Source organism: Ciona robusta, chromosome 6 (genome assembly GCF_009617815.1).
Source record: "Ciona robusta chromosome 6, ASM961781v2".
Classification (NCBI taxonomy): Eukaryota; Metazoa; Chordata; class Ascidiacea; order Phlebobranchia; family Cionidae; genus Ciona; species Ciona robusta.
Window position 1 is genome coordinate 4,249,120 of NC_143240.1, and position 563,323 is coordinate 4,812,442.

The 563,323-nt window shown below is 37.2% G+C and overlaps 65 protein-coding genes, 4 long non-coding RNA genes and 1 other non-coding gene across 115 annotated transcripts in view; 47 read left to right on the plus strand and 23 right to left on the minus strand.

The window, feature by feature from the left end:
* Window positions 1–656: 656 nt before the first annotated feature.
* On the plus strand, window positions 657–8,635 carry LOC149735140 (heterogeneous nuclear ribonucleoprotein A/B-like). Of its 3 annotated transcripts, none has more exons than XR_016385221.1 (11): window positions 657–879; window positions 1,163–1,203; window positions 1,513–1,640; window positions 1,932–2,084; window positions 2,677–2,811; window positions 3,165–3,204; window positions 3,602–3,679; window positions 4,105–4,239; window positions 5,015–5,116; window positions 5,703–5,834; window positions 8,553–8,635. XR_016385221.1 is itself a non-coding variant. In XM_089880357.1 (10 exons), exons 1-9 carry the CDS (start codon window positions 758–760, stop codon window positions 5,113–5,115), a joined length of 933 nt encoding a protein of 310 aa, XP_089736483.1. In that variant the 5' UTR covers window positions 657–757; the 3' UTR covers window position 5,116; window positions 8,553–8,635. The 3 variants fall into 3 exon arrangements, 1 of the variants encoding a protein (XP_089736483.1); XR_016385222.1 differs by having other exon boundaries at window positions 5,785–5,834; XM_089880357.1 differs by lacking the exon at window positions 5,703–5,834.
* A 2,942-nt stretch (window positions 8,636–11,577) lies between these two features.
* LOC149735141 (uncharacterized) lies at window positions 11,578–15,057 on the plus strand. Its single transcript, XM_089880358.1, has 3 exons — window positions 11,578–11,977; window positions 12,745–12,913; window positions 13,000–15,057. Exons 1-3 carry the CDS (start codon window positions 11,796–11,798, stop codon window positions 13,273–13,275), a joined length of 627 nt encoding a protein of 208 aa, XP_089736484.1. The 5' UTR covers window positions 11,578–11,795; the 3' UTR covers window positions 13,276–15,057.
* A 1,750-nt stretch (window positions 15,058–16,807) lies between these two features.
* LOC149735142 (vacuolar protein-sorting-associated protein 36-like) lies at window positions 16,808–22,452 on the plus strand. 2 transcript variants are annotated; one of them, XM_089880356.1, is made up of 10 exons: window positions 16,971–17,083; window positions 17,259–17,399; window positions 17,940–18,079; window positions 18,559–18,703; window positions 19,177–19,227; window positions 19,439–19,525; window positions 20,048–20,158; window positions 20,559–20,759; window positions 20,900–21,049; window positions 21,705–22,452. In XM_089880356.1, exons 2-10 carry the CDS (start codon window positions 17,304–17,306, stop codon window positions 21,876–21,878), a joined length of 1,155 nt encoding a protein of 384 aa, XP_089736482.1. In that variant the 5' UTR covers window positions 16,971–17,083; window positions 17,259–17,303; the 3' UTR covers window positions 21,879–22,452. The 2 variants fall into 2 exon arrangements, with proteins under 2 accessions (XP_089736481.1, XP_089736482.1); XM_089880355.1 differs by lacking the exon at window positions 17,259–17,399 and having other exon boundaries at window positions 16,808–17,083.
* LOC149735143 (single-minded homolog 2-like) lies at window positions 22,411–32,556 on the minus strand. 2 transcript variants are annotated; one of them, XM_089880353.1, is made up of 10 exons: window positions 32,082–32,556; window positions 31,089–31,273; window positions 27,558–27,751; window positions 27,001–27,096; window positions 26,667–26,780; window positions 25,095–25,300; window positions 24,552–24,658; window positions 23,896–24,043; window positions 23,150–23,715; window positions 22,411–22,897 (listed from the first exon to the last, which is right to left on the minus strand). In XM_089880353.1, exons 1-10 carry the CDS (start codon window positions 32,144–32,146, stop codon window positions 22,542–22,544), a joined length of 2,037 nt encoding a protein of 678 aa, XP_089736479.1. In that variant the 5' UTR covers window positions 32,147–32,556; the 3' UTR covers window positions 22,411–22,541. The 2 variants fall into 2 exon arrangements, with proteins under 2 accessions (XP_089736479.1, XP_089736480.1); XM_089880354.1 differs by lacking the exons at window positions 31,089–31,273; window positions 32,082–32,556 and adding an exon at window positions 28,047–29,170.
* A 15,208-nt stretch (window positions 32,557–47,764) lies between these two features.
* On the plus strand, window positions 47,765–51,371 carry LOC149735144 (uncharacterized). The gene is made up of 3 exons (XM_089880058.1): window positions 47,765–48,226; window positions 48,868–49,012; window positions 49,070–51,371. Exons 1-3 carry the CDS (start codon window positions 48,037–48,039, stop codon window positions 49,923–49,925), a joined length of 1,191 nt encoding a protein of 396 aa, XP_089736184.1. The 5' UTR covers window positions 47,765–48,036; the 3' UTR covers window positions 49,926–51,371.
* Window positions 51,372–51,484: 113 nt separating this feature from the next.
* On the plus strand, window positions 51,485–55,247 carry LOC149735145 (uncharacterized). Its single transcript, XM_089880059.1, has 6 exons — window positions 51,485–52,369; window positions 52,841–52,985; window positions 53,218–53,556; window positions 53,991–54,130; window positions 54,366–54,489; window positions 54,856–55,247. Exons 1-6 carry the CDS (start codon window positions 52,201–52,203, stop codon window positions 55,037–55,039), a joined length of 1,101 nt encoding a protein of 366 aa, XP_089736185.1. The 5' UTR covers window positions 51,485–52,200; the 3' UTR covers window positions 55,040–55,247.
* Window positions 55,248–55,418: 171 nt separating this feature from the next.
* On the minus strand, window positions 55,419–58,230 carry LOC149735146 (putative inactive peptidyl-prolyl cis-trans isomerase-like 6). The gene is made up of 5 exons (XM_089880064.1): window positions 57,928–58,230; window positions 57,169–57,357; window positions 56,541–56,751; window positions 55,985–56,177; window positions 55,419–55,585 (listed from the first exon to the last, which is right to left on the minus strand). Exons 1-5 carry the CDS (start codon window positions 58,105–58,107, stop codon window positions 55,468–55,470), a joined length of 891 nt encoding a protein of 296 aa, XP_089736190.1. The 5' UTR covers window positions 58,108–58,230; the 3' UTR covers window positions 55,419–55,467.
* A 632-nt stretch (window positions 58,231–58,862) lies between these two features.
* On the plus strand, window positions 58,863–68,182 carry LOC149735147 (dnaJ homolog subfamily C member 16-like). The gene is made up of 14 exons (XM_089880056.1): window positions 58,863–59,145; window positions 59,485–59,611; window positions 60,010–60,189; window positions 61,578–61,762; window positions 62,256–62,391; window positions 62,684–62,808; window positions 63,716–63,849; window positions 64,168–64,369; window positions 64,590–64,772; window positions 65,063–65,211; window positions 65,518–65,643; window positions 66,077–66,229; window positions 67,169–67,266; window positions 67,527–68,182. Exons 1-14 carry the CDS (start codon window positions 58,936–58,938, stop codon window positions 68,033–68,035), a joined length of 2,517 nt encoding a protein of 838 aa, XP_089736182.1. The 5' UTR covers window positions 58,863–58,935; the 3' UTR covers window positions 68,036–68,182.
* A 6,680-nt stretch (window positions 68,183–74,862) lies between these two features.
* Window positions 74,863–84,892, plus strand: LOC149735148 (uncharacterized). The gene is made up of 5 exons (XM_089880057.1): window positions 74,863–75,079; window positions 77,069–77,859; window positions 82,096–82,241; window positions 82,900–83,019; window positions 83,401–84,892. The coding sequence occupies exons 1-5, from the start codon at window positions 74,967–74,969 to the stop codon at window positions 84,154–84,156; spliced, it is 1,926 nt and encodes a 641-aa protein (XP_089736183.1). The 5' UTR covers window positions 74,863–74,966; the 3' UTR covers window positions 84,157–84,892.
* Window positions 84,893–93,604: 8,712 nt separating this feature from the next.
* LOC149735149 (uncharacterized) lies at window positions 93,605–118,528 on the plus strand. The gene is made up of 16 exons (XM_089880054.1): window positions 93,605–94,372; window positions 96,020–96,810; window positions 107,863–108,057; window positions 108,288–108,415; window positions 108,733–108,851; window positions 109,442–109,555; window positions 111,694–111,776; window positions 112,171–112,227; window positions 112,548–112,649; window positions 113,117–113,248; window positions 113,901–113,999; window positions 114,307–114,369; window positions 115,044–115,184; window positions 115,631–115,681; window positions 116,220–116,418; window positions 117,060–118,528. Exons 2-16 carry the CDS (start codon window positions 96,100–96,102, stop codon window positions 117,401–117,403), a joined length of 2,538 nt encoding a protein of 845 aa, XP_089736180.1. The 5' UTR covers window positions 93,605–94,372; window positions 96,020–96,099; the 3' UTR covers window positions 117,404–118,528.
* Window positions 118,529–119,338: 810 nt separating this feature from the next.
* LOC149735150 (uncharacterized) lies at window positions 119,339–123,566 on the plus strand. 4 transcript variants are annotated; one of them, XM_089880062.1, is made up of 6 exons: window positions 119,353–119,760; window positions 119,980–120,035; window positions 120,521–120,673; window positions 121,471–121,802; window positions 122,170–122,271; window positions 122,711–123,566. In XM_089880062.1, the coding sequence occupies exons 3-6, from the start codon at window positions 120,530–120,532 to the stop codon at window positions 123,216–123,218; spliced, it is 1,086 nt and encodes a 361-aa protein (XP_089736188.1). In that variant the 5' UTR covers window positions 119,353–119,760; window positions 119,980–120,035; window positions 120,521–120,529; the 3' UTR covers window positions 123,219–123,566. The 4 variants fall into 4 exon arrangements, with proteins under 4 accessions (XP_089736189.1, XP_089736188.1, XP_089736187.1 ...); XM_089880061.1 differs by having other exon boundaries at window positions 119,355–119,750; window positions 120,498–120,673; XM_089880060.1 differs by having other exon boundaries at window positions 119,356–119,760; window positions 120,498–120,673.
* A 110-nt stretch (window positions 123,567–123,676) lies between these two features.
* Window positions 123,677–137,080, plus strand: LOC149735151 (glutathione S-transferase alpha-5-like). Of its 5 annotated transcripts, none has more exons than XM_089880070.1 (8): window positions 123,679–123,836; window positions 132,791–132,909; window positions 133,325–133,399; window positions 133,514–133,623; window positions 134,013–134,148; window positions 134,215–134,346; window positions 135,338–135,393; window positions 135,465–135,695. In XM_089880070.1, the coding sequence occupies exons 2-7, from the start codon at window positions 132,826–132,828 to the stop codon at window positions 135,356–135,358; spliced, it is 558 nt and encodes a 185-aa protein (XP_089736196.1). In that variant the 5' UTR covers window positions 123,679–123,836; window positions 132,791–132,825; the 3' UTR covers window positions 135,359–135,393; window positions 135,465–135,695. The 5 variants fall into 5 exon arrangements, with proteins under 5 accessions (XP_089736192.1, XP_089736196.1, XP_089736197.1 ...); XM_089880071.1 differs by having other exon boundaries at window positions 135,338–135,385; XM_089880066.1 differs by lacking the exons at window positions 135,338–135,393; window positions 135,465–135,695 and adding an exon at window positions 136,724–137,080 and having other exon boundaries at window positions 123,677–123,836; window positions 134,215–134,412.
* Window positions 124,383–128,084, minus strand: LOC149735152 (glutathione S-transferase alpha-5-like). 2 transcript variants are annotated; one of them, XR_016385191.1, is made up of 6 exons: window positions 127,698–128,084; window positions 127,436–127,510; window positions 126,904–127,013; window positions 126,385–126,526; window positions 126,028–126,301; window positions 124,383–125,969 (listed from the first exon to the last, which is right to left on the minus strand). XR_016385191.1 is itself a non-coding variant. In XM_089880072.1 (6 exons), the coding sequence occupies exons 1-6, from the start codon at window positions 127,779–127,781 to the stop codon at window positions 125,847–125,849; spliced, it is 666 nt and encodes a 221-aa protein (XP_089736198.1). In that variant the 5' UTR covers window positions 127,782–128,084; the 3' UTR covers window positions 124,388–125,846. The 2 variants fall into 2 exon arrangements, 1 of the variants encoding a protein (XP_089736198.1); XM_089880072.1 differs by having other exon boundaries at window positions 124,388–125,969; window positions 126,170–126,301.
* Window positions 128,700–131,129, minus strand: LOC149735153 (glutathione S-transferase alpha-5-like). Its single transcript, XM_089880073.1, has 6 exons — window positions 130,984–131,129; window positions 130,655–130,729; window positions 130,380–130,489; window positions 129,731–129,866; window positions 129,533–129,664; window positions 128,700–129,120 (listed from the first exon to the last, which is right to left on the minus strand). Exons 1-6 carry the CDS (start codon window positions 131,065–131,067, stop codon window positions 128,998–129,000), a joined length of 660 nt encoding a protein of 219 aa, XP_089736199.1. The 5' UTR covers window positions 131,068–131,129; the 3' UTR covers window positions 128,700–128,997.
* LOC149735154 (uncharacterized) lies at window positions 134,574–136,725 on the minus strand. Its single transcript, XR_016385192.1, has 2 exons — window positions 135,821–136,725; window positions 134,574–135,526 (listed from the first exon to the last, which is right to left on the minus strand). It is a non-coding gene; the product is annotated as an uncharacterized LOC149735154 (long non-coding RNA).
* A 499-nt stretch (window positions 137,081–137,579) lies between the features above and the next one.
* On the plus strand, window positions 137,580–139,166 carry LOC149735155 (acyl-coenzyme A thioesterase 13-like). The gene is made up of 2 exons (XM_089880074.1): window positions 137,580–138,013; window positions 138,365–139,166. The coding sequence occupies exons 1-2, from the start codon at window positions 137,728–137,730 to the stop codon at window positions 138,502–138,504; spliced, it is 426 nt and encodes a 141-aa protein (XP_089736200.1). The 5' UTR covers window positions 137,580–137,727; the 3' UTR covers window positions 138,505–139,166.
* Window positions 139,167–139,226: 60 nt separating this feature from the next.
* On the plus strand, window positions 139,227–143,644 carry LOC149735156 (interferon-stimulated gene 20 kDa protein-like). The gene is made up of 4 exons (XM_089880065.1): window positions 139,227–139,565; window positions 140,307–140,437; window positions 142,851–143,060; window positions 143,450–143,644. The coding sequence occupies exons 1-4, from the start codon at window positions 139,229–139,231 to the stop codon at window positions 143,612–143,614; spliced, it is 843 nt and encodes a 280-aa protein (XP_089736191.1). The 5' UTR covers window positions 139,227–139,228; the 3' UTR covers window positions 143,615–143,644.
* A 2,306-nt stretch (window positions 143,645–145,950) lies between these two features.
* On the minus strand, window positions 145,951–147,527 carry LOC149735157 (cyclin-dependent kinases regulatory subunit-like). The gene is made up of 3 exons (XM_089879433.1): window positions 147,228–147,527; window positions 146,765–146,892; window positions 145,951–146,338 (listed from the first exon to the last, which is right to left on the minus strand). The coding sequence occupies exons 1-3, from the start codon at window positions 147,284–147,286 to the stop codon at window positions 146,280–146,282; spliced, it is 246 nt and encodes an 81-aa protein (XP_089735559.1). The 5' UTR covers window positions 147,287–147,527; the 3' UTR covers window positions 145,951–146,279.
* Window positions 147,528–148,523: 996 nt separating this feature from the next.
* LOC149735158 (monocarboxylate transporter 9-like) lies at window positions 148,524–157,084 on the minus strand. 2 transcript variants are annotated; one of them, XM_089879400.1, is made up of 9 exons: window positions 156,726–157,084; window positions 153,752–153,895; window positions 152,884–153,047; window positions 152,595–152,722; window positions 151,680–151,820; window positions 151,046–151,173; window positions 150,545–150,669; window positions 149,667–149,880; window positions 148,524–149,044 (listed from the first exon to the last, which is right to left on the minus strand). In XM_089879400.1, exons 1-9 carry the CDS (start codon window positions 156,946–156,948, stop codon window positions 148,893–148,895), a joined length of 1,419 nt encoding a protein of 472 aa, XP_089735526.1. In that variant the 5' UTR covers window positions 156,949–157,084; the 3' UTR covers window positions 148,524–148,892. The 2 variants fall into 2 exon arrangements, with proteins under 2 accessions (XP_089735526.1, XP_089735525.1); XM_089879399.1 differs by having other exon boundaries at window positions 151,680–151,834; window positions 152,603–152,722; window positions 156,726–157,083.
* LOC149735159 (cadherin-23-like) lies at window positions 152,602–201,116 on the plus strand. Of its 2 annotated transcripts, none has more exons than XM_089879352.1 (47): window positions 152,602–152,712; window positions 158,855–159,163; window positions 161,061–161,227; window positions 162,001–162,051; window positions 162,111–162,290; window positions 163,985–164,109; window positions 168,368–168,479; window positions 168,847–169,213; window positions 169,464–169,624; window positions 170,092–170,221; window positions 171,118–171,289; window positions 171,570–171,735; window positions 171,862–171,976; window positions 172,227–172,390; window positions 172,920–173,025; window positions 173,268–173,398; window positions 173,458–173,632; window positions 174,254–174,405; window positions 174,752–174,932; window positions 175,323–175,456; window positions 175,778–175,981; window positions 176,419–176,544; window positions 176,973–177,077; window positions 177,407–177,539; window positions 177,874–178,161; window positions 178,415–178,596; window positions 178,835–179,074; window positions 179,606–179,722; window positions 179,982–180,204; window positions 180,526–180,716; window positions 182,353–182,490; window positions 182,984–183,103; window positions 183,427–183,604; window positions 190,424–190,638; window positions 190,896–191,053; window positions 191,298–191,446; window positions 191,834–192,035; window positions 192,958–193,249; window positions 193,470–193,633; window positions 197,685–197,845; window positions 197,969–198,162; window positions 198,572–198,690; window positions 199,284–199,379; window positions 199,589–199,624; window positions 199,871–199,943; window positions 200,172–200,264; window positions 201,024–201,116. In XM_089879352.1, the coding sequence occupies exons 2-47, from the start codon at window positions 159,043–159,045 to the stop codon at window positions 201,114–201,116; spliced, it is 7,200 nt and encodes a 2,399-aa protein (XP_089735478.1). In that variant the 5' UTR covers window positions 152,602–152,712; window positions 158,855–159,042. The 2 variants fall into 2 exon arrangements, with proteins under 2 accessions (XP_089735478.1, XP_089735480.1); XM_089879354.1 differs by lacking the exon at window positions 201,024–201,116 and adding an exon at window positions 200,882–200,964.
* On the minus strand, window positions 164,285–168,012 carry LOC149735160 (uncharacterized). Of its 2 annotated transcripts, XM_089879416.1 has the most exons (8): window positions 167,845–168,010; window positions 167,574–167,672; window positions 167,322–167,459; window positions 167,190–167,249; window positions 166,501–166,670; window positions 166,109–166,162; window positions 165,903–166,046; window positions 164,285–165,363 (listed from the first exon to the last, which is right to left on the minus strand). In XM_089879416.1, exons 1-8 carry the CDS (start codon window positions 167,915–167,917, stop codon window positions 165,259–165,261), a joined length of 843 nt encoding a protein of 280 aa, XP_089735542.1. In that variant the 5' UTR covers window positions 167,918–168,010; the 3' UTR covers window positions 164,285–165,258. The 2 variants fall into 2 exon arrangements, with proteins under 2 accessions (XP_089735542.1, XP_089735541.1); XM_089879415.1 differs by lacking the exon at window positions 164,285–165,363 and having other exon boundaries at window positions 165,754–166,046; window positions 167,845–168,012.
* LOC149735161 (uncharacterized) lies at window positions 182,911–188,879 on the minus strand. Of its 2 annotated transcripts, none has more exons than XM_089879385.1 (12): window positions 188,387–188,879; window positions 188,293–188,329; window positions 187,716–187,799; window positions 186,824–187,230; window positions 186,589–186,690; window positions 186,114–186,350; window positions 185,796–185,864; window positions 185,332–185,538; window positions 185,008–185,169; window positions 184,731–184,825; window positions 184,320–184,453; window positions 182,911–183,953 (listed from the first exon to the last, which is right to left on the minus strand). In XM_089879385.1, the coding sequence occupies exons 1-12, from the start codon at window positions 188,439–188,441 to the stop codon at window positions 183,788–183,790; spliced, it is 1,755 nt and encodes a 584-aa protein (XP_089735511.1). In that variant the 5' UTR covers window positions 188,442–188,879; the 3' UTR covers window positions 182,911–183,787. The 2 variants fall into 2 exon arrangements, with proteins under 2 accessions (XP_089735511.1, XP_089735512.1); XM_089879386.1 differs by having other exon boundaries at window positions 188,293–188,317; window positions 188,387–188,876.
* On the minus strand, window positions 193,391–196,123 carry LOC149735162 (putative methylsterol monooxygenase DDB_G0270946). Its single transcript, XM_089879412.1, has 6 exons — window positions 195,771–196,123; window positions 194,910–195,072; window positions 194,549–194,682; window positions 194,217–194,328; window positions 193,884–194,053; window positions 193,391–193,703 (listed from the first exon to the last, which is right to left on the minus strand). Exons 1-6 carry the CDS (start codon window positions 196,115–196,117, stop codon window positions 193,643–193,645), a joined length of 987 nt encoding a protein of 328 aa, XP_089735538.1. The 5' UTR covers window positions 196,118–196,123; the 3' UTR covers window positions 193,391–193,642.
* Window positions 200,560–202,450, minus strand: LOC149735163 (uncharacterized). The gene is made up of 5 exons (XM_089879419.1): window positions 202,316–202,450; window positions 202,120–202,209; window positions 201,946–202,063; window positions 201,708–201,752; window positions 200,560–201,628 (listed from the first exon to the last, which is right to left on the minus strand). Exons 1-5 carry the CDS (start codon window positions 202,432–202,434, stop codon window positions 201,248–201,250), a joined length of 753 nt encoding a protein of 250 aa, XP_089735545.1. The 5' UTR covers window positions 202,435–202,450; the 3' UTR covers window positions 200,560–201,247.
* A 1,152-nt stretch (window positions 202,451–203,602) lies between these two features.
* On the plus strand, window positions 203,603–204,869 carry LOC149735164 (uncharacterized). The gene is made up of 3 exons (XM_089879428.1): window positions 203,603–203,763; window positions 203,836–203,928; window positions 204,112–204,869. Exons 1-3 carry the CDS (start codon window positions 203,603–203,605, stop codon window positions 204,272–204,274), a joined length of 417 nt encoding a protein of 138 aa, XP_089735554.1. The 3' UTR covers window positions 204,275–204,869.
* Window positions 204,870–210,474: 5,605 nt separating this feature from the next.
* LOC149735165 (uncharacterized) lies at window positions 210,475–217,853 on the plus strand. The gene is made up of 4 exons (XM_089879423.1): window positions 210,475–210,705; window positions 215,594–215,882; window positions 216,228–216,331; window positions 217,116–217,853. Exons 1-4 carry the CDS (start codon window positions 210,556–210,558, stop codon window positions 217,248–217,250), a joined length of 678 nt encoding a protein of 225 aa, XP_089735549.1. The 5' UTR covers window positions 210,475–210,555; the 3' UTR covers window positions 217,251–217,853.
* A 2,511-nt stretch (window positions 217,854–220,364) lies between these two features.
* Window positions 220,365–234,091, minus strand: LOC149735166 (uncharacterized). Its single transcript, XM_089879410.1, has 10 exons — window positions 233,924–234,091; window positions 233,008–233,156; window positions 232,049–232,111; window positions 231,310–231,443; window positions 230,699–230,831; window positions 229,538–229,670; window positions 226,687–226,837; window positions 226,245–226,381; window positions 225,715–225,866; window positions 220,365–221,519 (listed from the first exon to the last, which is right to left on the minus strand). The coding sequence occupies exons 1-10, from the start codon at window positions 234,014–234,016 to the stop codon at window positions 221,387–221,389; spliced, it is 1,278 nt and encodes a 425-aa protein (XP_089735536.1). The 5' UTR covers window positions 234,017–234,091; the 3' UTR covers window positions 220,365–221,386.
* On the plus strand, window positions 226,356–250,376 carry LOC149735167 (uncharacterized). 2 transcript variants are annotated; one of them, XM_089879364.1, is made up of 27 exons: window positions 226,356–226,394; window positions 231,319–231,418; window positions 231,690–231,758; window positions 235,404–235,540; window positions 235,831–235,918; window positions 236,352–236,545; window positions 236,916–236,972; window positions 237,466–237,891; window positions 238,143–238,215; window positions 238,616–238,768; window positions 239,377–239,535; window positions 240,502–240,637; window positions 240,988–241,158; window positions 241,575–241,751; window positions 242,245–242,457; window positions 242,837–242,949; window positions 243,232–243,337; window positions 243,587–243,697; window positions 244,066–244,139; window positions 244,654–244,794; window positions 245,275–246,824; window positions 247,157–247,288; window positions 247,908–248,052; window positions 248,834–248,928; window positions 249,241–249,339; window positions 249,659–249,729; window positions 250,162–250,376. In XM_089879364.1, exons 4-27 carry the CDS (start codon window positions 235,444–235,446, stop codon window positions 250,315–250,317), a joined length of 4,737 nt encoding a protein of 1,578 aa, XP_089735490.1. In that variant the 5' UTR covers window positions 226,356–226,394; window positions 231,319–231,418; window positions 231,690–231,758; window positions 235,404–235,443; the 3' UTR covers window positions 250,318–250,376. The 2 variants fall into 2 exon arrangements, with proteins under 2 accessions (XP_089735490.1, XP_089735489.1); XM_089879363.1 differs by lacking the exons at window positions 226,356–226,394; window positions 231,690–231,758 and having other exon boundaries at window positions 231,315–231,418.
* Window positions 250,377–251,778: 1,402 nt separating this feature from the next.
* LOC149735168 (ectopic P granules protein 5 homolog) lies at window positions 251,779–284,940 on the plus strand. Of its 2 annotated transcripts, none has more exons than XM_089879350.1 (53): window positions 251,779–252,123; window positions 252,428–252,488; window positions 253,011–253,163; window positions 253,552–253,682; window positions 254,385–254,528; window positions 254,963–255,103; window positions 255,630–255,740; window positions 256,752–256,989; window positions 257,509–257,663; window positions 258,028–258,162; window positions 259,824–260,000; window positions 260,266–260,404; window positions 260,825–260,942; window positions 261,257–261,361; window positions 261,739–261,983; window positions 262,464–262,615; window positions 262,943–263,069; window positions 263,604–263,755; window positions 264,118–264,264; window positions 264,607–264,742; window positions 265,135–265,261; window positions 265,539–265,679; window positions 266,145–266,284; window positions 266,668–266,824; window positions 267,086–267,283; window positions 267,794–267,940; window positions 268,185–268,304; window positions 268,653–268,802; window positions 269,484–269,648; window positions 270,416–270,521; window positions 270,954–271,115; window positions 271,484–271,594; window positions 271,653–271,792; window positions 272,211–272,354; window positions 272,732–272,852; window positions 273,228–273,458; window positions 274,175–274,302; window positions 274,570–274,709; window positions 275,355–275,556; window positions 275,860–276,078; window positions 277,123–277,215; window positions 277,462–277,639; window positions 277,996–278,200; window positions 278,500–278,765; window positions 279,434–279,638; window positions 280,118–280,293; window positions 280,686–280,821; window positions 281,356–281,447; window positions 281,589–281,773; window positions 282,312–282,406; window positions 283,276–283,407; window positions 283,853–283,947; window positions 284,542–284,940. In XM_089879350.1, the coding sequence occupies exons 1-53, from the start codon at window positions 252,082–252,084 to the stop codon at window positions 284,719–284,721; spliced, it is 7,896 nt and encodes a 2,631-aa protein (XP_089735476.1). In that variant the 5' UTR covers window positions 251,779–252,081; the 3' UTR covers window positions 284,722–284,940. The 2 variants fall into 2 exon arrangements, with proteins under 2 accessions (XP_089735476.1, XP_089735477.1); XM_089879351.1 differs by having other exon boundaries at window positions 275,863–276,078.
* A 410-nt stretch (window positions 284,941–285,350) lies between these two features.
* Window positions 285,351–295,256, minus strand: LOC149735169 (tetratricopeptide repeat protein 5-like). Of its 3 annotated transcripts, none has more exons than XM_089879407.1 (7): window positions 295,119–295,256; window positions 288,561–289,140; window positions 288,119–288,219; window positions 287,546–287,745; window positions 287,163–287,260; window positions 286,560–286,676; window positions 285,351–285,946 (listed from the first exon to the last, which is right to left on the minus strand). In XM_089879407.1, the coding sequence occupies exons 2-7, from the start codon at window positions 289,131–289,133 to the stop codon at window positions 285,728–285,730; spliced, it is 1,308 nt and encodes a 435-aa protein (XP_089735533.1). In that variant the 5' UTR covers window positions 289,134–289,140; window positions 295,119–295,256; the 3' UTR covers window positions 285,351–285,727. The 3 variants fall into 3 exon arrangements, with proteins under 3 accessions (XP_089735533.1, XP_089735534.1, XP_089735532.1); XM_089879408.1 differs by lacking the exon at window positions 295,119–295,256 and adding an exon at window positions 289,360–289,514; XM_089879406.1 differs by lacking the exon at window positions 295,119–295,256 and adding an exon at window positions 289,452–289,474.
* LOC149735170 (protein O-mannose kinase-like) lies at window positions 287,164–294,442 on the plus strand. Its single transcript, XM_089879411.1, has 7 exons — window positions 287,164–287,263; window positions 290,286–290,446; window positions 290,689–290,810; window positions 291,263–291,406; window positions 291,820–292,038; window positions 293,228–293,325; window positions 293,759–294,442. The coding sequence occupies exons 2-7, from the start codon at window positions 290,296–290,298 to the stop codon at window positions 294,063–294,065; spliced, it is 1,041 nt and encodes a 346-aa protein (XP_089735537.1). The 5' UTR covers window positions 287,164–287,263; window positions 290,286–290,295; the 3' UTR covers window positions 294,066–294,442.
* Window positions 295,212–296,192, minus strand: LOC149735171 (meiosis expressed gene 1 protein homolog). The gene has a single exon (XM_089879430.1). It carries the CDS (start codon window positions 296,190–296,192, stop codon window positions 295,890–295,892), a length of 303 nt encoding a protein of 100 aa, XP_089735556.1. The 3' UTR covers window positions 295,212–295,889.
* A 1,658-nt stretch (window positions 296,193–297,850) lies between these two features.
* Window positions 297,851–332,588, plus strand: LOC149735172 (5'-3' exoribonuclease 1-like). 6 transcript variants are annotated; one of them, XM_089879359.1, is made up of 45 exons: window positions 297,851–298,007; window positions 298,631–298,762; window positions 299,094–299,194; window positions 299,395–299,492; window positions 299,604–299,713; window positions 299,991–300,148; window positions 300,546–300,669; window positions 301,409–301,645; window positions 302,353–302,488; window positions 302,820–302,941; window positions 303,197–303,294; window positions 303,711–303,867; window positions 304,240–304,356; window positions 304,779–304,948; window positions 308,535–308,663; window positions 313,715–313,847; window positions 314,234–314,338; window positions 314,712–314,833; window positions 315,340–315,502; window positions 316,137–316,250; window positions 316,420–316,506; window positions 316,634–316,731; window positions 316,947–317,090; window positions 317,510–317,602; window positions 317,942–318,077; window positions 318,512–318,636; window positions 319,164–319,307; window positions 320,371–320,503; window positions 320,882–320,953; window positions 321,628–321,689; window positions 321,959–322,091; window positions 322,281–322,393; window positions 322,424–322,562; window positions 322,947–322,986; window positions 323,482–323,825; window positions 327,308–327,410; window positions 327,927–327,981; window positions 328,046–328,119; window positions 328,445–328,539; window positions 329,615–329,737; window positions 329,931–330,018; window positions 330,313–330,424; window positions 331,095–331,222; window positions 331,809–331,894; window positions 332,283–332,588. In XM_089879359.1, exons 1-45 carry the CDS (start codon window positions 297,933–297,935, stop codon window positions 332,448–332,450), a joined length of 5,496 nt encoding a protein of 1,831 aa, XP_089735485.1. In that variant the 5' UTR covers window positions 297,851–297,932; the 3' UTR covers window positions 332,451–332,588. The 6 variants fall into 6 exon arrangements, with proteins under 6 accessions (XP_089735485.1, XP_089735481.1, XP_089735483.1 ...); XM_089879355.1 differs by having other exon boundaries at window positions 322,281–322,562; XM_089879357.1 differs by having other exon boundaries at window positions 322,281–322,562; window positions 329,615–329,728.
* Window positions 309,667–313,195, minus strand: LOC149735173 (uncharacterized). Its single transcript, XM_089879371.1, has one exon. It carries the CDS (start codon window positions 312,538–312,540, stop codon window positions 309,871–309,873), a length of 2,670 nt encoding a protein of 889 aa, XP_089735497.1. The 5' UTR covers window positions 312,541–313,195; the 3' UTR covers window positions 309,667–309,870.
* Window positions 332,589–332,723: 135 nt separating the features above from the next.
* LOC149735174 (tRNA (guanine(6)-N(2))-methyltransferase THUMP3-like) lies at window positions 332,724–335,989 on the plus strand. Its single transcript, XM_089879392.1, has 2 exons — window positions 332,724–332,969; window positions 334,165–335,989. Exon 2 carries the CDS (start codon window positions 334,168–334,170, stop codon window positions 335,704–335,706), a length of 1,539 nt encoding a protein of 512 aa, XP_089735518.1. The 5' UTR covers window positions 332,724–332,969; window positions 334,165–334,167; the 3' UTR covers window positions 335,707–335,989.
* Window positions 335,990–335,998: 9 nt separating this feature from the next.
* Window positions 335,999–338,908, plus strand: LOC149735175 (uncharacterized). The gene is made up of 6 exons (XM_089879418.1): window positions 335,999–336,172; window positions 336,369–336,451; window positions 336,921–336,994; window positions 337,446–337,623; window positions 338,037–338,181; window positions 338,451–338,908. The coding sequence occupies exons 1-6, from the start codon at window positions 336,001–336,003 to the stop codon at window positions 338,612–338,614; spliced, it is 816 nt and encodes a 271-aa protein (XP_089735544.1). The 5' UTR covers window positions 335,999–336,000; the 3' UTR covers window positions 338,615–338,908.
* Window positions 338,909–339,045: 137 nt separating this feature from the next.
* LOC149735176 (general transcription and DNA repair factor IIH helicase subunit XPD-like) lies at window positions 339,046–341,997 on the plus strand. The gene has a single exon (XM_089879372.1). It carries the CDS (start codon window positions 339,343–339,345, stop codon window positions 341,623–341,625), a length of 2,283 nt encoding a protein of 760 aa, XP_089735498.1. The 5' UTR covers window positions 339,046–339,342; the 3' UTR covers window positions 341,626–341,997.
* LOC149735177 (vesicle transport through interaction with t-SNAREs homolog 1A-like) lies at window positions 341,960–347,116 on the plus strand. Of its 2 annotated transcripts, XM_089879425.1 has the most exons (8): window positions 341,960–342,111; window positions 342,470–342,528; window positions 342,874–342,984; window positions 343,269–343,349; window positions 343,749–343,904; window positions 344,028–344,089; window positions 344,350–346,582; window positions 346,815–347,116. In XM_089879425.1, exons 1-7 carry the CDS (start codon window positions 342,018–342,020, stop codon window positions 344,447–344,449), a joined length of 663 nt encoding a protein of 220 aa, XP_089735551.1. In that variant the 5' UTR covers window positions 341,960–342,017; the 3' UTR covers window positions 344,450–346,582; window positions 346,815–347,116. The 2 variants fall into 2 exon arrangements, with proteins under 2 accessions (XP_089735551.1, XP_089735552.1); XM_089879426.1 differs by lacking the exon at window positions 344,028–344,089.
* A 1,273-nt stretch (window positions 347,117–348,389) lies between these two features.
* LOC149735178 (coiled-coil and C2 domain-containing protein 2A-like) lies at window positions 348,390–364,101 on the plus strand. Of its 2 annotated transcripts, none has more exons than XM_089879361.1 (27): window positions 348,390–348,756; window positions 349,115–349,188; window positions 349,756–349,929; window positions 350,210–350,311; window positions 350,684–350,961; window positions 351,139–351,337; window positions 351,494–351,752; window positions 352,332–352,545; window positions 352,872–353,071; window positions 353,547–353,681; window positions 353,991–354,080; window positions 354,401–354,533; window positions 354,841–355,079; window positions 356,159–356,674; window positions 356,885–357,092; window positions 357,604–357,707; window positions 358,077–358,329; window positions 358,758–358,989; window positions 359,332–359,515; window positions 359,912–360,033; window positions 360,432–360,572; window positions 360,859–361,021; window positions 361,472–361,624; window positions 362,182–362,331; window positions 362,668–362,811; window positions 363,160–363,274; window positions 363,618–364,101. In XM_089879361.1, the coding sequence occupies exons 1-27, from the start codon at window positions 348,469–348,471 to the stop codon at window positions 363,869–363,871; spliced, it is 5,124 nt and encodes a 1,707-aa protein (XP_089735487.1). In that variant the 5' UTR covers window positions 348,390–348,468; the 3' UTR covers window positions 363,872–364,101. The 2 variants fall into 2 exon arrangements, with proteins under 2 accessions (XP_089735487.1, XP_089735488.1); XM_089879362.1 differs by having other exon boundaries at window positions 349,759–349,929.
* Window positions 364,102–364,216: 115 nt separating this feature from the next.
* LOC149735179 (DNA-directed primase/polymerase protein-like) lies at window positions 364,217–368,063 on the plus strand. The gene is made up of 2 exons (XM_089879391.1): window positions 364,217–364,323; window positions 365,622–368,063. The coding sequence occupies exon 2, from the start codon at window positions 365,696–365,698 to the stop codon at window positions 367,253–367,255; it is 1,560 nt and encodes a 519-aa protein (XP_089735517.1). The 5' UTR covers window positions 364,217–364,323; window positions 365,622–365,695; the 3' UTR covers window positions 367,256–368,063.
* Window positions 367,887–369,678, plus strand: LOC149735180 (protein FAM241B-like). Its single transcript, XM_089879427.1, has 2 exons — window positions 367,887–368,210; window positions 368,539–369,678. The coding sequence occupies exons 1-2, from the start codon at window positions 368,121–368,123 to the stop codon at window positions 368,896–368,898; spliced, it is 450 nt and encodes a 149-aa protein (XP_089735553.1). The 5' UTR covers window positions 367,887–368,120; the 3' UTR covers window positions 368,899–369,678.
* Trnam-cau (transfer RNA methionine (anticodon CAU)) lies at window positions 369,343–369,414 on the minus strand. The gene has a single exon. It is a non-coding gene; the product is annotated as a tRNA-Met (tRNA).
* On the plus strand, window positions 369,612–375,302 carry LOC149735182 (uncharacterized). 2 transcript variants are annotated; one of them, XM_089879403.1, is made up of 10 exons: window positions 369,612–369,753; window positions 370,067–370,145; window positions 370,588–370,753; window positions 371,122–371,271; window positions 371,490–371,678; window positions 372,015–372,109; window positions 372,463–372,608; window positions 373,420–373,683; window positions 373,784–373,929; window positions 375,011–375,302. In XM_089879403.1, exons 1-10 carry the CDS (start codon window positions 369,696–369,698, stop codon window positions 375,119–375,121), a joined length of 1,404 nt encoding a protein of 467 aa, XP_089735529.1. In that variant the 5' UTR covers window positions 369,612–369,695; the 3' UTR covers window positions 375,122–375,302. The 2 variants fall into 2 exon arrangements, with proteins under 2 accessions (XP_089735529.1, XP_089735530.1); XM_089879404.1 differs by having other exon boundaries at window positions 372,478–372,608.
* A 137-nt stretch (window positions 375,303–375,439) lies between these two features.
* Window positions 375,440–380,930, minus strand: LOC149735183 (nuclear receptor subfamily 2 group E member 1-like). The gene is made up of 11 exons (XM_089879405.1): window positions 380,790–380,930; window positions 380,145–380,278; window positions 379,617–379,724; window positions 379,217–379,385; window positions 378,049–378,186; window positions 377,754–377,877; window positions 377,440–377,584; window positions 377,141–377,264; window positions 376,942–377,076; window positions 376,512–376,614; window positions 375,440–376,079 (listed from the first exon to the last, which is right to left on the minus strand). The coding sequence occupies exons 1-11, from the start codon at window positions 380,884–380,886 to the stop codon at window positions 375,965–375,967; spliced, it is 1,392 nt and encodes a 463-aa protein (XP_089735531.1). The 5' UTR covers window positions 380,887–380,930; the 3' UTR covers window positions 375,440–375,964.
* On the plus strand, window positions 377,470–409,983 carry LOC149735184 (uncharacterized). 4 transcript variants are annotated; one of them, XM_089879393.1, is made up of 16 exons: window positions 377,470–377,629; window positions 378,044–378,132; window positions 401,433–401,480; window positions 403,709–403,805; window positions 404,185–404,238; window positions 404,622–404,650; window positions 405,163–405,304; window positions 405,736–405,894; window positions 406,197–406,336; window positions 406,567–406,701; window positions 407,079–407,214; window positions 407,710–407,807; window positions 408,188–408,367; window positions 409,007–409,153; window positions 409,425–409,500; window positions 409,848–409,983. In XM_089879393.1, the coding sequence occupies exons 2-16, from the start codon at window positions 378,106–378,108 to the stop codon at window positions 409,865–409,867; spliced, it is 1,488 nt and encodes a 495-aa protein (XP_089735519.1). In that variant the 5' UTR covers window positions 377,470–377,629; window positions 378,044–378,105; the 3' UTR covers window positions 409,868–409,983. The 4 variants fall into 4 exon arrangements, 3 of the variants coding, with proteins under 3 accessions (XP_089735519.1, XP_089735521.1, XP_089735520.1); XR_016385136.1 differs by lacking the exon at window positions 409,848–409,983 and having other exon boundaries at window positions 409,084–409,153; window positions 409,425–409,495; XM_089879395.1 differs by lacking the exon at window positions 405,736–405,894.
* LOC149735185 (aromatic-L-amino-acid decarboxylase-like) lies at window positions 383,006–387,607 on the minus strand. The gene is made up of 12 exons (XM_089879396.1): window positions 387,176–387,607; window positions 386,674–386,882; window positions 386,125–386,245; window positions 385,500–385,658; window positions 385,233–385,351; window positions 385,001–385,067; window positions 384,781–384,875; window positions 384,454–384,521; window positions 384,229–384,319; window positions 383,851–384,072; window positions 383,417–383,551; window positions 383,006–383,126 (listed from the first exon to the last, which is right to left on the minus strand). Exons 1-12 carry the CDS (start codon window positions 387,318–387,320, stop codon window positions 383,079–383,081), a joined length of 1,479 nt encoding a protein of 492 aa, XP_089735522.1. The 5' UTR covers window positions 387,321–387,607; the 3' UTR covers window positions 383,006–383,078.
* Window positions 388,633–391,857, minus strand: LOC149735186 (dehydrogenase/reductase SDR family member 6-like). 2 transcript variants are annotated; one of them, XM_089879420.1, is made up of 5 exons: window positions 391,459–391,853; window positions 390,660–390,829; window positions 389,633–389,811; window positions 389,132–389,224; window positions 388,633–388,785 (listed from the first exon to the last, which is right to left on the minus strand). In XM_089879420.1, exons 1-5 carry the CDS (start codon window positions 391,704–391,706, stop codon window positions 388,729–388,731), a joined length of 747 nt encoding a protein of 248 aa, XP_089735546.1. In that variant the 5' UTR covers window positions 391,707–391,853; the 3' UTR covers window positions 388,633–388,728. The 2 variants fall into 2 exon arrangements, with proteins under 2 accessions (XP_089735546.1, XP_089735547.1); XM_089879421.1 differs by lacking the exons at window positions 388,633–388,785; window positions 389,132–389,224 and adding an exon at window positions 389,441–389,550 and having other exon boundaries at window positions 391,459–391,857.
* LOC149735187 (uncharacterized) lies at window positions 397,608–398,801 on the plus strand. The gene is made up of 4 exons (XR_016385141.1): window positions 397,608–397,850; window positions 397,907–397,992; window positions 398,402–398,480; window positions 398,641–398,801. It is a non-coding gene; the product is annotated as an uncharacterized LOC149735187 (long non-coding RNA).
* Window positions 401,509–402,996, plus strand: LOC149735188 (uncharacterized). The gene is made up of 4 exons (XR_016385142.1): window positions 401,509–401,872; window positions 401,948–402,006; window positions 402,221–402,305; window positions 402,651–402,996. It is a non-coding gene; the product is annotated as an uncharacterized LOC149735188 (long non-coding RNA).
* Window positions 409,984–412,512: 2,529 nt separating the features above from the next.
* On the plus strand, window positions 412,513–419,393 carry LOC149735189 (uncharacterized). 2 transcript variants are annotated; one of them, XM_089879382.1, is made up of 12 exons: window positions 412,513–412,889; window positions 413,520–413,640; window positions 413,913–414,024; window positions 414,467–414,524; window positions 414,812–414,967; window positions 415,239–415,437; window positions 415,767–415,935; window positions 416,268–416,406; window positions 416,706–416,928; window positions 417,185–417,306; window positions 417,615–417,832; window positions 418,130–419,393. In XM_089879382.1, exons 1-12 carry the CDS (start codon window positions 412,739–412,741, stop codon window positions 418,358–418,360), a joined length of 1,899 nt encoding a protein of 632 aa, XP_089735508.1. In that variant the 5' UTR covers window positions 412,513–412,738; the 3' UTR covers window positions 418,361–419,393. The 2 variants fall into 2 exon arrangements, with proteins under 2 accessions (XP_089735508.1, XP_089735509.1); XM_089879383.1 differs by having other exon boundaries at window positions 412,517–412,889; window positions 415,767–415,929.
* Window positions 419,394–420,347: 954 nt separating this feature from the next.
* Window positions 420,348–433,505, plus strand: LOC149735190 (uncharacterized). Its single transcript, XM_089879370.1, has 21 exons — window positions 420,348–420,501; window positions 420,906–421,019; window positions 421,393–421,520; window positions 422,215–422,360; window positions 422,925–423,022; window positions 427,210–427,340; window positions 427,597–427,724; window positions 427,858–427,892; window positions 428,220–428,337; window positions 428,583–428,695; window positions 429,020–429,200; window positions 429,488–429,704; window positions 429,942–430,179; window positions 430,475–430,591; window positions 430,761–431,012; window positions 431,325–431,456; window positions 431,813–431,981; window positions 432,333–432,418; window positions 432,671–432,732; window positions 432,837–432,948; window positions 433,214–433,505. The coding sequence occupies exons 1-21, from the start codon at window positions 420,459–420,461 to the stop codon at window positions 433,318–433,320; spliced, it is 2,727 nt and encodes a 908-aa protein (XP_089735496.1). The 5' UTR covers window positions 420,348–420,458; the 3' UTR covers window positions 433,321–433,505.
* On the plus strand, window positions 423,046–426,782 carry LOC149735191 (uncharacterized). The gene has a single exon (XM_089879384.1). It carries the CDS (start codon window positions 424,622–424,624, stop codon window positions 426,467–426,469), a length of 1,848 nt encoding a protein of 615 aa, XP_089735510.1. The 5' UTR covers window positions 423,046–424,621; the 3' UTR covers window positions 426,470–426,782.
* A 1,124-nt stretch (window positions 433,506–434,629) lies between the features above and the next one.
* Window positions 434,630–458,846, plus strand: LOC149735192 (uncharacterized). Of its 2 annotated transcripts, none has more exons than XM_089879369.1 (30): window positions 434,630–434,791; window positions 435,317–435,393; window positions 435,626–435,671; window positions 436,006–436,056; window positions 436,459–436,530; window positions 437,100–437,280; window positions 437,720–437,838; window positions 438,137–438,249; window positions 438,554–438,668; window positions 438,931–439,013; window positions 439,324–439,539; window positions 439,841–439,911; window positions 440,237–440,340; window positions 440,716–440,902; window positions 441,747–441,926; window positions 442,125–442,304; window positions 442,678–442,796; window positions 444,551–444,647; window positions 444,809–444,922; window positions 445,065–445,187; window positions 445,618–445,711; window positions 446,032–446,134; window positions 446,595–446,667; window positions 446,910–447,037; window positions 447,281–447,349; window positions 455,530–455,629; window positions 455,748–455,890; window positions 456,235–456,389; window positions 456,756–456,931; window positions 457,709–458,846. In XM_089879369.1, the coding sequence occupies exons 2-30, from the start codon at window positions 435,344–435,346 to the stop codon at window positions 457,774–457,776; spliced, it is 3,330 nt and encodes a 1,109-aa protein (XP_089735495.1). In that variant the 5' UTR covers window positions 434,630–434,791; window positions 435,317–435,343; the 3' UTR covers window positions 457,777–458,846. The 2 variants fall into 2 exon arrangements, with proteins under 2 accessions (XP_089735495.1, XP_089735494.1); XM_089879368.1 differs by having other exon boundaries at window positions 434,631–434,791; window positions 446,595–446,670.
* A 613-nt stretch (window positions 458,847–459,459) lies between these two features.
* On the plus strand, window positions 459,460–464,341 carry LOC149735193 (deoxynucleotidyltransferase terminal-interacting protein 1-like). Its single transcript, XM_089879409.1, has 13 exons — window positions 459,460–459,644; window positions 459,957–460,133; window positions 460,392–460,481; window positions 460,825–460,915; window positions 460,981–461,060; window positions 461,175–461,234; window positions 461,286–461,381; window positions 461,624–461,682; window positions 461,804–461,864; window positions 462,113–462,237; window positions 462,533–462,648; window positions 462,835–462,889; window positions 463,030–464,341. The coding sequence occupies exons 1-13, from the start codon at window positions 459,531–459,533 to the stop codon at window positions 463,184–463,186; spliced, it is 1,281 nt and encodes a 426-aa protein (XP_089735535.1). The 5' UTR covers window positions 459,460–459,530; the 3' UTR covers window positions 463,187–464,341.
* Window positions 464,342–465,538: 1,197 nt separating this feature from the next.
* On the plus strand, window positions 465,539–467,167 carry LOC149735194 (carbonyl reductase [NADPH] 1-like). Its single transcript, XM_089879417.1, has one exon. The coding sequence runs from the start codon at window positions 465,776–465,778 to the stop codon at window positions 466,601–466,603; it is 828 nt and encodes a 275-aa protein (XP_089735543.1). The 5' UTR covers window positions 465,539–465,775; the 3' UTR covers window positions 466,604–467,167.
* On the plus strand, window positions 467,131–468,490 carry LOC149735195 (thioredoxin domain-containing protein 15-like). The gene is made up of 2 exons (XM_089879422.1): window positions 467,131–467,534; window positions 468,097–468,490. Exons 1-2 carry the CDS (start codon window positions 467,131–467,133, stop codon window positions 468,398–468,400), a joined length of 708 nt encoding a protein of 235 aa, XP_089735548.1. The 3' UTR covers window positions 468,401–468,490.
* Window positions 468,491–468,521: 31 nt separating this feature from the next.
* On the plus strand, window positions 468,522–470,746 carry LOC149735196 (CDGSH iron-sulfur domain-containing protein 2 homolog A-like). Its single transcript, XM_089879429.1, has 4 exons — window positions 468,522–468,612; window positions 469,129–469,255; window positions 469,503–469,717; window positions 470,091–470,746. The coding sequence occupies exons 2-4, from the start codon at window positions 469,159–469,161 to the stop codon at window positions 470,181–470,183; spliced, it is 405 nt and encodes a 134-aa protein (XP_089735555.1). The 5' UTR covers window positions 468,522–468,612; window positions 469,129–469,158; the 3' UTR covers window positions 470,184–470,746.
* Window positions 470,747–470,940: 194 nt separating this feature from the next.
* On the minus strand, window positions 470,941–475,429 carry LOC149735197 (uncharacterized). 2 transcript variants are annotated; one of them, XM_089879402.1, is made up of 6 exons: window positions 475,282–475,429; window positions 473,810–473,952; window positions 473,285–473,521; window positions 472,838–473,229; window positions 472,180–472,334; window positions 470,941–471,896 (listed from the first exon to the last, which is right to left on the minus strand). In XM_089879402.1, the coding sequence occupies exons 1-6, from the start codon at window positions 475,402–475,404 to the stop codon at window positions 471,540–471,542; spliced, it is 1,407 nt and encodes a 468-aa protein (XP_089735528.1). In that variant the 5' UTR covers window positions 475,405–475,429; the 3' UTR covers window positions 470,941–471,539. The 2 variants fall into 2 exon arrangements, with proteins under 2 accessions (XP_089735528.1, XP_089735527.1); XM_089879401.1 differs by having other exon boundaries at window positions 472,180–472,340.
* A 41-nt stretch (window positions 475,430–475,470) lies between these two features.
* On the minus strand, window positions 475,471–480,472 carry LOC149735198 (uncharacterized). Of its 4 annotated transcripts, none has more exons than XM_089879376.1 (12): window positions 480,100–480,469; window positions 479,708–479,914; window positions 479,301–479,494; window positions 479,047–479,188; window positions 478,803–478,971; window positions 478,498–478,667; window positions 477,463–477,690; window positions 477,271–477,402; window positions 477,039–477,217; window positions 476,838–476,939; window positions 476,274–476,455; window positions 475,471–476,220 (listed from the first exon to the last, which is right to left on the minus strand). In XM_089879376.1, exons 1-12 carry the CDS (start codon window positions 480,311–480,313, stop codon window positions 476,169–476,171), a joined length of 1,971 nt encoding a protein of 656 aa, XP_089735502.1. In that variant the 5' UTR covers window positions 480,314–480,469; the 3' UTR covers window positions 475,471–476,168. The 4 variants fall into 4 exon arrangements, with proteins under 4 accessions (XP_089735502.1, XP_089735504.1, XP_089735501.1 ...); XM_089879378.1 differs by having other exon boundaries at window positions 477,463–477,639; window positions 480,100–480,467; XM_089879375.1 differs by having other exon boundaries at window positions 475,471–476,455; window positions 480,100–480,472.
* A 3,263-nt stretch (window positions 480,473–483,735) lies between these two features.
* Window positions 483,736–487,163, plus strand: LOC149735199 (non-selective voltage-gated ion channel VDAC2-like). Its single transcript, XM_089879414.1, has 8 exons — window positions 483,736–483,912; window positions 484,079–484,128; window positions 484,435–484,640; window positions 485,170–485,280; window positions 485,635–485,751; window positions 486,178–486,328; window positions 486,596–486,653; window positions 486,925–487,163. The coding sequence occupies exons 1-8, from the start codon at window positions 483,846–483,848 to the stop codon at window positions 487,014–487,016; spliced, it is 852 nt and encodes a 283-aa protein (XP_089735540.1). The 5' UTR covers window positions 483,736–483,845; the 3' UTR covers window positions 487,017–487,163.
* A 349-nt stretch (window positions 487,164–487,512) lies between these two features.
* Window positions 487,513–497,884, plus strand: LOC149735200 (CCR4-NOT transcription complex subunit 6-like). Of its 2 annotated transcripts, none has more exons than XM_089879381.1 (13): window positions 487,513–487,675; window positions 488,606–488,722; window positions 489,528–489,714; window positions 493,026–493,195; window positions 493,412–493,536; window positions 493,767–493,868; window positions 494,122–494,276; window positions 494,526–494,680; window positions 494,993–495,071; window positions 495,316–495,479; window positions 495,764–495,885; window positions 496,099–496,197; window positions 496,459–497,884. In XM_089879381.1, exons 2-13 carry the CDS (start codon window positions 488,608–488,610, stop codon window positions 496,870–496,872), a joined length of 1,887 nt encoding a protein of 628 aa, XP_089735507.1. In that variant the 5' UTR covers window positions 487,513–487,675; window positions 488,606–488,607; the 3' UTR covers window positions 496,873–497,884. The 2 variants fall into 2 exon arrangements, with proteins under 2 accessions (XP_089735507.1, XP_089735506.1); XM_089879380.1 differs by having other exon boundaries at window positions 487,518–487,675; window positions 488,593–488,722.
* A 445-nt stretch (window positions 497,885–498,329) lies between these two features.
* On the plus strand, window positions 498,330–500,768 carry LOC149735201 (uncharacterized). The gene is made up of 2 exons (XM_089879398.1): window positions 498,330–498,759; window positions 498,918–500,768. Exon 2 carries the CDS (start codon window positions 499,290–499,292, stop codon window positions 500,715–500,717), a length of 1,428 nt encoding a protein of 475 aa, XP_089735524.1. The 5' UTR covers window positions 498,330–498,759; window positions 498,918–499,289; the 3' UTR covers window positions 500,718–500,768.
* A 374-nt stretch (window positions 500,769–501,142) lies between these two features.
* LOC149735202 (uncharacterized) lies at window positions 501,143–506,514 on the plus strand. 2 transcript variants are annotated; one of them, XM_089879365.1, is made up of 2 exons: window positions 501,143–505,292; window positions 505,451–506,514. In XM_089879365.1, the coding sequence occupies exon 1, from the start codon at window positions 501,447–501,449 to the stop codon at window positions 504,819–504,821; it is 3,375 nt and encodes a 1,124-aa protein (XP_089735491.1). In that variant the 5' UTR covers window positions 501,143–501,446; the 3' UTR covers window positions 504,822–505,292; window positions 505,451–506,514. The 2 variants fall into 2 exon arrangements, with proteins under 2 accessions (XP_089735491.1, XP_089735492.1); XM_089879366.1 differs by having other exon boundaries at window positions 501,143–501,388; window positions 501,687–505,526.
* A 1,513-nt stretch (window positions 506,515–508,027) lies between these two features.
* LOC149735203 (uncharacterized) lies at window positions 508,028–525,972 on the plus strand. 3 transcript variants are annotated; one of them, XM_089879389.1, is made up of 17 exons: window positions 508,030–508,234; window positions 508,375–508,450; window positions 509,138–509,252; window positions 515,537–515,702; window positions 516,245–516,442; window positions 517,890–517,966; window positions 518,123–518,296; window positions 519,798–519,937; window positions 521,305–521,368; window positions 521,426–521,878; window positions 522,540–522,695; window positions 522,914–522,982; window positions 523,163–523,792; window positions 524,067–524,196; window positions 524,905–525,031; window positions 525,259–525,447; window positions 525,863–525,972. In XM_089879389.1, exons 2-13 carry the CDS (start codon window positions 508,433–508,435, stop codon window positions 523,237–523,239), a joined length of 1,707 nt encoding a protein of 568 aa, XP_089735515.1. In that variant the 5' UTR covers window positions 508,030–508,234; window positions 508,375–508,432; the 3' UTR covers window positions 523,240–523,792; window positions 524,067–524,196; window positions 524,905–525,031; window positions 525,259–525,447; window positions 525,863–525,972. The 3 variants fall into 3 exon arrangements, with proteins under 3 accessions (XP_089735516.1, XP_089735515.1, XP_089735513.1); XM_089879387.1 differs by having other exon boundaries at window positions 525,259–525,302; XM_089879390.1 differs by lacking the exon at window positions 518,123–518,296 and having other exon boundaries at window positions 508,028–508,234; window positions 525,259–525,302.
* Window positions 525,973–526,416: 444 nt separating this feature from the next.
* Window positions 526,417–529,430, plus strand: LOC149735204 (uncharacterized). Of its 3 annotated transcripts, XR_016385139.1 has the most exons (6): window positions 526,417–526,724; window positions 527,004–527,345; window positions 527,464–527,593; window positions 528,303–528,423; window positions 528,618–528,667; window positions 529,321–529,430. It is a non-coding gene; the product is annotated as an uncharacterized LOC149735204 (long non-coding RNA). The 3 variants fall into 3 exon arrangements; XR_016385138.1 differs by having other exon boundaries at window positions 526,417–527,345; XR_016385140.1 differs by lacking the exon at window positions 527,004–527,345.
* Window positions 529,431–529,697: 267 nt separating this feature from the next.
* On the minus strand, window positions 529,698–536,068 carry LOC149735205 (receptor-type tyrosine-protein phosphatase epsilon-like). 2 transcript variants are annotated; one of them, XM_089879374.1, is made up of 18 exons: window positions 535,886–536,068; window positions 535,539–535,827; window positions 535,389–535,456; window positions 535,063–535,163; window positions 534,905–535,001; window positions 534,749–534,822; window positions 534,409–534,537; window positions 534,100–534,231; window positions 533,735–533,874; window positions 533,319–533,454; window positions 532,911–533,017; window positions 532,679–532,800; window positions 532,024–532,082; window positions 531,683–531,820; window positions 531,243–531,371; window positions 530,687–530,838; window positions 530,395–530,530; window positions 529,698–530,320 (listed from the first exon to the last, which is right to left on the minus strand). In XM_089879374.1, the coding sequence occupies exons 1-18, from the start codon at window positions 536,046–536,048 to the stop codon at window positions 530,267–530,269; spliced, it is 2,226 nt and encodes a 741-aa protein (XP_089735500.1). In that variant the 5' UTR covers window positions 536,049–536,068; the 3' UTR covers window positions 529,698–530,266. The 2 variants fall into 2 exon arrangements, with proteins under 2 accessions (XP_089735500.1, XP_089735499.1); XM_089879373.1 differs by having other exon boundaries at window positions 535,539–536,024.
* Window positions 536,069–541,010: 4,942 nt separating this feature from the next.
* On the minus strand, window positions 541,011–549,688 carry LOC149735206 (uncharacterized). Its single transcript, XM_089880330.1, has 32 exons — window positions 549,643–549,688; window positions 548,852–549,331; window positions 548,261–548,713; window positions 548,102–548,209; window positions 547,919–548,041; window positions 547,738–547,851; window positions 547,587–547,691; window positions 547,074–547,187; window positions 546,893–547,006; window positions 546,713–546,826; window positions 546,562–546,666; window positions 546,406–546,513; window positions 546,128–546,355; window positions 545,908–546,075; window positions 545,729–545,857; window positions 545,551–545,662; window positions 545,433–545,485; window positions 545,169–545,302; window positions 545,016–545,112; window positions 544,709–544,773; window positions 544,335–544,469; window positions 544,024–544,155; window positions 543,830–543,972; window positions 543,516–543,651; window positions 543,226–543,329; window positions 542,906–543,042; window positions 542,751–542,827; window positions 542,560–542,700; window positions 542,233–542,358; window positions 541,908–542,050; window positions 541,597–541,732; window positions 541,011–541,440 (listed from the first exon to the last, which is right to left on the minus strand). The coding sequence occupies exons 1-32, from the start codon at window positions 549,686–549,688 to the stop codon at window positions 541,363–541,365; spliced, it is 4,458 nt and encodes a 1,485-aa protein (XP_089736456.1). The 3' UTR covers window positions 541,011–541,362.
* Window positions 549,689–550,002: 314 nt separating this feature from the next.
* On the plus strand, window positions 550,003–557,667 carry LOC149735207 (uncharacterized). The gene is made up of 28 exons (XM_089880080.1): window positions 550,003–550,483; window positions 551,302–551,415; window positions 551,483–551,596; window positions 551,643–551,747; window positions 552,147–552,260; window positions 553,152–553,265; window positions 553,312–553,416; window positions 553,465–553,572; window positions 553,623–553,850; window positions 553,903–554,070; window positions 554,121–554,249; window positions 554,470–554,560; window positions 554,616–554,671; window positions 554,726–554,856; window positions 554,930–554,975; window positions 555,067–555,122; window positions 555,234–555,332; window positions 555,496–555,624; window positions 555,717–555,859; window positions 556,054–556,183; window positions 556,281–556,369; window positions 556,423–556,466; window positions 556,520–556,575; window positions 556,627–556,719; window positions 556,817–556,927; window positions 556,974–557,089; window positions 557,141–557,252; window positions 557,477–557,667. The coding sequence occupies exons 1-28, from the start codon at window positions 550,150–550,152 to the stop codon at window positions 557,546–557,548; spliced, it is 3,207 nt and encodes a 1,068-aa protein (XP_089736206.1). The 5' UTR covers window positions 550,003–550,149; the 3' UTR covers window positions 557,549–557,667.
* Window positions 557,668–557,816: 149 nt separating this feature from the next.
* Window positions 557,817–561,897, plus strand: LOC149735208 (glycosylated lysosomal membrane protein B-like). Its single transcript, XM_089880085.1, has 9 exons — window positions 557,817–558,027; window positions 558,330–558,416; window positions 558,668–558,856; window positions 559,099–559,221; window positions 559,447–559,622; window positions 559,729–559,918; window positions 560,161–560,245; window positions 560,325–560,454; window positions 561,366–561,897. Exons 1-9 carry the CDS (start codon window positions 557,965–557,967, stop codon window positions 561,544–561,546), a joined length of 1,224 nt encoding a protein of 407 aa, XP_089736211.1. The 5' UTR covers window positions 557,817–557,964; the 3' UTR covers window positions 561,547–561,897.
* A 248-nt stretch (window positions 561,898–562,145) lies between these two features.
* The window catches only part of LOC149735209 (uncharacterized), a 3,558-nt gene continuing 2,380 nt past the window's right edge, over window positions 562,146–563,323 (plus strand). Inside the window, exons 1-3 of the mRNA XM_089880084.1 lie at window positions 562,146–562,316; window positions 562,368–562,539; window positions 563,146–563,279. Of these exons, the coding sequence (XP_089736210.1) occupies window positions 562,271–562,316; window positions 562,368–562,539; window positions 563,146–563,279 (352 nt within the window). The 5' untranslated portion in view covers window positions 562,146–562,270. The remainder of the gene's footprint in view (window positions 562,317–562,367; window positions 562,540–563,145; window positions 563,280–563,323) is intronic.

Genomic DNA, 563,323 nt, shown 5'->3' on the forward strand with positions numbered 1-563,323 from the left:
GGTGTATAAGAAGACACCCATGTTATAACTTGACAGTGAGCATGAGGTGTATGAATACACCATGTTTGTCTGGTGTATAAGAAGACACCCATGTTATAACTTGACAGTGAGCATGAGGTGTATGAAAACACCATGTGTGTGTCTGGTGTATAAGAAGACACCCATGTATAACTTGATAGTGAGCATGAGGTGTATGAATACACCATGTGTGTCTGGTGTATAAGAAGACACCCATGTTATAACTTGACAGTGAGCATGAGGTGTATGAATACACCATGTGTGTCTGAATACACCATGTGTGTCTGGTGTATAAGAAGACACCTATGTTATAACTCGACAGTGAGCATGAGGTGTATGAAAACACCATGTGTGTGTCTGGTGTATAAGAAGACACCCATGTTATAACTGGTCAGTGAGCATGAGGTGTATGAATACACCATGTATGTCTGGTGCATAGCAAGACAATTATGTTATAACTTAATAGTGAGCATCATGATATGTATGAATACATATTACATATGTGTATATAGTTATATAACCATAAAAAAAATTCAACCTCATGTAATGAATGCAATCTTTTTAGTCCCCATAAAATACCCTTGAATATAATCTTTATGAAACCGCAATGCTTTATGCTCCTTTTTCTAAAATTCTCTCGTTTTACTTCTCCCCTATTTTCACGTTATCGTCGTTATAGATACATGCAAGCAATTTTTAGCGACAAATTTGAATTAAAAGTGAATTTAAATAGCTTAAAATGCATGAAAACGACAGCAACGGTGATTCTTACCACGACAGGGACAGTCATCGTCGAAACGATACGGAAGAAGCGGTTTTAGACGGCAGTCTTATCAAACAAACAAGTAACGATGAAAAAGGGTAAATTTGTGTGATTTTGACTCAATCATAAGTGTTTGAGTAATTATATATGTATTATGTGATATGGTATGGAGCTAATTGTTTTTCAAATTGAAATTCGTTTAAAAATTTGTGCAATATAGTTATATATAGTGATAAATCCACCATTAAACAAAAACTTCACCACTAACGTATTGCTTAATGTGGGTTCTTCAGTATTATTAAAAACATAAAATATGAACAATATTACCTAAGACATATATATAATAAGTAAACATTATTAATATTTATAATGAATTTACAGAAAGATGTTCGTTGGTGGTTTATCATGGGACACTGATGAATGTAAGTTATAAATGGGTAATTTTAATGTTTATTGAATGTTGCTTTGTATCGGTGAGGTCCTGCAGTGAGGCATATTGTGGGGTCTAGAATTTAATCTGGAGTTTCTACCTCAAAAAAATATTAGTTTTAAGTGTTGATTCTGTTGTAAAATAGTCACCCACAAAGTTACATGCATTTACATACTTGGTAACTTGTAAGCGGGCACAAGGTGTATGAAATAGAACACCTGTGTTTGAACGACTGTCATTGCCCCGCCATGCAAGAATAGAACACTTACATTTATTTATTCCAGTATTATTTTCATTTCAGTCAAACTAAAGGAATACTTTGAACAATTCGGTCAAGTAAGAGATTGCATTATAAAACGAGAGCTTGAAACCGGGAGATCAAGGGGTTTTGGTTTCATATTGTTCGCCGATGCTTCATCTGTTCAAAAAGTAAGTCTTGTAATTTCTTGTAATAGTTTTAATCGAGGTGTTGGGGTAGTGGACCTAGTTTCGCCTAAAGTAGAAATGCTTTAAAAATAGAAAATCTATTGTATACTTAAGGGAGAAAAAAAAAATTGTTTCATGCTATGTGAAAAATGTTAGCACTGTACCGTAAAAAGCTTTGCTTTAAATACTTAAGTGCTTTAATCTACCCTATAAAAGTTATGTTATATATTACAACAAAATGTTGTTTTATATTTTATACACTTAAAAGTAACTTTCATATACCCCTTGTTAAAGGTTGTAGACGCCAAATCCCACTTGTTAGACGGGAGAAACATCGACCCCAAGAAAGCAAAAGCTTTGCGTAAAGACTCGAAGTTGTTTGTCGGGGGTTTGAACCCGGATACCACACAAGAAACTATTCAAGCTCATTTTGAAAAGTTTGGGGAGGTAAGGGTCTGAGTGTAGTTTTGGTAGGTTTGTAGCACTCTGAGTTATTCCAAAAATTGGGTTGGTTGGGGTAAAAAAAATTGGGTTGATTGGGGTAAAATTATCTTAAAAATTGTGGTAATGGGCTAAATCTGGTCTAATAATTCCCAGGTCCAACTCAGCCAAGTTGAATGTGTGGTTTGACAGGTTTGTAACTTTTAGGTTTGTAGGGTATTTGTTTTGTGAGCCTTTAGTATGAAAGTATCTCAATTGGACAGTAAGCATGATGTGTATAAACCCCTTGTTAACACAACACGTGTGTAAGTTTTCCACCCAGAGGATAAACATTAAATTATTCTAGCTCAACAATGAGCATAAGGTGACCATTGATGTAATGGGCCAAATGTGGCTAAATCCTAGGTCCCCGACAAGGACCTTATCCATATAGAATAGAATGAAGCCGCAATGTATGCAACACCATTTATTGATCAGGTTGAGAAAATGTTTCAATTCCTACACATTCAGTTCAGTTGTTTGAACCAATTGCTATTAAATTATATTTCCTAGGTTTTAAAAATCGTTATTGTAATGAATTACATACATTATTCCCCAGGTTGACTCAATAGAGCGTCCAGTTGACAGGAACACAGGGAAACACCGAGGATTTTGTTTCATCACATTTTGCAAGGACGGCGTCATACATGATATTATTGACAACAATAGATACCAAACGATTGATGGAAGACAGGTACTTTGTTGATGAATGAATTTATCTTTACCTTTATTTATTTTATTGTAGCAAGGCAACGACAGTCGTTATAACACGGGTGTTCTGTTTCATTTACCTCGTGCCCGGTTAACAGTTACCATGTATGTAACTTTGTGGGTGATTGTTTTAATATAGCTGACAATTTAGATAACCCATTAGTAACCACTGGGTTGGAGTAATTGCCCTTGGTGTTTTGCCCAATGACACCTATGCCCACAATGGTAGCAGCACCAAGCACCCAACCCTGTATCCTCCGGTTACTATTACCACCGAGGCAGGCCTAATTGCATTTATTAGTTTAATTTTATTTAATTGTAAACTTAAATTAACAGTGTGAATGCAAGGACGGGGATCCTAAGAAACAAAATAAAGGTAAATATTGTTCATGTTGTGTCATAATGCATACGATGATGTCATAAGGATCTGATGCTACAGACGTAACTGACAACAATCAAGTCCAACCAATTGTATAATATAATAAATAGCCTATATATTTCGCCTAAATCGCATTGTCAGTATTTTATTTAAACATAATTTTATAATGTTGGATATTACCTAATGTTAATGACATCATAATGTTGATTGTTACATAATGTTGATGACATCATAATGTTAAATATTACTTAATATTGATGACATCACAATGTTAATTATTACATAACGTTGATGACATCATAATGTTGATTATTACATAATGTTGATGACATCATAATGTTAATTATTACATAATGTTCAAATGTTGATGACATCATAATGTTGATTATTCCAGGCAACCAGATGAATAATTATGGAGGATACGGGCAGCAGGGTTGGGGAGGAGGTGGATGGGGGGGTTATGGCTATGCAGGTATGACTATAATAATGTGTATAGTGTTTAGCATAAAGTGATGCAACCAATTTAGGGTTACATATAAGTTATTAAATACAATCACCCACAAAGTAACATCATGGTAACTTGTAAGCGAGCACTAGATATGAAACAGAACACCCGTGTTATAACGATTAACGACTGTCGTTACCCCGTCATGCGAGAATAAATGATTGTTATTTATAGGTTATTGCCAATATTGAAGTGTAAAGTAAAATATATGGCAGATTATATATAGGTGTTACTGTTGGAATATTTAAGTTTTCATGTTCACGAACAAGTTACACCACTGTAGTAGCTTCATACTAAACGCAAAGCTTTACATTTTTACAGGTTCTCTATAATTTCAGCTACAGATATACTATATGACAGAAATGTTTAACCCTCTGTGTTTTCACCCACAGGGGGCTACTACGACGCAGGGTCCAGTGGTTATGGGGGTTATGGAGGTTACAGCGGGGGTTACGACACAGGGTACGGGGGTTATGGGGGCTACGGAGGGTACGCACCTCAACCTTATAGCGGGGCTGGATATGGGGGTAAGTTGGTTGTGGGGTAAGACAGTATATTGATGTGTATTGAATATATGGGTGGGGTTCAATGGCAAGAAGTTCCATTCTTTACCCCAACATTGTATATGCACATTCTATTCTATATGGGTGAGGTCCTACAGTGAGGCACGCAATGGAACCAGGGATTTAGGACAGAGTTGGCCCATTACCCCAACATATATGTACATTCTATTCTATATGGGTGAGGTCCTACAGTGAGGCATGCCATGGGGCCTGGGATTTAGATCAGAGTTGGTCCACTATCCCAACATTGTATATGCACATTCTATTCTATATGGGTGAGGTCCTACAGTGAGGCATGCCATGGGACCTGGGATTTAGGTCAGAGTTGGCCCACTACCCCAACATTGTATATGCACATTCTATTCTATATGGGTGAGGTCCTACAGTGAGGCATGCCATGGGACCTGGGATTTAGGTCAGAGTTGGCCCACTATCCCAACATTGTATATGCACATTCTATTCTATATGGGTGAGGTCCTACAGTGGGGCATAAGATTTAGTGCAAAATTCCCCCAAAAATGTTTCGCTTTTGTCCAAAGGACATAATATTAAATGCACAAGTTACATTATATATCAGTTAAATTAAATATTTATCCCTGTAATATAATTAACACATAAGTTATCACATTATTCTCTTCACAGATTTAAGCCATAATAGTAAATATACAGTTTATAACTTAAAATAAATACACGTTATATGTTATATTTAATACATCAGTTATATTGTGTTGTTCAACAGATTCAAGTCAAATGCAAGGGGCTGCAGGTGTAGCTGGCATGACAGGTGGTAAAAGTAAAACAGGAGGAAGAGGTGGCCAGAATACATACAAGCCATATTAAGGTAACGGCCATATTGTGTGCTGGGGTGTATCTGTATTCGGGTGCTCTGGTAACGTAACTGTATAACGGGCGGCTGTTAATGACAGTGGAATAATTTTCTTTAATAAACGATTGTGTCAATTTTATTTCAATGTAAAAGCAGCTATATGTTATGTGTAGTTGGCTTGGTTGGGTAGGACATTCTATAGAGGTGGTCATTATACGATAAATAAAGTGTTGTGTTGTCAGTTAGAAAAGTTGTGCAATTTTATGATTTAGTTGACCCTAAAATCACATACGTGTGTAGGCCTAACTGAGTAGGCATTATAAGGTGAAGAAAAACTGTGAAAATTTTACCAGTTTCAATGTAAAACTAGCTATAAATGGTTTAAATGCATTGGAACTGTTATTTTGTTCATTAGTGTTGGGAAACAAGTTTAATTTTGATGCTATTGTGATGTATGAATGATTTGTTTTAGTTTTAATGGTGTTCACTGTAGTATTTGCAATGTAACTAGCTCTATTCTGCTACCTAGTGGTGTAACTTTTTTCTTGGATAATCCCCTAGGGGGGGCAAATGCACACAATTTAATAGGATTTTTATACAGATGTATTTTAATAAAACCCAATATGTAGTGAATAAATTATATATAAGACTCTGTTACTGCATTTATTAAACTGACTCCAAAGAAGTCACCTCTGGAAGAAGCACCGACAGGGATACTCTCTGCTAAAAATCGGTAAAATGCAGTGTAACATTGGGTAGTAGGTAGTAAATAAATGTGATTAATGTTTTTATAATGTAAAAGAAATGCTGCCATTGCATTGCTGTGTAAATTATATGGAGTTTTAATATGGAAGTCAAGGGTATGTATTGCAGTGTGGATAAGCAGACGTGACTTTTGGTTGGTTTGGTCATTTATATCCTCGTGGGGGGGGGGACTTGAGTGACTTATCCATGGTTGCCACTCCCATGCCCACAGTCGAGTTGCTGAAGCTATTGCAGTGTGTGGATAAGCAGACATAACCTTTGGTTGGTTTGGTCATTTATATCCTCGTGGGTGGGAACTTGAGTGACTTATCCATGGTTGCCACTCCCATGCTCACAGTCGAGTTGCTGAAGCTATTGCAGTGTGTGGATAAGCAGACATGACTTTTGGTTGGTTTGGTCATTTATATCCTCGTGGGTGGGAACTTGAGTGACTTATCCATGGTTGCCACTCCCATGCCCACAGTCAAGTTGCTGAAGCTATTGCAGTGTGTGGATAAGCAGACATGACTTTTGGTTGGTTTTGTCATTTATATCCTTGTGGGTGGAACTTGAGTGACTTATCCATGGTTGCCACTCCCATGCTCACAGTCGAGTTGCTGAAGCTATTGCAGTGTGTGGATAAGCAGACATAACTTTTGGTTGGTTTGGTCATTTATATCCTCGTGGGTGGGAACTTGAGTGACTTATCCATGGTTGCCACTCCCATGCCCACAGTCAAGTTGCTGAAGCTATTGCAGTGTGTGGATAAGCAGACATGACTTTTGGTTGGTTTTGTCATTTATATCCTTGTGGGTGGAACTTGAGTGACTTATCCATGGTTGCCACTCCCATGCCCACAGTCGAGTTGCTGAAGCTATTGCAGTGTGTGGATAAGCAGACATGACTTTTGGTTGGTTTTGTCATTTATATCCTCGTGGGTGGGAACTAGAGTGACTTATCCATGGTTGCCACTCCCATGCCCACAGTCAAGTTGCTGAAGCTATTGCAGTGTGTGGATAAGCAGACATGACTTTTGGTTGGTTTTGTCATTTATATCCTTGTGGGTGGGAACTTGAGTGACTTATCCATGGTTGCCACTCCCATGCTCACAGTCGAGTTGTTGAAGCTATTGCAGTGTGTGGATAAGCAGACGTGACTTTTGGTTGGTTTTGTTATTTATATCCTCGTGGGTGGGAACTTGACTGACTTATCCATGGTTGCCACTCCCATGCCCACAGTTGAGTTGCTGAAGCTATTGCAGTGTGTGGATAAGCAGACATGACTTTTGGTTGGTTTGGTCATTTATATCCTTGTGGGTGGGAACTTGAGTGACTTATCCATGGTTGCCACTCCCATGCCCACAGTCGAGTTGCTGAAGCTATTGCAGTGTGTGGATAAGCAGACATGACTTTTGGTTGGTTTTGTCATTTATATCCTCGTGGGTGGGAACTAGAGTGACTTATCAATGGTTGCCACTCCCATGCCTACAGTCGAGTTGTTGAAGCTATTGCAGTGTGTGGATAAGCAGACATGACTTTTGGTTGGTTTTGTCATTTATATCCTCGTGGGTGGGAACTAGAGTGACTTATCCATGGTTGCCACTCCCATGCCCACAGTCAAGTTGCTGAAGCTATTGCAGTGTGTGGATAAGCAGACATGACTTTTGGTTGGTTTTGTCATTTATATCCTTGTGGGTGGGAACTTGAGTGACTTATCCATGGTTGCCACTCCCATGCTCACAGTCGAGTTGTTGAAGCTATTGCAGTGTGTGGATAAGCAGACGTGACTTTTGGTTGGTTTTGTTATTTATATCCTCGTGGGTGGGAACTTGACTGACTTATCCATGGTTGCCACTCCCATGCCCACAGTTGAGTTGCTGAAGCTATTGCAGTGTGTGGATAAGCAGACATGACTTTTGGTTGGTTTGGTCATTTATATCCTTGTGGGTGGGAACTTGAGTGACTTATCCATGGTTGCCACTCCCATGCCCACAGTCGAGTTGCTTAAGCTATTGCAGTGTGTGGATAAGCAGACATGACTTTTGGTTGGTTTGGTCATTTATATCCTTGTGGGTGGGAACTTGAGTGACTTATCCATGGTTGCCACTCCCATGCCCACAGTCGAGTTGCTTAAGCTATTGCAGTGTGTGGATAAGCAGACATGACTTTTGGTTGGTTTGGTCATTTATATCCTTGTGGGTGGGAACTTGAGTGACTTATCCATGGTTGCCACTCCCATGCCCACAGTCGAGTTGCTTAAGCTATTACAGTGTGTGGATAAGCAGACATGACTTTTGGTTGGTTTTGTTATTTATATCCTCGTGGGTGGGAACTTGAGTGACTTATCCATGGTTGCCACTCCCATGCTCACAGTCGAGTTGTTGAAGCTATTGCAGTGTGTGGATAAGCAGACATAACTTTTGGTTGGTTTGGTTATTTATATCCTCGTGGGTGGGAACTTGAGTGACTTATCCATGGTTGCCACTCCCATGCCAACAGTCGAGCTGCTGAAGCTATTGCAGTGTGTGGATAAGCAGACATAAAAGAGACAATACAAAAGGCCAGGAACAGTCAGCTAAACAATGTTCTCTGCATATAATAGTTTCTAGTTTATCATGACTTCTATATTATAACTCCATCTTTTTACACTATGCAGCATGGCACGTTCATATACATTCAATATATTAAAAAACCATTTTACTTTGCAGAACACATGGCGACAGAAACAAAGTCCTTCAGTTTTTAGCTTTTGATTTTAATTTTCGACGTTCAATATTGAGTGAAATGACAACGTGTTGTTCAAATACGATTTGTATTTTTGGGGAATTGGTTTCCATTAAGTTGTTCGTAACAAGTTCTTTACAATTGTTACAAATACATTCATTGTTTCGTTAAAAAATGTGTTATTACTAATGTATCTATGTAAGTATTCTGTAGTAGTGTAGTGTATGCTGAATCAAGTTTTAACATGAATATCTTCTTATACACCGAACACACATGGTGTATTCATACACCTCATGCTCACTGTCGAGTTATAACATGGGTGTCTTCTTATACACCGAACACACATGGTGTATTCATACACCTCATGCTCACTGTCCAGTTATAACATGGGTGTCTTCTTATACACCAGACATACATGGTGTATTCATACACCTCATGCTCACTGTCAAGTTATAACCTGGGTGTTTTCTTATGCACCAAACACAAATGGTGTATTCATACACCTCATGCTTACTGTCGAGTTATAACATGGGTGTCTTCTTATACACCAGCCACACATGGTGTATTCATACACCTCATGCTCACTGTCGAGTTATAACATGGGTGTATTCTTACACACCAGACATGCATGGTGTATTCATACACCTCATGCTCACTGTCGAGTTATAACATGGGTGTCTTCTTATACACCAGACATACATGGTGTTTTCATACACCTCATGCTCACTGTCCAGTTATAACATGGGTGTATTCTTACACACCAGACACGCATGGTGTATTCATACACCTCATGCTCACTGTCGAGTTATAACATGGGTGTCTTCTTATACACCAGACACACATGGTGTATTCATACACCTCATGCTCACTGTCGAGTTATAACATGGGTGTCTTCTTATACACCAGACACACATGGTGTATTCATACACCTCATGCTCACTGTCCAGTTATAACATGGGTGTCTTCTTATACACCAGACACACATGGTGTATTCATACACCTCATGCTCACTGTCCAGTTATAACATGGGTGTCTTCTTATACACCAGACACACATGGTGTATTCATACACCTCATGCTCACTGTCCAGTAATAACATGGGTGTTTTCTTAAACACCAGACACACATGCTATACATACACCCCAATAATTATTAATATTTTAAATGAGTTCAGTATATGATATTTATGACTTAAAATGTATAAACACTGACTAACGATTTAACTTAGTGTTACGATACAATACAGTTTGTATTTAACTAGTGGCTACTGAACCCTTACAAATGAAATCTGACCAGTTCAGTAAAGTCGCCATAATATCTGGAATTGCTTTAGCTTTAGTTCTGTATGGGAGTTTTCCCCCGAAACCGCTCAAACAACAATAGTGACTGCCATAGTATACGATACATAGGAAATGGCAACATGCGTATCCTAGTATTGTGGTAAGGTCTGCAAAGTGACAGAAGCAGTTTTGTATTGTAAGGATAGTATGCGCTTAACTAGTAGACTGCAGTAGTCTGACTTTAGTTTGGTGTAGCTAAGTTTAATACGTCTTCGGTATTTTCTTGTGTGTTTTAAATATAGACACTACTAGAATGGAATTTAGCGCCACTATATATGCTAGACTGGCAGAGTATTCTTGTGTGTATTAGTCTATGTTTTCGGCATATGTGCAAAGTTTTAACAGCACTTTATGGTTCATGCGGTATAGATTTATAGTGGGGTGGGGGGGAGATGGGACACCTTTAGCACATTATATCTAAGTACCCTGATCAGGTTTTAAACAATTAACGGTGGTCTATGGGAGTCGTGAGGATATAGTTTTATAATTATTTGAATATTCTTCATTTTCTACTAAATGGGACGAGAAAATAGAGCTAAAAAGTGTCCCATCTCCCCCCACCTTACTTTTCATATAATTAAAAGGCAGGCATAAACCGCCAAGTTTTAAATGCTAGCCACATCGTAATTAAACATTAGTGAGGTGTTTTACGAGTGAGCCAAAATGTCTAAAATTTAAATAAAATGGTATTTTGTGAGGTAAAATCCGATTTGTAATTCCATTTTTCATACCGAGTTTTGTAGGGTATAAGATGGATGCCGTTAGCACATAATATTTCCCTGTTTCTAGGATACGTTATACATATGAACTTTTTTGTTTGTTTGATTACGGATTTAGAAGTTTTTTAAACAAAAAGACAGGGTATAGCGACAAAACAACAGTTGTGAAAGCACATTTATAGTTAATATATAGTAGGGTGGGAGTAGAGGGTACACCGTTAGCACGTAATATCCAAATATCCTGATCGTGTTTTAAACAACTAACAACGGCCTATAGGAGTCGTGAGGATGCGGTTTATAATTCTTTGAATGTTGTTTGTTTATACCACCAAATTGGATAAGAAAATAGAATGAAAAGGTGTCCCTTTTTCCCACCCTACTATAACACCACGTACATACTGTTGTTGAAGCAAATTCGGTTGCAATGCGGTTTTAATTCTAAAACTGATCGTGTATATTGTTGTGTAAGATGGATACGATTGTAGCACATAATATTCCATATTTCCTAATCGTGTTTTAAAGATACGTTATATCTACACTATTGTAAATTCTGTAGAGTAACATTCATGTGTCCTGCTGCGTATTCCAGCGTTACGTATGTTGGGTTCGTGTTATGCTAACGTGCGCTTCTTTCCAGGAAGGAAATCGTAGCTGTCAATGCTTTAGCTTTAAAATCTGAGTAGAATAAGCATTCGTGTCGTGCGTATGCTTAGGCTCCTATAATAAACAAGCATAGTATAGTGGGGTTATAGTGTCTTATAGTAAATCAGTTCTGCAAGATATTTAGCAAAGGATGTTTAATAAATAGTAAGGCAACCATGATTAGTTTAAATGTATTGTAATAGTTGTTTAGTAGGGTGGGGGAAGATGGGACACCTTTAGCACATAATATCAAAATATCCTGATCTTGTTTTAAACAGTTAACAACAATACGGTTTAATAATTATTTGAATGTTCTTTGTGTATTACTAAATGGGAAAAGAAAATAGAGTTAAAAGGTGTCCCATCTTCCTCCACCACAATATGGGACATTATGCGCTAACGGTATCCATCTTACCCCATAGTTCTTGTGCACTATTCTGAACCTACGTTACCGTAATCAAATAATAGTTATAACAAATGCATTATATCCCACCCGCAGGCGTAGAATGCTATAGTTTAAAAGCAAAATGGTCGCGGAAGAAAATCCCACGGGATTTCGATATTTAACTACATTCCAAGCTCTGTTTCAAATTGTAGAACTCATACTACTAATGGTGGTATGGGCCCTGGTGGCGTCGCAAAAGTTTCTTTTCATTCCCGGGTTCGCATTTTCGCTCGGTGCCTTCGTAACTATATGGCTGATAACTTTGTAAGTAAATTTTGTTTTTATACGTTTTACAGTGGCCCACTTATTGTATGGCCATTTATTCAGCCGCTATTACAGTTCAATAAGTGTTTTAGTTTAACTATATCTACGTGCGTATTAGCAACTATATACAGAACTTAAGTTATATAGTAGGGTGGGGGAAGATGGGACACCTTTAGCACATAATATCTAAATATCCTGATCGTGTTTTGAACAATTACTAACAGTCAATGGGAGTGGTGGGAATATAGATTTATAATTTCTTGAATGTTCTTTGTATACTACCAAACGGGGTGAGAAAATAGAGGTAAAAGGTGTCCCGTCTTCCCCCACCCTACTGTATGTCATATATACTCTGTTATAGGCTTTTGGTTCAATGTTATAGCTTTAAAATAATGAATATAACTCTATAGATCAAATGATAAAGTTCGCAGTAAAGTTCGCCCACATGCTATATACAGCCTGGCGAGTTGGCTTCAACCTTTATACTGCAGTTGCCCTGTTCAGTTTATTTTTAGGACTGCGTGTGTGCATATACAATGTTGGTGTAATAATGGACCAATTTAGCAAAAAAACTCCCATGGCGTGCCTCACTGTAGGACCTCACCCATATAGAATAGAATGTGCATATACAATGTTGGGGTGATAAGCCAACTCTGGTTTAAATCCCAGGTCCCATGGTGTACCTCACTGTAGGACCTCACCCATATAGAATAGAGTACAAACAAAAATTGTATAGCCTATACTTTAAATATTCTCTTTATCCCCAGGTTGTTTTTCGTCCTTTACATTTTCGGTGCGCATGTCAAGATCAACCAATCACTTGCTAAGCAGAATGCGAACACTGAGGAGCCTTCAACATCTGGTACAGCTGGTTCGCTCAAACCTCCCCCCGAAGTGAGGCTTAAGATCAAGAAAGTGGTTTGGTTCGTAACGGAGGTGATTATGTTGTAGAAGTTTATTTCTAAGAAAATGTTGGTAATTGTTTCGTTTTTCTATAGAATTAATCCCATTGTTCCTTTCAGTACGTCATTTACTTCTTCTGCATCATCTTCCTCTTCATCGCTGTATGCATTGTGACGTCAAAGGCATACACAAACCAACATTTCATCGCGGCTTACGCTATCGGGTGGATCGTGCTCGGGTTCTATATTCTACATTTCTGTTTGTTGGTTCGAAACACTGAAGGAAAATGGCCGCACCAGTGCCTAATGGAATGCTGTGGGCTAATTAGAAAAAGGAAAACAGAAGACACGTCTCAGTTATTGCCTACAGAACAAGCGCCGCCTGATAACCCTTGAAGCAAACGGCGCTAACTCGAAACCAATGCATGTCCTAAGGCACTATCCTAAGGGTGGTCGCTATATTTGTTTTGATTCAATGTTAATTTTTATCCTCGCATGGCGGGGAAACGACAGTCGTTATAACACAGGTGTTCTGTTTCATACACCTCGTGCCCACGTGTGTAACTTTGTGGGTGAGTTTAGTTTCGAAAGTTATAGGTCGCAAAAGCTTCGCAGTTAGTTTATAGTTAATGTAAGTTAAAATCTAGCGGTCATGGTTAAGTAATGTACGTGTATTTCTATGTATGACGTTTTAGAAATAACCGCATTGTTATAACTTACATCATGTAAAGGTGGCTGTACACAGTATCCGGAATTCGTCCGTTTTGTCCGGATTTCGCTGCCGCATGCGGAACTCGGTAATGGGTTTGCATACGACTTCGCAGGCGAATTCGCACGCCGGATACTGTGTACAGCCACCTTTATGCAGTTGTTTTTACGTTTATTTAGTCTGTGAACCTGCAAGTAAAAGTGAAACGTTCTTTATTGCAATATTTTTTTGTTATATGTCATTTGTACACAAAGAAAAGTTCGTGGCAGACATTTAAAATACTGTTTTGGACAATTAACGATATGTTATCTGATTTATATTAAATAATAACCACAAAAAATGTTTGTACGTTTTTATAATTTTGGTTTTTAGTATGATACCATCTTGTGCAAATACAGTTTGTTCCAGAATTTGTGGTGTGAACATCGTATGTGCAACCGCTATAGCACAGTGTAGCTTATAAACGTTGCGTTAGAAATAGTGTTTCCAAACATTTTTATGTTTTTTCGGGAAGGAAAAAGTTTGAACGCAAAAAAACATTTGGCAACACTTCAAATATTTTGAAGCAATTATCATTATTACACGTCCCCGCTTTTCGCCGTGTATAAAAGGACGTCCTTGCAACCCTGGCGCTCTTTCCACGTTGCAGTTTGGATGAAGCTTGTTCTGCACCAGATTGGGATTATATTTCAAGACTAAGTTGAGTACTATGTGTTCATTTTAGCCAGTGTAGTAGCTATTATACTAGTATGATACTATTTATTGATGTAATATTATACAATAAAACAAGTAACACACTATGAATAATATTATGTTATCAGTTTTGCACCTTACTTTTAACATTAGTTCTTAACTTTATCCTTTTATAAGATGAATTGCGAGACGCTTCTTCATTACGTCACTACACATACGTCATTCGTGATGTCACATACATACGTCACTCGCGACGTAACGTTCGATTTTCACATCGCAATGTTCGTTACGTCACAATCGAGGATTTAGTTCGTTATGTCATAGATTTTTGCCAAATCGCGTCTAATGGCGTCGCATTCAACATCGCTCGCTTTTATTACGTCACAGGTCTTGCTCGACCACGCTGCCTTCCTACGTCATAATGCGGTTTATTCCGCTTACGCGTGCGTTTTGCGAACTTTTTTCATGGGGCCCCATGTACGTTTTGGACTACACGCATATTATTTTTGAACGTATATAATAGTTCCGTTTTTAATGTAAATTAATAAAATATTAACTCGTATCTGCTGAGTAATATCTATTATATTGATAACATTATTTATATTTCCAAATATTTTAATTGTATTGGTTATGTATATTAGTTTCTAAAATTGGAAAGATATTTTCTAAAATTTAAATTTGCTTGGCTATTTGAGCGCGGAAGCTAAAAGAAGATCAAAGAATTGGTAAAGTATGAATCACAATTGGCATTGTTACGTACATCTGTTTTTGTATAGGTGACATCAGAGATGTGACGTCACGAAGTGGCGATGACGCCACAGAAGAACCCACTTCGTAAGTTGAATTTTGTTACGTCACAATTTTCATTGTTTAAAAATGTTGTTTTTTTAGACAATGGTATGTGACGTCACAGGACCAAGCGGGCCATGATATATTGCTAGAACAAAGGTAATTATGACGTAATAATATACAAGCTGAAATAGAATAATTGTATTTTTGCAGAAGCGCCGAAAGATAAAGCTACAGAAAAGAGATCAAGGTATAATACATTAATATACAACTAGTAACCACCAAGTAATGGTGGACTGTCGTTGCCCGCCATGAGAGGATAAATAAGTTACATACGTCGTAACTTGTAAGCGGACATGGTGTATGAAACAGAACACCCGTGTTATAACGACTGTCTTTGGTCCGCGCCATGTGAGGTCAAATCAAATTAATTTATTTGCCACTACGGCAAAACGAATTATAGGTATTCTGAATACAAAAATCTTAATGATATATGCATTGTGTTATAATAATTACGTTTGTTTTGCAGACGAAGAACAAAGACGAAGACGCCGATAAAGGATAAATGGTTTGAGGTTTTGAAATTTAAAAACGTAAAAATCTGCGTCAGTATATTATATGTACGAGTGTATGTGTGTGTGTGTGCGGACTATTGCACTCTTGCAGTGTTGCCCGATGTTTTTATCTGCTGGACCTAATGTTGCCAGCTTTTTTTAGTCAGTCACTACTATGGTGCATTTTACATGTCTATGAAATATATGCAATGAAACTATGGCGATTATCTTGCTGGATCAGATTTTGTTGTTTGTACACTCTATTGGGTACTTCGTCTACAAAGGTCGAACCCTTCAGCGATTCTGTATTGTCCTGATCACTTGGTAAGAACGCTATGTTGGTACACATATACTCTAGTAATATCAACACGCAGTATAATATTCGCATAACTAAAACAAGCTTAAACCAATTCCCGTCCTATATTCGTTTATATATCGTTAACGTTGCAAGTTAAAAGTCCCCACTTCGATAAAATATAAGTAATATGCAAAGTACTTATTTAATATTTAAACGTCATGTGGCGTGATTGGGACGATGGCCACGTCACAATTACGTTACGACGTCGATGCGGTGGGTCAGAGCATTGTCATGACCCTGCGTTCGGTGCGGTTACGTCAGTTTTGATTGAGTTACGTCACGGTCGGGTAGTTGCGTGGACGTCGCCGCCAGTGATGCTACGCTAGATATTTAGGTCACTACTGGCACAGTGATGCTACGCTCAGTTTTTGGTCACTGTCAATGCGGTTCGTAACAACCTGACGCAGTTTTGTAACGGTCGATGCGGTGCGTAACATCCGGACGTTATTATATTGTGTGAAGATACGACGAGAGTATCGCGGTACCAACATGGCCGCTTACCTTTTGATTGGGACATGCGGAGCTGTTGTTGGCTTCGACTCCTTGCGGTCGGACATTCAATATGGTGTACACTGCAGATGATTATCCTTCAGGATTTGAACCATATTTTGTTTGTAGATGTTTCAATGATTATGTCCGCGTTAATTACTTTTTGATAAATTCCCGTTTTTGTATGAATGCACTGTTGTTTATTGTATGTTTGGCACATGTATGTCGCTGCACTCGCTGTACCTTTTTTGTCTTTTTGTTGGTGTGTTCCTTACTATTTTTGTCTATATGGTTTGGTTTTACCTTGCCTGGGTATGGCAAGGGGTTTCTTACCAGAGTAGAAACCCACTACCATTGGCTGGGGGCTTGTCGTGCCGTAGTGGCTTTCCACCAACGCCAGCCACATAAACTATGAAGGTATTTTAATCCTGTTCTTTATTTTACAGAAGGAAATTAATTTAGACCAATTTTACAGAAGGAAATTAATTTAGACCAATAGGCAAATGTTCAAATATGTTGTATTTAATTTGTGCTGTTGTCATTATTTTACCCGTTGAAGTTATCGTCCAATTTCCAAATGTCTTCACTCTATTTAATAAACTGAAAACGAAGGTGAAATATTTTTCATGTTATGCCGTAAAACCGCCGAAAATGTTTCCGCACGTGGGCGTTAGCGAGGTTAACCTCTCTCTAAAGGAGAGAGAAAAGAGAATAAAGGAGAGAGAAAAGAGAAAAAACAACTCTTGAGCGGTGTGCTTAAAAGTTCTAATGCACATTTACTTTATAGTGACTATCGCAGCTAAATCCATGTTAAAATTCTGCATATATTAAAATGGATCGTTTTATTTGGTCTAATCGTGGAATTGAAGCTGGAGAAACGAAGTTATTTAGCCAAGTTGGCGTCCGAATTTACGATGGCGATCAAAAAGTATGTAGGAGTGTGTAATAATTCGTACAAGACAAAATCTATTGTGCTTTAAAACAAAAGTTAAAATCTCGGTGCTAGTAAAGAACCCCCCCGCTCGTTATCCAACGGCTGAACGTAACTACTTGCTCGCATATATAACCACTAATAGTGCTAGTGAAGAATCCTCCTCCCGCCTTATTTGCTAACCAGTGTAACCACTAGCCCCTAACTACTAAGTACTAACCCTTATAACCACTAACCATCAACCCCCTAACACTTTCTATCAGCCTAATCTGTCACATACCAGAGGATTCTTCAGTACTGTCAAATTCTCCGACTGTAGAGCCCATTTACTACATTTTAGCTTCATATTTGTACCCTGAGAACTCCATAATATCGTTGTTATTTTTTTTATTATTTTTAATCAGCAGAATCCGGTTTGTTGTTTAAACCAGCATTTTTTATTCTGATCTTCGCTATCGTATTCGAAAACCTAAATAATATTATTGTTACATTATTTACCCTGGTAAGGTAACTAATCTTCTAACTTTCCAAGCACAGACGAGCTATGATGACGGCAACATTAACCTCACTTCACATAAACTAACATGGATAGACAGCAGTAATTCACAAATCTGTATTTCTTTACATCTGAGTCTTGCCGTGTTCTGTGAAAGGCACGCAGGGGGGATCGGGAAAAGGTAGATTGATGACGCTTTGTGTTAAAGGCTTCTATGTTGCGACCTCACCCATATAGAATGGAATGTCCGTATACAATGTTGGGGTAATGGGCCAACTCGGACCTAAATCCCTGGGTCCCATGGCATGCCTCACTGTAGGACCTCACCCATATAGAATAGAATGTGCATATACAATGTTGGGGTAGTGGGCCAACTCTGACCTAAATCCCAGGTCCCATGTCATGCCTCACTGTAGGACCTCACCCATATAGAATAGAATGTGCATATACAATGTTGGGGTAATGATCCAACTCTTGCCTAAATCCCAGGTCTCCGGTGTGCTTCACTGAAGACCTCACCCTTATAGAATAGAATCTCTGTTAAGTGTCTACAAACTAAATAGCAGCTTAAATAGCTATGACTTAAGTAGGTTATCTTGTTGTAAGTTAATTTAAACAAGAACACAACCTGAATTTCAAATTCCCTATTTCCTCCCACAGTGCGAAAGTATCCTTACACTTGCAAGCTGTGCCCACCAACAAACCCCCCGGTCCTGTAGCTCGTAGTTCGCATGGGTTCGTAAGGTTTGCTTTCAAACATGGTGGGGACGTAGAGTTTGCTCATAAGATGCAACAAGCCATACATGTGAGTTGACTTGACAAGTCGCAATAGATACAAAAATCCTTAGTACATGAACAGGTAAATAAAAGTACATGAACAATGTAAATAATTTGAATCTTTGATGAAATAGGTCTTTGTAAGTGAAAAAAAAGTTTTTGTCTTGACATAAAATATTGGGTTAATCATCATCAAGCCATACATGTAAGTTTACTTGTACTTTGTAAATAAGTTTATTTATTATTTCATTTGTTTATTATTTTAAATGCATATATATATACTATGTAAATAGGTCTTAAGCACATAAAAAAAACAATTTTTGTACTGACATAAAATATTGGGTTAATGGGCCAATTCTGACATCAATCCAAGGTTACCTGCCTTTCTGTTCGACACTTAACATTTTTTGTGATTATGTCATTAGCCCTTGGCTATTGAATTACCATTCTAACCTAATGTTAGTGAAACAAACTAAATCATTTTCTTAAACTTCCCACTAGAACAAAGCTTGGGAAAAGACGATGGGACGAGCTACAAAGTCAACGCCAGAGGTTGGTCTACTGTTGTTTAAATAGACTTTGGGTTCTGTTCTATACACCTAGAGCCCACTGTGATTTTATGGGTGATTGTTTTATGTATGGTTGATAATTTGGACAACCCATCAGTGACCACTGGGTTGGAGCAATTACTGTTAATCAGGAATTGAACTGGTTTGGTTATTTGTATTTCCAAAGTAATTTTAATACAAAGTTATGCCAACAGATGGGTCGACTACGCGCTTCTGGCATCGTTGGAATTGAGAGGAAGATTGAAGCAGAGAAGAAACAAACCGATGCTAGCATATCAGTTGTAAGTTGATGTTGTAGTGTAGGATCTTATGTATACCATTATCGGTAAGTTCTACCTTAATGTGTTACTTGTTAAAAATGAAAGGGCAAAGAGACGTTAGCATATTATTTGTGAGTTTATGTGGTTTATATGGTCTTTAGCAACTTGATTGTTAAGTCACTCAAGTTTCCACAAGGATATCAGAAGAGAGTACCGGAAGTATGCAAACCAATAAGTAGTAAAATAAATAAAATAAAAACAAACTACTACGTTATATAGTCAATACACAACAAGGACACTACAATATAGATACATCAATAAGGTCCACAATTCCATATATAATAATACTTCAGGTATTCCATCGGTACAACTAACTCGATAATACTGTTGGGGTAAGATGGATATTGTTAGCAGAACATCCTATATTTCCTAATCACGTTTTTAAAGTTAGTGCTCACGGTTACCATCTTACCCCACTCTGTTATATGATTGATGAGCCATCTTACCCCATGATACTATATATTTAGACATGTTTGTACCCAGGCCTTCAAAGACTTGACCCAGTTAATGGAGAAAGCCAAGGAAATGGTATCTTTATCAACAACTATTGCTGCCAAGATTAAAGATAAGAAAGGAGATATTACTGATGATGAGGTATACAGTCATGGTGTGTCTATGTTGGGTATATGGTGTCTATGGTTGTGTTATAGTGTGTCTGTGGTTGTGTTATAGTGTGTCTGTGGTTGTGTTGTAGTGTGTCTATGGTTGTGTTGTAGTGTGTCTATGGTTGTGTTGTAGTGTGTCTATGGTTGTGTTGTAGTGTGTCTATATGTGGTAATTCATAAATGAGTGGTCCAAACGTGGTAACTCGTAAGGGGTGTTGGAAACAAAACACCAGTGTTATAACGACTGTCGTTACCCCGCCACGCAAGGATAAATAAGTTACATACGTGGTAACTTGTAAGCGGGCACGGGGTGTATGAAAAATAAGACCTGGATTGCCCCGCCATGCAAGATTAAACAAGTTACATCAATCTTTACTCTTTTATTCCAGACCGTAAAGTTCAAATCTTACTTATTAAGCCTTGGTATTCCCAACCCTGTGACCAAACAAACCCATGGTTCCGGTACCCACTACCACCAACAACTAGCACATGAGGTGTCCAAGTCATTAGCTCCACAGATTGATAAAGCTGGTGGGATGATCCTACTCACAGATGCTTACTGTAGGATCAATAGAGCTCGTGGTATGGAGGTAATGGGAGTTGTCTATGTGTGTGGTAGTTATTTATGTGGGTTTCTCTTTCATATGGGTGAGGTTTAACACCAAGCCACCCCATAGGAACCTTTTTCGGGCTAGAGTTAATTTATTAATTTATTACTCCCCATTTGCAGCTTCTATCACCTGAAGATCTCCTCAACGCTTGTCGTATGCTAACCCACCTCAACCTGTCAATCAAACTCCGTCAGTTCGACACAGGGGTGATGGTTCTACAATCAGACTCGCATAGTGATGAGAAAGTAACTCAACAAACCACTCAACTGGTTGGTACTTTATACTTTGGTCGTTCGTTGTGTAAAACTTTATTTAAACACAACCACATATGTAAACTGTGTACGAAACAGAACACCCGTGTTATAACGACTGTCGTTGCCCTCGCCATGCGAGGATAAATAAGTTAATATGTGGTAACTTGTAATTGGGCACGAGGTGTATAACACCTGTGTTATAACTATTATTTTCGCTAAGTTATACCATAGAACTCCAAAATTGACCCACTATTACTCCCATTTAACTATCTACCTAAACATACATTTTGGTAGAGTACAACGGAACAGTCATGCCGGAGTTTTGCATTTCTGTTTTATTCATAAGCGAGTTATGAAGACTGTCGTTACTTGATGTCTTGACGATATTGTATTTTATTCTTCTAGTCTCCAGTGGGTTGAGTAGTTTTACCAAGTTGTGTATTATTCAAACCTACTTTACAGCGACCAGAGTGCAAAATATTGTTATTTATTCACATTTCAAAACAATGTATATTATTTCATCCCAGATCTCTAATAGATTGTAAATCCCATCCATAAATGTATATATATATTTTTGTATAATTACATTAAACTTTATTCTAAATTACATTCAAGTATGTACATATGAATATATATATTGTATCATTACAACCATCACATTACACCCCAGGTAACCGACAGTACGAGCCTTAGTTCCGAGGAGCTTGCATCTATCGTAGATATCTCCGTCCTCCTCGCTAAAGAACGTCTTCTTCTCTCAGAAAAATCCGGACTCTTATGCAGAGATGATTCGGATCAAGGACTTCGATTTTTCCCTAACCTTTTCGCTTCAAAAGCTGCTTGAGGAAGTTTTCTCTTTTTTCTTTCTCCAACTTAAACTCTTTTCGAGGAAAAATTACTTATTTTCTTGCAAATCTTTTTGCTATCGTTTCTGGGAGTTCCTCTTGCTTAAAATGCTTTCTTGCAAGAAACAAAAATGCTCCTTATTCTTATCCAACTCCTAAGCATGTGCCTGCATCTCTATCTTACTTGGTGTTAAGGCTACAAATTACTTTAGCCAATTCTCTGGTTTTCGAATCAAGTCAAGTTATTAATCTAACATACAAGCTTTTGACCTGCAACTATGATGTTAATGATTGATGTTAAAAATTTGACTCAAGCTTCTGTTATCACAGATACCTAAACATATGTTTATGGTATTTATGACGCTATCTTTGTGCTTGCTGAGCAGTTTTTATGTAATACACACATATATATGTGTATATATATTGTACTATGGTAGTAGTTTTGATTGTCAGCTAAGCTAGCTAAATCTATTCTGTTGTTAACCTTATGCCCGTTGTCAATTTGAAGTGCTAACGTCATCACAAATTACGTCACGGTTTGGTTTGTTGTAATAAAGTGCAATTACGTCATAAGGAACATTCGAGAATTCGGCGCAAGGTTGATTGCAGCTGGGTTGACAACGATTCGCGCTTTTACTATTGCATATCTCGCAAGTGCTGTTTTAAGTCGTGTGAAGATAAGGAGGGTAACTTGGCCTATGTGCGATCGTTCTGTCGGCTTGTAATTGCTGTACCGCTAATTTAGCGTCGTACGTCATATTATTTGTGACGTCATAAGATGACATATACGGCGGCTTCCGGTTTGGGGCAAAACGGCACGAAGACGTCACAGAGTTTCTTCTCGCGTATCGTCGTTCGTTTGTTTTTCGTTCTGTGACGTCACATCGTTCGGATTTTCCGGTAGCGTTCGGACACTGGGTGTCGCTGCAAAGTTCGGGGCTTTCTCGCGATTTGATTGGTCGAGGTACTTGTGTGACGTCACTTGAGGGGTAATATTGCTGATATCCATTCCAAGGACCTGAAATATGGGTTGTGGTGTAAATATAAGCGCGCCTGCTACTAGCCCAGAGTTTACGCGTTTGAGTTTGAGACCTTTAGAGCAGCTGTCGAATTATATTAAAACAATCACCCACAAAGTTACATATGTGGTAATTTATAAGCGGGCACGAGGTGTATGAAACAAAACACCCGTGTTAAAACGAATGTCGTTGCCCCGCCATGCGAGGATAAATAAGTTACATACGTGGTAGCATTATCTTGTATACCTTACCTGTGTATGGGTTGTAGTGTTTCCTTTCATCTCGTGATTCGTGAAACGGTTCGTTCGTGAACCCGTGATGGTGATGATGATGGTAATGATATAACACGTGATGATGGTACGACCTGTACTGATCACTAGCCGTCAGATGACGCTCGTGAGTTCTATAATGTTCATAACTAGACTCTGTAGGATTTGCGTGTGGTACGACGGTTTTTGATGACGTAGCTCTTACGTCATACGTGTCTACTGTTTTCGATGACGTGTAATTATCATTTTCGTAATACGTGACGTCATTAGGACTGCTTCCGTTATCAGAAGTTTGGGAATTCCCGTTTGTGACGTAATTCGTTACGTCATCGTCGTTCGTAGCAACAGCAAGGTCAGGACTCGACTCGGAATAATTCGTGGGTTTTTCCCTATTACGTAATCGACCGGTGTAGACTTTTTTCTCCTCTTTGCTCTTCGTTTTTCTCTTTTTGCTCCTACTAGAACCGCTCGACTTCACATTAAAATGGTTGACTTTGGAAGGTTCTATTTGGTGTTGTGACATCACAATGTCTCGCTTCTCTACGTCACTGCAAAAAAAACATAATTTCTAAAACAAGGGAATTAGAAAAAAATATGTCAAATAAAAGCGCGTGCTAACCTTTCATTCGAAAATCACAGTCGGCACGAAATGCGCGTCATACAAAAGTCTACAACGAACAGTTTATACTGTACTAGTCTCTTTTACAAATCGCATTCAATTGGCTTACCTTATGACGTAGTTAACGCTAACAATGCAATGCGGACGGGACGATCTGCTGTTATGGACGATTGTGACGTGACTTTGCACCCACACCCATCCCCCGTGCCTGGTGAGAAACCGATAATACCTCGTCTTCACTTGCCCCTTGTTTAGCACTGTAATGTATAAGCGGGGCAAAATGGTTACCGTGTAATGTATATATGGGTATAAAATATTTTTCGTAAGTTTTTCCATGAATTTTAGTGTTAAAATGCTTTGCGGTTATAATTGATATTTGTTGTCATTTTTGTATCACAATGGCCACACACGTTGATGTGTATATAGTACTGTGGGGTAAGATGGCTATACCATAAGCACATAATATCCCATAATTTCTGATCATGTTTTGAACATGAATATTTGGACCATATTACCCCAACCTACTGTATATACGTCACCGATTACGTCATACATGACGAAGAGAACAAGATATTTTATCTTTGTATAAAGTTTTTATGAGATCCCCGGCTGTTACGTCATAATCGACGTTAATTAGAATCAGCTTTGCACATCGCAACTTTATCTATGAACAAATAGACGCCCATTCATACGTCACAGTAGAAGCGATCGCGTTACGTCGCACTTGGCATTCTATATGATGCGTTTGTTTCACGTGGTTCTTACGTTTCTGGTGGGATTCCTTTAGATGGAACAGGTCGCCTGCGTGAACGTAATGATATAATGTCTTTTCTATTAAGTCTTGCGGTTCAAAACCCAGTAGCGACGACACTCTGTGAATATATAATGGTTATTATGTTGTAGTTATGACGTATATGTTAGATCATGTTCACTGTCGAGCTGTATACAAAACTGTGGGGTAAGATGGGTATTGTTTAAACATATTATTTTATATTTTCTCGTCTTTTTTTAAATAATTAACACTCTATTACAGTCATGAGGATATGGTTATAAAACATTGTAAATACTGTTTGTTTACTACTAGGAATGAAAACGCGTCCCATCTTACTTCACCTTATTATAACATGGGTGTTTTATTGTAGACCAAACGCACATGGTCTTTGTTTATTATTAAATGTGACGAGAAAACTGAATGAAAAAGTCCCACCCTACTATAACATGGGTGCTTCGTAATACACCAGAAGCACATTATACTAAATTGTGACACTCGTATGACATGTAAAAGTCAGCCCACTTTAACACACTCACTGTTGATCCATAAATATCAGCTTGAAATCGAGGCTTGCGCGAAACATGAACATATTCGAATACAGTTTGACGTCAGTGAGTGACGTAGCAGGTAGGGACTGCCCCAACGCCAGCACCCCCACGTTATGATAGCACCCTCCTCCACTGCCATCGTATTGATCGAACATAAAGTAACGTATCTTTATGTAACCAGTGCAGTGAATCACCTGATGTTGTTGTATGGTTTGTTAGAATAAGAATTGTAGTTTGCTATAAGACGTAGTATAAACTAATTTGGCTTGGATTTACGCACATACAATGTATTTACTTTTATTGAATATTTGAATAAATGTAACTTCACTATCTTGTCGTCGCAACACGCGAAAATACAGTCGTTATAACACGGGTGTTTTGTTTTATACACCTCGTGCCCGCTTACAAGTTACTACGTATGTAACTTATTTATCCCCACATGGCGAGGCAACGACAGTCAATATAACACGGTTGTTCTGTTTCATACACCTCGTACCCGCTTACAAGTTACCACGTATGTAACTTATTTATCCTCACATGGCAAGGCAACGACAGTCGTTATAACGTGGTTGTTCTGTTTCATACACCTCGTACCCGCTTACAAGTTACCACGTATGTAACTTATTTATCCTCACATGGCAAGGCAACGACAGTCGTTATAACGTGGTTGTTCTGTTTCATACACCTCGTACCCGCTTACAAGTTACCACGTATGTAACTTATTTATCCTCACATGGCAAGGCAACGACAGTCGTTATAACGTGGTTGTTCTGTTTCATACACCTCGTGCCCGCTTATAAGTTACCACGTATGTAACTTATTTATCCTCACATGGCAAGGCAACGACAGTCGTTATAACGTGGTTGTTCTGTTTCATACACCTCGTACCCGCTTACAAGTTACCACGTATGTAACTTATTTATCCTCACATGGCAAGGCAACGACAGTCGTTATAACGTGATTGTTCTGTTTCATACACCTCGTGCCCGCTTATAAGTTAGCACGTATACGTAACTTATTTATCCTCACATGGCAAGGCAACGACAGTCGTTATAACGTGGTTGTTCTGTTTCATACACCTCGTGCCCGCTTATAAGTTACCACGTATGTAACTTATTTATCCTCACATGGCAAGGCAACGACAGTCAATATAACACGGTTGTTCTGTTTCATACACCTCGTACCCGCTTACAAGTTACCACGTATGTAACTTATTTATCCTCACATGGCAAGGCAACGACAGTCGTTATAACGTGGTTGTTCTGTTTCATACACCTCGTGTCCGCTTATAAGTTACCACGTATGTAACTTATTTATCCTCACATGGCAAGGCAACGACAGTCGTTATAACGTGGTTGTTCTGTTTCATACACCTCGTACCCGCTTACAAGTTACCACGTATGTAACTTATTTATCCTCACATGGCAAGGCAACGACAGTCGTTATAACGTGGTTGTTCTGTTTCATACACCTCGTGCCCGCTTATAAGTTACCACGTATGTAACTTTGTTCGTGAATAAGCTTTTTAATATTTAGATTCATAAGAGACAGCCATGTTACCTTGTAACCTCCACTGGTAAGACCAGCGTTTCTTTTAGCTAGCACACATTTCATGCGAGTGAAGAAACAACGCTCGGCTTCGTATTCGGGACAGACTTGTGGGTAGCTTGGGTTCTTGGGTAAAAAAACGGTGGTTATACGGTTGGTAATGTAAGTGTCTTGAATTTGTTTAAATTTCTAGTCGTGGGTGGAAACTTGAATAATGCTCACGGTCGAGCTGCTGAAGCTTTTCTAGTTTGCATATCTTTACACAGTCGTTGTATTTGCATACGGTTGAAAATTATACGTTTAAAATAAGTTTGGGGAGTTTAGCGTATCAAAAGTAACAGCTTACAATGCAGGGAGGTGGTGGGGCAGTTAGAACAGCCTTCATTTCGTCATGGTCGCCTGGATGAATGTACTCGTATATACTGTTGCCTGTCAATTCAACCTAGAACAAAATATATACAGAAAAAAAAGCTCAATTAGAGCTTTAGTATATAGGCTACATATATCAATATACATTGGCTACATACACAGAAACTACAAGATTTATTTGATACATAAGCAGCGCTATATTGGTATACGTTTGTGTTGCTTACATTCTCATATATGTTACAGTCTTCAGTGTCTTCGAGTGCGTCGGTTTACAAAATGGCGACGCAAAAGTAAACCCGGCATAAAATGAGTGTTTAACCTTATAAAAGAAGCAGTATACATTCGACCAATAGTAGTACATTTGTGTAAGCAGGACGTCCCATAATAATTACGTCAAACCTTATTTCGTCAAGACGTCACGTAAAATGTCATTGATTCGTCTACTTATATTCTATAACGTTGGTATTTATTTCTTTTCGTCATGCCATGATAAAATGACGTTTTATCATGACGTCACACACTATGACGTATTACCTGTGAAAGTCCCAAGTGTCCTGACACAGTCTCCGACATATACATAATCTTCCCATCCGCTCCCAACACGAATATGAAGCCATCCATGCACTGTAGAAGGTGCGAGGCAAGGAACGCCTTTTCTTGGGTTCGAATCCCACCGCAGTAAGCTCCACGTGGCCATGTACAGTGAGTGTACGGTGGACTAGGCGGGTCTGTAACGTTAGAATATTATTTTTATGCGGCTTTTTAAAGCATTTACGTTACGTGGGTTAGAAATGGGGATACCATAACATAAGTTTTATTATATCTCTTGTTGAATACAGTTGCGAAGAGCAAAATAATTAAAACAACGAAGAGAAGGGAATTAGCAGCAAAACGGCAGTCGTTAAAACACGCAGGGGTTATTTTGTATATGGGCGTACGTTGCGGCTTAAGCATTTAACCATAGACTCTTTAAGTCTAAGACAAAATAAGATTTCTTAAGGAGTCTATTCATTTAACACTAACCTTTGAAATTCGCTATTTTTCATGTTATCGCCGGTATACTATAGGACTAGGTTAATGGGCTAACTCCGGCTTTTAACCCAAAGTCTTGCTCTATTGCGTTACACGCTTTAGGCTTATAGGAGCTCGATCATATAGAACGGTTTATAACCCCTTCCTGATTTATTAATCCAGCTTTGAATAAGTTGTGTTTTGATTTCGGCTTGTGACGGAACAATAGCTTTTATGTCGTCATCAATGGTATTTTCTGTTGGATTAACAGCGACATCACGTGTGTGTTAAATAAAGTGGGCGTGAGAAAATCGGGGACAAAATAAATCCAGGTGTTCGAATACGACGTTGAAATAACAAAAATAAATCCCCGTGAGAGGTTGTCACAATTCGCGTGTCGCCAAGTTGTGTCGAGTGTCACTAAGTAGTTAATCCTTCTTCCGCTAAGTGGTGTATTCATATATACAAAACTAACTGTCAACTATATGTAAAAAACGCATTTTTAAGCTGGTATTCCTATTTTTTTGGCATTAACTAACCTTATCCTCACGACTTTAAAAGAGCGTTGTTAACTGTTAAAAACAAGATTAGGAAATATGGGATATTATGTGCTAACGGTATCCATCTTACCCCACAGCACTATATGTTAGTGCCTACGTTAAAACACACCTGTAAAATCTTTTGCCCAATCTGCTTAAAAATTGAGGTTTCGCGTGTCTTCACCGCTTACAGTTTGCGTTCAGTTATTTTACCGCCCGGAAAGCGTCAAAATTAATTCTTTCCTCAAACATTCGCCCGCGGTCGCTAATCCATGCTAACACAACATCATTGTAATGGACATATGCTCTTGTGACGTCACAATACGCGCTGGACGCTCTGACGCAAAGCTCAACTATGACGTAACAATTGAATCGCCGTGCTGTTCATTTGCACAGGTGCGAACGGGGTATTGTGACGTCACAATGACTAATGACGAAACAAAGGCTTGCAAAAATTTGTTAAACCAACTGAACGGGAATAAAATATGACAATTATAATATTTTATTGCTGTGGGGTAAGATGGAATACTATTAGCACAAAATATGGTTATAGGATCTAAGAAAAATAGGCAATCAAAAACCACGCGCTTACATATTTTAAAAATATAATAAAGTAAATTATTAATTTAAAAATAAGAAGTCTTTGTACAAAAATTTACCGCAGAGCACTGAAAAAAATATACAAATTTTCAGCTGTTTAAAAATTTACTCCAGAACTATTCTTTCTTTGATGTTTTTAAAAGTTCTTTGCATTTCTGGCGTTTCGACTTCAAACGGTCCCTAAAGTGCTCGGATTTAGGTTTCTGTTTGCAGATTTATTAAAAGCGACAGCCGTCAAGTTTCCGCCCGTTATCCGTCGACCAATCTGGGCAAATACATCGGGTCAATGACCGTGGCCGCCGCGGGAAAACCTGATCCGAAACCCGGCGTCTGGATCGCTATATGGCCAATGCGTTTTATACGAAAATGGAGACCCCTGTGCAAACATAGACAGTCTTAAGTTTTCGCTACGGTCTACCAACAAGTGGCCCGTGTTGTGCCTTAGCCCCCAACCAGTTTATTACGTTTTGCAAAACTATTAGGCAATAGAGTACACGACGTGACCGCGCCCTGAACGCGAAGCCAACAGCGGTCGAGCCGCATATAACGCATAAAAGTTCCTAACTCGCCGTAACAAAATATCCCGTACTTTCCCCATCAAATACCAGGATTAGAAACATTACATTGATCCCCGTAACGTAACAAAGAGTTTAAACCGCGTCACAATGAATAATTCGTGACTTCACAATCAGATTTCTGAAAACCCATTATCACATATTCTAAAATATACCATAATTCATATTCTTTGCTATAAAATCAAATTTTATGCACTTTAAGAATATCTGGTCGTTTTAAATTAATTTTTAGTTGTTTTTGTTAAATTTCAGCTAAAAAGGGGTAAAACTAGTATTTGTGTGTTTTAAATTAGGATGAAAGAGACAACTCGCTTTGAATTCTTTGTCGGTGTTTGTTCGGTAACGGTTCGATTATGAGGTCACTATCAACGTCAAGTACAACGGTCATTATGCGTCATAGAGGTCATTGTTGTGGGAGATAAAAAGCGCGATAAACGGGGGTGTTTCTAAGTGTTTATGACGTAATAATGGTAATAATGAATGGATACTAAACTCGTGATCAGCAGATGTTTCAGACAGTAACTTGGTCCACCATCAGTGTAAAAGAGGTTACTATCCACCAAGTTACTGTCCGGAAACTCTGCTGATCATGAGTTTAGTTCGCTATATACAATACAACGTATATAGGATAGTAACTCTCTTTACCCCCATCCATAATCGCCGCTCCGCTTTACACAATCGCCATTTAGTTCCAATCTAACCCATCTATCTAAGTCAGTCAATTGTACGATATAACTTGAATGGGGTATAGAGTTACTGCCAGTCTAACACGGCGCCGTATCTGTGTAAAGACCATTTCTCTGGTTTGTAGTCCGTTTGCGTGGCGTTTATTCTGCGTCTAATACTGCAGTCATTTTGCCTCTAACGTTGCGGGCATTTGATGTGTTTAGTTTAAAATCGGTATTGACTTTTTTATATGTTGTTTTTAAGATTTTGACGAATTATAACACGGAACCTTGTTTTAAACCAGACGCACATGGCGTATTTTTTATATTATACACCTCATGCTTACTGTCGAGTTATAACGTAAGTGTCTTCTAAAACACCAGACACACATGGTGTCTATTTATACACCTTATGCTCACTGTCGATTTATATCATAGGTGTCTTCTTATACACCAGACGCACATGGTGTATTCATACACCTCATGCTCATTGTCGAGCTATACAATATTTCTTAATCATGTTTTGAACAATTAAAAACGTTCTTTTAGAGTCCTGAGAATGCGGTTTTATGATTCTGTAAATATTCTTGCTTTGCTACACCAAACGGGTCAGAAAAATCAGATGAAACATGGGCCATCTTGCCCCAACCTACAATACATGTACTACCATAATACCTTCAGGCAAAACATGTCTCATCTTCAGATAACTTGCTGTTAATCGAATTATCGACGCTTTGTCTAGTTGTGTAGATATAGCCAACGGTAGAGGCAACATCTTCGCGAGTTTAGAAAACTCAGAATTCTCCTTCTCTCTGCGGCTTCGGGCGGCGGTTTTTGATTTTTCTTTCATTTTTTCTTCGCTGAGAATTTTCAAAAATTCAAAACTTAACGCTTAAGTTAAACAGGAAATATCAAAGTATCAAAATACTTATAAGCTAGAATTTAATTTCGAAAAGCTGCAACTAAAAATACTGGAAGAAAATGAAAATAAGTTTGAATATTTAATAAAACAATTCATACGCTAAAATTTTTGGTCGAAAAGCTGCGACATAAAATACTAGGTGATCATATACCCTTCATACAATTGCTATGTTCCGTTTATACCTTAAAATTTAAAGCAAATTAGTCGTGTGGCCACGTTCGCGCCTTACACTATACGGCTAACAATGTTAATTGCATTTATTACGTCACACTGCGGTCGATTTAATCCGCGCTTTTTAACAATTTCTGTCTTTTGTTGCATCTTGCTATACCTCACGTACACATGTGGAATAAAATTGCATACAGCAGAGTGGGGAATATGGGATACCTAAGAAAATGGGACAACCACATATTGTCCAATATTTCCAAAATTGAATACATGACGATTTTTGGGTGATACCACGAATTAGTACTATCATTCTTTTGATAAATAAAAACAATTCAAAAATATATATTAAAACACACCCACAAATAGGTAAAAATTTACAAATTCGAAAACACACAGGATAAGACGCCTAACTATAGGACCCAAATAATATAGATTGTGCATATACAATGTTGTGGTAATGGGCCAACTCTGGCCTAAACCCCAGGTCACACGGCGTGTGTCACTGTAGGACCTCACCCATATAGAATACATATTCACTTAAAATAAATACCAAATTATTATACAGACGTCCTAGTTACCTCTGATGTCCAATCAATGCATTTCCTTTCCGTTCGTGCATGACTTTACCCATTGCCGCCATCATATGTGTTTAAGATTAGTTTAACATGTTACTTAATCCTACCTACCAGGGTTCGACCTGTGTATAAAGTATATTGTTATGTCACAATGAACCCACCTCTGTTACGTCACAGTATAACAGTCTCTACCCCATTGTTACATCACCGCATCAATCGACACATTATTTGCGTCATAATTTGCGTTTCATTCGCGCTCATTCTGGCCCACAAACCAAATACTCGAAAAAGAAAATATTTATTTACTTTGAAGTTCTAGAATTATTTTAACAAACCCCTCTATGACGTCACGTTATGCCTAAATTGTAATTGAATCAAGCGTGTTAACGTGGCTTGAAAGAACAATCAAAGAAATTTCTACACCCAGCGTTGTTCAGTGCAGGTCGGCGTAGATATTTCTATTTTTAATTGGCGTACAGTAAAAAAAACGATAAAAAACGACACTACAGCGTAAAAAACTAAGAAATGTCTGAACTGACCTTACCTTTCTGCAGTCGTCCTTAAAACCCACTTACATATGTAAACGCTTATTAAGTAAATCTTCTTGTACAATTATACTCGTTTTATAAACGCGTACTCTATACGTCGCAAGACTGGTGACTATAGTTATAACACTGTAAGTTCTTTTAGTGCATTATATAATGCTGCAGATAAATGATATAGCAATAACACAAGTTCCTCGGTAGAATAAACTGCTAAATAAATATTCCATTAGTACACCAACTGTTGTATTATAACACTATAGCCCGTTATAGAACAGTAACGCTAGAATCGCCGCAGAAAGTCTAACACTAGTTTCTTATTGTATACATCACAATGATACAGCCGCCGCAAATGTAGCACCAACAGTATAAGGCTTATAAGCAGCAGTTGTAGGATTCCTGCTTTAGTTTTATTGTGTTCAGGTTCATCCCCGAATAAACATCCTCACGTATTGTACCGTTTCAAAACTACGTTGGCGCTCGTACGCCCCATTATGCTTGTGACGTAAATATCGCGGGTTTTCAAACGCGTTTTGGCGCGTAAACGAAACAAAATTCGTTCTCTTTACGTATTCTGTTATAATTCGTGTAGTAAACTAATTGAAGTTCCAAATTAAAATATAATTTCGTTTCTTTTTCATGCATTTTCGTGTCCAAGGGCTGTGCGGTTATAATTAATATTTGTTGTGACTTTGTATCATAATGGCCACACACGTTGATATGTATATGGTACTGCGGGGTACGATGGCTACCATTAGCACATAATATCCCATATTTCATAACCGTGTTCTTAACAATTACCGACGCTGTTTTAAAGTCGTGCTGATTTCTTAAAAAGCTCGCATCGATTTGTTATAATATAATTTTACTTTATTGGTAGTTTATTTATTTTGATTTAACAAAATACGTTTTAACGTTATACTAAAGTCGCCTTCATTGCGATTTTAAAACAAAAATCACGTGTTTTTTTGTAAAAAATAATGAATTTTAAGTAAAGTTTGCATACCCGCCCAGCACCTGTTATATGTTTGTCAAAATATCGGTATTTTCACACGAGAGGTTTAATAAGTTACACCTGTAGCTGCGATATTATCAGTTCAGTGTTTAAACATCTTGATACCGCTGTTTACCATGCACCGCGATTCGAGTTCCAACCAACAATGCATCTGCCGCTCTTTCCATTGTCAAACTGCCCGCGTGTATGACGTCATAATGACAACAATGATGGAATGCATTCGAGAAACCACCTGACCAAATATTGTCACGAATCGCGCTCACCGCTTCGCTAAATTTAGCGATTCAGTTAAAAATAATCCAGAAAACGAGCAAAATTAGTTTATACCAAATTAGCCCCAAATTTTAAAACTAATTTCACAAATCATATTTTTAGTAGTCAATTTATGCACTTTTAAACGGGTGTAATATTTTGCAGATACTCCAGTATTAAGGTAAAAAACTGTTTAAACAACCAGTTGACGCTTTAAAAGGGTTATTAAAACCCGGTATCGTTTTTTGTGTTATATTCTGTATAATTTAAGGCGTATAACTTGCATTAGAACTAGCGGTGTAACTTACGTGATAGTTTTTACGCTTTTAAGTGTGCTAAACTCTTTTTACTGAAGAGTTTAAGCCGCTTATAAGGAGCTTGCCATTCAGGTTTAGTAATTCGACACTCCTAGAACAAAATGGCCGCCGCCGTCTCAAGTGTTTAACAGTTCTTGACACTCAAAGATAAATGAGGTACCTTTGTTTTAATTTAACTTCATAATGTAAGTTGCATCGAACAAATGCTTTTGTGATGTAGGCCATTGATGAAGTTACGTCACAATGCTGATTCTCAACGTAACATTTACTTTCTGGGTTGATAACACAAGACATGGCGGTGTCTTGGTACAGCTGGGTATACCATGAGTACACCTTTGTACAATGTACATTTACACCTTTACTGATTTTAATCTCTTTTTGAGCGAGCATTGTCTTCAATTAATGGGCATTTTCCAGTTAAACCTATGTCAATTTGAACCTATGCAATATGATTTTATAGAGCATTTTTAATTACTATTTTTTCCCATACCATTTAAAAGGCAATTATTTATCCCATCCGAAAATACTTCAAGTTATTGATTACCACTCGTGATATTGACAGCATGTACTTGTAAATTTGCAGACGGGGCATCTAAGGTCATTGTGAAAACCTGTCGTCAGGTGATGTGAGGTGTTCTGTTACAATCCATACACAGTCCTGTCATTGCAATTGAATGCAAATACAAATCGGTTTACAGTCAATGGACAAAAGGATCATTAATTCAAATTCTTACTAGTTTAAATTTCTGCAAGCGTTTGCAATTGTACAATTTCGATTTTAGATAATAATCGCACACAGGTCTTAACTTCTGAAATTATTTTTTTCAAATTGCACTGTGGATCCTATGAGTCACAGGTGTAAGGCTTTACCCCAGGCAAAACATATACTAGTGTATAGGTGTGTTGTTGTTGTTTAGCATAGGACTGTAATTTGCAATTATAACGTTACTGTTACAGAATTTATAAGTATTTTGAGCTAACGGTATACCACATTGCGTGTGTACTATCAAAATAGAGTTTGAATTTTTAAAATTACGTTTTATAGCTTGCTTAGAACGTTTTACTTTAAGACTAGTTGCAATCACTAGGTTAACACGTGTTTATAGAAATTTGCGCCAAAATTCAATTAAATAATTTATACTGTGACGTAACAGTACTTACATACAGCTTTGATAATTCCAATACTTGCGCAATAATCCAGAGTGCTTTGTATGCAATTAATTAATCAAGAAGTGGTTCTATTTAACTTTTTAAACACCAGCATAACTTTAATTTGGATACAGTTTTTCCTGAATTTAAATAGTAACACATTAAAATATATATTTGTAATGCCCAACCTTTAAATTTACCTAAGATTTAACAAACTGTATAAGGCTATGCTAGCTGTTATACATTCTACTTTCTACTACATATTTAAATAATTACGCAGTTTGAAATATTCGTTATCACTCCTCCATCGTGCCCATAACTAACTGTTAATGTTCAAGTCTAATTTGTAGACCACACAGACGTTATGTACAGGTTTACAAAATGTCCGACCACTCGCCGGCTTTAACAGAAAAACGACGAGCTATGGTTCAGTTATTCACATATCATATGTCTTTAACGCTATAGAACTCCTATATCGGTGTTCTGCGATTTCTATAAACGAGAACTCCATTTTTTAATACGACAAGTGTGGTTTTAGCTCGTAAAAGATTAATTTTAGTAAAAAAATGAATTGAATTTAAAACATACAGAAAAATGTATTGAAATGCGTTTAACGCTGTCTGGAATAAGCATTAATTCAGACATTTTATGAGAAAATCCATTATTTTCGCTGTATATTATAGGTTGGAGTAAAACGGTTTATGTTTTTATTCTATTTCATATTTGGTAGTAAAGAATAATTAAAGAATTTCATAACCGTATCCTCACCACTTTAAAAGAGCGTTCTTAAATGTTTAAAACACGATAAGAAAATATGAGATATTATTTTCTAACGGTATCCATCTTACCCCACAGTACCATACATTACTGTTAAACAGTCTAGTGGCCCCTTCTATCCTTAGATAATTTATCAAGTTTTGGTGCAAATGTTTGTACAGTAAGATGCGCTCGCTTCTGCCTTGAGTTATGACTTTGCGTTGTAAACTTGATTTATTTTAGTTATACATATATACCGTATGCTCGATCGAGTAGCTTTACGCTAGCTTCCAATAGTTTGCGTTGTGGTCGAAGCTTAACTTTCGTCATTATACCGGCGGCTCTGTTCGGTCACAGGTGGTATGGTGTTTGCTCTGTGATGTCACAGACAATTAGCAAAGCAAAATCGCGGCGCTTTTGTAATCCGTATGTACATTTCGCGTCGTTTCAATACGCTGGCTCGGTGCAAACGAACGGGAAACGCAAATAAATGTAGTTTACAATAAAATGTTTAAGTACGGCGAATAATGTGTAAGAAGTATCAGTAATAACGGTGGTGAATTACTCACAAATTACGGTCGCTTACGTTTAGGTTAAATTTTAGCTGTTTCAAATCTAGTAGATATTTTTGTATTAAAAGTTAAGTTGGTCTATTTTGAACGTCCCATTTAGTATATAGTAAACACATTTTCATCTCTATGCTAATCGGTTTTAACACATTATCATATTTTAATGGAATATGAGTTAAAACAGTGAAAATGTATATATTTGGAAAACGCTATAACTGGACTGTTTGTCGTTTTTGTTTAAGATTTGAAACTCTTCACAATTCCAATGTCACCGCGATTTTTCATATAATAAAGTATAAGAGCTTTGCACAGATTCTTAACTTTTAATAGATATAAGGTATAACACATACGGTAACAGTTTCACAAAATCAATTATACTGGTATATACAGTATAGAGTGGGGAAGACGGGACACCGTTTTATTACATTTTCTAGTCCCATTTGGTAGTAAACTAATAACATTAAAATAATTGTTAAACCGCATCCTTACGACTTCCGTAGACCGTTGTTAATTGTTTAAAACACGACCAAGATATTTGGACATTATGTGCTAAAGGTGTCCCATCTTCCTCCACCCTACTATAACACACAAAGTTATAGTTTCACCAAATCTAAAACCGGTATATCCTCAGTTCTCATATTCCATCAGCACGCACCCTTTAAGCGTAAGTTGACTGTCCACTTAGTGACCTGCGTTTTACTTTTGAACTGACCGATCCATGTTTACTTTACTTAACCGACCGTACAGGGCAAAAGGTGTAAATTAACCGAGCCGGACACCTGCGGTTATTTGATGTCGCGATTTTCAAAGAAATATTGCGAATTTTTGACGCTTTGCAAAGAGATTAAACTGTCTAAGTGTGTACGCTAAACATGTTACATAGGATACAGATAGAGTTTACGTAGAAAATAGAACGAGGCCATACACTATTATGGGGCTATTTTTTTCAATTAAGATTTTATACACTTTCTATTTTATGTATGCATTGTTTGTTTTTTATTTAACATTCGTAATATACCATTGTACATAGACAGATAGTAGGCTATGTATCGCCGAATAGTAAAACTGCTCAAACTAAAATTTAGTTTATAGTAATTTAACATGTATTACGAAACTTAAGGTGTAATTTTTAAAAGCCAAGACCTGCCATACTTTAACATGGTGTATTTAGAAATATAAAAACTAATGTTAAGTTATGGTACCAATAACCACTGTATTTTAATAAATAGTTTGAGCCACCTACCAGTTACAAACTGTCAAATTTACAAATTAAATATCTGTCTTGGCATAGAAAGGAACAAATTTTAGATTCTTTACTTTTAGTTGTTGATTCTCCGCATATGGTTGACCTGATGCTTTTTAAACAATTTTGTATAAGCTTTAGTAACCTATATAATCTTGAAATCGTAGTATCCAGTTGTCCTACATAGCTATAGTACTGTGAGAAATACAATTTTAGTGATTTTTTGATCAAATCCTAAAAAGTACTAAATAAACTTAACCTGGGGTGATCGGCAACTCTGGTTTAATTTTTTTAGAATCCCTGTCATGACTTACTATACAGGACCTCATCCATGATGTAGAATAAAATCAAACTGTACTAACAACCAGGAAATCGTATAACTACCTATCCTAGAGTAACTGGTGTAATTGCTATTCCTATACACCTTAGGTTAAGCGACTCTTTTAATCGCACACCTTCTTCCTCTTTCGTTCTGGTGATTTTAACTTACAAACCCCAGTACACCTCAATCCCGTATTCTCCGCAACGCGTGGTCTTGTTTACCAATAGGTTTAACACCTTTCTGGCCATCGAAAGCTCGGACCTCTTTGATTTCTTATCAGGATTAAATGGTTCAGTCGAAAACGGTTTTCGCCAAAAATAAAACGTTTTTTTGTTAATCGCTTTCAAAAAAATGAAATGAAATACAGCAAAATTAAAATGGTTTACGTTAACAAAATAAAGACAAAAATTAAGACTTGTATAGCAAAAAATTAAAACCGATGTTTACCAACGCTTTTGAAATTAAAATTGGATTTTTTGTTTATTTACCGAGCCAATGTAGCGCCGAACACGTTTTTCAACAATTCCTGGGAATTTGTGTTTTAAAATTTTTGAATTTCCGATTAGATTTCCGCAACACGCGTGTCTCAATTTAAATTAACCACAGCGTGGTCAATTTTTAAATATTTTTGTACTTTGTAACAGATAATTTCATGTGTTACGTCACAACCAATCCGATAGTGATGCAACAATAGTCATTATTCGCGAAAATGCTCCCCAGGCCAGTTTTCTGTAGGTTTCTGATTTCCTTTCTTTAAAACTTAATAGAAGATCAGAGAAAAAAGTCGCTCGCTGGCCCACACACGTTACAGTAGAAAGTAAAACGAACGAAAAGTGTCTTTCAGCAGCGCGCAAACACTTCTCTAACCCCAACACCCTAGCGTTTTTTTCCTCGCTTAAAATGTTTTCCATTCATGGCCTGTCGGGAGATAAAACTAAATATCAGGTATCTGGTAAACTTAAAACTCGGGAAAGGGATAACTAATAAATCACTTCTGTCAGTACAAAATAATAGGCACGCTTTGAACTAATCAGCTTAAAACTTTACCTAATACAGTATACGCTTCCCATTTCCCATTATAGGTTGGGCTAAAATTCTTTAACAATTAACAGCAGCAATTGGTTTAGACGAGTGTGTGTAGGTAATACTTTTAATAAACTTTACACTACAAAATAAAGATGCCAAAAATTAGCATGAAAAAAATAAAATAGTAGGGTGGGGAAAGATGGGACCCCTTTTAATTTTATTTTCTCGTCACATTTGGTAGTAAACAAAGGTCTTTCAAAGAATTATAAAACCGTATCCTCACAACACGGTCAGGATATCTGGATATTATGGGCTAAAGGTGTCCCATCTTCCCCCACCCTACTATACTATACTTTCATCTGATATTTTCTTTGCGGCAATATAAACTTAATATTTTAACTTTTGGTCCCTTTTCTTCATCTATTTGAGCGAGTAAACGTTATATGCCTATAACCCCACACTACTATATAGATTTTGCGTCGTTTTAACTCAAATTTCAAATTCGGCGCCTTTTCTAACTCATACAAGCGAGTAATATGCGCAGTATAGTTTATCTGCTATCATTGTTTTCGGTATCTGGTGTTCACATCTCTCGTTTAAGTTGCTTGCGAAAAAGTTTGATATTTACATTTATACCACATCTGGTGTAAATTCAACCTGTGAAAATTTCGGCGTTTTTGATGACGGAATAATGGCTTTTGTCGCGTCATAATAGCCTTGTGTGTGTAGGGATTAACCGTTTCAGGGTGTTTGAACGTGGTTTAGTATTTTCACATCGTTTCGGGCAGCGTCTTGGTCGAAAATCTACATACTTTCCGCATGTTTTGTGTTCTTATGCGCCGCGCGTAAAATATTTTGTATCGAAAATAATGATATAAAAAAATCTAATTGTGTTAAACAATAAACACCTGTCACTAAAGAAGATTGCTGTTCTCTATCTAACAAAACGTGTTTTGCTTGTTTATTGCGTATATTTCTATAACAGTGCATTAAATGTCTGTATTGAGTATACATTAATTTTTAATCACTTCAGAATTAAAATGGGAAATAACAAAATTCTTCCGCGTTTTTTTAAATGATAAATTCGTTTAGAAACATATATCTACATTTTAATAGTTACATAATGTAAAGATATTTAAATTAACCTTTATAAAAGTATATTTTTAAACTGGTTTTAATTCTTAACACTCCGCGGTCACACATTCGTCCAATACACAACATAAAGGTCGCATCCACCATTTTGTTTTTACTTTCACTAAGCGCTTAACATTGCTACATTTAAATAAAAATTTATTTAAAAAAAATAACTAAAATATTTGATTTTACTTACGTACAAATACTTGACAACAATTAATCATTGCTGACCAAACAATGGAATGATTCATGACAAACAATATTGATAGAATATCAAAATGGACAAACGAACCAACAGTTCTTATCTAACTACTAACACCTGTTGCTGTACGTTGTAAAAAAATACATTTCTCATAATACCCTAGCTATACTTGAATAATACTAATGTATAACCACGTTAATTTAAAATCTTTCGCGCCTTTTTAACAGATAATACTGTGTATGACGTCATACTGGTTAAATGGTGATGTTACACTTGCCATTATTACGACAAGAATTGGTTTAAACCATTTAAATATAAAACATTTGATAATTTAGGATAAATTACTGCAAATTAAACTAATATATACAATATAGCGTAACTAACTTCTGCTGTTAAACTTTTAATTAATTAAAATACCAATTAATTAGACTTATCTTAAATCTTATCACAGATTTTTAAGTCTGGTTTAAACATTAGTTTTCCCTGCGTGTTATGTGTGTGCACCTGTTGAACACAAGAGGTTTACTTATGTACTTAACGTGTCGTGTGCGCACAGGTGGGCGTATGCAGATAAGCGCATTCATATACGAAGTAATAGTAAAGCAATGCACTGGACTTGCACTTATGTTATAAGTTTATGATATTTTTAATTTGATATTTTATATGAAATATGCCATGTGATAAGTATATTTCATAGGTGATCATACATCAAGTCTTAAAAGATTATTACATTTTTTTAAATTGTATTTTGCAAAGTAATGTTATGCCTATGTAGTATTGGTACACGCTGTTACCGCTTTGTAGTTTTAAACCTGTCAGAAACTTGGTCTATCTTGTATAATGGTAAACTGTTATAATTTGTTTTGCAATTTTTGCGAAGTAAAAACGTTATGATCAGTTTTGCTCTATGCCTTTGGTTTGCTTTAAAAGACAACAAAATCACATTTAACGACAAATGGGAAAGTAAAATAAAATAAAAACGTAAATAATATGACCAATGTATATAATATAAAGTGTTGGTCAAATAATTGATCACGATAATAAATATTATACTTCGCACCAGCGGGCTAAGATATAAAGGTGATGCTGGTAGATATATGAATATAACTTTGGCTTATAGCGTTTTATATATTTTTGTTCATTTGCAATATACTGAGTATAGTATGTTGGGAAAAGATGGTGCTTGTTTTTAATTTTTTTTTCGTCCTATTTGGTAATAAACAAATAATATTTACTAATTATATAACGGTATTCCCACGATTCCAAAGAAGATTAGTTAATTGTTAAAAACACAATGAGAAATATGGGATGTTATGTGCTAGCGGTATCCCATCTTACCCCACAGTAGTATATTTTTATTTCTACTGCAGATAAGCTTTTATGGCGCTTTAATGGTTTAATGTTATTATAGTTTAAGCTGCAATTTTCTGCCATGTATTATGTATTTAATTGATCAGTAATTGGAATTACTTTAATTTTACTCACCCTTAAAATTACAAGCCATTTTCTACCAAAAAAAAACGATTCAAATTAACTTACACATGAACTTAATTTAAAATGCTTAGGCTTCATGTGTTTAATGACGTCACGAAACAAAATGGCGTCTCACCTTTCGTACTTTCCCCGTATTTCGAAATGACGAAATTCCAATTTAGAAAACAAACAAACACCCTCTTAAGAACCTGCATTTATTTATAACAACACTTGTTATTTTTTCAACCCCAAACAAGGGGGCCTATTCACCCTTAACATAGGGCTACCTTGGGCCATTACGTTACCTCTTCATAGATTTCCGCACTTGCGACATTTTAAGGCATGTTGCCGGCGATTCGAAATTAGGTCTTCTTTACAACGCTAAGGTTCATTTGCTATTTTTAGAAAAAAAAGAAAAAAAACTTTTTTTTGCGAAATTATAAAAGACGTATTGTTTGGACAAAACGCTCCTCATGCTTTTATACTGGTGCTTATTTTACCTATACTACCTGTTATTGCAAGACCAAAGCCAAAAATAATCTTTTTATGCAACATCATTATCGTATTTAACCTCTAAGTAAAAGTATTTTTTAAATCTAAAAGACTTGCTACCGTTGTTTACAAAACACCAGCTCCTTGGCGCCGTTGTGCGGATAGATGATGTTGGTATCATAGATATATGATATAGTAGGGTGGGGAAGACGGGACACCTTTTAGCATTTAATATCCAAATATCCTAATCAACAATTAACAACAGTCTATAAGAGTCCCGAGGATACGGTTTTACAATTCTTTGAATGTTCTTTGTCTACTACCAAATGGGATGAGAAAATAGTTGATATAACGGTGTCCCATCTTCCCCTACTCTATTGTATACAAATTCGAATTATATTTTTGGGACAAACTTCTGAAAATGCTACAAAGGTTTTATTAAAAGAAAAGTGACATCGTTAAAATTTTCTTTTGGAGTTTGACAAGATGTAAATTACAGTATAAACAATAAAAACAAACTTATAAAAAAAGACTAAAAGCGGGTAGAAAGTCATTTCTATCCATATTCACATTTAGGAAGTTTTTGAATAAAAGTTTCTGACATTTTGGATATTGGTTGAAAAAGCGAGAAAAAATTAACCAATGAAAAAGTTTCACAAAAGGATTAAAGTTTTTACAGTAGTGTTGATTATATAGCTTCATGAATTTAGAAGTCCATCTCGTGTTAGCTACAACAACAACAACAGCAAGCACAAAGAGCGACACAGCAACCAACTTCCTCACAGCAAGGACAACAAGCGAAGAAGGCAGTCCCGCAACAACAACAGAAGATCTTTGCCAAGCTCTGAAAGGTAGAGTAAATCTAAATGTTGATGTTGATTTTTGGTGTTACTCTATAACTTTTTCATGGCTGCCATTTTTATGCCCACAGTCAAGTTGCTAAAGTTGTTACAGTAATCAAGACCATAATAAGGGCCACTAGAACGCAGCAGTGAGTCGTTTATCGGCGTTTTTTTAGTTTCCCATCATTTCTTAATTGACTCTAAATTTGTTTCAGCTTTTATGTTACATTCGGTGTTATTTTGTGACATGGCTCAAGTCTATGGATGATTGTAACTTATTTATCCTCGCATAGCGGTTAAAGATAGCCGTTATAACACGGGTGTTATGTTTTATACACCTCATGTCATCCCACGCGTTGCCATGTAATTTATCCTTTCATGGCGGGGCAACGACAGTCGTTATAACACGGATGTTCTGTTTCGTACACTCTATGCCCACTTATGAATTACCACGTATGTAACTTATTCATCCTCACATGGCGGGGCAATGACAGTCGTTATAACACAGGTGTTCATTGACCGATATATACTGATATACCCATGGCTGTTGTGATACAATACGTAACGCTGTGTTGCTATGGTCTTATATTGAACGTGTTCTTAAAACAATATTGAACCAAGCTTATAGAAAGCTGTGTTTTATGAGGGCATGGGTGTGTGTCTGTGTTTACAATGCCTTGGTAGTGTTGACTATAGTTAATCACGTTCTCATACTTCACGTTTGCAACCTTACGATGTCTTAAAGTATGTAAGTGTAAGATGGTCCATGTTTTATTCGTTTTTATTGACCCATTTGGTAGTAAACAAATTATTTTCAAGGAATTATAAAACCGTATTATCACATTTTGAAGATAGCGTTGTTAATTGTTAAAAACACGATTAGGAAATATGGAAACCTTGTGCTATAAGTATCCACCTTACCCCGCAGTGCTATACACATTTGGAATTCGCGTTTTGGATTATCATACATATAGTAGTATTACAGACCAGCAGGCATGTACAAACTATACATACAGACCGTTATAAACGAACCATTTGTATTTAAATGCATATAACGTATACAGCATACATGCATGGTGTATTATAACTGATTCATAACTATAAGGGGAAATATGGGATAAAGGGAATATGGGACACACGATTAGCTTGTCACAAGAAAGCAGTTTCTGCTTTGTATGCAACTGTTATGACTGTGATATACAACTTATCAAACCCATTGACTTATACCGGTCTTAATCCACTGTTATGTCGTTGTCCACTGCTAAGTAACGATGTGTTAAGTTCAAATTAATCATTAACCAATTAAGCTTTTTGTATTACAGAGCCTGGGCAGCATGTTTAAGGCATTGGTCCTAGTTTCTATAATTAGAGCTCTGACCTTTCACTTTAACAAAGAGAAATAAGGCCCAGCGCGAGACACTTGTAATTTAAAACCTTCCACCTAAACGTAAAGTAACACAAAAGCAGGTAAGATAATTCAACACCTATTGAGTTATACTGTACCTTGAAAAATCCAGTAATGCACTCGCAACAGTCACAACAGCAACACATTATGGGGATTCTATATATTTCTTGTTGCTACACTTGTAGTAATATTACGCATATAAGTCCTTTGATTTCTAGTCCTGTGTTTGAAATAAAGGGGATATTAATAGACATTAAAGCCATATATAGCTCATACATTTTAAGCTTACTAGTAACTGGTAACAAAGTCGATGATCTCGGCACATCTTATACACGTTTTGGGACTTGGGATTTAGGTCTATTACCCCAACACCTAAGGTGCTACCTTTTAGAATCTGAATTAATCTCAACAACTGATATAACTGCTAAATATGCTGCTTTATCATTAAAAGATAACCCGATACACCCAACGTCACGCCAGTAAATAGTCTCCACTAACTTTGGCTATGCCTATAAACAAATATTGCTCTCTCAATAAATGTTATGGTGTTCTTAGAAACTCAATTTCAACCGTCCGTATTACTACTATATGTCCCTATAACCCCTTTCCTTCCTCGAATCCTAGTTATGAATGTTCCTATATATCTTATGCGGCCCTTGTTCCTCCCAGCATTGATATAAGAGACAAGCATCAACATGCCGTTGAATATGAACTAAAGCTTTGTTTGGGTAACTATAGGATTCTACGTTGCTATAATAGGTTGGATAAATACAATAGGAACGACGCCAAGAGTTGGTGTGTGTTTTGTATTTGTTCCAAACTTTGGGCTTTGTGTGTGGAGGTGGTTTGTATATTGTGACACTTATATGCTCGCTGTCGAGTTATAACATGGGTGTCTTCTTACACACCAGACACACATGGTATATTCATACACCTCGTGCTCACTGTCGAGTTATAACATGGGTGTCTTGTTATACACCAGACACACATGGTGTATTCATACACCTCATGCTCACTGTCGAGTTATAACATGTGTGTCTTTTTATACACCAGACACACATGGTGTATTCAAACACCTCATGCTCACTGTCAAGTTAAAACACAGGTGTCTTCTTATACACCAGACACACATGGTGTATTCATACACCTCATGCTCACTGTCGAGTTATAACATGTGTGTCTTTTTATACACCAGACACACATGGTGTATTCAAACACCTCATGCTCACTGTCAAGTTATAACACAGGTGTCTTCTTATACACCAGAGGAATGGGACACCTTTAGCCCACAGCCGTTTAATCTTTTCTTCTCACTGCTCCCCAACGCTCGGTACCTGGTGGGTTTTTTCTCCAATGGTGAAACGCTTTGGCGAAAAAACACTTTTGCCCTTGCATTAACATTAGCATCTTTGGCCAACAAGATGCTACCCGGTAGAAACTCATTTCTATCCATATTCATTTGGAAATTTTGGATAGGAAAAACGAGAAAAAATTAACCAATGCAAAAACGCAAAAAGTTTAACAAAAAGGTTAACGTTTTTTTTTATAGTAGTGTTGATTGTAAAGCTCCATAAAAGTCCATCTCGTGTTAGCTACAAATACGACAGTCGACAGCAGCAAGCACAAAGTGCAACACAGCAACCGACTTCCTCACAGCAAGGACAACAAGCAAAGAAGGCATTCCCGCAGTAACAACAGAAGATGTTTGCCAACCTCTGAAAGGTAAAGTAGAATTAGGTGTTTATGTTATTTTTTTTACCTATTACTCAATTAAGCTTTTTGTATTACGGAGCCTGGGCAGCATGTTTAAGGCATTGGTCCTAGTTTCTATAATTAGAGCTCTGACCTTTCACTTTAACAAAGAGAAATAAGGCCCCGCCAAACACTTGTAATTTAAAACCTTCCACCTAAACGTAAAGTAACACAAAAGCAGATAAGGTAATTCAACACCTATTGAGTTGTACCTTGAAAAATCCAGTAATGCACTCAGAGCAGTCACAACAGCAACACATCATGGGGATTCTATATATTTCTTGTTGCAACACTTGTAGTAATAATACGCATAAAAGTCCTTTGATTTCTAAGCCTGTGACTAAAATAAAGGGTCGTTGGTTTATAGTAAAGGCGTATAGCCCATACTCTAGCATTGCGTTTACTACTCTTAACAGTTAACATTGTAAATGCTATTATACAAGTTTGTTCTATAAGGGTGATGTCTTCAGTGAAGCACACCTGAGACCTGGGATGTAGGTCTATTACCCCAACACCCAGGGTGCTACCATCTAGACCCATTGAGGCAGTTAATAGACACTACAATGTATTACACCTATAATCTCAATAGCTGCTAAAACAACACAGCTGCTGTAACATCGCTATATAAGATATCGCGCTACACCCAACGTCACGCCAGGAAACGCCTCTACTAACTTTAGCTTCAATAAACAAATGTTTCTGTCTCAATAAATGTTATGGTGTTCTTAGAAACTCAATTTCAACTGTCTTTATAACTCTATATAGTAGCATGTCCTTCTTCGAATCCTATTTATGAGTGTTCCTATATATCTTATGTGGCCCTTGTTTCTCCCAATATGAACTACAGCTTTGTTTGGGTAACTATAGGATTCTACGTTGCTATAATAGGTTGGATAAATACAATAGGAACGCACCGTGGTTTGGTATTCTGTGTTTTGTATTTGTTCTAAATTGTGGGCTTTGTGGGGGGTGGTTTGTATATTGTGACACTTATATGCTCGCTGTTGAGTTATAACATGGGTGTCTTCTTATACACCAGACACACATGGTGTATTCATACACCTCATGCTCACTGTCGAATTATAACATGGGTGTCTTCTTATACACCAGACACACATGGTGTACCCATGCACCTCATGCTCACTGTCGAATAATAACATGATGTCGTGACGTAACAAACATTATTTACGCGTCATAGATGTCACTGAAACAGCCATTGTTTACGCATATTGGTTATTATCAGGCATGAGATGAGACATTGATCGTGAAATGAACAACTATGTACTAATGTCATTGTACATGGTTTGCTGTATTAACGGTTTCAAAACGCGTGTTGAATTCTCGCTAAGTTTAGCGTACCTTATGCATTGACTCAACACGGGACTGTTATAATAAAGCATTAAAGGGGCATTGGCACATTATGCAAGGGTGTATAGAAGCACATATACGTAATCAGTGTTGTAAGCAATGACGTTGGTATTTCTAACTTTCTTGGTAATTTTGACATTTGATGCTGATGGCTTGACGTGTAAGAGGGGGTATGACATCACAGATACGTCATCAGAGTTCTTTTTTCCTCGGAAAGTAGATTCCCGTATTGTGACGTGTTCTGGGGGGGAAGATGCATGTATGAGGTCGGAAGTTACCGGTGGATTGGGTGAGATATGCAATGTGTGTGGCTGGGAATGCATGTAGATTGTAGAACGTAGACTTTACCTATGCGGGTTAATAATACGAATGAATGATTTTTGTTTATCTTTGCATGCTGGCAAAGTAACGACAGTCATTATAACACGAGTGTTCTGTTTCATACACCTCGTACCAGCTTACAAGTTACCACGTATGTAACTTATTTATCCTCGCATGGCGGGGTAACGACAGTCGTTATAACACTGGTGTTCTGTTTCATACACCTCGTACCAGCTTACAAGTTACCACGTATGTAACTTGTTTATCCTCGCATGGCGGGCAACGACAGTCGTTATAACATGAGTGTTCTGTTTCATATACCTCGTGCCTGTTACCACGTGTGTAACTTGTTTATCCTCGCATGGCGGGCAACGACAGTCGTTATAACATGAGTGTTCTGTTTCATACACCTCGTGCCTGTTACCACGTGTGTAACTTGTTTATCCTTGCATGGGGGGGCAACAACAGTCGTTATAACATGAGTGTTCTGTTTCATACACCTCGTGCCTGTTACCACGTATGTAACTTTATGGTTGACAATTTAATCCGACGCATCATAATCCTACATAAACATAGATGACCGAATTAACTTGAAACTTATATTTTTAGCATCTTTTATTCGTTTGCAAGCAAGCGGGGTTGGGTATACGTGTCGAAGCCGAGCGTCATGTGTTGGCATAGTCGATCGTTGTGCAAATATCGCCATTTCTTACCTTGGACGAGCAAATCAAATTCTAAAGGCGGCCGACTTAAGGTAGGGAACATGTAATCATCGATGTTGAAAGTTGATATAAATGCTGTTTTATTTCAGTCAATGCGAAATTGGATGCTGTTTCACCGACAATTGTAATGCTTATGCAATAAGTACTTGGCCAGCAACAACGACGACGACAACTACAACCACTGCTCCGACGACAACAACACAACCAACAACAACGGAAACAACAACAACAAGGGCCACCACTTCGACGACTACAACACCAACAACAACAACAACCACGCCTCCTACAACACAACCGACAACAACAGAAACTACAACACCAACAACAACAACCACGCCTCCTACAACACAACCGACAACAACAACGACCATTGCTCCGACGACTACAACAACAACAACAACAACGACCATTGCTCCGACGACTATTACAGCAACAACGACAACAACACAACCAACAACAACGACCATTGCTCCAACGACTACTACAGCAACAACGACAACAACAACAACAAAATCTACTATTGAACATGAAGCAACAGCAGTATCCACTACGTCCCAAACAACCAAAGGAACAACACTTACAACAAAACCCGAACCTGCCACAAGTTATTCAACAACAAGAACAGCAATTCCTGCTACAACACAAGCAACAACTGATACTACAACAGTTTCAACAACACCAAAAAGACCGACAGAAAGAACAAGCACATTGGATTCTACTACAACACAAAGAAAAACATCAACAACAACTACAACACTAACAACCGAAACGGAAACACGCCCAAAGAAAACGGACACATTCAAGAGAACGAACACAAAAAATACGACGAAAACCTACTTGAACCAAGAAGTGTCAGCAAATAGTTCAAACTCGGTAAACCTGCTTTGCTGGCAGACAATACTGGCTCTTATCTTTATTTGCAACTATATAGCTTATGAATATTAAGTTTAAAACAAAGGAATATCTACACCCAGCGTTGTTCAGCGCAGGTCAGCGTAGATATTTCTTTGTTTGTTCTTTTAAGCGACGTTTACACTACAGCGTAGCTCGCCTCGCTGTAAAAAGAACAAACAAAGTAATATCTACACCCAGCGTTGTTCAGCGCAGGTCAGCGTAGATATTTCTTTGTTTGTTATTTTAGCGGCGTTTACACTACAGCGCAGCTCGCCTTGGTATAAGCTGTCATGAAATTATATATGTGCATCACAGACGTTCCATTGTGTGCAAGCGAGTATTAACCGAGACATTAACAATAAAACGTAATAGGTTTGTTATACACCATGTGTCTCTGGTGTATAAGAAGACACCCATGTTATAACTTGACAGTGAGCATGAGGTGTATGAATACACCATGTGTCTCTGGTGTATAAGAAGACACCCATGTTATAACTTGACAGTGAGCATGAGGTGTATGAATACACCATGTGTCTCTGGTGTGTAAGAAGACACCCATGTTATAACTTGACAGTGAGCATGAGGTGTATGAATACACCATGTGTGTCTGGTGTATAAGAAGACACCCATGTTATAACTCGACAGTGAGCATGAGGTGTATGAATACACCTTGTGTGTCTGGTGTATAAGAAGACACCCATGTTATAACTTGACAGTGAGCATGAGGTGTATGAATACACCATGTGTCTCTGGTTTATAAGAAGACACCCATGTTATAACTTGACAGTGAGCATGAGGTGTATGAATACACCATGTGTGTCTGGTGTATAAAAAGACACCCATGTTATAACTAGACAGTGGGAATGAAGTTATGAGTATATAATGTATGTCCTGGTTCGAATCCAGGTCAGGATTAAAGAACCAGGGATTCTGGGTTCGAATCCAGGTCAGGATTGAAGAACCAAGGATTCTGGGTTCAAATCCAGGCAAGGGTAAATTACTATAGAAACCATGAATATATTATTTTACTTTGTCTTCGCATTGATTTCCCTTTACCAAATATCTCTACCATTGAGGTGCTGGGCCGGGTCTGACATAACGAATTCAAATTAGACGGTTCTACCTGTCAGTAATGGATCTGGATTGGGCAGAATGCGTTCTAACTGAAGCTGATGAAGCTTGCGTTAGGGTAACCGTCACAGCGACGATTGACGTCTTGCACGAGTGTACCTCAACCAAATCAAAGTAAAAATGAATCGGTTAGAAGAGATCGCGAAATTATAGTATGACGTCATGGAGATATGACATCATAGAAGGCATGACGTCATAGAAGGTATGACGTCATAGAGAGTAGAAACAGTGAACTTGTCGTTCTCCTGGCGCATGTGGAGACATGGCAGTGGGTATGAGTTATGACATGCTTTGTGATGTAATAAATAATTCCCCGGCTCGTTTACGTCATATACAGTTTTGTTTACTTCATAATGCCCATTATTACTCATGGCATGAACAATCAAAGTTCGTGATATGAACCTCGTGATTCGTGACGTCATCGTATCCTCCGATAGATTACTTAAGTTTTGAATTCGTTGACTAATCTTCGGGTTAGTGTTTTATGGTGCGGCAATTGAGGTTTATTCTATATGGGTGAGGTTCTATCATGTAGCATGTCAAAGGCCTTGGATTTAGGTCAGGGGTCCATATGTAAAGTGCTGTGGGGGAAGGTGGATACTGTTAGCACATAATTTTGCATATTTTAGATCGAGTTTTTAACAATTAACAACGCGCTTTTGTGGTCGCGAGCGTGCAGTTTTATAATTCAGTAAATATTTTTAGTTTACTACCAAATAGGGCGATAAAAGTGAATGAAAACATAAACCATCTTACCCCAACCTACTATAGATGCGCGAAACATGGTAAAGGGGAAATAGCCAACAAAGCGAAAGTGATAAAACAGGTTTATTTCGAAATAAACAAAATATTTTCATTCGCAAACCAGTTAAAGAAGAAACAGATCTAATAACGTGAAGCAGATTATTCCGTAATGCGTATATAAGTATATGAATATATGCGTAGTATGCTATGAATAAGTTTGCCCTATTTTATCAGGCATATTTGGTAGTAAAAATAGAACACTCAAAGAATTCTAAACCGTATCCTCACGACTCCCATAGACCGTTGTTAACTGTTTAAAACACGATCAGAATATTTGGATAATATGTCCGAAAAGTGTCCCATCTTCCCCCACCCTACTATATGTAGTAACGTTGTTTTATGTTATAAACACTACAGTTGTGTTAGCGCCCATTAGTGATACTGTTATAGAATGTTAATTTTAAAGCTCATATGTCTTGTGTTTGTTGTTGCATTTCATGTTCATGCTTTGACTTGTAAGTCGGGATATGCCGTCACTTCGTTGATAACTCAGACGTCATCACAAGTAATCACGTGTCCGGCCGGAAAAGACGCGTGCGTGAGGGTTAAGGCGACAGGGTGTAAGATATTCAATAAGAAGATAAAAAAAAACTAAAAAAAAACACTTATAAAACATACTTGGTAACTTGTAGGCGGGCACGAGGTGTATGAAACAAAACACCCGTGTTATAACGACTGTCATTTACCCCGCCATGCGAGGATAAATAAGTTACATACGTGGTAACTTGTAAGTGGGCACGAGGTGTATGAAACAAAACACCTGTGTTATAACGACTGTTGTTGCCCCGCCATGCGAGGATAAATAAGTTACATACGTGGTAACTTGTAAGTGGGCACGAGGTGTATGAAACAAAACACCTGTGTTATAACGACTGTCATTTACCCCGCCATGCGAGGATAAATAATTACATCCCTATTTTTTTCATTTACATGGATTGATGCGACCACTTTTCTAATATAAAACCTTCCATATATTAATTAATATTTCTATGGAATATTTCTATGTTATATCTTTAACCCATTATTTGCAGCTAAGTTCGGCATACGCGCGACCGGTATTGGTTACAGTTGTAGAAGTGCAGCGAATTGCAGCGAGTTACAAGCTCAATGTAAAACTTTCGCTTTGTCGATTATCAGTGGCTTTACCAGTCTGGCGTTGACTCCATCTGTCATTAAGTAAGTTTGACCATAAGAAGTTTTAAATGCAGAAAAACGGAGTTTGATTTATCTCTTCATATATATAGTAATAGTAATATCTTCGTGGGATTTAACAACTGTCGGTTTGCTGCTAACTTCTTCCCTTCGCTTTTTCAACTAAAACGATCTTCGCTATTGTAGAAGAGATAAATTACATTTACTTGGCGTTAAAATACTTTGTCGAAACAAATAATTTGTAATTTTATTTTAGTCGATGCAAAGTTGGATGCTGTTTCACCGACAACTGTAATGCTAATGCAATACGTACTTGGACAACAACAACAACAACAACAACGACTGCTCCGACTACAACACAAACAACAACAACAAATAAAACAACAACAATAACAAATGAAACAACAAACAAAACAACAACAACTACAACAGAAACAACAAACAAAACAACAACAACTCCAACAGAAGGTGTTCCTACGCCACATGCAACAGTTAAAACGCCTTCAACCGCTACGACCTTTCCTCCTGGTAAACAAACAACAACAACAACAACAACAACAACAACGACAACAACTGCCAGACCTAAATACCCAAGGTATAATATTAACCGTTAAAAAACATATAAAGTTAAACAAATATGGGTGAATGGTAAATGTTTTTTATTCTTATATGGCGGGGCAACGACATTCGTTATAACCCCGGTGTTATTGTATATTCTGCTGCTATTTCTGCCAAGCATATGATAAGGAAAACTTAGTTGTGCGTTTTAAGCGACTGTCCTTGCCAATCCTTTTCGTTGTTTCAATCATTTAAATATTTATAGTAGGTTGGGGAAAGATGGGACATCTTTTAATCCCATTTTCTCGTCCCATTTAGTAGTAAACAAAGAAAATTCAAAGAGTTATAAACTGTATTCTTACGACTCCCATAGACTGTAATTAATTGTTCAAAATACGATCAGGATATTTGGATATTATGTGCTAAAGGTGTCCCATCTTCCCCCGCCCTTCTATATCTTTATTTACTCAGATGCTGGTCGGGAATGGACATCACACGTTCCAATACTTTCCTACTGCCAGTTGGAAATATGTCTCGTTCAACGGAATGCACTCAGTTTGGAAACGAGGTGGCGTGTATAAGAGGCACTGCTACAGCGACGCTCGACACAAGTAAGATTAAGATAGATATTGCTTTATGAGTGTATGTATCCCTGGTTTAGACAGTTAACGGCAATTGATCCAACCCAGTGGTCACTAATGGGTTGTCTAAATTGTCAGCCAAAGTTACATACGTGGTAACTCGTAAGCGGGCACGAGGTGTATGAAACAGAACACGCCTGTTATATTACCCGCCATGCTTGGATAAAGCAAGTTACATTCTTCCATTTATTCCCACTTCATTCAGACGTAGTAGACGGGATAGGGTACGCTTGCATACGAAGATCGAACTGCACCGACATGCCAGCAGACTGCGTTGGAACATTGAAAACGCTGATACGAAACCCAATACTTAATTTGGCTACAATTACGTAAGTAGTGGTGACGTAACGGTTATGTCATTGTATACTAAGTTGTGATATTTGGAAGCGCGTCTGCTTCTAGCATAGAGCTTTCAGGTTCAGGGCTTGATGCTGCTAATATTAAATAAATGGATGAATGAATGTAACTTATTTAACCTTGCATGGTGGGGCTTGACAGTCGTTACAACATGAGTGTTCTGTTTCATACACCTCGTGCCCGCTTACAAGTTACCACGTATGTAACTTATTTATCCTTGCATGGTGGGGCTACGACAGTCGTTATAACACAGTGTTCTGTTTCATACAACCCTTGCCCGGTCACAAGTTACCATATGATTTAGACACAGCCGTTAACATTATACTTCTGATCCACAGTAACTGTAAGATCGCATGCTGCTATGGTGATGACTGCAACACGCAACCAATCGGGGAGTCGGTTCCAACCAGCTCGGTGGCGCCGACTAACGACGAAATGACAACAAGCAACGCTTTGCGGATAAACATAGAATTGTTCTTCGTCCTTGTTAATGTGATGTTGGCTGGTATAGTGAGATTTTAGCAGACAAGACATGTTTGCGATGTTCGTTTTAATCGGCGAAAAATGTTAATGCACTTAAAGATAATTGTTCAAACTTGCCCTTATACAAGTTACTTATTATAGCTGTCTGTATGACGTATATGTGTCACGTGCGACATGTTTTCTTTCGCTATGGGGATTTTCCCTGTTGTAGTACAATGTATAAACATTAATCAAAGGTTACAACTTGCCAGTGAGCATGAGGTGTGTGAATACAACATATGAGTTTGCTGTACAATAAAACTATGTTAATTAAACTACTTTAATAGCAAAAACTAAATGGTGCGGCACGAGGTGTATAAAACAGAACATCCGTATACTGACTGTCGTTGCCCCGCCATGCGAGGATCAATAAGTTACATTTATTTATTTGGGATTTATTACAAAACAATCAACAACAGAGAGCAAAGTTAGTTTCCAGGCACATAATGTCCACACCCAGCAACACGGCAATCTACTTTCGGTCGTTCGTTAAAAGTTGGAAGATCTTCGAGGGTTTTCAGGAGTTCAGTCCCTTCTATTAGTGTTCTGTGGATAATATGAGCATGGTATAACTAAAGATTCGTGCATAGCTATTTTTAATCCACTGCTGTGGGACACTGGTTGGTGCAGTAACCTCAATCTCAGAGGTTATGGGTTCAAGGCTCAACGCTGCTACCATTGTGGTTGTTCATGCTTTTGGGCAAGATATGTAACTGTAGTTGCCTTAAAAATCACAGACAAAGTTACATTTGTGGTAACTTGTAAGCAGGCACAAGGTGTATGAAACAGAACACCCGTGTTATTAAGTCGTTGCCCGGCTATGCAAGGATAAATAAGTTACATACGTGGTAACTTGTAAGCGGGCACGAGGTGTATAGAACAGAACACCCGTGTTATAACGACTGCCAGTTATGCGAGGATAAATAAGTCAATACACCAACTTACCCAAACGCAACATACTGGCAATCCATCCATGGGGCTGGCTGTAACGTAACGTAGAACTGCGAACCAGCTGTGTGTCTTCCTTTGTTAGCCATACCCAGCATCCCCCTTGTTTGATGCTTGATAGCAAAGTTTTCATCCTCAAATACCTCACCAAATATTGATTCTCCTCCATCACCCCGACCATGTAAGATGTCTGGAATGTTAGAGGTTATGGGGGAAGTTTGAAAGTTGTATTGTGTGTGGGTTTATATGGGTGAGGTTTTATGGCAAGGGACCAAGATTTAGACCAGCGATTGCCCTTGTTAGTAAGAATCTTTGTTAACACGCTTTATTCTATGGCAGAGAACCTGAGATTTAAAAGACCCATTACCGTAAAGCACCATGGAAGTTGATGCATTGTATTTACCAGATATGTTTAAGATTACAACAAAACTATGTACTTTTATACGTTTTATTTATATTGATTTTTTATTATTCCACAGTATTAAAATAGAAAATAAAACTTTTTTTTGTGATTTACAAATGTTTGATTTGAAACCGATTATTATCAACTTACCCCCTCCTTGTATCCAGCCATTAGGAACAATCCTATGCACAGGTGATCCACTGTAGTTCAAATGCAACCCACTTGGTAAGCTACCACATTCACCAGTACAAAGGGACTTGAAGTTCTGGCAAGTCTTCGGGCAGACTTCACTGAAGAGCTCGAAAAGCAATCGACCCGATTTCTCACCATCTACGGAGATGTCCATGAAAACGAATTCATTCTGGGAAAAAAAACAAATTGTTGGTTCGTGTATGCTGTTTACAGTCAAGTTGCTGAAGCTATTGCAGTGTGTGGATAAGCAGGCAAAGTTCTATTAAATTCAAATGAGTGAGGTCCTGCAGCATGGAGTACAGTGGAATTAGACCACAGTTGTCCAATTCAATTACCCCAACATTGTATATGCACATACTATATGGGTAAGGTCCCACAGTGAGGCATGCCATCGGTCCTGAAGTTTAGGCTAGAGTTGCCCATTACCGCCAGGTTGTTACCGCATGGACCTCACCAGGTATTGAAGTCTGTCGCTTCCACCAAGGTAGGCGACAAGGGCTTTAATGGGTATGGATGGGGGATCTTTCTTTGACACACCGGCAAAGAATAAATGCTCTTGTCTAGCAAATAGGCTGGACATACTTACTTTGCTCTGAAGGAAATAATCTTTATAGGCCTCCGTAGCCATCGCAGAGTAAAGAGTCTCCGGTCTAAAATCTTCATAACTGTAATCATCATGCGCCCATTGTAGTAACTCTTTGTGGTTCCCAATAAAGTTCCCATTCACAAAACAGATGACCGGGTCCATGTAAGACCATAACTCACCTTTTAACTCCTGTGTATGTAAAGATTGATGTATATCTTGTGGCTATTTATGTGTTTTCAGTGTACTGAGATGTTTCTGTACTTTCTGGAAGCATACAAATGCTATATTGTTCTGTTTCACATGTAACTTGTGGGGGATTGTTTTGTTTTCGATTTTAAGATTACTTCTGTTAATGTTTACTTTTACTGTAAAGTGGTTGAAAGGAAATTTTAATTTGTTTGAGTTGGAGTGTAGGCTAGCATTTAAGTGACATACTTCTGGTTATTATAGCAGTGTGCAGATAAACAAAGGTTATTATAGCAGTCTGCAGATAAACAAAGGTTATTATAGCAGTCTGCAGATAAACAAAGGTTATTATAGCAGTCTGCAGATAAACAAAGGTTGTTATAGCAGTGTGCAGATGAACAATGAATGTAACTTGTTTATTCTCGTGTTACAGAGTAACAACAATTGTTAAAGCACGGGTGTTCTGTGTGTTTCATACTCCTCGTGTGACTTAGTGGGGGATTTTTAGTCAATAAGTCAACCATACACAATTGACCTCACCAAGGTACAAATAAATAAACCGAAATAACTTACAATTTTCTTGCTTTCAACATATCGGTCCCATTCACATTCCAGCATCGATTTTATTGCTGGCCCCTCAAATTTATCCCCATACTTCAGTTTCAAGTCTTCTGCGCAACATTTCGCGATATGGAACGACTCGTTTTGCAGCAATCCAAACACCTCTATCTTGGTCGCTTGACCAACCGGCATGTTTAGCTAAATTTTGAGCGAAAAATGTAAAAATCGGTTCGTTTTTACCGTTATTTTAAATCGAAAATTGCTTTGTTTTTTCCTGTTGGCGCGTATGTTGGTGTCATGGCAACAGCATGGCTCTAGATGGCGCTCGTACTATAGTAATAGCAGGGAGTTACCGAGCATTTAAAAGGTAAAGTTAATATATTGTAAGCCTCTAAATAGTAATTTATTCATTCTGATTAAAATAATAGCATTTATTCTCAATTTTAAGCATCATTTTTAATTAATTTAGAACATACGCTGAACCGTATTTTAAAAATTATTTTTTTCGAATATTTTACGCGCCAATAACCACGTAACGGTTGAGTAACTTTACTATATCAGCTGTTTGATTGATTAGCGGGTTAGGGGTCTTTGTTTGAAGTAATTGAACCGGTTAATTAGTGTTTTCATGCGATTTTAGGTGCTTATATGCTATACGAAGTGTAAAACAGTGTGTGGTTTTTTTATATTGTGTATAATACAGTTATATGTTAGAGTTTTTATCGAAATAACAGCCACGCTTTTAACCAAATCCTTATTTATTTATTTTATCCTTAGCATGTTATAATAACGGTCGTTTTGTTTATAATTTCTATATTTTCGGTATCTTAATTAAATTAATCCTTAATTATTATTAAAATTAAACAAATAAATATAAATTCTCTTTGTTTTTTTAATTAAATAGATCTTAGTTATTGTATTTAAATAGGTAAATGAATAAATTATATAAAACTGTTTTATCTGTTTTTAGATCACTGTGACATCATAATCATCTTCCTATCTAGTAGGTCAAGGTTCACCATGCAGTTTAAATATCTTTGTTTTATCATAATTTGTTTTATCAACATTATAAATGCATTCGACCCGTATGCTATTCTAAATGTTGGAAAATCCGCTAAACTTTCCGAGATTCGAAAATCTTACAAACAATTGGTTAAGGAATGGCATCCAGATAAAAATAGCTCGCCAAATGCTCAAGAAAAGTTTATAGAAGTACAGCAAGCATATGAGGTTTTAATAGTTGTTTGACTTATTATTACCATAATAATTTTGCGATTTAAAAGCCAAACTTTTTTTTATTTAACATTTTTGCAAATCCTGATCTTCAAATGGCAGCAAAACATATAAGTTGAGTTGACGCAATAGTTTCAAAAAAGGGATTTTTTTTATTTAAAATTCATGCTATGTAAGTCGTCTGAGTCACATAGTTATATACAAATGGGTAGATGGAATGTGACTTAATTTATGTTATATTGTTTCTTTGAATGGTTATACATTATTTCTAAACTTAATAAGATTTCTATAGTTTTATGTTCTTACTTTCCTATTCTAAATTTGCCTTCTTCGCAGATTCTCTCAAATGAAGAGAAGCGACAACAATTTGACGGACACGGCCACACGAACGAGGCCACACAACAATGGACGCAACCAAGAAACACGAGGTTCAGTGATTTCTTTAGGGAAGATTTCTACTTCAGTAAGTTGGGGTAGAGTATTAGTTAATGAATATTTTTCATTTTGGTTCTGGTTTTTATAATATTGCCGTATGACTTCGCATGTAGACACAAAGATGTTTTGTTTTGTCATCATATTTTTAATAAATTCTACTCTCAACATGTTTAAAAAGTATCTTTGTAAATGCAATAGGTTTTGATTTCTGTTTTGAAAGTAAATATTTCAAATGAACGTGTGATTAGGATTTCGAGTTCTATGTTCGTTGCCTTTTAGGGCTTTAAAATTTCTCCCATTTTCTTTCTACATAACATCATATAATTATTTCTAAAAATAAACAATTCAACATTTTTTATTTAAACATTGTTTAATATGCTATTATGATATTATTAAGATTTAACAATACAGTTTATTTGGTTGTAGATTTTGAGCAAGACGGCAGCTCCACAAGATCTATATCAACTTATCAATTCTATCACAAAGTATTACCCGATAGCGACCATACACCTCAAATTATTTACGTTTATTCCACTTTCTGTGGCCAGTGTATTGTTATATTGAGAAGCTCGTGGGAAAAAGCTGCAGTTGACCTCGAAAAACTAGGTGAGTGTGATGTCATAATGGGTTATGTTATGTCAACTGTAATATATGTTTTATTCTATTTAAATAGAAAATAATAAAAGGTATTTTTATTTAAAAAAAAAGTATATATATATAATAAAAACAAAATAAAGCTATTATTATTCCAAACCTAGCGCTGTGTTTTGTTTATATATTTGAACGGTATGAGCAATAACCATAAAAATATAACAGTAGTAAGCTTGTATCTATATGTTATAATTGTAACTGTGAGTCACTGTGACAGGTGCATGGAATTATATGTTTAGTTATTCATGCGCATGAAGTGTTTTGGTTGAATATACAAGTGTGTATGGTGTATTGTAGTCATATTGTTTAATCTTATAAACATTGTGGTGTACCGTATTAACAACAACAACTTTTGTTTCTCTCTTTGATAACGAAAACAAAAATCACAAAATGGTAACGAAAAAAATAGGATATAGCGGCGGAATAAATGACCTAAAATACGCTTTCGGTTAAAAACATGTTTATATAATATAAAACAAACAACAAGCAATTTATATTAATTATTTTCAAGTTAGACTTCTAATAGGGGAAGTGTATAAACAAATGTATTAGTGTTTATATTATAAAGTGCATTGATCCATTAATGCAAAGTTATGTAAACATCCATAGTATGTTTATGGTGTTATTGTTAGTGTATTGGACTTTATATAACTTTGATTACAAACTAAACATTAGATAGTGGTCAAACATAGGGAACCTCATTGATTAATGTGGTGAATGCAATATACTTTGGCTCTGTTTGTTCGTATAGACACCTAACAGCAGGGTAAAATCTGGGGTGACATTGTTAAAATCTATTACACTCATAGTTGTCAAACATAGGGAACCTCATTGATTAATGCGGTGAATGCAATATACTTTGGCTCTGTTTGTTTGTATAGACACCTAACAGCAGGGTAAAATCTGGGGTGACATTGTTAAAATACAGTTACACTCATAGTTGTCAAACATAGGGAACCTCATTGATTAATGTGGTGAATGCAATATACTTTGGCTCTGCTTGTTTGTATAGACACCTAACAGCAGGTTAAAATCTAGGGTGACATTGTTAAAATCTATTACACTCATAGTTGTCAAACATAGGGAACCTCATTGATTAATGTGGTGAATGCAACATACTTTGGCTCTGCTTGTTTGTATAGACACCTAACAGCAGAGTAAAATATGTTGTAAGGTGTAAAACTGGCGGCTATATGATGTTACCCCTGGCCCTGTTTAAAAACATACTCCAAACATTAGATTATAAACTAAGAAAAGTTCTTTACCCACTAGGGCAGAACTGATTTAACTTTACTCTCATGAATACTTTCCTATATCATAATACTAACTATGACATCACACAGGGCTTGGTGTTGGAACAATAGACACAACATTCACCACTAGAGTAGCAGCATCATTAGGTGTATCGAGGATACCGACCACAGTTGTTATATATAATGGCAGATACGCTTATTATAAAGGAATCATATCGTACCAGAACCTTAAAAACTTTGTCAAGGACCAATTGCCAAGCCATCTTGTTAAAACTGTAAGTTTGGGTATTTGTTTTATTAGTATTATTTGTGTAAACTGTCTCGGTGGGCTCTAGATGGTCACAACCTGGGTGTTGGGGTAATAGACCTACATCCCAGGGCTCAGGCATGCCTCACTGTAGGACCTCACCCATATAGAATAGAATATGCATATTGTTGGGGTAATGGGCCAACTCTGGTCTAAATCCCAGGTCCCATGACGTGCGTCACTGTAGGACCTCACCCATATAGAATAGAATGTGCATATGCAATGTTGAAGTAATGGGCCAACTCTGGTCTAAATCCCAGGTCCCATGACGTGCGTCACTGTAGGACCTCACCCATATAGAATAGAATGTGCATATACAATGTTGGGGTAATGGACATCTCTCGTCTAAACCCCAGGTCCCATGACATGGGCTATAGGACCTAGGTCCCATAGGTACTTGACCAGCGTACAACATTTAAACTTTTAACTTTAGCTTCACTTACATTACTTTACCATTACAGCTAACCCCTGGAAATGTTGATCAATTTCTTGGTGGAGTCAAGCAAGATGATCGGCCAAGGGCTGTTCTATTCACCTCCCAACCCTCCCCAACATTGCTATACACCTTGATGGCTCTTAAGCATCAGAAGTATATTGGTAGGTTTGATTTCCTATACTCCCTCTTTTACAGCAAACAAAAATCAACTTAAAATTTTATTTAACCAAGAAATGATAGGATAAAACTAGGTAAGCGGGGGAATCTAACCTTGGCCGAGCTGTCAAGGGAAGATTTCCCATACATTTCCATTAAAGTACATATACAATGTTGGGGTAATGGGCCAACTCTGACCTAAATCCCAGGTCCCATGGTGTGCCTCACTGTATGACCTCACCCATATAGAATATATCTGACAAAATAAACTTTAAATAAGTTTATATTTATTTTTAGAGTTTGGTTTTGTTTCATTCTCTCCCACCACGAAAACAATCGCCGATAGATTTGGGGTGAAAGGTCAAGGGCCTACACTTCTTATTTTCAAAGAAAATCAAACAAAGCCTTCTGTTATGTTACAAGTAAGATTCTGATGTCATAATTTGTAAATAAACAACAAACAAAACGATTTGTTTACATAAGTAAATTGCTCTTCTGCGAAAATATTCGCAAGTTCCATCAACTTTTGTCTTGTTGTATGGTAAACCAGACCCTAACTAATGTTGTACCAATGATATATTTCATCAATAACTGGCATTATCAGTCTATTGTTCAAATATAATCTTTTAGCACTCATATTGTTGGACGATTCTCGTTGCTTCGTAACAGAATACACCAAGTGCTACTAAATAAGCAGCAAACACAAATCGAGTGTAACTAATGGTGTAGAAAAAATATGTTTCCTAATAACGAGCATATTTGTCAGTCTAATATTAAAATAGATTTAATAATATATCCACTATAAGATAATGGATTCTCCCATATACTGGTACTGTCAGGTGTAATATAGAAAATAAGTTGTCAAATTATTTATACACCAATATTTTAACGTCCATATAGGTTTTCAACCATGGTAAAATCAAAATATTGGTACGCCATAATTTGCCATAAAAACTTACTTTTATATATCTTGCGCATGTTATTCAAGGAGTTATAATATATAGACATAACAGTTTGAAGTAAAGCAATATATTTATCATGAGTAACGACATGAATGTTATGAATCACATTAACTACGTATTAAACATTTCCTTTTATAATAAGTTTGTGGTGGTTTGAGTGGAAATAACAAAGAAATTTCTGTTTAAAAAACGCTGGGTGTAGATATTTCTTTGTTTGTTCTTTTTACACCGAGGCGAGCTACGCTATAGTGTAAACGCCGTTTAAAAGAATTAAATTAAAAAATTACTTCATTAAAAAAAAACTACTCATCAAAAATGATACATTATTTTAAAAACCTAACCAAAAGTCTTCTTTATGATGTCATAGTCGTCGGAAATGCCCCGGGGAGCCGTAAATGAAATTTTGTCGAGTCATCATTTCATGACAATACCAAGAGTGACATCACAATCGATATTTGACGAGTTATGTCCGCCACCTAGTGGCCAATCTTTCCATATTCAGTAAGTTTAATATGATTTCTATTTGGATGTTAAGGGAATGCGGAAAGTTCTATCAGTGGGCGAGGTGAAGCTGCATTTGTGGATTAACTTTAAAACAAGTCAAATTAATCGCATTGACCACATTAATCAATGAGGCGCTCTATATTTGATAACTTATGATTAAAGGTACTAATACCTTACAGCTTACAGCATGTATGCAACTTATTGTGCTGGAACCATCCAATAAAATTGCCATGTTTTTATGATCTTTACTAAAGGGTGCTATATATATAATGTATATATTTAAATAGTGTGTATAAAGTACTTTATTTATCACAGCATCTGTGCCATATATTGCACCGGAGCAAATCCCGGAAAATCCGACAAAATTCTTGAAAATCTTCGTCGCTTGGTAACGGTTGCCATGGAAACGGAGGATCAACTTTCTGATTGGTTAAAGTTCGTTTATGTTCTTTCCGATAAACAACCGACGTTCGTTCGATCACTAAGTGGCGCTGATGAGGTGCCGGAAGAACCTGAGGTAAATTTATAAGATTTCTATAAAATAAAATTATAAGATTTTTATTTTGACAACATAAATAATCCGCCCCAAAAAAAACAATTTATTAATAAGCAGGTGCACGTAACACACACAGCTTTTTTTTATTAGTTTCAATCGTATTATATGTATGGGCTATACTGTGTGCAAATGATGTTTTGGTTTTGAACCTAAAATGAATTTTACTGTGACATCATAATAGATCTACCTTACATGGCGACGGTCGTCACGACGCGGCTACACCACCACGACATCAGCAAAACACTGGGATGACTTAGCAGATCTTAAGTTCCAGAAGTTACTAACATTATCGATACGAACAGCACACCAACGACAGTTTGAACGAGAAGTTACGTTCGCTCATGTGAAGGATGAACTTGCACCGGTGAGTTGTGGAACAAATCTCATGGTGTTTTTATTTGGATTGTTATTCAAATGTTTCACTTGTCATACAACGTCATTACTTACTGCAAAGTGTATTGACCAAGGACGAATATGCCCACAATTAATTATAGCATAGTTAAGCCTGGAACTCGTATTCACTGGGATATACTTTACAAACTTGTACTCTGTTCTGCATTTTTCTGTAAAGCTGGTAATAATTCTTGTTTTATTGCCACGCTTGTGCCACTACTAGTGACAGCAAGAATATAAATTTCTCATTTTCAATTTCAGTTTATCCTTGTGCGAATATTCCAATCTTCATATGAATCTGTAGTTGATTGTATCAAAGTAGTTGCACGACTTAGTGAACAAGAATTCATGTTAATGATGATCTCAACCATCTTCTGTGGGATCATGCTCTACTCACTTTGTTTCAACAAGTAATTAAAACTACTTTGGATTAATTTTAAATTAAGTATTTTGTTCATGAAAAAAATAATTGTAATAGTAAATATCATAATGACATCATAATTAAATATAACAACACACAAATAAAAAGACAAAACAGTCTTATAACTTGAAAAGGGGACTATAATGTTAATGATTTTGAATATATTAGTTTATGGGTCAACCCTGTTATAACGACTGTCGTTACGTGCAATGAAACAATAAATAAGTTTCATACCTTTTTACATACAATATTAATTACATAATTATTTGAATTATGATGTCACCAATCCCATTAGTGGGAAACCCCCTCCTCGAAGCCAACCAACCACCAAATACTCACAAGATGTCAGTAGCGAGCCAGGAGAGGAAGAAAGTTATTCTTGCGAGGAAAATTCTGACGATGATGTTGAAAGTGAAGAAAGGTAAAATAGATATCTTATATATGTCAAAACATAGATATCATATATTTACACAATGTGTCTCAACCTTAATGGCTCACAGCAGTCTATTCATGATAATAAAAAAACAATTATATTCAAGCTATTCAAGCCCACATGCCTTATGTTGCTTGCACGTCCATGCCACCCATAACATAATGTCAGTGCTGCCTGGGGTGACATGTCTCCAACTTTTGAAACAGGGTTGACATAATACGTTTTAGCAGCCAAATTTTAAGCTCCAAACAGCTTTTACCCTGCTGTTAGGTGTCTATACAAACAAGCAGAGCCAACCACCAGCACGCTATTCTATATGGGTGAGGTCCTTGTTTAATACTGAGTATTTAAGCCTGGTTTGGCCAATTACCCCTAACACTCATGAACCCCAATTAAACTAATCCCCCCCCCACCCACCCAGCCGCACCCTAACTGAACTCACCCCCCAAACTTACGAGGATCTGGTACTCCGCCAACCCCGAGGTCACATGACCCTCCTGTTCATATTAGAGGATCACCATGACGACGACAGAATGTTGGATGATTTCTTTAAAGTTATGGAAGTTCATTCAAAGTAGGGATGACTGTGTAGTGTTATAATGTGTGTATGGTGTATAGGAGACACTCATGTGTGGTGTTATAATGTGTGTATGGTGTATGGTGTATAGGAGACACCCATGTGTGGTGTTATGATGTGTGTATGGTGTATAGGAGACACCCATGTGTGGTGTTATGATGTGTGTATGGTGTATAGGAGACACCCATGTGTGGTGTTATGATGTGTGTATGGTGTATAGGAGACACCCATGTGTGGTGTTATGATGTGTGTATGGTGTATAGGAGACACCCATGTGTGGTGTTATAATGTGTGTATGGTGTATAGGAGACACCCATGTGTGGTGTTATGATGTGTGTATGGTGTATAGGAGACACCCATGTGTGGTGTTATAATGTGTGTATGGTGTATAGGAGACACCCATGTGTGGTGTTATGATGTGTGTATGGTGTATAGGAGACACCCATGTGTGGTGTTATGATGTGTGTATGCAACACCTGTGTATTTAACTGACTGGTTCATAACTTGGTGTATAAGAGACACCCATGTGTCACACTGCGCGGAACTGGATATACTAATGGTGTGTTACAATGTGCCTGGTGTTACAACTTCTATATATTATATGTTTATTAATATTGTAATTCAAAGTATGGATCCCTAAACTAGAGTTGGCCCATTACGGCCAACAGTCAGGCCATATGTGTTTTTGGTTAGATTTACCCACAAAGAATGTACAGTCAGGAGTGTTTTACTAAATGATGAAATTTTTCAGTAAAAAAATACTTACATTTCAGTACAATTTAAACTGGACTGCAGTAAATAATATATTAGTGGCTTATCTGTATAAAAACGTAGTGACCAGATGAGCCTCTATATGTCATTTATGCTATGCCTGGTAGCAGAAGTAACAGAATATGAACTACAGTAGTGACTGACCGATCACTTATATTCCCAAAGAGACCCGCGTATCCATGTAGCCTGCCTTGATTCGAATCGTTATTTAAGTTGGTACGTTGAACTGAGGAGATCCTCATCTGCACAACCTGATGATAATGGTATGAGTGTTGTTATATGTGTGTTCTATATGGTTGAGGTCCCACAGTTAAACATGCTATAGGTGATGGGGTTTAAGGGCATATCGAAAACAATCACCCACAAGTTTCCATGTGGTAACTAATAAGCAGGCACGAGGTGTATGAAAAAGAACACCCGTGTTACAACGACTGTCGTTGCCCCGAAACAAGAGGATAAAAATTCATGTGTTTAAACAATGTTCCTATACATATTTTCTACCACTAACCCCTTTTCCACCTAGGAACTTACCCAGCCAATGATGATGTATCCACCCTCCACAACAACCACGCCCCCAACACGCCCCCAACCGACCCCAACCTCATACGTCATCACGGCGTTGTCCTCGCACTGAACGGTTCAAAACATTGGTTTTGCTTATTTGTACCAAGGTCTGCCAGATCTAGAAAGAACTGGAGTCTCGCCAGCTGTAACTCGAATGATGACGTCACGAACCATGACGTCATGAACGGTGACGTCACAAACAATGATGTCACCGATAAAGATGTGACGTGCGAAGAGATAAATTTAAGCGACAGTGAAATTTCGTCGCTCGGTGTAAACAGCGAACCTAGCGGTGGGGACTGCGCGGTTTTTGCGTCGCTGGGTGGCGATAGTGCGTATGCCAAGGCATTGTTAAATTGGCGCGATCGCGTTATAGAAGGCCAAATGCCGCGATTGTATGTTCGACAATGGCCGAGTCTATATGACCGTTATGACGACATAGAAGACGACGATGACGTACGTGACTGATAATTGGAAGCAAAAATCGCGATAAAAGCGACATCTTTATTGTTTTACCTGGGAACGTAACAATGTGTGCAATATATAATGTGTCTATGTCGGGTTAATATGTTGTCTATGTTTGTGGGTTAATTAATAAATCGTCATCATGAAAAAGTCTGTTTTATGTCAGACGCCCATCCTCTCGCGTCCAAACTGTTTACTTTCAAAAAACACACTTTCCCACGGTATTGTGACGTATTTAAACGTCATAAATGGCTCCCATGGAAGCGGCGCCACACTGATTGTTACGTCATAGTTATTAATTGTTCAAATATAATTAATATTTGCGAATTTTAAACTAATTTGCACGAGATGACTTGAATAAGTTGGATGTGGGACCATTTAATTAATTTGATAAGTTCATGGTTTTGTAAAATTTTGTTAAGTTTTAGGTGTATGAAACACAGGTTTGGGGGTCAGGTTGGGTATATATACATACGGGTTTTGGACATTTCCACAGTAAAGTGGCGTTTTAAAGTAATCTTACGCGATTTTTTAAAGTTTTATTCAAGGCATATGTATATGACATCAAAGTCATTTTTAATTTTTCCAGAACTAACTTTAAATTGAGTCCTCACATTTCCAATTATGACGTCATAGATCTGTGACGTAGAATATCCAGCAGGTCTGCCGGACATCTCAGTGAAACTACCAGCAGGTCATACATAAGTGGGCCGATGGTTGCTAGCAGCCCTCTGTCATACACGGGCGCCGTGTTGTCTGGCAGCAACGACGTGTCACATAAAACACATACATCTCCATTGAGCTCCATGCCCGGCCATAGAGATCTTATAATAGTTCAAGTGTGCGCGGAAGTTGTGCCGTTTGTCATCTCGAACAAAGGAATTGTCTTTTTGTTAAAAACCGCGAGTAATACGCACTTGTGGATTCCGGAACGGGTTGGTTATTACGTCACAATAGCGAATCTGTGCATAAGAATACAGTAGCCACAGAAGAATTAATTTATTTAAATAAAAGCTATCAGTTAAAAGTAATTATTAAAATTAAAAATACGTAAAACCAAATTTACCATCGATTAACAGGTCCTAAATACTCCTGTTATGATCATGTTTCAAGTCTTGGTGACATCCCAAATAGTGACGTCAGTATTAAATGACGTCATCATCGTCTTAAAATCGTGGTGATTTAATTGTTTGTAGCGTCACGTGTGGCGTGTTTTGAATTCCCGAAATAGTGCGTGTCTTATACCAATTTTTGAACTTTTTGGGGGGTGTGGGGTTGCCGATGTTTTATGAACGGGAAACCTTTAGCATCATTAGTGTATGTAAAGGAATTATGTTGCTACCAGCCGTATAACGTGATAACAGAAATACCTCTCGGCAAAAAATATGCGGCGACATCATTAGGGTAGGTTTAATACGTTAGTTGTAACCTTTATATTGTATTACGTTAACTGTGGCCAAACTTGGTAAGACATTTTCTACAGTATAATGCTGTGGGGTAAGATGGTACATGAATTGTGATTCGCTATAGTATCATGTCTAGTACGTTGTAAGATGGGACAGGTTTTTATTTTCTTATTTCATTAGTCAGCAAATAACATTTAAAGAAATATAAAACCGTATCCTCACGACTCCCATAGACCGTTGTTAATTTTTTAAAACACGATTAGGATATTTGGATATTATGTGCTGAGGTGTCTCATTTTACCCGACAATACTGTATAATGCATTTTAATACGTCAGTTGTAACCTGTATATTATAATACGTTAGCGCACCACATATGGGACATATATAATGTGGGCATTACTAGGGTATAAAGCATATGTACATATTGGCTTGTATGTCGGCTCCGGAGTTGTCATCATGTTTTTACTGCGTTTGAGCGATGAGTCTCATGGCGTCGATGAAAGAGCATGGAGCATTGTGATTCAACAATATACCATTCTTGAGATGTACATGACGCCTGTGACGTCACATAGAGGGCTATTTCAAGCTGTAACTCTGCGAGGGCACTTAAATTCGAAAGTTTTGCATATTCAAGTCATAACGACAATATTACTTAATTACCGGCAATTAGACTAAGCTGGGGTAAAATACTGATTGTTTCATCTTACCCCACTGTATATGCTTTAAACTGTAGATATAGTAGGTTGGGGCAAGATGGTTCATGTTTTCATTCTATTTTGTTGTCTCAGTTTGTAGTAAACAAAGAATATTTACAGAATTATATAACCGCACCCCCACCGACACTAAAAGAGCGTTGTTAATTGTTGAAAAGACGATTAGGAAATATGGGATATTATTTTCTAACGCGGTATCTATCTTACCCCACAGAACTATATGTTAATTTCTACCAGAATACATTCCTATTCTAATTTAAATCGTCTGTGTAAAATGCACGGTTTAAACCCTTTGTTTGTTGGAGATAAATTATCTAAGATACATAAAAGAAAGCGTTGTAAATATGCTCTTTGTATATTTCGGTGGCCTCTATTCAAATGCCTATATGTTTGTCCGCTTTAAACCACAAGCAATTAGTTAATAATTCAAAAGCTCCCTATGTGGCCTAATTACTCATTTACAAAGCTACGGTGAGGCTCAAGTTACTGATTCGAGATCGGTGATATGTGAGCGCGATCCCGGGGATTTGAATGCCTGCGCCCCCGCCGTTCCATCATTTCGGCCCCGATCTAATTTCCAACTACGTCCCTCGCATGTGCCCGAATTATCCACGCATGAGTGCAACTGTAAGCAGGTCGGGACATCCGATACAATGTCACATTTCAGGGACCCCGGGTTTGATTCGGACACTTGTACAATTACCTCTAAGCTGAAACGCAAATAGAAAAATCCACGTCCAACTTCGCTACTGCAGTTAATATAGAACATAGAATGATGAATGCTCCCACTGGGTGGCGAAACACGCCGCTTAATTTGACTCCAGACTGTCCACGGTTTTTCTCGAAGAAAAATTTGTTCCTCTAGTTTGAGTGAAATGTGGTAATCACCCGTGGTATTATTCATTGTGCCACCGCGTTTAAGCTGTATCTTGTTATTGTTTCGATTCCAGAATTAAAAAAAAAACATCAGTTATGACGTAGTTGTAATAAACAATTACGATTATTCGAAATTTTAGAACAATGTTTGTTCTAGAACTGACTTGACCAATCACGATGTGGTTTCAGGTCACGTGGTGTCAATGGGGCGAATCGGCACGCGGGGTGACAAAGGTCGCGCGCCCCATTGTTACGTATGCATCGGTCACAGTCGCTTGTTACGTCACAGTAGTTTCACGGGGCTTACGATAGAGGTTCGCGATGCTTCGAACCGTCGTCTTGGGGGTCCCAGGGTTTATGTGAAAATCACCCACAAAGTTACATACGTTGTGATTAGTAAGCGGGCACGAAGTGTATAAAACAGAACACGTATGTACTGATGACGTCGATCGTGACGTATTTTTATACAAAGTTAAAAATTTTACGTTAAAAAAAACGCATCAATCATAATTGTTTATTTCTTTGTTGTTGTTCTTTAATTTATAATGGTCTTTGCTTTGTTGATTCAGCGTTACAAAACATTCATTTTAATCCTCTGTGTTTCACTTTGACGTAACAAACACTCATTATTCGATCACTGTCGACCTGTACATGTGCACAATCACGTGCTGTGACGTAACAGTGCTGCGAGGAAAACGCGTTTTTCGAGTTCGAGGCGCGAGAAGCGTCTTAGTTGCGGAGTGTCGCGGTGGGAGAGCGTTTGGATTAGCAGTGTAGCGTTTTGTGTGCAGGTTTATGTTTGCAATGATTCGCTTACATTTAGTCAGTATAGTGAATTATTAACGTTAGGATTGTTTTAGCGATAAGACATTTCCGCCGTCGTCAACCCTTATGAGTGGGTTAGGTATTAATCATTTTTAGAGCTTGACGCCGAATCGGTAACTATATTGTCACTTTAGTCGCTACTCACTTAACAAATATCGGTTGCTTTAATTGTTTGTCGACTTCTAGAACCAACGGCAGCGTTATAGCGGCAGGGTTGTTTGTGATGTCATAATGTATGAGGTTTTTTATTAAATTATGTTTTAAATTTAAACTTAGTGTTACGTCACAGTCGGTTGTGTCAAATTTAACCAATCAGCAAGCAAGGCGTTTAAAAATAATTCAAATCGTTTATAAATAGACTAACGGAGTAAAATCACAAAATTTATGAGAAATTAAAAATTGAGTCCTTGAAAAAATAGTTCCTGTGTGACGTAACAGGCATGATTGTTACAAAACTTCCGGGTGTTTTGTCGTGTTTGCTATTTTACGCCGATGCCCCGCGAATTCCAGCGCCTATTTAAATATTGTCCTATTTGTTCCCCATTCTTACCGAAGCCGAAGGTAAATTTTGGTGAAAAATTGAATCGTTCAGTAGTTTATTAATCGATCACAATGTCGGTAGCCATCTTTCGATTTCTTGTTTGTTATTTGTCATATTTAATTCGCTTCTGCTGTCGATAGAACTGTGGGGTAAGATGGATATTGTTAACACAATAATTTTTCATATTTTTAATCGTACTTTTAACAATTACCAACGCACTTATGAAGTCGCGAGGATACAGTTAAATAATTTTGTAAATATTCTTTGTCTACTACCAAATCCAAGATTTTGAATCGTTGTTTTTGTTGTTGTCCGTAGTTAATACTTTTTAATATATAGCGTTATTGCATTAGTTTTGCTGTTATTTTTTAGAAAATAACATTGACAAAAATGCAAAACTGTTACAACGCTTAAAGTATTTTACGAGTTTTTTTAAATATCCTTACGTTTTGTTTTCAAAATGCAAACAGTTGTAAATTTAACCAACTTCAAATAATACACCTCCTGTAATCCAAATTGTTAAAACAAACAGCGTTATGTTGACATAGATTAAACTTAACGAGACAATTGTGACGTCTCATAAAATTTATGACGTAATAAACCTGTAAGAAATCTAAATAAACCGCCAAACTGTTTAGTTAAGCTACTTTGGGTTAAATCGCTCATTTTGCCATATTTTACCCTCTGTGTGACGCCATGGATTGCAATTGTTTCGCAACAACGCGTATAATTACGAAATAATGACCTTTGTTATTTATTTGAGCGGGAAAAATCATAAAACACGTGTTTGCTGGTTTAAACTTTTTGTTTAACCAACAATTGATTTTTATTCTGTTAACATCATCGAGGCTTAATATATGCTGTACTTATACCGGTTGAGCTTATATGGGTCCTCCTGGAGGATTGTTTACATGCAAAAGTAACCGTAGGGTAAGTATTCATGTATCAATACCGTTCCTACATTGGTATCTTGTGCATGGTTGCGTAAAGTAATTTATCTCTTCAAACTGTTAAGATTAAATAATTAAAACAACGAAGAGAAGGAAATCAGCAGCAAAACGACAATCGTTAAAACACGCTAAGCATATAACTTACTTAAGTAATGTGTCGAACTAAAAGTGGATGTTATATCCATAACACAAAACTGGGTGTACGTAACCAATTTAAGGCAAAATTGTTCTGTTTTTGTGTTTTTTTGACAAAAACACTGTTTTACCTGTGCGTCATGTTTTTAAAGGGGAACCCCCACACTTTGATTGACAGTTGGCTAATCTTGGTGGATTATGACGGTTTAAACAGCTGACGCTAATTAAAAGTTTTGAAATTAAAAACTTTGGGCAAATATTGGGGACAACTCGAAAGTTTGTGGTGAAATCGAAATAGGATGGTGTTTATATGGTTTGTTTGGTAAAACAACCGATGTTGTTATGTTGGGTTTTGGGTGAAAGGGTTGTAAAAATTTATTCAATACTTGCAAAATATTGTAAAGATCACTATCGGTACTAAACTGTATATATATAGTAGGGTGGGGTAAGACGAGACACCTTTAGCACATAATATCTAAATATCCTGATCGTGTTTTAAACAATTAACAATGGTTTATGAAAGTCGTAAGGATACGGTTTTATAATTCTTTGAATGTTGTTTGTTTAATAATTTTTACCCACCCTACCATATTACGCAATATTGTGAAAAATTACGACCTCTAACGGTACAGTAGAAACTGTAAATGTTGTTTGAACTACATGAAACTTATCTATATTCGCGTGGTGCGGAAGCATTTTATTAAGAACAACACTGGGTTGTGCTTCATATATATATTGTATCAGACTTTAATGTTCAAAAGAGTAAATAACATTGAAACAATTACGTTGTGCATTAAATTTACATCGTTTTTTTCTACGTTTTATTTTTACAGCAAACTTATAAACCACATTATTATAAACTCTGTGTTAAAAATAATATTCATACCAAACAATTGTTTTAAGTCTGTACCCAGCTTCCCACATTGTAAGTTTAACATGGAGAAAGTGGCGACTGCCGTTACTAAAACACTTCGTGTTCGCTTTACCACAAACTCAAAAAGTCGTTTGGCGTTTTTCGAATCTTAGTCGCCCTCTCCCCCTGACGCGCTCTTTCAGTTTCATAATCGTTACCTCGTTGTCGCGAGCGCTACGCGTACTGCTGTCCGCCATTTTGAATTTCAGATCGAGGGTTTGAAAACCGCGGCCGGAATTTGAAATTTGCTTTCCGGCTGATGTGAATAGGAATATCATTGCGATTGTTAAGTTATATAATAGGAGGTTTAAATATGTTTAAAAAAGAGAACACAGCTAATATAAAGGGCGAAAGTTGGTTTACAAAATCGACAGGTGCAGTGTTTTAAGATAAGTTTGAAATGAATATGCGGTGTTATATATTCGTATCATATGTTTTGTAATTGTTTAGTCTTTATTCTAAATGTTACTAGCTATAATCACAACTCCTTTAAATATTTCAGAAAATTTATTTTTTGCTTAAAATTCTATTTTTCTACTTCTTGAGTTTTATCTGAAAAATAATTTTCCGAAGAATGTATATGCCTAACCCCGCTGTGGGACTTCCCACTAACCCAGGCCCCCATGGGGAATATCCAAGTTTAGGGGGTTTGAAATCCAGTGAAGAACCCGCAGAAAAATCGGCCAAGTAAGTTATCATGTGTTAGTTTGCATAATTTTCTGTTATACAACAACATTATATAGTGGGTTTGGCATGTACTGAAATGGGTTATGTTTTTATTAAATGTATACCATGTTGAAGTGATAGTCCATGTTTTTGTATAGTAAGTTGGGGTAAGATGGTTCATGTTTTCATTCTCCTTTATCGCCCCAATAACGCGACTCTAAAATAGTTTAGGCAATTGTTAAAAACACGGTTAGGAAGTATGGGACATTATGCTGTGCTAAACTAAGTATTTAATTTGACCAGTGTTTTAATACAATACTTGTACCGTTACAGATTTTTTTACACACAGTTTATAATATTGTGGTTAATAATGCGGATCCATAACGCGTTCTTACTCGCTGTTTTGGGCTTTAAACTAAAATATTTTATTCTGACACGCCATTTGATATAGTTTTTCTATAAGTTAATCGGGAGACTTGTTTGTAAATGGTGAATTTACAACATAAACGACATAACATGGGGGTATAAAATTCTCCTGAAACAAACACCGATATACTATTTTTATGCTGTTATAGTTCCTCTCTAACAGAGAAGCGAAAATTTTACAGAATTCCAGATTCCATAAAACGCAATAAATCTTGGTTTATCAAAATTTAGATCGCGCTTTTTAAAAACCAATCCCGCGGCTTGTGCGAAACGTTTATAATTCGTTCCCCGCGTATATCGAACATCCCGGGCTCGCGTCGACGCCATTTATCTTCTGCAGCAGTTCGGCTGACTGCGGTGGCCATTCAGCTTATTGTTCAGTAAAATAATATCCATTCCAAACAATTTTCTTAGGTTTTTGAGTTGTGTCTCCGGTCCAACCCCAATTTTTTTCGCGTTGTTTTAATTTGATCTGTGGTTGTTCAAGTCAAAACACTCCATACTGTAAATAAGTTATAGGCCACGGCAAAACTTTGTGGTTATCGCGTCTCTTGGTATTCTTGCAGAATAAAGTTTACGATGTTATGATTTATTTTCATAGATAAGGCATAAAATCACACCGAATTAGTTTACTATTTCGCATCGCAATATACGTGTTAACCCGACAGTGAGCATGGTATGTATAAAACCTGAAATGCACAAATTTAAACAATACCTGAAAATGTCACAAACGGTCAGATTGAGTGGTAACAAACGTACCATTCTGACGTCACAATACCCGATAATGAACTAGACAAACAACCATTGTTTAATGTTAGGATTACAATTGTAGGCCGAGTAGGGATTTGAACCTGGAATCCCTAGGTCGACACCGGACGTGATTTAGTTTGTTTTGTTTCCTAATTACCAAAGGTCGACAAAGTTCAGTTTGGATAAATAGGTTTAGAATCGGCGACTCAATGTTTTATAGCGTTTAAATTTGAATTTGTAATTGAAACTGGAGAAAGACGGAATGAATGAATGTAACTTATTTACTCTCGCGTGGGGAAACGACAGTCGTTATAATAATGTCGGGGCTTCACTTTATAAAGACGTTAGCTATATTTTAACATACGTTTCTTGCTGTTATGAGATAAGAACGAAGAGGCGAAATTTCTTGGGAAAACATCATTCGATAAACACACACTTTATTATAAGTTGGTTCAAGTAATATATATTGAAATCTAACAAATCTTGAGAGAATTTCAGAAACAAAATGGTTGTTTAACCTCATTAATATCAACAATGGTGGAAATCTCAATGAATTTCCTACACGTCATCTTTTTTGTAGAGTGTTCAAAATTTCATTTTTCCCAACGTATTATCCAATCTAAATTTTAAGAAAGAGACACACATCTTTGCAACGTGTTTTTCCTACAGTTTTTCCTGCATTTGATGAAAGTAAATAAAAAGATAGAACATGTTACCCTAACCTACTTTATATAATTCGACAACTTAAAACATGTTTATTTTTTACTTTGAGGACATTTCTAGTCTAGGATATTTTACAACGTTTTTTTTTAACCAATATCCTTTGCGTTCCAGATTCATCCCATCCAGTGAGGTTCCCTACTACTACCCCTACCGTAGCACCGATGGGGAAGTACCAACTGGTACTTACTCGCCCCCGATTTCCGATGACGTAGTGGCAGCCGGCGGAAATGACGGAAGCATGCTGTTCGGTTGTCATAACAACGGGTCACCGAGATCCGCTTGTGACGTCACACAGCAAAACTTGGGCGCCTATAACGCTGCGGCGTCACGAGAGGCCGGAAATGACGTGGAATCGAACCCGGGATCCTGCGAACGACGAACTTTCTCTTTCGAATCGAACGAAGAGGAAGCGCTGGACCGGAACGAGAAAAAGGTCACGTGTTCGACCCAATACTCCGACTACCCCAGGACACATGACAGTTATCCCTCGATTATGGGAAACACACCAAACTTCACAGCTTTACCCGTCCTACCCACCTCTAACTCAGATTACTCCCGGTCTGATTACGTCACAGCCCGACCCCCAGTGTACGTACCCTTACCAGAAAACCCAATCTATTCTACGACCCAAACCCAACCCCTTAACCCCATGAAAACGGGGTATTCATCACAAAGTTACCCCTCCAACCCCCAATACCCGTTCGGACCCACCAGCTACACCCAACACCCAGGCGACTTTGCCCCGAACGGGGGAATTCCCTCTAATTCACCCAGCTTACCCAACAGCTACAGTTACCCCACAGGCCTATGGGCCCCAGCAGAAAACCCCCTAAATTACCCCGGTGTGGGTTATGGGATGTCAATGAACCCAGCGTCTTATATGAGCGGAATGCCCCAATACGGTAAGCCAGTATTTTAACTTTATATTTAAATTTCAAGCGTTTCGGTTTAACCACCTACTAGGTCTGTATGCTTTTAGCATCATGTATTTTGTATTATTCTTATGATTGGTTAATAGGCCAACTATGAACAAAATCGCAGGTCGCATGGCGTAAGAACTAACCAATATAAAATGGAATCTTCGTAATTGAGTGTCTATAAACTGTCATAGTGATATCTAAATGGTAGCACACTGGGTGTGGGAGGAATGGGCCAAGTCTGGTCCAAATCCCAGATCCCATGGACTGCCACACTTCCCATATAGATTCGAACATTTCTACAACGGACGCCGTTAAAACTAGACACGATATCGGCTTCAGTTGTTACTTAAAGCGAGACTTTAACGACCATCTATCAACCGCAAACCCCTAAGTTATTGGGAGTTAAACCCAGCTACCACAGCTGTTGAAATGTCCGGGGTTTTAAACTCTAAGCATAGGAGTGAACAACATACACATATCATCAAGCGACATCGAAATGTAGGAGCCAATGAATGGATAATTGTTGATTCATCCGAGTTGGGAGTTAGGATTCGGTTAAGGGCTAAGGGTTATGAGAAAGTAAAGCTTCCACCGTAGTGCCTGTATTTTTAATACTTGTAGTAACTTGTACTGTCAATGTAGAGTGATGGATCGGGGAATTCTAGACGTTATATTTCAAACAGTCTCGTTTGTAAATTATTGTAAAGACTTGCTCGTCTCGGATAGGCAACCTTTTATGGGTAACTTCGGCTAGGAATGGTTCCAGAAGTCACTTTTATTTAAGTTATGTGTTATAACGACTGTTGATTAGATGTTAATTCCAAATCTCTTCGCGTATGTGAATTAATACGGCGTATACAGGTATAAAGATTATTATTAACCATTAAAAACATGTCATTTTAAAACCAACAAGAAATATTTTTTCGGTTTATAGCAATATAAATCATTTTCTAACTCCAACAATTCGAAACAATGCTCTGCCTATTTAATATTAAAACTTGATATGATCCTTTATTATTTCACCTAAGAATATAACCGCACTCAGCAACTAATGATAAACTTCAGACAGCCGGCAACAGACCTGCCAATTGCTCAACCTAACTTTAGATAAGTCCCAACTTAAGTCATACTTAACTCCTATTTGTCGATAACAACCCAGCTGTTTTGACCAAATCACAAGCCGGGTTTTAGAATGTTTTGGGTTCGAGAAATGATAACAATTAGGAAGTTGGGTTAGGGCGTTATTTTGACAACTCTTCCGCGCGGAAATACTGGCAGTTTTTACTGAAGTGGTGTCCAGATGTCAAAATGTTTAAACTTGGCGACATCTTTGTATATTTTAAAGTTGATTAAATGAAACTGCACCATCCTCAGTGTTAGATGAGACAAGAGTGAGTGTTATATAAAGACCAGCTTGGTACTTGTAACACTCACTCTTGTCTCATCTAACACTGAGGATGGTTAAAGTTGATTAACTGAAACTGAACCATCCTCAGTGTTGGATAGGACAAGAGTGAGTGTTATATAAAGACCAGCTAGAAACTTGTCTCATCTAACACTGAGGATGGTGCAGTTTCAGTTAATCAACTTTAACCATCCTCAGTGTTAGATGAGACAAGAGTGAGTGTTACAAGTACCAAGCTGGTCTTTATATAACACTCACTCTTGTCTCATTTAACACTGAGGATGGCGCAGTTTCATTTAATCAACTTTAACCATCCTCAGTGTTAGATGAGACAAAAGCGATTGTTACAATTACCAAGCTGGTCTTTATATCTGCCATTTTATAAAAAGGCGTTTATATAAAAGCGAGTTTTCAATACTTTTAACGCTCTCGTGTCTCATCTAACACTGAGGATGGTGTAGTTTCAGTTATTTAAAACTCATAGGCAACGCTACACATTATAAACGTTTTATGCGAATTACATATACTGGATTATGTTCACGAATTAGGTTACTCGTGTTGACCTATTGGCTGACACGGTGAATGGGTCTTGTTTGCAAATAAATAAGCACAACCCGTTCCTGTTACGTCACAGTGGCCTGTTGTTACACATCCTGGTTGACGTCATCGGTTTGAGTTCAAATTTAAAAGTCCTGTTTAAAAAAAATAAAATAGAAAATGGGGGGGGGGGTTGCGGCCACGCTTTAACTTCCGTAGTTTTTATTATAGCGTGTTTTAACGACTGTTGTTTTGTTGTTTATTCATTTCTCTTTGTTGTTTAATTTGGTTTCGGTATCGTATTTAAAGAGATAAATGTAGGTAAAAAGTTGCCCAATTTTCGCTAAAAAAACGTAAAACCCGCGTTTTTATATACACAAAAATATTTTTAAATAGAGCAGCCATTGTTCTGCCTGGTATTTCTCAGTTATATTTTTCCCATTTTGTATTTTTTGCTGATTTCAATTAATTTGACCTACGCTATCGTATTCCAAGAATTACTATTATAAATAAATAAGTAATGTCAAATTTATCCTAATTTTCAGTTTCCGGTTAGGTGTTTACGAATATTTCTATTTTTAATCTTGCAACACTGCTCTTTTCTTACCGGGAAACACCGCAAATTCATATTTCTTATTAAACGCTTTCAACAGGTTTAACCCACGCAGGGTGGGAGTGCAGACTTGTACATGTAAGTGGTCGTGTTTAACGTTCTCACGAGTCGAAGCTACGAGAAATAAAACGGTTAATCGGAAACAAATAATAGTTACATATTACAGCAGATATATACGATACAAATGTTTCAGTTTTGCGACAATTTCATTCTTTTTTCCCTTTTTACACTTGATTTTTTATCATCTGCGAGAGGCGAATAGATAGAGGGTTAAAATTGCGAAAATAAATAAATAGTTACATAATATAACTCGTTTATATAGGATACCTTTGTAATTATAAACAGATGAATGTATCGACTGTCGTTTTGCTACTAATTCTCTTCGTTGTTTTAATATTTATAGAAACAGTGGAACAAAGAAATGGTTAGAAATAGTGACATAAAACATGGCTTTCTTGGTTTCAATACAAACATACACCTTATATGAAGCTTATGGTTTTAGTTTTTAAACCGAAACACTTGGGATGAAACTCGTATTATGGTTTTAGAACGAATTTAAATCTGACTCTTTGCGAATAAAAAAATGCACTATTTCAAATCTGTTGAATTTTATGATAAAAAAAAGATTTTTTTTTGTTGCAACTTCATTTTTTTAACCGCACAACAATTGCGCAACACTAGCAGCGTGAAAAACTGCGGCGTGTCCGTGAAAATGTGCGGCATGTTATGGGAACAAATGGGAGTGAGTTTAGGGCGAATTTCTGTGGAATAATAATTCGTATAATCCACTCAAACCGGAACAATGAAATTACCACGTCTCCTTCGGTAACGAATTGTTGAATACCTGGCGTTAAAAGCCTGCGCGGGCTCAGCAAATTTTAAAACTATTTACAGAGCACTGAACTAAATTATTTTGTTAAATTGTTAAATACTTGAAATAAGAAAATAATTTTAAAATTGTAACACGTGTTTTAGCCATCTTTAAAACAAGAACATTGTAAAAAATTATTTTTGTTTTTTGCACTTTTTGTTTTCTATACATTTAGTTAACGCTATACACTTTACATTTAGTTAGCGAATTAAGAAATATATAGTAAGATGGGGGAAGTTGGGACACACTTTAACTCTATTTTCTCGTCCCATTTGGTAGTAAACAAAGAACATTCAAAGAAATATAAAGTCGTATCCTCAAGACTCTTATAGACTGTTGTTAATTGTTTAAAACACGATCAGGATATTCAGATATTATGCGCCAAAGGTGTCCCATCTTCCCCCATCCTACAATATGTTTAAATTAAATTAATATTCAATTTCCGTTTTTTTCTTATAAATATTTTCGGCGCCATTTACAAAGATTAAAACATGTTCGTAACACAAGTTCAAATTATAAGACAATACAATTATTTAAATTTTGGGACAACGTTCGCCAATTTTGTATTAAAGCTGAAAATAACTTTTATCTTTTATCAAAAGCAGATGTTGCATGCATATACCAATGTCCTTAAAAAATCTCTTTAATCTTGGAATATCAAACGCGATCTTCTTATGACGTTCTTGGATCTAAATATTAATCAATCAAAATTAAGCTCATTCTTATCTTCACATCTTTTGAAGTTGGAATATAAAAATCACAAGGATTATTAATGTTGTTTCTATTTCCCAGGTGAACCACGTGAGTGCGTGAACTGTGGCGCCATCTCGGCCACGTCGTGGCGCCGAGACGCCTCAGGACACTTTCTGTGCAGCACGTGTGGCGCGTGTAGGAGTGGTAGCTATATGCGGGCACCTGTCAAGTCTAAAGGAAAACTGGTACGTAATGTAACAACTGTTTAATATTGACAGTGAGCATGAGGTGTATGAATACACCATGTGTGTTTGGTGTATAAGAACACACCCATGTTATAACTCGACAGTGAACATGAGGTGTATGAGTACACCATGTGTGTCTGGTGTATAAGAAGACACCCATGTTATAACTTGACAGTGAGCATGAGGTGTATGAATACACCATGTGTTTGGTGTATAAGAACACACCCATGTTATAACTCGACAGTGAGCATGAGGTGCATGAATACACCATGTGTGTTTGGTGTATAAGAACACACCCATGTTATAACTCGACAGTGAACATGAGGTGTATGAGTACACCATGTGTGTCTGGTGTATAAGAAGACACCCATGTTATAACTTGACAGTGAGCATGAGGTGTATGAATACACCATGTGTGTCTGGTGTATAAGAAGACACCCATGTTATAACTCGACAGTGAGCATAAGGTGTATGAGTACACCATGTGTTTGGTGTATAGGAAGACACCTATTTCATAACTCGACAGCAAGCATGAGGTCCAAAACAACTATCACAACAAACCGTCCATATATAACATAAGGAACCCATAGTTCTATATACACAGCATGACCAACCTTGTATTCCAACATAGTAAATAATATCGATGATTCATCCGTAGGCAACATGTAGACGACAAGTATGTTCCAACTGTAGCACAACCGTTACAACATTGTGGCGTAGAAGTCCGGACGGAAACCCGGTGTGTAACGCGTGTGGTCTCTACCAGAAGTTACACGGGGTAAGATGGCGAACATATACTTTGTAAATATATGAGACATTTTGGCCCGGCTACTTTGCGTTAGCGTGAAATATTAGGATAACGTACGGCTAAGTTACGAAACGTTTGGTAATTATAAGCTTTTATAGGCATGGAATAAACTTGTAAGTGTCGAATGTATTTGCTAGTTTTATACATTGGGGTAATATAGGCCAAATTTGGCCCAAATCTTAGTTCCAAGGCGTGCTATACGGTATAAAAAAGACCTTTTCCAGATAGAAATGTATTCGCTCGCTTAACCGGTTGATATCTTTACACGTCTAATGGTAAACAACGCTAATATAGAATATCACTCATATAGAATAAATGTATTCGCATTCTGATCGCTTGTTACTTTAACAGGTTCCTCGACCAAGAACAATGAAGAAAGACAGTATCCAAACTCGTAAGCGAAAACCTAAAGGTCAGGGCAAAGTAAAAGGTCAGAAACAACGAAAAACTTCATCAGCGGACAGCGGCGTCTCGAACGACATCGAGACCGAAAAGCAACACTCTGCGGGAAACAATGTTCCCGAATCCCCGCAAAGATACGACTACCAGACCCAAAGTTTCGCCTCCGCCAACGACAGCGCCATCTCCGGCCACAACGTTCTATCGGCTTCGCTATTGGACAACAGCCTCGTGACGTCAGCCTCTACGTCAGAACGAAATACTACGTCACCATTCGTTGAATCACACCCCGTTATCGGAGTGGGGTCTTCCCCAGACTCGGGAATTGGGAATCCCCGCGCTAACACTACAGCCGGAAGCATCGGCCGTGGACCGGAAATGAGATCATCACCAGAATCTGGTGGTTTTAGCCCTATGGGAAGATTTGATCCTGAGAACCCGGAAGTGTTCGAGAAGAAACAAGACATATCGGGCCAATACCCTGGTAATTATGTAACAGGCGACCCCAAGTATTATAACGCGAGGTATACGTCACTTCCTGCCGAATCCTTCCCGGAAAACCAGGGTTTTGATTCTGAAAGTTTAGCTGCTTTATATTCTAACGGTTCTGCTGCGTCAGTGTCCCAGAATCGTCACTTCCGGCAATACCACCCCTACGCTCGCTACCCTTCACACCGGTCCCCCTATGTTAAACCTGAAGTGATATAATAATCCAATCGTGACGTCATTGGTTAACGGTACCCGGAAAGCTGCTAGTCACGTGAATTAACACGTGACACCTCTGCACCAATCATCTGTCTGAACGTAACTGCCAAATTTTTGTCGCAAAAACAAAACAAAACAAGTTTTCCAAAATTTACACAAAATTGAATTTTTTTTTTACAAAATCTTGACACTATACGTCATCAAATAAAATGATGACTGCGCAGGTTTCAAAATAAATGCTGCATCATGTTTTTAGGCCCATGATAACTTTTCTATTTTTTTCAATTTTTTTTTCTGAAGTTTCGCTGTTTCTTTGCTTTTGTGTCAATTGTTTTTCGTGAATTAATCTTCACACTGATTCACTCGCATTGCTTCACCCGCAAATCCTTTACGTCTTGAGTGCTTGTGAATTTCGCGTACAAAAACTTCAAAAATTCTTAGCGCACTTAAAAAAATATTTTTTTTTGATAATTTTTTTAAAAATACTTTCTCTAATTCAATCTTCCCCTATTTAGGCAATGTATATAAGATTTCTATTAAAACTATCTTGTCTCTATGTGCACGCTCATGTCTTCACTTTGTTTCTTGTTACGTCATCATACTCTCGATTTTAAAACGTTTATGACGTAATGCAGTGTTCAAGTGCGTCATAATTCTGCAATTTTTTCGTCCCCGCCCAAAGAACCGTACTACTATATTGTACATAACGCTCTATTGAAGAAATACAATCATGGTTTAATTCTGTTTCATATTTTCCGTTTTTTCGCCGTTTTCGCGCCACGCTGCTTTTTGAAACGTCATAATAGAATCGTTTTAAAACAACCGTATTTTTGAAACGTATATTCGTTTAATTATCTTCTAGAAGACATTTTTACCATCTTACCTCTTTCACAACATATTACACACTGTAGGGTAAGATGAAACATGCGCCATCTTACCCAAGCTATGTACCGTCTTCCCCTGACCGCGTACCAACTTACCCCAACCCAGTACCATCTTGCCCCAACCACGTACCAACTTGCCCCGACATTGTCCCATCTTGCCCCAAACCACACCAGTATAATCCATTTATCACCGAATTCCATCGACCGTCTCGTCGTCACTTGATTGACATCTTAATGTGAATAAGGCTTCCACAAACATTGATATTGCCCTGCTAGTTAATTAATACACCAACCCCACTCACCAACCGTCCGCAAATATTTTAAGAACCTAAACCTTCCGTAAAACAATGACGCGTTTTGATTGACAGCTGACATTTTACCGCCAAAAACAAACCGAAATTTACGAATAAAAAATATAACATCAAATTTTTAAATTCAACTTTAAACAAATTACTCATTTTTTCTCTTATGTTTAAACCAGCAAAGGTTATTCGTTTAATTAGCAATTAACACTCGTAGTTAATTATTAATTAACGCGAGGAAAACAAAATTCCAACGCCCGACGACAAAGATTTTAAGTTTCTTAATTAATTAAAGGCCGTTTATTACGTCACACACCGCCATTTTAATAAATTCTAGAATACCAGCGTAACAATTGCAACGCGAAAAAGGTTGTTCAAACCTCGATAAACAATTTTGACCAATCGAAATAACGTGCGTGTAAAGTTCATTCGACACAAGTTATATTATTAAATGTCTCTTAAAATTACTTGGCGAATCGACTAAAAATTCCCTTTTTTGAGATTTTTCTTGGTCCGCCATTTTTGTTGAAGGACCACCAGGGAAGCATTGATAAATTGTGAGCAGGAGATTAATCTTGTGGTTGCCGGGCGAGCTTTAAACGAGTGAGTGATCCCTTCCTTTAATTTTGTCTGCACTGAAGCGGTCGAAAAATTGTTGAGATTTTTCTTCATATAATACTGTGGGGTAAGATGGATACCATTAGCACATAATATTCCATATTTTTTAATCGAGTTTTAACAATTAACAACGCTCTTTCAAAGTCGTAAGGATACGATTATACATTTCGGTAAATATTATTTGTTTACTACCAAACGGAATGATAAAATAGAAAAAACACTTAAACTATCTTACCCGCCCTACTTTATGATGAAATGGTCTAACACAGTGTGTGTTAAAATCCTGATTAATACGTAGTAACCTCTCGTACCTACTAGGCCAAGATCAATGTATTAGGTTCATATGGCAGCGGTTTGAACTGATATTCGTGTGTGCCTTGGGAATTATGTCTTTCGTATATCAGCGTTTTTGATTCATTAGTTTACTTTAGAGTTAAACCGGCGTACGTATATGTTAAACAACGTATGTTTGACCGCCGCTATATCTCCCGTTTCCCATATACTCATGACTCATAAAAGAGCGTTGTTAATTGTTAAAGCACGATTTGGGGAATATGGGATATTATTATGTGCTAAAGTGCGTTATGCGGTAAGGTGGCAAATGGATCCATCTTGCCCCATGATAAACTATACCAATCAAGAACAATCAAGAATAAGAATAACGTTATTTTACATACCTTTATTCGTGTGTGTGTATGTTAATTAAAGTTTAAAACCAGTGTAAATATAAGATATAAGACGTATGAATATCCTAAACCCCAGGGCCCGGGACCGACCAAATAGAATAATTCGCCAAGAAGGCCCCAAAGTGTCTTTATTTTTGGTTAATTTTGGGTGTTATATAAATATCAAGGGTCAAGAAGAAGCTAAAACCCCAAATCGAAAAATGAGTCGAAACTTGAGATAAGCTTTTACTTTCAGTTCTTGTCAACGCACAAGCCGTCATACGGAATAAGATGTTCCCGAAGCGTAGAATTTGCGCCGAAACACGAGAATGCGCTTTTACGTTACTATTTTCTACAAAAAAAAACAAAATCGAGTAATTTGCCTAAAAAGCGTCGAAACTGGAGACACGCTTTTACTTTTCGATCCCCGTCAACACATTATCAAGTTACTTTGCCTAACTCGGATTAAAAGTAACTTAATCTTCGCCTTAACCAGTTCCACGAGACCATGTTGATTTAAGTTACACCTGATATTCAAGTTAATAGGTTTCCTTAGGAGGTGATTGATGAATAATTGAAGTTGTTTTTAAACCACAACTTTTAGCTTGGGTTACGGCTTAAGTTTGTCTGTCTGGGGTAAAAATCAATTATTAAAAAACGTTATACCTGAATCTTATTGTTTCCTTCTTTTTTAATGGTAGTTAGGCATAAATGAAATGTAACTAGGCATTACGCTAGGGATATGATGCAGTGTTAACTTGTAAGCGGGCACTAGGTGTATGAAACAGAACACCCGTGTATATAACGACTGCCGTTGTGTCGCCATGCGAGGATAAATAAGTTACATACGTGGTAACTTGTAAGCTGGCACGAGGTGTATGAAACAGAACACCCGTGTTATAACGACTGTCATCGCCCACCTAAAAACAAGATCAGAAATATGGGATATTATGTGCTAACGGTATCTTTTTTACCTCCCAATAATATGTATGTGCATTAATTTAACGTGTGATTCGCCACACACTAAGCACGAATACACTAAGCCATCTCCATGTTTGTCTTTCAATGTTAAGAACGACTGGGTTAGACTTCAGGGTTTATCAATATTTAGTTTTCCTCGGTTGTTACGTAATAATTAACCTTTCTTTTTAACAATGAATCTTCTGTTCTGCCACAGACCTCTTTATCATGACGTATCTTCATTTAATTGTACGTCATTATCCCTTTATATTCGTCACAGTGAGCCAAGAGAGTACTTGCATAGATAAGAATAAGTGCTCCCCACTTTAGCACGAATTTAATAATTAAATTTAATAAATATAAAAACTTTATGATGTTTCTATGCTGTTTGTTCACGTTTTAATTCCCATTGTCTAGAATTCCAGAACTCCATTGTTTTGTTGATTCTAGAATAGTTTCCGTCACGTGGTCTTTGTTTTCGAATAGAAACTATTATTTCGTCACAATGACGCTGTTCTAGAAAATTTAGATTTCTGTTTAATGTCAAACGCGATAAGAACAATGCATTGTCAGAAAATCGAAGCGGGGACAAACGGCCTGCTTGTGACGTCATAAATGAGCTTCTGTCAATGACACAACTGCGGTCGCGCTGATAACAGAAACAATTTAGCTTGTCACGTGGTTAGTGGTGGTAAATAAAATAGACGACGGAAAATCGAACTATTAAAACATTGTGTTTATGTAACATATAACCATAAATTGCGTCGTATGGATTTAAAAATATGGATATTGTGCAGTCTGACTGTGGTGGTTGGTTTGGTTGAACAAAATAGTCGCTTAAAAAGAGAAATTATTGGAATATTTTAGTGTATGAGATGTTTAGTACTATGGTGTAAAATTGGATACTGTTTGTACCTACTTCCCATATTTCTTGAACGTGTTATAATCAATTAACAATGCTATTTTAGAGTCGTGATGACAAATGAATGAATGTGACTTGTTTTTCCTCCCGCCGAGGCGGGAAACGGCAGTCCTTATAACATGAGTGCTCCGTTTCATGCACCTAGTGCCCGTTTAGGACTTGCAATTTTGTGGGTGATTGTTTTTCTGTATTACTGACAACTGTTAGACAAACCATCAGTGACCACTGGGCTGAAGCAATTACTGCCAAGCGTCTCGCCCAAAGACGCATGCGCCTACATTTAAAACTATAAAAATAAGTCCAATCAATGTGTCACACGCTGTAATTATTAAATATATTTCGAAGCCATTTGCATTAAAAAACTAAAACCCAACGAATAATATTGTTTTCGAGGTAGCTAGGAATTGAAACTGGTATCCTGTGCTCTTCAATCTGTTGAAAACAACACGCACACATCATTGTAAGAACCCAGCGATTACTCAATACCGCTCTCTGCTGATGGGAATGGTTTAAAATTTTAATCCACTAGGTAGCGGTAACCCATCGTTGCCGATTTAAGGGTCTAGGTTCGAATTTTATGACCGAAAAATGACACAAAGAGACGAATTGCAATTATTCTATAATACTCAAATAAAGGTGAAGTGATATAGTATGTATCAGAGTCCGTATATAAACATTATATACGGACTCTGGTATGTATATACCCGACACAATGCTTTATACGCTGCTACCATTGTGGGCATTTGTGTCCTTGGGCAAGACACTTAACGGCAATTGCTACAACCCAGTGGTCTCTAATGGGTTGTTCAAATTATCAGTCATACATAAAAAAATCTCAAAAAAATAATCACTTACAAAGTAACATACATGGTAATTCGTAAGCTGGCACGAGGTGCTAAACCCGTGTTATATCGACTGTTGTTTTCCGGCCACGCGAGGATAAAGTAAGTTACATTCATTCATTCTTTAGTTATATTATTCTACTTTACGCTATGGTACCTTTGTATTAATATATATATATATATTACTCACTAATAAATTACGTTGTTGCTTTAACAGTAAAGCTAAATCAATTTTAAACAATACACATACAAACCTGCAGCCAAAATTCCAGATAACGGCCATTATAGACGCTACAAAACGTCTCTACGTAAATGCTGTGAACTTAATTCTTCTTTTTACAGCCATAAGTGACGTAAACGGCCTTCATATAATTTATATTAGACTATATATTAGGATCATGACGTATGTCGGAGGTGTTTGGTGATGTTTTTATACATTAGATATTTGCAATAAAGGCTATAATAGCACTTGGCTTTAAATTACTGACGCTTTACGTATACTGTATAAAAGCCATAGCAAACCAAAGTGTTTTATCTGTGGTGTACTGTATGTAATAATAGAACAAGTTATACCGTTTCTTGGTAACACAGTTCGCATTAAACCCCGCTGTAGCAACATACGTATTATGGCTTAGTGCGTACTTCATATATTACCGTCATAACAACTACACCACGCAGTTTCATTCCTACTACTAGTAATACATTATACGTAGGTGTTACATTACGTACTGTTTACCAAAACTATGACGGTATAATTTTAACCTTTCGGTTCTAAAACCTACGCAAATGAGTAGTTTTAGACATTAAAGCTTGTAAACAAATACAACCCAACACCGAGACCTCTTTATTTCTTTATTTTAACAGAAAATTTAGAACAAACTTCACCTGTTTTTGTAAAAAAACTCCATTTTTAATGATTCTGCATAAAAATTGCGCCAAAAATCGTGTATTGTCATTAAATTACTTTTTAAGCTTTAAACTGGGGTGTTTATTTATCTTTCGCGTAATATTAGTTTAAATTGGGTGTCAAAATTGGAGTTTCTTTCTAATTAAATGAGCCCTAATTAAAGAAAAGTGCGTAATTAGTGCAATTATTAAATTCGCGTAACGCCCCCAGATATATTCCAATGTCGCCTAAGTCACGTGATCTCTACGTCACCAGCTATCCAAACAATATGGCGATTGTCTTGCAGAAGTGCAACAATCGCTGCAACAATCGGGGTTTCGGGAATATATTCGAATGTTTTTAGTCACCGGTAGATTGTGACGTGTGTATTCTAGAATACAACATAAAGGGAACTATACAGTAACAGTTAAGAAAGGTTTTAATAGCATTTTTTCGCAGTTGAAATGAAATCTTGTTTAGACTAGCAGAGCGAAATGATCGTAAAGCATTTTATATCTTTAATTTACTTTTATACCTTTGCTGCAGTCGCGTATACCGGCCCACTTCTGCAGCTTATTAGTACCAGTACAACATATTAAACTCGGAAAATTATTGTTGCAATGATTGTATAGTCTTTAGTGTCAAAATAAATACGCAACCGCACGAAGGAGTGACAACATTTAACTGATAGGACAATGTTACGCCGTTAACGCAAAAGGTGTAGGTTTTGATAAGCGAATGCCTAGTTACATTGTACATGGTTTGTTTATATGTTTCTAGATTGGTTAATGTGTCTATAGTAGTGTTAGCAGACATGACTGTTGGTTGTTTTTTTATCATTTATATTCTTATGACTTATCTATGGTTACCACTCTCACGCCAACAGTCGAGTTGCTGAAGCTATTACAGTGTGTGGATAAGCAGACATAACTTTTGGTTGGTTTGGTCATTTATATTCTCGTGGGTGGGAACTTGAGTGACTTATCCATGACTTTTAGTTGTGGAATACTTTACTGTACAAATGCAAATTTTAATGACACATGACTTAGTAAACTTTATACTGTGTTTTATAAATTAAAGTCAGTGCATATTTTGGTTTGGCTTGTGATTGTGTGCATTTAATAGGCTCCAAACTTTTAAAAATGCAGGGCTGTTTAGAGGGGTTTATTATGAAACAATCTAATTTTTTTTGTAAATGTTTATTTATTAATGCAGTTAACATTAGAGTAGGTGTGTCCACCCTGCCACCCCAGGTTTGGTGCCTAAGCTTTGTATACATAATACACATACTGGGATATAGTCATAACATGCATATCAAATTATATTTGTGTATATTTATTAAAGCTTACTCAAGCAAAATTGATTACCTGCCTATGTTTTGATTATTTTCTAAATGCCATAATTTAAAGGAAAACGTAAGATTTAAGCCGGGTTTTACTCTTTATTTTTGAGAATATCTTTAGCTAATATGATGTATGCACCTGGTAAAACACCTGTTTTATAATCCCATTTTTATAATCCCATTTTTATAATTCCATTTTTTCTTATGTTAAAAATAGCCAATCAATCATATAATACAGACGTTTTATTGTTTTATTGTCAATCTATACTGGTGGTTTTTAATCCCATTTTGGCCGCAGATATTAAGATCAGCCAGTATCATCTTCTTGGTTTCAAGAGGTGTAACCTCAGTGTTTGACATTCATACCAAAAAAGTAGTAAAATGTTTTTACTTTGCATTGCTAAGGCCTATACCCCAACATTTTATATTAACATTTTATTTAGGTAATTGAGGAGCCTTTTTTAGCCTTTTTGTGTTAAAAAGTAACTAAACGTTTATGTATTGGTTGTTTTTCTGAAAAATAGTTAGAAATTAAAACACACCTGCTAGTAGGAGACCAACAGCATATAATTCGCTTTATATACAGTGTTAAAAGTGGTTGTAGAGCCTAATTTAGTATATATTTATTTGGATTTAATAATATGGACTTTGCGCTAAAAATAGTTGCACAGCCAGTACATAAATAGTAGTTTTTTCGGTTTGAAAGTAAAATGGAGTTGCATGACTTTTGTGTAAAACCGGCACTTCTGAGCCTAATTAGGGGTTTATCTAATTTTATAACTTTGACTTTGCATGAAAAATGGTTGCAGAGTTGCATCTGTTGTAAAACAGCTGTTCCATGTTCATTCTATGAATAGGGAAAGCAATATAGGAAATGTATTATCCTGTTAAACATATGAAAGGAAAGGGTGTTGGCAGAAAATCTTGTCTCCAATTTGCATACGCTCTGTTAAGTGATATGCTATTGATATGCATGTATTTGCTAAATGAAAAGTCAAGTTATAGGCTACAATTTAATCTTTTTTAAGCATATTATAATATATATTGTAATCCCAGCAATTATTTATCTATTCGAATAGAAAAGATCAAACAATTAAAAACAAGAAAAGAAGGGTTATAGCAACTAAAAGACAGTGGTTAAAAAAGAATCTGTGTGATTCTATTTCCCTTTAAAGTTTATTTAAAGTGAAAGCTTTGTACAGTTAATTAGTTTTTTATTTATAGTTTAAGAATAGGTTTGTTCGTTTGTAAAATGTATGGTTTCTTGGCCTTCGGAAGTTTAATTTTAGGCAAAAGACAGTCCATTGCATTTTCTGTTTATATTGTGTTTGTTGCCTTGTGAGTATTTATTTTTTCTGGAATTGTGTTTTAAAATTAGCAGCAATCTGTACAAAATGTTTCGTTCTCTCTTTTATGCAGCGGGTACGAAATACAGGCTGCTACTGCCATGTTGTAAGTCTGATTGAGCTCTCTGGAAATTTATTTCAAAAGATCCAATATTTCTAAGATATTTTTAATTAAGTAAGCTTAACGGAGGAAAGAGATTTATATTTGACAAAATAGATCTGTAAGAAAAAAGATGAAAAACGAAATTGTTTTATTTAAATACAAGTTTTTGTACGTTATATCTTATTAATTCAGCATTGCATATAAATATAAAAAGTAAAGGGAAAAAAATGGTAATAATTTTCATTTTAATAAAATTTGTGGTCTTTTCATTGCTGTGAGGAGAGATAGTTATTGCAGAATCAATTATCTTGTACAGAAAATATGTTCCAGTGTATTATGAACCTGTTTTGCCAGTCTTTGTCATTTTGTTTAGTCTGTGGCAGTTGCTAATGCGGTTCATAACTATTTCCAAATTATAATCTGTCTATTTAATCGCAGATTTGAAACGAGATTATTGCAGTTTCTAACCAAGGGTAAAATCATTGCTATGCATGTAGATCTATGTATTCAGTATAAGTATTAATTATATAGATGTACATATGATCTTTTTAAAATTACATGAAAAAAGTTACATGTACATTGCAACTTGAACCATACAGCAAATGCAGACAAACATTATTAAGTAACACAGCAAACTAATCAACTTGCATTAAAAACCAAAACCATGAATATTTGGTTTCTTATGATTCAAATTCAACAACATGCGGAAGTTAAAGCCTGGGGGTTAAACGCCAAGTCAAGGTTTGCAGACTATATGCGTATGATTCTAGATGCTATGTTTTGTTACAAGTTATAGTTTGAATGCATGTGCAACTATTGAACTATTTTTAAGTTCGCTAATGTCTTTGTCTTGGACAATTTAAAACCAACAAAAATAAGTTTAAGTTATGGCTAGGGGTTAGGGTTTAAGCCAAGGTTCTTAAGAATATATTAGTTGTAGTGTAGTATAGAGTTTGTGACCATTTTGGTGACTTTGGAAATGGGAAGTAACTTGCATTTTTGATTAGTTTGTTGTGTTACTGTCTGTCTGCATTTGCTGTATTTTGCAAGTTTGGTATGTTAGCCTGTTATGCAAAGTGCAGACTTAGCAATTTAGTATTGAACAGGTACTTGTATAGGTTAGTTGAGCTACTGTGTCTGCATTTGTTTATATTTAGTTTTAAAATATAACTTGTGTCATCTTGCAATCACCCATGAGAATTAGATTACGTAAAAAAACAATAACATAAACAATCAATTGCTGCAAATGTAAACATTATTGCGTGAATCTGTGTCACGAATATCTCTCTGTGCAACAAATATAAACATTAAGTTAAGTTACTGTGGTTGCAAAGACTTACATTGTTCAGGTAGCAAATAATAATATAAGCATTAAATTAGGTTTCATAATGACTGCATAGACCTGTAGCAAGAGAAAATTCTGCACACTGTTCATTTGTATATCAGTGTGGGTGTGTAGCATTATTAAAGTGCTTGAATGGGTAATCGATTACATGAAAGCTCACAGTTAGGGTAATGCAAACACTTCAATGTTTGAGCAATATAGCAATAAACTATATACATACCACTTAACCACACATATGTAATACTTTCACTTTATTAATAGCTGTACTGGTTAGGGTAATATGTATTGTAATGTTGTAAAACCACACGCCAATAGAATGCTTTGTGTAATATGTGTGTCTTGTATATGCTTGTGTAAAAAAGCTTAATGTTGTAAAACCACACGCCAATAGAATGCTTTGTGTAATATGTGTGTCTTGTATATGCTTGTGTAAAAAAGCTTTGACATTAATCTAAAATATTGGCAGCTCATAAAGATACTTAACTTTAGGGGGAATTTATTTTTAAACTTTAAAGGGTAAGCATAGCACCTTGGGTGTTGGGGTAATGGGCCAACTCTGGTCTAAATCCCAGATCCCATGGCGTGCCTCACTGTAGTACCTCACCAATATAGAATAGAATGTGCATATACAATGTTGGGGTAATGGGCCAACTCTGGTCTAAATCCCAGGTCCCATGGCGTGCCTCACTGTGGGACCTCACCCATATAGAATATAATGTGCATATACAATGTTGGGGTAATGGGCCAACTCTGGTCTAAATCCCAGATCCCATGACGTGCCTCACTGTAGGACCTCACCCATATAGGATAGAATGTGCATATACAATGTTGGGGTAATGGGCCAACTCTGTTCTAAATCCCAGGTCCCATGGCATGCCTTACTGTAGGACCTCACCCATATAGAATATAATGTGCATATACAATGTTGTGGTAAAGGGTCAACTGTGGTCTTTAAATCTTGGTATGCCACACTGTAATACCTCATCCATACAGAAATAGAACAAAGGATATGAGCATTGAGGTGTGCGTTGAATTCTTTGGTAAAGTTGCGGCAATCCACCGAAACTATAGTTTCCAGTTGTGGGCGTTAAATAAAAGGTTACTCACTGTATCAGTATTACCACAGGAAGCAAATGACGCAATATTGTGATCTGTTGCATTTCCGTTTTAACCATATCATCAGTGGTGCAACTTCAGACTAGTGGGTGATTTAACATGGTGTGATCTAGTATTAAAGGTGCAATGCAAAAGGCTTTTGTTGCGTCTTATAGCAATGCTCTGCAGTAGGACTAGGTCTTTTAAATTTGCAGTTTTAAAAGCCAATTTTCTGTCTATGTGTTTTTGCTCATTTTTTAATTGGTACAGTAAAAAATAGAATTTTTGAATGCTTTTGTTGATTCTTATTTCAATTTTTGTGTCCTAAGAAATGAGGGGTTTTAGGCAGTAGTTATGCAAAGGTAAATTATATTTGTTAGATTCCTAATTATGTAGATGCACAAACGCAATATGTCAAACTTAAACCGCAGCTCTCATTGCATGCATTGTCATAGGGCCTCAGTCTTACCCATATAGAACAAAAAAAAATAATTCAGCTTGTTTCTTATTGCAGGCAGTATAGTGAAAATATTAATTTAAGTTTTCTCTTTTCCAGGCACTAGTATTTTGACCACAATAGTAACCGCAACTCCTGGGTCTTTTAATTGTTATTAGATCCGCATGTAGTTACACAACATGTCCGACTTAACAAACATAGACGCAGATTTCCAGCCTCAAGCAAGGCCAAGGTCAGGAACCTGGCCAATGAACCGACCATCGGGCCGAAGGAACGAAGACAATGATGTTGGAATGAAGTTGGAAGCAACAATTGAAGAAGCTTCTTCTCAAGAACATTTACTAATGGAGGCGCTGGCTCAACCCAGCCTTGTGCAGTCGATAAAACAAGAGATACAAGAACCAATGGGGTCAGAGTTTAGCAATGGACTTGCAGGGTCCCCATCTGCTAACCTTGTCACCGATTTCTCAAGTATTTTACTGAGTGGGCAGCAAAGTGGGGTTAACAGCAGCAATGCCAGTCCTAATCTATCCTTCACTGACTTATCGTCTCCTCAGGCGCCTTTTCCGAACACTATGTCCTCTCCCACCCAACTTGATACTAAGCCAGTTATAACAGGGGTGTCCTCCACCCTTAGTGTAGGGCTCCATACACCGGTCACCGCCACCAGTAGCGTGGATTCTTCTTTGGTCAGCAATGTGGCTTCGAAGCCTAAAACTACATCGCGCAAGAACGCTTGGGGGAATATGTCATACGCTGACCTCATCACACAAGGCATTGAAAGCTCCCCTGATAAAAGATTGACCCTCGCACAGATATATGACTGGATGGTGAAGAATGTTCCTTACTTTAAGGACAAGGGTGATAGCAACTCATCTGCTGGATGGAAGGTATGTGACTTCTTCTTTATTTGTAGAACATATATATCCGCACCCCCCAAATCCTTAACCTCTGGCTTAGAGACAGGCATGATAACCACTGTGCCTGGTGGTTCCTGGTTTAACATATAACAAGGCTTTGGTCTTCTTTATTTGTAAGACATATATATACACCAAAAATCAAATACTTAACCTCTGGCCTAGAGGCAGGCATGATAACCACTGTGCCTGGTGGTTCCTAATGAAAACCACATGGTTTACTGGGCCACAAACATATCCTGCTCATGGCCTTGTATTTTTTAAAGACTGATTCCTGCAAAGTGGTGAATACTACAATAGACGTAAATAAGTTAAAACAAATGTAAATTATTTGATGGAGCAGGGGGCTGCGGGTGGTGAGTGTCTCTGAAGGGGCCACAAACTATGAAAGGTTAAGAAATACTGGTTTTGGGTAAAAGTTGGTAGTTGGCATTTATCACTGCATTTTGTATATAAATTAATACCCCAATATAATGTATATATATTGTCTACATTTATTTTATGGTATAGCAGAAAACGTTTCTTAAAATAGTCAGTTACCATTATAGACCCACATGGCAGGTTTTTCTCCAGCATTTGAGGTAGTTTAAGCATTCAGAATCTTCTTATACTAAACCCATATTAACACATTTGCATACAATGCTTTGTGTTCAAATTTAATCTTGTTTGGTTTCTAAAATTAGCATTTCAATTGTTGCGGTCGTTAGAATTAAATTCTTCGAAATGCCCAGTGGATTACAAAGCTGTGATTGTTAAATTTAATCAACACTTGTTAATATTCAATGTAATATGCAAATGTATGTAGCTCAAGGCTATATCATGTTATATTTGTGGTTTATTAAAATATGATAAGATTTTGTAAACCTAACCACAATTAATACAAATTGTATTTAAAGCAATTGGAATTATAAAATCATTCAAATGGTTACCACATGTGGTGTAATTTAAACCAAATGCACATAGGCTATAGTTGTATAACTTGAAATACTTTTTGTGTAAGGATTTTTACTTTTAGCCAATGTAATTCTTTGTGGCTGTTAGAGTACCAGAAAAAGTTTTGCTTGCAGCCTTGCACCAATAGGCGCGAAACTTTTACAAACAAAAACAATATATATATTTATGGTTTACATATTGCAATGCAGTATAAGTTAAGAGACTGGATCCTGTGAAACACATGTCACGTCTTCTGTTATAATGTTTAGTGAGTAATGCAGACCCACCGTACCACCCCAGGTTTGGTGCCTAAGCACGCCTTTAAATGTTAAGCAACAGTTTATTAAAGTAATTGCAATATGAAACTAAAATATTCCCAAAACAGTGTAATATGCCTGGCAGCGGTTTATTTATGGAATGCATTTGTTGCTTATGTTGCAATATGAAACTAGCCCCGTTGTTTATCGGTGTGTGTGAATATTACATCCGTTGGCGTTGTTAATTATAGACAATTAAACAAATCGTATTGTGACTAATATATGCGTTTGTATTATGAAGTCACACTGTGTCTTGTTACACCGGAAGCTCTTTGTACGTCTGCGACCATTTCCTGTGTTGCTATTATGACATCATAATACAGCAAAGCGCGAATGCAACCTGGTAACCATAGCAACCGCACCAGGTTGCCGAGAACTTCCGGAACAATGCTCAGAAGAGTGTTTCCGGTTGTCAAGACGATGACGTTTTAGAATACATCGTTTGTTGTGTGATGTCATATTACTGGATTGCAGCCGTGCAACCTGATTGGTCGATATGCTTACGTGGTGTTTACATTAGAATAGGTTTATTTGAACAATGGTTCAGTAAATTTGAAGCACAAAGCTGTCTTTGTTTATTCAAATAAACCGAGTATGGGTATTCTATATGAATCAGGTCCTATAGTGTGGAATGCTATTCAGACCAGGCTTAGCCTATTACCCCTACATAGTATATGCACATTCTATTCTATATAGGTGAGGTCCTATAGTGTGGCGTGCGATCTGGGATTTAGGCCACAGTTGGACCATTCATATTGGTATTGCCCTATTGTGACTCTAAAAAGTTGTTAATTGTTAAAAACCCGATTTGGAAATATGTGATAATTTGTGCTAACAGTATCCATCTCAACCCACACTACTATATAGAAACACACAGTATTTATATTACAACTATACATGTGTGATCACAACAACTGTATAGACTCCATATCACACAATTACATTCACACACTACTAGCATAGCCTTGATGTATCTTAAAGCCCAAGGCAATACTGCAACAGCTTTTAATAGCATCGGTGTAAATGTAGTGCCTGTCAATCTTATAATTATAATGTGACCAATATAACGCATACCTATGCCCAACATGCTATGGATGAAACTATTCAAAGCTGTTACAATGTTATGAGACATCTATTGTATTTTATTCATGTTTTGCCCAGGATTTGAGCTGTGTACCTCATTTCTCTTTTTCCAAGTCTGTTTTAATGGAATTAACCAACATTTCTGCCTTTTTTTAGCATTTATTTCATGTCTGTTTGTTCTAACTTATACTAATTAATCCCCTTAGCTTATTTTATATATCCTTATACTTTTAATTAATTAATCTATGGTTTTGGACTTATTTATGTCGTTCTATTCTCTTAAGTAATACTTAGCCCAATTTTTGTTTATTTTATGACTTATACTTGGTTACTATGTCTTTAAAATATGTAAATTCTTTATGAAATGCTTCAATCTGTTGAACTAAAACTAAATTCCTCTTTTGCACAGTATGACATCACATGGGTAATCCCCTATTTGTATTTGATTGACAGTTGATGATTTATAGCATTAAGCCTCAATGTAAAGTGGGTTCAAACCATTAAACTTGCTTAAGTGTTAAGCCAGTGTTGCCAGCTATTTACACGTACAGTGTTGCCAGTTATTTTTCTTCTTTAAGAAAGAAAAGTTAAAAGAAAAATAATTGTTTTAGTTAGTTAATATTAAACATAATGACTTGCATTAGTTTTGGCTGAGTAAAATAATCTAAAACATTCTGTGCCTTGATTTGAAACATATATATATATATATATATATAATAAATGTTTTTAAATATAGTTTAACTAAAAAAAAGATTAAAATTATAACATGAATCGCCAACTAAAAAGTTTATATAAATATATATATATTCGTAGAGTAATTATGAAAAATATGGCATTGGAAAAATATGTTTAATTATGACTGATTATAAATATAATTTTTAGCAAAATTTAGTGTCCATACATATTTTAAATAGCTTATAAATTTAGCTGGCAACACTAGGAATTTCTGCAGGCAGCACTGATATCTTGGATCAGATTTATGCCTATCATGAATGGTATGAATAATTTATAAGCTGCCTTATCTTGTCAAGCCCCTGCATGCCCCTGTACTATAATAGGCATAATAATGTTCACAAAGGGGGTGTATTTATAGTGAATAGATTGGTTTAATTTATATTGTGTTGGGGGAAAATCTTTGTTAAAACAGTCATTTTAGTTATCAGCCCTAAAACCCCATATGCAAGGAAAATGTGGCTGTTTTTCTTTTGTTCTACCACACTAGAATTGGAATATTCTAGCACACTAGAACATTTTGACAATGTCACCCTAGATTTAACTAAAAGGTTCAAAATATGTGAAGCCTCACCCCCGCTTATGTTCTATATGTATGCTGTATTGTTCAATGCATGTGCTTGCAAATTATGTTGCAAGCAGGAATTGTCTTGGTGTCATTTTCCCTTGGTATCTGGGGTATTATGTTATGCTATGCATTATCACATGAGACATTGCAACACACCAGCCACCACTGGCGCAAATAGACGAGTTGAAAGGGGGGGGTTCTGACTTGCGCCGAAGGCGCAAAAAAATTTTTGCTACAACCCCCCCTTTTTACTGTAAAACCCCCCCGTTGTAAAAACTTATTTAAATTTTTAAATTACCACGTACGCTGTCATGTTATTGGGTTACGACAGCGAAGCTTATTTTCCGACGTAACAACAATTTATATGCGGTCAATTGCGTCATAATGTCCATTGACGCGTCCGTTATTAGCTACATCGTGGATGTAAAAAACACGTTAGAATTACGTTCCTTGTTCTTTGTTATTTTTTGTGATACTACCCAACTTTATCTCAGTAAACATCATTAAGTCATAATCGAGTTAAATCTACTCACCGTGTGTAGCAAAAATGGTTAAAAAGACGACCGCAGTTAAATTTTTGATATTCGATTGTATGAGATAACGTCACAATTGCTACACATGCGAAACAGTTATAGATAAATATTCAGAGCAATAGTAAACTAGCTTGCAGAAATGCTGTAGAAATGCTGTGGTTTATGGTTATGGAGTCTAATTAGAACGAAATATAACTGCGGATGGTAAATTTAAATTACTAACGCTGAGTAGATGTTTTTAAAAAATCTAATTATCACAAAATAAAGCAGTTAATTTTATCTGCTAATGTTTTGCAAATGATTTAAACAAAATATTTTATCATTTAAATGGATTATATGTGTTAAATGGGGCATTTTGTGTTAAAGGGCCTAAACACACCCCAAATGTACTTCGCTTTAATCGATAGAGTGTGTTTTTCTAATTCCAACGACACCTTACTTGTTTTAATCGGTTCTGTATAACCAAAGATATTCCAGCTTAAACACCGTGAAATTCAAAAAACTGATTTGAAAGTTGCGTGGCGAAAAAAATTGAGAAGTGTACTACCCACGTGACAAACACGTCACAAAATTGTTGAAGCGTGGCCGCTCTCATTCAGAAAGGCGAGAGGCAGTGTTTTCAGCGAAAAACGAGAGAACAAAAAAAACGCAAAAAAGCACAAAAAAAAACGCAGGTTTCGCTTTTACGAATGAATCAGTCACGTGACTAGTACGTTCCTACGTCACAATCACGGAGCTCGTAGTAAAAAAAAGATAGCGCTAGAGATCACTGTTTGAGGACGAATATCTCCGCCTATACTGGACCAATTTTAATAAGCAAAGTATTTTTGGAATCAATAAAACGGTCGCTTTATGAATTTACCATAAAAAATAAAAGTGACGTGGGGTGTGTTTAGGCCCTTTAAGAATTGTTTAATATTATATTAGTATTAAACTATCTAATGATGTTTCAAACTATGTTGATTATCAATGCTGAAGAAGACTAGATTATAGAAGAGGTTATACGACGTGTTATGTAAAATTAGAGCCCAGATATTGGATACTAAACTCACGTTGAGAAGATGTTTCAAACTATGTTCATTAACAATGCTGAAAATACCATTATTTCCCTTTGTATTGTCTTAAACACAGTAAATATTTTTCTAATCAATACAGTACGGGGCTCTACGGGGTTGTTTCGGTTTTGGTACCACTACAAAAGATTGTGTCACCAACACAAGAAACCGCATTCTGCAATTTGAATTGGTTCTTGGAACAAAATTGAATTTATTTTTCCTGCTCCTAAACCACAAAGCTTGTCTAATTGTTGTTGTTCTAGCATTTAGAAAGACAGTGGGTACTAATTTCACCCCATGTTTAAAGTACAGGGTGTTGGGTGTGAATTCCACCCCATGTTTAAAGTACAGGGTGTTGGGTGTAAATTCCACCCCATGTTTAAAGCACAGGGTGTTGGGTGTAAATTCCACCCCATGTTTAAAGTACAGGGTGTTGGGTGTGAATTCCACCCCATGTTTAAAGTACAGGGTGTTGGGTGTAAATTCCACCCCATGTTTAAAGTACAGAGTGTTGGGTGTGAATTCCACCCCATGTTTAAAGTACAGGGTGTTCACTGTTGGGTGTAAATTTCACTCTATAATTTAAGCAACATTAAAAAAAATTAATTAGCAAAAATATAATTTATTGTACTATTGCAGTATCTTTTTCATACATTGTACACAAAACACCAACTTGCACGTTATATATAGTTTTGTCTGTAAACCGTTAACATCCTTATAAATCATGCTAAAACCAAGATTTATTATTTAATATATTAATCCTAAATTTACATTAGGCATAAATTATAGCAGACTTGCCCTGCTGTCCACACAACTTTTTTTTCAAATTTTTTTTCAAATTTTTCAAATATTTTGGGTTTATGGGTTTGATTACATAGATGTAAAAGGAGAAATTGTAAAATTTACCCGGCTACGAAAGCTAGAATATGTTTTACACTGATTTGTGAACCCACTAATTATATGTATTGACACTTGAGACATGTAACATGTATGTGCTGTACAGCTGTAAGCATAAGGTGTGTTCGCAATGTTCCTTGTAGGTTTTCACATGAAAACACACTACCACAAAAAGTAGCAAATTGTATCTAAGTGCATTGTTCTGTTTTTTCAATTTTGTGAGGCAAAAAAGTTGTAGTAAAACCTACTAAGTTTTTGTATTTAGCTAAAACTTAGGACAATGTGTGCTTTGCATGACATGGTGTAGGAATTTGGTGTTTTTACAATTTACTATATGGGTTATTAATCTTTTATAAAATAAAGTTGGGGTAAGTAAAGTAATACGCCAACCCTGACCTAAATCCCAGGTCCCATGGTGTGCCTTGCTGTAAAATATAGAGTAGAAAACTACCAGTAACTAGTAAGAAACCACAAGTATCTGCACTAGTTATTTTCACTACAATCACATGACAAAACCACTCAAGCATTACGTCTGTAGACAATTGTTTCCGCCTGACCTTAAGTCTAGTTTTCCCATTGGCCAACTACGCATAACAATGACCATTATGCGGTCACAGGCTCCATACGTAGGGATTGTGACGTAAACAAGTATAGGAGAAAATCACTCCAGGCAGCATAGCAGGGTATTTAACCTTAAATAAACCCAGGCAACAATATTTGATTTGTACATTCAATACTGGGTAACAAAACACCTTTTATCATCTTGTGAAAATCCGCTACTGGATATTTGGATATTCTTAATACAGATAATATAAGTTATTTATATCTTCTAAAAATAAGACCTAAGATCAAATTTATTAAAACATTAAATTAAAAAGAATTAGCAAAAATGTTTCTTAATTACGTCATACAAAGGTTGTATGACGTAACAATATTCATATTCTCAAACTGTTTTGGTCATTTGTTTTCCACTTCATTCTAGCTTAAAATCGCGTCGGGTTACCTTTGTTGACGTCATAACGAACCATATTTTGACGTCACTATCATGGTCCCACCCCTGAGGTCATGAACTTTCGGGGTTTTCCCTTGAATGACGTAATTTCCGTGCGGAATTTTCGCTTCTACCGCGATCGACGCGGTAAACAAAGCTCCTGGTGCTTGTGACGTCATAGAGCGGTGAATCACGCACGTGGTTCGATGTTTTCGTCGCGGTAGAACGCGACCCAATTGTTAAACCCATGCCGCGAAATCGTGTCCTCACGTACTCATATCATACCACACGCAAGGTTAAAATTAATGATGTCTTTATTATTTAATTTCAAATATTAAATTTTATAGTTTTTTTTCATTTTTTATGATTTTATTGTCTAATTTGAAAGATTCGTTACATACCTAAACAAAACGCATAGTATATATGTGGTTTCTTTGCGCGCCCTACGTTATAGTTTGTCCAAATTTTAAATTAAGTTATTTAAGCTTTTTTCCGCGAAACCACAATATTTTTTCCGCAAAACACATATTTGCCGACTTTTATATTCCAATGTAATATTTAACCCGATGTAGCGTCCAAATTTTCCTAGAAGTCAATTTAATTTTATCTATTTGCCTTAAAAACGGTGAATAATCTTCCAATTAAACGCGAGCGAATGTTTAAATTGGCCCTCTGGGCTAATTCTGTGCGTCTAGAAACGAGGTTCGGTCTCATAATTATACCCTGTAGCAAATACACCAAGACTGGAGCCGATCTAGGCCGTAATTACGCTATGACCTGCATATGGACCCGTCTATCTTCTTAAGGTTTTGGTATAATTAAAATATTACGGTATTTTGAGTCAGGACCATTTTTGGTTTTTCGTAGTGACGTAATAATGCGGTAAGTTCGCCAATAATGAACTCCCCATTGAGGATTATGATGTCTTGTTTACCTCATAATAGGAGACAATGCCACACCCCTAGGGGTTAGTATGGCAGTCGAAACTACGAGAAGCGTTATTTCGTAAACGAGCGTTATAGTACTTTGTGTTTACCACCAAATGAGACGATAAATGAGAGTGAAAACACGGCCCATCTTGCCCCACCCCAATAAATTACCGTTTTAAAATGAAATTTCTATTTAAAAAAAATTGCAAAAAAATGTCATCTTTAACTTTGTTAAAACGCGCGTGTAAAATTGAACGTTTTAAATTCAATATCACATCATTCCATAGCCAATATAAACACCCGTTTAATCGCTTATTTGGCAAACAATTTACAACTTCCGGTCCAAACTAACACCGGCGCTATTCATACGTCATAATTGCTTTTATTGACGAAATAATTGCTCCCATACATTGTTAAGTGTGACGTCACAAATACGCATTGTAGCGCAGTTTATTAAATTAATTTTGACTTTTTGTTATATTAATATAATTGCAATTGTTTAAAACTGACATTAAAAAAAATACACGTCATTTATTACGTTGGGGTAAGATGGGTACCGTTAGCACATAATATCCCGTATTTCCCGATCGTATTAATGGGACGATAAAAGAGAATGAAAACATGGACCATTTTACCCCAACCTACTATAACAATCGCGGCATCGCGCCGTCGTCGACTCGTTGTTCTATTCTAGAATCGTGTCGCTGTGGCTTCTGTTAATATTTAACTTTGTTACGTCACAGTGACCTTGATATTAGAACAATGCGACTTGCCACGTCACAAACGACGCTGTGCGCAACACACGATGAGTTATAATGTAAATATTTGATACGACATAATGCGTTTATTGTTTTAATAAATGAATGAAAGAATTTATTGTCACCTATTTATCCTCGCATGCCGGAGCAACAACAGTCGTTACAACACAGGTGTTCTGTTTCATACACCTCGTGCATGCTTACAAGTTACCACGTATGTAACTTTGTGGGTAATGTTTTTGCTCTTTGCCATACGGTCTACACATGGCGTGTTTTAACGACTGTCATTTTGCTGCTAATTCCATTTCCTTCATTGTTTTAATTAATTTGATCTTCGCTATCGTATTTAAATGTCACTTTGTCTGTGATTGTTTTTCTACGTGGCTGACAATTTGAACAACCCTATAGTGACCACTTGTTTATATATATGTAAACACATATATGATATGAATTTAAGTATAAAAGAATGAACGTAACGTATTTATCTTGTAATGTTAGAAACGACAGTGGCCGCTTACAAGTTACCAATATTTGCATTGTTCATAACGAATTGCCGAACTTGGCCGATGGTTTTCGTATTCGAGAATCTTCTTAAAACGTCGCGATTTTCGCGTTACACGCTTCAGTGACTTCTTTACCGTTCGAACCCGTGTGACGTCACAGTGTGTGCAGCACGCTATTGTTCGTGTGCCGACGTCACAATAGGGTACGCGCTATGTTGATAGTTGATGGCATGATGCTTCGACGCGTGAATGGAACGTTTTTGACTTGCCTGAATAGATTATTCGGTTCGTAATATTCGTTATGATAATGTTATAATTGAAATTATTAGTTTTTATAACGTCATACACGTTTGTTATTACACCACGTGGTTTGGTCCTTTGTTTACAAACAATCACTTTTGTTTGTCAAACATAGTTGTCATGGGTCGCCTAGCAACTTAAGTAGAGGTGTCTACTGCCACATAGTGGTTGGATAATGCACCTCATGCTCACTGTCGGAGTGTCAGTTATATACACCATACAGATACAGTATATGTTGCTAATATTATGGAAACCAGGGTGCTTTTTAGGCCATATACTAAAGGTATTACACCTTTGACAATGTATTATCTTTTAATTGATGCGATATTACCAATTAACCTGTTACTATGTGTACTTAGATTAACCATTTCAATACATGCATACCCTGCATACCCATGTTAGGTGTTATATGTTTGACAGTTAGACTGTGTTTTTAATTTGACTCATTGTTGTGCCACGCCCCCTTTGTGTTGACCAATCAGAATGGTTTGATGGGAATTCCTGAGTGTTAGCCTCATTTTAACACACACATATGACTTAGTGTGTGGTAACTCAGCCATATTGTTGATAATTAATTTAATTTTAACCTATACTGTTGAAAACTCAGTTCTTTTGTATTATATTCTATATGGGTGAGGTCCTACAGCGTGGCTTGCAATGGGACCTGGAATTTAGGCCAGAGTTGCCCATTAACCCAATAAATGAAATAAAATATGTTGTAACTGTTTTTTCATGTTACATACGCCCATACGGTTTACTGTAATGTTATGTTTTATTTTATGGTTACACATATTTTTCAACCATTCATGGTTCGTGGTCCCTTTTAGAGACACTCAACACCCGTGGCCCCTACCCCATTAATAAGATAACCTACATTTTTCAAACATATTTACATCTTTTATTATATTTACCACTTGTAGCAATCGGCCTCTAAAAATACAAGGCCATGAGCAGGATATGTTTGTGGCCCAGTAAACCATGTGGTTTTCATTAAGAACCACCAGGCACAGTGGTTATCATGCCTGCCTCTAGGCCAGAGGTTACGGATTTGATTTTTGGTGTATATATATGTCTTACAAATAAAGAAGACCAAAGCCTTGTTATATGTTAAACCAGGAACCACCAGGCACAGTGGTTATCATGCCTGTCTCTAAGCCAGAGGTTAAGGATTTGAGATCATGCTTTCTAGGGCAAGACGCCTAACCACAATTGCTCATCCAGTGGTCACTAATTGGTTGTCCAAATTGTCAGCCATATAGAATTGGTTGGACTTGATTTTTTGTCTGTTGCGTCTTTGTAGCACCAGATCCTTAGTGTATGAACACTGGATCAGGGTCAGATTTTACAGTTATAATATATGATCCCTATTAGAATATGATCTATAGACCAACATATTAGGTTTACTTATATCATACTTTTTCTCCAGAACTCGATCCGACACAATCTGTCTCTTCATAGTAAGTTTAAACGCATCCAAAACGAGGGCACGGGGAAATCTTCATGGTGGATTATCAACCATGACGCTAAACCAGGGAAATCTCCCAGGAGGAGGGCAACCAGTATGGAAACAACTAATGGAAAGTACAACAGGTCAAGAAGCAAGGCTGTTGCGAAACAAAAGGTAAACATTTGAGCAGCGGTCCCAAATTTAAAAAAAATCCCGGGGACCCTATGCAATATTTTTAACACTTCTGAAACTGATGCAGTTTGTTTTAGAGATTTAAACCATAAGTTCGACTCTGTTTTTATCCAAGAACTTTATTTCATAGAAATTCTTTTATTAATTTATTCAAACATATTTACCAGCATTTTTATAATAGTGACGTAACATAACCCATTGTTACATCACAGGCTGAATTATTGAAGAAACAAAAGTCCGTAACGAAACGTGATTCACCAACTTGGGCAAGGAGTCCCACCAGTGGCGATGCTCCTGATTTTGATCATCCTGTCAATAAATCTCTTATTAATGACTTCAGGTAAATAATCTAATATTTGTGGGGTGTTTGTGGCCTAATTTTTGCATAGGCGCTGAAACTATGGATAAGACCGTAGTTGGGGTAATGACCCAACTTTGACCTAAATCCCGGCTTCTGTAGAATACTGTATTTGGTTAAATTTGTTTCATAGGATCCTGGTTCTAACTATCACTAATCATAACTATACACTTGTATGATAACATCAGGATACTAGGCCCCATGCTCGATACCTATATTTGCAGCATATGTGTCCATTAGCAAGACACTTATGACGCACACCCTTGTTAATATTTTACCGTTTAAACCTTTTCATTCAGGCCTCGCGCAAGTTCTAACGCAAGCAGCATTGGTGGCCGTACTTCGCCCAGACATTTCCTACCCCAGGATCTTGAAGATGATGGCCCTCCACCACTGTCCCCTGCTTCTTATACTAATGGTAATATATATATGTTATATATATGCTATAGAATGAGTGGTAATTGAAGGGTGCAGCACCTTTGGTGTTGGGGCCATGGACCACCTTCAAAAATATACATATATATACAGTATGCCCTTATATGCTGTAATACATGTATATATATATGTTGTTGCTGTCAGAATGTCAGATGCATATTTCATATGTCCCAATATACCTGTAACCTGTTATATTACAAGTGTAAAAAGGATCTTATGGCAGTTGTTTTTATGATGTTATATGGCCCTGTACCCTGTGGCACATAGGTAAACATGATGGTAGCCCAGAGGTAATGGGTTCAAAGCTGGGCACAGCTGCCCTTGTGCACATATGTGTCCTTAGACAAAACACTTACAGCAAACCTTGATGATGTCTCGCCATATGGCAGATGAAATACCGTCTTTTAAGATCACAAAACTAACAATTGCCAGAAGATTTCTTTCACACTTACAATACACCTGGCAGCAACAACATATACCAACAATTGCCAGAATGTGTTTTACATGTATAACCCTGATATAACACAGTAGTTAGCATCAAGTGTGAATAATATTCACCCCACTTTCCCACAGCTTCCATTAGCGATCTATTCGGACCTCGAAGTGATTCTTTCTCCTTGGTTGATGGAATCGACTTAAACAGTCCTGGGAGCGTTCTGCAGAATGACTTACTTGATAGCATAGCAGGTTAGATCAATATTAACTCCATTATAAACCATACGATCGCATTGTTAAAACAAGGTTTGGGTTTCTTTATTTTATCGCCAAGACATGGCATTTCTTGAATGTAATTTTAAAATTTAAAATTTATAAATTAAATATAAATGTATAAAATTAAATATTATATTTCTTAGTTTTGTTTATATTAAAGTGAATCATAAGTGCCAGGCCTGGTATTTCGTAAATGTAATTTTAAGGGTTTTGAGATATTATATATCTTAGTTTGTTGACATAAAGGTTGAACATGATATTTATTTTGTATCACAGGGGTATATATTAAAAATTCATTTTGTTCATGTAGTTATGTATGTTTTATTTTATAAGGAACAGTATAATGCCAAAATTACTTGTGGTTTTAGGCTGAAGTTAGCATATTGGTGCTATATCTATAGCCCTATTGCCGAATTTCATTTTTTACATTTTGCTATCTTATAAACCCAATACCTAGACATAAACATCTTACATTGGTATTTAAGTATGTTTGCCCTGGACTGGAATAGATTATAATGCCCTATTAAAAATCTGGTTTGCTAATAACTTAACTTAATATTTTAGTCTACAACCCACGCATACCCTGTGAATAATTTGGGAACATATAGTATAGTAGGGTGGGGGAAGATGGGACACCTGTTCATGCTGTTTTCCCACCCAATTTGGTAGTAAAGTAAGAAAATTCAAAGAATTATAAAACTATGCCTTCACGGCTCCCTTAGATCGTTGTTAATTGTTTAAAACACGATCAGGATATTTAGATATTATGTGCTAAAGGTGTCCCATCTTCCCCCACCCCACTATAACATGTTAATTGGTAATATCGCATCAATTAAAAGAACTTAAGCATATTGCTTGAAATCAACCCATGTTTCTATGACATAGGCTTATTATATATGAAAAAGTGGGCTTATATATGAAAAAGTGGGCTTATATATGAAAAAGTGGGCTTATATATGAAAAAGTGGGCTTATATGTGATAAAGTGGGCTTATATATTAAAAAGTGGGCTTATATATGATAAAGTGGGCTTATATGTGAAAATGTGGGCTTATATATGAAAATGTGGGCTTATATATGATAAAGTGGGCTTATATATGATAAAGTGGGCTTATATGTGAAAAAGTGGGCTTATATATGAAAATGTGGGCTTATATATGAAAAAGTGGGCTTATATATGAAAAAGTCGGCTTATATATGAAAAAGTGGGCTTATATATAATAAATATAGTGGGCTCATATATGATAAAGTGGGCTTATATATGATAAAGTGGGCTTATATATGAAAAAGTGGGCTTATATATAATAAAGTGTGCTTATATATGAAAAAGTGGGCTTATATATGAAAAAGTGGGCGTATATATGATAAAGTGGGCTTATATGTGAAAATGTGGGCTTATATATGAAAAATTGGGCTTATATATGATAAAGTGGGCTTATATATGATAAAGTGGGCTTATATATGAAAAAGTGGGCTTATATATAATAAAGTGTGCTTATATATGAAAAAGTGGGCTTATATATGAAAAAGTGGGCGTATATATGATAAAGTGGGCTTATATATGAAAAAGTGGGCTTATATATGAAAAAGTGGGCTTATATATATGAAAAAGTGGGCTTATATGTGATAAAGTGGGCTTATATATTAAAAAGTGGGCTTATATGTGATAAAGTGGGCTTATATATTAAAAAGTGGGCTTATATATGATAAAGTGGGCTTATATGTGAAAATGTGGGCTTATATATGAAAAATTGGGCTTATATATGATAAAGTGGGCTTATATATGATAAAGTGGGCTTATATATGAAAAAGTGGGCTTATATGAAAATGTATATAAAAGTTAAATATGATATTTATTTTGTATCCCAGAGTTTCATAATAGTAATTCCAAGGCAGGTAGTTATGTATGTTTTATAATTATAAGAAACAGAAAAGAAACATATAAGAAACATTTTTGAAACATAAACTTTTTATATATGATAATGTGGGCTACACATCGTACCACGTTAATTGGTAATAACAAACCAATTAAACGTAATAACATAGGTTTTCTAGTACAGTAAAGGTAATACTTATGTTTAATTTTGTTTTAAATTCACACATACCCATGTTTAGGTATGGAAGTAATGAACCCACCTTCCCCACAAACAAGTGAACGTAACAACCCCAACATTTATATTAACCCAACAGCAAACCAGGTAAAACATATGTTTTGAAATTCAATATCGAGTATCTGTGGTCATTGGTATAACATATGGGTGCTTGCCTTGTAACTAAAAGATACAGGATTCAAGGCTCAATGCTGCTACCATTGTGGGCATATGTGTCATTGGGCAAAACACTTAACGGCAATTGCTCCAACCCAGTGGTCACTAATGGGTTGTTTAAATTGTCAGCCATATAGAAAAACAATCACCCACAAAGTTACATTTGCAGCACGAGGTGTATGAAACACAACACCCCCGAAAAACAAACACGAAAGTATTCAAAATCGAAAGCCAGCATGAATGTATTAAGTCAGCACGTATGGTGTGCACACCCTTATATTATTCATGTAACACTATATGTATATCTAATAAAACCTTAACACAGGATTCTTACCAATCACCAATGTTCCCTCAGATGAAGAATATTATCAGTCCTACCCAAGTAAGATGCTGTGTTTATTAAACCTAATGTTAAAGGGGAATATATGCCTAGTTATTGTGGTTATATGTATTAAATGTAGCTTAAAGTAGCCAAAACTTTTGTCCAAATCATTACTAAACAGTTGTAGCACCCTGGGTTTTGGCCCAGGTCTGGCTCGGTAGCTGGCAAATTTTGCTATAGAACCTAACCAATATAGAAGAGTTATTCAGGGTAAAAAGGGATAAATTGTGCTTACTGTCGTTATTTAAAATCGCTGTCCATTTTTGGGGTTAATGCCTCTTAAAAAATCTTCCAAAGTAATTCCCAATCATGTATTCTAGCAACAGTTGAGCAGCAAGAATGGGACCAACCAAAGTCGTGTTATTGTGTCAAGTCCCAACCTTGCTTCATTGCTACAACAGGGAATAACCACTAATGCTAAGGTAATTGACCCCAAGCATGAGGTGTATGCGGCCACCATGTATGTTGCGCAATATGTGTTAATGTGCATCACTGCTACCATTGTGGACGCATGTGTCCTTGGGAAAGATACTTAACAGCAATTGCTTCAACTCAATGGTCACTAAAGTAATTGTTTGTCTAAGTTGTCAGCCATACAAAAAACCACAAAGTTACATGTTTATAAGCAAGCATGAGGTGTATGAAACAGAACATCTATGTTATAACGACTGTCGTGGCCCTGCCATGCGAGATAAATAAGTTACATAAGTGGTAACTTGTAAGCGGGCACGAGGGGTATGAAACAAAACACCCATGTTATAACGACTGTCGTTGCCTAACTCCCAGATTCCATGGCATGCCTCACTGTAGGGCCTCACCCATATAAAACTGAATCTATAAAAACGTGGCCAATAAACCCAATACATAACCCACCACCCCCTCCATACAGAGCCCAGTAATAACAGCCAAGAGCCGTCCGTTACCACAAGCGAGTGACATGCTCCCACCAGTAGCGCGACAACGTGCAAACACCATGCCAAGGCTACAACCTCAACCCAAGTATAATATGAACAGACAACCTGTGAGTATAGAAATCATATATAACTATATATAGAGATCATATTTCTACTATGAGTATTTGATTTGTTTGTTATTTTCAAGTCAATTGGTATATGCAACTTGTTTTTAAATATCCCAATAAAAGTTAACCCTGTTTTAGCAAAATGAAGCTTATATTACAAAATTACACCTGGGGGAACAGATAACTTACATTATATGTATAAGGGTGTTGGGGTAATGGGCCAACTCTGGCCTAAATCCCTGGGTGTTGGGGTAATGGGACAACTCTGGCCTAAACCCCTGGGTGTTGGGGTAATGGGACAACTCTGGCCTAAATCCCAGGTCCCATGGCATGCCTCACTGTAGGACCTCACCCATATAGAATAGAATGTGCATATACAATGTTGGGGTAATGGGCCAACTCTGGCCTAAATCCCAGGTTCCATGGCGTGTCTCACTGTAGGACCTCACCCATATAGAATAGAATGTGCATATACAATGTTGGGGTAATGGGCCAACTCTGGCCTAAATCCGTGGGTGTTGGGGTAATGGGACAACTCTGGCCTAAATCATAAGCCCTCTAATAGGGGTTCAGCTATATAAAATAGAATATAATTGAAACATTATTTACCGAATAAACCACATTCTTCCTTAACAAACCCTTCATTACACAGAGTGGGGAAAACTTGATGACGGAACCGATCTTGTTCACAAACTTTGCGCGCGATGCTCAATCTTTGTCCACGTCGCCGCAGAATGTTTATCAGCCTATGGTGGGTTTGTATAGTGGCCGTAGGGCTGTGTAGTATGATATGTGTGTGTACTGTGTGGGGATATTGTGGCGTAGGGGCGTGGGCCTACATCTCAGGACTTGTGCCTGTATCACCCTTATACAATAAAGTGTTCATAAACAAGGGGGTGTGGTGTTCTATATGATATGAATGGGTTGTTGTATGTGTGTATGTATGCCTGGGTCCCAAAGCTCAGTGGAGTATAGATGGTAGCACCCTGGGTGTTGGGGTAATGATGAATCGAATACACCATCATCACAAAATATTAATAAAGATATCCCATTCACAGCAAAACCAACACTATAGTTTCAATGGTCAACAACAACAACAACAAAACTCACAACAGCAACAGGTATAGATATATAATAACTATTAATGTTATAAGACTAACTTGTGATTATGGCAACGGGTATGCAGACAGTGGCGCAGCCAGGGGGAGTTTAGGGTGTCGCGACTCCCCCCCCCCCCCCTTTTAAACCAAAAAAAAATAATAATAATTGGGAAAAAAAATTTAAAAAAAACATTTTTGAAAATTTTTTTTGAATTTTTTGACTTCCCTTTTTTTCTGGCTGCGCCACTGTGGTGCATTCACTATTGTACATTGTTTTGCAAAATTCCAGCGTCACTAATGGGTTTATTTTACCAGCCATACATAAAAACGATTACGTAAATATATATTTAAAACCTTATATTTTGTTAATAGAGTTACTTCTTTAAGAGTTTTACCACCTGTACGAACCAACAACTTTCAATATTGTATTACAAATTAAGTTAGACTTGTCATTTTTTTGACCAAGTTTTAAATATTTTCCATTTTAAAATGTGATTTGAATATTGTATTCTAATTTAGAGAGCAGTTCTAGTGTGTTAAAACTACATTGTAGAAAAAATGATCAAAATTAATTTAATATTTATATATATGTTATTTTCTGTTAACTAAATTTTATCATAATCTCAAAAATGACATCATAATCTTTCATGATTATGACATCATAACCACAATTTGAAAAATTCTCTGTGTAAAAGGTGATGCTGGGTGATGCTTCCAATGCGTTGTCATCGATGGCGAACCAGAACAAGACATTGTACGAATTACTTGGACAAAGATCGTCCAATGAGATGACAGGGAAATGTCAACAGCAACAAATTCAACCAATCACAAATCAGGTGGGAGATTTTATATTTTTGAAGAAAAATGTTTGAAAATAAAAGTTTTCTTTAATGTTTTCTTTTATTACAGTTAATGTTTATGGTGTTGGTGCATGTTATAAGCTTGAAAGGGATCTATGGCATTTTTGTTTGGTTATATATGTCTATTGTACAGTTTAATGTAGACTTTTTGGCTCTTCGACTAAAAATTGTTTTATTCCAACAGTCTAGCCGTTTAGTAACGCTTAATGTTTTGCATTATGCCTGGTAGCAGGAGTAACAGATTGTTAAAGAATATATATTTGACCTATAATGAAATAATTTCAAACACATCAATAGATTGTATTTCGTTGGACTAGATTTTTGGTGTTTTACTAATTACCTATAACAACATTATGAAGGTAGCAGAAGTAAAGTAATCTTGTAGTTTCTGTACAATATTTAATCCAAGCTTTATATTATAGAGGTCACAAGATAGTGGGGTTAACTACAACATGCAGCAGCAACTATCACTGGTGAGTACTTGTTGTTGTTTAATGCTTATTAACCATTGCTGGTACAGTGGTTCAGTGGTTAGCGCCCTTGTTGGTAGCCAAGAGGTTTTCGGTTCAAGGCTTGATGCTGTTACCATTGTGGGTTTATTTGTCCTTAAGAAGCTACTTTACAGGAGCAAGACACTTAGTCATACTGAAAAACAATCACCCACAAAATTACATACGTGGTAACTCGTAAGCGGGCACGAGGTGTATGAAACAGAACACCCGTGTTATAACAACTGTTGTTGCCCACCATGCGTGGATAAATAAGTTACATACATGGAAACTCGTAAGCGAGCACGAGGTGTATGAAACTTTGGCCTAAATCCCAGGTCTAATGGCGTGACCACCTATATACAATAAAACATTTCCCCTCACACCTGATACTTATATATACAACACTCTATGCTCACTATTAAATAAACCCACACAACAACATTTAACTTGCTATACGACCTTCCCCATATAGAATAGAACAGTTAACACACAAGTATATTTTAACTCCCCTAATCTCCAGGAGAACCAGCCACAAGAGGAGCCCCGGAGCAACCTCAACTTGATGGGAAAAGAGAAGTTTCCGTCCGACATCAACTTGGATCAACATGATATATTCGACTCTGGGGTGATCGACCTTGACCAGATGTTGCAAGACATTGGACCACCAAGCTCCGATGGTTATATGGATTTCAACTCATATTGTCCACAGGAGATTCCTGGTAAATGTGGTGAATGGGATATTAAGAATATGTTATTCTCCGGTCTAAATCCCAGGCCCCATGGCGTGCCTCACTGTAGAACCTCACCCATATAGAATAGAATGTGCATATACAATGTTGGGGTAAGGGAACAACTCTGTCCTAAATCCCAGGTCCCATGGCATGCCTCACTGTAGAACCTCACCCATATAGAATAGAATGTGCATATACAATGTTGGGGTAGTGGGCCAACTCTGACCTAAATCCCAGGTCCCATGGCATGCCTCACTGTAGGACCTCACCCATATAGAATAGAATGTGCATATACAATGTTGGGGTAAGGGAACAACTCTGTCCTAAATCCCAGGTCCCATGGCATGCCTCACTGTAGAACCTCACCCATATAGAATAGAATGTGCATATACAATGTTGGGGTAGTGGGCCAACTCTGACCTAAATCCCAGGTCCCATGGCATGCCTCACTGTAGGACCTCACCCATATAGAATAGAATGTGCATATACAATGTTGGGGTAATGAACCAACTCTGGTCTAAACCCCAGGCCCCATGGCATGCCCCACTGTAGGACCTCACCCATATAGAATACAAACTCAAGTATTTTCTGTTAAAATCTACCCCGTATTAACCCAACAATACCAACAGCTTACACGACAAACGTTGACATGGAAAGCGGAATGGATACCACTATGACATCATCAATGGAACCCGAAAACAATGGATATAACTACAACATGCAGCAACAACAACAACAGCCCCAAATGCTACAACAACAACAACAACAACAACAACAACAATATCAACACTATATGACCCAAACAAACGACAATGTACCCCAGATATACCTAGGAATGGATGGGGGGATGGGTTACCCCATGCGGGGGCAAACGGGGATCGTTATGGGGTCAACTGGGACGCCCCAGCATTTCACCCACCATACAATGCGACCTCAGTCGTCAGTCGGTACAATATCTGATTACCGGTTGTGAATATATGATGTCTATGTTCCGAGGCTTAATTCAAGCTGTTTTAAATAGAAATACCATTTCATATGTCGCAAAGTATTACTACGTCGTGTAAGGTGTTGGGGGGGAAGGTGTAACACACGCACTTCTGCGCCAACGGTGGTTACAACCCTGAACACTGTATGTCATAATCGTGTGGTTATGATGTCATAATCATGTGAATGTGATGTCATAATTGTGTAAATATGATGTCATTATTATCTGATTGTGATGTCATGATTGTGTGATTAAGACAACATCTTCACGATTATGACGTCGTCATAACGATTATGACGTCATTATCGTGAGATTATGGCGGCCATCCAAAGTTCAGCATAATGTTTAATGTTGTTCTAAAGTTTCATCTCTGTTCCTTTTGTGCTCCAGTGATGTCATGATGATGTCATCAGTGATGTCATTCAGTAGAACCAAGTTAGAAAATCCCACGGTGCTCTAGACACTTGATGGCGACATGCGCGACATCTTTACCTTTCTCGGTTTAGGGGAAACTCCCCACTGGTACGAATCAGCAAATATTAACGTTTCACTTCTTGGTGCTCCTTGTATTTTATCACAGTGGCTTTTATGACGTCATAGTCATTTTTTAAAAGCCGGCCAATCACAGTTTCGCGTTTGTTTTTAAATAGACACCATTGTTGAATCATAGTTCTTTAATTGTGTCCTAACAAATGTTATTGTGATGTCATTTATCGTGTATAACAGCAACTGTTGTGTGAATTATTTTTATTGTCTTAATATTTTAAGTTCATAATGAATTGAATAACTGATCAATTGTTACATCATAATCATGAATTGTTTACAGGAGATTAAGCATTGTTACCTCACACTACTTGATCCCTAGTTAGGGGAAACCCCCACCATAAATAATTGCATGAACTTTTATCCCATCTTATCATTTATAATTAGTTTTAAACATTTTTAATGTATTTTTTCACACGTGCTTATTTTTACAGTTACTGTTCAAGGGTTGGATAACCTTTCACGGTTTGGGGGAACTCCCCATGTTGTAATGTGCTTTTTGTAATGTACAAATCCGCTGTCCCTTTATCTGCTGACAAACAATAACATGAAATTTTCCGTAGAAACTTAGTCATTTGTGTTGATTGAATAGGAGTTGGGTATTTATCCTTGCGTACAGGGAAACCTACAGTCGTTATAACACAGGTGTTCTGTTTATACACCTCGTGCCCGAACTTTGTAAGTGACTGTTTTTCTGTATGGCTGACTGTTTGGACAACCCATTAGTGACTACTGGGTTGAAGCAATTATTGGTAAGTGTCCGAAGGATACATTCCCCACAATGTTAGCAGTATTGAGCATCGTATCCGGTAACTTTTCAGTTACGATGCAAGCACCTAACCACCGATGCTGGTCATTGTGTTATGATATCATAAATGAAACTCATGGTTGAAATGTGTGTTTGATTATGATGTCATTATTGTAAGTGTCGAGTCATACAAAGTGTTGTTCAGATTAAATTAATTTGTTTTAACTTTGTATAAACTTCTTGTGTACTTAAGTGACTTATCCATGGTTGCCACTCTCATGCCCACAGTTGAGTTGCTGAAACTGTTGCAGTGTGTGGATAAACAGACATGACTTTTGGTTGGTTTTGTCTTTTATATCCTCGCGGGTGGGAACTTGAGTGAATTATCCATGGTTGCCACTCCCATGCTCACAGTTGAGTTGCTGAAGCTATTGCAGTGTGTGGATAAGCAGACATGACTTTTGGTTGGTTTTGTCATTTATATCCTCGTGGGTGGGAACTTGAGTGACTTATCCATGGTTGCCACTCCCATGCTCACAGTTGAGTTGCTGAAACTGTTGCAGTGTGTGGATAAGCAGACATGACTTTTGGTTGGTTTTGTCTTTTATATCCTCGTGGGTGGGAACTTGAGTGAATTATCCATGGTTGCCACTCCCATGCTCACAGTTGAGTTGCTGAAGCTATTGCAGTGTGTGGATAAGCAGACATGACTTTTGGTTGGTTTTGTCATTTATATCCTCGTGGGTGGGAACTTGAGTGACTTATCCATGGTTGCCACTCCCATGCTCACAGTTGAGTTGCTGAAACTGTTGCAGTGTGTGGATAGGCAGACATTCCATATAAACTAGTATAATATTTAGCATTTTTTAGCTAAATGTTAAAAGTTTGATTTATTTTACACTATTTTCGCACCCTGCGTTTTTATTTTCCCACCCTGCATAGCATTTCCTGTGTTAAGCATTACTTACTGACAGTTGTGGTGCAATGCATTATCCAGATTCATATGGTTGAATGTACAATACTAGTGACTGGCCTATTCAGCAGGTACTTAGAGGTAATAGCTTTAACTTAGATATATAGTTATGTTGTGTGTTTAAATATATTAGACTCTTTAAATGAAATAGCCTTTTTTTAATAATTTATTTATGATGTAATTGTACTAACTAGATTTTTCTTGATATAAATATATTGGACTATATATTAAGCAATATAATAAATCTACCATGTATCATGGTGTTTGTTAAACCAGCAGTAACTTGTGTTTTTACCCCAGGGCAAAATAACTTTCAATGTTGATCAAACATATCTTTTTCCTCATCTATTATAAAGGTAAGATTTCTAGTCTTATCTGACAAAAAATATTTTTCTTTAACTCTTTTCTTCTAGTAGATTATACCAGTAGCGTGTTTTTAATGGCTGTAGTTTTACTGCTAATTCCCATTTCTTTACTGTGTTAATTAATTATATTTTTGGTATTGTACTCTTTAACTAAATGGAAAACAATTGCCTTTCTAATTGTCAGTTTGTTTATTTTATTTTTTTGTTTAATCATGTTTCTAGGTGTAGCGACCACGCTTATTTTCTTCCGAAAAAATGTAAATATGTTTTTAACTGTAAGTGTGTTTTTACAACTATTGTTTTGTCGCTATATCCTGTCTTTTTGTTTAAATATTTTTAAATCTTTGCCATCGTAATCGAAGAGACAAATAAAAGTTATTATTATTATATAAACCTTTTGTTTTACTTTTCCAATTGCCAGTTTATTTGTTTAATCCCCACTTTACCCTACAGATGCGTCCACCATCTCCAATTAGGTGAATACGATGGACAGATCGCCAGAGAGGGTCGTGATTAGTGTTCGGAGACGATGCGTGCGATATTTTCATCGAGTTAAAAAGTTTCAGAAAACTAGAAGCGAAAGAAGCAAAAAAAGGAAATGGACGAATGATACACGATATGTTATAAAGGTTATTGTTATGAAATAAAAACTGCTGTATGAGGAAACAATGATAAATGAATGATGAGTCATCATATCTCACAATGGCCATTGTGATAAAACTATTGGTATAAAAAATGTGTTTCGATGCGGTATTGTACATTTTTGTTTTAAATCAATGTTTTAGCATTGTTAATCTTACTTATAGTTCTCCAACCCTAGCCTAGATTTGAACCCAGGATCCCTGGTTCTCCAACCCTGGCCTGGATTCGAACCCAGGATCCCTGGTTCTCCAACCCTGGCCTGGATTCAACCCAGGATCCCTGGTTCTCCAACCCTGGCCTGGATTCGAACCCAGGATTCCTGGTTCTCCAACTCTGGCCTGGATTCGAACCCAGGATCTCTGGTTCTCCAACCCTGGCCTGGATTCGAACCCAGGATCCCTGGTTCTCCAACCCTGGCCTGGATTCAACCCAGGATTCCTGGTTCTCCAACCCTGGCCTGGATTCAACCCAGGATCCCTGGTTCTCCAACCCTGGCCTAGATTCGAACCCAGGATTCCTGGTTCTCCAACTCTGGCCTGAATTCGAACCCAGGATTCCTGGTTCTCCAACTCTGGCCTGGATTCGAACCCAGGATCTCTGGTTCTCCAACCCTGGCCTGGATTCGAACCCAGGATCCGTGGTTCTCCAACTCTGGCCTTGATTGAAATCCAGGATTCTTGCTGTTTAATTTTTTTTAAACTTTGGTGGTACCTTTAGACCCCATTTAGGCATATCTATATTTAAGTTTGAATTTTTAATTTGTATGCTGTTTTCTCTACCATAGGTTGATGTATCTAAACCCATCTTCCCATATGAGGAACCCATACACTGTGTTAAACTAGCAGTTCATCATCAAGTTGCTGCATTCTACACAAACCATATTCTACACTGCGGAACTGCCTCATTCTGCAACGAGTTATGTGATTTTGTATGCGGTGGAAAAAACAACTTTAATAATTGCAACTCAGTGGGTAATAACTCCAAGGATGAAGGACAAAGCTTGAATCCATTTGAAGAGGATTATATTGAACAAGACCAAGTACATGACGATGCCTTTGTAAACATTGATGTTCAACATAGAAGTGTTTGGTTCTGTAGAAGTTGCCCAACAAACAGGTAGATTGTATTGCATGTTTGCTTTACTTGATTGCATATAAAGTTCAATGTTAAGTTATAATGTAAGTTATAAAGACATGTGGTGGTGTGTACCTTACGAGTTAAAACAAAGGTATCTTCTTATAAGGGTACCTTATGCTGTATTGTATGGCTGACAATTTAGAACGTCTATTTTATAACAGACCGCTGGGTTGGAGCAATTGCTGTTAAGTGTCTTGCCCAAAAACACATACACCAACAATGGTAGCTGTATCAAGCCGTACTTGTAAACTTTGGGTTAGAAACAGTTGCCCTAACCACAGTGGCAGCTTTTATACACCAAAGATATACATTGAGCAATATAATAACCACAAATGTTATATCACAGGTTAGACATCTCCGTAGTAAAGTCATCCACTGTACCAGTTGTTCATTCTGAGTCGGCCACTGAGACAGAATGTAGTGGGCCTTCAACAGAACTGTGTTTCAGGTCATTTAGTAAAATCTGGGGTGACATTTTTAAAATATAGTTACACTCATAGTTGTCAAACATAAAAAACCTCATTGATTAATGTGGTGAATGCAATATACTTTGGTTCTGCTTGTTTGTATAGGCACCTTACAGCAGGGTAAAATCTGGGGTGACATTGTTAAAATACAGTTACACTCATAGTTGTCAAACATAGGGAACCTCATTGATTAATGTGGTGAATGCAATATACTTTGGCTCTGCTTGTTTGTATAGGCACCTTACAGCAGGGTAAAAGCTGAGGTGACATTGTTAAAATACAGTCACACTCATAGTTGTTAAACATTGGGAACCTCATTGATTAATGTGGTGAATGCAATATACTTTGGCTCTGCTTGTTTGTATAGACACCTAACTGTTGAAAAACATTACTCTTTTTTTAATTTTGTGCCTATTTCAGATGGCACAAAGACCTTGAACGAAGCTTTGACGCTGTTAGGATGAGGGACAGGTCAAACAGTGACCTCTTGTGGACAGAGGTTCATAGAAAGAATATAAAACAGCCAATGACATCAACCCCAAAGAAACAGGCTTCAAATAGGTTGAAGTCTCCTTGTAGAATTGATAGAAAAACAACAAATGAGTTAGCACAGAATGTTTCCAAGTTACAACTTAACATTGAAAAGTTATCAAACCAGGATAAAAGCACTAAGCCATTTGAAACCATTGATACACATCCCTTTTATAATACATTAACCACTAAGCCACCAAAAACACATAAAGCTCTAAAACTGCCAACAAAATGCGACGCATCTTCATATAAAAGTGTGAATTCAACCAAAAATGAAAGAGGCCTACCACCCAAAAGTGAAAGACTCTGCCCTACTGCTTATAAAGCACAGAAGAAACGCCGAACAAAGCGTAGTTTGTCCCCTGTTTTCTGTATAGCTGCTGATGCAGTTGCATAACTACTTCACTTGTTTACTCAGATATTTTATTACATCAGGTACAATAGTGCATCAATGTAGTTATTATGTGAAATTGTAACTTAGAGATCCCTGGTTCAATGCTAACTCACTGCAGCAACTTAAATGTTTTGTAGTAAGCATAGGTGCCTTTAACTGAGTTTTCCGTGGTTAAACTGTTATTAGTGCAATGCCATTTTAAATCAGTTATTATTATTTTAAGTGTAATGTGCTTTTGGTCCTCATATATTATTATCTGTGCATTGACGCATATGTGGGTACTTGTATTTCGTTTATTCCCCATTTTAACAAAATCAGCACCGTGACGGAAATGACGTCATGAACACGTCACTTTGTGAGCTTACTTTGACTTTGCTGTTCTTGCTGAAAGGGCGTCTACTAACTACACAGTTTTTGGTTCTATTGCAGAATCTTTGAAATTCGGCATTACGTTTTAGGAATAAGCAAAGATTCTTCACTAGTATTCAGTTATATTGAAAACAAAGTCAAGCTTTTCCATTGCAGCGTCTACTAGTTGATCTTTGCCCAAGTTAGTCTATATAGGCGGCGTTACTGTTTTTGATACTGTCCATACTGACATACACGTATTGGAACAACAAGGTATGTAGTCTATGTGTGGTGTCAAATACTTGGTATAAGACGTATGTAGTAATGTAACGTGTACATGTTGGATTATAAGTTAGAGTAATGTGCTTGTTTATCAATTTTGTCTTTGATGTGTTAATCAGTAGATTAAAAATTGTAAATAAGCAAAATTTTTGGCAAAATGCGTTTATATACTGTCACGTGACTGAAAGAGTGCGGGATTTTTTTTAAGGAGACGTTATAGAAATATTATAAATTTTGGTGTTTCATTGGGGACGATTATATTATACTATTGTTTACATGTATAACTTTTTTGGCAGCGGGTATACATTCTAGATTTGAAGTATATAGCTGGTAATAATAATGCCTATTGAGGTATTTGACACATTTTGACTGGCAGACATCAGAAAAACTATCAGTGCCTTAATTAGTGCTTTATTTTGGCAGTTGCAAATACAGTTGACCACGGCCTACTAGAGATACGGCCTGATAATTCACATTTTACGTTTGAAATTAGAAGGCCTATTATACGTCACAACCAACATTATTTTTCCATTGTTATTCATTGTTTAGGTGTAAACATAGCAGCATATTATACAGTTTAATTTAAATATTCATTTAAAATAGAAGGTGTATGCTAGTTGCAAAGAGATTATCAGGATTATTTTGCATTAATAAAGTGTTTAAAATTAACTGTAAGATAACCTACAGGTAGTCTTTTAGGTTAGAACAGATTACGTAGTCCCGTTCGCACTCAGTCGAAGAAAATTACGAGACAGTATATTCAGTATAGTTCTCTACATCCATTTCGCTACTGAAACAACATTTGTTTCTAAACCAGTGATTGTGTCTAAACTAAACTAGCGCACATTGAGTTAGTAAACAAGATAGTTTTAGTAATCGTCGTTTGGTTTGCAGGTTCAATGATTATTTGTGTCTATGTATAGATGTTTTATTTTTAACGTGAACCACTTGCGGGTCTGAACTTACTTGATACTGATACAGTTCATTCAAATTATATTATATACATTGAACTACAGTTTACCATGGTCTACAAGTGCGCTGCATGTTTAAATTGGTCTTGTTATCAGTCCTGTCCGAAGAAACCTTCGTTTTTTTGGCTCCTGGACGAACGGACTTGACGGCAAAGTTGCTTATATACGGCAGACTGGCAGCTTGGTCTACACGGTGGAATTTACGAGAATGATTATGATGAAGCTTACTTGGTAAAGCATGGAAAGCGAAAAACCCTTAGTTCCAACTATTCCGTTAAAGCCAATTTGCTTACAACCATGTATTCTGGAAACCCCAACTTTTGTAGTTTACTTTTCAATACATGCTTTGGTGGACAGTGGTCAATCCAAAAACAAGATTCTATTCAAATCCACTTGATTCAGCCATTTTTATATAAATGATGATTAGGTGAATGATTTAACGTTATTTGCTGGTTGGTTGGACACTTATATGGTTACCAAATCAAACATCCAATGCCTTTTGAGGATAACCCTGCCCTCACAAGCAGCATTGGTTTAAGAGTTTCTCAATGAAAGCTTTGTTACTTTCTTGTTTAAGTCCGTGTTGGTGCTGTAAACTTTGTTTACGCCTTTAATATGTTTACAAGTCTTTACTTATATAATTAGTATGCTGTTTGGTCGCTTCTAACGCTGCATGTAGCTATACTTTCGTAAATAATTGACCTCATTGCTAAATTCGTATGTTTTTCAATGCGTTTTTCCCATTACTGCTACCTTTTTTTAAGCAAAATACATAACGTAACAATTGAAAATAATGGTGTTTGTGACGTACAATAGGCCTTCTAATTTCAAACGTAAAATGTGAATTATCAGGCCGTATCTCTAGTAGGCCGTGAGTTGACCAAGTTAGTAATATACAGTACACAGTTAAAATAGAATAGCACGTCCATGAAAGCAGTATATACATAAAAATAAACACTTATTGTTCTGCTGGGCCCAAGTAAAGCAATATATACAATGTACTATGTATATATAACAGCGTCAAGGAGATTTATGAAAAGAATATATCAGTAACCATGGCAACGTATTTCTCGTCTGCAAAATCCTTTCTTTTACTTCCTGGCTGAAGGAACTTCTGTACCCACGGTATTTCTTTCATAGATACCATAAACGCCTGTGAAGGGAATAACAGTGATATAGTAATAGTACTGTGGCCGGGGTAAGATGGATACCGTTATTCCATAATATCCCATATTTCCTAATCGTGTTTACTACCAAATGGGACGATAAAATAGAATGAAAACATGTTCCATCTTACCCCAACCTACTATACGTTAAAGCCCCCTGGTATAATATAACAGTAATATTACAAACCTGTAGTTTAGGATATTCATTTATTATCTCTTTTTCAATGTCCATGAAATATATGATAGATTCAAACAATAACACGTCGGCCATTGTTAGTTTGTTTCCGACAAGATGACCATTGTTCGTTGTCTGTAGTATCTGTGACGTATAACAATATATATGTATTTAACATAATAATACAGTGAAACATTCGTAAAATAGAAATTATTTTTGCCACTTACGTTTTCAAACGCGTTCAAGAACTTATTTTTCAATTCCTTTTTGATTCCCAACCAAATTTGCGGTTTCTGGTCGTTTGGTTTGAACGGAAAATACAAACCGGGTATCGTCATTTCAACCATGCCGACTGAATACATGTCTACCCTGGATATAACCCTTACGTTAAAGGCTGTGTTACGAGTTGCTGCAGTATAGGGTGGGAGTTTAAATGAATAAATTTAACCTATTTACCCTCGCGTGGCAAGGACATGGACAGGGTGACATTCTCGGCAACCGACTAAATAAACTAGTCACCGTCTAAATCGACCAAATAACTTCCGTAATAAGTAATGCACAGAAAGTTAGTCGGCCGACTAAAAAACGCGGTAATCAATAGTAACAGCGACCGACTAACTTTAGTTGGTAGCCGAGAATTCCGTTCCAGTTCTTATAACACGAATGTCCACAATTTGCATTACTTATTCAGGGTTGCCACTCCCAACTTCGCACTCATATAGCGACTAGACTGTATATAAACTTACAAAACTTGTTCTTTCTCAGTTTCACCCATGAAGTTTCCTTTACGAGCTAAATAACGCAGTATTGAGACAGTTTGTACAATCCTCATCCCGTCTATTTCTAGCATTGGGATCTGAAAAGTTTTACAATTAATATATTACTTTGAGAAAATATGAATGTTTCCTTAGCTGCATACATACGAGGTGACTTGCAAGCGGGTACGAGGTCACATATGCGTCAATGCGCAAATAAGTGTTATGCATCTATTACAAAACAGAACACTCGTGTTATAACGGTTGTCGTTGCCCCGTCATGCGAGAATAAATAAGTTACATACGTGGTAACTTGTAAGCGGGCACGAGGTGTATGAAACAGAGCACTCGTGTTGTAACAACTGTCGTTGCCCCGCCATGCGAGAATAAATAAGTTACATACGTGGTAACTTGTAAGCAGGCAAGAGGTGTATGAAACAGAACACCCGTGTTATAACGACTGTCGTTTCCCCGCTATGCGAGGATAAATAAGAGAGTTGAATAACATTTTCGCTCGGTTTACCTCTTTGAACAAGTAGAGTCCTTCAGCCTGTTGTCTTTGAAAGTCAACTTTATTTGAGATAAAACTTTCGTTGTACTAAAAATGAAGAAAAGTTTTATTAACAGGACTGTTTAATGTGTAAATTGTAGTGGCTTCAGTTTTGTGTTGTTATTGGTCATTTATATTTGCGCGGGTTAAGACTTGAGTGACTTATCCAAAATTTAGTTAGAACGATCCGTAATTAAACTAATGAAAATACATATCCGCTAGACGGCGGCCTTACGTCGATTCCGCAAGCGGCGAGCATCCATCTTATCTTCTCAGCACGCCCTCTACCGTCGGTGTAATACAAGATGGGCTTGCTCATGTTTATTCGGTTGTTTCAAAATCCTCAAAAGCCTCAGAAATCTGATGAAGCATGAAATTAGTTTTTTTACGTTTTATTTCTCTACATTATAAAGTTTGCTGTTATAAAATCACTATGGTGCATTTGCACGTTATAACGTCTTTGCAAAACAACTGAGCTTGTAAGGGGACTCATATTGAAGTAACTGCCCTACACGTTCTAAACTACTGTAAAAAAAAACTGTTTAAATTCTCGCTCTAAATTCGACTCAACTGCTATGTGTATTAAGACGTTTTACGATAGCCGAACCAAGTGTCGGTATAACTGCCTTAAACGCTTAAAAATGCCCGGAAAATTTAACATCTTGCATTGAAGTTTACTTTGTCTATACGAAGTCCGCTAAGTCTAACGCGTTGCTTTTCCACATTGAATCTACGTGTGGTTCTGTTATACATTAACTAACATATGCCGAATCAGCTTTATTAAGAAATAGAATCTTATACGTGACGCCCAAAGGCTTTATATTTGCCCACTAACCATCACATTTGACTTGCATGGACTGACATTAATCATCACTGTATATTTGAGTCAATTTGACCACATTAGTCGTAGCGGCCGTGACAGCAATTGGCATTATAATTGAGATCACTTCGTGCTACTAAACGTTCTTCAAAGTCGTGACCACTTTCATAAAATAGGAGTTTTTATAAAATCTACTATTTTACTAAACTGACTTTTAAGCTAGATAAATATTTCTTTGTTTGTTCTTTTAAGCGACGCTACGCTACAGCGTAGCTCGCCTTTGTGTAAAAAGAACAACCAAAGAAATATCTACACCTAGCTTTATGATTCGTTACTTAGCGCAGAATTAGAGTATTTGTATCCTGTATACTCGTCGTAACATTGGCGCTTCTGAGTATTGATCGTGACATCAGCAAATACTTGAAAACTTTCGTTTACTTACAGCCGGCTAAACTTAACATGTACTGTTTGAAGTAGTGTATCGATAGTTTGACAAACATTACATTTGGTGTATGGAGTATGGCTACAGCATGTTATATAGTAGGGTGGGGGAAGGTGGGACACCTTTAGCACATAATATCCAAATATCCTAAACGTGTTTTAAACAATTAACAACGGTCTATGGAAATCGTGAGGATACGGTTTTATAATTCTTTGAATGTTCTCTACCAAACTGGACGAGAAACTATACAGATAAAGTCGTGTTAATGGAAATTTATGAATGGAATATATCGTCAACTAAAGCAACGTATTTCTTGTCTGGTAAATCCTTTCTTTTACTTCCTGGCTGAAGAAACTTTTGTACCCACGGTATTTCTTTCATGGATGCCATAAATGCCTACAGGAGTGAAACAAGTGTTATGTATGTTGTATAAGTTGTTAGTAAGCATATGTGTCCTTGGGCAAGACACTTAACGGACATTGCTCCAACCCAGTGGTCACTAATGGGTTGTAGCACCTTGGGTGTTGGAACAATTGGACAACTCTGGTTTAAATCCCAGGTCCCATGGCGTGCCTCACTGTAGGACCTCACCCATATAGAATAGAATGTGCATATACAATGTTGGGATAATAGGCCGAATCTGGCCTAAATTCCAGGTCCCATGGCGTGCCTCACTGTAGGACCTTACCCATACAGAATAGAATGTCTGAATGTGCATATACAATGTTCGGGTGATGAGCAAACTCTGCCCCAAATCCCAGGTCCCATACGGCGCGCTCTAATTTGCAAAGGTACCCAAGTTTCTAACCTGTAAGTTTGGATAATTATTCAGTACGTCTTTGTCAATGTCCAAGTAATGTACAAAAGATTCAAACAATAACACGTCGGCCATTGTTTGTTTGTTGCCGACAAGATGACCATTGTTTGTTGTCTGTAGTATCTGTGACGTAACATAACAATTCAATACGCGCCTTTTGGTTTAAAATGGCCATGTTTGAAAACTTACATTTTCATAAACGGAGAAATATTTTGTGCCCAATTTTTCTTTGTTTTCCGACCAAAATTGTGCTTTGTCAGGTTTGAAAGGATAAGCTAAGCCAACGTTAGACATATCCATTATTCCTTCAGTGTACATGTCTACCCTGAAAATACAATTGATAATTTATATTCTCGTGGGTCAACTTAAGTGACTTATCCATGGTTGCCACTCCCATGCCCACAGTTGAGTTGCTGAAGCTATTGCAGTGTGTGGATAAACAGACATGACTTTTGGTTGGTTTGGTCATTTATATCCTCGTGGGTGGGAACTTGAGTGACTTATCCATGGTTGCCACTCCCATGCCCACAGTCGAGCTGCTGAAGCTATTGCAGTGTGTGGATAAGCAGACATGACTTTTGGTTGGTTTGGTCATTTATATCCTCGTGGGTGGGAACTTGAGTGACTTATCCATGGTTGCCACTTCCATGCCCACAGTTGAGCTGCTGAAGCTATTGCAGTGTGTGGATAAGCAGACATGACTTTTGGTTGGTTTGGTCATTTATAACCATTATTTCAGCTATTGTAACGACGATAAGTTTGCTAATGCGAGACCAAACCAATAGTTAATACTCGCTATACAAAATGTATCTCTTGTTACTAATGTAGAATAACTTACAAAGCTCTTTCTGTATCGTTTTCCCCCACCAAGCCCCCCTTATGTCCCAAATAACGTAATATGGACCCGGTTTGTACGATTCGTAAGCCGTCTATTTCCAGCAAAGGTACCTTAAAAGTGTGTTTCAGTTAAATACTCGTTGGGCTGACAAATTGGTTCCTTCTGTGTTTTCGGCCTTGGCTGGGCAACGGCAGTCGTTATAACGCGTGTGTTCTGTTTCAAACAACTCGTGTCCGCTTACAAGTTCCCACATAGGTTTATTTTGAGCGCCATACCTGCTTAAATAAGTACAGTCCTTCCGCTACTCGTTGTTGAAAATCCGCTTTACTTGTTACGAAGTTTTCGTCAAACTAGAAATAAACAAACGTTAATTTTGAAATCTTTTAAACAAAACTGTTATAAATAAATGAGTGCAAGTTGTTTATCCTCGCGTGGCAAGGCAACGACAGTTGTTATAACAAAGTTACATACGTGGTAACTTGTAAGCGAGCCCGAGGTGTATGAAATAAAACACCCGTGTTATAACGACTGGCGTTGCCCGCCACGCTAGAATCAATAACTTACATTTATTTATATTTATACACCCGCTAGACGGCGCCCTTACGTCGATCCCGCATGCGGCAAGCATCCATCTTATCTTCTCAGCACGCCCTCTACCGTCAAGATAATGTAGCACAGCTTTGCTCATGGTGCAAACGTCGCTTTGAATTAAACAGGCTAAGTTTTAGTAGTCTGAATTTAAAATATGATTAAAAAAATGCATTAAATTGAAAGCAGATTCTTTAAGTACAGTAAGTATCCATCTTACCCCACAGTAATATAAGCTCGAAAAAACATAAGCTACCTAATCTCAACTAACTGCACTTAATGAGTAAAATACAATGTCTTTCTATTCTTACTGCACTTTTTTGTTTGCCTAAACCTTAGTTAATCATTAACTCGCAGTTGTCGAATTAGCTTTAACATGTAACATCTTAATGTAGCGCCCAAAGGCTTTATATTCAACCACTAACCATTACACTTAGCTTCCATGGACTGACATGATTAATAGTCACTGTATACTTAACCACATACCATAGCAGCCAAGGCAGCAATTGGCATGCCACATGTGCTCTCACAATCTCCCACAAAGCAACATACATGGTAACTCAGAAGCACTAAGCAGGCACGAGGTGTATCGTGTATGGACACCCGTGTTACAACGACTGCCCTTTTGCCGCCATGCTAGGATAAATAAGTTACATTCATTCGAACTAACTATTACGGCTGTTATATCCAACCATTAACCAGTATATGTCTGTCTTGCATGAACCAACATTACAAACTACTTGTCTCTGTTTGCTTGTCCATATACTCGCTTGTAAGAACATACAATGTAGCTCGTGTCTGTGTAAAAAGAACAAACAAATAAATATCTACACCTAGCTTTATGATTCGTTACTTAGCGCAGAATTAGAGTATTTGTATCCTGTATACCCCTCGTAACATTGGCACTTCTGAGTATTGATCGTGACATCAGCAAATACTTGAAAACTTTCGTTTACTTACAGCCGGCTAAACTTAACATGTACTGTTTAATGTTGTGGTACGTAATGTTGTGGTACGGTATCGATAGTGGGTGTAGATATTTCTTTGTTCTTTTTACACAAAGGCGAGCTACGCTGTAGTGTAAACGCCGCTTAAAGGAACAAACAAAGAAATATCTACGCTGAACAACGCTGGGTGTAGATATTTCTTAGTTTGTTCTTTTTGATTGGTTTTAACTTAAGTACAGAGCAGAGTAGCACAACTAGTTTTAAACAGTAAAGCATATTTCCGCGTATCAGTGTAATACAAACAGCACGCTCAAGAAAATCGTGCAACCGATTCGCTCCGGTGCATACTAGTTAGAGCAGTTTTCAGCCGATAATTTCAGCCTGCCTAGATTACGCGTATAGTGTTTATTACTTAAGGACTTAGTATTAGTGCATCAGGTTAGACATGTGGTATAAGCAGGTATTATAGAGTTATGTCACAGAATTGAATTGGTTTATAGTAGGGTGGGGTAAGATAGGACACATTCTCATACTATTTTCTCGTCCCATTTGTTGGTAAACAAATAACATTCTAAAACTGTATCTCCACAACTCCGAACATTCAAAGAATTATAAAACCGTATGCTCAAGATTCCAATAGTCCGTTGTTAATTGTTTAAAACATGGTCAGGATATTTGGATATTAAATGCAAAAGGTGTCCCGTCTTACCCCACCCTACTATAATAAAGATTTACTGTGGTAAGACGTTATAATGCCCAATTTTACATCTCGTTTAAGTTTTAAAAGGTGGCCCAGGGTTCTTGCGGGGTAGGATGGGACATAAATTATAGATAAATTATAGACTCGACTTTAATTTATTGTATTTTACTCTTTAGCTTTAGATATTCAGCCATCTGTTTAATTTAAAACCATGAGCAAAGCTGTGTTGCATTATACCAACGGTAGAGGGCGTGCTGAGAAGATAAGATGGATGCTCGCTGCGTGTGGGATCGACGTAAGGGTTCAATTTAGCGGATACTTATTCACTAACTAACTTTTCTTTAATGTGTGTTGCTTTCATGCATGACTGGGTAATAACAGCCATTATAACACGGGTGTTCAGTTTCCTACACCCTATGCCCACTTATGAGTTACCACGTATGTAACTATTTATCCTCGCATGGCGGGGCAACGACAGTCGTTATAACACGGGTGTTCTGTTTCATACACCCTATGCCCACTTATGAGTTACCACGTATGTAACTATTTATCCTCGCATGGCGGGGTAACAACAGTCGCTATAACACGGGTGTTCTGTTCCATACACCTCGTGCCCGCTTACGAGTTACCACTTACGTTACACCTGTGTTATAACGATTGTTTCTTCCTTGTTCATCCTGTTTTGAAATTTAACTTTTTTTCATTTCTAGTTTGACGAAAGCTTCGTAACAAGCAAAGCAGATTTTCAACGGCGCGTAGCAGAAGGACTATATTTATTTAAGCAGGTATGACGCTCAAAATGGATCTTTAAAGATAACTTAATCATGTGATTTAACGCTTATATACAGAAAAAAGCAACCAGTTCTTAGTTTTTGCATTTAAGTGCAAATATACTTAAGGTTCCTTTGCTGGAAATAGACGGCTTACGAATCGTACAAACCGGATCCATATTACGTTATTTGGGACATAAGGGGGGCTTGATGGGGGAAAACGATACAGAAAGAGCTTTGTAAGTTAGTTTATAATAGCGATAAACGATACATTTGTATAGCGAGTATTACCTATTAGTTTGGTCTCGCATTAAGCAAACTTATTGTCGCTACAGTAGCTGAAATAGTGGATATAAATGACCAAACTAACCAAAAATCATGTCTGCTTATCCACACACTGCAATAGCTTCAGCAACTCGACTGTGGGCATGGGAGTGGCAACCATGGATAAGTCACTCAAGTTCCCACCCACGAGAATATAAATGACCAAACCAACCAAAAGTCATGCCTGCTTATCCACACACTGTAATAGCTTCAGCAGCTCGACTGTGGGCATGGGAGTGGCAACCATGGATAAGTCACTCAAGTTCCCACCCACGAGGATATAAATGATCAATTGTATTTTCAGGGTAGACATGTACACTGAAGGAATAATGGATATGTCTAACGTTGGCTTAGCTTATCCTTTCAAACCTGACAAAGCACAATTTTGGTCGGAAAACAAAGAAAAATTGGGCACAAAATATTTCTCCGTTTATGAAAATGTAAGTTTTCAAACATGGTCAATTTAAACCAAAAGGCGCGTATTAAATTGTTATGTTACGTCACAGATACTACAGACAACAAACAATGGTCATCTTGTCGACAACAAACAAACAATGGCCGACGTGTTATTGTTTGAATCTTTTGTACATTACTTGCACATTGACAAAGACGTACTGAATGGTTATCCAAACTTACAGGTTAGAAACTTGGCGCTTTTACGAATCAGAGTTACTATTCTAAATGTGTGTGTTGAGGTACTACAGGTAAGAATAGAACAGCACGCTTTGGACCTGGGGTTCAGGACAGAGTTGGTGAAATAAACCCATTGTGCTGCAATGTACAATTCATTAGTGACCACCAAAGTCCATAGAAATCACAAGTTAAGCAACTAACTTGTCTATTGTTTACGCGTGCATGGACGCCATTTTTGTTCGAGCAGCTGTACAGCTGATAATGGCGATACTGCGAAATATATGTAAAAATGTCTTCTTTACAGACGAATTAGGCATTTACAAAGACATTTTTACCATTTTAATAGGGCAGGAACCAAAACTATGTTATTTTATTGCCAAAATACGAATAACCCAGTAAAGTACGCTATTAAATAGGCATATAACAGTAGCATCAGATATCAGTAAAAGTGTTAGTGTATGTATATGAAGTTTTTTAATGATGTTGAATATGTGTGTACTGTTTTTACATAGATTCGCTTTGAGCGGTGACAGTTGTATATTGGCTCTGACGATTTTAAATTACTAATAATAAATAGGCAACACAAATTTAATCTTTGAACTTTAAAAGTAGTGACAGTCTGGGAAAAAAAGATCCAATAATGTTCCAGGTTTTTTAATTAATAATGCTCATTTTTAAATCTCAACCAATGGTATTTATTTTAATGGGAAGCCAAATCCATAATAACATCAAACAATAGCTTTCTATACTGTCAAGTATGTGGTAAATCATTGTTTATCCATCATCTGCATGTTGCACAACCACTACTAAACTAAAGTAACACATATGCAGCAAGCAAATTTTTAAAGCCAAACCATTATTGCCAAAACATTTTATTAAAATGTCTACAATGAAGTACAAACATCATGCTGTATTGCAAAATTGTAACATTGCCCAATAATTTGTTTTCAATAATGAAAACAACTTTTATCTTGCTTAATTTATTTGAAAATCCAGGAAAGTGAGCAAACCACTTAAAAAGTCTTGCCCAACCAAATGGAAGGTGTAAGTTAGTAAGTATTTTATTGACATTTTATTAATCCTATCGGCTTGAGTTACAAAAACTCAACCGTTCTTTTATCAGATTTTTCATAACAAGCTTTTGGACCAATCGCCATCTGTTCAGAACACTTTGTTCAGCAGCATCTGCAGCAATAACAAAGAGGAATATCTGTAAACTTTGTTCATAATATTGTTTCTTTTGTATCTACAGAACCTAACTTCAGTTGGTATCCTCACACTCGTTTGTTCAACTCTAATTGTTGTTTGTCACGTTGTTAATAAACTGCATAAATAAATCTCGTTATATACCCTTGTAGGACAATGCACTCGTTATATACCCCTTACTTAATGCATATTAAGAAGTAACAAATTTATGGCAATTAGGAGGACATTATGCATCTCCTGGGTACTCCCAAATATTTAAAATAAATATAGAACCTCCTTGCTTCACTTGAAACTTAAACTCCTGGTTGCAGTTGCCACAAGTGAAGATGATCATAATTTCCCCCAATACCGAATGTTTTGCACTTTTTGTTGCATTTAGTAAACCTTTCGCCACGCAGTGTGGTCATGGAATGTACCGGCTGTTTTAAAATAGAAACATAAAAAATTGAGTGTAGGTCAAATTAAACTTTTTCCGAATTCTTTCAAACTGACATGATGTAACCCAAAAAAGTCTAAATGTAAGCAGCTGTGCTTAACAAAAAAAAACGTTGTTTGCATAAATAAGACTAACTAAAATACTTTTAAATTATTACTTAATTCCTAAACTGTCCCATGTAAAAAAGTTGACCTCTTACGTTTGCTTATATATACATATATTTGCTTATATATACACAACAGAGGCATATAACATCCCTATACAGCTTTTTTCTTAAAAGCATACTTCGCGTAAACTACTGCCTGCTATTGGAAACCAGTTGTCTCCTTTTCTGTCGTTGACAAACCAACTTTTCCTTCTTTCCGACTTCAATGAAAAAGAAAATACGTAACATTTTCACTGCTGCTTTCAGTGCAGTTAGGAGCAAAGTATTCAACCATGCTAACAATTATTGTCGATAACATGTTACCTATACACAGACTGATGAAATACAAAGTACGCAAACACCATAAAGTGTTGTATAAGCTACAAAACATCAATATAACGCAGTTCTATATACAGCATAAACATACTAGCTTTCTCTTTCCCGCCAAATTCTTCGAACAAAAATGGCGTCCAAATTGTTACGTTTCTTAACTTGTGATTTCTATGGACTTTGGTGACCACTGGGTTGAAGAAATGTTGAATATGCCGGTTAACCCAGGCATACAGTATTATTACACATTTTTCATTTCCTACAGAAATTTATGGCTTCTCAAAAAGAAATACCGTGGGTACAGAAGTTCCTTCAGCCAGGTAGCAACAGAAAACCCTTTCCCGATGAAAAATACGTTGCTATGGTTGCGGAAATATTCTTTTCATAATTTTGCATTAACCCGTATGCAGAGAAGAGCACAATCATAATATATATATTATACATATAACGCATATCATGTTTGTAGAATGCATTACTATCGTTACATCCACACTAGTTTAAACAGTAATTGTTACGTTTAGCTCGTTTTAAACGAGACTTTTTTCAAGTGTTTTTTTTATTATGTTTCAGTCAATACTTACAAGTTCCAATGTTTGAACAAAATAAACAATCAAATGCATGATGACAGCTGTTTACAATCACAAGCGAAGTTGTCTTTTGAAAACAGTTAATAGTTTTATGTCTTTTAGCTTGTCACCCAATCAAATTGTTCACAATATTATAACATGTTACCTACTTTCGTAATTTATTGACAAAAAAACGTGTTTCTTTTCGGATGTGCATTCTATGTGTTTCATCAGGCAATAACAAGATCAACTTGAGTTTTGGGGTCTACTGTTATAACAACAGTAGCAAATTTGAAGAATGTTTATAAATCCACACATTGCAATAGCTTCAGCCGCACGACCGTAAGTCACTAAAGTTCTTAACAGGGGACGAAATAGTTACGTGGCAACGTACGCCGGTGGCCACAAAAAAGCAACAGCACCAAAAATGGCATGGGTCAGTTTTAACTTGACAGTGGGCATGGGGTAATCTATTTCACAAACCGTTTTTATATAGTATCCGATGGGGGATATAGGTTTAGCACGTTATGGCAAGCTGGACAATATTTCAATCTCTTTTATCGGCAAATTTGGTAGTAAACAAAGAATATTTACAAAAATAAGTAACCGTATTCTCGTATAGATATAAATGGACGTTCTATTATGTCATTAATATAGAATTAGTTTTAATTTAGATATTCAGTTGTAGTTTCAAGGTTTAGGTATGGCGTCTTTGCAAGCTGTGCGGCAAATAGTGAAGTCGATGAAACATACACCGATATTTGAGAAGTGTTTGCAACATATACATGTAGTATCTGCTGGTGATGGAAAAATCAAATGTACAATGCCAGTTATGGAGGAACATTTAAATATGAATAAAACCATGCACGGCGGGCTAACGGCCACTTTGGTTGATTCTGTGTCATCGTGGGCGTTTGCTACGACCAAAGAAGCAAAGTTCGGCGTTTCTATCGATATTAATGTGACTTATCTAACTGCAGCTAAACAAGGTATTTCATCGTTCATGTTTATACCATATTGCGGCGGTTCTATGGTTTAGAATTCGATTTAGGTCTAAGTTAGTCCATTACCCCAACACCCAGGGATTTAGGCCTAAGTTGACCTATTACCCCAACACCTAAGGATTTGGGCCCAAGTTGGCCCGTTCCCCCAATATCTAGGCCCCAGGGTGCTACCATATGGACTTCACCAGATATTGAAGCCTGTCGCCTCCCCTAGAGGCTTCAACATCTGTTAAAGTAAAATATGTAAGTATTCTAACTTGACAGTGGGCATGGGGTATAAAACTAAATACAGTTGGATATGTAACATGTTCAACATTATACCTGTTTTCCTCTCAGGCGAAACGATAACCATCACGTCCGAAGTTTTAAAACAAGGTCGCACAATCGGATTCGCGAACGTTGATATTCATAATGAGGCCGGCAACCTTGTCGCAACAGGACGTCACACAAAGTTTATGGCTTCTGCAGCATATTAGTGTTGCCAGATATATTTCAACATAAAGAAGTGTTTCCAGTGTTCCCAGACATTCCTTAATTGTGCCTTTATATATTTATCTCTATCTTTAGTTTCACTGGTATTTGATTGATTGCTACAAATTAGTAGTTAGTAGTTTGTCACCCAAATAGTATTTTAACCGAAATACTCAAGAAACGAATCCAAATAGTACAACTTATTGATACACACAGTACTGTTCAGTCGCACAAAAAATTACTTTAAAATTTTCCTTTATATTTCTGTTCTTTACATGTTATGCAAATTGTTAAAGTATGAATTTATGCACAATATTGCGCAATAACCATAGAAATCTTTGTTATTTTGTACCTGTTTGTTTATTTTAATGTTTATTGTCTTGAGAAAACTAGAATTTTTAGATGAATTGTAACCAAATATCAATTATCAGGCATATGTATGTGATACCAGAATACTTTTATTTAATATTTGTATACAAATTTTCAGGGTTTTTCACTCAAACAATTGTATAGTAACTTAATATTTGTTTGTGTTTTGTTATAAGTTTATTGGGGTAGTTGCTAACTTTGGCTTGAATCACTATAACACCTCACCCATATACAGTACAATTACAATTATAATCTGTCTTGTGTATGATAACTTAATATGTGTTTATTTCCATAGAAATAGAGTTGAATTAAATATCTGCCGCACAAGTTTACCTCCCAAGACATGAAGAATATTTGTTGATGAAGAGAATTTTGAACCCAAGATTTCTCTCAAGAGTCCAACTTAAGATGACAAGAACTAAAATTAACCCAAAGTCCACACTTTCTGCTGCTTCTGCTCATTTGAGCTCAGAAAATATAACGGATACTTTGAAAAGGAAAACAGAATGTACAGAAAATGAACTTGATTTTTTTAAAAGGCGAAAACAATATAATAAACAATTGGTTTGTATGCCTAAAGTAGAAGAGAATGAAAGCCCACCTTGGAGTCACATGGTGTATGCGCTTGACTGTGAAATGGTAGAATGTCTATACAGTATTAACTCCTTGGCAAGATGCTCTGTGGTTGACTATTGGGGTGAGTCTGTACTTACTTATTTATCATATTGTTTTATAAAAGGTATTTATTTATGTTTTTTTCTATTTTTAGTCAGTCGCTACAATAGTGCATTTTGCATGTCTATGAACTTGTAAAATGCTTTAAAGCTCTGTGTGTGAGTATATTGTGTCTTATGAACAGTTACTGTTACTGTGTTATAAAGTCTGCATTCATTTATGTTCATTGTTGCTGTTATAGGACTATTTATTACAAATGTGAAAGAAATCTTCTGGCAATTCACAATTGTTTGTTTTATGATTTAAATCCCGATATTGTTTCATCGCATGGCAGACAAAACATTGTTTTTTCAAGATCACAAAAGTCAGAAACTGTAAATGAGAAAATAATCCTTTTTTTTTTTAAACAATCGAATTTAAAAACTTTTTCGTCCCATACATAAATACAAGGCATTATTAAAATAAAACAAGTTTTTATATATGAAACAAAACACACATGTTACTGTCATTGCCCCACCACACAAGAATAAACAAGTTAAGAAGTTATATATATATACAATATACATACACAGTGGCGCAGCCAGAAAATATATAAGGGGGGGGGGGGTTTAATCAAAACAAATTTCTAAGGGGGGGGGGTCTCGACCCCCGAAACACCCTCTGCCTGCGCCACTGCATATACATATATATATTAAAAATCTGCCAGAAGAACGATAATTATGCTTGATAACTACAGCTTATTGAACCCTTATTTTCCCTTCAGGTTCGGTGGTTCTCGACCTTTATGTTAAACAAACATCCGAAGTAACGGATTATCGCACCAAGTACAGTGGTATTCAACCCAAACATGTTATGTCCGATGAATCAATTTCATTCAAACAAGCTCAAAGTCAGGTAAAGTTACTAAAGTATACGAATGTAACTTGTTAAAGTTAAAATGGATGCATAGAAGTGAAAACTGAAGTATATATAGTGGGGTGGGGGAAGACGGGACACCTTTAGCACATAATATACAAATATCCCGATCGTGTTTTAAACAATTAACAACGGTCTGTGGGAGTCGTGAGGATATAGTTTTATGATCCTTTAAATGTTTTTTGTTTACTACTAAACGGGACGAGAAAATGGAGTTAAAAGGTGTCCCATCTCCCCCCACCCTACTGTGTATATTTGTATAAATGTAGGTAAAGTATTTATAAATGTTAAATATTTATCCACGCATGGTTGTTTTACTCAATTTGATCATAACAACACAAGTTATGATTGGGTGCAACACACTTTGTAACTGACGTTGTGATTATTATGTAACATTCATTCTTGTGTGGTCAGGTAAGGAGTAACGACAGTTGTAACCTCGTAATAACATGGGTTATAATTACAAAAGCCGCCGTTTGTAACCAGGGGCGCAACCAGGGGGGCTGTTTTGCTGTCATGGCAGCCCCCTTTTCCGCAGACACGCACGCAGCCAGAAAGAGCTAAGACGCACACACACGCGCGTTGCATTTAATATTACATTCGTTCGCTTAAAATTGGAATAACTTTTCGTTCAATTGTTACGTCACTTGTCCTATTGTAACGTAACTATTAATTATGACGTTTCATAATATAACAATCTGGAGGAATGTGCTAACTGCACAACCAACCACGAGATCGAAACATCGTGTATGAGCGTCACATTTTTACGCTCTGCGCCGGCGTAGGAAATAAAGGAAGACGCATGTGGTAGCATACATTCAACACTTAACAAACGAAGCAATCGTTGTGAATATATTCTCGTGAAAAGTGACGTAATAAAACTCTGGTTCTCGTGCGGTGCCAACGAACACGTTTTTTGGCCTTTGTCCAAGCTCGACCGGGACGATACTTTGTAATAATATATTACAATTTGTGTTGGTTCCAATTTACTGATAGCGTCGCTCCTCGCACTTATATTTGCATCAATTAAAATGCATAATAATCGCGGTTTATCAGCATTTAAATCAGTGGTTACCAAACTTTATCTACTCGCGTACCACTTTTTGGTTCAAGCAGCGTTCTCAAACCACCTACATACTAAACTACTAAAGGCTCGTGAACAACTCATTTTAAATAGTGAAATTAAAAACCGCACGCACACCTATTTTTTCCGCGGGCATGAACTTGGCACTGCCTTTCTCGAAGTTGAAAATAAAAGTAATTTGCCTATTAAACAGGGCAACAGGCGCGGTAATAAACAACCTAAATATGTTCCAGAAGTAGCACTGCTGTATATTTACGATGTTTTCCTCAGCCAAGCAGCATAATTATTACGAAACAGTAGGGATTCACACGTGGATTCATCGCGTCATAATAGCGATTGTTTGACCTGGGAATTGATTACGTCATAATAGCAGTTCACACGTTGATTATTTGCGTCATATTAGCGATTGTCCCCTTGATTATTTAGCCTGCAGGTGCTTGAAAACAGGTTGAATATTTGCCTTTTCATGCGCATAAGTAAAGATAGGCTTGCAAAAATATTCTGTACACGCGTAAAGCAATGCCTAGGTTTAAAAAGTTAGGAACACCGGTGTAGGGAATATAGCATGGAATGTCACGCTCTACGTAATTTATGTGGATTAAAATAATGCTCACGACAATCACTAAAAGATCATTTGCGATCGTTTGGTGTGAACTTAATAAGGTGCTCGCGTACCACCTGGGAGGCCTTCGCATACCATAGTTTGGGAAGCACTGATTTAAACTAATCACCAGAAACTGATTTAAACTAACTCACCAGAACACTGATTTAAACTAATCACCAGAAACAGAAATCATACAAAAACTACAGATCGTATGGGAGCAAATAAAACACGATTGTTTACCAACAATCTCGTTTGTGATGGAACAATCGTAATGGTTTATCAAAGGTATTCTGACGTAAATAAACGTTACATTAACATGCGTAAATCTGCAACAATGTTTCCTCTGTTTATATTAATTTAGATACGTCTTTTTAATTATGTAGTGTTAGTTTTAATTTACCGCGTAAAATAGAATATATATTCGTGTGCACAACCAATAAAGGGAGTGTTTTATCGCGTCAGAGATAAACGTGGACTAGACGTAAATATGACAGCCCCCTTTTGAACGCGCTGGTTGCGCCACTGTTTGTAACAGACACTTTTTTCCGCACTTTTTATCTATATAACGTGTTTTTAACCACTGTTTTTTTTTTGCTGTCAGTTCCCCTTTCTTCAACATACCATTCGTATTCAAAGAGAAAAAAATAATGATTTCCTCCACCCCATTTTCGCATGTATCTCTAATCCCATCTCTTTTATTGCAGGTTTTAAATTTGTTAAAGAACAAAATTGTGATCGGGCACAGTTTATTCTTCGACACACGCGCGTTAAAGATAAATCTTCCCACTGAACAAACCGTTGATATTTCAAAGTTATCGCTTGTCATGGAGAAAATGAACCACTTGGGATACAGAACCGAACATACGTTTTCACTGAAGAAACTTGCGCGCCATTTGTTGAACCGGAAAATACAGGTACAATGGGTTGTGTTATTAAACAATAAAACGTATTCTCGCATGGCGGGGCAACGACAGTCATTATAACATGGGTGTTCTGTTTCATACACCACGTGCCCGCTTACAAGTTACCGCGTTTGTAACTTGGTGTGTGATTGTTTTTATGTATGGCTGATAATTTGGTTTTTATGTATGGCTGATAATTTGTACAAACCATTAGCGACCACTGGGTTGTGCTCACAATGGTAGCAGTGTCGAGCCTTGAACCTATAACCACTGGACTAGAGGCAGCTGTGCCAACCACTGTGCCAAGGAACAGACAAATATATAAAAACATATGACATAAATATATAAAAATATCATTTCATTCTTTACTTTATTATTAATTTCCTTCTTCTTTCAAACAGACACACACACACTGTTCTGTAGAAGATGCCACTGCCACCATGGATATTTTTAAGTCTGTATCTGATTCCTGGTTTACGGAAAACCAACCATTATTTAAAGATTACCTCAGTGGTGCTTATTTTGATGACCGCTACTGGCCGCCACATGTAGACAACAACCCTTAAAGTGCTTTCATAATAAATAGTTTTCAATTACTGTTTGTAGAGTTTTCAGAGGGGCTAGATATGCAGGGATAATTGGAATAATTAAGACTTAATGCATTTCGTTAGGATTTTCTGATTGGTAGCCCCTAAAAAGGACGCATACAGTTATTGGGCCACAAACAGACATCTGCTCATGGCCTTGTTTATTTTTGAGGCCAATTGCTGGAAAGTGGTGAATGAAATTTTAGTGGAAAAATGTTAAAACAAATGTAGGTTATTTTATTGATAGAGCAGAAGGTCATGGGTGTTGTTGTTGAGTGTCTCTGAATGGGGCCATGACACTGGTTTAGGCCATACAGGGTCACCAAGGTTTGGGAGTTAAGAGCCCATGTTCCCAATATATGTATTTCTATTATTTTTAGATATCCTAACTGTGATTGCAAGAGACCTTGGACAAGCTATTATAAAAGCAGAGCCAAGCATGTTTGCCAGCTGTTACACTTGTTACTGTTATACTACAGTATCATGTTCAAATTGCTTGTTGGGTTCTAGTGGAGAATCTTCCCCCCCCCCACCTTATTTGCTAACCACTAACCCCTAGGTTAGGGGGTTAGGTGTTGATGGTTAGGGGGTTAGGTGTTGATGGTTAGGGGGTTAGGTGTTGATGGTTAGGGGGTTAGGTGTTGATGGTTAGGGGGTTAGGTGTTGATGGTTAGGGGGTTAGTGGTTCTAGGGGTTAGTAGTTAGTGGTTAGCAAATAAGGTGGGGGGACGATTCTTTACTAGCACCCCTTGTTATTGCAGCTCAGTAGGTATATGGTTGACTTAGCAAAAAGATAGCAATTAAAAGCAGAATATGTTTTAAAATGACCAAAGCAGCATTCTGGTATATAGCAAAAAAAGGTTTGTGGTTTATGTAGATTAATGTTTTGTAACTTTGTGTTTGCTGCAAAACAGTGGGTGCTTTACAGTGTAATCATAATTTACTTGTTAACGAAGAATGTGTTTGGAAGTTAGTATTACCTGTCAGTACGGTAAGACTAACCTATTAATACTTTAAATATGTTTTCGATTATGATATACTGCTTAAAGGCTAATTATCTGTATGCATACATACTTGTATTTTGGCTTTTACAATATTTTAACGCCATATTTAGGTTGTTTTTATCAGATCAAATGACACTTAATGTAATAATGTGTGGTATGATGCACAGTGGGGCAATAGATACTGGTACAGTGTATCTTATGTAAGACACAATAATGCAATGGTAAGATCATCCGCGTGTATAGAATGATTGTAACACCCCATGTCTAGCTATAAACATATCTTTTTATCTGTGGGGTAAGATGGTCATTCACTCAAATAAAGACGACCTTAATAGGACGTTAAACGTCCGTCGCAAAATTTTTACCGGGAGAGCTAAAATACAAGTATAATAATATGCATGACAGCAACAGTATATACTACTTCTGCATGACAGCAACAGTATATACTACTTCTGCATGACAGCAACAGTATATACTACTTCTGCATGACAGCAACAGTATATACTACTTCTGCATGACAGCAACAGTATATACTACTTCTGCATGACAGCAACAGTATATACTACTTCTGCATGACAGCAACAGTATATACTACTTCTGCATGACAGCAACAGTATATACTACTTCTGCATGACAGCAACAGTATATACTACTTCTGCATGACAGCAACAGTATATACTACTTCTGCATGACAGCAACAGTATATACTACTTCTGCATGACAGCAACAGTATATACTACTTCTGCATGACAGCAACAGTATATACTACTTCTGCATGACAGCAACAGTATATACTACTTCTGCATGACAGCAACAGTATATACTACTTCTGCATGACAGCAACAGTATATACTACTTCTGCATGACAGCAACAGTATATACTACTTCTGCATGACAGCAACAGTATATACTACTTCTGCATGACAGCAACAGTATATACTACTTCTGCATGACAGCAACAGTATATACTACTTCTGCATGACAGCAACAGTATATACTACTTCTGCATGACAGCAACAGTATATACTACTTCTGCATGACAGCAACAGTATATACTACTTCTGCATGACAGCAACAGTATATACTACTTCTGCATGACAGCAACAGTATATACTACTTCTGCATGACAGCAACAGTATATACTACTTCTGCATGACAGCAACAGTATATACTACTTCTAACTGTATGTCGTCTTTATATTCACCGTCATGTTTGAAAGTGCTAGTGTAGACCACTCTGCTAGCAGAGTTGTGAATATAAATATTATATGAAACATGAACCTGGTAATGTCCTCTCGAAATTAAATCCAAGTTATTTTGAAATGAAAAAGTTTACTGACGCCAGAAATACTTTGTACAAAAGAAAGCGTTGAATCCTAGATTTCCAAGAAAGGCAATGAATGTGAAGAGAAGAACTTATTGGGAGATGATTGTTTAACTGGTTTGAAAGTTAGATGCAAAATTACAATCACAGAAAGCTGTATATACATACCAATACAGAAGATTAGGAAAAGGTCTGCTGTAAATATGCCATTTTATAAGTGATAATATGACAGTTTTTTGGTAAGTTTGTTTACAGTTAATCTTGCTTATTTGTAGGGACATCTTCAGTAGTACAATATGAATAGGGTTGGAAGTTTGTTATGATTTTGAGCAGATTTGATTCGGCACTTCACGTCGAAAAAGGAGTATGTGAGGTTCTGTGAGTGGAATATTGTTAACACAGTGCGTCAGTTATTTATTGCAAGAAAAGTTTGCGAATTAGAAAGTTTGGGGTGATGGATATGTATGTTCTATTCTATATGAGTGGGGTTTAATGGTGAGGCACCTTAATATTTAGGATGTAGATCTATTACCCCAACACCAAGGGTGTTACCATCTAGACCTTACCAGATGTTAAACCTAACTTATTTTTCCTTGTATGATCGTTATAACACTGGTAATCTGTTTTATACAGCTCATGCCCGCTTACAAGTTACAGCGTATGAAACTTATTTATCCTCACCATGGCGGGGCAATGACAGTCGTTATAACACAGGTGTTCGGTTTTAAACACCTCGTGCCTGCTTACAAGTTACCATGTATGTAACTTTGTGCTTAATATATACCAACAACAAAGCAATTACCAGGTTCATGTTTCATATAATGGATCCACCCCTGGCTTTGTTGAACGCCCAAGCTTCTCCATTCAGCTTCCGACATCAGGTGAGATTTGGGGACCAATTTGCTCAGTTCTCTTGGCAACATGACGTGTCTGTGACATCATAGAGGGTTAAATGAATATATATATAAATTTTTGCTGCCAGGCACTCATTTGTGGATGTAAATAATGTCACCAATGAGATGAATCAAATAATGAATTAAATTTCTGTGGGAGAAGTTTTATTTCTACACCCTGTTTAAACTGTAAAACCATAGGTTTGCTTTCAATTTTAATTAAAGTTTACAGGAGAATTACTGTTGGGCCTTTAATAAAAAAGAAGAAAAAAGTTCAATTATGTTACTGGTGAATTTCTGTCTAAAACAATCATAAAACATGTTGATGTCTCTTTAATCTTCGGTAGAATAATGTAAAGATTATATATATACCTGTATTCGTATCTGTCATCAAAGTATTTGTCCGAGTAGTAAATATCGTTGGCCGACATTTTTACTTCGTTATATTTTTACGGGAAATAAAGCAACAGGCAGCTTTTTGATCACAATGCGTGAACAACGCTCAAAAGAAAATATGCAGCAACTAATCGTTTATTTTGCCTGTAAACGTAAAGTTAAAAACGTGAACATAATATCGGCCGCGCCTTGCTTTACCCCTAACAAAATACACACTAAATGTTCGCTAAGACAACGAAAACCTGCTACTGTCTATTCTGTACTATATGTGGACACTATCTAAGTCAAAACTGACAGAAAAACTGATGTAGAAGACTGGAAAACTCGAGAAATTTCTAAAAAGTTCGATGCAAACCGCGAAAATAAGTAAGAATTCTTAAATATCCGCTCTAAATAAACTCGCGCTCTGATTGGTCGGGATGAAACACGTGACCGCGTTTTCGTTAACACAGAAATCTTAACATGGCATTTTTGGGGGCGATTTGCGACGTTTGGCGCACAAATGCAAGAATTCAAGGATTTTTTTACGAATTTCGTTGTGTTATTGAATATAATGATGTTCAAACTACATTACAGGTATACTTTTGTGACACATAGTTAATATTTTTTTGATTAAGTTTAATATTTTAGTAATTAATAAAACTGTAACAGTATGCAAACACAGTGAGTTAAATATTAACTTAACTGGCTAACCGCCAAATAGATAACAAGCTATTTCGATGGTCAATATTGTGTGATAACCAAAACCAGGTCATGTCTGCTTATCCACACACTGCAATAGCTTCAACAACTCAACTGTGGTCTGTGGGCATTTGAGTGGCAACCATGGATAAGTCACTCAAGTTCCCATCCACGAGGATATAAATCACCAAACCAACCAAAAGTCATGGCTGCTTATCCACACACTGCAATAGCTTTAGCAACTCGACCGTGGGCATTTGAGTGGCAACCATGGATAAGTCACTCAAGTTCCCACCCACGAGGATATAAATGACCAAACCAACCAAAAGTCATGTCTGCTTATCCACACACTGCAATAGCTTCAGCAGCTCGACTGTGAGCATGGGAGTGGCAACTATATCACCCTCCTCATAAATCCAATTACTAAACAAGTCTTTCCAAAACACCCACAGATTCATACTCTTTCAATGATTTGAAACATCATAAAATCAACATCAGACTTACAACGGGCCCTGCAGTAACACCACAAGTCGAAAAACAGATATTTTTCCAGGTATTTCTATTTATACAAATAACAAAACTGCGACAAAGTACTTCACAGAAGCAATCTTTATTGGAATGCATGTTTTTAAATTTTGCATATTTGGCGACATTGTGTTTTAATTTTAGCAGCAACCATATACGTATATGCATCGTATTAAAGCAATATGATCTGTATTAAGTTATGGGCTTAGATCTGAATGCTGATAAAATGAAATAATAAAAGAAATTTAATAAGTTTAACGACAGTATGAGATCTACTATAAAAATGTCTTTAAAAACAAAAATAATACCTACTTCTTTAAAGTTCAGCAAAACTGTGTTGTAGCGGTTATCTATTTAAAGTTTAATTTTGCAAAAAAATTGTTTATTTTATGATAAAACAATAGCAATTGTTATTCACTAAAGCCCCCTATGACATCATAACCATGCATTTCGAATTGAAACTTTTTTCCGTCTTCTCACACAGACTACTATTGGTTGTAGTAACAATATAACTGCAGCCAGTAATAAGCAAGTACCAGCTATATAGAATGAGGTGTCGTAAGAGTTTGAAACATCTGACATCCAACCTGCATTTATAAAAATGAGTATTTTTTTTATTTAGTGCATGGTCCACCATGTCCACTATGTGTTTTATAAAAAGTATGCATGGGATTTTACAGTTTAATATATGAATGAATGTAACTTACTTTATCCTCGCGTGGCCGGAAAACGACAGTCGTTATAACACGGGTTTAACACCTCGTGCCAGCTTACGAGTTACCATGTATGTTACTTTGTGAGTGATTATTTTTTTGGGATTTTTTATTTTATTTTTTTTTATGTATGGCTGATAATTTGGACAACCCATTAGTGACCACTGGGTTGGAGCAATTGCCGTTAAGTGTCTTGCCCAAGGACACATACGCCCACAATCGTAGCAGCGACGCGCCTTGAACCCATTACCTCTGGGTTACAGGCAGGCGCGCTAACCACTATGCCACGGTGCCGGGTAATAAAACTGTATATAAACTTGACTGATTAAAAACATTTAAATATGCTTTTTCATAAACCTGCAGAATGCACTATAGCAGTGACTGACTAAATATAACGGAACTTGTATACCAGATAAACTACTAAAGATTAATTTAAAAAAACGAATTTAAAAAGAGAGAATAATTTATTTAAATATATCTATTATCTAGTTCTCACCCACTATCGGGGGGCCTAAGTAAACCCCCAGCCCCTCCCCAGCCAACATTAACCCATAAGCAAGTGTGAAGGTTTCTTCCCCTAGTAGCTTAGATGGTATAACCATCATAAGGCCATAACTACCACTCAGGAATCCAAAGGAAATGGCAAACAAGCTGAGGGACCAGAGCTGAGTGCATAGAGGGCTAAGGAGGGTGGATATCCCGAATAGAATCTGAAATTTATATTTATTTTTAGTTATTTACAAAAAGGGGATTGCAGAAAAGAGAAAACTTAAGTTTCAGATATAACAGATAGGATTTGAAATTTGAATTTATTTTGGATGTAAGATTTAAATTGTAGATATAAGTTAAGTGAGTATTTTAAGTAAGGAGAAAAATATAACATACACTTGCGATTTTTTTGTTGACAGTCTGGCAGTGTATTTTTGAGTAAAATACAAGTAATAAACATTGTGTATTTTTTTTAATCAGTTTATATTGGTAAAGGTTTCAGGTAAAAAAAGAATAAAAGGAGTAAGGACAAAAAGCGAAACCAGAGCTCTCATTACTGGACAAAAAAAGCAAAATTATGGATAAGGTTTTATTATTTGTGTTATAATTTAGCCCTTCTCAACCCCTGGGTCACCATTTGATTTGGGTCGCCTACTACAGTGGTTCACAATCCCTTGTAATACTTTTTATAATACATTATAATACACAAGGACATAGGGCAGTTCTAACTAGTAGCATACATAGTTTCTCAGTGTGGGTGTTGGAGTAATGGGCCTAAACCCGAGGTCCTCCGACAAGGACCTCACCCATATAGAATAGAACCGAGGAAATAAATAGCCAGCAGTTCAGTTTGAAATATTGATTTGAATAAAACATAGATATCACCTGAGCAGCAACAAACACATTGAAAGTAGAAAGGTCAAACAGAGTGCATATTATCCCGAATACAGCTTTACCAACTGCATTTGAGACGCCTAACATAGAAATAAGAAAAGCCCCTTCATGAACCCCTGTGAAAATAAGTTGTGGTTAACTTTATGTAATAAGAGTGAACTAAAATTTTAATTACCCTACTAATTCAAAATTATTTTTAAAAATTCCAATTGTAATAGTTAGGTAAATTAAAATTTGATTACCCAATTAAGTCAAAATATTAAAAAAATACTTCAAAACCTAAATTTGTTTAAATAAACAAATATGAAATGGATGTCCGAAAAAAATATTTGAGTTTTATGTATTTTTAGATACAGAAAGAAGAACTAGTAAATTTTAGAAAAAAAAAAAAAATTAAAAAAAAAACAACAAAACATAAAAAAAGCAAACATATAGAATTTTTGTAAATAACCCCACTGGGCCTTGAACCCATTAACCTTAGGTTTTGCTTACCGAGCATTAGGGCTCTTTCAGGTAAATGAACATAAGGCACAAACTGTGTCAACCAGGACAAGAAATCGCTAAAAAATAGAATCCAAAATGTTGGGTCCTTCAGTAATGTTTTCGTTTTCTCTGACAATCTGGAATAACTTAATTAAGTGTGTGTTGTATTCTATATGGGTGAGGTCCTACAGCTACAACCTATTAGTGACCACTGGGTTGGAGCAATGTCCTTTTAGTGTTTTGCCCAAGGACACATGTGCCTACCAGTGTCGAGCATTGAACCCGGTATCCTTGGGTGCTTAACCAATGCACTATATAAGTGATATCCCCACAATTCTGTTCCCACAGCTAAAACAGTGAACTATATACTATATACAGATAGTTAAATTTCAGGCGTGGTGCATGAAATATCAAATATAGGCATATAGTACTGTGGGGTAAGATGGGTTACTGTAAGCACATAATATCCCATATTTCCCAATTCGGTTTGCAATAATTAACAACGCTTCTTTAGAGTCGTGGGACTACGTTTATATAATAAATGTAAATATTCTTTGTTAACTATCAAATGGGACGATAAAAGAGAATCAAAACATGTCCCATCCTACCCCACCCTACCATACGCATCAAATGACATAATTACTTCATTTTAGCCCGTATAACTTGTATCGTGCTTCGACGTCTGTCGTTACGTTTCTCTTGCGCCAACTCCAGTTCTTTATGTGGTAACACTTGTAATATTTCAGTGTCGCAGTTTTCGTTGCAATTGGTGGAGCCATTCACCCTATGTACAGTGTTCTGTAATATACCATAGTTTTATCTCTTGAAAATTAAGTTCGTTAAAACAACGAAGGTATAAAACAGCAAAACGTTCGGTGCAGCTTTAATGATATGATATTATATAACGATTATAATATTATTAGAGGGGTGAAGTGGTTGTTGGGTGGGAGAAGGTGGGACACCTATAGCACATAGTATCCAAATGTCTGATTGTGTTTTAAACAATTAACAACGGTCTATGGGAGTCGTGAGGATTTAGTTTTATAATTCATTGAATGTTCTTTGTTTACTACCAAATGGGACGCGAAAATAGATCAAAAAAGTGTCCCATCTCCCCCACCCTAATATAAGTCTTCTTTAACTTTGTACAACGCAGGTCATCCTAGATATATCTAAGTTTGTGTGTCTTACGTCATTGATGAATACGTCATAATTATTTCGACGTGTTTGTAGAATAAGCAATTATGGTTCCGACGAAGCGGCGTTTGTTACGTCACTATATACGTGTTTCAGAATTTTAAAACATTTTTTTGTTTGACAATATTGTTCGATTGTTGCTTACAATTATTGCTTCATAATTTGTACAACCCATTAGTGACCACTGAGTTGCCCAAGGACACATACGCCCACAGTGGTAACAGCGTCAAGCCTCGAACCCGAAACCTCTAGGCTAAAAGCAGACGCGATAAACAACGCGGTTATTCGTTTGTTACGTACAATTAGGCGTACCTACACCATTGTTAATCATTGTTACGTCATAACCAACTATAAGTTCTACCTGATTACCAGGTCATGTGATCGCCAATTCCATATGACGTCATAGTGACGTAATTGCTCAGGTTCCATCATGAGAAGACCGCATATGATGACGTTCAACTGCAACCCACCAATCAAAAGTAAGGAACCCTATGACGTAGTTAAATTTAATATGACGTCACACGTGTGTTTAAAAATGTAAAAAGGTCACGTGGTAAAATCGATCATGCAGAAAAAAATTATTTATTTGAGAGAACGTAAGAAAAAAGTTAAAAATGCGAGAGAACGTGAGAAAAAGTTTTGTAACCCACCTTCCACGTGTATTGCTCGACGAAAATATTTTGTAAGAATCCAAATAAAAAAGCTCCAACTCCCACCCCGCTGGAACCAACCCCCATCGCTAAGGGGCGCTGTTTGTCGAAGTATTGGCTTAGGGAAACCACCGCTGCTAAATTCGCGACTCCGCCAGCGCCACCTAACAGAAATAAAAATATGTAAATATAAAAATAAGAATGAATGTGATTTGTTTTATCCTCGCGTGGCTGGAAAACGACAGTCGTTATAACACAGGTGTTTTGTTTTATACACCTTGTGTCAGCTTACAAGTTACCATATATGTAACTTTTTGGTAATTGTTTTTATGTATGGCTGACAAGTGAGACAACCCATTAGTGACCACTGGGTCGGGGTGGCGCTGACCCAGTTACCACACACTGGGTAGGAATGTTATTTTCTTCATCACTTTTGCCCAAGGACACTTACGCCCACAATGGTAGCAGCGTCGAGCCTCGAACCCATAAACTCTGGGCTATATACATGCGCTAATGATTTACAACATAATCAACCAACTAGGTTATAATGGTCATAAATATAAACTTTCAAAGGCCTTGAAAGCAAATAACAATAAACTTGTTTAAACAACCCCCAAATTTCCGCGAGATTTACGAGTCAACTATGACTAATACTGTTGACAACGCAGTACGACACAAGTGTTCAGCATATTTAAAAAAAATAAAAACAAAAAAAAATCTTTTAAAATAAGAATAATATTTTTTTTTTGTGGAAAAATAGATTTTTTTTTAAATATTCGGCAACACTGTTCTTGTGTGTTGGCTATACACTAGTAAAAGATAAGACAACATCAGTGCGGTTTTTGCTGACTTCACAATGCGGTTTTACCTGCTACAACACCGAAGCTTACACATAAGAATGGGATCCCGGTGGCAAATGAACTTATTATTAACGCCGTTGCCAGGACAACACCACTGGCGACGATAATTTGACGACAGTTGAAACGGTCGAGAAGAGCGCTGCCAACTGGACCTAAAAATATTTTGTAATAAATTTATGAATAGATAAAAATGACAAGTTAGGCCTCGTCGTAGGACCTCCCCCTATATAGAATTGATATCAATACAAAACGTTTCAAAAGTTTATTTGTACGTGGGTGTCTAAATTATAGCAAGACTTTAGGGTACACTGAGTCAATCAACTCTGGCCTAAATCCCAGGTCATGTCGCTGTTAGACCTCGCCCATATAAGATATATCGCCTAAATTAAAGTAGGGTGGGGGAAGATGGGACACCTGTTCATTCTATTTTCTCGGTCAATTTGGTAGTAAATAAAAAACATTCAAAAAAATATAAAACCGTATTCTCACGACTCCTATTGACCGTTGTTAATTGTTTAAAACACGATCAGGATATTTAGACATTATGTGCTAAAGGTGTCCTGTCTTCATCCACCCTACTAAATATTTTATTTGACCAATACCAACGGGTTAAAGGCAAAATAAATTTGCCAAACGAGGTTTATTTAATGTCTGGCAGCCCGGCTATATTTATCGTATTGTACTTGGCGATAATGATAACAATATTTGAGCTAGGACAGATACAATAACGGTAAAACGACGGACGGTTTGGCGGTATTTGGCGCTTGTTTAAAGTATGTACTGTACAGGCCTGTATCTTACAATTTATAGCTTGATTTCCTGACTGTTTTATTGAGTACGGGCATTATAATAATACACCCCTGCTCGTGCCTTGTTTATTTTAGAGGCTGATTGCTGCAAAGTGATGCAGAAAATAAAATTCCTAAATACAGTAGGGTGGGGGGAGATGAGACATGTTTTAACTATTTTTTCTCGTCCCATTTGGTAGTAAACAAAGAAAATGCAAAGAATTATAAAACTGTTTCCTCAAGACTCCCATAGACCGTTGTTAATTGTTTAAAACACTATCAGGATATTTGGATATTATGTGCTAAAGGTGTCCCATCTTCCCCCACCCTACTATATGCAAATATGTTAAAACATATGTAGGTTATTTTATTGACGGAGCAGGGGCCCACGGGTGTTGGTGTCTGTGAAAGGGGCAACGAACCATGAAAGGTTGAGAATCCCTGGTTTAGGCAATACAGAGTAATAAAAATACGACTGGTTAAGTGAACTTGCTTTGTGACGTTTCAATATATATTTAAACCGAACAAAGGCCTGTATGACGAACAGTGCCATATTATGACGTATTGGTTCCTCATGTCCAATGATAAAGTTTTATGTTTGTTTTGTGAATGGGTCAGGCCCTGACCGTCAGGGTATTGTTACAACTGAATCTTGGGAATGATAAATGTACCGTTGCACAGAGCTTTTAGCGGCGTTTACACTACAGCCCAGCTCGCCTCGACATAAATAAAAAACAAAGAAATATCTACACCCAGCATTGTTCAGCGCAAGTCAGCGTAGATATTTCTTTGTTTGTTCCTTCAACAAATACATACAATTTTCTCTAATGCCCTTTTGAATTCTAACACATGTCTTACTAAAGCAGAGGTGTCTGTGTGTTTAATGAGCCTTGAACGGGTTTGACTTTTAATGCGGTTGTTTCAACGGCTGTAATATAACTTACGTCATACACTGAGCTCGCCGCAGACATTTAACTCTCATGGGAAACCAATGTAAAGTGAGCTTTAAGGCGTAAACAATTTGTAATGATTCGTAAATTGGGTAAGATTTAAACCTAAAACCTCTGATTCTCCAACCCTGGCCTGGATTCGAATCCAGGATCCCTGGTTCTCCAACCCTAGCCTGAATTCGAACCCAGGATCTCTGGTTCTCCAACCCTGGCCTGAATTCGAACCCAGGATCCCTGGTTCTCCAACCCTGACCTGGATTCGAACCCAGGATCCCTTGTTCATAATTTTCATAACATAAATACTCATAACCCTTGAACCATTAATTCTAACTTGACAGCGAGCATGAGGTGTGCAACTATCGCGAGGCACCAGACATGTTGTCATAATTAACATACAGCGCTAGAGCTCAAGGCATTAATTACAGACACCAGAAAACTGTAGGATTTCCGGCGTCTGTTGTTGCTTAGTCTGTTTACAAACTGCAGAATATCGAAGCGTAAACAGACAATACAATGCTGGAGTGTTATATACATATATGAGTGTGTGTGTTGGTATACCGTTATCGTGTTTCCTAATCATATTTATAACAATTAACAACGCTATTTTAGAGTCGTAAGGATACGTTTATATAAATATTCTTTGTTTACTACCAAATGAGGCGATAAAGGAGATTGAAAACATGAGCCATCTTACCCCAACATACTGTACCATTTTACCCCAACTACTATAATAGCGAATATAATTTATAAAGTTTCGATTTCAACACAACATACACGCATGATATCGCGCACGACTTCAGGTTTACTTTAAGGACCGCAAGATAGTTTTAAATACCGTCATCCCCGCTTTAGGTAATACTGCTGTAGTTGCAGAAGTGTGTAGGCGATAATAGGCCGAAATACGATACTTTGATGTAAACACGCCATAATACCTACACATAACTGTGGGGTAAGATGGGACATATGATATCCCATATTTCCTAAACGAGTTTTGAACAATTAAGAACACTATTTTGGAGTCGTGAGAATACGGTTTTTAATCTTGTAAATATTCTGTATTTGTTACCAAATGGGACGATAAAAGAAAATGAAAATCTAAACCATCTTGCCCCATCTTATTTTACTATACAAAACGAGTTAATGGGTTAATTCCATTAAAAAATACATCACATTCAAACGCACTAAAAGGCGGCTACTGTATATATAACACAAGTTAATGGATAAAACCCATTAGAAAACCTCACCCATTAACAGCGTTGTGCCTGCCGCTATAGAGCCAATCCATGCCGTCTCCCCACGGCCTGACCCGAAGTCATTAAGCCATTGTATATACAAAACACCCACAGAGAACAAAGATCCAAATACCAGCATACGAATCACGAACGAGCATGCCAACACGACCCATCTATATTTTAACCTCTCCGCTTCAGAAGGCCTAACTATGTATCTCTGCATCTGTCTTGCCATAGTTTTGTATGTAGCTGCCTATAGCTGTAGTCTTATGTTGCTTTGAATAAGTTTTAAACTTGTTTTCTTCGTCTGAGATGACATATATAATTTATGAGTTGTGGTTCGGCCCATACAGCGATACAATACAAACCCAGACCGGATTTGCGCCTTCTTCTTGCGCTCTCTCGTTTTGTGGAAAACTTCTCTTTTTTTGCAAAACGAGAGAACCACATGGACAACTGTGACCCAACAAAATATTTGCGTTCGCTCTTTACCGACCTCAACTGGTGAGAACTTCTTTATTTTGTTAGTCGTTTGGTGACGCTAAAAAGTAAAGCGACGCAAAATTTAAACGCAGTCTAAAGTAGAACAGTTCCGGGTTCAAGGCTTGTCGCGGCTACCATTGTGGGTGTATGTTTTCTTGAGACACTTAACGGCAATTGCTCCAACCCAGTGGTCACTAATGGGTTGTCCAAATTATCAGCCATACAAAAAACAATTCTAAAATAGTGTATTCTAGAATCCCATTTATCGTACCTATAAACGTAATATTTTTAATGTTCAGCCTTTTTACCAATATTCAACAAAAACAAACAAGAAATTCTGATTTTATCACTTATTCTTTGATCTTTACAACTCCGTTTGTTTTATTCAATGACGTAACAATCGATAATCTGTATTTAATTGTTACGAAACAATGAAACACGACGAATGATAAATGCCTCAAGCAAAAACTGGAACAATATCGATTGTGACATCATGATACCGAATGTTACGTCATGCCGTAAGTGCGCGATGTCGGTACACTGTTCGTCGTTTATATCTTGCGAGATAGGGGTTGTAATAGGTCAACTAAAATGACTCAGATGGTAGCACCCTGGATGTTGGGGTAATGGGGCAACTCTGGTCTAAACCCCAGGTCCCATGGGGTAGCACGATGTAGGGCCTCACATATATATATAGAATAGAATAATTTCACAAAACAGTTCTACATTATCGTCTACCTCAACTGTTTTCAAAACCGGAAGGCACCCCTAGGTTCGAACCCCGGCCTAGGTAGACAATTTGACACCAATACTCTTCAATCCACATTATAGACTGATTAGTATTCCTTTAAGCCAGTATTTGATACGGGGATTAACCGAAATCGATACTCGATATAACTTGAGCATAAATATTAATCGAAAGAGAGCGAACGACGCGGCGCACGCGAAAAAGGCGACGTCTCGAAGCCGCTGAATTATTTATAAACCTTCAAAACAGTGCAGTCGGTTATACAGAGTGTTCGCTTCAGTTAAAACCGAGCTTTCTATTCTAGAACACGAGAATAATTCCTCGTATTTTAAACAATGCATATTTGTTTGTTTATGTTATAATGCAAAAATAGTTTTGCATTTTATGTTGTTGCTGCCAGGTGTATTATAAATACGAAAGGGTATTTCAGCAATTGTAAAAATGCAGATTTTATTGTTTATTGTTTTGTATAGTGCCATAATAATTTTGCAATTTTTAGAATATTTTTGCACTTTTTATGAAAGAGCTCTTCCGGCAATTGTTTACTTTGTGATCTTAAAGGACCGACTTTTCGTCCAAAATACTGATCATGCCAAAGTCCCTTTTTATTGTTTGGGAATTTCAGCATTGATTTGCATTTTTACTCTGTTAATAAAACGGTTTAACTGACAGACGTGTTGTAATTATAAAACAGCTCTTTTGGTATAATGTAGAGATAGAAGTACCAGATTATAAAAAATATGGTTACGGTTTTAGTTATTTTTTTGCAGCTTTTTAGGGGATTTTATTTCAATGTTATTTTTTGCAGATTTTTTTTATTATTTTTGTCTTATACAATCATTTAGGAACAGTTTTAAGTTTTACTTTACCGTTTTTTGGTTTATTTTGGAAAATTTTATTTTTTTTGCAGCTTTTGATTCTCTTGGAGTCTGGAATTATAGGATCGTGACGTCACAATAAATCGCGTTCTCGTAAAATTGATTCGAATTAATCCCGGCTGGTCGACTGTTACGTCACAAAGCCTCTAACTCTGACAGATGTCAGCTCGATTTCTGACGAAACAACCATTATTGTGACGTAGACGTGACGTAACAGACGATGCTGGTCTTTGTTTGTTTCATATATTGGATCATATTTGGTATTGTGACGTCACAGAGCAACGATGCGCCATACTTCACTAATGGTTGGCATTGGCAATTTTCTGAAGGCGACGTCATTGGTAAGTGTTTATTGTTGCGTCATAATTAACCTATTGTTACGTGATTCTTGAATACATTTGAATAGAAGACAGATGCCGTTCAAGGCGAAATAGCGATTACACCAATCTTGGACTTGATTTTCGAATCTTCCAACTTCATAAGCATATAACGTAACCTAATGTTGCGTAACCAATATCATTGTGACGTTTTATCCTTCAATGGAATGGTATGTGACGTCACAGACAAATGATTCCAGAGTAATTATGAATATTGACCGATCAATTGTTGCAACGTCGCAAAATATCCCATGAATAATTGATCTAAGTATCTGTTGTAAGTCGTCGTGTTTCCCCAACGCGTAATCTTGGCGGCGTTTGGAGTTTGAAAACGAAAATTTCATGTATATAGTAGGGTGGGGTAAGGTGGGACACCTTTTTAACACATTATATCCAAATATCCTCATCGTGTTTTAAACAACTAACAACAGCCTACGGGAGTCGTGAGGATACGGTTTTATAATTTATTGAATGTTCTTTGTTTACTACCAAATGGGTCGAGAAAATAGAATGTAAAGGTGTTCCATCTTACCCCAACCTACTATAAATGAAAGGGTTTGGTATTAAAAGATAAAATAGTTCACCAAAGAGTGTGTGCCATGTACGTGGTATAAATGCCTTCCTTAGGTTTTTAAAATTAAACCCACGGTAAATTCACGCAACAGTAACAACAAACTAAGACATATTCTGGCGTTTTTTACTGTGGTCTTAAAAAGGACCAATGTTTCGTCTGCCATACGGTGTGTTCTTGTACAAGACACTTAACAAAACCCTAATGATGTTTTGGCGTATGGCATTTAAAACGTTGGTGTAATAAAAAAAAATGGAGTAAAAATATTTTTATCAGAAGAGATTTTGTTAATCTTAAAGAATTCTTGCTAATTACAAAGTTAAACAAGGTAAAAATATTAGGCAAAATTACTTTTAATTTAAATATTTTATTTTATTTTTGTTCTATTTTAAAAGTTCACCACCATAATTCAGTGACGTCATTCGTGATGTCATTTCCGCTACATTAAACCGATGCCATTAACGTCGTTTCGCGTTAAATGGGGTTCTAACAAGGGTTCACCAGGCAGGCGACTATTTGGATGGCGATAAAAACGACACTTTGTGACTTTACTTGATGAATGGGAACTTTTAAGCGGCGTTTACAGCGTAGCTCGCCTCGGTGTAAAAAGAATAAACAAAGTAATATCTACACCCAGCGTTGCTCAGCGTAGGTCAGCGTATTTTTTTTGTTCTTTTTACACCGAGGCAAGCGACACTGTAGTGTAAACGTCGCTTAAAAGAACAAACAAAGAAATATCTACGCTGACCTGCGCTGAACAACACTGGGTGTAGATATTTTATTGTTTGTTCTTTTTACACCGAGGGAGCTACGTCACAGCTAGTGACGTCATGGATAATTCCCCCCCCCCAATATTTAGACCTCCACTTTCCATTATCTTGATATCGAACGTTCAATTCAAATCATTCATCGAAACCTTTAACGTCTGTTACGTCACAACCACCTACTTGAACAACTGATATAATGGTTCCTGTGATGTCACAATGGATGTTTGCTCATATTAAAACTAGAATAAAATTAAACAAACATTTTTTTACACAAGAGTTATTTCAAATGATGTTTTAAATATACTACCACGGGGAAAGATGAATCGTGTACCATTTTTCCAACCTACTATACCTGCAGTGTTAAATACAGTACTGGGGGTAAGATGGAACATGTACCTTGTTGCCCCAACCTCTTATACAAGTTACGCCAATAACATAAGCCTATGCTTAACTTATGCATAACTTCATTATCATTATTCATGACGTCATAAGCACTATATAATTTAATTATGACGTCACATAGGTTCGCAACCTCGCTCTGCCATTTCCGGTCAAACCGTTCAACTGTTGGCTGGCGACGAAAGGTCACGACCCTTGACCTTTAGGGTCAAAGGTGACATCGGGTTGAGATATTTTACAGTGGATTCGAAAACCGGGGTTGTCAAACTGAGAAAGCAATTTGACCGCGAGGTTCGTAGTTTGTGTTTGTTTGGTGCTTATTATGTGCTATACATATAGTAGGGTGGGGTAAGATGGGACATAAACAATTAACAAACAATTAACAATAACAACGGTCTATGGGAGTCGTGGTTTTATAATTCTTTGCATGTTCTTTGTTTACTACTGAATGGGCCGAGAAAATATAAATAAAAGGTGTCCCATCTTCCCCATAAATATAAATATGCGTGTGTGTGTTTATTCACATACTGCACCAATATATTACCAATTTTATGGATTCTACCAATTTTAAACAACTTTAAAACAATTGTAGCAAAAACTAACCATTTTTAAACAATATTAGCGTAAGTTTTTAACCAAAAATACTTAACAGTTATCAAAATGTTATCATTACACTAACTTATACCTTTGGCCGTGTATTGCTTTATTTGTTACGTCATTTAGATGACGTAAATAATGTCTAATATGACGTCATTCTTGCGTAATCACCCATGACCCAAGTTTTCCATTAAGAGCTTGTCAGTTGTAACCAGATTAACATCAGATTATCGATTTAGGGGAAGTCCGGTTCATTAATCGAATATTTTGACAGAATGTTTTAAATTTTGGCTTTTTGTGACGTAGCCGTCTCAAAGCGAGCTACGCTGTAGTGTCAACGCCGCTTAAAAGAACAAACAAAGAAATATCGCTTTAAAATGTCGACGTCACAAAAATACTAAAATTTGAACAATTCGCCAAAAATAATTTTACAAATAGTTTTGATTAACCAATACTTTATACTACAGGTAGCAAGCATGTACAAAGCACAATTCAGCGTTAGTAATGGAGTCTATGAGGTAATAATTCATTTCTTTATGACGTAATATTCACCATTAATGTCTCTATTATGTCACAGTTGGACAAGATTGCGTCAATTAGCGTCACAAACATAAACGACAATGCCCCATTATTCGAACATAATCCATACATTGCTAATATACCCGAAGATTTAGAGATCGGATCCGAAGTTCTCCGAATCCAAGCTTCGGATCCCGACACTGGGTTCGGAGGAATTGTGCAATTCTCATTAGACGAGGTACGAATATTGTATGGAATATTTAATGACATTTATTTCCTTGAATTTGAAAATATTAGTTATATTTAGTTATAAAAAAATAGTTTTGTAGCAAATGGGGAAAAACCTAAAAAGATAAAATTATGTTTTAAACAAATCAATAACACTCCTAAAATACCAAAACTCTGTTTTATTTTTAAACTAATTCATGTTTTACTGAAAAATGTAACATATTTTAAATCCATTTTCGCCTTAAAATTATCAAAATTGCAAAAATAGTTTTAAAATTCCGCGAACGCTATATCGTGACGTAACAATTGGAACGCCTTGACGCAACCAATATTCTGGCATTGTTCCAAATCGCCATTATAACAATGGCGTCTGTTCAATCAGATCAATTGATCCGGCGTCTGATGCCGACTGCCATTCATACTGTATGGTGTAGCACTGCCGATGTAAAATGTAAAAGGACTGCCTATATAGTTGCACGTTTTGTAAATAGGTGGCGTTTTTTTTATTATTTTACTAAAAAATGGGGCGACATTGCTAGAATACAGTAACGTAAAAATCTTGTAATTTTTTTTTAAAAGAATCCCTTTTTCCCTTTTTAGAGATTATGGACGGTTTTTAGACATATTTTGATTACTGTACTTGGTTATTAATAAACATCGCATAAGAAATGTTTGGGAAATATGGGATATTATGTGCTAACGGTATCCCATCTTACCCCAGAGTATAAAATACCTTCCACATTTCCCATACAAATCCACCACATGTATTTACATCAAATATAATCCTCCCAGAGCGACCACTGGTCACCTTGGAAGACTTCCAACTTTACTTTCCCACGCTTGCTCTCAACTTACCTTGTATATCGGCAACGTATAACGTTCCGGTAAAACGAAACAGATACGTAAAGTAGGGGGAAGATGGGACACCTTTAACACATAATATCCAAATATCCTGATCGTGTTTTAAACAATTAACAACGATCTATGGGAATCGTGAGGATACGGTTTTACAATTCTTTGAATGTTCCTTGTTTACTACCAATCCAAAATAGCATTTTTTGGCGTTTATCTGCGTACTTATTGTTTCGAAGATATTTTAAATTTTTCATGTTAAACAAGCTACACCAAATATGTTCCAATTTTACGTCACATTTGTTCTACGTAATGTTATTTACGTAGAAATCTAAACCGTGACGTCACAAAATCTTTCCCAGACGAATAAAACTACATTGTGGCATTTGGCTACGTCATAAAAGAACAGTCGTCATTAATGACGTCATAAAAGTTAATTATTACGTCAACTTAAATTGCTTCAATAATTTTAACCCCCAAGTAAACTTTATTTAACCTCTGACATTATTTAAGGTTTTTGATTTTTTTAATTTTGAACTTTCGTTTTATTTAACCTGACTATTTTATATTTGACTTTATTTCAGGCCTTTAACTGTTTTTTTTGCACTTTGCGTGAACTTTATTTTAACCTTTAACCTTATGCAGTACTAGGTTTACCCTTATTATATTTTGTTGGACTTTTTACCGTTAACTTTATTCCTGGTCTTCAATCTTTTTTTAAAACTAATTTACCTCCTTTTTTTTCTTATCAGGCCTTTAACTTTTGTAAACTATTTAATCATTTTATTTCATTCAACCTTGTTGTTTTTTATTTAACCTTATTATTGTTTAACCTTTGACCCTTGACCCCAGGCACGTGACTTTCCCTTCCACCTTGACCCCGACACAGGGGTCATGACCTTGCAATCTGACCTCGACTACGAACGGTTGCCAAGTTACCGGTTTGACGTCACAGCACGTGACGGCGACTTAGACAAGTAAGCGGATGAATATTTTAATTTTTTTAAAAATATTGTGGGAATTTTTAATATTTTTGGTTCGGCAGTGCGCATGCTATAAGTGGCCATAACACATTAAAAATAGTTATGTTTGTTAGTAACTCGAACGAGTATATGGTTTTAATATTTTTTTTTAATTCGACAGTGAGCAGAAAACATTTAAAATGATTGTATTTTGTTGCTTGGCATAGAGCATGGGGCTTGATTCCATGGGGTGTTTTGTTGTTAACTCGACAGTGAGCATGGGGCTTGACATGGGACATGGGCTCGACGGATTGAAAATGTGTTAGTTTGGTTGTAACTCTATATTTTAAAAATAGTTTAAGCTGGACAGTGGGCATAAGGTCACAGTGAGCATAAATTGATAATTGAAATCTGACTTTAAGGAATACAGTAATATAAAGTTTAGCAAAGAATTTTATTATTGGGCACGTAGTGTTTTAAACTGTTTCTGCTTCTGTGAGTGGTGAGTGGATTTTTGGGGTAATTCGACGGCGAGCATAAGGTCTAAACGGTTCCCACGTTTTTCTTTTTTACGTCATAATCCGCCTTGTTTTCCTAAATTTCCCATCGGTTTTTGGGAATTCTGCTCGATTAGTTGAAATTGGATTAACTGGGAATGAGTCAAAATATACGGATCATGATTAATTACTGGTGTCTAGTCTCGCTGGTTTATCACTAATCTTGTAATGACTAAGTCAGTGACGTTTATTGAATAACAACATTATGTTTGGGTGGTATACGGTTAAATGGGTCCTGGGAAAAAAATGGAAAATTTATTTTTGTAGTAAAAATTAAAGTTAGCGCTACAGCGTAGCTCGCTACGATTTAAAAAATATTTAAAACCAGCGTTGTCCAGCGCAGGTCAGCGTAGATATTTCTTTGTTTGTTCTTTTAAGCGGTGTTTACACTACAGCGTAGCTCGCCTCGCTGTAAAAACAACAACAAAAATATCTACACCCAGCGTTGTTCAGCGCAGGTCAGCGTTTACACTACAGCGTAGCTCGCCTCGATGTAAAAACAATGTATCTTTGTTTTCTTTTTTTTACACGTATAACCAACCACCCCACACATAGTTATCCACACAACGATTGGTGCGTTATCAACACAACGATTGGTGCGTTATATTTAATTTCTATACTCGTCGAACTGTTGTTTCATCACCCACTCAGCTGTACTTCCCCTACTGCTGCCTGCTACTGAGAACAACATCACACGTGGCCGCTCTTCTTTCTGTGATGACGTCATTGTTGATGACGTCACGGAAAATTTAAAATGAATTAATTAATGTAACTTATATCCTCGCGTGGCAAGGCAACAACAGTCGTTATAACACAGATGTTCTGTTACATACACCTCGTGCCCGCTTACTCCAGACATATTAAACCACAAAATGGCAGTTAAACACGTCATAAACGATAGTTCTCATTTTAACTACGTCATAATGAACGTCGCGTGGCCCACGATCAACAGAAGGGTCGCGTCATAATATTTTATTACGTCATAATACGGATTGTTAGAAGTTGAATTAATTTTCATTATGCGTCATCAAACAACTTTTGGGATTTAATAATGGTCTTTATTCCGTCATAATCAGCTATTATTCACGTTTATGTGACCGAACAATACGCTTTATTGTTACCTGGGTTCGAGGCTCGACGCTGCTACCATTGTGAGCGCATGTGCTCTTCGGCAACACGACACTTATAAAAACTGTGTCTCCAAATTGTCCCGCTATGCGAGTATAAACAGTTGCATTCATTCATTGTTACCTCGTTGCCAGGCTTTGTTACGTCACGTATGACGTCGCCGCTGCTGCTGACGTTTTCGCTGATGACGTCACTGCTCATGTTGTTTATTTTTTCCTTTATTCTCTTCTTTATAATTTCCAAGCATTTCGTGGTGTCCCCGGTTACCTGCATATACGTAACAATCGTAAACAATCTATGGGTACTATGATAATATTGTGACGTCATACTTGAGATGATTGTGACGTATGTTCGTGACGCGATGGAGGCGTCGCTGATCTTTCCTGTCGAGATAAAATAGATATTTAATCCAAAATCTTCGAAAGCATATGCAGAATAGTTGCTACAGCTACTACCCATAGTATCGTTGTTATACAACGAACCAAAACTATTGCAATTATAGTTTGTTTCGTGGTTTGGAAATGTACGGGTTTTGCACGCCGTTTTTTAACTATTGTAAAGGTACTAGCAAAGGTCCAGAAATTCCTTATCGTGTTTTATCGCGAAAAAACTGAACTTTACCTCGCCCATGTAATTAAACGGTAAGTTAAGAAGAAAATATTTGTTTTTCTTTTTCTCCAAACTCAAATTATGTAACGTTGTGACGTCATAGTTGTTTTACCCCTTTTCTAGAACATAGTTCGTCCCTGAGTTTTCGTTTCAAGACTTCGCTCAAAACATTCTTCAACAACAAACTTTCATTCGAACTTAGCTTCTCGCGTTCCCTTGTTCCGCTATTATGACGTAACAATCCATGGTGTGTTTTCGGTCTTACAACTTTGTCTTTCGGATCTAAAAAATATTGATTATGACGTCATAATGTCATTTTGCCTTAGAAATTTCTCTTGTTACACGTCACAAAGTTTAAATTTAAATATAGTAGGTGGGGTAAGATGAAACATGTCCCATCTTACCCCAACCTACTTTATTACAAATCTAGTAATGCATTGTTTACGTCATAAATGATTCACGTTCTTAAATAACACGCGATGTTTATTCGTTAATAATTTATATTGTTGAAAAGTTGATTGGTTGATTGGTTAGGCGGGGTTGAGTTATTACGTTGATAAAAGTTATTGTTGCTTTTTTAACCAGAAATACATGTCTTGCCAAAAAACTTACACGTAAATAAATCTTATGCTCTAATATAGCATTTTTTGTTAGTTATGTTATATATTGGAAACTTTTCGTCTCCATTTCGTGTATCAATATACGTGTCTTGCCTTAAAAAATACATACACACACCATTAAACATAAATTCCTTACCCTAGTTACAATAAACGTAAACACTTTTATATTTTCGTCACAAACCTTTTTTTCGTTCGCTTTTCGCGCCGACAGTCACGGGTCTTTGTCCGCTTAAAGAACTTCCTGTATGACGTAATAATCAATATGACGTAATATTATGTATGACGTCATCATTACGACACAACCGCTACTCACGTTCACTTTTTATTCCGTCAACGATTTCAAAAATTCTGCTCTGTAACAGCGCCACACAGCGGCGTTCCTCACTGCTTAATCTATGACGTCGCTTCCGTTTCGTTGAGTCCTGTTTTGCTGACTCAGCAGAATTTTTAGCTGATGTAAAAATATGGGGTGGTTTTAGTTATATATAGAATGTACGTGTCTTTAGAAAAACTTCATATCGCTTTAAATAAGAAATGTTTAAAATGAATCGAATGTTTTGGTTACCCTCGTTTAACCTTCGCGGCCGCATGAGGCGATAGTGAGCGATGTTCCGTGACGTCATCGTATTCAGCCCCAGTTCTCGTGAAAGGGGATTTCCCTCGCCTATAGTTTTTATTATTTGTAACTTATTTATTATCACATGGCGGAGCAACGACAGTCGTTATAACACGGGTGTTTTGTTTCATACACCTCGTACCCGCTTATGAGTTACCACGCATGTAACTTTGTGTGTAATACTCCTGCCGAATCTTAAAGTTAACCAACAGGCACTTACCGTCGTCGACGTCACTGTTGACGTCATCAGTGACGTCACCGAAGTTTGAATACCTCACTTTCACCTCACCCATGTAATAAAGTTGAAAGTTAACAAGAAAACATTTGCTTTCATTTTTTTCTGAACTCAATTATGTAACGTTGTGACGTCATAGTCGGTTTTATTACAAGTTATAAGGGCATAAAATTATATGGAGAAAATGTCAAGAATACATGCAAGTTATAACACGCCTGTTTTATTATGTGTTGATTAGGAACACACACGCCCACAATAGTAGCAGTGTCAAGCCTCGAACCCGTAACCATCTGGGCTAGAAGCATGTGCGCTAATTACTGTTACACGGCGCTAGAATACGGACTAACTGAATGTATTTGTTGAAACCTGAACCACAATACCTCAACCTTACTATATATTTTTAAAAAAATGTATATTATTTATCCCCCAGTCCCATTTATGGGATATAATGCGCTAACAGCATCCATTTCACCCTAATCTAAAATATAAACGTATTATTTTTCCCCAGTCCGTTGTCATCATCCGTGCCCGTAGTCATAACAATCGATGACGTTCAAGACAACGAACCTAGATTCGTCCATTTACCTTATAATAGAAGAATAAACGAAGATATTGCAAAGGTGAGTACATTGGATGTTGTGTTTTCGACGACTTTCCGGGCCCTTTATAGTTGTGTCTCAGTGATTCTGGCCCTGATCTGGTGCTCATAGAGTTGAACGTTTCGTGTGTAAACAAAGTACGATTCTAAGGCTACAAAATACGTAACAGGCAAAAATCAAGTCCAACCAATTGTTATATGAAAGATATATTTCGTCTAAAAGGCATCGTCGGTCTCTTTTTTTGGGATACTGTTGGCGTTTCTTTTGTGGAAATGTGTTAAAGTTATACACATCTTTTTAAATCCCAGGTCTTCTGGCATACCATGCTGTAGGACCTTACCCATATATTAAAAAAAAAAACATTTTCCAAACTTTCGTTTTCTCCCAGGGCACCAGTGTTGTGACCATTTCCGCCATAGATGGCGACAGAGGGCAGCCTAATGACGTAGCTTACTCCATTGTTTCCGGTAACGAAGACGGGAAGTTTTCACTAGATTCCTCCGGTGACGTCAGAGTTGCGTCACGAATCGATCGTGACGTAATCGGGTTTAGCGGAAGTTACGTATTAACAATTCGCGCGACTGAAATACCAACGGGTGGATCGAGCGGCGGCGCTTTTCGTGAAGTCAGCTTTGACGTCATAGTTGATGACGTCAACGATGAACGGCCTCGATTTGAACGACGTAGTTACAGAATGAATGTTCCTGAGACCACACCTGTTGGTACTGCGCTACCCATGCTTATAAGGGTCGAAGGTATGATCTTTGTTTGTTTATTATAATTTTAGTAACTTTATTATATTATTTAGATTTTTGGTAAATTATAGAAATGTTTAGTTTGTAACTTCCTTTATAATAGTAACTTATTTTTAATTAGTTTAAGTTTCTTTGTTTGTTTTATATAATTTTGACAACTTATAAATTTGTTTGTTTATAACAATATTTTATTATTTATTTCTAATTAATATTTAAACCCTGGTTTACAACTACTTTTATGACGTCACAGATAAAGACCAAGATACAAATAGTGACGTCACAATGTCGGTTGAATGGAACATGAGCGACCACATCGCGCTTAGTCCTGTGACGTTTCGTCATCGTGGTGACGTCACAATCGTTCTAAAACAACCGCTCGACTTTGAGACGCAACGCCGTGTTCAGTTCCGGGTGAGAAATATTTATCTTTACGACTCTAAAAAGGCTGTTGTCAATACCATTAGCACATATTATCCCATTTTTAATGATTATATTTTATAGTACTGTGGGGTAAGATGGGTACCGTTAGCACATAATGTCCCATATTTCCGAATCGTGTTTTAACAACCAACAACGATCTTATACATTCGTGAGGATACAGTTGTATAAATCTTTAAAATATTCTTTCTCAACCACCAAATGGGACAAGGAATGTAAATGAAAACATGGACCATCTTGCCCCAACCTATACTATATGTAATGTATGAAAATAAAGGCCAAGAAAAATTTAAATTTGGTAAATACTCGAAAATAAATGAAGCACGTGCTCCCTCTTGATTGGTCCATCTGTTAATTACGTCACAGAGGATCACAATAAATGGGAATCTGAATATAATGACGTCATCATCGCGGTTTAAATTTTTATCGATTGTCTTCAGATATTCGCCAACGAAACAAACAATCCAGCATTGTTTACTGAGTGTGACGTCACAATCGACGTCGAGAACGAAAACGACAATGCTCCATTATTCGCGAATACAGAATATCACGTTAACGTGTCTGAAAACAGTAAGTTTTGTTTGTTTATTGTAATTTTTACAACTTTTTAGTACATTTTGCTGCTATATATATCTTTCAATTTCTTAGTGTTGGTGTAATGGCCAACTTTGGCATAAATTTCAAGCCTGCCTCAATGTAGGACCTCACCCATATACAATGAAAGAACCAACCTTTTTTGTACAAGAAATATTAACAACAATTATACGTTTTTATGCATAGCTTTTATAAATATTGAAATATCAACGTTATTTGGACGTTCTTGCTATTTTATGATCGTGTTTTATAAACCGTCCATCGCCTTACTTTTTAGATGTAAAATACGACTTTTTAAAACATTCGTATATGCTGCAAATAAAGAATCCAAGCGTGTCGTGACCTTAACGTTGCGAACCATTGCTTAATGCATGGATATAATAACACAAAGTTGCACTAAAATAACCAAGGCTTCATGCATTATGTATGAATATTAGTTTTGGCTCCTATGCCGGTAATCAATATATGCCTGTACTGAACTATAGCGGGTTTAGGTAACATGCATTATAAATACATTCTGCTATAACATATAAAAGCAACTGGCCAACTTTGTGCAGTTTATGGGTAAATGTAACTTATTTATCCTCGCATGGTGGGGCAACGACAGTCGTTAAAACAAGGGTGTTTTGTTTCATACACCTCGTGCCCACTTACAAGTTACCACGTATGTAACTTATTTATCCCCGGCGGGGCAACAACAGTCGTTATAACACGGGTGTTTTGTGTCTTTTTATTTTTGTTTCTTTCAGTAAAGCACTTAACAGCAATTGTCTCTAATGGGCTGTCTGAATTGTCAACCATTCAGAAAAACAATCACTCACATTCATTACACATATCGATATCAATTCCCGATGTTGTGTTAATTTCCACAGCTGAAGTCGGCGAGCTTATATTCCGGGCATCAGCTACCGACCACGACTCGGGAAAGTTTGGTAGAATATATTACTCGCTAGAGGACGCTCACGGTGACGTCACCATAGGTAGAAAAAGTGGAGAGATAAGGTTGTCAAGGAAACTGGATTACGAGGAGCGGCAAAGGATAAGGTGGGTGAAGTATATTGTAATGTTATTATATAAGATGGTCCATGTTTTCGTTCTATTTTCCTGTCCTATTTGGTAGTAAACAAGAACATTCAAAGAATTGTAAAAACCATGTCCTCACGACTCCCATAGACCGTTGGTTAGTGTTTAAAACACTATCAGGATATTTGGATATTATGTTCTAAAGGTGTCCCATCTTACCCCACAATACTATGTGTAATATAAGCATAACATATATGTATCTTAGTGACGTCATTAATATATGACGTAACACTGTATGTAGGTACGCGATATTAGCACGTGACCCCGGTCCCTCTTCACGAATCGCTCGAACTTTCCTCTTTATCTACGTCATAGACGAGATTGACAATATCCCGGTATTCCCCCGACCACTTACCGATGTCTACGTCATCGAAAATTCCCCCAGAACAAAACTCACAACTTTAAAGGTATTTGTTCATTACGATAATTGAAACACATTTAAAATGTTAAGTTCGGCATGTCATGTTATTGTATGTGATGAATTCAATAAATATTTATTACGTCACAACTTATTTTCATTTATGACGTCACAGGCGATAGACGCGGATGTTAATGACGTATTATCATACACACTCACCAATCCTCAATATGGCGAATACTTCTCTGTGACGCACAATGACGACAAAACAGGCGATGTGTTTCTAGAACGTAAGTACATTGTTACGTTTTATAACGTCACATACATTCTATTTTATTCTATTCTATATGAGTGAGATTCTTTTCAAAAGGCTTCATATTTAGGCCATAGTTGGCCCATTACCCCACACCCAGAATGCTACAGCCCATTAGTGACCACTGGGTTAAAGCAATTGCCGTTAAGTGTCTTATCCAAGGACACATACGTCCACAATTGTGTTGAGCCTCGAGTTTGTAGCCTATTAACGTATTTTCCTTACAGGACCCATGGATTACGAATCCGTCACTGGAGGCAGTATAGAGCTCACTGTTGACGTCACAGATTCAGGATTCCTCCGCTCCACAGCGACACTAGTGGTCAATGTAATAGACGCGAACGACAATCGACCACGGTTCGTTCGTTTTAACAACATCTCCGTGGAAGAGGTTAGATAATACTGTTTTACGTCATGATCTATGACGTCATGATGCGTGACGTCATGGATACCACCTTTACTTTAGAGTTGTGATTTGTTTTCAATAATTTACTTTAAATTGAAAAATGTAATTGTAGTTTGTTGCTAATTCTCGTTCGCTTATGTTAAGCTACTGAAAATTACTTTTATTACGTTTCTACAAAGTGTAGTATATAGAAAGGTGGGGGGAGACGAGATACAGTTAGCACGTAATATCCTGATCGTGCTTTGAGATAATAAATTAAAAAGTGTTTCATCTTCCCCCACCCTGCTATATAGTAGGGTGGGGGAAGATGGGACACCTTTTCAATTTATTTTCTCGACACATTTGGTAGTAAACAAAAAACATTCAAATAAATATAAAACTGTATCCTCACTACTTCCATAGACCGTTGTTAATTGTTTAAAACACAATCAGGATATTTAGATACTATTTGCTAAATGTGTCCCAACTTCCCCCACCCTGCTATATATGTATTTTTTATTTGTGTTCACCACAGAACATCGGGGGTGGGATCTTGGTCGGATCGATTTTGGCGGACGATGACGACAGCGGAAATAACGGGCGGGTTAATTATTACGTCACAAGCGGCCAAGAAGACTTCGGTATTTACTTTGTTTTACAATTAACGTAACTTTTTAAGCAGTTATTAATAGAACAATAATTTGATTTTGGCAAGTTCGTGACTGGGTTTGTACAATCTACAATATTTAAATAATAATTTATGTGTTATGCAATACGTGCTCATTCATTAGTGCTATGTTCTCTTGTATTTATATGAAAGAGATTTTTAAGTCCAGAACTTCTGGAACTAATTGTTTTACCAATTAATTATGACGTCACTTAGGTACCGTGTTCCGTTTGAATGAGCTCACTGGTGACATCACAACTAAACCGGGGATTTCCCCCGATTACGAAACAATATCTGTGTATGACGTCACCATCATGGCACAGGATAATGGAATCCCTTCATTGTCTGTAAGTAATTCTAATATTATGTGACAATGACGTCATAATCAAGTTTGTTACGCCATCAGACAACGCGGAAGTTACGCATCGAGATTGATGACGTCAACGACAATGCTCCATTGTTCACCAAATCCATTTATGACGTCACAGTGGACGAGAATGACCGATTACGTGACTTCGGCGTCGAAGCCACCGATGTAGATAGCGGGAAAGATGGGACGATAAGATACCGGATATCAGGGGGTAAGTTGGGTTGTGACGTCATAAGCCGCTTGATAATGATCTTTATTGTTTAAATAAGAGACTGATGATGTTGGTTATTGTGTTATAGTAGGGTGGGGGAAGATGGGACACCTTTTCATTCTATTTTCTCATCACATTTAGTAGTAAACAAAGAACATTTAAAGATTTATTAAACCGTATCCTCACGACTTCCATAGACCTTTGTTAATTGTTTAAAACACGATCAGGATATTTGGATATTATGTGCTGAAGGTGTCCCGTCTTCCCCCACCCTACTATGAGTATATTTGGTTTACTTAGGCTTGGTTGGTATTTAGATTTAGGTCCGATTTGACCCATTACCCAAATACTATTTTTAGTCAGTCACTACTATAGTGCATTTTTGCATCATAATGCACTATTGTAGTGGCTGACTAAAAATAGCTGGCAACATTATGTCCAGCAGATAAGAGACCTTAAGTGCTTATATTGTTGTAGACTAGGTTTTTGTTTGCTACGTACTTAGTAACACTTGGTGTATTCTGTTATGTTGCAACGAGAAACATCCAATAGTATTGGTGCTAGATTATGGCCAGGAATTCAATACATTTACACCCATTAACATTAATATTTATGTTTCAGGCAACGACCGTGGTGTTTTCCGTATTAATGACGTCACTGGTGACATCACTAACGTCAAAGTTCTCGATTATGAGCGGTTGGGTGACCACGTGATGCTTGACGTCATCGCACAAGATAACGGAAATGACGTCCAGCTCAGCTCTTCTGCCAAGGTGACGTCATGATCCTAATTTTTTAGTACTTAATAATTAAAGCAATTAATTAATTAATTATCCAGTTTTGCAATATATTAACAACTATCCAGAAATGGCCAGGGGTCGGCCATTACCCCAACACCCATTAGTGACCACTGGGTTGGAGCAATTGTTGTTAAGTGTCTTGAACACACATGCCTACAATGGTGGAAGCGTTGAGCATTGACCCCCATCCTTCGTTTACATCAACTATATTTTTCCAATGAATTATATACTTAGAGGTCTATTAACCCATGCAGGGTGCTATTATTTACCACGTTTAAGTGCCTAATGTTAGGTTATAATAAACAACAACGTCACACAGGTCGTCATAACGATAAATGACGTCAACGATAACGCTCCCATATTTTCCCGCTCAACCGAAACCTCGTTCCAAGTTCAGGAAAACATCCTCGGTCCCAAAATCGCTAAGTTCACCGCTTATGACGTGGACAGCGGGGACAATGGACGTGTGACCTATTCCATTGTCACTGGGAACGACGACAGTGAGTATCACGTTTATTACGTTTTGTGTTTGTAGTTTGCCGTTCATTTTATTGAGCACGTATTGTTCCTACAGCTCCCATTTCATCACACAGTTGCTCTTGTTATCTTTCAATATCATTTGAACGTGGACATTTATTAAAGCCTAACTCTCTTGTTTTGTGTTAACGTTTTGTTGCTCATTTTTTTTCTTCTTTGTTTTAAATAATCCCGTCTTCCCCATCGTATTTAAATGTAACTTTCGGGGAGGATTGTTTTTCTGTATGGCTGACAATTTTGACAACCCATTAGTGACCTGTGGTTAGTATATATATAAATATATATACTGTTTTAATTAGTCTAATCTTCGCTATTGTATTCGAAAAGATAAAATAAACATCCTTTGTTTTTAGACACCTTTACAATTTCACCACTGGATGGGGAACTACGCGTCACACATGGGGTGGAGCTCGACAGGGAGCATAAGGCCTACTATAACGTAACAATACGTGCTATGGATGGAGGGGAAATACCCAAGAATGATACTGTAAGAATTTGTGGGTTGTTTAAGATAGATAAAATGCTTTATGTACACTTTAATTTAATTTAATAGGATGTAACAGCCATGGTTTTTATACATGTTTTGTAGTTAAAATATGAAGTTTTTATATATGTTTTTACTTCTCTATGAATTTTTACTGATATTTTTTGTCTAAAAATAAAGTGTTTTTTTTTTCTGTTTTAATTTTTTTTTCCTAAGAAGAATTTTAAATTTTTGTAATTAAGAATATTAATTTGTTACCAGAACCATACAGACATTAAGTTATTCATTTGTTAAAAATGACACAAATTTTATTTTGTGATTCAGATCTTCACTCAGATTCATGTAACAGATGCAAATGATAATCCTCCCCAGTTTGTGCAGTTTCCCAACCGCATCAACCTTAGTGAAAATACCGTCATGGGGTTTTCAGTTTATCACTTGGTGGCAGAAGACATGGATTCGGGAAAGTTTGGAGAAATAGAATTTTCGATCGAAAACGAAGATAGAACATTCTCTGTAAATTCAAAGGTAACCTGGCCTGGATTTGAACCCAGGATTCCTGGTTCTCCAACCCTGGCCTGGATTTGAACCCAGGATCCCTGGTTCTCCAACCCTGACCTAGATTCGAACCCAGGATCCCTGGTTATCCAACCCCTGGCCTGGATTCGAACCCAGGATCCCTGGTTCTCCAACACCGGCCTGGATTTGAACCCAGGATCCCTGGTTCTCCAAACCTGACCTGGATTCGAACCCAGGATCCCTGGTTCTCCAAACCTGGCCTGGATTCGAACCCAGGATCCCTGGTTCTCTAATCCTGGCCTAGATTCGAACCCAGGATCACTGGTTCTCCAACCCTGGCCTGTATTTGAACCCAGGATCCCTGGTTCTCCAACCCTGGCCTGGATTCGAACCCAGGATCCCTGTTTCTCCAACCCTTAACACTAACATATAAATACAACACACAGACTGGAATCATCTACCTGATGAAATCATTAGATCGCGAAACACGAAGCGAATACAACTTACAACTGGTTGCTCGGGATAATCCTCGCGATTTAAAGAATTCTAGAACCACAAGAAGAACAATGCAGGTGATTGTTACGTAACAATTAAACAATAATGAACTATAATTTAACTGATTGTACTTGCATAACACCTGATACAAATTGAATAATATAGTAGAGTGGGGGAAGATGGGACACCTTTAACACATGATATCAAAATAGCCTGATCATGTTTTAAAGAATTTACAACGGTCTGTGGAAGTCGTGAGGATACGGTTTTATAATTCATTGAATGTTCTTTGTTTACTACCAAATGTAAAGAGAAAACTAAACTAAGGGCGTCCCATCTTCCCCCACCCTACTATATTCCACCTAATATAAAACGTGCTGATATACATAGCAAGAAATTATTGCAAAGCATAATATAACCTAAAGTTGCTCTTTAGTAAAATTTAGTTCTGTTTGAACAAGTCATTTTCACAAAAACACCCATAGTTTAACTAATTGTCTTATAGATCCTAATCGATGATGTTAACGATGAAACCCCCCGATTTGTGGGAATCCCCTACATTGCAGAAATAACCGAGAATTCCCCTCCAGGCACCGAACTACGATTTGTGGTAAAACTTATTGTTTTTTTATTTAAAATTTCATTTTTATTTATGTACCATGGTAGTGGTTTCTTTTTCACATTTTTGACTTATATTTTGTAAAAACTGTAATTTGGTTCATTTCCTTTTATTAATCAGTAATTAATGTAACATAAGGTATATATTTGGTATAACAAAAGGTATTGTTTATGGAACATTATGTTATGTTATGACTTAACAGTCAGAATCACGATGTGCAGACGTGAGTTGTATGAAACAGAATAACTGTTATAACAACACAATTTATCAAAGATAAATATTAATTACTTCAATTACCATTATTTTACAATTCTATAAAGTCCCAACCGATCGTTGCCATTGACAACGATGACGGAAGAAACGCTGACGTCACTTATTCCCTAGTAAACGATGAGTCAGGGTTTTTCGCGATCGATTCTTTGACTGGAAGTTTACGGACAATTGTCAATATAGGTTGGATTATGATGTCATAAATAAATAAAATGTAACATTTTTGTTGTTATCTATAATATGATATTTCTATGCTTTGAGTAAAATGCAAGTAATTCCTACTTTATTGGCAGGTTTTTTTTTACTAAAAAACAATAAAAATAGTTTTATCGTTTAGAGATGATAAAGAATACACAGGGTCTTTTTGTTTAAAATAGCAATTAACTATTTTTTGTCACCATTAAGTTGACTGCTACAAAAATCGAGATTTCATTCTATATTTTACTATTAAATTTGTTTAATTAACAATATACAACGTTCATACCCCATATTGTTACATCACAATCTTCTTTATTAGATCGAGAAGAGCTAATTGATGACATCATAAAGCTAACAATACAAGCCAGTGACATTGGGTTTATGACATCACAAACAACTGTGACAATCAATGTTCTCGACCTAAACGACAACACCCCTAGTTTCGGTAGCGCTCGAAGGGTTCGGACTCGTGTTCGGGAAGACTTGAGATGCTGTCATGTAATCGCACGCATGGGCGCTTCGGATCCAGACAAAGGGGACAATGGACGGTTGTTTTATTCCATTGTTAGCGGGGGTTATGACCATTTTGTCATCAATCGAGACACAGGTGAGTGGTGTTTTGTATCTTTATGGGAGTACTTTCATTTATTCCGTTGAATGGTATACACAGTCTGGGTGTTGGGGTGATGGGCCAACGCTGGCTTAAATCTTGAGTCCTTGACCAGGATCTCACCTATATAAGATAGAACGTGCCTAAATCCCAGGTCCCATAGCGTGCCGTATGACGTATAGAATATAATAAAGTTTATAAACCTAAATAACACCCAGTATTTTATACCAACCATAATTACATCACTCAGGCAGCATTACAGTCGCGCCTGGTCAATCACTGGATCGTGAAGTGATGTCACAATACCGCTTGGTTGTCATGGCAACCGATCGAGCTTCCAACCCGCTGTCAAGCACGGCGGTTGCTACGGTTACCATCGATGACGTGAACGACTCCAGGCCGAGGTTTCTGTCTCCGTTTCTCAGAATCCAGGTAATTATGAAGTTGCGTGTTTTATTCATTTATGTTTCTAACAATATGCTTACGCAGTATTTTAACCTGAAAGAACCTAATTTCATTATTACCCAATTATTTACCTTTTCTAACAGATGTTTTATTTCCCTGTAAACTGAGAACTTATCCAAACTTTGAGGTTTTGTCTCAAAAACTGAAAATTTCTGTTTGCTTTTTTTGTTTACACAAACTTTTCTTCGCTATTCTTTGATTTCAGGTTCATGAAAATTCACCTGTTGGGTCAAAGGTTACGACCCTGGTTGCCACGGATGACGACCTCAACTCTGACCTCGTGTTCTCTATGACATCAGTAACCATCTATGATGTCATAGGGAGACCCGTTGTCGTGGATACGGCTATTGATGATGTCATACAGACGGATAATGACATAATAATATCTTGGTTTCACCTCAATTCATCTAGTGGTGATGTCACACTAGCTTCTAATGACTTAACAGTAAGTATTATGATGTCATACATAACATGTATATGATATCCTATGCAGATTTGCTTTATTTTCTTTTGTTGTTAAAATAAATGACTTATTACATTATACTGTTTGTAGGGTGTAACGGTCACGCCTTTTTGATAAAGTTTTAACAGTCGTTATAACATGTTTAAAACACCCATGCCCGCTTACGAGTCACCACGTATGTAACTTAATTATCCTCGCTTGGCGGGGCAACGACAACCGTTATAACACGGGTGTTCTGTTCATACACCCCATGCCGGCTTACAAGTTACCTGTATGTAACTTATTTATCCTCGCATGGTGGGGCAACATTAGTCGTTATATACACGGGTGTTCTGTTTCGTACACCTCGTGCCCGCTTACGAGTTACAATGATTCATGACATCACACCTAACCACAATGACATCATACCTAACCACTATGACATCATACCTAACCACTATGACATCATACCTAACCACACTGACATCACACCTAACCACACTGACATCATACCTAACCACTATGACATCACAGACACATACAACAGTAGATCGTGAGGTTTGTTCATCAATCACAATAACGTTCAGTGTGAGAGACGAAGCTTCTTACACACCGGAGGTCGCCAATGCTATTCAACATATGATGTTACAGGTTGGACTCGTTTAATTGATTTATTTGTTGCTTGTGAATAATTAAAGCAGATTTAAATAAATGTTTAGATTACTGGTGTAATAAAATAAATGTTGGAAAGGCAACTTATATATATTTACTTTTTACTTATTAACACAATCTAAAAAAACACCATTTTTTAACAGCTGATATGCAATTTAAAATAACTAACCAACTAATTTGGAGTGAACAACATTTGCAGTAAAAACTATTTCAAACTAATTAATTAATGACTTTTCAGATTGACATCGTTGACCAAAATGACAATTCCCCTGTTATAACCACGGAGACTGGTGACATCATCACTGATGATGTCATCATATCCATAGACGAGGAGTGCGATGTGGGGACGATGTTGATGGGGTTTGGGGGCAGAGATGTGGACCAAGGGGTAAACGGGAGGGTTTCGTATGAAGTTGGGGGTCCGGGGAGGGGCTTGGTGGGCTTGGATGGCGGGGTTGGGGGTAAGTTGCTGTTTGGGGGTTTTTAGGGGTGAATGATGGGGTAAAATAGTATTGGACATTAGTTTTGGTATATACTGTGGGTGAATGGGGTGTAGGACAGAGTAGTTGTGGGGTTGTTTGGGATTTGGGGGTAAGTTGGTGGGGTTGGGGGTAATGACAGTATTGGGCCAACTCTAGCTTAAATATCTGTGTGTTGCAATAAATCTGCTCTGTATAAGTCTTCTACAAATACATCGCCGGTATAGGATAGAATGATTTATCATAAAATTACGATGTTTTTTTTAAAAAACTTTAATTAATTAACCTGACCTTTCTCATCAGCGAGCCTCGTTACCAAGTCTCGTCTCAATCGTGAGGTTCTATCGCCTCCCGGTGGCCCTGGTTGGGTGAACATCACGCTAACAGCGAGCGACCATGGGTTCCCATCACCCAGGTCAACGAGGGTCATCGTGAGGGTGAGGGTCGATGATGTCAACGATAATTACCCCGTGTTTACTGAGGATAACTATGATGTGAGTGGGAAGATTATACATTGTGTTTTCATTGTATTCTATGTGGGTGAGGTTCTTGTTAGACCAGAGTTGGTCCATTACCCCAACATTGTATATGCACATTCCATTCTATATAGGTGAGGTCCTACAGTGAGGCACGCCATGGTAACTGGGGTTTAGACCTGAGTTGGCTCATTACCCCAACATTGTACATGCACATTCTATTCTATATGGGTGAGGTCCTACAGTGAGGCACACCATGGGACCTGGGATTTAGACCAGAGTTGGCCTATTACCCCAACATTGTATATGCACATTCTATTCTATATGGGTGAGGTCCTACAGTGAGGCACGCCATGGGACCTGGGGTTTAGACCAGATTTGGCCCATTACCCCAACATTGTATATGCACATTCTATTCTATATGGATGAGGTCCTACAGTGAGGCACGCCATGGAACCTGGGATTTAGTTGCCCATTACTCCAACATTGTATATGCACATTCTATTCTATATGGGTGAGGTCCTACAGTGAGGCACACCATGGGACCTGGGATTTAGACCAGAGTTGGCCTATTACCCCAACATTGTATATGCACATTCTATTTATATGGGTGAGGTCCTACAGTGAGGCACGCCATGGGACCTGGGGTTTAGACCAGATTTGGCCCATTACCCCAACATTGTATATGCACATTCTATTCTATATGGATGAGGTCCTACAGTGAGGCACGCCATGGAACCTGGGATTTAGACCAGAGTTGCCCATTACTCCAACATTGTATATGCACATTCTATTCTATATGTGTGAGGCATGTCATGGGACCTGGGATTTAGACCAGAGTTGGCCCATTACCCCAACATTGTATATGCACATTCTATTCTATATGAGTGAGGTCCTACAGTGAGGCATGCCATGGGACCTGGGATTTAGGCCAGAGTTGGCCTATTACCCCAACATTGTATATGCACATTCTATTCTATATGGGTGAGGTCCCCAGAGTTGGCCTATTACCCCAACATTGTATATGCACATTCTATTCTATATGGGTGAGGTCCTACAGTGAGGCACGCCATGGTAACTGGGATTTAGACCAGAGTTGACCCATTACCTCAACACCCAGGCTGCTACAACCCATTAGTAAACCATTGGTGAAATGTTCTTTAACTTTTTTGCCCAAGAACCTTTATGTCTATCTGTATAAGGATCAAACATTCAGATACAATGTAAGCAGCAGTTATAGCACTAGACATTTGAAATTAATAAGGTCCTATCTGCTGACCCATCGTTCAACGCTTACTATAAGCTATAGCAGTGCTCTTCAACCGGTGTGCACGGTGCACCAAAATATGCCAGGGGTGCACCAGTGCAAAAAGGTATACAAGGGTGCATCACAAACTTCAACAATTTTCAGTAATAATACTCAGTTTTGAACATTTTTAACAAATTTAGCCACTTTCCTACAGTTTTTTTTATATGAATTCTATATCTTGCATCACTGGGAAATGTGAAACGTCATTATTTTTACGTTAAAGCAATCAGGGGTGCATGAGTTCGTCGCAACAACTTTATGGGTTCACCAACCCACAAAAGGTTGAAGAGCACTTGGCTATAGGACCTTATTATAATATCCCATATTTGAAACTTTTTCACCCAGATTGAAATTCCCGAAGATTTACAACCAGGCAGCATTGTGACGTCAGCAATCGCTATGGATATCGATGACTCAGCATATGGTGATGTAACATACAAGTTACATGGGGCGGTGGGGTTCTTTACCATTCATCAAATATTGGTATTAATTATTCCTTTAATCAGTAAACGTTTCAACAAATATATATTACTAATATTATATGTTGTATGGTATTATAGGCACCAAACCTGGGGTGGCAGAGGGGGCAGGCCAACCCCCAATTTTCTTCTTAACTTTAAACATTATAACCAATAAGTTAGAACAGTGATATTTATTAATATGTTGTTACTAGGCAGTAATATTCAAATAAATATTTCAAAATGTTGAATTTATTGAACTAACATTTTTGTTAACATCTTTTTTGTAGTAGGCGCTTTTACTCAAGTAGTTTTTTACCCAAAGCATGTTTTAAAAATCATTATTTTGCTCTTAATCTTCTTTTTTAAGGTTTCAATTAGGTTTCAAATTTAAGATAAAAAAATTTATATATTATATATGCTGCCAGGCATTTTTACAAAACAATTTTTTTTCTGGTAAACAAATATAAAATTTATTTGATGTTGCTATGATGTCATAAACACCCATTATGACACAGGGCAAGATACGACTCGTGAAACCACTGGACCGTGAAGTAATATCGGAACATAAACTGACGATAGTTGCTACGGATAACGTAAGAGGTTCTAGAAACAATAGAAAGAAAACAACAAAGAAGGTAATTATGATGTCATAAGGAGAGGTATATTGTAGAATGTGGTTGGTGCGCCTGCCTCTAACATGGAGGTTATGGGTTCAAGGCTTGATGCTGCTATCATTGTGGGCGGATAAGACCTTGGGCAAGACACTTATTGGGCATTAAACTGCTTTACACTGCCGCCATTAATGTTACATACGTGGTAACTCGTAAGCTGACACAAGGTGTATGAAACAGAACACCCGTGTTATAACGACTGTCGTTGCCCCGCCATGCTAGGATATATAAGTTACATATATATTGCATTATTATTGTATTATGACATCACACTATCTCATTATTAGATGACAATCACGGTGAGTGATGTCAACGACAACTCCCCAGTGTTCGACCAACCCCAACAATATAAGATCTCCGTGTTGGAGAACACGACCCCTGGTACAAGGGTTGCCATGGTTACGGCTACTGATCGTGACGAGGGGAATAACGGTCATGTGACTTACTCTTTAAGGGCTTTCGTAGGTGGGTGTGGTGTAACTGATGATGTCATAAGTGATGATGTCATAATTGACGATGTCGTATTTGTGATGTAACTACTCTTGATGTCACAATCAGAGTTTGTGTCTAATGATGTCATTATTCTTGTCGCGGTCGCTTGCATTATGTTTGATGACATCACAAGTGATGATGTCATAATTGATAATGTCACACAGCAGTTTCGAGACTAAACACTTTAACGCACTGTCTCCCCCACTCCGCTACTACCAGTTGACCGAGAGAATTAACTTTGACGAAACTCGGCATCTTTAAACCGTTCATGCGTGTGATCACATGACGTAGGAAGCGATATCGGTCGTCAAACTGACTGATTCTGTAATAATGAGCGTGATGATAACTTTATGATGTAATAATAAGCTTAATGGTGTAATTGAGCCTTACGAACAAAAATAAGAAGGTTTTGTTAAAATACGAATAATATGTGAAATTATTTCTTTATCTCTATGGGATTTAAAGCCAAACCAACTTGAAAATATTAAAATGCACAAAACAAACTTTATTAAAATGCAATAAACCTAACATGGTATAGCTTGTTCGTGTTATAATAAAACGAGAAAACAAGGTATTCATAAAAACTATTCAGTAAAAACAGGGTCATTTAAAAAAAACGTGGTCATTTAAAAAAAGCGTGGTCATTTAACTGAACACTGAGTAAGTTATGTCATAATAAGCCATTCACCTGTCATTGCCACAATCGGCCATGTATAAATAACCGGCTGCGTCGAAACAAATTCCAAACGGATTCCAAAACTCCCCATCATTTGTTCCTTTGCCACCAATTGCATGTAACGGTCGACCAGCTAGTGAATACACCTGGTGTATATATTTATATGGATGGGTGTAACTTGTTTATTTTGCGTGGTGGGCAATGACAGTCATTATAATACGAGTGTTTTGTTTCATACACCTCGTTCGTGCTTACGAGTTACCACGCATGTAACTTATTTATCCTCGCATGGCGGGGCAACGACAGTCATTATAACACAGGTGTTCTGTTTCATTCAGCTCATGCTTGCTTAAGGGTTACCACAAATGTAATTTTGTGGGTGATTGTTTTTCTGTGTGACTGACAATTTAGACCACCTGTTACCTTAATCTGATGGTTCTGACTGTCGCTCACAACGAGTTCATTACGTCGACTGATCGCTACCGCCACCGGCTGGTTGAAGTTCATAAGTTTAGACCCTGGACATAAAAATCATAAATAATAATTTTTAAAAAAAAATGAAACAGAAAAGAATCTATACGTGAACATTTTTTATAGAAATTTGATCATTTTTTTTAAACAACAAAAATTATACAATGATTAGGATAAAGTGCAATTTTATCACAAATATAGAAAAAATACAAATGACATCATCTGTTACCTTGGTAACCAAACCTTTTTCTAATATTTCCCGTTTCGTCGTAAACAGTGACCGTATGTCCAACTATGTCTGTGACGTAATAATTACCCATTGTGTCGCAACAAACGCTGTAACAATTGTTCCGGAATGTTCCTTGTCCAAAACAAAGCTTTAATCGGCCGTCTAAAATATAAAAATAACAAATTAAATGAAACAGTGTATGTATATTAGAACTTCAGTTAGAATACTATATCAATAAATTTAGGTTGCAAATTTAAAATTTAAAGTATAATTTTGAGTATTAGTTTATGATTTCTATGTAAAGTTATATTATTTCTATTTCACCTATTGTAAACACCCGAACCTCGCTCCCACAACAAACCACTATGAGGCGCTGTTGAGTTACGAAGAGACCTTTCGGTTTAAAATCGCTACCGGTGTCAAATTTTAAACGAAAATTTCCGAATCTGTCGAAAATTTGAACCCGATTGTTGTCACTGTCGCTGACTATGATGTCATCATCGATTGTGATGTCAAGGCCAGATATAACTCCTGGTGTAAAAACATGAAAATAAAAACCATAAATCATATAATATAAAATCAAAATATATAAACTATTATATTTAAAATATGGAAACTTTAAACATAAATTCAAAAAAAGATTAAATTCAAAATAAACAAAAAAAAATAAAAATTTGAATGTACAGATATAAAAGGCAGGTGTGCTAACCAGTTTTCGAGGGCGCCAAACATAGAAATGTCTTAAAATGTTGTCAAAATATTAAAAATATCGTCAAATGTGTCGTTACCTCCGAATTGACTTAGCCTGTTTCCCCTTCCTCCAAATTTAAAGAAATTAAAACTTGAATTCTTTCGACCTAGTGATCATAAGTATAAGATGTTTGTGTGAGAAATAGTAGGACGGGGGGAGGTAGGACACCTTTTCATAATATTTTATCGTCCCATTTGGTAGTAAATAAAGAACATTCAAAGAATTATAAAACCGTATTCTAACGACTCCCATGGACCATTGATAATTGGTTAAAACACGATCAGGATATTTGGATGTTATGTGCTAAAGGTGTCCCATCTTACCCCACAGTACTATATATTATTTCTATGTTTACCATTCTTTGGTTCGTCATAATGTCGTTTACTCATCCGCATAATCTGGTTTTTATATTGAATTTGAGAATCTGTCGAAAAATCTCGTTGATGCTTGATGACATCATCATTGTCGGTTGTGATGTCATCAAGTGATGATGTCATAGGCATGTATTGTAAAGTAGATTGACTCCCAGGTTTGACACATGACAGCCTAAAGTTCCGTTCATTGGAGTAACTTTTCTCAAGCGTCGTTTTACCTGTTATGTTAAAGTTAGTGTTAGTTAATATGGAGTGTTAAAGTTAATATTTGTGCAAAAAATTGGAAAGTTTTAAAATTTTAAATTCAGTTTTCAATATGTTTTAAACATAATTTGTTGCTGTTTTTCATTAAAAAAATGAATTTGGTTTCATCATTTAGTTTAAATCCCCCCTGACTTTACATTAAGATTCAATCATGTTTGCAGTTTTTCTTTAAGTATATGTAATTATACAAACTTGGGTAATGGTTTAATCTCGGCATTGTGACGTCAGAAGATAGCTCTTGTGACGTCACAAATCCCGAATCGTTCCCGCTTTTTACGTCATCATGTGTCTTATCTGAAACGAACAATTAGATTATTGCAACGTACTTGGTGGCAGCGTCGAGCCTTGAATCCGTAACCTTTGGATTAGAGGCAAACACGCTAACTACTGTATCACAGTGTCTGTCATAGAAATATAAAAAACTCACCGTGTTTACAGGCGCGTGGCAAGGTGACGTCATCGGTGACCTTTGACCTCGTTAACAAATCTCTTCTTCGTTGAATTTTCTCAAAATTATCGAACCGGTAATTCCCCTCTTTAGCTACCGACTTCTTAACCTTCGGCATTTCGTATATATCCGGTCTCGAATCGCTCAATTGTGACGTCACAAGCAGGCCTTTATACTCGTCATAACCATACCCCGCTAGTTCGAGATAAATCACTAAGTTTTGGACAGTAGCTTTCCATTTGTGACGTCGCCGCCAAGATAATAGGACGTTCGATTTCCGCTCATGCTCGCTGTCGAACGCGGTAACCATCCGCTGAACTTCTATCTCGTTAAAACCAAGCCTTCGACCCAGGTACCATGACGTTCTAGTCAGTTCTGTCGATAAACTGAACACAAATTGATCGTTAGTTTGAGGTAAAAGTAACTTTTCTCTCATGGGTAACTTTATAAGGTGCTTTAACAGTTAATCTCTATTTTATTCGTTGTGGTATTTCGGTAATAAGTCAGGTCTTATGTTTCATCATATTTTAGTCAATTTTGTTGATAAATTTTAGTAAAAATTGACGCTGCGTTGTAAGCTTGTCGGCGTTTGGGGGTAATTGGCCAACTCTGGCCCGTATGCGCTGTAGGACCTTTTTACCCATACCCCGCGAGCGTTCATGGGCCAACTCTATATTTTACAAATTACTCTGTGCTTACGGTCTTTTTATTTTTGATAAGAAACTAAGTTTTTGATACCTCGCTATAAAACCTCACCCATATAGAATAAACCAGGAATTGCATATACAGGGTTTGGTTTGTATACTGTTCGCCGTTTATCCCACGAATCAGTGCGACCAGTGTTATCAAATATTCGACTATGACGTCATACTTATATATTTGATCCTTTGTGACGCGTTGCGATCTCCGGTCACGCTTCACTTGTTTCAGGAAATTTCGTTTCTTGCTTCGTTTGCTACGATCGGAAACAAAGGATAAAAACATGTTGACCAAAGAATGTTTCGAAAATCGGACAATTTGTAACAAATGCAAAAAATATTAACGTGATAAAGCAATATGTATATTCAATATATTCAGAATATGCCAAAAACCCCGAGATTTTGTAACATAATGTGTAAAAAAAATAGAATAAAATTGAGGCAAATGAGTTAAAAACTACAAAATGTGGTAAAAATACAAATTTAACAAACAAAAGTAATAAAAAAATGTCTTAAATCGTTTAAGTAAGAACTAAAGTCCCTATGAATGCGTATTGGGTGAAATTAGCAAAATTTACTTTTCGAATTTGGAATATTAGACAAAGAATTATTAAAAACTGTTAAAAACCCATTTCTATCTCGTCAAAATGCTTAAACGTCCCCGCGGAATTTCAAATAAATTGAATCTAAATTCCTTGGATTACGTAACAATCCCATAGTGATTTAACAATGCATGTGATTATGACGTACCTGCTGTGTTTCCTACTCGTTTGTTCTGCAACAAAACCTATAATTACTTCATAAGTTAACGTGATAATGACGTAACAATAAGAATAACACTTACCATTATGACGTATTTTATTTAAATCCAACTCGTTATGAGATAATTTCCCGCCCATTTTCAAAACTTCAAATTAAAATCATTTTTCTAGAATTTTAGTTCAATTATAAATCTTAAAACAGCATTGTTACGTCACAGATACATAATAAACTAAATCTGGAACAGTGATTGTCATTTACAACTTCTGCTGTTGTTATTGTCTGTTCCAAAACTAGTGTCGTTTCGTCGCGAATGACGTTATTTTATCATTGTTTGCATCGAACTCTGGACTTGTAAACAATCGTAATACATTGTTCTTATTATATGTCTTTTGTGACGTAACTATCTTACTCCATACAAGTAAAATAAGTCTAACCCAAAATATTGTAAAGTTACATACGCGGTAACTCGTTAAGGCCCGAGATGTATAACAACACACAGGCACACACCAAATAATAAACAAACTTCATAATATGCTATGAACACAACCACCATATACATTTACATATGGGATGCTATGTTCTAACGGTATAATATAAAATGATTTCTTGACGGTATCCATCTTACCCCACGTTAATACTTAACTACAACCACCAACTACGACCACAGTATAACTATCAGATGCTTTTACATACGCAATATTATTATATGCTGATGGTGTCCATCTTATACTCCACAATAACACATAAAGTTACTTAACTAGGACTACGTTACAGTTAACCACTAGATACCTCCGCACTTTAATAAGAAACCTCAGCCTTCACCACAAAACCCACACCGATAACAATAACACCCCCCCCCTCAATCTCGTGGATTGCTCTTTTACGCTCAATCATTCGTGACGTCACAACGACACACCCTCAATTTAGCGCGATTTCGCTACGCGTTGCATCGAAGTCTATTGTGACACGACATTCCCCGCTATTATGACGTCATAAAAGTTGTTATCGCGTAATTAGCTAGTTCTAGAATACGTTCACTTTCGATTCTTTGTTCCTTCTACGATTGTTACTGTGGCGTTTCTGGACGACTTTAAAATTTGAGAATATTCAAAACATATATATATTTTTTTCAACCACAGTACAAAAATTAGACAAATTTACTAAAAGACTAAATAACCACTCATGCCAAACCTTGCATGTTTCCTCCCAATTGTACATCCGTATTGAGCATATAATGTAATGATGGTTGCCACCTTTAAAATATAAAGTATAAATTCCAGGTCCCATGGTGTGCCTTGCTATAAAACCTCCCCTATATAGAAAAACAATTCACATCGAATTCTGGCCCAACTATCCTCACAGCGCCACTAGCCTGATCTAATGCTAATTGTTGTTTAAAACACGACTAGGAAATTTGAGACATTATGTGCTAACGGTATTTATCTTACCCCACAGTACTAAATAGAAACACATGGTATAGTGGGGGGGGTAAGATGGGACACCTTTTCATTCTATTTCTCTTCCCATTTAATAGTAAACAAAAAATATTCAAAGAATTATAAAACCGTATACTCGCGATTCCCATAGACCGTTGTTAATTGTTTAAAACACGATCAGGATATTTGGATATTATGCGCTAAAGGTGTCCCACCTTACCCCACAGTATGTCCCATCTTACCCCACAATATGTCCCATTTTACCCCACAGTGTGTCCCATTTTACCCCATAGTGTGTCCCATCCTTTCCCCACATATATTATATTATACAATCATACACGCAATGACCGCCCAACCTTACAAGCCACTCACCTACCTGGTCTACCAAACCAAACCAAGATAAACAAAGAGTTTAATTATCCTCGTGTGGTTTAAATACCCAATCTAATAATCGATGTTTTATCTAAGATAACCCTAGTGATCTGTGACGTCACAAACCTACTGATCTGTGACGTCACAAACCTACTGATCTGTGACGTCACAAACTTAATGATCTATTACGTTGAACACCTTACGACGACACAAAGATTTTTCGTTTGTGACGTTTTTCGTTTGCATGACGTCTTGATAACGTGTATTCTTTCTCGTTTACGTCATAATAGCAACCATTGTTTCAATTCTAGATTTCTTCAGCATTGATCCTATAGATGGTGACGTCACAATATCTCGTCAAGTAGTCGCCTCACCGCGCCTCCCACTGGTCGGGGATGTGGTGGTGTTCGCGACGGATGGTGGCGGTAAAGAGAGCAATATGACGTTGCAAGTACGGATTGTTGACGTCAATGATCACGTGCCTAAATTTGAATCTCCCGCCTTTAACGTTATCAGGATATTAGAGGTTTGTGTTGTTTATTATTATAAAGATAATAACCCTATGTTACTCCAACCCAGTGGACCAGTGGTCACTAATGGCTTGTCTAAATTGTCAGCCATATACATAAAACGATCACCCACAAAGTTACTTACGTGGTAACTTGTAAGCGGGCACGAGGTGTATAAAACAGAACACCCGTGTTATAACGGCTGCCTTGCCCCGCCATGTGAGGATAAACAAGCTTCATTCATTGTTAAGACAATACCACTATGACATCACAGGAGCAACCAGGTGGTTTGTTTGTGACGCAAGCAATGGCAACTGATGACGACATAGGGTTGAATGCTGACGTCAGATATAGATTACACGATCCAGATCTGACCAATCAGGGAGCTTTTATGATTGATGACGTCACTGGGAGGGTTATTACGTCACGAAGGTAACATTTTATCGTTTTGTGGGACAAGAAAGACACCATTAGCATATTATATTCAAATATCCTGATCGTGTTTTAAACAATTAACAACGGTCTATGGGAGTCGTGAGGATACGTTTTTATAATTCTTTGAATGTTCTTTGTTTACTACCAAATGGGATGATAAATAAAAGTGGAAACACGACCATTTTACCCACCTACAATATATTAACGTATAGATGACGTAATTAAATTGATGACGTCACAGATTGGATCGTGAGTTACGTCACAGTTACTCTGTCGTCATCCAAGCACACGACTTGGGTGACCCTCAACTACAAAGTACACGGATACTCAACGTCATACTTGATGACGTCAACGATAATCGACCCAACTTCCCCGCTTCCGGTTCTCAAGGTGACGTCACTATGACGTAATATACGAAAAAATTTGTTGTCTGTTTAAATAATTGTTAAAATCATGTTTGTATAGAAACGAATTTGTTTATTGTTACGAGTTTTGTTTAATGTTAGTAGACGACTTTGTTATAGTATAGTAGAGTGGGGGAAGATGGGACACCTTTAGCACATAATATCAAAATATACTGATCGTGTTTTAAACAATTAACAACGGTCTATGAGAGTCGTGAGGATATAGTTTCGTAATTATTTGAATGTTCTTTGTTTACTACTAAATGGGTCAAAAAATCGAGTTAAAAGGTATCCCATCTTCCCCAACACTACTTTATATATTGATCATTTAAACGTTCACTCTCATTTGCTAACAAGCCGCATTATTACGTAGGTGCATCCCAGCGACTAAGGTTCCCAGAAGACGCTCCCATTGGCTCGATTGTGGGTCACGTGACACGAGCAGTCGACCGTGACGACAGCGCTCAGATCTTCTACCATATCTTGACACAAGATGTCAGTGGAGAGCCGATATTAGGAATGAATGGCGACAAGATTGTGTTGATGCGTGAAGTGGATCGGGAAGCTGTTGAAAGGTTCATGTTTGGTTGTTGGTATTTAACCATAAGCTCCATGGCGTGCCATGTTATAACATATCTTTACATATAGTTGGGTGGGGTAAGATGGGACACCTTTCCGGCTTTGGCACATAATATCCAAATATTTTTATCGTGTTTTAAACAATTACCAACAGTCTATAGGAGTCTACGGTTTAAAAAATCTTCTTTTATGCTTGTTAACTACCAAATGAAACGAGAAAATGGATTAAAAAGGTGTCCCATCTCCCCCCACCCTACTATACCTCACCTTCAGCCGTGTTTGCGCCAAACCCCCCTTGCTTTCTAAGTGTCCAGCCCAGTGAAACGCGTGTTTGGGTGTTTAAGAGTCGGTATGTATTGTTGAGGCTTGGCAGTGAGTATGATATATGTGGTTTACCACTTGTACCGCATTGTAGTTCAACTACTTATAAACCATAGAAGGTTAAGAAAAATTGTTTAAGGACATAGTCCTGCTGGTCAAACCTTTCCTGACTTTAAACAGTCGTTACCAAATTCCTACACGCATGAAACCCAACCAAAACACTGGTTTACTAGTTTTAAATAATCGGCACACTTCATGTCAGCTTTAACTTAGAAGCAATACCTCTCTTTAATATCCAAAACTCGTGACTCGAGTCGCCGACAAAAGCCACTGCCCAAGAAGGCTAAGAAACACTGGTTCAACCACTTCAGTTTTTATGTAACCATTACACCATTTACTTAAACACCATTTCTACCTCTTGTATTATGCAACTATCCTATTTTCCACAGCTACCAATTGTGGTAGTAGAAAACTACAACCCCAACTTTACCCTTTTTAATCCCGATCTTCAATTAATCGCCCAAATTTAACTTCAACTACATAATTACTTTAACGTTTATACAATTAAACCACTAACCCCCTTTATATTCCCCACAGCTACCAGTTAGTAATCGGAGCAACGGACAATCCCAACTTCACTCGTCCCTTCCTACTTGGTCGGTGGGACGCCACTGTTCAACAACAACCATCAGCGTTAATGGCGGATGACGTCATCGCTAATGACGTCACAAGGCCCATACACCTGATGTGGGATCCAGCTCGTGACGCGTCATTGCTGAGGTTATACGTCACTGTTGATGACGTCATTGACGAGCCGCCGAGGTTCTCACGTGACGTCTACGTCACAGCGGTCGAGGGGAATACCCGGCCGAGGACCAAAATTATTCAGGTCTGAATATTGTTTTCTATACTTTAAATGTGTGGTAGGTTGGGGTAAGATGGCGCACGTTTCATCTTGCCCCCACTACTATATTGAAAGTTTTATTTCTGCCTGAAACTTAATTCGCTTAAAATTTGAAGACACATCCCATACGATTTATGTTAGAAATTTTATTTCCTAGGATAAAATATGTAACATTGAAGAATAACACGTCACTATGACATCACAGATCAACGCAACGGATTATGACGTAAATGATGACGTCACGTATTCGATACAAAACATCAATTTTCATCGTCCGGACAATTCGACGTCATATCGACGTAATGCTTTCGTCATCAACCCGAGGAATGGCGTCATCAAAAGCGGAAGCCACGTCATCAAGGGCAAAGGGTAAAATATTCACTTTCGTTTCATCCAATCCATCAAAGCATCAATGTATGTGAAGATAGGCTGGTAGTTCCTGCGTGGAATGGTTATGACGTCATTGTGACGTTTATAAACAGCTGTTGACGGGGTATAGTGACGTAATGAAACAATAAACACATAGAAAAACGGAATTAAAACAACATACAAAACAAAGAAGCAAACTCTACTCCGACGTCATAATAAATGACGTCATACATAGTGACGTCACACTCACTTGTTGCCATTATGGTGATGTTCGCAATGTCGCCTCGACCCGCCGACCAACCCATCTGGTAATATCTTGTCATATGAATATGGGAAGTCGAAACCACAGTGATTCTCGATAAGCATGCTTATGAATACAACGATAAACACGCTTCTCGTCAGTGGGTGCGCTCCTTGGATCTGTGACGTCATCAGCGTTACGTAATTATGACGTCATCAGAAAAAAATGCGGTTCCGGGCAACTTTGCCCTAATATTATACGTCATAAATATTAGGATTCTAAAAATACGCAATACTATGACGTCATACCAAAGCATTACGTCACCGTGACGTCATCACTCACCCATAAACCAAAGTTAGCTGATAGAACGAGTAATATACGTTCGATCACGTGTAGTCGGTTCGTTACTTTCACATTAACTGATGTGTGCGTGTGATGTTTCTTGTGGAACAGTCTGCATGGATACGTGTGAAGTTAAAAATGACCGAAATTTATTATTTCTTTGTTTGTTCTTTTTACACCGAGCTACACTGTAGTGTAAACCCCGCCTAAAAGAACAAACAAAGAAATATCTACGCCGACCTGCGCTGAACAACGCTGGGTGTAGATATTTTTTAAAGATCAAATAAACACTTTTATTTTCAAGCTGGTTATAAGTACAATCGTGTACAAACCTGTACAAAGTTGGGATTTTATGAAACGTAAAATGTTGAAGAAAAAACGCGACGTCATATAGCACCAACCCAACCACTAGATGACGCACCATGTCGCCTAGCAACGGAGGGTCTTCGGGGAGTTGACGAGTTACCTAGTGATTATAAATTGTTAAACTTGCAAAAACTATTTTAAAAAAACTAGAAAAAACAGAAATTAGTAAAGTTGTAACTGTTTAATCATGCCGGAATAATTATTTCTTATGAAATAAATGTTAAACTACTTTTATAAAATACGTTTCAGTAAAAAATACACTACATTAGTATCGCATTGGCTTTTCCAAGCCCTTAGTCGGGTTTTGAACCCATAACCGTTCGTTACCTGAATCCAATCCTGTCGCCTCCTATTCAGCAACGCCCCCGACACGCCCCCATATTTCTTCACGTGGAAAGTATCCAGTATCACAAGCGGCCATGAGTATTCAAACGCTTCAAGCAAAATATCAACCACCGGCGTATTCTCGTAATTTCCAGCGTTGTTTATTCTAAAATATAAAACAATAAGAGTTAGTGCTACGAAAACGTAAAAAAATTAGCGCGCCTGACTCGAGCCCAGAGGTTTAGTGTTCACACTGCCGTGCTACCATTGTGGGCGTGTGTGTCTTTGGGCAAGACACTTAACGGTAAGCATCAGACGAAACGTCGGTCCTTTAAGATCATTAAACCACCATTTGCTTTCACAACAAAAAAAAAACGCGAAAACGTCTGTATTTGTATAACTCATATACCCAAATTATTTTAGTAGATTGGTGTAAAATGCTCCATGTTTTATTACGCCTAATGAAATATAGATTACGCATAACCGCTAAGCAGCAGTTTTGGACGTGAATAATTTATATACAGCACACAACATGTACTGTAGCAATACGTGTATTATAGTATTGTATTACAATGTTAAAGTAATAGTATGCATTATATGTTGTAACTACATACTGTTACACATGTATGGTTAATAGTATACTGTTATATAGTAGGGTGGGGAAAGACAGGGCACCTTTAGCACATAATTTCCAAATATCCTGATCGCGTTTTGAACAAATAACAACGATCTATGGGAGTCTTTAAAATAGTTTTTATAATTCTTTAAATGTTTTTTGTTTACTACCAAATGGGACGTGAAAATTGTAAGAAAAGTGTCCCATCTCCCCCCACCCTACTATACGTTGCTGCTATACGTACTTACTTGTACTTCGTTCCGATTTTGAAATAGTTCATAACACGGAAAGGCACCATAGCTACGAAGCTGTATAACTGTACTGCTATAGTTTCATTGTATACGGTCTGATACCAATACTTTGTCTTCAACCAGAACCATAATATGTCTATATACGTTTGTATTATAGCAGCGTTCCAGTATAAAACACCAACCAGTATTATAACACCAGCTCTTAACACATATAATACATTCTCTTGGTCCCGGTTTGAGCTTTTTCTAACAGCTACAAAACGTGCCAGTTTACCAGCCATGCCTATACGTCTGGTAAAGTATATAGGAAATCGTAATCGAAGATTTATTAATAGCTTACACATCCCACGTTCCTGTGCCGTAATATAGATTATATCAATAAACTTAACTTGGAAAGTTACCACTTATATTATAAACACCTATAAAAAAACGGTGCAACTGTTCAGGTTTTTGTTTTGTTAACAAACTAGCTTTTAAAAATGGTAAAATCGCTGACATAGTTACAAGCTTACAACTAAACCAAAATTAAATACAACTTTTGCAATTAGTAAAGTCAATATAATGAAAACCAGCTCTCTACACGAAAATATAACGTTGCATGGAATACGAAACCCTTCCACCGCTTACATCCGTCAATATTATCAACTGCAGTTTACAATTAGAGGCAAAAATGCTAAAGTCTAACATCTCAGTTTGCTACAAAGCCTACATACATACATTATATGGAAGACTATGCTTTTACAGCTTATTTCCGTCACTATAGTAAGCTGCGGTTAATATTTTGTTATTTATCAGCAAAATAATGAAGTCTAACGTTTTAGTTTTGTTACAAAACGTTTTATGAAAAACTAAACGCTTCTAACACTAACTTCCCTACACTATAAAATGCTAGGGTCTCTATAACTAAAGCAAGCAAACAAACTACTTTTCCAGCCGACTGTAACTTGAACCGGTCCCTTATAAACCAACAACTGCCATGACTTAGCGAATATTTTCCATATTTTCCACTCGGCTGTACTACATACATCAACAAATGAATACCCAAACCAGCATATAGCAAAAGGCCAGCCTTTTTCATTTCAAAATCGATGTTAAAGCGACGTTTCGGTGATTAAATGCAATTATTTGACTTTGTTTATATTCAAATTACCATTACATGTCATCTGTTGTGATATCATTATCCTATTTGTGCGTTAACAATGGCTAATTGATTCGTCATAATGATATTGCATTTAATTAGTTTTCCCCTCATATCATAGTAAAGCCTGTTTCGTCACAAGCCGCTCTCTGTTCACGGTCTGTTACGTCACAATAGCGACAGCGGAACAGGATAATCACCAGCTCAAGATACCGTGCGTGCCTGTACTAACATTTCGGTTCTGCTCTGCTTTTATTTAAAAAGTAATATCTGCACCCAGCGTTGTTCAGCGCAGGTCAGCGTAGATATTTCTTTGTTTGTTCTTTTAAGCGACGTTTACACTACAGCGTAGCTCGCCTCGGTGCAAAAAGAACAAACAAAGAAATACCTTTGCCAACCCAAGCGCACATTTTAGATCCAAATCCTTAAAAAGCTCAAATGGGTAAAATAGTTAATGCTTACGCCGGTATATTCATACATTAAAACTCGAAAATACTAATTTGAGCTCATCCGGTACAAAAATATTAGTTTTTTTCTAACATTACAGTTGCTATTTGGCGAGATTTTATTTGGGTTTATTAATTTTCTAACTCATTTAGGAAATATGGGAAATTATTTGCTAACGGTATCTGTTTCACCCCAGAGTTGTTATGCCGATATATGAAAATAACCTGCAAAAGTTTTATATCAAAATTTGTTTGCTAAAATTCGCCCCCAAAATTTCCCTTTTTATTATTACTGTTATGTTATATTGTTTTATTATTTCGTCACAGATACTTCCTGATGACGGTCCAAGCACGTGACTCAGCCAACCACTCAGCTACCTGCCAAGTTAAGGTTCATATTTTACAACGAAGCAAAAAAATCCAATTTGTTTTGGAAAGCCCGCCAGATGTCGTACGAGAGCAACAGGAGAAATTTTCAGAAACGCTTCGTGAGTTTTAGATTTAATTAAATATTTCACGTGGGGTAAATTTAATTTTTTAGTTACCAAATTTAAAATAGTTTTTCAGTTTTGTTTATGGCGTGACGCAAATATTCCTTTATTACGTCACAGGCAGAATGACCGGATCCATTGTTACGATCGATGACGTCAGTCCACACTTGACTACGAAACGAGAACGTGACGTCACACGGAGTGACGTCACAATACGTATATTCGACCCTCAAGCCAACATAGACAAGATTCTACAACAGTTAAAAGGGGGTTCCCCTGAGTTGAGACAACTTTTCCAAGATTATTCTTTCTATGTGAGATATTAGGTTTTTGTTGTTCTATTCCATATAGGTGAGGTCCTTGTACGAGGACTTCGGGTTTAAGCCAGAATTGTAACATTACCCCAACACCCAGACAACTTATATAATATAATATCCGAAACTTATATAGTAAACTTATATAGTAGGGTGGGGAAAGACGGTACACCTTTAGCGCATATTATCCAAATATCCTGATCGTGTTTTAACCAATTAACAACGGTCTATGAGAGTCGTGAGGAAATGGTTTTATAGTTCTTTGAATGTTCTTTGTTTACTATCAAATGGGACGAGAAAATAGAGGTAAAAGGTGTCCCATCTCCCCCCATCCTACTATATAAGTTTGAATAACAGAATTCATGTAACTTGTTTATCTTCTCACTATAACAATTTTTTGATGACGCAGGAGGTGACGTCACAAGAAAATGACGTCACAGGGCTACATATCGCGGTGTTCTTGCTCCTTTTCCTCCTCATTCTTCTCATCGTGCTCTTTGTCGTTTTCATCATCCGCATGAGACGCTCGTGAGTCGGTTTTGTTGAAATTTTACTCTTTATTGGTTAAAGTTATTGTGAAGTCAATTTTTTTTCTTAATTTTGCTACACGTTTAATCGAAATTAGTTAATTAGGGAATTACGTATACTTGACATAAGTTTTCATTTATCGCTTCGAATACGCTTGCGAAAATCAAACTATTAAACAGCGAAGAGAAAGGAATTAGCAACAAACACACAGTTGTTTAAACACGCTGGGGGTAAAAACTCCTTGAGTAAAAGTGTCAAACAAAACTTTGGCCGCCAAATTAACGCGACTTATACTAGAAGTTCAAGTATCGAACGACAATAATCTGTGTGACGTAATAATGTAGCGATTGTGGCGGGTGGGTATTAGATTCGTAACAATGAACTTTCGCGTCCAAGTTATTGTTCCAAGTTCGCAGACAATCCACCATTACTGACGTCACAATGTTATGTTTGTTATGACAAAAGGCAGCATTGTTACGTCAACAATGGTGGAATTATCGGATATTCGAACAATGGAATTCTAGAACTCGTTAAACAAACAAAACAAACGACAACCATTGTTCGATTATTGACGTAACAATGACAATTTCCAGATATCGCGAAAAAATCGAGAAATTAAAATCGAATCAAGAAAATGACGTCACAGCCAATCCTCATGACGACATAATATGGGAGGAACCATCTAGCAGGTATGACGTCACAATTTAACTTTATGCCGTAACAGAATCAACGTCACACTCATTATAGTTAGGTTTTAATTAAATAAAAAAAACGTATCCTCTCGACTGTAAAATATCGTTGTTGGTTGTAAAAAACACAATCGGGAATTATTGGATATTATGTGCTAACGGTATCCATCTTACCCCACCGTAATATTAAATATACATTTTGTTTTTAGTGATTCAAACTCCATTGCGAAGGAAAAGCAAAAAAGGTTAGTTTGATTGACAGTTGTTGAGTGCTCACTTTAAAGTTCGATTAACATTTTGTTTGTTCACCTAATTAACCAAACTATTTCAATGGTTAAGATTTTAAAACTCTTTAAAATACTTTAAGCTTATGTTGTGTTTGGTCGTGTATAGACTCATTATAATATAGCAGATGTTTCACCAAGTCTACAGTTTTTGGTGTAATAAATGCACAATATCTTAATAGTCTTAATTTTTAAACTTTTTTTTAGCATGGACAAGACGATCCGAAATGTTCCGAACAAAGCCGAACCTATCCGAAGCGTGAAACGTAGTTTTACTACGGTAAGTTTAAAGTAATATGATAACTTGTATCTGCTTTTAAATTGCTAAAGCTGCAGTGTATGGATACGCATCTGTTTGGGTGAGGTTCTACAGTAAGACACGCCATGGGACCTGGGATTTAGGCAAGAGTTGTCCAATTATCACAACACCCAGGGTCGCAGAAAAGCAAACTAGTTAAAGCAATCAATTAAAAATTAATTTCTGATTTTAACCGAAAGTTATTTCCAGGATTCTCCCACGCTTGCTAGCACCCTCCTGTGGTCGCCCTCATCCGCAAGAAGACCGACGCGCTCCGTTGACTCCGACCGTCGTACGTCAGAGGTAATGACGTCAATAAAACTAAATATGGTCTAATGAATGTAACTTATTTATCCTCACATGGCGGGGCAATGATAGTCGTTATAACATGGGTGTTCTGTTTCATACACCTCGTGCCCGCTTACAAGTTACCACGTATGTAGCTTGTTTATCCTCGCATGGCGGGGCAACGATAGTCGTTATAACACAGGTGTTCTGTTCCATACACCTCTTACGAGTTACCACGTATGTAACTTTGTGGGTGATTGTGTTTTGGGGATTTTCTATGACCTCATTATACAAACAATTGAATGTAGAATCACAGTCGAGTCACTTGTTTATTTACAAACAATAAAACAATGGAGAGGACGGGAAACGTCTAGACTTGGCGCTAAATCATCGTATTTAACGAAATTTGAACCAAAATAGAAAAAAAATATAAGTATTTTCCCCAAAAACAGTTGATTTAGAATGTTTTTGTTTCGTCACAATCACATTACAATTATAACATTACTCATCTTAAGTGATGTAACAATAAGTAAGAATAGCTACTGTGACGTCATCCCACTTGAGAATGACGAATGTGACGAAACAACGCTTGAGAACTTCTTATATGACGTCATAATGTCGATTATTTATAGCGGGAAAGTCGTGTTATCAAATAATGGCCTTAGTGAGTAATCACCCAAACATAGACATCCCATTACCGTGTTATATATTGTTTCTATGATCCATCGCATGCATGATTGCACATATTTAACATTTGTTGTTGTTACGTCACAGACGCCGCATGACGTATTCGAGTATGACATCACACTACACGGGGGGAAACCCCTCACCCCCCTGCATGGCTCCGACAGTGGATCTTCATTCTAAGGTACGTGTGATAATGGGCACGTAAGTTATCAGTAGGCATGTAGCTAATAATGGGCACGTAAGTTAGTCACGTAGACGTTTTAACAATGAATGGGCACGTAAGTTAGTCACGTCAGTTTTGGGCACGTAAGTCACGTTGTACTTTTAGCGGAAGTTGGTATTCTAATAACAATCGATCGCGTCGAATCCGGGGTTGTCCTGCTGCTATGGCAACGCTGGGTGTCGCGTCGACGCGGTTGTTGCGTCATCAGGTTGCTATAGTAACCGTTGGTAACTAGGGGGGTGGAGGTCGCTCTTTGTGGCGTCATAGTAGAACCATTGTTGGTAATATTGCCATAGTAACTGGGGATGGGGTAACGCGGGGTCACGCTGCGGGGGCGGTGACCTTTGACTTCTGCACGTGACGTAGCTCTCGTTCCGGTCAGTGCGTTTCTCACGTGGTCTTGATGCTGCAACCGGATGTTACGACCTCTCATCGTCAACCACGTGTCGTTGTGTTGAACCCACGTGTTCTGTATTGCATGTGTGACGTCATCGTTATTGTTACGTCATCGTTATTGTTACATCATCAGCATGACATCATTTACTTACCAGCATGATGGGTGGCTTGTTTTGTGTCTTCCTTGGACTTTCCTTCTGTAGTGAAAGTTTTGGTTCAAATTTTAACAAAATCTTAAAAGTCTTTTGGTTTCAATAAATTTAAAAGTTGGTTGAAAATTCAAAAAAAATCTTTTAAATCTTGAGTTCCAACTGTCGAAATTTACTTCCATACGGAAACTGGTTTCAAATTTCTATAAATCTTAAACTTTTGAAACTTTGATAGATTCACCTGCTTTCGTGAGTATGACGTCACGCGTGACGTATTATCATCTATCGTGACGTCATCATCCGCTGGTCCATCGTTCAACGAAGGTATGGGGGTGGTAGGGGGTGCCACTATGTTCGGACTGTGGACATTATGACGTTAACAAACTATATGTTTATGACGTCACACACTCGTCACCTGTTGTCTTTGTTTACGTCATCGTTGATGACGTGTCCTCCTCTCATGAGTCGGAGGAAAACTTGAAGCGATTGTTGGTTGTTGGTGTGACTGCAATATGACGTGAACTATTATTACGTTATTTAATATTACGTTATCAATATTGATGACGTAATATCATTTATGATGGATTGTATTCGTATATGACGTCACTTACCGCAATCTACGTTCGATGTCGCTTCGTATTCGATTGTATTTTGACGTCACAATGCACGGTGACGTAGTAGCGACTTTTCGAACCAACAAAGCTTCCTGTGATGTCATAATGGGTTCCATTGTCACGTCACAAGTACGCTTGAAACGGTGCTGGTATTACCGAACAATTGATGAACAATGGAATCACCGACCGCGCTTTATCTCTTCAGCGGAGTAATGTTTACAACAATATATTCAACCGCCAATATATTAAAACTTGTTTTCAATATTTTCGAATAAAAATTACAAAATTTATATCATATTGTTAAGGTTCCATTTCTTATTTAACTCCTGTTTAAATGTTAATCTATTTCCGCCATATTTATAAATTATGTCATAATTTAACGTTAACGACGTCAGTATGATGTAATCAAACAATTAATGACGTCATTTATAAAACAAAAACAACAAGCATCGTTTTATCTCAATCCATCTAAATATCCTTTTTTATATTTTCTCCCAAAACTTTGTTTATACTGAGTTTTAATTTCAGTGTTTATTATTCAAACCTTAAACACAACATTGGGGAGTCTGTTCCCCCAAAACACTAAACATTCGTCATCTCTAGCTACCATGTAAGTTACACCTCCGCAGTTTTAGTTGTAAATCACAAAATAAACAATCCCCAATATTTGCTCAACTTAACTTAACTTAAGTTTACATTACAACGTTAAGGCGACCCGCCAATACTTAAACAATAGAATTCATTCGTTTCCTTTTCTACCTAGACGGCAACAGTAAAACAACTATAAAACTAGTCATTTTGTGGCTAATTCCTTTCTCTTCGTTGTTTAATAACAGTAACAAAGAAAAAAACAACTAAAAAATGTCATTTATTTGTAGCTAATACCCTTCTCTTATTTGTTTTATTAATAGTAACAATTTAAAAACTCCAAAAAATGACGTTTTGCTGGTAATTTCGTTGTTTCATAATATGATCTTCGCTGTCGTATTTAAAAAGATAAATTAAACGTATATTACATAAAGTAACAAGGAAAAAAAGCTGCCTAAAAACTTATTTAGTATGAAAACTAACTTTCACTGTTACATCACAAACCTTGCTGTTACGTCACAACAGCACTTGTTGGCGAGTAATTATTGGAACGCCCGCATATTGTTTATTTTGTACCTCAGCCATTGTGGAGTGCCCGCGCGGTCTCATATTACGTCACAAAGCATGGATACTGATGTAACAAAGTTTGATATCTAGAATTCGATCGCGGGGTGTTCGATTACTCTATAAAACGGGATGTCGCGATTTTTTGATTATTATCGAATTATGGAACTTCTGACGAGCAACCGCGACGCGAAGACAATCCTGGATCGATTGAATATTGATTTAAACCGGAAGTTACGTTTAATCGAAATCGCGAAGATGCACGCCATGCAGATGCATGATTATAAGATCAAGTAAGTGGCACTGTGACGTCACGAAAGACGTCAAAAACGCCCCGACTTTCTAACCGGATGTAAAAATTCCAGATCGATTATCGCATTCCAAAAGTCTATGTTACGTCACAGTGGCCCTTGTTGCTCCGCTCTGCCATCTAGCGAAAGCGAAGCAAAGAAAATAAGGTAGGCTTGTGACGTAACAATGCATGTCCGCATATTTATGACGTCATATTAACCTGTTAAACGTGTATTGTCTTTCGCGCTTAAACCATCTTACCCCAACCTACCGTATGAAAACAAGAACTATTTTGCCCCAACCTACTATACAGCATTTCTAACATTTAATTAAAGTTCAAACTTTCACAGGGATACTTTCTCGTTCAGCCCCCGCATGACGTTTGGTACAACTGATTATTACGTAGGTCTGACGTCACGAGTTGCACGTCACGAGTACTGCTTAAACTACGATGCTGATTACGTCATACGACGTCATAATGCAAAGAAAAAATTGACCTGGCCTCCGGTGTAGCGCACTCGCTTAAATTTACTGCAGAACAATCATCGCGACTTCTCGAGCTCATAATCATTAAATCATTGTGACGTCACATAAAGCGGTCGCGTTGATCTTGTGTGTTCAATTATAGAACATTTCATTGTTTTGTAAACAATAGCGATAACCAACGATCGTTAAACGTCGGTGTCGCGTAAATAACAATCGAATAATTTACGTCATAATCATCATTGTTTAACAACGAAGCATTCCGCGCGCGCTGAAAGTTTTTCTGCATTCTACTATTTCAAAACAAAGATCATTATGACGTAACAATTAGCGGTTTTTTCAATCGGCCGCGACAAAAATATCTCGAACCCAAAATCGGAGCGTCAACCTCAAATAAAAGTAAATATGACCTTGGTGTCATCTTTTCTAAGGTTCCAGCCACCCGTGTTATAACAGGTGGCATCGTTTACCTCCGTGTTTTTAATGCTTACGTTTACGTTATGGCTACTTAGCATTGTGAGAATGCACTGCAGCATTGTGTGCGGTTATGTGTATATGTGCAATATAGTGGTCACTTATCGGTTGTGCGTGTTTGTTTTTATGTTAAAATATAGAATTTTTGGTGTTTTTTTTGGTGGGTACACCGTGTGTGTCTGATGTATAAGAAGACACCCATGTATAACTTAATAGTGAGCATGAGGTGTATGAATACACCATGTGTGTCTGGTGTATAAGAAGACACCCATGTATAACTTAATAGTGAGCATGAGGTGTATGAATACACCATGTGTGTCTGGTGTATAAGAAGACACCCATGTATAACTTAATAGTGAGCATGAGGTGCATGAATACACCATGTGTGTCTGGTGTATAAGAAGACACCCATGTTATAACTCGATAGTGAGCATGAGGTGTATGAAGCCACCATGTGTATCTGGTGTATAAGAAGACACCCGTGTTATAACTTAACAGTGAGCATGAGGTGTATGAAGCCACCATGTATGGTGTACAACACCCGTGTATTAAACCCCTTGGTTTCCCACCCCTTTTAGTCGCGCGGATACATTTATATAATTTTGTAAATATTAATTTCTACCAAATGGGACGATACTGAGAATGAAAATATGTCCCATCTTACCCCACCCTACTATGTACCTCGACAGTGAGCATAGGGGGAATGCATACACCATGTATGGTGTGTAACGAGACACCCAATGTAATAACTTCCCCTAGTTTTCCAATAAACATTAAAGTATCGACTTTCAGAGTTCCTCAGTCTAAAGTTTCCACATTTTGGCGTCGTTTTGGTTCGATATCACGCGACCTTGGTATTACGCAACAAACACGTGTGTGATGTCAGATTGCAGCAATCATGATGTCATAATCACGGTTTGTTATGCGGGGATTCCCAACATTTGGTTATTACGTAACAATGGAAGTACGGGGGTACATTGTTTGTCGTTTATCCTTGTCACAACTGGAGATTATGACGTAATGATGACGTCACAAGGAGGAGTCGTGATCAACAATGGAACAGAGTGTTGACGTCTCAGAAGAATTCTCATTCATAGGTAATTCGATGTCGCGATGCATTCGATTGTCATTAATTCTAGAATCATAATTGTCATTGTTTTGCAGATGCAGAGACGAGACGACCCCTCCCCACCCCCAAAAAAGCCCCACAGAACCCCAGGTACCCCTAACACGCTTACCCTTAATCGTTCTTTTAAGTCAACTTTAATTGGGCTAATCTTAGGCGTTAATCTATTGGAGTATTTTCCGCTGTACAACCGCCGGAATTTCCGCACATCGGGCTTTTAGTTGAACCTTCGCCGGGTTAATTGCTTTCATCTCCCGCCAACTCAGGAGAAAGTAGTCGGGCTTCATCTGACGCTTTATTATTGACTTTGCTCGCGCGTGTATGAGGTCATACTTGCACTTTGCAGCTCTGCATTGTTACAGCACAATAGCGGCATTGCAGCAATTGTTACCGCCCATTATGACGTAACAATTAAGTTTGTAATCCAATCAAACGGTGATAACTTACAATTTTAAGATTAAATTGAAATTCTTAATTTTTGTAAAAAGTTTTAGAATTCCCTGAATCGCGCTAATATAGCGTAACAATAGTTAAACTTGATTTTGCTTGCGTCGTGACGTCAATGACGTCATAATACGTAGAAATCGAACGTGATCATGTGATTGGCGGTTCGATTCAGATTAAAGAAATTCTTTGGCGTTCACCGCGTTTGTAGTCGTGTAGCTTGTTTGTGACGTAATAAAGTACAGGTGTGAAAAAACAATGAACAGAAGATGCGCCGCGCGGTACAAGCGATAATTCGCTAAACACATGGATTTGGTTTATGAGTTCCCACTAATAAGATAAGCTGCAAAAATTCAATTTATTTTAAACTGCATGAGCTTTTTTGGGCTTGTTTGTTTTTGCACAAATTTTGCAAAAGTTGTTTTGTCTTCTTTGCGCCTTATAAATGCAAATAGTATTTTCCCGAAGCGCCTTAGAATAACTATTTGATGGACGAAATTGTTAAATACCACAGGTGTGTTTCACAGCTAAATAGTAATAGATAACAATGACTGTCAGAATTTGTTGTTTTCCCTTCATTACGATAACAAATGCCGTGTTAGTTAACATAGCAAATTGATGGAAATTTGCAGCAAAACAACATTATATAGTACTACGGGGTAAAATGGGACACACTGCGGGGTAAGATGGGACACGCTGCGGGGGAAGATGAGACACGCTGCGGGGGAAGATGGGACACGTTGCGGGGGAAGATGGGACACATTTAGCACATAATACCCAAACATTCTGATCGTGTTTTAAACAATTAACAACGGTCTATGGGAGTCGTGAGGATACAGTTTTATAATTCTTTGAATGTTCTTTGTTTACTACCAAATGGGATGAGAAAATGAAATGAAAAGGTGTCCCATCTCCCCCCACCCTACTATAACACGCTACGGGTAAAATAAATGAAAATGCATTTGGTTAAAAAACGTGGCTGTTAAACCTTATAAGAAGCAACTCACAGTGGGTTGCAAATATTAATATCTAAGTTACCCTGTAATTGGTGGGAAAATGTGCGTAAAGACAAGAGCCGTGCAACGTATAAGACTATGTCATATTCATATCTATAAGTAGATCTACTTATTCAAGCTTGTTACCGATTACTTTGATCTTATGCACATTGTATTTGTGTATACACATTATTGACATCTAACGATTTAAACTACGTGTGTGATATTGCTAACACTGTGATGTAACAATCCCCACTATCCTGCTGTTTAATTGTAACCGCATAAAACCGCTTTGTGACGTCACACAACTGGTTTGTCACGATAGTTTTGTCATAATTGTTTGATTTAACAACGCGTAGCGACTCTCACGCCCCGGTGGGTCGCGGGTTAAAGTTTCTTTCCCGTTGTGATGTACACAAATTATATAGAGACCGCAGATTGATGGGACGTGCGCAAATACTCCAAAATAAAGTTTATTCGAGCCGAGTTAGCCTGGTCGCCTTTTATCTCAAAAACGCCGCGAAAATCCATTATTGGCACAGCTTCGAATCACAGTCAATGCCTGGCGCTTGTCACGGAAGTATGGCGCTTGTCACAGGAAACCGACAACCCCCACCGGGACTTTTATAATTAATTGACAGAAATCAAAGAAAGTCGCCGAAAAACCCGTTCGCCGCGTTAACCGCTCTTCTCATTGTTTTATCACACCTGTGTTTGTTACGTCATAAACAGCCTTTGATCAATTGTTACTAAACATGCAGCAAACAAAATCGAACCCAACTAATGGTGTACCAAAAGCAACTTTTGATTAAAAATAACTTTGCAAAACATCTGCAATGGTACGTACACTGTTATATAGTAACCCTATATGTGTAGCCTTTATATTCGTGCTTGGATATAGTAGGATCGGGAGAGATAGGGCGCCTTTAGCACATAATATCTAAATATCCTGATCGTCTTTTAAACAATTAACTACGGTTTGTGGGAGTCGTGAGGACACGGTTTTCTAATTCTTTGAATGTTCTTTGTTTTCTACCAAATGTGACGAGAAAATAGAATAAAAAGGTGTCCTATATATCTTCCCCAACCTATTATACATTTCATCAAGCTTGTATGGGCGCGAAGGTAAACGGTTCGAATCCGTGCCTTGGTAGCAATGTACTTTAATTTATATCTTTAAATACGATAGCGAAGATCAAATGAATTAAAACAACGAAGAGAAGGAAATCAGCAGCAAAACGACACTCGGTAGTTGCCTCGTGTATATAGACTATAACAGTTTAGCCTTCAACGCTGCTAAATTATTTTACACAAACAGATAGAGAGGCATTGGCGGTTACAATATGAAACTTAAAATTATAAAGTAGTAGGACATAGCAGTTTAAATAAAGTTGCTCAATAAAAACATTAAAATACTTCCCCAATAAAACAATAAAATACCTGTACCAACTGCTTGGCAGTGAGCATGCAGTGTGTGTCACGTATTTATTGTCCCATATGCTGCTAAACCGTGTTCCTAACTATATGTTATGGTTTCAATATATTTAAGATTTCAATTTAAAAGGCGCCAAAGCTGTTTTAACATTCCTTTTAAATTTAGTATCGGAAACCTTTCAAAGAGTTTAGCGAATAATACCCACTGTCACGTCATAATAAACTGCTCGCACGGGATTGGTTGGTTTTAATCACAGTCTAATTGAACACTAACTTTGAATAAACAAGAAATTAATCTTAAATTAACCTTTAATTAGTCTCCTAATTTGCACAAATCATCGCGAAAAGGTCAGGGCAATAACATTTCGACGGCGCCTTAAATTTGCTCCAAAAATAGCCGACAGTGATTGTCACTTTAGACATGGAAAGGATACAAGTCTAATCAAGTAAAACCTCATGTACCGCGAATGGCCGGTTCAAATCCACCAATCAGGACGCGCATTAAGTTTAAATGGCTCTTATCCTGGATCTTATTGGTTAGGATTAACTGGATTTATTCCCAAACAAAATCTTATTTGAAATTACAAGTGAATTATGTAAATTGGACTTTGAGATTATGTGGATCAGTTTTAGTTAATTTAGCGGTGAATGACTAATTCTAGACACCCCGTACAGCGCGCGACATAAGGACCACTTGAACTTTGGGTAAAAATAAAGTTCGCGTTTAATCTATAATCTAAAGCAACATTGCAGCTTTAGGTGCTGTAACTTGGTGGATAGTAACCTCTTTTACACTGATGATGGACCAAGTTACTGTCCGAAACATCTGCTGATCATGAGTTTAGTACCCAGACAGTAACTTGGTCCATCATCAGTGTAAAAGAGGTTACTATCCACCAAGTTACTGTCCGAAACATCTGCTGATCATGAGTTTAGTATCCAGACAGTAACTTGGTCCATCATCAGTGTAAAAGAGGTTACTATCCACCAAGTTACTGTCCGAAACATCTGCTGATCATGAATTTAGTATTCCCAAAACTTATATGTTTTACACACGATTTCTGTTTTCCGTTAAAATTTTAACGTTTTCCAGATCGTAGTTTCACTGTCGCTTACCCGACCGCGGTTGTCGGTGTTTTCTTTGTTACGTCGCTGTTTCGCGTTCCTGTTGTTTCACAAACAATGCGGAACAATGCGTCGCATTGTCACGTCACTGTATCGCGGTTCTAGAAGCCGAATAACCAGGATGTTGGTGCTGCAGTCGCGGCGAACGCGCTTTCATCGAACGCGGCGATGCGTGGGATCCTAACGGGCCACGCGCCGCTCTTTGTTCTTACCGATGAACAGAGATTTAATATCGGCTCCGATTGTTTGTTGACGCCGCAATCCGAGCCCCGACTTCCCGCCGGGCCGCTTTATAATCCCCGATCCCCGGTTGCATGGCTACAAGTCACAAATACGCTTCCCGGCATTTGGCTGTTAGAACAACAACCATATATCATGTCATAATCGGTTAATTATAACGTCACAGATCGGTTTCAGCCGGATAAAGCGTCTATCGCTGCATAGAGCGGGGTATTGTCTCGTAATAATACGGATATTCTGTAATACCCGTTAATTGGAACTACAATTAATGAAAAACAATCGAAAGCGAGAGATCTTGTCTGGATAGTTAAGCCGCTATTCCCGAAACAGGGTTCTCTATTTTGACAGGCGGGTCTAGTGAAAAAAAGATCAAACAAGAAGCGCCACGCTTTGAAGTCGAGGGAAAAAAGCGATCGCGATAAAACGCGACGGCGTTCTAACTTCGCTCAATCTTGTTCTGTAGTTGAAGCGCGATGTTGCTGTCGAAAGTGGTAGCGGTTTACGTATTATGGGTGAACTGTTGCGTTTTAGAAGCGGAATCAACCTCACATGGAAACGACTTAGCGTTGCCCAGCCATGTCAGTCAAATCAAACACGGACAAGTTTCTGGAGGATCCATTTCGGTGAGTGGCGTGCTGTTTTGTGTATTGTAATGGTTTCTGGAACCATGTGGCGTGAAACTTTTACTAAGCGGGCATTAACATCGGTTGATGGGATTTCAATTCCATATTATTTCCTGGATATTGTATATATTGCTGTATTTCTTGGTTACTTATAGACTGTTGATCACGAAATTTTGACGATTCGTAACTTGCAACGGCGGTTAATATTATTAAATTTCTCGGTTTCTAAGTGCTGGAACCAAGTTCGCAGTATTACATGTTTTGCTGTGGTTAGGGATTTCCGAAACTTTGCCAAAGTTTTACTATGTATAGCCAACAACGGTGGTTCAAGCGGTTAAAGTTGACGCCATTTCTATAATTCGAAGTTTAATTGGTTACACTGTTTATTCCTGTGTTTTTAGTATTTGCTTTTTAAACTGTATAAGTTTTCAGTAACTTTTGAAACACACCGATTACAATTTTTTTAATCAAGGTTCTGTTCAATGGCGTGTATACTGTTCTAACTTTAGCTTGATTTCCTGAACCGCTATTGAGTTATATATATGTAAGTATGTATGGGACAGGCCATAGAACGCGTTGCGTAGATTTTCATAATTTGTAACACTTTAAACAACGGTTACGGCGGTGGTTAAAAATGTTTGAATATAAATCAAATTTTATTTCCCTTTATTGGTCTAGTTCAGGGGTTTCAAACTGCGTGTCTTAAAACTATAATTTACAATAACTTGTAAAAATATTCGCCTTGTGGTGTGTAAAGTGTTAAAACTTATAGTAATTTAGTGTGCCGTAAATGGGAGAATTCAAGCGCATTGTTAGCAAAATGTTTGAACACGCTTGTTGCTGTAGCTGGCTGTATTATGTTTCGTATGCTTGTATGTTTAGCTAAGTTTTGGCGGCGTTTACCCGTGTTTGATGCTAAACTGTCAATAACAAGTTAGCCTATTACTACCATACTATAGCTGTTGATTAAACATTTTTTATAAAATATAAGTTTGTTTTTGTTTCCTATTTTTAGTATGATGCTGGTATAAAATTGATTTTAGTTTTAACAACTCGCCGTCTACGAAGTGATTTACTGTTTCAAGTTATTGAAGCCTTAGTTTGTAGTAAAACTTGAAAACATAGTTTTATTCTATATAGGTGAGATCCTATAGTGAAGGATATAGGCCATAGTTGGCCCATTACTCCTATTGTACTGAAACAGCTTCAGAAGCTTAAGTAATAGCAAAGCAGTAAATGCTCCATTCCTGCGGCTTAAGTACGGAAAGTTCCGTTAGTTAAACTTGGTGGTTTCGGCAAAAATGTTTTCTGGGTATTGTGGGAGTTGGGAACCAAGGGATGACAGAATCCGCGCGCGGTTGAGATCAGTTGTTGGATTAGTTGTTTGAATGAATGTCATTTATTTATCTTTGCGTTAGCTGGAAAACGACAGTCGTTAAACATGGGTATGCTGTTTCATACACGGTAATGAGAATTCTGCTCCATTATGGGTATTAACTAATCTACCAGAAGATCGATTCTAATATATTTTTACATTAAGCAACCATTGCTGCAGAATATACTTACTGTTGTTGTTCACATAACGCAATGACACAACCACCACTTAACCGCGCTTTTGCTTTTAAATCGATCTGCTAAATATTTGACGCTCTGCGTTCGCTATGGGATCTTCAACCCTGGATTGAAACCTAGATTCCTTGGTTCTCCAACCCTGGCCTGGATTCGAACCCAGGAATTTTGGTTCTCCGACCCTGGCCTGGATTCGAACCCAGGAACCCCGGTTGTCCGACCCTGGCCTGGATTCGAACCCAGGAACCCCGGTTGTCCGACCCTGGCCTGGATTCGTCCCAGGAATTTTGGTTCTCCGACCCTGGCCTGGATTCGAACCCAGGAACCCCGGTTGTCCGACCCTGGCCTGGATTCGAACCCAGAATCTTTGGTTCTCCAACCCTGGCCTGGATTCGAACCCAGAATCTTTGGTTCTCCGACCCTGGCCTGGATTCGAACCCAGGTCCCCCACGCCATTCACACTATCTAAACTATACTTCAATTCCTGCACCGCGTCTCCATCGATCGCGGTATCTCAAATATTCGAAGGAGATAACAGTGGCGACTATGACATCATAAGGATATTTGTAAAGCTCTTGAAAGTCGCGATACCGTAGCGCAAGATGTCGATTGAAATATTCAACTTACCCATTGTTTGAGAATAGAATTACAAATGTTTATTTTAGAATATAAATCGATAAGCGCCACTCGATTATTATTGATTGTATTTGTTCGATGTCTGACGATTATCTCGATGTTTAAACAAAAGACTTCTGTGACGTCATAATACCGCCACAACCGCATCATTGTTTCAAGTAATTGTCGAACGCGATAAAAGTTAATTTAATAGAAATATAACTTCCGCTTATTTTCATCTTTGATGACGTCACCTTAAGGTGTTCCTCTTACGTCATAGGAAAAGCTCTAAAGTATGTGACGTCAACAAAACGTGACGTATTTTTATGACGTCACAAAATTTGTCCATGTGACATCATGGCAGAAAATCGCGCCATCACGCGGGTAAGATGGAATATTCGGGGTCACGAGGTCGCGCGTTTTCTTTGTTCACGTCACAATGCCCTAACAACCCCTTTGAAGTATCGCGTTTGCATCTCGGGGGTTGGGGGTAGGGGTTAAGTAGGGAAACCAGCCCCCTAACCCCCATAGAGGGTTTGTAAACACCGCCCGCTTCTACATTCGGTTTCCATCTTCGCCATTGTTATCCTCCCGTTTCCAACCGACTGTGACGTAACAATATTCCGATAATCGCCAAACAGAAGAACAACTGTGACGTAACAATCCGACCAGAAACGCTCCAGTTTCGAAACAAAGCAAACCGCGATTTTGACAGCGAGAACCGCTTTCCCTCTTACGTCATATCCGTTGCGAATGTTTGATCGATTATGACGATAAAACGAAATTCTTTCTCGTTTATAAACACGTGTTGCAGCTAAATTGTGACGAAATAATATAAATTACACACGTCACAATGTTGATACAGCTGCGTGTGACGTCATCAAGCTGCAGAGATTTCGACACTCGGTCGGTAATTTCGGCAAAACCAAGAAATTCCTCGATCTCCGGAAAGAAGCTGTCGTCGCGTCGCGTGGCAGGTGTTCAGAAGGCTTTGTGACGTAACAGAAGCAACGCGCGAGCCGCTTTAATAAGTTTCGTTTCCAGGATGTATGTTTAGGATTGTGGAATTTCCGGCCCGCTAAAAGTGGGGGGGGGACGAACATCAGCGCGATCAGGTTTCTTGACATCACAACCGCTATCATGACGAAACAATCACTCTTCGGTATTGTGACGTAACAAATACCTGACAATCCTTGTCGATTATTTCCCGAATTTTAATCGCGTTTGTAACAATTAAGTTTAGCGTCACTGTTTGAGCGATCGTGAAAAATCGCGCCGTCGTCGATTTTGAAAGAAACCAAAATATTAACAATCACTTTTCGCGACTTGTGTAAATAAACTACGATCATGTTTTAGAATTCCGGCATTGTGACGTCATAATAATGATGGTCGGTTAATTCATGAAGACTTCGAAATTCTGGAATCTAAACAATTGATAAGCGCGACTATGTGTCGTTATGACGTGATAATGCTTCTAAAACAACAATGAAACATCGTGATGTCGAGCGTTCAAAGCGAAGTCGCGAAATTAATTTTTTATCGAATAAATTCGCTGAATTTTTAAGATAGAGGGATTTTAACAATTTTCATCAAAGTTATTTTAACCATAATCGCATTTGTAACCTGTATAACATTCGCGATATAAGGATATAGGGGTTGCATAAGGTTAATAAAACCACCGTAATATATAAGCTCTAATACGGCTTAATATAGGAACAAATTGAAACAATGTTTGCAACTATATCACATTTATTCATTTAGTTAAAACGGTACATCAAGATTCAAAAGATTCATTTTTTTGCTCTTTTTATTGTGAAATACTTACTGTTTATTTAATTGACTTTTCGCGATGGCTTATTTATATGCGCGCCCAACGCCAGGTGTTTCATTCATAGAAAACGAAACACTCCAGATATCTTCATCATCATAATCATTTATTGTCCACGTCATAAATAATTCAGGAATTCTATTTTTGGATTTATTGTTCGATCATCATTCGATTATGACGTTGCACTTCGTGTTTGTTGTTAATAAGTTTTTAAACTTAAACGACCTCGTGGGTCGTAGTTGCTTAGGAATGTCGCAAAGTGTTAACTTGAGAATGTATATCTTTGTGTAAGACCAGACATTGTTAAAAATTCATTTTTGTTGATTTTGCGAGCTGGTACACTGTTTGTCGTTTATCCCACGAACCGGTACACTGTTTGTCGTCAGTACATCAATGCCTTCTGATAGCCCGACAGCGAGCAGAAGGTACACGGTAACTACGAGCGCAAACATTACAACGTAGTTTGATACACTCATTGTACCCACGTTATCGTAAGTAAACATAACTTTATCGCGGATTCGGGAATTAGCTTCGCTTCAAAGCAATATATGTGTGCTTGCTGTCTAACACCGGAAAGGATTGACAGATAGGTTGATGACGTCATGGTTCGTGACGTCATTAATTGATTAGGTTTCAGGGAAATGTTGTTGCAGTTTTACAAAATGTTAAAACTTGTTTCTAAATTGTTGTTTTTGGTAAAAGTTTTGCAGCACAAAGTAAACATATTGTAAAATAGACATTTTCTTGTCTGTTTCTATATACAAACATTACAGGCCAAGTATGTATAATACGATTTTTATCATAAACGTTTTGTTTTAAAAATTAAAACTATCTTCAGTGATGTCAGAAGTTATAATTATCCCATTTTCTTTGCAGTATCGTTGCGCGGGAAATCGTCCTGGTCAGTGCGGACCTTATAACAGAAAACAGAGAAATCACAACAAAATAGAAAAGAGAAAAAGGCGAGCTTGTAAAAAGAGAGAAAACAAATGTAAAAGGAATAAAATCCGGAAGTGCCATCGATCACGGAAGTGTCGGTCACACGCAGTGAAGAGATGTCGAAGATTGAAGCGAAGGTGTATGAATAACCGGCCGTTGGTGGAGAACCCACCGCCCAAGAACCCAAACGACAAGCCAGCATCTACACCTACTATAATACCTAAACGTAAGTTGAGTTGTTGGTATATAGGTGTATGGATAGTGGATTCATCATTGTTTCCTTCTGTATACATATACTGAGTTATGACTAGTTCGGAATAATTTAGATTTGTTATTTTATTAACCATGACAATCGGCCTCTAAAATAAACAAGGCCATGAGCAGAGGTTTGTTTGTGCCCTACCAATAAATTCCTTGACAGTGCAGTATAAATTGATACAACTGATTCAACTATCTTAACAGTACAACTTAAAACTGAGCATGAGGTGCGGCAAGGCCCCCGTGTTATAACTCGACAGTGAGCATGAGGTGTATGAAACATATATTAACCCATACACTTACACTTACACAGGCGAAAAAGAGAAGTGCAACAACACATACGAATGCGCCGATGGTTTCTGTTGCGCACAACATGGTTTAGTTAAGAGATGCAAACCCTTTCTTAGAATTGGACACGTAAGTTACATTCTATTTATAGATCTTGTCATTGGATTAATACCTTTTATGCCTTAATACAGTAGGCTGGGGTAAAATGTTCTGTGTTTTCAATCTCTATTTCGTGGTCACATTTTGTAGTAAACAAATAATATTTACAGAATTATATAATTGTATCCTTGGGACTTTAACAGAGTGTTGTTGATTGTTAAAATACGATCAGAAAATATAGGATATTATGGAATACCGGTATCCATCTTACCCCACCCTACTGAACAAACTGCATCGTTAGGCTCTTTACTAATTCACCAGCAACAACATCGTGACCATACTCACCACACCCATAAATTTGCATCTAATTTCACCACCTTGACCAAATCAAATACAAAATCTTGCCCGAACCTCAACACATACAATTGACTCTCTGACCTGTAAAGTAATCGTTCTCAAGTGCTTAGTTAACAACTGGGTGTCTACTTTAACTGTAAATGGCCGCGGAATTTTTGGGTTACCAAAAATTTAGTAGTTCAGGCTTCATGTTTTGTCTAGCAGCCACGCTTTTTTTTGACATTTTTACTCAAGTAGTTTTAACCCATACCATGTTTAACGACTGTTATTTTGTTGCTAATTGCGCAGGCATAAAACCTTGATGTATATACTGTTACTGCCAGGCGCATTATAATCGTGTTGTAAAGCCTTGATGTTAACCTAATTGGGAATTCACAGATGTCTCTTTTTACCCAACCAGTTTTTATTTGTATTTTACGACCAAAGCCTTGATGTTAACCTATATGTTAATTTACAGATATGTCCTCGTCCAAGACAGCACCATAAACGTAGCCCTGACTCCTACGAACGTTGCGACTGCGAAGCTGGGCTGGCATGTCTTGCTTCAACAAACCGCCATCACAAGTGCCAACGTACGTCATTGATAACGTGACGTCACTATTGATTACGTCACTGTGACGTCAAGTTGCTTCGGGGTGTACAGGGGGGCGGGTCGATGACGTAGTAGTCAAGACATTGTTACAGAATACTGGCCATTGTAATTGTAAAGCAACAATACCTGAAAACTTAAAACGCTCGAAATTGCGCGAAGGTGGAAATCGCCCGATAACCGACCAGCCTTGAAATTACTCCGCGGTTCAAATTTGCTCCAATGCTAATGCGATTGCGTGGTCTCGGCTTCAGCCAAAAGGTCTTCATTATACGCTTGTGTTGGTTAAAGCAGCTGAAGGTATTTGCAAAACAACCAAAAATGCCGATGCTAAAACACATATGCCGCAAAATGAAAGCGGACACGCGATTTTTGCTCATTTCGCTCATTTTCTGTCAAACATGATGAATATGTGTCAATGGTTCATGTGTCACCACAATAAACAACAATTACAAGTAAAAACCCCATTTCCAACCACCCACCCGCTAAAATTTTGTGAAAATTTTACTTTTTTTCGCTGCTCTTTTAATAACCATGAAATAACTTTGTATTTTCTTGTTTTCTTTTAATTTTCGTTCCCCTATTCAATACAAGTTCGTTCTGGAATTCCGAAATTCTTAATCGATTATGACATCACAGTGAAACAATTGTGACTATACAGTAGTCTCAAAGCAGCATAACGACTTTGTTATATAACAGCAGTTCTAGTAATCAGATTATTTAGAGGAATTTTAGCAGTTTTTGGGTAGTTATCAAGTAGAATATATAATGTAAAGCCATAGGGATCAGTAATGTAGGTCTGGTAGTAATACTAGTCTTTTAGCTTTAATATATTAGTATATTGAGCATTTACGGTATAATTATTAAGAAAATGAGTATTATGTCGTAATATTGAGCGATTTTATTCGCACATATTAGCACTGCTGTATAATAACTTAGGATTAGGTACAAAGCTTCCAAGGCTTTGCGCATTAAGGGTAAAATGGCTTCGGTATTTTGGTATTGGCGTATTTCCAAATATGCAGCCTTTTCTGAGAATATATGCCCGCAATTATGCAAATTACCATAATTAATATAAATTATACTTTGCCACTGTAACGTTATCTGCTATAATAATACTTAACAATAGCAACTGTAACTTAAAAACAGCCGAATTCTGTATTTCAATTGTGAATTGTAGTTTTGGGTGTTACTACAAAAAGCGGGTACTTAGTTTCGAGGCATGCATCGTAATCAGCGCTTTTTGCTTGTCCGCGCGCGTTTCTTAATTGTTGGAATGTTACAATCTCTAATGCGTGTTTACTTGCAGTACAGTTTTGTAGTTAGTAGCTGAACGCGATTGCTTGTTAAGAAAAATGATGATAAGTTATAAAACAAGGTGAGTGTACGATCTATATAGAAGTATTTATTTATATATTTTATTTAATGATTCCTACGAATAAGGAATGTAAGTAATTTGTTATTTAAAGTGATTTGTGTTATTTAAATTGTCTTTAAAATTGAAAGTAGTCTGTAATTTGTTGCTGTTCTTGCATAATGCAGGTCAGCGTAGATATTTCTTTATTTGTTCTTTTAAGCGGCGTTTACACTACAGCGTAGCTCCCCTCGCTGTAAAATTAATAAAACAAAGAAATATCTACACCAAAGAACACACTATATTGTATAGTGTTCTTTGTCTACACCCAGCGTTGTTAGTCTAATGTTGCCGGCTGGGTCTAATGTTGCCGGCTATTTTTAGTCAGTCACTACTGTAGTGCATTTTGCTTAGTTATAAGCGATTAATAGATATTTTGTTATAATAATGTCTGGTGTTATTTCTCAATTCCTGGGCCTAAAATGAACCTATGATTTAGTCGCTTATAACTTTTCACCCACAAGTGTCACCTAAAACGCTTGTACTGTATCTCATAGATACTTCGTACGATATTCTGTGGTGTACATAAGATGATTTATGCAGTGTTATGAGTAATGCTTTTTGGGTGGTTGGCACCCTGTCATGATAAATAGATATTTGAGAGTATGTATTTAGGGGTGAAGCGCCGATGAAAGACGTTGTAGCGGTAATACTCGAATAACTGCGGTCCATTAAACTTGAATGCTCGTCGGCGCGTTATGGCGTTTTTAACAACTCGTTTGCGCCTACGCCTTTGAAGTATGCTAATATGGCGTGCTTCCATACCGCTCTGTTAGCTGTAAACACCATCGTAGTGGAGCAAATTTTGGAATAAGTTTTTCACGCTAGAAGTAAAGTCTGATAACTTTTGGCGCTAATCCTTTGGCGGATTTTTTTGGCTGATGCCTTGCCAGTGTTGTATAGCGCGTTGCTTTGATCTAGACCACCCTGGATTTTGTGATGTTGTAATAAACATGAAAGAATGTTTGTCCCGCTTGTTGAATTGCTACCATACGCCCCGCTCCCTTTTGCGCATATTTTGTTACACACGACCCAAAAATACCCCCAGCCCCGTTTTAAATCTTAATTACCTATGTGAGTAATAGTTTACGCTCAATGGACACGAAACTGGTTAGGTCCAGAAATCGGAGAGTTCCTATGTTTTTACTGCTAATCTATGTCCTGTAATATAACCTCTAGCTTCAACAGTTCCACTAAAGTTATGTGGTACTAATAACATGCCTACAGCAGGAACACCTGTTGCTTAAATAAGCCACACCTAAATTCAGCGTCTTATTTCATTTTTAACGTGTTTGCACAGATTGCCACCAGAAAAACACCCCTAAAACTTTTACAGTTGCTATACTTCTGAAATATTTTGTAGAAAGCATATGTATTTTTCGTTGCATCGACTGTAATTCAAAATTACTAAGTTGGCGATTACAACGTTTTTTATCTTTTTCTTTTGCTTAGACAGAGGCACAATATTGGTTTAAAACTTTTGCTTAAGCAACAAGCCGAAAGATTTACACGCAAATCTAAAGCAGTAGGATTGATATACGTTTGTGTGTAGTTGCCGCTTTGGTTTCTCAAAAGATCGGTTTAAAACACGATCAGGATATTTGGATATTATGGGCAAAATATGTCCCGTCTTCTCCCACCCTACTATATATATATTTTATGTAAAACATCTGGTTTAAATAGTAAAAAAAGCTTTGATAAAACGCTGTATTGTTGGCAGTTTATTAATTGGACGAAATCTTGGAATATTTGAAATTACAATCACAGTTGTTCTAAGGTTTCTTACATATGTTGGTTAAGTTACTAAACTATTATTGTTGTTAGTGCATGTTACGTATAAGGCGGAATACAATAATAAGTGCGGAAGTGACGGAATGTTTTGAAAGGAAATCGTTGTGATGTCATACACTCTTCTATGACGTAATAATCAATGATAAAGGATTAAAAATTGTGACGCAAATTCTCGATTATTGAATCAGAATAGAAACTGTGACGGAACAAAGGCTACTGCATGACGTCATATACAAATGAACACCGGGGAATTCCGAATAAATTTGGCGAAAATATTTACATTTTTGTAAAAGCGGTTTTGGTAAAAGGCGCATGTAGCAAAAGCATAGGTATATAGCTCGATGGGTACCGATGTGCGTCGCGTGCACTTTGGGCCGATTGTGCACGTTGTGCATTTGGTCACATGGAAGCACTTATGTATTGTGTGCGCTTTGGGCTCATGGTACAATCGTTAAACATGCGGTGTGAAATGCACACGTTGCACATAGGCACACATTTTGCACACAGACGCACATATGCACACGCCACCACATATAGGGCTTACAAAGCAATATTGGCGCTTATATACAAGCGTTATATATTATAGATCACAGCGTTCATTCCCAACCTTTACAAAACGTAGTTAAATGGCAATTCTAATCGGACAGAAAAACTTAATTGGCAGAAAAGTCACTTCGATGGTGTTTTGGTATAAATACATTTCATCATATGCTGCGGTATTTTTGAGCCGCTAATTTTTAGAACACTTTGGCTGAAAAACGCTACAAACGACGTCATAACCATTACAAGTGACGTCATAAAACTTACATCATATTTTTACAGTTTTCCTCATGTCTTTTTTTATAACTTTAAAAGTTAAAATCGTTTTAAAACTAAAAATACAGAACAGTTACACTTTCGGTGCTAATTGTGACGTCATAACCTAATTATGACGTCACAGATCATCGGATTCTGGAAGCAATGTCTGCTCTAGATATTTCATAGCTCGGGTCTGACGTGTCTGTTTGGTGACGTCATCGTCCTCTTCCCGTAGTGCGCGCATTACTTCGGATTCCTCGCTGTTTTTCCTGTGATGTAATGGTGGATAAGAAAACGGTATAAGTGCATTTGTTAAAGTAGGAAAGAGTAAAAAGTAGAAATTCTTAGTCATACAGAAAATAATCACCCATAAAGTTATATACGTTGTGATTCGTAAACGGGCACGAGGTGTATGAAACAGAAAAACCGTGTTTTAACTACTGTCGTTGCCCCGCCATGCGAGGATAAATAAGTTACATACATGGCAACTTGTAAGCAGGCATTAGGTGTATGAAACAGAACACCCGTGTTATAACGACTGTCGTTTCCCCGCTATGCGAGGATAAATAAGTTACATTTATATGAAACGTGACATCATACCTTCTTGCCACCATATTCGAAAGATTATATTTAGATAAACATAGACATAGCAATTTTAACAAAGGTCTCAGTTCCTGACAACACCTTAAACCACCGCATACAAACACAGTACAAGTTATTTTAACCCAAATATAAACCATCCATTATTATTACTAAGGTCAGAACGTCATAAACACAAATGTCACGTCACAAGTCGGAACGCGCCCAAGTTTATTATGACGTCACAATCTTAAACAGCTGTTCCCTCCACTCGCGTTATAAGCGCATGTCTCGTAAACAAACAGAAGGTTCTGTTACGTAAACAATACACGGCTTAGCGCTTTGAAGTGGCTTTTTACAACACTTGTGAGATAAAGAACAGCTTTTACTACTCCACCCCAGCACTTTACCATTATGATAAATGAAAGGGGGTTTGTTTATTGATAAATCGGTCAAATACAACCTATGTATGGTGTAGAGTACGAACACACGGGGATTATACGGTTTAGAAATCTGTTAGTGGCCTAAATTATATGCTGTGTTTTATGTGCTATATTTCATTAAAACTAAATTATACAGGTACGAGGTGAATGAACTGTTATAGTCCGCCATGCGAGGATAAATAAGTTAAATACGTGGTAACTTGTAAGCGAGCACGAGGTGTATAAAACAGAACACCTGTGTTATAACGACTGTTGTTGCCCCGCCATGCGAGGATAAATAAGTTACATATGTGGTAACTTGTAAGCAGGCACGAGGTGTATGAAACAAAACACCCGTGTTATAACGACTATCGTTGTCCCGCCACGCGAGGATAAACAGGTTACATACGTGGTAACTTGTAAGCAGGCACGAGGTGTATGAAACAGAACACCCGTGTTATAACGACTATCGTTGCCCCGCCATGCGAAGATAAACAAGTTACATACGTGGTAACTTGTAAGCAGGCACGAGGTGTATGAAACAGAACACCCGTGTTATAACGACTGTCATGCCCCGCCATGCGAGAAAAAATAAGTTTATTCAAAAAGATTTATTGCCCCATATGCGTTTTAAACTCTTGGGTTATCTAAGTTCGCAATATTTAAATTAGCTGTTATTGTGACGTAACAACGAACCATTTTGAACTCATAATACCCCCTGTGACGTCACGTGATCAACAATGTTTAAAGTTCTAGATTACAATCCACTGTTACGTCATAATGGACGAAATAATCTCGTATTCTATAATTCATGAAACTTTCCGACCGGAAGTGGCGCGGATGAATATTTAACGCGATATCGCGTTAAAGGATCTATTTTTACGTCATTATGACCTTTGTGAACTTTTTAATGCAAACCAGGGAAATCTTAATCGTATTATTATGATATCTATGCCAGGGTATTATTTTGGTTACTTACACCGCTGGCGGTATGCGGAAATACGAATGTTATGATGGGTCTATATATAGAAGTCAAGTAGTGTGGGGAAAGATGGCCTTCAGCACATAATATTCAAATATCTTGATCGGTTTTTAAACAATTAACAACGATCTATGGGAGTCGTGAGGATATGGTTTTATGATTCTTTGAATGTTCCTTGTTTACTACAGAATGAGACGAGAAAATACAAAAATGAAAAGGTGTCCCACTTTTCCTATCTATCTATCTATACACACAAACATATTACACACGTGTTTATCAACGAATATATATTTTAAACGTCGATATTTTAACGCACGTTCCTACTTAAACTGCACCGTTTTAATCCAAATTCGCACTACACTTATAATAAATAGAACATCGGGTATTTTTATCGCATATTCGTAATAGGGATAGTTGAAATAACTATTTTGGGCAATACCTGATACTATTGCGTGTTATGCAATATATGGACACTCATTATAACAACGTTTTTTATCATGGACCACGAAGTATTTTTACCGCGTATCCTCTATACGTGTTAACGTGGGTGTAATTTTAGTAGTAGAATATACGTGTTCGATGTGCTTTTCAACTTTCCCTCACGGTACTTGTTCGCTATCGGTCTCGCGACTGTATTTAGCCTTAGATGGAGTTTACCACCCGCTTTGGGCTGCATTCCCAAACAACCCGACTCCGGGAAGACGCCGAGAGCGCGCACCCGCCGCCGCCAAGGGCCTGACACCCGCTAGGGGACGAAGCCTCGATCAGAAGAACGTGGGCAGCAGGACGCGCGCGCAGAGCGGATTCCTTGCTAGCAATGATAGGCTAGCAAGGAATCCTTATTTTTTCGGTTACTTTTAAACTGTTTAAGCAGCTCTACAACGAGCATGAGGTATATTTGTAGAGGTACAGCATAAAAGTGCATATTAAATATCTCTGTTGTGCTTTTTAACCTCTTTAAACAAATTTATAAGTGTAATTGCGTATTTAACAATCAAATGTCACCCCACTGCCCGAGTTTTATATGTGGTAACTTGTAAGCGTTGTTGTCCCGCCAGCATGCGAGAATAAATAAGTTACATTCATTGATACCCCAGTCCCCAGGTTTGTGAAAAAATCCCCAAACGTGTCGCTTTTTTACTTATAACAAAAATATTTTTGGATGATGTAACTTTTAGATATTACCTGGATTTGTTTAGCACAGTAATCTCATTCATAGATATCATCTATATATTCCTATGATCTTTATGGGCTTACAGACCACACGCAGATTATAGGGTTGGAACATGACAAAACAAACACCTATATGACGTAACAACTACATTACATGAAAAGCATTTTAACTCTGTGTCGTCATAAAACCCCTTTGTTTCATAAAATTTAAACCACGCAAATAAATATTATTTATTATTGAATGACATCATTTATCTTGATAAATGATGACGTAGAATGTACGTCACATCAACACGTATGTAACATACACCCCCTAAAGAATGTTATTGATGTTATATCGTTATGAATTCCTACATAACTGTACACACGTTAGGCATACCATACGTGACTTATCTTCAATACAGTGTGTATTATACAACTTCAAACGGTTATCACTATTTAACCGGTAAGGGCGTTTTAGGTTGTTTTTATACGTGTAATACATACACTGTACATGTATATGCGATTAATGGTGTGTGTATGTTAGGTTTAACAGCCACGGTTTAATTTGATGGTTTGCTAAAGTTGTTTTTACCCCCAGCGTGTTTTAACGACTGTGATTTTGCTGCTGTATTCGATTGTGAATATTATGTATTGAAAGGTATTAGCGTATTACAAACGTAATAATTGAGATATTATTTATGAACTAAAAACTGTTTTATTTCGGCTATTTTGCGAACGGCCTTTACTTCGTTACAGATGTGGCGTTTGACGTAATTTTGACTCCGTATCGCCATATCGCCAACTAGCGGTAGTTAAATGAACGATAAAATTTAACTTATTTATCCTCGCATGGTGGACCAGTCGTTATATACGGATGTTGTGTTTCATACCTCCCGTGCCCGCTTACAAGTTACCATGTGTGTAACTTTGTGAGTGATTGTTTTTTATCTACGGCTGATAATTTAGACAACCCATTGGTAACCACTGGGTTGGAGTAATTGCCCTTAGGTATCTTGCCCATGAACACATACACCCACAATGATAGGCTAGCAAGGAATCCTTAATCTCTGAGCTAGAGGCAGGCATGCAAACCACTGTGCAATTACTTCAACATTATATAAAATATGATGTCAGTGTCGCCCAAATAATGACCCACAAAGTAACATACATGATAACTGGCACAAGGCGCACACCTGTGTTAAGTGAGTTACATTCATTTACTCATTCATTCATTCAAGGCACCTCATATCCCTTACAGTAGGCATATGATTGCAATATCAACAAAAAACAAAACTGGTGTTTATTTAAGTAAAGTTGCATTCTTACCTTTGTTGTGGCCTGTTGACTTGCCCATCATAAGATTCTTGTACATTCCTTGATGAATATAAACCAAGGGAAGTGCTTGGTATTACACGCTTGCTGTCTTGTTTAGGGGCTTGTGTTTGGTTGGGGGGGATGTAGACTGTAGGCTTGCGGTTCTGGGGATAACAGGTTGCAAGTTAGTAATGGCCCATTACCCCAACATTGTATATGCACATTCTATTGTATATGGGTGAGGTTCTACAGTGAGGCACGCCATGGGACCTAAGATTTAAGCCAGAGTTGGTCCATTACCCCAACATTGTGTAAGCATATTCTATTGTATATGGGTGAGGTCCTACAGTAAGGCACGCCATGGGACCTGGGGTTTAAACCAGAGTTGCCCATTACCCCAACATTGTATATACACATTCTATTCTATATGGGTGAGGTCCTACAGTGAGGCACGCCATTGGACCTAAGATTTAGACCACAGTTTGCTTATCACCCAAAATATATTTGTAAAGTGTAATAATATATATATATTACAAAACCACCTGAATTTTCTGCCCATCATTCTTAACAGTGACATTACAACGTGAAGATTTTGTTCCATGTTTGTTCATAATGGTGCAAGTATACATCCCAAGTGTTTCGTTCGATAGTTCCCCCAATACTAAAGTATGAACTGGCCCTATGTATAACAGGTGTGTAAATAATAATGTAATTAAGTTACTACAAGGTCCCTGGTTCAAGGCTCAGTGTTGTTACTCAGCAAAGGCAAAATTATTTTATACAAACAAGCAGAGCTAAAGTATATTGCATTCACCACATTAATCAATGAGGTTCCCTATGTTTGACAACTATGAGTCTAACTGTATTTTTACAATGTCACCCCACAGTTTTTTCCAAAATCCATAAAAACATGTTTAATACATAATTCCAACAACGTCACCCTTTGTTTAAAGGTATACGCAAAACAGCATATAGGCCACTTACCATTACATAAAAACCTGATATCTTTTTCCTTTGATTCTCGTGCTGGTTTATTATTATGATACCAATGTACAGAAGGGGTTGGTAGTATGGGTGCAATGCGTACTTCTAACACCGCTGGTTCGCCAAGGGGGGCAGAGATGTCTTGTAGGGGCTGCAATGTAGGTGTAATGTTAGAGGCGGAAGGTTCAAGGCTCACTGCTGCTACATTTATGTCTTGTAGTGGGTGTAATGTAGGTTTAATATTATAGGTGGAAGGTTCAAGGCTCACTGCTGCTACATATATGGCGTGTAGTGGGTGTAATGTAGGTTTAATGTTAGAGGTGGAGGGTTCAAGGCTCACTGCTGCTACATTTATGTCTTGTAGTGGGTGTAATGTAGGTTTAATGTTAGAGGTGGAGGGTTCAAGGCTCACTGCTGCTACATTTATGTCTTGTAGTGGGTGTAATGTAGGTTTAATGTTAGAGGTGGAAGGTTCAAGGCTAACTGCTGCCACATATATGGCTTGTAGTGGCTGTAATGTAGGTTTAATATTAGAGGTGAAGGGTTCAAGGCTAACTGCTGCCACATTTATGTCTTGTAGTGGGTGCAATGTAGGTGTAATGTTAGAGGCGGAAGGTTCAAGGCTCACTGCTGCTACATGTATGGACCCTTAACAACCTGTTTATTGTTGCTAGGCATATTGTAAATTTTAAATTGACTTCTATTGTATAGAAATACTACCTTTATTATACCAAAGTTTCAACATTATGTTACGTACATCTTTTAAACCTAAAACTATTCATTATCAATGCTTCATAACTACCAAACGCCCTGATTAAAAGAAAACATCTAGAATACCATCTATCCTATTAAAAATAACATGACTTTATTATAATAGACGAATTCAATTTATCCAATTATTTTGATCTAACCATATACCCAATAACTTGTTATTTAAGCAAACATATTTAAATGTCTGCCAAGATAATTATGTTGTTTTAGTCTCTTTCATGTCATTATTGCTAAACCAACAAATAATATTCAATCTTTAGTGACTTGACCTAACTTAATGGGGATGTGTGTGTGTGTGATACTATTTATAATATGTATATAAACCTAATAAACTTTATAAATAGTACCGTACATATCAGATGAGATATTAATAGTTTCTTGTGGGTGGGAATTTATTTAAACGATTGAATGTGGAATATAATATAGTTACATATGATACAGCCATATATATTGATGCTTAATGATGCATATATATATTTTATTCCATCTCATCTGATATTGTACTATTTATATTTATAGGCCTGTGTTACCTTGAACGCATAATAATTAAAACTAACAGCGGGCATGTCATATGTAACTTTTACAATCTTTGTTTATGTTTATACTTTTGTGTTTGTTACATTTTTTACACTATTTTAAGACCAGAAAAAGGAAATATTAAGTTGTTATGCTTGTACATATTAATATAATTGTACATCTCCATAATCAACTTTGTTTGCATAGAATTCCTAAGAATTATTTAGGTGGTCTGATAAGGTTAATTGTAAATAAGTGCCTCTGGCCTTTTGTAATGCTTGGCCTTGCTTATATTTTTAACTGCCGTGCTAAAACCTATGAAGTCACCCATGTTTTAAAGTTGGGGTGACATGACACCCCAGGCAACCCCAATGTTACGCCTATGTTTGTGACCATTGGTATCTTGTGTATTTACTTTATGGGTGTAACTTACAATGGACAATATATATCATTGCATCAATGTACATTAAATAGCATATGTGGTGTATTGGGATGATGGTTAATAAGTTACTTATATTCAATGTAATTCTATCACAACACCACACATGCTATTAAACCAAATGCTACTAATATGCAGCAAACAAAAGTCTGCAGCAATTCAGCAAGATGAAGTAGAGTACCAACTAATGGTGCACTAAAGATATATTTGATCAATAACTAATATTATCAGTCTCTTATTTGTGTATGGTGGAGAAATAGAATTAACACTAATACACCCCGAATATGATGTACCTACAACATCAATAGGTTTGTGTAGAATTATACAGTGCAGCACGCTATGCAATGAATGCAGAGATTAAATTGAAAAGCATTTTACAACCTTGTAATATTATGTACATATTTTTTATGTACACTTCAATAAAAAACAACTATGCAATAAATGCAGGGATCAACTTTTTTACACCCCTGTAATATTACTTACCTAATATATCAATTCATGCATACTCCAGTAAATAGTCTGCAGTAAGCAATGCAATTCAATTCTATGCAGAGTTTAAATTGAAAAGCATTTTGATAACTTCCGATGTATTTAACAGGAAACCTGGCTAGTTTGCATTACTCAATGACATATGCGTTTGCATGGGTTGAAGCGATGAAACCCACGCACACAAGTCATTTGTGTGCGTGGGTTTCATCGAATATTAAATGTTTATAATGTTTTCAGTTGCGTGACTACGTATATTAGTGACTTGAATGAATGTAGTTTTGTTGGTTATTTCCTTTCTCTGTGTTGTTTTAATTTATTAGGTGTTTGTTTTTATACCTTTAGGGAAGACACTTGAATGACATCGCTTCAACCCAGTGGTCAGTAATAGGTTCTTGAACCATAAGTGTCAGGGTAATTGGCTGACTCTGGCCTATATCCCAGGTCCAATGACATGCCCCACAGTAGGACCTCCTGCTACATTCCACAACCACACCCCATGGCACCAGGCCACACCACAAAACAGATACCACACCACAAAACAGATGCCATACCACAAAACAGATACCACACCACAAAACAGATACCACACCGCAAAACAGATACCACACCACAAAACAGATACCACACCACACCCACCTTAGTGAAATCAGGTTCGCCATAACTATTGGCTCCAGGTCCTTTTATAAACTTTCCAATGTTTGCAGCAGCTCTACTATGGTTGCCATTACTGGGCACTGGGGGTGGTAACGGGGATGGGGTAGGGGTCGTACTGTGGATAGGAAAAATACTTTGGTTAATAATACTGTGTCTTATAAATACTGTGGGTTAAAACTTAAATTTTTTAAACCCTTGAATTTGTTGCACCACTCCTTACAAATGTTGATATAAATTACTTTGTATTTTTAATTCATATTTTTACCAGAAAAACTATTTCATTATATATAAGTTAAGTTATTTTTTGACAGTTAGTTTTACGAAGTGTCAACAAAACAATAACCTTGAATTAGTTGCACCACTTTTTACAGGTGTTTACGTAATTTAAATTATTTGACCGACATTTTAGCATAAATTAGTTGCACCACTTTCACTCATAATGTATAAAAATGTTCCAACACCCACACAAACCTTCAACAATATCTGATGAAATCACCTAATTGTTGCGTAATAATGATTAATATTGGGAAACATAAGATGAAACATGGACAAATATACCCAGAACATGATTTAAACATTTAAGTGTTCCTACTGCTATTGTGGAATTCAAGTGGCATTATTACACAGCAATGGAATGTCATTGTTACAATACAATGACATTGTTTTCATTCCAGAACAATTGATAAAGGGCTTTATGACCTCATAGAGCCATTTACATGTTTTGATTGTTATTGTTTTGAAGCATGGGAAAATGGATGAATAATGTGTAACAAGTATGTGGTATGAGGTACAACATATGTGTAGTATGTGACTGTTTGTGCTAGTGGTGTTTTGAACATTTGTAAAACTATGTTAAAATACTGAAGTGTCGGTCAAATACAACTTAACTTACATAAACACCTGTGAAAAGTGGTGCAACCAATTCAAGGTTATTGTTTTGTTGACACTTTGTAAAACAAGCTGTTAAGATACAAGTGTCAGTGGAATATAACTAAAAAATCTAAATAGCAATTTCGGTAAATATTTAAAATAAAACATACAACGATATAACAACTAGTAAAATGTGGTGCAACCAATTTAAGGGTATTGTTTTGTTTAGAGTTCACATTATATGACATCACACTTTACATTATGACATCATACCTTCCATTCTGACTCTGCCAAGTTTTAACTTCACTAGCTTTTAAACCTGACTCAGTGGTTTTCTCATCTTCCAAAATAAGCTCCTTTATCTCAGGGGTAATTGTGAACGCAGGTGCCTCAGTTAGCAGGGGGGCTGTATGGGATATAATATATGAACATTATGTATGGGTCAAATTTCCCATGTTATGTTTTAATACATGTCAACATTATGTGTGAATGTTATGTTTTTAATGTTTAACTGAAATCTGGGGTGACATTGTTAAATTGCAGTAACATTTACACTTAAAAACGTTGGTGGGTCATGTACAAAATATATCAAAAAGTTGTTTAAAATAAAGTACAACATGCTATGTAACAAAGGGTTTACACATTTATTAAAAATTTATTAACTATTAATTAATTAATTAACTCGACTAACAAAATCTAACATACTAATTAATTAATCATTTATTCAATAATCAATAAACCAACTACCTTTATTAGATAACAGGGGGGGGGGCTGCCAAACCCACCAGGCAACAACAGTACAGTATATATATTAATTAACTAATTAATATAATCACCTTTAACAGATTTATCTTCATTTATTTAATAATTAATGAACTAAATACCTTTCACAGATTTATGATACGCTTTCTGCATCGCTGGTGATTGTGATTGGTGAGATTTCTGCCAATCAGATTCCGCGGAATATTTGTTGTATCTATGTTCACCAGGCTGGTAAGTTACTTGGGGTGTCGCTTTTCTGTGGCATAGAAATAACATTAATAAAATTAGAAATACTATAAGTAACATAAAAATATCATAAACAACATGTAAATATCAATAATACCATAAAAATATCATAAATTGCATAAAAAATTCTAAATAACATGAAAATATTATAAAAAAAAACAGAAATATCATAAACAACATGAAAATATCATAAATAACATAGAAATATCATAAATAACATAGAAATAATATTTACTACAGAAATATATCATTGCAGATACGTTATTAATAGCTTTAACTGAGTGTTGAATCCCAGGTTCTTGACCTCAGCCACATAGAACACCAAGTAAGTATTTAAACTTGTTTATATTACCAAATTTGCCGTAAACTTTATTTTATCCCAATTTAGACCCAAAGGGTTTTTTGTAATCTAAATGTAACTTTGTAAAAATTTAGGAAATAGGTACCAACAAACTTAATTGGCTCTTTGGACATTGTCTACCGATTTGAACCCTAATAAGAATTTGTGAGCCATGTGTTATAGTATCACCAAACATTTATATTTGTCACAATGTTTATTGTTGGTCAACAAACAACTTTATGAGGTCATCAAACACCCATTCATCAAATACTCACGTTTGATTGTTAGTTGGTAGTGATGTAACAGTTGGCTGGGGCGGGGGTTTTGATTTCGGTTTGCTAAAAAAAAAACAAGTTTTAGCTAAACCTAAAAAATTTGCAATTTTGATATTTTTATTTGGTGAAAAAAAAATTAAAAAAAGGAACTTTTTTTTGCAAAAATCCATAATAAAAATTTGTTTTTGGGCAACTTTTACAGTTTAAGTTTCATTTGACAACGTGCTAATCACTATTTTATTATTCATTATGATAAAACAATCACGTAACAGAACACGTTATGATGCGTTTGTTCAAATTTCTAAGTAAATAGCACAATCATGTTTTGCGGAAGTCAGGTCTATGACATCATAGAAGCATGTGTTTCCTAATAGGGGAAGTAACCAACAATAGGTTCCTGTTTATAACCAAATAAAGACCATTGTGATTTATAAGTTGGATGAATGGAACAATTCAAGCATAAATATGCAATTAATGACAAACAATGGCTACTGTTGTATTGGTTTTTCAAGTTTTTGACAATAAAATTAATGAATTAAACACAGTTTAAAACTAACATATTTTCTACTTATCTTTATGAAAACAGCAATGCAGATTTTAAAACAATCACCCACAAAGTCTATGCAAGGATAAAGCAAGTTTTTCATGTTTTTTTTGGTGTTAATTATTAATGAATTCAACACAGTTTAAGACATCTGACACAGGTGTTCTGTTTCATACACCCCGTGCCTGCTTACGAGTTACCACGTATGTAACTTGTTGGTGATATTTTTTTTGGGGGGGGAGATTTTTCATTTTTTATGTATGGCTGATAATTTGGACAACCCATTAGTGACCACTGGGTTGGAGCAAATGTCGTTAAGTGTCTTGCCCAAGGACACATACGCCCACAATGGTAGCAGCGTCGATAATAGCCACACAGCCACATATAACACAATACACATAATCACATATCCTACCATAGCTCCATAACAAGTGTAGCTCCCGCACTTTTGATTTTATTCTGTGCTTCATGATGACCAAGGTTGGTGAAGTCTTCCCCATTCACTTTCTCAATCCAATAACCTTCTACCACCCCACACTTGGATGCTTTGCCACCAGCTTTCACCTGTAGTGGTTTTAATAATGATTACTTCTCAGTTCTTATAATACAACAAGTTTTTATCTACCGTATTGGTTGTAATGTTTACTTATAGTAGGGTGGGGGGAGATAGGACACTTTTTTAAATTAATTTTCTTGTCCCATTTTGCAGTTGGAAAAATAACATTCAAAGAATTAGTCAACCGAATTCTCACGACTCCCATAGATCGTTGTCATTTGTTTAAAACACGATCAGGATATTTGGATATTAGGTGCTTAAGGTGTCCAATGTTCCCCCACAGTACTGTATTACTTAATAGATGTTAAATGCTTTAAACACACAGTGATAATTGAACACTCCTTTTAAAAACTGATATATAAGCCATTGGTTCTAATGTTAACTGATTTTCCCATATTTTACTGCTTTACTGTGTGGTTGCATTGACAGTTACTTTGTATATTAAATTGTAATAACTTGTTATATAACCTACTGGTCTTAATATTTACTGATTAATGCCGTGGCCATTCTATAATGAGAGCAAGAACCTAAATTTGTCCATTCGATTACGGCAGCAATGATTAGGAAATTGAGAAACATCTGACAATGTATAGCAATAAAATTTGAGTCACTCAAGTTCCCACCAACAAGGGTATAAACAACATTACTTACATGCTTGTATTGACCATAATAAAAATTATTGTTAATATTCTTATATTAGCTGTAACTTTGATAAAATTACGTCACAGTCCCATTCTCAACAATACCATTATGACGTCATAATCACGTAACAAACCTTCCCGATCGCCAACGGAAGTCGAAAATCTTTCCCACCCGTCATTTTAAATCCCCAGGGACTTCCCCCTGTCATCGTCACGACCATGGACATTATGACGTCACACTTCCGGTTTGTCAAACTAAAATTACGTCACACCTATTTATACTGCACGATATCATAATAGCATATTATGACGAAAATAAAACCATTAATTCGAAAAGTCGTTAAATAAAATAATTTTTTTAAAAGTTTAAATTTTACAAAATTTATTTTCATTAAAAAAATAAAAATAATCTTAAAAACTAAAATTTGTAAAAAAAATTGTCCAAAACAACTTTAAAAAGTGAATAAACAAGTAATCTGCAAAACATATACGCATTCTACGTCATACTTAACTACGCTGCGGCTTATAATTAATCTTAACAAGATTTTTCGTTGATTGCAAATTGTGACTAACGAGGTGCTGAAGCAATCGGCGCCGCGCGTTCTGTAATCATTGTTCTGTTTATAAGAAACGCTGTGACGTCATAATCTTAATGCCTTCTTTGGGCATTTTCCCCTCAGGAGCTAAGATGGGAGTTGTAACAATTCAGGTGAAGTAATCGGTGTCAGTTGTCACAAAGTTAGAATCGCGTTTTTCGTTTTATTATTTATGTAAAACATATAAAACATATTTGTGTTTTTAATTTATATTTAGTTGTGTGTAGCAAAAAGAATATCAATTTTGTAGCAAAAACTACAATTTTCGCGTGATTAGGTGTTAACAGTAACAAAATATAAAACGCGTAATTTTGCGTCTTATTTTCTTAAGTAAAAATATAAATTTGTAGCGAAATTAAAAATATTTTTCGTATAATTCGTTTTCGTATGTTATGTGTGACGTAATTGGCCACAGCTGATCGGGGAAGTCCCGCTGAGAAGCACTCATGCGTATAAGTGACGTCACTATCAGCTGTGTCGCCGAAAAAAGCGATAGTTACGTCATAGTGTTGTAACAAATGTAGGAATTAGTTTGAATCGAGTTGAGTCTTGCCAGTTTCATGGTTCATCGTGTTTAGTTTATATTCAGTTTTTACTAAGCTAATGTTGTTACTATTATGTAGTGTTTAGGGAAAAGTTGTTGTTTTGGTTACGTTTGTTGTTGCGTATTAAACATACGTATCATGTTAAGTGTTCGGTTATACTCGATAAATACCATGTCGGTATATTATGTATTGCTTTGGGAAAGCTGTTTTAGCTAGATACGTTTGTTGTATATTAGACCTATATTGTTTATATTAAGTATGACGTTTTGTTATAACGTAAAAACACTTAACGGCAATTGCTCCAACCCAGTGGTCACTAATGGGTTGTCCAAATTTTCAGCCACACATAAAAAAACCCCAAAAAAATAATAACTAACAAAGTAACATACATGGTAACTCATAAGCTGGCATGTGTTAAAACCCAATATCTTGGTTAATTTTATGTCAAAATTTAAATTCATGTTCTTTTACAGAGATTACTTACGAATAAGCTCAACATAGACACCATATATAATGGATGACATTGTAAACGTGCCGTCCAACCTTCGAGATGAAGCAATACAAAATATCGATGGACTTAACGTGTACGATGCAGCTGCACTTGAGAAAGGTGGCTAACTAAATATGTTATGGTATTGTAACATACACCATGTATGTACAAAAGCGGCCTTAGTATTTAGGTAATATGGGCCAGTTCTGGCCTAGTAAAGGGCCAGTTCTGGTCTAAATTTAAAAAATGATCCAATTTTGGGCGAAATATATCTTTGTTACATAATTGGTTGAATTTGATTTTTGTATACTGCGCAATAAGTAGCATTTTGTCTTTTGATGTGTGTTTCAACCTACCGTGAGTTGCTTATTATAAGTTTAACAGCCACGTTTTTAATCCAATTTTTCCAGGGGTCATGGATAAGTTGGACAAGGACTTGAAAGAAAAAGAAGATGCAAATATTAAAAAGAAAATCGACAAAATAATGCAGGATATCCGGTTAGTGTTTAGAAGCATGTACATGACCCCAATGCACGTTCTAATTGGAGTGGCGTACTCGGGGGGGTGTCAGGGTGTTTTAAGTTCCCCTTATTGTAAAAACACATCAAACAACCTTGCTATATTGGGACACATAGCTGTTTTTGAACACGGTGCATAAACAAATGTTAAAAATAAAAATATACTTTCTTTGTAAATTTTTGGATATACCCTGTTACTGGTGGTCTTTATTCAATTTCATTAGAATGAAGACAAAGGTTGAAAATAAGGTTTCTATACCAGATAGGCAGTTAAAGATTATTTCCTATATTTTGTTAGAAATAAAAATCGTATCGGTTAAAAATGCAACAGCTCAATCAAACTCCTTTTTTGTGTAAAGAAGGCCTTTATTACATAACCATTTTATATTTCATAACAATACCCATTATTACAGTTCAATTAAATCACTTCTGCGTCAAAACGAAAAAGCTCGTTCCATGTTGCAAGATAGTGAACACTCGATGGCTCATGTTGAGAAAGTCAAAGTTTTGCTGAGTCAGCGAAATAAATACGAGTCACAACTAAAGGCGTTGGAATCAAAGATTGGGGAAATAAGAAGAGTTCAACGACTGCAGAACTTAACTCAAGGTGAAGATGGTTTACTTGACTCATACTTTTACTTTTGTAATTTTTGGTACTTATTTTAGATGGTGTATTTATGGTGTATTTAGGTGTATTCAGAGGTTAAATCTGTTCAGTTATATTATTAATCTTTTTTATGGGGAATTTATATGTAAAATACTTCATTATTTCATCATTCAGTTAAAGTAATAATTAATGTACATTGAGATTTGTATCAGAATTTATAGATAGTTATGTGAAATATTAAGTTTGTTACCAAATTATTATTCAATTCTATTAACAGATGATGTGGTATAATTTGGTCAACAGATTTTGCTTAACCATTAGTTAGTTATGTTTATATGCTTGATTACTCACATTACCTTTGTATTCACAGATGATGAGGAGGAAGAAGACCCTGTTGTAGGGATTCCCAATGAGTTATCAAGATTAGGTGAGAAGATGGTTGTTTGTTTTCTGTTTATTTTGATAATTATGTTATGGATAGCAGGGTATTTCTGCTATAATTATATATTATTCACTGGCCCACTTTAATACAGTATAATTTAATCTATTTTATATAATTACAGCAGAACTATCCTGCTATGGTAGATTTTCTGGCACCTCTTGCTGGCACCTCAGTTCAGAAGAATTGCTAGGCCACGAGTTGTCTATTTTTATACTGTGTTGTGGGTTTAAAAGCCACGCTTTTATTTGCCACTTTTACTCAAATTATTTTTACTCATTGCTAGTTTTAACGACTTTGGTTTTCTGCTAATTCCCTTCCATTAGTTGTTAAATTGATCCACTTTAAACTTTAGGCAATATCAAAAAGACAAGCATAAGAACTTAGCATAGTTATAATAAACAAACCTTAAATATAAATCTGTATCTTGTTGTTATTTGATTGACTTGATTTTATTCTTTAATTCATTTTATTAACACAGACAAAGCCAAAGTCTCGGCAGCGAAAACTTTAAAACAACGGGCTGCACTTATAAAGCAAGGGTTAGCCACGCCGTTCTCTTTCACTCCACACACTCCCTCCATTCCATCAACCTCGACATTCCAACCAACTCCACAACCTCCCCCACATAAGAAACAAGCCCTTCGATTGGATAATTCAAGCGAAAACCCATTTTTTACGGCGATGGATTCCGCATTCAACCCGAAAACTGAACCCAAGCAAAATCGACGTAAAACTAAATCTCAAGGGCCAATTGTGAGCAATTTGCTGCAAAAACGAGCGCAAAGTGTGAGAGAAAATGAGAAAAAGTTGCAGGGAAAGTACCCTGGGGAAGTACCTGAGGGGGTTTTGGAGAAAAAAAGAAAAGTTGAGATTTTGGAATCAGAGTCTGAGGAAGAGTATTTAGGTTTGTGGGGTTGTGTATTAAGTGTAATATTTGGAGAGATATCATTTCTCTAAGTAGTGGGTCTCATTTAAACAAAAAAAATTATGGGTCCCAATTTTTACATTTTTTGAGACCCAATATCATGGGTCCCAGTTTTTTTTAAATTTTAAGACCCATAACATTGGGTCCCATTTTTTTAAAAAAATTTAGATTTAAAACAATGGTTCCCGTTTTTAACAAATTTTTGTGACCCATTTATACATTGTCGTTAGAATCTGCAGATGATGAGGAAGAAGAAGAAGAGGAAATTGGGGAGGTTGGTCGAAAGAAAGGAAAAGCCTCAATGTGAGTATGAGACGTGTAATTTACACCCCAATTTAGATGTTGTTTTTATGAAAATTGTGTGGCAATCAGAAAAGTTCCCACACAGTACAAAAGCAGCCTGGGTGTTGGGGTAACGTGACAACTCTGGGCTAAATCCCAGGTCCCATGGCGTGCTTCACTGTAGGACCTCACCCATATAGAATAGAATGTGCATTTACAATGATGGGGTAACGGGACATCTCTGGCCTAAATCACAGGTCCCATGGCGTGATTCACTGTAGGACCTCACCCATATAGAATAGAATGTGCATTTACAATGTTGGGGTAATGGGACAACTCTGGCTTAAATCCCAGGGTCTCGAGAAGGATCTCACCCATATACAATAGAATATATTGTCTTTAACCACAACACCCCCCACAGAAAATCTCGGCACCCAGACGACGCTTGCCCTCGTAACTACAAACTGCGGATCAAGAGGTACAAGGATCAAGTACTAAACGAGGAACATATTCATGATAAAATTGTCCCTGGAGGGCTTAAAATGCCTGGGAAGATATGGAACAAACTTTACAAGTTAGTGAATTCCATAATTTTGGTTCCATATCAACCTCTTCTATTTTATTTAAGACATTGCAGAAATCGTTCTATATACATTATATATACCTACATGGTCATACGTACGTTATTATATATACTAATAATACAATTATATTTATTATACATTATTATATTACTGATGTACAGTGGTTATAAAAATTTGACAATATAAACTGATGTAATACTTGTCCGGCGCCGTGGCATAGTGGTTAACGTGCCTGCCTGTAACCCAGAGGTATTGGGTTCAAGGCTCGTCACTGCTACCATTGTGGGCGTATGTGTACTTGGGCAAGACGTTTAACGACAATTGCTCCAACCCAGTGGTCACTAATGGGTTGTCCAAATTATCAGCCATACATAAAAAAAATAAAATAAATAATCCCAAAAAAATAATCACCCACAAAGTAACATACATGGTAACTCGTAAGCTGGCACGAGGTGGTAAACCCGTGTTATAACGACTGTCGTTTACCGGCCACGCGAGGATAAAGTAATTTACAAGTTACATTTCATTCAATATACATTATACCCACATATACATTATATATATATTATACATATTACATATATATACCATTATACAGGTACCAGCAAACTGGTGTGAAATGGTTATGGGAGTTACATACGCAACATGTTGGCGGTGTATTAGGTGATGAGATGGGGTTGGGGAAGACGGTGCAAATCATTAGTTTCCTCGCTGGATTGCACAACTCTAAGATTAGAGATAGAGATGCTTCATACAGGTGCGGATTGTATGTTGTGCGCAGCCGGAAAAAAAATAAGGGGTTGGGGGTTTAATCACAAAATTTTTTATTTTGTTTTTTTTTGGTTTAAAAGGGGGGTTGCGACACCCTAAACCCCCTGGCTGCGCCACTGGTTGTGAGTATTGATTATTTTAAAATATATATATTCTTGTTGTTAAGCAATGGCTTAATTACATTGGAATACAGATCATCCACATATATATATATATATATATGTGTTGCTACTCTGTTGCCGTGATATCTTTTTCAAACTTCTAATACATTATAATAGCCCAAGCATTATAATAGCCCAAGCATTATAATAGCCCAAGCATTATAATAGCCCAAGTATTATATTAGCCCAAGTATTATATTAGCCCAAGCATTATAATAGCCCAAGCATTATAATAGCCCAAGCATTATAATAGCCCAAGCATTATAATAGCCCAAGCATTATAATAGCCCAAGCATTATAATAGCCCAAGCATTAAAATAGCCCAAGCATTATAATAGCCCAAGCACCCCCTTTTACAATGGTTTGATGCATAATTTACCACCACATGGGGGAGTACAAGAGGAATAAAACATAGACATCTTACCCCAACCTTTTGAATCTTAATAACCCATGTTTTGATTCTATATCTGGTATACGTGGGGTGTGTAACCCCCAAATAACCGCCCCGCCCAAGTTACCCCCTACCTTAATACCTTGTAGCCAATGGCGTACACTTGGTCAATATTTGGGGGTGCTGACAACTAGAGGTCGGTCGAAATTTACGTTTTACCGATAATCGGTATTGGTCAAAATAGGCGGATAATACACTGATATATAAAATAGTTCGTGCGAAGCGACGTGCGACCCACTTCACCTTTACGTATGTCTTAGTTTAGCCTTCCTGTGCTTTTTGTTTAGCCTTCACGTGTTGCCCATATATTCCACCTTAATTATAACTTTTTACTACCCAGTTACGACGGATTAGGTCCCGTCCTAATCATCGCCCCGGCAACAGTGATGCAACAATGGCTTCGTGAGTTCCACACCTGGCTCCCTCTAGTGCGAGTAGCAATCCTTCATAGTTCGGGGTCACATCGAGGGTCAAAGGTTTGTGATGTCATAACTTGTGATATTGTAATTAATATGTGATAACCATTGTAGGCATATGTGTCCTTGGGCAAGACACTTAACGCCAAACCCAGTGGTCACTAATGGTTTGTCCAGATTATCAGCCATATATAAACACAATTACCCACAAAGTTACATACGTGGTAACTTGTAAGCGGGTACGAGGTGTATGAAACAGAACACCTGTGTTTTTCTGTATTTTGTATGGCTGATAATTTAGACAACCAATTAATGACCACTGGGTTGGAGCAATTGCCGTAAATTCTTGCACAAAATGTGACTTTGTGGATAATTTCCCTAAATTAACTCAATCCTCATGCTTTCCACAGAATGACTTAATAAACAACATGGTATTATCACGAGGTGTATTAATCACATCTTATGAAAGGGCCAGACTATCAATAGATATGCTTATGACGAAGGGGTGGCATTATGTAATACTGGATGAAGGACATAAGATAAGGAACCCACAAGCGGCTGTCACTCATGCCGTTAAAAGGGTGAGTTATAACTATAGTTATGTATGTATATTATACCTTATGTATATTATATCACTGTGGGCGTATCGCGTATGTGTCCTTGGGCAAGACACTTAACGGACATTGCTCCAACCCAGTGGTCACTAATAGGTTGTAGCACCCTGAGTGTTAGAGGTTATGGGCCAACTCTGGCCTAAATCTCAGGTTTCCTGGTGTGTCTCACTGTATAGACCATTTGTATTAAAGATATTCCACCAAATGTACTCTTTATATAAATTCAGTTATCAGTTGCCAACTTGCCAGTGACCTTTGTGAATTCGAAGCATTTGCCATGTGCCACCGTGAATTTCTAGTTCCTTGAGAGTAGCTCTGATAGTACCATAGTTGTAAAATATTATTATGATATATTAATCACCATTAAACCATCTCCCGTACAGTTTCCCACCCCCCACCGGATCATATTATCGGGTTCCCCAATACAAAACCACCTCCAAGAGTTATGGTCATTGTTTGACTTCATCTATCCTGGCAAGCTTGGTACATTACCTGTCTTTATGGAGCAATTCTCTGTTCCTATTGTACAAGGGGGTTATGCTAATGCTAGTGAAGTACAGGTACCTATGGTTGAAGTTAATATATATTTGTGTGAAATGTTATGTGGATATGTGCTAACGGTATTTACTTACCCCACAGTACTCTTATTAGAAAGTATATATGGTTTAACTTGTAAATACAAATAGTATATATAGTACTGTGGGGTAATTCTATAGTGTCTCGACATATAATACTTCATTTTATAAGCTTGTCACCCCTATATCTATATTTAGCTCATAATATTCTCTGGTATAAAAACCATATTTTTCCCATGTTTTCTTGCCATTCTGGCACATGTATTATTAGGACAACAAGTTATTGTTTTTACAAACAGAGCATTTCATTAAACTTTGCCTGTTAAACCTGAAGTTTCAGTTCAGCAGATTGTTAATAATTATTATAAATTAAATACAAGTCAAAAAATAAATAGTCAAATAAACTGGTTTGTTATTTTAATACCATTTACACCCTTGTTATATATGATGTAACAACCACACTTATTTCACAATACAGGTTGAAACAGCATACAAATGTGCATGTGTGTTGCGAGATACAATATCTCCCTACCTACTACGCAGAATGAAAGTAGACGTACAATCACATATTAAACTTCCCCCCAAAAGTGACCAGGTCTTGTTTTGTTCACTTACCGATGAGCAAGTTGATGTTTACAAGGAATATCTCAACTCAGATATTGTGCATTCTATTTTATGCAGAAGAGCTAAGGTAAGTGTGGGGTAAACTTTATAATATGTTTCCAGAATTGCTTGTAAACTGTTTCCTGTTCCTACACGACTATCTTACCTAAATATGGTTCCTCTTTATTCTTGCAATCAGTTATACCTGATAATATGGGTCGTGTCTCTAACCCAGAGGTAATGGGTTCAAGGCTCGTCGCTGCCACCATTGTGGGCGTATGTATCCTTGGGCACTTAATGGTAATTGCTTCAACCCAGTGGTCAATAATGGGTTGTTTAAATTGTCAGCTTTACTAAAAACAATTACCCACAAAGTTACATACGTCAAGGCTTTATAAAGTTACATGATGATGGTATCTTGCCCAAGGACACCGCCCCAATTAAATTGACTACATCACTTTCCCCAGATATTTGTTGGGTTGATCCAGCTCCGCAAAATATGCAACCACCCCGACCTATTCACTGGTGGCCACAAGTTGATGGTGGGTGAAGCCACCCCTGGGTACGGAGACAGCAGGAGGTATGTTGTCATACATGCGATGAGGTGCATGTAATATACAGTGGGGTGTGGGAGAAGATGGGATAACTTTTTCCTTTATTTTCTCCCCTCATTTAGTGATAAGCAAAGAACATCAAAGAATTATAAAACCGTATTCTTACGACTCCCATAGACCGTTGCTAATTTTTTAAAACACGATCAGGATATTTGGATATTATGTGCTAAAGGTGTCCCGTCTTCCCCCACCCTACTATATATATATACAATTAGGTGCATGTTATATATATATATATATATATTAAGGTTTGGGTATTGGAGAAGATCAGGTAAGATGGTGGTTGTGGAATCTTTGCTGAGGATTTGGAAGAAACAAGGGAAGAAGGTCCTGCTGTTCACACAGAGCAGAAAGGTGGGCAATTTGTAATGATAGTTATAGCTTTAAAATATCTGGAAATGAACACATACAATAACTTAAAAATTTCTTCGCAAACGAATTATGTGATATGTCAACTTTTTTAATAATACAGTTACAATGATGTCATTTTTGTGAAAAATATCTGCAAAATGTATTAACATTAATATGTCATTTTTTGACGACATTGTACTATAATCATGTCATTACTTGTGATGTCACAATGACTTTATTATGACATCACAGATGCTTGGAATACTAGAAGACTTTGTGAAGTCACGAAGCTATTGTTACCTCACAATGCATGGACAAACATCAGTACAAGCAAGGCAACCTTTAGTCAAGAAGTTTAATGAGGTATAACTTGTTTATCTAGCGGGATCGTGTACATATTTAGGTTTTGTTGCATTCTATTCTATATGGGTGAGGTCCTACAGTGAGGCATGCCATGGGACCTGGGATTTAGGCCAGAGTTGGCCCATTACCCCAACATTGTATATGCACATTCTATTCTATATGGATAAGGTCTTACATTGATGCATGCTAGGGTGTAGTAACCACTAGGATGGTCTTTCCCAAGGACACATACTCTGTTTATCTCCTTAGCACTGAAATGAGCCATTTGTAAGTTTTGTAGTAATTAATAAACTAGTTTTACACTAACTTTTAAATAGGCTATGCCGTTTAACATCTATATATATGTATTATAACAATGTTAATTACAGGATCCATCAATCTTTGTGTTTATTCTGACCACAAGGGTTGGAGGGTTAGGCGTCAATCTTATTGGAGCAGACAGGTGAGATAACTTGATACTGCGTATGTTCTTTATGTAACTATCCTTGCCTTCCCTGTGTTTTAAAAAAATATCTGGCTTGTACGCCTTTTGTAACTTTGTGGGTGACTGTTTTCTTTATGCTTATGTATATATATATATTATAAACACAGGGGAGGCAGGGATAGTTAGATACGCAATCCTCTGTTTAACTTATTGGTTGTAATGTTTACTGATTAATGCAGTGTAGAAAATTCCGGGGTTGGCCTGCCCACCCTGCCACCCCAGGTTTGGTGCCTATGTATATGGTTACATACAATATAAGTTATAATACTTCCCTAAAGTATAGTAGTTATAGTAGTTATAATATATATATATACAATATAAAAAATCCCATACTTTAGATAGTAGTTGTATACACAAAATAAAACCCAAATACATTACATAGTAGTCATATATATGTATATATAAAACCCCCATAATGTCATATACACATGGTAGTCATATATACATACAAGACTCACACCCATACACACAGGGTGGTTATATACGACCCGGATTGGAACCCAAGCACCGACACACAAGCCCAGGAAAGATCATGGAGGATTGGGCAAACTAAACAAGTTACAATATATAGATTGGTAACTTCTGGTACTATCGAGGAAAAGATATACCACAGGTAGGGCTGTTTAATGTATTGTGGTGGGATGTTATATATGGGTCAGGTCCTTGGTAAATGGCAATGGATTTAGGTTACAGTTGCCCATTACCCCAGCTTTGTATATGAAAATCTGGAAGAGTTTGCAATTACCGTTGGGATTTAGGCCAGAATACCCCAATTACCCCAACACCCAGGGTTCTGCACCCCATCAGTGGCCACTGGATTGAAGCAATTGCCGTTAAGTGTTTTGTCCAACGACACAACCCTACCAGTATCGAGCATGAAATTTTTACTTACTATGCATGTGCCGAACCAATTAGCCATGGCACCTTATGTTTTTTTATATAGCACTTCACTACTTTACAACACCTAACACTCCCACCCCCATAAATGTCTTGCCCACACATGCATATCAGTTAAACACCATATCCGGTGTCCTTCAGTTACGATGCAAGCTTAACATAACACTTTATATTTCAACATCAACCCCCTTTATAGACAGATCTTCAAGCAGTTCATGACAAACCGTGTCCTCAAGGATCCCAAACAACGCCGTTTCTTTAAATCAAATGATGTACACGAACTATTCACGTTGAAACATCAAGAAAAAGACAAATCGAAAACTGAAACGGAGACGGCATCAATATTTGCTGGTACTGGGTCGGAAATCCAGATCAAGAAACGTAAAACTAATAATTCAAGTCATTCATTACATCATAATGGAAGTGGTTCATTACATCACAAAGATGATTCATTACATCATAATGGAAGTGGTTCATTACATCACAAAGATGATTCATTACATCATAATGGAAGTGGTTCATTACATCATAATGGAAGTGGTTCATTACATCACAAAGATGGTTCATTACATCATAATGGAAGTGGTTCATTACATCACAAAGATGATTCATTACATCATAATGGAAGTGGTTCATTACATCACAAAGGTGATTCATTACATCATAATGGAAGTGGTTCATTACATCACAAAGGTGATTCATTACATCATAATGGAAGTGGTTCATTACATCACAAAGATGATACATTACATCACAAAGATGATACATTACATCACAAAGATGATTCATTAAATCAAAATGGACATAACAATGCAACAAACAATGCCTCTTATGATGTCACAACCAAACTACCTCATGAAAGCTGCTCACCAACAGAATCACGTGAAAACATATCACCTGAATCAATACATGACCTAAACACCTCAAATAGTTCATTAAATCATATGCAAGACGTATCATGTGAAAAAATATCACAAAAAGACGAATCTTGTGAAAAAATATCACAAAAAGACGAATCATGTGACATAATATCACGAAAAGACGAATCATGTGACATAATATCACGAAAAGATAAATCATGTGAAAAAATATCACAAAAAGACGAATCATGTGAAAAAATATCACAAAAAGATGAATCTTGTGAAATAGTATCACAAAAAGAAGCCACCCACGGAAAAATGTTGCACAATAAAACCACTGCAGCAGAAATAATACCCCAGCAAAATTTACCTACAGAAATATCACAAAAAAAAGAATTATGTGAAAAGATATTACCAAATGAAGAATCATGTGACATAATATCACGAAAAGACGAATCATGTGACATAATATCACGAAAAGATGAATCATGTGACATAATATCACGAAAAGAAGAATCAACCAATGCAACCCCGCCTGAAACATCATCTAAACAGAATTTACCTGAAGATTTATCACAAACTAAAGAATCAAATGAAAAACTATCACATATTAAAACAACTGCAGCAGAAACGTGTCTCAATATCCAGACAGAATTTAAACAGAATTCACCTGAAGAAGTATTGCAAAGTGAAAATTCATGTGAAAAAATGATATCATTAAAACAGGTATTAAATGAAGGGAAATCACATGAAATAATGCCATCAAAACACGACGCCATGGTCCCCAAATCTGTGAAATTAAAGACCTCATTGCAAAAGGCTATGGAGAAATTTAAAATGAACAAACAAACTGTTAAAAAAAGGAAAAAGAAATCTTCGAAATATGGTGAGTTAAGAATACATTTGTGGAATCTTGTATTTGGGTATCTCGCTATATTTTGGCCTGAGTACAGTCTTGTGGCTTAGTGGTTAGCATGCAGGTCTCTATACCTTGGGGTACTGGGTTCAAGGCCCGATGTTGCCACTATTATCTGCATACGAGTGTGTTCTTGGGCAAAACAATTTGTGGGTGATTGTTTTTCTGTATGGCTGACAATTTAGACACCCCTTTAGTGACCACTGGATTGAAGCAATTGTTGTTAATACCACATATGCCAACAATGATACATGATAGCAGCGTCGAGCTTTGCCCCCTTAAGTCCCATTCATTCATTACAGATGTTGACGGGGAGATGGTTGAAAACTTGGTTCGTAAATCCCACCTTTCCTCTAAGAGGAGGAGGGAGCAGGAGGAGAAAGAGGAGAGGAGGAAAGGAGACGAATATGTTTTATCAAAGTTGTTTGGAAAAGGTGGGTTATATTAGGGATATTTAGTATTCTAATTATATTATGGGGGTATAGAGGCATAGGCGCCAAACTTGGGGTGGCAAGATGGGCAGGCCTCCCCTGGAATTTTCTGCACTGCATTAATCAGTAAACATTACAACCAATAAGTTTTTGTTTCACAGGATTGTGTGTCTAACTATCCCTGCCTCCCTGTGTTTATAAAGTTCCCGTCTATGGTTATAAACTGTCCATAAGTGCCAAACCTGGCCTATCCTTGTAATTTTGGGCACTAAATATTTCTTTGTTTGTTCTTGTTAAACCATTACACGCTACTCTGCTACCATTGTGGGCAAATGTGTCCTTGGGCAAGACACTTGAAGACAATTGCTTCAACCCAGTGGTTACTAATGGGTTGTCCAAATTATTAGCCATACATAAACAAATGAAAAAATCCCGAAAAAATAATCACCCACAAAGTAACATACATGGTAACTCGTAAGCAGGCACGAGGTGTATGAACACCCGTGTGATAACGACTGTCGTTTCCCGGCCACGCGAGGATAAAGCAAGTTACATTCATACTCTATAGTCCAAACAGCAATAATTACAACCCATTATTACATCACAATGTCGATTACAACAGGTGTACACACAGCAATGAAACATAGTGTGATAATGAACAGCGCAAACCCAGATTACGCAATAATCGAGACTGAGGCCGATCGTATTGCTAAAGATGCCGTCAAGAATCTGAGGTTATCTAGACAGGAATATCAATACCCAAAGAGGTAAGATTCTATATGTTTAAGGTTTTATAAGATTCTATATGTTTAAAGTGAGGCACGCCATGGGGACTGGGATTAAGGCCAGAGTTGGCTCATTACCCCAACATTGTATATGCACATTATATTCTATATGGGTGAGGTCCTACAGTGAAGCATGCCATTGGACCTGGGGTTTAGGCCAGAGTTGGCCCATTATCCCAACATTGTATAAGCATATTCTATTCTATATGGGTGAGGTCCTACAGTGAGGCACGCCATGGGACCTGGGGTTTAGGCCAGAGTTGGCCCATTATCCCAACATTGTATATGCACATTCTATTCTATATGGGTGAGGTCATACAGTGAGGCACGCCATGGGATCTAAGATTTAGGCCAGAGTTGGCCCATTATCCCAACATTGTATATGCACATTCTATTCTATATGGGTGAGGTCATACAGTGAGGCACGCCATGGGATCTAAGATTTAGGCCAGAGTTGGCCCATTATCCCAACATTGTATATGCACATTCTATTCTATATGGGTGAGGTCATACAGTGAGGCACGCCATGGGATCTAAGATTTAGGCCAGAGTTGGCCCATTACCCCAACATTGTATATTCGCATTATCTCAACACCCAGGATGCTCCAACCTATTAGTGACCACTGGGTTGGAGCAATGTCCTTTCAGTGTTTTGCCCAAGGACACATACGCTTATCGGTATCGAGCATTGAACCCGGTATCCTTCAGTTACAGTCACAAAATTTATTATGACATAACAAATAAGACAATGCTCATTATTTAGTATGAGGAGGTTTGGGAGAAAGGAGGAGAAAGTGAGAGAGAAGCAAGAGGAGGAGGAGGAATCCTCTGATGATGAACAATCACCATTGTTTAAGAGTAAGTAGGGATTGTTCTTTTATTTTAGTGTGAACATTTTGTGCTTATGTAACTATATATAAGTAAGACATATGTTATGTTGGAAAAAAATTACTTAGTTTTACAAATGTGACTCATTTGGGTTAAACATTTTAGAATTTGTTTTACAAATGTCATTTCCCAGTAGAAATATGCAACAAAAATATGATTTGGGTTATTGCAAAACTTTCTAATAACATCTGGTGTGCCAGAAAACGTTCCTATGCATTTTTTAGATTTTTTTTCATCAAAAATGAATGTATATGTTATGACTAATCATCTGTGTCACAACAGGGAAAACCCCCTTTGGAAAAGCCCCTACATCATCCAAATCACTACTGCAACAAATCAATGAGAGACATAAAGGTGAAAACGTGGATGATGAGCAACTTGGTGAGTTGTTGTTATACCATGTGTGGATGTCACCATTGTGGACGTGTGTGTATTGAGCAAGACACTTAATGGCAATTGCTCAAACCCAGTGGTCACTAATGGCTTGTCCAAATTTTCATTCTTAAATAAAATTATATAACGACTGGTCTAATCACATGAGGATATTCAAGCTACATTCATTCTTTTAACTTATTCATCCTGTTGAATATAATCAAGAAGACACAAATGTAGAGACACAAATCTACTTTACCTCGTGTTTTTCAAACACAATACAGAAAAAGAAACTTTCATTTTGTTTTAATGTTATTTCTATAATTAGATGAAGGTTTCAAAGCATCAGCTGATGACAAAATGTTGCAACAATTGGTTGACTATCTTAAGAACCATCAGGTTAGTATGATTTGTTGGTAACATTATTGCTGCTGTTATGGGTTGGATACTGCTGGGATGGTAAGGGTTGCCACTAACGTGTTTGTAAATCTGGGTTTGATAATTAGGGGGGGTCTAGCTGATACCGAAATTTTTAAGTCTTCACAAACATTAATAAAATTAGCTCTTTTTGTTACTGTTTGGCAATTACAACTGTGGAGATTTTCTCACAATGTATAATATATAAACTACTGGAATTATTATTTGTTAACTTAGAAAAAAAGTTTATTTAACATTTTAACGAATGAAAATTAAACAAATTGAAATTGTAACATGACTTTATGAACCACCATTAATTATTATTTGTTAACTTTGAATTTGCAACTTTTGCATAGAAAAACCAATCACTTAGAATTAAAGTTACTTGAAATTGAAACATTTGTATTTTCCCAGGGTTCGGCAACCACAGATGAGATAATGTTGGAGTTCAAAGGTCAAGTGAGCGATGATAAAGCTCCTCGTTTCAAATCGATGTTACACCATGTTTGTGATGTCACAAGGGGAGCAGGGTTCACTACGTGGTCGCTTAAGCAGGATATCCTATCATAGATATCTTATAAAGCAACATAATTTTTCCGTAAATCGTGAAGTACATGTTTTATACTGTGTTTATGTTTAATAGTATGGTTTCTATGTTTTGAAAAAGTTTATGGAAAAAGTTTTATAAGTCGGGGTTATTTATGTATTGCCTTTTTCTTACATTCTCACCTAAAAAGAGATGTCTTATTCAATAAAAGAAAAAAGGATAGGGAATATAAGAATAGGGCAATATAGTAAGGTGGGGGAAGATGGGACACTTTTAGCACATACTATCCAGATACCCTGATCGTGTTTTAAACAATTAACAACGGTCTATCAAAGTCATAGTTTTATATTTCTTTGAATGTTTTTTGTTTACTGCTAAATGGGACAAGAAAATATAGTTAAAAAGTGTCCCATCTTCTCCCATCCTACTGTATATGTATAGAGATATGTTTTAGTAAGAAATTGAAAAATATTTTAAGACAATCAAATGAGATTTATTCAGGCTAAATATAACATCAATTTTATTTATCTCCTAGAATACGATAGCGAAGAACGAATACCTTGTGTATCGAAAACAAATGAAGAGAAAGGAACAGCAAATCGACAAGGGTGATAGTTGAGTAGAATTATTCTCAGAAAGTTCAAGTTTGATCATTGTTAACTATTCAATGATCATGTCAGATTGGCTGGTAAACCCACAGTACATGTGGTGGAAGGCAGTTACATTTGGTTTAGGCGTTGCATGGCAGCATAGTATATAATATAGATTATGTGTGAGGCCTTGCATCCCATATCTTAGCATTACTATTAACACCATTGTCTGGTTAGACAGCTTGTAGGTTCAAGTCCTTATATTTGGTTCAGTAAAGCAGATAGCTATACAAAAGATAATAAGTTGGGAAAGTTAGTGGCAATGGAACATAATATGTTACATTTTCTCTTCGAAAACGACAAAAGATCAAAAAAGTTATCAGAACAAGGAAGAGAAGGGAATATAGTCTGTAATATAAGTTGATAAATCTTTGTATCACATTTCAAAGAAATTCTAGAAAGGCTATTATTTTGCGTAGAGACAGGAAATGATGTAATAATCAAGTCTCGCAGGTTAAAGGTGAATAGTGTTTATATTGATCAGCAAAGTAAATGTAGGAAGTTTTTTCGCGCTTGCGTAAAGTCCAGTGGTTACGGATTCGAGGCTCATCGCTGCTGCCATGCGAGGATAAATAGGTTACATACGTGGTAACTTGTAAAGGGGCACGAGGTGTATGAAAGTGAACACCCGTGTTATAACGACTGTCGTTGCCCCGCCGTGCGAGGATAAATAAGTTACATATGTGGTAACTTGTAAGCAGACATGAGGTGTATGAAAGTGAACACCCGTGTTATAAAGATTGTCGATGCCCCGCCGTGCGAGGATAAGTAAGTTACATATGTGGTAACTTGTAAGCGGGCACGAGGTGTATGAAACAGAACGACTGTCGTTGCCCCGCCATGCGAGGATAATAAGTTACATTTATTAAAGTTTTGCTTACTCCCTATAAAGTTTCGGTTTATAAGATTTTCATGTTAAGTGTTTACCACCGAACCCAGTGAAGCGTGTCGGTCACGGATGAGCGGTCACAGGTCTCGTGACAAAGATACTGTTAAACTTGGTTTGTTTTAATTAATAATTAAATCTACTTTATTAACACATTTTTTAATTAGAGTAGATTTAATCACCCAGATAGCATAACAGACAAAGTTATTATAGTAAAACAAAATTGCATTTTTCGTTGTTTTTTCCTCTAAATGGAACAACCAAAGCCGAGAAGCAAAACAAAGGTCAAAAAGGTAAAAATTACTTTAATTTTAACTAAATTCTAACGATTTACACAAAATTAGGTAATGATTTAGGTAAAAAATAGATAAAACACTAAATTGTGCATCGTTTCTGACTTGGTTATGGTTCCTATAGGTTAAAAAGTAGTTTAAAGCGTTTGTTAAAACTACAGTCTCTGTATATATTACTTATTCTTTTTTTCATAATTTTACTTTTTAATTCTTTTTTAATTATATCACCAACAGCAATGTCTTGGTTTAAACCAAGAAGACGTGTCTTTTGTTATTTTATTGATTTTTTTTGATGATTCTTTAGAAAAACAAAGAAACAAAACTCAATGATTCGGATGATGGCCACCAGGTTGAAGATATGTTAGGTGTGTTGTGAGATGCATTCAAGTTACATTATGCTTTCTAAAGTATAAAAAAGTAGATTTTTTTGCTGCTAATATTTGTCAAACGTTCCTAATCTGGTGTTGTATTGCCGCTATTGAATTGCATCCTTTGCATTATAACATTTAGCAGTATGCGGCTAATAGGTATCTTAAGATATTAATGCTGCTTTGTATAAAGTGTAAAAAAATAGTTTCTTTCCTGAAGTATAAGTTTATGGTGAAGAATCCAGCAGTATATTTTATACGCTTCACCACTGCTACTAACCAGTAACGAATTGCCGCTGTTAAATTTACATTATAACATTTAATAGACAAGTGTGGGTAATATGACCTAACATACAATCTGCTTAGGCCTAGGCACTTATAGGTAAATGTATGATCAAAAATATTACTTCTTAGACGAAACTGACCCACCAAATAGGAAAACACGCACCAATTACACTTTCACACCTAACAGTATTAACTTAAGTGTAAATAAACAAACCAATAAATTTCATTTCATAGAGGAAACTCCCCCAGCAGAAACCACCACGCCCCCTAATGGCGAAACATGCAGTCCTGTCGTACCTGGACAATTCTATCAACTATGGGCGGGCAAGCGTAACGTGTCACATGATGATAATGAACCCATTGTGACTCACACACAAGATTATGAAGGTAATAATGGGCAATGCCTTTTTATGCAACTAACAATTATTGGTAAAGAATTTTATGGTTTAGGCCAGAGTTGCAAATAACTACACAGCATAGGCGGCAAACCTAGGGTGACAGGGTGGGCAGGCCATTAGGCCAACCCTAGAATTTATTGCATTAATAACAAAGCATTACAAATAATAAGTTAAATTTTACAAGAATCTCATTGTATAGGGATATCAATATATAGTAGTCCTTTAACCCTTCTAACAGACCCAGCTACAAGAATCTCAATAAACAGTTATATAACTATATGTTAACCCTATTAAACCACAATTCATACCCGAATACAATTATCTCAATACATTATCTTAAAATGCAGTTTTTTCACCCTATATTACCCCCCTCATAGACCCCTCAGCCCCACCACCCCCTCTCACCTTTGACCCCGTAACCCCTGACACAGTTGGACCCACAGCCCCGTTATTCCTCAATGAAACAAACCAAGATGTTCAACTTAATCTACTGGATAATGATGATGAGGTAATAATGACATCACAAAGTTTTTTTAGCGGCTTATCTAATATAAAATAGTGTATTTCCGACGTTTTATCCGCCATTCATGGCGCCATTCATTTATCCGCCATTCGCTGCTGTCTTTTGATCTGAATTTCGTGGGTTGCATTATGCTGCTAACAGATGTAACAAATTTATTACTACACCGAAAACCTATTTTATTGGTCTGCCCACTCTACCATCCCATGTGTGCAGATATACCGGTTATGGTTGTAAATCACTTGAGCAAACAAACTCAATGTTAATATTAAACTAAACCTCAAGAACATGGGGTGTTAACCATTGGACACACATAAAGTTAAACTATTGAAAAACTTTGGGACGATTGGTTTTCTGTTTGGCTGACAATATGTACAATTATTGACCACTGGGTTGGAGCACTCATACAATCATAGGCGCCAAACTTTTATAAACACAGGGTAGGCAGGGATAGTTAGGTACACAAACTCAATGTTAATATTAAACCAATATATTCCATGGCAGAGTAGTAATAATATTGAATAAACTAATTTGTTACTGCTTATTGATGGTAGCTTTTACTTATTGTATTTTAATTATTAAAAGTAGTACTTTTTTTACAAAATTACTAATATTTTTTTTTAATTTAAACAAAATGTAAAATGAACGTATTTTTTTAAAATTATTTTATTTTTAACATTTCTATTCCAGTTGAGTGACTCATTACCCCACCAAGTGGAGAATGATGCAGTGTTGCCGTTTGCGGAGGATAGTTGGGACATGGCGGGTGAAAACATAGAAACAATATATCCAAGTCTACCACAGGAGGAAGATGAGGAAGACACAAGTGTTTTGGTGGGTTGATGTAACACCAACATTGTATATGTGCTTTCTATTCTATAGAGCTTGCAATTTGCTGTTTATGTTCTCTCCATTGGATTAGGCCAGAGTTGGCTCATTACACCAACACCCAGGGTGTTTCCGCATGGATTTTATATGTTAGGTTGATATGCAACAACTATGGCTGTTACTCAACCTTCAGCTTTTGCTTCTTCAAAATCCGTTGGTATCCAATCGTAGCTTTCTGGGTAATAAGTCAAACCTCGCCTAAACCCAAATAGATGTCTATAAACTGCCTCAGTGGGGTTAATGATTAATATTGCACCCTGGGTGTTGGATAATAAACCTACATCTTAAGTATCCGATGTGACTTCACCCGTATAGAATGGAACCAGTTGTTATATCCCCCATTAACCATAGTTAATCTAATCCTACCATCCTCCCCCCAGAGCCCCTTCAGCCACGAGCAGTTATCCACATTCTACCATAACATGTTGTTGGACCACGGTGATGTATACACTGATCAGTTTATTGAGGAGTCGCACCATTATGATGACGTGTTTAAAACTCTAATGCTTAATTATTATCAGGTATACTGATGTTGTAGCTTAGTGGTTCAAACCAGAGGGTATGGGGTTCAAAGCTTGGTGATGCTACCATTGTATATTAACTTATTCTTGTAATATAGTGGTTAGAGCGCTAGTCTGGAGTGTACTGGGTTCAAAGCTCAATGCTGCTACCTTGGCGAATGTGTCTTTGGGCAAGACACTTAATGGCAATTGCTCCAACCCAGTGGTCACTAATGGGTTATCTAAATTGTCAGCCACACATTAAAAATAATCACCCACAAAGTTACATACGTGGTAACTAAGAGATATATATTTCCCTAATAACTGACATCATCAGTCTATTACTTAAATACAAACTTGTTATCACTCATATTGTTGGACGATTCTCGTTGCATCATAACAAATACACCAAGTGCTACTAAATGCACAACATATAAACATCGAATCCAAATAATGGTGAACCAAAGATATATTCCCCCAATAACTAACATCATCAGTCCCTTATTTAAGCACCCCAAACCCACTAACCCCACATTTTAATCTACAGGCATACGAAAGACTGGTGATTGCTGAACAAAAGAGCAAACAGCAAAATGAGAAGATTGAAAAAATATCCGAACAAGTTTTTATCACTGAGATGGAAGAAGTCAGGGCAGAGGTTAGCATCTAACAAAATATTTAATGCAATATTATATTAATATAGTACTGTGGGGTAGGACGGGATACCGTTAGCACATAATATCCAAATATCCTGATCGTGTTTTAAACAATTAACAACGGCCGATAGGAGTCGTGAAGATACGGTTTTATAATTCTTTGAATATTCTTTGTTTGCTACCAAATCCAAATGGGATATGAAAATAGAATAAAAAGGTGTCCCATCTTTCCCCACCCTGCTATATATCAATATACTCTTTTACTTTATTTTTAGTGTTTTAGCTAGATGCCTTGTAGCAACAACAGAATATTATAATACTTATTATTTGGTATATAAAGAAAAACATCTTTAAATCTTTAAATGTATGACATTTTACTATATAACATAACATTCATTATTTATTAAATCTTTGTGTATTTCCATTTGTTATCGGCTGAATTATTTATTAATTTATTTAAATATGCTTTTGTATATTTCCCTATTATGTGTATAATGTATGGCTTTGTATTGGTTCGTCATACTATGTAATTGATATTACTACACGAATATTACATGTAACAAAGCCAAGGTAATATCCCTTGTATATTCATACACATTCATTTCATTATAATTAGGTTCTATAGCAAAGTATCCCAGCATACTTTATATTATGGGGTTTCATAATATGCTTTCATAATATGCTTTCATAATATGCTTTCATAATATGCTTTCATAATTCTTTCATAATATGCTTTCATAATATGCTTTCATAATATGCTTTCATAATATGCTTTCATAATATGCTTTCATAATATGCTTTCATAATATGCTTTCATAATGCTTTCATAATATGCTTTCATAATATGACACCAATACATGTATTGCATGTAGATTGTTACAAAAAGTATTATAACGTGCACAAAGTATCGCATACCCACCATTACATACAGTATCATACCAGACTATAGTGTGTGTCCTACATATCGCATATACATAGTTACATAAAGCAATATATATTATGGTTACATACAGGTTTACTGTCAAGACCAGCGTAAAGTATCACACACCCATCGTTATGAATCTTTCCATATTGATGAAGAAGCATTAACAAAGTTAAGCACTTCACTAAATGAAGCGCAACACATGGTGAATGGTGGGCTAAGTTCACTTATGTTCATATCATCGTTGGCTTACCTACGTTGTGAACAACACTTGCATGAACTTGTGAGGGTTTTCAAACATCATAGAAAAAGACTGCAAGAGAATCAAGGTTATTGCTTATTATGTTTTCTGCTCTACTGCAGTGTTAACAGTATTGAAACATTACAAATAACACTGTAGCTCTACTGTAGTATAATCACAATTCTGAAAGAGTTCTTTTTGCAACTGTATGTTTCGTTAAAATTTCAGAAGAATTAAGGTTATTGTTGTTCATAAGGGTTTGTGTGCTACATAGGCGTAATGTTTTAGGTATCGAGGGTGAAATTTTATCCCTACTTTTAAAAAACCGGGGTGACATCGTATGTTTATTTAAACGCAAAACAGCTTTTACCCTGCTGTTAGGTGTCTATACAAACAAGCAGAGCCACAATTTATAGACAAAGATGACATGTCCACAAATTAAAGATATATCTCATCAATAGTGTATAAAGTAATATAATTTACATAGAAACATAAGTAACATAGAAACAATATAACTAACATAGAAACCATATAAACATTATAACCAACATAGAAACAATATGACTAAAATAAAAACATTATAATAACATAGAAACCATATAAACAGGGCAAATCGAGCCATCCATCTTACTTGAACTACTCGATTCTTCCGTCACCGATCTAAAACGAGTCGCTAACGTTTTGTTTTCGTTTGTCCGCCGCAAACGGCCACATGAGGGCAACGATAAATTCTGGAACGATGTCACTAGGTGGCTCTCACTGGTACGTTTATGGATTTCTATTTTAGATGTTTTTAAACTTTGTCTAATATATTGATTATTTTAACCCGAACAGGTTTGTTGACCTTGTACAACTTTATTACTAAAATACTTAAATATTTTAAACTTTGTGTAATCTCATACAACATTCCATGTTAGGTAACAAATTTTAGAGTCTTCTTATTTCCTTCTAATTCTAAATATTTTAACTTTATGCACATATCGATTCTTATCTAGTTAATGCAGCGTACAGTTTGGAGCCCTCTCAACCACCCCTAATATAGCACCTGCATTTTCTCACCCACAGAGAAACAACCCCACAATGTTGTGTGGTGTACAGTTATAGCATTATAATCTTTACCCCCCAGATTATCACCCATCTACTAGAGTTCTCTGATGAGGGGAAGCACCCAGGTCGCCACTTTAGTGAAGAGATGTTTGTAGTTAACCATCTACTAAGGTGTCCCCCTGCTATACATGAATGGGTGGAGGGGCTTGTACAGGTAGGCACATTCAAAGTTGTTTAAGCTATGCCTATGACCCCTAGTAACCCCATATGACCCCTAGTAACCCCATATGACCCCTAGTAACCCCATATGACCTATAGTATGACCTCTAGTAAACCCATATGACCCCTAATAACCCCATATGACCTCTAGTAACCCCATATGACCTTTAGTAACGCCATATTACCCCTAGTAACCCCATATGACCTATAGTATGACCTCTAGTAAACCCATATGACCCCTAATAACCCCATATGACCTCTAGTAACCCCATATGACCTTTAATAACCCCATATGACCTCTGGTAAACCCATATGACCCCTAGTAACCCCATATGACCTATAGTAACCCCATATGACCCCTAGTAACCCCATATGACCCCTAGTAACCCCATATGACCCATAGTAACCTCATATGACCCCTAGTAACCCCATATGACCCCAGTAACCCCATATGACCTATAGTAACCCCATATGACCCCTAGTAACCCCATATGACCTATAGTATGACCTCTAGTAAACCCATATGACCCCTAGTAACCCCATATGACCCCTAGTAACCCCATATGACCCCTAGTAACCCCATATGACCCCTAGTAACCCCATATGACCTATAGTATGACCTCTAGTAAACCCATATGACCCCTAATAACCCCATATGACCTCTAGTAACCCCATATGACCTATAGTAACGCCATATTACCCCTAATAACCCCCTATGACCTTTAGTAACGCCATATTACCCCTAATAACCCCATATGACCTCTGGTAAACCCATATGACCCCTAGTAACCCCATATGACCTATAGTAACCCCATATGACCTATAGTAACCCCATATTACCCCTAATAACCCCCTATGACCTTTAGTAACCCCATATGACCCCATATAATAACCCCATATGACCTATAGTAACCCCATATAGCCCCATATGACCTATAGTAACCCCATATGACCCCTAGTAACCCCATATGACCCCTAGTAACCCCATATGACCTATAGTAACCTCATATGACCCCTAGTAACCCCATATGACCTATAGTATGACCTCTAGTAAACCCATATGACCCCTAATAACCCCATATGACCTATAGTAACCCCATATGACCCCAGTAACCCCATATGACCTATAGTAACCTCATATGACCCCTAGTAACCCCATATGACCCCTAGTAACCCCATATGACCTATAGTATGACCTCTAGTAAACCCATATGACCCCTAATAACCCCATATGACCTATAGTAACCCCATATGACCTATAGTAACCCCATATTACCCCTAATAACCCCCTATGACCTTTAGTAACCCCATATGACCCCATATAGCCCCATATGACCTATAGTAACCCCATATGACCCCTAGTAACCCCATATGACCCATAATAACCCCATTTAAACTATAGTAACCCCATATAGCTGTATAGTAACCACATATAACCCTATATGACCTATATTAACCCCATATGACCCCTAATAACCCCATTTGACCTATAGTAACTCCATATCACCCCATATAGCCCCATATGACCTATAGTAACCCCATATGACCTCTAATAACCCCATATCACCCCATTTGACCTCTAGTAACCCCCTATAACCCCTAATACTGCTATTTCCTAGACACCTAACAGGTAAAATACAATTAACCCCTCCCTAGATATCCGGCCCCGTATGCTCTTCCTCATCCAATGACAAGACATCTCTTGATCACTCCATCTTCCTTCTATACATCATATTACGTGATCCTCATTCACGGGATCAATTCCTCATGGAGTATAGAGCAGCATTGGAACAATCACGGGAGAAATCGACATCGGGGGCAAGTTGGACAATGGTGGGTCCATGTTGTTTTGGTTGAATATGAATGAATAGCCAGCTTACAAGTTACCGCATATGTAACTTTGTGGGTTGATTTTATTTGTATGGCAGATGGCACTGCCCATTATGACATCATGAACTTATGTTATGGAATTTATGACATCATGAGTAATAAATTTTATGACATCATTAATTAGAACATCAGTACTATGACATAACCCATGATGACATCACACATTATGACATCACACGCTATGACATCACACGCTATGACATCACAGATCGATGATGAAGGTGAAGAAATAGATTCTACGATATCCTCGTTACTTCTACCACTAGAGAGCGATCTAATCCTCGTGTTCCGACAAGTTCCGATGGCAACCATGCTCGCTCATGCGTTGAAGCTCGTTGTTAAACCAGGTATCATAGAAATAATATAAATTTCCATGAATATCTCATAAAATAATAGAAATAACAAAAAATGTTCCTAAATGTTCATAGAAATAATTATAAACATTCTTCTGTTGTTGTTACAAAGCGTATGAGCTATTTACTTATATATATATATATATATTATAAAGGTACTAGTAACAATAAACAGCTCATATGCCTTGTAACAACAACAGAAGAGTATTTTTAACGATTTCTTTCATATTTATGAACATTGATATCCAGATTATATTGTTCATCTGGTAATAAAGTTAATTTTATACAATACAAATGTTTTAGTGTATGTATTACGATATCCAGATGATTGAACATAATATATAGTTAATATAAAAGTGTAGAAATAGTAATAATATATTAATCCCAGTATTTATACACCTTATATACTTCCAGATGGTAAATACGAACACCCCACAAGCATAACAAGTGAAACAGTGTTGACCAGTATTGCTGTGTGTGACCTTATATGTGATATACTGGGTGAGGGATTGGCAACACTGGGGAGGCCCAAGTAAGTAATAGGAGTTTGAAAATATATTTAACTTTTGATTTTAAGCATATAGAACCATTACCGCTTAAATTTATTAATGGCATAATGACATTATCCTTTTTTTTTACTTATATTATTTAATAAAGCAGGTATATCAAGTACCACAAATTATGACTTAATAAAAATATTATAATTATGCGGCTGTGCCCCAAATGCATAGCCTTGGAAAGAACAGATTTAACTTTATCTAAAGAATGCATTCCATGCATTTATTATGTAATAAAACCTAATATTATATAACCATGCACCACATAATGTAAGTTACTTGATTCCAGATACAAACAACTAGTGCGTAGGATTGCGCAATCTATCCGCAACACTGTGCTTATTGTGGCTGAACAATGGCAGTTATATAAAGATAATCATAATAATGAACAAACGTAAGTGTCTGTTATAATGTGTTTGCTGTTGTTAGTCCTGAGGTAGCAACCTCAGTGTTTTACCGTAATAGTGCTACATACCTACATCTATTACCACAAACCAGGTCTTAGTTAGAATGTAAGTATGCATAAACTGCCACAGTGGGGTCTAGATGGTAGCACCCTGGGTAATGGGGTAATGTAGTCTTATTGAGTATTATACCTGGTTGTTGGGGTAGTGAAAAGAATATAAACTGCTACAGTGGGGTACAATATACTTTAGGTTGTGATGTATTATTGTAGATATCCATCGTTTAGGTCATTGAACCTTAACAAATATTACTTTGGTTCATCACACACACACAATAAACATAACCACCATACACACACACACACAGCTACAGCATGGAGCGGCTCCAACTCGAGTTCGATGAATTCACGAAGCGTTGCGTGTCCCGTCTTCTCTCCGTTGCACGTCTCGGTGTTTATCAATTCATCGCTGATCTTTCCTACCACACGATGTCCCCGAGAGCAGCAGAGACGATCTATTTGTTGATGAATGTGCCTTCTGGTGTTCGATCCGAGGTGGATTGTCTCGTTGCAACGGATTATACAAAGCAGGAGTGGCTCGAGTTTATTAATGGTATTTCTATTTTTCATTTTGTTCAAATTGTCAGCAATACAAAAAACAATCACTCACAAAGTTACATACGTGGTTACTTGTAATTGGACACGAGGTGTATGAAACAAAACACCCGTGTTATAATGACTGTTATGCCCCGTCATGCGAGGATAAATAAGTTACATACGTGGTAACTCGTAAGCGGGCACGAGGTGTATGGAACAGAACACCCGTGTTATAACGACTGTCGTTGCCCCGTCATACGAGGATAAATAAGTTAAATGCGTGGTAACTCGTAAGCGGGCACGAGGTGTATGAAACAGAACACCTGTGTTATAACGACTGTCGTTGTCATACCATGCGAGGATTAAAGTTAATAACTTTTTATTCATTTCACACATAGTATTATTTCTATACATCATTACAATATGTTTAGATTTAATTATATTATTTCTATGTACAAATATATGATATCTATACCTACATATATGGTATCTATAGACCCCGACACAAAGTTAGCATTTGAAGAGCAATTATCCACCATGCCAGCAAATGAGATCGTTTACTTACTCACTGCGTTTGCCAACCTTGCACAAGCTAGACCAACTACTGAGAAGCATTTGGTGGAAACTATTGCCGTTGATATTTTTAAGGTAGGAAGTGGTTTATGGAGTTTTTAATTGGGCAACTATAAAATTTCATGGAATGTAATGTATAACGGTAATAAGCCCACTGAAATATATAAAACCCATATAGAATAGAATATGCAAGTTATACCACACGTGCCTTTTTCCTACGATTATCTGCCCTATAAATACCGCGTCTCGCGTTCACTCACCCTCTTAGTTTACCACTGGCAATAAACCATTATGCAACCACTACAGTACCACATATACTGAATGTATTTTAACACATTTATTGAATGTATTTAAATTGAAAACTTTATTTCATTTTGTTTTATTCAACCCATATATTTGCAGGTATCGTTTGTATATTGCATGACTCGTGACATTTGTAGCAAGACCGGACGGGAGTTGTTATGTTCAGTTGCCTACCGTCATCCATATGTTATATCTATGCTTGTACAATATGTATTCCATAATATGGGTAAGGGGTGTATATATTGTTGTTTGATTAATTATATGATGCACAAATGTACAATATTCTAGTATGGTATTCATTGTGGGTGAGGTCCTTGTCAAGGACCTGGAATTTAAGCTAGGTTTGGCCCACTAACCCAAATCTAGTATAATAATTAGTAATGAGAATGACAAAGTTCATATTTATAACAGACTGGCACCATGGCTCAGTGGTTAGGCGCTTGCATTGTAACCGTAGGGTATTGGGTTCAAGGCTCGATACTGATAGTTATGTGTCTTTGGGCAAGTCACTTAACATAAATTGCTCCAACCCAGTGGTCACTAATGGGTTGTAGCACTCTGGGTGTTTGGGTAATGGGCCAACTCTGGCCTAAATCCCAGGTCCCATAGCATAGCACTTCTTAAAACTTTATCCACATAGAATAAAGTAACATTTATGATATACGTTTATCAAGTATAGACTCATACTATATTATAACAGTATAAAGAGTATATAATATATTCTATTTTTCCAATATTATAAGCATACTTTCCATTCCAGATCAATTCATGTCCACCGTCGTATACTCGCTTAGCGACCTTCCTTATTCGTCATGGCAACCATCGTCATGTGACCTCGAGTTGCTACGCGTGTGGTTGCTAGGTAACCCAATCACCTCAACGGAATTCAAACTCGCAAAGATGGTTTTACAGGTTGGTACACTAATTAATGAAGTTGGTTTTGTAGTTGTTCTGAATGTAAATTTGTTATTCTGCTGTTGTTGCTGCCAGGCAAAATATATTTTCACCTGGCACACAACTTACCCTTTAATTTAATTTAAACCAATGTTTTTTCTGCCATGCAGAGAGACTTCATCAGGTTTACTCAATTAGCAAATCCAAATATTTTGTTTTTAAAGCTAAGCTATTTAATTTTCCCAATAATGTACAATTTTTAAAAGTAAAAGGATGTTCTGGCAATTTTTGTCAATTGTGATCCTAAAATGCCAAAGTTTCAAGGCCATATTCTGTGTCTTAAAATTACAGTAACATAATCCCAATCTTACCCCACGCAGGGTTTAAACTTTGGTTATCGCGACAACGGCCACTTATTCCTACCACTAGAGGTTCATTATAAGATATCTATGTTAATATTGGAGACGAACGTTAAACTTGAGCAAGATCGGATACAATCGGGGATTGTGGTTAAGAGTATCGACCATGTAAGTTGTGTGGTGTGTATATTTGTGTGTGTGTGATATATATATGTATAGTATAATCATATGCGTAAGCCTAACCCAAAGATATTCAATGCTTGACACTGATTGCCGTATCCTTGGGCAAGACACTTAACGGCAATTGCTCCAACCCAGTGGTCACAAATGGGTTGTCTAAATTGTCAGCCATACATAAAAACAATCACCCACCCTTAGGCAAGATATCCATAAATGTTCAGGCAATTAGCCAACTTCCCTAAATCTTAGGTCCTATCGGTTATCTTGTAGTAAGACCGCTTTTTATAATTCTACAACCAAACTTTGACCTTTCATAACCTTTAACCCCAGGTGTCAAAAGTTGCATCAGCGGTTCGTCTTACCCCTCAACCCATCGACCACAAGGTGACAGCATGGAGTTGGGAGGTTTTATTGAAGCTTAAACTTCATCGAAGAGTTTGGACAGATCCTAAGAATAAATTATGCGGTAATTTATTAATTAGTTGCTAATTAGTTAAATATTAGTTACTTTATATGTTGCTTGTGGTGACCTATGAAAATAGAAATGTATTTTTGCTCTGCCATGCAAGGATAAAGGACTTTTATTCATTCATACTTTTATATGCAAGCAAGTAGTATAAGTTGTAGAGCTATTGTCCAAGTTGACCCAATCCATTCGGGTCTATGTTGTTGACCCAGGATCATATACCTCCTACACAAAAACCCCTGATATTACTACTATGGTGGTTGTTCTATTGTATCCTCCTATACATACAGACATCCCTACCTCCCCCACCCCTACAACAAGTCAGATTTGGGTTATTCCCCCTATATATATCTATACCATACAATACAAACCTGATTTACACCCCTATACAGACACCCCTGACACCCCTACCCCGGACATGAACAACGACCCCACCTTACTACCCCTGTTACAAGCCACTAAGGACCACCACACGATGGCCTCGTACATCGCTGTTGCTATGACGAGGTTGGGAGACAGGTGGGACATAGACATCTTATTGGACATAAATATCATATATTTATTTTGATTGGCGCAGTCGTTATAACACGGGTGTTCTGTTTCATACACTTTGTGCCTGCTTACGAGTTACCATGTATATAACTTTGTGGGTGATTGTTTATTTTATTTTTTATGTATGGCTGACAATTTGAACAACCCATTAGTGACCACTGGGTTGGAGCAATTGCCATTAAGTGTCTTGCCCAAGGACACACAGCTAGAATAATATCTATATCTAAATATATGATATCTACAGCAAGGACTCATTCCTTCACGAGGGCCTCGAGTGTCTACACCACCTTGCATCATCTGGTCACATGAGGGCAGTATTGAGTTGCTTGTATTTCGTCGTACCGATGTTTCAGCGATCCAACATTAATTTAGCTGAGAACCAAAAGTGAGTTTGGAGGTTATATGTTGTTGGTGTAGTGTTTTGTGGTGATAGGCCAACTCTGGTTTTAATCTGTTGGCCTCACCCATATAGAGAACATAGAATGTGTGGTGTATGCCATTTCAGCATAGTTGTTTTTGTTCCTTTATTTAAGTGTGATTTTACTGTATGTGTGTTTATACAGATGCATGCTTATGTATAGAAGTATTTCAAACTTTGTTAACCCTCACTCTTTGTAAAAGTCGCTTACCACAAACAAAGAAGAGGATAAATACGCTGACCTGCGCTGAACAACACTGGGTGTAGATATTTCTATGTTTGTTCTTTTTACACCGAGGCGAGCTACACTGTAGTGTAAACGCCGCTTAAAAGAACAAACAAAGAAATATCTACGCTGACCTGCGCTGAGCAACCCTGGGTGTAGATATTTCTTTGTTTGTTCTTTCTTACAAAACACATTTACACCACCAGGTTCACAGAGATACTCCGTACAGTGGTCCACCAACATAACAGTGTTATATCTGGCCTGACTAACCTTATACTACAAGACACACCCCACCACCCATATGCTGTGTTGTTGTGCTCTGTTGTACAGAACCATGTAGTTGAAGGTGCGTGTTGCATGTATGAATGGTTGTACATTAAGTGTGCTATCAGTGGTTTCGAGCATATATGTGTATGGTAATAAGCGTCATAACATTTAGAATTGTGATTAAAGTCGTTGTTGGGAGAGGAGTAAGTTATGTTTTCGCTTTTGGCATGATGTCATACTCATTTTTCTGGGAATAATATTTTTGCTAACTGGGGAATTTAGATAAACAAACAATAATGTTGCTCAACATGGAATGTTATCCTAACAATTTATAAACAATGTATTTCTCAGCCAAACAGATTGTTAGTTAGGAGATGTTAGTTAGGAGAGGCCATAAGTTAATTTTAAACAGTAACCATTATACCTTAGTACTCATAACAAATCGTAACTTTTCCCTCTCAGCCCCACACGAAGAAGACAAAGTAAAGATCATTTCCTATTGGTTAAAAATGGTCCTCACTATCATTGGTTGGTTTAAAGATGATGATCTTTGCTTATTGGTGGATTATTTATTCAAATCAGCCAATCAGATTGGAGATAGATCTCTGCTGGAATTTAGGTGGGTTTTGCAACTTACATGCCCATTTCTTGTGGTTATTATTTATATAATCTCTATATACATCGTTTTTTGGGGGACAACAGTTATACTTTTTCATACACTTAAAAGGGTTTTTTACAATGAATAAATGAATGAATGAATGTAACTTACTTTATCTTTGTGTTGCCTATTTTGCGCAAATTTATCTAAACCTCCTATTTTCCCCCAAAGTTACACCCAATGTTTAGTACATTATCTCACCCCCATATATCCTCCCTACAGAACACAGTTCTACGAGAGTTACATCCACTTGATGTTGCATAGCAACCATCGTAACCATGGCAACCATAAATCTGTCGTGTCGTCGTTGCTAAGCATGGTAACCGGGGGCAACCAACAATGGCCATTGTCGTTTCTACCATATGTCATAAAGGATGACATCATTTATTTCGCTTACGTGTGCATTGAAGCGGAGACAAGGTGAGAATTATAGAGATCGTGTTTTTATTACAAATTATTGATGAAAATGTAGCTGAGTTTTGCAGCATATATATATAATAAATGCATAAAAGGTTATCAATCAAAATATTTTTGACAAATCATGAACATTATTTACTGTTAAGCTGTCTATGCATGCTAGTTCAAAGTAAAACTTTACCATTTTATTTCAAGTTATAAAGACAACTGTAAAGTGGTATTTTTATTAACTGTTAAGTTATCTATAGTTTGTTACAAATAGCAGGGTAAAAAGCTACCACTTTCCAATTATGTAGTTTAAAATATATCTTTACCACTTTTTTCAAAGGTAGAAATATGATAGGCACCTAACAGCTGGGTAAAACCTGTTGTACCTTTAAGTTTAAAGTATAACTGTTGCCTTTTATTTGAATTCTAACTTTCTTTAAAATACTGTAAAGTTATCCACCGTTAAGCTGTCTCCATACATTTCACCCGATAGTTTAAAGTAAAGCTTTTTCACCATATTTATAGGTACGAAGACGACTGCAAACTCTGGGCAACAATTTTATCGAATTTGCGAAGTGATCGCAAAATGTCGGTTGAAACAGCGTTGAAGAAATCGGTGAACAAACTCAAGTTGTCGCATAATCCAACTATATTGTCGCTTTCCCTTTATAGGTGGGTGGTTTATACATGTTGAGGTTTTATATTGGCATATAATGTTTAATTTGGTATTTTTGACAGCTAGTTTTACGTGTCAACAAAACAATAACCTTGAATTGGTTGCACCACCTTTCACAGGTGTTTTAGTTAAGTTAAGTTGTATTTGACCGACACTTAGGTATTTTTAAAACAAAATAATGAGATTTTTTTTATAAATTATTTTTACGCTAAAAATAACGTTTAATATTCTCAACACTAGGTGGGGTGAGTTAGCCCTCCACACTCCCTACTCCCACCCGGTGTTGGAATTGATCTGGCTCAACTTTTTCTTACGTTTTGTTTCGTTTCCACTAGATGGCGGGAGCAGTCTCGGTTACAGGTGACATAGATATCTTATATCATTAACTTCTAGTAAACATTACAACCAATAAGTTGGATTTGTTTCACAGGATTGTGTTTCTAACTATTCCTGCCTCCCCTTGTTTTAAAAATTTAGCGTCTTTGGTAATAGTAATAAATTCGATTAGGGGAGCTAAGATTAAAAAGGTTTAGTTATTGGGGTAATGGGCCGAAAGACTGGATGTAGCGACAAAACGACATTCGTTAAAACCCGCATATTGTGGTTAAAACATATTTTTGTCATGCTGTAGGATCTTAACCCACTCTACTATAAATTAATGCCTATAAACTTATATAAGCACATTATATTTTACCAATCAACACCCAGGTTCTTTGAATCTGTTCCATCCCTCCCTTTATACAACAAGTTACGATCACGACTCCAATCCACCACTGAGTTCCACCATGGTGAGGTGTCTAGTGGGAGGGGTGGGGAAAATGGGACGGGTGGGGAAGATGGGAAAGCTAGGCATAACAGGTTAGTGGTGGTCTAATTAAACGAATTAAGAGAAGGGAAGGAAAAGACAGGGAGAGTTGTCCAGTGTAGGTTTATATCAAATACGCTGCCGAGTTTACAAAGAAATTCAATACGCTAAATGAATTAAAACAAAAATATCTCTAAGTCTAGACTGTTTTGTTGATGAAGGGGCAATTTTTATTTGTATGAATACGATAACAAAGATTAAATTAGTTAAAACAACAAAGAGAAGGAAATTCACAGCAAAACTACAGTCGTTAAAACACGCTACAAGTAAAACTTATTTGAAGAAAAGTGTGGCTTATGTCAATATTTACTGATGTGGTGAATGCAATGTGCTTTAGCTGGTTTGGATTTAACAGCAGGGTAAAATCTGTTTAAGCTTAAAACAGGGTTGCTGCAACATATGATGCCACGCTTGTATAAAAATATAAATAATCGGAGTGGTATGCAGAAAGTATAATTAACCCTGATCATTGATCAAATTTCCTTGCCGGCATAATTTACGTCAAAAACACGGATAAGACGATCATTGAATAGCGGAGAATCGTTAAATATACTTTCTGCATACCACTTCATGTTTCACTTGAACACTGTTTAGCTAATCAGTGATCAAGCAGAAACTTAAATATACTTTCTGCATACCTACCATCATCTAACATAGCACACTTACATCCACAGATTAATAAAGATCTTCCATACTTTTAAACTCTGGTTAGAAGAACCTAAAGTACATGAACAAGATCTATACCTACCTTCCCTCCCCAACCAATATAATGCAGATCTGCTATCTAAACTAAGGACCAGGAACCTTAAGCTTAATCTAGATGATTGCCAAGTTGAAAGGTTTGTAATATTGTAGAATAACCACACATATTTAGCATTAGATGTAGGTTTATTACCCCAACACCCAGGGTGCTAACTGACTAGACTGTAATATGATCTTAATCTTATTAAATATATGCTGAATATATATTTAATATTTTTTTTATTATATATATGTAGTCTATTCTATAAGGGTGAGCTCTATGGTGAGGCACACTATGGGACTTGGGATTTAGACCAGAGTTGGCCCATTACCCCAACAATGTATATGCACATTCTATTCTATATGGGTGAGGTCCTACAGTAAGGCATGTCATGGAACCTGGGATTTAAGCCAGAGTTGGCCCATTACCCCAACATTGTATATCCACATTCTATTCTATATGGGTGAGGTCCTACAGTGAGGCATGCCATGGGACCTGGGATGTAGGCCAGAGTTGGCCCATTACCCCAACATTGTATATGCACATTTCATTCTATATGGGTGAGGTCCTACAGTGAGGCATGCCATGGGACCTGGGATCTAGGTCAGAGTTGGCCCATTACCCCAACATTGTATATGCACATTCTATTCAATATGGGTGAGGTCCTACAGTGAGGCATGCCATGGGACCTGGGATGTAGGCCAGAGTTGGCCCATTACCCCAACATTGTATATGCACATTCTATTCTATATGGGTAAGGTCCTGCAGTGAGGCATGCAGTGGGACCTGGGATGTAGGTCTATTACCCCAACACCCAGTGTGCTACCACCAAAGCATATTCTAACCATAGTGTTCCACCCATAGAATAACAGAGGAGCTTAATACATTGGCATTGGAGTGGAAGAATCTACAAACCAACACCAAGCACTCTGATCGTAAACATGCAAGATACAGTTTCCATGGAAGACCGGTAAGCATGATGGCAATAGTAAAACATCATAGCCATACAGCAACTATGAAACTATATATAATTTCGATAGCCAACCCTATATATTCCTCATTCTATTCTGTATGGGTGAGGTCCTTTACCATGAAAGGTCGTAGCTAGAGAACCTAGGATTTAGGCCAGAGAACTCTGACGTAACTCCTGTCGTTACCTGCCACTACATATATACAGTCAGTGGCGCAAAAAATAAGGTGAGGGGGTTTTAATCAAAAGAATTTCCAATTTTTTTTTATAACTTTTTTTTTGGTTTAAAAGGGGGGGTCGCGATACCCTAAACCCCCTGGCTGCGCCACTGTATACAGTAGTGCCCTGTTTCTAGTAGTGTTTTTCTCACAGTAATCTATTAATACACATATGGTGCATGAAACACAACCCCATATACCCCCCACCCCACAGCACACCCCATCCAACCATCGTGAGAGGATCAACCAACTATTAGATCAATACGAAGCCCCCCACCCACTCCCCAATATACATAACCCTCTATCGCCACCGGTGGCTGTTAATGATGTTTCCTCTATTTATGATTTTGAATCCGTCAAGCTGGCTGTTGAACAGGTGAGTGATTAGTTAAGTAATTGTGGGAAATTACTTCTATTTTGTATTAAACTAAAGCCAGTTCTCTTTTAGAATTATATACACCTAATTAACTAGTTTAGTTCTCATTGACGAAATATTTACATGCGTAGTAGGTTTAAGTCAAAATACAGCTTCAAAATGTTAAAAATTAATTACTTTTTTTACATTTATGGTTTGTTTTAAAACAATATGTCATCAAAACACCTTACATAGCAGCATTATTACCAACAAAACTTTATTGTTGAGGCTGTAGCAGTTGCCCGAAGATTAAAGTATAAATTTATAAATTATGTTCATTATTTATGGCATTGATTGATCATTGCATAACATAGAAACATTATACCCAGGATATCAAAGTTGTGACGGAATTTGCGGCAACACATATTTCCATGGCAACCAAACACCAGGGGATGGACAAAGAATATCTGGCAACACTGAACAAGTTGTATTATTTAAAGGTAGGTTAACCCAGAGGTTACCCCTAATAACCCCATATCACCCCTGTTAACCCCCCAGGACACCAGCTTACTAATGAACATCGAATGCCAATCATCATTTAGCCCTGGTCACAAATGTGCAGGTGCTGGGCAAATCGAACTTGTGTTTCGTGAGAAAACATTGAATGAACAAGTTGCTGCAAAGATCAAAGCAAACAGGTGTGGTTGAGTTATTCTACTGTTGTTGATACCAGGCATAATGTTAGATATTTATCGCGATATGGCAGACAAAACATTGGTATAAGCGGGCACGAGATGTATGAAACAGAACACCCGTGTTATAACGGCTGTCGTTGCCCCGTCATGCGAGGATAAATAAGTTACATACGTCACGATACGTGGTAACTCATAAGTGGGCATAGGGTGTAGGAAACAGAACACCTGTGTTGTAACGACTGTCGTTGCCCCGCCATTCGAGGGTAAATAAGTTACATACGTGGTAACTTGTAAGCGAGCACGAGGTGTATGAAACAGAACACTTGTGTTATAGCGACTGTCGTTGCCCGGCCATGCGAGGATAAATAAGTTACATACGTGGTAACTTGTAAGCATTATTCATTCATATACTTAACAACAGAAAGAAGCAATCTAAGTCAGTGTCAGATTTTGTAGCAGAAGAATTTTGTTCCGAGTTATGTTACGCTTCATTGCACTTGGAAAGTGTGATCAGGGCTCTGGAGAATAACTTGAAAAACCCAACTTTTAATCAGGACTTAAAAAGGTTGGTGATGTTTAGTCTAAACTGTGGTTGTTTCCAAATAAAACTTATTGTAGCAGTACCTTCGGTAGTAATGGCTCCCAAAATGAGAATAATTTCTGTTAAATTGTGTGTTTTTTATAATTTTGATGTCATTTTTGTTCTGACTTAATGATCCTGTTGGAGCAGTCCTTGATTTATTAATGTTATCGTCCATTAGTATTGAATATTTATTTAAATAACACGTGCTTACAGTTTTATGAAATTCACTATTTCTGCCCTACTAGTTACATTATACCACAGAATGCAATTTACTTTGGCTTGTGTGGTTTAAAGTTGTTCAATAACTTTGTTATTATAATTGAATTAGTTAATGAATTTTATCAACTACTTAACCCCAGTTCCATTGCATCATCTGGTTGCCAGTTATTCTATATGTTGGCCCAGTTATTCACAGAAGGCTGTAAATCTTGCAACCCAGTTAAACATCTACTGTCTAACTGTGTGGAGATGCTGGGCCAGGTTGGTTGTTTTGTATATCGGGTTTAATACACGGGTGTTGCACACCATACATGGTGGCTTCATGCACCTCATGCTCGCTGTCGAGTTAGGGTACTTTCATGTTTATCCTCGGGGTGGGAAACCAAGGGGTTTAATACACTGGTGTTGCACACCATACATGGTGGCTTCATACACCTCATGCTCACTGTTGAGTTGGAGATGTATATCTAGACTAGGTAGCTGGGGTATTTATATTCTATATGACTAAGTTACTGATTAGGTCACTTTACTCCAAATATTCCAGAACTTTTAAGTAACGTCATCTTTTTATAGTGAAAACCCATTAAAAGTTCAAAAACCCTGCTCTATGATATACTAACCCATATTACCCCCCAGTCGTTTATCGTTCGTTCCCCGAACGAAGCTCGCAACATTCTCCAACATCTCATTCTCACTCCCTCCTCTTCTCCTCTCCTCTCTCCTCATTTTGCTCCTGGTTGTGCATCCAAGCGCGACAACTCCACCAATCAAGTGCAAGAGTATGTTGATATGTACAACACAGTTGTAAAGGTGGTGTCAACTACGACTTCGGATAATCCAGACGTCTTGTTTGTTTTAATAACTAAGGTGGGTGTTGTCTATTATTTAAATCACTAGAATTCAAGTCCAACTAAAATACAATCTATTGATGTGATTGATAATATTTCATTATAGATCAAATATATATCTTTTAACAATCTGTTACTTCTGCTACCAGGCATAATACTAATATAGACTTTTGGTTCCTTTGGTATGAAACATAAAGACTGCACGGCTGGCTAACTGTTGGAATAAAACTATTTTAGTCCAAAGCCAAAAGATCCACATTCAACTGTACAATAGACATATATAAACAGATAAAAATGGCCTAAAATTCCTTTCAAACTTATAACATGCACCAACACCATAAACATACACTATAATTAAAGTAAACATTATAAAAGTAAACATTAACATTATAAAAGTAAACATTTACATTAATGATGTTTCATCTATTTATGTAATGGGCAACTCTTGTCCTTTTTTAAAGTTATAGAATACATTTTTCTGAGTTCCATAAACTGTCTCAGTGGGGTCTAGAAGGTAGCACCCTGAGTGTTGGGGTACCAGGTCTACTTTGGTCTAAATCCCCATCCATATAGAGTAGAAAATACACTGTTTATACCAACTTTAATTTATTACATTTTTAGCATTTTTATTCTGTATCGGTGAGGTGTTGTAGTGAGGCATACTAAGGGCACACTCTATGTAGACATACAGTTTGTAACAAAATTCACATTTATAATAAAAATATTTCTGATTAGTTTGAGCTCACGTCTTGGTTGCAAGAAGTTGAGCCTCCCGTGAAAAGTCGTGAAGATTTAATGAAATACGTCGTGATTGGTCTCATTGGATGTATCATGAAATCACGAAAGTATCATGACAATGATACGTGAGTATTTTCATGTGATTTAGCTTGCAAGGGAATTTTGTGTCCGTGGGCAAGACACAACGACAACTGCTTCAACCCAGTGGTCACTAATGGGTTGTCCATATTGTCAGCCGTACATAAAAAATCATCCACAAAGTTACATAGGTGGTAACTTGTAAGCGGGCACGAAGTGTATGAAACAAAACGCGTGCAAAACCTGAGCTCATTATACCGTAATACCACTATAAATTAGTATATTCTTATTAAGAATTACTAATTTACCACCAGATTGGATTTACTAACGAATGCGATCACCCACAAACCATCACATTCAGCTGTTCATGAGATTTATTTAAACCATCTGCGTTCGTTGGTCAAATATCGATTCCCTGAGTTGCTGGTGGATACTATGATGTTTCTATTGGAAGGTGGGTTGTATGGTACTTGGGGTGGAGTATAGCAGGTGGGGCTGTGGTGTACAGTGTAAAAGCGTGGGTGGCTATAATGTAGTATAGGTGGTGGGATATATAAAGGGGGGCTGAGTTGCTGGTGCATACTATGATGTTTCTGTTGGAAGGTGGGTTTGTATGATATGGGGGTGTTGTGTGCATGGTATAACAGTGTTGTGTGTTGGGGGAGTGTGGCAGGAGTATAGTGTAGTATGGTGGGGGTTGCATAAAGGGGGTAGGGGGCTGAGTTATTGGTGGGTACTATGTTTCTGTTGGAAGGTGTGTTGTGTGGTAGAGCTGTGGTGTACAGTATAAGAGCATTGGTACAATATGGTGGGGTGAGTATATGAAGAGCAGGGTCTGAGTTGATGGTGGATGCTTTAGGAAGGCGAGTCATTTTATGATTGGTATTTATAAAGGGTAGGATAGGGTATTCATTGGAAATAGGGGATTCAATGACACGTGTGTAACATTACCTTCTTTTGCAACTTATTCTGCAAAGTGTAGGAATAAGTGTTAGGGGTTAAAATGGGCAGAGGATTGAAAGGTAGTTATTCCTTATTATTTGAATATGCTTTAACATTATTTTAGAAGTTTATAATTATATATGTTATCTATGCCCAGCATCTCGAACACACGATGTCACCCCTGCATGCTGGCAAAGTTTAATCTCTGTCTCTTTTACCGACTCTCTATCCCCTCCTGGTGGGGAGAATGACGAGGCGCGCAAATATTCGATGGAAATAAATTGGAACACCCTCGCTCATTCTATGGAAATGTTAACCAAGTATTTTGAAGAGTTTCGAACAGGGAATAAATATGCAAGGTAAGCGGGCATGGGTGTTGCTTATATGTGTCAACATATGTGGGTGTCAGGTAATAGGCATATTGTTTATTCTATATGTATGAGGTCTAATGGCAAGGCTTGCCATGAAAACTAATGTTAGCTGCCATTGGCCCTTTACACTAACAGAAGTCCTTTACCCATTTAAATTTTATCAACTGGCAATTTTTATGTCTTATCCAGTTTAAGGCGATGCCAATTTGTTTGCTATAATTGCATAGGATTTTGTTACCAATATGTTTAGATTAATATACCACCCACATAAACAACTTATACTAAATCCAGCAGAAAAGGCCTCCATGAACACTGGTCACCTTACACGGCAGAATTATCAAAAATATTCGAATATTTCTCGCGTACTTTACTCGTGTTTGAGCGACGTCAACAAATACCCCTTCTGTTCACCGAGACAAAGCTCACTGAGGACCCCCGGTGGCTGCCAATACAAATGGTGTACAATGTATTTGATCCATGGTTGCGACCTATAAGTGATCTAGATTCAGGGTAAGTGGCTTTTGTTCTACTGTTGTTGTTGGTAAATCTGTTTATAACGCTTTAGAATTTAGCAAGAAACATAGTAGTTATGTGTGTATATTGATGTTTAGCAAGGGCCAAGGAGTTTTGGTCGCTGTTGTTATTAGGGTTATGTGTTAAACTGTACCAACTTTTCGCTTGCATTGTATACCCCGACTGCCTGACATATTTGCACTGCTTATGTCTTGCCTGATATTAGACGTTTGTGATATATGAGTCTGTTCATAGTTGTTGTATATGATAATAAAAACTTAACAACTAATAAATCAGCACCCTACTGTATTGCTCTCTACCCCCACCTAATGGTTGCTCTCTACCCCCACCTAATGGTTGCTCTCTACCCCCACCTAATGGTTGCTCTCTACCCCCACCTAATGGTTGCTCTGTACCCCCACCTAATGGTTGCTCTCTACCCCCACCTAATGGTTGCTCTCTACCCCTACCTAATGGTTGCTCTGTACCCCCACCTAATGGTTGCTCTGTACCCCCATCTAATGGTTGCTCTCTACCCCCATCTAATGGTTGCTCTCTACCCCTACCTAATGGTTGCTCTGTACCCCCACCTAATGGTTGCTCTGTACCCCCATCTAATGGTTGCTCTCTACCCCCATCTAATGGTTGCTCTCTACCCCCACCTAATGGTTGCTCTGTACCCCCATCTAATGGTTGCTCTCTACCCCCATCTAATGGTTGCTCTCAACTCCCATCTAATGGTTGCTCTCTACCCCCATCTAATGGTTGCTCTGTACCCCCATCTAATGGTTGCTCTGTACCCCCACCTAATGGTTGCTCTCTACCCCCACCTAATGGTTGCTCTCTACCCCCATCTCATGGTTGCTCTCAACTCCCATCTAATGGTTGCTCTCTACCCCCATCTAATGGTTGCTCTGTACCCCCACCTAATGGTTGCTCTGTACCCCCACCTAATGGTTGCTCTCTACCCCCACGTAATGTTTGCTCTGTACCCCCACGTAATGTTTGTTCTCTACCCCCACCTAATGGTTGTTTCCACAGCGACTCCCGGTGGCCGTGGATGGAAAGTCATCATGAATCAGCGTTAATTATTGTTGAGTCGTTTAAACGAATATTGCAAGAGTTCGCGCAGGGGTAACGAGACTAATTCGTAATTTAATATTTAAAATTATTATACTTATTACTCATTAATTATTAAGGTAATATCTGTAAAAGGTCTTAAAAAATGTAATAGTTTCCTAAACTAAATTGCAAATTTATGGTTTAAATAATTATTAATTTATAAAATACATTTTAACCATGTAATACAATATAATTAATTAAATACTAATGTTAATGAACAAGCTAAAACAATATTGTTAACCACTTAACTTTCCACAGAGACAACACAACAGTATCTCAGCATTTGTCATTTATATGGAACCAATATGCAGTGATGACCATACATACTAATGGTGTTATACCACAATACATTATTAATGCGCATCATTTTACACTGGCAACACTGCCATGGGAGTTGTTTATCCCTGATATTCAGTCTCTGGATCAGATGGTCCAGGTATGCAATGCTACAGAAGTGATTATCTTACAATTAGTTAGATTTGGTTTTTGTCTGTAGCACCAGATCCTTACTGTATTTTTTTACACTACAATCGTTCAACTATGAGCATTAGATCACGGTCAGACTGTTTTTAACGACTGTTTTTTTTTGCTTATTCCCTTCTCTTCGTTAATCTAAATAATATAATTTCCGCTATTGTGTTCAAAGAAATAAATAACAGTTAGTTTGATAACAAATAAATAACAAGTTTTAAACAACTTATTTTTAAATATAAACTAATACTTTATTTAAAGAAAGAAATAACAATTAGTTAGAAAAATTTCTTAACCAAAACTTTTATATTTATTTTCCAGATCTGCGATATAAACGCTGACTCACAGATGGACTTTTTATGCCGACTCGTCACGAAAATCCCATGGAAAGTAATCGTTGAAATGTGCCGAGTCACCGAGCCAAGCATGACTCAGGAGGAAAATAATGCTGAGTCGTATGACATCACATGGCTGCCGGTGACGGGCGAAATATTATGCCGATTCATCCATTTGCTATTTGCACTCGGTGCGTTAATGCTTAAGTATCATAACTCGACAGTGAGCATGAGGTGTATATAACCACCATGTATGGTGTGCAACACCTATGTATTAAACCCCTTGGTTTCCCACCCCGAGAATAAACATGAAAGTATCCTAACCCGACAGTGAGCATGTATTTAAACTGGTACAGTGGCCAGTAACCTAAACTTTAAGGGTTCAAGGCTCAATGCTGCTACCATTGTAAACAAATGTGTGGGCAAGACACTTCTTAAAAATATCCTAACTTGACAGCGAGCATGAGGTATAACACCACTACTCACACAGGGTCCAGCACACAGAGATTGGAGACGCACCCAGCGTTACTAGAGTTATACACACAAGTTGAAACCTACCCATGGTGGTTGATAGAATGCGACCAAGTTGAATTTATCGCCACCCTCGTTTCCGATCGTTACGCTTGGCCGGCTGTGCTGCTTCACGCTCCAGCGAGTAAATCAATCAAGCATGACCCAAGGACAATGGCCATGAGGTTACTAAAGGTCACATGTAGGTTAATGTTGGTTGGAGAGGAGAAAAGATCAAGCTCACAGGTAAGAGGGTGCTTTACAACTGTCTATGTTGGGTCATGGCCAGCTTTGGGTTAAATCCCAGGTTGTAGAATCTCTATTATTGGGTGTTGGGGTAATAAACCTGCATCCCAGGTCTCAGGTGTGCCTCACTGAAGACCTTACCCTTATATTTAAAGTTATAGAATACATTTTTCTGAGTGTCCATAAACTGTCTCAGTGGGGTCTAGATGGTAGCACCCTGAGTGTTGGGGTACCAGGTCTACTTTGGTCTAAATCCCCATCCATACAGAATAGAATATACCCTATTTAATCATTGTGTTCTAAACTACTAACCCCTATGCCATATTCCCCAGCAAACCACCCTATAATGTCACACATACCAGTAATGATACGTCATATATAACCCATGCATGATATAATATATATTACAGTGGGATGGGGGAAGATGGGACACTTTTTAACTCTATTTTCTTGTACCATTTAGTGGTAAACAAAGAACATTTAATGAATTATAAAACCGTATCCCCACGACTCCCATAGACCGTTGTTAATTGTTTAAAACATGATCAGGATATTTGGATATTTTGTGCTAAAGGTGTCCCATCTTCCCCCACCCAACTATATTTTGTGACAATGGTCTTTATTTGAGCCTTGTGTTCCATACTAACCCCCTACCCCATATCCCCCAGCAAACCTCGTCCTCCTACCCACCCCCTATAATAAACGAAGCATCAATATGGATGAAACGCCAATCATACATCCGTTGTGTTGGGAGGATCCTACAGAAGGTCAAACATGAAGATATGGTGGGGAAGATGGCACATGTGGTGGGACAGATGGTTGGTCGGTTGACTGAACGGACAATGGAGAGTATTGAGATGGCATCTACTGGGGGTAAGTTGGTTGTGTGGTCCTTATGCGCGCTGTCAAGTTTTAATATTTAGTGATGTCATTATGGTAGCACCTCAGTTGTTGGAATAATAGACCAACTATGACCCCTATAGAATAGAATCTCTATTATTGAGTGTCTATAAACTGCCTCAGTTGGAATTAGATGGTAGCACCCTGGGTGTTGGGGTAATAAACGTACATCCTTGGCGTGCCTTGTTGTGAAATCGTATATAATAGAATAGGGTTATCCATGCGGTTACCATGCAATTACCATACCCCACATGCAGAATAGGCTTATCTATGGCGAGCCCCCATGCCCACAACCTTAACACAACAATACCAACAGACCCTGTTGACACCCCCCACTAAACCTCACTTATCTTAACTTTGGCATGCCAAACTGTAAGACCTACGCCCACACATGCAGAATAGGCTTATTCATGGTCACCGCTCCCAAGATCTAACACTACCATTACCCCCAGACCCCGCCGACAACCCGCACCTAACCTCTCTCATCTCAACTTTCTTCGACTTTCTAAACGTTCTCCCCACGACCTTTCATGACCCCGTGATGTCATCAATCACCAACGTACTTTCACGGAACAGTGTGTGCCCGGCTTGTGAGGACTCGCCGCCACGGTCCCTGGATTTCTGTCAGGTAACTTTGCGATGGGATTACTTATAAATGTTGTTGTTGCCAGGTGTATTATAAGTGGAAAAGAGATCTTCTGGCAATTGTTGGTATATGTTGTTGGTGCCAGGTGTATTATAAGTGTGAAAGAGATCTTCTGGCAATTGTTGGTATTTGTTGTTGCTGCCAGGTGTATTATAAGTGTGAAACAGATCTTCTGGCAATTGTTGGTATTTGTTGTTGCTGCCAGGTGTATTATAAATGTGAAAGAGATCTTCTGGCAATTATTTATTTTGTGATTTTAAATGACCAAAGTTTCTATGTCCTATACAGGCCGTCTTTACCATATTAGAACATAATAAAGTATATAATTTGAAACCTTACAATAAATATATCACCCCAACAAACATCATTCCCAGGATTGTGTTTACCTTCAATCTCGATGTTTTTCTCCGGCAACACTGCTATCCTGCATCACTGCTGCTTGTAACATTGTAACTTGTGCCGATCACGCTACAAGGATACTTGAGGCTTCCATACAAAGTTATTTAAATGGTGAGTAGGGGTGTGTAACATAGGTGTAACATTAGGGTACCTGGTTCAAGGCTCATTGCTGCTACTCAGCGTTAGATACTTGAGGCTTCCATACAAAACTATCTAAATGGTGGGTGGGGGGGTACTATAGGTGTAACATCAGGGGTACCGGGATTAAGGCTCATTGCTGCTACTCAGCGTTAGATACTTGAGGCTTCCATATAAAACTATCTAAATGGTGGGTGGGGGGGTACTATAGGTGTAACATTGGGGTACCTGGATCAAGGCTCATTGCTGCTACTCAGCGTTAGATACTTGAGGCTTCTATGCTGTATTATATGTTTAAGTTCATGTTGTTTTTGGTTCAAGTTTAACAACCTTGCCAGATGAGTCGTTAAAAGATAATTTACAAGCTTTAATCGTTCATGATTTATATAATTACCACAAGCAAGCACGAGATGTGTGAATCAGAACACCATGCTATATATATTTCTGTGGTGTGTTTTTGTTATAATATTTTCATGATCTTTACATCCATGATACTTCCCCTTTCAGCTTCATGTGCGCGATCACGTGATAAAGATGACGTCCATTGTTGGTGGGAAAATATTATCGGAGCTTTCAATAAACCAGTGGCAAATATGAAAGTAATAATATGCTTTGCTTATATGTAGTGTTGTTGCTGCCAGGTGTATTATAAGTGTGTACAAGTTGCTAATATGAAGGGAATTTTTTCTCAAACTATTTGGTTGAACTGTTATTTTATTTAAACTTTATTTTTCATGAAGGATTTCATAAAATCAAGTTTGCTTTACGGGAATCTCCTCACACTCCATGTGAATTCCATGAGTCAGCATATGATTCATGGTTTCTACGGCAACGATGATGTCATCAATGATGAGTCAGCACATCGGGAGAAACTTTGCGACTCAGCGATCGCTGACGCGTATCTGCTATCGTTGTGGCAACCAAGGTAAAGAGGACACCGTGTGGCCACGAAACACACCATGGCATTAAGCGTGCAATACTGCAGAATAACGATGTGGAACTGACCGTTTAATGCTTATTGGGGTTAATTCAAAATCCTTCTTATTCGTTCTTCTATAACATATAACATTGCATCATTACTACAAAAATATGTGATGTAACTTACTTTATCCTTGTGTGCCCGAAAAACGACAGTCGTTATAACACGGGTGTTCATACACCTCGTGCCAGCTTACGAGTTACCAAGCATGTTACTATGTGGGGGATTTTTTCATAACTATAACTCGGTGGTTACTAATAACTTGTTTCAATTAAAATTTTAACTGTTAACCTGATATAGCATTGTGTATGTAAAAGCACCTTAATTATACATAGGTGAGGAACCAGTAGTTTAGCATTGGCTTTAAATATTGTGCTTTCATATACATGGTCCCCTACTATAACCAGGTACATACACTGTGGTTAGTGTTTACTATCTTGAGTATTATGGGATGATTATTTGAAACTTTGCTATCTATCAACAGTGAAGGTGATGTAAGCAAGTTGTTTGTCATATGGGACCATTATCTATATGTGTGTGACATCATAATGAAGATGGTTGCTACACAATCACAACCAGGTATGTCACTATTATGTTTTTTTGTCCGGCGCCGTGGCTCAGTGGTTCAGGCGCCTGCATCGAAACCAAAGTGTCCCCGGTTCGGTGCTCGGTAGCGGTACTAACACTGATCGGCGTATGTGTCCTTGGGCAAGACACTTAACGGACATTGCTCCAACCAAGCGGTCACTAATGGGTTGTCCAAATTGTAAGCCATATCAAATAAAAATCATACACAAAGTTGAAAAGTATGGTAACTCGTAAGCACACGAGGATAAAAAATGGTGTCAACAATACGCGTCTGACTGCGATGCGGTGTCGCGGCACCGGTCGCAAAAAGGACTTAAATGGGCTTTTCCGGGTGTTGGGGTAATGGGCCAAATCAGGCCTAAATCCCAGGTCCTTGACAAGGACCTCACCCATAAAGAATAATAAATAATAATAAATTATGTTTGTGATGTCATATATATCAACTTATTTATTTCCTGAATACATAGTGGATATCAAATTAATTAAAACAGCAAAGTGGGGAATTAGCAGCAAAACGACAATTGTTAAAACACGAATATGCAGATGTGTTTAAAATATATCTATATATTAAATATGCTTGACAGAAGCAGAATACATACATTATATATTACATACATGTAGTAGGGTGGGGTAAGATGGGACACCTTATGCACATGATATCCAGATATCCTGATCGTGTTTAAACAATTAACAACGGTCTATGGGAGTCGTGAGGATACGGTTTTATAGTTCTTTGAATGTTCTTTGTTTACTACCAAATGGAGCGAGAAAATAGAATGAAAAAGGTATCCCATCTTCCCCCATTCTATTATGCATTATATATGATACAAACTAACAATCTACAACTTGTATTATACCAGGGTTCACAGTACATAGTGTGTATGATACTGTGGCATCTATTTTACCAACCCTGGATAAGATGGGTGTAGATAAAGTAAAGACAGGAATACTTGGGAGCATTGGGATAAGTAGGCAATCACAGATTCCCATGGGTGAGTGGTGTAATATATTGTTGTTTTCATAACATCACATATATATATATTTGACATGCCACTGGATATCAGAATAATTACTCTCTTCTTTTCACAAGTGGGCGCTCATTTTTTTATTATTATTTTCTATTTTATTTTTTATTATTATTTTTGGTGGTGTAATATACTGTAATGTCCCACATATATTTATATATATATGTATATGGCTGAGTATAAGCGTTATTGCCCAAATATATATTTAATTATATTAATATAGGGCATAGGTGTTGGACTTTTATATTGGTTGTAATGTTTACTAATTAATTACTTAAGGTGTTTAGTGTGGTGGCATGTAATACTGGCATAGGTGCCAAATATTTTCAAATTACAAACTTGTTTTAAAATAATGAGCAGCTCTGGCCTGAATCACATTTTTCCTGGAGTAATTGATAAACTTGTCCCCCAGAAATCCGATTAAGCGCGAAAGCGTTATCCATGTACGTGAAGCAATGGTTGGCGAGGTTGGATACGACGACTGAGTCTCTGGAAGAGGCTGAGAAGGTTTGTAGTTTGTACTGTCTTTAGGTTGCAATCACAAAGTGATATACGTGGTAACTCTTAACTCATAAGCAGGCACGATGTATTTGTGGTTGGTTTATTTAAGTAGTAAATATACCTATAGTGACCTACTAAACAATGCTGGGTGTAGGTATGAACACATTATAGTTTTCTTTAAGTTTTTTCTGCCATTTATTTGGGTGGTGATGTTTATTTCATTGTTACCAGTATTTTGGCTGTTTAGTGTTGAGTGTTATTCACCCTGATTAGGACAGCTTGTATAGGATGTTAAAACTTGGTTAGCAAATAAATGCTAAAAGAGCTGTTTCAGAAAGCATGTTGTGTTTATGTCTATAACCAGCATTATGGTGTTTACACTGTCGCGACCCGCCACAGGTGTGTGTGCTGAAGCGTACACGAGTGCCTTTTCGTATCGTTTTTCGCCGCTATAAATACGGTGTGTCTCGTGTTTATTCTTTCCTATAAATTCCCTGCTCACAATATGAACCACTTCAACACTGCAGTTCAGTTGTTTAAAAACTAGTGCATTTATCGTGCTGCAGCAGTTTAAATAATCACATACCTTTCATACCCTAGGCCTTTCAAGCCTTGCAACAACTGCCAACCACCAACAAACAATATTCTCCATACACCTCCACTATTGAAGGTATATGCATGGTGATGTCATCAGGGGATTCCCCATCTCACAGAACATTTCTCTTCATGCTCATAAAAAGGTTTTTCCCAAACAAAAGTCACTTAAAACATATTATTTGATTTCTATGTTCTGTTATAGTATTTTATGTTGCTTTATGTTATTTTTATGTAGATAGGGTACAGCAAATTTTTTCTTTTCATTTCTGTTAATTTATATTAAGTATTTATGATTACAAATGTGTTATAGAAAAGATTGAAGTAAATTATTAATTTTATTTTAATGTAGTTTTAAATTTCAATGTTCTTGTGCAATATGTGTCTAATAAATTTTGAAAAGTAGTTTTTCAGTTTTTTATGTTATAAGTTTATTGTAGAGTTTTTAGACTTAAGGGTCACTGGTTCAAGACTGGTTCAAGGCTCACTGTGGTGACTGGAATCTACACTGACAGTTGTCATAACATGGGTAACTCGACACTGGGCATGGGAGTGGCGACCATGGATGCGTAACGTCGTGGCTTAGAGCGCTTTCCTTGTAACCAGAGGGTATCGGGTTCAAGGCTCGAGGCTGTTACCATTGTGGTGGTATGTGTCCTTGGGCAAGATTGCTCCAACCCAGTGGTCACTAATGAGTTGTCCATAATGACAGTCAAACAGAAAACAATCACCCACAAAGTTACATACGTGGTAACTTGTAAGCGGGCACAAGGTGTATAAAACAGAACAACTGTGTTATAATAATAACCATCTACTTACATGCAACGTTTATTTAAACAACACAGCAGCAAAATACGAAACACATCAAACATAGATATCTCATGTTGCAATAGATATCTTACTGCATTTATAATATTTCTATTTCATGACAATATAACTAATGAACCAAATCTGGGATAATTCTATAGAACCAACTCATATAGAATTTCACTCCATGTTTCACAAATTTCCACTCAATATTATATCAGCATTTTATAATAGTTATATTTTCGCACAATTTCCACCAGCATTTTATAATATGTCCATGTTACGCCAGACACAGCAATTTTGTGAATATTCATCTGGCTGTTTAACATTTCTATGTTTTTGAAACGCTCTGCTGGCATTTATAATATGTTTATGTCACGCCTAATCACGAGGCCTGACTAGGTATCATCGCAGCGATTGTTGACCCACAATGTTCCTGTGTTAGTTTACGTCCGTTAACAATTAGAACAATAGGGTTATCGACTCTTATGTTACGAAAGTCCCATTTTTTTGCTGAGTCAGCAGTAACGCTCCATTCAATTTTATGATGAGTCATGAAGGGTTCCGGTATCGCGACAGAATCACCAATTATCATTCCTTTGCCCTGGAAGTTGGGGAGATTTTAGCTTTTATAATCCTATTAAAAAATGGCATAATACAAAAAATTATCACTCATAAAGTTACATGGTTAAAAGGATAAATATAACATATTGTTAATTAATTAAAAAGTCAGCAAACATTTCATAAATATTAGATAAAATTGGGGTAATAATTATGAATCTATGATATTTAAAAAAAAAAAACAGTCCCCCACCAAGTTAGATACATTAATTAATTATACTGCTGAATAATCATTACTCAGCAAACTTATTGCTGATTAATAAAAAGTCAGCAAAAATTAAATCTTTGATGACTCAACAAAATCACAATGATGTGTCAGCTAAAAAAGGATGACTCAGCGCAACCCAACCCCTCATACAGGTAGAAGGTGAGTGTATTTAGTTAAATATAATGCAGCTATTACAACATGGTGTGTTGTTATATGTTACTTATTAAAGTTTGAGATCAATTACAATATTTTTACCAATATTTTTTCCATACTCTTGTTTTACACTAAGCGAATAGCAGACAAAACAATGGTTAGTTTAATTTAACTTTTTTATACTGAAGAAGCTAATTTAAGCAACAAAGTATCTCCTTATACAATACATACTTACCCTAGCCAGGTTATACACAGTCACAGCGTAACAATCACCATTATGATCAATAATTGCAAACGTGAATGGAACCAATGTGATGTCGGCCATGTTGCATACAACCTTGCCCATTATAACCTGTGGGGTAAAATGGTACGGTTGGTAATGGAGTAATATGGTACGGGTGTCGATGGGGGTAAGATGGTACAGGCGTTGATGGGGTAAGATGGTACGGGTGTTGATGGGGTAAGATGGTACGGGTGCTGATGGGGCAGTGTCGATGGGGGTAAGATGGTACAGCTGTTAACGGAGTAAGATGGTACGGGTGTCGATGGGGGTAAGATGGTACGGGTGCTGATGGGGCAAGATGGTACGGGTGTTAATGGGGTAATTGTGTGTCTACTTATTCCTGGCTACCCTGTTTTATAAAGTTTGGCAACTAAAATACTAATTAAAACTTTAATTTGTCTCCATGATTACTGTATATTCGCTAAGATTGGGACGTTAAAGAAATGTAAACACAGAATATAGCCTTTGGGGTTGCAATAAAGACAATTACTTGATTTCTAATGAATGCTAGAAATATTTCGTTCAACATAAACATGAATACAGTTGTTGTTGTACCTTTTCAGGGTTGGCCCCTTCCTTCAGAGAGGATAATGGAATATATTCAAGTTTCTGTTGCTTGCCATTGAAAGTGAAGGAACCACCACTGTAAGGGCCTGGTATGTGGGTTGTTGGTTATATATATTTATTTATATACATATATGTTACTGATATATATAACTGTATCTAGAATAGTAATTTAGGCGCCAAACCTGGGGTGGCAGGGTGGGTGGGTCACTCTTTAAATTTTCTACACTGCATTAATCAGTAAACATTACAAATACAAGTAAAGCACCTAATTGGGGACACACAACTATTAAACACAGAAAAAAATTCCCTTTTTTCTATACTTCTCTCCTATTAATACCGTTTCCCTTTTTTCTATACTTCTCTTTTTTTACCTAAATTAGTTTCTTTGATTGACTTGATCATATTTTGAAGTCGTTTCGATTTCATTTTCCCCTTTTTTTCAACCAGATCGTTTACTTTATCCAAATAATTAAATATTTCATTAATCTTTGTTCGGGGGCTTCCCCATGTGGGGTCTAGTTGATCAGCCGTAGCGAGACCTTCCAGTGCAAGTTGGTATGATTCTTCGTATCTGGGTGGGGTAGTAGTGTGTGGGTTAGTTAGGTGTCTGTACAAACAAGTAGAGACAAATGGGGCATTAGGAGTTTGGTGCAAAATTCAGATACAATCTAAAAGTTAAATTATAAAAGTATTTTATTACAACTCCAAAAGCGTCACAATTTTAGGATTTTTCACAAATCTGGGGTTGCATTTAAATTGTTAAAGGGTAGTTATACTTATACACGTCAAACATGGGGAACCTTGGTTTATTGGTGAATCCCCCTTTTTACCTCTGACATTACCCCTATCTTTGGTTGCCATTCCCGTGCCCACATTCGGGTTGTTAAACAGTATTAACAACAGTGAGCCTTGATCCCAGCACCCTCTAGTCACAAGTTACTCACCTATATGCCATAGCTCTATTGAAGTGCAGATCAGGGTTATGGGTTGACCTCTTCTCCACTTTCTCAGCTTTTGAATAAGCTTCCAATGCCATTGCCAATACCTGTGGTATATAAGTTGTTACTTTGTCTTTTTATTCCAAAGGCCCAGTTGTGTTTGTTCTTTTTACACCGAGGCGAGCTACGCTGTAGTGTAAACGCCGCTTAAAAGAAACAAACAAAGAAATATCTACGCTGACCTGCGCTGAACAATGCTGGGTGTAGATATTACTTTATTTGTTCTTTTTATACCGAGGCGAGCTACACTGTAGTGTAAACGCCACTTAAAAGAAACAAACAAAGAAATATCTACGCTGACCTGCGCTGAACAACACTTAAACACTTTGATGTATTCCTTCACACAGACAAACCACATTAAACAACACCTAGTATACACCCCACCCACCTTAGGATTCTGTTCAGTGACAAAGAAGAGCGATAAATAGGCGTTTCCGAGTATATACCAAGACATCCCATCCTCCACATCCATACCAACAGCATCCTTAGCCATCTCAACACTTGATATCACGTTCTTCTGCTCATCACCAAATTTATCAGCTTTTAATTGACGTAAAACCATTGATAACGACCTCAAACTGACTTTATCCTTTTTCCTCTTCAGCCCCCCCTCAAAACAGTCCTTAGCTGCCCCTATATCACCCTTTTTCCAGAACGTTTCCCCCAACAAGTTCCATCCTCGTATAATCGACGGGTCGCGTTTTACAACTTTCGATAAATAGTCCTCGCACTCCCTTGAGTAGTCCGGTAATACATTTAACGCACGCGCGTACTGCAGCATGAATGTGGTTTTCTGGCATCTTTCTTCCAATGTCTTTAACATAGCAATTGTAGAATCCACTTCTTGCTTTACCATGGCTGTTTTTTCATGGATTTTTTCCATGCCATGATTTTGGACGAAGTTGTCGCAAAAATCTTGAAGTTTGTCAACAATTTGTTCGACTTCTGTTTCCGAACCCATGTTCGATCTATCATACAAACGTTTTGAAATAAGTGCAAAAATACCAACTTTCATTATAACATAGTGGGCCCGCTTACAAGTTACCACGTATGTAACTTATTTATCCTCGCATGGCAGGGCAGCGACAGTCGTTATAACATGGGTGTTCTGTTTCATACACCTTGTGCCCGCTTAAAAGTTACCGCATATGTAACTTTGTGGGTGATTGAATACAACTTATAAACACCTGTAAAAAGTGGTGTAGCCAATTCAAGGTTATTGTTTTGTTGACACTTTAAAAATTCTTTCACACCAACCGCAACATTATATACAACTTACAAACAACTCAACTTCATATAATTACCATAATTAGCAAAACAATTAAACACCCAACATTCCTAATAACAAGTTATGTTTACACTAAGCACCAGCACTAGTAACTATATACTGCCTGGGGGCTTCACAAGTCAATGGCAGCACACACACACATATACTGGTACAGATAAGATTACATAGCTAGAGATGGCAGGTTCTGTGGTGTATATGTTTATTGTTGTGTCATTAGTTTTACCAAGTTGTAATTAGCTATGGCTGTAGTTTAGGTTTACTACTATTTACAAACACATATGAAGTTTTGGGTGTATTTTAATTTTATACAAATATCTTTATTTATAAATATCAATATATATATAAAAACTGTTGGCATCATCGGTGCTTGTAGAAGACTGAGTAGACTTGATGAAACATCTGCTATAGTATAATGAGTCTATACTCAATAAGTGTAGTCTTATACTCTGATGTAAAATCAACCAATAATACTATTGTTTTGCTGTGGTTGCCGCCACGCATGATATAATATTAGAAATAGATTTTCCGATTACGATAATTTTTTCGCACCAATGTGTTATCTTAATAATGTCTCATCAAATGACACGAAAAGTTGTTGAAATTAAATTATATTTGCCAATAGAGTAGTTATAGAACAAGTTTAATATTAAGATTGAAACTTTAGATTATTTTCTAGATTTTCAATGTCAGCCAATGCTGTGATGTAACAATAGAAATTATAACTTGACAGAAAATACCAACAGTATTTTTTACTAAAAAAGCAATTTACTTATATATTACGTTGTGCCTGGTAGAATTTCTAATATTGTATTTATAACTCCACAGATGAGTTAGAATGCATTTAAAGAAAGTCATCAACACAGTATTATATATAGCATTGGTCACCCTCATGTACTTTGTGGTAAACCACATACAACATCTGAATGTGGAGCGTACGGTACAAGTTGTAAAGGAACATAAATACGAGAGGTTTCTACTTCAACCAGGTGGGATTGTAGGAATGAATGTAAATTGTTTATCCTTGTGTGGTGTGGCCAAAAGCGACGTGATATACCCATTTACTCACCGTGCCCGCTTACCAGTTACCACTTATTTATAGCGGGTTTAACGACTGTTGTTTTGCTGCTAATTCTATTCTCTTCATTGTTATAATTAATTTCACCTTTGCTATCGCATTCAAAGAGATAAATATATTAGATTATGACATAACAATGCTAATTATCCCCAGGCCCATGTAACAAAGGATGGTTCAAAGTGGGGGGGATGGATGAATGTAGGAAGATGCTGGGGTGCGGGGACATTATGAAGTTGGGTCACAAGAAGAAACTTGGGGGTGGGATTGGCAAACTGGTGAGTGGTCGGCTGTGTGGCTGGGGTGTTCTATAAGGGTATGGTCCTGGAATTCATGCCAGACACACTGCAATAGCTTCAAAAACTCGACTGTGGGCATGAAAATGGCAATCAATGCTCAACGCTTCCACCATTGTAGGCATGTGTGTTCAAGACACTTAAAAACAATTGCTCCAACCCAGTGGTCACTAATGAGTTGTCCAAGTTGTCAGCCATACATAAATAATCACCCACGAAGTTACGTATGTGGTAACTTGTAAGGGGGTACGTGGTGTATGAAACAGAACACCCGTGTTATAACGACTGTCGTTGCCCCGCCATGCGAGGATAAATAAGTTACATACGTGGTACCTGGTAAGCGGGCATTAGGTGTATGAAACAGAACACCCGTGTTGTACCCATTCATTCAAGCCCCCACCGTACAATGATACAACCCCCTTTATAATCTACAGGTGTACTCTGTGGACTGGGAAGGTATAGAGCTAGCCATGGTGAGTACCAGGGATACAAGGGTGAAGGATCAATGGATATTAACAAGGGTGGATAAAGGAGCAACTAATTTAATGAATCTACAACCAAGTCAACATGTTATACAGGTGAGGCGTTACAACAATATACACATTAACTTATTATATAGGTTTGGTGTTATAGTATGTATGGTAACTTTTCCACATTGTATTTATCTCTAATGATCACTTTCAGTATGTTACAATTTTTGTCTGACACCGAGACACAGTGGTTTATATTGCATATTAACAGAAGGACACCGGGTTCGGTGCCTAATACTGGTAGGTGTATGTGTCCTTTGACAAGACAATTAACAGACATTGCTGCAATTTTTTTTGTTGCTACAACCTATTAGTGACCACTAACTGTGAGTGTTGGGGTAATGGGCCAATCCATGTTGAAAACCCAAGTCCTATTGACCAGGATATCCACATTATACCAGAACTGTACAAGTATCATATTATAACATGAACCACAAATAAAACACTGCATTTCCACGCAGGTGGCTGGCTTCTGTAAACTTGGCAACCAAACCCATATTTTGACGGAGAAATGCGATAAATACGGAAACTTAAATGATTTTATCAAATCTGACGCCATAGTCAAACTTAGTGGTAAAGAAAGGTTGAAACTAGCTATAGGGTTGGTTCAAACCTTTGTATATTTACACCATGGAGGTGGGAAAGCAAGGGTTAACTGTGATCTCCATCAACTGTCACAGGTGCGTAGTTTATTAAGAGACTTTTACAATTTAGTTTTGACCTAACTCAATATAAGTTCATTTATACTATGTAGTGGTTTTAACAGCCACGCTTTTTTTGACCTTTTTTTCCTTTAAATAGTTTTTATCTGTGACGTGGTATAAGGACTGTTGTTTTGCTGCTAATTTCCTTTTCTTGTTTTAATTTTGATGATGTATGGACTTTGGCACAGTTTTCGTTGGGCAGTTTTTAACCATCGCATGTTTAAACAAATGTTTTTTTTGTTGTTAATAATAAATAGAATACATTAATAAGGTTATTTGGGGGTTTAGGGTAACTGTAGCATCCCCACTTGTTTTAAATATAAGGCGAATACACGAGGTTATAGTTTAAACATCACATAATATTGGCACCACTAATGCTTGAGGCCATGTTGTTATCTAGTATTACCTGACCGCTACACACTTGTGTGTTAGGTTTCTGGTAATGCTGTAATTATGGTAGATACCAAAGATACAATATCATATGGAGACTATTACATGCCTTGCCTTGAATGATAAGAATGAATGGAACTTATTTATCCTTGTACTTACAATAACTGGTTTGTCTGGTATTGTGTTTGTTATGTGTGTCCTACTTATTGTTTGTAACATATACAAGCCACTGGCATCGTGAACTCTTTATCCTATATGGGTAAGACTTAGAACAGAGTTAGCCAGTTGTGTACGAACATTCTATTCTATATGAGTGAGGTTGTATAGCGTGGCATGCCATGGGACCTGGGATTTAGGCCAGAGTTGGCCCACTACCCCAACATTGTATATGCACATTCTATTCTATATGGGTGAAGTCCTACAGTGAGGCATGCCATGGGACCTGGGGTTTAGGCCACAGTTGGTCCATTACCCCAACATTGTATATGCACATTCTATTCTCTATGAGTGAGGTTCTACAGTGAGGCATGTCATGGGACCAGGGATTTAGGCCAGAGTTAACCCATTACCCCAACATTGTATATGCACGTTCTGTTCTATATGGTTGAGGTCCCACAGTGAGGCACGCCATGGGACCTGGGGCTGGGATTTAGGCCAGAGTTTGTTCATTACCCCAACACCTAGGGTGCTACAACCTATTAGTGACCACTGTGTTGTAGCAATTGTCTTGTCCAATATATTCATAACATATATTACCTCTACCATTTATTCACAGGCATTAAGTCAATACTTGGTAACTAATGACATGAGGATAGTTATGAACGATGTCGACGAACTGCCTGTTGATGATGTCAACAACCATCCTGTTTGTAGGTATGTATGTGCATGGCATAGGTTTTCTACACTGCATTAATCAGTAAACATTACAACCAATAAGTTAGATTTATTTCACAGGATTGTGTCTAACTATCCCTGCCTCCCCTGTTTTATATATGTTTTGTGCCTTATACACATAAACACACAGCTACAGGAAAAACTTTATATAAACACAGGGGAGGCAAGGATAGTTAGATACGTTTGTGTATCTAACTTATTGGTTGTAATGTTCACTGATTATTGTAGTGCAGAAAATTCCAGGGTTGGCCTGCCTACCCCGCCACCTCAGGTTTGTTGCCTGTTTAGTCAGTCACTACTATAGTGCATTTTGCATAAATGATAAAATGAACTAAATGATAAAATATAATATAACTGTGAACATTGCTTAATTTCTTCTACTGTAAAAATCTCAATAATTTTCCTCTTTTAGAAGCGAAACAGGTTGCGTGATGGTTGAACATACTTTCCTATCTCCTGAACAAAGATATAATGAAGCTAATTGTAAACAGAACAAACTACCAAAAGTGTCAATCAAAATCGACGTATGGAAAATACCCAACCTAACAAACGCCATAATGAATGTGAAATCCCCAAACAGTACTGAGTTGAAAAAGATTCAAAGGATTAACAGGTTGTTGAAACAAGTGCATAAAATGTGTAAGAAGATTGATCCAGCAAATAGATGGAACTCACAGCAGGTTCTTGAGGATTATGTTCGGGTTTATAATTATTTATGAGAGTGGCGTATTCAGGGGGGGGTTAGAGTGGTCTTAGCACCCCAGTTTCAAATTGAGGCATGGAATATCATATATGCATAAATATGGGCATGTTTTGTTTTTATGTGTTGCGTGAAGAAATGTTTTAAATAGAGTTGGCCCCCTTATGAAAAGATATGCCTCTGGTAAAAAGTGGCGCAGCTAGGGGGGGTACAGGGGTGTCATAGCTCCCCCTTATTTATACTAGCTTGCCATTATATGTGTGTCAAAAATTGAGTGGCTTTTATTTTGCAATAGCTTTGCTATTTATAAGTAATTTTAATGTCAACAGTTATTTATTAAAACACCTCATGTGTGTAATAACTAAAAACTTTAATATATTAAGTTATTATAACTGATTTGACTATTTGTGTTCAGTTTTAAAATATCTACACCTAGCGCTTTTAGGCGTAAATTTTATTATTTCTTTTTTAAGAGGTGTTTACACTACAGTGTAGCAACTACATACACATGATACGCATGTATTTGTTTCAATACTTAATCATCTTCTTGGCTTTCAAGCGCTTGATTGTGTATTAGGTCAATGATACTCAAATCTAATTATTGATTTTTGTTTCTTACATTAATTATTAACAATGTGCTTTAATTTAAAACCCCCACACATATGGTGTTGTATGGCATATGTGTTTTGCTTAGTTTATATCATTTTTGAAATGGTATTGTTTTAAAATGATTAATTAATAAAAAAGCGTTTTATTTTATAAAATGTAAACAAAACAATAACTTTGAATTGGTTGCACCACTTTTCACAGGTGTTTATATAAGTTAAGTTGTATTTGACCGACACTTCAGTATTTTTGACAGCTAGTTTTACGAAGTGTCAACAAAACAATAACCTTGAATTTGTTGCACCACTTTTCACAGGTGTTTTTTAAATAAAGTCAGTTTCAATGCAAACTGAACAGCACATATGCAAGATACAATTTTTAACTGACCAGAAAATCCAGGTTCATGCGTTTAAACTAACATGCATATAAATATTACACAAACTTTTACATAAAACTTTTTACTCACCAATTTCAGGGGAAATTCTTCCAAATTTTCAAAATTACAAAATTTTCAAATCTAAAAATTTTTTCAAATGTTCAAACTAAACGTAAACAAAACCTGTAGAAATACAAATATTACACAAGCAGCCAAACACATAAAACCAGGGTACCGCGACCATGTTAATATCTCTAAAGCTTGAATAAAGCAACAACAAACAAAATGCAAAGACTGTTGGTTTTGGGGGAAGGTTTTTGATATTTTTTAACAGTAAATCAACAAAAAACAAACAGAATGAGTGAATTTTGGTCGTTTTAGATTGGTTTGTTTCGCCCTTTTTGGCAATTGTGATATTTTTCAGGTGGTTTTGTAAAAAGTGTATAGGCCTATTTTAGTTTAAGTTTCCACATTTTTTCAGCGGTTTAAACACAAAAATAACGTTTGTCGGATATATAAGATCCGGTAACCAGTTTAATAAAAACAATTAAACTTTTTAACAAAAATAAAACAATTCAGAAATAATTTAAAATTTATAAAATTTAAAAACCATAAAATGCTTCAGCTTTTTATATTAGAAATTTTATAAAACTTCAGCCAAATCGAACATATGTAATAATAAAGGCACTTTTTTAGCTATTGCTAAAAAAATATTGTATTTTACTGTAAATGTATTATAAAAACTAAAACGCACGAAACCAAATATTAAAAATCTTTAACCAAATTCCAAAAGGCACAAATGTAATAACAACAATATTAATGGCACTTTATAAGCGTAACATAGTGCTATACAAATCCATATTAATACTGGTAAAGTTTAATTTTATGGACTTCTTTATCCTGGCATTCCCTGCCCCGATTGTAGTAATAATATGTCCCATCTCTACGTTGTAGTTTCTTTACATAACCAGGCTCCACTGGCCATCTTTCTGGCTCAATCTTCATAATTATTTTATATTCGATCTCATCGCGGTAACCAGCAGTCTGGAACCTGAAAGCGTTCTCCACTTCTTCTGACCATCGTTTTGCTCGAACCATAGATTTAGGTTTCGGACCGTCTCCGAGGCCCAAGTGGTCGTAACTTTTGGTCGCCACTGATGTCATTATCGTTGGTTTGAAACTATCTCAGTTTTTGTCTGGAAAAAATAATTAGATTAAATTCAAATGGTATTGTAATATTACAATATTATGTCATAATAATGGTTGGTTTTGAAACTATCAAAGTTGTTTCTGGAAAAAGCAATATATATTCACTTTTAGATTGAATAAAGTAAGTAAGTCCTTACTATCAGAGATTTTCTAAAAACTAATACTTTTAGATTGAACATAAACTGTATACGCATAGGCACAAACTTTTAGAAAACGCAGGGGAGGCAGAAATAGTCAGATGAGCGACCATATATAACTAACTTAATGGTTCTAATGTTTACTGAATATTGCAGCGAGAAAATTACAGAATAGGGGCTGAGAATATGTTTATATATTAACATAACTTATACAATAACATAAGAAACTTTATTTTGATTTTTTTATGGTCTGTTTTGTGACTATTATAGTTTTTCTAAATAATTATTCTTAAAATAAGCAACACTTTTAGATTGAATGCAAATTCATACTGAATATACAATTATAACCTCTAAGAATAAGGCATACTTAAACTTAATAATAAAAGATCCTCTATTCAATTTAAGCTTTTTATTACATTTTGATTAAAACTTTACATTCTTTCTAAAATTTTGCCCTAATTCTGTAAGAATTTTAAATTATTTTCCCGAAATCTTAACGATGCTACTACCAGTGACCTGATTGTAGTCTGACAACTTTTTACAGGCGTCAGTACACAGTAAACGTTGATTAACAATTTAAAAACAACGTCTTTAAGTTTTAACAACATCTGGTTGCCAGGCACCCCAAACATTTAACGGGATTTCTATTTAAATATGGAGCACGTACGCCGTCTAGCGGTTACTTTTTTTGTGACTTTTTGTTTGTGGCTTTTTATTGAGGTAGTTAACTAGGGTATATACATAAGAATATTAAACAGATTTAGATTGTTGGGAGATAACTTCAATTCTAGATACAAAATTTTGTATTAAAAGTTCGATATTTTGCTTCAAACAATACATTCAGATTTGTCGCGTCTTGGATAATTTTTTACGCTCCCACATGAACTATAAATGTAATTAATGTTTTTTCCTTATTTTTGCAGAAGTTGTAGTAACTACAATATTTTTTAAAAACCAAACACGCTGTGGGGACAAAATACTTCTTAATTATATACGATATCTATTGCGCGGGAGAAAAAAAAGAAAAAGGCAAATCCAGGGGGTTGCGTAAAAGTTTCGACTTTATTTGCGGTTTATTTACTTTTACACACACGGCAGGTCTACAGCTGTATGTTGTTACATGTTAGCATATGGTGTAACCGGTAACTTTGTTTAGAATTTAAACCAGAGCTACAGCTTTAGGTAGGTGCGGTACGTTTAGAAGCCAGTGTTATATGTTATGTGTACACTACGTATATATATATAAATATATAGAAATATAAACGGTATTATCGTTGTGAACACATTATACAAATTACGGCTTAATGCGTTATGCGTATATGTGTACATTAACAGATAGCAGCAATACGACAGTCGTTATAAAGCATTAGGAATCATATAAAAAAAAGTATTTATAAGCCCGTATTATATATATATATATTATTTACAAATTACATGTTCATTGTTGCATTCGTAAAGTTTTATTAATCATATGTATATTCATAATAATATTGCAGATGTTACTGTACATTTATATTACCTTACAGAAGTAGGTTAGCCTGGCACACCCTGATAAAGGATGGGAGTTCCCAAGTTTTATCGATGGATAAGTGAAAGATATCCTTGCTTGAGCGAGGTGGTGAAGGAATACCAGGTCAGTCTACTTTAGCATTATTTATTATGTGTAAATAACATGGGGTTTTAAAGGTTTATATACCAGCAGGTGTGCTTGATAATTAATAATATGTGTATATTTAAACTTCCTGGACCAATGGAGCATATCAACTGCTGGATTCAACATAATGTTTCTAACAGGTTAACCCAACCACGTAATTAACATACTGCCTTTTGTATAATATGAACGGTAATTGGTGTTTTGTTTAAACAAGGCCATGGGTTAGGTTGATCAAAAACCAGAATTGATCAAAAAATGCGCCCAAAACATTGTATAAAATACAAAAAAATGGCCCAAAAACATTGTATGAAAATCTAAAAAATGGCCCAAAAACATTGTATGAAAATCTAAAAAATGCGCCCAAAACATTGTATAAAAATACAAAAAAATGGCCCAAAAACATTGTATGAAAATCTAAAAAATGGCCCAAAAACATTGTATGAAAATCTAAAAAATGCGCCCAAAACATTGTATAAAAATACAAAAAAATGGCCCAAAAGTCCACCTGTGTCACTCAATTAATAAACCCCTCTAGTTTCCTTCTACCATCTACTGTCACGTAATTATAACAACTTTCTAATCATTACTCCAACTACCCCCAGGTTCCAGAGTTTGACAACTTATACCTTGACATGAACGGTATCATCCATAATTGTTCCCACCCCAATGATGATGATCCCCACTTTAGGATTACTGAGGAACAAATATTCAAAGATATTTTCAACTATATTGAGGTGATAATGGGTATAGTTAAGCACAGCAGTGCAGGATTAATTTCTCGCAGCTCATTTTTAAACTTCCAAAATTTTCGGCTGATTTTTTTTAAGTAATGCTGATTGGACTGCATGCACAAGCGTTAAAATATTACATCCATATACGTATCGTGAGCAGACGCGCGCATTTTAGAGGAAAACTTCTTTCTTGATTCTTAGTTGCGAACAAACTCGTACACTGCTTATAGAGAAACGAGTTGCAGTTACATAGAAATTATATTAGCGAAAGTATTATCGTAACATAGATATCATATTAACAGGTGTCGTAGTAACATAGACATCATATTAACAGGTATTATTCCGTATAATCCGTCCCCAACGAACATTCTTCATGGCGGTTGACGGGGTGGCTCCTCGTGCCAAGATGAATCAACAACGAGGGAGAAGATTCAGGTGCGTTGGGTTTATATGATGTCACATTAGTGTTGGGGTGATGGCGGTGATTTATTGTTGTTTTACTCCTGACTGTACATTATGTTATTTTAGTTTTCCATTTTATATATCTATTGTTTAAAGTTTGGTAGTCAATTAGTCATTGACCGTTGCTTGTATATTATATTGCTTGTCCTAAGGCTCTTATATTTAAACCCTAGATCCGCCAAAGAAGCTGAAAACAACATCAAACAAGCGTTACAGAAAGGAGAGGTTCTCCCAACTGAAAAGAGATTTGATTCCAACTGTATTACACCAGGTAGTTATATACGGATGTTATTTATGGTATATTTTATCATGTATATACATATATATATATAGCATCATAATTGTATACAAACAAGTTTATGTTAAATGCAATCCACCCAAGGTACATCATTCATGGAGAAGTTACAAGCACAACTTGAATATTTTGTGCAAAACAAAATAACCACGGATCCAAGTTGGCAGGGGATTAAAGTTTATTTATCTGGGCACCAGGTGAGTTGTGTGTAGGTTTGTAACCATATGTGTGTAAATGTAAATATGGGGTATAACATATAGGCCAACTGTATGGCTGACTATTTGTCCCACTTATTAGTTTAAATGTCAAAATACAGGTCTTCTGTTTTATACACCTTCGCTTACAGGTTACCATGTATGTAACTTTGTGGGTGATTGAATAATGGGAAAACTCTGGCCTAGGACCTCACTCATATGCCATATAGAAAATATAATATAACCAAAGTAAACCAACCTATTACATTAACAACCACAGACACCTGGAGAGGGCGAGCACAAAATTATGGAATTTATCCGATACGAAAGATCCCAGCCTGAGTATGATCCAAACACAAGGCATTGTTTATATGGTTTGGACGCCGATCTACTTATGTTGGGTCTATGTACGCATGAACCACATTTTGCTTTGTTGAGGTAAAGGTTGTTATAGTGAGGTGTCAAATGTATGTATTTGCTATTTGGTTGAGGTGTTGAAAGTAGTGGTTTAGAGTGTGAAGGTTAAACAGTGTTCCAGTCTATGAAATAAAGGACAAACACGCACAGTGCGATACTGCGGTAGTGTGTACAGTGTACCGGTTCAATATATAAATGACAAAAAGTGTACCAGCATGCTAAACAAACAACAGCAGATATTATAATCATAATGAATGACACATGCAGCTGTTTCATTGGTTTAATTCTTAGCAACCTTAAACCTAAAAATTGTGCAATGGCCAACTCTGGTCTAAATCCCAGGTCCCATGTCGTGGCGTGCCTCACTGTAGGACCTTACCCATATAGAATATAAACATCAACATCTTATATATTACAGGGAGGAAGTCAAATTCACTCGCCAGAAATCGTCGAAAACCCAAAACGCAGCCCAAACCACATTCCATTTGCTGCATATTTCATTATTGAGGGAATACATTGAGCATGAGTTTGAAGCTGTTAAGGTGATTGTGTATTAAAATAATATATTGATATACCATGCTATTTATGCAGATATTTGGAATACTTTAAATTTATTCGTAAGTTTCTGAAGATTATTGTGGTGTATTTGAATATAAGATGCTATCTATGTCCAGTTTATATTTTGCATATTTAAGTTTGTTCGTAAATTCTTTCTCAAACATTAGATATACTCGTACATGCGTGTCTTGAATGTCTAAGTGTTTAAAAGTGTGGGCAAAACCATAAATACAACATATCTATATCGGTTAAATATCATACACAATGTTTAGCAGAGCAGCATAATTGTACAACAATATACAACATTCCTCTTCTACTTTGCCTTTGCTTGTTCGTTTAGCTGTGTAGCGTCTGCAGTGTGCTTACACTTTGGACCTTTTGAACTTACAACTTAAAGTTTTGTACATATGTTAATATGTTATACACATTACACAGTAATACATAACTTTACATTACGGACCTCATATTAATGTTATCATATATAGGGATGCACATTACAGGATTTCGAATCCGTGAAATTCAAATCTTTTTGCATTCGAATCTAATTACGGGATTCAGTATTCTGTTTAATGACGTCATCACACGTCATCTCTTGAACTAAACTAGAGTTCGGAATTCTAGATTCGAAAATAAAGTATTCCAGGATATCCTAGAATACCTAATTATTCTGCAATGTGCATCCCAAATCATATGCAACCATAGTGATACATAACATCTTTGCAGCCCAACCTACCATTTGAATTCAACATTGAATCGATAATAGACGACTGGGTGTTGATGGGTTTCCTTGTCGGCAATGACTTCATTCCCCATCTACCTGACTTACACATATCTACAAGTGCCCTACCATTCCTATACCAAACTTATATACAAGTATTACCAACATTAGATGGTTACTTGAATGAAGGAGGTGTTATTAACCTGGGGAGGCTGGAAGTTTATCTCAAAGCTATTTCAAGCGTAAGTGGCTGTTGTGTATTGTTGGGTGCTGATTTATATAGTTTATATGCTTGTGTATTGTTGGGTATATGCTGTATCTAGGTAAATGGGTTTGTTTGGTATATTTGTAATTGTAAGTATAAAACAGCATTGTAATTAATGTAAAACAGACTTTAGTGTAAGTGGGTGTTTTGTTTGGAATACTTGTTAGGATAAAACTGGACTGTAATTAATGTAAAAAAGGCAATTTCTATGTTTTGTTGTTGTTGGGTCTTCATATATTATTTCCTGTCAAATACTTTGTTCCACAGCTGTTGCTACCAGGCATAATGTAATGAAGTAAATAAAGAAGCTCTTCTGGTATAAAACTAAATTTCATGGCAGCAACAACACATATATAGTATATTATGCATAAGCTTAAGTTCCTGCAATGATGAGATATAATATAGTGAAGCAAAACTACTTGTGTAGTTGCAATTATGTGCAAACTTAATCTTCTCTCTGATGCAGATTATTAAAGTTGTTACAACTTGTTGGTATCCATGCTTAATTTACCAAAAACAGAACTTTATTTGTATAGAATATAATATTAGTATACAATGTTGGGGTAATGAGACAACTTTGCCCTAAATCCCAGGTTTCTCACTGTAGCACCTCACCCAAATAGAATAACAACGGACTAATCTATATCTTACTTTCATTATATATATAACCTTTCTTCATCTCAGTTTGACTTGGATCACTTTGAGGAAGTATATTCCGATTACAAATGGTTGGAAGCGAAATCTAAGAGCAAGAAACCAACTGATTGTTTATTAGTGGGTGGGGAAGTAACCGAGGATAAGTCACTCAAGATTGTTAAAGGTATCTGGCTGTTTGGTATAGACTTATATATAGGTGCTCAATAACATAATATATATGGTTGGGCGCCAAACCTGAGGTGGCAGGGTGGGCAGGCCAACCATAGAATTTTCTGCATGTTTTAATCGCAAAGTCACTCATGGCAGTGAAGCTAAAAGGTATATATGTGTGTGTGGTTTAATTTCACCTCAGGGATTATTTTGCAAACAAGTGTTAGATCTAGTTGGACAAACAAGTATTTTTGGGGCAGATTTTTTTCTTTCTATAATTAAATTGTGCTTGTAATAATATAATTAACACTCCCCAACCCCATTATAACCCCAATATCCCACAGACCTAGCAATAAAGCAAGGCACGATAGAAGCCACGGAAACTGTTGACGAAGAACATTCAACATTTGATCAAGAGTTTAAACTTCACAAACGAGCTTATTATCAAACCAAGTTTAACATTGAGGTGCGTATGTATGTATCATACTAGGGGTTATTATAATATATAGTGGTGTGGGGAAAGACGGGACACCTCTAGCACATAATATCCAAATATCCTGATCAAGTTTTAAACAATTAACAACAGTCCATGGGAGTCGTGAGGATACGTTTTTATAATTCTTTGAATGATTTTTGTTCACTACCAAATGGGACGTGAAAATAGAATGAAAAGGTGTCCCATCTTTCCCCACCCTACTATATATCCCAACCTACATTACAGGGCACAGAAGATGAGATATCCACGATAGCTTACGAATATATTCTTGGTATTCAATGGATTTGTCATTATTATTATAATGGAGTGCAATCTTGGGATTGGTGAGTTGGTATTGTGATGTCACTGTTTGATGATGTCATATGCTGTGTGATGATGTCATATATTTTGTGATGATGTCATATATTTTGTGATGATGTCATAAACTGTAATTTCAAATTAGGTTAATCCCCATTTATAACCATTTTAACTCCATATATTTAAACCAAGTTACCCCTACATACTTTTCCCCCCATTTATACCTAACTAACCCCCAGCAGAGATATTACCCCATTATGTTTCCCCTCAACCCCAAATCTACCCCTAAATACACCTTGGTTTTACCACCGCTAACCCTTATATTACACCCATTAACCCCCAGGTTCTACCATAACCCCCTTTCACCCCACTAATCCCCCATTTACCCCCAGGTTCTACCCTTAACCCTATTTACACCCATGTTTTACCCATTTACCCCCAGGTTCTACCCGTACCACTACTCCCCCTACATGTCTGATCTATGCAATATATCCACCCTACACCTCACGTATAATATGAACCAACCATTCCTACCTTTCCAACAACTATTGGCTGTATTGCCTGCTGCTAGTAAAGACTGCATACCTGAACCTTACTGGGTGAGTATTATACATATATATGTTTTATATGTAGTTTTGTAACATAGTATGATCACATGTGTATGTATGTAGCAATGTAGGCAAGGACTATATATATATACTTCATGCCAAACATAGGACACTGTACATACATATTAATGTAATAATGTATTAGTCAAACATAGGCGTAATGTTTGAAGGGGTTAATGTGAGACATTTCGCCATTTAATGAGGGTATTACATTTTTTTAGCAAAAAAAGGGTAAAAATAATCTTTACCAATTTTATTTTTATAATTTGATTAATTTTACTACAATTTTATGAAACTATGTAAAAGAAATGTTATTTCTATAATATGTCAATATTCTCGCTTAATTTTTGCCTTGTCATACAGAATCTGATGGATGAGTCATCGATTATAGGAGATTTCTATCCTAGTAATTTCAGCACTGATTTAAACGGGAAACAACAGGAGTGGGAGGCGGTGGTGCAAATTCCTTTCATTGAAGAGGTAACTACTAATAATAGGGGTTGTGGGGTTATGGGGATTGTTATATTATCATACTGTGTGGGTTGGGTGTATGGCCTACTAAAGACATAGCTTAACAACTAGACTTGGTGAAACATCTGCTATAGCATAATGAGTCTATACTCGATAATTGAAACAACCTTGATATTCATATTAAGATTTTTGTATAACAAACACTAAAAACTGTTGGCATCATCAGTACTTGTAAAAGACTGAGTAGACTTGGTGAAACATCTGCTGTAGTATAATGAGTCTATACTCGATAATTGTAACCTTGATATTCATAATTAAGATTTTGTATAACATACACCAACAACTGGTGTACATAATACAATGTCAAGGTGTATGTATGTAAACCTTTATATTCTATTGTTGAATGACACTTAGTATTATGACATCACCAGGAGCGATTGTTATCGGCAATGGAGTCTTGTAATTCGCGACTATCAGCGAGTGACAAGCGTCGCAACACACACGGTCCTTGTCAGCTTTATAGTTACGACCCCAACACACCCCATTATGTCAAGTCATCATTACACGGCATTTTCCCGAACCTGGAAGCTTGTGTGGCAAAGTAAGTCTCAAGTTTTTAAAAGATATTTTTAAAGTTGTATTTTTTTTTGAACTTAGACCAGAGTTTAAAAGTTAATCAAAAAAATCCAATTTATGTTCTGGGTGCAGCTTTTATTTTGCTTGGAGCGTGTTTTAACGAATGTTGTTTGGCCGAATAGGTTTAAGTAAGTTTTCTAAATAGGTTTAGCAGCCACCCTATTTTATTTGATTATTTTCCTATAGTAGTTTTCACCCGTAGCGTGTTTTAACGATTGTCGTTTTGCTGCTAATTCCATTTCCTTCTCTTCGTTCGTTAATTAATTTGATCTTCGCTATCGTATTCGAAGAGATAAAAAAGTTTTGCTATGTAAAGTTAAAAGTCATTTATTATCTCTTTGATAAAATTAACAAAGATCTAATTAATCAAAATAACAGAGAGAAGGGAATTAGCAGCAAAACAACAGTCGTTAAAAACACACTATGTAAAAACATACTGAAAGTATAAATTATCAGTGATGGAGTAATAGCCCACAAACCGGAGTTCAGATATTACACGCGTGTATATATTCATATGGTTAATATTTAACTCTGAGGTCCGGGTATGATTGAGACAATATACCAAGCGCAACTGGTGCCGTTCATACCACTGGGACTGCACACTGGTTCCCGGGTGTAGTACTATATGCAAAGGAAGCCGAAAGCACCTTTGAAGATGGCGCCATCTAAAACTTAGCGTAAGATGTTTACGCTAAGTTCATACTGGTGGTTAGGCCCAGAGGTGGTTTCAATCTTCCAATTAGACCTCTTTTATTTCTTGGGGTTTATATACGATATATAGTTACATAGGGGTGGCAAGGGTGGCCGTTTAGTACATATTTATAGAATATTTTTATATTAGATGTTACCTATATAAATTGTTGATGGGGGGTGTATTTATAAAATATCAGTAGTATTGAATTCACTTTTATTGATTTCAAAATTACCTCAAAAATCGATTCTGCATTTGGTTAGTGAGCCAGTAGTAGGGTAACAGCCCCACAAATTGGAGTTCATACTTTACACCCGTGTATATAGTTATGTTGTTAGTACTTAACATTGAGGTCCGTGAGGGGAGAAAAGTGGTACCTGGATGAACTGGTGTAACTTCGCCGCTGCTGAAGTGTGTTTGTGCTGTTGGTGTATCGTAGACATAAAGCACTCTACGCTTTGGCAAGTACGTACAGTGGTTGGGTTATTTCAGAGGTGGTTTCAAACCACTATTAGACCTCTTTGTTGCAAATGTCCAGCGGTCCAGTTGCGAAGAACCCACAAACCGTAGGTTTATTATTACAGTTGACTATATAAGCGTATGATTACTAATGACTTATTGAGGTCCGGGTGTGATTGAGACAAAATGCCTGAGCTCGACTGGTGTCATAATCACCGCTGTATTTTTTTTTTTATGGGTGAGGTCCTTGTCAAGGACCTGGGATTTAGGCCAGATTTGGCCCATTACCCCAACACCCGGAAAGCCCATTTAAGTCCTTCTTGCGAGCGGTGCCGCGACACCGCATCGCAGTCAGACGCGTATTGTTGGCACCATTTTTTATCCTCGTGTGCTTACGAGTTACCATACTTTTCAACTTTGTGTATGATTTTTATTTAATATGGCTTACAATTTTGACAACCCATTAGTGACCGCTGGGTTGGAGCAATGTCCGTTAAGTGTCTTGCCCAAGGACACATACGCCGATCAGTTTTAGTACCGCTGCCAAGCATCGAACCGGGGACACTTTGGTTTCGATGCAGGCGCCTGAACCACTGAGCCACGGCGTCGGACAAAATCACCGCTGTAACTTGAGAAAATCACCGCTGTAACTTGAAAATCACCGCTGTAACTTGAGTCATTAGCTCGCATGACGTAGTGAATCATGTGTGTAGCCTGTGCATGTCAGGCTCTGTAGCGTAATGCAGTAAGTACAAGTTTTGTAATACCAGGGGTGGTCTCAATCTACCAATTAGACCTCATTTCATTTAGGAAGCATCTGTATGTGTATATAGTAGGGTGGGGGAAGATGGGACACCTTTATATTCTATATTATCGTCCATATATATATATATATTTTGTGCTAAAGGTGTCCCATCTTCCCCCACACCATATACATAGGAACGTAGGCGCCAAACCTGGTGTGGCAAAGTGCTTTCAATTTTGAAATTTGCTGATCATTGTACTATCACCACTGTATAGTGTTTATTTGAATGCATGTTTGTGAGATATTAAATTATTAAGATGAGTGGCAAATATTTTTGTTTAAGTTAACTTTCTGCAATCGCAATTGTTACAGTCAGTAGTTCAACACGCCCCACAAATCGTAGATTTTATATCGCAGTGGAGTATATAACTCTCCAGTTAAAAATTGATATATGAGGTCCGGGAACAAGTGGAATAACCGTCACACCTATGGACTTACGAGTCCCCGCGCTTAGTAAATAGACGAGCGTCAATCCATGCCATTGTCACAAAAAAAATCCTTATAAAACCCTCAAAAATATGTTCCAACTCCTAATAAACCTCAAACTTTTTCCTTAATTGAATATATTTGTTGTAGTTTAGTGGTAATTATTCTAAAAAAGCCTATGTTTAGCAATACTACTAACTTTTTAGTTTTTGTCAGAAGTTGTTAAAAAATCTAGATTGAATGTATAGTGCATGTTAATAACAGTATAATATTAGTCTTATCCCTGAAACTTCATAAATAATACCAGTGTTGATTACCTTGATGGAGGGAGTCTTACTATATTGCAGACAAAACATTGGTATCTTTAAACCTGCAATATATCTAAAGCTGTTATAAAATAGACCTTATGTTGCATATAGAGTAATATAACGTAGTCTATATGTACTATGCATAGTTTAATTATTTCAATCTAGAAATAATTTAGCGTTTCATCTGCCACAAGACATTAAATCTTTTTTAATTACAATCTAATCTTGTGGACATGTCAGTAGTTACGCACACCCCACAAATCGTAGATTCTATGTTACTATAGAGTATATGATTCCACAGTTAATTATTAATATACGAGGTCCGGGTACTTGTGAAGCAACCATTATTCCATAGCATCGTGTGGACCACACCACACGAACTGGTAATTTCATTCTCCACAGCCAATGACCTCAACCAATTAACTAAAATCTTTAAATCAATCTGTTTCCTTTTCAACAGGTTTTGGACAAATATATTCTTAGTTATCGCAATGAAAAAGGCACAAAAAATGTTAATGATTGGTTAGCAATGGAGCGAAAAATCATTAAACTAGTTTTCCCCCACGATTCATGATGCTTATGGATTAATCCCATTCCCATGGATTAACACTATGTATAGTAGGGTGGGGGAAGATGGGACACGTTTAGCACATAATATCCAAATATCCTGATTGTGTTTTGAACAATTAACAACGGCCGATAGGAGTCGTGGAGATACGGTTTTATAATTCTTTGAATGTTCTTTGTTTACTACTGAATGGGACGAGAAAATAGAGTAAAAGGGTGTCCCATCTTTCCCCACCCTACTATATATTTTATATAACCCCCTATATATACCCATATTAACCCCATACACCCACAGACGTGAAGACATCCCACCAACACATTGGATATACGATGATTATCGTGACTTTACGAAAGGCTTGCTACCTGGGTGTAAACTATCAACATATTACCAAGGTTTTCCAACATTATACCATCTACCACATAAGTAAGTAACATTACTAATTATGAATACACTGTAAGGGTTATACAAACACATGCATAAAAAACAAAGCCACAAAGTTACATACAAGGAAATTAAAATATTAATATATTGTAAGTGTTATACAAACACATTACATACATAAAATTGTTGTCCCGGCCGCCACGCGGGGATAAGGCAAGTTACATACTTTAACTTACGCAAATACTGTGCACTGAGACGTTTGAGGTAACATTAATCCCATGGCGGGCTTTGTGAGCTCTTGTCCCGCCTAAGTTTCCCTGATACTATGTTCTAATAACTGTATGCTCGAACAAACGATATTCTAGAATATGTTGAATAGGCTTTATTTATGTAAGTGTGATGTCATAATGATCTGTTTGCTGATTATAACTTGTTGTCTTAATATATTTAGTACAAGATATTATATCAATAACATGTTTAATACATAATTATTAAATATAACATGTTTAATACACAACTATTAAATATAACTTGTTCAATACACAATTATTAAACATAACATGTTTAATACACAATTATTAAATATAACATGTTTAATACACAATTATTAAATACAACATGTTTAATACACAATTATTAAATATAACATGTTTAATACACAATTATTAAATCTAACATGTTTAATACACAATTATTAAATACAACATGTTTAATTCACAATTATTAAATATAACATGTTTAATACACAATTATTAAACATAACATGTTTAATACACAATTATTAAACATAACATGTTTAATACACAATTATTATATATAACATGTTTAATACACAATTATTAAATCTAACATGTTTAATACACAACTATTAAATATAACTTGTTTAAAATACAATTATTAAATATAACATGTTTAATACACAATTATTAAATATAACTTGTTTAAAATACAATTATTAAATATAACATGTTTAATACACAATTATTAAATCTAACATGTTTAATACACAACTATTAAATCTAACATGTTTAATACACAACTATTAAATATAACTTGTTCAATACACAATTATTAAATCTAACATGTTTAATACACAACTATTAAATTTAACTTGTTCAATACACAATTATTAAATATAACATGTTTAATACACAATTATTAAATATAACATGTTTAATACACAATTATTAAATATAACTTGTTTAATACACAATTATTGTATCAATTACATGTTGAATTTCTTTTTATATTAGAATAGATGTATAAAACAATAGTGCTGGAATTTTAACAGGTAGAAACATATTCTTATTCTTTGTATTTCATTTGACATTGGTTGCTCAAGCTCGTTACAGATTCTCGCATATTCCAACCAACATATCAATGACTCAATATATCTGCCAGTATTATGGTAGTAAACTGCATATGCACCATATAGATTCATGTGCACCACTGTTGTTGTATTCTTGTACGGTTGCATCAGTTGTTTGGCTTCATCCAGTAGTTTCAATGCTTCTTTGTATTTTCCATTGTTTATCAGTGTTCCAGCAGATTCACACAACTTCATGGGATGTTGAAACATGAATTGTTGAAAAGTTTTTTTTGTCCATTGCTTAATAACACCAGGTATTGGTAGCTTAAGTTTCTTCCGGATTCTTGCACATTCCAACTCACATATCAATGACTTGTAATATCTGCGGGTGTAACTGTAGTAAACTGCATATGCATTATATAGAGCCATGTGCACCAATGTTGTTGTATTCTTGTACGTTTGTATCAATTGTTTGGCTTCATCCAGTAGTTTCAATGCTTCTGTGGGTTTTCTATTGTCCACCAGAACTTGGGCATAAACACACAAATGTGTGGTTTTTATATCATAGGTAAGGTCCTTCGATTTTAAGAGCTTTTTCCAAAGTGTGTAAATGTTGGAAAATCTACCATCGTTGAGCAACAACAAGGTTTCAGAATATGTTAAAAGGCTTTGAAGCTGCCTAAACTTTTGTTTGCTTGATTCAACATTTTTCGACATTTTTTCCAATTCCTGGATCTTGGCTTCAACTTCTGATCTTAAACCTTCAAAAGATTTTGCCTCCTTGTTGTACGATCGTTTTACAATGCTGGCCAATTCATAAACTTTGTACGCAAACATCTGATCTTCTGTAAGCTTAGATTGGTTAACGTTTGAACAAATATCAATAACCAGATCATATTCCTTACATATAAATGCAACTGTAACAACATTAATATCAAACGGCATTTCACCAACTTGTGGCGAGGAAGTTGTTTGTTTGATAAGTTCCACCACATCTTTATATAACACGAGAACAGATAAAGATTTCATTTTAAGTCTAACAGGATCCTCCATAACAAGCCATTCTAATGACCATGTACTGTAATCTGCTATATATTCTTTTAGCAATTGTTGCATGAATATTACACTCATGGTGAAAGATACAAGACTTTGTTTTCCAACAATTTTAATTAAACCAGATATAGGTTCCTCACCAAAAAAACCTTCCGTAAGATCATCATCTTGTTGTCCCTGTGAATGATAAACTTTTGCGCGAACCTCACAAGCCACTGCCACCATGAACCGGAGTTGGTCTGCCACCTCTTCACTGCATTTGCCTTTTTCTTCCAATTCATCAATGACATCAAAGCAAGATGATGCTTGCAGTGAACATAGTCTACCGATGGCCGAAATAAAGATGGTTGCACCTCGGTAGATTGCTTTCTTTATGTTGTAATTTTGCCAACCCGAAAATGTACTAACATGTATATTTATCAAGTCGAACTTTTGGAGATTACCTTCTATTTGTTTGGACACAGTTGAGAACTTATTTTTTTCATCATTTTCTTTAATCTGTTGATGAGCTTGTTCTTGATATTCAACACAAATTCCTTCATCACCAGCTACAAAGCAAGCCCTGGATAAAACTTCAGCCACATGGTATCCCTGCTTTACTTGTTCATCGCTATTTAAGTATAGGACCATTTCATCAACTGGTTTAATAAACTCAGTGTTCCAAGGTTTTTTTTTAGTTGCTGGTCGTCCAAGTGGGCGTATGCAAGCGTGGGCTACCATTCCATCAAATGTTATCCCATTTAGTGTAACAATGTCTGTAAACCAGTCTCTATACCTGGGGTTTATACTTGGAATTGCAACACAGTTGATCAAGGTTTCTCCGAGGTTGATTAAGATGATGTTGAAGATTGTGGTGAACCATCTGAAGTACTTCATGATTATCTCCTGATCTTTCATCTTGGCATCATCATTATCAAGGACAATGATGTGTTCGAAATCTGAGTACAGAGTGATTTCCGATCGTGCCAAGGAACCCAATCCAACTACAGCATATTTGCATGGTTGTTCTCCCATAATCTTGATGCATTTATCAGAAATAAACCTCATTAACTCGGTGTAGCTTCCCGTAACTTCTTGTTGAATATTTTTAACATCTATGACTTTCCTCCTTTGTAGATTAATCAGTTGATCATCTTCTAAATCATCTGTGATTTCCTCAAACTTGTTATACCTTTCGCCAAAATCTTCTCGAAGCTCCTTTAGTTTTTCTTTTACCTCTCCTGCCAAAGAAACCAAATCAGCGTCAAGCTTTGCCGCATCTGCTTCCACCAGAACTGCTGAGCATAAAGCTTTAAGTTCATCTCTAAATATTTGATTCTCTGGATCCCTCACAATAGCAGCGTTATACAGAGCTGCACTACGAGTCATGTTCAACATTTTATAGTTAGATTTATTTTCATAAATCTTGGCCAACTCATAGAGTACCACAGCTGCTTTAAGTTCAGTTCCTTTCATTTCTTTCCCATCAGAATCACACAAATCGTTCAACTTTTGGGCAAGAATCTTTTCCTCGTCACCAACCTCATCTTGTATAAAGTCATGTTCAGTTGATTCCATTTTGAAACTTTCATACAGAGAAGTAACTCTTATGCATCAACTGTTAACAAAGTTTATAATGTAACAATGCAACCGCAGCTAACAAAAATACAGAGTTTATAAAACTTTAACGCGACTGTGCTTAAAGTTGAATTCATGTGTTAAAGAAATAGTTCAGTATACGAAACCGCAACACTAGAAATTGCTAACAAAGTTTATAATGCCACAACACTACTGTAGCTAACAAAGTTTATAATACCACAACACTACTGTAGCTAACAAAGTTTATAATTCCACAACCCTACTGTAGCTAACAAAGTTTATAATACCACAACCCTACTGTAGCTAACAAAGTTTATAATACCACAACCCTACTGTAGCTAACAAAGTTTATAATACCACAACCCTACTGTAGCTAGCAAAGTTTATAATACCACAACCCTACTGTAGCTAACAAAGTTTATAATGCCACAACCCTACTGTAGCTAACAAAGTTTATAATGCCACAACCCTACTGTAGCTACAGTTAACATACACTTATAGTTTGATATGCCTCAACTCCACTGTAGCGAGAACGTTATGCTTGAATTCCTCTGAAATATTTCAGCTTACAAAACACATCGCAAGTGGTAGCTAACAAAGTTTATATATCAGTGGTGTGTAAAGGACACACACTCAAACTTATAAAATGACAACAAAAGGAATTAAAATTAACTAAAAATGGAAATTAGCAAACATACAGGCTCTAATTGTAGTAATTTTAAACAAAAACAAAATTCCATTCATAAACCAATGGATTCTGTTGCCCAGCCATGCAAGGATAAACAAGTTACATACGTGGTAACTTGTAAGCATCGGGCACGAGGTGTATGGAACAGAACACCCGTGTTATAAAGACTGTCATTGCCATGCGAGGTTAAATAAGTTACATACGTGGTAACTTGTAAGCATCGGGCACGAGGTGTATGAAACAGAGCACCCGTGTTATAAAGACTGTCATTGCCATGCGAGGTTAAATAAGTTACATACGTGGTAACTTGTAAGCTGGCATGAGATGTGTGAAACAGAACACCCGTGTTAAAACGACTGTCGTTGCCCCGCCATGCGAGGATAAATAAGTTTCATACATCCAAAAATCTAAGCAAGACAAATAAAAATAGAAAAGATTTCATTCATCATATTTAACCCCCCACAGATCCTACTTGAAGAAACAAGGTGTCAAAGTATTCCAAGCACCGAGTAGGAATGAGAATCTCATCCTCCGAATACTTCCTCCTGAGGAGAAATCAACTATGACATCATACAGGGCTCTGTTGAAGAAGAATGAGGTTTGTTTGGTGTTTGCAACGCTTCAATGTTTATAATGTTACTGTAGCCCCTAGAAACTAGACATTATATAATGTAAAATAGTCTTTTTTGGCTCCTTTGATATAAAAACATTTATTTCAAAAGACATTTTACTAAAGCTCTTTAACACAAGATAAATTTTCCTTTTCTTTGATACCAAGTTTATAACGGTCTTGTTAATTTTTTAATAGAATGGAAAGGTGTCCCATCTTCCCCCACCCTACTATATTATTATTATTACACACTATTGTTGTCCCATAGCCTGAATTCAATATAAATAGATGGTTAAATACCAAGACGTTTGCTGAAGGCTCTTTCACTTTTTTTATCACCAAGTTATTAATATTTATAATGTTGTTGTTCCCAGAGCCTGGAGTCGATATCGGAGCGATTGTTGGGTGAATCAGTATACGTTGGTTGGCCGCATATGGCTGAGGGAAAAGTGGTGGCTGTTACTGATGGAAAGGAAAAGGTGGGGGTTATATATAGTATGTTGCATACTTGCATAGTATGTGTATGGTGTATATGTATATGTATATATATATAGTGTGTATGATGTATATTGGTGTATGTGTATTGGTATATATATGTGTATGGGTATATATATGTGTATGAGTTATATGGGTATGGTATATGGGTATGTATTCCACTATTATGTGCAAAACACCCCAAATGTTTTGCTTATTTTTGTGGATAAATATGTGTGTTCTTTTACTTTTCTAATGTTTTAATGAATATATTTCTGTCTGTGGATAAATGTACATTGTTCCGCACCTTTTACATTAAGTTATATTATTAATTATCATATATATTCACCACTTTATCCTGATATAATATCCATACAGGCCACCTACCAGGAACATACAACGGTTGGTAACCAAAGTTCCAAGCATAAAGTTGTGTGGAAGATGATGGAGAAGCATGAGGTGGAAGCTTTTCATGGAGATGTTAAGGATATAAAGGATACGTAAGTTGTGGTGGTGGTGTCACTGGTGTGTACTATGTGTTGTAAACTGTGTGTGTATGGTGTATACTGTGAGCATGAGGTGTATGTATGGGTAATAAGCTTGACAGTGGGCATATGGTGTATGAAACCACATGTGTGTAATACCCGTGATGTAACTTGGCATTAAGCATTAACAGGGGCGTATTCATTAGGTCTGGTCCCCGTCTCCTTGTGGAAAATAAGGCCTGAAATTACCATGCTTCATTGCGCTGCATATCTGGTTTTTATCCACCGGTTAAGAGCACTGCAATAAACAACACATATCTGGTTTTTATCCACCACGTTAAGAGCACTGCAATAAACAACACATATCTGGTTTTTATCCACCACGTTAAGAGCACTGCAATAAACAACACATATCTGGATTTTATCCATCGCGTAAGGAATTTTTTTAAAATAGGGTTGTGGCATTTGTATGGGTGCGGTGTGTATATGAGTCTAACTCATTGAGCATGAACTACCAACAGGAGCATAGGCAGACACGGTATAAACATAGGAGACACCCGAGTCATCTTATATGTTCACTTATTACTGGGAAAGAAATATATATGTGGTCGTAATGGTGAGATTACGTTGGAGAAGCAATGGTCAAATACTATGCAGCCATTTGCATTGCAGACTGTGTTAAAGGTAGGTTGTGTTTGGTTGTAACTTGTAATATAACTGTTATGCTAGAATATACCAAATGCTGTTTCTTGCTGCATCATCACAGAATACAAAACTAAATATGCAGCAAATATACCTGGCCAACTCATGGATTCATAAATGGACCCTTACCTACATGGCATCACAGTTATTTAGATATAACTTTTAACTTGTATTATTTTCGCATGTTACCCCTTGTAAAATAACTTGTTATCCTCACATAACCCCACCATTCACACAGGTGACAACTATGACACAGAATAACCCTGGCTATATTATAAGCTATAAATGCGTTTATATCCGATTAACAATATTCACATAGGACGTGACAGTTATTTAGATATAACTTGTATTTTCCCATGTTATCTGTTGTAAAATAACTTATATTATTCATTCTAATTACCCTGGCATACATACAGAACAACCCTAACTAACTTTGTATGCATAATACAATTAACCATATACACCACACATGGACATTACAGTAAACTTATGAATGCAAACTTAGAAGTAATTTTATTTATCCCCAATTGACCATACCACTACCATATACATAAGGTCCTGGGTAACTTATGAATAAATGTATTCTAATATAATCCCCTCTATACACCACACACAGGACATCACAGTAAAAGAACAAACCATGAAATCGGTCACCACGGTTGCTGAGATGTTTCCACAAGATGCCCAAGTATTCAACCTTGGTGTTCCGCATTATGGATGTGTGGGAAAGGTAGGCTGTGTATTATCTATGTATTGTAATCAGTGGGGCAGCCAGAAAAAAATTGGGAAGTTTAAAAAAAATAATAAAATTTTTTTATATAATTTTCTTTTTTTTATAAAAGGGGGGGGGGAGGCTGCGCCATGCAAGGTTATATAAGTGACATACATTCAATACACAGGTTTGCAGCACACATGGGGGAAATGCTACTGTATTGTTCAAGATACCTCCGGAGCCAAACCTTACAAAGATATTCAAGAAAATGCATGTAAGTTATAACAATATCTTTATTTTAGGACTTCACCCATATAGAATGAATAGAACAACGTTAACTTTGTGTCGGCCACTATACAACAGTATCATATACCACTTACATTAAAGTTATTACCGCACAGACAATGTCAAGCTACCATCCAGGTTGGAAGATCGCTTCAAACGTTGGGATAACTGGTTACCTGCTGTCCAGGATCACGGGGTCTATTTATATTTACTAGTGAGTTGGTTATAATGTGTTAATAACGCTGGACAATCAAATAAATCTCATCTTGTGTATGCGTTATTACAATCAATGGTGTTGAATTTATATGGTACAGGGTATGCGGGCCTACCCTCATCAATTTATTCTTAAAATATATATAAATTTACTCCAACAACCCATTTTATACCGTTACCCAGTTTTTTTAAAATCGTTTCCACTTTTACAAACAGTCCTGAAACTCGCAAATGGAGCATTGGTCTGAACTTAAAGTTCACCAAGGAGAAATCAGGGATTGCTGGTTTTACTAAAAGGAAGGACAACGAATGGTTGTATTCAGATGCTGTGACTAAGTTGTTGCTGGCGTATAAACAAAGGTAAGAGGGTGCATGGTTCAAGTACCAGGCAGGGTACCTGTTGGGATGTATGATGCCTGGTATGTAGGCTTTTTGTGTTTTAGAAGATTATTTGCTGTTTTAAACCTTTTTATTTGCTGTGTTCATGTTTTGGGTAAAAATTGCGTTTAGGAATTGTAGGAATTGTATTTTAATTGGCTGGCGGTTTTAAATATGAACATAAAAGTAAAATCCTTCTTAAAAGTTGTTTTTAGATGAATATTGTCTATTTTAATGAAAATAAAGTTGGAATTAATGTCAAAGCAGCATTTCTTATGTATTGTTGCATGATATAATGTCAATGAATGCATATATGGGACCCCTAATAACCCCTTTAATCCTAAATTCCCCCAAATACTGTTTTAATTAAGTAACCAACCAAGTAACCCTAATAACCCCAGGTTTCCCCGTGTGTTACGATATCTTGAGGAAAGTCTGATGAAAACATCAGAAGATTCGTTGGATCTTGAAGCTATGATGGGGAGTGAGGGAATGTAAGTGGGGGGTTCGGGGTTCAAGTCCCACTGTGGGGGTGTGGGGTTCAAGTCCCACTGTGGGAGTGTGGGGTTCAAATACCACTGTGGGGGTTTGTGGGAATGAAAAAAGGGGGTTGGGGATTCAAGTCCCACTGTGGGGGTGTGTGGGAATGTAAGGTGTGAGGCTTAAGTGTTTAAGAATAACGATATGCCTGTTGGAAACAGTTTATATATCAGAATTAGCTCAGAATCGGTAGCCTAATACTGTTTATATTATGAGGGAATTGTCTGCCAGTAACAGTTTATACATTGTGTAATACTTCATAAAAACAATGTTTTAAGCATTTTTTCCACTAGAATTGAGAAACTACAAGAACTTTCCAAATGGTTAAAGTCGTTACCCTCATATGGTGGAACTAAGGTTCATGAAAGTTCCAATACAATAGAACCCATTGTTGTGTCAGCAATCGATGAGGAAATACAATTGTTTAAGGTTTGTGATGTCACTATGGAGTATGTTATGTAAAAATACCAGAGGTTGACCGCTTATCTCTGGATTAGAGGGTACAGGTTTGAGGCTTGGTGCTTCTACCAGTGGTATATTTATGTAGTAACTTGTAAGCGAATATAAGGTGTATGAAACAGAACACCCGTGTTATATGGGTGAGGAGATCCTTTGCAAGGACCTAGGACTTGCACCTAAACAGTGGGGTGGGGGAAGATGGGACACCGTTTAACTCGATTTTCTCGACCCATTTAATAGTAAACAAGAAACATTCAAAGATTTATAAAACTATATCCTCACAACTCTTACAGACCGTTGTTTATTGTTATGTGCTAAAGGTGTCCCATTTTCCCCCACCCTACTATATTATAAATGAAGGATTAAATGTAAAGATACAATTCAAACACATTACACCACCACAGAACAAAACCAAGGACAAAACAACAGAGGTAAAACTGAGCGTTCTCTCGCATTACTTATACCGACCGCTGGTACAACAAGGTACACTAACCCCTGATAAACAAGCGAAACACCATGAACTTGACAGGTATGGAATATTTATATGTGTTTAATATTATAATGCTTCTGCTATGGGATATTTTAAAGTACAAGCATATTTGTCAAAATTGGTCTTTATTTTTAAATGTTTTGGTTTAAAATTAAAACCATCTTCAGTGAAAATATATGTGCTTTAATGTTTATATTGAAACTGACCACAACATCTGTGTTTTATACAACTATATAAACTTATGTAGGCTTTCTATGTTGGTTAGATACTGATGCTCTTGCTACCAGGCATAGTATAAATAATATATCAGTGGCTCATCTGGTATAAAAATGTAGTGTGTTTCCAACATTTGGTCCACCAAATGGCAAGACTTCAACGGGGCTCCAGTTTTTATACCAGATGCGCCACTAATATATTATTTATACTATGCCTGGTAGCAGAAGTAACAGAATATAGTTTAATATAATTTGACTCTCATGGTGTAAAAAACTTAATTTTATTTTGTAACTGTTTGTTATATTTAATTTGAATATTTGAGATTTGATTTTCTTCCATGTTTTTCCCAGGGTGGTAAACGTGCGCGAGGGGCACACCGTCCCCCTTGGTCTACGCGGCACCATAATAGGTATTCATACACGTGGTAGTAGTGAACAAGGGGTGGTGTTTGATGTCATGTTCGATGATGAGTTTATGGGGGGACTTACGCTGGGGTAAGTTGGTACAGGGGTAAGGTGGTACAAGGGTAGGTTATTGTAGGGGGGTTAGTTGGCACAAGGGTAAGTTGGTACAGAGGTAAGTTGGGACGGTGTAAGATGGTACAGGGGTAAGTCGGGACGGTGTAAGTTGGTACAGGGGTAAGTTGGTACATGGGGTAAGTTGGGACGGTGTAAGATGGTGCAGGGGTAAGTTGGGTTGGGGTAAAGTAGTACACGGGGTAAGTTGGTACATGGGGTAAGTTGGGACGGTGTAAGATGGTACAGGGGTAAGTTGGAACGGTGTAAGATGATACAGGGGTAAGTTGGGACGATGTAAGACGGTACAGGGGTAAGTTGGTACGTGGGGTAAGTTAGGACGGTGTAAGTTGGGTCGGGGTAAAGTAGTACACGGGGTAAGTTGGTACATGGGGTAAGATGGTACAGGGGTAAGTTGGAACGGTGTAAGATGGTACAGGGGTAAGTTGGGACGATGTAAGACGGTACAGGGGTAAGTTGGTACGTGGGGTAAGTTAGGACGGTGTAAGTTGGTACAGGGGTAAGTTGGGTCGGGGTAAAATGGTACAGGGGTAAGTTGGTACATGGGGTATGTTGGTACATTGGTAAGTTGGGTTGTAGGTCAGTTGGTACAAGTTGGGAGACAAATAAACCTTTTATAATAATGCACATACTGTGGCTATGTTCGTTACTACCTAAGGGGCACTACCCTATTTAATTTTTATACTTGAATACCCTCACAAGAAGATATAGCCCCACCAATACCAAGAGGGGTGCTGGATATAATTATAGGATATGAGCCAGATTTTGCCCCAAAAGTAACGGTCGCACTTTGGCCCACACCCCAGGTCCCCAAGGACCACACCCAAACACAATAGAACTATAATTATTCACCTACTAATTGTAGGGGTGTGAAATATTTATTTTAAAACTAAAGAAATATTTTACAAAAATAAATGCAAAACATTATTGAATCCCAAAATGTAGAGTCTGGATCGTTTAACTAAATGATGAAATGTGATACAGTTACATTCTTCTATTTAAACCCCCCATACCCCCACAGTGGTAGATGCCCACCCCGGCGAGGATACAGCTTACCCGTCTACTCTGTTATAAACCTCACACATGGGGAACGAACGTTGAACAAAAGCAATCGGCCCGTAGCGGTCGTTCACCCTCACCACCAGGGTGCAGCAGTGAGTCATGTTATTTAATTATTTAACTTTGTTTATTTTGATACAAAAATGTTTAAATAATTTCATATTTTACTAAAAATAAAAACTGTAAACTGTGTTAACACCCGTTATTTATTTGTCACTTTTTCCCAATTAGTTTTTATTTTTATAACTTGGTTATTTTTAAATAAAAAAGAGGAATATCACTTGTATTTGTTTTTTTTTCTCGTATTTTATTTTGTTTTCTCGTGATTTTAAGCTGATTTTCCACTAAAATATTCAAGTACCATTTCATGCACACAGAATAATCTGTATAAATCTTTATAAACTCCATAGTATAGCACATAGGACCTCATCCATATATAGAATATGTATATATCAACTTTGATTATTACACAGAACCAACACACACTTAAACACGGGCAACGATTGGTGCGTTCGCCACAATCTGCATTCACACCAGCTAAAAAGGTGGGTTGTGTGTATATGTTGGTGTATATATGTGAATGCTATATGTAGGATTTTGTACTAAAATTATCCCTATACAGCACCCAAGACGGTAGGTTGCATGTATGTATTTATACAGTAGCGTTTTAAGATATAGAAGGCCCCCCCCGCAAGGCTTGTACGTGGGCCCCCTTTATCAGAACACCTGGTGACCCGTAAAACAATTCAACTCAAACTGTTACATATAGGTCTTACTATTGGTGCAAACAGAGGTGGTTTAAGGGAGGGTTATAATTTGCGCCAAAGGAGCAAAAAAATTGGCTTAAACCCCTCCCTTTTTTACTGTAAAACCCCCCGTTTACAAACCGAATTAAATGTTTAAATTACCACGTACGTTGTCATGTTATTGGGTTACGACGGCGAACCTTATTTTGCGACGTAACAACAATTTGTATGTGGTTAATTTTTTACCGGATATTATAGGGGGACCCTAATTCGTGTGGCCCCCCCTGCAGGTACGGGGTTCGCGGGGTCGATAATATGTCACTGTATTTATGTATGTGGTGTATGGGGTGACAAGTGTATATGTGCTAAACTAATGTTGGGAGGGTGTTTCAATGCTGAAAGAGACCAGCTATTCTAATGCCCTAACTTTACATGGCATAGACATCCTATAACCTAAATTTGTCCTACTTTAGGGGAACCACCCACCTACTGCTGTCACACTTCTCCAGAGAGGGAAACCCCCTAACCAAAGAAGGTTTGTGAAATAGTGTTAGAATTATTTTGCAAATATTGTTAATTCAAAATGATCATGTTTACTTTTGTACCAGAAAAGCAACTTTAAATACTTTTTGCCGCAAATAACTAAAACTTTTACTTTATGTCAAAACTTAATGGGTATAAAACTGTATGTATAAAATTGTTGAAATTGTAAGTTTTGCTGTTAAGTATCTTGCCCAAGGAAACGTGCATACGTGCTTATCACTGTAGGCTTCTTATTATATACTAACATTAACCACCACACAGCAACCATAAGAAACCCTCCAACACTGAGCAAGCCTCTGTCTCCCCCAGTGGTCATAGAGGGCAGAAGAAAATGCAGAAACCTGGGATTCCGCTGAATAAGGAAAAGCAAGCAATAGAAACCTCGTTAACTGAGGTAATTAATTAATTAGTGTTGTTGTTGTAATTAATTTTAGGGGGAAATTTATATCCAATATTTATAAATAATTTGTGTAAGTTATAAACTGTGTTTTGTTTGTATTTTCGGGAGAATTTTCGTAAAATTTTTAAAAAATTATCTTTTTTTATTTGTGTTTAATTACTAATTAATATATTACTTAAACAGGCTGCTCAAACTCTTCCAAAGATTAAAATCGACAAGCCAGAAATAAAGAAAACCAATCAGAACACACCAACCAATCGAAATGCAGAAGAATTCAAACCAACCAATCAAAATGCAGAAGAATTCAAACCAACCAATCAAAACGGAGAAGAATTCAAACCAACCAATCAAAACGGAGAAGAATTCAAACCAACCAATGAGATGACAGATATATTATCAACATTAACAATCAATGATCCAGTTGAAAACATTAATAATAACAATGGAACTCATCCAAAACAACAGGTGTCAATATAATCAAAGTCATTTTGGTTTCAAATCAAAAACCTATGGTATAAACGGTGGGTATGTGATGTCTATGGCCTACACCCCACCCCATGATGCCTTGCTGAAGACCTCACTCTTACAAAATGGAAGAGTGTCTATTTAGGCCAGATTTGCCCCATTATTCCAATTGTAACCGCTGTAGTCAAAGTCATTTTGGTTTGGAGTCATTTAGGTTTCACACCGCAAGCGGCAAGAATACAATTAAATATATTTTGTTGTTATTATACTTCGGTATTTGGGTGATAGACCTACATCCCAGGGCTTAGGTCTGTCTCTGTTCTTTAGGCCAAATTTAGTTGATTACTTCAACCTTACTTAACTAAAAAATTTCATCTATTGCAGATATTGCCAACAGAGCAAAGCCAAGCTACTGTTACTCCAGGTATGACAGCACTGTTGAGCACGCGTGTTATCTACTTGTATATTGTTGTATGTAAGTCACCGTGTTAACTACTAACCAGTAACCGCTATGTAAGAATAAATGTATATAACTTGTTTATCCTTCCTTGGCGGGCAACGGCAGCCGTTATAACACAGGTGTTCTGTTTCATACACCTCATGCCAGCTTACAAGTTACCACGTATGTAACTTGTTTATCCTCGCATAACGGGGCAACGACAGTCGGTATAACACAGGTGTTCTGTTTCATACACCTCATGCCAGCTTACAAGTTACCACGTATGTAACTTGTTTATCCTCGCATGGCGGGGCAACGACAGTCGTTGTAACACAGGTGTTCTCTTTCTTACACCTCGTGCCCGCTTACAAGTTACCACGTATGTGACTTTATAACTGACAATTTCGACGACCTATTACTAACCACTATATGTGACACAACCACCTTGGACGAGACTTGAACCCAAACCCTCTTTTCCAGAACCATCTGCGCACTTCAACCAACTCCTTGCAACCCTCGGAACCACCAAACACCCCCACCATAAAGAAACTTCTAACTCAGCCCATAAAATACCCCCACACCCGTATAACCACCAACCAAACCCCCTAAATCCACCCCACCAACCCCAATTAAGGCCCCACTTACCCCCTAACTATTACCACGGACCCCCTAAGCCATTTTCACTGCAAGAGTTCTTAGCGAACCCCCCAAACTACCCCCCACCCCCCTTTCACCCCAATAACCCCACCCTCCTGGGGCCTGAGAGCTTCCAACCCCATCCTTACCCCCCCAACCCCACGAGGAACCCAGTTGATTTTGCAAAGGTATGTAAACATAGAAATCTTTAATATCAAACATAGAATAAAGAATTAGTTTTATTTTAAATTTTTACACACCATTAGTTTGACCCTTAGTATCGCTTGGTGTATTTTCAACGATATCAGCGTCAAAAAGTTTCTATTTTAACAATAGACTGATAATGCCATTTATTGGCGAAATATATCTTTGGTCCATCATTTGTTGGGATTTTTTTAGCAATTTCTTTATAAAATGTCTAGCACTCATAACGTGGATCTGGCCATAACCAAGCACTCATATTGTTGGATGATTCTCGTTGCATCGTAACAGAATACACCAAGTGCTACTAAATGTACAGTAGCAAACTATTTTAATTAAAGGCTGATGATAATTGTCGAAATATATCTTTGGTACCTAGTTAGTTGGACTTGATTTTCTTTAGTGTTTAGTAGCCTTTTATCCTTAACGTAGATTCGGAAAAATAAAAACCTTTCGTAATAAGCATAGAAAGAACAATACGATTGTGATTTAATACTATTTGTGACATCATAATATTTACAAACAATAATCATTATGATGTCATAATCACATTGCTACTGATAGTCAGAATTCCTAATTAGCAAATAAAATTTTATAAACTATCGATTAAAAATACTTTAGGTTTACTTTGAAACTATTTTGTGTTTGTTTGATTGTGATGTAATAATGCAGATTGTTTACCACGTTTGTTCTGTTATAATGGATAACAATGTGTGGGGGTTTCCTGTTGGAAGGAAACCATTGTTTCTCCATTATGATTCAATAGTTGCCAGTGTTACACACAAGCAGTGACCATTATACTGTGTATAGCAGGGCTAACAGGAGTTTCGAATTTGTAGCAAAATGATAACAGCAAGGCATTGTAAAGATATAACTGAATAAGTTAAGTATAGCTTGCACAAGGAAGTATATGATACACTGTGTGTGTGCTTGGTAAAATAAAGAAATAAAAAGATTTTTTATATATTTTTTGAAATTTTTAATAGAGTAGAAAGAGTAGAATGGTGTACAAACGCACATCGTGTGTTGTTTAGTTGGCTGCGTTGGTATATTGTGTGTGTTTGGGGCAAAAATGGATTTTGTGTAGTTTAATATTGCTAAGAAACTAAAGGAGTAAAAAAGCGATAAAATAAGTTGTACAAGAAAGCATAATAGTGTACGTTGTTTAGTTTGCTATGTTTTGTGTGTTTGGTAAAAAAAGAAATAAAAAAAATGTTTTGTGTATGTTTGACATTAAGTCTAAAGGAGTAAAACGTGTATAATGGGTTGAATAAGGAAGTAGCACAGTACAATGTGTGACAGAGGTTTTTTAGATGTGTGTGGTTGGTAAAACTTTTGGCGTCGTGGCTTTATATTTGTGTCTAGAATAGGTTGCATACTAGGTACAATAGATGTGTTTGTGGATCAGGATTTAGGACTTTGTGTCATTTTTTGTCTTTATAGGTTCAACTGTAAAGTATAAATAGGTATTGTAAAGCGGGATTTGGGTTTTTGTGCCGTTACAGTACAATAGTCAATAAGAATAGCATTTGTGTTGTGTTTTATTGAGCATGAGGTGTTTGTGTGAGAATAGTGTGTCTATATGGTGGAATTTTGGCCAAAACATCTGCTGATCATGAGTTAAGCATCCAATATTTGATAAAAAAATGTGTAAATTAGTTATTCTGTTACTTCTGCTACCAGGCATAATGTTTATAATCTTTTAACGGCTTATCTGGTATAAAACGTAATGTATTTCAACGTTTGGTCCGCCATCATAAAATACACTAAGTTTTTTATATCACATATACCGTTGAAAAATAACCGTTCATTATGTGGTTATGACATCACAATAGTGCTTGTACTTTACATAGAAATAACAGCGGTTCGATGTAACGTAATATTGTAGAGTTTCCGAGATAAATAACCACATTATAATGTTTATTACATAATGTGGTTTATGAGTCATAATCACAGGTGCTGGTAAAAGCTCCTGCAAATATTCAACTACTGTTGTCGTTTGTTTGATATTATTAGAAAATGTTTTGCAAACTTATTGTATTTGTTAATATTTGGTAAGACAGGCTTTTAGATATTGATATAAAGTATTGTGTAACAATACAGTGTATTGAGTGTAGCTGTAGATTTAGTTGTGTAGGTCGTATAACTTACAATCAGTAGATGTTATTAGTTTTATAAAGAGATTGCTGTCTTTTTGGGAAGTTCTCCTAAAATGTTAATTTATGTAATGATCATGCTATTAACTTCATAAAGAGATTACTATTTGCTAAGTTAGCGCCGTAAGCTTTAATTTTGTTTTAATACAAAAGCTATTTCCTATATAGAGCATAGAACAGGAAGTCGCTCGCTCAATTCAAAAGTTATTTGAATACCGCTTGAATAAGTTACTGTGTTGGTATATGCTGTAATAACTTGGTGGATAGTAACCTCTTTTACACTGATGATGGACCAAGTTACTGTCTGGGTACTAAACTCATGATCAGCAGATGTTCCGGACAGTAACTTGGTGGATAGTAACCTCTTTTACACTGATGATGGACCAAGTTACTGTCTGGGTACTAAACTCATGATCAGCAGATGTTCCGGACAGTAACTTGGTGGATAGTAACCTCTTTTACACTGATGATGGACCAAGTTACTGTCTGGATACTAAACTCATGATCAGCAGATGTTTTGGACAGTAACTTGGTGGATAGTAACCTCTTTTACACTGATGATGGACCAAGTTACTGTCTGGATACTAAACTCATGATCAGCAGATGTTTTGGTCCTTTTGGACAGTAACTTGGTGGATAGTAACCTCTTTTACACTGATGATGGACCAAGTTACTGTCTGGATACTAAACTGATGACCAGCAGATGTTTCGGACAGTAACTTGGTGGATAGCAACCTAAAAGTTATGGCAATTACATCATAATAACCATTATGGCATCACAGCAATATGATAGGTTAGCATGTATTGTGACATCACAATCGATTGTTGTTTTATATTGTTTCTATTTATCTCAACCAAATCAATCAAAACAAAAATGGGGACGAGATATTGGGATGAAATAGATTGGTATATAAAGGTATGTGCCCATGCCCGCTGTCGAGCTGCTGAAGCTATTGCAGTGTGTGGATAAGCAGACATGACTTTTGGTTGGTTTGGTCATTTATATCCTTGTGGGTGGAAACTTGAGTGACTTATCCATGGTTGCCACTCCCATGCTCACAGTAGAGTTGCTGAAATTGTTGCAGTGTGTGGATAAGCAGACATGACTTTTGGTTGGTTTGGTCATTTATATCCTCGTGGGTGGGAACTTGAGTGACTTATCCATGGTTGCCACTCCCATGCCCACCGTCGAGTTGCCGAAACTGTTACAGTGTGTGGATAAGCAGTCATAACTAGACCTACTGTACACCACTATGCCATATTTTGTCATTGTCAGCATTATTTACATAACAATAGCCATTGTTATGTAACAGGAAGGAACAGACAAGTTATGTGAGATCCTAAACATTGGAGATAATGAAGAAAAACTTACCACTGACACCAAGTGCCAAGATAAATGGTCAACGGGTCCAAAAGGTGAAAATCATGTTTGACAGCGAGCATGGGGTGTAAATATTCAATCCAGTGGTTACTAATGGGTTGTTTAATTTTTGAGACATACAGAAAAACAATCAGTTACAAAGTTACATACGTGGTAACTTGTAAGCGGGCACGAGGTGTATGAAACAAAACACCCGTGTTATAACGACTGTCTTTGCCCCGTCATGCGAGGATAAATAAGTTACATACGTGGTAACTTGTAAGCAGGCATGAGGTGTATGAAACAGAACACCCATGTTATAACGACTGTCGTTGCCCCGCCATGCGAGGATAAATAAGTTACATATGTGGTAACTTGTAAGCGGGCACGAGGTGTATGAAATAGAACACCCATGTTATAATGACGGTCGTTGCTCCGCCATGCGAGGATAAATAAGTTACATATGTGGTAACTTGTAAGCGGGTACGAGGTTTTTGAAACAGAACACCCAGGGTATGACCCCTTTAAGATATGTTACGTTTATTTCAATATTAATAAAACTATTTTCACAGAAAATGATTCTTTAAAAAAAGAGGAAAAAGAAAAAAGCAATTTCCAAGATAAAACGTAAGTCGTTGAAGTGTTACGTCCGCTTGTTCGATTTTAACTTTGAGTTTTGATTGGTTAACAGGGAGTCATGTGACCGGGGGTCAGATTGCGATGAACCGGACGAAAGGTCGACGTCGGTAGAAGCTGCAAGTACGCGTGAGTTGTTGGGGGGGTTAGGGGTATAGAATATATGTATAGGAGTTTTTGGGTTATGGGGGTATTTGGGGTGTTTTGTGAGTGTACATATGAGTAGAGGGTGGGTGAACACGCGAGTGGTGTGTTGGGTTCTGTTTAGAATGAGTTTCCCATAATTCAACAGGATTGTGGGGGTAGGTTCCATGGGTGCAGTATGCAGGTAGGGGTACATGGGTTTTTATTCTATATGGGTAAGGTCCTATACAACCTGGGTTGTAAGTTAGATTTGGAGAGTTGCCCATAAACAACACAAAAGTTTTGGGAAATTATATATTGTTTATTCCAGAAAGGAAAGAGAAATCAAAAGTTGGTGAATTATTACAATGGTGTTACCAACATCATGTGTTCCCACCTCTTTATACTTTCTGTAAAACCAACGAGGTAATTTAATAATTACTAATCAACCAATTGATGGATATTTAAACTCAAGTCTAAGGCTGGATTTTGCCTAACAAAATTTAAAAAAAAAAAAACTTGATAAAAATAAAAAGACGACGGTCGTTATAATGAAGCATGAGTAAAACACACAAGTTGTTAAAGTATGGTTCATAGGGATGCACATTACAGAATAATTAGGTATTCTAGGATATCCTAGAATACTTTAATTCGAATCTAGAATTCCGAATCTAGAATTTCGAATCTTTTTATATTTATAGGAAAAAAAAATTTTACCCACAAAAGTCAGTTTATTGACCCTTTCATAGCAGCCTTGTTGGGTCTTGAGTTGTAAAATGATCAAAAATTGTACTATTGGGTAGTTTTTGCGTCATGAAACGTATAGCAGGCTATGAAAAGACGTTACGAAACGTTTACTCTCAAAAGTCCCACAAACACAAAAATATTTTTTTTTTAATTATTGAATTTCAAAAATTGTTACTATAGTGTATGAGATGACGTGTGATGACGTCATTAAACAGAATACCGAATCCCGTAATTAGATTCGAATACAAAAGGATTCGAATCTCATAGATTCGAAATTCTGTAATGTGCATCCCTAATGGTTCATACACCCAGTGAACATTTAACTCACAATGAGATTTCAATTTAATGGTGTAACATTGTTTTTGACGTGTAGTACTGATGTAACAGCACACTGGTTTGTATGCCAGCCTCTAGCCCAAAGGTGATGGGTTCAAGGCTCGGTGCTGCTACTTTTTCGGGTGTATATGCCCCTGGGCAAAACATTCCTTTGGCTAAATTATGTGGATAAATAAGTTACATTCGTTCAATCATTCTTATTAATAAATTTTGCATTATTACTAAACTGATAATAATAAGTAATTGCACTGCTATATTATTGGTAACTGGACATTACACTGCACCAGTCAGTATAGTTATAACACACCTTACAATTCAAGTCTAAAACATTGTCACATTTTACTCATTATTTCATTACCCGACAGACCATACGGGGATAAATAAGTTTTGTTTATTCATATTTTATTATTTATTACAGACAGACAATATATCCACTGTTGAATTATGGAATGGATTGAAGTTCCAAAGTTTGCCCAAGTTAACATTGGAACTTGCTAACGAGGAGTGCGCTCGTGCCGCTCTGGCTTATGTGGTGGGCATGGTATATATGTGTATTGGGTGTTGGGGTAATGTGACAAGTGTGGGGGCCGTATAGTTGATATGCAGACTATGTAAAGATCATGCTGCTCTCGCTTATGTAGTTCCTTGGTTGTGTTTGTGTGATGTAGGTTGGGCCTTTTTCTCATACAATAAAGCAGAATATCCATATTAATACATACACCCCTCTTACCCAGCATAGTGAGCCACACCCCCGATACTCTGCCCCGCCCCCATCTGCACCCTCCTATTTACTACAAGATGCTTCCATGCCTCAGTATGCAGGTAATACTTAACATTGAACATACTTTGTACAAATATTTCTTTGTAAATATCATTCGTAGTTGCTTAATATCTGTCAATTTTATTTTACCCAAGTAGTTTTTATCCAGAGCTTGTTTTAAGGACTGCCATTGCTGCTAATTTCTTTCTCTTCGTTGTTTAATTAATTTGATCTTCGCTATCATCAGAGAAATGGACAAAGTTGATTTTATGAATATGTTGCCGTAAGCCTTTGCAACATGAATATTCTTTTTTTTCAAATTTTAATCATGTCTATGACATCATTATTCCTCATAGCTGTCCAACCCCTACCCCCTATGATGTCACCGATGATGTCATCAAACCATATGATGTCATCAATAATGCCACCAGCACCTTACTACCAACCTCCCATGGTGAACCCATACTTGTAAGATAACTTATTATTATCATATTTGTAAGTTTGGTGGCTCTAAATACTGGTTAAAGTTCTGCTACTGTTGCCACCAGGCATAACATAATATAGTACGGTGGGGTAAGACGGGACACCTTTCACACAAAATAACCAAATATCCTGATCGTGTTTTAAACAATTAACAACGGTCTATGGGAGCCGTGAGGATAAAGTTTATAAAAAATCGTTGAATGTTTGTTTACTACCAAATTGGAGGAGAAAATAGATTGAAAAGGTGTCCCATCTTCCCCCATCCTACTATATCTATAAAAGTAAATGACCATTTTGGTAAAAAAATGTTTAATAATATTTTGAACCGATGTTTGTAAGTTATTATATAATGTTTAATATTCTACTGTTGTTTACCCGGCATAATGCAACATGCAGTATAAGGAAATTGTATTATACCAATGTTGTTGATACCAGGCAGAATGTAATATTAGAGGTTGATCTTCTAGTTAAAACATGAATTGTATTCTACCAATGTTTGGTCTGCCATACACGAGACATTATCATGGTTGTATCATGTATTAGAACTTCTTTGTTTTGTTGCATCATACCTTGATCATGTATCGCCGGATGGCAGATGAAACGTTAGTGAAACAAAAATACAAAATAAAATAAAACTCCACTTTTGACATCACAGAGCTGTTGGTCCCGATGGGTTATTATACCCCAGGTATTTCCCCGCTTCTCAGTACGGGTACTCCCCTGTACCCCACACAGGAGGGGTAATCCCCAGGTATACCCCAGCGTTTAAGGCAGTTCACCCAAGTAAGTATAAGATATATTATTGTTTGAAGTATAAGATATATTATTGATTGGGTAAATAGTATGATGGGGGGCATACTACTGCGTATATAGTACAAAAGATAGGACACTTAAGCGCATATTGCCAAATATTTCCAAAATTATGCTGTTTCTATTATACATATTTTTTTGATATTCAAAAACAGTAATCAGCTTTGACGGGCATTTTATAAAGTCGTGATAATACTGTCGAATAATTCTGTAACCTTATTTTCCTGATTATCATTAAATGGGAGTCCGTAAAAAGAAAATTAAAAAAGAGTCTCGTCTGATAAAGTGTCCCATCTTCCTCCACCCTACTATACGTATGGTGTATCTGGTTATGGTATAATGTATGTAGGATATTTAAGTAGTGATATAATGTTGGGTTAGGTGTACGGGGTAGCATATTGGGGTGAATATTAAGTTAACATAAACACATGTATAAATAGAGTTTAACCAATTCATAGCAGAACTCTTTACTTGATTACTTTTGTGGATGTTTTTTTAAACTTAATGAATTCAAAGTTTGTAAATTACCTTGGTTAATTTTGTTTTGTAACTTATGTAGTCGTCCATGGTAACAAGGGATTGTTACATCATAATCAACCTGGACAATCAACCTCAGTTCCACAACAGTTCATTCCACCACAAGTTGTAAGTATATGTGTGGGGACGGGGTGTATATGGTACTTGGTTCAAGGCTCATTGTGGTTAGTTGAATTATAACTTTGTTTGACGCCGCGGTTCAGTGTTTGAGCGCTTGTATCATGACTGTAGGTGCTCAGTGCTCGATATCGATAAATATTGGGCGTATGTGTCCTTGGGCAAGACATTTTAAGACAATTGCTTCAACCCAGTGGTCACTAATGGGTTGTTTAAATTATCATCCATACATAAAAACAATCACCCACAAAGTTACATACATGGTAACTTGTAAAGAGGCGCGAGGTGTATGAAACAGAACACCCGCGTTATATTGACTGTCATTGGCCCAAATCGTATATACATCACTTTTCACTAACATAGAAACATTATATCACAGGAGCACCACAGCCCACCTCGTGTGTCTCGTTCACCAAATTATTATTTATCTGACTCTCCAGTGGCCTCTAGTGTTGAGAAGGTAAACAAAACAGAGAAAAAAGAGCAAAAGCCGAGGAAATCCAAGCCAACTCTGGCCATCTCATTCGCCCCGACCAAGCCAACTTAGTTTTAATGATTTTAACTTTATTTTAATCTTTGTATATTAGTAACAACACAGATGCTGTAGTATTAGGAAATGTAGCCTTATTTTAACCAAGACAAGTTTTATTCGGTGGTGTGAAAATAAACAAGAGATTCATTTTAAGTTTTAATATGGGCAAGACACTGAACTTGCTACCATTGTGGCCGTATGTATCCTTGATCAAGACGCTTAACAAAAATTACCCAGTGGTCACTAATGGGTTGTCTAAATTGCCAGCCATGCCTGGAACAATCACCCTTAAAGTTAGATGTGTGGTGACTTATAAGCAGGCACAAAATAGTATAAAACTACCATGCATGTCGTGCAAAGGGTATCTATGTTACTTTTTCCATCACTTTAATAGCATGATAGTTAGTCACTAGTACAAGTACATGGTGTAGTGTTACAAGGATCAGTAAACGTAAAATAGGTTTGTACAAAATATGTAATTTACAGTTTTAAGTGTGCGGCAATATTTACTCCAGGATAATCATCTCTAAAACGGTGAGTAGTTTGTGTGTCAATGTATGTGTCAAGTCAGAATTTGCAAGCATTGTATATTGGTGAGGAATTACTGCAAGGCGCTGAGCGTAAGTTTGTCTTTCCCCCAATCCGAAGTATTTATTTATCAGAATTGTTTATAAAATAACTTTCTAGTTAAACAATATACACGTATTATTTATAACAGGTCATTGCAGCGGTTAACATTTAAAACGGTCACGCGTGATTAATTTCCATAGAAATAAAAAAATGTCAATTCGGCGGCTAGCATTTACCAGCGTCACACTTGATTGATTTCCATAGAGATTTTTTTCTTGTTTTTAATTTTTTACGCGTGAAAACGAAGGCGTCTATCATGGGGTGGCGCGGAGGCCGGCGAAACCCAAGAAATTTATACTACATTATTTAGTAAAGATTAGAACCGACAAATTAAATATTTTAGAAGGAAAACGGGAGTAAATACAGAATTAAATGTCGCAAGACTTCATTTTATTAATTTAGCTGCCCATGGTTGTATGTTTAATGTGTATATTGTAGCGTATGTAAGTTGAAACTATTAAGTGTATGAATGTTATGTTGTAACTGTTGGCATCACATGGAGCTATACAGAGAAGACGGAAAATTTTTTCCGCTAGGAGGCGATGACAAATTCGTTTCTCTATTTTATGGGGAGCAGTTAGTTTCACGGTTTATACACATAAGATATAAACCCCTAACCCTTAACCCCTAACACTAACCCCTAACCCCCAACTCCTAACCCCAAACTCGTCAAACAAAAAGAACTTGAAAAAAAATATAAAAAAAGTATTCCACTGTGCGGGACTCGAACCCGGTAAAAATGAAACAAAGAGAGTTAACGACCGCACGCAAACCGCTACACCACAGACTCGACGACAATAGACACAACGAAAGAGCGTATATAAGCGACCTAATGTGTGAAATATGTTCTTACTAGTGTTTTATGTATTTAGAAAGGTATTTTTATTATTTAATTAATTTGTTTTACACTTATTAACACTTTGTAGTGCTGTTTTGTTCGTTTTTCCGTATTTTTTAATTTAAATAATTACCGCCTCTAGCGGAAAAATTTTTCCGTCTTCTTTGTATAGTCCCATGTGTTGGCATCATCAGTACTTGTAAAAGACTGAGTAGACTTGGTGAAACATATGTTATAGTATAATGAGTCTATACTTTACAGGTTATGCTAGCGAGACTGCTGAAGCATTATTTACCTCAGCAGCGAACTTGTACATTGTTACATCACAAGATGAAGATTCTGGATATGGAAAAATTTGGGGGGGAAGTGACAATCGGCGCGACTGTGGCAACCGGGTTTGAATTTACAGCAGTCGACGAGATAACAAAGAAAATTGATGTGGTTGATTATGACATCACACAAGGAAAAGTATTTTTCACAGCAACGAGCGAATGTTTCGCGAAAATACATCAGTTAAGATCAGTGGATAAATTGTTTCTCGTCGTTAAAAGGTATGAGAATTATGTCTATGATGTCACAAAGGAAGTTGAATTGGAGAGAATTGGCTCAGTCGCGTTCGAGTTGCCGTGGGAACAGGTGGAAAAATATTGGAACGAAAATCGACCTTTTTGTATAAAAATGAATAAGTTTCAAAAACAGAAATTGAGAGAAAGGAAAAAGAAAAGAAGGCAATTGAACTTGGATGGCTGTGGGGGTAAAGAGGATTCTGACCTGGAGGTGTGGGAGAAAAGTACGGATGTAAATTTCAGAGTTACGTGTAATCGTGTTGGGAAAAAACAGAGCGTGACATCACCAGAAGCAGAATATAAGTTTGGGGGGAATGTGCAAGATGCTACAGGATGGAATGTTAACTTAAGTTGCTATAACTTGGAAGTTCTGCTGGAGATTGGCCTTGATTCATTGATGGTGGCGTTGTCACTCACCCCGTTCAGTTTGCACCATAGAAATATCGAATATTTTGGACGAACGACGCTGAGGAGCACAATCGCTTATAATATGTTGATGTTGTGTAAGTTAAAGGTGGGGGAGGTTGTAGTTGACCCTATGTGTGGCACAGGGTCAATACCGCTGGAGGGGGCTATGGAGTGGAAGGGATGTTTACATGTGGGGGGAGATAATAGCGGGGCAGCGATGGAGAGGGTGTCCGGGAATGTGGGGGTAAATAATGGGGGTTTGGGAGTGAATTTGGAAAAAGGTGATAATTTGGGGGTGAGTCAAGTAAAAAGAGACAGTTTTGAGGTTAATGAAAGTGGAAATCGCAATTTGGAGATACATACTGAAAAAATATCCGAAGAAAAGTTGAAATACCCAGTTGAAGTTATACGATGGGATGCAACACGTTTGCCTTGGAGGGATTCAACAATTGATGTTTGCGTTACTGATCTACCGTTCGGCAAGCGCATGGGGTCACAGCATGACAACAGAGTATTGTACCCAAGGTTCCTACATGAACTGGCACGAGTATCAAAAGTTGGGGCGTCACGTGCGTGTTTGTTAACTTACGATCGACGCTCAGCGTTAAATTCGTTTTCGAAGCTTCATAAACTATGGAGTTTGAAAAGGACCGTGAATGTCAACATAGGCGGCCTACGCGCTGCTGTTTATTTACTTGGGAGGACAAAACATGAGTTTGTTGTTGGAGAGGATTTTAATTTGGAAGAAAAGAAAAAGAAGGTTCAAAAAAATGGAACAAAAAATAAGAAAATTTCGGAAGAATTTGAAAAACTAGACATTTCAATTTGATGCAGTATTTTAATTGTTAAGTAACCATAGCAAATGTTTTTAACCAAAGCCTGCGTCGTATTTTATATTATTATTGTTTAAAAACAAATTACAACCAAAATTTAGACTTGTTCACAGGATTGTGTGTCTAACTATCCCTGCCTCCCCTGTGTTTTATAAAGTTTGGCGCCTGAGGCTTAGTCTATGTGTTTTTTATCTAACTGTGTGCCATTCTGAAATAGCTGCTTTTTATTTTTTATGGTTGTATTTAAAGCAAAGATTCAACCTTAACTTTATTCCACAGTTGAGTTAACAATGTCCACTGAGACAATAACCCTTAACAGCGGAACCTCCAGCTGCAAAATTAATTTATTTGGTGCAACAGTTATATCATGGTTGTGTAGGGGTAAAGAGAGATTGTTTCTCAGCACTGATGCTATAATGGATGGGAGCAAGGCCATTAGGGGTGGAATACCTATCGTGTTTCGTAAGTATTGTATTTCATTTAAATATTCTATATGGGTGAGGTTCTACAGCAATGGGAGCTAGGAATTGTACGTGATTTGGCAAAATAAATAACTGACAATTCTTTGAAGTTATATTATAAGAATGCATGAGACTGTAATGCTATCCATTATATATGGAGTTATTTATTAGCAAATTACTGAATATTATTCTTCCAGCGAACTTCGGACCATGGAAATGCGGGCCCCAACATGGAATTGCAAGGATTTCCTGGTGGAAAGTGGTGGTGCAACCTGTACAGGTGTGTAGGGGTTGTGTTGGGGTGTATGCGGTGGCGCAGTCAGAAAAATGAAGGGAGATTTTAATCAAAAAAGTTTAAAAATGTTTTTTTTTAATTTGTTATTTAATAATTTTTTTATTTGGTTTAAAAGGAGGGGGGTCGCGACACCCTAACCCCCTCCCTGCCTGCGCCTCTGTGTGTATATGATGTTACATGAAGCAGGCATGTAGGGGTTGGTATGGTGGTGTGTCTATTGGGGTTGTAGCTTGTTGGTTAGACACTTGCATTGTAATCTTTGGATACTGGACTCGATACTGATAGACGTTTGTGTCCTCGGGCAAGACACTTAATGGACATTGATTCAACCCATCAGTGACCACTGGGTTGGAGAGTTGTCAGTCATACAGTGTTTTAATGACTGTCCTTTCCTCGCAATGCAAAGGTAAATAAGTTTTATTTATACATAATGTTGTCTACATTACATCCACAGTTGGATAACGGCGACACTCAAGTTGTATTAGAACTAACTGATGATGAAAAGTCAAGGAAAATATGGAGTTACTGGTTTGTTTATATATTGTGTATCTTCATTGGTGAATAATATCAATGTGAATGTGATTCTGTATTCCCGCCTCCCATATATTTAATCCTTTTGACTTGCTCACGATAAACCATAACTTGAAGTTTCAACCAGGATCTCCTAATTCCACGGTGAAAATGTTTTTAATTTTTTTCGGCTTATATTAAATATATAGTAGGGTGGGGGAAGATGGGACACCTTTAACACGTAATAGCCCGTGCCAGATGGCTTTCTTGATCGTATTTTAAACAAATAGCAACCGTCTATTGAAGTCGTGAGAATGTGGTTTTATATTTCCTTCAATTTTCACAATGCAAAGGTGTCCCATCTTCCCCCACCCTACCCATTAGTAAATGTTTCTGGCTTATATCATGGTTGTTACATTAGATGACAAAAATAGTAACATGGATATTAACAACATTAATATTTTTCCAGTTTCAAACTCCAATACATTGTTACCTTGAGTTCATCTACTTTAACAAGCTCCCTGCAAATAACCAACACATCAACCTCTAGCTTTGACTTCACTACATTGCTACACACTTATATTAGAGTGGATGACATCAAGGACACCACTGTGTCTGGGTTGGAAGGATGCGCTTACAAGGATAAGGTTGGTTTGTGGTGTTTATATTTAGGGTGAAAAATGTTGTCCTGCCATAATGCATAATATGAATTCAGAATAAATGTAAGTTGATTATTCTTGCATGGCGGAGCATCGACAATCTTTATAACACGGGTGTTTTGTTTCATACACCTCGTGCACGCTTACAAGTTACCACATATGTAACTTTGTGGGTGATTGTTTTTCTGTGTTGCTGACAATTTGGACAACCTATTAGTGACCACTGGGTTGGAGCAATTACCGTTAAGTGACTTGCCCAAGGACACAAATGCCCACAATGGTGACTAGGGGCGAACCAGCTGACCACTGTGCCCAATGCCGATGTGTAACAATATGATATAAGTATCATAGAGTAATTAACCCATCCCACTCTAGGGCTAACTATCATAACTCACCTCCAGGTCACCTCTAGTGACGGCATAGAGCAAGATACTAAAGTAAAGATATCAATGAACGTAGATCGCGTATATATGGATACCAAGCACCATGTAGTAACTCATGCTGGGGGAAGGATACAAGTGGAGAAGGAGGGACTCCCTGATACAGGTGTGATGTCATGATGATGTCACCAGGGGATTTTTTACCATTCATTAGAAAATTTTAAAAAGTAAACGATGTCAGTTAAGACTACTTCATTCTAACTCAAGGTTATCATCAGCACCTTTTATGATTTGTTTCTGAGTTTATTGTATGTTAGGTGAAGTAGATGGAACTTTTACTCAAGTAGTTTCAGACACGCAAGGTGTTTTAACAATTGCTGTTTTGCTGCTAATTCCCTCAATGTTTTAACTAACCCTCATATATTCCCCACATAGTTCTATGGAATCCATGGATTGAGAAATCGCAAGCGATGTCCGATTTCAACAACGATGGTTGGATGAACATGGTTTGTGTAGAACCAGGGTTTGTGGGGAAACGGAAGGTGTTGGGGGTGGGGGAGGAGTTTGGATGCAAGCAAACATTGACTGTTCTGGAGTGATTTGGGTGGTGCAACCAGGAGTTATCACAAATTACATAAAATATGAATAGCCATAATAAATATCAGTTTGTGGGTGATTATTTTTACTAAACATTGTGTAGTACTCCATTCTCTTTGTTGCTTACTTACATATTAATATTTATGTGAATACATGGTGTATGAGTTAACCTTTACCCCAAAACACAACATGTTTACAATCATGTTAAAAACACTTTTATATTTTTTATATCAGATCATTGTTACTGCAGTAGAATATATATGTCGCTTATTATAATACATTGTAGACAATTTTAACATGCGTTTGTTATTTTTATATTAAGATAATTTGATTGCAAATTTTGCGTTACTGCCACTGGTATAACATGTATTTTGGCAGATTGATTATTGACGATTTTACTAAACAATTTGGCAGCACTGGATTAGCAAATATTTTGGCAGAATGTTAATGAACGTCATTCATTTAGTTTAACGTGTGTGAAGTGTAGGTGTAGGTACATAATACATGTTAGTTTTGTAAGTTAACTTGTGTTTGGTACAGTTATGATAAGTAAAAGTATTTTAGTCAGAGTTACATACGTGGTAACTTGCAAGCGAGCATGAGGTGTATGAAACAAAACACCCGTGTTATAACGACTGTCGTTGTCCGACCACCGCCATGCGAGGATAAACAAGTTTCATTCATTCACAGGCGTTAATAAACTTCAGATTTTGTTAAAACGAACTTAACGATGAAGATAAACGTAGACGGTTTGTTGGTGTATTTTCCTTACGAGTTCATTTACCCCGAACAATATTCCTATATGCTGGAGTTGAAACGAACATTGGACGCGAAAGGACACGGGGTTCTAGAGATGCCGTCGGGCACGGGGAAAACGGCGACATTATTATCACTCATAGTAGCGTACCAATATGAGTACCCGGAAATTATTTCGAAACTGATATATTGCTCGAGGACAGTACCGGAGATTGAAAAAGTTTTGGAAGAATTGAGAAGGTTGATGGAGTATTATGAGAAAGAAGTGGGGGAAGTCCCTAAACTGTGCGCACTCGCGTTAAGCTCGAGGAAAAATCTTTGCATTAACGCAAGTGTAAGGGGAGCGCGAATTGGGAAAGAAGTTGACACCAAGTGTCATCAGCTAACTGCTTCACATGTAAGGATCAAACAGAAGCATGACGCAAGTGTTGAGTTATGTTCTTTCTATGAGCAGTTCGACGCAAACGGACGAGAAGAGGCTTTACCAGCTGGAGTTTATAATTTGGATGATTTGAGACGGTATGGGAAGTTACGGAACTGGTGCCCGTATTTTCTCGCTAGATATACCATTACCCATGCTAATATTGTGGTGTATAGCTACCATTATTTACTGGATCCTAAAATTGCTGACTTAGTTTCAAAGGAGCTGTCAAAAAATGCGGTTGTTGTTTTTGATGAGGCACATAATATCGATAACGTGTGTATTGACTCCATGAGCGTCACAATTAGCAGACGAACTTTGGATAAATGCTCTCAGAATATTCAATCTCTGCAAAACCACCTCGAAAAATCTCGTCAAACGGATGAAGATAAATTGAGGAATGAATACAAGAGATTGGTGGAGGGGTTGAGGGAGGCAAATATAGCACGAGAAGCAGATGTAGTTCTTGCCAACCCTGTAATACCTGATGATGTGTTGAAGGAAAGTGTTCCAGGAAATATACGAAACGCGGAGCATTTTCTTGCGTTTATGAAGCGATTTAATGAATATTTGAAAAGTCGTTTGCGTGTACGACATGTTGTGTCCGAGACACCATTATCTTTTATCCATGACGCGTTCGAACAAGTATGTATCGATAAAAAACCATTAAGATTCTGTTCCGAGAGATTACGTTCATTACTACAAACCCTTGAGCTTGCTAATATGTCAGATTTCTCCAACCTTACACTCCTAGCAAACTTTGCCAGCCTTGTAAGCACTTATAACAAAGGGTTTGTAGTTTTAATCGAACCATTTGATGATCGTACACCGACCATAGTCAACCCCATCCTACACTTCAGCTGCATGGATGCATCAGTTGCTATTAAACCTGTTTTCTCACGTTTCCAAAGTGTAATAATAACATCAGGAACTCTATCCCCTCTAGACATGTACCCACGTATTCTAGATTTTCACCCGGTAACAATGGCTACGTTCACTATGACTTTAGCAAGACAATGTCTATGCCCAGTGGTTGTTACGCATGGTAACGATCAAGTCGCGATATCATCCAAGTTCGAGACACGAGAAGATGTTGCAGTTATAAGGAACTATGGGAATCTCCTGGTTGAAATGACAAAGATAGTTCCGGACGGTATCGTTTGTTTCTTTGTGTCATACGCTTACATGGAGAACATTGTGGCAAGCTGGTATGAGCAAGGGATACTCGAGAATATTCAGAAAAATAAACTTCTGTTCATTGAAACACAAGATGCTGCGGAGACAAGCATGGCTTTGGATAAATACCAAGAAGCTTGTGAGAATGGTAGAGGAGCTGTGTTGTTATCTGTAGCGAGGGGGAAAGTATCTGAAGGTATTGACTTCACCCACCATCACGGTAGAGCTGTTATAATGTTTGGTATTCCTTATGTTTATACACAATCAAGGATCCTAAAAGCAAGGTTGGAATATTTGAGGGAAAATTACCAGATTCGTGAATCGGATTTTTTAACATTTGATGCCATGCGACATGCAGCACAGTGTGTTGGGAGGGTTATAAGGGGGAAGACGGATTATGGGGTGATGGTGTTTGCGGATAAAAGGTTCGCTCGGAGCGATAAGAAAGGGAAACTTCCAAGATGGATTCAAGAACATTTGAGTGACGGGGTGTGTAACTTATCCACGGATGAGTCGGTCCATATTACGAAGAGGTTTCTGCGTATCATGGCCCAGCCTTTCTCACAGGAAGACCAACTTGGTTTGTCTTTGTTAACAAGAGAGCAACTTGAGTCCGAAGCCATGAGAGGGAGGATTCAACAGATCGCGCATCAGATATAATACTTGGGTTCAAAATATTTCGTATTTTTTAAAAATCACTGTAATAAGACAAATGTGAAACATTTTATAGTTTCTTTAATTAAAGGTGCCAAGCTTTTGAAAACACAGGGTAGGATAGTTAGACACACAATCCAAAAAATAAATCAAACTACTTTGCCACCCAGGAATACAAGGGCCCATTTTATAATTTAGGCCTACAAAGGCTTGCTACGCCATATTTACTAATTCTCACCGGCCTTTTTCAATTAATTTATGACCAAAACTACATTTTCACAATTTGTTTTCAAAATTGTTTTTTTTTACATTCATCAAATCACTGCCATAATAAGTTTCATTTTCTTTCTTTTTTCACTAAAACCTTCTTTTACACAGCGTTGATTAGTTACTTAACCATGGCTTCGTTATTATTGTCGTATGAACAACAGTTCTCAACATTAACTGCAGAAGTTACACAAAGGATGGGAACGATACATAATTACCATGGAAGTAAGTATATGTGGTGGCTTATACAAGCAATTTCTCCAACCCAGTGGTCACTAATGGTTCGGGCAATGACCAAATCTGGCCGAAATCCCAGGTCCAATGGCTTGTCCCCTTGTAGAGCCTTACCCATGTGTATATATTGCATGTCATTTCAATTAACAGCAAATTGGCAGCTGTTTAAAACAAGCATGTTATAATGACTGCTGTTGCCCGTTATGCGAGAATAGTTTTAAGTTTTCTCATTTGTTTTGTTCCACCACTTCTCAGGCCCATTGTATTCACCTTTTAATACTGACGAATAAAACTTAACTGCTATATATATTTGTTATCTTATTTAAAAGTCTGAACATTTATTTGACAGCTGAACGAAAATCGTTGATAAGTTCGATTGAACGACAACTGGATGAAGCTCAGGAACTGGTGGGTTGTTTATATTGTGTTGTGTGTTGTGTTAACTATCCAACCATCTTAAAGCTGTGTGGATTAATATTTAATGCTTACATTATTGGTTGTTACTTAACAAAAAAGTTTAAACACCTTGTTAAATCCACCCACACTGTAGTGGCTGTAAGTTCACACCCTCACACAAATATTAACATTGTTTAATGCTCAAGGTAACACAAACAAAGGTTGTTGTTTGAATGCATGTTTTAGCTTGTTATTATGCCCACACTTTAGTTGTATTACTGTTCACACTTAAACGGCAACTTTATAAATACTTTAACCCAACTCAAGCCTTTAACACACACACTATAAACCCCCCAGTTGGAACAAATGGACCTTGAGATCCGAGAACTCCCAAACTCCGAGCGAGGAAAATTGATGGGGAGAATGAAAAGTTATCAAACAGAGTTTAATAATCTGGAAACACAAATGGTAAGTTGGTATAATAATGTATTGTGTATAGGAATATATATTGCATATATTGTAATATATGGTGAACTAGTCATAGGCTGCAATCCTGGGGTGTCAGGAAGGTAGAACTAATCTATGGGGTTAACTCTGGCATAAATCCCAAATCTCCTGACATACCTTGCTGAAAGACCTCATCCACTCGTATAAAACAGCAAAAGGTGCCCCTTAAATGACATGCTTAATACTATAAGAGCTACAATGATCAATTTTTAAATTATTTTGTTGATAATTTTATTTATTTTTAGAAAAAAGCGAAAACTACAAACAATGCGAATAAACTGCGCGATGAACTTTTATCAATGGATGATAATGGAACTGATGATCAGGTATTTTTATGTTGCGGCTATCATGTATGTACATGTGTTTGGGGTTGGGCCATGTTATATATGGGGGCCCTAATGCGTTGTCCAAATTGTCTGCCATACAGAAATAAAATCACCCACAAAGTTACATACGTGGTAAATCGTAATGGGGCATGAGGTGTATGAAACAATACACCTGTGTTATACAACGACTGTCGTTATCCTGCCATGTAAATAAGTAAATATATAAACGCAATATATATCATCTCACTTGTCCTCACATAATACATACATGTATGCAGCCATTTATTGATTTTGAAAATGAGATAAACAAGTTTTTAAATATCAATTCTTGTTTTAAACATCCATTTTTTATAATCAAGTCAACATCAAAACATCCATTTATATACCCCCCCCCCACAGCGAGTCCGCTTACTGGACAACACCGAACGACTCGAGAATTCCTCACGAAGGTTAGAGGTTGGTTACAGGGTTGTCATGGAAACGGAGAAAGTGGGACAAGATATATTGGATAATTTGCAAAGAGATCGGGAAACGATATCCAGGACAAGACAACGGGTGGGTTGGTGTTGTAATTATAACTGTAGCCAACATAATGGTCTCCAGTTATCATGTTTATTGATTACAATTGAATATTAATTGCATTCAACTGTATTAATTGTAATGGTTAACCCCCCACAGTTACGAGACGGAGATGCAAACTTGGGTAAAAGTTCAAGGATCGTGTCCGGTATGATGAGGAGGTTGGTTATTACTCACTCACTATGATGTATATATGGTGCTTATAGTGTGATTGTGTGTATGCGTCTGTGGTTAGTGGTCCAACCTGTGTTATGGGGTTGTGGTGTGTTTGGCGGTGAGCATGAACTGCACTTTTTATGGTGCGCTTAAGGTTACCATGTTATATGAATAAATGTAACTTAATCATTGACGGGGCAACATCTTTCCTTTTACACCCTGTGCCAAACCAAATAAGGATATATAAAAATGATGTTTACTCCAGGATCATCCAGAACCGTCTTCTCACCTTCCTAATCATGGGAGTTCTTGTTATCGTCATAATCATCATTATCTATGTCACAACCACCAAACAGAAGTCATGATGATGTCATAATAACCATCTATGACATCACAAAGGTAGATAGACGCACAGCACGTCGTGGTTAGAACGACGTACGTAGTTGTGGATGTTATGTGTTTGTAGCAACAACAAGAATATCTACAAATAATGAACACAATCCGGATAAAGTTAACTAACTTTGATGATTTCTATGATTCTGGTCCCGATCTAATTCTCAAAAAGTTGGACGACTCTCGTAACCAAATAACAGTCAGGGTCACGTGCTACGAAATATGTAACAAACAAAAATCCAGTTTAATAAATTGTATACCATACAGATATATATGATGCCATTTAAGATAAAATATATATTTCTATAGTAAACTATTCGTTAGACTGGATTTTTGTTTGTTACATATTTCATGGCACTTGATCCTGACTGTTGTTTGGTTACGAGAATCGTGCAATTTCATCAGCACTAGATCAGGATCAGATTCACAGGATTTATCAAAGTGAAACCCATTGTTGTTAGTTGTGATGTAATAATGAATCTTGTTTAAAACAATCCTAATTGTCACCTCAGTTATTTGTGAACAAAGCCCTATAGTGATGTCACAATACTCAATTATTGATTGGTTAGAATCGCCATGGACACAAAACATTAATTTTAATATTTGTGTTGCCAGATATTTTTGTACTTTGTTAAAAATCAATTTTTGTTCTTCGGTAAAAAGTCAGTAATTTTTCCAACTTCTGGAAAACTAAAGGGTTAGTGTTGCCAGATGTTTTTTGACTTTTGAAAATTAATTGGTAACACTGTCAGTGCTGCCAAACATGTTTTCATTTTTTTAATTAATTGGCAACACTGACCACAAAATCAGCCTTTATTACACATAATAGTCATTGTTGTGCAATACGTAACAATATCTTCTGTGACGTAGTAGTAGTGACGTCATAACTGATGTGTGGTTTATATAATATTTCTATGTTTGTTTATATTAGTCCTGTGAAGTGGTAATAAATATATTATTTTTATGGTAATGTGGCTCACCACTGCTACTAGTGGTCGTGTTTTAATTGCTCCAACCCAGTTGTCATTTATTGCAAGCAAAAGTACAATGTTGTGTAGGGAGTATAGATATAGATTGTAGTTTTAAGCGCAGAAATTACTATCAGCGTCAGATGGATTACTTCTCCGGCTAGGCGTTATGACGTTTTTGAACTCTTGGGTGACATCTAGCGGTTTGTGTTTTATGCAAATGTGAAGATTGAGACTTTTGAGGTAAGTGAGTGAGATTGCTAACCGAACGTTAAATAAAACACACTGCGTGTAGATTTTCTTTGTTTGTTTCTTTTAAACCGAGGCGAGCTACGTTGTACTGTAAACGCCGCTTACAAGAAGAAACAAAGAAATGTCTGCGCTGACCTGCGCTGAGCAACGCCAGGTGTAGATTCGTTTGTTCTTTTTTTACACCGAGGCGAGCTACGCTATAGTGCATAAACACACCAAATATGGAGTGCAACATATGTGTATTGTTCTTTTAGCTATTCCTTGCCTAAGGATAAACGTCAATTCTGATTCCTGTTTATGCGGAGTTGTTATTCTACTCCGTAAATTCCCTTAAATTTGTTTTGTAATTCGTTCGTTTAATAAAATTAGGAAACTCCCAAATCGTGACCGTGTTGGTTATTTTTAAATCTATGAGGTTTTATTTAGCCTGAGGGTACAGGTTTAAGTATAAGCGCCAGGCGGTGCAATCAAGTGGACTATATAAAGACGAAAAATCGGGCTAAGGATTGGGCTTTATTCGTTATAAGACCTCGGTGGAAGAGGTCTCATAGTTTGTAATTGTAACCTTTTTTTGTAGCGATATAATTTTATATGGGTAAGGTCCAATAGCGAGGCACGCAATGAAATCTGAAGGCAGAGTTTTGCCCATTATCTAAAACGCTGTAGCTAAAATGCCCGGTTAAAGCTGCATTTGATAATGTGCATTTAGAACACATAGTGATGTAGATGCGACACACGCTTTCAAGAACAAACCAACCGTTGCTGGAATAGCAATACGTATTTTTATTCTTTTCATAGATAAACGGATTCGTGCAACGATGAAGTTAGCAGTTGTATTTACTTTGATAATGGTGATAGTGACAATGTGCGATGGACAACCTGGATGTGAGTATTGTATTTGGCGTAATATTGGTTGGGTTTATATTTGCACGTTAAAATTATATATATATATATACAAACAAAGGATATTTACACCCAGCGTTAATTGTTCAGCGCAGGTCAGCGTAGATATTTCTTTGTTTGTTGTTTTACAATTTACACTAAGGCGAGCTGCTATATAGCACATTATATGGCCTATGCCCACACGTTTCACATTAACTGTAATCTAACTGTACAGGTCCATCTCCGCTAAACTGCAGGAACCGTCCACTACGATGCAAGGCATACCAGCAACATGTATGTAACCCACCCCCCTGTTCAGTAACTTTGTGTCCTAATGCACCAGCTGGCTCAACGTGTATCAACAACAACTGTTGCGGGTGCTTTGCAGATTATTACAGCCCAGACGGGTTCCATAGAATATCATGCACTGAGTGCGAACAACCATGAGTGTGACGTCACAGAGGATTATGGGTGTTACGTCACAGAATCAATTGTTGTCAATTGTACAACGTTTTATGAAATAAAATTTGCACCCAATGTGTTTTGTATTATGTGAAATATTCACGAATTAAAATAAACAAAAGCAGTAAGCGCGTTAGCTCAATCGGTAAGCGCTGGCGTAATGACCAAAGGGTTGTAGATTCGAGGCTTGGTGCTGCCAGCGTGTGTGGTATAAGCAAGACAATTAACATTCATATCTCCAACCCGTGCCCGATAGTGTGACGTATATAGGAGACAATCACCAACAATGTAACATAGGTACCATGTACGTAAATAGAAAACTCCCAAGAAAATAAATCACAACAAAACATCAAGTCACAAACGAGACAAATTTAATTTTCCAAATATCGAAAAACTATGAAAGCTGTTAATCTCAAGTTTGATGATATACATATCCAAAATAAATTCCCAAATTATTTATTATGAAAAATTATCAGTACATGATTACTGTAAAAAAGTTTATTCTTAAATCCAATACACATTATGAAGAATAAAACAATATATTATAAGAATAAGAAAAAACATTATTATTTTAAAATATTTAAGCCAAAAATAAAATGCAAAAATTATTATTATGAGTGTATATTAAAAACATATGTAAAAAAATATTCTTTATTGGGCCTATTTATTTTTGTAAGATTTCTATGGTTTACTTAGCAAATAACTACATTTTCATTATTTAGTAGCATTGTATAAGATTTCTATGTTTAACAGCTTGATTTAACGTTATAACCGAATAAAGCTTATGACGTCAGGTGGTGTCGATTTTGATAAGTTTGAAAATTTTGTATAAGAATTCATATAATATATGGTATATGTGTTATTTATGGTATGAAACATCGCTTTTGGGCCGATTTGTTATATTTTGTGTAATTTAGATGCCAGTTATTGGTACTGGTAAGGAATTCTCCCCCCTTTGTGGGTTGTTTAACACAATACGGGTTAGAAGTTATAACGTAGCAAGAAGATTCTTCACTTGGGACTTTGGAATTTTTGTAGCGAAGTATTTGGGACAAACTGTAAATTAAATGAAGAGTTGGTATATCAGATTAAATATTGAAGTATAAAATATAAAAAAGTATAAAACATATAATCAAACTACCATGCACTTTTATAATAATTAAAGGCCAAAATATTTACATATTTTCTCCATAAATATTTAAATAGAAGATAGAACTATTTTAAATATATATAATATGATATAGAATTGGAATTGCATCTAGTTTACCTGTTCAATATGCAGAGAATGAATGGTCTATTATTAGCACATGCTTACTGTTTGTAATTAAAAGTCAAAATTTAAACCATTACATTTTCTACATATATTTAGAGAAATGTCTTAAAATGAAATTTTAAATAAATACTGTAGTAGCTTTACCTGTTATACCATGGATGGAAGTACGATAAAAGAGCGCCTGCGTGCGCGGCGTCGAGCTATGAACCTCACGGCAGCTTCCGAGGCCTCTTCGGACACACTGGGCCCAACGAGCCCAGTAAGCCCAATGGACACCGTTGGCCCCTTGGACACAGTGGACACGATTGACCCGTTAGATGACACGGGATCCGACGATGGGTCTGCGTTGAAATCCATCCTTGAGTCGCGTCGAGAAGCCTCGAGGAGAAAACTTGCAACACAGGAACAAGTGGTTGCTATGGAGATGGAAGAACTTGATAAGGTGGGGTTATTATTGTAGTTATTAACATAGGGTGGTGGGATATAATGTATTTGATTACTTTATTTAGTATGTATGAGTTATAGAAATAATGCTAATCATTAATCTTTCAAGGTCATATCAAAGAAATAAGAAACTATAAAGTAGGCAATATAAGTGACTACTTCTCTTAAAGGCCATTTTAATAATTTGTTTACACCTGCATGTCATTACAGTAATAGAAATAAAACAATGTATCTACATATATACTACAAAAATTAAGTTTTCCAGCCAAGTTTGACTTGCTTTTAATCGGAAAAAAATTAATAATTTTAAAGCATTTTTCAAAGTCCTACTTTAATTATATTTGTTGGTTCAACAGACACTTGAAGAGCTTCCTGAATCCCCTCCTACCACAGCTCCCACCCCTTCACATGGTGGACAAGATACAGCAAGGTTGGTACTATGTGTATAGCTAGCATGGTGCAAATAGGCACCAATGTAGGGGTGCATGGGGTATGTTGTACCCCCAATTTTCACCTGACAATTATATGAGCATTGTTGACCATTATACACAACTGACTAATAGGCACCAAGGTGAGGTGGGATGGGATTCATGGTGTGCCCCATTTACAACCGACAAATAGGAGCACTATGTTATATAATCTAACCACTGTGTACAACTATACACCACTGACAAATAGACACCAATGTTGGGTTGTATGGGGCTGCATGTTGTACTTAAAATCATAAGTGTGGTGCTAAATGAAGTAAATATGCATATCATTGATTCATCGTATATTTATAATTACCTTTAATGGGCAATCCTTTACAAGGCTTATTATAACATAAACACCTTTATTACCCCAGCAGAAGCCTATTTAATATTTTACTTTATTAATATTATTACACCCTTATAAATGCACCATAATATACACTAAGACATCATAATAACCAGTTTTAATAATATACCACATTACACACTATATTATTGTAACTTACTTTATCTACATACTCCAACAGCAGCCCTCGTACAGACAGTAGAAGCGGGACCCCCCATGGCAGAAGTACCCCAAGTCTACATTCAACATTAAGAAGTCGATTGCAAGCCAAGATGTTGAAGAAGGGAGGGGGAACTACGGATGAAAGGAGGCCTAGGTCAAGGAGGTTGAAAGATAGAATGAATCTATCTACAAGGTATGGGGGTATGGTATGGTAGAATAATAGGATTTTATGGTAAATAAAATATATATATATATATATGGTCTACCGTAGAATATATATATATGTATATAAAATCCCATTTTACTATAGAAATAGCTTTTTTATTATCATAGAAAGAATAAAACTTTGGTAGAAATAATATAGGAAGTATATAACATAACAACAAAACTATTTACCATAGAAATCTTGGTTATCATAGAAATAACAGAATTGTATACAATAGAAACTCCAACATAAAAAATAATATAAACAGGTTCGACGAGACAATCAAACAATACTCAACACTCGAGGAAGCTCAATTGTTGGAAAAAATCGAATCTAAATTATCGTGGAAGAAGGCTGTGCAAAAAACTCGGTGGGTTTGCTACTGTATATGGTGTATGTGAATTGGGGTATTGGGTGCATGGTGTTGTACATGGATGGTGGTTGGTAGGGTAGCGGAGGAAATCATATTTTGGGGGAGTGGCAAAATCTGTATATCATTATTTTAAGCAAAGACGTAAAGAATGCATGTTTTATCGCATTAATATTTTTGAGCTCACATTTTAATTATAAAATATATCTATCAAGTTATGGTCCATTGATCCACAGATGTAAAGACTAAATAGTGCATGTTTTTACCTAAATAATATTTAAAGTTATAAATTATAGCCTATTAGATTTTTATTTTATAATTAATATAAAGTTCAGTTGTTGGATCTGTTTAGTTTGCTTGTTTTTATTGCAGAGAGAAGACTGGTGAAGCTTCCGAGGTCGATAGTTATGATTTCTTTACTAAGCAATATGAGGATGTGCTTGATGTGGAGGAAGAAACTGAGGGAGTGAAAGATGAAGGTGGAACAGCAGGTGCTGGTGGTGTTGGGGAGGGTGGGCAAGTGGAAGGAACAGCCGAAGTAGAAGTTACAGAACAAAGTGGGGAGGTTGTGCAGGAAAGTGCAACAGCTAGTGAGGGAGGGCAGGATAGTGGTGGAACAGCTGGTGAAACTCCCCAACCTGATACTGAAGGTATAATATAATTTTTGAATTCTATTCTACATTTTAACTAATATTGTTGTCTTTATGTACACTATATTTTTCATTGGAACTTTTACTTGGAAATAATTCAAAATAAATGGCTTGTTTGTCTGCTAGGTGTAGCGACCACGCTTCTTTCTTCCAATTAAATAATTTTTATTGCTACAGTTATTGTTGAAAGTGAAAATACCAAGCTACTGGTCAGTGATATCGTGCCCAAGGAACTTGATTGGAAGTTGTATCTCATGCACTCTGCCGAGTACAACGGGTATAACCAGCAAGTGGAGAAGGAAAAGGTGAATTATTTCATCCCCAGTTCTCTACCACCGGAGGCAGCAAGCAAGGTGGAGGAAGATGCTCAACCAAGGTGAGAATTAGGGGTGCTGAGTTCAAATCTGTCTTACACCACATCACTAAATGTTATATATTATCCGCTACCCATCTTACCCCACAGGTCCACAGTACTGCAAACAGTAACCATCTTACCCCACAGTATTATATTTATAACTTTAACCCTTCCCAGGTACTTGGAAGATGAAGGTTTCTATGTTGGTGAGAAACCCATAGTGTTGCAACAAAACACCAATATACTCGAGAACCGCCTTATCAAGCATGGGGGGCGGGGTTGGTTCGGTTCGGACGGGCAGGTTGATTCCTTGCCAAACCCGGTGGCTGAGATGGCAACCAAACCATGGGTTGATTCCCTGGATGAGTTAGATCCGTGTGTGGAGACTGTGTATGTGAAGGCACAACCTAGGGCAGTAGAAGATAAATATCTACAGGTGTGGTTATACTTATATGTGCGGGTTGTCCATGTATATATGTTAGCTCATGTTCTAATTAACTCATGTATACCGGCGCTGTGGGCACTGGCGCAGCCAGGAGGGGGGTTTAGGGTATCGCGACCCCCCCTTTTAAACCCCCCAAAAAATTGATTAAAAAAAATTTTGTTTTTAAATGCTGCGCCACTGGCTGTGGGTCAGTGGTAAAGTGGTTAAGTGCATTTGTGTGTCTTCTAGTCTGGCTGTCATTGTCCCACAAAATAAAACATTTATTTATGCTTGAATCCAAATACATAAGTACCCTGGGTGTTGGGGAAATGAGCCAATTCTGGCCTTAATTCTAGGTCTTTTGGACCTCACCAATATAGAATAACATAGAGGGGCTGCTCCAGTTAATGCTGAAACTGGTTACCACAGATTGGAACAATTCAATGTATTGTTCCTTAACAGAAAGATAGGTTAAATTAGATAAACTACTGAACGTTCGCTCATTATGGTAAGTTTCAATAAAATATTGATGTACTTTTACATACGTTAATTTTTCTATAAAATGTTAATTTTTATATAATTCAAACCCAGGGTTCTGACGAGAATGAGCTTCAAATAGACATCGGTTCAATCAACTTTATCCATCATTCCTTGATGAGCAGGGAGCATGTGTTAGCTTCCAACATTACAATGATGTATGATGACTATAGAATGATCAGGCATAAGAACTACATCACATTCTATACGGACAAACTAGCTGCACTGAGGAATGCAGTGGAGACATTGAAGGAAACACTGGGTGTAGGTGCGTAGGGTTGTATTCTATTCAATATGGGTGAGGTACTTTGGCAATACATGTCACTGGACCTGGGATTTTATTTTGGAGGATTGGAGTGTTCTGTGTTTTTATTAATCCCTGGTTTTATTGGCCACTATGTTCTATATGAGTGAGGTTCTATGCCAATGCCTTTATTGACATCAGCTAGAGTTCCCCCCCCCCTCAATTAAACTAGCTTGGTCTACAAAACTCACAATAATTAACAATAACTTAAACGTCTACATATTCTGTTGTAAAATATAAGTTAAATTTTAGCGTATTTCCATTTTTTACGATTTTATATTTCCCCGTAGATCCCACGGCGTTACAGAAGTCGCGCATCAATGATTTCACGGCCGAGATCCGCAGAACGACTCAGCAGTTATCAACAGCTGAGTCATCAGAGCGTGACATGATGCGGCAAATTATAAACGAATGGGAAGCCATTAAAAGTTTGAGGGAGGAGCAAGGATATAATAATACAAGTGTGAGGCTGGTGGTTAAGAAGGAAGAGGTGGGATATATATGTATATATATATATATATATATATATATGTATATGGCATAATAGATGTATTATTACAGGGCATATGGTGTAACTAACTATAGAGCATCACCCATATATATATACTAGAGTGTTAGACGCAGAGGTTTAATAACACAAGTATAAGGCTTAAAAGTTTTTTGGGCTGTGTTTGGGCATTTGGGAATTTATATATGTTAAAGCAATTGCCGTTAAGTGTCTTGCCCAAGGTCACATATGCCCACAATAGTAGGATTAGTAGCAGCATTGAGCCTTGAACCCATAATTACAAATATACAATTACTACTACTACAATTTACAAGTATAGTATGTGGTAGGGTACGATTAAATAAATCTGTCAACATTCTTTGTTTATTACTGAATGGGATGATAATGGAATTAAAAATCTAAGCCATCATACCCCTATACCATCTTGCCCCAACCTACATTACGATTTTGACCCCAGGTAAACTACCAACATGACCTCAACAACTGGGAGACAGAAGTTGCTCACCAAGTTGATGAGAGAAGGGCTGAGTATGATGTCATAATACTATCTGCTCATCAGGAGGAAATGAGGAAATACCAAGTTCAACTACAGGTAACCTCATGCTCACTATTGAGATGTAATGTCTGTGTATTATAGCACTGTATGTACTTTATTGGGGTAATTGGACCAACACTGGCCAAAAATCTGTAAATCGCTGTACAACCTTACCCATATAGAATGGAATTTAAAAAATTAAAACTGTTTTAAGCAAAAAGGGGGTTGTTAAAACATATGATGTCAGTTGTCACCCATGTTTAAAAAGTTGGCGTGCCATGTCATCTCAATCACCCATTATGTAATGTTTATGCATCACAATAACCATTATGACATTGTATTTAAATAGATAAATATCTTTTGCAGGAATGGAAACAAAACCGTTTAAAAATGAAGCGAATACGAAAGCGAATGCAGAGAGGTTCCAAGGAGAATCTACTTGATCCGAGTTCAGAGGTGGCTACACAGATATTATAATATGTATAGATATATATGTTATATTATGTTGTTTTGTGTATAAAAACTTCTGTTAGTATCCTGGAACTCAGATGCTGTTTGTATTAATGTATTTAAAGTTGTAGTAACTTAAATTTAGCAAATCTTTTATAAAAAACATTCTTGTTACAGCACAGGAACACTAAGGATGTTTTTCACTGTATAATTTGGATTATTACTTTTAGTAATGATATTTTATAGTAATTTGTTAAATTAAAGCATGTGGTCACTCCAACACCCAGATCAACTTACATGATAACCTCATATGATCTTTACCCCAGGTTGAGGACGACGACATAAATATTGGGGGAAACATTGATAAACCCCAGAAACCAGACAAACCACCTCCGTTTGATGATGTCACAGTCAAGAATGAGGTCATGAATGACTTGATTGTTAACAGAAGAAACCCAGGTGTGATGTCATAATGTCTCATTTTCTACCGTGTCCTAATACATTTATATCCTGTATTGCCATAAACCACAGTTGCTCCTACAACCAGACTTATACCAAAAATTAAGGTGTTTTGATGCAAATATATCATCTCCATTCTCCAATTACATCTATAGTGGCCCATTACCCCAATAACTAGTCATTTATACCTAGTTCAATAAAAAAATTAACATTGAAACATAAATATATGATGTTTTTACACAAAAATATGACTATTTCCAACCAATTTACGTAGTTTAGCCCCAAGATCACACCCCTATCCACCCAGGTGAGGCCCGTATCTCCCTGGAGCTCACCCACACGACCACCATCACCCCAACACCCAGCGTACCCCCCTCCGAAGCCAACCGGCGTCGTGCGATGCAGAAAACGTCATCCAATCTCCGTGTATTGTTCAACGGAAGAGAGGTCTTCCAAACCGAACCCAAAATCTTATCATCGGACTTTAAATTAAACTTTGGTTCCATATTTCGAGTGAGAATCGCACAGTGGCCGGAGAGTCTTAAGGTGGGTCTTGTATGATACTCTAAGTATGCTAGTATGGTAATTCGTAAGCATGTTGTTCGCCCTCCCTTCATAACAAGACTCCATGCTGTGCCTTGGCAAAGGACCTCACCCTTGTAGAATGGGAACATTAAATTTTGCACTAACAACACAAATTTATATTTTATTCTAAATGGGTGAAAGCGGGTGGATAGATTTGTACAGTAAATGTGTGTAGAAATATATTGTGTTTTATATCGGTGAAATCCTACAACCTGGCCCACTATGACATTTAGGCCATAGTTGACCCATTACCCCAACACCCAGGGTGCTACAACCCATTAGTGACCACTGGGTTAAAGAAATGTCTAAGGTCACATACGTCTAGCGGCATCGAGCATTGAACCCGGCATCCTTCGGTTACAATGTGGTTATTGTTGCTACCTACCACCCAAACAACCCCTAGTAACCCCATATGACCCCTAGTAACCTCATATGACCCCTAGTAACCCCATATCTCCCCATATGACCCCTAGTAACCCCATATGACCTATAGTAACCCCATATGATCCCTAGTAACCCCATATGACCTCTAGTAACCCCATATGACCCCTAGTAACCCCATATGACCCCTAGTAACCTCATATGATCCCTAGTAACCCCATATGACCCCTAGTAGCCCCATATGACCCCTAGTAACCCCATATCTCCCCATATGACCCCTAGTAACCGCATATGACCCCTAGTAACCCCATATGACCCCTAGTAACCCCTATTTGACCTATAGTAACCCAATATGACCCTTAGTAACCCCTATATGACCTATAGCAACCCCATATGACCTCTAGTAACCCATGATGACCCCTAGTAATCCCATATGACCCCCAGTAACCTCATATGATCCCTAGTAACCCCATATGACCCCTAGTAACCCCATATGACCTATAGTAACCCCATATGACCTCTAGTACCCCCATATGACCCCTAGTAACCCCATATGACCCCTAGTAACCTCATATGACCCCTAGTAACCCCATATGACCCCAATTAACCCCTATGCAAAGGGTGTGTCCTGTAATCTCACCCCTATACTTTACCCACAGGTTGAGTTATTAACCTCCGGGTTGGTTAGCAAGTCCATTACATCCACATTCTACCTCGACATTCCCCCTACCACCGTGCATTCTGGTAATGTAAGGTTGGGGGTTAGTGGGTTCACATCCAACAAGGTGGAATCACACACCCATGAGGGGGTGGGTAGTGGTACACCGTTCACGCTACGAACAAATGAAACAAACCCTACGTCACTCAACACAAAGGGACAACTGATAAGCAGTGTATCGTGGAGTTTAGACGCAAATGGGCGGGTACTGGCCCCTAAGGGGTTAGTGGAGCGCGAAGACCCAATTTCGGGGGCTAACCCCTTAAAAAGTAACGACCCCGTGATAGCTATTGGGGCTGAGAGGTTACAGGACCCAGAGTCGTTAACTAAATGGGTCCAGGAATCCCGTCTTGACCCAAATGATCCCGAAAACGCAGCGTTGGTCCCGTTTATGCAAGGGAACAAAGATGGCAACGTGTTTCTTACGCAGGACTACTTTAGATTGGAACAACTTCAGGTTTGGTATAAAATCATATTTTGTTGAATAAAAGGTGTTTTTAGTTATATATCATGCTGAAGAAGACTATTATTTAGAAGTTAAATTTCACGTAATATATGGGCAATCATATGTTTTTAAGGGCTTAGTATAAAGTTTTACAAAATTCCGATGTACTATACGTTACATGTCCCGGTATATTTTGTAACAATGTCCAATGTTTTGCAACAGGAAGAGTTCAATTTCATCACAGAGGAAGAATTCTCGCGCTTGAATCGATTCCGGTTGCTACGGTTACGGCACGAGGAAATCCCGGAGTTTCGTAATATTTCTATGTTGCCATGCAACGAGCATGAGGTCACAGAGTCTGCGTTTACGGCGTACGAGAGAAGGTTAAAGGAGAAAGATGTGGTTAAAATGGAGCGTGGGGTGGATGGGGGTGAGTGTGATGTTATTTGTGGATATTCTCATATGGCTTTGTTATATATGTTGTGATTAAATGAATGATCGTAACTTACTTTTCCTCGAGGGTAGTGTAACGACAGTCGTTATAACACGGTTGTTCTGTTTCATACACCTCGTGCCCGCTTGAGTTGAATAAATACAACTTATTTATCCTCCTGTAAGTTGTCATTTACTACATACCTTACAAAGTTGTACAGTAGACTAAAGGACTTACAATTTGTGTGATATCTTGCTTTATCTATTATGTTTATTGCTTCTAACATTGCGACACAGCCTCGGTGTCTGTCTCTGCACCATAGACAATAATATGCACTGTATATACACATTACATATATAGCCTATGTACAATATACTAGTGTGCATTGTAATAATGTAACTTCCACCTTAGGGTAATGTAACCACGCTGTACACGACACAGCCTCAGTAAATATACCCTGGGACTGTATATAATACACATACTATACTAATATCAACCACCACCATAGGGACTCTTAGTCCACACCGCATCGAGGTTTTAAAGTTCCGTCAGAATGTTAAAGACGCCGTGTTGCATAGATTCTATACATCAAGACATCACTATAGTTTGCAGGTAGGTGGGTTATATGGGTGTTGTGGTTATGGGTTAAGAATATATAGGGGTTGTGGCTGGGTTATTACTTTGGCCTAATTCCCAGGTGTCTTACTTTGCCATGACTTACCCTTATAGGCCAGTCTATGTACTATATTTTATATAATTTATTTGAATACATGTCAAGCAGTTAGTACTGTGGCAATTGTTTAATGCTGTGATAAATTTCATGAACAGAATCCCTTTATATGAAGTTTGACACAAAGTAAGCTAAACAACTTTGGCCTAAATGACAATTCCTTTGTTTTAAACCTCGCCCATATAAAACATATAAGCAAACTTAGATCTAATTTATTAGAAGACTTGTAATAACTCTGATACCCTACGCAGGACATGGTACACGAAGAACAAGTTCCGGACATTGGGACACTTGGTGCCAGTATTGTGAAGATCGCTGAACCACGACGACCGCTCAAGCCTGTCCGTAAAACTCGTAAAAAAGCGATGTCGCAAAACCTTACAGAAGGTTCGGTTCGGATCCTCGTTAATGTGGTGCGGGGTTTTAACATCCCCACACGACAAGCGTCACATTCCCACCAACCGGATAGAAGGGGCGAGGTTCAAGTTGGGGGGGCTATGGCAGGTGGGTGTAAAGTGGTAAGGGATGGTGGGTTACAATAGTGAGCATGGGGTGTATGGGAACACAATGTTTGAACACCCGTGCTAATACTTTTTAGGGAAAATACGAACCATATTTTTAAAAAAATACTTTATGGTTTTTAAACCAAGTTTGGTAAAAACCATTAAATGTTATGCTGGCATTTTCAACTGTTGTATTGTAGATAATTTCTTCTTCTTTCAAATAAAACCAACTGTAATAGTTTTGGTCAACTCTGAGCAAAGTTATGATCATTTTTGTGTTTACCTGTTTTTAAAAAAATGTATTGATTGTATGCATATTTGCATTACTCGGTCCAAGTGGTAAGATTGCAAAACAAACAATTGCAAAAAACTTTTAGAATTATAATAAACCCCCCACAACCATAAATGCAAACCCCACCAACCCCACAGCATCGTCATTAAGAGTCGGCCAACACCTCGACCCGTCATCCAAGTCGTACCTCGTGGCTCCGTTTGTCGCGGCTTCGTTCCAAGATGCCACGGTCACGACAAGTGTCGCACAAGGTCCGAGCCCAAGTTGGAATGAAGAGTTACAACTCCCGTTTTGCGCACCGAACAGCGATTATAACGCAAGTAACTTGCAGAAGGTGGACGACGTTTTATTCATCCATTTATTTGACAGGTAATATATATCATATATATTGTTGGTGCCAGGCCTATTATAATTTATATGCAACAATTTGCCTGTAGATCTCTTTCAGACTCTTGATATTAATGTTATACAGTCTGTTGAAATGAATTTAACTTTTCATTTGTTGGGAAACATAATTAGTAGTTTTATTTGAACCCTTGGCATGAAACACTAAGATAGTCCCTTAACCCTTATAACAGATAAACCTGTTTAACCACTTACTCCCAAACAAAATATTACATTTATAATAATACACCCCATAATAATAATCATCCTATCACATATACCATAAGACATAATCCCTCACCCTCACTATAACCCCAATACACCCAGAGTAACGGAAGACGCCACCCCCACAAACACGGAGGACACAGCCACCATTATAACACGTGTACAAAACCACTGGCTTGGTTCATATGAACTACCATTCTCCACTATATACCAACGTGGAAAGATTGATGGGACGTTTAAAATTAAAGTTCCACCAGTGTTGCTGGGGTATAACTTGGAGAGGGAGGTACGTGGTATTTAATGTGTGGCTTGTCCCAATAAAGGGTATTATGTAACTTTGCGGGTGATTATTTTTCTGTATGGCTGGCATTTTAAACAACCCATTAGTAGTGACTTGAAAAATGTAAATTTGACTTATTTATTTCAGTTATATTATGGGTTTTATGTTTCATACACTCCGTGCCCGCTGAATTGTCCTATATCGCTTAAAACTATCGTTAAAAATATAATTAAGTTATTCTATATAATAAACCTTGTGCCTGCTTACCAGCCACAAAATGTAACTCCGTGAACGTTTATTTTTATATAAAAGTATGTATATAATGTGCAAATCATGTGTATAATGTATATAGGGGTGATGGTAAACTGTAAACATAACCCCCCCCCCCCCCCAATATTCCAGCTCCCTCCCAATGCCGACATGCACGAGCGTATCGAATCACAATTCCTTCAACAAAGTTCGGGAACTTACCTCACTATATTCGTTACATTGGAACCTGTGCTGAAGCCTATGGACCCTCCCAAGTGAGTAGTGAATAGAGGATGTGGGGTTCAAGGCCTACTGTTGGGGGTTGGTGTGGTTGAATAGAGGATGTGGGGTTCAAGGCCTACTGTTGGGGGTTGGGTGTGTCCTTGGGCTCTTTTAGGCTAAAAACCACATACAGTATTTTTAATAGAATTTCCATGACAGCCATATAATGTTTTGACTATTAGACAAAGACAACTCGGTTCTTGGAAAGATCTTGTTAAACAATTCGAGCGTCTGAAATAACTCCTGTCATTTTTAGCATGAGTGTTACCAATATACTTAATGATAAATAGGGAAAAATCCGGCTCATGAGCTTTGGATTCTCTTTCTGTATTTTATGTTTTAAACCTAAAATACTTTGCCTTCCCACCCTAACAAACCCCACAACACTTAGGTTGAAGTTTGAGAGCCAAGAAGATGTCTCACTTCTGCGGAGATGTGTTACGTACCTCGCTGATTGTAATAAAAGATATCCAAATAGAAATGTTAAAACTACGGTCATAGATATCAAAGGGGAGTCTGTGCTTATCACAAGGTAAGATTTTATTTTAAATATATATACATGTTGTTGCCAGGTGTATCACGGGTTGGTCATCTGGTATAAAATTAACTTTGATTTTATTGAAATTATTGCGTTTTTTGTAAGTTCTATGAAAAAAAATATTGTGTCTGGTTGTCTGCTACCCTGCTAGCAAACAGCAAGTTAAGGTTGTTTAAAATGATAAAGTTTAAACCTATGGCTATGGTACTACTAGCATTAAAATAACCTTAACTGTTAAAATACCCCATTTATGACATCACACCCCCTATTGTCTTACCAGATTCGTTCGACCCCTCCCCCCACCCCCCGAACTAACAGAAGCTACCAACACAAACACCATTATTACATTGGAGAAGATCGCGCGATTTGTATCGTTGATCCCGTTCGTGTCGGATAATGTTACGTACGCGGGGATATGTGATTTGTGGAGTACATGTGATCAGGTAGGGGGAATATTCTGTACATATGGGTGAGATACTGTGGTAAGTTGTACATAGGGTTTAGGCCAAAGTTACCCCAACACCCAAACACGCAGGGTGCCGCATGAACCTCACCAGATATTGAAGCCTGTCGCTTCCCCGAAGGTAGGCGACAAGGGCCTTATTGTAATGAATGGAAGATCTTCCCTTGACAGTTTGACCCTTGTGCTAATAACTAATTATGTTAACTGGAGCAATTAAGAACATTTACGCCCACGGCCACAATGGTAGCAGCAACGAGCCTTGAACCTGTACAATTAGACTCTGGTCTAGAGCCAGGTGCCCAAAACACTGTGCCACAGGTGCACTACTGATTATAAATATTGTTTAAATTCCCCCCCTTCCCATAGTTTATGCAGATGTTACTTTAACCCCACTCACACAATCCCCCCACTTTAACCCCCCCTCCCACAGTTCATGCAGATGTTATGCGGCGATGAGGAAGAACATGCGATCCTCCTGCTCAACTACTTCCTACACCTTGGTAAACAAGCTTACTTATTGTTAGGTACAGCTGTACCTGAGGGAAATACTGCGTATGTATTGACTGTGGACCATAATGCCAGAGTAAGTATATATATTATGGAAACTATATTATGTTCATTCTAATTAAATTGTACAACATTTTTCATGTTATAACACGGCATATGTAGTACCATTATGCTGGGGTGGATTCAATTCATATGATTATTTCACTCTCAATACCACATTTTATCAACCCTGGAGAGATTAACCACCTTAGTGGTGATGGTACCACAGGGTATAAAGTAATGTACCAACTCTGCCCTAAATTCCTAGGTGTTGGGGTAATGGGCGTATTATTAAGTGTTTATAAACTGCCTCAGTGGGGTCTAGATGTTAGCACCCTTGGTGTTGGGGTAATGGTCAACTCTGGCTTAAATCCCAACACCCATTTATGCCTTGCTATAGGACCCCACTCATTACCATAATACACCTATTACTGGTAATATCATACCAGCTCCTTAAACAATAAAATCACCCATATAACTCACCATAGTAAATACAGAAATCACCCATATACCTTACCATAGTATATACAGAAATCACCCATATACCTTACCATAGTATATACAGAAATCACCCATATAACTTACCGTCCACAGGAGTACATAATATGGAACGCCAGTACAGGCGAATACCATGACAAAAGTGACCCACACTCCCCCTTGCAAAGTGTTGGCGCGTTGATCAATGATACAAATATCTGGTTTAATGTTCAAACACAAGATACTCCAATGAGGGTTCGTTATAATGTGAGTACAAATATATAGAAATATATTATTTCTATAGGCATATTTTACTTGTTTCCTAAAACAGATCTTCCATTATTTATTTGCGTACTGTTGTTTAAATCTAATGTCTCGCACGGGTTGTTTTCATCAGGGTGACGCTTAACGTTGCAAACACTATTGACTTAAACTGACTGACTGGTATTTTTATCAAAAACTTCTGCACGAAATAAATGCTGATTCAAGATGTTTTCCAACTGAAATTCCTTTAAAAGGGGGGTTTAAATGTTACTTCCAAACAAGTGGCATAGAAACATAATAAACAACATTGAAATATTATACAAACCCCGCCATCCGCAGGTAACAAGGACGTCTGATTGGAAGGCCTTCTTCCCTATCACGGCGACGCCCCTTCCTTCCATCCAACCAGAATCGTTGTACTATCCACCAACCGACCAATCATATGTCGCCAACCTTATCGATGCTGTGGAACGGACTTTGAAGGTAATTGTGATGTATTAATGGCAAGATGCAAAATAAATTAAATAAATAAACTTAAAAAGTAACCGTCTGGTCCCTGTGGGGTGTGAGGTCCATGAATCTGCCCTAATCTATATAATGTTCATGAAGTTTTCTCGTAACCAAATAAAGCTCAGGACCAAGTGCCATGAAATATGCAACAGATAAAAATATAAGAGCCCAACTTTTTCTTTACTATAAGATACCGCACCCATACAGATATTAACTTATATTACCAGCTCCACTGCCATATTTTCCTATAGAACCTCACCCATGCGTATACGAACCCCCGGATCTCAGTCTTTATAGATATATTAACTTTTTACATTCCAGGACCGCATCGTATCCTGGCGTCCCCGTCACATCACCCGATGGAATCGATCGGGAAATTCCATCCTGCGGCAAATTGTGAAGGGGTTGGAAGAGAGGGTTAGCAGGAAGACTGGAGGTGGGTGGGTTTGTGGCAGTATATGGGGTTTGGGGGGGGGTTAAAGTGGTGGGGTGACTATAAGAGATAAAAAACAGATGTTGTATTTATTCTGTATGGTTGACAATTTGAACAACCGATTAATAACCACTGGATTGGAGCAATTGCTGTTAAGTGTCTTGCCCAAGGACATACGCCCACAATCATAGCAGTGTTGAATACAGTTCAATGCAGGAAACAACATTATTGTGTTCATTCAGTAATATAGCAAGCATGAGATGTATGAAACAGAACACCCGATAAATAAGTAACACGCTCACAGTGGTGAACACAAACCTAGTAATAACACATATTGTTTCTGCAGTGGTGAACACAGGACACAACGAACAACTGTTATCGCAACTCGGAGACGTTCGTTTCACAGGTTACCCCATGGATCAACCCTACACTGGTGTCGAGGCCGTTGTTTCAGCTGTTAGGAGCACGGAGGTGCATAAGATACAAGACCCTGATGTTGAATTTTCAATGGCTGTTCATATACATGCGTATCCTGCGTCTGTGTTGGCTGTGTGGGTGTATGTGGCTGCTATAGTGAATAGGAGGAGACATGATCTATAGTTTGTGGGGTAATGTCTAAATCAGTGGTTATTAATGGTGCTGCAAATTCAAATATTTGAATTTGAATATCGGTTTATATTTATGTAGAGTAAATTTTTTTTCATATTTTTTATGAAACTTTTTTCTAGATGATTTGTGCATTGAAAGCTGAGTAACTTCTATATTTTGCTATGTTTTACATTTTATAATAGTTTATATATTTATTTTAATAAAACAACAAATAAATTATGGAAGAGCATTTTTGCGTGGTTTGAATTTTGGTATTATCGGCGACTTTGTGCCATTTTCAATCGAATTAATTTGTCCCCTGGTAGAATTGAAATTTTCTTCGATTTCTATGTTATAATTTGCCTTTTTCTCGCGGTATATAAACGGAGGAAAGTTGGTGAAGCGAAACAAACGATGACGAAGCAGTAAGACGACGGTTAGCGTGTGTAAGTTTGATTAGAAGGCTGTGTATTTCGGTCCTACTAAAACACGCCCGGCGGGGCCCGGTGGAAAAAAATATACTAAAACACGCCCGGTGCGGGGCCCGGTGGGACCCGGTGAGGACCCGGTGTTACGAGTCATACTAAAACACGCCCGGTGGGGGGCCCGGAGAGTATTTCTTGAAAAGGGAGCTTTCCCTATTCAAGATCCACCAAAATGTGATGCGTGTATTCAGATTTTTAGCCTAATGAGACCCCCGAGTTGAGTTTTTTGAAAATTAACTTTGATTATGGATGTACGAAGTTTGTTTCGTTGTACACTTACATAATGAACTGTATTTTTAGCAAAAGTTTATTCGTTGAATTTTGTTAATAGGGGGTGGGGTAAGATAGGACACCTTTTTATTCTATTTCTCGTCCCATTTGGTAGTAAGCAAAGAACATTCAAAGAATTATAAAACTATGTCCTCACGACTTCCATAGACTGTTGTTAATTGTTTAAAACACGATCAGGATATTTAAATATTATAGTAGGACGGGGGGAGACGGGACACCTTTAGCACATAAGATCCAAATTTTCTGTTCGTGTTTTAAACAATTAACAACGTTCTATGGGAGTCGTAAGAATATAGTTTTATAATTCTTTGAATGTTCTTTGCTTACTACCAAATGGGACTAGAAACAGAATGAAAATGTGTCCCATCTTACCCCACTCTACTATATGTGCTATAAGTGTCCTACCTTAGACCACAGTACTATACATACACTTATACTTGATCGAAGTTTTATTATTAAAAACTTTAAAAGACGAACAATGTAACTTTTAAAACGAAAAATGTAAATATTAGACATGATGTGTCTTTTAGTTAGCGTGTTAGGCTTTTACGTATTCGGACAAGCCCTCAGTAGCGCGATCCCACGTTTGTTTTCGTTTTAGCAGAGCGATAATTAAAGGACTTGCGAATTACGTGTCCATTTTCATCATCATGTTTCATTTCCTATGCACATTTTGTTTCAGCGATGACGTGCGGAGCAAGAATGTAATTTCTATCACCGAAAATTGCCATCTTTATGCTTTGAAGACAGACAATATCTTCCAATTTTTTCACAAGTTCTGTTTCACACACGCATTTTGGTGGCTCTTGCATAGGGAAAGCTCCCCTTTCAAGAAATACTCACCGGGCCCCCCACCGGGCGTGTTTTAGTATGACTCGTAACACCGGGTCCTCACCGGGTCCCACCGGGCCCCGCACCGGGCGTGTTTTAGTATATTTTTTTCCACCGGGCCCCACCGGGCCCCGCCGGGCGTGTTTTAGTAGGACCCGTGTATTTGCTATTTTGTTTAATTCAGAAAAAATGTCTTTGGGGTAAAATTGTTAGAAGAATTTACCAAAAAATGGCAGAAAAGTTGCAAAATTGTGGCGAAAACAGCAACATAGACACAACAACTGTAAAAACAAAGAGAAAATATTGTTTCACTAAAATAGAGACTCAGTGCAAAAAGTTTCAATCTACCCCTATGGTATCTATGTACAAACCAAGATTATGCGAATTTGAGTTACCTGCGCCAACGTGGAAGTTGTTTACCAAGCAAAATGATGCAATTGAATATGCTAAGTGTGCAAACGAAAGGTTGTTCGTATTTGGGAACGAGTTCGCGGACGGTGGTATTAGAAATTTTGTGGCTGCTACTATTGAAGAGTTCTGGTTTTATTATTCACAGAAAAGTTTCGGCGAAAGGCATTTTTACGAAGTTATTCAAGAAAATGCTCCTTGTCATCTTTATTTTGATATTGAGTTTAATAAGACGATGAATCCGGAGAAAAATGGGGGAAATATGATTTCTATTTGGATTGCGTATGTGTGCTCTTGTTTGTTGCGGAGTTTTTGTCTAAGATTGACGAGAAAATGTTTTGTGGAACTTGAATCGAGCTCTGATGTTAAATACAGCCAACATGTTGTTGTGCATATGCCCCAGGGGTGCGTGTTTAAGGATAACATACATGCTGGGAGGTTCGTGAAAAAGATTTGCAGGGATTTGAAGGAATATTTAAGTTTAGAGCCAAAAACTGCGCCATCGGATATACTTTGGATTGAAGAATTGGAATTTCGGGATAAGTTACAAGATTTGGTCGTGAAGACAACCAACGGGAATGGCATTTTCATAGATGAGGGAGTGTACACAAGGAATCGGAATTTCCGACTTTTTATGTCAAGAAAACGAAACAAAAACTTTGAATTAAAGATTTCTGACAACTGTGAGTTTGATTTTAATCAAAAGTTTCCAAATTTATCAATTTTTAAACCAATACAACAAAAGCTGGGTGAAAACGAGAATTCTTTTAAACTAAAACAAATATTTTTTGTTTCTATTGTCACAAACGTGTGTGAGGATAAGGTTGTTAGGTTTTTGGAAGTCCCGACGGAAAAAGATGAAAAACAAGCAAATAATTTGAGCAGAAACGACGCCATAGTTGCCCCAGTTACAACTTGTGGTTTGGAATCGTCAGAGTTTGGAATCCCAACTAAAGAAATATCAGAATTTATCACAAACTATATAAAAAGATTCAATGAAAAAGCTCGGATTCGTAAATTGACATATTTTCCCACTACGCGTGTCATTAATTATGACATCACAGGGACCAGATTTTGCCATAATATCGGTCGTGAACATAGAAATAACAATATTATGTACGTGGTTGACGTGACAGGTAGGAGTTGTCACCAGAAATGTTACGACTCCGATTGTCGCGCGATCGGCTACAAATCACCCTCGTTCTCGTTGCCACAGGAGATTGATGACATCATCACTTGTTACGAAGCAATCGGCCAATCAGAAGATGACAAAAAATTTAAAATTTCAGACAAATTTGAAAAATCTTTTGACAATTACGAAATGTCTGATAGTGACATCATAAAGGCTGTTGTTGAATTTGAAACAAACAATACCTTATGACATCACAATAAACATTTGTTTGGAAAAAGTTTTAACCTTTTTTTATTTGTTTTACCTTTTGCACTTATTTTTATCAATTTGTATTTTACTGTTTTATATATTTTTATGCTTGTAATTTTTCCACTCTATTCTTGTATTCTATATGGGAGAGGGTAGGGATGCACATTACAGAATTTCGAATCCATGAGATTCGAATCCTTTTGTATTCGAATCTAATTACGGGATTCGGTATTCTGTTTAATGACGTCATTACATGTCATCTTATACACTATATTAACAATTTTTGAAATTTAATAATTAAAAAAAAAATATTTTTGTGTTTGTGGGACTTTTGAGAGTAAACGTTTTACAACGTCTTTTCATAGCCTGCTATACGTTTCATGGCGCAAAAACTACCCAATAGTACAGTTTTTGATAATTTTACAGCTCATGATCCAACAAGGCTGCTATGAAAGAGTCAATAAACTGACTTATGTGGGTAAAATTATTTTTTCCTATAAATACAAGAAGATTCGAAATTCTAGATTCGGAATTCTAGATTCGAAATAAAGTATTCTAGGATATCCTAGAATACCTAATTATTCTGTAATGTGCATCCCTAGGAGAGGGCCAACTCACATCTTCTATTTGAGAGAGGGCCAACTCACGCCGTATATGAAGTTTAGGCCAGAGTTGGCTAATTATAATTATTACCCTTTTCTTATTCCTACAAGCTTTGTTGAGGTAATATGCCAACTACAGTCTAAATTTCATGCTCCCCAGTGTGTCTGACCCATTAGTTCCATTATCCTGTTCCTATCCCCCCAGGTTTAAGCTACATTAACCCATTTATTTATATGTATATGTTGATCTGTGCATAACTACCATGGTTCGAGTATCGGCAAGCGGGGAAATTATCCACGATGATAAACAACCTGTCAATCAAAACCAACCAAATTACAGATCAAGCAGAATTGTAAGTTTGCTGTTTAGTAAATATAATATATGGGTGTGGATTTTTACTCCCAGAATTATAAATGACTTTGTTCTCTACGTACCGCTACTGTTACATTTTATCTTTGGTTCAAGTCAGTTTTAAACATATAAAATATACAAAAATAAAATATCCTTGTCTGTATGAAAGCATGAAGTTAAAACATAAACACGGCAGCGTGGCTTAATGGTTTGGTTATTGCGTTTGCAACCAAATTACGCAAACAAAGTTAGATGACACTAAGAGGGACGAATGTTTAATAACGCAATAAAATCACTCGGTGGCGCCATTGACCCTGCTTTGTCCACAGGGTCGTATAAACTCACCACAAGATGGGGGTGGAGAGCATGGGAACCAGCCACAAGGTGGCGGTATGGGTGGAGCGTTCGCCGAGGGGGGGCAGGGGAGGACGGTGTTTGACACTTGGAATGAAAAACTCCTCCAACTAGGAATACCACGCTGGAACATAGGGAGTCATGTTGTTGAACCTATTATGACAACAGCTATGGTTGTTGTATTGTTGATGTTTGGGTTACCTGGGGTCTTGTTTCTTGGGCTTTTGTATTTTGTGGTGACAATGAGCCAACAGCGCCCACAAGCGGCGGCGAGTACAAGGCGTCCACCGCCCTCTGGCTTCTCCGGTGGTGGGAGAAGATTGGGAAGGTCATAGAAATAATATAAATATCAGGGTTTAAAATTTAGGTAAAACACTGGTAGCTTTAGCCCCGCACTGCAAAAAGGACTTGATTTTGGTGAAACAATGGAATAATTTTTTTGTCTCTTCTGTTGTTCGCCCAACTAAAATTGTATCTTAAGCACAAATGGTTGTATTTGCTGCCATCTTTTATCAAAGGGAAGCTTAACAACAGCTTTAAGTTTAGGTTTCCCATTGCTCGCTTTATAAATCGTTTTATCTTTGTAATACTTTGGCAATATCTCATTTATAACCCATTTCATTTATAACACAAAAGGAATATTATACAACCTCTGAATTGGCAAAGTAAAACACACAGCACTGAAAGGTACATTGAGACTACAACGTTGTAGTTTTTGAGCGGGGAAATAAACGAATGTATATTCTTTACCTTCGCGTGGATGGAGAAGAAGGTAAAAGTAGCAGAGGATGGTTTCGATCCATCGACCTCTGGGTTATGGGCCCAGCACGCTTCCGCTGCGCCACTCTGCTGTCGATTACACGTTGTGTAAACATTAGTCTTATCACAAACTATTGACATATGTCCAGGAAACTATTAATTATCGCAATATATTAATTCTGATATTTTGTATCCGCTAGATGTCGCTGGTGTTGCGTGTATTTTTAACGCGTGTTTTTACTTTTACATAATATTTTGCGTAACAAAACATATGTTTGTAATATTGGCATACAAACTGTAACGTTAAAGTTATATACCATGTTGTGATTTAACTTGTTTACAAATTATTTTCAGTGTTTAGTTTGTTGTTAAAATGAATATGCGAGATAGAGACCCGGTGGACTACGAAAGATCTATCCGTTCTGTATTCGGTAAGTAATGTGTGGTTGTGGTATATATATGTTTTGGTGGCACGAGTGAAGAATTCTTCAGTACGTTAAATGTTTGGCTGGTGGGGAGTGTTAGAGGTTGATAGTTAGGGGGCAGAGATTATGTTCATTTTGGGTGAGGTCCCGCAGTGTAGGCACGGGTCCTAGGATTTAGGGCAGGATTGGCCCATTACCCCGTTATGGGGGATCGTTCACCGTTTTGGCGTATGTTTATAAACCTAACCATTGATAAGTCACTCAAGTTCCCACCCACAAAATTATAAACGACCAACTTTACCGAATATTACTCTTACAGTTGGCAACATACCATACGAGGCAACGGAGGAACAATTGAAAGATATTTTTAATGAAGTTGGAAATGTTATCAGTTTCAGGTTCGTTTAATAAGTTGGTGGTTACCAGGGTTCTGCATACATATATACTTTATCAGTATTGACAACAAATCTTTACAAAACCTGGGCAATTGTGGCCGTATGTGTCCTTGGGAAAGACACTTAACAGTAATTGCTCCAACCCAGTGGTCACTAATAGGGTATTCAAATTGTCGGCCACACATAAAAACAATCACCATAAAATAACATACATAACTTGTAAGTGAGCACAGGGTGTAAGCCAATAATATGTATCTATATATGTGAGGTCATAGAGAAAATATGATTAAATAAACTGTTACTATGAACAAGAGTCACAATTAGTTAAATAACATAATTTACTCCATATGTTTGACAACCATAAATGGACATTGGCAAAGCACACGGGTTCCCCCAAAATGCTAATCATATTTTATTAATTCCATCACACTGTGTTTCACCACAGACTTGTGTTCGACCGCGAATCAGGAAAACCGAAAGGTTATGGATTTGCGGAGTACCAAGATAAAGAAACCGCGTTAAGTTCGATGAGAAATCTTAATGGGAGGGAATTACACGGTCGTCCGTTACGAGTGGATCACGCTACAAGTGAAAGAAACAGAAACGTGCAGGTCTTGTGTGTGGTTTTAATATATATTGTTATATCTACAGGATAAAAGTGTGGGGATAAGCTACTGTGGATTTTGTGTGAAAGTGGTTTATTAAATAAGGCTGTATCTTTAGAATAAAGGTTAATCAATGTTGTTGCTGTCAAGCCTAATATTCTAAAATCACTTTTTTAAGATTAAAATTCAAAATTATTTGTTACATGGTTTCGGTTTGCATAGTATTTGTCAATACCTTTTGATGGTGAAGCAAAAGTAATCCGAGTCATACCCCACGCCACCACGTGTAAAGGGTAATGGGGCGTCTTTGGCCTAAATCTCTTGACAAAGACCTCACCCATAGATCATATATTTATTTATTTAATTTATAACAGGATGAATTCAACAACCTTCGCTCCATGGCTCCCCCGGTGGAATCAGATTACGGAGACGCTACCTCGCCACAAGACGCCCCTGAAGCCATCAGTAAAGCTGTAGCGAGTTTACCACCTGAACAAATGTTTGAACTAATGAAACAAATGAAGGTATATGGGAGTTGTGGGTGGTGTGGGGGGTGGGTGTATATGGATGTCTGTAAAGCTATATGAGGGTTCTGGGCATGGTTAAAATGCTACTGACTGTACATCGAGGTTTAATCATGTTTTTGTTTCTTTTATTCATTTATGTTGCTTTAAAATACCATTTCAGTTTATCACAGTCACTAAACTAGGATACCACCAACTAAATATTCTCATATCTCCAGCAATGCATTCAAAACAACCCTGTTGAAGCCCGCAACATGCTGCTACAAAACCCACAACTTGCGTACGCGTTGTTACAAGCACAAGTTGTTATGAGAATAGTAGATCCCGAGATAGCTATGAAGATGCTGCATCGCCAAACACCCGTTCAACCTCTTATTCCATCTAATGATAAACCAAGGCCAGAAATGGTAAGCGAGGTTGGTTGTATATGGGTGGGGGTTGGGGTTAGGCATGCTATGGGACCTGGGGTGTAGGTCTAATACCCCAACACCCAGGGTGCTATCGTCGTGGTGTATGTGTTCCAGAGCAAGACACTTAACAGCAATTTCCTAAACGCAGTGGTCACTAATGGGATGTTGAAATTATCAGCAATACAGAAAAAACAATCACCCACAAAGTTAAACATGTGGTAACTCGTAAGTGGGCACAAAGCGTTTAAAACAGGACACCTTTAACTTCTAAATCCATAAAATCCTAAACTAAACAAGGTAAAACATTGCTACATTAACAACCCTCAATCCCAGGATTCTCGACAGAACGGGGGTCCATTACCGGGGTTAGGTGGTTTCCCTGATGAGAGAATGATGCGTGATCGTGAACCCATGGAACATATGGACAGGTGGGTAATTAGTTTAATCTTTGGTTTAATTATTATATAGTTGATATAACATGGGTTTCTGCTTAGTTTCAATGCAAGCATAACAGCATATATATATATATTGAACAATTTTTTTTTATTATTTGCATCCTAATTTTGTTGATTAATTAATTAATTAACATCAAAGTCGATTATTCCGCAAAACAATAATCAGTTATTATTTTAATTAATTACAATATTTTATTAAAATATTTACAATAAATAATTGATATATTATAATGAATCAATTAAACTAATTGTTCTTCGTTACTAACAACATAGATATCATGTTATCGTATAATAAATCCCCATAAAAATAACATAACTTTGAATAGAAATAATATAAATAGTCACATGATGGGTGGAGGGCCCCATCGTGTGGGTCGCAACATGGAGAGGGGTGATCACATGACTGACATGCATCATCGACCACCACCACATATGGATCAACGTCCTGGTAGTCCCGATCGATTCGGGAGAGGTAATGTAACTATAGTGTGTATACAACAACAATTTGGGAAAAATTTAATTGATATTCAGTTCATTTTTTTGACTTGTAAACATTTACAGTCAATGTTTCAATGAATTATTTTATTTCAAGTCAAAAAAAATGAACTGAATGTCAATTAAATTTTTCCCAAATTGTTGTTGTATATATGTAACTGTAGTGAATATATATACAAATATACAATAGGCTACTATATATATATATATATGGATGTTTGGGGTAGGAATCACCATGGTACCATATTCTACAGTAGGGTGGGGAAAGATGGGACACCTTTTCATTTTATTTTCCTGTCCCATTTGGTAGTAAACAAAGAACATTTAATGAAATATAAAACTGTATCCTCACGACTCCCATAGGCCGTTGTTAATTGTTTAAAACACGATCAAGATATTTGGATATTATGTGCTAAAGCTATCCCATCTTCCCCACACCACTATACATATATATATTATATATATGTAAACATGGTTGGCATGAACTTATATTTTATATATTTTGTATCGCCACCACACACATATGTGGGCGCATAGGCATATAAGGGTGACTTTGTAATAAAGGTTGTTTTGTTGCATCATCATCACATTTCATGTAATATGAGCGGGCAAAGGAAAAGGGATTGACAGTTCTTGGTTGTTCCATGGCCTACTTAAAAATGGGGGTTTAACAGGGTTTGGGGGCTTGAAAATGCTCCTTATCCATATAAATTAGAATAATTGTACATTGTGTTCACCAATGATTATTATTATATATTTATATCTCCATTATCATTATTTCTCTACAGATCGTAACCTGGACCCAAACTACCAAGATCGCGAATCAATGGAAAGAGGTGGGGGGATGGGTAGGGGTAGGGGGCCCCCTATGGAGCGTACACCCATGGATAGACCCCCAATGGACAGGGGGCCAATGGAACGAGGGGCAATGGACCGGGGCCCAATGGATCGGCCCCCTATGGACCGTGGACCTCCAATGGATCGGGGCATGATGGAACAAAATATGGGGCGAGGTGGGCCGCCCATGGATCGTGGTCCACCAATGGATAGAGGTATGTGGCTATCGTGTCACTTGTGTGTTTTTATGTTTATTACCATGTCTTTTTGCTAAAATTAAATTTTGAATCTTTTCACATTTGGTTATTCCCCCAGGTCGTTCTTCAATGGACCGGGGAGGACCCCCAATAATGGGGGGGAGACCTCCGATGTTGAGGGGGGGTGATGGATCATCGGACCCACGTAGGGGACCCCAACGTAACGCGATGGATGAACCCACATCGGAGCAAGACCATGAAAAGGTGGGTTGGGGGGAATATATAGTATTGTGGGGTAATATGGGACACCTTTAGCACATATTATCTAAATATCCTGATCGTGTTTTAAACAATTAATAACGATATACGGGAGTCGTGAGGATACGGTTTTATATTTCATTGAATGTTCTTTGTTTACTACCAAATGGGATGATAAAATTGAATAAAAAGGTGTCCCATCTTACCCCATCTCACTGTATGAAAAGTAGATGTTATATAGTATATGTGTATGCATATGGCCTTTATATGTGTCTAATATGACATTATATTACATACATGGTCATCATTTTGTGCCCTTTGTATTGCTGATTTAATGGATATAGGATAATATTAGATCCTTTAAATTAGCAGGAACACCATGTGCGGTAATGAGCATGAGGTGTTTGTGTGTTTGGGGGGAATGAGGTGTATATGTCAATGTTTGGGGGGAATGAGGTGTATGTGTCAATGTTTGGGGGGAATGAGGTGTATATGTCAATGTTTGGGGGGAATGAGGTGTATGTGTCAATGTTTGGGGGAATGAGGTGTATGTGTCAATGTTTGGGGGGAATGAGGTGTATATGTCAATGTTTGGGGGGAATGAGGTGTATGTGTCAATGTTTGGGTGGAATGAGGTGTATGTGTCAATGTTTGGGGGGAATGAGGTGTATGTGTCAATGTTTGGGGGAATGAGGTGTATGTGTCAATGTTTGGGGGGAATGAGGTGTATGTGTCAATGTTTGGGGGGAATGAGGTGTATGTGTCAATGTTTGGGGAATGAGGTGTATGTGTCAATGTTTGGGGGGAATGAGGTGTATGTGTCAATGTGTGAAAGGCTAAAGCTATAGATTCAGGAGAAGAACAAAAAAAAATTAATTGAATCGATAAAATGTTACAAAATTACCCCTCGTGATTCACATTTTGGTCTTTTGTTCAACTGTGTGTTATTTTATATGGGTTTGACCTTGTACACACGCATGTCGGTAAACATAGATCATGAGGTTTTTGTGCAAATTTAAAAATGCTGTCAGTTCGATTACTCTGTGTTTCTTTGTAACAAACATCTAACCCCCCCCCCATATTACAGGCCGCGTTAATAATGCAAGTTCTCCAACTCACCCCCCAACAAATCACCATGTTACCTGAGGAACAACGGAAGAGCATTATGGCTCTAAAGGATCAACTACAACGACAATAAACATCATCAGTGGAATGTATTCAAAGACATTTTCCATCAAGTTTAATATTTTGGAAAAATTTCACAAAATTAAAAACTTGAATTTTTTGTGTAAATATCAATATCCATGCTTTTTTTCTTAAAAATGTCAAATTTCGCTAAAAATCACTCGAAACTGCCCTATTAAACTTATTTACTACAACTATGACGTCATAATTAAAGCGCGCCTCGTGGAAGCTGCAAAGCACTGTGACGTCACAGAGGCGCTTTTTCAACCGGCGCCTCGCGTTTTTTGAGCTCTGTTGTAACTTGCTACTTTACAGGAAGGAGCTATACACGTTGTTGCGTGGGAAATAATATTACAGTTGTTGTTTAGTAGTTTAGAACAGTGAATAAGCGATATACAGTGTGGCGTATTAACAGTGTATATAAGATTAGAAAACTTCGAATTTGAAGAAAAATAATATTTTTAAAAAAAGTTTTGTTCTTGCAGCACAATGAGTGTATGACGTAGGTGTGTGTGACGTATACAGGATGTGACGTGCACAGTGTACACAAAGGTAAAGCGAGTTACATTTAATCGCGGCAATGTTGTGAGGGTTAAGGTGGCTGTACACAGTATTCTGCTTGCGAAGATGTATGCAAACCCATCACCGAGTTCCGCATGCGGCAGCGAAATCCGGACAAAACAGATAAAACGGACGATTTGTGGGTACTGTGTACAGCCACCTTTATGCTTTACAAAGGCGCATCCTGAAAATATGAAAATCCCAGAACCGCCGGTGGGCGCAGCGGAGCCTCGTATTTACACATACGTGAATTTATAAATAATATATTTACTTCGTTTATGAGATTAAACGCCTGTTATATATCATTTTGTATAAGTGAATCCGCTGTAGTGCCCAGTCTTCGAAAGAATATGCTCATGACGTCATCAGCTTTGACGTCAGACAGTGCCAGCCGTAATAACGAAGCTCTCCTAGAATTTAAAAATAAAATCACATTTTTCAAAAAAATAAAAAAAAGATTTTTTTGACAGATTGGTTAAGAATGTTTAAGTTGGGCGTGTGACGTCATAAATACATATCACGTGCAATCAAAGATAAATAAAACGTGAATGGTTGTTAAAATTTGGGCAAATTTGGAATCGGGATTTCATGAAGTAAGCTATATATGCGTTGTGTGAACGTTATGTTTTCCTATAGTGTAATTAATTCATGTTTATCAGGTTTAGCAGGCACGCTTTTATTTGACATTTTTTACAAGTTTTTACCCGTAGCTTGTTTTAACGATTGTTGTTTTGCTGTTAACATTTCTTCGTTTTTTTAATTAAACTGATGAAATTTATATTATGTTATTTCCACCAGGTAGTACAAGAGACACCCACACACCATGGTGCCACCCAACCCACCTTTCAATAAGTTCCATGGCGTCGTGATACTTCAACCTGAGGTAAGTTTCGAACGCGGTACGTACTCGGGTCTTCTCATCGTTGTACGTTTGGTTCGAACCTTCTGTTTTGCATAAACGTGGTATTGATAACATAACACATAAAATAACATTATTTCCTCGATATTTCCCACAAGTTACGATAACATTGCAACCCACTGTGTGTTGCTTCTTATAGTGTTCAACAGCCGCACCTTTTAACCAAATTTTATCCTTATACATCACGGCCTACTTTTTATACACGGCTTTAACCAATGCTTTTTCATTTATTTTACGCGTAGCTATGCCCCCCTAAAATATATCATAGATAGAGATAGCGTGTTGAATTGACCTCACCCACATAGAGCACCTCATATCCACTGTCGCGTTATAACACATATAACACCGCTCACCCAGCATAGCCACACTATAAACAAAGTTTCGTTCAATCTCGTCCAACTTTATCGATGATGAATTTATTATTAATTCGTACACCCGCACGATGGCGCTATGTGCCGGTTCCGTTTCGTTGAGGTTCGACTGATTTTCTGTTTTACAAAATAGTGATGACGTCATACATTAAAAAATGCTTTATGACGTCACACTACCCACCATTATTATCGAAGCTTTTGTTAAACAATGCGCATTGTTGTAACATTCCATAATCAGCGGTTATCGGCCATCTGCTGAGTTCTAGAACCATCAATATTTGCCAATTGTGTCTCAATAGCTCCATCTACGTAATATAGGACGTCACGGTTATGTTTATGACGTCATCAATGAACAATGTCGTCAGTTTTACCAAATTTGGAACAATTGTTTTTTATTTTATAAAACATATACTTCTCAGAAAACTGGATCTGGAAAAAAAATGATCTTAAAAAATGAAAAAAAAGTGTGACGTCACTTACCCTGTTTGTGACGTCCATCTCGTTGAATGGAGGGCATGACGTCATCCATTGTTTGATTGTTCGAAGCGACTTGTGTGCTACGTCACAAAGAGTGGCGCCAAAATAAGCACTCAGGAATGGATGCATTAGAGGGCTGAATGGTGGGCTGGGGAGGAGGATACGTCATTAGTGATGACGTTATCAACATGACGTAAGTAGCATGACGTAAAATATTCACAGGAATGAACACAATTTGCGTATTAATATCGGTTTAGCAGCGACGCCTTTTCTTAATTATTTTATTATTACTTAAAATACTGATTTAAGAACCTCACCTGGTTAGCATCGGGTGAAACGGTGGTACTAGCGGTTGTCGATCTGTGTTGTACATGGCCGCATGGTGGCGGTGGCGAGCTTCGAACCAATTGTATGGGTTTGTGTGACGTAAAGATGCTTCGTCTGTCGGGTTATAATGTGTGTGATAACTTATTTAAACACCTGTGAAAAAGTGGTGCAACCAATTCAAGGTTATTGTTTTGTTGGCATTTGGTAAAACTAGCTGTCACAGTTACTGAAGCTCCTATAAAAAAATATACCAAAAATGAAAACTCATAATCTTACTCAGCTCACCTGCAGTTCGAATTGATGACGTAGGAGCCATTATCGGAGCCGGGAAAGTCCCCAAGTATGACGTGGCAGGGGAAGTGTCTCCAGGTATTAACGTTGTTGTGTCTGGGGATGCCATGCGTGGTATAGAAGGTAGAGGGTCTGTAAAAGTGGGGCTAGGGGTTATATAGGGTGTCTGAAAAGTGGGGCTAGGGTTATATGGGGGTAAAAATTAAAACAGTTGGTGGGTTAGTGGGTAAGGGGGTAAGTAGGGATTACCGTTATCAGGAATGTTGTGCATTATGTGGGAAATATAAAATGACAATTTTAGTTGGTTGGTGTACTTCGGGCTTGCACCAAGTTATGTTATTAATGTTATTGTTGTTAGAATTGTAATTATTTTGTTGTTGTTACTGTATTTGCAATTTATATGTTGTTAGGTTAGCAAGTGTTTAGGATTGCTGTTTAGTTATCTTTGAGTGATTATGTAGCTTATGGTTGGGATTATGATGTATAGAACAATTAAGGTATAGGATATGACGTATGACGTAGAACGTATGACGTAGAACGTATGACGTAGAACGTATGACGTAGAACGTATGACGTAGAACGTATGACGTAGAACGTATGACGTAGAACGTATGACGTAGAACGTATGACGTAGAACGTATGACGTAGAACGTATGACGTAGAACGTATGACGTAGAACGTATGACGTAGAACGTATGACGTAGAACGTATGACGTAGAACGTATGACGTAGAACGTATGACGTAGAACGTATGACGTAGAACGTATGACGTAGAACGTATGACGTAGAACGTACCACAAGTTATGACGTATGACGTATGACGTAAAATGAATGACGTAGAATGAATGACGTAGAACGTATGACGTAGTTAATTTAATATTTTAATTTATATAGATTAGCCCGCTAAGCTGAATATGTTGTGTGACGTCATATAAGACGCGTATTATTACATCTTGTATCATTATGTGACGTAAGATATTAAGCAGCCTGTTATTAGTGTGATGTCATAGTAATATATTATTACATCATAAAGGATAGAACATTTGTACACCGTATTAATATTGTGACGTATTAGGACAAAAATTATCCGTGACGTAGTAGGCTAAGATGTCGTATGTTTATGACGTATATTTGTAATAGCAAATAGTTTGATAGCACTCACTTTGCGCCAATTTCTTACTCGCCTCTCTCCCACTTATATCATGCGGTCTGTTGTCACTAAACGGCGAGCTTGACATCGGGGTTTCTTGGCGTTGCCCGCCGGAATCCAAAGCTCGAAACCCCGCCGATATTCGCTCAAAGTTGTGGGAGGCGCGGGGTCCGCGTTCGTGCTGTAATACCAGAAATTAGATATTTAAACAGTTTACATAAACAATACACCCAACAATATAGATTCTATAAGGGTGAGGTCTTCAGTGAGGCACACCTGAGACCTGGGATGCAGGTCTATTACCCCAACACCCAGGGTGCTACCATCTAGACCCCACTGCAATTGAATCTCTTCATGGCTAGTCACAAATAAATACATAACATATTATAGAAACAGTATACCGCCATATTACCTGCACCGCTTCTTCCTTCATATCGACCCTCAAACACTTGGCCAGCCTGCACGCTCTACATTGGTTCCTATGCGCCTTGTCGACCTTGCAGTCACCTTTACTTGAACCCTGGAATGATAGTTGTTTCAGTAATTAATCTAAATTATTAACTAGTTTTTGTAGTTCGAGTCTTTGGGTTCGAGGCTAGGCCCTGCTACTTAAAGAACATAGATATCAGTTGTATATCTATTTACCACTACCATTGTGTTTTCTTGTGCAAGACATCTAGCGGCAGTTACTCTAACCCAGTGGTCACTAATGAGTTGTCCAAATTCCCCCGCCATGCGAGGTTAAATAAGTTACATACATGGTAACTATAGTAAGCGGTCACAGGGTATATGAATCAGAACACCCGTGTTATAACGACCGTCGTTGCCCCGCCATGCGAGGATAAACAAGTTACATACGTGGTAACTCGTAAGTTAGAAAATATGCTAACGGTGCCTATTTTACCCCAATCCACTATGACGTCACACCGCCCACTCTTACCTTACAAACATACTTCCGGTTCCTCCTAATACTTCTCTTAAAGAACCCGCTACAGCCATCGCATGCGTATACACCATAATGTTTGCCCGAACTACGATCGCCGCATACACGGCATAAGATGTTGAGGATACGACCTGTGTGAAGGTGGAACGTTATGTTCGTTACTATGGTAATATTATACTTAAATAAGAGACTGACGATGCCGTTTGGTCAAAATCTCTTTTTTATTGAACAATGGGTTTGGACTTGATTTTCTGTTACGTTTTCCTCCTTAGCACCAAAATTTTAATGTATTTTTTTACACAAGAATCGTTCAACTCTATGAACACCAGACCAGGGTCAGATTCGCGGAATTTATTACAAGTTACATTCATTTTATCTTTGACTTATAAATGCAGACATATTTTGCTGTGAGATCATATCCGTTTTATAAAAACTATTTTTCGTTACATATGTTAAATTAAACGCGATTATTAGATGTCCATCATCATCGTATTTTTTGCAGTTTAAAAGTTGTTAAGGTCGTTAAAGTTAAAAATACACCGTATATGTGACGTCATAAAAGTTAAATACATGACGTCATAAAAGTTAAAACGTTTAAAAGTTAATTAAAACAATCAATCAATAACTATTATGGCGTCTTACTTTTCTTCGGCGTCGCAAACATCGCTTCTCTGACGTCATCAGCTCGTGACGTCACTTTCCACTGTGACGTATCTCTCCCGTATGACGTACCCTCCATAGTTATGACGTAACAATGATCAAAACATCGCGAAGGCCGCGATAAATGGCGGCAAGCCTTCTTCTAACCGGGGATTAGTTCAATTAAGCGAATAATCCCCAACAAGTCGCAACAACTAACCTTGCTCGGTGCACACGATGTCGGGGTAATACGGTATATATGGGGAAATTGAGACACTTAAAACAAAAGTATAGGCAAAATTACAAATGAATCCCATTTGTTGTGATACCATGAACTTGTACTATTAAAAAAACAAACTTTTTTTGAGTTATGATTTATATTTGGGTTATGATTAGTAAAATACAATTTCATATATTGAAACTTGAAATTTTCTTTAAGTTTCTCGCGTATTCGAGTAATCCGATAATTCTTAAGTACAATGCTTCTCTATTACGTCACATCATCAGTTATTACGTCACATCAGCTCAATCAAGCGTGAAATTGTAAGATAATCAAAATTTTCACACGATGTTCATTCATAAGTATCGGATGCTTGTGATGTCATAATGCGGATATATTAGATAACTATCGGGATTGTGACGTCATATCCGATATATCGCTTTCTTGAAGTTTAATACATACGTCATAATACGTCATAACAGGGATTGTTAATCGACGCGTTCTATTTTAAATCGTAACAAAAACTTTCAAAGAAAATCTTAAAAAGTTAAAATCGTTTAGATGTTTTTGTAACTATATCTGTTTCAATGTTTTTTAAACATTTTAAATTTGACAATATTTAAACACTCGAAAACAACTTTCAATTTGAATACCAACAATGAATGATATTTATTTATTCAAGTGTTTCATTTTATTTAAAGAAATGTGATTTCAAAATATCCACGAAAATATTTGCACCCAATGCAAATACGTTAACGGATTAAGCTTTAATTGGTTGATTGTATTTGATTGTTACGTCACTGATAAACCTTCTTGAAGCCACTCGAACACCACCGTTCTCATGACGTCACAAGCACAAGTGTTGCGTCATAACCGTGAGAATTTTTTTTGATTTTTTCGAAAAACGATTGTCATAATTTTTGGTATTTTTTTGCATAATCGATGACGTATTATGACAAGTAACTCGCACTGTAACGTCATACTGCGTTAACTCCGCGTCCCACAAGAATTGACCGGAAAATGACGTCATAATAGCGTATCATAATCGTCGATTATGTTGAAAAATATTTTAATCTTGTTATTCGCTTTTTGCAAATATTTTTGCAATATTTCATAAATTCCGATTTTCTGGCATTTTAGTTTGGTATTTAAGTTGTTTTAAATTATGTTTTTTTTTTATTAATTTCTTCGGATGCGATAGCGAAGACTGAACTAATTAAAACAACGAAGAGAAGGGAATTAGCAGCTAAACGTCAGTCGTTAAAATACGTTACTGGTAAAAACTACTTAAATAAAAATAACTTTCAAGTTGTCGCTTTTCGCATCTTCAACACAGCGTGTGTTGATTGACATTCGTGTATAGCGACCACCGCGACTATTGTGACGTAATAATAGCTTGGCAGGTGGAACGATAATTGCTGACGTCACAGAAGCTACATTGTGACGTTTTGGCCTTAACTGTTTTCGATATTTTAAGAATGAATGATCGTAACTTATTTATCCTCGCATAGCGGGCAACGACAGTCGTTATTAACACGGGTGTTCTGTATCATACACCTCGTGCCCGCTTACAAGTTACCGTGTATGTAACTTATTTATCCTCACATGGCGGGGCAACGACAGTGGCTCTTGAGTTACTAAATATATAGTTTTGTAATTACCTATAAACAACTTGCGCCAAATATGTTTATTGTAACTATGATATATGTTGTATGTATGTGTAACTCGCGTTATCCTTGCGTGGCCGAAAATCGACAGTCGTTATCACACGGGTTTAACACCTCTTGCCAGCTTACGAGTTACCATGTATGTTACTTTGTGGGTGATTATCATGTTCCGTGAATTTGGCCCTGATCTAACACTCATATTGTTTTGACGATTCTCGTTGCATCGTAACATAATACACCAAGTGCTACTAAATACATATGGCATGCAAACTACATCTTTAGTGCATCATTAGTTGATTTTTGTTTTAGCAGTTTCTTGGAAAAAAACCATGTTTATGTACAAATGTGAAGCTGTTTATTTCGTAACAATAGTTGATATGCGTCACAATACTCGGCATCACGTGATCATAATTGTCCCGCCATTTCTGTTATGACTTGCCAGCATTTGTTAACCTGTGTATATAATGTGTTTAGTTATTTATCATAGAATACATATCTGCTATTCAGAAAATATACAGTTTTTAACACCCAACTGCTGGGGTAATGAGATAATTCTGGACTAAATCTTAAAGCGGGCCTTGCTGTAGAACCTCGCCCATACAGTTTAGAATAGAGCCCCCGAATTTCGATGATTTAAACCAAATATACGCGTAGAATTCAATATAGAAATAGCTTGCAAAGTAACTTTATCTTACACGCATGACCACATAAAGGGTTTTCTCATAGCAAAAAATATATATTACCTGTTCAATGCTACAATGCGTTGAACCAGTGCATATTCTGATAAAATACACCCCGTTTAATGTAGCTGGTACAATGAAAATACGTCTGTCTTCGTGGATCTTGTCGTATAACCTCTCGTTTAAGTCGTTTTCATCCTGAAGATTTATAAGTTGTTAATTATAGTTGCCACTCCTATGCCCACACTCATGCTGTAAGCTATTGCATATTGTGTACAGTGGATAGCCTACTGTTAGCACATAATACCCCGTCTTTCAAAATCGTGTTTTTACCAATCAACAACGCTCTTTCAGAGTCGTAAGGATAAGGTTATATTTCTGTAAATATTCTTTGTTTATTACCAAATGGGACGATAAAGGGGAATAAAAACATGGACCGTCTTACCCAAACCTACAAAATGGCTACCACCCCCCATGCCACAGTTGTATTATCTTACCTCCAGTTTGCTCCCGGGTCGTTTCAACTTAATACAAACCAAGCCAAGTATGACGGGGAATAAAACTTCAAATTTTCCATCGCATCTAACAAGCTCCTCCAAATGTTTGGCTTCCCTAACTCCCCTTCGTATATGGGATCTAAGGCCCTCCACTCCCACCATGCGGAGGACGAACCATAACTTTAATGAACGGAAGCGGCGCCCGAGAGGAATCTGCCAATGCTGTAATCGGAATTGGGGTTGTTGGAATATTTGAATGTAATTTGTTTATTCGGGCGTGACAACGAAAGTCGTTATAACACGGGTGTTCTGTTTCATACACCTCATGCACTTAGATTTATTTACGTCATCAAAACATACGTCATCACATTACGTCACCCTGTAATCGATGGTGGCGCTCTCAGTATTATGACGTAGATAAAGTGGGTTGACTTCGGCTGAGTTGATGAGATCGGTGCTGTCTCTCACCCTGTCAATCAAAAGTTAGCTGTCAATCAAATATTAGCTGTCAATCGAACGTTAGTTGCCAATCTAACGTTAGCTGTCAATCGTAGTTGCACATTGATATATTTTTCAACCGCTAGACGACGCACAAGAGCTTACCACATAGCTGAACAATCAAACTGTACCATCAGCCATTTATGAGGGTTAAAGTTGAACGAGGTGGCTCTCTGTCAAAATAAGATGAAATATAATCGTTACCTTAATGAGTTATAGGAATATTTTATTTGCTGGTGTGAAAAACAAGAGGCGAAATAAAGGTATTGGAAAACCCGCAAAATAATATTTACAGAATTATATAACCGTATCCTCACCGCTCAAAAATATTAATTGTTAAAAAGACGATCACGAAATGTGTGATATTATGTGCTAACGGAATTTATCTTACCCCACACTACTTCTCTCTATATATGTATATACCACACCCACCTCTATGCCTTTACATATGAACCTAAACTCCGGGCAAACCAAGGCGGCTCCCGCGTATGCGGCGTCAACGTGGCACCAGATGTCTTCTGTCTCACCTAATATAATATATTCGTTTGAACATGAAAGCAAAAATCAACTTAATTAAAACAACTAAGAGAAGGGAATTACCAACAAAACGACGCTCGTTAAAACACGCTACGGTACAACCATACAAACTCACATGTTTTCCCAATCCCCTCCAGATCGTCGAAGGTACAACATGACGTAGTTCCTATTGTGACGCATACCTGTGACGTAAGAATGAAGCTTATTTCTTACGTCATCACACATAATACGCTGTCCCACAATACGCCATCACATACTACGTCACCACACATTACGTCATCACATACTACGTCACCACACAATACGCCATCACATACCACGTCACCGCACATTACGTCATCACTTACAAACATTGGTATCCTGCCAGCTTTTCTATCCTCTAACACAGCTTCCTTTAACACCCCACCCTCCAGCGCACCGTCGTCTTTAACAGGTAGCCTCCGTACTTCCACCAATGATAATAACCCTGTATGATATGTATTGTTGGGTTTAAACTGTGAATGAATTAGGTTATCAATCCTTGCGTGGCGGGCAACGACACATAACACGAGTGTTCTGTTTCCTACACCTCGTGTCCACAAGTGACCACTGGGTATATATATGACGTAACAAACCTGCTCGTTCCACGCTTGAATGACTACATTGTGACGTGTACGCCACCATGCGGCCAACTATATCGTGTGTGCGTTGGTTAGGATCACGTGATAGCTCTCGACGAATCGTCTTGCTTCTAGCAGCAATAAGGGCAACTAGCGTCGCCTCGCTTGCCGTGCCTGGAGGGGGGGTTGTATCGTTACATATGTATTGTGGTGTCTAGTTTAAAGTAGTGATACGGAAAACTTTATACTTTTAGTTCAACGTGTTTTGTATATTTTGGAAAGAAAAAAATTGGAAATATGATGAAGGGTAATTTTTTGGACCTATGCCATAATTGACTCATTACCGCAATTATTCGATTCTTTCTGTAGGGCGTAGGTCATGTACCGTTTGTACTTCATGAAATAGATTACCAATACTTAATAATGGCGAGGCACACCTAAAACTTGGGAAGTAGGTCTACCAACCCAATCCGGTCCCCACTGAGGCAGTTTATAGACACTTAATAATATAGATTGTGTTCTATAAGGGTGAGGTCTTTAGTGAGGCACACCTGAGACCTGGGATGTAGGTTTATTACCCCAACACCCAGGGTGCTACCATCTAGAACCCATTACCCCACTCCCCAGGTTACATACAAACCTTGAATAACGCCACCCCCTGGTCCATGACCACCATGTATGAAACATTCAGGCAACCCGATGGCCTTTCCCAACCAATCCATCATCACTGTTTCAAGTTCTGTACACGATGGTGACGACGCCTGTGGTTAGATGGGTTAGTGGGTGAAGCTGTTATATTCGAAAAGATAATAGGGCGGGAAAAGAAGGTACAAATTAACACATAATATCAAAATTTACTGATCGTGTTTTAGACAATTAACAACGGTCTATGGGAGTCGTAAGAATACGGTTTATAATTCTTTGAATGTTAATTGTTTACTAACAAACGGGACGGGAAAATAGGATAAAAAGTGTCCCATTTCACCCCATCGTACTATAAGTGAATTGGATGTAGCAACCACACTTTATTTTACGCTTTTACTCAAGTAGTTTTAACTCGTAGCGTATTTTAACAACTGTAGTTTTGCTGCTAATTTTCTTTTCGTCGTTGTTTTAATTATTTTGAACTTCGCTATTGTATTCGAAGAGATAAATATATTTGAACCAGCCATATAGTTATTCACCATACCCATGAAAAGCCAATACACGGCACTCCGCTGCACAGCATATCTGCCAGCATGCTGGGATAACTAGCAGACGATGGGTAATACGAGAAAAACCCGGGTGATTGCCAATGTGTCATCCCGTCCATTACTATCCGCTCGATGTCGCTAAATACTTCCTGCCACGATTCGGGGCGATCTGGGGGTGACTCGGGTAGCAACGCTCGCATGAAACCTGTGGTGGAGGAGTGTTAGGGTTCGAATCCCGTTGGGGGGAGTTACAATAACACCTAATGCGAATGAACGTTATAAAAGTTAAATTGTTAACTTTACGTACAAGCATATAATAACACACCTACATACCATGGGTCATGCAAGTGTATAAGTTGGAGGATAATTGTCGTGGCTTATAAATGTGTTTCTGTAACTGCGCATGGTTATGACGTACAAAACGCATGACGTCATTTATGGTTTTGTGACGTCATATACATGATTACGTTACCACTTACCTTCATATATAGCACCTACCTGGCTTAACATCTGAAAATGTTTGTCGCTTGTCTACGTCACAATAATACTTGATGACGTAATCAACCATGTTAGCAGCGGCAAGTCTGAAGGCTTCGGGTTCGATTCCCAGCCTGGGTACTTCGACGTTATTGTCCTCCGTCATTTTTGCAGCGGATTCTTTTCGTTGTTTTAACGACTGTCGTTTTGCTGGTAATTTCTTTCTCTTCGCTGTTTTAATTAATTTAGTCCTATAGCTACCGTATACGAAGAGATAATAGTTATGAATAATACTAAAGAGTTTTGCGTCGAACTTGTTTAACTACCGCTGTAATGTAGTTTACTCCCTCTCTTTGTTCTTGAACACGTGTTCGTATATTCTATATGTTAATGATTAACTAAAGTTAACCGGGTTGAGAAGCATTAGTCAAATTATAACTACGTATAATAATAAGCTGTGATGTTTTATAGGGTGGGGGAAGATGGGACACTCTTTCATTCTATTTTCTTGTCCCATTAGGTAGAAAACAAGATCATTTAAAGAATTATAAAACCTTCTCCTTCCGACTCCCATAGATCGTTGTTAATTGTTTAAAAACACGATCAGGATATTTGCATATTATGCGCTAAAGGTGTCCCATCTTACCCCACCCTACTATATGTAACGTGAATCTGACCCTGATCTAGCACTCATATTTTTGGACGATTCTCGTTGATAACTAAATATATAAACTACACGCTTATAAATACATACAATATATCATCCCCAACAAAATACTACGTGATAATGTTCATTGTGATTTTTATATTACGTTTATGACGTCACAAGCATCTGGTAGATAGCTTTGTTTGTTCATAAAGATCAATTCATTGAATAATCATCGATTTTAACAAGTGTAAATGACGTAACAATCACCGAACGCTGTTACGCCAAAATCTCGATTTAACCGACTTATTGTAACTTATGTTCTGTTACTTTTGCTACCAAACGTTGGTAACCACGTTTGTTCACATCAGATGGGCCGTTTATAAGATTATTAAATGTGTAGTAGGACGGGAGAAGATGGGACACCTTTTCGTTTTATTTTCTCGTCCCATTTATTATAAACAAAGAATTTTTAAAGAAATATAAAACCGTTATCTCACAACTCCCAGGATATTTGGAAATTATGTGCTAAAGGTGTCCCGTCTTCCCCCACCCTACTATAACTTATTTTATCGTGGATGTAATGTAACTTACTTTATCCTCGCGTGGCCGGAAAACGACAGTCGTTATCACACGGGTTTAGCACCTCGTGCCAGGTTACGAGTTACTATGTATGTTACTTTGTGGGTGATTGTTTTTTAGGTTTTTTTTAGTGACCACTGGGTTGAAGTAATTGCTGTTAAGTGTCTTGCCTAAGAACACATGCGCCCACAATGGTAGCAGCGACGAGCCTCGAACCCATTACCTCCGTGTCACAAACATAAACACAACATACTATACATAATATTTATTAAATGATTAATACTATGAGTGACGTTAAATGATACAGATTATTGCATAATAATTAAGAAAGTTGATTATTACGTCATTAAACCAACGACCACCCGCCGTCTATGACGTGTTCGCCTCCAGTGACGTATGATGACTGCGCAAAAATAAGTGGTTATTATGTCATAATGGGAATCCTTTGATTAAAAAGCTAAATACTGTATAGTCGTTTTGTTGGGGGTGCAGAAGTGACATGTAACACCAACTTTTAAATGGTTTGACATTATGTTAGCAACTCAGTTTTAAACTTGAAATAGATTTTACCCTGCTGTTAGGTGTCTATACAAACCAGAGCTAAAGAAATGACTAAAAGTCAAATATCCAGTCTTATATAACACACATAACATCGTAACTCGCAAAAGTAAAAACAACGACTCTACTACCATCACCCTTACATAAACCCCACCCCCAACACCCCACCCTATATAACCTACACCCCATACCTCATCACTTGCAAGATACACGGCGAGTTGAGCGACTTCATCAGCGCGTCCGAACCTTCCAGCTGGCATTCGAGATTCAAACATAGAACGAGCCTGTGGATGTATCGGTTAATATGGATTATATTTGATCACGTTTTCCTTGTATGGCGTGTTAAGATAGTCGTTTTAAAGCGGATATACTGTTCTATACAACTCGTGTTTGCTTACGAGTTACCATGTATCTAACTTTGTGGGTGATTGTTTTTATGTATTGCTTACAGTTTAGACAAGCCATTGGTAACCGACTAACCGTTGGGCAATTGTTGTTAAGTTTCTTGCCCAATGACACATACGCCTACAGTAGTAGCAGCGATGGGCATTGAACCCGGTATCGTTTGGTTTTGATACAACTTGTCACATCGCCGAACTTATACAAACAACTGTTTAAACAAAAAGCTCTTAATTCAAGTTGACCTATAATACCTTTACACTCAAAACATAGAAACATTATACACATAATACCTTAACTGGGTCTTGCTTTGGATTATTGTTGATTCTATCATTAAGCGAAGGTGTGTCTATGGTACCAGGTTGTATGCAGTTACATCGGATACCTTGGCTTGCAAAGTCCGTCGCTACTGACTTTGTAAGGCCCACTATGGCAGCTTTGGTGGTTTGGTATACACATCGTAAGGGGACACCTGCGGAGGTTATAAGTTATGTATAATAGTAATGCGATGGATTTTCTTTAAACGGATAAATAATTAGGTCTAAAACCCAGGCCCTCGAGGGAAACCTTACCCATAAACAGAATATGTTTTCAGTTTAGTTTAGTTTTTGTTGCTAAGTTAGTTAGTTTTAATTGGTTGGTCAAAATGTTTGTTGTAAAAATAGTTTTGTTAATCATTTGGCACATTGCTGTTAAGTGTATTGTGTAGTGTCAGTATAATGCAGACTATGCATAATGTGTGGATATGTCGTTATTACTTATTAACTAGTTGTGTGATAATGGCCAACTTGGCATTAGTGATACATCCATGGTAGTATAGCGTGGCACGTTGTAAGATCTCACTCATATAGAATAAAACCAATTATCACAATATCTGTAACTTTTATATTTATTTATATTTATTTGTTGTGAGCTTAAATATTCACCAGTATTGCGCAACTTTAATTATCCCCACATGTGTCCGCGCCTACACCATACATAACATTAGTTAACAATATATTCCTGGGGTTTATACCACACACAAGTTACATACCATTCAAAGTCAAACCCCCTGTATATACCCATTGAAACAAACCCATTATAAAAGGTGTTTACCACAAACCATATAGACCAAGTTACATACCTTGGCCACTATACATACATGGCTTGCTGTGGAACCTCACCCGTACATAATAAAATTCACCCTCCTTACCCAATAATGACCCCGGGGGGAAGGGGGGGATTTTATTATGTTCAAGTGAGGTTCTACAGTAGGCCATGTATGTATAGTGGTCAAGACCGGGTTAAGGACGAACTATTTTGCGCAATTCCGCTACCCACCTATCTTGCTAGAAGCCACGGACGACATATTAATAATATTCCCGCACTTCGCGTCAATCATCTTTGGTAAGAAAGCCTTGGTCATAAAGAACATGCTCTTAACGTTAACGGACATCGATAAATCCCATGACGCCTCATCACAGTCAAGTATTGTGCCATGGTGTACCATTCTGCAGATATAGGCGTAAAATGGGGGGTCTCTGGGGTGGCATGTCACCCAATTTTCTATATTTATAATAAGTTTTACAAACAGGCAATGTGTTAGAATAGGTGTCTGTGTTAATTCCCTTAATATAGGCGTAAAACGGGGGGTGTCTGGGGTAACATGTCACCCTAGATTTTGAATCAGGGGTGACAGTACATGTTTTAGCACCAAAGTATTAAGCTTAAAAATCTTTTACCCTGCTGTTAGGTGTCTATACAAACAAGCAGAGCCAAAGTATATTGCATTCACCACATTAATCAATGAGGTTCCCTATGTTTGACAACAATGAGTGTAACTGCATTTTAACAATGTCACCCCAGATTTTACCCTGCTGTTAGGTGTCTATACAAACAAGCAGAGCCAAAGTATATTGCATTCACCACATTATTCAATGAAGTTCCCTATGTTTGACAACTATGAGTGTAACTGCATTTTAACAATGTCACCCCAGATTTTACCCTGCTGTTAGGTGTCTATACAAACAAGCAGAGCAAAAGTATATTGCATTCATCACATTAATCAATATCTGTTTACCCATACACTGCAATAGCTTCAGCAACTCGGCAGCGAGCATAAGGCACCCATAATACTCACCCAGCCACATTGAACAAAACATCCACTTTGGGTATAGTAACAGCATAAGCCAAAATATCATCATTTTTCGTGACGTCCAATTTCGCAACGAAAATACTCCCAGGTTTTTCGATTTCTTTCAATTTCTCGAGGTTTATATCACTTGCGTAAACGATAGCACCCTGGGCGGCAAACGCTTCCACGGAAGCTCTTCCAATGCCCTGTGCCGCTGCAGTCACCACAATAACTTTGCCTGCCAATCGACCCATCTTCTTCGTCTAATAAATGCCCCAAATATTACAACTGTTTACTGGTGCTAGTGAAGAATCCACCCCCCCCCCACCTTATTTGCTAACCATTAACCACTAACCCCCAGGTTAGGTGTTGATGGTTAGGGGGTTAGTGGTTAGAAAAAAAGGGGGGAGACTCTTCACTAGCACCCTGTTTACTTTGAATAAGTGCGACTTATTTATCTACGGGTGGCGGAGCAACGACCGTCGTTATAACAGACGTGTTCCAGTGCCTTCAGCTGTTTACCAAGAAAGTTTTTGTTTACTTTGGTTTTATGTCAAAAGTTTACCCGCTAGACGTCGCTCACGAGCTATTAAAAGTTTGCGGCGTCAGCATTATTTTATTGCCGCTAGACGTCAGTAAAGATCGGGTTGTTTTGTGTTCCACTTATCAAATGATAGACGCGAAATATATAAACGAGTTTAACTTATTTTTGCTCCCGTGGCGGGCAACAACAGTCGTTATAACACGGGTGTTCTGTTTCATACACCTCGTGCCCGCTTACAAGTTACCACGTGTGTAACTTATTTATCCTCGCATGGCGGGGCAACGACAGTCGTTATAACACGGGTGTTCTGTTTCATACACCTCGTGCCCGCTTACAAGTTACCACGTATGTAACTTGTTTATCCTTGCATGGCGGGGCAACGACAGTCGTTATAACACAGGTGTTCTGTTTTCTACACCTCGTGCCCGCTTACGAGTTACCACGTGTGTAACTTATTTATCCTTGCATGGCGGGGCAACGACAGTCGTTATAACACGGGTGTTCTGTTTCATACACCTCGTGCCCGCTTACAAGTTACCACGTATGTAACTTCATTATCTTCGCATGGTGGGGCAACGACAGTCGTTATAACACAGGTGTTCTGTTTTCTACACCTCGTGCCCGCTTACGAGTTACCACGTGTGTAACTTATTTATCCTCGCATGGCGGGCCAACGATAGTCGTTATAACACGGGTGTTCTGTTTCATACACCTCGTGCCCGCTTACAAGTTACCACATATGTAACTTATTTATCCTCGCATGGCGGGGCAACGACAGTCGTTATAACACGGGTGTTCTGTTTCATACACCTCGTGCCCGCTTACAAGTTACCACATATGTAACTTATTTATCCTCGCATGGCGGGGCAACGACAGTCGTTATAACACGGGTGTTCTGTTCCATCGTGCCTGAGTTGTCATGTATGTAAGTTTAAGTGAATATTTTTTGTATATGATAATTTGGACAACCAATTAGTGACCACTGGGTTGGAGCAATTGTCGTTAAGTGTCTTCCCCAAGGACACATACGTCCACAATGGTAGCAGCATCAAGCCTCAGTCCATGTCTATACTAGACGCAGGCGCTAACAAACTGTGTCACGGCGCCGGGGAACTTATACCATTCGTGTCGTGACGCCGCACGTTTACGCTGTGTTAAATTTTAAGGAAACATGCGCACTGTATTTGGGTGTTGGCATCATTTATAATATACAGACGAACCGGTTATGGCCGTGTTATATTTTTCCGTTCTAAGAATATATTGGTAGACTAGACATTAGACGTAACAGACAACCCTTAATGACCGAACAATCATGTTTGTCATGTAATAATTAACCGCATTTAGCATTGTTTTGCAATACGAGATATTTATGACGTTTGCATGACAAAGTGGTTAGAGCGATGGCTTAAATTGTCGGTATTACGGAAAAAACAATCACCCACAAAGTTAAGTGGGTATTAATCCGTAAGCGGGCACGAGGTGTATTAACACCCGTTTTATAACGACTGTCGTTGCCCCGCCATGCGAGGATAAATAAGTTACATACGTAGTAACTGGTAAGCGGGCTTGAGGTGTATGGAACAGAACATCCGTGTTATAACGACTGTCGTTGCCCCGTTATGCGAGGATAAATAAGTTACATACGTAGTAACTTGTAAGCGGGTACGAGGTGTATGAAACAGAACACCTGTGTTATAACAACTGTCGTTGCCCCGCCATGCGAGGATAAATAAGTTACATACGTGGTAACTTGTAAGCGGGTACGAGGTGTATGAAACAGAACACCTGTGTTATAACAACTGTCGTTGGCCCGTCATGCGTGGATAAATAAGTTACATACGTGGTAACTTGTAAGCGGGTACGAGGTGTATGAAACAGAACACCTGTGTTATAACAACTGTCGTTGGCCCGTCATGCGAGGATAAATAAGTTACATACGTGGTAACTTGTAAGCGGGTACGAGGTGTATGAAACAGAACACCTGTGTTATAACAACTGTCGTTGGCCCGTCATGCGAGGATAAATAAGTTACATACGTGGTAACTTGTAAGCGGGTACGAGGTGTATGAAACAGAACACCTGTGTTATAACAACTGTCGTTGGCCCGTCATGCGAGGGTAAATAAGTTACATACGTGGTAACTTGTAAGCGGGTACGAGGTGTATGAAACAGAACACCTGTGTTATAACAACTGTCGTTGGCCCGTCATGCGAGGATAAATAAGTTACATACGTGGTAACTTGTAAGCGGGTACGAGGTGTATGAAACAGAACACCTGTGTTATAACAACTGTCGTTGGCCCGTCATGCGAGGATAAATAAGTTACATACGTGGTAACTTGTAAGCGGGTACGAGGTGTATGAAACAGAACACCTGTGTTATAACAACTGTCGTTGGCCCGTCATGCGAGGATAAATAAGTTACATACGTGGTAACTTGTAAGCGGGTACGAGGTGTATGAAACAGAACACCTGTGTTATAACAACTGTCGTTGGCCCGTCATGCGAGGATAAATAAGTTACATACGTGGTAACTTGTAAGCGGGTACGAGGTGTATGAAACAGAACACCTGTGTTATAACAACTGTCGTTGGCCCGTCATGCGAGGATAAATAAGTTACATACGTGGTAACTTGTAAGCGGGTACGAGGTGTATGAAACAGAACACCCGTGTTATAACAACTGTCGTTGGCCCGTCATGCGAGGATAAATAAGTTACATACGTGGTAACTTGTAAGCGGGTACGAGGTGTATGAAACAGAACACCCGTGTTATAACAACTGTCGTTGGCCCGTCATGCAAGGATAAATAAGTACATACGTGGTAACTTGTAAGCGGGCACGAGGTGTATGAAACAGAACACCCGTGTTATAACAACTGTCGTTGGCCCGTCATACGAGGATAAATAAGTTACATACGTGGTAACTTGTAAGCGGGCACGAGGTGTATGAAACAGAACACCCGTGTTATAACAACTGTCGTTGGCCCGTCATGCGAGGATAAATAAGTCGCATTTATTCATTCAAGTTTCATCGTGTTTAGATATTTGCATGTATTTTCCCAGCCGGATGTTTTGAACAACGCCGATTGTTTTTTCACAATCCTTGTCATGATTTATAATCACGCGTAACAATCGTGAAATGTTACGTCATGAAGCGCGATTGTGAAAGAACAAACAGGTAGAAAGTAGGGCACGAAATTTTAGTGAAACGTGAAAATTGTTGGTAAACCAGCAGACATTTGAATGCGCACCCATGCCCGCTGCCGAGGTGTCTGCTACATATGTTCCCCTGCTGTCTAGGGAAGCAACAATCCGCTTACTCGGTCCAAATTCTCCTAAAATCGTGACTGCATCCCGGGTGTCGGGGAAATGGGCTAACTGCGGCAATATTCCAATTTCGATGTTTCGTTACGCTGCAACGAGTTCAGCTTACTCGGTCTAAGTTCTGCCAAAATGTTTAAACAGATATTTCGACAAAAATTGCATCATGTATTCAAATGGGACGTTACGTATTTTGTAAAACTTGGTCCAGACTATTATTTTCGAGAACCTTTTTAGCTTGTTTTAAGGACTGTCGTTTTGCTGTTGATTCCCTTCTTTTCGTTGTTTAATTGTTCCGATCTTCGCTATCGTTTTCGAAGAGATAAATAACATTATGTAATGTAACTTCATGAGCGTTAGATCAGGGTAAGGTTCATGGGATTCATGGCAGTTATTATACGTCTTAATATAAACTCACACCACCACCCCTCTATATAAAGTTATGTGTTGGTAATGTTGTTGCACAACTTGTACGTTGTATAGTAGGGTGGGGAAGATGGGACACCTTTGGCACATAATTTCCAAATATCCTAATCGTGTTTTAACAACGGTCTATGGGAGTCGTGAGGATACGGTTTCATAATTCTTTAAATTTTCTTCGTTTACTACCAAACGGGACGTGTAAATAGAATGAAAAGTTGTCCCATCTTCCCCCACCCCACTATACAAAATGCACTTGTGGTATGAAACAGATATTATGACGTAACACTTGCAACAACCATTGCAAAACAATCACAAAGCAATTTGGGTTGTGACGTCACAACGCTGTTGGTATTTTTGCTTAATGTGATGTAATAATAAACGGGCAATGAAATTTCCGTGTTATTTCGCGACCGCTATAGTTTCATCACGTGACATACTTGTTGACTTTGCAAAAATTTTGACTTTGTTTGGAAGTTTCGGTTCAATCGCGTGTCGCGATTGTTTAACTATGATGTCATACTGTATATAGTAACAATACATACCGTCCCGTGCTGAAATAACAGCGACATCTATTATAAGGTTTAACTCCTTTTGCACACGGCACCAACGAAACTTCCAAACTTACTTTCGATGACGTCATATAGAGAAATATTTTGCTTTTCGTTAAAACGAGTTTCGGTTACTACCGTTCATGCGTCTTGCTGCTATATAATATAATGATAATATATTTATATTAACTTTTATTTTCCTCTTCGTTTACGTTAGCAAAGAATAACAAATTTTTAAACTGAAAAAAACAGGATATAGCGGCAAAACGACAGTCATTAAAACACGCTTCAGTTTAAGCATTTTTGCATTTAAATATTACGTCATACTTGTTGTAGCGTGTTTTAATTCAAAACTGAACATCAATTTTTTAATGACCACGCGGGAAATAAACAATTAAATCGTCGCCGCTTTTCCTTCGAAAACATTTCACGTTTTCCCTGGGATTATGATGTCACAAACCGATATTATGCAACCGAAAATCCCCATTGTCACGCAATAATTCGATTTGGATTGACAATGTTTGGAAATATTTTGTGACGAATTATTGCCGTTTATTTTGAATGCACTGTCAGTTCTGTGGGGTAAGACGGATACCATTAGCATATAATATCCCATATTTCCTGATCGTGTTTTTAACAATTAACACGCTCTTTTAGAGCTGTTAGGACACTGTTATATATTTATGTTAATATTATTTGTTTATTACTAAATCGGACGCGAAAAGAGAAATGAGTTGAATTAGGTGAAAAAATGTTAATTCTTGTAAACAGTTTTTAAATATTACGTCATAACACGTATTGTGTTTTGTCTGCACGCAACAATTGTTGTGGCGTCATAATAAGCATTTATTGCAATCCATGCACAACAATTGAATCTGTTGATTAACAATGTGACAGTGATTTTGAATTTAAATTGGCGGGAACACAACACGTGTAGGATTAACGTTTAAACGTCAACGTTTAAACGTCATGATATTTACATAAATAACGATCCAGTAACACGGTATAGATCAATTATTGAGAGTTGCGTGAGTTCGTAGGTGATTTTCCCGTTTTAATAATTGATAAATTTGTCTGTGAGATTTTAGACGAACGGTAGTTCATTTTGACAATCAATATCTGTCTTTCTTACTTAAGAAAAGGGTTATCGGTTCATACACATGGTTCCTGTTAGACCAATGAGAAACGGCATGCATTGTTACATCATACACGCGCTTATGTCGTGTAACAGGAACCAGACAGATATAAATTGGAAACCAGAACCTCGGATCGGCAGTCTAAAAGTTTCGAGGCTCGAGACGCAGACAGAAAAGTTTAGGAAAAAACTTGAATTCGCAGTAAAATTTATTTTACTCTTAATAGTTAAAAAATTTAACCAGAAATATTTAAATTTTTGGATTATTTTTTGAAAACTTAAACTTAAAATATAACTTTTGGTTCATTATGTTAACAGAAAAAAATTCAACAGTTTTTTAAAAATAAAGCTCAACAAATTAATTAAATTAAAATGAAAGTCGCCGTCGTCTTCATGTGCATTGCATTGATTGCCGCCACACAAACAGGTAAGAGACTTCGTGCATTCTAAATAAGATTTTATATTAACCATGTATTTCCACAGCCGTTGTAACTCGAACACGAAGATCCAACTTTAGATGGACTGCTCTTAAATGGAAGCGGTTTCAATATTTGCTCCTAAACCCACAGGTAACTGAATATAACTTTGGGTTTAACAACCACATTTTTTAACTGGGGTAAGATGGGACACCTTTAGCACATAATATTCAAATATCCTGTTCGTGTTTTAGACAATTAACAACGGTCAATGGGAGTCGTGAGGATACGGTTTTATAACTTTTTGAATGTTCTTTGTTTACTACGAAATCGGAATATATTAAAAAAAACGTAATTTTTTGTGCATGTCACAGAGTAATATGTCACCTCCCAATGGAACGTTTCATAGGTTATAGAAATCCCTCCTAAAAGCAATCACTCACAAATTTGCGTACGTGGTAGCTTGTAAGCGAATGCAATGTGTGTATGAAACAAAACACCTGTGTTATAACTATAAAATGCGATTAGACATGCCAGACTTATATACATTTAATTTCCACAGAAAAACTGCCAATCACCATGCCATATGACGTCACCCACCACATACGCAATCCCGTCTTGCCTCAATGCCCCTTTCCCACGTAAGTTATAACGCTGGCCTGGATTCGAACCCAGGATCCCTGGTTTTCTAATCCTGGCCTGGATTCGAACTCAGGATCCCTGGTTTTCTAATCCTGGCCTGGATTCGAACCCATTACATCCCTTGCTCCCAAATCTTTACCTAATAATTTATTTTTACAGCTTTTTGCGACTTCTGCCGAAAGGTTTACGGTTGCAACAATGTTCCACCGATGTCCTGAGTCTCCTTCATCGGGGTTCGAACCCAGCAACTTTTATTTCCACTGAAATTTTGTTACTAAATGTACAACGTACCGGATTAATAAACAAACGTTCTCATACAACTTCATTCATAAATTCAATTCTAAGAATAGAATTTAGTCAGAAACGCTACTATGACGTCACACACACTACGCTAATACTTCCGTCACAATGGGGATTGTCACGTCACGAATACAAGACGAGGTTTCGCGACTTTAACATCCGGAAATTTTGCTACATGATGTTTGTTTATAATGTCATTGTTTTGTATTGTTTGTGGTCCTATTTGTCTTATTATGACATCATCGACTTGGTTATGACGTGATTATTTATCTTAATGTTTATATATTGGGTGTCTTAAGTCTTTACGTTCATATGGTTAGTTATTGTTCAACACGTTTGAATGGATACGATGTCCGCTTCACGTTAAATCGTGGATTTAAAATGCATTGATTTGTAACGTTGTAGTTATTGAGGTAATTAGGCAACTCTGGCCTAAATCCTAGGCCTCATAAAATTAAGTTTCCTAAACAATTCCCACGGCCTGTGACGTCACACACCCTTATCTGAACTTGTCCCTTATATGGAGTTGGGAGAAATGGACTTTTCGCTTTTTGTAATTGTGGATGTTTACAATATATTAAGTTTACAAAGACACCCACACACTCACATGTCATGTTGATATATTGCAGATGTTTCACCAAAAACTGTTGGCATCATCAGTGCTTGTAAAAGACTGAGTAGACTTGGTGAAACATCTGCTATAGTATAATGAGTCTATACTCGATAATTAGTAACCTTGATATTCATAATTAACTATTCGTCTATAACACGATCTATTGGATTTTAAAATCATGTCATTGTTTATTGACATCCTGTGACGTTATAAACGTTTTGCGGGAAATTCCCTTCAAAAACGCGATCTCGGAAATTAAAATTTGACGTCGTAGTAGCGACGTTCTGTCCCGATTCGGAAGTCCTTTTACACCCGATACGCGGTTTTAGCAGACAAGTGTTTCATTTAAACCTGTTTTAATTAACTACAACTCAATATAAGTTTATTTTATGATGGGTTTGGTAGCCACGATTTTGATTCACGCTTATTAGCGTATTTTTTACGCATAGTGCGTTTTAACGACTGTTGTTTTGTTATTAATTCCCTTCTCTTCGTTGTTTTATTATTTCGATCTTCGCTATCGTATTTGAAGAGATAAATTGTTATACTATTATTGTTAGATGATTCTAGAACCGTCCAGTGAATGCTCTCTATGACGTATCAATCTCACTTAACAGCATTGTGACGTTGGTGTTTCACCATAATGGGTCAATAGGTCAAGTGGTTAGGGGGTTAGAGGTTCAAGTATCACTTCTGCTGGTCGTTTACTTTATTGACGGAAGTTTTAACAATAAAGGTTTAATTTTAACAAATTTAACAATTATTTAATATGTAATTCCCGGTCTTACAGGGATTTTTCTCGGAAAATTTTTGTCTAGTAATATTTTTATTTCAAAAAGTTCTAATTTTTAACATAACGTTTATTTTTTTGCGTTTCTTTCCCCACTAATAGTTGGCGGGGAGTATTTCTAAGCGAGTTTGGGAAAACGTCCGGTAATTTTTGCCGTTTCTTTACATCGTCGTGTTCAAGTTTGGGCGGGATTTCCCCACAAAGTTCCGCAAGAATAACAACCGCTGGTTTCCATGTACAACTTGTTAATTTTAACCAGTTGTTTTATTTCGGGACTTTTGCCGGGTGTTTACTCTTTCTGCGTTCTTGCAACGTGCTGCGTGCAAAGGTTTGTCACGTCACAATCAAATTACGTCATGAACGTCAAACAATCAATTGTCCAGACACAGTGGATGTTGTTACGCACATGGAAATTAAAAATACATCCCGTTATAAAATATCCGTTATAATTAGTTTTGATTAATTTCAACGTCCTATATTTCACAATAAAAGTGATTATGACGTAATAACTTTGACATTAATGTTCCATATGCACGAATGCATGCGGATGACGTATATGGGTGCCAATTGTAAAGGGTCATGGATATCATTGTTTCTCAAGGGTCATGACCTTCTACTATATGCGTGCTCTAGCGACACTTTTACTCAAGTAGTTACCCGAGTTTCAACGACTGTCGTTTTGAATGAATAATTGATTGAATGTAACTTACTTTATCCTCGCGTGGCCGGAAAACGACAGTCGTTATCACACGGGTTTAACACCTCGTGCCAGCTTACGAGTTACCATGTATGTTACTTTGTAGGCGATTTTTTTTCATCATAAATTCAATTCAATATAAGTAACTTATATAGTGTACCCATGGGCTTGGCAGTTTGTCTTTTTGAATCAGTTTACTGCTGTTGTTTTCTTGTGTTTTCGCTTTTTTGCAGCATGATAAAATTATTAAAATACGATTCCATGTAAATAAGACACTGACTCTGCCAATCAAGCGAAATATATCTTTAATACAACAATTGGTTGGACTTGATTTTTGTCTGTTGCCTTTTCGTAGCATTAGATTGTAAAATAATTTTGCATTTTTTTCCTAGTATACAAACAACGTAGGAACTGAATGTTTTAACAAGCATAGGCAGCCGTAGGGATTTGGGGGATTTTAAAATCCTTGCACGGCAGAATGGACCTGTGTTGTAGTAGTAACCCCCTTATTGCAGCATAAACGCGAAATATTTAACTTTCCTGTTTTGCAGGGGCAAGACGGAACGACATCGCGCGTGGGTGGATATGTTATGTTGCGCGTGAGTGGTTATGTTGGGGTAAGATGGTTCCCGGTCGCACCTTAATCCCATATTCCCCAATCGTGTGTTTAACAATAATCAAGGCTGTTTTAGAACATATGGTATGTATGGGGGTCGACCAACACTTCTGCTTTTTTGGGCAAATCGCGCGGTCTCGCTCGAACTACAAGTTTTGTCTGTGACGTAACAGCGGCGATGTTGAGGTGTGACGTAACAGGAGTGTGGGGTATATAAGGGCATGGAACCGAGATTTAGAATCAGAACTGAGTTTGCTCGAGAACACAAACAATAGAATTCCATTGTTACAAGATTAAATTATTATTACGTCACAATGAAGTTTGTTATATTTGCAATCATCGCCACAATGGCAGTGTTTATGACATCACAAACAGGTAAGTGACGTCTTAATAAGTGTTTGTTATTTATTTTATATTATGACGTCAATAATATTACGTGTTACTCCGCAGCAAAAGCAAGTACGCGGATGAATATAGCGGTTTACAGATTTTTCTTCAATCATATTCGCGTAAGTTGATAAGTTTTATAAACTTTAAACTTTTTTAGAAAATTAAGTCATTTTTCTATTTATTAATATAGGTGTGTTTTAACGACTGTCGTTTGCTGCTAATTCATTCTCTCTTCGTTGTTTTAATTAATTTGATCTTCGCTATCGTGTTCGCAGACACAAATAAAACTTATTATAAATATTATTTGTATATTAATTACATATTCATCCGCAGCATTATTGCTTGGTACCAAGGGGACCTTGCATGGTGAACGTGCATGGGTTTTACACCAAAAGTTGCAGGAAAGCGGCGTACCCAGGTTTGGTGTTTAATTTTATTTAATCTTAACAGTAGTATATGGGCATACGCACTGTTTATATACAGGTGATGGCACATTTAATGTGATAGTCTATTACCCCATAAATTAAAGTTAACTTTTCCAGCCAAACTAAACATTTAAGCTGCCCCATAGTAAAATACAACATCACGTGTAACGTTTCAAGGGTCCCCCCTTTTAAAAATGGAAAATTATATAAAATCAATTATTTTAATTTTCTCCACTTTTTCTCTGGTTTTATTTTCTCCATTTTACCCCAAACTGTTATACTACTTTAACCCCCCCCCCACTACAGCAGCAACTTTAACACCAACCCCTCCATTCCAGCATTTTGTTCATATTGTCGATACGTACTACGGTGTTCCAGCTCCAGTGTATTTAGCGGATGAATATTTACAACAGAGGAACTATTTGCTGTTCTACGTCACAAACTTGCCACAATACACTGTAAATTGTTTAGTCATTGTTACGATTCAATCCACTTCTGACGTCACAGTACCCATTGTTGGTAAATGGTGCGATGTTTTCACTCAGACTCATGCTTCCTTAGTTACAATGAATGTACAACACGTTTCAATCGTTGTGTATTTTACAATCGTTATTATTACACTGTAAACCTTTGTTTTTATATTTCTTCATTTGTTAATGTGTTAATACACCATTACCCATAGCATTGAAAAGTATTACCTTGCGGGGGAACAACTACAGTCGTTATAACACGGGTGTTCTATTTCATACACCTCGTGCCCGCTTACGAGTTACCACATATGTAACTTATTTATCCTCACACGGCTGGGCAACGACAGTTGTTATAACATGGGTGTTCTTTTTCATACACCTCGTGCACGTTTACAAGTTACCACGTATGTAACTTTGTGGGTGATCGATTTTATGTATGGCTGGCAATTTAAACAACCCATTAGTGACCACTGGGTCCGAGCGATTGGCGTGGGTTCGAGGCTCACTGCGGTGGCCTTGACAAAGTCTTACAAAACTTAACTGAAAACCAATTTTAAAACTATTCACAAATACATCCATTTTTCAACTTCAATTTTTTCTTAGGATTTATTTTAAGATCCGTTTTAAAACAAATTATTCATAAACCACAATATTTTCCACGACCCCAACAATCCAAAACCATTGGAAGCGAAACCAGTTTCCGGTGATTGTTCTGATATAAAGGTCACAATTGCAATTCGATGCAGAAAATGGGACAATGTAAAATCCAGGTGTTTAATACCCTACGTTGTTCAGCGCAAGTCAGCGTAGATATTTCTTTGTTCGTTCTTTTAAAACGGCGTTTACACTACAGCGTAGCTCGCCTTGGTGTAAAAAAAACAAACAAAAAGATATGAATTTAATCAATTTTATTAAACATTTTCTAGATGAATTCGAAAAAGGCGGCAGTAATAATCGTTTCAATCGTAATAACCATTGGATTTGTAGCGGTTATTCTTGTATGTATACCAAACGTTCATACAGGTACGGGTTTGGGGTGTATGTGTGTTTTGTATATATATATATATATTACTATAGTAGTGTCGGGTAAGATTGACACCTTTAGCGCATAATATCTAAATATCCTGATCCTTTTTTAAACAATTAACAACGGTCTATGGGAGTCGTGAGGATACGGTTTTATATTTCTTTGAATGTTCTTGTTTTCTACCTAATGGGACAAGAAAATAGAATGAAAAAGTGTCTCATCTTCCCCCACCCTACAATAAATCTGTTTTTTATACGTTTGGTTTGTGTATAGTGTATGGCCTTGGCGCTCATTTTTGAAACGACATTTCGACGATTTTGGGTAATGTGTCAAAACTTTGATTAATTTATTGTTTAAATAAAATATGATTTTTAGTCGACGTCACCACGACACTACCAAATAACGATCGCATACCGAACGTAGCTGAAGGTGCGGGTTTGGGGTGTGTGTGTTTTGTATATGATTGTGTTCATAATACTGTGGGGTAAGATGGGATACTGTTAGCACATAATATCCTATATTTCCCAACCAAGTTTTTAACAATTAGCAACGTTCTTTTAGAGTTGTGAGGAAACGGTTATAAAGTTCTGCAAATATTCTTTGTTTACTAACAAATGGGACGATAAAAGAAAATGAAAACATGAACCATCTTACCCCATCCTACTATATATGTTTGTTATTTATACGTTTAAGTAAACTGTATGGCCTTAGCGCGAAATTTTTAAACGGCATTCAGACGATTTTGGGGTAATGTACCAACTCTGGCCAAATTTATTTTAATTTATTATTTAAGCATAAATTATAATTTGCAGGTGACGTCACGACGACACTACCAAATAAGGTAAGTGTTTCGGAATAGGGGTTTTTGTAGAAGAAACATGTTGACTGGTTTACAGTTTAGCCAAACTTTTGCATTAATCCGTTGAGTGAATGAATGAATGAATTATGTAGTGGTGGTCGTTTTTAGCAAAACTCCTAGAGTTGTTGGTCATTTTTAGGCTAAAAATAAAAAATTAAAAACACAACCTGCAGGCGACAACTATAAAGAATGAACCTGTACATCTATTGAGCTAAACAACTTTAATTGTGGAGTAGGTAGACCCGTTTTTTTAAAGTAGTTTTACTCTGAGCGTGTTTTAACGACTGTAGTTTTGCTGTGAATTCCCTTCTCTTCGCTGTTTTAATTAATTTGATCTTTGCTATCGTGATATAAAAGATAATTAAACAATTATATTTTGTTGTGTAGTTGTAAGTTTCTTCTGTTCAATTATTGGGTGCAATTCTTCAATTTAAGACCTCACCCATATAGTATCAACTATGGTACTTCCCCTGTTAACCCCTCACCATTTTTAGTGGGTATTCCCCTGTCTTGACCCCATCTTTAACCTCACTCAAATATTTCCAACAAAATTGACGAGACTTTGGTTTTCCTCGAACTATGATGTAGAAGGGAGCCATAAGATGGAGCCAGAGAGCGGTGGGGAGGAAACAATAAGTGAGTTTGGTGTTGTTAATATTATTGAGTTAACTGGGTACTGGGATCAAGGCTCGTCGCTGCCGCCATTTATTGTCTGTAGGGTGTTACAGTCACTTATTTTACCTAAATTTTTTTTTCTTTTTTATCAGTAAGTGTGCGAGTCTTTTTGCTTTTGTAAACTCCCCCGTTCTTCATAATCGTGACTGAAAAGACGGAATAAATTTCATTTATTGTGTGCGTATGCAGCATATGTGTTCTTGAACAAGACGCTTAACGACAAACCCTGTTGATGTCTCTTCACATGGAAGATGAAATGTTGATCCTTTAAGATCAAAAATTAATTTTTTAACACATTAAGTTAATCCAAGCAAAACACTTTTGCGCTAAACCGCCACGTTTCCATAAATAAGTTTTTATTTAGTCCAGTTTAAATAAAGTTTTTATTCCAGAAATGGGCGAAGCTAGCCATTGTTACGTCACTGAGGACAGTTACCTTAACCTTTCGTGTGATTGGTGGGTTATGGAGGGACTTACACCGTTATATTCGCTCAAGAAACCTCGTAAATATATGGAGTGCGTGGGGATAGGGGCTCCTGCCGAGGCAGAGGGTGGGTGGGGTTGTTCAAGCCAAAAACTTATTTATGTCTTTGTTTTACTTAAATACAGCTCATTGCGAGTTAATTTTGTTTATTTGGTTGTTTGTTTTGGCAGCTGTTCTCTTTTTATTGTTCCTACTAATGTATTTGAAGAGATAAATAAAATGTGTTTTGTAAAGACATAACCATGATTTCATCACCCAGTTACATATAAATAATATTTATCTCTTCGAATATGATAATGAAGATTATGTTATTTAAAACAGCGAAGAAAATATAAAACGTGTGAAAAAGCTGATTCATGATATTCCCAGAAACCGCTGTAATGTTGGGTCACATGGGTGGCGACAACCAATCAGAGGCTGTTATTCTATCACCTGTTCTAGAAGGGACAACAATGGGTATTATCGTTCGATTCTGGATTCTTATTAATTGTCCAGATGCTTTGGTGCAGGTGGATGTTTTATTGTTTTATCGACCGTCGTTTTACATGTTTTGTTTTAATTAGACAACTTAATATAAGTTAACTTACACTGGATAGTTGGTTCAGCAACCACGCTTTTACACTTTTACTTAAATAGTTTTTACTCTAGTGTGTTTAACGACTGTCGTTTTGATCTTTATCCCCATCGTATTTGAAAAATAAAGTTGATATATCTTAAATATAACTATGATGTCACACAGGTGTTTGTGATGTCATGGTCATCAAAGGGAGATTTCCGTATAAATAGTAGTTGTGACATCATAATCAACCAAACAATGGAATGGATCGAAATCGTTCAACTTGTTCAAGTTTCAACATTGTTTGATCGACACAGGGTGTGTGATGTCATAATATATAATATTGGATGCCTCTAGTGGACCATAGATTCTGGGTTCAAGGCTGGTTGCTGCTACCATTATGGGCGTATGTGTCCTTGGGTAAGACACTTAACAGCAATTGCTCCAACCCAGTGGTCACTAATGGGCTGTCCAAGTTATCAACCATACAGAAAAATAATCACCCACAAAGTTACATACATGGTATCTTGTAGGGGTAAATAAATTGCATTTATTCGTTTAATAATTGTTTGTCATTTGGTGTAGTTTGCATCAACATTAACTTTTTTACCAAGTAATGTTTTCATTGTTGAGTGTATAAAGTAATTATGATGTAATAACTAATCAATGGAATAACCATGATGACATCACAACAGGTTGGGATAATAGGCATTGTGACATCTTCACACAACTGTAGTCACCCATGCATGACATCGTCACGACAACAAGTAGACGAAGGGGTTGCGTTAAATAAAATACATGCAGAGTTAATTTACCCACAATGCAATGCTGGTAAGCATAGATATCTAATATTTATTGTGGATTTTCCAATTATTCCGGAATATTCTGTACATAGCTATAACTTTGGACTTGGATTTTTTCCAGCTACTTTGGTTTAAAAGAGATTATTTTCCCGTTCTCCTTAGCATGCAACATACCATAATATTAATATAAAGCTATCAGGAATGCAGTCTCGGCGTTTAAATAGAACATAGCTTTTCCTTTAAGCAAAACCTTTCGATTCCCTGGAAACCACCAGCGTTCTAATTGTGGTTTTGTTGCTTTCCTGTTTATGAAGGTAAACCAGAGGTGGTAAAATCTCTTTGTTTAAAACCATTGACAACCCATTAGTAACCACTGGGCTGGAGCAATTGCCATTAAGTGTCTTGCCCAAGTACACATACACCCACAATGGTATAAAAGCATCAAGCTTCGTACCCATTACCAATTCATTACTTTTATAGACACCATATATAACTTTCATAAACATCTTATATTTTATTGAAGGACGTCAAAAATCGAACTTAAGTTGTTCCTTCCACACGAGGTCAGCAAACACCTCACAATCGACAACATGTGATTGGTCGCTGCATAATGATGACATGGTGGGTATTGTGATGTAATACAAAATATATTTTTGTATCTGTCTTTTTACGACTCATTTTGCTAATTTTTTTCTCTTTATTGTTTCATCAACTACAACTCACTCAGTTTATTGTATGTTGGGTTTAGCAGCCACGCTTTTATTTGACATTTTTCACTCAAGTAGTTTTACCCCAAGCGTGTTTTAACGACTGTCGTTTTGCTGCTAATTTCCTTCTCTTCGTTGTTTTAATTAATTTAATTTTTTGTTATCGTACCCAAAGCAACAAGCTCCAAAAACTGGTGAGGGTTATGCGGTACTCATGGCTTGCCTCACTGCAGGACCTCACCCTTAGAGAACAGAATTGTATTGGAAGACATTATAAAGTTATGTCCACCACAGATTGAGCATATGGACGATATATCCGATTACCATGATATCCCTCCATCCGACCACGGGCATGTGTTATACTTTGATGCAGCAAGGGTTGAACAAAAGTTTGAGGTTTCCACCCCATGGTTGTTACCACCCAACTCGTGCTCTTGTCTCATCCATTTTAAATACCTGTTCACAGATGAAATGGTTCGTATGTGGAAAATAACTTATTTATCCTCAATAACAGTTGTTATAACACAGGTTTTCTGTTTTATATAATATAGAAGACTGGGGCAAAATGGAACACCTTTTTGTTCTATTTTCTCCTTATTATAGTTATTGGCAACCGTATCCTCACGACTCCCATAGACCGTTGTTAATTGTTTAAAACACGATCAGGATATTTGGATATTATGCGCTAAATGTGTCCCGTCTCCCCCCACCCTACTATATATAAGATTAAATTTATTATGGCTAGCAATGAAATGCCAGTAGTGGTAAAATATGTGGGATTATATTTTGAACATGGCTGTAAAAGCATACACACATAAATGCAAGAAGATCTGTTTTTGAAAATCATTTTAATACCTTGGAAACATCAGTTTTGAATGGCTGCCTAAGCATTTCTGTAATACTCTGCTAAAAGTGACTCAATATGTCATTACACCACAAGGTATTGGGATCTGGTTCCATGGTGTGCCTAACCCTTATAGAAAAGAATCTGTGTTATTGTGGGTATATTTACTCTTAGTGGGGTCTGGATGATAGCGCTGTAGAACCACACCCACATAGAATATATATTACTCCCCAATTTGGTCAATATTTAATATTTCTATATTCTCATAGCAACCTCGTGTTTCTGTGCGTCTTTACCATAAAGACGACCAACATAGAAATCATAGATTGATAATATGGTCTTCCAGGAGAGGGCGTCATAACATGTGGCACGAAGCGAGGGTCCCAATAAATTTGTTGCGAGGGGATCAGTTTAAGGTGGGTGAATCTAACTTATTTATCCCAATTTAAACCTAAATATACTTATCTTCAGAAGTGTAGACCACATGTGTTCTCAAACCTTTTTTTCCCCAAATTTTGGAGTTTTTTTGTTGCCTTTATTTTTATAGAGCAATGACACTATGTAGAACACATGTACAAACTTAAAACATAACTTAATAACATTACACTCTACTATGGTCCAGATTTTAGGATTGTTATTATCAGTAGTTGTGTTTTGAAATATACTGTCTACTTAATTTTGTTCCAGATCGTAATTGAAGTTGACGAGAAAGAAGATTCACGACAAACAGTGCTGGTTGATGATGTCATAATGGATAATTGTGGTAAGGTATTGTTATTAACAATTAGCATTATGAATATTTTTTTAAGTTATACCACAGGTTTTTATTTCATACACCTGGTGCCCGCCTATAAGTATGTAACTTTGTGGTTGATTGAACTTCTGTATGGCTAACATTTTGGACAACCCATTAGTGACCACTGGGTTGGAGCAATTACTGTTAAGTGTCTTGCCCAAGGACACATATCCCCACAATGGTAGCAGCAAGCATTGAAGTCAGTATTATCTGGTTACTATGCAAGAGCTCTGAGCATTCAGCCCGTTGATGTTTTTCAACGTCTTATAAAGTTGTATTTAAGCCTTTATAGATGAAAACTTTTTATTCAACAGATTTACAAATATTGGATTGAAGCCACAACAACAACAACAACAACATTGGTATCGTTTGTGTTACAGCACGTTGCACCTCACAGTGTGGATTGCTCGCAAATTATCATTTAAATACACAATGCGCACATATATATAAAGTTGGTGTTGGATTACTTTATATCTCTGTGCAATATATACATTGCCTGCTTATAAGTTGCTGCATATGTGACTGATTTATTCTCGTAAGGCAGGAAAACGGCAGTCTATGTTTCATATACCTTGTGCCAGGTTACTTAACAAGTTAGTTATCATTTATTGTTGACGATTTAAACAACCCATTAGTGACCACTGGGTTGAAGTAATTGTTGTTAAGTGTCTCACCCAAGATACATACGCCCACTCGGCCCACAACGGTAGCTCACGAACGTAGTATCTTTTCATTATAACACAGGCACGCATTTTACTGCGACTGTATTATAACGAATATCGCAGTAGTACCTCTGTCATTACTTATGACAACGTAAAACTATCATTGTGATGTCACACAATTATGAAACAAGCCTATTTGTTCCCACATAAGCAGACAATCAACCATTGTAACTTAACAATCCAACCACAATAGGTATTGTTTTAACTCCGTAATTCTTGAATTTAAATAGCAATGTTGATTGTTACCACATTACGCAGGTGGACGAAACATTTTTCAATTTATTTGTTCAAAGTAATTTAATATCACGACCAATTGAAGGGTCTAGAATTTCAATTCCTATCTAAGACATCGATATGTCAGATTCCTGGCTTTGTTACGAGACTATGTTCTGTTCTGTCATAATCGCGTAATATTTTAAATAATATTCGCACGAAACTAACATAGAAATATAATAACTCCTATAATCAGAATAAGTAGTTAATTCTGTTTCATATTTCTCACTTTTCTTAACATATCATGAATAACAGGGCAAGATATCAGGTGTCTGGTGTATTAGGTAAGGTCACCCGTTAAAGGTCGCTTACAATCCAAGCTTGGTTCTTCGCCAGTGACGACGTTTAGCATTGTACCTGTAGGGGGACATTGGTTAGTTTAGTTGGTGGGGTGTAAGCTGTACATATGTTTGTAATAAGATGTTTGGTGGATTTTATGTGCACACATAATGAACTTTAAAGAGTTACTTTGTAGGTAAAGTTGGTTAGAAATATTTATTGGAGTTTAGTTTTATTGAAAAATTCTCTTGTAGTATTTTATCTTTTAGTGTAGTTTGTGCAAATAAAGGTCAAAAAGTGGTTGTGAAACTCAGCGGGTTCTAATTTCTAGATATGTTTCGATATTATTTATGTATATTATCAAGCCTATAGTGACAAGTGTTTACATTATCGCGCAAAAACAGGTTTAAAAAATATAATTTAAACAGATTTTTTTATGATATACTTACTTTTAGCACAAGTAATTAGCAATATAAAAAATGAAGTTGTTTTTTTTACTTACCGGATTTTGTTTCCAGTCTTCATGCGCACCCATTGTGGGATGGGACGGTTCTGCTTTTGTTTTTTGCCAAGGAGCCGTTTAATAATGAAGGTCTTGTTTGCGGCCTGTTAGAAACATGAAAAAAAAAATAATTTTCCGATAAAATTAAAAAAAATGTAATGTTTATAAAATCCGTTAAAAATGTTTTCGGTTTATATCCAACTTAATCTGTTATTTTTTCTGCTTTAAACGGGTTAAATTGGTTTCAAACTTTAGTTCGAACAATATTTTAGTATAATATGTTCAAAGGGCATGGAAAATATGCCTAAAATTGGTTAAAAAGTCAATTTCTTACCATAATTTTGAACCGAATCCAAACTCAACGAATGGAAAAAGAAATTTTCGGCTACTTATTCTCCCAACGTTTCAGTCGACGTTTGAAACAGTGTGAAGATAACATTTTCTTTTAACTTCTTGGGGACTGTACTAAACGATTGCGCCAATATAGTAATGTGTATGAATAATTCAAGTTCAAATCAAATACTTTAAACAGTGCGTGATGAATAAATACTTTTGCAGATAAAATTTATAGTTTACATAAAATATTTGTCAAATAAACTTTCAATTTCTCGATTAAAACATTACAAAATTTAAAATACGCCCAAGTTTTGTTGTATTATAAAACATGAACTGATAGAACTCAAAACTGCCAATCAAAATATTATTTTAAAGATTTTAAATTCATTTTCAAAAACATCGTTATTTCTCGGTGCTTCCCCTGTGACGTAGCAGTCATTGATACCTGACACTGTTTACATTTCCAACCAATCAGAGCGGCGGGTTCGATCACGTGGTAGTTGCTGGGAAATTTTAAACGCGATTTTCAAATTTAAAGACCCCCCTTTGAAAACGTTCGGGACTTCGGGTTTTTGAATCTTTGAGGGCCGAAGTAGGCTTAATGAGTGGCTGTTAACAATGTTTTTTTACCAATGTCGAGGTTTTGACGGTTTTTAGTTTTTCTAGGTCATTTTATCCGGGTTAGATTAGGCAGTGTATGTGTGCAAGGTCGGCTAATTAAGCTACTTAGAATTAAAAGTTATATTGAGTAATTAATATTTATACTTGTAAAATTTAGTATGTTAATGCATTAAATACCAGAATGATAGGAGTTCATCAGATAACTAAGGTTAACTTTGTATAAATTATTAAAAGAATAAACTATAGGATTAAAATATTATTGAATATTTAAAATATAGACATCACAATTCTATGTACAATACAGTGTATCTACAGGTCAAGTTAAATACATAATACTTTAATTAATAAATTAAATTTTTATTTAAGGGTTGTGCTGCTTAAACTGAATTCGCTGCTTTCATAAAAAAATGAACTAAACCCCCACCCCCAAAACTGCTTAGCTAACTAAAACACCCCCCCCCACAACATAACCATGGAATTTGAACCGGACTTGGAAGAATTGATCCAAAGCGACCTTCGTTCTGAAATGAACAAAATTCTCAACCAATCGGACCCTGACACAAACAATACGACTTCTTTCAGTAAAACTGGAACGAAACTCGAAAGTTTGGTTTTCCCAACAGGTGAGGTTGTTAGGTTTGTACTTGAATATCGACATATATCGAAATATATAAAACATGTTTATGCGGGTAAATGTTGTTTAAGTTTAATGCATTATATGTGATTGGATATTCATAAGTTTCCATGTTGTGAGTTTTATTAACTTTAAAATTGGAAAGTTTAGTTTTTGTAACAGTTGGATTGAATATGATTTAATGAATGGTTTATATTACCATAGACATCTTATATTAAACATACACATCTTATTTTAACATAGACATCTTATATTAACATAGATATCTTATATTAACATAGACATCTTATATTAACATAGACATCTTGTATTAACATAGATATCTTATATTAAACATACACATCTTATTTTAACATAGACATCTTATATTAACATAGATATCTTATATTAACATAGACATCTTGTATTAACATAGACATCTTATATTTAACATAAGCATCTTATATTAACATAGACATCTTATATTAGCATAGACATCTTATATTAGCATAGACATCTTATATTAGCATAGACATCTTATATTAGCATAGACATCTTATATTAACATAGACATCTTATATTAACATAAATATCTTATATTTAACATAGATATCTTATATTTAACATAAACATCCTACAGATACCTCGTTTGAATACCACACCCCCCCTAGTGTTGGAAGGAGCGAGGGATTGGAATTACTTCCCTCGATGTTGATGGAAGAAACGAATGAGATTAAACAAGAACCGCAACCAGGGATTAGGTATGAGAGTTAATTTGTCCGGAGATAAATTTGAAGGCCAAGGATTATCATTAGTTGTAGTTGGTATCGATAGGTTACTTTTTGGGGTATTTGAAATATTCAGAAGAATACATTAAGTACTAAATATGCAGCAAACAAAACGAGAGATATATATAGTGTAATAACCGATACCATCAACCCCTTATTTAAATGTTGCATAAGATAGCTGCTAGCTAAATTAAGACCAGATTCACGAAACATATCATATGACATCATAATGGTAATTATTACAGCGGTCACTTCACGGTTGAGCGATTACCTCCTATGACAAAACAATCAACCTTCAGTCATAAAAGTGAAAACGATTTATCGAGTTTGGCGTGGTTGACCACCGTGGATGTGCAGGTTAGTTGGAGGTTCAAATAAATTAAAGTGCATATACTTATATATATATAACAATTCTTTTTTTCTGATTTTTTCAGGAAAAGTTTTGTTGTTTTTGGTAACTTTTGACTATTTATCTAAATATATTAACTATTTGTTTTTTTTGTAAATTCTTAGCATAATGTCAAATTTATTCATGTCTGGTAATTTATATCTAGTAAAATATAAGTTAACGAGAATAAGAGAATAATTAGAATTAGATAATAAATATTAACATACCGTTTATATAATTATAATAAGTTACTAATCAACCAGCCATTATATTATTAGGTTACACAAATTAATTATTAATTTTAAACTGTTAAGTATACTAATGTTAAGTTATTAACCTCGTTAATATAATTTATTATTTAACTATCCATCATTAAGTTAACGACCTTTAACATAAATTATTGATTGACAGCAAAGTCTACGACGAGGCAACGATGGAGAGGAACAACCCACGCATGAAGGGGTGCCAGGTGGGTTGGTTGGAATGATTTATAGATAAGCCAAGTTTGGTTGTTGTAATATTGGGCTATGTTATGTGCTGTAGATATTGTAGGGGGAAAAATATAAATGAATTGTATTTCTGATCAAGGGCTGTTAAAGTTATATGTTGTTTAGGATCGCAGCCATCTGTATTCCATATTAGCTGCTCATTAAGATACTGCAACAAACTGTTACTGAACGTATGCACCATAATGTAACCTATTAATAATCAACTTGTGTCCAATATTTGAATTTTAATCAAATTTATATCACACAGGTATTGGGTCCCTTCTCACCACATGCGGGTCCCAACCCCCATTCACCCCCCAACTAACCCCTACTGACCCCCACACCCCTACTTTACCCCAACCTAACCCACAACGCACACCCCAACCAAGGTACACACCAATCAAACCCAACCCATCTCAAGAAGGTAAGTTTTAGAACTGTTATATTACAAATTAATATGCATAACCTATATTGTATTCCACATACTATATCTTCAAATATAATATATGTTTTGTTGGTCTAAAAAAGCGTTTTAACTAAAAAACTGTTATTTTTCTACTTTGTTGCCTCTTAAAGCTCGATGCTGCTTGCCCACTACCATTGCGGGTGGTTTTGCATTACCACAATCTATTAACTTATATATTACGACAATCACATTATGTCTTTTACCAAAACATCATATTTCCCCCCCCCAGGTCACTCCCGTTACATGCTTCACCCCACCCAACAACATGGCGTCACCCATCGTACCCTACTACCCATGCAACAATACCCCTATCACCCCTACCCACCACCCCCGTATGGGGCTTCGTCGGGGTACGAGGGGTTTCCCCATCAACGGTACCAACAACAACAACAACCGAAGGTGTTTCCGAAGCCAGTATATTCCTACAGGTATGTTATGTGTTGTACACGTTATGTGGCACCAAGGTGTTGCATGTATTGTGTAATATAGATCAAACACATGCATTACATGCACCCGTGCAAGCATGCGGTGTGTTCAGAGTTTTGTATATCTTGTGTAATGTACTTTCTATCTGGTGGCGGTGTTGCATTAGTAGCTTGTTATTAATATTAATAAAGTTTAAACCAACACAAGAACAGATGAAATATTTATATCAAGTTGCATTATCGTTAATAGAAACAGAACACCCGTGTTATGAAGACTGTCGTTGCCCCCCAAAAGTAATAACAACGTAACCCCCCTACTTTTTCCTCCACAGTTGTTTGATAGCGATGTCGCTTCGTAACAGCAAGTCTGGATGTTTACCCGTAGCCGACATATACAGCTTCATGATGGAGAACTTCCCTTACTTTAAAACAGCACCCGATGGTTGGAAGAATTCGGTTCGACATAATTTATCGCTGAACAAGTGCTTTGAAAAGGTGGGGGTAGGTTGGTTGTGGGACCTAACTTATATAACAACTTATCTGATTACATATTAGTGTTAAGAATTTTTGACAGATGTCAGGGAATTTTATTATTAATATATAAATAATGATCAAAATGACACCATAATGGTAATAGTCTGGGTGTAGACACCTAACAGCAGGCAAAAAGCTATTTAAGCCTAAAACTTGGGATGCTAAAACATATGATGTCAACACCAGAGATGATACATTAGTATTTCTGTTGAGTATTTGACAGTTTGGCAATGCTAACAGTACAGGTAGAAACCCTGCAATATAACAACATGTTAATATACCCCATACTAAACTTGAAGGTGGAGAAACCCAACGGCACCCAACGCAAGGGGTGTTTGTGGGCGTTGAACCCCGCCAAGGTTGGTAAGATGGAGGAAGAAGTACAAAAGTGGAAACGGAAGGATCCGGAAGCGATCAGGAAGTCCATGTCGAATCCTGGTAGGGTGGCTTATATTTAACATAAACTATTTTTGTACTGATTTCCTATAAGGTGTTGTAATAATAATAATTGTATGGTTATTGTCTTTTAGGGTATACCGCTGAATGTTTTGTGAACTTTGTCTAATATATAACTCTTGTATCAACTTGTACGGTGTATAGTTATCTATTATAAAATAACACAACTCCTTGAGTGTGATAGCGAAGAATGGGGCAACTTTCACACTTATAATACACCTGGCAGCAACAACATAATACATATAATGACATCACATCACCATTATATTATGACATCACAGAGGAGTTTGATCGCGAAATGGATGAATTACGAAGATCCGATGAAGAAGCGACGCGTCGTCGAATGTTAAGCATGGCTGGGCACGGGTTGTCCGTACCCCATCCTGGACCCCACCCTGGGTACCAGTACCCTCCTGTTTGTGTGGGGTCGCCACAACATTTACACCCGGGGGGTTCAATGTCGTTACCCACCACCCCACACCACTACCCACCCCAACAGTACAGGTGGGTGTCTATAAATTATAAGCGAGCCATTTATATATTGTGTAAGTAACTACTGTACGTATGTTGGGGAAATATTATAAATATAAGCTACCACAGTAATTTTGCTACTTTGTGGTTAAAGCTTTATGTTTATATTGCTCACTGATGGGTTGCCTGTGGTCAATAAACAATAACCGGAAAATCTATTTCACCCACATTATATGTAAACGTATGTATACGTAAGTCACATTACCACTAGCTCCACCTTGTGTTGCAGACAACCAATGACACCCGGCCACCGTGTGGCAGCAAACCACTCGTCTACGTTTCACTTTATGACGGGGAGACAACGTCAACCACAACAATTATTTGGTTGTCCCAATAATAGTTACCATATAGGTACGTATAGTAGGGTGATATTAGCACGTGTATGGTACTTTGTAACATTAGAAATAACTAAAATTAGTTTAGTTGGGACAACGCCCATATACTGTTTTTGCTACCATGCATTTTATTTGTAAACTGACCCGAAAACCCACGTGTTTCCCCTTAACAAATAGTTTACTGTAAAATAACATCATCAGTATCTTTTTTAATTAGAGAATGCAGCCAATTGTATCTTATATATGAGATGTTACTTTTGTGTTAAAATTAACCAGAAAACCTGTGTTTTTTCCAAGCATTAACATTATCCTGATATACCCTAGGCACTCCTGAAAATAGTTCAACCCCTAACAATCGTTCTATGACCTCACACACCACATCACTGACATCACACACCACCTCTATGACATCACACACCACCTCCCCCCATTCATCATCAGGGGGTTCGAGTATGTTTGGTTCGTTAGTTGATTCGATACCGACACAAAACCTCAACGAGATCGACCTTGATTCAAGTTTGGCCGATCTCTCCATGTTACAAGTAGGTGGTATCATATGTATACACAGTTGTGGGTATCATATGTATATACAGTTGTGGGTATCATATGTATATACAGTTGTGGAATACCATTATATACTGTGTATGAGGGTAACTTGTACTATATGGCGTTATCATAATAACATATGTAGATATTATGGGAGTCAATTAACCCGTGTTACTGGTTGATTAACCCAAATTACTGGTTGATTAACCCATGTTACTGGTTGATTAATCCAAGTTTCAACCCAAACCAAGCACAATGTTGACTATATTACAATAACCTGCGTTTCCACACAGGGTTCGCTATGGGACGGTTCCGGGGCCACGTTACCCCCTCTTGACGTGGGGCCAGTTGACCCCTTTGATGATAGTGGGGGTCAAACAGGAAACCCCCTTCCTGACCCGGGGTCGTCGCACATGAGTGAACAAGTGACATCATCAGACGACCCCCCGTTATTCACCCCCGGTGGACGTTTCCATGGTAACGACGTTCAATTCTTCAACACAAAGCCCGTCATGCTTCATTGATCTTCATTTTTACTTTTTTACGAGGTTTTTGAATTTTTCTGTTTTTATTCAAATTTGTTCAATTTTTTTATTTTTACGAATTTGTTTTTTTTTTCCTAAATTTTTATTTTTTCAGTTCATTTTGATTGAATTTAATGTTCCTGAAAATGTTAATTTTTCCTTTTTGGTATTTAGCTACTTATTAGATAGTGGGTAAAAGCTGTTTAGATAAATCTTGAAATTCCCGTAAAATCTGCTCTTTTAGGCTCGCTATAATATTTCTATGGTTGGTATAAGATTTCTATTGAGCTCGTGCAGAGCTGCTTATATACGCTAGCTTTTACATACCAGTTTGTGGTACGTACTTTAACATAACACTTGCTGGTACCTTGTTTATCATGTACGTCACATTGTTGCAATATTGTATTAGTTTAATCATAGGCGACAAACTTTATAAACACAGGGGAGGCAGGGATAGTTAGACAATCTAACTTATTGGTTGTAATGTTTACCGATTAATGTAGAAAATTGGGGGTGTCCCTGCCCACCCTGCCACCCCAGGTTTGGCGCCTATGCTTGTAGTTTCACGATATCACGTTCTACCTTAATTTTAATTAATGTTAATTTTTCATTCGTTAATTTGCACGCACAGTTTTATGTTATGTTTATGTCCCATAAAAATCTTATAATTCACTGTGCGACAACCCAGTGTTGCCAGTTCACTGTGATTTTTGATTGCGCATCACTGTTAACATTATCACAAACTGTCAATCAATTTTAAACTTCTTTAAATTTTTTTAAAACTTATTCAAATTTTGAAAATATTTATATTTTTCATATTATTTTTTAATTTTGGATTTTTCGGAGTTTTTCAAATCTCAACAAAGTGACCTTGCCTTATGAACTCACATTTGCACAAAGTTTAATTAATTTTCACTTTTTTGCAATTTTTTTACCACCCCACCCCCAAGCCATACTCACCAACATAGAAACATTATTAGACACACACTGATTCATGTAGACTTTTAAAACAGAATAAAATCTATTATTTCTATTTTGTTGCAATCGTTACGTCATAGTCAATATGTTTGGTCATTGAAGAGAATGTGACGTAACAATACAGAAGTTTTAGAATCAAAGTCAGAATTCGAATTTCGCGCGAAAGAATCTCCCGCATTATGACGTCACAGCGAGTAAGAAGCGTATTTAATTATGACGTCACAAAACTTTTTCTCAAGATTTCTCGAGTCTTATAAAAGTTTGGTCACAATAAGAGACGACATTAGCGCGGTGACAGCGACAGGTACCATAGTGAGTCATAATAGTCGATCGTGACGTCACAAAGGAGTAGCGGAAATAACAATCAGATAGAATTAGGTGTTTATTACGTCATAAATGTCGGAAATATAAAATTCTAATTCCCAATTTAGACGTTTATTGCGTCACTGAGTCTGTATGACGTCACAGTGGTCGTTATTTCGTCAGAATATTTGAATTTCCTCCCGAATCGCGGAAGTTTAACGATTTTAAAAATCGTAAAATTATTTTGGACATGAGAAAAATGTCAGTGTTGCCGGGTATACAACCTTTTGGTTTGAAGCCAAAATTAAAATAGTATTTTATAGATTGACAGCTTTGTTGATTTTTGTTTAAAATATAAAGGAAACACTGGATTGTGACGAATAACTTATCTATTGTGACGCATGAATCAAAGTTTAATTTGATTTATCTGTTACGTCATAATCGTCGCATTATAGGGAAGTACGTCATAATGGAACAAACAAAGAATCTCAAACGCGAAGATTTCACTGTTTGTTTCATTGTGACGTAACAACGCTTCATGCGAAAACGTGAAAAACGCAAAAACGCGATTTTAATTTTGGTGCTGATTACTACAGTGTTGACCAAGTACTTTTTCTAGAGATTTTAATTTTAATAAAAAAGTTATAATATTTTGTCTTATTTCTTTTTTTGCAAAATTATAAATAATAATAATAATAATATTTTTAAAAGTATTTTTTTTGTCTGGCAACACTGTGAAACATGTGGCGCCTTCACTAAAAGTCTGATCCAACTTTATTTTAGTAGGACTTGCTTAGAGGAACGTTGTTTTGTTATAATGGGTTTTGTTCAATTTGCTTTCTTCGTGTGTTTTATTTCGGGTGAGTTTTGTTTGTTTATTATATTTATTTAAATATTTTAGCATTTAATAAAAGATTTCCCTATAGCGTGTTTTAACGACTGTCGTTATCTTTTGGTCGTTTAATTAATTTAGTTTCCGTCATCGCATCCAAAGAGCGAAATATAAATGTAACTAAGCATAAATTGTTAATTAACCTTATAAAGTTAATTTTTACCCCTAACCGCGGATTGTAACAATATCGTTTTTTACGTCATAAGTAAGATTCATTACGTCAGAAATAAATTCGCGATTCGCGTCTATCGTTTTGTTTGTCAGATAAATTATTTTTCCTTGTGACGTCACACGTGCGATGACGCCGAAATATATTTGATGACGTTGCTTGTTGCATACGTCACAACTAATGACGTCATACACCCCCCATAGTGACGAGTTCAGAGGTATGGAAGTGTGACGACGGGCTGTCAATCAACTCCGCGTGGCGTTGTGATGGACAGTTCGATTGCTTGGATTGGTCGGACGAGAATCCAGATAATTGTCGTAAGTTTAATGTTAATGCTACTTGCATATCAACATTATATTAAACATATGCAGTCGTCTGCCCCGTGGTATAGTTAGTAGGTTGGGGGAAGATGGGACACCTTTAGCACGTGATATCCTGATCTTGTTCAAAACAAATAACAACGGTCTATAGCAGTCGTAAAGGATACGGTTTTATAATTCTTTGAATGTTCTTTGTTTACTACCAAATGGGACAAGAAAATAGAATAAAGGGTGTCCCGTTTTCCCCCACCTTATTATAAATACATAAGTAAAAGCCATGGGACAAGGGATTTCGGCCATAGTTGCCTCACTATCCCTTTTTACACCCTACAAGCCAAGCACCCCATATAACCCCCTTATTTCACCCCAGCACCCCGAGAATGCTCACCCAGCGAATATAAATGCAACAACGGCATGTGTATATCCGATGTATTGGTGTGTAATGGTGAATACGATTGCATGGGAGACCAATCGGATGAATCGAATTGTACATACCATGTAAGTTTGTTGATATATACGGTGTTTTAGTTTATGGGCATTGTTTGCGTATGTGGCCTTGGTCAAGACGTTTACCGGCAATTGCTTTAACCCAGTGGTCACTAATGGGTTTAGATTATCAGCCATACATAAAAACAATCACCTACAAAGTTACTTATGTGGTAACTCGTAAGCCAATATGTTTATTTTATCCCATGTTATACGCAACATGGTTTGGGGAATTGCTAAACATAGCTTCAAAGATTTTCTAAAGAAACTTTCTTCCTACTTACATTTATTTTGTAAAAATAATTATTGTGACGTCATAGTCCCAAGTAATTGTACGTCACAATCGTTTAACAATGGTTGCACAGGATGTTTCGAATGTTCGTTTGTTATTATACAATCTTGAACATCGTGTTTGTCCGATCGCGATCTGTTAATGACGTCACAATGTTGCGGTTTCTCCCATTTAATTTACATCGTTGTGACGTCATAATAACCCTCGATTCCGTAACAATTAACAACAGGCCGATAATTGCGCTAAGGCTAAATTAACAACCGCCATTGTTGTTTTTATATTCCGCGCATATTTTACTTGAAGCGTGTTTTAACGACTGTTGTTTTGTTGCTAATTTCCTTCACTTCGTTGTTTTAATTAATTCGATCTTCGCTATCGTGTTCAAAAAGATAAATTGTGTTATTGTTATTTCAGAATGTTGATTGTGACGTAACACTGTTCCATATGTGCGGTAACAACATGTGTATTCCGATGGAATGGAGATGCGACAATGAGGACGACTGTGGCGATAACTCGGATGAGATGGGATGTTCCAATGTTTGTTTGAATGGACATGTGATGTGAGTTGCAGTTAATATTAATTAACGATGAACACGAAAATAAAATTTGTTAGCTACCTTATCCAAATGTAATCTTGCTTTAGAATCAACATACCATATATAATATACAGGCAATTTATGGCGGATGTACATTAAACACAACAGTCAACAAAACGCATGAAACATAGTAAATATACATAGCGTAACAAGTGAACACAACATACGCTTACTGCAGTTACAATTTTGCATTTAAATCAATATATAGTTAACTAATACCTTGAGCATAAGATGATATCCACCAAAAGTATGTTGTGCGTGTAACATAATAGTAGGTAGGTATACGTAACAATTGAATACAGCATAACGATGTTTGTGACGTTTATACACGACACAATGGACAGATAGTCAGATAGATAGGTATACAGTATCTCTATAAAGAAGACATTTAATATATAGATAACTCTAAATCTACACTTGATGCCAATATTACAAATTGAAACAAACGTGTCTACGATATTATGATCGCTTGCCAGATAACAGACGAAACGTTGGTGTAAGTAAATTAATGTTTTTTTTACTTTTTAGTTGCAACAAGACTGGCCTATGCATTAGTGAGCATTGGGTTTGCGATGGAGTCAAAGATTGCGTTGACGGAGAAGATGAATCGCATTGTGGTCAAGCTGGTACGGTTTTTTATGTTTAAGTAGACTATTTAGCTTGGAAAGTGTTTAAAAAAGGGGGGTTTTAAAATTAAAAAAACTGCGCGTCGTGCAGCGACATCATGCGGAGTGGTGTTTGTTGATATAACTTTTGCTAGGTGGAGCACAGGAGTGCATAACCATCTTAAACTTGGGGAGTAATGACCCCAAAATTATTTTTTAATGAAATTAAAATATTTTTGTTTATTACATTTAAAGTAAATATTAATTTAAAATTTATCAGTTACAAAGTGTAACAACAAAGTTTCACATAATTGTGAACCAAGGTAAAATTACATAACTTTTTATTTCTGTAAGTATGTTTTTTTTTTATTTAATTATAAACGCCTAAGCGAAGGTTTTTTTTTAAATTTTAAAACTGCGAGACCTGCACCGACACCATGCGGAAATTTGTTTGTGGTTGTATTTAACACTAGGTGGGTACGTATGAGTGCGTAACCAGCTTAAAATTGGGAAGTGTCTTTGCAGTTAAATTTAGACTAAAATTACCCTATTTTTGTTAAATAAATTTAAATTATACTATTTATTTGTTTTCCTTATTTAATTAAAAATAAATGACTATCTAAAAATAATAAACTAATTTTTGATTCCCCAATAAAAATTAATTCTCGTCACGCTTTGCTGATATCACGTGTTAGTGACGTCAAAACGCGAAAACGCGATAACACAATATAATTCAAAACCAGTTTTGCGGAAAGTTTTCGTCGAGCACTGCAACGATAGTCTACATATGGTTGAGAAATGGCAGGGATTGTGAAAGCTAAATTGGGCAGGCCGAAAAATAGCGAAAGAATTCCCGGTCCGTTGTGGTGCACCGTTTGCACTAAGCCTATGAGAACACCAAGCACTTTAGCATTACATATGCGGTCGCACACGGGTGACAAACCGTTTAAATGTGAACTTTGTGGAAAATGTTTTGTTTCTAATACCTCATTGAATGATCATAAGTTGGTTCATCTCAAAAGTCGGCACCACGAATGCAAAACGTGCGGTAAAGTGTTGCAATCAACAGCTTTTTTGAGAGTTCACATAAAACGGAACCACCCAAATGAACCGTTACCCCCTGTTGAGCAAAAGTTGCCGCGTGGCCCCCCAGGTCAGCACCGCGAATGCATAACGTGCGGTAAAGTGTTGCAGTCACTAGCTCATTTGAGACTTCACATAAAACGGAAACACCCAAATGAACCGTTACCCCCTGTTGAGCAAAAGTTGCCGCGTGGCCCCCCAGGTCAGCACCGCGGATGCATAACGTGTGGTAAAGTGTTGCAATCAACAGCTTTTTTGAGAGTTCACATAAAACGGAACCACCCGAACGAACCGTTACCTCCTGTTGAGCAAAAGTTGCCGCGTGGCCCCCCAGGTCAGCACCGCGAATGCATAACGTGCGGTAAAGTGTTGCAATCAACAGCTTTTTTGAGAGTTCACATAAAACGGAACCACCCGAACGAACCGTTACCTCCTGTTTAGGATAAAAAGCTACGTGGTGCCCCAAGGAAAAAGAAAAATCAAGAAATTATTTCAAAAGCAGTGGCTACGGCTTCAGAACGAAACCGTTCAAAACGTATGGTTAATAAAAGCAAGCCAAAGTTGCCTGCCTCCTCACCAAAAGATGTTGTTGTTGTTAGTTTAGCTTGGATGCGAAAAGAACAATATGAAGAAAAATTTAAACAAATAAATTTGAGGGATCCAAAATTAAAACCAGCGTTTTTAAAAAATGGGGACAAGAATGATGAAAATGAGGACATTGGAATTGAAGAGGATAATATTGGAGAAGAAGCCTCAGTGAATCCTCACGCCGTGGTGGTTAATTTGGCTTCAATTGAACCTCCAGTGGTTGAGATGGAGGGTTTGAACCCGCCCAAGCTAGTGGACACGAGTTGGGACATGGTGGATGAATTGGATGACGAAGCTAATTCGGAAGTATCAAAACCTAAAGTTAAACTCAATAAAATAAAACTTCTCAAAAAAGGCAATAACAATAAGCAAAAAACACCCACTTTAACAGTTAAACCGGGTAAAAGGAATATTGGTAAAAAGAATTTTGTTAAAAAGGAAATTGTTGGTAAAAAGATTATTGTTAAAAAGAAGATTGGTAACAATGAAAATGTTGGCCAAGAGTCACCAAAAGGACATGAGAATTTAAAGGTTCCAGTTCAAACGGTTACTGTTATTAAGGAAAAGATTAACCAGGCGACACCAAAACCCTCCAGCCTTCTACAAGAAGATAGTGATGATATTATGGATGTACAAGATGAAAATCCTGCTTCGGAAAGTAAGAAATTTGTAGCGGAATCTGCTTGTGGGTTGGGTGACATAGTGTTGTTAAAACATGCAAGCTTAGCTGTGCAAGGTGATGTAAAAAGTCAGTTCAACCAATTCCCTTGCTACAAGTGTCCATTCTCGTTTCAGAACTTTGAAGACCTTAACAAACATTTATCCAACCACCATAATGAAGATACGGAGCTGTTGTGCGATATTTGTGGCCAGATGTTCGGTGGTGAAAAACTTCTGGTGAGACATAAACAAGTTTACCATAAGCATTTCAAATGCCAGACCTGTAGCGAAACATTTCCACAACTTAGTAGTTTATCAAGTCACCAAAGAGTCCACACTGGTGAGAAGCCGTACAAATGCAACATCTGTGAAAAGGCTTTTGCTTATCAAAGCCACTTAATAATTCACCTAAGAGCCCACACTGGCGAGAAGCCATACAAATGCGACATATGTGAAAAAGCTTTCGGTCGTCAAAGCCAATTTCAAATTCACCAAAGAGTCCACACTGGCGAGAAGCCATACAAATGTGTTATCTGTAACAAATCATTTGCTTCAAATTCACATTTGAAACGCCATAGTCTCGCACATACAGGTGAAAAACCTTATAAATGTAATCTTTGTGAATCTGCCTTTACATCAAAACAGCGTTTGACGACACATCAGCAAATTCATGCCAGTAAGAAGCCCTACCAGTGCGACTTCTGTAAAAAAACATTCGCAAGCGAGTCTATTTTGACCCTTCATTCTTTATCACATCTGGGGACAGTTACGTTTGAATGCGATATTTGTGGAGCTACGTATAACCGGAGGGATAAGCTATTAATACACCAAAGAAAACACACTGGTGAAAAACCATTCGAATGTGGGGTCTGTAACAAGAAACTTTCAACCAGCAGGTCATTGAAAATACATAACTTACTGCATACGGGTGAAACACCTTATAGTTGTGATATTTGTGACGCGAGATTTAACCAGAAACACCACTTACAAGTTCACCTCCTCAAACACAGCGGTGAAAGACCTTACAAGTGTAACGTATGTAACATAGGTTTCACTAAAAATTATTCTTTGAAATCACACTTCCGGGGTAAAAGACACAAAAAGAAGGCACAACTACTAACCCACAGCTTGTATTAAATCGGAGCTCAGTTCAAAAAATGAATCTTTTTAAAATTCAATAAAAAAAAATATTTTTAAAAGTTGTTTCTATTTTGATTTAATTTTAAAATATTGAATTTATTCTCAAAAACGATATTTTTTTTCTATCTTTTTTTTGATTTACAATTTGGTCGCTACCTGTTCTTTTGTTCACGGCTTTACATTATGTTACAACACAATGAACACATGTGTACATACCTAGCTGCATACCTATGTGTAATAAACATGGATGCTGTTATGTCTTGTGTAATAATTTTCAAACTTCTCGTATTGCTTTGTTGTTGTCAGCAGAGTTCAGGCATTTGTGAATGTTGAGTTTGGTTGTTTTTATTATTTGGACTTTGTATGCCAATCAAACACGGAAGATCTCTTTCTCGTTTATGATGCGCATGGTAGAAACGAATACTTTCAAGTTTCAATACCATTGTTATAAAATGTCAAAACCAAGAAAAAAAGTGATATTGTTTATTTAATGAACAGTTTTAATGTAAACATACACTTCTGCTTCCCATGCTGAAGAAATCAAATTAAAGTTTCCATACTAGGCTTGTTAAATAATAAACCCTCCCAACCCCCTATATATTTTTTTATTGATTTTGATTTTCACTATCGTATTCAATGTGATATGAACAAGTTAAAAACCTTTTAGTTATGTTTTAAAGTTTATTGTTATTATACCAACATTACAAAGCTATATAATATTCAACCCCTCATTACAGACCCCCCCACCCCAGCCAACCCATGCAACATTAGTGCGTTTGAATGCGATGGAAATTGTTATTCGATATTCCGAGCTTGCGACGGTCGTAACGATTGTGTGGGTGGCTTGGATGAAGGCCTCACTTGTCAGGTAACTATCGGCACTTTATTTTACTTCTATATTTTCATATTTTTGACATTTCTAATTTTATAGTCTTTCTAATATTTTATCTTTTATGTCTATTCTATATTTTACATATACATAAGTATACCTATATATCATTTCCATGAAGGTTTTTTTATCTATAAATACAAAGTTCAAGTGCATTATTTTCAGATATATGCGCAGTATTTTTCTGTCCTTTTAGTATTTCCACTTTTATATTTGTCACATTTATCTCCACCAGGTATCCACGTGCCGACTTCGTAAAAACGATGATTTTATTCGAAACATGAACGGAGGGGAAATCGTTTGCGATCATTTATGTATAGCTACACCTAGTGGACCAAGGTGTTACTGCCACCCAGGGTTTAGGTGGGTGGGTTTGATTGACTTATGTTCAAAAACTTTATTTACCTAATAGCAAGTCTGTCTTGTAGTTTAAATTTGTTACTTTTCATATGTAACCTACTTACTATTAAAATTTTAACCTAAAATTCTTTTCCAGTTTGGAAGCAAATGGTTTTGAATGCAAAGTGGATGGTGGGTTTTTGTTTGTTTTCAATATTAATAACTTCATTATATCACATGTTGGGTTTAGATATCTATTATTGGCTGGCTGTTTTGGGCTTTTCACTCCCTTTATTCCTATATTAGTGAAAATGTTTTAACGACTGTCATTTTGCTGGTAATTCCTTTCTCTTCGTTGTTTTAATTAATTTAATATTCACCATCATATTCCAAGAGATTAGTGGTATTTTATTAAACTAACAGTCATTCTGTTAACATATGATAACAATGCAGTTAATATAATCTTTTGTAAAGAATATAATTCAATTATTATTTTATAGCCTAACATTTCTATTCCAGGTGTTTCCCCTTCTTTATATTTTTCATCGTCCAATCAGATTCGTCGAATCACCCTTCATGCATCGTCGCTCATGCGTAGCGATGATGTCATAGTGGTCGACCCAAACCAAAACGCTTCGTAAGTTTTGTAGTTCATAAACATTGAAATCAAGTAGTTTGACCCGTAAAGTGTTTTAACGACTGTCGTTTTGTTGCTAATTTCTTTCCCTTTGATGGTTTAATTAATTTGATCTTCGCTATCGTATTCTCGTATTAAAAATAAAGTCCAACAAATTGTATAATAATAATATATGTATATTTCGCGTAAATGGCATCGTCAGTATTTAAATAGAATTTAATCAACGTTTTATTCAATAATCACAGAATCACATCGATCCAGTACGACACCAACACCAACATATTGTTCTGGTTGGATTCAAACTCCGAGAATATTCATACAATGGCTGCTACTGGGCAGCAGAGAGTGATTGCTAACAGTAGGTGTTGTTTATTAATATTTCATAATATTTATTTTATATATTGTAAGATAAAAAAGTGCTTTATGAAAAGAAGTTTTTACCGACTGTCAATTTACTGATAATTCTTATCTCTTGTTTAATTAATTTGATCTTCGTTATCGCATTCAAAAATAGCCGACTAAATATTTGTGTATTGTAAGAAATAAATAACATCTATGTTACATTAATGCTACAATTGGCAATGATATTTTTTTGCATATTTTTTTAAATTTTAAAAAACTATTTTAAAATAAGATTTATTTGCATTAATTTTATATTTAAACAAATGACTTTTCCCCACAGTACCCGGCGTTACTTCGCTCGCTTTTGATTGGTTGTCGTACAATCTCTATGTTACCCGTCTTACCCCTTCTAGTGTTGGGGTTATCCCGTTAACGAGCGACGCCACACCAACAACCACAACACCCATCCACCTTGCAACTTATCAAGCACCAACATGTATTGCATTATTACCTCATAAAGGGTAAGATGATGTCATAACTATCAACATTTATCGAGTTTGAGCTCATTAGTCCTTTACTATAGCAAACATATAAAGTAAATATGGGTAACTTGTGTAAAGAATTTCCTTTTCGTTGAGTTTAAGTGTATTTGCTAGTTGTCACATTATCAATGGTAGCTTTTCTTACACAAAGTTATATACGTGGTAACTCGTAAGCAGGTACAAGTTTTTTTTCCTCAATATCAACCATTTATTCAAACACCCTGCTTTGACATTATCCGTGAAAAAGCCCCATTATGACATCACAGGTTAATGATTGTGTGCGACCACGGCAACCCGTCCACCAACCCCCTCCTCACCCTGTTGAACATGGACGGTACATCACCCCGCACCTTTCATACAACGGACCTACCCCATATACACGCTGTAGCTGTCGATGTGATAACCGACCTCGTGTATTGGGGTGAAACCGGGGCGGGGGTCGCGAGGGTGAGGGTCAAGTCACTCGATGGCAGTCATCAGAAGGTTGTTTTTATTTTAGAACATTTATTAGTTATATTTGTTTATTCGGAATTTTATTCTAAGGGATAAAATTCAAAAAGTTGTTTAAAATTGATTAAAGTAAAAGTTTTCCTACGCGTTTAATTTCCTTCTCTTCATTTGTTTAATTTGTTTATTCTTCATAATCTTATTCAGAGCAAATACAATTAATATTAGGATTTTATTTTTAAATATTCTGCTATAAAAGTTATTTCTATGCAGGTAATCCTCTCGAGTGCAATGGGGAACTCCCCAATCCAATACCCGTCGTCGATCTCTATGTTCGAGGACGACCTTTACTTTACCGACCCCCACATGAGGGAGGTATGGAGGCTCGACTCGATCTCGGGGAAAGCCACGAACTTTGAGGGGGGAGACAATGAACCCATTGTTAAAGTAGCGATGTCGGATAAAGTGCTCGCAGTGCACGTCGCGCATCCTGTGCAACAACGCGCACATCGTGAGTTTGTGTGGGTTGTATATGCAAGAGAAGTGAAATGCGAAGATATTGACCTAATTTCTAGGCACGTCATGCCTCACCGATGACCCTGTGTGTATGAGATATATGTTATGGAGATAACTCTGGTTTAAATCCTGGTGTACGTCACCAACTTACTATATGAGTTATTACGATATTTGATGGAGTAAAATATATATTTGGGTAAACTATGGCCCTAATCCGAAGTCCCATGCCTCACTGTAGAATCTCCCCATTATACCATGTAATAAACATCATTATGACATCATGATTACAGAACCCAACCCATGCGAGACGTCCATGTGCACTCATGCATGCGTGAACCAACCAATGGGATCACAATGTTTGTGTCCACCATCGAAGGTATTGGGGCACGATGGGAAAACTTGCATTGGTGAGTTTGGGGATATATATGTATATGTGAATTTAGTGGTTTAGTGTTTTATTATTACCCATGTAGTTACTTGATTAGTAAATGCTAGCAAATCAAATTTTAAACTTGCTTCAAAACATGCTAAAGCAAGATGCTTTGAAAGCGTAAAAAACAAAATTATAAATAATAGATATTCCTACGACGACAACAACGGCAACAAGGGCTACTGTGACCTCACCAACAACATCTGTGATGTCACAACCAACTATCATGACATCACAAGTCACCCCTATGACATCACAAGCCACCCCTGTGACATCACAACCACATTGCCACCACCCCACCCACCTAGAAAACACAGTGAGCACGATGGTAGTTATGCATGGATACCAAGTTGGTACAACACTCAAGTTTCAATGCAAACCTGGGAGTCATGGGGAAGGTAAGGGTTGGAACTTATTCTTGTGTTTGTGGGGTAATGAGGTGCGTTATAACACCGGTGTTCTGTTTCATGCACCTCGTCCTTGCTTACAAGTTACCACATATGTAACTTTGTGGGTGATTGTTTTTCTTTATGGCTGATAATTTGGACAACCCATTAGTGGCCACTGGGTTGGAACAATTGCAGTTAAGCGTTTTACCCAAGAACAAATACGCCCACAATGGTAGCAGTGACGAGCCTTGAACCTGGTATCCTTCGGTTACAACACAAGTTCCCAACCACTGTATGAATAAAATTCATATGATATTGCAGGTGATATCCAGCGTGATACGTTCGTGATAACATGTTCACGTGATGGCTCATGGGATGAACTACCATCATGCGTGCCATTTACATGCGATGATATGCGTTGCGGGGAAGGGGTGTGTGTGGATAATATTAACGGTAGGTGGAATATTATGTTGGAACATTTTAATTAGATATAAGGTTGGTAAGTGTAAAGGGGCCTGACACGGCATTGATAAGTTTGAAACTTAAAGGTGCCCAACCAAATTTATTTTAATGTTTGACGTATTAAATTTGTTAACTATTTGTCAGATTATTAGCCTCTAAACTCGCAATAAGCCGTTGCACTACTTTATCCACTGTGGTAGGCGGTACAACTGAATGGTGGCTCTGATTTGTTGAAAGCAAACTATAAAAATTGTATATATATATTAGTTCAATACTTTACCGTGGTTATTTGGTTCTCATTTACTTAATACCAACTATCAGATATTTATTCAATTGTTTCATAACAGGTTCTTATTGTTTATGTAACAATGGAACCAAAGTATTCACTTCATGCTCACAATCCTTCATTGATGATGTCGTAATGGATTCTCGCCCCATTATTATACAAGTTGTTGTAACAATGGTTGTATTGTTACTCATAATCATAATTGTGGGACTTGTGTGGAAATACAAAAGGTAAGTGAAGTAACAAACTTTATTGGGATCATGGCGCAACTTAAAATTATACAGACTGTTATGGGTGTAGTGGGTAATGGGGCAACTTGGGCTACAGAACCAGTTTATTGTTCCTTATACAGGTTTCCACTATTGTTAACCAACAACCGAAAGTGGTAATACTAAGTGTATGAACAAGTTAGAAGCAAAATAAAACTGTTTCCACTTCTTTTTTATTTCAGGATCGTATTTTAACAAGTAAATTAAAAAAACATATTCTAATAAACCTCGTATAGATATATACCGGTATAAACATCCTATATTTTAACATAAACATCCTATATTATAACATAAACATCATATAACCCTCAGACACGAAGTATCATGCAGTCGTATGAAGCGATCTCAGCCATCTTGCGCCCTGCTTGTACAATCCCCACAAGATGGAAGTAATTATGGTGTGTCTATGTTTAATATATTCTGTCTGTGGTGGGTATGGTGTGTCTATGTTTAATATATTGTGTTTATGTTCTGTTCTCACTCGTTTTGGCGGCTGGGATTTAGACTGAATCTCATTTTGCCTTTGTCAGATTATTTACCCCTAAGATACATAAACATATTTATATTGATTTTGAATTTAGCTTTTGTCGTTATGGCAGATAAATAATGAAGCCTATGAATGTAGCTAATATATGATATCTATATTTCAGCAAACCGCCCCCAGATTACAACGAGGAAGCAACGTAAACGACTCCCATTACCCGATGACCCGGTTAGTATATATGATTGTTGTATTTACCCAACAGGCCAGTTGTACATGCATTTATTAGGTTGTATTGACATATATCTATATATATAATAGTTTTATCTCTACAGGACAGCGGTATGGATCGTTCCAGTAGCTCGTTGTCATCATCTGAATCACCGGGTGATTATAGTTATAGAAGTTTGCAAACAACCGTGGAGATTGAAGATAGTGAGCATTATGGTGGGTGGGGTTGCATGTTATGGTAGCTATAAGTGACCACTGGGTGGGGGGTTGTGTGGTGGGTGGGGTTGCATGTTATGGTAGCTATAAGTGACCACTGGGTTGGAGCAAGTGTGTTAACTGTCTTGCGCTAAGACGCATATGCTCTACGTGGTAACTTGTAAGCGGGCACGAGGTGTACGAAACAGAACAACCGTGTTATAACGACTGTCGTTGCCCCACCATGCTAGGATAAACCTTGTGACAATTAACTAATACATTCCAGATCTCCATGGGCCGCGACCAGCAGGTGGCGTACGTGGTACACTTGCTGCAATGTTTAACATTCGGAAAACCGAAAGCCAAGAACACATGATTCCACACAACTCATAATTTATCTACAATTATCGCTTTCAAATTATTTGCATTCACATATTTTCCATGTTTTTCCTCTAAATGTTCAAATTTCTATATTTAATGCAACCATTACAATGGTTGTGACTTGTGTTAATTATTTCGTGTGAAACGGTTCTGTGAATTTGTTGAACAAAATATTTATTACATTTGCTGTGTTTGTATATTTGGTTACGTCAGCAGGTAATTTGCATATAGGTTTGCGTGTGGCGAGGTATAAGACGCGTCCGATATATAAATATAGTTTGTAGAATTTTTGAGTTAATTAATAAAAAAAAATATAAATCTACATTCAATTTTTTTTTGATAAAAATAAATTCATTTAAGTCTGTTTGTAGGCTATTTATAATCCTCACGGCGGTTGGATAGTTTTATTGGATTTCTATGTTGGTTAGTCTATATACTACATGGGTGCGAGTGAATTTATGAGGCACTGTCATCACGTTGATTTTCAGGTCGAGAATTTAGTTTCGTTTTTTTTCAGTTTATTTTTAGTTTTCTTTATTATATTTATTATATGTTAGACCGTGAAAGGTAGTGCATAATTAGGAGAATAGACCACGTTCATTATGCGTACAGTGTGTTGTTTAGTTTGGTTTAAGTTTTATATTATTTTTTGTTTTTAATTCTTTCAACCTAAATGTTGGTATGTTGCAACGCGTTTTAAAAGTAACGGGTTTATATTTTATTTTTATTAACGTAAACTTGTTCACATTAATTTACTTGGAGAGAATAGACGGTTTGGAAGAATTTTTTGTAGTAAAGTTAAGTTTCTTCTTTTGCTGTTAATAACTTATGTTCTTCCAGCAACCGAAATTATGCAACGTGTTTTTAAAGTAACGTTTTAAGTCGTTTAAACGATTTAAATTTTAACCTAACTATGCAACATGTTAGACAGTTAATGTAAATTTGTTGCAAATATTTGTTACTTGGTTCTTTATTAAGTTAAAACAGATTAAGATTTAATGAGATATACCAATATGTGCATTATATACATATATATTACATACATGTTCAATTATAAATTAGTTGGGTTTTGGTTTTAATACAAACATGACAACACATTTGTAAGATACAATTTTTGTCCCAAATGTTTTGGTTTAAAAACAGAACCATCTTCAGTAATGTTAGAAGTTGGATTTGTTTGCAAGATATTAACACAGTTTAAGGAAGTTTGAGTTTTGTTTGTTCAGTTTGTTTATTTGTTGATTATTTATAAATTAACAACAATTTGTGATGAATATTCATGTTTTATAAAACATCTCATTAATGTTGTGTCTATGTTAATAATATTGTTTCTATGTTCCCAGGTATTGTTAAGTGTTCACCACATTACAATACTACGTGTTTTTGCGAGTTTGCAAATATCACAATTACAATAGAAATCTTATAAAGGTTGGATTCTCATAAGTTAACAAGAAGCCTCCTTTAAAACAATCAACATTATCAGGTGTGTATTGCCATTATGATGTCATATATGATGCATTATGATGTCATGTATGATGCATTATGATGTTATATGTGGGAGTTGCATGAGACTTTGTGCATTTAATTAACAAGTTACCTATAAGTGTATACCCACCAATCAACCCGCTGCATTAATGCAGAGGTTTTTACAAGAAGAATATTTTTCAAGTTTTTTACAAGCAATCTTTCCAATGTGGGCCCCAACCCCTAATTGTATTGTCTACTTTTTGTCTCTTCTTTGTGCTATGACGTCACAAAAAGTTATGCACACTTTATTAGTTTTGTAACAAACATGTTTCAACAATTATTGATAACAATTGTCCTCGATAATGACCATTGTTACTTCATGAGGTGTTCAATGATTGTTTGATTGTTTCCTGTTGTTCCCGTGTTTAAGAAACAATTTGAAGTCAAAAATAATTCTAGCCAGATATTTGAGCTAAAGTTTTAAAATTTTTCATTATCAATGCTTACTATACAGTTACCTTATATTTAATTTTGCTTCCAGGATATTTTGTTCATATTATGATAATAGATGACAATGTCAAGCGGGAATAAAAACAGAAAAGTTAAACCAGCAAGCAGGTATGGGGTCTGTGGGGTCTGTGGGGTAATGTTTGGGATGTATTGTTTAACGGGGTGTATACGTGAAGCCGTCATAACATTCAGCATGTCTAGATGACATTTCATACCAAAGTTTTTGCAAAACCCAAATACACCTATGTGTGTGGTGTATGGTTGTTTCATTGTATCTCACATATTCATTGTATAAACCCCCATGGCCCCATATAATAACATCTATTTTGATATTCCGCAGCAATCGTAGCGCAAGTCGTACCAAGTCCGGCCCTCCCAATGCTTTGGTAAGTTATACTTGTATTGACATACTTAGTATAATTGGAATATTCATTGTTTGTTGTTAATGTGTTTCTAAGCGTGAAAGTATTTAGTGTTTCATTTTGAAAGTTTGTTATATAAATGTAACTTATTTATCCTCGCATGGCGGGGCAACGACAGTCGTAAATAAAACGGGTGTTCTGTCTCATACACCTTCTGCCCACTTAGTAATTACCACGTATTTTACTTTGTGGGTGATTGCTTTTTCTGCATGACTGATAATTTTTATTGCATTACCAACTGTAACCTACGCATATATAATGATACCATTATGACATCACAACTACGTTTATTACATAGGAGGGCGTATACACCAACACAAGGTTCGTCCACACTCTGCTGTCTCTAGTGGTGAGTCATCGTGTGGGTCGTAGTGGTGAAATATTTAAATTAGGAGTTATGACACGGACTGTGAGGATAGTTTTGGTGTTTTAAATGTTTGAGGATGAGGACAATGTGTTATGTATATATGTATTATACAAAATACTTGTACCAAACCTGGGGTGGCAGGGTGGGCAGGCATACCCCAATGTTTTGCACTGCATTAATCAGTAAACATTAGCAACACTTCATTTTAACTTTATTACAACTTAAATTTGAAGGTTTTCAAGAATTGTATAATTATATGAATACACAATGTACCACCAAGTACCATTATACCATATATTACTTATAATACACCATATATAATACACCATATATAATACACCATATATAATACACCATATATAATACACCATATATAATACACAGGGCACCAAATGCAACACCCAAGTACGAAATGGAAATCTTTACAACGGCGTCTTTCACACCATAAGTTCTAACGTAAGTTGTGTATTTCCCATACGATATATCATGCTAATACCCCCTGGGACTTCAGGTTACTCATATAGAATAGCCATACCTTCTATTACTTGGTACAGATAACAGCAGACCATTTTTATTACGTATATCAGTGAATGTATGGACATTTTTATACCAACTTTCCCTATTGTTCTGCCATTATACCTTTTGTTTACATTTATTATTCTAGTATGGCCGACTCCGGCCTAAATTCTCGACCAACCGACCAATAGGGGATTTGTATTGGAATGTTTAAGGCGTTCCATTGGTATTCTACTCCAACTTTAGTCCCAGCCCCCCTGCATAAATAGAACCCACCATATGAACCCATATATACCCCACCCCCATATAGATGGTATAGGAGCTGCCCCTGTAATGGCCTCCTTCATCACCCACATATATAATACCGTCCAACATACAATACAATAACACCCCTACATATGAAACTTATATAATAACATCTAGCTAGCTGTAACAATATACCCGTGTCCGATGCCCACTTAGCATTACATATGACCCCATGTAGCATATAATCCCCCCATCCCCCACAGATGGATGTGGTGATAGGGGCAGCCCATGTATTAGAATCCGACCCAACGGATGTGAAAGAGATATTGAAAGCTCCCCCAACCTCATACCCTCCTAGTGAGAATTTGTTGGAAAGATTGATCTTCAAGCCAAAGGATATCACATGTGCTTGTTTCTATGATGTGGACCTCAACTTTGCACAAGGTATGTAGATATGCAAATTATATGCTCGTATCTAGACTCATACACTTCTGCTATTACGCATGATACCATACACATTATATGATGATATTGACCTCAACTTTACACAAGGTATGTAGGTTAAAGGAACTTCCTGTAATTATGATGCGCTTAACATTAGATGGTATAACCAACAAAACACGAAACCATTTGACTTTATAAAACACATACCCATGGCTGTCATACTTTTATAATGTTTAGGCTTGCATGTCTTTGAAACAATTTTGGTTCCAACATTTAGTGATTAGGGCAGTGAAAATATTAGGGTGGCCCCGTCACCCCAGGTTTGGTGGTTACTGGCTATGTACACCTTGGGCCAATGTGTAATAGCATAGATACTTGAAGCCACACACAAGACCTCATATATTGACAACCTGCATCACAACATTGTTGTTCCCAACAGAAGCTGTAAAGTCCAACGGAGACGCGAACATAGAGGCTCGATTTTCATCTAATGGGACGCCACGCCCGTTAGAACCCTGGACGGGGGGAGGGGATTCTACAGAGATTGGGGGTCTCGAGGTGGGTGTGGGGTTGCGGGGGGGTCTCGAGGTGGGTGTGGGGTTGCTGGGGGGTTAGGGGGTCTTGATAGCACCCTGTGATAATTTCTGTTTAATATGGGTAAAAAGAGACAGAGATTTAGGCCAAAGTTAAACCATTTCTCCCATGCTTGAAACTGTTGTGCTGTAACGTATGTTGCCACCCATGTTTCAAAAGTTCGCACATTCACTCCTAATGTTTATGGCTACGCACAAATATTTTCATTATGTTGTTGTCTGTGTGATAGTTATGGTTGTGTGTAATGTATTGTTTACCACAGGATGACAAGGGGACATCGGGCACCAATGGATGGGGGGCTGAGGAAATGTTCAAAACCAATAGAGTCAAGTTTGAAGTGAAATCAAGTTATGATCCCAATCTACCAGAGTATACGTGAGTATGGGGGTTGTTTGGGGGTATAAGGTATCACGTGTGTCTTATTCTGTCCCAACACCCAGGGTGCTACAACCCATTAGTGACCACTGGGTTGGAACAATTATGGTTAAGTGTCTTGCCCAAGGACACATACGCCCACAATGGTAATATTGGGTATTACACTCACTTTACACATCTCTTATAAACTGCCTTAGTGGTGTATAGATGGTAGAACCCTGGGTGTTGGGGTTAATGGGCCACCTCTTAATTTGTACCACACCCATCAAGTGTATATAGTTACATACAACCCCCATCAACACAGGACCCCACTCGACAACGAAGATTCGGCCGAATACGAAGCACGTCGAGCTCGCGCGGAGAAAGTTGCGCAAGAAATCGAAAACTCTCCAAGTTATCATAAGAACATTGGAATGGAGGTGGGGTGGTGGTTTATATAAGCTAATATAACCACTACATCTGTGTTCAATATCCGGTGCTACAAAAAGAAATATATTCCACCTAAGGGCGTAGACTATCTATTATTCACATAGGATATCATGTGTTCATATATTTATTATATTATTTAAAAATTGGTTGGCCAATAACCCAGTTTGTTGGTGGCATCTGCACACCCAACCACAATGACCATAACACTACACATGTACATCCACAACAACTAATGTTTCCATTAATAAACAGGTAGACGATGGAACGACCGAGGAGGAAAAGTTTAGCTCGGTTGTTCGGGATTCGGCTACAAGAGATAGAAGGAACCAAGACAGGTTTGTATCCACAGTATAACCCCTAACCCACAACCCACCCCTAGTATCACCCCTAACCCCACCTCTAGTATCACCCCTAACCCACAACCCACCTCTAGTATGCTGGTTGTTTTGCTGCTAATTCCCTTCTCTCTAAGTTTTAATTAATTTAATCTTCGCTACTTCATTGAAAGAGATCATTTTTTTTGTGAATATTCGTTATTATATAACTGCTAATACAACCCATCCCCAGTTATAACTCTAGTTTGGGTGTCAAGTACCCACAACAGTTATGTACGGACTTCTATTTAACCCCCCACCTTCCACCCAGGTTCCAGAACGCGAACCCCCGTCGAGGCCGAGGTGTACCCAACCGCGACATGCGTGACCCCCGTCCCGGCCCCCATTACCCCAACAATAACATAAGGAACCCCCCACAATACACAGGGGGTCGGTCGGACACCCCTACCAACGAGTCACCCACCAGCCCCACCAATAAACAAGGGTTCCGACCAACAGGAACGTCACCCAATGCCATTGCACCAAGGTATGTATGCGGAAATAATTTAATAAATATTTTATGAAACAAACTGCCAAATTATTTGTATATAAATGAAAGGAAAAATGTTTTATGAAAATAAATTGGTCAAACTTGTACAATAAGATACAATTGCTGGTCCAGCACATAATATAAAAGTAAATAAGTCTTTATATGGGGTAAAACGTTGGGGGTAATTGGCGTTTTTGGGCCCCATGGCGTGCCACGGACCTCACCCATATAGAAATATAAGGTAGCTCATAAGTAATATTATATACGAGATGATGGTTTAATAATAATATATTGTTAGGTTTGCCAAGGAGCGTTACCAATCAAATTATAGGGATGACGATCAACGTGGGAACAGACTTCATGAGAATAGTGGGTAGTGGGTTGTGTGTTTTGCCAGCTATTTTAGTCAGTCACTACTATAGTGCATTTTGCATGTCTATGACTGATAAAAGCGCGCCTCCTGCGAGGTTAGCGTTTGCGTCATTGTATGTATTAGCGTGGGTTGTGTGTTGGGCATGTTGCATGTTGTGTGTCTTAGTAAAAAACACCAGGTTGTTGTATGTTTTGTATATGATTTGTAGGTTCATATGGATGTATGGTATACTTTGTCTCTAATACCTGTGTTGTGTGTTTCACTGCTTGTCTTTATATTTGTTACATAGGTTTTGTTATATACACTCCCTCTGCATTACAGCCGCCCACCATAATTCCTACGGCAACACGATTCGTTCCAATCGACAAACTGCAACCGGTAAAAGTTATTCGAGGAATCATGCGTCGCCTACCACAGATTACCCTGTAAGTTGTATATGGTGTAGATATGTAGGGGTTAGTGGTGTATTGTATATATGTACAGGTGTATAGGGGTTGGTGGTTGTACATGGTGTATGGGAGTAACCATACGTTGCCTACCATTATCCTGTAGATTGTATATGGAAGACAAGACTAGGCTCTTATATTTTCTATTTATTGCTCCAACCCAGTGTTCACTAATGGGTTGTAGCAGCCTTGGTGTCAGGGTAATTGCAAACTCTTATAGATTTTCATGTACAATGCTGAGGTAATGGGTCAACTATGGCCTAAAGTGCTGTCCAATAATATTTTAATCTTCTTTTTTTAAATTAAATTTTGTGCTCAAAACAACAACATACTAATCACTAACCCCCCCCCCAGAGCAACGATGGTATGCACCATAGTGGCAACACACCCCCCACTCAATTACCCCGGAACCCCCCCGTACCCCAACAACCCCCAATATCGGCATGGGGGCCGAAACAAACACCCACCTCCTCTGACGAGCGACCCACCTCTGCAGCTCCACCGAGTGTTAGCAATATGAGGAGCTTCCAAGTTACCAAAGGTATTTATATTATTTCTATTTTGTTCAAAAATGTTGCACGCTTTTCTTTTGTAAGTTATTAATATACCCGCCTGTTATAAATATAGGCATACATATTGGAAAAACTATTTTTTTTTATATTGGAAAAAATTGATATTATGTTACATAATTGTTTCTGGACTGATTGAATTTGAATTCCATTGATCATAATAACGGTGTTATCAGTTGTGTATTGGCACCAAACACAGGGGAGGCAGGGATAGTTAGACACACAATCCTTGGAATAAATCTAACTTATTAGCTTTTTTACAAGAAAATCTGTTTCTAGAAATACATTATACCTGGTAGCAACAACAACAGAGTGTATTCCTACCATGCCAATAGGCGTAGTGGTTTAGTAGCTTTTACTGAAGTATGGTCTGTAACAAGTGTCAGTTGTTATAAGTTCAGTTAAGTTTGAGTTGTAAGTATAGAAACCTGAGTGTTGCGCAGGTGGTGCGTTACCAACAAGGGTAGTTCCTCGAATATTAAGTCGACAGCGAACGTGGAGGAACGGCCGAGCGTTGTTGTCAGGTTAGTGGGAGGATTAGCGTTTGATGTTTCGTTTGGCATCGTGGTTAGCCTGCTTGCCGCTAGCCTAGTGTTTAGGGTTCAAGGCTTGCTGCTACCATTGTGGGTGTTGTGTCCTTGTGTAAGATACTTAACGACAATTGTTTTAACCCAGTGGTCACTAATGGGTTGTCTATGCGTGGTAACTCCCTAAGCTTGCACGAGGTGCATGGAACAGCACACCTGTGTTATAACTCCCATAGTGACCCCACCACCCCAATACAAACCCACACCCAACCCATACATTACCCCACAGACAGCTCGTATTCCTCTGTTGTACAAAGCAACCCCAAACCACAATCTCTTCCGCCCCCTAGTGGAGCTAACTACGTAGATAGCCGGCCACGTCAACCACGCACATTACGACAACCCACATACCAAACCCCGCAACCCCAACCCCCAACAGGAGGGCCTCGTTATGTTCTTTACCCCAAAGGTAAGTTCTATGATGACATCGCTTATTCTTTCTTTTCTATTATGTAGATAACCATGTTTAGTGTTTTGAACCCGAGTGATTGTTAGATTGGTTTGGTTTATTCCCATTCATTACAGTTACTATGCACCACCATACACCAATATAACAGACTATTTGTATATTAACAATTATCATTATTTACCGTTTTTCTCATTTCAGGGCATTCCCCCCCTAACCATCCCCCCACTAACCCCTCAATGCGAGGGGAAGCCCCATCACCCCTACAACAACCCCCTATGCAACCGAGTATGTTACGACAACCCTCCCACCCCCGTTTCACCCCGCCCAACCAACCCCAACCACAAGCTACGAGGAGTCAGTCTAAACTACCAACTGAAGGTGAATAGACTAATATATGTAGCCTCTTTAGCTTTATGTGAAGGGTTGTTATACATTGGAACAACAGGCACTGTCCATGCAGTCAAAACTACTGACTGTTGGAAATTGAATCAATAGTTGGATGGGTCATGGGTGTCACTTGTTGATATTCGCATGGTGGGGTAGTGAAAGTCGTTACAATACTGGTTACCACGTATGTAACTTTGAGTGGTTCTATTTATATCTTCGAATATGATAGCCAAGAAAAATACACTCACAATAGTAGCAGCGCCAAGCCTTGAACCCGTAACCTCTGGGTTAGATGCAGGCACGCTAACCACTACAACACAACACCAGACAGTATAGACATCATCACACCACAATGTTTCTACAGGTGGTAAAGTCCTCACTAAGAAGAACTCGGACTCCAACCTCAGTCACATGACCTCACAACACATGACAACTCCATTAAAGATTAAGGAGCAACTTAAGGAGTTTGGCAAAAACTTCAAGGTAAGATTTGTGTTCAAAACTTATTGGTAGTTTTATATTTTTTTGCATCCACATGGCTTATACTTGTGTTGTGGTGTTATTGGTGTAATGAACCAACTGTTGCCTCTATTCCCATACATGGCTCATTATATAACCTCACCCATGAACCTCACCCATATATAACCTCACCCATGAACCTCACCCATATATAACCTCACCCATATATAACCTCACCCATATATAACCTCACCCATATATAACCTCACCCATATATAACCTCACCCATATATAACCTCACCCATATATAACCTCACCCATATATAACCTCACCCATATATAACCTCACCCATATAGAACCTCACCCATATAGAACCTCACCCATATAGAACCTCACCCATATAGAACCTCACCCATATATAACCTCACCCATATATAACCTCACCCATGAACCTCACCCATATATAACCTCACCCATATATAACCTCACCCATATATAACCTCACCCATATATAACCTCACCCATATAAAACCTCACCCATATATAACCTCACCCATATATAACCTCACCCATATATAACCTCACCCATATATAACCTCACCCATATATAACCTCACCCATATAGAACCTCACCCATATATAACCTCACCCATATATAACCTCACCCATATAGAACCTCACCCATATATAACCTCACCCATATATAACCTCACCCATATATAACCTCACCCATATAGAACCTCACCCATATATAACCTCACCCATATATAACCTCACCCATATAGAACCTCACCCATATAGAACCTCACCCATATATAACCTCACCCATATATAACCTCACCCATGAACCTCACCCATATATAACCTCACCCATATATAACCTCACCCATATATAACCTCACCCATATAGAACCTCACCCATATATAACCTCACCCATATATAACCTCACCCATATATAACCTCACCCATATATAACCTCACCCATATATAACCTCACCCATATATAACCTCACCCATATATAACCTCACCCATATATAACCTCACCCATATATAACCTCACCCATATAGAACCTCACCCATATATAACCTCACCCATATATAACCTCACCCATATATAACCTCACCCATATAGAACCTCACCCATATATAACCTCACCCATATATAACCTCACCCATATATAACCCCACCCATATATAACCCCACCCATATATAACCCCACCCATATATAACCTCACCCATATATAACCTCACCCATATATAACCTCACCCATATAGAACCTCACCCATATAAAACCTCACCCATATATAACCTCACCCATATAGAACCTCATCCATATAGAACCTCACCCATATATAACCTCACCCATATATAACCTCACCCATATATAACCTCACCCATATATAACCTCACCCATATATAACCTCACCCATATAGAACCTCACCCGTATATAACCTCACCCATATAAAACCTCACCCATATATAACCTCACCCATATAGAACCTCACCCATATAGAACCTCACCCATATATAACCTCACCCATATATAACCTCACCCATATATAACCTCACCCATATAGGACCTCACCCATATAGAACCTCACCCATATAGAACCTCACCCATATAGAACCTCACCCATATAGAACCTCACCCATATATAACCTCACCCATATAGGACCTCACCCATATATAACCTCACCCATATAGAACCTCACCCATATAGAACCTCACCCATATAGAAATGTAAATTAAACATTGTTTGCTTTACACCCAGTTGAAAGATGACGACTCAAAGTCTCCACCTGCTGGTAAGGTTACAGCCAAACCACCCAGCCACACAAAGCAGCAGAGAGCACCACCTTCCAACAAAGGTAACCAACCATATTACGAGTTCATTACAATAAAGCTTAGTAGTTTTGTAACTGCTAAAATTGTAATGGGCTCGTAGTGCTAATATGATAGAAATATTGAAAGAACAAATAAAATATAAAACCCACAATTACCCAATAATAATCCCATTTTTACCCCGCAGAAAAACCCGGAACCCCACTTGATGATAAAAAGGAAACCACCACCAGGGGAATTCCCTCAGCACAACCAGGCATTGTGACATCATCAGCCGTAAGAATGCCCCCCAACCCACAAGGTGAAACAAGTCTGAAAATGTTCGTTTAAAAACAAATTTAAAATGTTTTGAAGTGTCCTTTCAAATTACCAAAAATACACTTTACCCGATAAGAAATATTTTAGTGTTGCACTGCATTGTTATATGACCATCATCCTCACAGATCCCCCCCACTACCAACCATCGATAAATATACCAACTCAACTTACAGTGATCGCACCAGCTGTCAACACAGTGAGTGCTGCGGGTTCTTTCATTAATCCCAACCTTGATGCACATTATACATGTAAGTAGCATATGTAGTAACCAACATATACAACCATTATGCATGTAAGTAGCATATGTAGTAACCAACATATACAACCATTATGCATGTAAGTAGCATATGTAGTAACCAACATATACAAGCCATTATACATTAGTTAGGAGGTGTTTATCATAATATCAATAACATAATATATTGCCCATGTCTGGGCCAGTGGTTAACCAGAGGTAATGGGTTCAAGGCTCGTCACTGCTACTATTATGGTCATATGTGTCCTTTATCAGATATTGCTTCAACCCAGTGGTCACTAATGGGATGTAGCACCCTGGGTGTTGGGATAATATACATAAATCCGAGGTCTAACCTCGCCCATATGGAATAGTTTGATAATGTCACTGTCACTATGACATCACTATGATGACATTGCTAACTATGACATCATAATGCACAGCCCCCCAAACAAAGGAAACCACAGCAACAGTGCCCACTAGTGGTGAAGCTGCTTTACCGACAAACTCCGAGGCGGAACAAACCCAAGAATCAAGGTTTGTGATGTCATAATGTGTAACAATGATGTAACAACAGCATGACAATGCTATTGTTCATAAATACAGATATTGTTGAAGTTGTAAAAGCTTGGGTTCGCCCATCGCAAATCTTAAACGTTTTAGTTGCTTTACTTTTTTCATTATTTTTTGCTCTCGCGTGCAACATTATAGCAATAGCATAAGGCTCGGCGCTCGGCCCAGTTTTCAGCCGGGTAACAAAAATACGACGCGCTTTTGAGTGCAACCCCGGACATGCACATCCCTAGTCACAATATATAAGAAAGATATCGCAACAAATAACCATGTTAACACCTCAGCAACCAAGTCCAACTCAACCCTGACGCAAAGGAATTCACCCCAAGGTTTTCAAAGGGGGGTCCCCCAACCCCAAGCTCCCCCACCCATACCAACCCATTGCAGGTAAGTTAGTGGGTGGTTATTATTATTTAGTGGTTACACAATCTGGTCCAGTATAAATACCCACACACACTAATTAATTGCAGGTAACATAAAAGTAATATTAACCAGTGCAGTTTCTGACAAGCAATTTTCCAGTAAATTTACTTGTTGAGATAAATAATTAGACAGAGACATAACTTTACAAAATATGATACCACTTCTGTCTGTTGCTTAGATGTTATAGCTTGACACTGATATAACTTATGTGTCCATGGACGAAACACCAACAATATGTTATTGCTGATGAAACATTATTAACATTTCAACAACAGTTTGTTTACATTATACCCGGTAGGAACATCAGCATGGTGTTAAGTATCCCCACAACCCCCTTTCATTACAACTATGTATAATCTACTTCACAGCCCATATAACCCCTGTTGCATATAACCCCTGTTGCATATAACCCCCTTTATTACAGCCGGGTCCGGCAACCTACTACACAAACACTGGTCAACCATTCATGGTTCAGGGGAAACCCCAGATGCACAAACGTGGTAATCTCTATTTGTAATAATGGCCATTGTTAATAATGTATTGTGATGTCATTCTTAATTAAAACTAATCAGTGTAGATTCCTAGTTATCCATCGTTAATCGACTCTTAGCCTCATAATTAATTTCTACTGAGCGACTGAGCCGCCGTTTTAAATAAGGATGGGTTAATTAGTCATTTATTACAATACACCCCCCCACAAAATCCCTACACCCCTAATTAACCCCTAACCTCCTAATAGTTCCAGGGCAAGCCATATTGAGCCCCACCCCAAACGAAGGCCCCGTCGTGGGGTTAAGTCCCCATCACATGGGGCATATCCAACCAACCACGGCCCCATTCTTAACACAGGGTCACCATCAATATCCGGTATGTGTTTAACCCTGTGCTTTATGGTGTATTCAGCTTATGTTATGTGTTATATATATAATGCTTGTACCTTGTATTTAATACACATTACACTTTTATGGTTATATATATATATATGTATGGCCCGTATGGGGTTTGTAATATTATATATTATAACATGTAATACCTGTTTGTAAGTTAGTATACAAGTAGCCTGGCCATAAAAACCTTTATATAACGTTATAACATGAACATTATATGCAGGCCCAGTTTGTAATAGCTGCCCCTCACCATGGAACTCACATGCAATCTGGACAACCTGCTATTCCCCCTGTGAGTATAATGGTCATTATAAACCACTTTACCCCATTCTAAACCACTTTGACCCATTCTAAACCACTTTACCCCATTCTAAACCACTTTGACTCATTATAAACCACTTTACCCCATTATAAACCACTTTGACCCATTCTAAACCACTTTGACCCATTCTAAACCACTTTGTCCCATTCTTAACCACTTTGTCCCATTCTAAACCACTTTGACCCATTCTAAACCACTTTACCCCATTCTAAACCACTTTGACCCATTCTAAACCACTTTACCCCATTCTAAACCACTTTGACTCATTATAAACCACTTTGCCCCATTCTAAACCACTTTACCCCATTCTAAACCACTTTGACCCATTCTAAACCACTTTGACCCATTCTAAACCACTTTGACTCATTATAAACCACTTTGCCCCATTCTAAACCACTTTACCCCATTCTAAACCACTTTGACCCATTCTAAACCACTTTGACCCATTCTAAACCACTTTGCCCCATTCTAAACCACTTTGACCCATTCTAAACCACTTTGATCCATTCTAAACCACTTTGACCCATTCTAAACCACTTTGCCCCATTCTAAACCACTTTGACCCATTCTAAACCACTTTGCCCCATTATAAACCACTTTGCCCCATTATAAACCACTTTGACACATTATAAACCACTTTGACCCATTCTAAACCACTTTGACCCATTATAAACCACTTTGACCCATTCTAAACCACTTTGCCCCATTCTAAACCACTTTGACCCATTCTAAACCACTTTGCCCCATTCTAAACCACTTTGACCCATTCTAAACCACTTTGACCCATTATAAACCACTTTGACCCATTCTAAACCACTTTGCCCCATTCTAAACCACTTTGATCCATTCTAAACCACTTTACCCCATTATAAACCACTTTGTCCCATTCTAAACCACTTTGACCCATTATAAACCACTTTGCCTCATTATAAACCACTTTGACCCATTCTAAACCACTTTGACCCATTCTAAACCACTTTGTCCCATTCTAAACCACTTTGTCCCATTATAAACCACTTTGACCCATTCTAAACCACTTTGCCCCATTATAAACCACTTTGACACATTATAAACCACTTTGACCCATTCTAAACCACTTTGACCCATTATAAACCACTTTGACCCATTCTAAACCACTTTGCCCCATTCTAAACCACTTTGCCCCATTCTAAACCACTTTGACCCATTCTAAACCACTTTGCCCCATTCTAAACCACTTTGATCCATTCTAAACCACTTTACCCCATTATAAACCACTTTGTCCCATTCTAAACCACTTTGACCCATTATAAACCACTTTGCCTCATTATAAACCACTTTGACCCATTCTAAACCACTTTGACCCATTCTAAACCACTTTGTCCCATTCTAAACCACTTTGTCCCATTATAAACCACTTTGACCCATTCTAAACCACTTTGCCCCATTATAAACCACTTTGACACATTATAAACCACTTTGACCCATTCTAAACCACTTTGTCCCATTATAAACCACTTTGCCCCATTCTAAACCACTTTGACCCATTCTAAACCACTTTGCCCCATTCTAAACCACTTTGACCCATTCTAAACCACTTTGCCCCATTATAAACCACTTTGCCCCATTATAAACCACTTTGACACATTATAAACCACTTTGACCCATTCTAAACCACTTTGACCCATTATAAACCACTTTGACCCATTCTAAACCACTTTGCCCCATTCTAAACCACTTTGACCCATTCTAAACCACTTTGTCCCATTCTAAACCACTTTGACCCATTATAAACCACTTTGCCTCATTATAAACCACTTTGACCCATTCTAAACCACTTTGATCCATTCTAAACCACTTTACCCCATTATAAACCACTTTGTCCCATTCTAAACCACTTTGACCCATTATAAACCACTTTGTCCCATTCTAAACCACTTTGACCCATTATAAACCACTTTGCCTCATTATAAACAACTTTGACCCATTCTAAACCACTTTGCCCCATTCTAAACCACTTTGATCCATTCTAAACCACTTTACCCCATTATAAACCACTTTGTCCCATTCTAAACCACTTTGACCCATTCTAAACCACCTTACCCCATTCTAAACCACTTTGACCCATTATAAACCACTTTGACCCATTCTAAACCACTTTGTCCCATTCTAAACCACTTTGACCCATTATAAACCACTTTGCCTCATTATAAACCACTTTGACCCATTCTAAACCACTTTTCCCCATTATAAACCACTTTGACCCATTATAAACCACTTTGTTCGATTCTAAACCACTTTGACACATTCTAAACCACTTTGCCCCATTCTAAACCACTTTGACCCATTCTTAACCACTTTGACCCCATTATAAACCACTTTGACCCATTATAAACCACTTTGATCCATTCTAAACCACTTTACCCCATTATAAACCACTTTGCCCCATTCTAAACCACTTTGCCCCATTCTAAACCACCTTGACCCATTCTAAACCACTTTACCCCATTATAAACCACTTTGCCCCATTATAAACCACTTTGCCCCATTCTAAACCACTTTGACCCATTATAAACCACTTTGACCCATTATAAACCACTTTGACCCATTCTAAACCACTTTGACCCATTCTAAACCACTTTGACCCATTCTAAACCACTTTGACCCATTATAAACCACTTTGACCCATTCTAAACCACTTTGTCCCATTCTAAACCACTTTGACCCATTATAAACCACTTTGACCCATTATAAACCACTTTGACCAATTCTAAACCACTTTGCCCCATTATAAACCACTTTGACCCATTCTAAACCACTTTGACACATTCTAAACCACTTTGCCCCATTCTAAACCACTTTGACCCATTCTAAACCACTTTGACCCATTATAAACCACTTTGCCCCATTATGAACCACTTTGCCCCATTATAAACCCTTTTGACCCATTCTAAACCACTTTGTCCCATTCTAAACCACTTTGACCCATTCTAAACCACTTTGACACATTATAAACCACTTTGACCCATTCTAAACCACTTTACCCCATTATAAACCACTTTGACCCATTCTAAACCACTTTGACCCATTCTAAACCACTTTGACCCATTCTAAACCACTTTGACCCATTCTAAACCACTTTGACCCATTCTAAACCACTTTGACCCATTCTAAACCACTTTGTCCCATTATAAACCACTTTGACCCATTCTAAACCACTTTGATCCATTCTAAACCACTTTGTCCCATTATAAACCACTTTGACCCATTCTAAACCACTTTGACCCATTCTAAACCACTTTGACACATTCTAAACCACTTTGCCCCATTCTAAACCACTTTGACCCATTCTAAACCACTTTGACCCATTATAAACCACTTTGCCCCATTATGAACCACTTTGCCCCATTATAAACCCTTTTGACCCATTCTAAACCACTTTGTCCCATTCTAAACCACTTTGTCCCATTCTAAACCACTTTGACACATTATAAACCACTTTGACCCATTCTAAACCACTTTACCCCATTATAAACCACTTTGACCCATTCTAAACCACTTTACCCCATTCTAAACCACTTTGACCCATTATAAACCACTTTGTCCCATTATAAACCACTTTGACCCATTATAAACCACTTTGACCCATTCTAAACCACTTTGACCCATTCTAAACCACTTTACCCCATTCTAAACCACTTTGACCCATTCTAAACCACTTTGACCCATTCTAAACCACTTTGACCCATTCTAAACCACTTTGACCCATTCTAAACCACTTTACCCCATTCTAAACCACCTTGACCCATTCTAAACCACTTTGACCCATTCTAAACCACTTTGACCCATTCTAAACCACTTTACCCCATTCTAAACCACTTTGACCCATTCTAAACCACTTTGACCCATTCTAAACCACTTTGACCCATTCTAAACCACTTTGACCCATTCTAAACCACTTTGACCCATTCTAAACCACTTTGACCCATTCTAAACCACTTTACCCCATTCTAAACCACTTTGACCCATTATAAACCACTTTGACCCATTCTAAACCACTTTGTCCCATTCTTAACCACTTTGCCCCATTCTAAACAAATTTGACCCATTCTAAACCACTTTGCCCCATTCTAAACAACTTTGACTCATTCTAAACCACTTTGCCCCATTCTAAACAACTTTGACCCATTCTAAACCACTTTGACCCATTCTAAACCACTTTGACCCATTCTAAACCACTTTGACCCATTCTAAACCCTTTTGGCCCATTCTAAACCACTTTGACCCATTCTTAACCACTTTACCCCATTCTAAACCACTTTGACCCATTCTAAACCACTTTGACCCATTCTAAACCACTTTGACCCATTATAAACCACTTTGACCCATTCTAAACCACTTTGACCCATTCTAAACCACTTTACCCCATTCTAAACCACTTTGACCCATTCTAAACCACTTTGACCCATTATAAACCACTTTGACCCATTATAAACCACTTTGACCCATTCTAAACCACTTTGTCCCATTCTTAACCACTTTGTCCCATTCTAAACCACTTTGTCCCATTCTTAACCACTTTGCCCCATTCTAAACAAATTTGACCCATTCTAAACCACTTTGCCCCATTCTAAACAACTTTGACCCATTCTAAACCACTTTGCCCTATTCTAAACAACTTTGACCCATTCTAAACCACTTTGACCCATTCTAAACCACTTTGACCCATTCTAAACCACTTTGACCCATTCTAAACCCTTTTGGCCCATTCTAAACCACTTTGACCCATTCTTAACCACTTTACCCCATTCTAAACCACTTTGACCCATTCTAAACCACTTTGACCCATTCTAAACCACTTTGACCCATTATAAACCACTTTGACCCATTCTAAACCACTTTGACCCATTCTAAACCACTTTACCCCATTCTAAACCACTTTGACCCATTCTAAACCACTTTGACCCATTATAAACCACTTTGACCCATTCTAAACCACTTTGTCCCATTCTTAACCACTTTGTCCCATTCTAAACCACTTTGACCCATTCTAAACCACTTTGACCCATTCTAAACCACTTTGTCCCATTATAAACTACTTTGACCCATTCTAAACCACTTTGACCCATTCTAAACCACTTTGACCCATTCTAAACCACTTTGACACAGTCTAAACCACTTTGCCCCATTCGTAACCACTTTGTCCCATTCTAAACCACTTTGACCCATTATAAACCACTTTGTCCCATTCTAAACCACTTTGACCCATTATAAACCACTTTGCCCCATTCTAAACCACTTTGCCCCATTCTAAACCACTTTGTCCCATTCTAAACCACTTTGACCCATTCTAAACCACTTTGACCCATTATAAACTACTTTGACCCATTCTAAACCACTTTGTCCCATTCTAAGCCACTTTGCCCCATTCTAAACCACTTTGTCCCATTCTAAACCACTTTGACCCATTCTAAACCACTTTGACCCATTCTAAACCACTTTGACCCATTCTAAACCACTTTGACCCATTATAAACCACTTTGCCCCATTCTAAACCACTTTGTCCCATTCTAAACCACTTCGACCCATTCTAAACCACTTTGCCCCATTCTAAACCACTTTGTCCCATTCTAAACCACTTTGCCCCATTCTAAACCACTTTGTCCCATTTTAAACCACTTTGACCCATTCTAAACCACTTTGACCCATTCTAAACCACTTTGCCCCATTCTAAACCACTTTGTCCCATTCTAAACCACTTTGACCCATTCTAAACCACTTTGTCCCATTCTAAACCACTTTGACCCATTATATACCACTTTGACCCATTCTAAACCACTTTGTCCCATTCTAAACCACTTTGTCCCATTCTAAACCACTTTGACCCATTCTAAACCACTTTGTCCCATTCTAAACCACTTTGCCCCATTCTTAACCACTTTGTCTCATTCTAAACCACTTTGCCCCATTCTAAACCACTTTGTCCCATTCTAAACCACTTTGACCCATTCTAAACCACTTTGACCCATTATAAACCACTTTACCCCATTCTAAACCACTTTGATCCATTCTAAACCACTTTGATCTATTCTAAACCACTTTGACCCATTATAAACCACTTTGACCCATTCTAAACCACTTTGACCCATTCTAAACCACTTTACCCCATTCTAAACCACTTTGACCCATTCTAAACCACTTTGACCCATTCTAAACCACTTTGACCCATTCTAAACCACTTTGTCCCATTCTTAACCACTTTGTCCCATTCTAAACCACTTTGACCCATTCTAAACCACTTTGACCCATTCTAAACCACTTTGTCCCATTATAAACTACTTTGACCCATTCTAAACCACTTTGTCCCATTCTAAACCACTTTGACCCATTCTAAACCACTTTGACCCATTCTAAACCACTTTGACACATTCTAAACCACTTTGCCCCATTCGTAACCACTTTGTCCCATTCTAAACCACTTTGCCCCATTCGTAACCACTTTGTCCCATTCTAAACCACTTTGACCCATTATAAACCACTTTGTCCCATTCTAAACCACTTTGACCCATTATAAACCACTTTGCCCCATTCTAAACCACTTTGCCCCATTCTAAACCACTTTGCCCCATTCTAAACCACTTTGTCCCATTCTAAACCACTTTGACCCATTCTAAACCACTTTGACCCATTCTAAACCACTTTGACCTATTATAAACTACTTTGACCCATTCTAAACCACTTTGACCCATTCTAAACCACTTTGACCCATTCTAAACCACTTTGACCCATTCTAAACCACTTTGTCCCATTCTAAACCACTTTGACCCATTCTAAACCACTTTGACCCATTCTAAACCACTTTGACCCATTCTAAACCACTTTGACCCATTATAAACCACTTTGCCCCATTCTAAACCACTTTGTCCCATTCTAAACCACTTCGACCCATTCTAAACCACTTCGACCCATTCTAAACCACTTTGCCCCATTCTAAACCACTTTGTCCCATTCTAAACCACTTTGCCCCATTCTAAACCACTTTGACCCATTCTAAACCACTTTGACCCATTCTAAACCACTTTGCCCCATTCTAAACCACTTTGTCCCATTCTAAACCACTTTGACCCATTCTAAACCACTTTGTCCCATTCTAAACCACTTTGACCCATTATATACCACTTTGACCCATTCTAAACCACTTTGTCCCATTCTAAACCACTTTGACCCATTCTAAACCACTTTGTCTCATTCTAAACCACTTTGCCCCATTCTAAACCACTTTGTCCCATTCTAAACCACTTTGACCCATTCTAAACCACTTTGTCCCATTCTAAACCACTTTGACCCATTCTAAACCACTTTGACCCATTATAAACCACTTTACCCCATTCTAAACCACTTTGATCCATTCTAAACCACTTTGATCTATTCTAAACCACTTTGACCCCTTATAAACCACTTTGACCCATTCTAAACCACTTTGATCCATTCTAAACCACTTTGATCCCTTTTAAACCACTTTGACCCATTCTAAACCACTTTGACCCTTTATAAACCACTTTACCCCATTCTAAACCACTTTGACCCCTTATAAAGCACTTTGACCCATTCTAAACCACTTTGACCCATTCTAAACCACTTTGATCCATTCTAAACCACTTTGTCCCATTCTAATCCACTTTACCCCATTCTAAACCACTTTGACCCATTCTAAACCACTTTGACCCATTCTAAACCACTTTGACCCATTATAAACCACTTTGACCCATTCTAAACCACTTTGTCCCATTCTAAACCACTTTACCCCATTCTAAACCACTTTGACCCATTCTAAACCACTTTGACCCATTCTAAAACACTTTGACCCATTCTAAACCACTTTGACCCATTCTAAACCACTTTGCCCCATTCTAAACCACTTTACCCCATTCTAAACCACTTTGACCCATTCTAAACCACTTTACCCCATTCTAAACCACTTTGACCCATTCTAAACCACTTTGATCCATTCTAAACCACTTTGTCCCATTCTAATCCACTTTACCCCATTCTAAACCACTTTGACCCATTCTAAACCACTTTGACCCATTCTAAACCACTTTGACCCATTCTAAACCACTTTGACCCATTCTAAACCACTTTACCCCATTCTGACCCACTTTGCCCCGCAGCACTACGGCATGGAGCCGATAATGTACGCGACGACTCCTGCCGGTCACATAATGCAACCTACAACCCCACGTGGCCCCCCATACACCGACCAAATATATGGTAAGTTCGTATTACGCCTCTGGTTTAGCGTGTTTTAACGACTGTTGTTTTGCTAAAAATAATTTGATCTTCGCCATCGTATTCGAAGAGATAAGTATTTATGTTGTGTTACTTTTAGCGAGTTACCAGCCAGCCCATGTACAAGTACAACAACAGCAACAACAACAACAACAGCAGCAACAACAACAACAACAGCCCCAACAACAGCAACAAGCATATATGCAACAGACACGCCCTCACTCCGCCCACACGCCCAACCAGGTGAAGTATTAATTATATAACATTGTGTCAAAAGCTAGAACCGATAAGTGACCACTGGGTTGGAGCAATTGTCGTTAAGTGTCCAAGAACACAGACGTCTATTATATCCAACTAAAGGCATGAATACACCCATCCATAAACCATGTATGTAGGTAGTATATACAATAACATTGGCGCAAAACTTATATAAACACAGGGGAGGCAGGGATAGTTAGACACACAATCCTGTGAAACAAATCTAACTTATTGGTTGTAATGTTTACTGATTAATACAGTGTAAAAGATAGGCAGCCTGCCACCCCAGGTTTGGTGCCTATACCCCACTAACCCATGTTACCCCACAGGGTCACATTCCCCCTACCAGCCCTGCTGCACCCAACTTACCCCCACAAAACCCCCCAACCCAAGTTATCCCATCACCCCAACCATACTACCAACAAGTGGTACCCCACCCAACACCAGGAGGGATGCACACCCCACAAACTATGGTTCCTAACAGGTCAGATACATAACATATGACATATTACCTATGTATTACTTGTAGAAATAGGTATATTTTATAGTTATATTTATACATTTAATTCCATGTAATGTATAGAACTACTGATGTGTTTTATATATGTGGTAATTATATAAGCTAATTTTCAAAATAATTGAACGAAACAGCTTTAACCCCCAAAAGTTTGGTTACATCTCCAAAGCACCCACTGCCATCTTAACCCCATGTATATATAACATTACCCCACCAACCCCCAAGTTGCAATACATTTGTTTTTGTTCTATGAAAATTATTAGTGAGCCAGGGAGCCTAACAAGCCCCTATGTGTATATATACCCCCCACTAACCCCTATCACCCCCAAACAGCCCCCACGCTACGTTCCAAACGTTCCCCCCCAACCAACGAATAATGATGGTTCAACAAACTCACGGTGGTGGCCCTCCAGCGCCACCCGGTGCTCAACAAGGTTACTTACAACCAGCTGTTGCTACGACAACGACGCATGTGCCCGCTCCTTACCTTGCTGCTACTCCGAGATCATGTGAGTGGAACATATATATCTTATATTAAACATAGATATCTTATATTTAACATAGATATCTTATATTAAACATAGATATCTTATATTAAACATAGATATCTTATATTTAACATAGATATCTTATATTAAACATAGATATCTTATATTAAACATAGATATCTTATATTTAACATAGATATCTTATATTAAACATAGATATCTTATATTAAACATAGATATCTTATATTAACATAGATATCTTATATTTAACATAGATATCTTATATTAAACATAGATATCTTATATTAAACATAGATATCTTATATTTAACATAGATATCTTATATTAAACATAGATATCTTATATTTAACATAGATATCTTATATTAAACATAGATATCTTATATTAAACATAGATATCTTATATTTAACATAGATATCTTATATTAAACATAGATATCTTATATTAAACATATATATCTTATATTAAACATAGATATCTTATATTAACATAGATATCTTATATTAACATAGATATCCTATATTAAACATAGATATCTTATATTAAACATAGATATCTTATATTAAACATAGATATCTTATAATAACAAGGATTTCATTTTATGTTAAAGTTAACAGTTAAGCCAAGCATAAATCTACACCTCATGAATTTAATTAATAAATTACTTTCTTTGAAACATGTTTTTAAGTTTTATGTTGGCATTGGAGTGTTACTGAATGTGCAGATTGATTCACCCAGCACTCCCTGTATTATTATTAGTTCAATATTACCCTGCAGACCAACACCCCCCACAAGCCCAGCAAGTCATCCAAGCTTATCCACAACAACAACAACAAAACCAGTGAAATAAAGAACCTTGGAATATTTTCAACAGAACTGGTGGAACACATTCCAGGAATAATTTTGAAACAAACACGGGAAAAACACATGGGGTGGCTTAAAGTAAAATACTCCTCAGCCATGAAGTTTAAAACAAATGTTTTTTGCCCCAAAATTTTGCTTGCGTGTTTTAAATTTGTGGCAAAAATATTGGGAATTTTATTTATTTTGATGCAAAATCTCGTAAAACGCAGTAAAAACAAAGGGGAAGAATGTAACTTCCTGGTTTTTTGACAAAATTGTTGGAGTTCTGAACATTTTAATTCAAAATATCAAAAAAATTAAAATTTGGTTTTGCTGCAAAAATGTAAAAATATGTTTCTGAACATTGTTGGTATTGTGTGTCATGTTTTTCCTTTTATTTAAAACAACTTGCATGTTAGGTAAATATTGTTGTCAAACGATGGTAAATATAAAATTCACTCTTTTGGCCAAAAGTAGAATCTTTGATCAAGTTTTGTCGTTTTTTCGTTAAACTAAAAATAACTTGATTATAAAAAATTTTTTTTGCGAAATTGGATTGAATTTTGTTTCTTGTAAATATATAATTGTTGCGTAATTGTTACATCATGTGTGTAATTGTTTGTTTAGAATGCTTTCATTATTATTTCCGATAATTTCTTTAAAACAAGGAAATATCCGTTAAAATAATTCTCATAAAAACATTGTAATATGATGTAACAATGATTATGACATCATAAAACAATTATTCGGAAATCTTAAAGATATTTTTACGTTTTCTTCATTTTTCACAAAGTTTTCGTTTTAGTTAAATTCTCGCCGAATGCGCAACGTAACATAGATATCATATACCCTGCTTTTCGTTGATCTTAACGAATGCTCAACCAAAGGTTATGCTACTTTGCGCATTCTCCCCCAGGTGCTGGAATAATTAGACAATTGTTCTTATTGCTGCTTTAATATTTCAATCTTTTGTTGCTTTCGTTCCTTCTGCTTCAAACATTTGGACTTTGGGTTAGTTTGGGAATTTAAATTCGAAATTTTGTTCAAAAATTAAAACTGGTCAAACTTACAAGGTGTTTCAATGACAGGGGAGGAAAAGATTATCCGCTAGGGGCAGCAGAGATATAAAGCAAGGTTTGTTGGGTGTTTCGTTTATTTAAACTGTTGAAGTATTTATTTATATGCGGTTGGTGTTTAGATGTAGAAAGCGAAACAAAGTTGCATGTGGTCAGTGCAGCAGTTGCATTTAACATGTCAATACGACGGTTAGCATTTAACAAGTCATTGCGGTGGTCAGCATTTAACAGGTCAATGCAGCGGTTAGCATTTAACAAGTCATTGGGGTGGTCAGCATTTAACAAGTCAATGCGGCAGATTGCATCAGTCACGCGTGAATGATTCCATAGAGATTTTTTGTTTATATTTTATGTTTACGCGCATTTTTAGGCGCCAAACCAGGGGTAACTTATAAACCAGGTAGTCGTGTAAACAACTGCAGTTGTGAAGTAAACATTGTTTTTGTTGCAGAATTGAGCAGTTAGTTGGAAATAAACCGAGAATTATTTAAGTTTTAGTTAAATACTCAAGTTAGTTATGTATACATGAGTAGGAACATAGTAGTTACTAGTTAGTATAGTTATGTTGATGTTTTTTATTGCTACCAGGCATAACTTAGGACAAATAAATAAATTTATTGTTCATTACATACATATGCTTTAGATTTGTTAATATTTCTAGCAGAATATTTACTCCAATAATGGTTGACGTTTTCATCCCGGGTGCTTATTGTTCCAAAACATTCTGGCCACCAAGTGACAAGCCACCGACGTCGCCCATAAGGTTGGTACGAGATGGTGAACAAGAGATACAGGTAGTTTATTGTAAAGTTATTGCTGTTATGGTGTCTATTATTATTTGTTTGTATATTTCACTAGTATAGAATACCTTGTATTAATTAGTCAAAACAAACAACCAAAAAGGGGTAATATGGCCATAGGTTGGTGTTTCTGGATTAGAGAATACGGTATACAGAGTATTGATTGTCAGAACAGGTTGTTTAATATATTTTACCCATATATATATATATTTATACAATAAACAAGATCTCTAACCCATAACATGACCCCCATTATATGTTACCCCCATATACATAGAAATATAATAAACAATATGTCCCCCATAGCAACCGTTCACGACCGCTCATCTGGAACAACCCCACACGATACGTTATATTAACGGACATCTGGGTGCTTCCCCTGTATCGAGAGCCAATGTGACATCATCAATGGATCTATTGTTAAAAGTTCTCCAACCGGCGATCAATAGTGATGTCATGGAGATGTTTCATAAATATATTGAGGTAATAATGGGTGGTTGTGATGTCATAATGGTGTCAGAATACCAAATTATAATGTCAATCATAGCCACATAATGAATAAGTTAAATACATATTGTGTTTTAATAATGAATTAAATCTTGTTGTTTGAATTTATGTGATGCTACTTTGTTTATGTTTATATCATTTATTTCATCAAAATTGTTCTTTGACATTAACTGAATATTTCTTAGTTACTACTCGATTGTGTTGTTATCAGTTTTCAAAAATATAATACCACAGGTGTTCCGAGAAGGAGCGGAAAATGCGGCCGAAAATATGAATCTCGAACCTTTCAAGTCGGTCAACCGTGTTGTGGATGTTGATGCCCTGGTAATATATTGTTTCTATGTTTGATGCCCTGGTAATATATTGTTTCTATGTTTGATGCCCTGGTAATATATTGTTTCTATGTTTGATGCCTTGGTAATATATTGTTTCTATGTTTGATGCCTTGGTAATATATTGTTTCTATGTTTCTGTTGTTGCTACCAGGCATAACTTGAAACATGGATTTCTTTTGTTAAAAAAGTAAATTTTATACCTCACCTGATATTGTCTTGCCGGGTGACAAAACACTGGTGAAATAAAATTATCGATTCACCATCAGGATGTCAGTTATGTTTCTCTGTATGTTTAAATTATCAATTAATTAAATTAACAAACGACACCCCAGGTTTCAAGGGCATGCATGAACGCCCTCGAAAATGCAAAGAAAATTTTCCGCAACAAGAATTCGAAACAAACCAAACCAACCATGGATAACTGTGAGCGTTTCTTTTTCCTATATTTCACTTAAAACATAATAATATTGTCCCGCATACTCACCCAGGGCCCCCTAACCTCCCCCCCACCATACCCAGTCATGTGTTGCCGGGGAAACGAAGGGTGGCTTCACCTGATTGGACAAAGGTATGTGATGTCATAATGACATCATAAGTGTTGTTTTATATTATATATTTTTGCCGTTGCTCCGCCAAGTAAGAATAAATAAGTTTCATTCAATTTCAACATTTTCATCCAAAGCGTTTAAAAGTGGGAAGTAGTGAAGCTTCACAGAGACGCTCCCTAAGCCCGATCCCTAAGGTAACCACCATATACGGTCCCAAACAACCATTATTCCAAATACTTTGATAGAAACGTCCTCGTACCAACACCCCGACGGCGCCCATGAGGAGTTACGGGAGTCCACATAGAAATACCAAGGAAGCAATCAAGCGTAAAGTTGAAAATGTGAGTCGTAATGGTTGTGTGTGATGTCATAATGGTTGTGTGTGATGTCATAATGTATATAAAATGATCTAATGCTCATGAAGTTGGACGATTCTCGTAACCAAATAACATCCAGGATTAAGTTCCAAGAAATATATATTAAACAAAAATCCAACAAAAACTGCAAAAGCCATATTTTTCATCCATAGCGGCATCATCGGTCTTTTATTTCAATAAAACCCTAATGTAATGATTATTATCAGTGGGATCCATCAAGATTAAACATCAACGCAAAGTTTGTGATGGGAACCAAAGCTAACAGGTGGGTGGTGTATAAGGTGTTTATCTCTTTAATATGGTTTGAAAATTATTTAAAACTTTGTGTTGATGTTGCTGCTTTGTTTTATATGATGTTTATTAATTATATATGATGTCTATTGCAGGGCTCTCGGACTTGGAGCCACTAGAGGCAGAATTTACATGAAGCATCCCGACTTATTTAAGGTATGCGTTGTGTTGTGACTTTGTGAAGGGATTACCACGTATGTAACTTTGTGAAGGGATTACCACGTATGTAACTTTGTGAAGGGATTACCACGTATGTAACTTTGTGAAGGGATTACCACGTATGTAACTTTGTGAAGGGATTACCACGTATGTAACTTTGTGTATGGGTTACCACGTATGTAACTTTGTGAAGGGATTACCACGTATGTAACTTTGTGTTCGTTATCATAATGTTGACCCCACAGTACGTTGGCGACCACGAAGACAAGAAATGGATGGTGAAGAATAATTGCATGGCGGCCACTGGGGGGAAGAACACGTTTATATTACTTGCTGATGATGTCATGAATCTGTATGATACCGAGTATAAGTAAGTTCATGATGTCATAACTGATGATGTCATAATATTATTGATGATGTCATTATGATGTTATAAGTTGACCCTTGGCCCAGTAGTACGGGTTCAAGGCCCGATGCTGCTACCATTGTGGACATATATGTTCTTGAACAAGACACTTAACCGTATATACTGGACACTAATGATGTCTCTGTACGGTGGATGAAACATCCGTTCTATGAGATTACAGAATAATCAATTGCTTATTTTTAAATGCACATGTTTATTTTTGTCATTCTTCCCACTATAATGCTTGTTCCTGTTACAGGGACAGCCCCGGAACGATGCCCGAGGAATTACAATTCTTTCGACTTCCTGAGTTTGTTTTACAGAAGATGAGGTCGGCCATGATGCGCGAGAAGAAGTTAAGAACGGGGGTTAAAGGTGAGGTGTGATGTCATCAATGATGATGTCATCAACTGAGATGTCATCATGTTATATTATTTCTATTACCCAGAACAGCAAGATCAATTGTGGCAGTCTAACAACACGACAAAGCTTTTTTCTATTTAAACTCGTATTATTTTTGGATGATGAATTTCTATATAATATATATTATTTCTATTCCAGATGTTGGATCGCCGATGACTGAGACACCCCAAGTGGCGAGTCCCCATAGAAATGTGTAAGTTGTTGTGATGTCATAATATATATTGTTTTATGTTGTATTTATACAATATAACAACCCTACCCCCCCACACAGAAGACCTTCATCATCTCTTATAAGCAAATTATTTATGAAATAAATTATTTTCCCCCCAACAGGAGGCACGCAGCCCAGATGGCGGCAGCTGCGATAAGTGCGGCATCGTCACCACCGGGTGTCAGCACAACAATCACCACCCAATGTTCGACACGAACCAAAATATCGGACACGGATTCCGAGGACTCGTACGAAGATACTGGATCGATGAATTTGTAAAGGAGATATCTTTGTTGCTACGGCTGATATTGTGGTGTCCTTGGGCAAGGCACTTAACGGCAATCGCTCCAACCCAATGGTCACTTATGGGTTGTTGAAGTTGTCCCGCCACGTGAGGATAATATTCATGTGTGCTGCCTTTCAATACATCACGATTTCACACTTTTGCATGTTCTGTTTTGAATACAAAGTTTCAGTGTGAAAGTTTTTCTGCATTATTTGCATGTTTGGAACACCGTCTGTTTATCAACAACATTTATATAAGACTCTAAATTCCAATGTTTAATGACCAAGACACCTAATTCGGGCAACCCAGTGTTCACTAATGGGTTGTCTAAATTATCAGCCATACAGAAAACCAATCACCCACAAAATTACATACGTGGTAACCTGTAAGCGGGCACAAGGTGTGTATGAAACAGAATACCCGTGCTATAACAACTGTCGTTGCCCCGCCATGCGAGGATAAATAAGTTACATACGTGGTAACTTGTAAGCGGGCACGAGGTGTATGTAACAAAACACCTGTGTTATAATGACTGTCGTTACCCCGCCATGCAAGGATAAATAAGTTACATACGAGGTAACTTATAAGCGGGCACGAAGTGCATGAAACAGAACACCTGTGTTATAACGACTGTCGTTGCTCCCCAATGTGAGGATAAATAAGTTACATACGTGGTAACTTGTAAGCTGGGACGAAGTGTATGTAACAGAACACCTGTGTTATATAACGATTGTCGTTTTCCCTCAATGCGAGGATAAATAAGTTACATATGTGGTAATTTATAAGCGGACACGAGGTGTATGAAACAGAACACCCGTGTTATAATGACTGTTGTTGCTCCGCCATGCATGGATAAAAAAGTTACATACACTGTAACTTGTAAGCGAGCACGAGGTGTATGAAACAGAACACCCGTGTTATAACGATTGTCGTTTCCCCGCCATGCAAGGATAAATAGGTTACTTTCATCCATGTGTGTTTATTTATTTTATTTGCCTTACAATATATCATAATTTAAAACTTTTTATAATTTGTTTTAAATAAGTTTCATTGTAACTATATTTCGCATTATTTTCATATTGTGATTTCATGTAAAAAGTTCCTAGAGTTTGGAAACAATTATTACAATAATTACAATTTGTAAACAATGTTGATACAAATTCCGGGTTTGAAAATATTTTAATGTTTTTCCACAAACTCCGGTGTAAACAATATTTTTTGTATGTTAACAACAAGTTTGTATGTTAACAACATGTATAATGTTTATTTACTGTTTCAACGTTGAACACATTTCAATATTCAATGTGTTTTAACTTTTGTGTGTCTCTACTGTTTGAATTGATTTTATTTTCCAATGTGTTTTGTATTTTCGATCAAGTTTTTTGTAAATACATGAAATAAAAACAACTGTGTTGTGGTTATTTGTTTGTGCTAAATATAGACAGATTACATAGGGACTATTAGGATAATTATGGTTTGTCCGGGTACATGTATACAAGTATGTATTTAGAGACAAAATTAAAACAAAACACCAATATAAGTTACAAACGTTATAAGACAACTTTTTATGTAAAAAATATATTTTAATATAAATATATATTAATAATGTTATATATATATATATACAAACGCAAATATATATAGAAATAAATATACAGAAAAATGTTAATAAATATATATAAATAAATATATTATTTTCTGTTAAATGTAAGAAATTTAACATAACAAAATAACCCCACCGCTAGATGATGCTGTGGAGCAATGAAATCACCAGGCATGTCAATGTCATGATGACTTTGCAATTAACGTCATGGTGACTTTACAATTAATTTCGTGTTCAGGCGAAAACCCCACAAATACTAGTTCACGCATATGTATTATATACAAGACGCATCAATTCCCCACGATTCCGAGTATATTTAAAGTCCCGGAGATTTATATAGAATGATACGGTTGTGCCAAAGTTGATCGCCGTACGTCGCTTTCCGCAGTTAAAGGTTCCAAGCGTCACTTTGGCGTTGGTTGACAGATTTAGCTTGTTTGGCGACAGTTTCGTTTATTCCTGCAGAAATACAGTTAATTAAGTCATAAAGTGAATTTTAAGCAATATTGTGTGTTGAACGTTGTTTTGTTTTATGTTATATATCTGTTTTTACGGTTTTAAATACGAAATCACGAGACTTGACAGTGCAAATATTGAGGCATTTCAATCAGTTTTATAGTTAGTATCTGCTTATTTAAAAGTGTTTATCTCAATATATATCTGAATTGTAAAGTTTTAACTGTAAGTTTTGCGAATTTTCATCTAAAACATCGTTTTCTAAGCAGGTATTATCAATAAGTCCAATAAAAACGTCATGAAAGTTTGCACTGCTACATCTCCCTATAACGGCTCGTATTTAAATCAACTTAACAATACAGATATACTGCGTAAAACAAAAAACATCTAGCGTACAATATCGCTTCTGCTAACCTGCGTTTGCCAACCTCGACGTCTATTTTGAATCTGCGGGAATCGGAGCCCTTCATTCCCGCAGAAAAACGGGTACTAACACGATCTTTTGCAGGAACGGATTATTAATATGTCTACCACTAGAGTTGCCATTGTGTCTGGGTCAAATAGGGGGTTGGGGTTAGCTATTGTAAGGGGGTTATGCAAGGACTTTAAGGGTGATGTTTACCTTTGTTCTCGGAGTGAGGCATCGGGTAGGAAAGCCGTGAAATCGCTTGAAACCGAAGGATTGTGCCCGAAGTACCATCAGCTCGATATCTGCGACGAAAATAGTGTTTTATCGCTCAAGGAATTCCTGGTGAAGAATTATGGTGGGTTGGATGTCTTGGTGAATAACGCTGGCTTCGCTTATAAATCAGCGAGCACTGAACCATTTGGTAAGCAAGCACGGGATACAGTAGATGTCAATTACTACGGCACGCTTAAAATATCCAATATTTTGCTGCCAATAATGAAGAAAGGTGGTCGAGTGGTTAACGTGTCAAGTTTTGTGAGTTTGATGTCAATAAAGAAATGCAGCGAGGAATTGCAAAGTATTTTCCGGTCCCAAACCATCACAGAGGAGGAACTGAGCTCAAAAATGGAGGAATTTGTGGCTCATGCTAGAGCTGGGGACCATGTTACACATGGGTGGCCTGACACTGCATATGGGGTGTCGAAGGTTGGGGTTTCCGTCATGACGTGGATACAAGCTCGGCAGATGCGCATGAGGGGCCTCGACGACGTTCTAATCAACGCTTGTTGCCCAGGTTGGGTGAGAACGGACATGGCGGGGCCAAAAGCGACAAAGTCTCCAGATGAGGGCGCTATAACACCTCTGTACTGTGCACTGCTACCAGAGGGAGCTAAAGAGCCGCATGGGAAATTCCTATCGGACAAAACCATCAAGGAATGGTAACCATGGAAACCATGGAAATGTAGTTATTGAACTAATCACACACAATGAACCATGATTAAGTAATGATGTATTTGTATATATTAGTTATTGTGGCAACAAACATTCTTCAAATCGTCTTTTTAAAAGTTCCAAAAACACAATTCAAATATAACACTTCATATATTTTGTTTGAAACCTCATTTCATTGAAAAGTGCATAAAACACATTGTCAGTTTCAATACGAACACTACGGCTCATATTACTGTCTTAATTGTCAGAAGATCCCTTTCACATTTACAGTGCAGCTGATGGCAACAATACATATATTACAATTACATATGTACGACACAATTGTCTTCTTTTAAAACTAAAACCATCTTCATATAAAGACACTATATATGGGATATTATGTTTGTATTGAAACTAGACCTCTTTCTACACAAGAATGAGTGTAAATTTAAATTGTTTGAAACTTTTTACGTTGCACGTTACTTACTATGCCAACATGTAGCAAAGCTTAAACTAAGCATTTATGAATATGTTACTGTATGTTATTAACTATAATTGTGATTAATCCTTTGCAGATGTCTGAATCATACTTAAACATTTGTCCAACCAGCCAACTCGAATATGAAACAAACTACTCCATATTCAGGGACCTAAATTTTTTTGGAAATGGAAATTTTTCCAACGAACTTAAAAACTGCCACAATGTTGGAACAGACCCAGTGTTTCCAGCTACAATTTTAATGAGTGTTGCGCAACTATTATCTCACCTTGGAAGCCACGAACCAGGGATTTGTGCCGTTGTGCTCTTCTATGCCACCTGGTGTCCCTTCTCTATGAAGATGGCTGCCGACTACAACGCACTCGGCCGATTGTTTCCAACAATCCCCATCATTGCTGTGGAGGTTGAATCACAAATAAATACTTTTTCATCTAATCAACTCAGGTCGGTGATATTTGAATATTAGATTTTTAATACTGATTAGATAATGCTGAAGCAGGGATAAGTCATAACACATTGTTTAGATCCCTTACCTCCTAATTAAAAGATACGGTGTTCAAGGCTCGACATTGCTACCATTGTAAGACTAATATGTCATGCCCGCAGCGTAGAGCCTTGAAGTTGGAAAACCATTATTAAAAAAGGTTTAAGGTTTAATGCTGCCAACATTGTGGGCATGTCAATTTAAACAACCCATTAGTGACCACTGGGTTGGAGCAATTTTTTGCTAACTGTCTTCCCCAAGGACACATACGCCCACAATGGTAGCAGCGTCGAGCATTGAACCTGTACCTCTGGTGTAGTGCCAATCACTCCAACCACTGTATCAGACACATGTATATTATAGTAGCATGCATATTATAAAGGAGGGATATACAGTGATAGTCTTATTATTCGGGTAACGTGCCGGCTCCAGTATCCCCTAACCCATGGCATACCAGGTTGTAGTACCTCACCCATATACAATAATACTCCATGCACACCTTATAAAGATTCCTCCCCACAGGTTTGGAACAATATCCGTTCCCAACCTCCTAATCTTTCAAGGACCTCGAGCGATATCACGATACAACCAAACACATATTGACCTGCAACTATTAACACAATTCATGAAACAACATATTAATGTTAATGTGCAAACTAATTGCTTTCCCAATGTTTCAACATGTTCAGATGTTCAAATAATGGAGCAAGACCATATTGGCCCATTGCCCACTAAGTTACAAACAGATACAGACTGGATATTAATATTTTCAATTTTGTTTTTATTGTATATTGTGTTTACAAAAGTAAAAACTGTTGTTGTGTAAAAATTGGTGCAAATTTGTGTGTTGTTGTTTTTAAAAAGGTTTGTTTTTAATTTGTCCCCGAGAAAATAAAATCGTGATGTTTACGCAGTATTTGATTTCTATGGCGGCCACATCGACATCTTATAGTTCGGTATTTAAACGAAATTCGATTCAGTTTTAATTCAGTTGGTAATTTGAACTTCTACAAGGTTGTTTGTGGAATATTTTCAAAGGTTAGTTTGTTGTTGATATATATTGTTTAAATTCTCGCGGTATATGTGACGTAACACTGTTGTTTGTGACGTAACTTAAGTTGTTCTAAGTATGACACGCGTGAACGCATCAATAACTACAGACTCGTAAATTTACTGACGATGCAGTTTTGCTGAAATGCTGATTATCATGCGTGAAATAGTTGCGGGTTTACTGAGGTTGAGCTAAGCTACGTATTGCTACAGGATCTAATATTTGTTGAAACAGGTTTAAATGCAGTGTTTAATTATACAGAAAGGTGTTTAGAAATAGCTCATTCGAAAATTTATTACAGTTTCTGCGTTTTGACGTATTTACATAATTATTAAATTGCAAAAAGAGGTGTTTTTGAATTGCAATATTTCTAGCAGAAACAGTTTATGTATAAAGATAAGTTTTGGTATAAGTTCTAGTTTTGGCAGTTATAACCTTTTTATTGCTATAAATATAAAGAGAAAGTTCGGTTAACCTTTAAATAACCAAAAATATAATTGCAGATTAGTTAAGGTATTGATGAGTTAGTTATAATGGAAGCGATATCATACATCGTACGAGATGCTGTACCTTCATATTTAAAGGGGGTTCCGATACCAAAGTCTTTTGGAGGATTTCTTAAACTATCAGGTGAGTTCCGCAGTAAAAAGTGTTTGTGAAATTTTGGTGCTGGTGTTGTATCCTCATGTTATTTAATAATGAAATAATAAAAAAATATCTCAAAAAATTATTAAAATTAATAAAAAAACAAAAAATGGACATAAATCTTTATTATGATGATGGGTGACAATAAAATATAGCACATGGATTTTTACTAGCAGCAAACACTTGAAATAACATATCCCTTATTAACTAACTCATCATACCCTTCCCCCAGTCAAAGATTGGCTCCATCTCACCACCTTCACAACAGTGGTTGGTGGGGTTGGTTACCTCGCATTCAAACCTTACTATGATAAATACGTTGGTGGGAACAAAGACACGATCATGAACTTTCGTGTTGAGAAGCAGAAGGAGAAGGTTTATGATGTCATAGACGTGGAGGATCTTGGGGAGAAAACAAACTTTTGTCGTTGCTGGAGGTCGAAAAAAGTGAGCGCCGAGTTTTGTGTGCTTAGGTGTAACTATAGGAGTATCTAGATTTTTTTTAAGACATCTATGTCTAAAGAAGAGAGTGTTTTGGTAATAATTTTTCATCAATATTTGCCCATGTGCTAGAAATACTTTCTAAAAACTTTAGTTTTCCTAAAATCGTTTGAATTTTTGTGATTTGGAAAGAAAATATTTTGCAATGTGCCATTGGTGGTAAATATAACTGAATTAAGATTTATTAAATGTATGGGAATTGAAAATATAACTTGCAGAAACCCTTTGCAAGTTTTCAAAAAAGGAAGGTTCTTATGTTATGACTGAATGTTAATTATAAACGATGTTTATTTTCTAACCAACTCTCTACCCCCAACAGTGGCCATTCTGCGACGGCTCACACAACGCCTTTAACAAAGCTACGGGCGATAACGTTGCCTCGTTGATTATCGAGAAGAAAAAATCTCGTTAAACAACAATTTGGTGCTCAAGTAATTACCATGGATGTTTTACAATAGAAATAACAATGTTTCAAACTTTAGTATCGCTAATATTTCATGACGTGCCAAAATGTGCTTCAAGTTACTTCATGTGTTTATTGTTGTTATTTACAAACATTCCATAAACTTTGTGTATCTTGCCCACTCTGTAATGTGATTCAAACTTTAACCCAAATTGACTTCAACCTACGGTAATGTACAATACTGGGTAGGCTATAGACACAATATAAAGACTACATAGACAACATATAAGGCCACAAATTACCACAATACCCACGTTGTTATTGGTCAAACAAGTTAACAGACTTCTAACCAAACCACCAATATTTTTGTGCCACAATAACTAGTACGGTATTAAAGTGTCAGTGTATTGGTACAAGTATAAATAAGTTGGCAACCACTGTTGTTGTTTCATGTTATTCGTTGATTTTGAATTTTGTTTTCGTATGCAGCCATGAAACATAGAAATATCACACAATAATAGAAATCTTATATTGTTGTTACTTTGACAAAAAATAAATAACATGACAAAATATTTTGTTTATTTATTGTTTATAACAATGTTTATTATGATGTCATAATTAATTACACAGTCCTTAATGCGAAACGGTCACATGGTTCATAACCGCTCATGTGTGACGTGATGTCATAACCCATTGTTACATTATTGTATTCGATTGTTATGTTTGGAACATTATGTATTGTGATGTCATTATGATGTATTATGATGTAACATTGATCGATTGTTATTCATTCAATGTAACAATAGTGGTTGTGGGTATTGGTATGTAATAATGGGGCATTGTGAGCATATTTAATGCGGGTAATGGGCCTAAGACCCCTCTTTTTGGAAAATGCGACACGTATGATATTTGTGTGTTGAGTAAAGATATGAAAGGTTCCATAAAAAAAATGTATTCCCGTTTGTGACTTACTGTATTAACCCCTGGTTGTATATATGGGGGCAATATGGGACATATGTGGGGGCAATGTGGGATTTATGTGTGGGGCCAATATGTGGGTAGGGGAAATATGGGATATGAAGGGGCAATATGGGATTGGATATGTGTGGGGCAATATGGGATATCTGTGTAGGGATAATATAGGGTATGTGAGGGCAATATGGGATATGTGGGCAATATGGGATATATGTGTGGGGCAATATGGGATATCTGTGTAGGGATAATATAGGGTATGTGAGGGCAATATGGGATATGTGGGCAATATGGGATATATGTGTGGGGCAATATGGGATATGTGTGTAGGGGCAATATGGGATATGTGTGTAGGGGTAATATGGGATATGTTTGTAGGGGCAATATGGGATCTTAATGTTGTTGTTTAGACTTGAGATACATCGCCAATCCCTTCTTTGTCCCGATATCTAAATCGTCGATTGATCGTCGTCTGTTCTTTAATATCGACTTAGGGGGAGTCCCCACCGATAACGATCCCAAACTATCCCGTATTTCGTTTATTTCGTCGTCATTTCCGGTTGCTGACGTCATACGTTGAACCCGTCCCACCTTGCGCCCCCCAGCGGATGCGATACGCACTCTCGTAGTTTTTCCCTCCCCACTTTTTTCAACCGCTGGGTTAAATCCTTTCATCGCTCGTTGAAACGTCGGCGAACCGATCGGTAAACTGGTGTTGAGCAGGACACGCTTGTGGCTGTTGGGGGAGGCCTGTGACGACATTATGGCGTAGTTAGTGTGACGTCATTGATGCGTAATTAATGTTACGTCGATTTTACGTAGTTAGTCTCGTAGCAGCGTTTATTTAAAAGCCACTGTTGAAGTTACAGGAGATGTGACCGAAGCGTTTGTTCCCCCGCTGCTAGTCCTACTAGTGGTTTAAATATGGTAGAATTAGGATCCGCTAGATGGAGTAAGAGTTTATTATTATAATGATGTTTATGTGCCAACGATAGTTGTTGTAACACGCGATACCATATATGACGTATGTGACCTTTTCATTGTTCTTCTCCTTTGTCATCTTTTGATTGTTATCGACGCGATGTTTCGCTCCCGGATATGACGTAGATAATGTATCGAATTGTTTCCGAGGTAGCAGTTTCGGGGATTCCCCGTTCTTAGCGTAGATGTCTGGAAGCTTACAATTGTCTGAAACTAACATTACGTAATAGTGAGTACAGTGACGTCATATATATATTATTTTTTTAAGGTGAGTGGTCATTGTTACGTTGTAATTGTGGGCGATTATGAAGTAAGCAGTTAAGCTTTATTTTATCGAATATTTTAATCAAGTGCTATTTAATCTGTTATTCATATGTATTGTGTAGTTTACATGGCACACTAATGCTAACTGTTGGTAGTTGAACTTATTATGTTTGCATTATTAGGGTGAAGCTGTTGTATTGTGTTATATATTAGTTGTATAAGGAGGAGTCTGTTATCATGTAACCCCCTTTATCGATATATGCGTACAATGTTGTGTTGATACACAAGTTATATAAAGCAAGTCTCTTGGACGATAATAAACAGTTCGGTCATATAAACCATTTTAGCTGCAAACTTTAATGTCAAGTCCGGTACGTTAGCTGTATTGTTGGGGGTAGTGCCGCCACCCAACCTACCCACCCCAAACCAATAGTCCCGCCACTCACCTTGTTTACCACCCACGTGGTCAAGTATCGACCTAAACGTACTTCGTTGGTATCTACGCAACAATGGTGACGCTATGTGTGACGTAGGCGGTGATGACGTAGGTGGTGATGACGTAGGCGTGTAGATCGGTGACGTACGCGTCGATCGCGATCCGCGGAATAATGGGTGTAATTGTGACGTATGAATCCGAGGCGGCGACGCTGAGATACTTCGTCTTCTTTGTCTCAAATACTTTGTGACGTCACAATCAGGTGATACGAAAGTCCTCGAACGCGATTTCGGTGAATGGGTTGATGACGTCACTAATTGTGACGTGCGACCACGTAACTTTGGCTTCGGGCTTGAATCCGAGTATTTGTCGAGAGCGCCCTCGTACGGCCGAGTAACAAACCTTTATCAATTAAATATATTTACTAGAGTATATATTATATATATGATATTTATACCTTGATAAATTATATACGATGTTTATGTCAACCTCGCTTTTCTTTCGACGTCGCTTTCGACGCGATTGTTCTAAATATTGAAAGTCGCGATAATCGTACAACTTCCGGTTTGGGGGTTTGTCGATTGTTACTGGGGGCGTGGGAACGTAACCCGGAAGTGTAGTGACGTCGGTTTCGTGACGTAGCGGCCTGGGTGAAGTGGGGTAAGATGGTTCACCCTCTGGTTGAGTAATGGGTCTGGGGAAATGAGGTCATTTGTTTATTATGAAGGCTGACGTTTTGCGATTCTATTTTACCTGCATTAGTTAAATAAACAAACAAATAAATATCTCGTGTGGTGAAAAATCAAAGGTAAAAACCTGATGACGTCTCGCCAAAGTGGGAGAAGAAACGTTGGTGGAATAAAAAATGACGTTTATTCACCAAAAAGAGCTGCTTGTAATATTACGTTACGCCTGGCAACAACAACAACATTTGGATTTAAATATTCTACGTCATGTGACGTCTTGATCGTGACGTCATTACCTTTGGTTTCCCGTTGACGTCAGATGTTTCTTATGTACGTCGAATATACTTCGTTCTTCTTTTTCTTCGTCTTTATGACGAAACACAAACGAATGTTGCGTCACGTCCGATTCTTCCGTCACAATGTACAAGTCACGTGACGCCTTTTTAATAACAACAATATTATCTGTGACGTAACAAGCGTTTGTTATTCTAAAATAGATCTTTAATTTATTACAACGCGGACATTTCAGGATAAATGAAACTTAACGTCGCTAAATTATTAGGTATATCGAAGAAAACAATAATTTTGCGATGGTGAGTTTCATTCAACCTGATGAAGTCGACGTGTATTCGAAGTCGAAACCTTGGTACGCAAATAAATGTCAGGCGACCCGTTTTATAATTACGGTTTACCAGAAAAGTTTAGCCCGGGTCATACATAACAATCGATCATACCCATAGAAAACACCTTTGTTATATTTCTTGTTAGTTTTTATAAGATCTTTGTGTGGTTACCATTGTGGCATACGCGTTATAACAACAACCCAGGTCTCATACGAACTTTGTTCAAAAATCGAGAATTTTGTTTACTATGACGCAACAAATATTTGCCTACGTCATTGTTATTTACCGATATTCATGCGCGGAAATATTAAAGGATCTATTTGTTTAAATATCTCGCTTACTGTGTTAAGCTACCATAATATTAAACCGTGGCCTGGATTCGAACCAGGGCCCAAACGAATACAATTAGGTTAAATTGATGTCCCAGCGAAATAGCGCTGATAAACGCTTCTCATGACATTAAACGTATCAGCGATTATAGTACCGAACGCGTATAATAATATATGGAGATAAATTCTTTATTTACCGCTTATTCGCTCTATACATACTTTTGTAAACTGTTAAAACTGCGAACTTACGAAGAAAAAAATGCTAAGAAATGCGTAATTGACAAAAATGGAGTCCAACAAAGACTAAACTACAAGATATTTTGCCAACAACTGGCTTCATCATTCTCTCATTTAAATATAATCGAATTGAATAGCAATGGCGTAGTAACATTACATTACCCGCATATTACACTACCTGTACAGCCTTAACGCAAGTCCCCACTTAAACTAAACCGGTAAAAGTGGTCGCTTTTCACCACACAATAGCCGGCTATTGTGACAACTCTAAGAGATTCATGACTTTATCAATAAACCCTAACATAACACACGCTTGGGGGGAGGGTATAGCATGGTTAACACTATATCATAGCGTTTTTCAACCTTTACACCGGCATACATATCTTTAATACACTATTAGTTAGACTCGATTTTTGTTTAATGTCTATTTAATAGTAATGGGGTAATGGGCCAACTCTGACCTAAATCCCAGGTCCCATAACACACCCCAGTGTAGGACCTCACCCATATAGAATATAGCTTAGTAGAACTGGTTACAAATACAAATGCCACACCAATAAAAGCTACTACGTTACCCACCTTGGTACTTTTGACATCGTCTGTTTTGACTTCGTCACTTTTCGTATCAAGTTTCGAATCGTCGCTATTATATACAGGTACCGTGTCTTGTGTTTGTAATTCACAACTATTCGTGCCTTCCATATTCAAGTTTATCACCACTACAGCGCCATTAGGTGTGAGAATAAGCAGGCGTACAACTGTTAACAGTAAACTACTTAACTTTCAGACATGACGTTTAATAATGTATGTTGAATAGTTCCTATACACATAATTTCAACTAAAACATTAAATTTGAATCGATTCTTCGCGTCTTAAAGTTGTAGAATCCCAGTAAATTAGATACGAACTGATAAGCGAATGTATCTACACGGTACACCCATGTTTTGTGTAGAAAGTTTGTATAAGTGGTTTAACAAGTGTTTCTGAGGATCTTTCTGTAAAAGAACGAGTCCTTGTGTTTCATTTAAGTCCACAATGATTGCGTTCTTAGCGGCCGAAGACTCATGCTCATAGTGACGTCATAATAACGCTTTTAATCCATTATTTTCCAACAATTTGTAAATCAGATGATTTTGTTTTGACCGATATTTTGTATTGTTTGTTGTCTAACAAACGATCTTGTGATTAAAACAATGGCGATAGTTGCGTCACAACGCGTCCTTGCGTCACAATACATTGGTATGTTGGCGCCAAAACAAAAAACACGTGTTTAACTCGGAAATGTCGTTAACAGCGTGGGCGTCGATTGATTGATGCGTCATAATGAGTCACGTGATGTAAACAATATGTTCTCTTCCGCCGTCTAGCGGTTGGTCGATTTTGGAAAATAACAATATGTGGAAATAATGAATGTTTGACGTCATGATGACGTAACGATTTGAATGACATGATCAACGTTTGTTGAACTATAAGTTATCTATGTTGGCGTCCCATTCCTCCATTGTTGCCTGGCAATATCTACAAAACACGAATATTCAACCGCGGTTACAGGATCTATTTGCACAACCCACCTGTAAAATAAATTAACCAACAAACTTAAATTTTGTGCGTCGTCTATTGTGATGTCATAAAGAATCTCTCGCGCTCTCTCGATCTCTGATTGGTTAATTTGTGACACGCTTCGTTTAACAACACGATATCTGAATGAATCGGTACCACCTCTGCCCAACCGGGATTGAACGTCTTTCCATGTCTGCGGGGGTGGGTGGGGGCGGTTAAATAAACCTTGGGGTTTAGTTAAACACCATACGCAGGTGTGTGGGTTAGTTGGGGCACAACCTACTACAGATTTCTAGGCCGTGGTTGGGGTTGCTTTGAAATTTATATTCGTCACGTTTTAACATTACTATCATACACATATATTGAGAAGGTTGCATCAGGTTTAAAGGAAACGTAGCATTATTATTATAAATATTGTTGTTGGGTATATATAGTTATATATATAGTTATATATATAGCTAAGCGTTCACGTATCTCACAACCATAAATACGACCCCAACCCATAGTTATCACCCCATACAAGTTATACCTGGTATATACCATATATAAACACCATACACATGGTATATACAAACCTTAAGTTGACTTTCATTAAACCCAAGTAATATAAATGTAGCTTGCATCACGTGATGTACCCCTGGTGGCGGGTTGGTGTAACTGCGTACCTCAGATACATACTGTGTATGGAAAGTACTTTGTCATATACTGTGTAAGGAATATACACTATCTCCACAACACCCATGTATCCACACAACCCCACACACAACCCCCCTCACCCTCGCCGGTATATCGGCCACGCTTTTCTTGAACGCGATTCGATCTTTCCATAATTCCAACGTCATTGTTGCGTCATCAAACAACTCCTTCATGATGTCATACAGACCGGCATCTAATATTCGCTGCATCGCGATTTCCAGCATTGTGACGTTATTTGACGTCATCGCTTCGGCTTGCACTGTCGTAACATTATTAATATTGTGACGTATTAATATTATTAATGAAAATTACATTGTTTCATCATAGCGATTTCCGCTTCTCTTTCGTCGACAATAGGTATTATGACGTCATTTACCACAGGTGTGACGTCAGGTTTTTCAACTGGTGTTACCACATTGGGGGGTTTTATCGCTCGGGCGAGTTCTGAAGAACAATCGTTTAATATCCGATTGGTTATGACGTCACAAAGAATTTACGATCCACCTTTCTTACGTAGAAGCAATCGCGCTTTTGCGTCGCGTTCCGCTTGAAGGATTCGAATAAGCTCCTCGGCCTGTATAACGTCATCATTCATGACGTCACGCATCCTCGCACCATCTACGTCATCTATAGCTTGTTGTATGTTGTTTATATCCTTGGTGTGCATGGACGTATGGAGCGCTGGTGGTAAAATATGTGACGTCATAGAGGGTGTGACGTCATGGGCGGTGGCTTTAGACTCATTAATGTGCAAACGCAATAATTAACACGAAGTTTTAAAAAAATATGCCACACTCCCACACATATTATACTTGTTTTTGAAAACAGCCGTCTTTTATTCGCGTACAAACGTTTACACGCCGTATTTTATTAAGTGTTCGGTGACAAACGTTGTGTTGGCGAACACTGCTGTTGTTGGTGTGTTACAAAATAATTTAATATCCTGTGTGACGTCACTTCCGTATTCTAAACACCGTATTGCGGTATCTTTGTGTTGTTGGTGTGTTTTATGTTAAGGTACAATCGTATGTTGAGGCGCAATGGTTGAACAAGTTATGTGGAGTTATTTGAGTAGTTTCTTGGTGAAATTCGCTGGTTATTTAATTATTGCTGTGTGTTGGTGGGCTAGGTAGATATATATATGTTGAGCAACCAGATAATATAAGTGTCCGTATTACTGGCTGTTGGTGTTGGCTGTTAATGTTCATATAACCGTGGTATAAAGTTATTGTTGTATGGTTGTTTGTATTTCCATACCAGGTGTATTAGTTGTGTGTACATTGTTGGTAATGCGAATTACCCCAGTGTCTAAGTAATGTGAATATCCGTATTACTGCTTGTGTTATAGTGCTTGTGTTATAGTGCTTGATGTACTTTATAGTTTAACAAGTGTCTAATGTTTCTAAAAGTAATTGGTTCAGGTTTACTCACGATAACGAAACCAGTGTTGCCGGATAATTTATCCCAGTGTTTCCCATTGGGTTGTATGAACAATGTAACGATCTGCCATTTGTCAAGTATATGTTACGTCATAATCACCTTCTCTTAGTTGGTGACGTAACACAACGTCGCGCGCTTGAATTATGACGTCATCATCGTCCATATTCCCTTGTTGATATTCTAGAATCAAAGATTTCACTTCTTCAATATCGATATTGTGACGTAACAATGCTGTTTGTAGTCGAGCGCGAATATCTGCGTGTGGATCGCTGCAATGTGACGTCATAATTAGAATAAATAAATATTTTACAAAATAAACTACAAAACCCAATGTGACGTCATATAAACATCTGTGCTACACGTTATTTACGTACTGTTACGTCACATTACATATTATCGCTTACTTTTCCACCGGAAGTACGTCATCATCGCGTTTTCGCTCCAATTCTTCGATTATTTTCTCCCCAAACGTCACTTCCTTTTCATATTCATCTCTTAACCCGTGTTTATCTATCCGCAAGATGGCGGCACGGATCAGGGTGACGTCACGGGCGGTTATTGCGTCATTAAGTTCTAAATAACATATAATAAATTGAAGAAACTTATGATAAAGTATAAGTTATGACTGTGTTCCATCATATATCTTACCCTGTAGAAAGACTTTCCCATCCAATTTGTCGATCTTACTATTCACCTCTCTTACGCCATCTTGCGGTCGTGATAAAACCCGATATTCGTTTCGAAACCAATGTTGGTCTCGACCAATCCAGTACGAGAGATTATAACCCGCCTGTGACGTAATAATAATGATTATAGATTGTACATACCGTTATACAATGAATGCTGTTGCCTCAATAAATAAGTCGCATTCATTCGAATATTCCTTAACTCTCTACCCCCACCTGCTGGCCGTCATATTCAAACTTCCAAGTTCCCCTTCTTCGTGTTTTATCTCTCTTCATGACGTAATCAAGCATACGTTCCGCTTGACCGAGTTCATGACGTAGATCATGTTGTAACGGTTGTGTGTTGTATGTTTGTTGGATGGCTCGCTTTAATTGGTCGCATGAACGTGCCTCGACAGCGGACAGAAGGTCTGTGGTGAAGGGGTGTGTTAAGGGCGTGTCGCTTATCTAATGTTAGCATCCATACAGTGTATCGTCGTCCGCCATGTGAGGATTAATAAGTTACAATACTTAAATATAGGCATAGTCTTGGTGTTAGGGTGATGGCCAACTCTGGCCTAAATTCTATTGGATTTACAAGGATCTCACCCATATAGAATACCATCTATACATTACATCCCCACCTTTTCTATAAGACCTTGTATACAACACTCTATGAGCTTTCAGCAAGTTCTTATCCGCTTTATCCGCAAACTTGATACTTCGATATTCGGCTGTTATTTCGGATAACCTCGTTGTTTCAGCACTACACATATCCTCACAACGGTCCAGGATTTTCTCCTCAAAATATCGGACCCTTTCCGCCTTGTCATGGGGAAGGATTGCATTTTCTGAAGAAATAAATATTGATGACGTCATATGTCACTACCTCTACTCATATGACGTCATATCAAGAGCGTATGTGTCCTTGGGAAACGAAAATCGCGTCTAGCAAATAATTTACTATAAGCGATGTATATTCCGCCCTATAATTAACACCGTCAGTATCGTATACAAATATTATCAAACATATTACTTGTGAAACACTCGAAACATCCGAAACGTCCTTTCTTCGCATTTTTCACTTTTTTCTTCAATTTCATGATTTCCTTGCTTACCAAACACCCCTGGTTCGCTGTTTCGTATTCGTTCAACGCTTCCTTTAATTTATCGCGAACTCTTTGTATTCTAGAATATTCCAACGTGGCTATGACGTCATCATCTTGTACGACGTCATTATCCGCCCCCATTCCCTTAAACGGGGAAGTACCTTGTTAATAACCGCGTCCAATTAAATTTAATCTTTTTCGATTAAAATACATTTTTAATTACGATAATTAATTACATCTAATATAGAGGTCACTGCAGTTGTTCACAAACAGATATATTATCGAATGTAGAATCGTTTCAAGCTCTTTCTTTATGACGTAGCAAGTAAAACTATGACGTCACAGTCGTAACCCGCTATTACGCTATTAAACTTTCTATTATTGAAACTGAAACCTCAATCTGCAAACAGTGTTAATATTAGTTTCTGTTAATTTGAATCCATACATGTAACTTATCATATAGGATGGAGATGTCGACACAAGAATTTTGTCTTTGGAAGTTATAGGTTTTGTTGGTAAATCTATTGTTTTGACGACTATTTCTTAGTTGTTTGGTATAGTTGATTGTTTCTTGTTTTTGAACAATTCAATATTGTATTGCGTCGTTGGATAAATATTTTTGTGGTGAATCCATCTTTTGTGTTGGTGTGTGCCGACCTCATTGTACGGTTGGACTTCTAATTAAGTGTAAATAATCGGGTACGATAAAACTAGGGCGGCAGTAATCGCTCTAATTAATTCCTTCTGCTGGTCGGATGGGAAAAAGGAAATACAAGTAAAATGTGGACGATTGAGCTACATTAGGTGCATATGGTGTAGCGTGTCTTGGTATTAAGCATGTATTGGTGTTACTGTTAGCGAAATTGTGGTTCGTTTGGGCATTTTTTGATTGTAGCGTATAGGTTCGGTGCTTTAGGGCGTGTATGTTTGGCCAATATGTTCGCACGCAGTGACTTTCTGGCGTAATGTGTTGAAATATATGTTACATGTTCACTTTCCAATATGGTAATCGTAGTAACCGGTTTTGTTAGCGCTTGTATAGTTATGTGTTACGGGGTAACTTGGCATATTTACCGTTCCTACGATTATGTGGTAATTTGAGCGCGTTATAACTGACGCAAAGTTATAAATGTATTAAAATTCGTTAAAATAACTTAATACTAGAATATATTATTGTAAAATGTATTTAAATTCGTTTTTAATTTTTTAAATCGGTAAATTTCGCAACATTTTGCCAAATTTCAAATTCAAGTTCTTCGAAATCCTTAGTCTCAAAGCAGCCCCGCGCCCCTGCTCGTAGGTTTGTAAACCCCAATTACGAAACAGCGTGCAGTCACCTCTGATGTTTATCTTGGTAAGTATGTTGCAATTCATCGTATGTGGATGGGAACGTGTGTTATGGCTGTTTCAGCGCTTGGAAGGCAAGATAGGTAGGCGGTGCCGGTGTTGTAGCAGGTTTAATGCAGTTTTTCGTCGTTGTTATGAAATTTTAGTTTGACGTTGTTTCGTATTATTGTAAATGATGTGACCACGCCTTAGGTTACGTGTTGCGGTATTTCGTCCCTTTAAACGTCTTGTAGTAAGGTGTTATGAGATATCAGGTTATTGTATAATGTTACATACGTATGTATCTTTTATATGTATTACGCTAATGTTTGTATAACGTAAATACGAAAATTGGGTGTGTTGATAGGTCCTGTAGGTTTATATACTCTTTTAAACAAATATAGTTGATATATACCAAGGTGATCCTAGAATACAGATATTCTAGCGGCCATTTTCGATACCTTCTACTGGTACCACTAACCTAAAATTTGGACACTGTACTAACTAGACCCCAGCGGTACCGATTCTAAAATGAAAAATTTAAAATTCGAAAAAATATTAATTATGAATATTAATATTCGTCATAAAAACATATTTATAGAATTTTCTCCCGATCCAGCTTCGAATATGTTATAGCGCTAAGTGATACCTAAAATATGAAACATTATTTTCTTTAAAAAAGTGCGGGGATAGATGTTAAATATAAAAAAGTATGATCATAACTTGAATCATATAAATATTATATTTTCGATTTTTTTTGCGAAAATATAACTTACGCATACATCTATGTAGGTCACTAGCATGTTATCCCCATCGAAAAAAAAATTAATTTCAACTTTTTTTTATAACTGAATATTAATATTCGTCATAAAAATATATTTATAGAATTTTCTCCCGATCCAGCTTCGAATATGTTACAGCGCTACGTAATACCTAAAAAATGAAACATCATTTTCTTCAAAAAAGTGCGGGGAAGGGTTCAGAATACAAACAAGTATGAGGGTCATAACCCGAATCATACAAGTATTAAATTTTTAAATATTTCGGCGAAAATATAACTTACGCATACATCTATGTAGGTCACTCACATGTTATTCCCATCGAAAAAAAAAAAGATGTATGCGTAAGTTATATTTTCGCCGAAATATTTTAAAATTTAATACTTGTATGATTCGGGTTATGACCCTCATACTTGTTTGTATTCTGAACCCTTCCCCGCACTTTTTTGAAGAAAATGATGTTTCATTTTTTAGGTATTACGTAGCGCTATAACATATTCGAAGCTGGATCGGGAGAAAATTCTATAAATATATTTTTATGACGAATATTAATATTCAGTTATAAAAAAAAGTTGAAATTAATTTTTTTTTCGATGGGGATAACATGTGAGTGACCTACATAGATGTATGCGTAAGTTATATTTTCGCCGAAATATTTTAAAATTTAATACTTGTATGATTCGGGTTATGACCCTCATACTTGTTTGTATTCTGAACCCTTCCCCGCACTTTTTTAAAGAAAGTGATGTTTCATTTTTTAGGTATTACGTAGCGCTATAACATATTCGAAGCTGGATCGGGAGAAAATTCTATAAATATATTTTTATGACGAATATTAATATTCAGTTATAAAAAAAAGTTGAAATTATTTTTTTTTTCGATGGGGATAACATGCTAGTGACCTACATAGATGTATGCGTAAGTTATATTTTCGCAAAAAAAATCGAAAATATAATATTTATATGATTCAAGTTATGATCATACTTTTTTATATTTAACATCTATCCCCGCACTTTTTTAAAGAAAATAATGTTTCATATTTTAGGTATCACTTAGCGCTATAACATATTCGAAGCTGGATCGGGAGAAAATTCTATAAATATGTTTTTATGACGAATATTAATATTCATAATTAATATTTTTTCGAATTTTAAAGTTTTTATTTTAGAATCGGTACCGCTGGGGTCTAGTTAGTACAGTGTCCAAATTTTAGGTTAGTGGTACCAGTAGAAGGTATCGAAAAAGGCCGCTAGAATATCTGTATTCTAGGATAACCTTGGTTTGATATATTACGTATTTTTCATGATATAAATATAATGTGGGGTGTAATGTGGTCAATATTTAATGATATATTAGTTCAATTAAATTTTCCAAGACTCCATTCATAATGCATGGGTTGCATATGGTGTACCATTATTAAAGGTGGCTTACATCTGCCATATGGTGCATGGTTTACATATATATAGTTTGTAATCTTGATATTTCCTTCAGATTCCAACCCTGACCTTACTGTCAGTTGTGTAAATTTGTATTTTTTAAATTGTTGTTATTTTTGAAATATTATAAATATGCCTGTCCCCCCACAATATACCGACCTTGGAAAATCCGCAAAAGATTTGTTCGAAAAGGGATTTGGTAAGTTAAAGATACAACAATATGTATAATGTGTTTGATATAAATAACTTTTATATTGTTAACATAAATTACACTTTAGTTTAAATGTTATTACTTTAATAACAGCAACTTCAATTAAACACAAGTTAATTAGTGATATTTATAAATAACCAACACTTTTTTACAGGTTACGGATTCGCGAAAGTTGATTTGAAGACGAAGACAAGCACAGGAGTGGTGGGTTCATTGGGTGGTTGTTTGGGTGTAATATGGGGTGTGGCTGAGTGGCATGATCCCCATGTTTAAAACAGGGGTGACGTTAAACCAACCAGGTGTACATAATGTTCAATATCTATACATCAACATGCCTAATGTTGTCACACCAACTTTTAAAACAGGGTGACTATGTTTTAGCACCAGAGTCTCAATGAAGTTTCCCATGTTTGACAACAAGAAGTGTATTAACTATGTCACCCCAGCTTTTGCTAATATAACACGACTAATTTGATTCTTACAATTATATTAATTTAAAATCCTTTACAGGAATTCACAACAAAAGGTGCTTCATGCAACGAATCGGGAAACATCAATGGTTCCCTTGAAACAAAATATAAACAACCCAAACATGGTTTAACATTTACCGAGAAATGGACGACCGATAACAACTTATCCACTGAAGTTGCAATTGAAGACCAAATCGCCACTGGAATGAAGTTGACTTTGTGCACCTCGTTCGCTCCCAATACTGGGTAGGTTAAATAATTGTGTTTGTGCAATAGCTGCTTAAAAACACACATTATTCCCAGAGTTCCAAAACAAATATTTACAGGCAAATATTAAAAGTAGTGATACCTTTTTCTGCGTCCCAACTTGGTATTTGTGCTTGTCAATGTGTAATATGATGTATCAGTGTATCTTTCATATTATTGCTCCATGGGTACAATGAACATATGTAATCAAACACAATGACATTTATTTTACCATTGATTGTAAGTTGTAATCATCCAAAGTAACCAAGCATTGATTCCCAAAGAGTCGAAACATATTATTGATCCCAGTCTAACTGTTGCCCTGTTACATGTGCACCAACTAATATACCGGCACAGTAGCAAAGTGGTTACCAACTAACCCTTCGCCCAGTGGGTACGGGTTCAAGGCTCCACGCTGCTATCATTGTGCATATGTGTCCTAATACACCCTGATGTCTCACTGCATAGGGGAGGATCACAAACAATTTCTCCCACATTATTTTAACCATATATTGTTTATAATCCGCAGTAAGAAATCCGGTGCATTGAAGACCGCATACAAACGAGATTACATCAACTGTAACCTTGATACCGACTTTAACTTTGCCGGACCAACCTTACAAGGGGCTTGTGTGTTCGGGTGGGTGGCGTGCATATCCCTATTTACATTGTTACATATATGCATTTAATTACAATTTATGTTTATTAGTTAATTAATATCTTAGTTCGGCATAAATTAAAACAATTAATTTTTTATAAAATTTTTCAGTATTTTTTCAACCACAAATTCAACAATTACAACTTTTTCTCACTGTACATTAAGACTCAATCATGTTTTGTTTCTATTTAATTTATTCATTTAACGGCAACAACGCGGGTTTTCTTGAAACCAACATAACAGTTCCTAGAATTCTACCGTGAATACTAGCATACTGGTTACACAGTATTATGACATCAGTACTATGACATCATATTAACCATTATTACATCACAGATACGAGGGTTGGTTGGCTGGTTACCAATTTGCATTCGATACAAACAAGTCCGCGCTCACCAAGAATAATGTGGCTGTTGGTTATAATGGAGCGGACTTCCAGCTTCTCACCACAATGTAAGTTATGAAGGGGGGGTAACTAAGTGGTGACTCTGGAATAATTCATAGGTCAATGACATGCTGCAAGGCCTCGTCTGTGTAAAATACAAGCTTTGTGTGTGTTGTAGGGACTTGGTTAAATAACATTCAAACGTATAATAGAAAAGTATGTGCTTTGTAACTCTTAAGGGGTTGATTTATAGCAAGCACCAATTTGCAATATAAATTATCTACTCTAGTCTATCTCCATTATGTTTTAGTTCCCATTATAAGTTACAACCAGTGTTCATGCTTTTATTACAAGTTTTACTGCATTGGTTGTTACTTTTTATTGACAAGCAAAGCAAACAATGTTCAGACTTGTAAACTTCTGTATGAAGTGATAAAATCCACCAATAAAAAACCATGAACGAGCGCTTATGTACCAACTGCTCCGCTTTACAGGAACGACGCCTCTGAGTTTGGAGGATCCATCTACCAGAGCGTCAACAAGAACCTTGCTACTGGTATCCAACTATCCTGGAGTGCTGGGCAGAATAACACCAAGTTTGGCGTTGCTACTAAATACAACATCGACGCTGATGCCGCGCTTAATGTAAGGCTGTTGTATACAAGTTGTTGGGGTAATGGGCCTGGTTAAAATGCGTGGGTGTTTGGTAATGGGTCAACTACAGTCTAAATCCCAGAACCCATGACATGCCTCACTGTAGGATCTCACCCATAAAGAATAAAACGTGCATGTACAATGTTGGGGTAATAGGCCAACTCTGGCTTAAAACCCAGTCTCCTTTAAAAGGACGTTTAATTAGTTTAATTACATGTACCTTATTCAATCTAATTTAATTAAATAAATTCTATTCAGGCAAAAGTAAACAACGTTGGTCAAGTAGGATTTGGATATTCACACCAACTTAGAAAAGGTGGGGAACTAATGTACATTATATACTACAATATTACACTTGTAACAATATGCATAAATAAAACATTAACAATAACACCACCATGTAGCTTAAAGTGATTAATAGTTCCGTGCAGTCACCCATGCACATGCTAGTTGCAACCATGTTTTTAATAAAAATATAGTAAACTAACATGTGTTGTATAAGTTTGTATACGTTTATATATATATATATAATTGTCAGACAGGTTTTGTTTTCTATAAATGTTTAGTTAACTCCCTTCTTCCTCCAGGTGTGAAGCTGACCCTATCAAGTTTGGTTGATGCAAAGAATTTGAACGGTGGCGGCCACAAGCTTGGTCTTGGCGTCGAATTTGAAGTTTAAACAGCAAATCATAGAAATAGTATATTGTGTGATGTCATAATGTCAATAAGCTTCACGCACCAATGAACACGATGGTTCAAATTACAAAACTTTGTTGTCGAACGTTGTAAATGTGTTTCGTCGCTTGAAATAAATTCAATATCTCTATTTTGTGCGTAGCTTGCTGTAGAGATTCCTTTTATAAGGAAGAGTATGACTGATATATGATTAAAATGGTATTTCTATTATATGGGAGTTTCAACTTTGTTAGGGGTCCATAGAAATATAAAATAGTATTTTTATAAGATTTCTATTACAATAGTGAAAATAGAAATATGTTTCTAGTTGTTAAAGGATGCGGATTATCATTTAGGCAGGTTGTTTAAAAAAGTTGTTTTGATTTATTCTATGACAGAAAGTTTGTTTGTAGTTGTGAAAAAAGTAGTTTTGTTTATGATTTTGTAAAATCGGGGACGAAATATTTTTAGAATTGTTTTTTGCGTGGAACCAACGAAGCGTGTCAATGACGTCACAAGGGTATGTCGCTGTCGCCATTCCACAAAGAAACGACGATCGTGAAAAGTTTTAGAAAGAATTGATTCAGTTAATGCTTATTTGCTGGTAGATTGATTAAGAAAATACCGAGTTTTGTTATTACATATATTAACACTCGAATGAAGGTAAAATATTTTGATTTATTCAACTTTTATTTGCGTTAAATATGAATTACTTTAGTTGTTTGTTTGCAGCAGAATTCGTTCATATTTTGCAAGGTTTGGATAAAATACTCGCTTGCAGTCACTATGTTTAACAATTAACGACTAATAAGCTCTAATTATTTGTTATTTTAGTTATAAATTTATTTTATTACTTTATTTTCGATGTATGCATATTATAGTTGTTTACTGTATATGAATACGCATGTTAATTTAAATAAAGGTTTTCCAGCCTCATCACGTGTTGCTTCGTTAATATAATAATTTAAAGATATCGGTAATAGCATAGTTGTTTTATTACTATATGTTTTATATTATTTATGTGTTTTTTTTTAAATTGAAGCATTTATAAATTAAGTTACTTTTCTAAATTAAGTCTTTAAAAGAAATAAAAAATTAACCAACTTTTTAATTAACAAAGTCAACTTATTTGTTTAAAATAAAATATTAATGAAGTTAAAGTTGAATTAATGATGATATTTATTTATAGCCAAGTATTTTGAATGGTGCTTGTGGTGTTAAGACACTTGTTGTTAATTATGTGTTTGTTCTTTTAATTATTTTATTTTAAACCAATTATTTTTTAAAAACTTAATTGCAGGCTAAAAAGCAACGTTGATAAATTTAAATTAGCCAATTTATTTGCGGGTGAAAACAAATTGGCTATGTTTATTTATATTGTCAATTCATATATTAGTTATATATTTGTATATTAATTATAGAAGTAGACAAATTTTTTACTATGCCTGGTGCAGTAAATTTTCCGGATAACTTTCAATGTAAATTCTGCGTTTGTATGTTTTGTATAAGTTGTTTAATATATGGCCCATACCAAGCACAGTTGCAACTAACATACAATGTAAGGACCATCTTATATAAAGTTTCCCCTGCTAGAAATGCCGAAAGAAGAAAACACGAAGCATCGGAATGGGAGAAGGAACACTCTTATAATGAGTCAGGAGGAAGCGAAGTCAGGGAAGCCGTCGCATTGGGACAAGCTGGAGATAACTGGTAGGATGGACTGTGTATTATATTGTGGTCACATGTGTATATTATATATTTATGTGGAACCAGGGGGTGACATTAAGGGTCTACTTAATACAGTTACATTTATGATTGTCAAACATTGCTCTGGTTGTTCCAAAACTTTCCGTTTGTTTGTACAAACACCTAACAGCCGGGTAAAATCTGTTTAAACCTAAAACTTGGGGTGCTAACACATCATTGTATCACCTTGTTCCAAAAGTTGGGTGACATTTCAAACCCCCACCCCTTCCCTAACATTAACCCTTCCACCCTTAACACAACCCCTTTATTCACCAGGAACCCTTAACACAACCCCCTTATTCACCAGGAACCCTTAACACAACCCCCTTATTCACCAGGAACCCTTAACACAACCCCTTTATTCACCAGGAACCCTTAACACAACCCCCTTATTCACCAGGAACCCTTAACACAACCCCCTTATTCACCAGGAACCCTTAACACAACCCCTTTATTCACCAGGAACCCTTAACACAACCCCTTTATTCACCAGGAACCCTTAACACAACCCCCTTATTCACCAGGAACCCTTAACACAACCCCCTTATTCACCAGGAACCCTTAACACAACCCCTTTATTCACCAGGAACCCTTAACACAACCCCCTTATTCACCAGGAACCCTTAACACAACCCCCTATTCACCAGGCACCCCTAACACAACCCCCTATTCACCAGGAACCCTTAACACAACCCCCTATTCACCAGGAACCCTTAACACAACCCCCTTATTCACCAGGAACCCTTAACACAACCCCCTTATTCACTAGGAACCATCCGCAACCTTTCACCAGCCATCTGGCAACTCCGTCATCTTACAGCGTTGTTCCTGAACGACAACCAACTGTCGCGAATTCCGCCCGATATTTGTAAGCTTGAGAATCTCATCGTGTTGGACTTGTCGTGCAACAAACTGCGAAGCTTGCCGGCCGAGATTGGTGACCTTATCAAACTAAGGTGGGTGTTCATGTTGTATTGTGATGTTTTCCTTCATTCATTGGGATATAATGTGTACATGGTCTGGTGTGTAGGTGGTGGGGTAATGGCCTAAATCCCTGGGTGTTGGGTTAATGGGACAACTCTGGTCTAAATCCCTGGTCAAGGACCTCATCTATATATGATATAATATTGGTATGATTGATTGATTGATTGGTTGTGATGTCATACATACGTGTTATGACGACTGTTCTAAGAGCATGTTCATACATTTGGTCATAAATATAAGTAGCCCGGGTGTTACGGTAATCGGCCAACTCTGGCTGTATCCCATATGTAATAGAATGTTAAAGTTATATATTGTGATGTCATAGTTATATATTGTGATGTCATAGCTTTATATTTATTAGACAAACAACTTAGTTGTGACATCATAGATATGTATTTACCCGTGCTCCATAATTGTTTACATGATAAATATTTGACCTTTTCATTTTATTATATAAATATACAACACATATATAGAACATGAATACAAAACATATGTGACTTTGAACTTGTATAAATTACCAGCTTTATGACTCTTGTGTGCTGGAGAATGAAAACTTATATTCCCTCAAATAACAAATAAATTGACGTATCGTTAGCTTGATCGCCACACCTGCCACAAACACCTGGTGATTCTTATTAAAATGCACAGAGAAATAATAATTAGCTTCGTGAATTTAAATATTTTTACATTCATAATGTTGATGCAATATCCACACATTAATATAATATATACTCAAATTATTTGAAACCACACCATGCATGGTTACAACCACACGGTTATGAAACTTCTCACGTTTTGCTAAATTCCCATCACGTTGATTATGACGCGACAGACCAAGCTGTTTGAAATCATTGTGATGTCATAATGCATGTCTTGAACCAAAAACCCATTGTTACATAACAATATCTATTGTTTGCTTTTATAATTGTTTATTATAGTTTCATAATCATTGGTGCTGCATTATATGGTGCAGGTTATGCAAGCCAACTTGAATATTTTGCAAGGGTTGCAGCAACCTCTGGGTTTCAATTGTGAAATATTCTTAAAATAACAAACTATCTCACAAAGTCACAGTTAACGTTAAACATTTTATATCTTTGCGTTATATGTAACCCCTGAAATTTTATCAAATCGTCGTTACTATAGTTGTTGATTTGTGATGTCATAATTATAGCTCGTTAGTCTCGTTAGTCTCGTTAGTTTAGCAATCATAGAAATCTTATATAAATTAATATTTGTTATTACGTAACAATCAATATTTGTTACGACAATCAATGTTTTATATTATTTCTATTTTCTTAAAGATGGTTAATTATGACATCACACTTAATTAATTGTTTGTAAGACAAAAGATAATTGAATTATTTAATTATTGATTGTTGAATATGATGTCATAATGTTTCCACATTGTGTGTTATGACATCATATTTGACATTATGCTTTGAATTTATTTCAAAGATAGAAGCACCGAAAAGTGCTTTGGGGGCATAGCTGGCAACATTAGGTCGAGCAAAAAGAAGCTGGCAACACTGTAAGAGTGCACATATATATAGAAACACACTCGTACTTAAACAGCCTAAACCACCTGAAACGGACATCCTTATATTGACATCGTTGTTCTTCGTCTGTAAAATAAACTTTATTTAAATAACTGGGGATATCAGGTTCCATCTCCTTATAAGGTGGTGTTGGCCCTCCATTAATGGGGAGGGACACACCCCCACCACGCCCATGTTTGTTAACTATGTGTGTTGATGACATCATAATAGGCATTCTATGGTATAATGGATCATTGTTAAGTAATTTCTGTTTTAGAAGGAACCTTCTTGTTGTTGTTGTTGTTTAGAATTACCAACAAACCACCAGCCATGATGACATGTAGATTGCAATCAACATTTTTCATAGATTCACAAATTTTATTAAGAATTACGAAACTTGACAACAATAACCAAATGCGAACAGTTTAAGTTCAGTTTAAAATATTATTGCCAAATCTTTGCGCCCTAGTGTTTCAAGTTTGTTGCTTTGTGTTTCCAGTCTTAACAAACCAATATAATATGTGTTGTGATTGCTTCATAGTTTGGGTATTTCAATTGTAGAGTTCCGTTATATGTTCGACATAATTTGAACTTTTGTTTGAAATATTATTAACACCAAAGTTTCAAAACTTACTTATGTTATTCGCGTTTCTAACTATGCTGAAAGTTGTTTGTGACATCATAGTGTTTACTATTATGACATCATAGAGTTGTTTACTTGATACTTTGGTGCGTACGTGCTGTGTTTGTTGTCGGGCTAAGTATGAGTTACTTTGGCTGTTGGTTCATTATGTTGTGAATATTAAACAAGTTGTTTGTTCTCGATAATGTCTGAAACAAATTATTAGTAATGTTTAATAAAAAAATTGAAACAAAAATTGTAAATAAATAGAAATTAGTTAATACACCTCCCTATTTAATATAAAATTCTGATAACTTTGCAACAGAATTGTTTTTAAAACTCAGAAATTATTGTTTAAAACAAATTGTTGAACAATATTTGCGAGTAAATAGAATAATCATCTCTTTAATGCATTATCGTTAAAATTTATTTATACATAAGTTTCCCCAGCCAACATAAGTCAACATTGGCTGTATACCGGTGGTTCTAAACCGCCGGTTCGCGTCAATTTTCCTGCCGGTCCGCCAAATATGTTACAACTTTATATCTCAATTGCAAAATGTTAAAGTCTTGTCCCTTAATTAAAAAATAAAACATCATATTTTAAGCTTTTTAAAAACTTCGCCAGTTCCATAATTTGCAGCACGGTGTCGTAACATAGGTTCATGGTTTGGACATAATTACATTTTGGGTTTCTAAAGCTCCACTGGTCCGCAAAATTCATTTCGAAATTTTACCGGTCCGCAAGCTAGAAAGGTTGAGAGACGTTGGTTTAAACTTACATAACAATGATGTTGAAACCGAGCATGAAATATAGCCCAGGGTTATTATTGTGGTTGGTTTACAGGTGGCTTGTTTAAGCTAATGCTATGAAACCTTTATACTACACTGTAGATGTGCTTGTTGGTGTATATGATGTTTATGTGGTTGCTGATATATAAGATGTTTATGTGGTTGCTGCCAGGTGTATCTGAAAGAGATCTTCCGGGAATAAGTTCACAAACAAACAAATAATTACCGAAAATATGTTTCATACGCCCGTCAGCAACAACATATATATATGATTATATAACATGATAAATATTATAATGACATCACACATTACATTGTGACATCACAGGGAACTGATGTTAAACCACAACAGCTTGCGAGTTCTTCCGTACGAAATCGGGAAATTATTCCAACTACAAATGTTGGGGTTAGTGGGTAACCCCCTACAACAGGACATCGCTAACCTTTATAAGAACGGGGTGGCGAGGTTGTTGACCTATCTGCTGGACAATCTCGCTGGTGAGTGTTGGGTTGGGGAGTTGTACCCTGGGTGTTGGGAGTAATGGGCCAACACTGCTAAAGTTGCCTCACTAAAGACCTCACCCTTGAGTATATGCAACAATGCTACTTGATCTACTACCGGCCTATTTGTTAGTGGTGTTTTGTTCGCATAATCCAAATGATTCTCTTGTTTGTTTTTAATCAAACTTCACGCTAAATAACCCCCCCCCACAGTAACGAGCCAGGAACCCCCTGAGCGAGATTGGATCCACACAGCCAACCCCGATCGTTGCCAACCGATGGCCATCTTCTCTGTGATGTCATACAATGTATTGTGTGATAAATATGCCACCAGACAGGTGAGTTTGTGATGTCATAATCAACATATAATACTTATTGTTACATACCTTGGGTGACCTTGTTCATACAGTTACCCATGTCACCCAGGGACCCCTAATATACCTGGGGGTTTTAATACTTATGATGTCGCCCCTTTAAACATGGGGGTAACATGCCCTTTGTCCTCCCCCCTATTTACGCCTATATGTTCCAGTTGTATGGATGATATTATATGATGTTTACATTACAGTTGTATGGTTATTGTCCACCATGGGCGCTTAGTTGGGAATACAGGAGGAAGATCATCTTACGCGAGATCACGTACTACAGCGCTGATATTCTTGCACTGCAGGTGATGTGTTGTGTAGTGTTGAGCACCTGGGTATCGGTGTGTGTTGTATGTGTGCTTGGACACTTAACCCTAACGATTACTCGTTGTACAGCAAGCAAAACATCGGTCTTTTAAGTTCCTTTTAAACTTATCATATACCTCGTGGCAACAGTGTAGTATACATATTATGTTTGTTTTATAAGAACTCTAAGTGTTTGTCATATTTATACAAACCCTAGTTACCCCACCATACATAACATAACCCCATACACAGGAAGTAGAAACCTGCGAATATCACAACTTCTTCCTCCCCGAGTTAAAACTACAAGGTTACGACGGGATTTTCAACCCCAAGTCTCGTGCCAAACACATGGCGGATGAAGATAAACAGCACGTGGATGGTTGCGCCATCTTCTGGAGGACGCAGAAGTAAGTTGGTGGTCACTAGGTGGGGTGGGCGAGTAGGGAGGAAGTTCTACAGAAAAAAGAAAAAAAAAGTTGTTTCTTTTACCTGAACTGTTGTTATATTTCATATAAATTGTTAGTCTGTTTAGTAAGGTTGTGGCAGAAGTGGAAACATTGTTTCAATAAATTCATCTTTTTATAGCATTGGCACTAGGTTGCAACTAGTGCTGACACGCAATATTGTTTCTCCATGTAAACCCCAACCACCCGCAGGTTATCGTTGGTAAAGGAACATCTGGTGGAGTTCAACCAGGTGGCCATGCAGAACAACGAGGGTTCGGAAGATATGTTGAACCGAGTGATGACCAAGGATAATATCGGGATAGCTGCGTTGTTGGAAACTAACGATGGGTTGTATGATAATTCAGGTGGGTTGTATATATTGTGTTGGATGTGTGTGTAGTGTGTGTACCATCCAATATTGCCCTTGTCATCTACCTTCGGGGAAGCAACAAGCTTTAACATTAGGTGAGGTTCATGCGGCACCCTGGGTGTTGGGGTAATGGGCCATTGAACACAAAAATATATATGATGTCTATGAGTATAGATATGGTGGATAACTACGGTACCCAACAACCACCGAAATATACTTTTGAAAAAAAAGATCTAGCCCCCATATCATGGTAAACCATCACAACATAATATATAAAATTTATTTAAATATTCCTTCTTCTTGGTAGGCTTCCGTGGTTCGTCCGAGTCACCCAAGCAACATATACTTGCTGTTAACGCTCATATGCATTGGGATCCAGAGTTCAGGTGAGGTGTATATTTATATGCGGGTCAAAGTATTTTAGATGCATTACACACTTGACGATAAAATCCCCGTCGCAGGATTGTCGGTTTGAATTTTCTTAACATTGAGTTTAAGGTTGGACTGTCGTCAGCTTAAACCACATTTTGGGGGTAGAGATAATGTTTATGACGAAATAATAATGGTTTCTTGTCAAATAATATTTCTAGTGGCATGTTATAAGTTATCTAACCCCCCATCATCCCCCAGCGACGTCAAACTGATACAAACAGTGATGTTATGCCACGAGGTGAAACGGATTTGTGACGAAGCCAACCAGAGTTTCCGGCCGGGAGGTCGAACGACTCAATCGTCCGACTGCCATAAGATGCCACTCGTGTTGTGTGGGGACTTTAACTCATTACCTGACTCTGGTGAGTCATCGTGTGGTTGATGTGGTGTGTGGAAACCATCCATGTGGTGGCAGTAGTGAGCCACCACTGTAACTGTGTGTTTGTTGAATAAGGTGTGAAACCAGTTAAACTTAAATTTAAATTTTGTCAGCTCCTTTTAAGATATTTTTGCAAAACATTAAGAATATGATAAAATATATTGGCAAGTTAAAGTATGGTTAATATAAATATATATAATGTTATAATTATTAAACCAAACCCTATACACCAACATAAATATATTATAACATACATATTACAAACAGGCGTTGTTGAATTTCTCCGTAACGGCAAAGTCTCATCCACACATTGCGACTTCAAAGAAATCAAATACAGCAAGTGTCTCAGTACGTTTGGACTCGGACTACGATCAAACGGGACAATGCAGGTACTTGTGATGTCATAATTGAACCATTGTTGGTTTGTCATGTGCAGGGTTCGGGTTCTCGCCTTTAGTTTCAAGGCCCGTCGCCATTGTAATGGATATTTTAAATTGTCTGCCAAACCTAAAACAATCACCTACAAAGTGTATGAAACAACACTCATGTTATAACACCACACAAATATAAACACTCAACAACACTAACCCCCCCTCCTTCAGGACCCGAAATCAGTGACTCACCCGTTCCGTTTAAACTCATGTTACGACGACACCAACTTCCACCTGCTACAATATTCAAACAACACATATGAGTTCAAGGTATTTAATATTATGTTTACAATGTTCACAACTTTATCGCGTTTCATCTTTTAGTTGAAACATTCCTATCTGTGTTATTAATATCAACTAGATTTATTTATAATCCACACATTTAACTTCTCCCTTTCATCACTTTTGTTGTAAAAGCTGTCGATTAAACATGGTTTGACCCAACTAACCCCATATAATATACACAAGCATGTGTTTACCCATATATGAATATATAGTACACACTTGCATACATACAACATATTTCCACAGGGAATCATCGATTACATTTTCTACTCGCGCACGCAGATGAAATGTCTCGGTGTATTGGGAGGTATCGACCCTGAATGGTTTAAACAAAACAACATCGTTGGTTGTCCTCACCCCCACGTACCATCCGATCATATTCCCGTCATCACCGAGTTCCAACTCTTCCCCCCCGGCCACCAGAAGTCGAACAACCCCCCTAACAACAACTACAATCACCCCCAACCATACTCGCAGTTGTTCACCCACCCCACACCCCCCCAACCCCCACAGCAACCCCGCTACCCCCCAAACAACGGGGGTAATCGACCGGGGTCAGCCAACTCGATCACCCACAGCCCCATCAACCTACCTAACGGGGGCGGGGGTCAAATGGGGGGCATGGGGTTGGGGTTAATCGGGATGAACGGACGAAGGTAGTTTCCCCTGGGACTTTCCCCTGGGTGAAAAGGGACTTACCCACTAAGGGACTTTCCAACTTTTTGATTATTATTTTGCCGTATTATTGACTGAGACTTCCCCTTTGAGAATCATTATCACTATTGTGACATCACAAATCGTGAAACTTCCATTCCATTGTTACGCGACAGTTCCCCCTATGACATCATAAACACAATTTGGTTTTAAATTTTATTACTCGAGCACTTCCAGCCAATTCAAATGATAATGAAGTAACTTGCACTTTCGTGTTTTATCCCGGCATCAAAATAACATGATTCAAGTTGTATCATTTTTTACGTCACTCGGAGAGATTGCATCTAACAGGATTTTTACAAAATTTAGAAATTTCACAAAATTTTCATTTTTAACATCGTTGTTAGTTGCAATCCAGCCGAGTTACGCTGGAATTTTTTACACCGTTTTTACGTCCACATAGAAACAACATTTCACTGGAAATTCTGAATTTTTTGTTTTTTTATCGTTTGTTAAATGCTACCCAGTGCAATGACCTGAGCGAAAATTATAGTTCACTTATTACGGGACTTCCCCCTCCTCCCCGGGTATTTCCCGGTGTGCCAAAACCCGATTTTAAAACTTTTTTTTAACAATTTTACGAAAAGTTAAATTTTAACGCCAGAATTGGATTTTGTTTGTGACATCATAATGTTCACTGTGATTGTTACGTCGTCGTGGCAACCACTAAGGTGCTCCATATACTTTGTTGTGGCAAGGTGTCGTCCAAAGTGCCTTGTATACACAGTTATGCCTCAACATTGGTCCCAACTTTGCTGCTTCTTCTCGAACTATGATTTTTGCTCTGGTTTGTACTGGATTGTGATGTCATGATGACGTCATAATGGTGTGTGTTTGATGACGTCGTTGTTTTGTGGTGACGTCACTTTGTTTGATGTGTCATCGTTACGTCATAATAATGATGATGCATTTTACCATTTTTAGCACCTCCCCAAATAAAATGTCTTGCTGCACATAACTACCGCTGGGTGGCGTAATTGTGGTTATGACGTCATAATAGCGAGTGTGAGTTGATTATGTCAAGGTAGCGATCAGGTGTAGTTGTCTATTATACAGTTCTTGCAGTGGTCGGTATTGTAAGTGTGAAAAAGATCTTCCTTACCAGAGTTAAACGTCGGTTCTCGCAAACAAATACGTCGGAAGGTCTCGTTCATATTTACAATACGTATACGTTATTATAGTAGGGTGGGGGAAGATGGGACACCTTTAGCACAAATCCAAATATTCTAATCACGTTTTAAACAATTAACAACAATCTGTGGAAGTCGTGAGGATATATGGTTTTATAATTCTTTGAATGTTCTTTGTTTACTACCAAATGGGACGAGAAAATGAATGAAAAGGTGTCCCATATTCCCCCACCCTATTGTACATTAGTGGTAAAAAACCTAAAATCCTATGTTTTGGAAAAAAGACCTCACCTATTGTTACAGCGAGTTATTATACTTTCATCCATTCTTCACGTCATTCATACGTCATTTAGTTACGCTGCATGCATCATCCTTACTCGTATCCATTTTATGCTTATCGTCATGGTTACCCAGTCACGTGGGCAGTTCTTTGTTATGAACCACGTTGTGTTATCAGTAATGTCTGGATATTAGGAAACCGTATTTGACAGTATTGCGTTATAGCCACGTACTAGCCATAAGCTGAAGCAATTAAGTAGTTTTTATGTGCAGTATTAGTGATGTACTAATTAAGTTTACCTCTTTATATAAAAGTGATTATTGTGATGCTATTTACAGTGATTTAAGTTAAAGTACATTGCTTGTTTGGACATTGTGTAATCATTATTGTGGATTTCATTCCGCCTGATCGCCTAACAAGTTGGTACGTGTACTATTATTCATTGGTTACCTCAAACGTGTTAATTAAGCCTAATTTGGTGCTAATGTTGTTTTCCTATGTGAACTGTTTATATACCGTACTACCTTATTAGTTTCACCTCTTCTGTTAAGTGATATTCATTCATTTCATTCATTTAACAGAGAACCGTCGCTTTGCAATTCGTGTGTTTATTGGGAGAACCGGAAGAAGGCATTGTGAGGCGTCGCGTTCGCTTAAGTGCGGAAGTCCTAGTGACCTAGTGTAGGGTCGGTGCATATCAGGCTGCGTGGTTTGCACATAGCAAATCCCGACTGCTACATGAAAGTTCTCAACTTTGTTGCTGTTGAGAAGAAAATTCTCAAATTGGGTTCTTCGTGCGCCAAGACCCATTTGTAGTTGAGAAGAAAGTTCACAACCGTGAGTGCTTCGTGCGCCAAGCCTCATTTGGTTGTTAAGAAGAAAGAAGATAGTTTTTCAACTTTGAGTGCTTCGTGCGCCAAGCCTCAATTTGTTGTTGAAAAACTAGAGTGGACATGATGATTACAAAAACAATGTTAGATGATATGGTGTTCGACTTGTACGATCTGTATAAAGAAGCAGATGCGTTGATGTCAGAGTCGAAAAATGTGATGAAGTTAAAGAAGAACGTTAAGCATGTACAAACAATTTATGAAGAGTACAAACACATACATTGCGAGTATGTGAATAAGCTCAATAAGCGTAAAGAAAAAAGGAAAGCAGCGCAAGAAAGAGATCGAGTCGATGTCGACCTAGATGGATTCATGAATCGTGTGGATACATGGATTCGGGGCGTCGAAAGAAGAGACAAAAGAAATGTCAAATCTAATGTTTCTGATGAAGCAGTAGATGGGCTATCTTGTGCATCAAGTGGATGTTCTCAAGGTAGCGCAGTAGGTCGGGTAAGAAGAGAGATGGCATTGCTGAAGAAGAAGCAGATGATAGAGCTGCAGAAAGCTGAAGCAGAGGAGTTGGCTCTGAAGCGAAAGATGGAACTATTGAAGATTGAACATGAGATACAGGCAGCTGATGTTAAAGATAGATGGGAAACAAGGTCCGCAATTGGTATCGTGCCGCGGCAAAGGCCAGAAGACCTGACAGAAGTTTCGCCGGTTTATAAACCAGAGACGAACACCCTGTATTACTCAGACAGAAGGTATGAAGTTCCAGATAGGAGTTACCTGGATCCGTTGACGTCAACGGAGCGGAAGTTGAAGAAGGAGGAATTACCTGCTCAAACAGCAAAACAGAAGAGTAGCTATGAACCAGGAGGAGAGACATTTTATGGTGAAAGACAACAGGTCAGTGATCTCGCGCATGTAGCTACGATGTTAAAGGATTATATGGATCTGCCTAAACCGGAACTGAGACGTTTTTCTGGTGATCCAGTAGATTACATGAGGTTTCAAAAAGTCTTCGAGGAGCACATCGCAAGTCGTGTGAACAGCGATGCTGCAAGATTAAACTATTTGATACAATACTGTACCGGAGAAGCACAGCGCAGTATTTCATTTTGTTCTGTGATGGAATCAACAGCGGGATATCGGAAAGCCCGACAGATTCTACACGAGAGGTATGGTCGTTCGTTCGTGATCGTTCGGTCGTATGTGGAGAAGTTAACTCAAGGTCCATTCTTGAGAGATGGAGACGTCGAGGGGCTACAGAGGACAGCTCAAGACATGGAAGAGTGTCTAATTACGTTGTCGCATATGGGTTATTTGTCGGAGATAAATAACTTCGAGCATTTGGTAAGCATAGTCAAGCGTTTACCTCCACAGATACAAAACAAGTGGAGTCGAATCGCCGGTGATCGTGAACTGAGGGAGAGCAACCCCAGTTTCAACATCTGGTGGAGTTGGTTAAGTTTGAAGCAACGATGGAGAGTACGATGTTCTGTCGAACGTTGGGTACGAAGAAACAAGGGTGGCAAAGGAGCAACGTGAAGCCGCCGCAGAGAGATTCTAGAGTGTCAACACATGTGTCGTCGGTATCTGCAGTGGAAAGGCCGATGCAACCGCCGAGATACGGTAACGTTAATCAATATACATGTCTGTTGTGTGAAGGACAGCATAGAATTAACAACTGCAAACTGTTTGCGAACAAGTCAGTTGATGAGCGACTAAATATTGTACGGAAAGAAGGTCTTTGTTTTTCTTGCCTACAGAAAAGTTGCCGAGGAAGATGCAACATGGCAAGACCGTGCAACGTGTCGAATTGTACGAAACGTCATCACACACTACTACACATTTATCAGAAGGAGAGGAGACCTACTACAGGGTTTCAACCAAATCAAAGAGAGGAGTTCAAGCCGCAGCAGAAGGAGAGGCCGGTAGTAACTTCAACGTCATTTGCAGCGAAGACAGAAGTTGATAAGAAGTTTGTCAGTTAGAGCTCTGGATGGAAGAGAAGCCATAAGCCTACAAGAAGTCATTGTTATCGATGATCTACCAGTTACCCCGAACAAGTGCGAGAGGGATTGGCATCATCTACGGGAAATTAAGTTCGTTAAGCCAGCGGTGGAAGAAGTTCTGCTACTAATCGGAGCAAATGTACCAGAAGTGTTCGTGGATGAACAATGGATACATGGGGAGGACGGAGAGCCAAGTGCAGTCAGGTCAGTTCTTGGTTGGTCGTTGTTTGGAAATGCTTCTACTCACCCTGACAAGGAGAGGATGTGGCATATTAGCGTGAATCGTGTGTCTCTGTGTAAAGATGCTTTACATGAGCAAGTGAAGAAGATGTGGGAGACAGAGTTTAAGAATTCAGGTCTCGACTCTGGTGTTGGTTTATCAAAAGAAGACAAATACGCATTGAAGATGCTGGATGAGTCAGCGAAGTTCAAAGATGGTCATTATCAATTAAGTTTACCATGGTGTGTGGGATCGCCAAGTTTACCTAATAATCGTCAACAGGCAGTGCAAAGGTTGAGTTACTTGCAACGTCGATTGAGGAACGACAGCAATCTGAGAGAGAAGTATTCACAGACGATGAACGGGTATGTGAAGAGTGGTTATGCTCAGCAAATTACAGAGGAAGAAGATGACGCGAAAGGATCGTGGTATCTACCTCATCATCCAGTTCTGCATCCGCAGAAGCCAGGGAAAGTCAGAGTGGTGTTCGATTGTGCAGCAAAGTATAGAGGTACGTCGTTGAATGATCAATTGCTGCAGGGACCGGATCTAATGAACAGCTTAGTTGGTGTTCTGTTACGTTTTCGTCAGGAACCAGTCGCGTTGGTTGCTGATGTGGAAGCCATGTTTCATCAAGTTAAGGTGAAGTCGGAAGACACGGATTACTTGAGATTCATTTGGTGGCCTGGAGGGGATATGTCTAAGGAGCCAGTGGATCACAAAATGTTGGTGCATCTATTTGGAGCAACCTCATCTCCATGTTGTGCTAATTACTGTTTAAGAAGAACAGCAGATGACAATGCTGTAGACTTCGACGAAGAAACTGTATCTACAGTTCATCGCAATTTTTATGTGGACGATTGTTTAAAGTCCATGCCAACAGTCAGTCAAGCAAAGAGGTTGGTCAATCAACTACGAGAGTTACTGAAGCGTGGAGGATTTACGCTGAAGAAGTGGTTGAGCAACAAAGAAGAAGTTTTGGATTCTGTTCCGGAGGAACATACTGTGAAGAAGTTCTCAGAAACAAGTCATTTGGAACGTGTACTTGGAGTCAGTTGGGATCACACTACGGATGTGTTTCAGTTCGATGTATCAGTGAAGAAGAAGCCGATTACAAGAAGAGGAATTCTGTCGGTTGTGAGTTCACTGTTTGATCCACTTGGATTTGTGGCGCCAGTGGTTTTGTATGCTCGTATGATATTGCAGGAACTATGTAAGCAGAAGCTCGGCTGGGACGAAGAAATTCCAGAGGATTTGGCAACGAGGTGGCAACAGTGGATCACAGAGTTACCTGGACTTGCCTCTCTTCGGATCGAAAGATGTTTGAAGCTGAATTATTGTTCGAAAATTGTTGGATATGATCTACATCATTTTTCTGATGCCTCATCAAAAGGCTATGGGACTGTTTCCTATGTGAGGATCACGGATAAAGAAGGAAAGGTTTGGTGTCGACTCTTGTATGCAAAGGCAAGGCTCGCTCCATTGAAGTCTGTTTCTATACCAAGGTTAGAATTAACAGCAGCGACACTAGCTGTGAAGATGGATCAAGTGCTCAAAAAGGAGTTGGATTTTGAAGTCCGGAAGTCAGTTTTCTGGACGGACTCTACAGCAGTGTTACGAAGTATTAATAACTCAACAAAACGTTTTCCAGTTTTTGTTGCAAACAGGTTAGCGAAGATTGAAGAAGGATCAAGTACATCTCAATGGAAGTATGTACCTACTACACTCAATCCTGCTGATGATGCGTCACGGGGATTGAGAGTGTCAGCGATCATCAGGAGTGAGAGATGGATTGTTGGACCACAGTTTTTATCCCAGGAAGAGGAGAGCTGGCCAAAACCGGAGTGGAATTCCAGTGATCTACCTGAGGATTTTGTATGCAAAGAAGCAAAGATTGCAGCTGTTCAAGTCAAGAAGACAGGACAGGATTTTTGGAGCAATTTCTTTCTTCGGTATTCGTCATGGAAGAGACTGAAGAAAGCTGTAGCGTGGCTGCGGAGATTCCAGATGTTCGTGCGAGACAGGAACAAAGTGGCTACTACACCGCTCAGTGTTACAGAGATGGAAGAAGCAGAAAAAGCCATAATCAAACATGTACAATTATCAGAGTTTGAAGATATCATCGCGGATGAGTCGCAGAGAAAGGATTCAAAAGGAAGTCTGAGAAAGTTGAATCCAGTTTTGATTGATGGTGTTCTACGTGTTGGGGGTCGTCTGCATCGATCTTCAGTGAGTTATAATTTAAAGCATCCAGTGATATTGCCGAACAAGCATCATGTGACAGATTTGATAATCAAGGATCATCACGGCACAGTTCAGCATTCTGGCATGAGTTTTACCTGGACGTCTCTACGACAGAAGTATTGGATCATAAGAGGAGGAGGTGCAGTGAGACGAGTGTTGGGACAATGTATTTTCTGTCGTCGTCGTAATTCAAAGGTTGGACAACAAATGATGGCGAATCTACCAATTGAGAGAATTTCAGCAAATGAACCAGTGTTTTCTTATGTTGGTGTGGATTATTTCGGTCCACTGATGGTTAAGCAAGGACGAAGCGAAGTCAAGAGATACGGGTGCATCTTTACCTGTTTAGCAGTGCGTGCTGTTCATATCGAAATAGCACATTCTCTTTCTACAGATTCATTTATCGACGCTCTAAGAAGATTTATTGGTCGACGAGGAAAGCCAAAGAAGATTTTCAGCGACAATGGTACAAATTTCGTGGGTGCCAATCGAGTACTGAAAGAATCATTGAAGCAGCTGGATCAATCTCAAATCAATGAGTATTTGAGACAGAAGGACATCGAGTGGTCATTCAATCCACCTACAGCGAGTCATTTTGGAGGAGTTTGGGAGCGAATGATTCGATCAGTGAGAAGAATACTCAGCTCATTCATGTTGGGTCAAACAACTACAGACGAAACACTTTCAACTGTAATGGTCGAGATAGAAGCAATTCTCAATTCGAGGCCATTAACACCGATTACAATGGATCCAGAGGGTGAGGAGCCATTGACACCAAATCACTTGCTATTGACAAGGCATTGTGATATAGCACCACCTGGTGTTTTCGACAAAAAGGACAACTACATTAAACGTCATTGGCGTCAAGTGCAATACTTGGCTGACCAGTTTTGGACACGTTGGGTTAAAGAATATCTGCCGACATTGCAGATACGTCAAAAATGGACAAATACGAAACGAAATTTCGAGAACGATGATATTGTTCTACTAGTGGACAATTTGCTACCGAGGGGAAGATGGTCGATGGGTCGAGTGATCGAGACGTTCCCAGATAAGAGTGGTCTGGTTCGAAGTGCGATGGTGAAAACCAGTCATGGGACATTTAAACGGCCGATTGCCAAACTATGTTTGATTCAAGAGGCGGTACGAGAGGTCGGAGATGATGAACATTGATCTTTCTGTATAAACCTCGCTGTTTGTTGTTGTTAGATGTGCGTTCGCACATCGTGGGGGGAATGTTACAGCGAGTTATTATACTTTCATCCATTCTTCACGTCATTCATACGTCATTTAGTTACGCTGCATGCATCATCCTTACTCGTATCCATTTTATGCTTATCGTCATGGTTACCCAGTCACGTGGGCAGTTCTTTGTTATGAACCACGTTGTGTTATCAGTAATGTCTGGATATTAGGAAACCGTATTTGACAGTATTGCGTTATAGCCACGTACTAGCCATAAGCTGAAGCAATTAAGTAGTTTTTATGTGCAGTATTAGTGATGTACTAATTAAGTTTACCTCTTTATATAAAAGTGATTATTGTGATGCTATTTACAGTGATTTAAGTTAAAGTACATTGCTTGTTTGGACATTGTGTAATCATTATTGTGGATTTCATTCCGCCTGATCGCCTAACAAGTTGGTACGTGTACTATTATTCATTGGTTACCTCAAACGTGTTAATTAAGCCTAATTTGGTGCTAATGTTGTTTTCCTATGTGAACTGTTTATATACCGTACTACCTTATTAGTTTCACCTCTTCTGTTAAGTGATATTCATTCATTTCATTCATTTAACAGAGAACCGTCGCTTTGCAATTCGTGTGTTTATTGGGAGAACCGGAAGAAGGCATTGTGAGGCGTCGCGTTCGCTTAAGTGCGGAAGTCCTAGTGACCTAGTGTAGGGTCGGTGCATATCAGGCTGCGTGGTTTGCACATAGCAAATCCCGACTGCTACACCTATATAGAACAGTATATTAGCATAAACTCAGATATTTCTGCAAGCATTGCCAGAGTAGGCGGGCAAAGCGAGCGGCACACGTCGTGTGTGACGTCATAATTGCTGATTATTACGTAATAGTGTGCATTTCAGGTAGTCACGTGACTTACACCTCGCACCAGCTGATAACGTTGATTACCCCACGTGATGCGATGCTTGTCGCTTATTGGCTCGCTTAAAACGCCTTCTTCACACCACGTTTGCAGTTTAGATGAAGTTGGTTCCACACCAGGTTACAAGTTAGAAGTTTCAACAAGTCGTACGGCAAGGCTTGAGTTAAGTATTTGATTACTTGCATTGCTATTATATTACTAACCATTATATGCACCACTACTAACTATATATAGTAACTATATTTATATCATATATTATACTAACATAGTAATGTGCCTTGTGTTTAACTATTATTAACTTTACCTTTTATTGTAGATACACGTACCAGCGATCTCTTTATTACGTCACTCGCATTATTACGTCACTTCGCCTTCGCTTAAAAGTTAGACATATACTTATTATCATTATACGTCATAGAATTATTGCGTCACTCGCGACGTTGCAGTTGCTGTTATAGTTACGTCACAATACCGATTCGTTACGTCATTATTATTTGTTCGTGATATACGCTTAATTGTAGCTGTTTATGACGTCATACTTTCTGCTTGTCACGTCACAATGCGGTTTGTTATACGCGTGCGTTTCGTAATTTTTTTCATGGGGCCCCATGCGCGTTTTGTGTCGACGCAAGGCACATTACTTGTATATTCTAATTATATTTGCGCTATGAGCGCGAAGCAAGAAGATCAAAGAATTGGTAAAGTATAAATCACAATTGGCATTATTACGTACATAAGCTCTTTTCTAGAAACATCGATGGTGTGACGTCACAGAAGCAGTGATGACGTAACAGAAGAGCCTGCTTCGTAAGTTCATTTTTACGTCATAATATCAATTGTTTCCATATTTCATATTTATAGAACATGGTATGTGACGTCACAGAGGAATCGACATCGCTGAAGAATTCATCGTTGTGCAGAAGGTGATTATGACGTAACAAGCATGTATTGTCTAATAATATTTCTGATTGTTACAGACAAGACAAAAAAAGACGAGAAAAAAAGCGCAAGGTAATTTACCTCAAAATAAATTTAATTTTACTGTAGTGTGCGTGTCTTATGTAAAGTAACGAACGTATGAAGTGATTAAGTTAATCTAGATACCCCCTGTCATGTCTGTTGCCCAACCACACGAAGATCATATTAATTTAAATAACGTTTGTTTTACAGACGAAGAACAAAGACGAAGACGCCAATATAAGGATGCCGGTTTGAGGTGTTTGTAGGCTTAAGCGTGTATAGGCCTATATATGTGTGTATAGGCCTATATATGTGTGTATAGGCCTACTATAGGTGTGTATAGGCCGATTATAGGTGTGTATAGGCTTAATTAGGTGTGTATGCCGAAGAAAGAAGATCAAAGACGCCGATAAAGGATGTCGGTTTCAGGTGGTTTAGGTTTAGTCTTAAAGTATGAGTGTGTTTGTTTATGTGTGTGTCAGCTAGTGCACTCTTACAGTGTTGCCAGCTTTTGTTTTTGCTGGGCCTAATGTTGCCAGCTATGTCCCCAAGCACTTCTCAGTGCTTCTACATGTCTTTGAAACAAATGCAAAGGAATTGTTGCAACAATACTTGATAAAGATTAGCATCTACTGTAGTGTTCATTCCTTCCGAGTGTTTTGTCTGTCGGGACTTGAATCTTACAGCGGTTTTGTAGTGTCTCGGTTTGCTTTGCGAGAACGCTGTCCCAGTATACATATACTCGAGTAATATCAATATTTAAATTCCTTTAATTCTTTAATAAATTAAATTAGTATAAAGTCCCCAACACACCGCTAAAGTTAAATTATTTAACACAACATCGCGTTTGGCATAATTGTTACGATGGCCACGTCACAATTACGCTTTACGTCGATGCGGTGGGTCAGCTACGTCATGACCCTGCGTTCGGTGCGGTTACGTCACGGTCGGCTTAGTTACGTTACAGTTGCGGGTTTGTTACGTGGACGTCGCCGCTTTGCGGTTCGTAACAGCCACAGTATGTCGTAACGGTCGGTGCGGTGCGTAACAGCCGGACGATATTATATTGTGCGAAGATACGACGAGAGTATCGCGGTACCAAGATGTTTTCTCAATAAGCGGTCGGGTGATGCAGGGCCGTTGTTTGCTTTAGACTTCTTGCAGGTGGGCACTTGGTGGCGTGCGCACTGCAGGGCTTTTCTGTGAGACTTGCAACTTTTCGTTTGACGGTGAATGCTTGTTGGTGTGACTGTTTTTGTCTATGGGTTTCTTTTCCTTGCTTGGGTAAGGTCTATCCAGCAAAGGGTTTCTCACCAGAGTAGAAACCCACTACCATTGGCTGGGGGCTTGTCGTGCCGTAGTGGCTTTCCACCAACGCCAGCCACATAAACTATGAAGGTATTTTAATCCTGTTTTTATTTTCCAGAATTTCAGTTTCAGATATTTTCATCCGCACGTGGGCGCTAGCGATTGTTGGAATTACAGTTCGCATTGTTTGTAATTGTTATAATTGTAAGTCGCTTTGTGCTGTGACGTCATAATAAAATATATTTCTGAACTTTGATTACGTCATATCCGTGTTGCTTAATGATGAACTCGCGATACTAGTGACGTAATAAATGAAATTTGATTTTAATTTGATTGTTCTGTAGACGCCGCCACGCCGAAGTCCAACTGCGTCGAACTGACAGTACGCTGTGTGACGTCATAATGAAACAAGTGCATGAGGTAAGTGACGTCACAATCGTGGATTAAGAGCGGAAGTTATCGCGTTACGTATTATGACGTGTACAATGTTTATTGTTTCATAGTTAATCGGACGGAACAAATTAACTTGTGACGTCAGAGGGGTCAAGTCGCTTTATTTGTTTAAATTTTAGAATTGTTTAGCTTTTGAGACTAAACTATTGTGACGTCATAAACGAATTTCGCGTCTTCGTTTGTCAACGTTTTTGTTACTTGTGACGAAATAATAACTAATTAGAAATGCTGACGTCCTAATGTATTACGTAATAATATTGTGATGACGTAGCATGATAATGACGTAGCTCGGGGTAAAATCTACGCCTAAATTTGAAGAGAGAGCTTAAAAAAAACGAGAGCGGCGATAGAAAAAGGCGACTCCCTTTTTTCCACCCTGTCTCTTATATGTTGGAGTGAAATCTTCGCATCTTCCATAAAGTTAAAAGTTTCGAAGTTTTCACTGTTGGGTGATCGTTGCAGAATAATCACTATAACTAGGGTTTGTTACGTCATAAAAGATTTAGGGATAATTATTTATTTTGTAGAATTCTTATGCATTGTTACGTAGTAAGCGTTACGACGTCATACAGCAACCGCATTTTGTCTATTTATCGCAAAATTAGCTTTCTGACGTCACTGCATTATGACATCATCATGTATTACGTCACACAGGTGTTAGTAAGTTTGAATATGAACTGGGGATCAGCAATGGCGGTTGGACCATCCAGTGTGGGACATCCATTCGTGGGATCAGGAATGGCGGCCTCACTCACCCCTTCAAGATCAGGTTAATTAAACAATTAATGTTTTCTTAATTATTCGATAATTACTATTCGAACCCCACGGGTGCAGTTGACCTGTGACGCGATTCCACGCTATAGTGTTGCTACAATGGGCGTAAATGACGTCACCATAATACTTGGTTTGTTACGGAAAAGAATATCACCGTGACGTCATAATATATCTATATTTGGTAAAATAAAATTTCGCGCGATGTTTTTTATTACGTCATAAACAAGCGGAAGTGACTTCCTGTTAAAATATCGCGGTTTCTTCGTTTTGGTTCTTGTTACGTCATAATATTGTTGATTTAACGATTGTTAAAATTTGTTGAAACAAACCCGATTGTTACGTCATAACTGTGAGAAGAATCGCCGATTATTTTCCGGTCAAATCGCGATTTCCGTTTCTTATCCACACGGGACCTGTTGTCATCCTCACACAGTTTCATGAAACGCTTTGAACAGTTTAAATTACACGCCGCATCAATACGGGTGAATATCGACCACACGTCGGTTTGTTATGAGTTCGCTTTCATGTTTGACGTCACGATGACGTTTCATATATTTTGATGACGTAACAATAATGTCGGGATTTGCATTGTTGGTAGATAGGAGTGCTTATGTCGTCACAGACCACACCTTATACCCCTTGAAGTACCATTGTTACGTCACTTAGCTTTCCATAAGAGGCATTGTTGGAAAGCGCGCAAGACGCGATACCAGCTGTGACACTAAATATTGTGACGTCACGATTTGTAAACTTGTCATATTTCGGCAGCGTGCATGAGGTGTATGAATACACCATGTGTGTCTGGTGTATAAGTAGACACCCATGTTATAACTCGACAGCGAGCATGAGGTGTATGAATACACCATGTATGTCTGGTGTATAAGAAGACACCCATGTTATAACTCGACAGCGAGCATGAGGTGTATGAATACACTATGTGTGTCTGGTGTATAAGAAGACACCCATGTTATAACTCAACAGTGAGCACGAGGTGTATGAATACACCATGTGTGTCTGGTGTATAAGAAGACACCCATGTTATAACTCGACAGTGAGCATGAGGTGTATGAATACACCATGTATGTCTGGTGTATGAGAAGACACCCATGTTATAACTCGACAGCGAGCATGAGGTGTATGAATACACCATGTGTGTCTGGTGTATAAGAAGACACCCATGTTATAACTCGACAGCGAGCATGAGGTGTATGAATACACCATGTGTGTCTGGTGTATAAGAAGACACCCATGTTATAACTCGACAGTGAGCATGAGGTGTATGAATACACCATGTGTGTCTGGTGTATAAGAAGACACCCATGTTATAACTCGACAGTGAGCATGAGGTGTATGAATACACCATGTATGTCTGGTGTATGAGAAGACACCCATGTTATAACTCGACAGCGAGCATGAGGTGTATGAATACACCATGTGTGTCTGGTGTATAAGAAGACACCTATGTTATAACTCAACAGTGAGCATGAGGTGTATGAATACACCATGTGTGTCTGGTGTATAAGAAGACACCCATGTTATAACTTGACAGTGAGCATGAGGTGTATGAATACACCATGTGTGTCTGGTGTATAAGAAGACACCCATGTTATAACTTGGCAGTGAGCATGAGGTGTATGAATACACCATGTGTGTCTGGTGTATAAGAAGACACCCATGTTATAACTTGACAGTGAGCATGAGGTGTATGAATACACCATGTGTGTCTGGTGTATAAGAAGACACCCATGTTATAACTTGGCAGTGAGCATGAGGTGTATGAAAACACCATGTGTGTCTGGTGTATAAGAAGACACCCATGTTATAACTCGACAGCGAGCATGGGAAAACCACCCGCCGTTCCAAACTTTTATATCTCACGAAAATTATTCGAATATTTGACCTCGAGTAACCCCTGCTATTATTCCCGTGTATGGTGGAGTCACAATGCTCATAATTACGTCACAAAGAAATTTTAAACACAGGTTTTTATTTCGTATCCAATGGATAAGATTATGACGTCATAGTAGATTTTTGTTAAATCGTTAACTAAGTTTTCTCTATGACGTAACAAGTAATAATGATCAAGGGATTGTCGGGTATTGTGACGTAATAAGGTGAGATCTAGAATGTTAGTTTAGTTTGAAACATCGCGATTATAGCGACGCCAGCGGATAATTCGTGTTTATGATGTTAGAATAAACGTTTGTGACGTCATATGTAAGGTGATTGTTCGGTAATAAAATAAATTGTTACTTTATGACGTCACAGAACAAAATCTCGGCTTTCCGGTGTAATTGTGACGTAACAATTTGTTTCAATTGTCATCCTGTGTCGAATGTTCTAGAATTTCTAAACATTTGGTGGAAAGGCGATTTGTTTAAATAGGTCGGATGTCTGTTTGATGTTTATCCTGGTATAATGTTCGGCTTTTATCCCTGTAACATGTTTGTTGTTTATAACAGTACAATGTTCGCTATTTATCCACGGTTGTTTATACAGCGGGTATACCATCCGTTGTTTATCCTCACATTCGTGTCTTCGGTGAAACATTTGTAGCGAACTTTCATTGTCTTCGCCGCTAAGTGTCTATTGTGACGTCATGACACTTCCACTCGACCTCGCATCGCGGGCGAAACTACTGGTATTGTGACGTAACTATACATTAACACTGTGTAATAATATTGTATTGTGACGTCATAAAATATATGACAATGATGAATTTTCATTGAAATTTGTGGAATTTTAGAATAATCGGTTTATTTTCGATGTTTTCGGTTAAACTTTGTCGCAACATTAACACATTTTATAAAAAATTGAAACTTTTGTTTAAAATTCCCTAAAACTGACTCACAGTGATTGTGACGAAGCATTTGTTTGTGACGTAACAATCTAATGTTACGTCACAATCACTAATCGCGATTTAACCGTGTTCTAAATTTTCCAAGCCTACTATGACGTCATAAATAAAACTTGTAGCCTGTTCTATAATAAAACAAGTGAGTTTGTTACGTCAGAATGTCTTGAATCGTAACAAACACTATTGTGGCGTAGCTGGGTGTAATTTGTTCGTGTTAATGACGTAATAATGAACCCATTATGATCTCACTATGATCATTGTTAGCAAACTTTCGATTATTGTTTTATGCGACGTCATAATTTGAGTTACTTGTGACGTCATAATAAGCAGGTGCGCGCGAACACTCGACCCCTTGATAGAATAAACAAGTTATGACAAACCAGCGTTGATTGTTTATTGTTTTATTTTATTTCTATTAAAACAACATAATATACGATGTCCATGACTTAATTAAATAATTTTTTTTAAATTTATATTTCAGTGATGCACAATTAATTTCCAATTAACATAATTAATTGTTTTGGTCAACACTGCCGTTCAATTAACATTCCTTCCCTCCCCAACAAACTTTGTGATTTTAGTTGTTGGAAAGTGGAACGCCATTGTTTTTATACGGGGCCCATCAATGGCGGATACCAGTCACAAATATTCATTATAGCTTTGGTGAAATCTCTTCATTATTAAATAAAACAGGAAACATTTTTATTCAATAAAATATATTTTGTAAAAGTTAAAAAAAAAAACTTGAAAATCTTAAATTGGCCATCGACGCTCGAGTAGTTGACAATTATTCTGTTATGAAGTCAACAATCGTGAACAATGACTCTCGGATGTCTTCATTTTTATCAAGCGCGTGCTTTATTACGTCATAATCATTAACTGTCTTAAGATTTTGCATCGACGCCATTTTGTTTTAAATATTTTCCGCCCTTTAAATATTCTTTGTTTATTTAACAAAATATTTCGATGTTTCGACGAATTTGTAGAAATATTTCTATAATTTTCGAAAATGAATTAATTGTGACGTCATTATATATTGACCTCATAAGATTTTGTCGCTTGGTGGCGCGCTGGTTACCAACTAGACCGTGAAGTATAATTGACGTCATAAGTTCATACGTCATCCATCAATGACGTCACGTTGATGCCAGCGTGTGACGTAACGGTCTGATAAAGTTGATTCAATTGATATTGTGACGTAACAACCAGAGCGCGACTCGCGCTTTTATTTTGTAATAATCGAATTTTTAATTAATGAATAAAAAATGTCTATATAATGACATCATAAGCGATTGATTCTACAAACAAACTGCGTGTTATGACATAAACAATCGAATAATTGTTCATTGTCGCGAAGATATGAATTCGTCGATGCCTCGACACGCAAAAAAATGTTTTAATTTAATTAAAAAATCAGTTTTCACTTAAAATATAAAACATGTTTTATAATCAAATATTTTGGCGCTTAAATTTAAATCAACTTTCTGTATTGTGACGTAACACGGCTCACTTACGTTCAATAGAGCGTATAATTTGTAGTTTGTGCTTGTTTTGAACTTGTTGTTGGTTGCTTGTAGGAATTTAATTGACCGAAACTTAACGGACGGCGTGGGAAATGCGGGAACTTTAAGTAAACCTGTTCTTACGGATAAAACTTTAATTTTAAATTGTATCCAACGTTATACTGTTTGTAAGGTGTAACGGTCACGCCTTTTATATCGAATAAATTTTATAATTCTGTTTTATTCAACGATTGTTGTTTTTACTTTCCGCCTTTGTTACAGCGATTGAAAAAAGGAAATATAGAAATATTTAAAACTAATTTAACTTTGCGGTGAGCATACTTTGTTACAGACATTTAAACATTATTTCTATTTTATTTTTGCGTAATAATAAACACAGTTACGTCATAATACGGATTGTCCTTTGCCCGATTTTTCTCAATGTGACAAAATTTCCGATTTTTGTTAAAAGACAGACCCCCCCCCCTCACTAGTGGTCGCATTCCAATAGAGTCATCTTGTCCATATTTGGAAACCGCGTCGCGTAATCGCGCCAACATTCGGGAGTAATTCCTCAATTAAGTCATTTTCCATCCATTATAAAACGTTTGTTTAATATTTATTGTAACAACCCATATTTTCAACGACAATCAATATTCTCATATTACAGGATCACAACAAAGTAGTATTGATCGAATATTTTTAATATATAATATTTATCTTTTCATAAAAAAAAATTAATTATTTTGTGACACATTTTCCATATGTTTTAATATTTTACACAAACTCAGAGCAATTTAAATTTATGAAAAACAATAACCCCCCGCCCCCCCCCCATGTTTGAAACATTAACACCCCCCTTCCAGCCATGTAATTGGGTAAACTAGTCCCAGACTTTACCCATCCGACCCCGGAAACCAAACCCAACCACAGCCGGTCGCCATTTTGTTTCAATATTTTTAGAAAAACATTTTAAAATTTTAGTGACTTAGCTCTGGTTTGTTAGTTATGGAGAAAGTTATTTCTTGAAATTTATAAATTAGCGACCACGTTTTTATTCGACACTTTTTCCATAGCGTGTTTTAACAACTGTCGTTTTGCTGCAAATTCCATTCTCTTCGTTGTTTTAGTTAATTTTATTTTCGCTACCGTATTTGAAGAGATAAAAATCTCCTCAAATACGGTAGCGAAAATCCGGCCAGTAGCTTTCGTCCGAGCTACTGGCCGGACAAACCGATAGATCTTGAGGCTTACTCTCAACAGATCGCAGTGAGATTACTGCTCTAATGATCACGACACCCCGATCTTCAACTAGGTCGTTTGCGAATGATTTAGCACCCCGCCATTCGAGCAGGAGGATCAACCGACTGCGAGTCCGACACTTGCCGCGGACTCTTCGTTCGGATATGGGCTCTACCGACGACCCTTCGGGCCGACTAACTATGCCTCTCGAGGCCGAGGCACGAACGCATCGTCGCTTTCCAGGCGGGATTCTGACTTAGAGGCGTTCAGTCATAATCCCTCAGATGGTAGCTTCGCACCATTGGCTTATCAGCCAAGCACATGAACCAAATGTCTGAATCTGCGGTTCCTCTCGTACTGAGCAGGATTACTGTCGCAACAACACTTCATCAGTAGGGTAAAACTAACCTGTCTCACGACGGTCTAAACCCAGCTCACGTTCCCTATTAGTGGGTGAACAATCCAACGCTTGGTGAATTCTGCTTCACAATGATAGGAAGAGTTTTTGTTTTGGCGCAAATAACATCGTAACTAATAGACAGTCGTCGCGATTACCGATTATAATTTATTGCGAATATTTTTAACTTTTTTGACAAACACATCAATTACCCAGAGAGCACCCGTGTTATAACGCTCAATATTACATTACATACAATAACCTAACCCCGTATATTCCAGGGCACGGTGGGGTGAACCAGTTGGGCGGGGTTTACGTGAACGGCCGACCATTACCCGACCAAGTCCGACAACAAATAGTGGACCAAGCACACATAGGGGTTCGACCTTGTGACATTGCTAGACAACTCCGGGTGTCGCATGGTTGTGTAAGCAAGATATTAGCAAGGTTTGTGACGTAATAATAAAGTGTGTGACGTAACGATGAAGTGTATATGACATAAGATTAAAGTTTGTGACATAACTTAAAAAGTTAAACACTAATTCATTCTACACAACATGTATTTTTAGCTTATTTAGCATTGCTGGTATCCCTATTATTACGAACAACCCACATTATAACGGCACAAATTATAACCTTCTAATAATTTGAACAAACTGTGTCGTAATTACGACGTCACAATGGTAACATTCTAGAAGCTTTATTATGGAACAAATGCTACTGTTACGTCATATCTATCCTAGTTTTATACTTCAACAGTACCTAACAAGTTAGAAAATTTAACATATTATTTATTTGTAAGATTGCCAATCGACTTCTCTTAGTTGTTTTAGTTAATTAATCTTTGGTAACGTAATCAGAGATTCATAAACTAACTATATATTCTCATTATTGTTGCGGGGGAATATATATATTTAATATTAGAGATAAATATATAGTATGGCCAATATATGAATTACCTCGGTTAAACTTGTATTCACTTCCACCAGATATTACGAGACAGGCAGCATCCGACCTGGTGTTATCGGTGGAAGCAAACCTAAGGTAGCTACACCTCGGGTAGTGGAGAAGATATGTGATTATAAACGACAGAATCCAACTATGTTTGCTTGGGAGATACGAGACCGATTGTTGAGTGAGGGAATTTGTGACCATGATAATGTACCCAGTGTTAGTTCGATCAATAGGTGAGTTATCTATATGTATATGTATTTATATAATACGAGGATATTTGTAACTTTTTTAAATATTTTCTAAAAATTACCCGAAATTGTGTTTTGTGTATAAAGTGTTAACTTAAAAACATACAAAATCATAACAGTATTAAAATTTATATTATGTAAAAAAAACAAAAATATTTTTAAGTAATTTTCTCATTTCTGATTTCCCCTTCCTGTTTTGTGATGTCATAATGATGCTTGTCACTTCCTGTTGCATCATAATGCTTCATTATGACATAGTAGAACACATGACCTGAGAACAATTCCATGAAATATTGGGTGACTCAGCCACGTAAACCCACTAACCCCCTAATTAGGGGGCGGGTATTTATAAACTAACCAGACATGTTTGTAATTCATGGGGAAGATTTCTCCCATGTGTATATATAGTAGGGTGGGGTAAGATGGAACATATATATATAGTAGGGTGGGGTAAGATGGAACATATATATATATAGTAGGGTGGGGTAAGGTGGTACATATATATATAGTAGGGTGGGGTAAGATGGAACATATATATATAGTAGGGTGGGGTAAGATGGAACATATATATATAGTAGGGTGGGGTAAGATGGTACATATATATATAGTAGGGTGGGGTGAGATGGAACATATATATATATATAGTAGGGTGGGGTAAGGTGGAACATATATATACAGTAGGGTGGGGTAAGATGGAACATATATATATAGTAGGGTGGGGTAAAATGGTACATATATATATAGTAGGGTGGGGTAAGATGGAACATATATATATATAGTAGGGTGGGGTAAGATGGTACATATATATATAGTAGGGTGGGGTAAGATGGTACATATATATATATAGTAGGGTGGGGTAAGATGGTACATATATATATAGTAGGGTGGGGTAAGATGGTACATATATATATATAGTAGGGTGGGGTAAGATGGAACATATATATATATAGTAGGGTGGGGTAAGATGGTACATATATATATATAGTAGGGTGGGGTAAGATGGTACATATATATATAGAGGGTGGGGTAAGATGGTACTTATATATATAGAGGGTGGGGTAAGGTGGTACATATATATATAGAGGGTGGGGTAACAATTTAAATGCCACCAACGTTAAAATAAGATTCTATTTATAAGATGTTTATGTTGCCTCCCGTTTTGTTTAAATTAAAATCCTCTGAGATTTTCCAGATGACTGGTTTGTTAATACCAGGTAACTATATGGGTTTATGAGGTCACACGGTGCATTGTTGGTGGATAATCGGGGTTGTGATGTCACAATGCATCGGTTATATAGGGACAGGGTTTCTATGCTAGATTACATTTATATAAGATATCTATGTTGAATATTTGTAACTCTTAAATCAGTAAAAATCAAAACTAATAACTTTGTCATAATGTTTATTATGATGTCATAATGTTGTTGTTTAGGATTGTCCGAAACAAAGCTGCAGAAAATGCAAAGTCGCACCAACAACTCATGGTCCCAATGACGCCGTCATCGCTGGGTAATTTATATACTTTTTTATATGTATATATATATGTATATTTTATTTATCTCTTTAAATACAGCAATAAAGAAGAGGGAATTAGGTTAATGGACTAACACCCCATATAACCTCACCCATATAGAATATAGTAATACTAAACCACCCCCCCCCCAGGTATCCACACAAACGGTCCGATATTAATGGAACACGAGATTCGCGGAACGTACACGATTAACGATATATTAAGGTTACCCCACAACCCCCTTCCCCCACATAACCCCCCCACCACTGAAACAGACCCAACACATTATAAACAAGCCGAAAATGGGATCCATTATAATCATAACGGTGAGTGGAACATAAAAACATTATTTTTATAATTATTCGCTTCAAAAAATATTTTAAGTAAAAATTTTTAAAAAAAGTTTGTAATTTTTAAATTACTATTTTTGTCGATTGTTCTGGTTTATGACATCACAAACCCCATTTCTTGATTGGACTAATCACAAAAGAGTCTGAGACAGTCGCAAACGATTGTTTGCATAACAAACTTCATTGTTCAGGTTACTGTTGATGTAATAACTAACATTGTGACATCACAGACAACAAACAATGATTCACAAAAATCTAGAATTGAATCAAAAAATTTTAGAATTTTATTTTACGAAGGGTGATTGTTGTGTTTATGATGTAACAATGAGGGGATTTGCGGCACAACTGGGGCATTAATCGACATAATTTGGTCGGTGGTTGCGAAATTGCCGGCAGATGAAAGGACGGGGTGTTCGGTTTCCCAGTAATTGAGGTCGCTCCTAAATTATATAAGATTTCTATGCCAGCGTTACGCTTCTTGATTTTTAACAAGAGATTATCAAAGTATTCGGTTGCTAAGTTTCGTTGGGCTACTGTGCAACAATTTACTTTGGTGAATGTGTGAAAATAATTTCTATGATTCACCTTTTAACCTCATGCTCGCTGCCAACCACGCCCGGGGTAATTATGGGTGATTCAATTATTTATGTGGGGCTGCCAAAAGTTAGTAATTAAATATGAAAACTTAATCTTTTGTTAAAGAAACAGTAATACCCTGGTTATGCCTTGCTGTACAGCAGACGAAATGTTGGTACAATTATATATTTTTACAAGGAGAGATATTTTTATTATTACATAATATATGAAAGCTACCAAGACTTTTAGTAAAAGTTAAAAATATTAGGTTTTGTTGAAATAATAACATATGAAATGTGTAATCACTCCTGTTGTTTTGATGTATGAAAGATGAAATATTAACAGTTTGATGTTTTAAACATTTTCTGTAAAAGAAATGATTCTAATATTACGTTATACCTGGTAACATCAACAACAAAATTAAACTTAAGTTGTTCATTGATACACCACGTACCAAGGATGGTGTTACTATGACATCATAATTGACGATAATGACATCAGACAAGTAACATTGTAGTTTGTAGATAATTAGATCACTATGACATCACAAGGACAAGGTGTTTCATCACAATCAAGCGGTTGTGATGTCATAGTTAACTTCGCCGACAGTATAAACTTTGTGCCGAAGTAAATCCATAAAAATAACATTTATAAATATTTAAATAAAATTAAACTAGACAAAATATTTTTCACAAAAGTTTTGTATTTTCTTAAATCCTATGAGACCTTAGTACGGTTGAAACATAAACATATTATATCAAACAGCAAAATATTTAAATTTCAGTCAACACATTAAATAAATTTTGATTACAAAAAATATTTTCCAACCACAACTTTTCAATGATGATGTCATAATGTATTTTTTATGAATATTTAATAAACATAGAAATATCATTCTTAGACAACTACAGCGAGCACATCGGGCAGGTGTCGCGCATGAACGGTTTCAATAGATTCGCTTCATCGACCACAGCATTACCCACAATGCAACAATCAAGTCATGTGACTTCTCAGATGAATTTCGTTCGTAAAGAAAACAAGGTAACATAGAAATAACATAAATGTGTTTATCTATTTAAACATGATTGTGAAGATGATAAAAACAAAGAAGAGAATTCGAACTATCAGCAAAACTACAGTCGTTAAAACCCGTTATAAATATAAGGTGTGGGAAAGAGCGTCAAAGCTTGGTTGTACACATAGATATCTTATATCATGTTTCAACCAAAGTATTTCCGATGTTAAGCGATAAACATAGATATCATATACCACGCCCCAGGTGTACGAGGGGGTGAATCACCCCCCAACCCACTAACCCTAAATATCCCGTGTTGTCACGACAACTAAAATCGTGTTTCGCGCATCGTTGGTTTAGGATTGTGACATCATAATCATAGTTTATACGTTACACTTTAAAATGTGTTTAACGTTCAAAACAAGAAATATAAAAAAAGTGAATAAAATAAATAAAGTTGAAAATAATTTTAATCACGTTCCGCTCCATTGGTTGAGGATTGTGACATCATAATCACAGTTTAACAAAGTAATTTACGTGTAACAATGTAGGCCATGTTATAACAAACTAATGTTCAAACAGAATTGTAAAACTTGTCAATATGTTAAGAATATAAAGAAAAATTTATAATAAAAATTAAAAATAATTTCATCTCCGTGGCAACTCGGTGTTTACCTTATTAATTATCATCGTCCGTGCCACCTGTTACAATAAAGTCACCCGAGCAAACAGAACAAGATTTGTTTCGTTTAAATTAAATTCATAGAAACAATATATAATGTTGTGAAACATTCGTTTCACTCGTAAAACGAAATTGTTCAAAAATATTTCAAAATTTTCCCCACAAAATTAGGAGTGGTGAAACTGCTCCTACTCTTTGCTCATCTTTTTCTCTTTTTTCTCTTTTCCTCCTTTCTCTCTCTTTTATCCAGGAGTCACAAGCCCCATTATTACGCAACAATGGGTTTTGCGCTGCCATAATCCGCAGGATAATGAAATGGGTCCCAGGGTCCCAAACAAAGCACAAATTACACCGCTCGTCGCCATTTTAATCGAAACTATCGGTTTGTGGGCAAATTATACGTTATCTTCATGCTTTTACAATTTAAACTTTTATGAAAGTTTTTTTAAGTTCTTTAATTTCGTATTAAACATAAACAACATTGAAATAATATTTGTTTCTTATCAACCACACTTTATAAGAATGTTGTTTTGCTGCCAATTCTCTTCCCAATGTTAATTAGCATGACCATTTGTTACTGTACATGTACTGTTGCTGAGTATTTTAAAATGGCTATGTTGATTATTTATGTTTATAACTGTATATTATTTCTATGTTTACGTTATTTATAATATTTCTGTCTTTATATGTTGTATTATTTCTATGTTCCAGGGATTGGATTATTCGTACGATTGTCGCGGTTCAACGAATTCACCCAACGTAGCTACTTACCCAGGTAAATCCCCTTTTCACCCGTTACATGTCACCCCATTAACCCCATCATTCACCCCAGCGCAAAAATCACCCGAAGGTAAAGTTTTTGTGAAGGAGGAGACGGCACCCCCCTCTAACTCCCGTACAACCCCCGATACCAACCCCAACACCCCTAACCCTGCATCCCCGGAAACGCAACTCACCCCCCTCCAACCTGTAGACCCCCCACTCCCCAAACAACCCCCCACCCAACCCATTACTTACCCCAAAGCCCCCCAATTCCCCCCCACACAACCCACCTACCCCACAAACTACCAAACAACCCAGTTTTCAACTTACGACACCCGTTACCCCCCTTACCCACCCCAGGAACCCTACTTTCACCCACAACCCCCATATAATGACGATTACCAACCCCGTACCGTCTTACCCCCTGTCCCATCTTTCCTCCCCCCTACATCTCATAATTACCATTGTTACATCACAACGACATCATCATCACGTCATTATCAAACCAACCAATCACAATCAGGTATTTCATTCTATCTATGACATCATAATGCATGCTTATGACATCCGTGACATCACAATTTCACCATAAAAATAAAAAGTCATTCGCTTTCTAAACCAATATATAGTAAGTTGGGGTAAGAAGGTTCATGTTTCATTCTTCTTACATCCCCTCATTTAGTAATAAACATAAATATTTAAATAATTAGAAAACCGTTTCCTCACGAAAGAACGCTGGTAACTGTTTAAAACACGATCTAGCAAATATGGGACATTACGCCCTAACCATCTTACCCCGCAGTATATCTACTGTTGCGTAATATTTCATCTTAACTATGACATCACAATGCACGAATCACTTTAGAAGCTTTTAGTGATTGTTACGTAACAAACAGTCATTTGACCTTGTGTAAATATCAGTTACCACTGGGTGGCAGCAGAGAGGTAGGATTAAGTTATTGCGCAATATTCGATAACAATGCCCTATTGTTTGAGAAACATGGAAATCCTATATATCCATCTCGGGTTTTTGGTCATTTTTACTCAAGTAGATTTTACCCATAGCGTGTTTTAACGACTGTCGTTTTGCTTTTAATTTTCTTCTCTTCGTTGTTTAATTAATTTAATCTTCACTGTTGTATTCGAAGAGACAAATAATATTTTTGTAAAAATACTTTTCACAGTGTTACCTCACAATCAACCTCGAGCTAACTGTGATGTCACAATCAGCCCAATGACATCACAAACCAACACTGCAAACGCGACAGTTTCACCCAGCAACAGTGGGGGTTACTCTGGGTCAAGTTTTGCCCCGATCACAACCGCGTACGCTCCGACAGGTAGGTGGGGGTAGAGAGGTGTGATGTCATAAAGATTATTTTCTTTCAGTTACATCGTAATTTATTTCAATAAAACTCATGTTTGGTTCAGCAACCACGGGGTAGTTACAACGTGTTTAACATCTTTACTTTTGCTGTTAATTCCCTTCTCCTGGTTGTTTTAAACAATTTAGTCTTCGCTATCGTGTTCGAAGAGTAATACTAACGTTTAATCGCAGGTGAGTTTGTGGATTATGGATATCAACAATACAATCAACACTGGAAGTTTGGCCAACAGCACCATAATGGTAGGTGTTGTAACTTATCGTTTGTGTTATATGTATGTATGGTGACAGTCGTTATAACACGGGTGTTCTGTTTTTTACACCTTGTGCCCGCTAACTATTGTTGTTACCACCTATGTAACTTTGTGGGTGATTGTTTTTATGTATGGATGATAATTTAGGATGATAAACTCATATTTACAGATAGCAACACTGGTAAAGTTTTGAATCTTCGAGGTAAAGAACATCCGGCAACACTGGAGATGGTCAGCGCTCAATAATCACCTTTGTTCTTCACCATTGTGTTCGTTTGTGACGTCATACCCATTTGTCTTCAATTGTTACGTCACCACCTGCTTCATTTTTATATTATTTCTATGTCGCACTGCCACTAAATGCTGCGAACCGAAGCCACCACTAGGTAGCGATAGATGTTCATCATTGTTTCGTAATAAACATTTTTGTACAAATTATTTACCTCGTTTTTCTATGTCACAATGCGGCCTGTGACGTCACTTACGCATCGCGAACTTCGAATGTCTCCAATTGTGCGGTTGTGACGTCAAAATAACAAGATGGGATATTGTGACGTCTTTGTCGATAGTGACGTAACGATGTGAGATGTTTGATATTGTTACGTCACGAGAAGGAAATGTACTGCGAAATGATAAGTGACGTCATGAGATGTCTAACGCAGTATATGCTCCCATAATGAAACAAGCTCTTTTCCGCCACCTGGTGACAGCCTTGCAATACAGTTACCACCGCAAGATGTCGCCCTTGATTTACATTGGGGAGTTTGGTTGCCATGTTGAATGAGAATAAAACTTGCAGGTTTGGGAATTAGCAACAAAAATTGATTGTGACGTAATGATTATTGTGTTGTTTCATTATTAATATTTATGTTATTTTTATATACATTGTTTTATATACATTGGTTACCTAGTATAAACATCGTCCTTTGCCAAGACATCATCAGTATATTATTGAATCCCCATAAAGTTACTGCCGTATTATTATGTTAACGTTGTAATTTGTTGTTGGTATTTACCATTGCTATAATATGTCAACTATATTATATTAGATTTTTATGAATTTGTTTTAACAGAGTAATACAATGAGAATGAACAACCATGTGTATTGACCATGCATGTTATGTATGTTCGATTCTAGACTACAGGATACCGGGTTCGAGGCTCGTTGCTGCCACTATAATGGTCCCCCATGTGTAATAACAAGTAAGTAGATTGTATGATTAATTCTTTGCTGTCGTGTTTGAAAACATAAATATTGTGTTTATTGTGTCATAATGTGTAGAAAGACTGGGGTTTTGTTGCAAATCCCCACCTCTTCGTTATTTTAATTAATTTGATGTTTGCTATCGTTTCCGAATAGATAAATAATATTAATGTATTATGTCATGATGATGTCATTTAAAGTTTGATTGACAGGTTGCACATTATATACAATTACTTGTACGTTGTAATACGTGACTTGGTGTTTCAAGTGGTTGTGTCAAGGACAGTTACAGCTCAATGCTGCCACTAGTGTATATTTGTCTTTGGGCAAGATAGCTAATAATAATTGTTGCGATCTAATTCTTGAGCTGCTAATGTGCTGTTCAAACTGTCCGCTGTGTAAACAAATGTTCATTTAAAATTTAATATTTCAATGGACCAAACATTTGTCGTAAATTTCATTAAAGTTTAATCTTGGAAATAACATTGACAGCTTTTCTACATTCGTGTAGTTTCTATTGTTGGCAACGTCTGTTCTGTTAAACGGCAACAAACTTTAGAAGTGATACTCGCTACCAAGTAATAAACGTTTGAATTAGAAATTCTAAGAAAAATCCAACTTCCTCAATTGCGACGCTAAATCCCTTTGTTTGTGGTTTGGAAACCATTGTCTATTAAGCATTGTGATTGTTCATTGTTTCATCACAGATACAATTATGAAGTGTTTGATTATGTTTTGTTTGATGTGGGGGTTAGTGTACGGGACGAGGACGCAACCTCATTCAAGAAACCCGATCTCAGTGCAGCAACAAACATTCAAGCTTCAGCCAGTTGTGTAAGTTTGCGATAATTATAAAACTCAATATGAGTTGATTGTATGTTGGGTTTAGCTGCCACGCTTTTTATTTGAGATTTTTACTCAAGTAGTTTTACCCATCACGTGTCATTTTGCTGCGTATCCCTTTTCTTCATTGTTTTAATAATTTGATCTTTGCTATCGTATTCAAAGAGATAAATGTTATTGTTTTCAAACAATACTTTTTTAATTTGAAATATTTTCAGAATTGTTCCCCCAGCCTACAATCAAGCGATGAAGCAAGGAGAAGGTATTGCTTGTTGTACCTCATGCTCGCCGCCGAGTTATACACCTCATACTTGCTGTCAAGTATGTGGTAACTTGTAAGCAGGCACGAGGCGTTTAAAACAGATGTCGTTGCCCCGCCATGCGAGGATAAACAAGTTGCATACGTGGTAACTCCTAAGTGGGCATGAGGTGTATGAAACAAAACACCTGTGTTATAACGACTGTCATTGCCCCGCCATGCAAGGATAAATAAGTTACATACGTGGTAACTTGTAAGCGGGCAGGAGGTGTATGAAACAGAACACCTGTGTTATAACAACTGTCGTTGCTCCACCATGCGAGGATAAATAAGTTACATTTGTGGTAACTTGTAAGCGGGCACGAGGTGTATGAAACAGAACACCTGTGTTATAACAACTGTTGTTGCTCCACCATGCGAGGATAAATAAGTTACATTTGTGGTAACTTGTAAGCGGGCACAAGGTGTATGAAACAGAACACCCGTGTTATACGACGGTCCTTGCCCCGCCATGCGAGGACAAACAAGTTACATACATTGTAACTCATACAATCATTCATTAGAAATGTTGTTCGATCTTCTGGAAAGCAGTCGGTTGGATTGACCATTGTTACATCAGGAATGAAAGGAAGAAATAAAAGAAATAAATTCTAGAATTAAAATAACCAACTTATTAATACACTTCTTATGTATTTCAGTAAGGTTTAATTTTGAGGGTGTAGTAGTTTGTTTTGCTCAATAGAATAGATTATGTATATGTAAAACACAGCATAATAAAAAGAAAATCATTAGTTGGATATTGGGTTTGTTCCAAAACACCTCGTCATATCTTTAATAAATGCACTTACGCCCTCTGCTGGTACTGTTGCTTTATTGATCCTCACCAATAGGTGGCGAACAAGAGTTGCACGAGTATAATAAATGGGGACAAAACATGAGACAGTTTCAGTTAATAAATATATTACTATTACTGTTTATTTTAGTTAGAACAAAAACTTTTGTTTCGTAAAGTTTAATTATGTTGCGAATAAGGGAATTATCCGTATAAAGGAATGGCCGCCATATTGGATTTAGTGACGTCATACACCGCATTGTTGCATCACGGGTAAGTTGTTTTGTTTCGAAAATTTAAATTTTCCACGTGTTGTTGTTAGTGTGTTATGTTGTTTTACGTCACAGAGCGCTTTGATGACGTGTTAAACTATTTGTGTCGTCATATTATTCCCCCATGCTTAAATTTTTCTCCTTTAAAATTACAAACCATTTTTAATCATGATATCAACCCAGTTACGCAGTTTACTCCTGGTGTCGCAGAAATCTGGTTCCCCTAGAAAACTGGTTCCCAGCACAGGCAACTTAGGCTATGTTGGAATCTATAACTCTGTTTCCGACCAAAAAAAACAGTTGTTAGATGCGATATACTTCGTAACTTTATGTTTAAGGATTTATATTTTTAATAGAAATTTATGCTGTATTTTACTTTAAATTATACATTATGACGTGTAACTAGTGACCACTACCGTTAACACGTCATCCACAACGAAAAAGGACAACAAAACCTACATTTTCACGTTAAATAGAATAAACTATATAAAAACATGAATATATGATTCGTTCAAAACCAGTTTTAAAGATTTCTGGTAAAGAATGTATCGTGTCTACCCAAAGAGATGGTTTTAATCTCTTTGGTCTACCCATGCACAGTAGCTAATGGGAACCAGATTTCTGGGGAACCAGATTTTTCGCGACACCGACGCCGTGGTATAGTGGTTAGCGCGCCTGCCTATAATCCAGAGGTTATGGGTTTAAGACTCGACGTTGCTACCATTGTGGGCGTATGTGTCCTTGAGCAAGACACTTAACGGCAATTGCTCCAACCCAGTGGTCACTAATGGGTTGTCCAAATTATCAGCCATACATAAAAAAAAGAAAAAATCCCCAAAAAATAATCACCCACAAAGTAACATACATGGTAACTGGTAAGCTGGCACGAGGTGTTAAACCCGTGTGATAACGACTGTCGTTTTCCAGCCACGCGAGGATAAAGTAAGTTACATTCATTCATTCATAATGTTGTAATTTGTTGTTGGAATTTACCATTGCTATAATATGTCAACTATATTATATTAGATTTTTATGAATTGAACCCCATTTGTTTTAACAGAGTAATACAATGAGAATGAACAACCATGTGTATTGACCATGCATGTTATGTATGTTCGATTCTAGACTACATGATACTGGGTTCAAGGCTCGTTGCTGCCACTATAATGGTCCCCCATGTGTAATAACAAGTAAGTAGATTGTATGATTAATTCTTTGCTGTCGTGTTTGAAAACATAAATATTGTGTTTATTGTGTCATAATGTGTAGAAAGACTGGGGTTTTGTTGCAAATCCCCACCTCTTCGTTATTTTAATTAATTTGATGTTTACTGTCGTATCCGAAGATATAAATAACGTTAATATATTATGTCATGATGATGTCATTTAAAGTTTGATTGACAGGTTACACATTATATGCGATTACTTGTACGTTGTAATACGTGACTTGGTGTTTCAAGTGGTTGTGTCAAGGCCAGTTACAGCTCAATGCTGCCACTAGTGTATATTTGTCTTTGGGCAAGATAGCTAATAATAATTGTTGCGATTTAATTCTTGAGCTGCTAATGTGCTGTTCAAACTGTCCGCTGTGTAAACAAATATTCATTTAAAATTTAATATTTCAATGGACCAAACATTTGTCGTAAATTTCATTAAAGTTTAATCTTGGAAATAACATTGACAGCTTTTCTACATTCGTGTAGTTTCTATTGTTGGCAACGTCTGTTCTGTTAAATGGCAACAAACTTTAGAAGTGATACTCGCTACCAAGTAATAAACGTTTGAATTAGAAATTCTAAGAAAAGTTCAACTTCCTCAATTGCGACGCTAAATCCCTTTGTTTGTGGTTTGGGAAACCATTGTCTATTAAGCATTGTGATTATTCATTGTTTCATCACAGACACAATTATGAAGTGTTTGATTATGTTTTGTTTGATGTGGGGGATAGTGCATGGAACGAGGACGCAACCTCATACAAGAAACCTGATCTCAGTGCAAGAGCAATCAGTCCAGCCCATTGCGTAAGTTTGAGATAATTATAGATACCACTCAATATATATGAGTATTGCAGCCACAATTTTATTTGACATTTTGGCTCAAGTAGTTTTTACCCATGTTTTAATGACAGTTGTTTTGCTGCTATTTTCTTTCTTTGTTGTTTTAATTAATTTGATTAATCTGGAAGACAATTGTAAATCTATTTTTTGTGTTTTAGCTCAATTTCTGCAGTTCCTGGCTATAATCAAGGAATGAAAAAACGAGAAGGTAACGCTTGTTGTATCCCATGCTCACTGTCGAGTGATTGTTGTACCTCATGCTCACTGTCGAGTGACTGTTGTACCTCATGCTCACCATCGAGTGATTGTTGTATCCCATGCTCACTGTCGAGTGATTGTTGTACCCCATGCTCACTGTCGAGTGACTGTTGTACCTCATGCTCACCGTCGAGTGATTGTTGTATCCCATACTCACTGTCGAGTGATTGTTGTACCTCATGCTCACTGTCAAGTGATTGTTGTACCTCATGCTCACTGTAGGTACATTGGTTGGCTATATGGGATCGAAGCTCGGGGCTGCGACTGCTGCGTATGTGTCCTTGGGCAAGACACTTAACTTGCTACGGTCACTAATGGGTCGATCAAATTGTCAGGCACACAACAACAATCACCTACAAAGTTACATACGTGGTAACTTATAAGCGGGCACAATATGTATGAAACAGAACACCTGTGTTATAACAACTGTCGTTGCCCCACCATGCGAGGATAAATAAGTTACATACGTGGTAACTTGTAAGCGGGCACGAGGTGTATGAAACAGAACACCTGTGTTATAACGACTTTCGTTGCCCGTTGCATATGCCCCTAGTCAAAAACTCCATAATACGTATTAAACAATTATTCATTTGTTTTAAACAGAATTACTGTTCGATCTTCTGGAAAGCAGTCGGTTGGATTGACCATTGTTACATCAGGAATGAAAGGAAGAAATAAAAGAAATAAATTCTAGAATTAAAATAACCAACTTATTAGTTTACTTATGTATTTCAGTAAGGTTTAATTTTGAGGGTGTAGTGGTTTGTTTTGTTCAATAGAATAGATTATGTATATGTAAAACACAGCATAATAAAAGGAAAATCATTAGTTGGATATTGGGTTTGTTCCAAAACACCTCGTCATATCTTTAATAAATGCACTTACGCCCTCTGCTGGTACTGTTGCTTTATTGATCCTTACCAATAGGTGGCGAACAAGAGTTGCACGAGTATAATAAATGGGGACAAAACATGAGACAGTTTCAGTTAATAAATATATTACTATTACTGTTTAATTTAGTTAAAGACAAAAACTTTTGTTTCGTAAAGTTTAATTATGTTGCGAATAAAGGGAATTACCCGTAAAAGGGAATGGCCGCCATATTGGATTTAGTCACGTCATACACCTCATTGTTGCACCACGGGTGAGTTGTTTTGTTTCGAAAATTTAAATTTCCCGCCTGTTGCTGTTAAGTGTTTTACGTTGTTTTACGTCACGGAGCGCTTTGATAATGTGTTAAACTATTTGGGTTGTCATATTACTCCCCCATGCTTAAAAATATTTTCCTTTAAAATTACAAACAAGTTCAATCATGGTATAGACCAGTTACGCATGTTTACATGGTAAACATATTATCAGGTAAACATCTAGCGCTGCATGAACTTTATTGGGATTGCAACATTGGAAATTAAACACCAACAATTGCAGAAACATCGTCATCAATATATTATGTCAACAATCTTCTGGCAATTGTTTGTTCTGTGCTCTGATGTTTCATCAGCCGTACATTGAGACATCATATACCATAAAGTGCCAAACATAGAAATCATCAAGATCCGTTAACGTAAGCTTTGATTGTTTCATAGATGTATCTGTATTGTTCCTACATAAAAATCATATAATGTATCGTTATGATGTCACAGCATATGGTTATGACATCACATAGCATATTATTACCTCGGTATTGACCATATTTGGTCGATAATCTCGTAAATCCTTCACGGCCCTAAAAACGTCGATTTGGTTTTGGTTTTTAATTTGTTGGATGATGTTTACTAAGCTGACGACCACCCCACTTCTGCCTGCACCATCTCTGTGGGGAAAACGGGTAATGTTAGTTTGTTTTGATGGTAACTTTATTATATTCTGCTGGTGTTACTGCCAACCATAATGCAGTTGTTCTACTGGTCACAGAAACATTATTTAATTATATGACATCACCAATTATAATGATTATGACATCACATACGTGCAATGGACCATGACGGCCCCGTATTCCGCGTCACCCCGATAACCCCCAATAATATCCAACCACTCAAGAAGGATGAAATATAACGGGGGGTGCTCCACTTGTGGCCACCCCGTGAACTGGAGTTGGGTGACCTCGCGTTCATTGTTACCCTGTTGTTATAATCATCATTGTTACAACACAATCAACATTGTTACAACACAATCAACATTGTTACAACACAATCAACATTGTTACAACACAATCAACATTGTTACAACACAATCAACAGTGTTACAACACAATCAACATTGTTACAACACAATCAACATTGTTACAACACAATCAACATTGTTACAACACAATCAACAGTGTTACAACACAATCAACATTGTTACAACATATTGATATTTATAAGATTAACAAAACAAAAAGTCCAAACAGTCCAAAGAATTTGATTAATTTTTTACGCATTTCTTGCACTTGATCTTGACTGTTATTTCGTTACGAGAATCGACCAACTTGATGAGCGTTAGATCATGGTTACATTCACGTTATTCACCCTAGTCACCCCCACCTTATATAAAGTAAGCTTCCTTATTCTAACATCGTGTTGGATTTTTCCATCTTGATCTAATTTGACCAACACCTCCCCACACCTCATGGCGTTACGTGTCGTTACCGGCCAATATCGAGCACATACTTCCTGTGTATGTGTGTATATAGGGGGTATCGGGTTGTGTATATAGGGGCACGTGGTTGTTTAACAAAAGCTGGGGTGACAAATACAGTTACACTCATAGTTGTCAAACATAGGGAACCTCATTGATTAATGTGGTGAATGCAATATACTTTGGCTCTGCTTGTTTGTAGACACTTAACAGCGGCATAAAAGCAGGTTTATGCCTGAAATTGGTGCTAAAACATGATGTGTTAACTCCAGGAACCTCTAACATTATTCCCCTGACTGTGACAACTATGATAATTGTTGTTTGTTACATCATAATCACCACTCACCCTCTCATTGTTATGCAGGAGAGTCAACATAATGATCATTGTGACATCATTATTCCAAACCGTATTCCAGAATTGGTTGAGGGATTGCATTGTGGGTGATTGCGCAATAATCAAGTTGTTTCCGAGGGCTTGGGGTTCCTGGAACAAACACAGGTGTTTATAATATGTTTGTTTATAATATGTTTGTTTATTATTTGTTTGTTTATTATATGTTTGTTTATTATATGTTTGTTTATAATATGTTTGTTTATAATATGTTTGTTTATTATATGTTTGTTTATAATATGTTTGTTTATTATATGTTTGTTTATTATATGTTTGTTTAAGTTATCCCTACTCACCGATATAACTGAAGCATTATAGTAACCTCCCCCATCTAGTACAGGCAGGTTGTGGTCGTCTGGGAATATAAGGCTGGGGGTTAGTGGTTCACAAGTATATTGATATTACCACAATGCTCAAACATTATGGTTGATACTTTGTTGTTGTTAGATAGTTAAATATTCTCTAGTCCGGCGCCATGGCATAGTGGTTAGCGCGTCTGCCTGTAGCCCAGAGGTAACAGGTTCAAGGTTTGACGCTGCTTCCATTGTAGGCATATGTGTCCTTGGGCAAGACATTTAACGGCAATTGCTTCAACCCAGTGGCCACTAATGGGTTGTCTAAGTTATCAGCCATACATAAATAAAATAAAAAAATCCAAAAAAAATAATCACCCACAAAGTAACATACATGGTAACTCGTAAGCTGGCACGAGGTGTTAAACCCGTGGGATAACAACTGTCGTTTTCCGGCCACGCGAGGATAAATTAAGTTACATTACATTACGTGCTATATTGTTTATTGGTAACTTTTGTTGGATAGAATATGTTGCACGCTTACATAACAGCCCATGGTTAACTAACATGGTGAAACTTTTTAGTAATAGCGTAATGTATAGGAATATAATATAGTGATGCTTGGTTATATCAGGGTAATATATACAATGTAACTTACAAGGTAAAACTTCGTCTCTGTTTAAATTCATTTTCATTGCCATTGTTTGCTGCGTTTTGATTGGTTCAATTAAATCCAGGTTTTCGTATTCAGTTTGCAGTATTGTCTTGCCAATATGATTTCTATGAATATGATATGATTTCTATGGGTATAATATGATTTCTATGGATATAATAGGATTTCTTTAGATAAAATATGATATCTATAAATATTATATGATATCTAAACATACGTTTTATCAAGTTGCGAGACCACAATATTTATATCGTCCACGTTTACTTCACAATCATCCAACACAATATCCTCGAGTAAGAGTTTGTGTAGGAAGATATATTGTTCCTGTTAATATATTGTAAACAACATGTAGATACGCAATGTGTTGTTGATATGCTCAATGGGAAATGAACAGATGGTGATAAAACAAAATTTATGTAAAAAAAGTTTTTTAAAAATGCCGATAAACCCCCCTTATTAAAAATACATTTACCCCCCCTCAACCCCTAACCCCCTTCTTATTTTCGTTCTTATGTCGACATTAATTGAATTCGAAAGCTTGTTGCTTTTGTTCGGCTATTACATATATAATGTATATAAATTGTATTATATATATATTGTTAAACATAGTATTATTTATTCCTACCAATGTTTGAACCATATAAGGTCGTTGTTTCCTCAGTTGCATTATGACATCATAAACATCAACTTGTTGGTTTTGTTCCATGGTCGATAATATGAAGTTGAACGCGATGAACGAACCCGTTCGTCCGACACCATCACTGTGGGGTGGGTTGTATATAATGTATGTGATTAATGTATTTACAACACATGCGCAATATATGTGTGTTATTGCAACAATATTGATATTATAATTGGTTATGAAAGGTTGTGTGCTTTGTGATGTCACTTTAATGTTATTATGTTGTCATTATGGTGGTTGACATACACAAAATTCACAAGATTCATAAAAACTGCATATATTTTATCGATTAATTTAAATATTTCATCCAAACTTGGTCACTGTAATGTCATAATCCTCATCCAAACTTAACCACCGACCTGCAGTGAACGACCGTGTATTCATTTCCGTCGTTCCCTTCGTTGATTTGATCGAAGAATTTAAAGAACCCGCTCGTAGTTGTCGGTGCGTCATGCTCCCCCCACGTGAGGAACTGGTATTGCACAATGGTGCGTTTGTTCTGCATTGTTTGATAAACAATCAATTAAACAATAGCTTTGTTTGAACACTTGCATACCTTTACCATATATGGTCGTGGGAATTTAGTTTCGTTTAGAAAGTAAATATTTACGAAAATGATTGACTTGTAATTTTTTGCCCAAGGACACGTACGCCTACAATAGCAGTGACGAGCCTTGAACCCATTACCTCTGGGTTAGAGGCGCGCTTACCACGTTACACCAACCTTGTCTAGCATGGATACTTGTAGCTTCCTTATGACATAACAACCGTGCATTGTTTCTTCCATTGTTGCGATATGGATGTCACCACATTTGTAAACCGAGTTTTTGTCCGGCCAATATTTTTCGCATTTCACCTGCAAACTTCAAGTTAACTTTGTCGGAACATAGATATCTTACAAACACTGGTTGTCGTAACATAGATATCTTATTAACACTTGTTGCCATAACATAGATATCTTATTAACACTGGTTGTCGGAACAAAGATATCTTATAAACACTGGTTGTCGGAACATAGATATCTTATATTTACCTTCCCGTTTTCCGTTAGGTTTGTAAGCATGACGATTGTCGGACATCTTTGTTCCCAAACCATGGCCCAAAAGTCGACCACAGTATTTTTCATGGGGGCTTGTGTTGCAATGTATTTGTGGGTATCGCTCTGTTTATTAGGGTTACTATGGTTTGTGGTGTAATGATAATGACATCATACCCACACTTATGACATCATACCCACACTTATGACATCATGCCCACAGTTATGACATCATACCCACACTTATGACTTCATATCCACAATTATGACATCATACCCACACTTATGACATCATACTCATACTTATGACATCATACTCACACTTATGACATCATACCTCTATATACGAAGCATTTATATAATCCGGTCGATTGTCGCTTCTTGTTTCAAGTTTCACTCGGTTGTTGTTGTCTGTGATGTCATAATGTTTAAGTTATTTTGGTTCGTAACGTCAAATTATTCATGTTGCTGGTGATATAAGTTTAACACTTACATGGCAGAATTAGTTTGTTTCTATTCTTTTGTTTGTTCTTTATATTTTGAGCAACTGTTGTCGATATTTTCAATTTCGCCTCTTCTGCGTTTAAACTCTGTTGGTATATGATGTCTGTGTTGGTAAACAAATATGATGTCTATGTTATAAATATTTACGTTAAATTCTTCTTGAAACTTGGCATCATCGTTATTCCGTAGTTCTTGATATGTATGTAGGATTCGTTTATCTGTGAGCGTTCTTCCAGTCAGCTTCGGTTCTATTATAATGTTTTTATGCTTATATACTGTTTCTATGTTCAACTTACAATATATCTATGGTAATGATCTTAACGCTTACGTTAAACGTCAATATTTCAATGTTTAATTTATATTATTTTTATGTTTCTTAGTGTTTGTGTATGATATATCTATGTTTACTATATAATATCTCTATTTTTGCCTTGTAATATTTATATTAGGTACAACTATAACTTCTGCGTCACCTGATGTGTCAATATCTTCAAAATGTTCAAAGCTCACCGGTGTTTCAAAAACCTCCAAGTTGGTTGGTCTGTTAACATAAATATATATCACACTACATTGTTACATCTGTCCTTGGTTGTCGCACAAAGTACCAACAACAAAATACTTACTGAACAACTTTCTTCTGTTTCAAGCACCAACACAGCAACAACAATAATAAAATGAACACAACAACGCCCAACGCGGATGATACAGCAATAATTACAACATTCGTATCTGTTAATATATTTGTTATTTCCATGTCTAGCACAATAACCCCCTCACCTGGCTGTTTGACCCTTGTTTCACAGTGTTGCCCGGTATATTCTGGTGAACAATCACAAAACGCATGCGCACCACTGCTCTTACATTCACCACCGTTCAAACATTCGTTCGTCGAGCATAAATCTGTTCCATTCACTATAAACAACATTGTTACGTCATAATTAACCCAATGTTGTATATTATGTATAGTTACCCGGTTTCTCACAGATGAATTTGAACGTTTCATTACATTTGGTCCCAACCCACACATACTCAGTTTGATCGGCATTACTTTGCATTGATAAACATTGGTTGGGTTCATCCAAAGTATATTTATCACCCCAGTTGGTAAACCCATCGTTTGAAGTTGGGACCATGCTCCCATCCAACCAGTACCAACCTTACAAAGTACATTGGGTTAAATGAAAGATATATATTACATAAATTTATATATATATATATATATATGTAACTTATTTTTCCTCGCATGGCGGGGCAATGACAATCGTTATAACACAGGTGTTCTGTTCCATACACCTCGTGCCCCCGTACACACACACATATACAACACCACCCACCTTGTCCATAGTTAACCCCTCCAATCCACACTTTCCGATCAAACCCCCCATACAACCCCACCAGATATTGTTCCAACATCCCTTGTGTTGAATCATCATCAATAATAACCAGCCCACCCCCCATGTTACTACAATGCTGCCGAGCACCATCGAACACCTTCACTTCATCCACCTCGTACATGCAATATTCCCCTCTGATGTCAAGCATCTCTGTGGGGTGAAAGTTGTAACTTGTGTTGGAAATATTAAACTGTGGCGACATGTTTGCATTCATGATGGTATAGTAATAATAATGATGTCATAATAATATTAGTGATGTCAAAATAATAAAACCTTTTTCACATATTTCACCAGAATAAGGATACGGACAAACACACGATGGCGGCGACGTTGCACCAACAACACATGTACCTCCGTTCGAACAATAACCATCGCATATATCTGTGTAACGTAAGTTGTTATTATGTGGTTATGACATCATAATGATCATTATTACCATATTGACACCTCCTTCCATTATAACGAGGTAAACAATCACATTCAACCCCTCCATTGTTGACGTCACAATCACCATTGTTTAAACAGTCAAGTTCCTCGCATAGATCTAGAACAACATTGATTATGACGAACACAAACACCCATTGTTACCTCACCATGTTCGCATCTTGTTCCATTGTAACCAACGCTACAAACACAATGAACACCATCTGTGACATCACAATCACCATTGTTTAAACAGTCAAGTTCCTCGCATAGATCTAGAACAACATTGATTATGACGAACACAAACACCCATTGTTACCTCACCATGTTCGCATCTTGTTCCATTGTAACCAACGCTACAAACACAATGAACACCATCTGTGACATCACAAACACCATTGTTTAAACAATCAAGTTCCTCGCATAGATCTGGTGAAACACAATGTTAGGTCATTACCTCCTCATGTATGAATTACCCAATGCTTCCAACCCACAACACATCATCCAACTAATAACCCATTACCCCCACACCATCAACCCTAATACATTACAAACTACTACCCCATGATATGCGTTATAACCTGCCAACTTTAAACAATATTAATATTTTAATCCTTTTGAGCTGTACCATACACAACACCTACTAACCCACAATTTACAAACCCCCACCCCCTACCCCCCATATATAAACACATACTTACCAACTTCACAGTGTGTCCCATTATACCCCTCCACACACCCACAAACCAACTCGTCCACATAATCACAACTTCCCCCGTTCAAACACGGGTATTCATCGCATTTATCTGGAATATAAGATATCTATGTTAATATCAACCCAGGGAAACCCCCCATGTACCCACCTATTGCGCAATCCTCCCCTTCAAACCTCCCCGGACAAATACAGGTATATGCTGGCCCGTGTGGTGAACATGTAGCGAAGTTGTAACATGGGTTCGGGTGACAAGAATCTGTGGGAGTTATATTAATATTGTGACAAGATACCTTCGGGGAAGCGACAAGCTTCAACATGTGGTGAGGTTTATATGGTAGCAAACTGGGTGTTCTGGTAATGGGCCAACTTTGGTCTAAATCCCAGGCCCATGGCGTGCCTCACTGTAGAACCTCACCCATATAGAATAGAACGTGCATATACAATGTTGGGGTAATGGGCCAACTCAGGCCTAAATCCCAGGTCCCATGACATGCCTCACTGTAGGACCTCACCCATATAAAATACCAATCCCCCACTTACCGTATTCGACCTCGCATCTTTCCCCGTAATAATCCTCGGTGCAATCGCAAACGAACCCCGTGTTCGTGGTCGAGCATGTGCCTTCGTGCAAGCATGGGCTGTCAGCGCATAAACCTTAATTATGAGACAACACCTTAAATATGAGACGATACCTTTATTATGAGACAACAACTTAATATGAGACAGTACCTCAATTATGATACGTTACCTAATTATGAGACACCACCTTAATTATGAGACACCACCTTAAATATGAGACAATACCTTAAATATGAGACAATACCTTAATTATGAGACGTTACCTTAATTATGAGACTACACCCACATACCAAGCAACTTACTTTTTTGACAAATATAATATTTTTCCTGTGTTGCCAAACTATCGGCCCACATTCCCACTGTAGCCACCCCATCCACCATATCATCCATCGGTAGCATTGCTAATGCTGCATTTCCTCCATTATTTGGTTCATTCATCAACCAGTTAGAATATCCCTCACTCCCTGCCATAGGAACGGCTGTTCCATCCAGCCACCTCCACTCCCCAACATTGCTTGCACCGATCCAGTATCCATGGTTGAACTTACTCCCCCAGTTAACCCCCTCCCACTCCCCAACCCACAAACCCAAATATTTTTCAACTAACTTTTGCGTTGTCTCGTCCTTAACAATCAACAAACCCCCTTTTTCACTTTCGCACGCCATTCGAGCGTTGTTGAAATTCTTTCGCAAATTTCGGAACAAAATTTCTTTTCCCTCGTGTATAACTGGTAGTTCTGTTGGGAAGTTAAACTCGTTAATGAATCGGTCCACATAATACTTTGCCCATACTAACAATACATAATCATTACTGACCAACAAGCCATATATATTTATCAAAGTTTGTGTTTTTTTTTGCAAATAAGATAAAAAATTTAATGCAAATAAATTTTACCGTAAACAGTTTTCCTTAAATTAAACTTTCAAGCAAAACATTAAGTTAGTTTATTTAATAAATATTCCAAAAAATATTTTGTTAAAAAAACTTACTTTTCTGGCAAATAAAATACTTGAGTTCGTTCCTTGGGTTGTCGACCCACCTCCCCAACAAACCATCTTCACCATTTATTGAATCCATCGGGAGGATTTGTAAACCGGCGTTTCGGTTTTCATTCGGCTCGCCGCGTTTCCAGTTTGAGTAGGCACCCGTGTTTGATTGGTCCTGGGTGGGCAGGGGTGCGCCGTTCCCCCATACCCAACCACCACCGTTAGTGGAACCTCCAGCCCAGTATCTGGACAATAATGTTGGTTTTTATATTTAGCTTGTTTACAATATAAAACAATGAGTTAAAGCAAGTATATGCAAACACCAACTTTTAAATGATAATAATTTGTGCATTAGGATGAACCAGCAGCTACTAAGTCCACCAAATGTAAAAAAAATATTTTGCCAAAAAATCAGTTTTTCTGCATGAATTCCATGAATACAGGATGAACATAAACCCACCCGATACGCAGGGGGCCCCCCCATACCCCTCCATCAACCCCTTCCCATAGAAATCCTATTTCCAACAACTTCTCGTTAATACTTTCTTGGATTTCTATGTCCCTGATAATAACGAGATTGCCTTTTTCCTTTTCGCAAGATGTTTTCGCGTTTGAGTAAATTTGTCGATTGTTTTGAAACAATTGGATTTCGTAACCATTGTGATGTATAGTTGTATCTGTGATGTCATAATGGTTACTTTGTGCTACAAGTGCCGTATGTACAAAAGGTGCAATATATCAAACATATTATGACTATTAGACCACATTCCTATACACATAATGTATTTGTATCGTGAACTGTATATTTCGTAAATATTTTCCCGTTAACAATCCAACTTTTTATTTGCAATAAAATGGAATAATTTATAAACTAATGTATAACATTAATGTTTGTATAATTGCAGATTATGACATCACCAGCATTATGACATCACCAGCATTATGACATCATACTTACTTATCTGACAATGATCGCCATAGTAACCCTCGTAACAATCGCACGTTGGTTCTGCTTCAGTGATTCGACAACTTCCTCCATTATGACACGGGTAGTCGGAACAAGCAGCTACAAACAAGGTTTGTTACAAAACAATGGTTGTTTATCGCAACTTCAGCCCCTGTATTAAACCACAACCAACATCCTCGTTTCCCATTAATGCTCATCAAGCCAACCCCGACATCGAGCTATTCTTCCACCACGCCCCCCATATACAGCCAACACCCAACTTACTTATTTCACAAATATTCCCCTCCGTTCCCGGCAAACATCGACATTCGAACGTTGTTCCACCATCGTTACATTCACCCCCGTTCATGCAGGGATTCGGAACGCAATAATCTAACAATTATGACATCATAATGTGTTGTGACGTCAAGGTGTAATATTATACACAATACATTCAAATAAATGAAAAAAAAATTAATTGTAGAATTTCATTTTAAATAAATTACTTTTAAAAATACAAAACGATGTTAAAATTTAGTCAAAAGCATTTTGCATTTTTTAAAAAAACTGTTAAACAAACAAACCTGAAGCCACAGTTGTTGAAAACAATAGAAGAACAAACCATATTATACGTTCCATTGTTTTGTAACAATGGTTTTGGATAATTGATTGTGTTGTAATAATAACTCGATAATAATAAACCTTACAACAATATTTAACGAGACGGATAATTAATTTGCAAACACTGGTAATTGCGCTCAAATAAAGTTGGGCAAACACTTGACAATTAAATAACTTAAAGCAAATATTCTAAATATAATGAACGTTAATATTTAATTTAAGAATTTGAAAAGCAATGAAACAGTTTCGTTTTAAACGGCATTTTTAATATGTTTACTTAAATATCCCTCAACCCCCAATTAATTAACCCATGCAAACCAACCATGCGTGACAATTAAACACATGACCCGGTGACCCCATGATCCCATTGTACGAGATATTCTAGATTTTAATCTATTGTTTCTATTTTAAACAAACAAATAACAAAAAATAAATGATAATTGTTTTATTTATTATTGCACAAACACATTATTATGACATCATATTGCACTATATACTCACAACAATTAACCTACAGTGACATCACAAATGTAATGATGACAAATGAATAATATACATTGTGTTGAAACACGTTATTAGTTATTACACAACAATGCTACAGATATACGTCGTTATACTTAGATTAAGTAAATATATTTTCTGGAACTTTTTTTGTGTTTGTTTAAAACTGATTCAGTTAATTTTGTGTTTAATATTAAATACAAGGGCGCCAATATCTTAACTATACTAATTATTATAATTTCTAAACAACAATTATTTCAACAATGGTTATTGTTACATCATCATTGACGAAGATTCTCATAGAGATCGAAACCGGACACAAAGTTTTTACAAACTTCGTAAATCAAGCGATATTTCTCCTGCAAATGTTGTTAATGGTTATTTTCATATAAATATGATGTGTTTATGTTTAAAATGGAATATTATTATGTAAGCGACAACACAATGACAATTTTATAAATGTTTTAATACGTAATCAATTTGTACATTTATGACATCACACAGCATATTATTACCTCGGTATTGACCATATTTGGTCGATAATCTCGTAAATCCTTCACCCCCCTAAAAACGTCGATTTGGTTTTGGTTTTTAATTTGTTGGATGATGTTTACTAAGCTGACGACCACCCCACTTCTGCCTGCACCATCTCTGTGGGAAAACGGGTAATGTTAGTTTGTTTTGATGGTAACTAATATCTGAAGAGAAGGGAATTAGCAGCAGAACTACAGTCGTTAAACACACTATGGGTAAAAATGAAGAACGTCAATTAAAAACCTCGGCTGCCGAACCCAACATTAGTATAAACACAATATAAACCACCCACGTGCAGTGTATGAACGCTTGTCCACGATTCGATGAATTTTCCAAAACCTTGACGAACCCGAGCACAGAATCCACACTAGGTGGCTCCCCATGTTCCTTCCAATCCAAATATTGGATTTGCGTCAAATCCTTCGTAACTCCACCCTAGCATAGAAATAATATAACACACCATATTATTTAGTGGTTGGTTGATCTCTGGAACAGGAGGTATAAGTTCAAGGCTCGTCACTGCTACAAGTGTGTATGTGTGCTTGGGCAAGACATTTAACAACAATTGCTCCAACCCAGTGGTCACTAGTGGGTTACACAAGCCACACAACGCCCACCTGTGCAATCTTCATAAACCTGGTAACCACTGCCCCATCCACAACCTCCCTTACCAGCGTAACCGATACTCCTCCATATTTGACGCTTTGTCGTGGGTAATCGGGCCAATATTTTGAACATTGTTCCTATGATGATATATTGGTTATAATATGACAACCTGTTTTATTTAGGGATGTGCCGAGCTCGAGCCAAATGGTCGTGCCCGAGCGCCTTTTTTCTGGTTCATGGCTGTAAATTAGGCCAAGTGCCAAGCCTTTAACTTTTATGACTTAAGACCTAGTGACTTAACAACAATAGTTATATTATGACATCACAATCAGCATTACCTTTCCATTATTATCCACCAAGTCGGTTACCATGACGATCATTGTGACATCATAATTCCACACGGCGAACCAGAATTCCTTTGTTTGGTCATAAAGAGGTGATTGTGCGCAAATAATCGACCCATTGAAGCCGTCACAATCCTATTGTTATGATTGTTGTTAAACAATGTAGTGTGTGATGTCATAATTACCATTATAAGTGATGCATTGTAGTAAGCTGGGGGCTCATTGGGACGGATGGGGGGTAAGATGAGACGGGCACGGTTGTCTGTGGGGTTGGGGGGGTTAGTATGTGTTGCATGTACCACAATGTATGTAAACTACACATACGCACTGATATACTTACAAGGCACAATCCCAGGATATCTATTAAACTTAACATTAGCAGGTCGTTCAGCAATATCATGCAATTCATCGATTGGTCCAATCGTACCAAGGTTCCTGTATTCTGTTTCAAACCCATCTAACCCATCTGTACCTTTCCTGGGGTTGGGGCAATATATATTTAATATCATATATGGCATCACCATTATTATGACATCACCACCATTATTATGACATCACCACTATTATGACATTACAGCACTATTATGACATCATCAACCACTATTATGACTTCATCAACCACTATTATGACTTCATCAACCACCATTATGACATCACTACCTCATCATCATAGCCATCTTTTCTCCAATCTGATTGGTTGGAAAAGCCGTCGTACCAAACGTGGAAACTTCGGCCAACAATTTGTGCAGGTAAACGTATTGTTCCTGTTTAAAGTAACTTATGTAAGCATATGCATAATCTTATATATAATGATGAAGGATTGTTATGCGGTAGCAGCAACGAGCCTTGAACCCGTATCCTCTTGGCTAAAGCACGCTAACTACTGTGTTATGGTGCAGGTACAATGCATTAATGACATCACAATACATGTATGACATCACAATACCCACCATTGTCTGAACCATCAATGTCCTTTGTTTCCTCATACCAACAACGGTTTCTAGAACGTTAACCGATTGTTCTTGTTTTAATTGTGACATCATAATGTCAAACCCGATCAGTGTTCCGGTACGTCCAACTCCAGCACTGTGATGTCATAATAAACCATTGTTACATTCTACCACATGGTGTCGGACAATTTTGCAAAACATATGAAAAATAAAAAAAATATAAAATTCACTAAAAACAAACCAAAAAAAAACTACTAAAAAAATGTAAAATAGTTTCCAAAAAGTTGCAATATAATTTCAAAATATCTCCCAACCTGCAATGCACAACCACAGGGAGTTTCCCCTCACCCAATGTTTCGTTCATTTCATCATAAAACCTCAAGAACCCCGATGTAGTTGGCGGGGTTCCATGGTCGGGCCACGTAGTGAAGTGAAGTTGAGTGATGTAACGTACTTCCTACATACCTCATGCTCACTGTCGGTTGTTATATACACACATCATACTTACCGACTTAGCGTTTCTAACTTGTAGTTTCCGCCTGATATAAGGTCCATGTTCCGTTTCATTCCTTGTGTTTATATTAAACTCGCGACACCTTAATGTACATCCGGGTTCCGGCCAATATTGCTCACATTTTGTCTGGGGGGGAATTCAAGTCATGAACATGCGGGGATGCGGAATATCCCCCCTATATATACAACCCATACCAACCTTGTATTTCTTCCCCCCAATGTATATTATCCTTATACTACACTCACTGTATACTCTAACCCCTACAATACCCCTAACATAAACACTTCCCCCATACTATTACCAACCTTGTATTTCTCCACCACATTAGTGAGCATCACCACAACTTCCACCTTAGCTTCCCAAACCATCAACCAAAAGTCGTTCAAAGTATTTTTGGTCGGCCCTTGACTTGCGATGAACTTCCGTTTACCTTTGTATCCCTGTGTGTGCGGAATCCATAAAGATTAATTAAAACAACAAAGAGAAGGGAATTAGCAGCAAAACTACAGTCGTTAAAACATACTACAGGTAAAAACTACTTGAGCAAAATCATCAAATAAAAGCGTGGCTGCTAAACCATGCACTGTAACTTATCTCGTATTAAGTTGTATTTAATTCAAACTACTTCATATTGAAATATATCTTTAAATAACCATGTTGTATTCATAGACACCCGAACCTCAATATATCCAGCGTTGATGTAATCCGATTCGTTTGAACGAAGTTTCACTCTTGAATGATCGTCTACAACATAAACACAACATTAAAGGTAATTATTTATATAAATTGTTGACAGGTGTATTATATTGAAGATATTTTGTGACAATTAACAAAAATACCAACCTTAACTGTTGACACCAGGCATATACAAGTATGAAAGAGATATTTTGGCAAATTTTTAATTTTGATCTTAAAAATCAACATTTAGAATAAAAAAAATCTTCAGAAGATGTGTTTTAATTAAGTTATATTATTTCTATACTCACATGAGTAAATATTCGCGTATCGATTCTTTGGTTTGTTCTGCGGCAACTTTGCAGCACAACAAGATATCTCGGATGTTGATAAAACTGACTTAAGCGTCTATATGGGGTGTATGTTATTTCTATGTTTATAATATAAGAAATTTATGTTCTTACGTCATTATATTGTTCTTTAAACTTTTGCTGATCGTTCGCGAAAAGTTCCTGATATTTTGCGAGCAGACCACTCATAGATATCTTATAATCAGACAAGTTTTGTTGAAACGTAAGGTTTTCGTAAACTGCGTTGTCTGGAAAGATGGAATTAAAGTAAAAAAATAAAACAACTGAAGTTAATATAAACAATAATAAAATAAACAAAATTAACATAAAATATAAATGAAATGCACAGACTTGCTGTGTTACATTTACACTACAAACCTCCAACTTCGTTTCTTCCATTGTTTGTTTGCCTTCTTTCTACTTTCGGTTCACTGTGATGTAATAATCAAACAATCACTTATTTTATGATGTCATAACTATCATTATGATGTCATACCTTGAGAATCCTTTCAGGGAAACCCCCTTTCTTTTCATACAAACAACAATTATGACGATAATAATGATGATTGTTACCGCGGCGACTGATGCAATAATAGGGATTGTTGGGTCTGTGGATGCATTATGACATCACAAGTAAGATTATGACATCACAAGTATGATTATGAAGTAAATACCTGATATTTTTGTTGCGCAATCCTCCCCTTTATATCCCTCCACACATTGACAATGATAATGAGCCCCACTACTTGTGCAAGTCCCACTGTTGTAACATTCAACCAGTCCACAAGGATCAACAAGGTTTACTAACATATTATATTTAATAACTTAAATAAACAAACATTTAAACAAATACTTGGTTGTTCACAAATATAACCCATTGTTTCATCACAATCCCCGGGAAGCCATCGTAATTCCTCGCTTCCTGATTGGCTGATCATCTTCAAACAACTCCCTATGACATCACTTCCTGTTTCGCTCCAGTATTGGAAGGTCATGTGACTTCCATCCAACCACAACCAACCTGGAACCAACGACAACAATTTTCAAACCAAACCAACTTCTTATTATTTTACCATCGTTTGTTTTCTTGGCTCCGATCCACAGTTGCACCCCCTCACCATTATACATTGAACTTGTTTGCTTTTCAATAACTTGTTGTGTTTCTAAATCTTTTATAATAACAAGCCCCGCTTGTTTGTTTAATTCACACAGATCGCTTGATTTGAAAAACGATGACAAACTGCTGGCTTGATAATTTATATGAAGAAGGTTTTCATTCAAATCATTTTCTTCAAATTTCGCTGAAACATCGACAACTAAGATAATGTGATTGTTGGAAATGAAAACAAACCTTCAGCACAAAGTTGTCCCATGAAAGCTGGTTGACAATCGCAAGTAAAACTCCCAACAGCCCTCACACAACTACCACTGTTATTACATGGGTTGGGTTCGCACAGATCTGTTCATAACTTGGTTAAACAAGAACAAACAAACTAATAATTGTAACCTGTTTCACAATGATCACCAACATATCCATCTTGGCAAACACATTGATATCCAGTAGATGCGTGGTTACATGTTCCATGGTTGCACGGGTTGGGTTTGCATAGATCTAGCATCAAGTGTTAACAATGATTCCAACACATAAAAATATTTACCTGTCTCGCATATATCACCAATATATCCATTAACACATGCACAAGTGAAACTAGCCACCCCATCTGTGCAGGTCCCACCATTAAGACAAGGCGTTGAGGCACAGTCGTCTATGTCTGTTAAAAAAGGTTTAATACTATGCTAGGTAAACAGTTAAAATGGAAAATGAAAAAGTAATTTACTTGTTGAACAGTCAGCTCCTGTATACCCATTAACACATGCACAAGTGAAACTAGCCACCCCATCTGTGCAGGTCCCACCATTAAGACAAGGCGTTGAGGCACAGTCGTCTATGTCTGCAAAAAAAGGGTTTAATACTATGCTAGGTAAATAGTTAAAATGGGAAATGAAAAAGGAAATTACTTGTTGAACAGTCAGCTCCTGTATACCCATTAACACATGCACAAGTGAAACTAGCCAACCCATCTGTGCAGGTCCCACCATTAAGACAAGGCGTTGAGGCACAGTCGTCTATGTCTGCAAAAAACGAATATGAATGAATGTATGTAACTTGTTTATCCTCGCGTGGCTGAAAAACGACAGTCAATATAACACGGGTGTTCTGTTTCTTACACCTTGTGCAAGCTTACAAGTTACCGCGTATGTAACTTTGTGTGTGATTGTTTTTTGAGATTTTTTTTAATGTATGGCTGATAATTTAGACAACCCATTAGTGACTACTGGGTTGGAGCAATTGTCGTTAAGTATCTTGCCCAAGGACACATACGCCAACAATGTTAGCTGTGAACAGCCTTGAACTCATTACCTTGGGGTTGGAGGCAGGCGTGCTAACCACTATGCCACGGCGCCAGACAGTTTAATGCACTACTAAGTACTAAATAAATAGGCGAGATGGAAAAAGTCCAAACCAATCACCTGTCTCACAGTTGGTCCCTGTATACCCAGCATCACAATTACATTGGTATCCAGTAGATGCGTGGTTACATGTTCCATGGTTGCATGGGTTGGGTTCGCATAGATCTAGCATCAAGTGTTAACAATGATTCCAACACATAAATATATTTACCTGTCTCGCATATATCACCAATATATCCATTAACACATGCACAAGTGAAACTAGCCACCCCATCTGTGCAGGTACCACCATTAAGACAAGGCGTTGAGGCACAGTCGTCTATGTCTGTAAAAAAAAGGTTTAATACTATGCTAGGTAAACAGTTAAAATGGAAAATGAAAAAGTAAGTTACTTGTTGAACAGTCAGCTTCTGTATACCCATTAACACATGCACAAGTGTAACTAGCCAACCCATCTGTGCAGGTCCCACCATTAAGACAAGGCGTTGAGGCACAGTCGTCTATGTCTGTAGAAAACAGTTATAGCCAAACCCCTTAACCCCTTACCACTATACTACAACACAAGTCCTACATACCATTCTCACAATGAGTTCCATCATAACCAGCCAAACATTTACAGGAATAATCATGGCCTGAACTTACACACTGCCCACCATTTACACAAGGATTCCAAATACATGGCTCTGGGTTGAAGAATTGTGATAATAGTTTTGATGACACAACAATAGACTTACTTGATTGACAGATGTAGTTTTTCTTGTTTGTTCTTAAATCATCGCCCCATTTACCCAATGTACCAGGGTGTCCAGCAATTTCACTAACAGGAAAGACATAAGCACCAACAGCATCATTCCCATTTGGTTCACCAGTGTACCAGTTGGTAAAGCCATCATCAAGTTCTGAACCATCCCCCCACTTCCATATATCGTTTCCCCCATCACATTTAGCCCCAACCCAATAACCCAACAACCAAACCCCCTCCCATGCATTTTCATCAATAGAATCTTCCGTCTCACTAAGTTGCTTTGTTATCATATTTTGAACATCCTGTGATTTTATTTGAGCCAATGTACCGCCCCCGTTTATGCAAACTTGGTTTGCGTCACCAAAATTTAAACGATTGTTAGCATTGGTTGGGTTGTAGAATGTGTATTCGTATCCATTGAAGCTAACTGCTGTTGGGGCTTCTGCAATGTAAATATAGTTACCAAAGTTGATTGTTTAATTCTTACTGTTTAAATAATGATATATTGACAGGTTTGCATATAAACATATTTCTACACATGTACCCATATATTGCATTGTAATAAACATCTACAACAAACCTCGCATACAAATCCAGTTCTTCTTATCTTCTTTAACATCGTCTCCCCATTTACCAAAAACATTTTTGCAACTTCCAGAAGAATTGAAGGCAAACACAAGAGTCCGGCTTGAAGCAGTGTTACTGTTTGGTTCCTCTGATATGCATCCATCACCAACGTACCAGTTCTCGTAACTTATACTTGTCCCATCCAACCACACCCAACCTTGAACATTGCCATTATCGTTAGAACACCCACCACCCCCACACTTCCCACCAACCCAATAACCACGATCAAAATCCTTAACCCAACCATTTTCAACCAGAACCATCCCATCAAGTTGCTCATTAATCATATCTTGAACATCCGATGTTTTTATTTGAGCCAATGTACCGCCCCCATCTATACAAACTTGGTTTGCATCATCAAAGCTTAAACGATGGGTTGCATTGGTTGGGTTGTAGAAAGTGTATTCATAATCACTATGGATGACTGTTGCTTCTGGTGGTACCGTATTATAATTAACATTAAAACATTCAACAATAATTAAAGTAAAATCTCACCATGTTGTGTTGTAGCAGAAACAATCAACAACGAGAATAAAATAATTTCAAACAACATATTAATCTGGAAATCTAAAAAAAAACAATAAAACTTTTTAATGGTTTGTTTCCAACGTTTTATTCTTAAAACTTATACAAAACGTCCACTATTTTTCTCACATAAACCTTTAACCAACAACTCTACATAAATTTGCAACAGGACATTCTAATTCTTATAACAAGTATTATTCTTGTACAAATTCCACTTACGTTGTAACAACTTTCGTTTTAACACAACCCATTGTTGACTTTTCATTAACACAGTTTGTTTGTTAATATTTGATTTTAACACCCAAGGCGTCAATCAATGCACAAACTCAAATATGAGGTTCAGGCAGAAAGATCATTGTAACTTGTTTAGGAATTGTTGTTTTGGTACAAACTGGTAGAGAGTTTAATTATTTTTTTTTAAATTAAACATTTTTCAAAAGGTTTTTTAAATTTCAAGATTAAAATGTTGTTTAAAATTATTTTATTCTCCTTGTTGATTGTTTCTGCTACAACACAACATGGTGAGATTTTACTTTAATTATTGTTGAATGTTTTAATGTTAATTATAATACGGTACCACCAGAAGCAACAGTCATCCATAGTGATTATGAATACACTCTCTACAACAAAGGACCAGCCGATCGTTTAAACTTTGATGATGCAAACCAAGTTTGTATTGATGGGGGCGGTACATTGGCTCAAATATTATCACAGGATGTTCAAAATATGATTAATGAGCAACTTGGTGGTTTGACTCTGGTTGAAGATGGTTGGGTTAAGGATTTTGATCGTGGTTATTGGGTTGGTGGGAAGTGTGGGGGTGGTGGGTGTTCTAACGATAATGGCAATGTTCAAGGTTGGGTGTGGTTGGATGGGACAAGTATAAGTTACGAGAACTGGTACGTTGGTGATGATTGTGGGTCATATGAACCAAACAGTAACACTGCTTCAAGCCGGACTCTTGTGTTTGCCTTTAATTCTTCTGGAAGTTGCAAAAATGTTTTTGGTAAATGGGGAGACGATGTTAAAGAAGATAAGAAGAACTGGATTTGTATGCGAGGTTTGTTGTAGATGTTTATTACAATGCAATATATGGGTACATGTGTAGAAATATGTTTATATGCAAACCTGTCAATATATCATTATTTAAACAGTAAGAATTAAACAATCAACTTTGGTAACTATATTTACATTGCAGAAGCCCCAACAGCAGTTAGCTTCAATGGATACGAATACACATTCTACAACCCAACCAATGCTAACAATCGTTTAAATTTTGGTGACGCAAACCAAGTTTGCATAAACGGGGGCGGTACATTGGCTCAAATAAAATCACAGGATGTTCAAAATATGATAACAAAGCAACTTAGTGAGACGGAAGATTCTATTGATGAAAATGCATGGGAGGGGGTTTGGTTGTTGGGTTATTGGGTTGGGGCTAAATGTGATGGGGAAACGATATATGGAAGTGGGGGGATGGTTCAGAACTTGATGATGGCTTTACCAACTGGTACACTGGTGAACCAAATGGGAATGATGCTGTTGGTGCTTATGTCTTTCCTGTTAGTGAAATTGCTGGACACCCTGGTACATTGGGTAAATGGGGCGATGATTTAAGAACAAACAAGAAAAACTACATCTGTCAATCAAGTAAGTCTATTGTTGTGTCATCAAAACTATTATCACAATTCTTCAACCCAGAGCCATGTATTTGGAATCCTTGTGTAAATGGTGGGCAGTGTGTAAGTTCAGGCCATGATTATTCCTGTAAATGTTTGGCTGGTTATGATGGAACTCATTGTGAGAATGGTATGTAGGACTTGTGTTGTAGTATAGTGGTAAGGGGTTAAGGGGTTTGGCTATAACTGTTTTCTACAGACATAGACGACTGTGCCTCAACGCCTTGTCTTAATGGTGGGACCTGCACAGATGGGTTGGCTAGTTACACTTGTGCATGTGTTAATGGGTATACAGGAGCTGACTGTTCAACAAGTAACTTACTTTTTCATTTTCCATTTTAACTGTTTACCTAGCATAGTATTAAACCTTTTTTTTACAGACATAGACGACTGTGCCTCAACGCCCTGCATGAATGGTGGTACCTGCACAGATGGGGTGGCTAGTTTCACTTGTGCATGTGTTAATGGATATATTGGTGATATATGCGAGACAGGTAAATATATTTATGTGTTGGAATCATTGTTAACACTTGATGTTAGATCTATGCCAACCCAACCCATGCAACCATGGAACATGTAACCACGCACCTGCTGGATACCAATGTAATTGTGATGCTGGGTATACAGGGACCAACTGTGAGACAGGTGATTGGTTTGGACTTTTTCCATCTTGCCTATTTATTTAGTACTTAGTAGAGCATTAAACTGTCTGGCGCCGTGGCATAGTGGTTAGCACGCCTGCCTCCAACCCCAAGGTAATGAGTTCAAGGCTGTTCACAGCTACCATTGTTGGCGTATGTGTCCTTGGGCAAGACACTTAACGGCAATTGCTCCAACCCAGTGGTCACTAATGGGTTGTCCAAATTATCAGCCATACATTAAAAAAATCTCAAAAAACAATCACACACAAAGTTACATACGCGGTAACTTGTAAGCTTGCACAAGGTGTAAGAAACAGAACACCCGTGTTATATTGACTGTCGTTTTTTCAGCCACGCGAGGATAAACAAGTTACATACATTCATTCATATTCGTTTTTTGCAGACATAGACGACTGTGCCTCAACGCCTTGTCTTAATGGTGGGACCTGCACAGATGGGGTGGCTAGTTTCACTTGTGCATGTGTTAATGGGTATACAGGAGCTGACTGTTCAACAAGTAACTTACTTTTTACAACAATACTTTTAAACTTTTTTGCAGCAGCCCTAATATTAAAACGAAACTAATAGCAAAGCTTTTTCGACCCCAAATTATGTATAACTACCTGAGCATTGCAAGCATAAAGTAAGCTTTCGTGTAAAAATTGGATTTGTTTTTTGTTTTAAAAATTTTATGGATCCCTATAAGAACAGAATTAGTTTAGAGATCCCTTAACAGCAATAACCATGTTTGAGTTGGTTTATCTTTTTTTGAATGATTTTGACTTTTTTGAATTTTTTGAATGATTTGGATTTTGAATGATTTTGGCGGGATATACCTTTCGTCTAATATGCAGGACTGTGGGATAGCTCAGGTGACTTTCGTTATCCTATATGTAACTCGAACCTTGGTACAAATGCCTAGACTATTACATTTTTCTTCTTATACACCAGATACACATGGTGTATTCATACACCTCATGCTCACTGTCGAGGTATAACATGGGTGTCTTCTTATACACCAGACACACATGGTGTATTCATACACCTCGTGCTCACTGTCGAGTTATAACATGGGTGTCTTCTTATACACCAGACACACATGGTGCATTCATACACCCCATGCTCACAGCTCACTGTTGAGTTATAACTATGTGTCTTCTTATACACCAGACACACATGGTGTATTCATACACCTCGTGCTCACTGTCGAGTTATAACATGGGTGTCTTATACACCAGACACACATGGTGCATTCATACACCCCATGCTTACTGTCGAGTTATGACATAGGTGTTTTCTTATACAACCAACTCAAACATATGAAGATAAGTTGTTATTGACTATGGCTGCTAAACTTTGTATGAATGTTTAGAAATTTGTGATTTATTATTAAGCTGTTTATTTGCAGACATGGGTATATGTGTCCCAAACCCCTGCATGCATGGTGGGACCTGCACAGATGCAGTAAATGGTTTCACTTGTGCATGTGTTAATGGATATATTGGTGATATATGCGAGACAGGTAAATATATTTATGTGTTGGAATCATTGTTAACACTCGATGTTAGATCTATGCCAACCCAACCCATGCAACCATGGAACATGTAACCACGCATCTACTGGATATCAATGTATTTGCCAAGATGGATATGTTGGTGATCATTGTGAAACAGGTTACAATTATTAGTTTGTTTGTTCTTGTTTAACCAAGTTATGAACAGATCTGTGCGAACCCAACCCATGTAATAACAGTGGTAGTTGTGTGAGGGCTGTTGGGAGTTTTACTTGCGATTGTCAACCAGCTTTCATGGGACAACTTTGTGCAGAAGGTTTGTTTTCATTTCCAACAATCACATTATCTTAGTTGTCGATGTTTCAGCGAAATTTGAAGAAAATGATTTGAATGAAAACCTTCTTCATATAAATTATCAAGCCAGCAGTTTGTCATCGTTTTCCAAATCAAGCGATCTGTGTGAATTAAACAAACAAGCGGGGCTTGTTATTATAAAAGATTTAGAAACACAACAAGTTATTGAAAAGCAAACAAGTTCAATGTATAATGGTGAGGGGGTGCAACTGTGGATCGGAGCCAAGAAAACAAACGATGGTAAAATAATAAGAAGTTGGTTTTGTTTGAAAATTGTTGTCGTTGGTTCCAGGTTGGTTCTGGTTGGATGGAAGTCACATGACCTTCCAATACTGGAGCGAAACAGGAAGTGATGTCATAGGGAGTTGTTTGAAGATGATCAGCCAATCAGGAAGCGAGGAATTACGATGGCTTCCCGGGGATTGTGATGAAACAATGGGTTATATTTGTGAACAACCAAGTATTTGTTTAAATGTTTGTTTATTTAAGTTATTAAATATAAAATGTTAGTAAACCTTGTTGATCCTTGTGGACTGGTTGAATGTTACAACAGTGGGACTTGCACAAGTAGTGGGGCTCATTATCATTGTCATTGTGTGGAGGGATATAAAGGGGAGGATTGCGCAACAAAAATATCAGGTATTTACTTCATAATCATACTTGTGATGTCATAATCATACTTGTGATGTCATAATGCATACTTGTGACATCGTAATCATACTTGTGATGTCATAATCATTCTTGTGATGTCATATTCATACTTGTGACATCGTAATAATACTTGTGACATCATAATCATACTTGTGACATCATAATCATACTTGTGACATCATAATACATTAACATGATGTAACAATAGATTCATCACAATCAACCATTATTATCGCGTTGAGTTGCGTTATTGGATTTCTATTGTTGGTTGTTGTGGCAATAGTGATACACATTATAAGGTAAACAGTGTTGCCAGGTAAATGTTTCAGTGTTTCCAGTTTATTTTTTCCACAGGAGGCAACCTGTTGTTGATAAAAATGTTGGTCAACACTGCAACAAAGCATTTAAAGGTGACAAAAATAAAATTTAAGTTTCGTTAAATTAATTCAAACTTTCGCCACTAGATGATGCTGTGTACGAACATATTGAAGATGTCTATGTTGGTTATAATATCGAGAAAAACAAACTTTTAGAGCGATTCGAAAATCTAAGTTCCAATTCAAATGTTGGATTTGTTATACAGTTCGCTGAGATGGTATTTCTATTAAATTATTGTTATTTCTATTTATTTGATGTCATTTTATTTTTTATTTGAATTTATATTCCAGGCAAAGGAATTGGATTTTACGAGTAGAATTCGATCCAACAATATTTGTAAGTTGTTTATTTTGTGTTTTGTTTCACTTTCATGTTTACCGAACCAGGGTTGGTGAGCAAACCATTGAACCCGATGTTTGTTTTACAGTCAAGATACCGAGCGAGGCAACAGAGGGGGCGTATGTAAATGAGGGAAATCCCCAGGTAAATGGGGTAACTGTAACCCTAAATAATTACTTTTCACCTGTGGTAAAATGAGGCCAAATTCTTGCCATAATTTTCAACAAAAATTTTTCCTCCAATTTATCCTCGCAGGTTTTTATCGCGAGTCGCGTCGATTGTTCGAAGTTATGGAATTTGATTATGACGCAACAATGCTGGGTGGTTGTTGGGTTTCCGGAAACAAACAATCAGGTCATTATGATGTCATAATAAAGTAATCGTGGCTATTAAACGTAGAAATAACATAAATACTTTACTTTATTGGAAAAAGGCTGTTCTGGTGAAAAAAGTTGAATAAATTTAAATATTTAACTTAAAGATTTATTTTTAATATTGAATTATTCTTGTTTTTTAGTTTTACCCCGACGTGAAAGTTTGTGCAACGTACGGGAACGTCAAAGTTTTGACAAACAAGAAAAAAAGTTTCAAATATTTTTCCATAGTTGAAATTGAAGCTTCGAACCAAACGACTCACTATGAAAGTGTAAGTTGGTTTGTTTATTATAATTATTTGTTTGTTTATTCTAATTATTTAAAAGTTGGTTTGTTTATTAAAACTATTAATTTTTATTCCAGGTTTCTCGGAAAATAAAGTTGTTTGAATTCAACAATTGGTCCGATTGTGATGTCATCAATAGTAGCTTTGTTTGGTTCGTGAACAAAGTTTCGGAAAGTTTGTCAAAAGTTTCCGATGGTTCGTCGGTGATTGTTTACGGAAGGTTGGTAACAATCGGATTGATTATGACATCACAATGTTATGTTGGGTTTAGCAGCCACATTTTTATTGATACTTTAGCTCAAGTAGTTTTTACTAATAGCTTTTTTTAACGACTCTTGTTTTGCTGCTAATTAATTAATTTAATCTTCGCTATCAAATTTATTTTCATTCATTATGACATCACAATACTTTCAGTAACTCACCAACTTCATTGTTCGTCGCGTATCAACGACTAACCCGATGTTTAAAACACCAAAACCAAATCAACATTTTTCAACAAGTTGCTCAACTCAGAAAACTAAATGTTTCGTTCTTCGCTAACCTGGTATGTTATTTCTATGTTTGGATAAATATCTTGTTTTTATGTTTGGATATCTATGTTATTTCTATGTTTGCATATTCACCAGTGTTTCACATTTCAGGAATGCTACATCTTACTCCACCAACTATTAGTTGAACACCAACATCTCGGCAACACTGACTTAAGTTTATTGGAAGTTAAGGAATCCAGGTCCCGACGTTAATTCACTAAATTAATTCGTTAACTCGTTATTTACATTCTAGGTCACCCAGGGTTCGACGGGAATTTGAATTCCTCCAAAAGATGGGTAACTATGGTGACCATTGTTACGTAACAATCACTTTTATCAATGTTTTTCAGTGAGACATGAAATTCATGGATCAGTGACTTTGAGCAGTGATTGTGGAACAACATTGGTGATTATGACATCATAATCAACACATGATACAATGTTTCTATGTTCACAGGTGTTCGTCAACCCTGTGGAAAAAGTTGAAACATTTTGGACGAAAATTTTTGTTGAAAACCTGGATTTGATTATTAGTTGTGACAAAACAAAGGTTGGTTGTGATGTCATCAATCTTATTATACTGTCATATTACCAACCATATTATGATGTCATATGGTCATCAACCTTACTGTGATGTCATAATGCAGAGTTTACGAGATCTTGGATTTACTGATAGATTAAACTTAAGTTTCGGGGAAATGTCGTTGGAATTGAAACATGACGCAACTTCAGTGGAAATAAGGAGGAATGATTCCAAGGTAGTTTAACAACTTAGTTGTGCTAGTTTAACCAAAGTATGTTTAGCACACAGTTGCGTTGAAATATTTGGGAACAACACGCAGCATTGAGGATTTGATTTCAACTTCAAATAATTTCCGACGATTTTGTCAAAAAGTAACGAGGGTTGTCGTGGTTAACAGGTGATTACATCATAATGTGGTGATTATGATGTCATAATGGTTTGTTTATAGTTGGGAAAGTGTAACAATGGTGGCATTGTCTCAACTTATTGAAAGAATCGAATCCGAATCAAAATTTGACGTTTTCCGTGTCGTACGAGATCTGGGGTTGAAGGTCACAATGGTAGGCTGTGTGATGTCATAATGTGTGTGTATCATAATGTGTGTGATGTCATAATGTGTGATGTCATAATGTGTGATGTCATAATGTGTGATTTCATAATGTGTGATGCCATAATGTGTGTGATGCCATAATGTGTGTGATGTCATAATGTGTGATGTCATAACGTGTGATGTCATAACGTGTGATGTCATAATGTGTAACGTCATGATGTATTCTTTATCCAGGAACAATACGAGTTACTTTACAAGTGTTTGTTGCATCATGGATCGGATCTATACGCCAACACTACTTGTTGATTCCATTATAATGCAATATTAACCATTGTTGGTGTTGTTATGACGTAAAAATCACTTGTTATGATTTTAATTGTTGTTTGAACTATCTTTGTTACGCGATAATACAATTATTTACTGTATTTTACGTCACAACCATCAAACAATGCGTATAAGGTGCGAGACAAACACGTGATGTTACGACACAATCGACCATTGTCAGCAATTCTGCAATATTATTGTGACATCATAATTAATTTTGTTACATCAGTGAATAAGCATTATGACGTAAAACAAGGGCATATTTTATAGAACAGGATCAATTATTACGTCATAATTCAAATAGTTTACGTTACGGCTGAGTGATTTCTAATGAAAACTCTCTTATTATTGTTACGTCATAATGTCCTGTGTTCTAAACTAGTATACCGCGGTTTAAGATGAAACCGCGACAAATATTTCTTTGTTTTGTTTTAGTTTTTATCGAATTTGTTCTTTGCAAGGTAAGTGTTACGTCACAATTTACTCATTGTTTGATAGTTTTAGAATAAAGTAAGGGGAAGCCCCATGTTAATTATTTTTAAATTGCCATAATATGCTGTAGTGACAGTATAACATGGTGCTTATGTTGTTTAACTGGTGGATAATATGTTATATATCGGTGTTGGTGCATAATATGTATATCCAGTGTTACCTGCTAACTAATAAACAGTAACCACCCCCTTAGAACCCTAACTACCAACTTGTACCGAAGAATTCTTCACGAGTATAAACACTTATGTTGTGATAATATTAATTCCCCCAGATCCACATAACGTACAACCCAGGATGCGAACCACACGTTTGTAATTCATCGCTTGTTAACGTTATTTACGTTCGTGCCGATGTTCAGGTAAATAATGTTTGGATGAAATGTGCTAAGGGTATCTATCCATAAATGAAGCTGTTCCCGACGTTTTCATGCATAGCGTGTTTTTAACAAGCGACGTTTTGTAGCTAATCCCCTTCTCTTCGTTGTTTTATTTAAACTGATCTTTGCTATCGTATTCAAAGCGATAAATTTATAAGCATAAATTATATTAAAGTTTTGCAGTAATTGAGTAATATGTCAAGAAGTTAACCCTTGTAACCCTCCCTACCCAGAACACAACATTCCATTACATATGGTCCACCATCAACACGTCCCCCCCAACCTTACTATTTCTACAAACACCACCAACATCAACGTTGAAAGTTGATTGGCCACGATTGTTGTCGACCAACGTATCCATCGTTCGTGGTAGTGTAGCACTAGAGGGAGCTGTTAGTTCCGCTGCTATTGTGTTTAATGAGGTAATAATGTGTGTTGATGATGTCATAAATCATAATGTGTTATAGTTTTGTTAGGTTCAGCATCCACGATTTTATTGACTAGGTAGTTTTTATCCGTAGTGTGTTTTAACAACTGTCGTATTGGCATTATTTGTGGGGTCGTGTATTGTAACAGCTCACTGGTTGTTTTGGTTACTCTGAAGTTTTGCTATCCTATTTAAAGAGATAAATGTTTAGTTTATGTATATTACGTTATATTGTAGTTAAAGGAATATAATGACACGTTGGACACAGCGGATCCGAACGACCCAAAGATCATTCGTGCCATTCCACTTGGCACACTCCAGTGGAAGTTTGATGTGGTTGACGACCAAGTTGTTATGACGGTATGATGACATGACTGACCACTTGGTTGGAGCAATTGTTCTTAAGGACACATACGCCCACAATGGTAGCAGCATTGAGCTTGACCCCTAAACCTCTGGGCTAGCTCACTGAGCCACGGGGTCGTAATCATTGGCTTCATAAAATATTAACAATTGATAAATAAGTCACACAATACAGTTGTTTAAGTGTTATTTTTATTATTATGGTTCACCCAACACACACAGGGCCGAAGCAACACCACCCACCCAACTTTCACCACAAACTCCACGTTCACCATCAAGTTCCTCCCTGAGGCAACTGACGGCCAACAACCCACTCCCCCCCATATGTTCTACAACCCATTGTCTTCCATTGTTGATGTCACTATTGATGGTGTCATACCTTCAGCTCCTACATCGAGGTTAATGGTATTTCTATGTTTGCTAATGTTGTTTCTACGTTTTAAATATGTTGTTTCTATGTTTTAAATATGTTATTTCTATGTTTGTTAATGTCCGAACAATCAGGTTCCTCGTATCGGCCATCGTGATGAACCATCTCACCCCCCCTAGTAACCCCACGCCAACCGTCGTTTCTACCACACGATGGACAATCGATGATGAGCACGCACCATCTGTGTTTACTACGACACAGTTGCTATGGAAACTAAACAACCAATCAGAAGCCCTCGTTCAGCAATATTGGCAATGGAGGACTGTGAGTGGCTGAATGTTTTTCTGTATGGCTGATAATTTGGAAAACCCATTAGTGACCACCGGTTTGGAGCAATTACTGTTTAACGTTCTTGCCCAAGGACACGTACGTCCACAATGGTAGCAACGACGAGCTAGCAGATTTAACGATAGTCGTTTGTTGCTAATTCCTCTCTCTTCTATTGTTTTAATTAGTTAAGTTTTCACTTTCGTATTCGAACATAAAGATAACATACTTATGTTCAGGTTTGCTACACCAGCGAGAATAGAAATCATATACATTCTACCGACACACGAATAACTAAGCTGGCTTCGTTTAATCAAACTCAAGGTTTGTAGTAATACTGTTTCTATGGTTTATATATAATATCTATGTTGTTCCTATGGTTTATATATGATATCTATGTTAGACCTCATCATCCCGGTATTATCCGGATATTTTGACGAAGTTTCCACAAAATCTTTGAAACGCGAAAGTTTTTCGATCTCGTTCGGGAAGAGCGGAGACGGGTTCTACAACGCAAGCAAATTTATCACTTGGTGGGTGTTGGGGTAGTGGGTGTTGGGGTAGTGGGTGTTGGGGTAGTGGGTGTTGGGGTAATGGGTGTTGGGGTAATGGGTGTTGGGGTAATGGGTGTTGGGGTAATGGGTGTTGGGGTTATGGGTGTTGGGGTAATGGGTGTTGGGGTAATGGGTGTTGGGGTAATGGGTGTTGGGGTAATGGGTGTTGGGGTAATGGGTGTTGGGGTAATGGGTGTTGGGGTTATGGGTGTTGGGGTAATGGGTGTTGGGGTAATGGGTGTTGGGGTAATGGGCGTTGGGGTAATGGGTGTTGGGGTAATGGGTGTTGGGGTAATGGGTGTTGGGGTAATGGGTGTTGGGGTAATGGGTGTTGGGGTAATGGGCGTTGGGGTACTGGGTGTTGGGGTAATGGGTGTTGGGGTTATGGGTGTTGGGGTAATGGGTGTTGGGGTAATGGGTGTTGGGGTAATGGGTGTTGGGGTACTGGGTGTTGGGGTAATGGGTGTTGGGGTAATGGGCGTTGGGGTAATGGGTGAGGTGTTTATATTTTATATATGTTGATTATGTAACCCGTGTAACTTTGTTCTTAACTTAGTCCACAACTAATGTTAAATATGGGTGAGGTCTTCAACACCTCGTACTAAGCAATGCCATCCCACGACTTATGTCTCAATTAATGTCACGTTTAAATAATAAGGTGTTGAATAAACAATATATGGGTGAGGTCCTTGTAACCTGGGATTTAGTTGGCGGTGGTGATTCATTGTTATAAACAATAAAGTGTTTATTATGCGACACCAGGCCTACTTATACACATCATTCATGTGCCAATATTGCCCCATGCTCCTGATACTCCTATGTTTATAAACAATAGTTGATTGTTAGTGATAAATATTCATTGTTGATTAAACAATGGTCCATTGTTCCAGGTCGTCGCTGGTTGGGTTTGGTGCGCCACCGAGTGACAACTTCTCCATCACGATTATTTCTGTGTTAATTGTCGGGGTTGGGTTGCCCGTCGTTATTTTGTTGTTGGGGGGCGTTTATCTGGGTGTACGTAGGGTTAGGGGGGTTACAGGGGTTAAGGGGGGGTATCAGAGGATAAAGTGACGGAAACACCTCTTAAAGTTTATCGAACAATACCTCTTATTGGATACAAAACACTGTCTGTGATGTAATAATAAATGTTGAAACTTGGTTATGACATCACAGTGCTCTATTGTGACTACAAAGGTTTTCAACTTAATTATTCGTCATAATGGAGGGTTATTCGTAATAATGGGAAGTGTTATGTCATAATTATGTCGTCATAATTGAGATAGTCATTCTAATAATCAACTCATCACAATCAGCATTGTTATGAACAATCGGCACTGTGACATTGCAGTTTATGATATTATCGCATTATTTCGTAACAATGGTCGCCTTTATCACGTCATTAAATCACACTTATCAATATGACATCATAATGGATTGGTTTCGGTTGTCAATCAGGTGATTGTTGTCTATTGTTACGTCACAATCGGTCGATTGTTGAAGCGGATATATCTTGGACGTCATACGTGTTACTATTCTACAGGTATTGTATTATGACGTCATAATGTATAGTGTTTGGTAACAAACGAAGTTCGAACACGTGACTCGGGTGATTGTGACGTCATTCGGGATCTGGAATTAAAATCCATTGTTACGTCATAAGTCCCAATCATTAAAATATTCCAGAGTTTGTTCGAAGAAGGATCGACGTAGAAGCCTCGAGCGGTGAAGAAGAAGGGAAGCTTCGACGTCGGTGGATTGTGATGTCACAATCATTTATTGTTGGAAGTTCTACAAGATGGTTCAAGTTACCATGGTTACCATCGTCGTCATCGCGTTGTTAGGTGGGTTGGTGTGGGAGGTTGTGACGTAATAATGATGATAATGTATTACAGGTGTAGCGCAAGCTAGTACGTCATCAGCTATGACGTCAACAGTACGTAGGAGTGGACTGGACTTCCGGTTGGGGAAATGTAGCGCGGATGATTATTACGTCAGAATTCATCTTTGTTCGAAATCTTTTTACGAAACAGTCCGCCGTAATGGCGTCGTCGCGCCGAACTGCAGGTGACGTCATAATTAATAATAATCGAACAATTGGATCGAGTTATTTCTGGAACTTGTTTATTTGTTCGTGATTGTGATAAAATAGACGACGTTGACGTCACAATGCCGGGTATTTTCTCCGATTGTTTAAAAGTAATTTTCGAATATTTCTATTGTTTCAAACAATCGGTATTCTAGTAAATATAATTTTCATTGTTTCTGCATTATGACGTCACATATTGACAACGACGAACAATAGCTTGAGGCGTAATAGATGAAATCGCGTTCTTATTGGGGATTATTCATTGTTCACTATTGTGACGTCACATTAACCATTATCACGTCATTATTAAATAATTGTTTTCGTTTCTCGATGATTGCACCTGTATATGACGTCATAGAGCCACGTTGTTGCAGAACAATAGCGTCGATTATTTATATTTTATCTTCAACAAAGACCATTGTTAGTCTAACACGTTTGTTTGTTGACGCAACAATCGCTTCGCTCTTAACGCGATGGATTAGTGCAGTGTTGCACAACCGCAGTGTTGCCGAGTAATGTTTGAATATATGTCACAATGTATAAATATTATGACGTAACCATCTAATACTAAATATTGACCACAGCACCAAATACTCCACACTGCGGGGTTGTATGTTGGATGTTTATGATGATTGTTTGAACGGAACTTTGTTCAACGTGTTGTTGGGAAGATCGGGTGTAAGGGAACAAGCAAGAAACAACTATTTAGCGTTCCTCGGTGAGTATGTGACGTCATACATGGTGACGTAAAATGTGCCGTGG

What these genes read in the sequence shown, in the direction of transcription:
- LOC149735140 (XM_089880357.1), top strand. Translation starts at nt 758, where the DNA reads ATGCATGAAAACGACAGCAACGGTGATTCTTACCACGACAGGGACAGT. An exon ending in ACAAGTAACGATGAAAAAGG is followed by an intron (nt 880 to 1,162) that starts GTAAATTTGTGT and finishes ATGAATTTACAG; the next exon opens with AAAGATGTTCGTTGGTGGTT. An exon ending in ATGCTTCATCTGTTCAAAAA is followed by an intron (nt 1,641 to 1,931) that starts GTAAGTCTTGTA and finishes CCCTTGTTAAAG; the next exon opens with GTTGTAGACGCCAAATCCCA.
- LOC149735141 (XM_089880358.1), top strand. Translation starts at nt 11,796, where the DNA reads ATGGTCGCGGAAGAAAATCCCACGGGATTTCGATATTTAACTACATTC. An exon ending in ACTATATGGCTGATAACTTT is followed by an intron (nt 11,978 to 12,744) that starts GTAAGTAAATTT and finishes CTTTATCCCCAG; the next exon opens with GTTGTTTTTCGTCCTTTACA. An exon ending in TGGTTTGGTTCGTAACGGAG is followed by an intron (nt 12,914 to 12,999) that starts GTGATTATGTTG and finishes TGTTCCTTTCAG; the next exon opens with TACGTCATTTACTTCTTCTG.
- LOC149735142 (XM_089880355.1), top strand. Translation starts at nt 16,985, where the DNA reads ATGTTGTATTTAATTTGTGCTGTTGTCATTATTTTACCCGTTGAAGTT. An exon ending in TTAATAAACTGAAAACGAAG is followed by an intron (nt 17,084 to 17,939) that starts GTGAAATATTTT and finishes TTCCAAGCACAG; the next exon opens with ACGAGCTATGATGACGGCAA. An exon ending in CTCAACAAACCACTCAACTG is followed by an intron (nt 21,050 to 21,704) that starts GTTGGTACTTTA and finishes ATTACACCCCAG; the next exon opens with GTAACCGACAGTACGAGCCT.
- LOC149735143 (XM_089880353.1), bottom strand. Translation starts at nt 32,146, where the DNA reads ATGATGGCGGCAATGGGTAAAGTCATGCACGAACGGAAAGGAAATGCA. An exon ending in TTACCAGTGGAGGTTACAAG is followed by an intron (nt 25,301 to 26,666) that starts GTAACATGGCTG and finishes CAACAACATCAG; the next exon opens with GTGATTCACTGCACTGGTTA. An exon ending in ACACTACAACCCATACACAG is followed by an intron (nt 22,898 to 23,149) that starts GTAAGGTATACA and finishes CCCATATTTCAG; the next exon opens with GTCCTTGGAATGGATATCAG.
- LOC149735144 (XM_089880058.1), top strand. Translation starts at nt 48,037, where the DNA reads ATGACGTTGGTATTTCTAACTTTCTTGGTAATTTTGACATTTGATGCT. An exon ending in GGAAGTTACCGGTGGATTGG is followed by an intron (nt 48,227 to 48,867) that starts GTGAGATATGCA and finishes TTATATTTTTAG; the next exon opens with CATCTTTTATTCGTTTGCAA. An exon ending in CTAAAGGCGGCCGACTTAAG is followed by an intron (nt 49,013 to 49,069) that starts GTAGGGAACATG and finishes GTTTTATTTCAG; the next exon opens with TCAATGCGAAATTGGATGCT.
- LOC149735145 (XM_089880059.1), top strand. Translation starts at nt 52,201, where the DNA reads ATGTTAATTTTAAAGCTCATATGTCTTGTGTTTGTTGTTGCATTTCAT. An exon ending in TACAGCGACGCTCGACACAA is followed by an intron (nt 54,131 to 54,365) that starts GTAAGATTAAGA and finishes CACTTCATTCAG; the next exon opens with ACGTAGTAGACGGGATAGGG. An exon ending in CTTAATTTGGCTACAATTAC is followed by an intron (nt 54,490 to 54,855) that starts GTAAGTAGTGGT and finishes TCTGATCCACAG; the next exon opens with TAACTGTAAGATCGCATGCT.
- LOC149735146 (XM_089880064.1), bottom strand. Translation starts at nt 58,107, where the DNA reads ATGCCGGTTGGTCAAGCGACCAAGATAGAGGTGTTTGGATTGCTGCAA. An exon ending in TGGCTGGATACAAGGAGGGG is followed by an intron (nt 56,178 to 56,540) that starts GTAAGTTGATAA and finishes CTAACATTCCAG; the next exon opens with ACATCTTACATGGTCGGGGT. An exon ending in TGCCAGTATGTTGCGTTTGG is followed by an intron (nt 55,586 to 55,984) that starts GTAAGTTGGTGT and finishes TATTATCCACAG; the next exon opens with AACACTAATAGAAGGGACTG.
- LOC149735147 (XM_089880056.1), top strand. Translation starts at nt 58,936, where the DNA reads ATGCAGTTTAAATATCTTTGTTTTATCATAATTTGTTTTATCAACATT. An exon ending in TAAGCATCAGAAGTATATTG is followed by an intron (nt 62,392 to 62,683) that starts GTAGGTTTGATT and finishes ATTTATTTTTAG; the next exon opens with AGTTTGGTTTTGTTTCATTC. An exon ending in AGGTGCCGGAAGAACCTGAG is followed by an intron (nt 64,370 to 64,589) that starts GTAAATTTATAA and finishes ACATCATAATAG; the next exon opens with ATCTACCTTACATGGCGACG.
- LOC149735148 (XM_089880057.1), top strand. Translation starts at nt 74,967, where the DNA reads ATGTATATGCCTAACCCCGCTGTGGGACTTCCCACTAACCCAGGCCCC. An exon ending in GAGCGGAATGCCCCAATACG is followed by an intron (nt 77,860 to 82,095) that starts GTAAGCCAGTAT and finishes TCTATTTCCCAG; the next exon opens with GTGAACCACGTGAGTGCGTG. An exon ending in TCTACCAGAAGTTACACGGG is followed by an intron (nt 83,020 to 83,400) that starts GTAAGATGGCGA and finishes TTACTTTAACAG; the next exon opens with GTTCCTCGACCAAGAACAAT.
- LOC149735149 (XM_089880054.1), top strand. Translation starts at nt 96,100, where the DNA reads ATGTCCGACTTAACAAACATAGACGCAGATTTCCAGCCTCAAGCAAGG. An exon ending in ATATTATCAGTCCTACCCAA is followed by an intron (nt 112,228 to 112,547) that starts GTAAGATGCTGT and finishes CATGTATTCTAG; the next exon opens with CAACAGTTGAGCAGCAAGAA. An exon ending in AAAACTCACAACAGCAACAG is followed by an intron (nt 114,370 to 115,043) that starts GTATAGATATAT and finishes TCTGTGTAAAAG; the next exon opens with GTGATGCTGGGTGATGCTTC.
- LOC149735150 (XM_089880062.1), top strand. Translation starts at nt 120,530, where the DNA reads ATGGACAGATCGCCAGAGAGGGTCGTGATTAGTGTTCGGAGACGATGC. An exon ending in ATACACGATATGTTATAAAG is followed by an intron (nt 120,674 to 121,470) that starts GTTATTGTTATG and finishes TCTCTACCATAG; the next exon opens with GTTGATGTATCTAAACCCAT. An exon ending in TCAACAGAACTGTGTTTCAG is followed by an intron (nt 122,272 to 122,710) that starts GTCATTTAGTAA and finishes TGCCTATTTCAG; the next exon opens with ATGGCACAAAGACCTTGAAC.
- LOC149735152 (XM_089880072.1), bottom strand. Translation starts at nt 127,781, where the DNA reads ATGAGCAAGCCCATCTTGTATTACACCGACGGTAGAGGGCGTGCTGAG. An exon ending in TCGCCGCTTGCGGAATCGAC is followed by an intron (nt 127,511 to 127,697) that starts GTAAGGCCGCCG and finishes CTTCATTTTTAG; the next exon opens with TACAACGAAAGTTTTATCTC. An exon ending in GACTCTACTTGTTCAAAGAG is followed by an intron (nt 127,014 to 127,435) that starts GTAAACCGAGCG and finishes AAAACTTTTCAG; the next exon opens with ATCCCAATGCTAGAAATAGA.
- LOC149735153 (XM_089880073.1), bottom strand. Translation starts at nt 131,067, where the DNA reads ATGAGCAAAGCTGTGCTACATTATCTTGACGGTAGAGGGCGTGCTGAG. An exon ending in ATTTCTCCGTTTATGAAAAT is followed by an intron (nt 129,665 to 129,730) that starts GTAAGTTTTCAA and finishes GTTACGTCACAG; the next exon opens with ATACTACAGACAACAAACAA. An exon ending in ATAATTATCCAAACTTACAG is followed by an intron (nt 129,121 to 129,532) that starts GTTAGAAACTTG and finishes TCACTCCTGTAG; the next exon opens with GCATTTATGGCATCCATGAA.
- LOC149735151 (XM_089880066.1), top strand. Translation starts at nt 132,826, where the DNA reads ATGAGCAAAGCTGTGTTGCATTATACCAACGGTAGAGGGCGTGCTGAG. An exon ending in TCGCTGCGTGTGGGATCGAC is followed by an intron (nt 132,910 to 133,324) that starts GTAAGGGTTCAA and finishes TTTCATTTCTAG; the next exon opens with TTTGACGAAAGCTTCGTAAC. An exon ending in AACGATACAGAAAGAGCTTT is followed by an intron (nt 133,624 to 134,012) that starts GTAAGTTAGTTT and finishes TTGTATTTTCAG; the next exon opens with GGTAGACATGTACACTGAAG.
- LOC149735155 (XM_089880074.1), top strand. Translation starts at nt 137,728, where the DNA reads ATGGCGTCTTTGCAAGCTGTGCGGCAAATAGTGAAGTCGATGAAACAT. An exon ending in TCTAACTGCAGCTAAACAAG is followed by an intron (nt 138,014 to 138,364) that starts GTATTTCATCGT and finishes TTTTCCTCTCAG; the next exon opens with GCGAAACGATAACCATCACG.
- LOC149735156 (XM_089880065.1), top strand. Translation starts at nt 139,229, where the DNA reads ATGAAGAGAATTTTGAACCCAAGATTTCTCTCAAGAGTCCAACTTAAG. An exon ending in CTCTGTGGTTGACTATTGGG is followed by an intron (nt 139,566 to 140,306) that starts GTGAGTCTGTAC and finishes TTTTCCCTTCAG; the next exon opens with GTTCGGTGGTTCTCGACCTT. An exon ending in TGTTGAACCGGAAAATACAG is followed by an intron (nt 143,061 to 143,449) that starts GTACAATGGGTT and finishes TCTTTCAAACAG; the next exon opens with ACACACACACACTGTTCTGT.
- LOC149735157 (XM_089879433.1), bottom strand. Translation starts at nt 147,286, where the DNA reads ATGTCGGCCAACGATATTTACTACTCGGACAAATACTTTGATGACAGA. An exon ending in GATGACAGATACGAATACAG is followed by an intron (nt 146,893 to 147,227) that starts GTATATATATAA and finishes ATGATGTCACAG; the next exon opens with ACACGTCATGTTGCCAAGAG. An exon ending in TTATATGAAACATGAACCTG is followed by an intron (nt 146,339 to 146,764) that starts GTAATTGCTTTG and finishes TTCCACTCACAG; the next exon opens with AACCTCACATACTCCTTTTT.
- LOC149735158 (XM_089879399.1), bottom strand. Translation starts at nt 156,948, where the DNA reads ATGGCAAGACAGATGCAGAGATACATAGTTAGGCCTTCTGAAGCGGAG. An exon ending in TGAAAGAGCCCTAATGCTCG is followed by an intron (nt 150,670 to 151,045) that starts GTAAGCAAAACC and finishes TTATTTTCACAG; the next exon opens with GGGTTCATGAAGGGGCTTTT. An exon ending in CTTAGGCCCCCCGATAGTGG is followed by an intron (nt 149,045 to 149,666) that starts GTGAGAACTAGA and finishes TTATAAATGCAG; the next exon opens with GTTGGATGTCAGATGTTTCA.
- LOC149735159 (XM_089879352.1), top strand. Translation starts at nt 159,043, where the DNA reads ATGCTGGTCTTTGTTTGTTTCATATATTGGATCATATTTGGTATTGTG. An exon ending in CATGCTTATAAGGGTCGAAG is followed by an intron (nt 169,214 to 169,463) that starts GTATGATCTTTG and finishes ATGACGTCACAG; the next exon opens with ATAAAGACCAAGATACAAAT. An exon ending in CGTTAACGTGTCTGAAAACA is followed by an intron (nt 170,222 to 171,117) that starts GTAAGTTTTGTT and finishes TAATTTCCACAG; the next exon opens with CTGAAGTCGGCGAGCTTATA.
- LOC149735160 (XM_089879415.1), bottom strand. Translation starts at nt 167,917, where the DNA reads ATGGGTGAGGTGAAAGTGAGGTATTCAAACTTCGGTGACGTCACTGAT. An exon ending in CAACAGTGACGTCGACGACG is followed by an intron (nt 167,673 to 167,844) that starts GTAAGTGCCTGT and finishes TAAAAACTATAG; the next exon opens with GCGAGGGAAATCCCCTTTCA. An exon ending in ATACGTCACAATCATCTCAA is followed by an intron (nt 166,047 to 166,108) that starts GTATGACGTCAC and finishes ACGTATATGCAG; the next exon opens with GTAACCGGGGACACCACGAA.
- LOC149735161 (XM_089879385.1), bottom strand. Translation starts at nt 188,441, where the DNA reads ATGGGCGGGAAATTATCTCATAACGAGTTGGATTTAAATAAAATACGT. An exon ending in TTATGACGAACCAAAGAATG is followed by an intron (nt 185,865 to 186,113) that starts GTAAACATAGAA and finishes TATGATCACTAG; the next exon opens with GTCGAAAGAATTCAAGTTTT. An exon ending in AAAAAGGTTTGGTTACCAAG is followed by an intron (nt 184,826 to 185,007) that starts GTAACAGATGAT and finishes TTTTATGTCCAG; the next exon opens with GGTCTAAACTTATGAACTTC.
- LOC149735162 (XM_089879412.1), bottom strand. Translation starts at nt 196,117, where the DNA reads ATGTGTAAGCTATTAATAAATCTTCGATTACGATTTCCTATATACTTT. An exon ending in GGCGACAGGATTGGATTCAG is followed by an intron (nt 194,683 to 194,909) that starts GTAACGAACGGT and finishes TATAATCACTAG; the next exon opens with GTAACTCGTCAACTCCCCGA. An exon ending in AAAATCCCAACTTTGTACAG is followed by an intron (nt 194,329 to 194,548) that starts GTTTGTACACGA and finishes GTATCCATGCAG; the next exon opens with ACTGTTCCACAAGAAACATC.
- LOC149735163 (XM_089879419.1), bottom strand. Translation starts at nt 202,434, where the DNA reads ATGGAACCCATTATGACATCACAGGAAGCTTTGTTGGTTCGAAAAGTC. An exon ending in GACATCGAACGTAGATTGCG is followed by an intron (nt 202,210 to 202,315) that starts GTAAGTGACGTC and finishes GTCATATTGCAG; the next exon opens with TCACACCAACAACCAACAAT. An exon ending in GACGTAAACAAAGACAACAG is followed by an intron (nt 202,064 to 202,119) that starts GTGACGAGTGTG and finishes TAATGTCCACAG; the next exon opens with TCCGAACATAGTGGCACCCC.
- LOC149735164 (XM_089879428.1), top strand. Translation starts at nt 203,603, where the DNA reads ATGTCGCGATTTTTTGATTATTATCGAATTATGGAACTTCTGACGAGC. An exon ending in ATGCATGATTATAAGATCAA is followed by an intron (nt 203,764 to 203,835) that starts GTAAGTGGCACT and finishes TAAAAATTCCAG; the next exon opens with ATCGATTATCGCATTCCAAA. An exon ending in AGCGAAGCAAAGAAAATAAG is followed by an intron (nt 203,929 to 204,111) that starts GTAGGCTTGTGA and finishes AAACTTTCACAG; the next exon opens with GGATACTTTCTCGTTCAGCC.
- LOC149735165 (XM_089879423.1), top strand. Translation starts at nt 210,556, where the DNA reads ATGTTGCTGTCGAAAGTGGTAGCGGTTTACGTATTATGGGTGAACTGT. An exon ending in TTTCTGGAGGATCCATTTCG is followed by an intron (nt 210,706 to 215,593) that starts GTGAGTGGCGTG and finishes TTTTCTTTGCAG; the next exon opens with TATCGTTGCGCGGGAAATCG. An exon ending in CCTTTCTTAGAATTGGACAC is followed by an intron (nt 216,332 to 217,115) that starts GTAAGTTACATT and finishes GTTAATTTACAG; the next exon opens with ATATGTCCTCGTCCAAGACA.
- LOC149735166 (XM_089879410.1), bottom strand. Translation starts at nt 234,016, where the DNA reads ATGTCCATGGTCGTGACGATGACAGGGGGAAGTCCCTGGGGATTTAAA. An exon ending in CTACCAACTAACAATCAAAC is followed by an intron (nt 231,444 to 232,048) that starts GTGAGTATTTGA and finishes TCTATGCCACAG; the next exon opens with AAAAGCGACACCCCAAGTAA. An exon ending in GCGAACCTGATTTCACTAAG is followed by an intron (nt 226,838 to 229,537) that starts GTGGGTGTGGTG and finishes CCTACATTGCAG; the next exon opens with CCCCTACAAGACATCTCTGC.
- LOC149735167 (XM_089879364.1), top strand. Translation starts at nt 235,444, where the DNA reads ATGGATGACATTGTAAACGTGCCGTCCAACCTTCGAGATGAAGCAATA. An exon ending in GATAGAGATGCTTCATACAG is followed by an intron (nt 239,536 to 240,501) that starts GTGCGGATTGTA and finishes TTTACTACCCAG; the next exon opens with TTACGACGGATTAGGTCCCG. An exon ending in ACTATCTTAAGAACCATCAG is followed by an intron (nt 249,730 to 250,161) that starts GTTAGTATGATT and finishes GTATTTTCCCAG; the next exon opens with GGTTCGGCAACCACAGATGA.
- LOC149735168 (XM_089879350.1), top strand. Translation starts at nt 252,082, where the DNA reads ATGGAACAACCAAAGCCGAGAAGCAAAACAAAGGTCAAAAAG. An exon ending in TAATGCTTAATTATTATCAG is followed by an intron (nt 255,104 to 255,629) that starts GTATACTGATGT and finishes TTTAATCTACAG; the next exon opens with GCATACGAAAGACTGGTGAT. An exon ending in AAGTATCATGACAATGATAC is followed by an intron (nt 274,303 to 274,569) that starts GTGAGTATTTTC and finishes ATTTACCACCAG; the next exon opens with ATTGGATTTACTAACGAATG.
- LOC149735169 (XM_089879406.1), bottom strand. An exon ending in TCACTGAACAGAATCCTAAG is followed by an intron (nt 288,220 to 288,560) that starts GTGGGTGGGGTG and finishes TATATACCACAG; the next exon opens with GTATTGGCAATGGCATTGGA. An exon ending in AAGGGGCCAACCCTGAAAAG is followed by an intron (nt 286,677 to 287,162) that starts GTACAACAACAA and finishes TTTACCCCACAG; the next exon opens with GTTATAATGGGCAAGGTTGT.
- LOC149735170 (XM_089879411.1), top strand. Translation starts at nt 290,296, where the DNA reads ATGCATTTAAAGAAAGTCATCAACACAGTATTATATATAGCATTGGTC. An exon ending in GAGGTTTCTACTTCAACCAG is followed by an intron (nt 290,447 to 290,688) that starts GTGGGATTGTAG and finishes AATTATCCCCAG; the next exon opens with GCCCATGTAACAAAGGATGG. An exon ending in CAAGTCAACATGTTATACAG is followed by an intron (nt 291,407 to 291,819) that starts GTGAGGCGTTAC and finishes ATTTCCACGCAG; the next exon opens with GTGGCTGGCTTCTGTAAACT.
- LOC149735171 (XM_089879430.1), bottom strand. Translation starts at nt 296,192, where the DNA reads ATGACATCAGTGGCGACCAAAAGTTACGACCACTTGGGCCTCGGAGAC.
- LOC149735172 (XM_089879355.1), top strand. Translation starts at nt 297,933, where the DNA reads ATGGGAGTTCCCAAGTTTTATCGATGGATAAGTGAAAGATATCCTTGC. An exon ending in AAACCAAGTTTAACATTGAG is followed by an intron (nt 302,942 to 303,196) that starts GTGCGTATGTAT and finishes CCTACATTACAG; the next exon opens with GGCACAGAAGATGAGATATC. An exon ending in ATGGGGGGACTTACGCTGGG is followed by an intron (nt 319,308 to 320,370) that starts GTAAGTTGGTAC and finishes ATACCCCCACAG; the next exon opens with TGGTAGATGCCCACCCCGGC.
- LOC149735173 (XM_089879371.1), bottom strand. Translation starts at nt 312,540, where the DNA reads ATGGAATCAACTGAACATGACTTTATACAAGATGAGGTTGGTGACGAG.
- LOC149735174 (XM_089879392.1), top strand. Translation starts at nt 334,168, where the DNA reads ATGCTAGCGAGACTGCTGAAGCATTATTTACCTCAGCAGCGAACTTGT.
- LOC149735175 (XM_089879418.1), top strand. Translation starts at nt 336,001, where the DNA reads ATGTCCACTGAGACAATAACCCTTAACAGCGGAACCTCCAGCTGCAAA. An exon ending in TGGTGGTGCAACCTGTACAG is followed by an intron (nt 336,452 to 336,920) that starts GTGTGTAGGGGT and finishes TTACATCCACAG; the next exon opens with TTGGATAACGGCGACACTCA. An exon ending in AGGAAAATATGGAGTTACTG is followed by an intron (nt 336,995 to 337,445) that starts GTTTGTTTATAT and finishes ATATTTTTCCAG; the next exon opens with TTTCAAACTCCAATACATTG.
- LOC149735176 (XM_089879372.1), top strand. Translation starts at nt 339,343, where the DNA reads ATGAAGATAAACGTAGACGGTTTGTTGGTGTATTTTCCTTACGAGTTC.
- LOC149735177 (XM_089879425.1), top strand. Translation starts at nt 342,018, where the DNA reads ATGGCTTCGTTATTATTGTCGTATGAACAACAGTTCTCAACATTAACT. An exon ending in ATAATGGAACTGATGATCAG is followed by an intron (nt 343,350 to 343,748) that starts GTATTTTTATGT and finishes CCCCCCCCACAG; the next exon opens with CGAGTCCGCTTACTGGACAA. An exon ending in GTGTCCGGTATGATGAGGAG is followed by an intron (nt 344,090 to 344,349) that starts GTTGGTTATTAC and finishes TGTTTACTCCAG; the next exon opens with GATCATCCAGAACCGTCTTC.
- LOC149735178 (XM_089879361.1), top strand. Translation starts at nt 348,469, where the DNA reads ATGGATGGAAGTACGATAAAAGAGCGCCTGCGTGCGCGGCGTCGAGCT. An exon ending in GAGGAAGATGCTCAACCAAG is followed by an intron (nt 351,338 to 351,493) that starts GTGAGAATTAGG and finishes AACCCTTCCCAG; the next exon opens with GTACTTGGAAGATGAAGGTT. An exon ending in AGTGGCCGGAGAGTCTTAAG is followed by an intron (nt 355,080 to 356,158) that starts GTGGGTCTTGTA and finishes CTTTACCCACAG; the next exon opens with GTTGAGTTATTAACCTCCGG.
- LOC149735179 (XM_089879391.1), top strand. Translation starts at nt 365,696, where the DNA reads ATGGCAGAAAAGTTGCAAAATTGTGGCGAAAACAGCAACATAGACACA.
- LOC149735180 (XM_089879427.1), top strand. Translation starts at nt 368,121, where the DNA reads ATGGTTCGAGTATCGGCAAGCGGGGAAATTATCCACGATGATAAACAA. An exon ending in ATTACAGATCAAGCAGAATT is followed by an intron (nt 368,211 to 368,538) that starts GTAAGTTTGCTG and finishes CTTTGTCCACAG; the next exon opens with GGTCGTATAAACTCACCACA.
- LOC149735182 (XM_089879403.1), top strand. Translation starts at nt 369,696, where the DNA reads ATGAATATGCGAGATAGAGACCCGGTGGACTACGAAAGATCTATCCGT. An exon ending in ATAAACCAAGGCCAGAAATG is followed by an intron (nt 371,679 to 372,014) that starts GTAAGCGAGGTT and finishes CCTCAATCCCAG; the next exon opens with GATTCTCGACAGAACGGGGG. An exon ending in CGGAGCAAGACCATGAAAAG is followed by an intron (nt 373,930 to 375,010) that starts GTGGGTTGGGGG and finishes CCCATATTACAG; the next exon opens with GCCGCGTTAATAATGCAAGT.
- LOC149735184 (XM_089879393.1), top strand. Translation starts at nt 378,106, where the DNA reads ATGACGTGGCAGGGGAAGTGTCTCCAG. An exon ending in GTGGATATGTTATGTTGCGC is followed by an intron (nt 401,481 to 403,708) that starts GTGAGTGGTTAT and finishes AACATTTTCTAG; the next exon opens with ATGAATTCGAAAAAGGCGGC. An exon ending in GTCCAGATGCTTTGGTGCAG is followed by an intron (nt 406,337 to 406,566) that starts GTGGATGTTTTA and finishes GATGTCACACAG; the next exon opens with GTGTTTGTGATGTCATGGTC.
- LOC149735183 (XM_089879405.1), bottom strand. Translation starts at nt 380,886, where the DNA reads ATGGAGGGTACGTCATACGGGAGAGATACGTCACAGTGGAAAGTGACG. An exon ending in ACCGGAAGTATGTTTGTAAG is followed by an intron (nt 379,725 to 380,144) that starts GTAAGAGTGGGC and finishes CTATCATTCCAG; the next exon opens with GGTTCAAGTAAAGGTGACTG. An exon ending in TTTCACCCGATGCTAACCAG is followed by an intron (nt 377,585 to 377,753) that starts GTGAGGTTCTTA and finishes CCTCCTCCCCAG; the next exon opens with CCCACCATTCAGCCCTCTAA.
- LOC149735185 (XM_089879396.1), bottom strand. Translation starts at nt 387,320, where the DNA reads ATGACGGAGGACAATAACGTCGAAGTACCCAGGCTGGGAATCGAACCC. An exon ending in CTGGCAGGATACCAATGTTT is followed by an intron (nt 385,068 to 385,232) that starts GTAAGTGATGAC and finishes CTTACGTCACAG; the next exon opens with GTATGCGTCACAATAGGAAC. An exon ending in TTTGATTGTTCAGCTATGTG is followed by an intron (nt 384,320 to 384,453) that starts GTAAGCTCTTGT and finishes TTTGATTGACAG; the next exon opens with GGTGAGAGACAGCACCGATC.
- LOC149735186 (XM_089879420.1), bottom strand. Translation starts at nt 391,706, where the DNA reads ATGGGTCGATTGGCAGGCAAAGTTATTGTGGTGACTGCAGCGGCACAG. An exon ending in CAAAGCAAGACCCAGTTAAG is followed by an intron (nt 389,225 to 389,632) that starts GTATTATGTGTA and finishes ATACATCCACAG; the next exon opens with GCTCGTTCTATGTTTGAATC. An exon ending in TGTATCTTGCAAGTGATGAG is followed by an intron (nt 388,786 to 389,131) that starts GTATGGGGTGTA and finishes ATTTTTGCGCAG; the next exon opens with TCATCATACGTCACTGGAGG.
- LOC149735189 (XM_089879382.1), top strand. Translation starts at nt 412,739, where the DNA reads ATGGAATTTGAACCGGACTTGGAAGAATTGATCCAAAGCGACCTTCGT. An exon ending in GAAGTCCATGTCGAATCCTG is followed by an intron (nt 416,407 to 416,705) that starts GTAGGGTGGCTT and finishes ATGACATCACAG; the next exon opens with AGGAGTTTGATCGCGAAATG. An exon ending in CAATAATAGTTACCATATAG is followed by an intron (nt 417,307 to 417,614) that starts GTACGTATAGTA and finishes GATATACCCTAG; the next exon opens with GCACTCCTGAAAATAGTTCA.
- LOC149735190 (XM_089879370.1), top strand. Translation starts at nt 420,459, where the DNA reads ATGGGTTTTGTTCAATTTGCTTTCTTCGTGTGTTTTATTTCGG. An exon ending in TGTTTGAATGGACATGTGAT is followed by an intron (nt 422,361 to 422,924) that starts GTGAGTTGCAGT and finishes TTTACTTTTTAG; the next exon opens with TTGCAACAAGACTGGCCTAT. An exon ending in ATGAAGGCCTCACTTGTCAG is followed by an intron (nt 427,341 to 427,596) that starts GTAACTATCGGC and finishes TATCTCCACCAG; the next exon opens with GTATCCACGTGCCGACTTCG.
- LOC149735191 (XM_089879384.1), top strand. Translation starts at nt 424,622, where the DNA reads ATGGTTAATAAAAGCAAGCCAAAGTTGCCTGCCTCCTCACCAAAAGAT.
- LOC149735192 (XM_089879368.1), top strand. Translation starts at nt 435,344, where the DNA reads ATGACAATGTCAAGCGGGAATAAAAACAGAAAAGTTAAACCAGCAAGC. An exon ending in GGACCTCAACTTTGCACAAG is followed by an intron (nt 437,281 to 437,719) that starts GTATGTAGATAT and finishes TGTTCCCAACAG; the next exon opens with AAGCTGTAAAGTCCAACGGA. An exon ending in CAAACTATGGTTCCTAACAG is followed by an intron (nt 456,390 to 456,755) that starts GTCAGATACATA and finishes ACCCCCAAACAG; the next exon opens with CCCCCACGCTACGTTCCAAA.
- LOC149735193 (XM_089879409.1), top strand. Translation starts at nt 459,531, where the DNA reads ATGGTTGACGTTTTCATCCCGGGTGCTTATTGTTCCAAAACATTCTGG. An exon ending in ATGGTGAACAAGAGATACAG is followed by an intron (nt 459,645 to 459,956) that starts GTAGTTTATTGT and finishes TGTCCCCCATAG; the next exon opens with CAACCGTTCACGACCGCTCA. An exon ending in ATGGGAACCAAAGCTAACAG is followed by an intron (nt 461,683 to 461,803) that starts GTGGGTGGTGTA and finishes TGTCTATTGCAG; the next exon opens with GGCTCTCGGACTTGGAGCCA.
- LOC149735194 (XM_089879417.1), top strand. Translation starts at nt 465,776, where the DNA reads ATGTCTACCACTAGAGTTGCCATTGTGTCTGGGTCAAATAGGGGGTTG.
- LOC149735195 (XM_089879422.1), top strand. Translation starts at nt 467,131, where the DNA reads ATGTTATTAACTATAATTGTGATTAATCCTTTGCAGATGTCTGAATCA. An exon ending in TTTTCATCTAATCAACTCAG is followed by an intron (nt 467,535 to 468,096) that starts GTCGGTGATATT and finishes TCCTCCCCACAG; the next exon opens with GTTTGGAACAATATCCGTTC.
- LOC149735196 (XM_089879429.1), top strand. Translation starts at nt 469,159, where the DNA reads ATGGAAGCGATATCATACATCGTACGAGATGCTGTACCTTCATATTTA. An exon ending in AGGATTTCTTAAACTATCAG is followed by an intron (nt 469,256 to 469,502) that starts GTGAGTTCCGCA and finishes CCCTTCCCCCAG; the next exon opens with TCAAAGATTGGCTCCATCTC. An exon ending in GTTGCTGGAGGTCGAAAAAA is followed by an intron (nt 469,718 to 470,090) that starts GTGAGCGCCGAG and finishes TACCCCCAACAG; the next exon opens with TGGCCATTCTGCGACGGCTC.
- LOC149735197 (XM_089879401.1), bottom strand. Translation starts at nt 475,404, where the DNA reads ATGGAAGGCACGAATAGTTGTGAATTACAAACACAAGACACGGTACCT. An exon ending in ACGATGTCAAAAGTACCAAG is followed by an intron (nt 473,953 to 475,281) that starts GTGGGTAACGTA and finishes GTTATTAAAAAG; the next exon opens with GCGTCACGTGACTTGTACAT. An exon ending in ACGTCAACGGGAAACCAAAG is followed by an intron (nt 473,522 to 473,809) that starts GTAATGACGTCA and finishes TCATTTCCCCAG; the next exon opens with ACCCATTACTCAACCAGAGG.
- LOC149735198 (XM_089879375.1), bottom strand. Translation starts at nt 480,313, where the DNA reads ATGGGGGCGGATAATGACGTCGTACAAGATGATGACGTCATAGCCACG. An exon ending in AATCGCTATGATGAAACAAT is followed by an intron (nt 477,218 to 477,270) that starts GTAATTTTCATT and finishes ATGTTACGACAG; the next exon opens with TGCAAGCCGAAGCGATGACG. An exon ending in TGGCCGATATACCGGCGAGG is followed by an intron (nt 476,940 to 477,038) that starts GTGAGGGGGGTT and finishes TTCCATACACAG; the next exon opens with TATGTATCTGAGGTACGCAG.
- LOC149735199 (XM_089879414.1), top strand. Translation starts at nt 483,846, where the DNA reads ATGCCTGTCCCCCCACAATATACCGACCTTGGAAAATCCGCAAAAGAT. An exon ending in TTCCAGCTTCTCACCACAAT is followed by an intron (nt 485,752 to 486,177) that starts GTAAGTTATGAA and finishes TCCGCTTTACAG; the next exon opens with GAACGACGCCTCTGAGTTTG. An exon ending in ACGCTGATGCCGCGCTTAAT is followed by an intron (nt 486,329 to 486,595) that starts GTAAGGCTGTTG and finishes AATTCTATTCAG; the next exon opens with GCAAAAGTAAACAACGTTGG.
- LOC149735200 (XM_089879380.1), top strand. An exon ending in CATTGGGATCCAGAGTTCAG is followed by an intron (nt 495,072 to 495,315) that starts GTGAGGTGTATA and finishes ATCATCCCCCAG; the next exon opens with CGACGTCAAACTGATACAAA. An exon ending in ACAACACATATGAGTTCAAG is followed by an intron (nt 496,198 to 496,458) that starts GTATTTAATATT and finishes ATATTTCCACAG; the next exon opens with GGAATCATCGATTACATTTT.
- LOC149735201 (XM_089879398.1), top strand. Translation starts at nt 499,290, where the DNA reads ATGATGATTACAAAAACAATGTTAGATGATATGGTGTTCGACTTGTAC.
- LOC149735202 (XM_089879365.1), top strand. Translation starts at nt 501,447, where the DNA reads ATGTGGCATATTAGCGTGAATCGTGTGTCTCTGTGTAAAGATGCTTTA.
- LOC149735203 (XM_089879389.1), top strand. An exon ending in GTAAGCAAGATATTAGCAAG is followed by an intron (nt 515,703 to 516,244) that starts GTTTGTGACGTA and finishes CACTTCCACCAG; the next exon opens with ATATTACGAGACAGGCAGCA. An exon ending in AACCGCGTACGCTCCGACAG is followed by an intron (nt 522,696 to 522,913) that starts GTAGGTGGGGGT and finishes GTTTAATCGCAG; the next exon opens with GTGAGTTTGTGGATTATGGA.
- LOC149735205 (XM_089879373.1), bottom strand. Translation starts at nt 535,993, where the DNA reads ATGAACCCAACCAATGTTTATCAATGCAAAGTAATGCCGATCAAACTG. An exon ending in TGAAGATATTGACACATCAG is followed by an intron (nt 535,164 to 535,388) that starts GTGACGCAGAAG and finishes ACATTATAATAG; the next exon opens with AACCGAAGCTGACTGGAAGA. An exon ending in ACCTAACGGAAAACGGGAAG is followed by an intron (nt 534,232 to 534,408) that starts GTAAATATAAGA and finishes TGAAGTTTGCAG; the next exon opens with GTGAAATGCGAAAAATATTG.
- LOC149735206 (XM_089880330.1), bottom strand. Translation starts at nt 549,688, where the DNA reads ATGAAAAGTCAACAATGGGTTGTGTTAAAACGAAAGTTGTTACAAC. An exon ending in TCCCTGAAAGGATTCTCAAG is followed by an intron (nt 545,486 to 545,550) that starts GTATGACATCAT and finishes ATTACATCACAG; the next exon opens with TGAACCGAAAGTAGAAAGAA. An exon ending in CAAGCGTTCATACACTGCAC is followed by an intron (nt 541,733 to 541,907) that starts GTGGGTGGTTTA and finishes GTTTTCCCACAG; the next exon opens with AGATGGTGCAGGCAGAAGTG.
- LOC149735207 (XM_089880080.1), top strand. Translation starts at nt 550,150, where the DNA reads ATGATTAATGAGCAACTTGGTGGTTTGACTCTGGTTGAAGATGGTTGG. An exon ending in AGGAGCTGACTGTTCAACAA is followed by an intron (nt 552,261 to 553,151) that starts GTAACTTACTTT and finishes GTTTATTTGCAG; the next exon opens with ACATGGGTATATGTGTCCCA. An exon ending in GGGACAACTTTGTGCAGAAG is followed by an intron (nt 553,573 to 553,622) that starts GTTTGTTTTCAT and finishes TCGATGTTTCAG; the next exon opens with CGAAATTTGAAGAAAATGAT.
- LOC149735208 (XM_089880085.1), top strand. Translation starts at nt 557,965, where the DNA reads ATGAAACCGCGACAAATATTTCTTTGTTTTGTTTTAGTTTTTATCGAA. An exon ending in ACGTTCGTGCCGATGTTCAG is followed by an intron (nt 558,417 to 558,667) that starts GTAAATAATGTT and finishes CTCCCTACCCAG; the next exon opens with AACACAACATTCCATTACAT. An exon ending in CTGCTATTGTGTTTAATGAG is followed by an intron (nt 558,857 to 559,098) that starts GTAATAATGTGT and finishes GTTATATTGTAG; the next exon opens with TTAAAGGAATATAATGACAC.